The 576,716-nt window shown below is 35.7% G+C and overlaps 8 protein-coding genes, 2 long non-coding RNA genes and 1 pseudogene across 12 annotated transcripts; 5 read left to right on the top strand and 6 right to left on the bottom strand.

Annotated features, from left to right (window-relative positions):
* Positions 1-39,285: 39,285 nt before the first annotated feature.
* LOC134670255 (uncharacterized) lies at positions 39,286-109,777 on the top strand. Its single transcript, XM_063527994.1, has 13 exons — positions 39,286-40,078; positions 77,018-77,404; positions 90,021-90,157; positions 92,094-92,294; positions 93,924-94,160; positions 97,126-97,232; positions 98,070-98,289; positions 98,966-99,115; positions 99,798-99,944; positions 102,462-102,623; positions 105,868-106,082; positions 106,172-107,092; positions 107,185-109,777. The coding sequence occupies exons 2-13, from the start codon at positions 77,095-77,097 to the stop codon at positions 107,738-107,740; spliced, it is 3,363 nt and encodes a 1,120-aa protein (XP_063384064.1). The 5' UTR covers positions 39,286-40,078; positions 77,018-77,094; the 3' UTR covers positions 107,741-109,777.
* Positions 109,778-199,859: 90,082 nt separating this feature from the next.
* On the bottom strand, positions 199,860-204,669 carry LOC134670253 (uncharacterized). The gene is made up of 2 exons (XM_063527990.1): positions 204,278-204,669; positions 199,860-203,704 (listed from the first exon to the last, which is right to left on the bottom strand). Exons 1-2 carry the CDS (start codon positions 204,412-204,414, stop codon positions 199,963-199,965), a joined length of 3,879 nt encoding a protein of 1,292 aa, XP_063384060.1. The 5' UTR covers positions 204,415-204,669; the 3' UTR covers positions 199,860-199,962.
* Positions 204,670-218,448: 13,779 nt separating this feature from the next.
* On the bottom strand, positions 218,449-219,383 carry LOC134669883 (uncharacterized). The gene is made up of 2 exons (XM_063527501.1): positions 219,314-219,383; positions 218,449-219,233 (listed from the first exon to the last, which is right to left on the bottom strand). Exons 1-2 carry the CDS (start codon positions 219,369-219,371, stop codon positions 218,449-218,451), a joined length of 843 nt encoding a protein of 280 aa, XP_063383571.1. The 5' UTR covers positions 219,372-219,383.
* A 64,628-nt stretch (positions 219,384-284,011) lies between these two features.
* On the top strand, positions 284,012-509,310 carry LOC134670261 (UDP-glycosyltransferase UGT5-like). Of its 2 annotated transcripts, XR_010099035.1 has the most exons (6): positions 284,012-284,111; positions 284,333-284,592; positions 284,816-285,411; positions 285,679-285,901; positions 286,013-287,209; positions 509,211-509,310. XR_010099035.1 is itself a non-coding variant. In XM_063528008.1 (5 exons), the coding sequence occupies exons 2-5, from the start codon at positions 284,346-284,348 to the stop codon at positions 286,507-286,509; spliced, it is 1,563 nt and encodes a 520-aa protein (XP_063384078.1). In that variant the 5' UTR covers positions 284,012-284,111; positions 284,333-284,345; the 3' UTR covers positions 286,510-287,575. The 2 variants fall into 2 exon arrangements, 1 of the variants encoding a protein (XP_063384078.1); XM_063528008.1 differs by lacking the exon at positions 509,211-509,310 and having other exon boundaries at positions 286,013-287,575.
* LOC134670262 (UDP-glycosyltransferase UGT5-like) lies at positions 288,720-291,680 on the top strand (annotated as a pseudogene).
* LOC134670237 (glutaryl-CoA dehydrogenase, mitochondrial) lies at positions 387,049-388,669 on the bottom strand. Its single transcript, XM_063527959.1, has one exon. The coding sequence runs from the start codon at positions 388,500-388,502 to the stop codon at positions 387,228-387,230; it is 1,275 nt and encodes a 424-aa protein (XP_063384029.1). The 5' UTR covers positions 388,503-388,669; the 3' UTR covers positions 387,049-387,227.
* LOC134669802 (uncharacterized) lies at positions 401,924-403,683 on the top strand. The gene is made up of 2 exons (XR_010098982.1): positions 401,924-402,285; positions 402,392-403,683. It is a non-coding gene; the product is annotated as an uncharacterized LOC134669802 (long non-coding RNA).
* On the bottom strand, positions 421,322-437,775 carry LOC134670263 (UDP-glycosyltransferase UGT5-like). The gene is made up of 5 exons (XM_063528009.1): positions 437,693-437,775; positions 437,286-437,520; positions 434,238-434,836; positions 423,203-423,425; positions 421,322-421,905 (listed from the first exon to the last, which is right to left on the bottom strand). Exons 1-5 carry the CDS (start codon positions 437,693-437,695, stop codon positions 421,406-421,408), a joined length of 1,560 nt encoding a protein of 519 aa, XP_063384079.1. The 5' UTR covers positions 437,696-437,775; the 3' UTR covers positions 421,322-421,405.
* Positions 441,386-443,019, bottom strand: LOC134669801 (uncharacterized). The gene is made up of 3 exons (XR_010098981.1): positions 442,967-443,019; positions 442,652-442,785; positions 441,386-442,328 (listed from the first exon to the last, which is right to left on the bottom strand). It is a non-coding gene; the product is annotated as an uncharacterized LOC134669801 (long non-coding RNA).
* On the bottom strand, positions 445,378-554,988 carry LOC134670254 (serine/arginine repetitive matrix protein 1-like). 2 transcript variants are annotated; one of them, XM_063527992.1, is made up of 11 exons: positions 554,887-554,988; positions 535,172-535,208; positions 534,862-535,031; positions 534,227-534,311; positions 533,478-533,662; positions 463,884-464,036; positions 462,998-463,099; positions 462,338-462,488; positions 462,148-462,234; positions 450,202-451,417; positions 445,378-447,283 (listed from the first exon to the last, which is right to left on the bottom strand). In XM_063527992.1, the coding sequence occupies exons 1-11, from the start codon at positions 554,965-554,967 to the stop codon at positions 446,101-446,103; spliced, it is 3,450 nt and encodes a 1,149-aa protein (XP_063384062.1). In that variant the 5' UTR covers positions 554,968-554,988; the 3' UTR covers positions 445,378-446,100. The 2 variants fall into 2 exon arrangements, with proteins under 2 accessions (XP_063384062.1, XP_063384061.1); XM_063527991.1 differs by lacking the exon at positions 554,887-554,988 and adding an exon at positions 535,419-535,663.
* Positions 464,822-465,620, top strand: LOC134670270 (N-terminal Xaa-Pro-Lys N-methyltransferase 1-like). The gene has a single exon (XM_063528015.1). It carries the CDS (start codon positions 464,883-464,885, stop codon positions 465,573-465,575), a length of 693 nt encoding a protein of 230 aa, XP_063384085.1. The 5' UTR covers positions 464,822-464,882; the 3' UTR covers positions 465,576-465,620.
* Positions 554,989-576,716: the final 21,728 nt, after the last annotated feature.

The following is a 576,716-nucleotide window of genomic DNA, read 5'->3' as shown; positions in this document are numbered from 1 at the left end:
CCGCGTGATTAAAACAATTGTATCTAATCAAAGTAGGAAGATTGGTGCTTTGTGCGTTTAATCAAGCCAGAGTTTGCAGACGTTTTAAAAACACGTACGGCATCTTCAGTAACAAAGTGGTCTCACGTTAGTTCACTCGCTGCTCTCGACGCTCGATCTCTTTCAATTAACTAAAGGACCCTCAATGCCCGTCGGATATTTTCACTCTTTACTTAAAGCAAACTCTTATCTTATCCTCTCATGCAACTCCAAAAGTAGCCTTCTCGTTCAAGAAATAAAGTCCACGTTATAAAGCATAGGATCTAGAGATATGAGGTTACGTAAGAACACGTCAAATTTCCAAATTGCTCTAAGTCTGTATAATATAGCGACCTTTTTACCTGCCGGATAAATAAAGAATTTCCTGGATCGTCTTGACCTAGATTTTGATACAAAAAGATATGCTGAGACTTTCTTTGAAACCTCTAAGCAAAAATGTACAATGGATTCTTCAAGATGCTTTGGATTACTTTAGCTGTAGATATTGAAACATATATTTGTATCTTTATTTTAAAACAGAAACAAACAAACATGAATGCAAAGAGTAAATAAAGATTGTCCCATATTATTTACTTCGGTTTAAAGTTGTATTCGTTTATGTTGTCATTGTGAAGCAGATAAAAATCTTCTTCGTCGGTATCACTCTTGACAGAGTGGTGGTGGTGGTGGTGGAGATAAAAATGGATGTCGTGAAATTTAACAAAAATATTGCTTTCTTTTTCGACCATCTAAGTTTTTTTTAATTATCTTATGAGGTACCTGGAATGAGAGTTTGTCTTGGAAATGAGGACCTATATTATTTTTCACCACACCAGCTTGTAAACGCTCGTGGTTCAAGTATGCAATGTTTCGCTTGATAGCACGAGATGTTAAACAACAACCTTTACCTTTATAAAACAAATAACTATTACTACACTTAAAAATTATGTTAACGATTCTCAATAAAGGATAGGTACTTAGGTAGTCGAATGTAAGAATATAAAGTAATGTATTCTGTATTGCAATCTTACAAAACCTTTGTAAAATAGAATACGAATAATAAATTCTTACAACTATGCTTTAACGCTTTAATACAATCGCATTCGAGCATTTCACAACACGACACACAAATAAACGCTGTGTGTTGTTGAAAAATTCAATTATATTTTTATCTCCGCTTGGTTAAACGCGCGTTGTCAGGACGCGCGGTAAGTCGTGCTTGCCAACCGCCAGACGATCACGTACAGATCCTGGATTTACCTACATATCGAGAGAAAATACAATTTACCAATACTACGAAAAACATTGTAAAAGGGAAGTTTAAAATCAAATGCAGCCGTGTAAAATAACCTGCGTTTTTGTAGGTGATTTTTAATAATTCGCAGATCTATTGTATGTAGATTGTATTCAAATACTGATAAAAAAAGGCAAACAGATTTTGAAAGTAATTGTGCTCTAAGTATTAATACACGGAAAAAACAGGTGCTCTAAATTAGGTGTGGTCCAGTCTATTACCATGTGGTAATGGCAAGCACCTATGTTCAGGAAGGAGGCCTATGTTCAGCAGTGGACGTCTAATGGCTGAGTTGATGAACGGCAAGGACTAAGCTGTACCTAAAACAATTTTATTACAGTGATTCGAGCACATAGTTGACTCCCCAAAACTCATTTTTACAAAAACAACACTACATAAAACGCTCCAGGCGCAACCAATGCACGGTTCTGTCTGAGTGAGAAATCAATTTGTCCCACCGTTTTCATTTATGCGATTCAAGCGTTCCCATTTATTCGATAGCAAATTGGAAAGGGACTGTGTCGTCAGTTATGGCTTATGCAGTTTCAACTTAGCGATCGAATGCCAGGTATCGTTTACAAATGTAATGCACCAGACGAGATCATAAATATAATATCAAATGTCTTTGTTTATTTAGTGATGGTGTTGTCAAATGAAGTTATAGGTAAAAAACTAACGACCCTGGTGTATGCTTATAGGTGTTGACGTTAAGATTTAATTGTTGGCGGATGAAATTCTACTTGCCAATAATGTGTGGTACTATTGGCATACTATTGCTGGCGTACTATTATGGCAGTTTTCGATAGCTTTACATAAAAGAGATATGTTATCATAATATAATTATTAAATTGAGTTTCAGCCCGTACAAGATTAGAACATTGAGTTTTAAATAATTGACCTGATTATGATACGTTATGACTAAAGTTCTTTGGTGAATAACATTGTCCGTGACACATGACGTCCGCGTTGCGTTACGCGTTACGCTGTATCGAGTTTATCATTTTTTCCCCACCTCAAAAAGTGCTCAGCGCCGCTAAAGAAGTTTTCACTTCAAAAATAACTTATTTGCTAAATTTCCTAATAATCACTAAACTATTGTGGTTTCATGATAACATGCACGGACTCTCACTGAGACCTGAGATTAATGTGTCCACATGACGTCTCTATCACCGCAGTAAGTGGCGCAGAGACTCCGGGGGCTTACACTAGCTTATCCGACGGATACTGATATACTCGTAAGCAGAATTCCCGTTTGGTAAAGGCTGCGTTTGACCCTCCTCATAAAGTTTACGACGAACTCTTGAGACCAGAGTGGTTTTATTCAGGGCGGAGGAAAACGAAACGAGATCATTCGAGTGAGCTGTTTGAAGGATATGTACTTGTATTTATTATACCTAAACACACACAGAGAAAACGTAAGGTATATATATATACCTTACATTAAGAGGGTGATAACGCAAAATTGTAGTTTTTTAGGGTTCCGTACCCAAAGGGTAAAACGGGACCCTATTACTAAGACTTCGCTGTCCGTCCGTCTGTCCGTCCGTCCGTCCGTCTGTCCGTCTGTCCGTCTGTCTGTCACCAGGCTGTATCTCACGAACCGTGATAGTTAGACAGTTGAAATTTTCACAGATGATGTATTTCTGTTGCCGCTATAACAACAAATACTAAAAACAGAATAAAATAAAGATTTAAGTGGGGCTCCCATATAGCAAACGTGATTTTTGACCAAAGTTAAGCAACGTCGGGCGTGGTCAGTACTTGGATGGGTGACCGTTTTCTTTTTGAATTTTTTTCCGTTTTTTTTTTGCTTTATGGTACGGAACCCTTCGTGCGCGAGTCCGACTCGCACTTGCCCTGTTTTATATTGAATTTTCACTCGTTCTAATCAAGTACAATGGCAAATTATATAAACTATGTCTAATATCGTGACTACTTTAAAAAAAACTCGTATCTTGTTCCGTCAATCAAAAGCAAAAAGTGGTAACTATATATGGGATGCATACAGAGATACTGCGTTTTAATTTTGAGTAGCAGTGCGAGATACGAGATTTTTCAAAGTAGTGACAATACTCACTTATTTTCAGTTCTATCTTTGATGTTACCGTGTATACTAAGGCTAAAATATTGTAGCTAATGATATTGCCAAGGGCTATTGATAAGCAGAATCAACTCAGCTGTTCAGATGTTGTAAAGAAGAGACGCGTGGCATGCTCTCATTTCGGGGGTTAAAAACATTATTGAATCAAATTAACTCACATTTATTTGATATTTGATATTTATTGAAATCAAATTTTACAGCATTACAGCTAACACCAATGCACTGTAAAATCAAGTAGTAAAATTAAGTACCTAAGTAAAGTAAATAATAAAGCAATTAATAAGCTACTAAGATATTACATGTTTGTTTATAGACGGGTCTAACGCGAATATGAATGGATGCATGTGAATGTGAGTTAATATGTGTTCAAAATATTATATTATTGAATCGCTGAGTCGCAGTAGTTTTATGTTTATAGTTAGTGAACGATGGACTGGTTTATATTAGTCCAAGCTTTGAACTATCTGTGTGGCAAAATTTGGTCTAATCAGTAAAATAATATTATTAAGTAACAAAAAAGAAAACACTTATTAATTGTCATACTTACTTATAAAATTAAATAAAATAAAATAATTAAATTGAATGAAAATAACAGAATCAAGCACCCCTTAAAACTAAGAATCCGGATACTTATTTAAAAACTTTAACTTTTACGAGGAAGATTCGTCGTTCATTAGAAACGTGTAACAAATTTAAATGATGACCTGATAAAAAAAGTTTAATTAAAGCTTTATAGACTCAACGTCGGGTTGTTAAAGTTTATTTCAATTCAAATCCCGAATAAAGATCCAAGCAGGAACTATACTGATTGATCAAAATATTGCTTCAGTATGAATAAAACGAAATTTGATAATTTTTGTAATAATATATGAAGACAGTCATTACATTTCAAACTCATAACTCTCTTGAGACTCAAAAATATAAAATAATAATCGAAAGACCTTGTTGCTAGGCCTACAGTTATATTTTTAGTTGAGTTGAGTCTATCACGTTTTTTATCAAAATTAAACATTGATGTAGGTCGGCATACCACATGCACACACGCGTCTGTTTCTGTTTTACATAGTATCTAAAAACACTAATTGTTTCAATTATTTCCAAAGCTTGCTCTCTTTCATTGACATTGTAGAAAAAAACGGGCAGTAAAAGCGGCATCGAAAAGGGATAATTGAAGCCAGATAAGGCATTACATAATCTATTTGTTTTTGGCAGCGTGCCGTACCTTAATAAAATATTTTATGTATATTCATTCTATCTGTAATGTTCAATATTTTATGTACGACTCCGCTGGGTTTAGTGGAATAATGTTGGAGCAGTCACTTCACGGTCCGTCGATTGTCAACAATGAAAAGCTTTACTTAAATAAAACTTGATTGCTCAGTTGGAGAGCACAATATCTTTAAGGATCATTTTTGACATCTTTTTATTATATTTTTTATAAAGACATAAAAATAGGATGAGGATAATAGACAAATTTCTACAAGGAGAGTCTGCTGTGATTTTTCGCATTGGATTGAGTTTTGTTCTAAATTTGACAAAAATGATTTATTCGTACTTATTTTCAGAAATATATATATTGTTAAAACGAATAATAATTTCCTTAGAGTTAGAGACTCTTGACTTCATATTTATGCTTGTTTTTTGATAGTCAACAGATTTACGAGCTTTCAATAAAATTAATTAATGTATTTTGTGCATATTCAGATACCTAGTACAGATAGATTACAATATATCATAGCCTCTACTGAGCCTACAACGTTAATCTCACCCTAGGCACCCTAAATCATAAGTCTTTCAAGCTGTATCCGTACAGATTACGATACGAAGGGCGTTATATTACAAATCGGTTTTTCCCGACAACATTAAGCAAATAACCAAGATTCCGCTCACGCAATCTACCCCTAATGGTGCGAGACGAGAGTTAAACAACTCGATGACTTGTTACAATTTTCCCCAGCGCTGCACTGATTTGACAACTGTTATACAGTTTTATGTCTCATAATACATTGGGAAAGTTTTCCAACTTGGAATCGTATAATGATTGGCTGTTTCTAAAGAGATTGATCACACACGTATGATTTTCAAAGTTGGTGATTGTAAGACTGGTTATGTTATAAATTATACTACCATAATCATAATTATCCTTAAGCTAACCCACCAACATAATTACGTATAGGTACTTGCATAAAATACTTTATGATTATAGTAGGTAAAAACTGTACGTATTAAACGTGTAAAAACTGGTATCTGTCAATCACAAACAGAGGTATGTTATCTAACCATGTTTCAAAGGTTAGTTACGTGTTTTCGTAGGGTTTCATGCTGTCAATCGTCAATAGACATTAAGGACATTTGAATTACTGTACTCGTGTCTATTAAAATTTTCCAGAGAGGACAGCAGCTGGTATCGAACTAACTGATTCAATTGCAACATTCTACAGCTTGTCAGGCGTATCCTATCCGGTTCCATGCAACAAATTGAAAACGATTCCCGGTTTTGTCCAGCTGATAGGCAATTCAGGTGTTGAAGTTGTTAAAAACTTTTTTCAAGCTGCGGAACATTGAATCAGATTAATAAAACCTGTGATTGTAACAAGTAGTTACTGTTTGGAACTAGCTTAATGCCTTGATAATGAAACGCGGCTACGACACCGATTATGGGCAAACTACTGTACAGAAATAATACGTGTACATGAAGAATCACAAAAATAATACTAGCTACTTGACGACCTGTCTGGCCTACCCTCTGATAGTGACCACATGAAGCCGTTGGTCCTGGGTTCGAATCCTAGTAAGGGCATTTATTTGTGCAATGAGCATTCTTGTCATAAATATTTATACATCATTATTTAACTGCCCACAACACAAATGTTATTATAGGCCTAGTGAATTACCTATAGTGTAGTAATATCCTATAATATTTTTTTTACAAATCGACCTAGTATTATAATTAGGCAGCCTAATCCGATCTCATCATCCTAAAATGTTAACAATAAAGCCTAAATCCTAGTAATTTTAACTAAGTAAAGCTTTTCCACTCGCATCCTAAGGTGAAAGCTATTTCATTCCGAAATTATATAGCTATATTAACTATATTTTCAGAAAAAACTATTTCATTCATAAATCGTCGTATCATCAAAATATACGATTGCGTAAAAATGACAAGCTAAATGAAGCAGATATTCAAACTAGATTACTCAATATTTACTAAGATAGATGATCTGCTCTCATTTTACCAGTCTGTTTGATGGAATAGCAATACACTCATCAATAATGCGGAACCTCAGACTGTTATGTAACTACATTTTCAGAGTTAGGTGCGTTATGGTAGAACTTAGCCTAACTGCTATACGATAAGTTAGCTGCTCGAACTAACTTAGTGAGTAGGTACTTATTCAGTAGGTACCTACTGAAATTTAATATTCTTATAATGAACATATTTTGTGGGACACCTATTAGTTATTAATCAACTTTATTAAGAATGTAAACGTCAGTGTTTGTAGGTAGTTAACCTAAATAATAGGAAGAATTAAAAAAAAATTGTGTCACTAGCAGGGCTCGGACTTTTAATGCGGACGACGTAAAAATTACGTCTTATGCATACATGATTATCTGGTAAATATAATGAGCAAGTACCTAAAATTACTAATATTGTCACCATAAGGTATGATTTGTTTTTATTTTTATTTTACAAGTACACTATCTTTGTGTAACTACATTAAAAGTAGATGTAATATAATCATAAAAATATATTAATAATTATTGTCAAAATGTCTTTGTAATCACAACGACAATTTATTGGTAATCTGAATGACAATGTCAGTCAAAGTTACGAGTATGTACTGCTCATTTCAAGATTTTCAAGTGACAACATAGGTAGTAAATTAAAGAGGTTGATACGAGTAAGTCGTAATTGTTAACGAAAAGACTATTAAAATCATCTTATTTGTGGGTTGACGTCATCAGCACTAAAAATTCGAGCTCTGGTCAGTAGCGAAATAAGTCACAGAAGCGAAATTTTAATACCCCTTTTGAAATTATGACACAGATGCTAACGTTACCGTTGCGCTTCAATTTCTCACAACATAGTCTGCCCTCATGTGAACTCCAACACCTGATCCCAATTCCAAGTAAACTAAACATGAGTTCGAAACTTACAGATTTACATCAGAATAGAAATTCGGCGACCGCGTTGGTGAGTTGATTGAGTGGTCACGTAGTAAATAAGGGTTTTATTCGACACAAAATAGTTTGAGTGTATCGGGGACACTCGAATGTGTTTATTATTTGATGTTTTCATCGAATGCTTAGTTCAACGTTTACATATTATATCAAAATAAGTTCGGTGATCGGTTCATTCGTACTATCTATACTAGAAGTGGTATTAAGTTTAAAAATCGTAACTTGATTTCTTATAGATTTGGTATGACTTAGATGCCTCGTAGCGCATTTAGCACTAACCAATAACACTGAAATTTTAAAATGTGTTGTAAGATTAGGGCTGATCGGTACTAAAATGCAAAAAAATAATAATATAGCGTTATGAAGTTACGATAGTAAATGGCAAAAGATTAGGAAGATCGTTTGATAATGTAGATAATTGTTTTGCTTTATGTCGCATATCAAATAATTGCTTGTGCTAATAAAGTTAGTAAACAGTTTAAAACTAGATTATCGGAACAAAGGGTACCCCACAGCATATCAAAACAAAGATATCATAAATCGCATATAAACAAGTACCTACGTATCGTAAGGATTAACCTTCTAATATTTTCCGACACACATGTGCCTAAACTATTTACGTCTAGTTTCAAGCAACAATTAAAACTGTTCCCTAGCGCCCTCCATTAACAACAGTTAACGTATAACTAACGAACAGATTGGAAACCCTTGCGGTCCTGTATTAATTGTGAAAGTTATCTGCTTCTTCCAGCGAACACGAACTAATCGGGACGCGTGCAGACGTGCCATACGTGATACGTGTGGTCGCACCTTTATCAAACGTAAGGGTGTATTTGGAAACGTAAATTCATGTAAGACTGCCGTAATCAAACTTCAAGATATTCACAAGAGACGACACGTACTAGATCCGTTCTAGATACGTTATAGTTTAGATATTAACTAGTTCTCTTTTGCAGCGCAATTTGGGCAACTAATGTCACTTTTACGTTAGATAGAGTAAGATATATCTATTCGATGTGAATTGGATCTCTAAGTCATATCCTGTGGAAACTGTGGAAATCGTTCAAGAGTATCTCCAGAATCGCGCAAATGTCAAATTTGACAGGTTAGATCTTAAACATATCGTTATCGTATCTTGGTGATGTCTAAAAGATATCTAATAGATGTCTATTTCAAAATCCGAATCGGGCCCATCATAGTCTAGAATCTAGAACAACGACGTAATACAAAGTGATATATATTTACAATGTTCTTGAGTGTATATTTGAATAAAACCAATTTTATTTGTGTGGAATAACAGGAGTAAGACATATTTAACTTAGGTAGGTACCACTGTACGTATATATATGATGTATACGTTACTCAAGTGTATAATATATTTATGTGTATTTTGCTAATTTATCCACTAACACAAATAAACAATGCGCGTTTTAGTTCAATGTTAAGTCACAGATTTATGTTCAATAAATCACCAGCAACTCACGAGTTGAAACAAAGTAGCTGCATGTAAAAGAAAAAGGCACGCAAAGGGTAACTTCAACAAAAAAAGTTAAACAGCAACCATTAGAAACTAACCTACGGGCACAATTTTCTAAAGCATTGCAGCCTTTCGCTATTTGTTCTGACTCCGGCCTACAAGTTGTGGCGAGCTGCTGCCCTAGTTCATCGTCAATCGTTACTACGAGTATGCGAACTGCTTTACTCACACAAAATGAGGCAACTGGCTTTCACAGTTTCGTTAAAATTTGGATATGTTAATTAACGCCGTTGTTAGAAATCCTAAAACTTATCTGTAACTTTAAAACGAACTGTACAAAGGTTTAGATTATATCTCTAATACTTTTATTAAGAGTGCTTATGCCAATTCTCTGGATTAGTTGCCAAGTGGACCCCAGCCTCCCATGAGCCGTGGCGAAGGCCGGGATAACGCGAGGAAGAACATGATAGATACTTTTATTAAGAGTTCGCATCGCATGCTTTTACAAAAGAAAATATCTACTCGCACTATTTTTTGTATTATAATATCTAGCAACGAAAACTTGTACCATACATGGATGTATAATAGTATTAACTACATGAGTGTGCATGCAAAACTTCATGTTTTCAAATATATAGCATTTAGTTTTAAAATGAAAGCCTAAGTTCGATTATTATGTAAGCGGCTTTTTGCCGGAGGTTTATTGGAACTCTAAATACTATAATCTATAATTATATATTCTATTTCCACTGGCTTAGATGACATTATACTCGTATATTAGACATTTTATGTTTTTGCTAAATAGCATGCAAATAGATATAAGTACTCGTAGCACACATTTAAATTCAAAATGGTTCCAAATCAATAAAACTAATCGGTACCTATATGGCTGTCTTTTAAAAATGATTACTTAAGTAAGTACATTTTTCATTATGTGTAGTCAAAGTCAGGAAAGCTTATACTAATCTGCTATATGTAAGTTATTTAAAATTTATGTCAGTATTTTTTTATGTTCGTTTTGCAGATGTAAATAGTCTAGCTGCTCTTATGAACGTGTAATAAGCGGAGTGGTCCAGCGCTGCGGCTGGCTCGCCCCATTCTTTTGCTCCCACAAAAGAGCGTATTCTCTTAGAAAACTTTCAACCTATACGTCTTTAACAAAAGACGCAGAGTATTCACTTAGCACAGTGTGAATGTGATTTAACCACTTAGCTGTGCACCAAGAGTTTGAACTAAAAAAAAAGGAATTGCACAAGAAAATTAAAGTTTCTATAAGACTTAAGATCGCGACCAATAAGAAGCGGGGTATTGGCTATTACGATAGTATTCCCTCTGGATGCACCGCACTAAATTCAATTTAACTTAAAATACCTATTTTAATAGACAGTATAGGCAAACACATCTCTGCAATATCGTTGTAAGTATATCGCTAAAATAAACAGAGATTACTTATAATTGTTTGATTTCGTTACACATTACTAGTATGGGCGTAAAGACCTGAATTGAGGATGGTTATTCATTTACATATAAGTATAAGTTTTGTTTCATAGTGAGAGAAGTAAATGCAGTGGTGAGTATGCACTTTTGTCTCAGGTAATGCCGCTGAGCACGATTGTTCCTTGGATCATACTAAGCTGATGTGATGTGAGTCACGGGATTAACTCCCCAAAAAGGGAGGTAGAAAAGTCGGTTCCAGCGGTCCAGTTACCGCTTTCTTTCTATACCGGGTGTGGCCTGTAACACGAGCAAATAATTAAAACATAGATTGTACTCCTCAAACTGTGACACTTTTTAACCGACTTCCAAATCTCAAAGAAGGAGGTTATCAATTCGGTTGTATGTTTTTTTTTATTTTATTTTTTATTTTTTTTATTTTTTTTTATGTTTGTTACTCCATATCTCCGTCATTACTAGATCGATTTTGAAAATTCTTTTTTTGATTGAATGTATATGCATACAGATTGGTCCCGTTTTTGTCAAAACCCAGTTCTGATGATGGGATCCATGAGGAATCGAGGGAACTTCTCAAATCTTAAAGGCATACATATAGTGATTTCTGGGTTTTTATCAACAAATCAAGCATATACACCCAAAAAAGTGACATTTGATGAAGTGGAACTGCTGATGATGATCAGAACAGAACTCTTCAACGACGCATAGTTCACGGTTGGCGATTTGTCCTCGTCGTTATGTTTGTTAAGCAAGTAAAGTTTTTAAGCCACATTTTTGTCAAGCTCGAGTTCTGATGATGGGATCCATGAGGAATCAAGGGAACTCCTCAAATCTTAAAGGCATGCGTATAGAGATTTTTGTATTTACATAAAAAAATCAAGCATTTTCATTAAAAACTGTTGCATTTGATGAAGTAGAACTGCTGATGATGATCAGAACAGAACTCTTAAACGACGCATAGTTCACGTTTGGCGATTTTTCCTTTTCGTTATGTTCGTTAAGCAAGTTAAGTTTTTAAGCCACATTTTTGTCAAGCTCGAGTTCTGATGATGGGATCCATAAGGAATCGAGGGAACTCCTCAAATATTAAAGGCATACGTATAGATTTTTTTGTGTTTTCATCATAAAATCAAGCATTTACATTAAAAACTGTCGCATTTGATGAAGTGGAACTGCTGATGATGACCAGAACAGAACTCTTCAATGACGCATGGTACACGTTTGGTGATTACGAATTTCGATTTTGACTTGGACTGGGACCCGGACTCGGACTCATACCCGGATCCGGTTCTGACCCGGACTCGGATCCGGATTCGGACCCGGACTCGGAACCGGACTCGGACCCGGACTCGGATCCGGACTCGGACCCGGACTCGGAACCGGACTCGGACCCGGACTCGGATCCGGACTCGGACCCGGTCTCGGACCCGGACACGGACCCGGACTCGGACCCGGACTCGACCCGGACTCGGACCCGGACTCGGACCCGGACCTTGACCCAGAAAACCACTATGATACCTTAACTAAATAAACAACTATGATTACCTATCATAAAATTAATGTAGGTATAAAGTACGATGATGCCAATCTTACTAGCCCCTCCCGCTTAAACCCCCGCACACCGCACGGCATGCGCCATTAAGTGGGTTAGGTTAGGTTTGAACTGCGATCCTCACAGAACCGAACAAGGATTAGGTTAGGTTAGAACTGCGAGCCTTACAGAAACGAAATGCTACTTGAAAAGTGGGTTTGATTAGGTTCGAACTGCGATCCGCACAGAACCGAACTGCTATCTGAGGAGTGGGTTAGGTTAGGCTAGAACTACGACCCTCATGGCTCCTCTTCACGATGGGCCAACGCCGGCCACTCCAAGGGACGCATTTATGCGTTAGAGGGAGCAAGTGATATTGCTATCTCATTCTACCGCATGGCTGCGTCCCTTGGAGTGGCCGGCGTTGGCCCATCCTGTAGAGGAGCCATTATACAGAAGCGAAATGCTAGTAGAAAAGTGGGTGGTTTTACCTCCTTTTCTACATAGTGTACCATCTACAATAATCTTTCATCGGCCCCCATGGAAGTCGGTTTTTTTTTCTTAAAAATTATGTTCAACAACTTTTAAAAGTTATGAAGTATTTAGACTCCCTATTTTTCATACAAAATAAATACATATTATCTTCAATGGACACCATTGCCACGCCATATCATTGTGATTTGACGTTGCTTATCACGTCTTAAACATAACAAAATTCTCAATACATTGCGTCTTGGAATAAACTTTAAAGTGTATTAAAAATCAAACCACAAGTTATTTTTAAAAGTCGCTGAACAAATGTTGGTCAGTATGAGGAGTACAGTCTACAGTTAAATTTTTTGCTCATATTACAGGCCACACCCGGTATACTATCAGGTCAAGTTTAGTAACAATGTCTTATAAATGAGGAACGAGGAATTTATTTATGAAATAATCGTTTTACCTTTACATACAAATAATTGGTTTTATGCAGATCAAATTCATGTCCTGTTATTGCAACGAAAATATGCCTTCTAGTTTTTTTATCAAGCGAGCTCAGGCCCGTTATTTTTCTTGTGGCTATTGTAATATTGTCGCACGTAAAATCGCTACTGTGAGTCAATACTCACTACAAGCAATGCAACAATTTGCTAGATCAAATACCGTTCTAGCCAAATACTAATTGGTTACACGACTCCATGAAGTTTACTTGATTGAAAATCAAATCGAAAATGCCACAAATTGGCTAGGCAAAATTGGCAATAGCCTTGCCTTAATTGCTGAGAAGATTTCAGATACGTTTCGTAAAATATTTGGTAATAATGATATTTGTAGGTAGGTTATCTATATTGGCCGGTGGTTGTACCTACTTGCTATGTATCTGTGGTATTAACTATTGTAAATTATAATTTTATACATCCATCTATGATAAATTTATACTTGTCACAGTATAAGCGGATGACTGATCCGCCTTAATTTTGACACGTTTGGGAGTTTACATAAACATAAACATTTAAATACAGCAGATCCGATTGGTTGACTTTAGGGATATTTGAATAGATACTAATAGATAAAATATTGATTTGATTTACTAAATAATTTGCACTGCACCATATAAACTTAACTATTCCCTCACAATAGCGACAAATTGATATTACCATTAACGTGTAAATAAAGATTATATTTAGATAATATCTATCTTACTTACAGTTAATGGGGCGCATAAGACAGGCCTCTTTAACCTCCCAAGGGATCCGATCGCACAATAGCACCATAATGAAGTGGACCGCGGCCAGGAAATACTCAGAGAATTCCGATAGACTGCAATACACCAATAATGATACATCTCAATTTGCAAGAGGAGACAGCCCGGGTCCTCTGCCCTCGGACGTAATTGCGAGGGCGTAGGGTCTCATGAGAGTTTTTAATCCGACCCCTAACTTTTAGAGTCACATTAATAAGGAAATAACACCGAATTACCGGGCGCTATTCGTTCTAAAAGTTAGATTGAATAAAAGGTTGTTTTCGTATATTAGCACGAAAACTTTATGATTTAATTAAAATTATTTTTGCCTTGTTCTTTTTTGTTTGATTGCGTGGTCGTATATTGTTAGGTCATATATTGTAGGTTGATAGGTATATTGTTAGGCAAGTGGTCACGAGATCGGTCACCTAGCTGGACAGACCTGATAAAATTTGCGACACAAACCACCATAGTCCAATGTTCCCGTAACGCCAAAGACCGTGGCAAATGGAGGCGCATTGCGAGGGCTGCGTTATCCACGATAGATACGTCTCATCATACAACCACGACCACTCTGTCAAGAGTGAACGACTGAGGAGGAGGATATTGTTAGGTATTGAGAATTAAATCGTGATAATCCTTAGAACTATTTAATTTTACATAAAATGCTTCAATGGTTTTTTTTACATATTTACAGTAATAAATATTTAAAGTGAAGAAGCTTGGAAGCTTTAATAGTCCATCAATTTAGGAAATGGGACAAAATAAGTAACTAGTGTACATTTGGTATATGTTGTACCTACTATCTGTAAAATAAATGTATAAAATGATAGTTATAACTTTATGCCACTTAGATTTGTGAACGATTTTATAACTTTTTATAAATATAGAATATTCTGAAACCTTTAAATAACATAATTTTGGTTGAAAGATGTTTCTCTTCCCTCGAATCCATGAAAAGTATATTTACGTAAAAAATATTCAGTTATAAAATTACTACTCGTATATTATTAAATATGTATCTTAGAGTCAATTTTAATTTTAAGAGGTTCCCGTATTTATGCCACACGATTCACTGGCCTAACCGTCACTTACGATTAATACCAGAGTGAGGGTTTATTAAACAGACATAATCGGATCGAGTCAGCAAAACTAAATTCTTCGAGGGGGCATCATTCTGCCAAAGATAATTCAATATCATACTTGATGTGTTTCGGGATTTTGTGAGATGGAGCGGAATAAGAGTCATTATCTGCACCCTACGTCTTTTCGTTTAATAGAAACTCGTTATATTGATTGAAATGAGATTGAGTTAGTAAGTATATTATATACATTATAGTATAGAGAAATAAGAAGGCATAATTATTAGTAGGTTGTAGTAGAAATTTAAAAATTTTAATTTTGGTTTCTTACTTTACTTAATTGAAGACTGGTACAAGTAATTTTTATTTTCATTTCTACACATTATTTATAGCTACATAGAGTACAGTTTCGGCAACTTAACTTAAGTATTAATGAACTAAAGGATTATACATAGTTTGTATGAGATAAATAATATATCGGTTATTAAGCTCATATCAGTTTTGGTTACTTATAACAGGCATCCAGGGTATGAAGATGAGTTCATTTTTGGTACGAACATAAAAAGACCTCTTATACCACTTATAAGTATAGGCCGAGTTGGCATGTGCAAGCAGTACAAAAGCATAAAAATGAGATCAAATTTTTAAAACTAGAATAGACACGCCTGCAAGATTGCATTATCAAATATGAAACAATTAAGCCAAATTATTGTATCGAACCGGACCAATTTGTGCAGCGCCCTAATTTACAGCTGATATTAAAACCGCATACATTTCACACATGTCCTATCATAAATTTTGCAAGCTCCGTGTACATTATGTTACAAAATTAGAACAAAGACCCGCTTTATTTAGGATTATTTGGGAGTGGAATATACCCTGATAACATTTGAAACTGCTATATAGGATGTAACTTTATGATGTATATGTACACATTTAAATTATCAATATCAAATTATCATGTGATTTTTAATTTAAATACTCAAGATCAAAATTATACATTTTAAGATACACAACTATCAAAAACAAAAGAACACATTAGAATCCAAAATATTATCATACATTAATTAACAAAGAAAAAACCCCGCTCGCCGAGTTACCGCTTTGAATCGCGAAGGACATCTTAGGCATCAAGAATGACCCGAAGAAAGGGTGAAATCTTCTATCACTCAACCGATTTTCCGTCTCCTTAAGGAAAATCATAGTTTCTGCATTTACTACCCACACCCGGCTCACCCACCAGAGTCATAAACAAATAGCCGTCCAACCCTACGCATTTTTCCTGCTTCCTCAGAGGCGCCACCTCAGCACAGCAGCTACCCCTGGCTGGTCTTACGGTACCAAAAGTGTGCGATTCAGAGATAGTGCTCACATGAAATCATAATCCTTGTGACGCTATTGACTCAATAAATTCTTTATCAGAGCTATTTTAAATGCCGAGCGTTAGGGTAACATTCCATTTCTAACCGCAGCTGCATTACTAGTACTGAACGCGTCGCTGTTATTGTCAATTTCCATAGTAAAATGAACAGTAGGTAGTGCAGCTGTCGTTGGAAATGGAATGTCACCTTTAGGCTAGAAACTATTTCAACGCAATTTATTTCCATTGAGACAATATTGACACGACTAAGCTCGCAATTGACAGTGATTGATTTAAACCTAATTTAAAGTTAGTGTTCGACGCCAAAGCCTAACTGTTTGAGCACTAATAATTGATTATGATAAAATTAAATAGAAACAGGTCGTTTACGCGATAAGTGCCAAATCTAAAACATGTCAAAAAATACTTTCTGCAGCTAATTACTTACAACTTAGGACATTTACGTGAAAATATAATTGATGTTTATGTAGTCAGTTAAAGAAAATAATCTTAACCGTTTTTTATGATATAGAAGGCATACAAGCAGACGAATCGTCTAATGCAAATAATTTCTTTTTGAGCGATAGCTTGCACGTGTCAGAAAGAATGAAGGCAAGAAACTTCATATTACGAGAAACTAACGAAACCATAATACGATTACAATAATACGAGTTCTGGCCTCCGATTTAGATTCAAGTTATTAATCTCAGCCTGCCCGGGGGACTGAGGGCTGCCAAAGTTCGTACGCATATTTGTACATCAGTACGGGGTTATAAGTCGGTGCTAATTAATACGAATAAGCCTTGTAATGGGCTGTTCACGCTCCCACATGATGGATCGGGCCCGTGATGGTTTTGATTTCGACCTAGTTTAGGCCGCAGTGTTTTCAGTTAGAATTTTATATTTTAGGATTAACTGACGCTAATTGAGTAACCGAAGTCGTTTAAGAATTCTTCTACTTCATTTATTAACAATAGTCTAACTTTTTATTAGGCGTTTTTTAAATCGGCTAAAGATGAATTGAACTCACGTCACGCTCCGAAAGTATTGTATCGTTGCAGTTTTTATAAAAAAAAGAAAATTCTACTTACCAATTTTTTTTTATATTAGGTTTAATGTCATATATTTTCTTTGTTTATTCCACGCACGCTTGGAGCGTGAGTTTCGTGGCTTATGTTTAGTTATAAAAATTATGCTATGCAACACATACGAAAATTTACGTTTGGTTTCATGTGGTTTTGGTAAATGTTTTATAGCCGCATCCACACAAACGCATTTACAAAGACGGCTTTGGACAGAGTAGCATGGCGGTCTTTGGTGTCGAAGGCCAAGATTCACTTCTGGACGTTGCGCCACAGTAGTAAATAAGTAAGTTTATCTCAACTAATGACACCAGCATCAAACAGACAAATCGTTTCTAAGTACACAGTCAATTCGGTTAATATATCTATAGCAAAAAGAATAGATAGTATAGAGCGGTCCTGTCATAGTAAATGTTGCAGTCACTGTAAATTTACTGCCATCTACTTATCGACACACGACTATAACTCAAAATAAACACGTATAAAATTATCAAAAAAATGAATATATATGGATAAATGATTTTATTATTTTTATATCATTTTGTTGTTGTTGTTCATTCAGTGATGGCGTGACGGTGTCGTCACGCCATCTAGACGAGCATAGGCCAAAGGTGTGTGCGCCATCTATCCAAGAATGACTTTTTCTTGATTTCCGACGCACGTTTTTTCTTAGACTTTATTCATCTTATACGAAGTTACATATGTCTTTGTCTATACAGGGTGATTCAGGAGACGTGAGCAGGACTAACACTGCGCATTTCGTAAATTATAAGCAACTGTTTCGTATCAGTATTAGTGAGGTTAACGTTAATTTTCTAGTCATGTTGAAAAAAAAAGTTATTAATTTATTTACGACATGCATGGTCACCCTACAGTTAGAATACTAGACTACCGATATTCTATGTCAAATTGAATGTCATCACGGACTGGTTACTTTTGAAAACTCGTATCTCACTCAAGTTTGACAGTTTATTTTCTTCGTAATCATAATGCTGTCATTACGGTTAAAGAGGTTTTATGTTTATTAATTAGGTCTTGTAGGGTGACCATGATTGTAAAGAATTAAATTTGCCCTCGCCAAAAAGTAAAAAAATAGGAAAAAGTGTGGTTGTTTCACCTAAATACGACGGTGATCGATCAATTATCAGTTACTGAGTGTGCAGGATTAGTCCTGCTCACGTCTCATGAATCACCCTGTATAGTTCGTTTTTTTAGCATTAGAAAGAACTTGCAAGAAGGTAAGCGATCTTGACATGTCTTTTAATTGAAAAACGCTTTTTAAAAATCAAAAACTATTACTTATGAAAGCAGAAGAATATAAATGATTAGAGTAGTATTAGATTCATAATAGTTACATATTTGCCGTAACTTATTTTTAAAATGTGTTTTTCAATTTAAAGACACATCAAGATTGTTTACCTTATTTCTAATGCTAAAAAAAAAGAAGTATAGTAATGGAACCGATGCTAGTTTTTAGTTTAAACCTTTTTGCATACTAGAAAGATTCTTCTCGTAGCCTGATTTAAATTAACTAATCAGATTAAACCGTCGATAGATTCCGCTTTCTGTGATCATGAAGAGCAAATTGCCTTTAGGTTAATCTAGGTTTTAATTCCATTGATTATTATATTATCAATTACCACTGACGTGGATCAATTATCGAATCCAAAAACATAAGTACCTAAGCGCGTAAGTGATTTATGTTAGCATGTGTTTAAATTAATATCATTTATTTTAAACTATTTAAAGAAATTTAATAACAAAATGAATTATTACAGGTACCTTATCATAATCATAAACATAAGTGAGCACGTAAGTAATTTATGATATTTAGCACGTTTTTGATTAAGTATCAAATATTTTTAATTATTTAAATAAGTCAAATAACAGAATGATATTACGTTTATTTATCAATTCTCAAGAGAGTAACGTTGTTTCTTATCTTTAAACGTCATCCTTGGAACGTGCCCGATCATACATAACTGCACTTCAACGAAACTGCTCGTACACGTACCAATATTATTCCCAGTCCCAAATATCGCTGCAACATTATTATGCATGCGCCTTTCAACCCAGCTCAGGTGACCCGTCGTGAGATAATGTAAATTAAACCGTGTTTTCCAGAACAAAAGGTTTATTCTCATTCAGCAGCTCACCCGTCAACTCTTATTAAGTTTGCCTGTAAGCTTCTTATCAGACTGTGTATGGTGAAGATAAAGCGAACCACGGATGGCCCCTGTCTGCTGGAAGTATGCATTGTGTACAGTCACGTACGGTCGGCATTATGTCCCTGTTTATCGTAAAATTTAAATTTATACGACAAAGTGGAGAGTGAGATCTTATCTTTTGGTAATGAGATTTCAAAACATAATATAGGTAATATTAACTATAAGTAGGTACTGCCTTGAACTTGAACCTTCATTGGTCAATCTAGGTTATTATCCTATGCCTGAATCCTTTCATGTCATTAAAGCCGGCATATTTTTTCACCACACCAAAGTAATTTGATGCTAATTTTGATTTTTTCTTTATGTTGGCTGGTAGAAAAGTTATGATTTTTAATGATGAATAGGTATTTATAGAGTAATTAATATTTAATTACAGTTAGTATTTTTCGCGCGTGTGAAACCGGTCGAATTAGTAAACTCCTTTTTAATAGGGTTCTGTACCCAAAGGGTAAAACTGGACCCTATTACTAAGACTCCGCTGTCCGTCCGTCCGTCTGTCACCAGGCTGTATCTCACGAACCGTGATAGCTAGACAGTTGAAATTTTCACAGATGATGTATTTCTGTTGCCGCTATAACAACAAATACTAAAAAGTACGGAAACCTCGGTGGGCGAGTCCGACACGCACTTGTCCGGTTTTTTGAAGTCAAGTCGGTTAAAAAAGTTTGAAAGATTAGTCCGCCATTTTGTAAATTTTCTCTTTCTAATCTAAATGGTAGACGAACTAATAAAAACAAAATATTTTAATTGAGATGTAACTTAATCTCGTGTTGAAATTATTACTAAAACAGTGTCTTAAATTTCAACGCCAGACAATGTTTCATTTATTTTCCGTTTACGTTTAGGTAATTGATGAGTAAAATTAATGAGTTCTTATGAAAAAATAATAAGCAATGTAAAAAAATAAATGTTTCAATCGAGACGAAATTAAGATCTGCTTTATAAATATTACTAAGATATAAACATTATGTCTTAAATATAAGACGCCTCTAGACATTGTCTCACTATTTTTCATTTAGGTTTAATTTATTATCATTTGTACTTTCTAAATAAAACAATTTGTTTGTGTATAAAAAGAAGATATTGTACTTTACATTGCTTTCATCAATCATCATCGTCCTCCTGACAAAGATTGAAGGCCTTTGGAGCAGGATACCTGCACCAAAGGAATTTAAAACGCTACCCATGAGTGGAGGAGCTCCGACACATGGATATGGTGGGAAAAGCTCTTGAGTAGTTGACGGATCTTCTCTAGGGGGTAACTGCAGAAAAGATCCCTGTGGGTCGAAGTGTATCCGCAAGGGCCCCCGAAAACAATAAGATAAGATAAGATCATCGTCCTCCTCATCTCGGAATTTTACCACTTCTCACTTGGAGTCTATGGTCCGCTCGGCAATCTAATCCCAAAATGGACAAAGCAAAGGCACTAATTTATTTTTACTTTTAGTATTTGTTGTTATAGCCGTAAACAGAAATATATTATTTGTAAAAAATTCAACTTTCTAGCTATCATGGTTCATAAGATACAGCCTGACAGACAGACGGACGGACAGTGCATGGACACCCTTTGGGTACGGAACCCTAAAATGACCTGCTGGTACTTTCGAAGTTTACTGTACCTGACCAGCTAGGTGTCCCGAAGCTTAGCGCATGAAATTTGACAGCAACCACCCCATTCACACCCGGCCCGCCCTAATATACAGTAAAACCTAGATAAATAGAATGTCAGACAGAAAGGAGCATTGAACGGCGCTTGCACTAATAATTGGTGCGAGCGAGATACACTAATAATTGGTGCGAGCGAGATACATTATATGGGTATGGTAATATCTAATTTATATAATTTCTCCAAAATCCTGGTAAGGGCATTTATTTGCTTTGCATGTTTATCACCAGAGCTCGGACATTATATAGCAAAAATAATATTGTATAGAACAAGTTGCACACTTTTGGGTTGTGGTTATGAATTTCATATAAAAATAATAGTAGGTATAGGTACATAACACGAATTTAATATAATCTTGTTTTATTTCGGTGTTATATTTGTTTAGTGATGCTTTTGCGATGAATGTCCGAGTTCTGTTTATTACAGATATTTGCTCCTGAGTTTTATTGATGTACCCACAACACAAGCCTTATTGACCCTACTGTGGGGCTAAGTCGGTTTGTGTAAGATTGTCCTATAAAAAGAGATCTGTCTATTGATGACTGATAAAGTAACTTATTAAAGTGTATTATCGCCAAATAGCTACGGTAGGTTAGCGTGTAACGTATATGCTATTGCATAATGAACGGGAATTTACACGATCACCCAGGTGATGAGCTTTTTTTTTCGTTAATAATTTAATGTGCCTACGAAATTCTAGGAAGACTAAAAATTTAAATCTTTAAAAAAAATCTCTTTTCTATTTTGGAACACCATAATGTAGTTCCATTTTGCGAGGTTTTACTGTTACTGGCGTTTATCGCCAGTAGTCACTTCGCTGGGCAAATTAAAAGAGGTGGCCAATTGCGGTAATAGTGACCGAGGGAATATTGGATTATGTTATCCCATTATAGCAATATTGGGGTACCTAAGTATAATAGCTTATTTGGTTTTGAGTTTCAGAGGTAGAGTTAGACCAAGATAAATCTGCAACGATTTTGATAGCACACGTGGTGCAAGTGTTATTTTGAATGGCAAAGTTCTATGAAATTATGACGTATAAATAATAAATAACACTTGCACTGCGTGGGCTATCAAAATCGTTGTCGACTTTTCTTGGTCTAACTCTATTTTTCTTACAGCAACTATCTATTTTATTCTTTAGAAGTTACAAAAACTATTTTGTCTCGTATACCGGGTGTGGCCTATAACATGAGCAAATAATTAAAACATAGATTTTACTCCTCAAACGGTGACACTTTTGTTCAACAACTTTAAAAAATTATGAAGTATTTAGACTCCCTATTTTTCATACAAAATAAATATTATCTTCAATGGACGCCATCGCCACGCCATATCATTGTGATTGACGTTGCTTGTCACGCCTTAAACAGAACAAAATTCGCAATACATTGCGTCTTAGAATAAACTTTAATGTGTATTAAAAATCAAACCACAAGTTATTTTTAAAAGTTGCTGAACAAATTCGTCAGTATGAGGAGTACAGCCTACACTTTAATTTTTTGCTCGTATTACAGGCCACACCCGGTATTATTGTAGTTTACCACATGACCCTTTATCGTAAATGTGATTTTAAAGCAAAAAGCGTGAACAAAATAACTTAAGCGTATGACATTTGAAAGGGGCCGTCAACTTCACACACTTTCGGCCACAATACATGCAGTGCTGCGATCCTATTAGGACAAGCGACTTATCTAAGTATTACATTGGCCTATATCCGCAGCTTATGCGTTAATGTAAATACCCAACACTAAGAATATCCCAAAGCAAAATGTAAGCAATACGTGCCTACATCAAAAGAGCTACGCACATAACAAATGCGAGTAAAATAATGTGATTTCCACCGAAGAACGTTATTGACGCTTTATGAATATTCAAACTGGGTAAACGCTGGTACATGAAAGGTCTTAACTTAATAGCGAAAGTACGGCACTTATGACGTTTTATACAATTACGATAATATACAGGCTGGTAAATAGGATTAATTTGTGTCAGCTTCCCGGCGAGCTGCAGCCACTTAGACTGAAATAATAGGTAAGATCACGGCAAATTAATTCAGATTTTCGGCTTGTTGGTAACGTCCCGATGTGGACAATAAAGTGCTTTATAACGTAAATATCTCCTTGCTTTCTGAGAGGGATATAATGCCTAAAAGAGGCCTCTGTCCATTAATTAGAGTGTGACTTAATAATAAGGATAGTTTTGACGAATTTTATACTTTCACGAAACATATTTTATAATATTTAGGGCCCCTACAATTCTATGGCCGACGTCGACGCAACTGCGCAGCGACGTCATTTTCCATAGCGCTGGATCGACGCCGACAGACGCCGACGCTCGAAAGACGCCAGATGTGGGGGGGCCCTTATATCACAACTCACTTGTATTTTTGAGTGGGCGCTGCACGCAGTGCAGCCGCCGCGAGCACTCGAGCCTGAAGAAGGACCCCCGACGGGCCCGAAACAGCGGCAATAGCGACTAAAAATACAAGTGAGTGTAACCGTTGTGATATAATTCGCATTTTTTTTTAAATCTAATATGCCGTTTACCTATTGTTCATGCTCCTGTAGCTACCGGTAGGTATGTTACGAGAAATGTTGCCGCAAAGCATGTCAGGACACGATCCATGGCTCACGTATCATATATCACTCCGAGGAGTCAAATGGCTCGCCTGTTTGCAAATATATATAATGATTCAAGGTCGCATGGTTTGACACACTGTCACATGATCGCCGGAGTTAGGGCTAAAGGTAAACATAAAAAAAGCTAAAGCCAATTTAGGTTTTTACGTCTAAAATGTAAATAAAAAAAGGGAAAACGCTTCTTGACCTCACTGACGCAGCTTGGTACTAAGTAATTTTGCCACGATCTCAGTTGTGCAGGACGGTTTTACTAGCCCTTAACCTTTTTATAGCGATATAGCGAAACGATCCCGAAATAAAACAAAGTAAGATCTTGCTGGAATAAATTCGTAACCTTATTAAAACTCAGTTGCCAGTTTAATTTTCTGAGTCTGAGTAGGTACCTATTGAGTCTTTTGTACTTCACTGGTAATAAAATTGTATCTTTTTCTCCGAATAGGTAGGTACTTAAGAACCGATTTGATTTCGCTGTATTTCCATTGTCAAAAACCATTTGAGTTTTAACCACGTCTCTGTTTCAATTTAATACGCTCATCAAATATCACCAATATGAGAAAACGCGCAATAAAAATGAAAAGAGAAAAACATTTTTTCAATATCTTTTATCAGGTATTAAATATTACGTCAGCAAGCGAGGGCTGTCAACGGCGAAATTCATTTTTAGATTTTTCTGTGGAATAAGGACGGAAATGAGAATTGTCATCAAGTTCCAGAGATGTCATCTCGCAAGAGCTCTGGAAGTGTCCACATTCGTTCATTATTTACCTGGTGCTAAGGTATTGTCTTTCGCAAGCCTTTGTCACTCTGATTATGATATAGCTTTTTTTTATTTATGATACTTTGAACTATTTTTTTAGTAACAGATATGTACCTACAGGGGTAACAAAATATAACACAAATTAAAACTAACACTAAACTAAACCCATCCTAACCTATAGCGCCTAAATTATACTTATAAGGGGGCAAAGTTGTTGTCTAACCACTCGTGCTAATATTGCTACACGAGCAAGCGCAAGATTCCAAATTTGAACCGCGATCGTAGCGACTGATTTGAAAAGTGAAATAAAAAATGTGTTTTAATTACTGAACAAAGATATTGTTATTGAATAAGAAAACGTGGAATCGTGTCAGACCAAAGAATTTAATAAATTATGCTTGTAGAATTTTATAAATGACCGAAATAGGAATTATCAAATTAATGCAAAACAACAGCCAAAGAACAAGGGAAGCCAGTAAACATCGAAAACAACAGAAACAATAAAATTATAAAAATTACAAGTTACAATGGAAATTAAACTTTTTTATGTATTTTCCCCAAGTATACCATAAAGTTTTGCGAACTTGTAAAAGGAAACAATCGGAATCCGTACAAATGCGACTTCATAAAAAGGCCGCAACTCCATTCTCTGTACTGTAATCATCTCCCATTCCCAATTTCTCGAACTTTTTTCATCTTTGTTCACATCTGTTTGAGCGCTTTGCTGTCTTTCGATTTTCTTGACGCTTTAAGTTGTGGATAACTTAAAGTTGTGGCAGCGTCATTACTTTGTACAAAGTACTTTTAAAAGGTTTTTAATGGAAAAGTACTATTTGTGTTTACTACACTCGTGTTAAAATTAAAATTAGATACATCACTACATAATATTTCATACTAAGTAGGTATTATAAAAAAGGGTCTCATATTTTATAATTAAAAAATCATATTATGGCAATACGAACTTGTGTAATATTTTCTACCAATATCTACATTTTTATATATGTATAGGCCACTATAGGTACCTATAGTGGACTATACATAAATAAATAAATAATTTTTATAATTCATACACAAATTAACGTAGTCCCACCGTAGCTCAATAAGGCTTGTTTTGTGGGTACTAGACGACGATAAATATAATTATATAGTTAGACATATATGTCATAATATACATTAAAAACATCCTTAACTCAGAAACAATAAACACACAAATATATGCCTTACCAAGATTCTAACCCGGGACCTCCTGCTTCATAGCCAGTCACTACCGACTACGCTAGGTCGCCGTTATAAAAAATGTAATTCACTCAAACAAATAATAAAGAACACAAACTCAATTCTATTTGTACTGCGTATTAGCTTTTAAAAGTTAAACGCTAGTTACAATTATTTACACCATATAACGTACGTTTGCCGTGATTAAAATTTAAAAAAGCATTTAATTCCGTTCCCGATGGTTTAAATGTCCAATACTCTAATACCGTTACAGTTTAACGTATTCCCATCCCCAAATAGTACCGGTGATTGGTTGGACGGGACTGCAAGTGTTCAGCGACGTGAGAGGACTACAGAATCCTTAAAACGGTACAGGTCGATCCACGTTGCATGGCTTGAAAAAAATAAGTTTCTCTGGGCGCTCGCGCTTTTGAAGTAAAGGGCTTGGAATGTTTGATTAAAGTACTTGAGGATTTTGATTGTAATAACAGCGTATGAATTTGACTTGGATTTGTTATGGATATGATCAGTCAGTGTCAAAAGTAATTAGTTTTACGCAGAATACGCTTCCTCGTCCTCGTAAAAGTAAAATATCTTCATCGAAAATGTACCTACATACAAGACAACTAGCGCTTAAACATTTGTTATATTGATAATTTTCTTAAAAGAGTATAGGTTCACATGTATTTCTCTTATACATTTTGTTACGCGTGAACAGAAGTAAAACACACTATCACAATATTATTAATGCTTTATACAATACCTATCTGACATGTGGCAACTTGGCAGTTCAAGTAAAAGGATCTGATCTGATCCGATTATCTGCAGAACTCGGTACCAATTTAGATCTCAATTCTTATTGAATATTGCTCATATTTTTCACCTTTATGCCTTTTGGGAATACCATTTACTATTATTATTGTATGTACCTAAAAACAAAATGTATCTAATACTGATGATGAATACAAGTCTCGTTCCACCCTTTCAATTCACATCCTCCATTTTCAAAAGCCGTAGTTTCAGCGGCGGATTGATTTATTAGACGTTTCGACGTATTCTGTTAAAAGGGTAGCTAGTCTTGCTTCATTTTACACCAATGACTTGGCTTAATGGACCAATATTGTACGAGCATTTTTAAAACGATTTTCCTTTAGCCTTGAAGAAGTGTTTCGAAACTGCAAAAGTTATTAGTGAAACATAATAGGATAAAATAAATAAAAATGTAGGTACGGCTGTGTTAAAAAATCTATTTTACTTTTTAGGTACTTACGTTAACCCTAGCGATCCACTACCGGTACTGAGCGCTTCGCTGTCATTGTCAATTTCCACAGTAAAATGAACAGTAGCGCAGCTGTCGTTGGAAATGGACTGTCACCTTTATTGTCCCTCGTATTGAATCACCTCTAAATGGATCGTGACCAGACTTGAATACATGTTAGCTTATCTTTCAATAATGACTAAGTAAGACCAACATTTAATAATACATAATACCTACGATATCGATGAGAAATAATAGCTTCTAATAAATCTATAAACCTAAATGCTATACAATGATTATTAGACGCGTTGCAAATGTGCCTAAAATATTAGCTTTGTCAATACACTACTCAGAACGGTTCGCGCGTAACCATGTTAATACATTATTTAACCTCATATTTAATGCATGTCTGTATAATGATTAGTCCTTTTCGTAGTGTCTTTGTATCCACGACTGGACGGAGATTTCTTCGAAGATCAAGCTTAGCCTCGATTATGTGATGTGATGTAGGTATAATGTGATGAGTGCAATATAGAACTTGTATAATAATGATAAATGTTAAGATAGTCTTCCTTTTGTAGTTGTAAGCCAATATTCACCCACTGGGTAAGAATATGTACATGTAAAATGCTACACCCTAGTAGGGTCCATGTTTGTACTTATTAGACATTTAACACCTATGTAAAATACCATGGATGCATTGAATAAATTATGATTATGATTATGATTATGATTATTATGGTGTATGCGGTGTACATTAAATGAATGTTTCCATTTAGGTATTTCCAAGAACGATAAAAATTTGACTCTCCAGTAAACGGTATTATACCTATAATATATTATACGGTAGGGAACAGTATTATCACCTCAACTTCATATTGAAAGAGTTCCAATACGGAATGGTGTTGTATGTTACGAGTGACAAAATGCTCTTTTTAAATTCAAGTTTCTGACCTCGAATGCCATTTTGGATTATTTACAGTTTTCCCTACTAAAGGGTTATGTTACAGCAAAATATACAAAATATTAAGTAAGCTTAAATTCTGTCAAAGATTCCAATTTTGGTCTCTAAAGACCTTATAGGTCTAGAGATACAGCTGCTCAAAGCTGCTCGATTTTTTCAAACAAATCATTAACACGTGTAGCACTAATTACGATAAATATTTCCCAAGCTCCCGATATTACTTAGAAATCTACTTGTACACAAACAAAATACTTGTAAATGATTTATTGAACGCTGTGCCATTGTACTGGTCCCTCGCGCGAACTAAATTTCAATGACAGTAAGAAAGATTTATTATGCTTAGCTTGTTTCACTGTTCACTGTTCACAAGAAACACTGGGCAAGTTGCACTGCAGTCTGGCTAACCCATAGCTCAGTAGTGGTATTTAAGAGCGTTTAATCTGTCTAGATGCCAGTGCAAACAGTTTACGAATTGTGAAGTTGTGGACTGAATAATAACTGCAATTTATGACGAATATTTTGTGATAATTAGTTTAAGTATTTCAAAGTTAACAACACTCGTGTGTAGTGACGTTATCATTGAATTCTTCACAAGGTGCTATGTTAACATCAACAAATGTGACGTCCCACGGGTAAAGGTACCTTATGGTGGTTGGCGTTTACGCTATTATTAGCGCCGCTCCAATATTATTGCGGCGCTATGCGACGTAAGCGCCAGCCTCTAAATATAAAGTACCTTTTGCCGTGGAACGTCACAAATATACTGCCGGTACGATTTTATGGGGAAATATGATTATAATTATTTAATCTGCCACGCTATGCAAGATATTTAAACGTGCTAAAAAGGCAAGCTCGACGAAAATTAATTTTAAATTGAAAATACCTAGAAACAAAACAATTTAAGTGCTTTTTAAGAGTAGAAGAAAATAAGTTTAAAAAGTTCACTAATTTTGTACCAAATTATGAAATTTACCTACTAATTAGCCTGTGACATATTCTGGTTAGCCATCAGACCGCCGTTATATGACATTTTCTGTGCATTTAATATGCACAAAGTTGCATAGGATGACACAGAGACCTCGCTAAAGAAAAGGCCGCTTGCGGAAGGAAAATTAGCAACCCTGCCTTATATTTGAAACGAATAGACCGTCAAAATGATTTTTTTAGTGTAAATTTAATTTATTTTATTCGTGTAATTGTCTGCCTTTTTTCAGTTTTTAATACGACGATTCAATTAGGAAACTATTACATTTGTAGCATTTCATAATCCTTGGTTATGAAACAACTCTCGAAATATATAGTTTTGCTTGTTTAGACACCTAATTAAGAACTTTTAAATGTAATAATTTTATTAATGTTTCAATAGGACTAATAACGAAAATGTGCATTTTAATCACAAATAAATAAACATTATGGGATAATCTTACACGATTCGATTTCACCCCACGGTAAGCTCAACAATGCTCGCGTTGTCGGTAGGTATTAGACGACGATATATTATAATTATACAATAGATAAATACCTATGCATAAATATTTCAATACATAGAAAATAACTAAATTATCAGGATTTAAACCCGAAACTCCGTACCCTCATTCCTAGGCAAGGACACTTCCAACGAGGCTAGCAGGCCGTTAAACCATTTATAAATATTTATAATTATTAATTCCGAAGCTCATTCGACTAAATGTAATATTTTCAATAAAGAGCATACATATTTTTTAATATAGAGCGAACACTCTGCAGTATAAAATTAACGTGATAACAGTTATTTGCTCATATCAATTTTCCCGCTCTCGATCCAGCAGTTAACTTATGAAAGGATCATTATTAGTTATGAAAGGATACAGTCTGCAATAATGGGGAGTAGATATTTTCCAGTGCGCTTCCTTTTACGATAATTGCTTAAAGTCGTAGCGGATTTCAGTATTGGTTTTTAGATTGCGCCTTTGCGACAAGTTTGATAGTTACTATCATAATATTCATAATCGTATCAAGCTTGATTAAAAAGAAAAAATTAAATAAACGAGACGTCCCACGGGTAAAGGTACCTTATGGCGGTTGCCGCTTACGCTATTAATAACGCCGCTCCAATATTATTGCGGCACTATGCGACGTAAGCGCCAGCCGCCATCAGGTACCTTTTGCTGTGGAACTTCACAAATAAATATACTACATCTAACGTACATCTAAAACACAAAAAAAATTATATGCAATTATTACAATTCGACAAGTAAGTGAGTAGGCAAATAATATTTTCCCGGATTCAGTTTGTATTTGAGTAGGTATATAATCCTAAACTTTATGTGAAAAGGAACGTTTTCAAAGGTAGAATGCGATAGAACGACGTCGTTTAGCGAGAAAGAAAACGCGATTAAATTAAATTTCCTGCACTAGGAAGTTTCAAAGGGTCCGATCGCCGCAATATCTTAAGCTGGCTAAGGTCCGGTGTTTCCTCTTCAGCTTTTCGCAGAGCTCACTTCAACGGATAATTTGAAGAGAATTCAAAGAAAAATAATTTTTGATTCTATAGCCTTTAGAGCGGGTTTGAAAACACAGCTCGTTTTAGCTCTTAGAGCTCGGTTGAAATATTTTAATGCAAAGGTCTTTGCCAGTGGGCAATCGTGTTCTGCTAGATGATAGTTCGATTAAAATACTTATAATTCAGTTTGCGAATTAGAAAGAAGTAAAATAAGAATAAAAAATGGGTGATCGGAATCAAATGGCGAGTGATGGGTGGTGAATGGTGAGTGTGGAGAACACTTTAAGTTCTCGCGTTTTGTGTACACATAATAATTAATGTTAAGATGGTTAAGTTTGAAGAAAGGTAAAATAATAATAATAGGTATAAGTGTGACTGGCCCTATGCCTAAAATACAGTATTAAAGCTCATATCTCAATATAAAACTTACATTTTCAGCAGTTAAAGGAAACTTTCCAGGTAGTTCCTAAGTACTCCAGTACTTTTCTCATGATTTTATTGAATATTCTAGGCAATGGAAGCTTAAATTACTTGGTTTCACGGTCTAGTCTTTATCACATGTATCCACTATTAAATTAATTACTAAACAACTTCATAGAAAGACAAAATAACAGCAAGAATCTATTTGAGAAAATAAACAACATATTTTTTTGTTGACATAAGGATGACATTGACATTATTGACAGTTGTGTGCGAGGAGCCATCTAGGTATCATTTTAAACTGTAAAATTCAAAAAGCGTGAGGTAGATAAAAGATTACAATAATTAAATAATTATTTTCTTTTATATGTTTATAAGAAAATAAACATTATTATGGAGGAAAATACGAAATACTTCAGTATGAACGTAATATTTGGAATCATAAAGGGAAAAATCTTAACTCAAACATACTTTGGTTGTGCATGCGCGTACGTAAATACGATTTAAAACTACCCTCACCAGCATTTTATTATTAGAATATGGATCTTAACATGTAGGACATAAGGTTTAAGTAAGAAAATCATAGATGGCACCGATTAAGGTCATCATGGTTAATCAAGAGTGAACCTTAAAGTATGAGACATAGGAACTACGTGCGAAAACATGTCAAGAGTCGGCATTAAACGGTTTTAAGCTTTAAGTAAAGTATGTAAGACTTATATTTCGGTAAGGTAAGTGGGCATATTAAGGGACGGTGGTTTGTCTTCACTGAAGACAGGGTGAATGACCGAGAACAATGGGTTGTCTTCACTGACGACATTTTTGTCCTTGCCAAGGTCATTTTTGTCGTCACTGACGACATTTTTGTCTTCGGTGAAGACAGGGTGAATGACCTTGGACAATGGGTTGTCTTCACTGACGACATTTTTGTCTTCGCTGAAGACACTTTTGTCGTCACTGACGACAAGAATAATAGTATAAAAGGATTGAAGAGGGGCGATGCGAATTAGTCTTTCACTAGCGTCCGGACCGACAACTGACTTTGGTTTTTGCATAGTACGCGGAAATTATTGGTGAGGAGTGGGAAAGCTCTGTCCATTTTTCTAAGTGCTTAGCTTTATCGAGATTAAGACGCAAGTCCCAAATCTCATAGAGTAGAACTTGGAATTGTGTCTTTGTTTTGGCATGGCGGAAATATGTGTTTCTGTTATGTTTGAACTTAGATATCATTGGATAGAGTGTGTCCACTTTGCTAATAGTTTTCTATAGGAGTTTTCAATAGAAATGTAGTTGTTTGGAAAGTGTTTATTTGACTTATATCTGAGAACTCCTAATTTTTATTATTTCATATGATTCAAAACCAAATCAGTGCCTAGACATACAGTTTAGTCTAGCCTTTCATCTGCTATCCTAACGGTGACAAACAGCGGATGGAAGGAGGTCTATTTTGTTCCAAGATGAGGGTTGTCTTGGGGTCTGCTTTTTATCAACATAGCAGACTTAAAACGTCTCCCTCCCTAGCTTTTCGATGTCCAACTGTAGATGAATAGCAAGGACGTCACGTGTGCGTCATCCGGGGTAACCTGGGCTTGCTTGAAATCTAGTATTCGAAGGCTTTGTATTTTAAATATATTTACTTATACCAATTATATACACAATAGGGACCTGTCCTACCCGAGTTGCCTCCCGGTCTTTGTACCAAATGCCCCGGGGGGGGGGGGGGGGGGGGGCAATAATACGAGTTGTTAGGTTGCAATCTTGGAGTCACTCGCCGAATGCTTAGCTTATATCTAATAGGGACACACTTGCGTATATTCCAAAGTACCAGGGTCAATGGTAAGTACGAACTGTGCTTTGGTTATACTAGAGTAGGGACTGAGGATAGGATTAATAGGGTAGAATCGCACACTATTACTAGGGAATTAGGGTTTCTTTAGAGATTTAGGGTCTAAGATTGAAACGGCTGATATTTTTCCATTTATAACTTTCGAATATGGTTTCTTCATTATGCGGAGTTAACTGTTACTGCTAATGAACTTATAATTTAACTGGGTAAAAGGGTATTTTTCTATCTTATTCTAATTTTTCTATTAAAATTCTGGTCGTCTGGAGTAGAGATGAAGTACTGAGTAATATAATCAGATTTTTAAGGTATTTATAAAACAAATTCTAAAATATCAAATTGAGTTGTTAGGAAATGCAGTCTATTTTGAGATGGAATATCAAAGAATAGCTGTTTTAGGGGACCTTTGGCAGACAAGAGTAAACCAGAGGATACTTTGAGTGAAATAATACTCATTTTGATATTCATAGTTCGTTTTCAGTTTCATAATAAATTTAGTACTTCGTTTATACTACTAAGAGACCAGAATTGCAGCTTATATTTTAGTTTGGGGAATGGAAATGGGATTAATATCCCTTAGCTTTTGAATGTAAAAAAGATTAATTTTGATGACTGATGAATATTTGGCACTTCTCTTCATAGTCATCTAGATATGCATAAGTTCCGAAGTGTTGGTAAAAACCCGTCTGGCTAACAAGTTAGGGTAGGTGTTCCGACTAACCTTGTTGACTGGACTAAGAGCCCCCAATCCTGCATCGGGCATATGAGTAGCATTTTCGCAAGAAGCTGGTAGTTAATTATAATCTTGAAAAGTTAGGGTGTAATTGGGCTTATCCCAGGAATGCTACTTATATGTTATCCCGGAGGCTTAATAGGCGTGGCAGGTTTTTACCAACAAAATTTTTAAACTCATTATATCAAGAATATATATCCTTCTTAACATTTTATATACTGCATTATCATACCATTTTAATATTTTTAGCAATAAGTACCTCTTATATTTTACCTTAGAACACGTTGAATATGCTGCGACAATAACTTAATAAAATATTCCTGAAAATGTTCTTAATGACATAATAAAAAAATATTCTCAGTAATAAAATCTTTATTTTATGAACTAGGTAATAATAAAATAAAACAGAGTCCAAAATAAGCATTACTCATTAAAGGATCTAGGTTTCCGCGGTCCACTTCGAGGGGTCCTAACTGTTAACTAGACGATTACGAGGCCAAATATTACGAGTAGTTTATTAAGGGGATATTTATTTATTTAGATATATAAGGGGGAGGGTACATAAGGTAAGGTAAGGTTTAATCGCGTTAGACTCAAATGGCGAGTATTTATAAATGTGATATGACTTATGTAATTTCCTTAAATAAATATTTGTTGATTTGAAATTTTTTGTAGGTAATAAAAAAAACGGTAGGTAGGCTTTGATACATTTTTAAATTATCTTTGAAATATAAAGCAATAAATGATCTTTCTAAAATTCAAATATAAATCGACATCTCAGTTATGAATTGACCCTTATAATATGAAACTTTGAAGCTAAGTCTATCAGGTCAACTCAAAAGTAGTAGCTTCATTTTATAAGTATAAGGATTATTTCATGACTGTCAACTGCCGACTATACGTCACGACTAAGAACGTCATTCAAAATATCGGGGTCTTTTTCAACCCATGGCCGTTTAATATGTTTGCTACTGCATTTCTCGATTCAAGATCATCTTATACTTTATTTTCCGTTAGGTACTGCTCGATCTTTCGATCAGGTTGAGTGCTATCTTGCTTCGCTAAACTTAAAAGCAGTATCTACCATTAAACTTGGACTTAGACTCATCCTTTTAAGTCCCCATCGCCACATATCGCATAGGCTAAAGCAACGTTCTACCGCTAATGCCCGGCCAGAATTGTGAATAGCCCAGGAGCAATGAAATGCAGTTTTATTGGACTCTCGAGAAACGAGAATTGTTGAAATTGAATACGGGGCGCCTAAAATGAAACTTTTCGAAATCGGCATTTGATTCGGTTAACATCATGGTTTTAGGGTTCCGTATTCAAAGGGTAAAACGGGACCCTATTACTAAGACTCCGCTGTCCGTCCGTCCGTCTGTCAGTTGAAATTTTAACAAATACTAAAAAGTACGGAACCCTCGGTGGGCGAGTCCTACTCGCACTTGTCCTGTTTTATTTTTATTCATTTATGTTTGCTTTATATTTATTAATATTGTTTTCATCACACTTGCTCGGAAAAGATGTATTTACACGTAGGGCTTGCGGGCGGGAAATTGAAATTTTCGCCCTAGGGCGGAAAAAATCTTTTCCGAGCAAGTGTGATGAAAAACACTTATTTACACGTAGGGCTTGCGGGCGGGAAATTGAAATTTTCGCCCTAGGGCGGAAAAGTGTTTTATACAGAAGTTTGTTTTTATTAATTCTCCTTTTTCCTTACAAGTGTGATGAAAAACATTGTGTGTGCCACGGGCGGTAAAGAAATTCCGAACTCGTGAACATTTTAAGCCCTCGCTTCGCGTCGGGCTTAAAATTGACACTCGTTCGTAATTTCTTATTTCCCGCCCTTAATACACAATGTACTATTTCATCACATATCATCCTTCTGATCGTCTTGCCGATTTCACCCTCTCTCTGTGTGTCAGCGCGACTCGGGAAATGAATTAGAGATTCACTAGATATGAAATAGTAAAGATATGTGACGTCCCACGGCTAAAGGTACCTTATGGCGGCTGGCGCTAACGCTATTATTAACGCCGCTCCAATATTATTGCGGCGCTATGCAACTTAAGCGCGTTTACCAGTATTATTTCATATCTAGTGAATCTCTAATTAATTTCCCGAATCGCGCCGTGTGTGTGTGTCTTTGTACCTAGGTACTGTTGCTAAATTATAACGATCCCGTACACTCGTACACGTAATAATGTAGAAAACAAACTCGTAGCTGTATTGTTTGTTATTTAACTGAGTAAAACAGAGTTTGCAATTAAAGTTAGCTAGCGAGAATACAGCACATAATTGGAGAGTTGTTTTAGGTATACGTATTCTACTATCAAAAGTCTAACAAATCAAAGCCGTGAATGTCGGATGAAGATGCAATACTATATTTTTTCCTGACTATCGTTAAAATAAAACGATAGGTTCCGATTAGTTCATACTATATTACGTGTTTGTATATTATTTACTTTGTGACACCGTAGCACCAAAACTGCTATCAAAATCCGATTGATGAATAAATTATCAATCGACTCAAGAGCTCGCGTAATATAAATAACATGTTTACTTAACCTCACACGCCACCTTAAAAAAGTTATCTAATGTTACCGGTGTGGATGCTCCTTAGGGCCCCCCCACATCTGGCGTCTTTCGAGCGTCGGCGTCTACAATTCTATGGCCGACGCCGACGCAACGTCGACGCAGCGTCGACGCAACTGCGCAGCGACGTTATTTTCCATAGCGCTGGACCGACGCCGACGGACGCCGACGCTCGAAAGACGCCAGATGTGGGGGGGCCCTTAATACCGACTGACTTAGACCGTAACAACATGTGAGCGAGCGTGATTCACTGATCTTAATTTTGAATTTGGTTTATGACTTTAATACTTTCTGTTGTTAAATCCTATTCCTTTTTTTGCACGCGATTCGTAAGGTGTAAGGCCTAAAACTTAAGCTCCTAAAGGAGTTCAAAAGGTATATATAGCCTTGTATTCCTTGTACCGGCACTGCATTGTGAAAAGTTTTATTCCAAATTTCAGATACTAAACTTGTGAAAACTTTTCAATGAAGATGTCGCAATTAATTTTCGATAAAATTAAGCTCGTTAACGTCGAAAATTACAGTCTTTGAACGGACTCTAATTGAAACGGAGAAAGTTTTTTCATTAAGGCGCAGAAACGTGTGTTTTTGTTTGGGGTATAAATAAAGTTTTACTTTAACTATGTTTACCATCACTTGTTAATTGTTCACGGAAGATTATTGACTTAAAGCAAAAGTTGTGTTATTAAATTTAAGTTTTGTTGACGACAAAACGGCGAGTATGACTTGTAATTTCCAACTTGAGATAGTAGACTAATAATTATGGAATACCTAATAATAAGTTTTTGGCAAATTTTCCATTTTTGGTACAAGCTTTTATCGTTGACTGTACTTTTCTTACGACAGACAACTAATACTCATCGAGACAATTCTAAAAACCCCTAACATAATTAGGTTACGTAGTTTCATCACAGAGTTCCTATGGCCACCTCCTGTCTCCATCATCAGATCAGCTCGATGGTATCATAATATTGCATTGTCATCCGATTTATACATGCATGCAAAATTTCAGCTCAATCGGAAACAGGGAAGTGGATCAAATTTAATTTGCAAGATTTGATTACACAGAGACAGACAACGGTCAGGTGAAACTAAATAAAAGCTTGTAAAAAGGTGCCCATTAGCCAACCTGCCCATTGTTAACGCTCCGTAGTGAGCGAAACGCACTGTCACTGTCGCACTAATATGGAACAGTGATAGAACACAAAGCGTCTCGTTCTTGTAGCACAAGCGATTGTCACCTTGGCTAGGCACCCAGACCGCTTGTTGTTTCTCTACCCCGTTATGGTAACATTCCATTTCTAACCGCAGCTGCATTACTGTCAATTTTACTATGTTAATTGACAATAACAGCGACGCGTTCAGTACCGGTAGTGCAGCTGTGGTTAGAAATGGAATGTTACCATTATGAGGAAGCAACCCGGGTGGGTCAGCACTGGAGCACCTCCGATTAATTAAGTCGATGAGTATTTTTCCGGTAGGGAGAAATATGGGCAAAAAAATAGGTCTTAGAAATTAGAACATATAAACGTGGTGAATGAGACAAAAAAAAACCGGGCAAGTGCGAGTCGGACTCGCGCACGAAGGGTTCCGTACCATAATGCAAAAAAAAAAAACAAAAAAAAGCAAAAAAAACGGTCAACCATCCAAGTACCGACCACTCCCGACGTTGCTTAACTTTGGTCAAAAATCACGTTTGTTGTATGGGAGCCCCATTTAAATCTTTATTTTATTCTGTTTTTAGTATTTGTTGTTATAGCGGCAACAGAAATACATCATCTGTGAAAATTTCAACTGTCTAGCTACCACGGTTCGTGAGATACAGCCTGGTGACAGACGGACGGACGGACGGACGGACGGACAGCGAAGTCTTAGTAATAGGGTCCCGTTTTACCCTTTGGGTACGGAACCCTAAAAAGATAGAAAAGGTATAAGAACATACCCGAAGTAAACAGCGGTTGTCTAAATAATGCTACTGATTCGTAGTGACTTTCTGCCCGATTCGAAGTTTAAGATACGTCAATTAATATATCTAGAAACGATATGGATTAGATGTCTCAGTGTCAAAAGTGACGTTTGTGTTTAAGAAACGTCACTTTTGACACCGACTTAACTAATCCATATCGTTTCTAGATCTATTCATTCACGTATATTAAAGTTCCTACTATTAGTGACACTATCCAGGTGATACGAGTATATTGAGTTATCGCGTAAGTTAAATAAACTATTTGTTAGGTCTCAATACAAGTGTCTATATGCAAGAGGAGATACGTACAGTGCAACTATAGTGCATTCAAAGCAATGCAATATTTCAAATAACTACGGATTTGACATCTTTATCCGATTTACCCTGTGATCCGATTCATTCTATGATCCGATTTACCTCTGTCTACCCAAATATGGCAGAACGTTAAAATGCAGATAATGTCGTATTTATGGGACCTAATCAATTGCACTATTTAAATACACGTTTTAAGCGCTGCTACCGCCGCTAAAGTTAACGTGATACAGCGCGATTCGGGAAATGAATTAGAGACTCACTAGATATGAAGTAGTAAAGATATGTGACGTTCCACTGAAAAAGGTACCTTATGGCGACTGGCGCCGCGATTCGGGAAATGAATTAGAGATTCACTAGATATGAAATAGTAAAGATATGTGACGTTCCACGACAAAAGGTACCTTATGGCGGCTGGCGCTTACGTCGCATAGCGCCGCAATAATATTGGAGCGACGTTAATAATCGTAACCGCCAACCGCCATAAGGTACCTTTATGCGTGGGACGTCATATATCTTTACTATATCGTATCTAGTTAATATCCAATTCACTTTCCGAATCGCGCCGTATATCATTAAATTGTTTCAGACAGGTTATCACAAGTTTGGTCTATTATTGGAAAATAGGAAGGAAACGTACTAAGTCCGAGTGCTATTAGCGCCCTGCTGATATTGTATAAGCCAGCAATATTGTTGATGGAGCCTGGATAATCCCACGCCTTACTATACACCAATCAACGAAGAACTTAACCTTAGTAATAATACTTCTATCAGGAAAAATCTGTCGGGTAGTCTAATTGAATGAGATTCCTTGAAAGTAATATTGTCTATATTGTAAATAAAAATATTTCTTTATTTTTACATCAGGGCACACGAAAATTAAGGCTGCGTCGTCCGATAATCTGCAAGTAGATACACGTATCGTATTAATTGATGGAATACCGAAAGTTCTAGGGTAAACAAAATCCCTTAAATTCAAGTCATCGTTAGGGATTACAAGTTTAAATCGCTTCTATGTGTATGGGCATGAATAAACTTGTGCTTTGGAGTCGCGTGTGTGTGAGTAAATCACCCTTAGTGTGTACATCATTTACGAATCCAAAAATGCTACTTTCCCGCTTGCTCTCGCGAGTTGTTGTAATAAGTGTATGTGTGTGAGTGAGTCGGGGCGTACAGACGAGCTCGCGAGCTCGATGCGGCTGTGTGCGCGGACGGTCCGGGCCGTTGTAGCCCCCGCCAGTAGCGAGCCGCCCGTAGCGGCACCGAGACGCGCTACGCCGTAGACGATCGCACATTGTGTTCCGCCTACGCAGCTACGCTATCGGACAATAGCGCCGGCGACGATTCGTGCCGTTTTGTTATTTTTTGTTAGATGTGAATAAAAGGGACGCTTTGTGAATGTCACTCATAAAAAGCGTAGACGGTACGCTAAAAGATGACGTCCTTTGTTCACGGAACAGACAGTTTTGTACAGACTTAATTTTTGAACATTGATGTATTAATGATACAAATGACTGGGACGGCTCTGAGCGGGATGTACTGTTAGAGCCGCGGTGTGTTTAATGAACGAATATCTGGCATGTTGTAATCCATGTGACGTTTGCTTGTGTCAGTGGCCGTAATTAATAACAGACGATTGAATTGCGAGTGCCAACATGGAATTTCTGTTTGCGCTAATCCAGTTTCGACTGTGAGGTAACTAATTTATTACTGCTTGCTTTAATACATTAATTTGTTGTAATTGCTTTCTGTTGAAGTACGTATGTTTCTAATTACAGGTTACAAATAGGTCCCTTTAATGTACATCAAGGGTAGAAAATCAATCTACATGAATGAATAAGTAGTATTTTACATTTGTTAGATTTGATCAACGAAATAAATAATGTATGTAACAGGAAATTCTAACCTATTTTGGTAGCTTTTTGATTGTTCCCAAAGTTTTTCAAAACTTTACTTAACTAGGTACCTAAAATAAATCTACCTACAGCACTTTTAAAATAATAGGTAGTTAATTTAATTATAGATATAGACACACATATATATACTCGTATGTATATCGGTGTCCAATCAGGAGGTTGGAGATTCAAACCCCGGTTAGTACCAGTAGTAGTAGTACCTAGTAGTAGTAATGAATTTCTTGGGGATTACAGTTATTAGATATATGAACTTAGCAGTTGCTTTTTGGTGAAAGAAAATATCACAAGTAAATGCTCGACTAAAATTGACGTTTTTGCTTGAAGAAACGTCATATTTGACACTGACATATATAATCCATATCGTTTCTAGATCTATTAATTGTAGTATCTCAAAGTTCGAATCGGGCCGTTAGATCCTTACTACGTAGATCCTTATAGGAAATCAAGGCTTTCGTAAGGATTATGACTCAAGCCGCAATATACAATGTGACGCAAGAGTTTAGTATAATACATACATGCGAATACGATGATGATGATGACGGTGATGATGAATAATGATAAAATAATGATGACGGTAATAAACCCGGAGTACGGATAATCAAATACTTTCAAACTCAAGGCCCTTTTAGAGTGACATTCCATTTCCAACTGCAGCTGCAATACTGTTCATTTTACTATGGACACGCGTCGCTGTCATTGTCAATTTCCATAGAAAATGAACAGTATTGCTGCTGCAGTTGGAAATGGAATGTCACTTTTACTGTGTGAAAAACAGCTCCCTATTTTGACAACTTGTACCATGGTCTTGTTTCTAAAGGATGACTCACACTAGACCGAGGCGGGCCCGAGCCGAAGGCATCTGACATGTCATTTTCTATGACGGCTGCTCGGTGATCTCGTTGTGCTTTACCGGAAGCTCCGGCCCGGCCCCTGCCCGGTCTAGCGTGAATCATCCTTATGGTGGCACTTGCTGTAAAAGTACCTACTAATGGCTTATCAATATATATATATATTGGTAAGTTGTTTTTGGTAAAAGTAATAAATACTATTTGTATGAAAATCACTTAACAAGATTAAACCTAGAAAATATATTTTGCGTGTAGCGGCGACCAATTTACATCACGTTTGCGCGTTTGAACGCGTATGAAAACTTTTTCACAATTGCACATTTTGTTGAAGTATTTTATTGTTTTTTTAAAGTGAGTATGTCGTAAAACTATGTGACTCAAGCGGGATTTGAACCCGCAACTTTGGCGTCACCGGAGCAAGATAATTTTAATTAATGAGCTTCGGGTATCCTGCTATCTATAGATATAGCTATAGCATTTAATCACTTAATATTTTCACATTAACGAGAAACTTTAATACCAGATTTCTGCTATAAAAAAACGAAGTTTTTAAATAACTTATTTCTAACTACTAATGAGATTTCAAAAATCACGTTTAAAGTTATGTTAATTTTACTATAAACTCTGCATTCTGTTTACATCAATCTAAAGGTGACAGTCCATTTCCAACGACAGCTGCATTACTGTTCATTTTACTATGGAAATTGACAATGACAGCGACGAGTTCAGTACCGGTAGTGCAGCTGCGGTTAGAAATGGAATGTTACCATAATGGAAACCTAATACTAAGTTACTCTGATTATCAGATGCGTCTTACTTTTGCTTACAGGGGGTCGATGCTCGTTTAACAATTACTTATTCATATTATTAGGCATCTTATACGCATCAATAAGTGCGAACGAGATGCCTACTTACATCACTTTGATGTATTTCGTGCTCACCAAACAGCGTAAGCAAACTACAAGTTCGTATAAAAAAGTGTGAAATCTTAAATACTCGTGAATCGAATTTGATCTCCTACTTTTTCATTAATGAATCCAGATGCCAATATAATTCTAATCTATATAATGAATCAAATAATTTCTAACTTAGTTACACTAAATTAATAAAAATAAAACCTAAACTACAATAAAAAATCGCCCCTCGGCAGGGTACCGTAGACGCACATTTCAAATAATTATGTCACGGCCAATTGAAGATGTTGTGCATACTTTGGGTTACTTTTGTACCGAGACTGACTGAAATAGCAAGACTCGTGCGCGTATTATAGTTATGGAAATAAAAGTCTTTACTGACTCCCAAATGCATGATGACAGAATACTGATGGGCCAAAATAGCCAGGGCTATAACCGCGAAAATCGCAGTTCGCAAATTGCGGGCATTTTTCTCTGTCACTCTAATTACGCCTTCATTGGAGTGAAAGAGAAAGATCCCCGCAATTTGCGAATTTCGGTTTTGGCGGTAGCTCCTCAGTAGCTGGCAACCCCAGGGTAGTCGAGGCAGAGGCAGACCGAGAAAAAGATGGCGGGACGACTTGGATGCATTCCAGTGGCGGGATCTTGCTCAGCACAGGGAGGATTGGAAAGGAAGAGGGGAGGCCTTTGCCCAGCAGTGGCACACATAGGCTAATAAAAAAAGACTCCAAAAAGCATTTCTCTATTAATCTGTCTAAAAAATCCGCCTATAAATAAAACTGCCACGTATTCCATTGTACCATCCATTCGTCGAAGTAAATTCAATACTGTTTATCTTGCCTTGTTTGACTAGGGCAGATTTAAATGTGACTGTCTGACCTTTAGCCCTTTAAGGGCCCGATTCGGATTTTGAAATAGACATCTACTAGATATCTTTTAGACAACACCAAGATACGATAACGATATGTTTAAGATCTAACCTGTCAAATTTGACATTTGTGCGATTCTGGAGATACTCTTGAACGATTTCCACAGGATATGACTTAGAGATCCAATTCATATCTAATAGATATCTTACTCTATCTAACGTAAAAGTGACATTGGTTGCCCGAATTGAGCTGCAAAAGAGAACTAGTTCATATCTAAACTATAACGTATCTAGAATGGATCTAGTAAGTGTCGTATCTTGTGAATATCTTGAAGTTCGAATACGGCAGTATGTCCTTTACGGGTCTAAGATTGGTTCTTGAATGATGTGAAGATGAGGGAACGAATTCAAATAAAGCTTAAGCTTTATTTTTGTAGCAAAAGCTTTTAATGAAATTTACAATGAAAATAGCTACAGTCTAGCTAAGAAATTGGGAAACCAGCAAAATTATAACGATTTTCACTCGAAAACATAAAAGAATCCATTTTGCTTTTTAGATGACCCCTAGATGTGGGATTTATGTTGGCAATAAGTACCTATAAGATACCTACCTAAAACATGTTTTTTTGTGTAGATACATACATGTATATAAGGTGAATATTTAAAAGCTATGTATGTACTTTACAATTGAGTCGCTTAACTTCAAACTCGGGTAAATCTATCTGTCAGATTATGCGATTTTGGTATTAAGAAAACGTAGATATTTGCTGAGAGGGTCCAATGGATTTACCCGAGTTTGAAGTTAAGCGACACAATTATTACCCTATACTATCTATTTTATACCGTAGTCTATGGACGTTCGTACGTCATAAGGTTTCGTAACCACTTCCCCGATTCTTTGAAAACTTTTAAGTACTTCTTTTAAGAAGAACCCTATAGATTCTTAGGACTGCGTGCAGAGTGTGGAATGAGTTACCTTCTGAAGAATTCCTTTGCGCTACGACATGAGGGTCTTTAAGAAGCGGGTATTCAGGGATTTCAAGGGTCGGATACGCTTAAGTAGCTTCTCCGATGTTGCTTATGTCCATGGACGACGGTGACCGCTTTCCATCAGGCGGTTCATCCGCTCGTTTGCTGACATAAATAGTAGAAAACATAAAAACTACTACGTTCCATTTTTTACTAAATGAAAAGGCAAATAATGAAGTATAAAATTTTGGACAGTATTTTTAATATTTTAACATAAATGTTTCAATGCTGTTTTATTCTTTATTCTTTAAATAAATACAAGTATAAGTTTACAGCTCTAGATATGCCAAAACACTTATACTCGTAATACATAGTAAGAACTATAGAACTTAAATCTTTTTGGTGAGAAAATGAATTCGCTTTTAATACGGTTACGGCAGAAGTTGTAGTATTGATTTTCAATATTTATTTTCTCGGTTTCAACTTCATGTCAATTGCGTCCTTCTTCGTATTGACAGCAGAAGACGTCTTTACATCTCCACATTCAACAGAGCAGCACAGTTTCGCGTCGCACTGGCATTAAAATCAAACGTGTATCAGTTTTTTCTACAATATGTTCTCCTACAAATTCTCTGCTTAGCCCGAAGGTTAAAGGGGCCCACTGATTAACAGTCCGCCGGACGGTATCGGCCTGTCAGTTGTTCGAACCTGTCAAAATTTTGTTCTAACTGACAGGCCTATACCGTCCGGCGGACTTTTAATCAGTGGGCCCCTTAACTGGTAGAGAATGAGTGCCTCATAGCATTAAGTCCGCCTTTTGTACGATTGTATTTTCTTTTGTTCAATAAAGATATAAGGGCCCGATTCGAACTTTAAGATACGTCACATATTTCGACAAGATACGATATAGATTAGATGTGTCAGTGTCAAAACTGGCGTTTTTGTTTGAAGAAACGTCACTTTTGACACTGACATATCTAATCCATATCGTATCTTGTCGTAATATTTGACGTATCTTAAAGTTAGAATCGGGCAGTTAGGCACTGGTCCCACCGCGAGCTAGTAAGCTATGAGCTATCGGCTATAAACACGAATAAAAGATAAGCACTCCCGTGTAAATAAAAGAGACACGGCGATATTTATAGTTACTCGCCCAGCGGTGAGCTATAAATATCGCCGTGTCTCTTTTATTTACACGGGAGTGCTTATCTTTTGTTCGTGTTTATAGCCGATAGCTCATAGCTTACTAGCTCGCGGTGGGACCAGTGCCTCAGTGCCTAAATAATGAATAGGCCTCGACTACGCCAAACGCTACTACCGTGCATAGCCCGTATCCTTGGAAGGTATATGCGCAATTAGTAACCATATATCGGCAGTAACAAAACTAGTAACGGTGCAAAATTACCTGGCTACGTTCCCATTATGCTGCCAACTTGGGCTGGGTATAGACGTGCAAAGGTAAAGTTTTTCGACGTATGTGGGCGAATATTACGGTTAGTTGGACAAGTATTCCATTATGCTCGAGCATCATTAATTAGAAACTAGTTGTGTTTGATATAATGGTAAATTTAATTACACTGATTTGATTACAATACTTAATTCTATAATTCGATTATAATCTTGATAGTTATATTTTTATGACTAGGAGCTAAACGGTAGGTCTCTGGTCTCCATATATATATATATATATATATATATATATAGGTATAACCGTAAGAACTATAGAACTTAAAACTTTTTGGAGAGAAAATTAATCAGCTTTGTTTTCATTTTCACAATTTTCATGCATTCAAGTACAAGGTATCCTATGCATGTATGATATTAGTACAGCTGAGCTATTCTGCAGGCGTATTATGGATGGTTTTATCCACGTGATAAAATAACTGTTACTTTTTAACACCACGGGATAGAAAGTGACGGATACCGTGCTGATGGCGATCGATTGTGCAACAAACGGTGCCTGAAAAGCTATTAAGTCGGGCTTAACTAGTTTAAATATACACACATTAATGTTGAGAATATGTACAAAAGAGTTAAAACCTAAGTTTATGATATAATGATCATAAAGCTTAATATGTTGAATTACCACAGTAGGATAATAAACCACTAGGCGCTGGTGGCCTAGCGGTAAGAGCGTGCGACTTTCAATCCGGAGGTCGCAGTTTCAAACCCCGTCTCGTAGCGATGAGTTTTTCGAAACTTATGTACGAAATATCATTTGATATTTACCAGTCGCTTTTCGGCGAAGAAAAACATCGTGAGGAAGCCGGACTAATCCTAATAAGGCCTAGTCTCCCCTCTGGGTTGGAAGGTTAGATGGCAGTCGCACTCGTAAAAACTAGTGGCTACGTCAATTCTTGCGATTAGTTGTCAAGCGGACCCCAGGCTCCCATGGGCCGTGGCAAAATACCGGGATAACGCGAGGAAGAAGAGGATAATAAAAAACCGGGCAAGTGCGAGTCGGACTCGCGCACGAAGGGTTCCGTACCATAATGCAAAAAAAAAACAAAAAAAAAGCAAAAAAAAAACGGTCACCCATCGAAGTACTGACCACTCCCGACGTTGCTTAACTTTGGTCAAAAATCACGTTTGTTGTATGGGAGCCCCATTTAAATCTTTATTTTATTCTGTTTTTAGTATTTGTTGTTATAGGGGCAACAGAAATACATCATCTGTGAAAATTTCAACTGTCTAGCTATCACGGTTCGTGAGATACAGCCTGGTGACAGATGGACGGACGGACGGACGGACAGCGAAGTCTTAGTAATAGGGTCCCGTTTTACCCTTTGAGTACGGAACCCTAAAAACTAAAAACTGTACAACAGAATAGATCTGCTGTTCGAATTTGCATTCCAAATAAATACTAATCAATATTTACCATATTAACACACATTTATTTTATTATTACACTCATATGTTGCGAATATATTTTATTTTCATTACCTTTATACATATTTACCGATGTTTCGACACAGGTTTCACTGGTCGTCGTCGCGGCGAACTGATGTCCCAGCAAAATGTCAAAATAGAGATGTGTGCTTACCCGACGAAAAGTGTATGAAAAAGTTTAGGGTAGATATCACATTTTCAAACCACCCACTACACAATGTTAATTATTGTCAACAGTCCATAAAATGTGAGTTAAAACGTGTTCAAAACAAAAAGCTAAAGTTTTAAGTACTTATAACATTTACCATGTCAAAAACGGTGGCGCGTCAGTCATTTTATAAAGGTAAAAGGAAAGCACGAAAGCCCAACGTAGCCTACAACTACAGGCGGACAAAATAAGCCTTTCACACATACTTCCATAAAAACCGAGGATAAACAAAGCGAGTACAAGCTACACGGGCTATGACATTTCCCCCACAATGCCGCGCGTCAAACAATGAGGCCAGTCGATCGCAGTATCGCCGGTTTCGCAAACACCGACACGTATGCGGGGCCTAAATGCTCTTTGTGTTTTGGTTGGATTATCGTTTATTTTAAGAATAATTGCATTTTTACTTAGCGAAATTATTTGATGCTATCGATTTGAATAATGAGCCAAAAACATAGAAAATTTTATTTTAAAATATTTTCATTAAACCTACATAAAATTGCCATGCTTTCACATGCTTTTTCATAACCCTCTTTTGACGTTTCGTAATTATAATTTGTTAATAGTGTTTTTTCTACCTACTACTATTAATTGTTAATAATAGTGAGAAAAACTATTACTGCACTGCGATACTAATGCTACTTTAGGCTGGTGAAACTAAATAAATAGAGTAACGCTGGTGTTATGGCGCTCCGTGCTCATATTAGTCGTAATTACAGTACCGACGTTATTAGTATTAAAGTATATGATATATAAATTGAACTTAAGTACATGTACTTATCTAAAATTAAACTCCAAAACCAGCAGGGTAATTTAAATGCACATTGTGATATATAAATGATGTCATTTTGTTATCATTCGCTCATGCGTCTCGCTACCGCAAATACATTTATGAGCGTAAGACACGTTCGCGCGCGCGTAATAACATTCATTGGATGTCAAAATGTACGTTGGTATTGGCCTCCATACTTGTTAGCAGAAATACAAGCAAGACTGACCGCATCGTCGCAAAATATAGAGTACAACCGATCGATTCACCTGGCACAAAAGTCTGTTGGCTCCACGACTTGGCAAGCTAAGTTATGGCCAACGTTTCGTAAGATTTGTGAGGACACGACGGAAACCTCTTTGAACCTTCTCCTGACACATTGATGTCGTTGACCCTTCTTCCTAGCATGATATTGAAGGTTACAGCGAATATGTTACCTTGTACGACCTGTATGTTTAGGTGAGTTGAGTGCTGAGGCGAGCCCATTTCGTGGTATAAATTAGTAATTAAGTGTCATAAACTTTAACATGTTACTTTTGTATGTATGTACACTAAGTTTATCAGGAAAAAATAAATGATTTTTGATTTAGTCATAATGTTTATTGGGCGGTCTCCGTTTTTAGTCGGTCGTGACCCTGCCGGCCAAGCTGGAGGTCCTGGCTTCGAATCGTGATTAGGGCACAAATATTTGTTTTTGAGTTATGGCTGTTAACATTATGGCGGCTGGCGCTTACGCTATTATTAACGCCGCTCCAATATTCAGCCGGCCATTCAATTTTAATTTGCTTAATTTTGTATTGTACCTGTATTTACATTTTATTCATTTGCATTCTATCTATTTTTACTCACCAGGTCGTTTCTGGTCACGCTTCGATAGTTTTCACTTATTGAATTTTAATTGATTTCATGTTTCAAAGCGAATATTGATCCGTATTATTTTATTTGACAACAATAAAAAAGCCAATTTATGTGTCTTTTAGGTCTTTGTTATGATAACAGTAACTGAAAACTGGTACACAATAAATGTTACAATTCAAACTGTTTGGGGCAACGGGCTGCGGAATATCAATATCTGTATTTGTATACAAAACGTATCGGTTTCCGCATGATTCATTTATATTTTTACGTATGTAGATATCTCCCTATTTATTTTACTAGCGCTGTGTACATATACATAGCTACCAAATATTGAACATCAGGATATATGTGTATGACCTTTAATAAAAATATGAGGTTGATTTTGTTTCTTCATTCAGCAATCACTTTTGATAGCTAAATGATCATATAAGAAAATCAGATACAGTCACAATAAGCCCCTATGACTAATTAGTTTGTTTTTGAAGATGCCCTAACTACAAAAACTAAAAAAACACGTCCATATACTTACCTACTTAGACATTTTATTAAAATAAAGCCATTATCCAAGATAAACTAAGATACTATTTTTTTTTTTCAATAGCCTAGTTTGTGTCCCACTGCTGGATACTAAGATACTATTAGTAAGAAAAATAGTGTGACATCGGGAGAAACCGTATAAAGTTAATTAAATACATCTAACATCGTTGCTTTGCAGATAATGAGACATGAGTGGCTCGATTCGAACTTTAAGAGACGTCAGTTAATAGATCTATAAACGATATGGATTTGATATGTCAGTGTCAAATGTGAAATTTCTTCAAACGAAAACGTCACTTTTGACACTGACACATCTGATCCATATCGTTTCTAGATCTATTAATTGAAGTATCTTAAAGTTAGAATCGGGCCGGAGGTCGTGGTCAAAAATAAGTAAAGTGAGGGTGGGCTAAGAGAAACTATGAGGCAAGATAAATACTTGTAGGAAAAAAACTGTTAGAGATGACTGAAACATATTAAAAACGAAATTAAATGATAATACTACAAATCAGAAGAATACATAAAAAAAATGCATACATAAAATTAACTTAATAATACTTACGTAGAAGGACTTTGCTCATACAATTTTTCTTGCCTCGAGCGAAATTAAGTATACAGTACATATATAAAACGAAACCAAGTAATGCAGTGAATATTTACGGCCGGACATAAATCTGGGAAAAGAAATTTAATACAGGTATACTAGAAACATTATGGGAATAATATCGCATTCACGTGCAAGGAACATTATGAAAATAGCAGTATCTCCAGGCAAGTAGCGTTGCGTTGCCTCGTGGTGGGTAATGCGGGACATTGTTACGTCGCGAGCAAAAGCTAAAGAAATTGAATTGTACCATAAAAATGTGCTTAAAAATACAGTTTGGGAACGTGTTATTGAGAGTTTAAAGCACAACGGGAAGTTTCAGGTGAATATTATTAGGATAAACCATAACCGAAAAAGCGATAAGTCAAGGAAAAGTTACATTAGGTAACTTCTCCTTGATTTGTACTGGAAGTCTCATTTTTATTAAAGGTGTGACGTCTACTTTGTCTCTATGTTCCGTCTAAAACTGACCTTTCATTGTATATCCAATAAAATGCTAGGAAATATGGCCCGATATCCATAAAGAGTGGATTTTATTTGCTTATCCAGCAACAAATTGGATACTATATTTTATTGTACAAATAGGAATACAATAATCGTAAAATTCTAATAACCGTCACAAGTTCAAACGTAAAAGTTGGACTTCTTATTTTTAAGAAAACAATATTTTTATTGTAAAAAACGCCTTATGTAACGGGTTGCACTCCGGGAGTGCCGGCAGAAGTGAAAACTCAATGACATTGTAACAGTTTTTCGATCAGTGTCCGTCTTTCGAAGCGTCCTACGTCTTACGCTCTCGCGAGTATAACATTTTTCCCCTATCACAAAAAGTTCACAACGCCGCTAAAGAAGTTTTCACTTCAAAAACTTTGTGATTATAAAATGTTGTATATGAAATTGAGTTACAACTACAGAAGGCGCATTATTGTATCCTATAACCGCGACAGTGCCGGTGCTGAGACATTGTCGTGGCACTCGCTACCGAACGCCCAGGAAATTGAATTGAGCCGCCAAAGACGCTTGTCCTTGTTTGTAAGAATACAGTCAGAAATTTTAATGTGAATAAAAAACTTCCTAGTTATAAAATGTTGTATTTGAAATTCAGTTACAACTACAGAAGGCGCATTATTGTAACCTATAACCGCGACAGTCCCGGTGCTGAGACATTGTCGTGGCACTCGCTACCGAACGCCCAGGAAATTGAATTGAGCCACCAAAGACGCTTGTCCTTGTTTGTAAGAATACAGTCAGAAATTTTAATGTGAATAAAAAAAACTTCCTAGTTATAAAATGTTGTATTTGAAATTCAGTTACAACTACAGAAGGCGCATTATTGTATCCTATAACCGCGACAGTCCCGGTTCTGAGACATTGTCGTGGCACTCGCTACCGAACGCCCAGGAAATTGAATTGAGCCACCAAAGACGCTTGTCCTTGTTTGTAAGAATACAGTCAGAAATTTTAATGTGAATAAAAAAAACTTCCTAGTTATAAAATGTTGTATTTGAAATTCAGTTACAACTACAGAAGGCGCATTATTGTATCCTATGACCGCGACAGTCCCGGTGCTGAGACATTGTCGTGGCACTCGCTACCGAACGCCCAGGAAATTGAATTGAGCCGCCAAAGACGCCTGTCCTTGTTTGTAAATGTGTTTTGTTGGCACCGTGTTCACGCAAGTTTGCGGCAACTTTATCAAATTCGAAATTGTGTCAGTGGCATTTTAACTTGAAAAATGTGAGCTTCTAAACTTCTAAACAGAGTGATAGGATTTAAACATAGTAAAAATATTATTTAATAATCAGTTAAACACAAAAAGGACATATAATATTATAAGTATTAGTTTAATTTTTAAGTAGTTATATTTTAATTTTAGTTTAGTTTTTAAATCTTTAATTTATAGTTAGTTTTAATGATATTGTAAAGTATTAGTTTTTAATCGGAAATAAAGATATTTAGTAAAAGGACATGTATAATGCAAGCACTACATGTAGCCGAATCTAATGCGAACTGTTCGAACAGAGAGCCTCTTTTGGAACAACTGTGACTTAGCTAATTTGTGACTTGCTTTCTCTCTAAATGTCCACTTATGGTGGCTACATCAGATCTCCAAGCTGTCATTCTGTGCAGATAAGGAGGTTCTATAACGTTTTCTTATAAAATAGACATTTTGAGCTACTTATTAATTACCTACTACTTATATTGAATTTTATTCATAGCTTAAAAAGCTTTTTATTCCGTCTACGGTGAAGCAAAAGGAGGGTTATTTGCGTGTTATTCATAACATATTTTTATTAAATACTCATTAAAATCTAAACTATCTTCATATCCAGCATATCATATATCTAAGTTATCTTAGGCTTACAAATAAAAATATATTTTACCCAAGGCTCAGGTTATATAAACGTACACAATAGTGACCGGTCATGTAAATAACGATAGCAAAAAATTTAAAAGAAGTTTCTCCGAGATCGTAGCCGAACTGACGTATTAAAAACAAAGCATACCAGCATCTGCTTCAACCATTTTTATGGCTACACATAAATCTGTAAAGTCGAAATTGAATTCAGGTAGCACACGAAGAACGTTAGGGCAATATGCATGTCTCCCGTAATGTTTTACAGTAGTTGCGAGTTTCGTGAGTTTTTGCGAGAAAAAGTATGAATAAAACCGGAAGCGATACCGCAGTATTTTTAAATGACATTTTTGGATTTGGTTCCTAGTTCACATTGACACTGAGTTTGACGTTCCTGATACGTGATTTTTTTATCCTGTATACATTCATGCAAATAGAAATGGTTTATTCGCAGTAATATAGTTACAATGGTGTAATTGGTTTCATTGGTTGGTTAATGGTTTAATGGTAATATGATTCATCTTTTAACTCAAACATATTTAAATTTTCTTAAACACTCATTGCAGATCTTATTTCTTGTTACTGTAACTATGGAAACTACATTTCGTGTACGTTTTAAACTCTTAAAACTTAATAGTCTTAACACAAGTGAGTCTAAACCGTAATATTATTCAAGGTTAGTATGTCTCACAACAGTTTAAATTCGATTTATCTTTTAAGTTAATACGGTAATTTTTTTTGTCTGAGATCATTTCATGCAGATATCCAAAGGCACTAACTTTTTAATCGGAAACAAGTGATTGAACTCACATATATACAATGTATGCGTATAATTAGCACTCCCTGTTTAATCAGAGGGATCGAGGGGTGAAGGCGACATACGGGCGAATTCAGAATCATGTAATTTTCTCGAGCACATCTTTACCCGCTAATATATTCTACTTCCGTATACGTTACTGTTTACGTCACACTTCATTCGTTACAAAGAAGATTTGATCATATTATAAAAAAGGTGTAATTTATTGGATGTAATACTTTTATTAGATAACATTTTTGATTTATTTATAAGAAGAAACAAACACACACACACACACACACACACATACACACACACACACATCAACACACACACACACACACACACACACATCAAAACACACACACACACACACACACACACACACACACACACACACACACACACACAATACACATTTGAACAAAAAATTGTACAACTTATCAAATTATGATATATGCAATATTGTTATACAGGGTTTTTGGTACATCGTTTGCCAAATTAAAACGGCAGATAGGTTGAGTCATTTGCTATCTTCTCAGGCCTAGAAATTTTTAATTAGGCGCACATTTTTTTTTTCACTTCTATGCCAGTTTATCGTGAATTTAAAATTTTTACTTGCGTAGTGGTCATAAAAAACCATGGCCAATTTTGTTTTTCTAGGCCTGAGAAGATAGCAAATGACTCAACCTATCTGCCGTTTTAATTTGGCAAACGATGTACCAAACACCCTGTATACATGCCCAGTTTCCCCTCGGTAAGGTTAGATGACAATCAGTTTCGTAAAAATTGTGCCCACGTCAATTCTTGGGATTTGATGCCGAGCGAGCACTTAGCTCCCAGGAGCCGTGGCAAACAGCCAAAACGGTAATACGAAGATGATAAAGATGATTTAATAAATAATAATACATATATTGTTTAACCAATAAAGCAAAAATAAATTTGATTTTAGCGAAACCGTTCCAACGCCGGGTAACCAACTAAGTAATAAAATTACCAGTATCCTACACCGGGGTTATTAATAAAGATATAATTCCCCTGGTAACGAGTGCGATAACCCATCCACATGGCAATTAAATCGCTTGAAACGGTACTGTGTCCGTCGAGATTTGCATACAGATGTGATTATTGTCAGAATGGCTTTATGTGAAATGGACGACATGTGTGTCAAAAACGGGCCTGCAAGGTCTCTTGGGTCCTCCAAGTCTGCTCGTTTTCTGTTGGACGGGTTTTGTTAAGGGGTCCCTTATATTGAATAGTAAAATTTGTACTTGATGTGCTCGTTCAATCGTGAAAATATATTTAAGTAATAAGCGTAAATAAACTTGTGAAGTTAAAAAACATACACACAGACTTCAGAAAATCACCTTGAAACAGTTTTGAATGTTATTTATATTTATTTACTGCTATAGTGCATCTCATAATAATTACAATTAATCTAAAGACATCATTGGCAAGTTCCATTTTGGTCTACATTGGCAGTTCTATACTGTTACACTTTACACTGTACTTGACATGTAAAACGGTTCTATAAAGGCAACAATGAATGAATGAAAATCGGTCCAAAATTACGAAGTTAGAAGTACAACAATAAAAAAACATATAACACATACAATCTAATTGAAATGCTTGACCTGTTGAAATATAAGTCGTATAAAACAACAAACCTGTTTTTTTTTAAGTTAAAACTTAAATTCCAATTTACTGTTGTTTCCCCAATAACTAGACAAGATTGAGCGATAAATCTTATGCTAGGGGCGATAAAATATCAATTTCTTGTAAGGAAATTATTTAATCTGTGCCTTGCATCTGGTGAAGTAGCTCCCTAAAGTAGGCAACGATTATTAATGGTGTTTAAGCTTAAACAATATGTAGTTTTATACAAACTGAATATTCATTGAATTTCTCACATAATGTAACAGTTGCATGCAGTCAGTAAAATTATATTATAACATGAAAAGCGAGCTTTTCTAACATGGTGGCACGAACTTCGCTAATAAATGACCCCTCTGCGGGTTCGCGTTAATAGAAATCCTAAATCATCCAAAAACTCGTCTTTTGTTAAACTTACATACAATTTGTACAGTGATCGCCCAAAAAAATAATTTATGGTTGTTCGCCGAGGGGGCATCTTTTAATTCCCCACCGTCACCACATGTTGGTTACAGTTTTTCAAAAGGGCCCTTCTATTTACTCCATAATTAAAACGTTGGGTGGTCTTAATAGCCGGCCGGCAAAATACGCTGTTATGCTTCGTACACGGTGCGTTTTAAAAGAAAAATATTTATTTTAGACTTTTACGATTTCTGAATGTGACTGAATGAATAATGTTATAATATGAAAGAAAGCTGTTTTAAATGCTTTAATCTTTCACAGCGTTTATATTTGTTATGGCGGCTTAAATAGATATAACGTTTTAGATGCCTATAGCTGGCAATTATGAAAAATAGAAGAAATTTAGAATGCTCTTGTATTCAAGACTTTCATAAATATGCGTTTTTTTCTGATATAGTGATTATAATTTTTACGAAATTCACTATGTCAATCATAGGTACATATATAATAATAGCAAAAAAAACGTGTTTCTCTTTCTATATACGAAAACATTTTATATTATACCTATTATAAAGATACATGTAGCCCCTTACCTTTCATATACAAATATACCCTTTTACGTTTCAATGAAACAGTCATTATCCTATACCATGCATACATTATAAACGGCCTGTTAAAATACACGCCATAGCCACGGGGCGAAACGCCTTATTAATTAAAAAGTTGCATCCAAAGGGGCTTATCGATCAACTGACCGTAGGCCCCTGTAAATGGACACCCTTTACCATCACTGCGCCCAATTGGGGAGGCCGGGAGTAAAATCTTTTATTTGAATTTTAAACACAACGTTAATCCCCCAACTGTGCAATTACACGGTATTGATTTTTATTTGATGCTACATTAATTTATAGGGGATTACGTCTTTTGTTTGGTGTTTTGATTTTCTATTCAAACAATTTTAACCCTCCTGCTGTTTCGGAATTAATTTCGCTTATCTCACTGGATTTAGAATTCAATTAAATTTTCTTTAAAGTTAAATTATAAAAGCAAATAACGTCTGGTTTGAAATGAAAGCTATGAGGATCTTATGATTTCGAACTGCTTAGTATAACTAGGTATAACATAAAATACTATTAAACTTACTTATCCAAATTGAATCTAACGCATTTGGCAACCAGCACCGAAGTCAGTTTTTCACAGCGTAAAAGTTAAATATAACGTATGTAGTATGTCAGCACGCGTCGATATTGCATTTCTACGTAAGCACTCCTCTCGGATATTGACGCTGCTGAGAAGATATTCTCGTGATAGCTTCATGCAAAATGTTCTCGTTTTGTTTTCAAATCTGACGGATCAGAATTTCAAATATATATTATGATAGTTAGGTATAATACCTTAGCTAGTGAATTAATGTCCAGGTTACTTGTAGGTATAGCTGTTTGCCTGAAATATTTTGACGAGTTTATACAATCGCGCTCAGTCTAGTTTAATTACAATAATTGCTCTTTGATGAATTTAGTTTGCAATGCTTAGAATTTTAATTCAAGTTCGCTTGTAATTTGTTCGCAAAATACTTCAGAACAAATAGATATTTCGTAGTTACACGAGATTTATGAGATATAATTAATTTGTATTTACTTTGCTTTTACTAAAATGTTCAAGAAAAAAAAACATTTCAAACAGACCCATCGATTCTGCAATGTTGTCAACTGTTTCTTAATCTGGGTCTATTCGCTCGCCAAGCAATTATCTGGGTGAAATAGTGTCCACATTAGAAGCACTTACTTTGTACAGACTTAAATAGGATTAAGTTCGTAGTACGTAACAGCCTGCAGTGGCCACTACCAGCAGTGGCGTGCAGTGGAGATAAGACTTAAATCGGGCTCTAGAAGAGTCATTCTTGAAGGAATGTAACGCAAACTATAAAAATCGGCAACTTTTTTTTTGGTCATTTTGTATGGACTGCCTACCCTAGTGCCTACCTTTTTTTGTATGCACTGCACGCCACTGACTACCAGTAATATTTATCGGGATAGGTATTACCGCGGAGTCGGTTTTTGTAGCTCTTTGCATTTCATTAAACTGTGGTTATTTGGACTAACCTATTATTTTTCACTTCTACTTCAGTCTACTTAAGGTTAAATTAGAAAACTTAAATATCTTATGCTGCAAAATAATGTTGTCTAAGAGCTATAAATACTTATTGTTTGGTCAGATTAAAGTGATTTTTTTTTTGTATAAAATAATGTTATTTGTTTGAAGATTATTTAGGACATATCATGGTAGGTTGTCGATTTTATTACCGTGATCGCATTGTTGATATCTAGTCCAAGCATTTTTATCAGTTTAAGAAATATCTTTAATTGAGCTGTTAAGTACATTTTTTATCAAGGTGGTATACTTCCTGTCACTTGTGAGTGTGTGTGTCAGTGAGTAACATCGGAAAAACGATTTCTCTAAAAACGGGTTTTTATGCCAACATATGTCAAAAGTGAAGTAATTATAAGGAGTTGAACAATACTTTTGTTACATTTCAAGATTTCTTAAGAAAAATAGACTATAATAGCGTCGTCCCATAAAGCACTCACACGATTAAATCTGTTCTTAATGATTATGAGGGTACGTGGTCGAGTCCCCAGCTAAAGTAGAACGTCCTTCTATTCTAGCGAACGTTAATTGTAATCCTTGACGCGTAAGACTAAAAAAGTATAGAGCTTAAACATTAAACCGCTTACGAGCAAAGCTTCACTCTTTTAGCTCTCACATTTCAAGTTTTAAACCAGAACTCTATTTTATTGCAGCTATCTTTGCTGGTTACAAAAACTCTTTTAACGTTACTTCATTTTAATCATCAAAAACTTCCCTTTACGACTGATAAATTGCGTTAAACAAGCTTAAAAGGTCGCCGTAAAACCTATAAAGCCACTTTGTAAATAAAAATGGTTCAGTGTCGCTCGATATTATACAATATGTTGTGGGCCAGAAATCTCTGTAATGGTTCCCACATGTGTCCTTACGGGAGGGATACAAGCGATAAACCAAAATGCTCTCTAAAAATGGCTCCGAGTATTGACATAGATAATGTACCGAGTACTGGGAAGAAGCCCAGGGGAGGCTTTGTAAGACAAAGACGTGAAAGCGAGAGGAGATTAAGGGAGCGATATGTACTTATTATGGCTGGGTTAGGTTAGAAGTATCTTAACGGCTAGGCGCCGCTGAGACAGCAACGAGATAAGATGGGTCAGGGAATGCTTGGATAAATTTATAGCAAAGGCCATAATTATTATGTTATGCTAGTACGTTTACTTAAGTAAACTAGTCTTAAAATACAATTTTTGACACGATAAAAAGTAACAGAAGTGTCGGGAGTATACCGCGTGTATTATTCTAATTCACGCTAGAAAACAGTAAATTGAAACAATAAAATTTGTTTTTCGTTCTCTTTTACAGTATTGTAACGTAATATGTCGGTAAACAGATGACTGTATCAATTTCAAATTTATCATTTCTATCGTACCGATCTATTTGAAAACAAAATTCCATTTGCAATTCGAGCGCGGTCGATCTATCGAAAACACTGATATTAACATCACTCTGTTACGCAAGTGAAATGCCACAATTCCAACCATTTAGGGCACTGTAAACAGCCCTTGTACCCGAGGACACCATGTGGCATTCTAAAAACAGACCGAAATGCCATCCCTTTAATCCTGGATACAGGGTTGTTTTGGCCCTTCTGACATTTGCATAAGTCTACCCTTTGGCTTTGGTACTACATTTGCAAGATGGTAAATTAAATTCTTTGAAATAATTTATGTTAACGACGCAGAATTTTGTAAGCTTAAATTGTTTTCTTTTTTTTTGTACTTATTACACTTGACAATACGTATAAATAAATATTGGACATTCTTGCACAAATTGACTCTAAGGTAAGCTCAAGAAGGCTTGTGTTGTGGGGACTCAGGCAACTATATTTAAAATATATAAATAGTTAAGTACGTAGAAAATAACCATGACTCAGGAATAACTAAAAAAGAATAGGTAAGTAGTAAATAGGATATGTAAGCGCATTTTTCGTGTTCTGCTTATCATTTATGGAATTTTTTAGTCAATACTAGTTAGCTATCAGTACGGATATGATGGTCGTATTTGTCTACGTGACAGCGTGATAAAACGGTGTCCGTCTCTTTCTATCCCGCAGAGTTAAAAAGTGACAGTTGTTTTATCACGTGGATAAATGTGGATAAAGCGATCCATAATAGGCTTGCTGCTATATATTGATAAGATAAAAAGTGATAATGATTAACTAAACTTAAAATATAGGTACTACCTATAATATGGACAAGTCTTCCATTGAAATCGAATAATTTTAAAGTTAAGACAATTTTATTGTATGGGTAATGTAACAGAACATAAAATTTCACATTACAAGCTGAAATCACTGCAGTTAGCGTAGAACTAAATTGAAACTACCATCACAGCTCCGTCGTTCGATATACATCACACTGAAGTATAGGAAAACGATACAAAAATGGCTACAATTGGCTAAAAAGCGTTGCCACGCCACAAGTTCATCCAATAAATATTCCTAACTGCCGTTTCGTAAGGAAACAAATGCTCCAGAACACAATGACGACATACAATACTGGTTCGAGCAAGTGAACCATGTCCAACATATTCTGTTTGTCCCGAAAATTGTGGTTTTTCGTGTTTTGGTCGATTGTAGTTTATTTTGCGCGTTACGCTACGTCTTACGTAGGCGAACAACGCGCGAACGCGGCGCGGCGCGGCGCGGCGAAATCAATCCTTTGATGCCCATAGAAGTGTCCTACGTAAGCGATCTCGTTGCGAACGCGGTGCGGCGCGATTTGCACGCGAATGTCAGGCGGCGCGGCGCGACGCGGCGCGGCGGCGGCCGCTTTCGCCGCGCCGCGCCGCGCCGCGTTCGCGCGTTGTTCGCCTACGTAAGACGTAGCGTTACGGTTATTTATTTACGTCCATTGACGGATTTCGTGAGGAAATGGTTATCGTCATTTCTTACTGTGGAATATAAGTATTACCGATACTTGGATTCGCAGTCTGTAGATTATTGATAGGTACCTATTGAAATATATACCTAGTGTTATTCGCGTAAATAATCGAAGTCAATGGCCCATCGGAATAGCGAACAAAACAAAACATTTGAGCATTAGGCACGGTTCGTTTTTATGGGTGATAATAATAACATTTGTTCCCATCAATTTCTCTTTTTTTAACATTTTGTAATGTGCGAATGCTCCAAAAAGGAAGAATTATGCCTTTACCTACTTAGCAATAACTAGTAGGTATGTTCATAAAAATAGGCTAATATAAAAAGTTTTTTAAGATAAGTAAATATATTATTTACAACACTTTAACATATTTACAAAGTGTACCTGCCCATAGACATGCGTAAAAACGCATTTATCAATTTATGAACGTAGCCTGCGCTGTGGATTCATAATGTATTTAATTTTTTTTTTGTATTTTAAGTAAGTACCTAATAAATGTGGATGAGTAACAATTTATGAATAGAATCTTGATCTGATATTGAATAACGAGTCATGCGTTAACAGAATTACATGTGATCAAGAAGATACATTCAGACGCACGCACAAAGAACATTATCCGCTTCCGATATAGTTATAGGTCAAGTTAATGTGATCTCACGTTATCTGAGGCTTTCCGCTATAAAATTATAGACATGCTTTTCCACAATGTGTCGAAACAACCTTTAGAAATACAGTTTGACAGTAGTAATTGATCAAACAAGTTTGCCAGTAGAAAAAGGCACGAGACTGAAATTTTCTATGGGACGATTATGAATCGCGCCAAAATTTTTGTAAATTTGCTACTTTTTTCTATGGACGGAAATGACTTATGACAGTAAAATGAATTCATAAAATATGCTTTTTTTCTCTTCTCTTCTTCTTTATATTTAAGAGCTGTGCTTTTGTCAGTGGAGCAATCTCCAACTCGTCCGGTCCTCTGCCAACTCCTTAACCTTCTGGTATGACACGACCTGAACCTTTTCTTTTATTTGGTTGAAAAAAATATTCGCGGTCCTCTTCTTCTCTTTCCCTCTATTTTTAGTAGCAGTTCTCTTTAATCCTATGAACCCTAACATTTGATATTTTTTCTGTCCAACTAATCCCTTCCATTCTCCATATGTCATAATGTTATTCCATATGTTACATTGCAACGCAATAAACTCTTAGTTCATACATCTATTTACATACATATTGTAGAAAACAAATGTCAATGTTATATACCCTCAAATTATTCACGTCTCGCTTACTGCTATATCGTAATGTACGCTCCATTAGATATTAACATTAATCTCATTACTGAGCCAAGATAATCAACTACGCTAAGCAGAAAATAAGCATAGTGAATTATGCTCCTAATATTCACAATGATAAAGTTGTTATTCCCGAAAACTGTTGGAAAGGCGATATATTAAACAGGCATTGATGAAACGGTCTTCGGTAATCCATAATTCTGGGGATATTATTTACGGGCCACTTATTCACCGCAGCATTCGGAGTTGTTACAACTTTTTGATGAGCGTTACCTTATCACATTTTTTCTACAGATGATAAACTTGACTTGAATTTTAGGTCAAGTTAAAATAAAGAACGCGCTGAATAAGATATTTATGTTTAAAAAAAAAATATGTTTAGTCTAATATTTATTTTAAAACAATATAATACTAGTCTTAATTGATAGGCATTTTAAATATTCTTTGTAATTTAACAGTTTGTTTTTTGTTTTTTGAGACAGGAACGAAATCTGTCAATTGAGTAAAAGTAAAATTTAAAGGGATGGACAATAATATTCCCAAAAAATTTAATAAATAAATAAATGCATTTGAATATAATCTCACCCACTTTATGAATATTTAAATGTTCCTACCATTTTTTATGAATTCAAAACTTTTATAATGGCAATAAACTCAACTAAAATAACAGTAATAACGGTGAAATAAACTGAAAGTATACACCGTGTTTTTATTGAATTCCGTTAACTTCGGGGTATGGTTAAGTACATTTTAGATAACTAATTGGCATAGTTAATTTTCAAGAAATTTTTTTATTGTTTTTTTTTGTTTTCCAAAAAAAATAAGCTTAAACAGTAATTAAATGTAGCATATAGCGTTGTTGTAACACAGGCATTACATTTAACTCAACCAAACAATTGAAATCTATGACATATCAATGTCATTTAGAACATTGATCGACAGAGATTGTAATTAAGTTTAGTAGCAAATGTATGAACTCATTCTAAAAACTAATCAATATGTAAACAGGCCCTAAGGCAAGTGTACACGCTTGTAGAGGCATTATAGGAAAAATTTTTTTTATAGATTATCTCCAAAATGGAGTTAACTAGAATATCGGTGTCTTTGAGAAAATTACTTGATTTAAGCTCAGGAATGCACCCTTGAAATTAACGGAAATATAAAAAACACGGTGTATATAGCTATGTACCTACATATTTTCTTTAGTAACCACGTAACATCTTCCGCGCTGTAACTGAGCGTAGTCTATACTTTCCTTCAAAGTCTTTCCTCCTTTTAATATATCAGGACTTGGTTAACTCAAAACTTGGCAAGGAAACTTTGCTGAGGAGAAATGTCCATCTATTTTTACCCGTCATCCGTGTAATTTGGATCATGTGGCAGACGGGCGGCCGATTGCGCTTTGGGTAGATTACAATAAAGTTTTAAAGCGTCTGAAATGTCATTAATCCGTACTATATATAATATTTTAATATTATAAAGGCGAAAGTGTGTCTGTCTGTTACCCCTTCACGCTTAAGCCACTGAACCGATTTAGTTGAAATTTGGTATAGAGATACTTTGAGTCTCGAGGAAGGACATAGGATAGTTTTTATGTCGAAATCATCCCTGAAGAGAGAGTAAAGGGGGGTGGAATTGAAAGAGTTAATGAATCGCCTAATAATTGAAGTAAGCAATGCGCGAATTGAATGATTGCTAGTAGCATTACCCAGGCGCTATACCTACTTTAGCTGCTGTCACTAATTCCACGCAGGCGAAGTCGCGGGCAAAAGCTACTTTTATATATTTTCATAGGTTGAGTAAACATTATATTACTGGTAGATGCCATTAGGCATTAAGTCCGCCGTTTGTACATTATTTTAGTATTTATTGTACAAAAACTTGAAATACTCGTATATATATTTTTTTTCTGATTGTCCTATGCTACTTTAGCATAGGCTAAGAAATATAATTTCACCTATTTCTTGAACATGTTTTTGCAATCAATCGCTTCAAATTAAGTATATTTCCTCAATAGAATAAATTGAGGAGAGTATCTTAAATTTAGATTAAATTTATTAAAATAAACATATTAGTTAGTATTTAAATTCGCATGAACTTGGTGATAGTATAAATAAGAAGTATTAAAAGTACACCATGTCGAATGTCGATCATAGGAAGGTACATAATTTGTTTGATCATAATGATTGAGCAAAAAAATAATGTAATTTTATGGTACTATTTAAGTAAAATGTTAACGTTTATATTGGTACTCCCTTTAAATCAAGTTGCTTTCCGTTTGGATTAACGTTACGTTGTGTTAACCCGCGTCTGCCTAGGTTAACCAAATACGCCGGCTAAATGTGATTCGATTTTAAACCCAGATAGTTTATACATTTATGCAAATCTGGGATGATCCCGACCCGACTACTGTGTACAGTTACTTTAAAAATCCAGACAAAGCTTCTCTATAATACTACTCAATAAGCAAAGCTTTCTAAATATTTTTAAGCTTATCTTTTATTTTAGTTTTATCATATATCTAGTAGACAAAAATATTTGGGGTAGGGAACAACGCCCATATTGCTTAACTTCAGAAACAAACAATAATTGTTATTTTATTTTTTATTTACTTTTTCGAATTTTAATGCCTAAATAAATAAACTTTATAGTAACCAGTTTTTCAAACCAAAATTAATTTTATGATATTAAATGTTTACTTACAAGCCGCCTACATACAAAATGTTATTCATTTAGATTATAAAACTATATCAAACTTTTTATTCAGATAACGAAGCTTCAAATACATTTTCTTACACAATTTCTGGAATATCCTGGCACTAACCGGAACATTCTAGAATCCTGGCCTCATCTGGTTGCGGACTAATGTTTCGCATTAATAAGTGGGGTTTCTACTGAAATACGGGTACATTAATTAATGTCTTGGACAGGTTAGTGAGACAAGAACTATCAGTTAGGAAGGTTTAGGCGTGACATATGACAGGGCCGCTGACGCTTCGCTTTACGTTTGGTATGCTATGTTTACAATTAAACGTTGACATCGCGAGAATTCAATGATTATTTTAGAATTCTGTAAGCCATAAGTAATTATTAAGTTACTGATGATATGAATCTATATATATTATAAGATTTAGTTTTACTGGAACAAAAAAGTAAAGTGAGAAAGTTGGTCGAATATACCGTTTTCTATTTTGCTAAAAAAAATATTTAGAGTTTAGTACCTACTTATAAACGGCCTCTTAGGCTAATATAAATAAATAGATTATACGAGTACGTGGCAAAAAAAATAGAAACAGAGAAAAGAAATACAGATATAAAAGGAACAAAACGCAAACTTACAACACATAGCATTACTTTACATGACATGACACATAATATATTAGCCACGAAATGGTCCCTAAAATGGCAATCGGTAATCAGTAATCGGTAATGGCAAATAGTAATCGGTAGTGATTCTACTTTCGAATTCTTGTACGTATCTTTATCTTATAAGTATCGTCGTCTAGTACACGAACTAAGCAACGTTTGCAGTATGGGTGCTAGGCGATGTTAATTATACATACTTATATAGATAAATACATAAAAAATATGATATGTAAGCACACAAATAAATGCCCTAACCGGTATGTGAACCCAGACCTCCTGCTCCATAGACAGGGTCACTACCGACTAGGCTAGGAGGCCGTTAATTATGATTGTTGTTAATTATCGCAGTCGATTGTAACTATCCCACAGATACACAGCAACGCACATTTATCTATAAATGAGATTCATAGAATAACCAAAATTACCCGACCAACGGTTATAAATCGCCTGTTACCTACACGCCACCAGCAATCTACATCAACCAGTTTGCGAATATAGCCAGATTGTGCATGAAATTGTACCGTGTGTAACATGTTTAAGGAACAATTAATCAATCCACTGAACATTGCAGACCACATGTGTTTAACCAGGACGTATTAACTTATTATGTACCGCCGAGACTTGCCGAGAAGTAGGTACAGATTGGAGGTTATTTATTTATTCGTTATTGCACACAATAATAAAAACTTTTTACAAAAAAAAGAAAACCGACTTCAAAAAGGATGAAATAAAATATTATCCTTTTTAAGTCTATGCGTCACCAACTGATATGTTTGAAGTCGGTGCCAAGCCAACTTTTGAAGTATACCATGATTTTGGTGCGATTCGATAAGGATGTACGTTGGATTGCCTTACAATGAACGTACTTTCTGTAGGTACAGTCGACGTTAAAAATATGTTTACACTTTTCGTCTTATTACAAAGGAGTAAGGTGCAAAAGTGTATAATACATATCTTTGACGTCGACTGTACCTAAGAACACACCTCAGAACACACGATCAAACCTTCTTGGCACAGTCCGTACCATGTTTGTCGGCACGCAAGGGTGGGATTGGGACTGAAGTTATTTCCCGTCCCTTATTCAGAGGACTACATTTCAAAATATAAAACAATTCAAGGAATTTACGTTCTTGCCAAATTTCACCTAAAGCGGTTCAGTTGTTTAGCCATGAAAAGGCGACAAAGAGGCAGACAGAAATTACTTACACATTTATAATAGTTCTAATGGGATTTATAGTCATAAAGCTGATTATTTTTGACGGGTATTCTTTACTACTTGGCTTGGCACCGACTTCAAACATATCAGTTGGTGACGCATAGACTTAAAAAGGATAATATTTTATTTCATCCTTTTTGAAGTCGGTTTTCTTTTTTTTGTAAAAAGTTTTTATTTTTCCATTTTTAGTTTTAACGCATTGTTAATAGCGCGACGCGTGAATGAAAAACAACATCATGATTAACACTAAATTCGTGTATCTACTTTAATAAATATGTAATCTGGAATTTTCTCGAGTCCGTCTGGGAAATTATAATTCCTGTCACTACACTAAATCCATCCTCCGCCCCGCCACTGACCCAATCCCTCAACCCCCCCGATCACTCAACCTCATAGCGTATCAACCCCTGATCCATGTACCCCTCGGCCCTGAACCAGCACCCCTTCAACCACCATTACCCGACCCCTTAACTCCTAACCCTAACCCCCGATCAGTAGCCTTACCAGCTTACCAAGAGTTTGACATTGATTTATTCGCTAGCGTGTGTGTAACTTACTTTCTTTGCATCTCGCTCGTACTGGCATATTAGTTCGAGCGAGATGCATAAAAAGTAAGTTACGAAGACGTTAGCGTCGCTAACTTAGCGAATATGTGAATGTCAACTTCGTGGTAAGGCTACACTTGCACTACATCAAATTGGCGGTGTTCGGAATCAAATGCTCGAGTTACTTTAGATAACACCGAAATCACTTTACACGTGCCTTTAAAAACCGAGAAGTTCTCTCAATTCCTCATGGATTCCATCATCAGACCAGAACCAAAAATAATACGGAAACACCTTGGAGGCAACTCCTTCCAAACAAAAAAAGAATTACTCAAATCGGCTCACAGGTGCCGGAGTAATCGCTGAACACTACATTTAATAAATCATCATCATTATCATCAAAACAATCATCATCAGGTCTACTTCATCAAAGTGGTGGTTTTCGGGAGAAAATGCTCGAGTTGCTTAAGAAAACACCCAAATCACCATGCATGTGCCTTTAAAAATTGAGGAGTTCCCTCAATTCCTCATGGATCCCATCATCAGAACAGAACCAAATTTAAATGGGACCAACTCGGAGGTAGCTCCTTTCAAACAAAAAAGAATTACTCAAATCGGACTACGGATGTCGGAGTAATCGGTGAACGTACATAGAAAAAAAAAATAGCCACAACCGAATACAGAACCTCCTCCTTCTATAAAATGGAAGTCGGTTAAAAAGTCGTCGTCGTATCGTGCAAAAGGCGGACTTAATGCCAAAATGCATTCTATATTAGTCAAAGTATATCATTCTATATTTGTAAAACTCGGAATCCTTCATTCTATTTAGCAAAGAAATATTGTTTTTAATATGCGAACGTATTTTTTCAATCTTTAGCTATACAAAATAATGAGCAAGTTTAAATTTAAATAATCAGAGCTGGACAATGATTTTCTTACATTTTATCTGTATGTAGGTAGGTAGTCAGTTTTACCTAATAGCTGGCCATTGTAAATAGGTAATAAATGATAATAACTTTGCTTAAATACTAGTATTTTTTTGCAATACTTTCATACCGTAACAAATTTTTATTTCATTCTTATTTGCTAACATACTTAAGTACCTATCAAATCGAGTTAAGCAGAAATTGCCTCAAAAGTAATTGTTCATCATATACCTACTTTAAGTCGTTAAATAATAATTATTATTGCAACCTTTATTATTCTATACCATGCCACTGCAAGTTAAATGTGCGCATTGCACGGAATTAGAGAGGACTATGACGCAACTAAACTCAGTGCCAGTGAACCTTAATTAACACTTGACTAGTCACTACGTAACTTTAAAAGACAAAATAGGTATAGTGGAAAACCTATAAGATTTTTAGGACATGTAAGAATTTTGAACAATACCTAAATAAATATTAAACAAATAAAAATACATAGAACTACAGTATGTAAACTAACGAAAAACATTCACTCTAACCCGTTAATGTGTAGGTCACACTGAGCAACTTTTACTATGGCACCGACCCCGAAATCGCGAAAAAAAATTTGGTTGTTTCATATATTTTATTGGTCTAGCATTGAAATTTTCTATGGAAGAGTCAATTTATTTTTTGCGATTTCGGGGTTGTTGCCATAGTAAAAGTAGCTCAGTGTGACCCATTCATTAACGGGCTTGAGTTAATGTTTTTTGTTAATTTACATACTGTATACAGCTCTGCCGCCTTAAGAAAAAAAAACATAAGTGACAATTTTTGCGAAATTGAGTTATTGACACCCTCGAAATCAGGAAGAAAAATGTGATTTTTCTATCTAGCAGTTATTTCTTTATCTCTAACAGGTCACGATTTGGGCAAGCATAACTACACGCCATTTTGGTAAAACTACTGCATTTTCGAGAAAGAAAAAGCATAAGTATATATTCATAGACAGAAAAGTACTAAATTGACGACTTGTGTTTTTTTCCTTTGTCTTGAATTTGAGCCCAACAATTATTTCACAAGAAGAAAAACCATAATATTGGTTTTCAATAAAATTTCTATGTAAAAAACCCATAAGTTCACAGAAGTGTTCATTCTTGTAAGTATAAATTAATTATTAGTCATAACTATGGGAATACGAAAAAACATAAGTTGCACGTTATGTTTTTTCTATCTCGTATGACTCTTCCTTATGCTTTTTCTGCTTAGTGTCGGTTGCCAAAAAAGTAACCTTGTGCTTTATTTATTAAATGTTGTGGTCAGTTATACTTTATCAGGCTAGTAGGTAGTCCCCCTCCGGTCCCCTATAAGGACAGATTTTGGCCGGTTCACTCCTGGTTACTTTCCTTCGGAAGAGGTTGCGCGCACGACGCACGTATTATTTACTCCTGTGCCTACTTCAAAAAATATTAGAAGTGTTAAATGTGTATACGTGATTGTAATAAGTGTAAAAATTATTCGTAAGTATACTTATATCCATGTTACGTTTCTCATCTTGTCGCGTATTCCAGATTTTGCCTATATTTTTGAATAACTTTAGGTACATTTTTGTCTCAGTCATTCTAGTAGGTACCTACGTTAAGGCTTGGCGCACGTATTCAAATGTATACCTATGCGTATCTGGAATTAACATTATCTATTTATTTATATTGGTGTTAAGTAACTTGTCTATTGAAACTGCTGTTAAATATCTACCTAAAACATATTATAAACCTAACCATGAATTTAAGGTACAATGGTTTAAAATAACGTGGCTTTAAGTTTCGGTCCTATGTATGATCACTCCGGCGCCACCGAGCTTTATGTATGTTGCAAAATAACACGTACAATTTTACATTGGTACCTGGCTTAATTTTAGTACGGGAATCGGGATACACCGCCCAAAGTCATGCTTGTTTATGAAACAGGCTTTTCCCAACTACTTATTTTTCATTATGTTTGTTTCATGAGATCATGAGTATTGCTTTATTGTTACTTTTATGATTGCAAGTTTTGTTATATTATAATGAAATAAAATTGATAATTTTCTGAGTGTTTGAGCTGTATAGCTGTATTGTATTGCTAATTCTGACCATATTTTATTCTAGAACTCAAAGGTTGTTTGTGCTTGCTTCTTGGCTGTGGGTGCGTTGTTTTGTGTTTTGGTTATCAGATTACCTACTGACGATGCAGCAGTCGTCCAGGAGTAGACGCGTAGACGGTTGCTTCTTATGGCCAGATGTGACATTCAAGAAAATTATGTCTAGCCACAAACATCAGCAGCATCTCAATACATTAAGGACTAGTACTTAGTACAATCTATTTGTACCTCATTTCAGTTTTGTATTACATTATGATATTTTAAAGGTTTCTAATAGCATAAATTTGTACTCAGATAGTGCAATATAATTATGCAATGTTTTAAGTTTTATATTACATTATTAATCAAATATCTCTAAATATACCTCATTTGTTTTCTTTTAATAAATAATTCTGTCTCTTCATCGTATTTTTATGAACTCCTTTAACGAGATAATTTAACAACGAGATTTAATTTGATAACGTTAACTAAGCAAAAAAAACATAAAGTACGCAATTGTGCTTTTTCAGCTTCGAGATCGGTCAGTAACATAAGCGCAACTGTGTACTTGTGTTTTTATTTCTTAGACATCGTAGTGCAAAACTAACACAAAGACCATAAGTACACACTTATGTCATTTAATGTTAGTAAAGATATTTTTATTTTATTTATATCACGAGGCAGTAACTATTTTTTCTAAATAACTTATTTAAATAAAAAGATAATCGAATAATTTACAACGCATAAAAATTCTACACTATTACTTTGTTCATTAACAAAAGTTTCAACTTTGTACTTTGAATTTAACCTATTTGAACAGGAGTGCAAAGTTTTTTGGCTTTTTCTCGAAACTTACTTTTTGTTAGTTATGGTTTTTTTTCTTAAGGCGGCAGAGCTGTTCCTCCTTAGCGGGCGTCTCATGACACAGGCGAGCACCCCTACAAAATGTCCGAAATACAATTTTATTGTCCTGTGAAGAGTAAAAAAAAAAGGTTTAATAGTAATTAACATGAAAGTAATGTGTTTAACATAAGGCAATTTAGTTGCCTATATGTATGACACCGTAAGATTGTGAACCCATTAGTTTATAATCTAACGTATTAGGTTAGGTTAGATTATAATCTCCCTACTGTCAGTTTATAATTTAACTAGCGTTATTATAAACTGACGAGGGTTTACAATTTTACGGTGACATGTATATCATAATGCGTAGCTTAAAATAATGGAAATGGAAATGTATTTAAGTATATCTAATATTGTAGAGATATCTACGTATAATGAAGCGTGTAAATATTGAATCGGCGTTGAAAATAAGTAGGTATAGAATTAACAGCACCAATTAAAACTAGAATAGTCTTCGCGATATCATCTACGGCCTAATTAAAACTTTCCGCCAGCAAAGATTTAGGTCAAACCAAGCCTATTCATTCATAAAACCGACTTTTAAGCGTATCCGCGAATGAATACTCTTACAAAACCAGTTACCTGAAAAACTGAGTCTGAGAACCTGCCAAAAGCTATTACTTACAAGAATTTGGTGAGTATAAATAAATAGAATAACGAAAGAAATTGATAAGAGGCTTAGATAACTCCTAAATTAGCCTCACAGCTCGTACTAAAACGTCGCTGTTATTCCAAACACGTTCAGCTGAACCAGTATAAAAGTGGCCTCGAGATTCAATAAAACTGATATGTAACCATTGTCACTTATATTGGTTAACCAGCAGCAATGTACGAGTGAGCTATAAGAATAATCAGCCAGTGGTGGAGGCGGATGGGAATTTTAAATGGTTAATTTTTTCCCGCCCCGTCATTTGTCACGTCAGAGTTGCAGTTGGGGTGTCCTGTGGCTCGCGTTTTTTCGCTCCTGATCATTATCAACGCTTATTTACTCATTAATTTATCACTGTCCGCCAGATTACCTTGTTTCCTGGAGGGATCGAGGGCTCTTAAGATTGCTAATGTTGCAGTTAAAATTTTGTGGTGGTTTTGTTGTACAAATGAGATTTTGTAGCCCAATGGCAATTTGTATTGAAATAAGGAACATTTTTCTTCATCGTTATTTCTCTAGGCCTACTGGTCGTTTCAATTACAATAAAAACCTTGTAAATGACGATACGATTCTAAATAATATATCTTTCTTAAAAGTATTGTAAAATGATAAATAAAATCTACCTATAAATATTCCATTCACTCAGCTGAGCAATCCGTACCCTTTTTACGCCCCGTAGTATCAAAAATCTTAGTGCTGCTGCAGACTCTCTCATCGAGCTTTTCTTTAAGTTTAGGTGTTATATGTTGAAACTAAGATGCATGTTGTTAGCCTTATAAAGGTCATACGTTACGATAGACAGTGTATGTTTTGTGACTTTTCCGTTTGCTACCAATTGCAACCTTCATGTAAGTCCAACTACAAACACACATTCAATCTTGTCACTCCAAAAAAGAGATGTTATACCTAAATACGAGTTTATCGTCAACTTTCGAATTTTAGGTAACGGTAAACATATTATATAAAAATATTTGTGGTTAATCTATACGAAAAATAGTTAAACCTTATTGTTGAAAAAGAACACCGTCAAAATACTAGGTACAGATTCCATTATACGTGGTTACAATAACGCGAAACTCTGACCATATTTCACCAGTTATCATATTGGCGTTAGCTGAACCACGGGATTAATATGAAAACTTTTCAATAACGATGAATTACGCCGGAAAACATATTGACCGAAACCACTAGAGTTCGAACGTTTCACGTGAACGTCGGTTTCACGTTTCAACGTATTATCTGCATCGCTTATAAAATAGAATTGCAAATTTCAACCCTTTGTGAGCGCTTTGCATTTGGTAACACAAATTCGCTTTTACGGTCATTTGCATGTTGCTGTCACAGTTGCGGTGACTTCCGAAATGTTGCAGCTATAATTGCGACCTGCAACAGGGTTAGTAATATTCGGAAACAATATTAATTTGATGTGATAATAGGCTTTAACATGTTTCAATCAAAGAATCCTCTTAGTCAAATTTTGCAGGTGTTTAAGTCGGTACAAAATAATTATGACATCTTTTTGCTCAATACTTACTAAAAAAGTGCTAATTATACTCTTGCCTCTTGATGTTACGTCTACTTGTAGATTACTGAATGATAAGCAAATACATTTATACCTAGATTTATGTTTAATAAATCTAAGCAGTTAAAATATTAGGCTTAGTTAGGTTATAAAGGCACCAATGCCAACCTATAAATTTGGGTTGTTTCTTTTCTACTTTTTTGGGACTCAATTTTCAAATGACATTTTTTTATTTGGTTTTTATTTTATATAGGTACAAAATTAGTAGCCTACCTTTGGCAAAAGCTTATTCTCAGTAAGATTATTTTCATATTGACTAATGGAGAAATGCTCTGCTAATAAAAAATAAAATTCAAAATTTCAATTTTGGTTCATCACATACGCGTACAGAGTGTTTGCTGCTCTGTGGTCCTCTAATTTCCGTTTTACGAGACGGTTGTTTGAGCGCGTAATTAATTGGGTGCCTGCTATTATTATAACAGGCTAATTACACGTAGATTATATAACAAACAAACAATGTTGTGTGCGATTTGTGTGCCTACTTAATGTGTCATGTAGGTAATCTCTTGGCAACATAATAATTCTATTGCTATCAAGTTTACCCACGTGTCGTGTTTAGATGATGTAAGCTGTGATCAAATAGATATACTATAAGTAAGGTGTATTCAGGTAACTCCAAATACTGCACAGTGTCGGATATTTCCGAAAATGGAATGGGTTATTAAAAACCAACAGATAATGCTAAAAGGCCAGGGAAGTACCTTACGGAAAAAAAGTCGTTGAAATCCTTGTTTAATTACTTGTAATTTGGGGTAATTTAATGCTATTTGATTAATGGGTGAATTGCAAAAACAACATACGTAGTTAAGTGTAAGCTAGGGACGTGTAATTATTTTTAAGTTAATTGATTTCATTGTGTTACGGAAATTAACAAAGTAAATTGTCCTGAATTATGTTGTACTGTACTTAATTCATATAAATATGTTTATAGTTAGAATAGGGACGCTAACACATCTTCATCATGCATGTAACTTAAAAATATCATTTTGCAAGAAAATGAACCTCTGTAGGTGTATGAGTTAACATAGTAGATTTTCCTAGCAGAAACTGAAACGAATTGCGGAGAAAGATCTCTGTACAAAACGAAGCATTTAGTCTACTAACCAACATAATCTCCAACATAAGTTAACCTTAAAACAATTGAAATGTGAACCCATAAGCACCCGCACATAACAATAAATCGTGTTCCCAACATTCACCCCTAACCGTTAAGTATATGATCCTATTTCACCCCTAAATCAAACTAAGTGCACCACCGGCATACACCATAAATCAGACTACGCTGCAAATACGATATTAAATTTCTTTATCTAGGCGCAATCCAGCCGGCGTATCAGGTGTGGGTATATTTATGGACACACTTGGGTAAAGTGCTGAATGTATCGCCCTACTTACAAAGGTCGAAGGCTACGGTTGCACACATGTCATTTGTAGTATGGTTTACACGGTCCGTTTGCTCTTTGGCGTTTGATTTTCTTTTTTCTTTTTCGGTTGCTAGTTTTATGTCGGGTACGGTAAGTGGCCCCGTTTCAGCCATACCTATACATATATAATATGTGTATCTTTATATGCGAATACATGTTTACACGTACTGGGGCCTTACCATGATGTCCTTATTGCGATTCTGTTTAGGACCTAAACTAAATTGCTAAAGGTCGGAGTTATATAATAGTCGTATAACTCCGTCCTTTAGCTATTCAGTTACCTACCTCTACCTCTCTCTGTACCTTTAGGCTGTGCGCGATTGTAACTTTTGATTAGTACTTGTTTCTAAAGGTACATTTTTTAATATAAAAAATATGACAACATTGATGGCAAGTGACGAAGGACAATGTATATTGCCCGCGACTGATGGTAAACAGTAATAGGCTGAATTGTATTTTATACGTATAAGGTAAGGTGGGGTAAGCCTATCACCGGGACAAGACAAACACTTGTATGGGATCCTCAATTCCTCATACTGTTTGTCTTGCCTCGAGCAAAATAAACTGTGTTCATCTCACCCAACCTTAGCATATTTTACCAAATAATCTTTACTGTGAGAATACCTACAGCTTATCTGTAAATGACATACCTTATAAAAATATAGCCGCACGCTATTGTAAAACAATCCATAGAGATACGTAATGTATAGTTATGATTCGCATTTAATCATTAGGATGTGTTTGTACTTAGATACGGATGCTGTAATGTACGTACGTAAATATATTGTATTACAGCGTAATATAATTGATCAGGATCACCTAAGGCATTGCTCTGAGACAAACAGAATGCCTGAAGCTCCTGTAACAAGATCCCACAGATAGATCTTAGATTAGACGAGGAGACCGATTCAGTTTTGAACAAGTTGATATGGTATTTTTAGCAATTTTTGATTTAAAAATTCAAACATTGATTTAACTGAATCATTAAGGAACAAATATTTTTAAGTGATTTTGTATTTTACTTTAGTACGTAGGTCACTCGATAAGTTTTGAGATACAGAAAAACTATTCAAGATATTATTACCACTATTTATATTACATTTTTTCAAAATAATCTCTATCATTCTAAGTATATTCGAAGTTCCATTCATCTAAACCAACTTTGAAAACATTTTTGCCAGTCTTGATCCGATAGGGCAGAAATCGCAACTTCATCAGTTTGTTAGAGCAAACGCGGGATCTAACGACAACAGAGCTTCCTCACTCCAAGATATTGATGTAGGATTATATTAACGCCCCCCGAATTGACCGCTAGGATCTTCTCTATGTCCTTGTATGTTATTCGTGGATCTTCTCGCACCAACATTTCAGTAATCCACACGTTTTCTGCAGTTACTGCTGTTTGCGGGCGACCACTTCGGTGGTCATCTTCGAGGCTGGTTTTACCCCTTTTAAATTCGTTGAACCATCTAAAAACTGTTGCCCGTGAAGGAGCAGAATCTCCTAACGCTGACTGCAATCGTTGCAAACACTATTGTTCAGATAAACCAAATTTAAAATCATAAAATATCATAGCACGCAAATGTTCGCGGTTAAGCTCCATCGTTTCAAAGAAAAAACGCGGGAACCGTTTTGGAAAAATGACTGTAACATATTCATTTTTTAAATTGGAGCGAATCCGCAACTTGTGTTCTATTTCTAAAAACATATAATTCAAGTGCGTTCCGTTTTCGAATTTCGAGCATCTCAAAACTTATCGAGTGACCTACGTATACATATAAACAACCTTACTTAAGAAGAAATATAAATAAAGATAATAATATGGTTTTCATCTTACTTTGCTACGACCTTGACCGTGGGTATCAATCAGCATTAGCGGTTCACGCTGATTGGTGCTAAATGTAATCAGTACGGATATGATGGTCGTTCTTGTCTACGTGACAGCGTGATAAAACGGTATCCGTCACTTTCATTCGCGCTCTGTTAAAAAGTGACGGATATTTTGTCACGTGGATAAAGCCATCCATAATAGGCCTGCAGTAGTCGACTCATAAGGCACTGTTTGGTACGCGTCTGACTCAAGGGCGTATCAAAATAAAATCAAAACAATTTCAAATTGTTTAAACAGAATCAACTTCTAAGTTACTGTACGTACCTACGTTGTATTATTATATTTGCAATCACTGTCGTCGGATCGCGATATTAATGTTTATTTAATTTTGTAGTTGAAATTATGTAGTTCCATTCGTGTTATTAATGAGCAAGTAACTAGACAGTCGAGTAATACGTTAATTGGTCAAATTGGTTTAATTACTCAGAATTATAGACAATTAATTACCTGCGCAGTATGAAAATAACTTATTAACATGTCCGTGATTGCCGAATTGAATTATTGGAGAAATTATTAAAATACTACTATTTAATGTAAAATCAATTATTTTCAACAATTTTGGATTTCGTGGAAATGTCGTGATGATTAAAATATGTATGTAAATGAATACGAAAATGTTTTTTTTTAATATATTTAATGAAGGTTTAAATCAGGCGCATAAATCAAAATTGCCAAAATATTGACAAATTATATAGGGTAATTATATAAGCAAAAGTTATGGAACGTATTTACAATTACATTTGACTTAGGTACCTGTTATAAGTAGTGCAACCGATGTTTTATTTTAAATTTATTAAAAATACACTTTTTCTTTCGTTGTGTTGTGTGTAGGTTTATTAAACTTTAAAACGAAGCTGATTACGAGCAGACACGTCATAAATCATGTGTCTAACCTAACTATGTTTAAAATTATACGTATTTGGGTATATTAGAAACAATTAAACGTTATTAAGTCCCTTTCAGTAATAATAATCTCTTGCTCTTGCAGACAGATCGCTTTTTAGCGAAAATATCGCCCGTTGTTTACCTCTGCTTGTATTATGTTTTCTTTTGTATTGTTTTGTATTGTATTGTATAATCGTACAGGAATGCAACAAGAGGTCTAATTGTACCTTTTTTCTGTTTCAGGTACAAAAATGTCTACCAAACAACTCGTCAGAAAAATGTTGTGACAAACACAGGACCTGGATGAGAAGGAGCCAAAGATGTGTCTCCTAAAGAATTTCCAAGACGTATTCAATAACAGAACCTTCCTATTCATCTTAGTGCTATTATCATTAAAACTGTGCAGTCCTCAAGACCTGAACGAGGAATTCGTGAATGAGGACAGTTTGGATACAATTTCCGACATTATGGTTGTGCCTGTGAAAAGAGTGAAGTTTCCTAGAAACGCGCAGAATCCTTGCAGACTGAGCGAGCTCCTGTGTGATACGGGACAGTGTATATCGCTGGACAAGTATTGTAATGGAGAGGACGACTGCGGAGACAAAAGCGACGAGCCCAAGTCTTGTACACGTAAGTATACACCGTTTACGTAATTTACCAAAACATTTATGGAACTGGAATGTTTGGAAGGAAATGTTTGTCGAACCCTTGTCTTGCTGAAAATTTATAATTATAACAACATTTTGGACAACGGGTGTTCTCGTGGCACACCTACACTGCGGCTAATCTACTCACCGTATATTCATTAAAAAAACATTATATGTATGTGTCGAGTTATTAATAAACATATATGCAAGTAATATACAACTTAAGTACATAAGATATTTTATGACAAGAGTAAAAATAGTTGTTGATTTTTATAACGATACCATATGTAGAAAACTCCAGTAAAAAATAAATCCATCGAATACGTCATGAGAGAAAATACTAGTACCTAACTTGTAGATAATTTTAGTAATATTTTAAAATAAAGGGAATATAAGACCTATTTTATTTATCGTCGACTGTTCAAATACGAATCCTCAAATACTTCGGGCACGTTACACGAAACCAAAACTCCATGGAACGTCTCGTTGTCCAGGGACGAGTTGAAGGCAAGCGGTCACGAGGTCGGTCACCTACGCGCTGGACAGACCTGATAAAATCTGCGACACAAACCACCATAGTCCAATGTTCCCGTAACGCCGAAGACCGTGGCAAATGGAGGCACATTGCGAGGGCTGCGTTATCCACAATAGATACGTCTCATCATACAACCACGACCACTCTGTCAAGAGTGAACGACTGAGGAGGAGGAAGACCTATTTTGGTATCCTAAATCCAGGGGTCTGAAAGCGGTATTTGCTCCATACAAAAATACCGGTATTATAACGATCGTTTTCGTTCTTTGGTTTATTATTTCATTTTTAGTGGGACAATCTAATAATACCAAGTTGTTACCTAAATACATGATTCAGTCCTACGTACAAAGCATATAATAATACAAAATATTGGGCTAAAATTTCGGGGTTTTAAAAAAATACCGGTCTGAGCCTTGCCTAAATCAAAAAGTTCCGATGTCCAGTTTCCTGGCGCCCTTACCCTAGCTACAGTACGTGTCTGACCATGGGGCTTTAATTCCAGGGCTTGATTTTACTCGCTAAACTGAGCTACTTTTACTATGGGACCAACCCTAAAATCGGGGAATTTTTTTTTGGCTTTTCCATAGAAAAGTTTCGACATCTGATCAGCCAAAATGTATGAAAAATTAAAAAAAAAATCGGGATTTCGGGGTTGGTGCCATAATAAAAGTAGCCCAGTTTAGCGAGTAGAATCGAGCCCTGAATTTAAAGCCCGATGGTCAGTAACACCCTGTATATTTGATATAAATCAGTTATCTGGCCTACCTATTATTCGCAAATATATCTTTACATCCATTCAAATACACTCTTATTGGTTTGTGGGGTTATTCAAACTTATTTTAATATGTCCCCTTCTAGGTCTATTCCGTATTTATATGAGGAAAGTGCTTTGTGAGGCAAAGGGTTGCGCAGTCAAAGGATTTGACATATTTTACTTTACCTACTTGTATTGGTGATATTTTCGTAAAATATTTTTAACAGGGGGAATTGCGCACTCATACGAGTAGTAGGCTATTATAAGGTACAAAATTATAATTATATTTGATATTTCATGTAAGATGATTGATGGTTTTTCACTTAAAAGTGTACCATTAACTTTTTTTCGAAAATCCATCAACTTTTGGGTTATTTCTACTTCGAAATAATTTTTTCCTGAAAACCCCTATAAGTAGTAAGTGAAAATAATTATAATAGTTATCTAGTGCTGAAAGTGATTGCACTTTTTATCTCTACTACATCGCTCTGTAAAGCCCGCCTATTGACGCTTACAACTTATGGCCCAATGAGTTTCATATGCGAGTTACAGACCCTTTAAAAACCTATTGGTAAATTTCTTTTTTTAAGAACCCCACACTAAAATATTCAGGACCAGTATACAGGATGTGACCTGTAACATGAGCAAAAAATTAAACTGTAGGCCGTACTCCTCATACTGACCAACATTTGTTCAGCGACTTTTAAAAATAACTTGTGGTTTGATTTTTAACACAGTTTAAAGTTTTTTCTAAGACGCAATGTATTGCGAATTTTGTTATGTTTAAGGCGTGACAAGCAACGTCAATTACAATGATATGGCGTGGCGATGGCGTCCATTAAAGATAATATTTATTTTGTATGAAAAATAGGGAGTGAAAAGAATTCATAATTTTTAAAGTTGTTGAACAAAAGTGTCACGGTTTGAGGAGTACAATCTATGTTTTAATTCTTTTCTCGTGTTACAGGCCACACCCGGTATAAAAATAAGTTTTTACCAGTTATGGTGTCTATTTTCGACGGAATCCTAAAAAAGGTCAGGCGACTCGATTCGCATCAGAGAGGCTGTGTCAGCGGACAACTCGGCTTCCTTAGCCTTTTGTGTATTATGTGGCTCAAATAAGAATAGAAACGCGCTCGTGGCAAATTTTCTAAGCGCTGGAGACATTTTCATACATCGATTTTCCTGGATTATTACTCGTAACTCGTAAGATATTGGTTTTGGCGTTGAACATATGAAAAATGTATGATTAGTACTTACCGTGCATAATTTATTACGTATATTTGGTATTGTACAGTCGCCATCAGATATATCGGAGCGGCCAAGGTGTTCACAATATCTGAACACGCACTCTAACGCCCTGACAATAGAGGCGTGTTCAGATGATTGTGAGCACCTTGGCCGCTCCGATATATCTGATGGCGACTATACATGCTAATTCAATAGCATTTATATTTGCATAATACTTATATGATTCACTCATTAAAATAATAAAATACATATTGTTTATAAGTAACATGGGTATCTGAAATACTAATAAATAAATATCTCTATAGGCACGAGCAAAACCTTGCAAGTATTCAAATGTACATACTTACAATGTTAAATTGTAAGTATGTGAATCTACATTTAACAAAATTAAGACAGATATTCATGCTCATCAGTCATCACAAAAATATTGTCTGTTCCGAGATTTGAGTCTGTAACTCACAGATTTCAAAATTAAGCTCACAGTCAACTATACTAGTATGTCGTTTTATCAGGTTTCTATAGTTTAACGCATACGATAGTGTAGATATTAGTGTGAGCCAGAAGCGTTTAAATCAAATTCAGATATCAAGTCACCTGTATAGGATTGAATTGACCTGACGCTCTATAATCCGCGCGGTAGGTTTACTGGAGTCAGTTATGTAACGCTGCCATACATGACCCAAAAAATTTTTATTAAGCTATGAGCTTCATCACATCTGATATTTGAGTAATTCTAAGCATTTCTAGCCTGAAGTGGGGGGGAGGGTGGGATACAAAGACGGCCGCCACCCGTCATCTTTAAAAAAAATCTACTCTGATCCTGGTGGGTACTAGGGCAAGTTTGGTATCATTTTCGTATAAACCAAAGACGTAGAATTCATTGCTGATATTTGTTTTTTTTCAATTTCATAGTAATTTTACAAGAAAAACGTAAAAAGGTGAAAAATTTGGTTGGAGATTTTTGCTACGCGGAGCCGAAACTACAAAAGATAGAAAGTTGAAATTTGCACACTAGATTACATTTATAAAGTGTACCAGAGATAAGAAGCGATTTTGAGAAATTCAACCCCTAAGGGGGTTAAAAAGGGGATGAAAGTTTGTATGGGGTTCAAGTTTTATTTTAAGCTAGGAATTTGAAACTTCGTAAAACGATATATTATTAAAATACAAGAAAACTAATTTCAGCGTTTTTGAAAATTCATCCCCTAAGGTGGTGAAAAAGGAGTTGAAAGTTTGTATGGATATCAAAAAAAATTTCGAACGCGAGACTTAAATCTTTGTATTTGGGGATATTATTAAAAGACAGCAAAAGTAATTTCAGCGTTTTGTAAAATTCATCCCCTAACAGGGTTAAAAAGGGGTTGAAAATTTGAATCCATTACAAATCCGAGTAGACACACATTTCTTATTGCCTCCCAGGCTTGAAATGCTTAGAATTACTCAAGGAACAAATGTGATGAAGCTCATAGCTTAATAAAAAAATTTTGGGTCACCTTTATAACTGCTTCCGCTAGTTTAGCGGAGTAATTCTAAGCATTTCAAGCCTGGGAGGCAATAAGAAACGTGTGTCTACTCGGATTTGTAGTGGATTCAAACTTTCAACCCCTTTTTAACCCTGTTAGGGGATGAATTTTACAAAACGCTGAAATTACTTTTCCTGTCTTTTAATAATATCCCCAAATACAAAGATTCAAGTCCCGCGTTCGAAAATTTTTTTGATATCCATACAAACTTTCAACTCCTTTTTCACCACCTTAGAGGATGAATTTTCAAAAACGCTGAAATTTGTTTTCTTGTATTTTAATAATATATCGTTTTACGAGGTTTCAAATTCCTAGCTTAAAATAAAACTTGAACCCCATACAAACTTTCATCCCCTTCTTAACCCCCTTAGGGGTTGAATTTCTCAAAATCACTTCTTATCTCTTGTACACTTTATAAATGTAATCTAGTGTGCAAATTTCAACTTTCTATCTTTTGTAGTTTCGGCTCCGCGTAGCAAAAATCTCCAACCAAATTTTTCACCTTTTTACGTTTTTCTTGTAAAATTACTATGAAATTGAAAAAACAAATATCAGCAATGAATTCTACGTCTTTGGTTTATACGAAAATGATACCAAACTTGCCCTAGTACCCACCAGGATCAGAGTAGATTTTTTTTAAAGATGACGGATGGCGGCCGTCTTTGTACCCCACCCTCCCCCCCACTTCAGGCTAGAAATGCTTAGAATTACTCAAATATCAGATGTGATGAAGCTCATAGCTTAATAAAAATTTTTTGGGTCATGTATGGCAGCGTTACATAACTGACTCCAGTAGTTAATCTAATCGGTTCAAGTAATCCATAGGTGATCGACCTGGGATAACCATCGCAGCCGGTTGTGTCCATGAATTCGATAATTGGAATATATATTAATTTGGTTATAGGGATTATTGGAATACTAATTTCTGTCCGCGACTCCGTCTACGTAGAAGTGGTTTAAAATACACACTTTTACATTTATAATTATTAGTAGACTTAGACATAACAATATCACCTTGTATGGTCAGACATAACAAAAACGTCTTAAATTTGTTTTAATGGCATTTAAAAATTTAGCAACCAACTTACTAACGGCCACAACAGTTTGTAATTAAATAGCTTGAAACAGAAAGTTAGATAATATAGTTTTAACAACGCGATTCTAATAGCAAACAAAATATTGTACCTACCTGTTGGATGATCTTAGTTTAAGCTTCTCTTTCCTTTAGAATCATGCGTCTCTACTTACAAACCAAATTTAATATTTAATCTGCACTCTCTACGCAAAATATACACGCTGTATCAATATGCCAAAGTTATGCATTGGGTCAGCCAAAACATATTTCTTATATTTATGCGTTTCGCAGTTATTCGTTCTTCTTTGAATCTTACTGTGTTAGTACCTACTTCCTTATCAATTTCTGTATTTTTGTGTCTAAATACTGCACATTCGTAAATTATAATATACTAAAGGTAGGAACCTAAAATAAACCGGTACAACTAAAACTTTATCGAAACTAGAAAAAATCAAGATTGTTTCAATTTTTTTTTCGTAAACTGTTGTATGAAAAATAAAAGAGTATTTTTTAATTAAACATAAATCTTCTCATTTCAATACTTTCCCGTTTTCGTAGCCTACTATGAAAACGGGAAAGCACTGAATAGCTATATAGGAACCCATTGAATTTCTACAATATTAAACAAGGAATTTATGCATATAAAGTATGATTGACTTTAGAGGAAAAATCTTTATCAAAACGAACAAGATTTCTCATTTTGTTGGATAACATTTCGGTCTTTTACCGATCAGCATCGGTAAATCCTAGGTTTTGCCGTACTTCGGGCTTTTACAGTAACATAAACACCGTGTTTTTTTTTATTTCCGTTAATTTAAAGGGTGCATTCCTGAGCTTAAATCAAGTAACTTTCTCAAAGACACCGATATTCTAATTAACTCCATTTCGGAGATAATCAATAATTTGTTTTTTTCCTATAAGGCCTCTACAAGCGTATACACTGGCCTTAGGGCCGGTTTACATATTGATTAGTGTTTAGAATGAGTTCATTCATTTGCTACTTTACTTAAGTACAATCTCGGTCGATCGATGTTCGAAATGACATTGATATGTCACAGATTTCAATTGTTTGGTTGAGTTAAATGTAATGCCCGTGTTACAACAACGCTATATGCTACATTTAATTACGTTTTAAAATGATTTTTTGTTTTAAAAAAAGCAAAAAAATAATTTTTTTTTTAAATTCTAACTATGCCATTTAGTTCTCTTAAACGTTCTTAATCATACCCCGAAGTTAACGGAATTCAATAAAAACGCGGTGTATACTAACAGGGTATATTTATTAGCACTGGAGTTTTCCTAGCCCACTTCGTTATAAGTTACAGCGCGCGTGCCCTTGAGCAACAACTCCTACATTTCAGCACTTCCGTTGTACTAATAAACTCTCAAATGCGAGTACGCCATAACCGTCCCAGTATCTCCCCTACCGTCCTTTTCTGTTCTCGTAAAATACGTTTTTACGCTAGAAATATCCGGAACGATAATTGTCTTACACAAAAGACCTCGAGATGTCCTCACAAAGGGGATTGAAAGAACTAGATTACTGTCTGTTTCCACGATGCCACGTCTCTGGGGAGTAGGGTTGGGACGTCAACGGACGATGACAGAAGCTTTACGATGGATAAATTCGGTCATTAGGGTTCCGTACCCAAAGGGTAAAACGGGACCCTATTACTAAGACTTCGCTGTCCGTCCGTCCGTCCGTCTGTCACCAGGCTGTATCTCACGAACCGTGATAGCTAGACAGTTGAAATTTTCACAGATGATGTATTTCTGTTGCCGCTATAACAACAAATACTAAAAACAGAATAAAATAAAGATTTAAATGGGGCTCCCATACAACAAACGTGATTTTTGACCAAAGTTAAGCAACGTCGGAAGTGGTCAGTACTTGGATGGGTGACCGTTTTTTGTGTTGCTTTTTTTTTTTTGCATTATGGTACGGAACCCTTCGTGCGCGAGTCCGACTCGCACTTGCCCGTTTTTTTTTGGGCTTGTTTGAATATGAGTGTCGACACCTACACAATCATAATTTATGGAATGTTGTGAAATAATATGTTGTTTTAATGTAATTTCTTATTTTTACAATTAGTTGTAAAACAAATGAACTACGTACCTAAAAAAGAAAACATTTAACCACCATTTAACATAATTTAGGCACCGTATTCAAGTAACATAATCAAAATGGTACCAATTACGAACGAAGATCGCTTTAATTTAAGGTTATCCAGGCCGGCTAGCCTAAATGCCAATCGCTTACGGTCCTTAGCGATTGAAACGAAACTGTCACTGTGGCACTAATATGGAAGAGTAATAGAGAGACAAAGCGTTTCGTTGTCGAAGCTATAGCGAGTGTAACCTTGGCTAGGCCGGCCCGGAAATTTCTTTCACTGAACAGAAAAAAATGAGACTAAAGTTGATCGGTATCGTGGCAACAACACACGGTTGATTTAGCTTGAGCAATTTTTATTCGCTTGAATTCGTTGAATGTAAACTAAAGTCGTAGAAAAATAGCGACGGGACTTTACAGACTCGTTTCAAAAACCAAACTTGCTGTGTGACAAACTCGCGCTTTAAAAATGAGCAGTTTAAGTATTTTTTTAAGAATGTACAGTCAGCTGCAGAGATAAGTCATCCCCCTGCATAGACTGTTTCTATGTACAGCACACAAATAATCATCATCATCCTCGCTCCATCCCATTATTTGGGGTCGGCGGTCCTGATACATTTCCGCCATTCTGACCGTCGTTGAGTTAATTCGGGTGTCAGTCCCATCGCCTTTAGGACGTTTTCAACACACACAAATAATGAAATTTTAAAAACTTACTCAGTTAAAAGAAAGCAAAGATAATTAATTTCGCATTGCCTATCGAAAAACTGAAAGAACGACAATAAAGAACGACGCTATCGATGCAAAAAAGTAAATTAACTGGCGGAAACTATTAGTAAAATCGGCCTAAAAACCTCGCTTTAAATACTATTATTACATTTCGATGGTCACGTTTTTACAGTGTTTTTTACATCCTGTATGGAGATAAACTGGCTCAAAGTTGCGTGTGCAACAGGAAGTGTCATGCCGCCGGCTTCGATTTCAATTTTACCGGTGGTGTGAATAAATTTCACTAGCTACCTTTATTCGTACGTTTAAAACTACGGCTGCAGTTTTTCCGAGTCTAAAATTAGTTTGCTTTGGTACAGTTTTGGTAACCAAAATAAAATATTGAAATGGTGACGGATAGAAAAGATTTTTAAACATTTTTGTTTTTATTTTGCACTTTGAAGCAGTGTGAATTTGTTCCGCGTTATTACTGAGATACAAATTTTCTTAGGAAAAGTTTTGTACTATTAGCAAAGTACGTAGCTTTCACAAGAAATCGATTCGAGAAAAGATAAATACCAAAAACTATTACTGACTAAGGAATGATGACAACTCTGTATGTATATTTAAACAAGTAAATAGGTACCCATAAATCTAGGTACACTTCGTGACTAATGTCCGTCCATTTTGTAAACAGCGCCACGGTAAACTTAACACCTTATTAAAGGGGAGCGTGGGGTTTTTTTGTTAATTGTAGCTATATTTCGGGTTAATGACCACCTTCGTGGGAACGATAAAAGCGAAAGCTCGTTTTCAGGCATCGCTGTAATTAAAGGAGGTTTTATTGTATGGTTGACTCGCTAAGTGGGAGAGAACGTGGACAAATATTGTTAAATTATTTAAAATGACGCAATTAAAATGACAGGATTTTGCTTCTATTGGTAGACAGTGCTATAATTACTTTTTGTAGCAATAATATTCAACGGTTGCTGAAACCATATTTTAGTATTGTAATAGATACATATGCATAAATTAATAGTTATTATTCATGCTTAATAAATATTTTATTAATTTACACTTCATTGTTATTATTTCGGCTAATAGAAATTTTAGAAGCAATTGATCCTCGTAATCTAATACGTACTGAAATCGCCATAATTTAATTTTTGTCTATGATTGAAGGCAATTTTAATTTTCTTACTAATCCTAAAATCACTTTACACAAACAAAATTAGTCAATTTACTAATATGTTGGTGTTTCAAATCTAATATAAAAATGTTTTACTTTACATATAGTGACAGACAAACAACACACAATTCAAAATTTAATATTTTGTTCACATTAACTCTCATTGAGCTGCAGATGGAAAAATATAATATGAGGACGACGATACCGTAGCCATTTGTGATAAGTGTAATGGAGCTTGAGGGAAAACCAAAAAAATCTGAAGTAAAAGTGTTTTCATTAACCCCCATAATAATGAGTATGCTTCCCTTAATTAAATAGCGAGGCGCACTGGAAAATTCTAACTACATTACCTTAACGTAAATTGCCAGAAAAGCAGTAAAACGGGGCGCGAATAATTCCAATTTCACTAATGCCCGTCGGCTTCGAAGTTTGTTTGTAATTACTAATTAGCAAGGCATACGTGATGTGTGTTGTGCTACAGTCCCAAAAGAACTAGATACACGTGAGTAAATTGTACATTTTGTTACAAAAATCGGACCGACAGTAATCGCGTTGGAAGTTTAACTATAAGAAACACATATTCGTTTTAAGACCTATTATATACCAGTGTCTTAAAACGAAACTAGTAACAAAATATCCATTGCAAATATTATACTTGCACACAATTGTAATATAAGTACTTCGTTTTAATAGTCATATTGATTAGATCTAGTAGCAAGATAAGTCCAAGCACAGCTTCTTTTTCAAATACTTTATGTTCTAAATATTAGAGAGGATCTTATGTATATTAAGGTACGGTATCTGGTTAGTAAAATTTAATTTCTTAAGAATACATTTTGATGGAAGAGTTTGTCGATAAAAGTTTAATTGTATTCGCACAGCGCAAAACTTGATTATCCAGGTACAAACTTCAAAATAACTCCTTTTGATTGCATAGGATTACGCTAAAATAAACACACTAACTTCGACATCGTCACACGGCATCGCAACGCGTCTTTCACCAACTGAGTTTGGAAGAACAATTTTGTTCGTATTCAGCGAAGCTCCTAATAGCGTCTCCGCTAAGATGTCTCAATTATGCCCGCTTAAGCCACCGTCGGCAAATACTTTTGTTCGCGCCGTCTAGTTTCCGTCTATTCAATGTCTTTTATATGTTCCGTAATGGGCATGTTACGAATAAGTGGCGGGACGTCTTTATTTTTTTGTCACTCTTTTTATATACTCATCACAGTAATAAGTACACTAAATGAATAGTAATTAGTGTGCTTACTGATAATTCTGTTTTTCTTCGCTAGTGTTATTTTATATCTTTTTGTAACTTAAAGTTTTGAACGACATTTTTGTAATCAAACCTAACGTTGTCGATATGTTTCCTAGACTTATTATCCGTATTTCTCCTATAAATCAATAAGTTTTAACACCAGTAGGATTTCAAAAATACAAGCAGCTTTGAAAAAAAAGGATACTTTTACAAATAGGTAAAAAAATATATAAATATCAAACCATTATATATGATTTGTCGACGCGCGCACCTAATAGATGCCTTGGGCGACCAAAACTGACCACTATTTCGCACAGCGTATTAATATCGCTATACAGCGAGGAATATGGCTAGCCTTCGGGGCACCTTGTCCGTTGACGGCGATCTAGGCCAATTTTTTACCTGTAGGTTAAGTATTTAGTAAGTTTAGTTATGCTTGTTTCTGTTAATTTCATTTAGTATTAAAAATAGGTTATCTTATATATGGCAGAATAAATAATACATTTATGCAAAAGCTTTGTTGTATAGTGCCTTTTACAAAACGAAGTTGCACCAGCCGGCTGAGAGATAATGACAAAGAAATATCTAACAACACTAACAAGCTCGAAGGCAACGTAAGTTCTACATACACGCGTATCTAAGTGAGCCATTACTCTAGTAAAATGGACCATTTGTTCTACGCCGCCATGCATCGGGGAAAATGAAGAAATCCATCTATTTTGTGAGGAGGTAGCTTTGTTTTGCTCGAATGAATAAGAATTAAGCTCTTGTCTAATATGTAATGCTATTAGACAAGTGCTTAATTCTTATTCGTAACTTTATCAAAAACACATTTAATCACACAAACGAGGCTACGGGTTATTAAAGGTAAAAACAATGAAATTATATCGCGGTAGACCCGTTTGTGTAATTAAATATGTGTACAAAACGCGAGAGTTTAAAGTATTTTATCAAAAACAGTTGGAAGATCATTAGGAAAATAAAAACTGGATTTTAGTAGTTGACAAGTGTCTTAACAACTACAAATCTCACACCCAAACAGCAAATAAAACTGTCCGGCGGGATAAAACACATAAAAAGTAACCCGTTTTAACTGTTCTCACTGAGGGTACTTGGTGGGTTAATCTGCTTACAAATTTGGCCGCTGTGTATGCATATCCTTTGCTTTAGGTAAGTAGGTATACGCCTTATTTAGGTTTATTTTTAATTTTATAATGTGTACCTACATAACATTTAAGACATAAAAAAAATAAACACGTCTAATAACTAATGTAAGAAATAAAAGTACTTTCATCAATATGAAACAAACTGACAGAATAATTTATACATAAAAGCACTTAACGTGACACGAGTGACACGACAACCATCAAAATGTCCGTGACGTGTTTGCCTTAAGCAAAAACAAAAGAATATTAAAGCAAACAACATTTAACGGCTAAGTGAACACTTATGCTATGTAATGCGCTGTCAGAATAGACAAAAGACCGTTTTTTATTTAAAAGAATGTAAAAATATGGCCGCTCCCATTGTGTTGGCCGGCGCGCTTTATTCCGATCTTTTTACTTCTCATTTCCTTATTTTTGTGTATGAAGGATTAACAACACAGGTACCGCAGCCCGCACCTATTTATTATCTGCTGCATAATTTTTGGCCTTGTTTTTTTGGCTGTGGACATTTTTAGATGTTAATTTTTGGTGTTTGTGTTTGTTTTGTACTTTGCCGGAATATACAGGATAGCCAGTGTTTTAACATATACTGTACAATTGTACATTATAATGTAACAGGATTTTGTTCCCAAATAATAATAATTATTGCCAAGCCGAAATGAGTGTTTACAATTTTACCAGTAAGGTGGTTAAGTTTTATCGTAGTGTAAAATCATTTAGTAGATTCTGATTTATGTAGTGTAAAATCATTTAGAAGATTTTGATTTGAAGGTTCAACAAAAATGTCGTTAGCTTTTAAACCGTAGGTATTTTTGTTTCTATAAACATTTTTATACGATTAAATAAAACTACATTTTATTTAATGATCGTTATTTACGAAAACGGGAACTAGGTTTTAGCGTTTAGTTAATTTTTAAATTTACCTCCGCCATTTCGAGTGGTTTCGGGGAAGACAGACTGGTTGATATCAACTACTGACAAAACTTAAACAATATTAAATTTATTACTTACCTGTGTTTTTCCTGCAGCTTGCAACAGGACGTACATGGGCGACGTGGGTCGCACCTACGAGCTGGAAGTGCGGCGGCCTCGCGAGGACCACCTGCCTTTCGTGTGCCATCTCAACTTCACTGCCACCGGGGGGAACTATGGGGATATCATACAGGTACGTTAAATGCTTACTTACTTACTTAATGGCGCAGCGACCTAAAATGAGTCTTGGCCTCCGACACGAGTACACGCCAGTTGTCTCGATCCTGTGCCATCTCCCGCCAGTTATCGGCTTGAAGATCGCGCAAGTCCGCTTCAACCGCATCGCCCCAGCGATACCTGAGACGTCCGATCGGCCTCCGCCCTACCGAGCGTCCCAGGTATGCCCTTTCAGCGCCGCGATCCTCGTCCATTCTCAAAACGTGGCTCACTGCTCTATTCGGGAAATGAATTGGAGATTAACTAGATACGATATAGTAAAGATATGTGACGTTCCACGGCAAAGATATCCGACGTTCAACGACAAAGAGCGAAGACGTAGCGTTTGTCTCGCCAATAATATTGGGCTAATATTGCTAGTCCATTTAATTGTTACGGTTCGTCCTCAAGGGATGACATAACCCTGACCCCGTCTCAAATTTCCAGTTTGGGGCTTATTTGGAAAGGATTTTGATAGTTGCCGATAATGCGTTCGATGTAGGCATAAAATTGAACGCATTCCCGGCTAACTTGTAGCCTAACTTTATTAACAATTTCGCTACGCCAATATGCTCAAACGAACAATAACTTCGCAACTTTATGTGTGTTGTCTGTGTAATTTTGACAATATAACAAAGAAAAATTACACACACACGCATACACATCACATTTATATCGAGCCAAATTGACCGTATAAAAGTAAATACAATACACAAGGGACGTTTCGATTTAATTGAGAGCTGCACCGGTGCTCCAGTGGTTATTATGCTGACCTAGTAAGTCGACGGTAAAGGGTCGATTCCCACGAGGAAAGGTACATTTTTTTTCTGTTCAGACAATAACGACTTAATACATAGGTTTTATGATTATTTCACCGTATTGGTATATGTACAGGCAAGTTAACTTTGCAAAATAATAACGTTCCTATGTGATATTGGTAAAGTTATTAAATTATTTCAAAAATTAACATCCTCATTAAATATGATTTTTCCTTGTTAAGGGATATATAGTATTAACATTGTTTTTTTTTATTATGAATGGGCTTACTCATGGCCACTACTTACATACTTACATACTAATACTACTTGCATACTTACATACATTACTTGAAAACATAATTTGTAGCACTACGCTTAGCTACATTATTTAAGTTAGAGTGACGTAGCAATTCTTCGCTCCTGCCCGTTTCGCTACAACGCTGCCGCGGCGTAGCAGTTGGATTACTTTAGAAACAATATCTTTTTGTTTGGTTTGAAATTAAAACTCGAATTTATTTTTGTAATAATAACAACAAACTACTAAATCCAGCTCGTTTCTAAATAAAACAATTCCAATTTCATGTTTCTGTTAGGATGACAAAAGTAAAAATCCGTGACGATGGGCCCGATTCGGATTTTGAAATAGACATCTATTAGATATCTTTTAGACATCACCAAGATACGTTAACGATATGTTTAGGATCTAACCTGTCAAATTTGACATTTACGCGATTCTGGAGATACTCTTGAACAATTTCCACAGGATATGACTTAGAGATCCAATTCACAGCTAATATTAGACATCTTACTCTATCTAACGTAAAAGTGACATTGGTTGCCCGAATTGCGCTGCAAAAGACAACTAGTTGATATCTAAACTATAACGTAACTATAATGGATCTAGTACCTACGTGTCGTCTCTTGTGAATATCTTGAAGTTCGAATACGGCAGTAGAATGGATCTAGTACGTGTCGTCTCTTGTGAATATCTTGAATTTCGAATACGGCAGGATGACGGTATCCTTATATATTTTTTACTATGCTTACAATTAGACTTAAATAATTAGGTTTATAATAGACTCTTATATAATTCTCCACGAAGATAAGTAAATTAACAATCAAATTTCCGGAAATTATAAAATAACCTTGTTGCAGTTAACATTCGACACATTCACGGTGGGCAAGTTCGTCTCGTTCACATCCGACGGCTGCCCCGACGGTCACATGACCATCGTCGAGAGGAGCCCCTCCCCTCCCACCGGGCAGTGGTGCGGCTCAGCATGGGGCTATACCGTCTACTTCAGCGAGTCGGACTCCATCAATATGACCCTGAGACTGGACCGCCTCAGCCAACAGGTGGGTGGTAAATTATGGCCGATTGCATTTCCTTTAATATTTCTAGGCTTTATGGACTTTAGAGGGTTCATTACATGTATTACATTAATGTGTTTGTGGCTCTCGAGCCTGAGGAAGGACCCCCGACGGGCCCGAAACATGTCGCCAATATCGACTAAAAATTTCAAGTGAGTGAAACCGTTGTCGTCAAAACAGTTTAAAATATGTCTCACGTAAGTTTAATATCGATGAATAAGTTTGTGTATTTGATTTGAAATCCCGACGAGTGTATTGATAATTGGGCTGTAAATTTTGTGGCATATTTACAATACAATATTAAATACAAGATTACTTTATATGTTGTCAAAGTGAATCCTTATTTTTAATCTAGGGACTATCACAAAATGCCTACAAGAGAGGGGCCCAGAATTTAAATCGGTTGACTATTTTCTACTCTACTCTTCTACTTAATGTATGCCATAAGAGAAGTATAGCGTAGGTACCTGCTACAATAAGATTAAGTGAACGAGATCTTAAAATATATCGTATCCACATAAAAAAGTAATGTCCGCGATAACATCAGTAATGTTGTACAAAAATCAAATGATTACCGCTCAAATTATATATCACACGTATAATTATCAAACATTACTTTCGTTCGAAGTATAATTAGATTCGAGTCACCAAAGTACAATACAATTCGAAAAATAATCGACATAAATGAATTTGATATCCCTTGTGGGTAGATGTATATGTACAAACCCACGTAATAATCGGATATACGTACCTACATATAGATTCGTAGTGGATATAATATACACATTTGCTTTAGACTGAATTTCAATTTCACTTTACGAGGGTTACAATTACAACAACGGAGTTATCGATCCTCTTGTTCAATGAACTTACTTATCCAGTTGGCTTCGGGCCCGATTCGGATTTTGAAATAGACATCTATTAGATATCTTTTAGACATCACTAAGATACGATAACGATATGTTTAAGATGTAACCTGTCAAATTTGACATTTGCGTGATTCTGGAGATACTCTTGAACGATTTCCACAGGATATGACTTAGAGATCCAATTCACGTCTAATAGATATCTTACTCTATCTCTCTATAAGGTCCCTTTTCATAGATAATGCTCCATATACGGACAGATGAGAGAACCCACCTAGTGGGTCGCTGGCAGTGAATGTGTTAAATGTAATCTGAATGTCACCTTATCCTAAAACTCGTTTAAATTGCGAGCGTACTAATTAAGTGTATCTTTTCGCACATAGTAAAGTTAATCCTTATTAATGAACAACGTTATTTATCTTCATTAAGAGTCACTAAGCATCCCTTTGTGTTTTACTGACGTGACGTAACTAACTACGTGTTTTCGCCTGTGACTCGACTAATATTTCACATCACCCCGCTTTTAACGGTTCGCTGCTTTTCCTTTATCTGCCGGCAGCAGCCGTATTATGTGCAAGGGTTGAACTTTCGATCAATTAATTAAGCCGAATAAGACCCTCGGGATTATATTGAACTCCTAATTTCATACGAGACCGACAAAGAATTGATTGCGAACTCAAAATTAAAATACTTTTACAACAGTAAACATACCAACTAATAACGAACTAACTGTCAGCCTTGTTTGTAGGGCGTTGGATACAATTTCGACTTCAAGTTAGCTTACAAGTTTCTAAGACGGAGTGAAGCGCGGTTGCGGTACGGGAACGCAACTGTGGGGGCCTGGAGGGGGGAACGGGTCCCGGGGACCTACTGCGACCGCATACTGAGCGACTGCGACCTGCGAGCCTGCCGCATCCAGTCACCCAACTTCCCGGGGGTGTACCCGCGAAACGCCACCTGTACATACCGCATCGAACATACCAAGGTACACGAAGCAACGAGCTTTTCTTTGTCATTGTCGACACGTTATGTTGCATGATTTTTATTCAACCGTATGGAGTTGCCAAACTACATTTGCAATTTCCGCCGTTATGCTTATTAGCTTTAGTACTATTGCTCTTCAATTTCGCTTAAACAATTACACAAAAACTCCCAATTCACAAAATAGATTGTTGCTGTATCCAGTTGTTAGTGATTTTACAATACGTAGCAGCAAAATAACAGATTTAATAATAGTGAAATTTCAATTTTTGAGTTGGATGATACGGAAAATTACACTCATTGTTTTTATAACAAATATTTGTGGTTAAATGGAGTTACATTTTAGCATCGTCTTTTGGTTTATTGTGGTATTAAATGCGTAGGCAGGCATATAAATACTTTGCTATCAGACGAGCACGATAAGACCTTGCCAACTCATGTCGCCTAACTATAACGATCTAATGCGGTTTTCAAACAGTCATAGACCGTACTTAAAGTTATAAACGATCCACAATAAGTTATTCAAATGTCGTATGTTTGTCCATTTATGTCGACAAACTATTACATGACTACAAAGCTGCATTAATTTTTGATGAGACCTGAAAACAAATGACATTTGCATCTGTAGCGATTGTGTTGTACCTTATGTTGACCTAAATGATAATAGCAGTTGATCCCGATTCATATTGGAATAAATCATTGTTAATTATGATAAACGTGACAGGATTCAACTGTTATATATTTAAGCAGAAGCAGACCTGAATGGGAATAATTAAAAATAAAACCGTAACCGAAACACGTTACCGGCGGTGCTGATGCGGCTGTTTCCAGTAATAATTAATATAAACTTCACACCGTACTAGTCTGAAGCTCATTATTAGCAAATTTGATATTCCTCATAGAATATTTTTAATGTAATTTCTATTTTCGTATATTTTTTAAAATTTATGTTTGAATTTTCTGATATCGATTTCCTTGTCTTTTAGAAGAGATGATCTAGCCTTATTTCTGAGATAGTTTTAGATTTAAAAAAAAGATGTATTGAGACAGGTTGTACGAGATTGATGTATTAAATTGCATGCATTGAAATTGCATGCAAACTAATATCGGTATAGTCAGCTGCAATAGTTGTTAAGCGCGCAAGGTGTTCAAAATGATCTTGACGCGACTTTATTGTTAAGAGAATTAGAGCTCGTCAAGGTAATATTGACCACCTCGCCTGCTTGGCGCTTAGCAACTTCTGCTGCTGACTGTACTCTACATAAATTGTTTGTGGTTTAAATAGTTAGGGAGGCGAATAGGGGAATTTTCGGCAATACTCGAGCGTGGCAGTTTAAGATATGAGAGATACCTTAGACCTAATAGAACAACCTTGTAAAGTATTTAGCTCTATATGTAGTGACGCGCGCCTAGGATAGACGATCAGATTAGTAAAAAAAAATGGATAGTCTGAAATACTCGAGCGCGTCAGATTAAGATATTGGGGGTTGATTTAAGTGTTTAAAGACTAAATTTAACTAATCTGACGATAAGTCCTTGACGCCGCCGAGTTATAGGGTTGCGAACTTGTAAAAAAAAAACGTTAATCCGGCATTCTCGAGCGCGATTTTTTTATTTTATTTTGGAGAATATAATCTAAAACTTACTAAAAATAAAAAATCTGCCGGTTTCCGCATGACCGGAAGTGTGGAGGAGCCATTTCGTCTTCCTAAGAACGCGTTGCGGCATATAAGTCGCAAACGATACATTTTACAAAAAAAAAGTTTAAATAAACAAAAAAGGTAATTTTATTTTACACAAAAAAGGTCTCTTTACATTTTTGTCCAAAGTTAAAACTTTTTGACTTGAAGCATCATAAAAACTCAAACTCCCGGTTTTTTGAGTATATCTCGAAAACTGAGGGTGTTAAAAAAGATTGATATGAAATAACGATGATTAAATTATGTGACTTTTATTATATCTCAAAAAAATTTTTTTTCTAAAGCTTCTCGACAATTTTCGTGGACTCGGAAAAAGTTACGCGTATCTGTATACAAAAGTATTATTAACATGTACAGTTTCATGTATGTATATTATTCAATAGCCTGTTGATCCTCAAATTGTTTTTTGGACGTACCGTAAGCAAAACGAAGTGAAGAATTGAAGCAAAAAAGAGGAATTTGCCATAAACATGTAATACAGACTGAGCGCTTCGCGGAAATATGCCGTCGTTAAGATCATACATAACAATACAATTATAATCCGATTTTTATATCATTTCATTTTTTTATACAATAAATAATACACTTCGTACTACATTTCATCTATATTTACGTTGGTTGTATCTATCGCTTTATTGTCATTCTTAAATTCCCCGTTTTATCAAGGAGAAAGAAAGGAAAAAAAAGAAACCAAAAAACCTTTTTCGGTCAGATTAAGAGAACCCACCAACATTTTTGTCAGATTAAAAAATTATGCTTTCAGGATACCGAGGTAAACCTCCCCTATGAAAATCTGACGCGCTCGAGTATTTCAAAAAAACTTTTTTTTTGCATTTTCAAAAATTCATCGTAACTTATCGTCACGCCGAAATCGTCAGTTTTTTTAAAGGAAGCTTCCTTGGGGCCTACTTAACACCCCTTCCGAAAATCTGACGCGCTCGAGTAAATTTTTTTTTTACATTTATGACTACTTTATATGCCTACCCCCACCACGCAAACCGGCAGATTAGTATACCGTTGTTATCAGAGGCACTCGGGGCATACGTAGTATGAATATCTGACGCGCTCGAGAATGCCCAAGTAACTGTTTTTTTTAACATTTTTGAAAAACCGTACACGCCAAACCCACCGCTAAAATGGTTTTTGCCATACGAGCTTTTCTTTTCGAAATTATTTTATCTTTCGATTTTGATAGGTCTCGACGGCGCCGTTGAATTACGCCATTTAGCTACCTCGCCTCCCTAACTAAAACTTTTATATGTGTTTCAGATACCATCGGATAAGCATGTTTTACTAGCAGTAAGACAAACAAACAGTCATAAAATACATATCAAAGACCAAATAGTCAAATACGATAGAAGTCAGAGGGTTTTAAAGTAAGTACTGTTTGAATATATATCATGATTTTTTTGTATTATATGTACCTTCTCAAATTATGTATAGATTTTATTTCTAAGTGAAATAATTTTACGTTTACTTAACATGTATTAATATTTGATTATAAAGTGTTCTAGTATTTTTGGCGGTATTTCAATTAACCGATTTGAAATTTGCTTATGAAAGAAAATGTAGCTTTACCACTAAATTTGATATCGTTAGCAATTTCTATTATTTACTTAATTAATACCCAAAACGGGTAACGGGTTGTTTGAATTTTGACTAAACATAATTGAAAATTAATAAGGCAGCTGAACCTATACAAACAAAATGTAAAGTACACAATAATTTATAAGTTAGTAAATAAATATTTGGGGTTAATTTTACACATTTCGTCTTAGCCCCAAACTAAGCGAAGATTATACTGTTATTAGGACTATATACACAATTTAAATAGGTAAATACATACTTATTGTTAGATATATAGGAAACATTCATAACTCAGGAACAACTACTCATGATTCAACTACCTTTCCAACTTTATTAATTTACCTAATTGCAAACTGAGACCAATGGTTTTCTAGGAATTTATGTACGAAATAATTATTGTTTAAATAATTTTCGGCTGGCTCCCCGTTTCATGTATGAAACAAGTACTATTAAAGTATAGTTTCCGATTCGCTTTGAATATATGCCGATAAATTTCGTATGAACTGTTTCCTGGGATGCTAAAGCCCCAAAATAGCGCTTAGATAAAAGCTAGGTAAAATAATTAATATAATAATTGAATGTTTCGCCCTTGTTATGTCATAACACGAGTACATTTTTTTTTGTAGAATTTGGGACCAGTGCAATGTTGTCCAGGATTACCTGACAGTGTGGGATGGCCCCACTCGAGAATCTCCCGTTTTGGTTAGACTGTGTGGAGGGGACGCTGTGCCTGATATAGTCAGCCGCGGGCCTAATATGCTGTTGGAGTTTCATACATCGCCGTATGACAATCCGTTTCATCCAGTGCCATTGAGCTATCTACCGGGATTTGAACTTGAAGTTCAGGTATGATCAAGATGTGTCAAGATATGTGATATGATATGAATTCTCAAGAAACGATAATCTTAAGAAACTATTATTTTAAATTAAGCTGTAGGGGGAGAATTTTGACTGCGGGGAAATTTCAACTAATCGAAATACATATCTTCCATGTTTTACATTATTAACTAGACTGCCACATATTATGTCCAGATAGCGAAAAAGATGTATTGTGTGTATTCTGTGTGACTCTTAGTTAATAATGTAAAATATGGAAGATATTTCGATTAGTCGAGATTTCCCCATAGCCGAAATTGCCTCCCTGCACCTTAATGGAAATATGACATTGATGCAAAATGTTTTTCTGCTGGATACTGGCATTATTTAAAATAGTAAAATCATCTAGGTATTTTATGCACGTTAATTCGACGTTATTATGAAAATATGTATTTTAGAAGAAAACTGAACGCAGTCGCATATTTGGTTTCGAATTCACGTTGTAAAAGGTTTTGAATTTTTAGCCAAACATTTTGCTAATCTAAAAACCACAAAAGGTACTTAGATAAAGCCTACTCTGCACAGGCAAATTGCACATTGTACACTCGTCCATCTACAATCCAATCTCCCGCTAACTTATTTCCATTGCCTCATCGTACTCGTTAGTATTCTTCGTGGTTTCAGTTGAAATATTTTTCTTTGTCAGGTGCTGTACGTGGACAAAGATTCACATTCGTACGTGCGTTTAGACGGTCGGTGCCGCTTTGTACTTCGATCCTCAGACAAAACTAGCGGAGTTCTGAGAAATCCTCGACATTCCCTGCCGCCGAATACTTCGTGCGTCTACTATTTTCAAGTGAGGATCTTTAGCGTTTCTTTCGACGTTTTCTGCACCGGGGCTCGGAACCGGTTTTATTAACTCAAAATATTTTTTAATTGTTTTAAGTTCTTTACGTAGAATTGATGAATCATGTATTTAGGTAGCAACATGGTATTATTAGATTGTCACATTAAAATGAATAAGTGATAAAAAACCAAATGACGAACAAAAAAATACAATAATACCGGTATTTTTTTATGAAGAAAAACCGGTTTCGAGTCTTGTTCTGTTCTCCTTTTAATTTGGATTCGAGATAAACCATTTTTTTGTTTTGGTCTGACTTTCTAATTGTGTCCAGCTAGGTATAGTAAAAACAACAATTAAAAAAAAATACTTTTGCCAGTCTTATCAACAAAAGGTATAAAAATGTCGAACTAACAGATTTTTAGGTACGTCTAGCTTAATTATATCTTACAGGCAGAACAATAGTGTTATAGGAGCATTCCACGGGCTGTCCCGTACAAACGCATTGTATTTCCTGTGTTGCGACTTTTTTCTCGGCATTTAAAGCAAGCGATTATTTTTCTGTGCATATTTTTGGCCATTTGTCATAGAAAAGGAAACTCTTATACCTTTAAATCTTCAGAAACTTCGCGTTTGTACAGGACAACGGTAGACAATTTCATGGAATGCTCCTATATATTTTCATAAATTTTAGGGTCGACCCAACGAGATCGTGTGGGTGTCTTTCGTGAAGTACCATTCAGCAGGCACTGAACCTGCAGGATTTGACCAGCAGAAAGACTGCTCCTCACAGCTGACCATTTGGGATGGGGCTGCGCCTGATGCCGATCTTGAGAGAAAGGTATTTTTAAAAGAACAAATTTCTGAACTATTCTAAATGAGGTCTTTCTGCACTTTGTGTTCGTGACGAAGTACAGAAAGACCTTAGCGAACTCGGCGCCGTCGACTGGGCATAAACGGCTTTGGACAGAGTGGCATGGCGGTCTTTGGTGACGGAGGCCAGGATCCACTTCGGGTCGTTGCGCCACAGCAGTAAGTAAGTATTATAAATCAGAAAAAGGTATTGTGAACAATATAGAATTAGTAAATTAAAATATTTGAATAAGTATTTTGGGATATTACTATTTTAATTCATATAAAAATGTCACCGTGAAAGCGTGGAACTATAAAAATAAATGTAATATTAATGCATAACAATTCAACAGGTCACATCCACAAAAGTAACCAAGTTTTTACAAAAAAATAATATAAGTACAACACTATGGATGTATTAAAATGGTTCATTCGTGCTTTAAAATTCCGTTTGACAAATGTTTATAAACTATATTTATAGCTATTCCTTCTCTCTCTCGCAATTCAAGAAAGTTTAGTAATTAAAATTGTATACGACGTTCATTATTATTTTATACATGATATATACGTACAAACTTTTGGGCACGTATAACGTAGATATGTATTAAAATTTCATATTCGTGCTTCAATACATTTTTCATCGAGCTACATAGTTTATAAAGTAATTTACTGACCTATTTATTATAACAACTCAACTATGAAAAATATTTCACAATCAATTTCGCAAAGAGGTTAAAAACTTTCGAAAATAAAAACAGCAATCAAGTACACTTCGCTTCAACTTTCACAGCCACAGTACCTTCTTCGTAGTTCGCAGAACTTTATTAAAAGTTTAATTTAAAAAGATTCTTCCCTACTTTTTAATGTTTCTGATTTAAAATGCTCTTTTTACGGTGACCTGTTATGATAAACTTGAACTGCTAATAGATGAAGTCCGTAGATTCTGTGTCCTTGTGTTTTGTTTTCTTAGTGTCTTACATTCTGTTTCTAAATATTGAAGTTTTCGTTCCAAGGTAAATGTGAAGAAAATATGATTATAATTTGAAAAATTACTGTTATATTAGGTACTTACTTATTTAAAATACATAACTAATTTAAAACTTCAAAAAGATAAAATGCAGATACCTACCAGATAATAAAGACAGAAATATATTCATGTGAATCTACACGTATGAGAACGAAAAGAATATCACAAAGCAAAACTTTAAATAGGAATACAACCCTTTTTATTTTATCTTCACTTGCTCAATAAACGTATCCTAGATTTAAATTATTTATACCACATAAACTTCTACGAAGCACAAATTTTAACCAATGTAAAAAGTTTTCCAACGTGTATGGTAATGAAATGTGGATTAACTTAAGCGTAGAAGCGGAACTTTCGCACTGCGCAAGACTAAATGCCATGGATACAAATACAGAAGCGATATAAAATTGGGTAGCGTTCTCACCGCCTTTATTCGTACCATTTCACTTTGCCAACTACCTCCCCACTTGACGGCGGGAGCCAAACATTAATTTTCTTTAATGTGTCTGAGCACTTTTACCGACTCCTCTACCAACTGCAGTGCGGTGTTTCGTTTCATTCATTTGCTATTCCTCTGGCTGCATTAAGAATAGATAAACGGCTTTGAGTCAAGTCATTTACTTGGTAGTTTAATAAGGAAAAGTTTTTTGCATCGTAAATAAGTCAGTGGGGCGTTACTTCGTTTAAGAGTCTGTTAAGATGGTTAGGAGTACAGTTACTTTCACATTTGTTCGGCATTTCATGCATTAAGGTAATAATAATGTACGCAGCAATTTGGCAGAGGGAACCAGAGCCACGACGTCTTTAATGTATTAAAGAGCAGTTAGCTGGGAGTCCTTACGACTGTGATTATTGCTTGACTTTTAGCTTTTTTACGGACTTGACACATTAAATACGCAAGCTTTTAATGGCATTATTGTCATTAAGGATACATTGCGGATAAGATAGGGTTATTGAGTTTAAGAAAATGTGGCTATCAACCAACCTAATCAAAAGCTTTCTACATACAGCTACCTGATATTAAACGTTATACAAGCCCAACACATGTGAAATGATATTGTATACCTAACACTTTTTACCCAGCAATGTTCTGATAATAATATGTATATCCAGCTGAGTTTTTTAAATAATTTTATCATGCAAAATACTAACCATCTTAATCAGCCGCACATAAACGAAAAAAGTTACTAAAGTTTCCTACAAGGTGCACTTCAAAAGCCCTCTTAATGCTTATATCGCGGCCGCTGCTGGAAGCCATCGCGAGCACGGACTTCTGGTGTGATATTTCGGTGGAAATCTGCCGAATCCTACACCAGCAGGTGACACCGCAACAGAAAACTGCGTCACGAAAATGATTTTTTAGTATTTAAGATTTTTATTATTGTATATATACATATATGTTAGTTTGTAAGGTATCTATGGGCCTTAGTAGCCTGAAAATAAATGCTTCGATTTGATTTATATGGTTTATTTCCACAGCTGGACATGGCGGACAAGCGTTCGTTGCTGGGGTCGTTCTGTCGCGAGGAGTCGCCACGACTCTGCGACCACGCTCTTTTATCAAACGCAACGCGGGCCACTCGGCCCTGCGCTCCATCTGAGAGCTACATCACTACGGGACCGGCACTTACGATCCTACAGGTAATTATATGAGCTGAAAAAATACCGTGCATGCAGCGTGCATCATGTTCGACAACTTTTTTATATTATTGACTAGCGTGTAAATAAAAAAAAAACAATTCAGTTGTTACTAACTCTTTGGACACAACTTGTTGCAGTGAGATTTTTAGAGTTTATTGAAGTTTACTTCTTAAGAAAATCATAAGCCCGGATTATGAAAATTTATAGGGAGTAAAATCAAACTTTTCGTTACATTATGTCTCGCGCGTAACTTATCTTGCGCATCCTCTAGCAACGGCTGTACGGAAACACTTCATTTATTCAATTCAACAAATAACAACAGTCAATTGGCTGAGTTTTTATCTTAAATTTCATAATGATTTTATAATCGTTTGTATGGATTAGGTAAACAGAACTCCAGTCGTGTGTCGGAGCTGACACACACACACACACATTTTTTTAGTATTTTTCAGGATTAATGTAAGAAAAAATAGATGAATCAAATTTTCGATATCAGAAGTTTGTATATTTCAATAATACAATACAAATGAGTCAATACTACAATAGGTCTGTAAATTGATAAGGTTAATAACACCTAACCTCCACCAAACCTATTGTGGCGTCGCTAACTATGAAGGTATAGAAATTACCAACACTGAAATTCGACTATTGACACAGAAAGTATGAAGTACTGTCGACTTTAAAAATATGTTTACATTTTTCGCGTTATTGTAACGGACTGAGGTACAAAAGTGGAAACATTAGGTATGTTTGATGTCGATTGTACTAATGCACGTTGGAAAATACTTAACGATGTGACTACTACTCGATATGAGTCCTTTGTAGTTGAGTATTATAAATAATGAGTAACGACAGCGTAGACATAATACACTAGACTATTAATATGACATAAAAGTACTAGTAAGTATAATGCAGTGTATCTTAAAGCGAATAGAACTGTCTAGTTCTAAGAGAACAAAACACACCGGAACATCGCTTCTACGCTCACACTACGGTTTCTTATCATCTAGTAGTGTTTCCTTGTTAATTGTAAGACGCCGTACCTAATAAATAGTTTCCATTTACGCCTCGCAGCTTCTTGTTTGCTACGAGATAATTAGTTCTTAACAGTATATTGCTTGCCGCGCACACGTTGACATTACCTCGCTTCCTTTTACAAGTTCAATGCAAAACGCACTTGGAGCATTCCACGGGCTGTCCCGTGCAAACAACGCATTGTATTTCCTATGTTGCGACTTTTTTCTCGGCATTTACTTAAAGCAGGCGATTATTTTTCTGTGCATATTTTTGACCATTTGTCATAGAAAAGGAAACTCTTATACCTTTAAATCTTCAGAAACTTAGCGTTTGTACGGGACAACGGTAGACAATTTCATGGAATGCTCCACTTGATAATATTCTCGCATATTGTCAGTGGAAGACTGAGTAGGACTAATGTTAAGTGGTGAAGATTACAGTACATTATGCTGAGAAGCTGTGGTGATAATAATACGAATAAGCGGTATAATATTTGGGCGACAAACAATGACGAGGCGCAATTAAATAGGTAAAATTAGCACAATGTAGACGGCAATTGCACGTTATCACAAGCAATTTAACTTATTGTAAGTATAAGGTATTTAACTTATAACAGGATCTCCTGTTAAAAAAACTACTGTCTACATTCTTCATTTACAGATTTAACGTTTTTGAGCCTACTTGAAACGGCAAGCCGACGATTAGTCCTATATTAATAATAAATTATTTAGGGTTTAAAGTTTGTATTTCTATCAGAGTAATTTTATTTTAAGCAGAATGCAGTCAAACAATAATCGAAATTGAAACACATTTTATACTGTTTCGCACGTTTCTGTAGCATCGAATCGATGTAACCCTTCACAAATCTGTGTTTTAATAAAGGCGGTCTAGCATAAGTTGCGTTCTCGCGCGCGAGTCCATTCTTGAAGTTGCGCTCAGATGTATTGAGTCGCACGCGAGGACGCAACTCATGCCAGCAGGTAAAGCACTCAGACTATGATGAGCAAATAGAGCATATAAGTTCGAAGTGCTCCATGTAAGTTACTTGCTCCGGTCCAAAGGGTATTTAGCTAGATTTTTCCATGAAACATTGACCTGGAACATAGATAAGTCACGCGCGCGCAAAGCATTGCATTTGCCATTGTGAATAATGCAAGCACGTGCTTCACTCCGGGCGTGATAGAATGCTCCAGTGTTGTCGCGTTATTGCGCGAAACACTGTAAGGAGCTGAAGTGCACGTGCATTCCGAAACATTCCCGTAGACATTTCAAATGCAAATCAGATTCGGTGAGGCATAGGAACAAAGGCTTGATTTAAATTTTTTATGTAGCATTTATAGAATATGCTGTTCTATACTAAAGACTAAGGGTAGCTGGTAGAGATCCGTTAACGGGATAAGTTCGCCTTTGTACACATTAACTATATTCTCTCTGTATTATGTACTTGTTTTGTGCAATAAAGTGTTTACTACTACTACTAAAACTACGATACCAAAATTATACCATATTCTGTGAAATAAATTTATGAATAATGAATTATTATGTGCCTATTCGAATTTAATTTACTTCCATGTCAAACAATAATAATTTTAATTAAATACATTTAAGTGCATAACAAACCATTAAATATGACTGGTTTATATACCTAATTAAAGGCAGGAAAACCGCACAAATACTTGTTCACACAAGTATTTTAAAGGATCCCTCGCTTCAAATTCAGTGGTCGAATTAAAATGAAAAGCGTTTTAATTGGCTGCATAGAGCTGGGCAGGGGCTGAATGATTTGATATGCTCACGCGAGTATAGAGTGAAGAGCAATCCTATTTATAGTCGCATGAGTGGCCTTCGTTGCTTTTATAATAATTAAATAACTAACATTAGTATTGGTATTCTGCTAGAGTGCTTTTTGAATACACGAAAGCCCGAGTTAATGTAGGAAACCTGGGCTTAAGCAAGTTGTTAAAGTCACAAGTTGAGAACTGCTTTATTATTCAATATTAAATTCAACAGAGGAAGGACCGAGGCAAGTTCCTTAACTAAATATTTGAAGTTTTACTACACCGCGTCGCCTTGTGTCATGTTAAAATCGACCTTGGTGACTGATACTACCTCTTTGCAAATGTAATGTAACACGGGACATTTGCATATCGTGTATCGAACACTTTGTCATTGAATTACATAATACGGCGCTGTCGAGCGGAGTACCTAATCATCTCTTTTCCCTCAGGAACTCCGTCAAGGATCGGCGTTGTACCCCGTCTCGTTCCTACTCCGGTATGAATTCGTGGATGTGAGCGAGCAAGGGCAGCCGTTGGTCGATTCCCAGTCAGCCTGCGACAGAATTTTCAAATCCGCTCAGACTTATTCGGGAAGATTTCAATCTCCCAGAGCTATTTTCTATTACGGGCGAGGCGGTGCACAGAATCTCACTTGTATCTTAAGGTAATATAAATAATAATAACAAATAATATTAACACGTATTATATAACACAGAACATAATATATTTATTTATATAAAACATTGTTTACAGATTTGAAGCAAAGCCCGGAGAAAGGATACAATTAACCTTTACTAGTAGTTACTTCGGGAACAAACAATGTAGTACATACAAAGACTCCCGGGTAGGCCGCTGGAAATGTGATAGGCCTGCGAAAAGAACAATTGGAGGCGAAGGCTTCGCACAGATTATTATTACCGAATATCCTTGGGAAGGAGTGCCTATTCAAAGGGATTGTCTTTGTACAAATCGATCTGAACCCTTAACTATTCATACTTTGACTGCTCCAGTTGTTGAAATCAACTTTACAGTGACAATGATGAATATTACAGAAGATTACGATGATTTTACTTTTGAGGGTGAATACAAATTTATTCCAAGTGGACCTGGCGATGAAACAGTATGTTCATCCGGCTGGGGGGAAAGAAAATTAAGAGGAAGCAGTGGAGAAATAAGATTATTCGACAAAAGACAAACTCCATCAGCGCCAGAAATAGTTGGGGATAGGCACGTTATATCAGAAAGTGTTAGAGCAGAAGTATCATGTGTTCATAGGCCTTGGCTAATAGAACCAGGTGGAGATGAAGTGACTCCTGTACAAGGGAGGTACTTATACGTAAAAGTACCAGGGTTTGAGGTGACGACAGCCAAGTCATTTTGTCGTACTCCTAATAGACTTTTTATTTATGAGGCCCGGGACACTTCGCACCCGCGTGAAGTGTGTCCCGATGGGCCGAACTTCATTGAATTGTTTTCACCTGGATGGCAGTCAGCTCAAACGCCTTTGGAAACATCGCTTAAACCACATGCCCGAAGCTACGTTATTGATTTTCTGCAACATGAGCCAGCAGATTATTCAATTAAATGGATAGAGGTCATGAAACAGCCATTATTCGAGAACGATCCCGATTCAAATATTATGCCTAGTTCTGTCACATTGGATTGCCGATACAAGTATGTATAAAATATATGTACTACCAATCTTTGTATTTTAGTTGTACTACGTTTAAATGGTAATTAATAAAAAACTTTTCTATTCTTCGCAGCTGTCCGGAGCTCAACGCTTGCATTCCTTTAACATTATGGTGCGATGGTAGTCCTCACTGTCCATCAGGTTACGACGAAGATGATTCAAACTGTTCATTCCGCATATCCTTGCCGCCACCGTACATAGCCGCGGCCGCCGGCGTCGGTCTTCTGCTTTGTGCTGTCACAGTCGCATTATGCGCATGTCGGAGGCGTCGAAGAAAAGACAAAGAGTTTAAAGCTCGGTTAGACGGTGCGTTACCCCCAGAAGAAAGACCTTACGATCGCGCTAAAACCAACGGCGTTCCTGAAGCCACGCGGCAATACGCGACAGTGCAGAAATACGCAACTATAGATAAGTATAGTCTGAGTCAAAAGTATTGTGCGGGGTTGAACGACGCGAGATATTACGACGAGGTAGCACAAAGGGATAAGCTTGCAGATACAAGGTACGCTAGTTTAGGTCGCGCCGGGCGAGGCATGCGCGTCGACAACGCGAGAGGCAACGGCGGCACGGGCTCGAGGCGGGCCATGCCCGATCTAGGGTATCCCGATCTCAAGGATGGTTTCTGTTGACCCTCTCCGGATCTAATAGAAACTACTGTATAGTGCGAATACCAGATTTTGTTTAGGAAATGAATGTGTTTGTGTAAAATTAGAGTGAAGACTGATTTGGCCAAAGTGCCTCTTTAATACTTGGCGAAACTTTAAAGAAATTTGATCATTAGTACTATTGGAATTCCCCTAAAACAAGATACTGTTTTTTTTACATGACGTGTAAGTAATCTATTTGTATAATTCTAGTGATGTAATGATATTAATAAAGTGTAAATAATCCTTAACTGATTGCCATACTATTGTGTTACTTAATTGACATGTTTCACGCAAATATAGTAGTAATAATAATTCGTGCAATAGAATAAATAAATAAATGTATGCCACATAAGTTTCACTGCAAGTCCTGAAACCTTAAAAACTGACAATTATTTCAATTTTAACATCCTATAGAATTGTATACCCAAATAACATATCTAAATGTATATAAAAAGCTTGACAATACAGTTTTAAGATACAATTTAAACAGTGTATTGTACTGAAAAGTAATTAGGTATGTCAGAGAAAAATGAGTGGAAGAATATCGTGTGTGAAAGAATAAAAAAGTAATTTAATGTTTAACATGAAACATTCTAAAATATAATCACGTCATAACTAACCTCGAACCGAAGTAACGTTCAACATTTTAAAAGGTCATTATTATCTATGTTTTATTACCCTATACCGTTAAAAACTTTTTTTGTTACTTTACAATCATTCAATATTGTATTTTTTATGCTAATTTTAACTTTTTTTACAAACTCAAAATAAACATGGAAATAATATAAAACAAGGATTGTTAGATTATAAAAACATTTCAATAGGTATTTGAATATTCAGATCTTTTTTCTCATTTTATTCATCAAGGTATTATTCAGGGGGATTTTATTCATTCATTTGATCAGGGTTACTTTGTGCAGAATTGTGTTTTAAAATAAAACTCGAATGTTTTTAACTCAAAATGCAGTCCAAGTACCTTTTACCATTTACCATTATACTTATAGTGTTACAACCGGTACAACCCTAAATTCAGTAAAATGCTGCAAATGGTGTTAAAGGTATGAAAATCGGTACTATTGATCTTTAGACCATTTGAATCAATTTGACCTGAAGCACTAAAAATACTAAAAAAGAAAGGAATTATGACGTCATCTTTTTTTTGTATGGGTAATAAATATTCTTATTCAGAAACCTATCGTGTGTGGTATTAAATGAAAGGGCTTTTTGAGCCCCTTCTAAAAATGGCAAAAACACAATATAAAACGTGGATAAAGTAACCCCAATCTAAGATATTTTAAATAGGACCTGCAGAGCTTACTTAATAGTAAAATCAGATGCAATCCATAAAGATGCCTTTCATTACACATTTATGGGTTAAATAAGCACAGAGCCGAATACCCTACTAAGGATAACTCAAAATCTTTCAGAATACCTATTATTTTGTGAATATCTTCGCTGCGTGAATGAAGATAAGCTTTAGAACTTGTGTATAGTAAATAATGCTCACTTTGTACAAGTTATTGGTTTGATTAATACATTTTGGTTTGATTAATACATTTTGGTTTGGTGAAATAAATAAAATTATTAATTTACGGAACTTTTGACTTAGTGCCACACATAGGCCGTATTTTATTGACAGTACCTACAAACAGCAACACTCCTAACTGTACATCGGTGGACCTTATTACAAAAGGCATAAGGTCCACCTATGTACAGTTAACAGTGTGGGCGATGGTACTTAAACTTTGACTATTATTTCGATATCATTTATTATGGCCACTGTTTGAACAAAAAAAATTTTTTTTTAGATAAAATATGTACGTAAAATGTACGTACCTACACTAGAATTGTTACTCAGATATTTGAATAGCATCACAGAAGTGTTGTTACTGTAATAAATAAAATATAAAATGAAATGTGATATAGAATGTAAAAATGTTAGATAAGCGTTCACAAACTGTATAACTTAATGTTAAGATAAATATTTTCCCGTGTACAATATAGTGGTAAACTTAAGTATAACAAAACAATTGTGAATAAATTATTGACTAAGATTTTTAAAAGTCTGTACTTATTTCACGGTAAAAGGAAAATTAAAGTCATTTCTAAAAATTACAAGCTAAGTTTTTTTTTTAATACCTGACTAGCTTTTGAAATACCACCTAGAATCTTTTTCTTCGGAATTTATTGTACCGTTAGATTATTTCTATATTAGATTCGTTACACTCACTACCGTTTTCATAGAACAAAGCTGAGCACATCAAATTAATGTACCTACTTATTAATTGTCAAAGAATCTGTGAAACTGCTACCGCCTTGCTAATAATTGTAATAAAACACAAAAGTAATGACAAAAAATGTTTGTTCATGACAATGACATATTTTTATTTAGTACAGAAAAAATGGAGGTCATTAAACTGCCGGCAGAGGGGTAGCAAATAGCACACTCAGACGAGCCCTCATATTTGCACATTGTGTCATACTAAAATATTCTTTATTTCGCTTGACAAAAGGTAGGTTTTATATTAGCTGAATAAAACGAGATACGAGATTAGTGAAATATTTAGATTTTTTCTTTGTCGCATATATTTAAATTAAGTAACTGGAATTTAAGCCACGATACGACGAGCCAGAAAAGAAACAGTGGAAAAATGGAAATATGATAGTGATCAATCCTACAACGGCAGTGAGAAATTAGAAAGTTTTAAGAGCTAGCTAAATCTGTTCTTAGGAAATGTATTTTCGCAAATGTTATCGCTCGAGACTGAAGTACAGTTTTGGTTTAAAAAAGGCATGGCATGATTTCATAATATCCATTTTCTCAATAAAACAGCCTTCGGGTATTTAGATTTCCCGATTTTGATTCCCATCTAGTAGTGCGGGTTAGAAATCCTTGGATGTAGTTTTTAATTTCTGATACCGAATACCTCCAAGATCTGTTGTAGGTAGTATCTGTTTCTCCCTTACCTACCACACCGTTTAGATTACAATAAACTATGCCTTTACCTATGTATTGCAGGCTGGAGCTGGCTTTACCTTATTATTCGGGTAGGTTTCTTTTTACCGGGGGGCAGCTTACTCATTAGCTGACTTACTTATCCTTGTTCAGATTTCTCTACAAGATCGAATTAGAAATCAGAACATCAGCAAAAGAGTGAAGGTCACTTAAAGAGTTGCCAAAATTAAGAAGCAGTTAGGCGAGGCACGTTTCACGTAGAACCGAAGGCCACTGAGGCCGAAGGTTCTTAAGTTCAACCGTTAACTGAAAGACAGACAAAAATGTCTTCAAGCAGATGTTATAATAAAGAATGAACTATGAAGCAGGTATTCAAGTAAAAGATATGAAATTTATCTCATATTTCTGTATCCCTCCTGATGCTGTTTCTCTTAAGCTGCGAAGGCAAAACCTTAATTAGTTCATCGATAATTCGGTTTGCGCCGCGATCGTTACGCGCTGTGGGCAGGCTAATGCTCCCTGAGCCTATAATCTGATTATTTGACGACACCTACAAATTAGCGTACGTGACCAGCCGGTACATGGTTATGCATATTAGTCTTAGTAAATATCGCATATACCGGTTTTCTGTATCTAACTATTAGACTATGTTTTCTAACACTTTAAACTCTCGCGTTCTGTACACATATTTAATTACACAAACGGGTCTACCGCGATATAATTTCATTTCATTGTGTTGGGACGTCAGCCTTTCCGTGACCACAGCTGGTGCAACTCAGCTGAAACGTCGGAATTAAAGGCAAAAACAATGAAATTATATCGCGGTAGACCCGTTTGTGTAATTAAATAAATATTTCCTAGTTAATTAATAGTCAGGTTTATGTAATTAAAAAATCTATGTTCTTATATTCAAGTTCACCAGCTAGCGAATTCAACAACAACCAAGTTGTTTGAACGCTTTGACCTCTAGCCGCCCATACGTCAAATCTTGCCAAGCAAAATGAAATTTTATTTCTTCAACACAAAGTTCAAATTAGAATGGAACAGGAGACCTTTTTATAGGTCTCTGGGCGGCTAGAGGTTAAACGCTCGTGAAATCAGAAATGTTAAAATCTACCTATCTTTAATTATAATATCATAATATATACCTAATTATTAAACATGCGTATTGAAAGATTTAATGTAGCCGTGAATGAAAAGTTACAAAACGATACAAATTATTTAAATATTTTGTTACCTACAAAAGTAACGTACCGTAGTTAAAAAACATCTGTCTTTTCGTTGATATTAGAAACAAACCGCACTATGATTTCACATGATACATTTTTTTCTAATATTTTAGTGCCATCAAATTGATGGATTTGATAGACACGACGCGGATTCCGGGCTTAATCGACTGAGTGCTTGTTCATGGCTATCTATTGATTGGCATCGGCGACAGAATATCTTTAGTGGGACATAAGTAATTAAGGTTATACATTAAGATATGAAAACAACAACCAGCGACAGTATTTTATATAAATGAATGACTCATGTCACTTAGAATAAAACAACACATATGAATATATATCTAAAACTCTTTATATTTGATATTCATGAATGGTTCGCTTTGAGACTGGTAGTGATTCAAATTATTATCAAATCTTCATTAGTTTGGATACCTACCATTTTAACCGAAATGGCGGGAAAGAGGAGAGAGGCCTTTGCCTAGCAGTGGGACACTATTAAGCTAAATAAAAAATATCGATCTAGAGAAAGCGGATTTCGCTTTAATTTGGGCAAAAATGCTTTCGTATTATCTGTCACGCTGTCCTCTACAGGATAGTAATTTCTTGTTATCAATTTGTTATGGATATAATCTATGAGCTACTTTTTAAGGGTGCCATTTCTTCAACCAGATATGCCAACATTCATGAAATTTTTATAGCAGGGGAATGTTTTTTCACTAGATTTGTCAGGTCTACATAGTTACTATTTAAAATATAACACAACAAAATAGTATTCGCATTTTAGATTTTTGTCACACGCTGCGTTAAAATATAGCCAACATTTTTTTCACAAAGGCTACAAAGAATAAAATTACTCTGAATGTCTTGGGCAAAGCGCCTGTCACGAAACGGTATTGTGTATGAAAAATATGCCTTGAAGCTTCTTTGAGGCATAGTTTTTATGGAATTTGTAAACATTTCCAACAAAACCAGTATATAGTGACTTAAAACATAATAATAATACTGCAAGTGGAAATCCGTGGCCTCTGCCTACCCCTCCGGGAAATAGGCGTGATTATATGTATGTATGTATAATACTGATAGAGTAACTGTACATTTTTCTTCGGGAAAAAATACTTAAAATAAAATAGATAAGAGTTATGGACAGTTATTTATAATTTACCACTTTAAATAATACATGTTTATAACAATGTATGTATGTGTGTTTTCTTGTCAGGTTCTTGTCAGGAAGAAGATATAAATGTTATCCTATCAAGGCTAGATGTAAATAGCCTTATCGGGTTTTGAAACCGGGACCTACAAATTTAATAAAATAACAAAACTTCCGTTGAAGTCAGATCTACTGGAACCTTCAGCGGTATCGTCTAGGTCACATCCAACTAGACTAAACAGGTCAGGGCACTTTTAACAATAAGGCTTCAATTGGCTACTTTCTTTCTGATTTGTTAGGATTGGCCAATTACTATGTTTGCAGTGGCCAATAATTGACGAATTTATTTATTCTGTGACTAAGGTATTCTACAACAGTCATCCTAGTCACATAATAAATAATATTACTACTCGTAGGTACAGAAGGTTCACTCTCTAACAAAACGCGTCTATTACGAGAGATACAAGCGCAAGCGCGAGCAGGCATCCGTTGTTTCCATAGCGGTGCGCGGCAACTACTACTGCTAGCCGCCAAAAGTGGTGCAGCCGAAATTAACATAAACATAATTTATTCAAAAAACACGTATTTCATGGTTACATTCATATAAAACAAAGACAAAAATAGACTTAGAAATGTACTTGCAGCGACGCGACGAAATCGCGGAGTGAGCCACGCCTGTCCTAAGTAGTTAACACTTATCAAAGAACAACCCATTGCATGTTCAAAATTCTTACATCGATAGAACTGAAAACAAACACCAACACAATGGAATTCATTGTTACAATACGGACCAGGCGGAAATTAACGGACCGCATTGCATAAATTCGGTAATGCTTGTAATTAACGCAATAATACGAACGGAATAATACGTCCGTGTCGGAATATTCATTAACCTGCAACATCAAAGAGATGTTGTTCAACTGATCGTGTAAATCGTTTTTAATGCTTTGCATATGGTTCTGTCAGGTGCGTAATTAATATGATCTTTATTGTCAATTAAACAAACTAACAACGATTTATTACAAAGCATTTTTTGTAGATAGTAGAAAAGAAAAAAATATATGGAAAAAGAAATATCCCAAATGCAATGGCATAATATAATTTTCATAAAGTTATTTTCATATAGATTAAGTATAGGGAATGCAAATCGGTTATTTTCGGTTATTTTTTGTATGGAAATAATCGGTTAATAACCGAAACCGCGATTATTACCATACAAAAAATAACCGATTTGCATTCCCTAATTAAGTACCTAATAATACACATAGGAACTGAAATTTGAGTAGTAGTCGAGAGCCGTGTCAATTACAAAATTTAGTGTAGGTATTGTATTTAAGATTAATAAAAGTGAAGGAAAAAGCTCTTGAGAGTTTAACTTTACTCTCAGGACCTTATACTATACTATACTATAGAAAAACGTATCTCTATTTTTACCCAACAGGGCAATGCAAAGGAGAGTGGAGCCCAATACATTCCACGACTCTTCTCTTTCCGCACAGACTCTAGTAAAATATTCCAGTTAATGTGGAAAAGATATCCAAAAATTTGTAAATACACATCCCGTGAATAAAAAAGATAGTATTCGATCTTAATTGAAAATGATCATATTTCTTATTGGCGCATTCAGACAGGATCGTCCTAGCCCCTTCGCCAACAAGAAGTTATCCGAGCGTTACACGAACTTACAAGTAAATGTAGCATGTGTTTAACCAGGGTCATAATTTCAGCGTTACGACCGTCTACGTGAGAGAGATAAGTCGAAGTTTTTGGGGGGTAAGGTATTTCTGGTTTATCGCACGCACGTTGGAAGAAATTTTAATGAATGTGGTATAGTTAACGAAAGATTTATTAGACCGAACCGGTACCGTGTTGCGTGCGCTCTGCCGGATTAACTTCGTCGATTTATAAATGAAAGTTAATGGTCTTATTATGTCTTTATCTTTACCATGCTTTTCAATTATGTTAGTGCGTGCTAACATGAGTTTGAAAATAAGTTCCTAAATTTACTTTTAGGTCTTTTTTTTTTTATTATGAATGGGCTTACTCATGGCCACAGACTAGCCGAGGCGTAGACGTGGCCTACGATGGAGCGAGCTCGCCCAGAATGTGCCTGTTCACTCTTGATTTGAAGGTTGCCGGGTTATAAGAACACGGAAATATAGACGCCGGCAAGGAATTCCATTCCTTGGCAGTGCGCATAAGGAAAGTAGAAGCAAAGCGCTTCGTGCGAATTGGTGGAATATCTACCAAGTAAGGATGGAAACCGGCCGTGCGTCTAAAAGTCCGATGGTAGAATGGGGACGGTGGAATAAGCTCGTGTAGCTCTTGGGCACACTCCCCGAAGTGCAACCTGTAGAATACCGACAGGCTGGCGACTTTCCGCCGATGGGCCAAAGACTGAAGCTTAGCCGTTAGCTTCTTGTCGCCAATCATCCTCCTGGCTCTGCGCTCCACTGAGTCCAAAGCGGCGAGTTGGAGGTCTGTTATTGCATTAAACACTAAGTTTTATAATGCCATTAAAAACCCGTGTTCTGTTAACGTTATTTTATTTTATACCCTTGTTAATAATAAAAAAAATTGTTTGCAGTGACAATATACACAAGTTCATAAGGTCTATTATGAGTACCTATAAGTAATATTAATCAATTGGTGCCGCTAAATATATCATGAAATTACAAGAGTGCTTTTATCATTAGCAAGTGTTGGCTTAGGAAATCTCTGAATAGATAAGTAAAATATGTCAATTATCGTCATAACTTTACTAAAGTAGGATAGGAGAGAAAGTGACATAATTGTGTCGTAACTTTTTGGGAGAATCCCCCCCTCACCATCGAACCGCTGTACTGCCTATAAATAATTCAAATGTAAATCGATTCTTCCCCGAAAAGGGTGAAATAATGATGTCCCTTTCTTCAATCACAAAGGCTACCTCCAAGTACTATTTTAGGGCTGGATGGATTAATTTACGTATCGTACTCAATTTCTTAATAAATGCATAGGGTGAAACACACGTCGAAAAATGTGTGAAAAGCAAAGGTGGATTTTAAAACAAATTCTAAGTAGGTAAGTATTAGATACATTAAAGGATAATGTTTTTATAAATGGTATTTTATGGAATGTTTTTGGGGAAAGTAATGAGTAAAAAAGTTATGTTATTATATATTATTATTCAGCATAGCAAATGTAGCTTTGAAAATGATGTAAAAAAAATGTGCAAGGCTTTAACATCGTGTTGATTGTGTGTTAAAAAGTCATGTGTTGAAAATGGAATCACGCATGTGTAATTAATTATAATAGCATGTCGATCCAATCATTTATAGCTTAATTGGCACGCATAGCTAGTTCACTTTACATTCATAAAAAAATCAACCCTGCCTAGAAATATATGTATGTATAATATATGAATAGTAGTAGGTAGTTAAGTGGACCAGGGTGCAAATAAATAATATTGTATTTTTTTGGTTTCTATACTAAAGGTATCTAAATATAAAATATAAAAACCGGGCAAGTGCGAGTCGGACTCGCGCACGAAGGGTTCCGTACCATAATGCAAAAAAAAAAACAAAAAAAAGCAAAAAAAAACGGTCACCCATCCAAGTACTGACCACTCCCGACATTGCTTAACTTTGGTCAAAAATCACGTTTGTTGTATGGGAGCCCCATTTAAATCTTTATTTTATTCTGTTTTTAGTATTTGTTGTTATAGCGGCAACAGAAATACATCATCTGTGAAAATTTCAACTGTCTAGCTATCACGGTTCGTGAGATACAGCCTGGTGACAGACGGACAGACGGACGGACGGACGGACGGACAGCGACCCTTTGGGTACGGAACCCTAAAAAGTGGATTATAATTGCTAACTTCCCAATCCACTATGTTTTATACTTCTTTAAAATAAATACCAAAAAGTTTCACCAAAGCTTTTACTAAGTAATAATTAAGGTAACACCCTTAACTAGGAGATTAAGTAACAAATCCGACGGAGTATCGCAATTTCAATTATTAACATTTAGCTCTTACCGTCACGGGTAGGGGCGCCCCCTTTGGGGAATTATAATTATCAATTCCACCCCAATTACTTCTTGTCGATCCTTTTCACTTCCAATATACTTTGTCCCCCAGTCTTAATACAAGGTAATTGAAAATAAGGTCTACATTTTTCTACATCTTTTTTATTTAAATATATCAAATAAGTATATTTAACAACAGCTTTTGAAACTTCTTTTACCCTTAAATATATCAGTGAACTAACTTTTTCATACACAACATTATACGTATTTGTGAATTGAATTTTAATCTTCTATTGAAGTAGTTTTAATAATTAATATATAATTTTAAGTTACTTGTAACTTATTTTCTTTGATGCATTTAGATCAGATAAAACGTTAAAATATTTTTAATCATATTTCACACATAATGATCAAAAATAAGTCTTAGAGAAGAAAATAATCACACGATAAAATTAAGAATAAATATACAACTATGGTCTAAAAAGCAGAAATTCCCTTCGTCGTGTGCATGCACAATTATAATTACAAATCGCCAAATTTCAGCGTATATCAACCATCCCGAAAAGGTGTCTAAATTATTCCATTGGCATTAGGGCTACCCACAAGTGGGATAACTCCCCCCTGTAATATGTCAAACGTTTGAGAACGTCGAGCACTCCTGGAGGAACCCTTGGGTCCTTGACAGCCCTAACCAGTAATCCGTTAAAACCGAAGGGTCACTTTTCAATTACGGAGTCTACATAAAATCTAGTCGAGCGGAATTTTACTTTTTTTTTCAATAAGCTCGAAGGGAATACGTGAACGTTCATCGAGCAGGTGAAAGTTTTATATAATATACAAGGAATGAAACGACTGTTTTTTTTTTTCGTCTAAAGTCACGTTGAGCGTAGTTATGTCTCAGCAGCTCATTGCAGTGTGAACAAAGGAAAATCTAAGTTTCACTGAACCTTAGGTACTTATCGAATCTTAAAGTTCGAATCAGGCAGTTTGTAAAATGTTAATAAGTTCCGAATATTATGAATGTTAATACTTGACAAAATCGATACAAACAAATTGAATGATGCTAAGCAAACCTATTCAATGAATAATAAAATTAGTTATTTATATTAATGTGATGCTTAGCCATTATTAATATTTATTCATTAAAGATTGAACATTAAATAAATAAGAGCACTTTTTATAATAATAATTAAGTATAAGACTTTATCTACGGGCCCGATGCGGATTTTGAAATAGACATCTATTAGATATCTTTTAGACATCATCACCAAAAGCAAAAGAGAACTAGTTGATATCTAAACTATAACGTATCTAGAATGGATCTAGTACGTGTCGTCTCTTGTGAATATCTTGAATTTCGAATACGGCAGTAAGAGTTCCAAGAAAGCATTAAGCAAAGAGTGTCAAAAGCATTAGCATTTCGAAGTAATAACATAATAATTGTAACATTAGAAATCCATATGAGATCAGGTATAGCGAAAAATACATTCTGAATAGCGTGCCTTTCGAATAGGTTTAAGTGAATTTGATACTTTATACTTAACCGCTTACGATAAGAGTTCCAAATAGCAGTCTTAAGAGCAAAGGATGGTTTGTTTGGAAGTGGTGCAACACCTTGATTTATTGGCCTTGAATTCCCCATCGTACCGTCCGGCCAACTTTCCTAATTAAGCAAAAGATAAATTTCCTTTTTCCCTTAAACAATTTCCCTCTCAGTTACAAGCAGTTTACGACGTTTTTTAGGAAATTTAAACTTTGTTGACAGCATGAAATTTTATAATTAGTTACTTTGGCCTTAATTAATTCAAATACATATTTTTTTATTTCTAGTGTAATGATTAAATGTGATGTATTTGTGGTACAGATACATCTTTGTGCACAAAGTGGTTGTCTGATCCGCAGTGCCGATCAGTGGCCGCACTTTTGTGACTTTCTATACAAAAAATGCAGCCCTGTGGACGTCTATCTTATAGCAAATACTTGCCAATATAAGTATTATCTGTATCTTTATACACTTTTATCTGAAAGAGTTTATAAGAGTAAGCCCATTCATATTAGTAAAAAAAATGTATTTTTAGTTTTTAATGTGCCTACTGTACGTAATACATTATCTCATGCAACACAATGCATATTAAACTTAAGTCTAGGTTTGAGCTACTGCGTTGTTAACTGCACTTTTAACTTTAGTTTTAGCGCGAGTTTCGTATCCGTCGTTACTTCTGCAAGAAGCTAACAACAATAAAGTACGTATATCGGAGAGAAAAAGTAAAGAACAAAGAGCAAAATAGGAAATCGCTTTCGTCTGTGAGAAAGGCACATGTTATAATACTAAGTCCATATTTATATTGCAAATTTGTTTTTCAACCCTTAGGTAAACTTACTTTATTTACTTGTAAAAATATTTAACGACGAGCGATTATGTCATTTATAGTCGATTGTGAATAGGTATGTCAACTAAGCAAATATCCTTTATTATACCAATAGCATTATAGCTTACATGAAAAATATACATAGGAAACAACAGGCGGTCTTAGCGCTAAAAACAATCATTTACAGACAACCTTTGAAATTGTGTTCAAATTCCTGCAAGGGCATTTATATGTCTGTTGTTTAGGGCAAATATTTCGACGTGTTTTCTTCTAAGTACGTGAGAGATAAGATCTCACCTTATCTGTGACCCACGGCGATTCGAGGAAAAAATTATCATCTATTATTTATTTCATTTATTTACTTCATAAAATAGGTAGGTAATAAGACAAATTTCCCTAGCAATCGCTGGGCAACGATGGCAATAAGGTAAATTTGGGTAATTTTTAAAATTAGATGTACTTATAGTATGATTGAAATATGAGTACTGTCTAAATTGAATGACTTTTTGAAGTAGGTATTCGCTGCATTGACAGCTTAGCTTAATAGGAAGAAAACGAAGCACGAAAAATCACTTCGTTTTTGATTTACCAAAAGAAAAGAAGAAAGTACAACAAGCGACAGTGACTGGTATACAGCGTTGTGTTAGATATTTTTTATTCATTTCAACGAATATTTTTATATAATTTATATTATCCCTCCTTTTTAACGTCATAGGTACTTAAAACAGTACATGTATCACGCATAAAGGTCCGGGCCGCACGCACATCGAATTCAGATCAACCGCACCCTCGCTTGATGGAATTTTGATGTCGTCCCGGCGGCCGATTCATGCGCATTATATTGATTTTATCGCTGTATTCGTTAAATTAATAAATAATGTGTCACTAGCGGTTATTGATCTTACAGGTGTTGCTTGTCTCTAGCAACAAAGATGGCAACAAGAAAGGCAATGGAAGCTATGAACGAGTTAAGTAAACTATGGTAAACTGGTATCAAAGATCTCGATCTTGGTTGAAACAGCCGCATTCACGGCCGCGCACCTCAAGCGGCGCATATGCAGCCCTCAATTCTGGCTGGCCCATCAATTTAGGGATGTTTGGGGTGGAAATCCTCGGCCCCTGAATATTTTCAATATTTAGGAAGTACATGCAATATTTAGGAGGTAAGCAACTTGCCTCGCTGATGCTTCTGGTCACCCGTAGCAACAGCAAGGCTCCTTCCTTCCCAGAAAATTAGCATCGCTATGTAGAGCGGCAACGCCACTAGTCTTCTGGTGGTCTAGTGTCGACCTAGCTCCCGTTTTATATCTGTAAAATGAGGTGTTATACAAACACAACGATACTAATTTTTGAGCTTATGATTCCATTTAGATTGCAGTAAAATTTAATTCCAAAACTTCAAGGGTAAAACTAGTAGTAGTTTCAAACACGGCACACAATTGACACGTCACATTAGTATACTCAATAAACCCAGTAGGTGTAATAATACGGAATTCAAAAGGAAGTCTCTCAGTGCTATTGATACAAAGTAGGCTCGGCTGCACAATGGCGATTGTGCGCGTTTCTGAATGCCTCACGAACTGATATAGAACTCGTACCTACTCGAATACCCAGGAGAGGCATTCAAAATCCTATTATATTATTGATATGTTATTTACTCTCAGCATATCTTGATCGCACCAATCGCAATGAGATATTAAGTATAAAATTTTGATAGTTCTCGTCAATACTGGGACTTGGACGATTTGTGTAAAATTTCCTCGAAATATTTATTTATTTTTATTGAGTTGTCAACAGATTGAATTTACGACTCTGTTTTGTTAAATTATCCAGTTATATCTTCAAGTTGTAAAAAAAGGGATAATATATTTAAAATTACGGCCACTTTCATTAATCGTACACTTAGAAATTTGAGTAGGTAAGTACATATATCTTACGTCAAAAAGACTAAAAAAAATCAACTCTGGGTTCAAAAACCTGAAATAAGTTCTTCTAATTTAGACCCGTGTGAGACTTGAGTTCTGGCGTTAACCAGTATATCTTGACCTCGAGATACATTAGAGCTATGCAGAGGAGGACTTACTTTGTCTGAGCCTTCAACTCCCCCATTCTCAATAACAATTGGAATGAGGCCTTTAGAATACTTACATAAAGGGTGGAGATTTATCGGAAACAGGTGGGGTTGACTTATATTAGGAGTGCAATGAGCAGTAGGCTTGAACCAGAGGTATTTTTGGACTTGGTATGTGCCTAATATGAAGAAAACGATGTTTGTCCAGGGTTTATAGCAATAATACAGTCGAGTTCATAAATATTTATTCTTTTTTTCACCTTAATTTATTGCAATACAGTGAATAAACGAATACGTATTTCTGAACATGACTGTTAACCTACAACATGGTTTAAAACAAGGTAGTTAATCACAGATTTTAATCAGATTGATGAAGTATGCGCTTCCTTGTCTTTTTTGAGCAAAATATGCGATATATAAACGTTGACGCCAATCCTTCCATCTTTCTACGAACGCCTAATCAGAAGTTTTGTATTAATCCTACAAACAGTTCCCTATCTGTATGATAAAAGCACTAATCTCCATGTTACAGTCTACCATTAAAGTTGAATTGTTTTATATTGAAATCTCGTTGTAGTTTAGGCACAAGAAGGAGGGTTTGAAACGTGCAAATTGATAAACTTGAGACATCGCATACAATTTGCCGTGAATTTGCCGTCACATTGTTATCTTTCAGGGATTTAAAGCCACGATGTAATATGAGTTAAAATAAGTTTAAAGACTCTTGTAATGTTTTTGTTCATATCAAATAAAATAAAATATTTTTTTATTAACAGGGGTATAAAATAATTTAATGAAGTGCTTCAGTTAAAATTGAGTCATTAACTTCATTTAAAATACCAAGACATAACTATTTACTTAAACTAAACTAATGACGGAAGTATATTATTAAAAAATGAAATATAAATATTCAATTCTGATACTTAGTAGTCATAATCAAGTAAATAGTAATAGTAATTCCATACAGTTTTATTACGCACGAAATAGTTTTTCATTAGGATTAAAATATAAGTAGATAGTATTCTTAATAATAGCTAAGAATAAGTCGGCTGGATTTTTTAGCAACTGCATTCTGCCAAACAACCTTTGTTCATTTTGAAATTGTGTTGTCATTCTTGACAAAAGTAAGAAAGCAAATTAAATCATTCCCAAATGCTGCCCAGTGGGTTTCAAAATTAATATCCCTTTCTCGTCGTCTGATTGTGTTTGTTTAGCTTCGTTAAGAAAATTCAAATCGGGGATACGAAACAAATTTCAATTTCAGAACCAAAGTTTTGTACGCACATAATATTGTTCTTTGGGACAAAATTTGTCTCGTTCTTATTGGTTTTCTTGCTTTTAAAATGTGCTGCAAGTAGACATTGACTTTGTGTTGTAGACTGAATAATGAAGTTAAAATAAAAATGAGAAATAAATATTTATTGACTACATAAGTTAATATTTTCAGATAAATTGTCAAATGAATACATACAGCAAGGCTAGATCAAATGACATTACTCTAGTTTAGCCACATAAAGGGCCTAACAACATCACCACCACATATTCGTTACGGACACGGAATAACTACGGGCAACTAGAGTAAAATGTTTAAATGACGTCACAACACTGTACAAAGTGTACAAGAACCCAACCACCAATAATCCATCGACAGAATTCACACCGAAGTGCAAACGCCAACTGAATGTCTTCCAAATGCTCCACTCTGCTCTAATGAGACCGTTCCATCCATTACGCTATTTAGTAATTAGGTGCGAGCCGACGGAACGAGTGGGAATGAACCACAATGAGTACTTGCTTTCATCGGGGATGATTTTCATTCGCTAATTCTTTAGTTACAGATAACATCCGGCAGATATGGTAATTTAGTATATTTTTTTAAATAATGACATAAAAACAGAGTGAAGAATGAGTTACCTTCTGCGATATTACATTTGCGTTATAATATGGGGTTCTTCAAGAAGAAAATATTCAGGGTTCTCTCAATAATGCATTTAAATAAGTGGCTCTTCTCATATTGCTAAGACTCGTTTGCACGTAAGTTAATTATCATACTAAAAATGGACTATTCCAAGCTCGTATATGAGATGTTTCGTTTTAATTTAATTACCAGGTGTACATTTACGCAAATCATTATACTTAAGCTAAGTAAGTTAATAATAAATCATAAATTTTACTACACATGCTTGTTAAGAAAACAGCAATTAAAATATTAAAATTAAAACTCTAGCTACATTTTTTCAAACTGGGTCAAGTTCGCTTTTAGCAATTTAGTGCACCAAATGAGATTTAGTCTCGGGGCGGAGGCCGCGGCGTTATGAGATCTTGTAGGTTAAACGCCGGTTATGTATTCATCAGATAGTCTGTCAAGTGAAATATGACAGACACCTCGTTTCGCGCCTCGCATTTATTAAATCTGGAAAGCTACACATTATTTATCATGAATCTCAAGTGAAAATGAGCAAGTTTTGAGGGCACCTGATTTTGGCTCTAAAATGGAATAATCATTTCTAAAAAGTTCACATACAGTCTTCTTCTTCTTCCTCACGTTGTCCCGGCATTTTTGCCATGGCTCATGGGAGCCTGAGGTCCGCTTGGCAACTAATACCAAGATTTGGCGTAGGCACTAGTTTTTACGAAAGCGACTGCCATCTGCCAACCTATTGTTTACCTGTCATCTATAGGTAACGAACTATATTGCGTATTTTAAATTTTTTTTAGACCTAGTAGTTTCGGAGAATAAGGGGGGGGGGGATGGTCAGACAGTCAGACGCAAGAGTGATCCTATAAGGGTTCCGTTTTATCCTTTTGACGTATGGACCCTAAAAAGCGTCATTGAAACTGTACGTCCGTTATTTTGTAAAACAAAAATAGAACCTGTCTAATCGTGCAAAACGTTGTCAAACGGTTTTAAAAAGGGACATTCAGCTAATAGCTATGTTTAGATCCTTTTTATAGACGAAAATCTCACTGAGATCACGTAACGTTTTCATAGCACTGGAAAATTCCAAATATATTACCTGCTACCGTTGTATTGTACTGCACAGGGAATGGATGAGAGATGTCGTTAAGATTAGATAAATATTTTAGTTTTTTATTTATTTAAGGTTACATTAAAGTTACATGTATAATAATGTGTACTTCCAACAGTTTATTAATATGTGTTATCTGTAACTTTTTATTTCTTTATATATTTATTTATATTAACGAAAAATATAACAGTTGCCCAATGCGATAGTGTAACACGTATGTATAACATAACACAAACATAGTGACTGTAATGAAATCATTCACAGAACAATAAATCAATCCGGGTAGCAACTTGATTGAGATATAAAGACCTTACAATCTTATAATCATTGTTACTGACCATTACGTTCAAAAGTGATACTTCACAACATAAGACTGATCCAGAGTACGCGCAATGATAACAACAAATGACAATATTTATTTCACATAAAAAACCATAACCATACATTTAAAAGGCAATTACGGTACTAACTAGGTCAAACACAGCAGTTTAAAGTCAACTGCAAGCGCGATAAATGAAATGAAATTATGAATGGAATAAAAACGAGAATTTCGTTTCCTTTTCGGGGTATTTGAAAGTTTGTTCCTTGTTTCCATTTTTATCGGTCGTGGTATTCTGATTTAAGCTGGAGGGACGCGGTTTGCATGGTAAGAGTTTACGTGATCACAACTTTTTTGCATAATTGTTTTAGTTATTTTACTCTGAATGATTTTCAAGTTGAAGGTATTTTGATTTAACTTTGATGATAAACATCTGTAATTGTTTGGGTTTTGACTTTGTAGGGACATGCACGCTTGGAAAATCAAATACAAAATAATAAAAGTAAAAAGTATTATTAGCTACTTTCCGTCTAACTGTCCCAGTAAATTGCCAAATTATTATTTTTTTAACAGCAATCTTTAGAGACTGTAATTACTTGCCTATTAGTCGTTTGTTAGCTAGTGAGTCATTTCTCAATAAATGTAATTTTCTACTCGTCGGCTTTAATGGTTGAATTAAGACTTCTTAGACCAGACTGTTACCGCATACTTTTCACTAAGGGCTCCCGACTCAACTTCGCTCATCACGCTAACTTCATTACGAAAATGCCAAACAGCCGTATTCGAACAATAAGATACGTCAAATACTAGATATTGAAACGATATGAATTGGATATGTCAGTGTCAAACAAGTGTCAAAATTGACGTTTCTTCAAACAAAAACGTCATTTTTATACATTCAATATCTTTAAACGTCAATATCTAGTATTTGACGTATCTCATTGTACGAATACGGCAGAAAGCCTGCTGACGTCAGTGTCACATGGACAGATAAAACGAGATCAGGTACAGTAGACGTCAAAGATATGTTTACACTTTTCGCCTTATCATAAAGGAGTTAGGTGCAAAAGTGTAAATATATCTCCGACGTCGACTGTACTCAACCCTAAAATATGTATAACGCTCATCCACACCATTCCCTGTTCCTTCCAAGACGGGTGCACGTGTGTCCGCCACGGAATTTCCTCGTTGCATTTACCGCTGATGACGCGCTGCCATTACCTCGTGCCGCGGACATCGTCAACTCCGCCAATTTTATATTTTGTTGCAATATTGCCACTGCCATTATGTTTAATAAGAAAATTTTCACGGAACGGGACAATGTAATAGGTAAGTTTTTTTTCTGAAACGGTAATGATGTAAAACAATTTTTTCTGTCGGACGATGTAGAGATTGTACCGCTATGCATCACGGATTGTATTAGTTAAGGCAAGATCGTCAAATTATCTGATATTGTAAATGGTGTTACTTAATTCAGATAGCTGCCTATGACTTATAAAAACAGAACATAAAAACTTTTTTTAGACTTTAATCTAGGTGTCTCGGGCAGTTAATGAATTTCAAACAATTTACTTTTGTTTGCATTGAAACCATTTTTTTATGTTCATTACAATCATTACATTTTCTTACTCGTCTTTGCCACGTGAATATTATCTATAAAAATGCACCATCACTACGCATAGTAGCTCTGTCTTACATCGTACATTAAGTAGGTATTAACCCGTGCATAACACTCTCAAACTTCCAGTATTTTAACGAAAACAATGTGGCAGGAAATGCAAAACACGAAACTTTAAGATTCTTCCCAACTCCCCGCCGTTATCAAATTTACACATTTCAAAAATCCAATCGAATAGAAGTGAACGAAAAATGTCACAGTAAAATAGGACTTCATAATACAAGTGGAACGTGGCACAGGCAATATGCTGACATTGCTCTCAGCACTTGAAACTCGATTTTCACCGTTGCTACAAAATGGTGAAATAAGTAGTCCAGTTTGTTGGAACGTTTTTATTGATTCCTTTTGACAGCGCCGTCGTCTTTTTTTATTATGAGGGTGAAAGGGAAATATTTGCACGGTAAGTATCCAAAAAATGTCACGGATCCCTTTGAGCAATCGAGGAAATATTATTGTTGTTAAAATTTACTTTTCATTAAAATATTAAATGGTGTTTAACTAAAGACTGCCTTTTTATTTCATGTCCCATTAATTATGAAAGTTGTATAAATTTAACGACGGGAAACCCCTATAAAATAATAGCATTTAAATATTGTATATATGCCATGTCTAGATCACATGTGATAGATGTATAGAAGTTTGCATCATGTTGTCTGTTGAATCTCAGCGGCGCCCTAAAAAAAGTCTAATATTGTATTCAAGCACTCTAACTTATTGGAAAAAAAATAGGTTCTTATGATCTATTGTTTATTTTCTTAATTTAAACGAAAAACAAGGACACCAAATTCAATTAAACCAGTTAATCAAAGCAATATAAATAGTGCTCCGTCACGAAGCAATTAATTTATCGGTCCAATCTATCCAATCTGTCGCATCAACTTTGTTTACATCCCAACTTTAATCGTGGGACAAACAGGCCTGAAGCGATATAATATTTGGCAACAGCAAATAGATATTTTGGAATGTCCTGAGACCTATTAGTACTGGGCTCCGTGAGGCGTGCCTCGACGTGTCTGGAATGGGAATGACGGATTCTCATGGGGATAACACATCATGCCCCGGGAATGAATTCTTGTACTCTGTCCGTTTGGTAATCTGGAAATGATGTAAGTGGTCAATATTCTTTATGTAATCGCGTGTAGTATTTGTTTGTATAATTGATCCTGAAAGTATAAGTACGGACCAAATTTTTCTATGAAATCTTGTGTAAACATTAAACTGAAATGCCCACAATTTAAATAATGGTTGTTTGCTAGTACCAATGCAAAGTAATTTACGAATTAAAATAAGTTTTTGGCAAAAATTTCATTTTTGGTACAAGCTTTTATCGCTGACTGTACTTTTCTTACGACAGACAACTAATACTCATCCAGACAATTCTAAAAACCCCTAACACAATTAGGTTGCGTTGTTTCATCACAGAGTTCCTATGGCCACCTCCTGTCTCCATCATCAGATTAGTTCGACAGTTCCATATTATTGTATTGTCATCAGAACTACATACAGCTGCCAATTTTCATGACGCTACGATCCTTGGAAGATGGTTAAATTAGTTACCTTAGATTTCATTACACAGTTACATACAGGTCGACCTAATAAAAGCTTGTTAACCCTTTATAAGGCCCGTTGACAGGGACGTGCTATCGCAGAATTTGTTGCAGCTATCAGAAGCCTACATTTCAAAAATCTATTTTAAAAGCAAGTTGAATATTCAATTAATGCAAACGATTTTGAGCCCTATTATTAAAACAGTATGGTTGAATTTCTGATTGAGCGTATGTGGTCGATATATCGCCTCTGCCTTATAAAGGGTTAACTACTAATTTTTTGATTAGATAGTTCAGACAAAATTTTGTAGCTGCTGTAGTTTTGGCTCTGCTTTGATGAGTCAGTCAAACATCGATATAAAACTGCGATTATACAAGCAAAAAACTCTTCTCTTTTTCTTCAGGTTATAAAAGATTTATTATAGCAAGGTAAAGTGCAGCTAGCATAGCATATCGCATAAATCAACTGCATCACGCTTTGAATTTTACGAAACAGGTAGTGATAAGTTTATAGGTTGTCATGAGAAAGAGCCCAATGTTCTCATTTAAGAGTTAGCTCTGAACAAAGGCTTCTACGCGGTGGCATTTGAGGCGGTACGTATCCCAGTGGAGAGCTGGGGTTCAACAGGATTCCGTTTCAGGTACAGTAGGGGAGCGGATTACTTTTTGGGACATTTACTCGGGAAATTTTTCCCTGTATAATTATTTACAAAATAACTACTTATTTTTATGATAACTATGTATTTATTGACAAAATAACTACTTATTATTATTACTCTTTTAGTTGACAACTATAATGGGCCTTGTTACCTGATCTCTTCGTTATCTTAAATATTTTACTCTGTAGTCTGTTGTCTGTCTTAAAATATGTTGTGGTAACTTATACTTAGATAACAACTTAAAGATATTTATGCTGTGTTCGAGTCTTAATCAAATCAAATCGATCGTCGTAGGTAATGATTCTTCAGGCATGTAATTAATATATTTTTTAACAAGGTGTCACACTGCTGGGCAAAGGCCACACACACAGATCGATCTACTCCCACAAACAATACATATGCTGGCATTATACTTACCCAAAAAAAACGGAATAGCAAATCCTATCTAAAAAAATATTACCATAAATATAAATGGTCCTACTGTTGTTACCTTCTATGCAAGTGGCACAGAGCACGTCCGTGATTCTGAACAAAAGCATAAACCCACGGAGACTTCCTTGGATATTCATTATTCACTTCCCGGGCTTGCCACATTTCCTTGTCTTAAGCATAAGTTCGAAACAGAGGCACTTTTCCGTTTATAATATGTACTTTTTGTAAAGAAGTTAACTGGATTTGGATAGAAAATATGATTAGTTAAATTAGACTTGTTATGTTTATGAACTTTATACTTTTCAATATCTTTTGGCAATGTTCTCGATTTTAATTTAATTTTATCTGCACAACTATACCTTTAATAAATATTGCTAAATTAATTTCTCATCTAGCGGTTTTTGTACTAATCCTCTGATATTGGCACCTGTCAATTAACGCCAAAAACAAAATAAGGCTGCCTTTTGTGTTGCGCTGTCAAAACAATAATTAACATTAGGTTGGGTATGTAATGCTTGGTGATTACTGTGAAATATAAACGTGTTTTTTTTTATAATTAATAGATTAGATAGTGCGAACTTTGTTTATAGGTGCATAACATCAGCAACTTTTATCAAGACCTGGCTAAGTGTTGCTGCTGGACTATCATCATCATTCTAGCCTTCAGTCGCTCACTGCTGAGCATAGGCCTCTGTTCGTGTACGCCACTTATCCCGGTCCTGGGCTAGTCTCATCCAAAAGTGCCCCGCCATTTTCTGAATGTCATTCACCCAACGAGTCAACGGACGCCAGGCGCTTCTTTTATCCAAGATCGGCCACCAATCAGTCAACATTTTGGTCCACCTGCCATCACTCTGCCTAGCAACATGTCCCGCCCAACTCCATTTAAGCTTGGTGATGACGCTGGACTATAAATTGTAGGTAAGTTTAGTTTAGCTATAACGCCGTTATTGAGGCCCATTGCAAAGCCGTTACATAAAATCACACTCGCTTACTCTTTCAAAGTAATGACTTTCCTAAAATGCAATAAAATAACTTTAAATACGTTATTACGAAGCAGTTCCAAACATGGAGGCTCCTTGAAACTGCATTTACCCCCTGTATGAAACGAGTTCTGGCGAAAAACATTTTATTGCTTTATTACGAGTATGCAAATAAAACAGGCTGGCGTGGTTGCGGCGACCTGGAAAATGGAATGGCCGCCAACCCTACCTTGAAGAATGCAAATCTGGGACACAATCTAAACCATATCACGCCACTTTACGTCCCCTTTTAATAAAAGACGCAAATTTATTTAAACAACAATTAGGACACAGGAATAAGTTCGCCTTTGTTGTATTCAATTCACTCTGTAACTGTGTTTCTCGTGTTTTTATTTCTATGTATAATAAAGTATAATTAACTCGTACATACATAGGTAAGGTACATACATATTAGGCAAGCCCTAAGATCTTTAATTACGTCGTACAGAAAGTAATACCACGACTCCAACTAATGATACCGTTACACGATTCTTTACACGTAAATCTTTCGTTTGAATTATTATCGTAACTGACTTCCATCCATATAATGATTGACAAGAGACGTACAGAAACAACTCATTACGCAAAATCGATGCGGTCTAAAATATCGAGAGCAACTTGTTTTCTTAGATCAAAAGGGAAAAATGTTTTCTCATTTTTCACGGTGGCGAAAATAATTTGATTTCCGCGGAGGGATGTCGGCAGTTGATTTTAAATTTAACTTGTCTCAACTTGGAAAAGTGGAATGGATTTTTTATGTACTCGCCAGCATTAACTGTGTGTTTTGGGGGGTCGTAGTTTAATCTTCAAAGATACTTGGCTGTTAAGTAGTCCTTTGGGTGAATTAGACGCGAGGATTCAATTAAGGGGCTGTTATTAGATTAGGATGGATCTAATGCATTGAATCGCGTAAATGGTAGCATGTAAGACGAATTACGTAGGTATCAATGTCGTCGTGGCGGCTCGAACTTAGTTATATGGAATGTCGCAATCGCAGACTGATGGGACGATACGGATGATGGTTCAGATATGATTTCAAAGCACTTGCGTCTGTTTATCCCTACCTACCTACCTACCGGGTGCGTATCGATGGCTATAAACATTTTTATTATAATATCAGTTGCAATAACGCTTCTTTAGTATAATTATTAAATAGTATAACAACACTTAATATATTTTCATATGATATAAATTATCATTTTATATAAAGATTAATTGATCTAATAACATTTAGCATAACATTCTTCAAGTATAATGCATATTTTCTAAACTGAATTTATGATATAAAGTTATTTCATCTAAAGTAGAATTGTTGATATAATGTATTAGATATATAAATCCGCATTTACTATTACACACTACAAAAAACGATACTCTTTCTACGTATAACGAAGTGCTATTTATAACTAGGTAGGTAAGGTTAAGAACTGCGACCCCTACACAAAACCAACCGCTACCAGAATACTAGATCCCACCAAAAACATTTCATGTAAAGTGTTGCCAAGACTAGGCACATAAAGCTTTTACACTAAAAAGTTATCAGATCCCGTAGTAGGTACCAAGACTTTTACTCTGTAAGTCCTAACTTTATAAGCTCTAACTGTATAAAGCCAACATCTTGGTCAAACAGTACGGCTTGGCCGTTTCGTTGCAATCACATAAACACTCCCTGGGTGCATTTTTTGCACAAAGTAGTAACACAGGTCTTACAAATTCTGAAAGTGTTCATAAATATGGCAGCAACGAAACGGCCAAGCCGTACTGTTTGACCAAGATGTTGGCTTTATACAGTTAGAGCTTATAAAGTTAGGACTTACAGAGTAAAAGTCTTGGTACCTACTACGGGATCTGATAACTTTTTAGTGTAAAAGCTTTATGTGCCTAGTCTTGGCAACACTTTACATGAAATGTTTTTGGTGGGATTTCATTCATTTTTGTAAGAGGTGATTATACCAGTTAGAAATAACATATTCGTTTATAGATACATTAATTAACTCCACATAATACCAGTACTTGACGTTGGTTTGGTACCTGTCTGAAGTGCTCGATATTCCTTTCCTCAACTTGCACTGGCACGATCCCGTGCATGGCTCTTTCAGGCTGACCAGGGGCGGTTAGACTATTCTCACGAACTCGCTGAAAAGCCGCTGTTATCATTGCGAGCATTGTGTGGATGTCGTCAATTTGGGAAGTGTTTCCGATAAAGCCGTGAGCTGCAGTTCCACGTGTATCAACAACTCTCGAACATCGTAACCCATTTTAAAGAAAATCTAATACATGTTTTGCAATTTTTTTGGTTTGCTTTGACAACCCGACGTGTTGATGACTTTTAAAATTGTCATGTCACAGTTTACAAAAAACTCTTTAATTACTGTATTAGAACTTCCGTATATGAACGCAATGATAAGGACGACAATAATTTTGTGATAGTTGTCTCAGTTTTCTAGCCCCGTCCCCGTACCACGGCATGCCTCGTACCACGCGCTTTAGCGATATGAGAAACAACAAAAGGGAATATTACGGAAAACTCTGCGTAGAGGGCGTCACTAACTCAATCACATGGCCTGCCGTGAAACACGACAGTCGAAAGTTCGGTTTCTGCCTCTCTATCACTCTTGCCTATTCGATCGATAGAGAGGCATATATAACGAAATTTCTATTTTCGCGTTTCGCGGTAGGCCACCTGTAAACAAACCGCCTTGATGCATCAATGTCATATACTCCGTGTATTTTAAAATGAGTTTTTTGACACAGGTCACTCACAACAACAATACAACGTAAAATGTCTTGCACATCGAAATCACGAAGGAAGACAATTGCACTGCGAACGTTTACGTTCTACGTCTTTTTTTTTATTTTAGGGTTGGCCGGACACCACCGTTATGAATCGGTAGTCGTCTAAGTAAATCGATATGAATTTTTCATTCTACTTTTAATAAAAATAAGGAAAAGGTGGATAATTAACTGTAAATATGGATATATTTATCGCTACCTAACAGACAACAAATTTGATACAGAAATAACATAATTAAACTTTAAAACAGATCACCAGTTAGTTTCGATTTTGACGATGGGTGTGACCTACTCGGAAGGTGTATTAAATGCATTTACCTTGCGGGAAAACCATATAATTCTAGCTCTATTTAAATCTTAAATAAAAATTCATTATACGTCACAATTCGATACCTCAGTCTATAGGTAGGTGCCATCCAATCGTAATTGCTTGCTGTGACAATCGATTTGGGTTAACATCTCTATAAACTTCAGTCATAAAGTGTCAAATAACGCATTTTAAAATGCACGGAGTATAGTGAAAACTTGTAAAAAACTGTTTAAGGCCTAATATGTATAAGTTACTAGTAGGTGCATAGTTGTTTAGTAGGTGCACCAGTGCTGCACTCTGGCGGCAGAACATTGCAGTAATACTCCCTATGGTATGTATTACAAATTGTATGTTTATAGAAATTTAATAAAAATATTCACATAATTGGGATTGTTTTTAATGACCCAAGCGTTAACGAAGGTCTCCGATTCAGCTTACTCAATCGATTATTGTGAATTTTGTGTTCTCGTGTATTTTTTTTCCATTTTTTTGGTAGGAACCCTTCGAGCGCGGCGAGTCCGATTCGCACTTGGTCGGTTATTTTTTAAATTAAAATTTGTACTATTTTGTATTAACCAAGCGAGTGCGAAGTGCGAGCTAAGCGTATCCGTTTCAGTTCGGCAAAAATATTTTCTTGTCTCCAGTGTCTCCAACTGTTCTCCTGTACAAGGTATAGCTCCATCTTTTCGAGCGATCATCATCTTGGAGACACTTTTTGATATTTAATAAATTTAATACATAACTGTGAAAGAATAAGGATCAAAGTTAAATGGCGTTTTAAAAGTTTTAAACATCTGTCGAAAGATGGCAGTAAATTCACTTCGACAATCCCCCTATATTTCAAATTCGCTTTGTAGGAAGTAAGGTTTTGAAAAGTTTACGAAAAGAAACAGTGTCAATATAGAGGGCGCTACTTGGCTGGTTTACGTGAAGCTGGTTCAAATCTGCATTTCCAAAACTTTTTGCTTTTTTTTATTGTTGTTTCTTTATTAGCACTCCGATCACTGCTACCACACAAAATTTCAGGATTCTAGTACTTCAGGAACCCATGTTTTCAGGTTTACGGCAAATTTTAGGTACCCCCATTTCAAGGGGTTGCAGGGCGAAAGTTACAGATTTCTCATCACCATATGTGTTAGCATACAGACCTATCCTTACATGCCAAATTTCAGCCTTCTAGGTCTTCAGGAAGTAGTCTGTATTTTCTATGACACGAATTTCATGTGGTTCGGACAGTGAAAATTAAAGAATCTATAAAATTTTAAGTATAATAGGTAGCCTAATAAAACTTGGTGGTTTTGATAAGTTCACTAACTACATAGTATACAAAAAATTTCAGCTCTCTAGCATTATCCAAGCCGAAATTACGAGGGTTCGAAAATACGACGAAACGTGCCGAGAAAAGATATGCACTGCCTTTTGCTCTTTGTCTCGTCTTGGCGGGGGCACGGCCGTGCCCCCAGATTAGGTTAAGAACTGCGACCCCTACACAAAACGAACCGCTACCAGAAAAGTAGGTTAGGTTAGGTTAGAATTGCGTCCATTACACAAAACAAACCGCTACCAGAATACTAGGTTAGGTTAGGTTAATAACTGCGACCCCTACACTAAACGAACCGCTACCAGAAAAGTAGGTTAGGTTAGGTTAGAATTGCGTCCATTACACAAAACAAACCACTACCTAATCTGCGTTAAACATTTACATATGTCGCCATAAAAATACCTTTACTATAATATTATACCGAATAATACTTATATAATAATACTTGTATAATTAATGAGCATTATATCACATGATCGTTATAATAAATGAGTGTTATATCAAAAGATAATTATACAAAATGATATGAAACATTTTAATAATATACCAAATGTATATGAAAAATGAGTTATTATATTTTCTGAAATTATATTAAATGTTGTTATATCTACAGAAAATATATTAATTATTTTTATATCGATCATTACACACCCCTACCTACCTACCCCCTACCTACCTACCACTACCTACCTACCCTATTCAACCTACCTACCTACCTACTACTATTTAATTATAATTATGTTCCGTCTACCTGTGTTACATTTATGATAAAATGAAGGTTAATCACTAAGGGCCGATTTAGACGATGCGAGATCTCGCATGCGAGTTTCATACCATTGCGGGTTTTGATTGGTCGGTCGAATTAGACGTAATCAACAGTCCGCAATGCAACTAAAATCGCATGCGAGTTCGTACGCCGTCTAAATCAGCCCTAATACACATTAAATATGATGAAGAAAGAAGACCCGTCTATAAAATAAATGTGAGTTAATAAGACGATGATATATTTATATATACCTACATACTTACATAGTGGGGGTTACAGTGGGGATGATTTCAAAAATAATCTTTGGTAGTTATAATCTACGGATTTGTCTGCGTTCGACTGATGGTTTGTATTAGATAATTACTCGATTTATGATATTTACATTAGTCAAATAATTGTTTAACTAAACTTTTTCAATTAAAATGTTAATTAAAACGAGAGCAAATCCAATATACATTTTAAACAAAGTTGTGGAAATTCTGTCATGCCACAAAATGTAGAATGGCATAATTATTTCTATGGCATGTTAATAATAAAGTTACATACGCAGCTGTGAAAGTTACATAGGGTCAAACATTAAGTATTTAAAATTATAACTTGTTTAAATAAATAAATAATTTCATTATTCACATAATACAGTCCACATTTGTTAATCAGCTACTTATAAACTAGGTACTTGCCTAGACTAAAATTATACAGATTAATCAATATTTATATAATTTAATCATGTTATGAATTACCTACGAGTATTACGATGAGCTAAAATTGAAAACATCACTGTGAATGAATATTTTATACGGTCTTTAAAACGTTTACCGTCTATTTTAAACGAATTGCTCCGCTTTACGCATTTTTAAATAAATTCCCTGTAACAGTTTACGGGTTGTCAAAAACATTTTCACACGGCGGTTAAGAGTGGTGTGAATTTCGAATTAGCACTCACATCCGAGCATCCTTGGGCTTGTGGTCGAATACAGGTTGTTTCGTAACAGATTTCAAATAAAACTTTACCTAATTCAAGTGAAATCATATGTCATTTATTTTCAGGCAACTACGGCCCACAGAGACATACCTTATAAACTAACGTATTCAAAACATTAAAAAGTGCGGGAAAGTAGTACCATAATGTACTGTAAAATCATTTTGCAACGCAGGTCTATTGCATAAGCTGCTCTAAAAAAGTAACGTTTTCGAAATATTACTTAATACTTACCAACATTTTTTAATTCATGTACCATTGTGTTGCGGAAATTGAAGTTATTTTAGCCCCACAACATGTAATACCTAGTGTAGAATAACAATAATTGACAATGGACATTATCGTTTCTTGAGAGAGTGGCGTATATGCCCTAATAAAATGTAATCTACGGTCTCGTTTTGCACCGGTATCTCTTATTTATGGCTCATCTTCACGATACCCCTACCAGCGCTGCTATTGCCAACGCATACCACGTGCGCCCTACGTATGACCTCTGGATCTTTAAAGTAAAGTCGGTTTACGGACGATAATTTTGCGTAATAACGTCATAAGAAAACATTTATGAAAAATTGCCCTAACGTTACCATGGAGATCTGTCGACAACGTTACCATGGAGATTTGTCCACAAAGTGACACTTTTAATTTTAGTGCATGCTACTGGTGTTCATCGATTTATATGGCTCATTCTTAGAGCTCTCATACAATCAGAAATTTTCTTGGCGTCATTTTAGAAATAGAGATTTCGCTTCCTAGCAACGTGATAGTAAATAAAGAATACAGAGATTTGTCATAGTGCAGACTTATTACAGAAAATAACCAATAGTTTCCCTAAATTTTCTGTGGTTAGTTACTTAAGTCTTCCTAAATTTTCTGTGGTTACTTAAGTCTTTTGCTTTTTTGTCAAAAATAAATATAAGCGCTTTAAAACTCCGCTCGCACTCCACTGATGTTAACGAATCGGAATTTTGTTTAGGAAAGCAATCAATTTATTAAATCTTTGGAGTCATCTCTCAGTACGAGCTCCGCTTATAATGGTTTATCTGTAGTCATGCGCTCAGTAGTGACGAAAATAGAAGCCCAGTCGGTAATTCCCACACTTTATATGCCTACTTGAGAATGCTTGAGGTGCGTAAATAAAATAAAACCCGGTAATAGCGTCGTTACATTTACTTATTTATAAGGGTGTTGTAAATACGGGTAAATTGGCGTTACGCCCGCAAAGAGGCGTTTATTGTCATTGTTTTCGAATAAGAATTTTCCTTGTACGAGAAAATGAGGATTATACAATGGTCGTGAATAATCGACATGTTTATAGCATGCGTTTGTTACATAAACAGTAATGTAACATGTAGTCCGCTCGCTAATTTCCTTTGTCAAGATAACTTCTTAATATCACGCACTTCAGCTAAAATTAATATCAAAAACGGGGTGAAAATAAACCATTTGTATTTAAGATATTAACCCTGCCTGTGAAGGCGATGGCCCTGGGTTCGAATCGGGTCCATATTGGGTCGCATAATAATTGATTGTCCTAATGTAATGTTACGCATAAAACTCATTTCGCATTATTGTTATTGTGCTGGAAATATTAATATTTCTGAAAAATTATAACACAAACCATTTTCAATGCAAAATATTTTCGAAAATACTTTCTGTTTCAGTTGGAGAAAAAATATGCGAAAAGAGATTTATGCGTAACATTACATTATGACAATCAATTATTATGCGATGAGACCTTAGGACCCCGTTCGAATCCCAGTAAGGGCATTTATTTGTGTGATGACACAAATATTTGTTTCTGAGTCATGGCTTGGTCATGGTTGTTTTCTATGCATGTAAATATTTATATATTATAATATCGTTGTCTGAGTACTCACAACACAAGCCTTCTTGGGCTTACTGTTGGACTTAGTCAATCTGTGTAAGAATGTCCTATAAAATAACATGATTTTTTTTTTCTTTAAGTAATGCATAAATGCACTACATGTTCATGTTATAAAGTACATTGCGCTAACTTTATTACAATTTTTTTATCAGAGATAAATCAAAATTACATAATTTTTTGATCCAAAAGCATCGGTAAACCAGAATGGTTTGTCTCGATACTCCATTCCGCAGTACTTAAATAAGTAAATATACAATAGGCAAAACATATTTCTATTTTTTATTTAATTTTTCATTTACTTGTTACCTTTAAAACTGCCAACAACTTGTAACGAAAACTCACAAAACTCAATTATTTGTACACACACGTAATAACATACGGTAGACTGGATACTGGATTGTTATAAGAAAATTCCGCCATGTGTCGTAACAGGCACGGTCTGGGAACATAGCATCGACTCCAACTTGTACAAAAATTATCGCTATGTGCAAGGAACTACATATCGGGCGCAAGCGCATCTAATCATTTTTCAATAAACTTGTAGAAAATATCGCTATGTGTCAAGAATGACATAGCGAGCGCACGTCTGTAATTGCTGTTGAAGTAAGCTAATGTAGTTATGTGATTTATTCCAGTTAGCGATTATAGGAAGAGCATTAATTGTATGGGCATCACATACCTACATTTGTTAAATCCTTAAATAGTGAAATAAGCTCAACGCTGTTTTTGGAGCATATGCGTATGGAAATAAGGTTCAAAATGGCATTAAAACCTAAAATTCGTCAAAAATCACATAGCGACTTTTGTAGGCACAGCGACGAATGTATTGTTTGTCATATTATCGTTAGTCATAAAACTGAAGCCGTTAACTTTTCAGGATTTTCGTAAGGATATTCTATAGATAGGTTAGGTTAGGTTAGGTTTGTATTATGGAAATCCTGAAAAGTTACGCGTTTCTGAGAAAAACCAATTATGACTAACGAAAATTCGGACAAACAATACATTATGACTTAAAACTATTTGGGAAACAATAGAGACCCATCAAAAACTCAGGAGGTGTGGTCTAATTGTAATAACATATGTTATAATTAACAGTTTTGACATTGACAGACTATATCATAACAACAAATCCAGATCGAATTCATAACCAGATACAATTAGAATAATTATGACCCTTTGGAACAATGAAAAAGTCAAACATCTAAGTCAACGTAATTTAATGATAAGGCCGTTTATGATCCGTTTACGGCGCATAATTTTGACGCTCACATGGGAATCAACACGTATAGGGCATTTCCCGTTGAGCTAGATAAAATCATTAAACTTGTGAAGAAACATGTAGGTAGCACAAGGGAAAATTACGAAAACGTGCAGGTAACTACAAGTCACAAGATAATTACTTTCGGGATTATAAATTTATTTTCAGTTGGAAAACTAGCTTCGACGTAAGTATATATATATATATTTGGACAACAGTTTTCCAACAGCAGAGGTAAGTTTGACCATCAGAACAGTTTAGTCAGTTTTAGATAATAATCAATCAAATAATATACTTATTATAAAAAAGCAGTGGCGGCCGAGTGGATATGACGTCTGACTTTCAATCCGGAGGTCGCGGGTTCAAATCCTGGCTCGTACCAATGAGTTTTTCGGAACTTATGTACGAAATATCATTTGATATTTACCACTAGCTTTTCGGTGAAGGAAAACATCGTGAGGAAACCTGTATGTATACATCTGCGAAGAAATTCAAAGGTGTATGTGAAGTCCCCAATCCGCATTGGGCTAGCGTGGGGACTATAGCCCAAGCCCTCTCGCGCATGAGAGGAGGCCTGTGCTCAGCAGTGGGACGTATATAGGCTGAAATGATGATGATTATAAATAGACAGACACTGGTGGGAGACGGGACAAGACCGGCATTCGTGGAAAGGAGGAGGAGGGATTTGCCCAGTAGGGGGATACTCTAGGCTTATATTTTGTATTTTTTTCCTAGTTGCGTTGTGGACAAAATGGAAATCACAGGTAACAGCCAGTTATTGGGTAAATTATTACGGGAGGCCGTTATTCGGCAAACCGTGACTTTTAGTAACTAAAACGTCACGTCAACTGTTGACATGATAATGTTATTTCATCAAACCATCAGTTTGCTTGCTTATTATTTTAACTAAATGTAAAAATAATAAGCAAACTGTCAAGTATAAAAATATGGGTGTAGAGTAGACAACCTACCCAAAAATATGTCTCATAGGTCTTAACCGTTTAACCATTTGACATTCCTTTGTAGTCATTCGATTTCGAAACGTTATTCTTGTAGTAGAGATGCGTTTTTGTTTTAATTATGATGGCAAGTATGTTGCCGCTACGGACTAAAGGGTTCGCTGACATAAGAGCTAAGATGGGACATATTTTTGAGATTATTGGTGCACCCATATTTTTACACTTCACTGTACCTACTAAGTATTTGGGGATTGTTTGGGTATGTACGAACAAAATCTCCCTAATGTGATAATTGAGTGTAGCATTTAACTCCATAAATATTCATATCTCAATCATTTCTGCTTATATTCAGCTGAATAGTAATTTATGAATTCATTTTTCAAAATTCATTTTTATTGAAATTTACCATTGTATAATAATTGGGGCTCCCGAACAATCAATTCATGTGCGGCATTCGGTGAGATGACTCCTAATGGCCGTGAGCCCAGTAACATCCCCGGTTCTGTATAAGCAGATCCCCTACTAACTTATCTCGATTAGTACTTCCCTATATTTTCGGTGTCAGAGTGCATTTTGTACATTTTGTTACCTTAACAAAATATACTTAATGCACTCTGGTATTGAATGTAGTATAATTTAATGAAGTAGGTTTTATTTTAATAACGATGTATGGAATAAAAAGTAAGATAAATAAGAAAAATAAGCTTGCGTTTTTAGGGTTCCGTACCCAAAGGGTAAAACGGGACCCTATTACTAAGACTTCGCTGTCCGTCCGTCCGTCCGTCCGTCTGTCACCAGGCCGTATCTCACGAACCGTGATAGCTAGACAGTTGAAATTTTCACAGATGATGTATTTCTGTTGCCGCTATAACAACAAATACTAAAAACAGAATTAAATAAAGATTTCAATGGGGCTCCCATACAACAAACGTGATTTTTGACCAAAGTTAAGCAACGTCGGGAGTGGTCAGTACTTGGGTGGGTGACCGTTTTTTTTTTTTGCTGTTTATTGTTTTTTTTTTGCATTATGGTACGGAACCCTTCGTGCGCGAGTCCGACTCGCACTTGCCCGGTTTTTTATCTTGATGTTGAATTATTAATTTGTTTGATTGGTACGAATGTTGAGACAAAATTATGTATGTATGTATGTATGCATGTCACTTTTTTGCACAAAAATAATACCAAACACGTATTCTTTTAATCGCTCACTTGCGCTTTCGTGTAAACGTACATACCGAACTGGAAATAAATAAGTAACAATAATTCATAGTTAGGTTTTATCTAGGTAATTTTATTAAACCAAATGAAATGACGTGAAAGTAGCACTATTAAAACCACCTGCGATATACCGTAAGGTCATTTATAGCGCAAACGAAAATAACGTGAGTAACCCTTAGTAGCCCAGTTCCCGTGAGTGCCATGACACATGTCCGGACGTGCGTGGCGTGCGATCGCATCCATTCTATGACGTTCTACGTTCTATTCGAACAAGATGTCGGTGCACGGCGTCTAATCGACGAAGAGAAGGCATTGGGAGCTTTGAGGCATCTGTTGTCTAAATAACTAGGTTTGTTAGCGTTGGCGTATTGTGTTACAGTTCGTGCATGCAATATGTACGACTTTGAAGTTTGAGAGATACCTAAATGCATTTCACAGTTAGGATCGTGTACATATCATCTCTTGATATGCAAGAATAAGATGTAATATAGCTTTATTGACATGCTTTTTGAAACTAGATAAATAGTTACGGTCAAAAATCAATTACAACTAAACAAATTAAAGTTATAAGGTATAATAAATAAATAAATATTATTAATATTATATATTTTTTACACAAACTGACTAAGCCCCACGGTAAGCTCAAGAAAGCTTGTGTTGTGGGTACTCAGACAACGATATATATAATATACATATATAAATATTTAAATACATATAAAACAACCATGAGTCAGGAACAAATATCTGTATCATCATACAAATTAATGCCCTTACCAGGACTCGAACCCGGGACCATCGGCTTCATAGGCAGTGTCATTACTCACTAGGCCAGACCGGTTAGTATTTTCAGTAGAACACTGATACATTACATCTCTATTAGCTGTAATAACAGACAATTTTGTAAACACAGAGCACGAGTGTTTCGCCGGAGGATATTTTTCGAACACTTTTCAAACAGATTATTATAGTGATCTAGCAAACTACAAAAGCTTTTTTTCACGTTACGCTGTATTTCGTCCGACTATACAATTGTTTGTCATGTTTCCGGAGGGGATATTTATGGGGTTGCACGGCTCTCGTCGAAACAAAAACGGAAACGATTTCTGCGTAAATAAGGGAAAAAACGATATCGGGATCTGAAGTTTGGAAAGATGAAAGTGTATTTAAAACAAAGAGGAAGTCTCAGTTTGGGTGATACTTTGGGTAGGTAATATTTCACCCGATGAGGGGTTTTTGTCCGTAGAATCTATTTGTATTTCGTGAAAATAGGTACCCATTATTGTGAGTGTTTTCAAAGAAAGTTCAACATTTTCTTTATTATAAACTGACTAACGACCCGCCCCGGCTTCGTACGGGTAGTTCCTTAACCCTTAACTTAGTAAAACCATAACAAATTATACACCCTTCCTCCATATTCTTTATTGCATAGAGTCTACTGACAAATGATCTAAAACGCATACTAATCTCTTATACATGGTGTGTCTGACCATGGGGCTTTAAATCCAGGGCTTGATTTTACTCGCTAAACTAAGCTACTTTTGCTATGGGACCAACCCTCAAATCGGGGAATTTTTTTTGGCTTTTCCATAGAAAACGTCGACATCTGATCAGCCAAAATGTATGAAAAAGTAAAAAAAAAAAATACGTATTTCGGGGTTGGTGCCATAGTAAAAGTAGCTCAGTTTAGCGAGTAGAATCGAGCCCTGGATTTAAAGCCCCATAGTCAGACACACACTGTATATTAGAAATATAGAAATAGAAATCGTTTATTTGCGAACCATGGTACATAGTTGGTACAATAAAAAACAGAATCACATGGCACCCTATAAAGGGTATAGCAAGTATTCTTATAGCTAGGTGGGACTACTTCGTATAGTAGTATAATATTATAATTTTTTGGTTATACTACATTTTATTTATATTTACTTGACCTATGAGGGAAATCAAAGTTAGTATATTATTTGCTTATAAGTACAAATTTACAGTATGAAACTCCTGACCGATTGCTACTATCAATAACAAAACAATCATGTGTGCATTGTGTAGGTACGTTTGTGTGATTTTAAATAAAATGTATTTACAGATGGGCTCTATTTAAATACAACTCCATTTTTGATAATAATTAATTAATATGTAGTATTGCCTCATTAACAACTATCACTGCCAAATTAAATTAAATTGAAGGTATAATTGAATTATATTACTATTGGAAAATCCCTTTATTATAACACAATAAATGAAACAAAACTGTAAACTGCATTACTATCTAAAATTAATAACTAACCTAATCTAAATTAAAATAAATCAAAAAAAGGCCCCCGCGGCATTATATTACTTAATTACTCACATACAGTATTTTCTATAGTACTTCCGTAACAACGGAAATTAGTTACCTCGTATAAAGAGTTTATATTTTATATTGTTTCTGGAATTTATACTTTCAATTTAATATTTACTAAACTTATTGCCTACTTTTATAGACTTATTACAGTATGTGTCCCCAGAAAGCAATAAAAATTACAATCACTTTCAGAACAAGACTGACGCCACAACGGCATAAAACAAGATGACGAGGCCTTGGCCACTCTCCAGCTATGGTCAGAAAACATCGTAGCAAAACGCGCAAAAATGTGAATGCGAGCAAGATTAGTTGGCTGAGGACACAAAAGTTACATCTTAGTTGACATATTCGGGTACAGTCACTATTTTAGCATTTTTTATTGGTATATTTAAAGAAACTATTCAGGTATTCTGCTCAGATTTATTGTTAGAAAAAAAGAAATACTCCACTCTCGTAAGGTTTGTTTAGATTTATTCAAATCCAATCAAGAAAAAATAACTCTTTATTCATTTGAAATGAAATGAAATAAAATGAATTGTTTTATTCCAGAAATAGTTACAATACCAATAAAAAAAATTTGAAAGCCGTGTCCTCATCTTTTAATTAAAAATATATAGTTTGTTTTAATACAAACTAACAGAATTCATTGCCAGTTCAAGTAGGTAGGTTTCCAGTATAATATAAAAATAAGCAGATTAAAAGTATAAAATCTAAATCGGTTCCTATATTATGCAAACAATTTGCGGTATCCCCCTCTATTCCCTTTTCGACTTGTCAAATTACAACACAAGCAAATGCAAATTCAGGAGAGGCCGCCACATGATCTGCTTAGAAATTAATGCGGCATGAAATTACGTATTTACCTACTTATCTAGTCAGTGGGAAAATTGCTTTCAAGATCCGCCCGGTTGTCCATTCGGTGCAGACAGCGATTGGCGTTTGACGGCCTCGACGAATTTGGTGAACACATAAGAAATGTGCCTTTTTATTTAGCGAAAGTAAGTAGTAGTTTACAAAATATGTATTCTAAGTATTATGTTACTATGTAAACCGATGCCAAAACCCGATTTAACTCTTCTGTGTCGGATGTTTAAGTAACGCAGCAAAAAAACGCAGTTATAAAATTAACAATATAACAAAAGTTGTTATAAATATTATAACTGCTTTTTATTTATATTATAACTGCTAACTTTAATTTTATAACTGCGTTTTTTTAACAATTTAATTTTAACGTGACAACTAAGTTATTTTGGTAACAAATCACATCTTTCCCTTTGGAATTCCCGTATACAAAAAACGTCTTCGAACGATTCCAGCCGCAATAATTAATATTGCCACCTCGTCGCCGAAGCAAAGTTGGCGACTGTCAATTTTTTAGGGTGCCGCTGAAAAATTAGCAGTCATCAAAAGTTCCGGAGCGGGATCATAAATTTAGGGTCGGTACTTTCGTGATTCCATTCGCATTCCCCTTAGAACAGCGGGCAATGCGATAAATTATGCCCATCAATAATACGCAGGCAGTGCTGTGTCAACAACACTCTACGTAGGCACTATGAGTCTATTTGTAGGTATTTATTTAGGTGTTCCCTCGCTCCCCGTAGTACAATAACGACATCAAAGCTACTGGCTTTAAACATGAGTTGGGAGATGCATAATAAATGACTTGATAGTGGCTTGGGATATCAATTGGGTTAGCGTACATGTTAATACGTAGACGGTCGGGAATAATTTTATTTACTTATTTTATAGATCATGTTCATCTTAATAGGGTTTTTACAAGTACAAAGTCACGTCTCCTTGTAATATCTGACACTAAACAAGTAAATTGGATTTTACATTGCATGAACCGGATTGTGATCTCATTCCGAAATCGAGTTGCGGTCGAATCGTTTTATAAATTGGCATTTTCCACTATAATACCGTCCTACATTAAACGAAGAATTGACGGTTTGAAATGTCACAGTAAGTACCCCTTTCAGGGTCCAATGGAAATAACCACAAAACATTCCGAACCCATTTCCGATTCTCGTCACACAGCCGAGGCGACACGTAAAGGCTCGCCGTGGTAAAGCACTTTGACTGGAAGTTACACAAAATCGGCACCTTTAAGGTTATACTTAGGTTCGACTTACTTTGAATTAGGTTTGTATTTGATTTGCTTTCAGCTACAACCAGATTAAACTTTTTACGGACTTATTTTTGATCACGTGGATGTAGGTATTATCCAGTATTAATTTATTAGCGAAAAACGTATCAATCGATTGGTTTGGATTAACTCAGACAGATTGAAGTAAAACGAAGGTTAAAAATATCTTTTGAAAGAACTGAGCAAAAAATGGGCGAAACGAGAAATTCGTGAACATCATGAACGGGAAAGGTTAGATATAAAATAGGAAAAATGTTATAAAACTTAATTTTTTAATCAGTCTTGAATTTAGGTTATTTAAATGTTTACTGACTGCCGAAGAAGATAGGGTTATGGGCCATTTTTAATTTTTACTTCTGAATTAAGTAGCAGCTCACAAAATACACCAACGTTTCAAACATTGTGATAGTGTTGCTGGCTCAGCCTTGCCTGTCCAACTATGTAAATAAATCTAATAATTAATTAATTATAAGACTTAGCATTAAGCATATTATGTACCAGACATGTAAAATTATATTTTTATCAATAAAGAATTGAATTGAATTGTTAGCCAGAAATTATGATATTAAAGTGTGATTCAGCTTTTTCTCAGATTCGGGAAAAAAAGGATCCATCAATGCTAAAAGACATTTAGTTTGACAAAAATAGAGAATAATATACGGCAGCAACAAAGTGTATAATCTGATATCCTCAGGGTCCCCCTGACGGTAAGTGGGGAAACACTAAACGAAAATAACCGATAAGCTCCAATAAATTTATTGCCTGAGCTCGGGTCACTTAAATTCGAGGCTACCTCGCCCCAGCTCAATCTTATCTCCGAAATATAAGTACTTATTATTTTCTTGTAACGTTACATTACATAAGATACGTAAGAATGTTATTAGGTACATTCTCCATGTAAGTTTTTATTAAATCAACATAACTACTATGCCTATACTATGCCTAATATACGATGATAATTATGAAAATAAGTTAAGGTATTATTTAATCAATATCAGTAGCTGCATTAGGCCAGTCAGCATGGATATGATGGTCGTTCTTGTCTACGTGACAGCATGATAAAACGGTATCCGTTGATTTCTATTCCGCGGTGTTAAAAAGTGACAGTTAGTTTATCACGTGGATAAAGCCATCCATAATATGCATGCAGCATTGCAGCATAGCCATAAAGGGTTATCACCACAGTTTAAAATTATTTAATTTCTTTTTGTTTAATTTAATTCATCTTCTAACTAATACAAATTCACTGTTATGTCACTTTACCGACGCTTAAATATTTTCGAGAAGGTCTCTAGTATCCTTTCTCCCTGTATATGGGCCCGTATTATTTATATTAGGAACGGAGTGCTCACTATGTTTTCCAGTGGAAAAGTAGTCTCTCAAAACGGGGTCTAACAACAGATCTTGCAGTAGATGTAAAGGATGACTCACGTCAGACCGTGCCATGTCCTGGACCAGAAGTTAGTATGTAACAAATGTCCAAAGAAATGACACGGAAACATTCTGAATTACCTGTTTAAATAAAATGTTTTATGAACGCTGGTAGCCTAGCGGTACAAGCGTGCGACTTTCAATCCGCAGGTCGCAATTTCAAACTCCGGCTCGTACCAATAGCAATTATATATAAATAATATCATTCGATATTTTATCAATTGCTATTCGGTGAAGGAAAACATCGTGAGGAAACCCGACCAATCCCAATATGGCCTAGTTGCCCAGTCGCCGCCGCAGCCACCGCAGCCGCTTTCGTAAAAACTAGTGCCTACGTCAAACATGGGATTAGTTGTCAATGCGGACCCCAGGCTCCCATGAGCCGTGGCAAAATGCCGGGATAACACGAGGAAGATTACATAACATGTTTTATAAAACACTTAGGTATCACTTTGTCGAACCTCAGAATACTCCCGTTCTATATTGGTAGATGGATCGATGCGGATATTTTCCGTATTCTATACAGCGTAGAATCAATTTAAGATCTCCTGCGGCGGTTGGACGGATATTTATGAAGATAGCTAGAATTATTGAGGTTTCTCGGCTTAACGATGAGTAATACGTGTAAGTGCTGTGTTGTTGTTGAATCGAAGGTTGGCGTTGGAAAGTTTATTTATGTATTGTAGATAGTACAGGCAGCAAAGAAACTTTAATTTAGGGATGTGGGTGTAAACGGTTCCTTTGCTGTTTGAATACTTAGTTCTCAAGCCGCGGATAATGTTAGTATATAAACATCAAGAGGCAAGAGGACGTCCACTGCTGGACATAGGGATGCATCGCAGCCATAATATGTTTTGTAGAGTTTAGTTTTAAAATATATTTTTATAATATGTATGCTAGTTTTTATGTATGGGCCACTAGTTGCCTGAAATAAAGATTTTCATTCATTCATTCATTCATAGGCCTCCCCCAAATAGTGCCACAATGACCGGTCTTGCGCCACCCGCATCCAGCGGACTCCCGCGACCTTTATCAAGTCGTCGGTCCACCTTGTGGGGTCTAACTACGCTGCGTCTTCCGGTACGTGGTCGCCACTCGAGAACCTTTCCGTCCCAATGGCCATCGGTTCTACGGGCAAACATGGGATACAAACATGGTGTAGAAAAAATCTGACTAAGATTCTTGAGAATTTATACAAGGTAGATACCTGCCTTATTACGGTACTGCTTAAATTTATTAATTTATGACGAAAACCTATAAAAATCTAGGTACTCGTATTAATTAAACGTTTCTATTTCAAGAACGTCCTGAAGGCCGATTCTATGTTTACAATTTGATATGGTTTCAGCTTATTTTGATATGACCTGCGTCATAGTGCACCGCTGCGCCAACCATCGAGAGTCGCTATCGCTGATTGATCCTCACGAAATGCAATAAGGTGTTTCATCAGGCGTATCGCTCGTACTTATGGTGCGCGTGAGATGCCTGGGTGCCTTGCGAACGTGCCAATCGTTTTACGCTACGGCAGCGTAGTTATATCTCTCTATCACTGGTTCAGTTTAGTGCGACAGAGACAGTTGCGAATCGTTCGCTACGGAGTGTAAATGATGAGCAGTTGGATAGCCAACCTGATGATGTTACTCAAGGTCATGTCGAAATACGATCAAAACCATTTTAAAATTGTTACAACAGAACTGGCCACTTGGGGCGTCCCACGCAACGAAGGACAAATTGTGAAATGTATTCAGGGAACCCATTTGAATGTAAGCAATGAATGAAACCATAAAGAAATGTTTCAGTAACTGAGAACCATTGGGAAATGGAAAAAATGCCTAAGAATACATTTTTAAAGAGAAATATTTAAAATAAAGTCCAGCGTTCATTTTCGTCTTTTAAAAACAATTGGTGTAAAATATCTCTCGTAGGAAACGAGCTCAGGTAGACAATTTATTTATGTAGGTATGCAATATAATTTAGATAAAAATAATAACAGTTATAAAAGAACAGAGACACTGGAATGTGTGTATATTTAAAGTTTGATTATCAGTACTGTAACTGTAATGAACTAGGATAGTAATAAAAGATAAATACATATTTATAATGTTTTTGGGCTAATTCAATTTCCGGAGGAGGCTCATTCTGATTTTAACCTGTTATTATTAATCCAGTAACTTTGTCGAATTTTGTAACCTGGCTATTTTGCGTCAAATCCGGTAGTTCTGATTTTTTGCAGGCTTGTTTATGATGTTGGCCTAATGAATAATCCAAGTTTGTGACTTCGAGCGCCGAACGCAACTTTGTCAAAAATCGAATAAACCGCATTTTTTTTTAGATTTGGGCGATTATAACCCTAAAGTAAGTAATAAGGGCGAGCTCGCTCCATCGTAGGCCACGTCTACGCCTCGGCTAGTCTGTGGCCATGAGTAAACCCATGCATAATAAAAAAAAAAAAAAAAAGTACTAGTTTTGGTAGTAACTTACTAGGGCGTTTTTAAAGTAGACTAAATTTGCTACAATAATACACTAGAATTGTCTCTCTACATCTAATACTATCCGAGATAAAGCCTTTTAATTTTTTTTAATTTTACATCAGTTCTTAGCTATAATATAAGGGTTAGGTAGGTAATTTATATGGAATTCATCACCGCCACGTTCTACAAAATATTTATTTTCAATAAAAAAATTTTTTTTCAAAATAGGCACTCAAACATTTTTTTATGGAATATAAATATTTTGTAGAACGTGCCGGTGATGAATTCCATATGAATTACCTACCTAACCCTTATACTCGTATTATAGCTAAGAACTGATGTAAAATTATAAAATTTTAAAAGACTTTATCTCGGAAAATATTAGATGTACAGAGACAATTCTAGTGTCATATTGTAGCAAATTTAGTCTACTTTAAAAACGCCCTAGAAAGTTACTACCAAAAACTAGTACTTTTTTTTATTATTATTATTATGAATGGGCTTACTCATGGCTACAGACTAGCCGAGGCGTAGACGCGGCCTACGATGGAGCGAGCTCGCCCAGAAGGTGCCTGTTCACTCTTGATTTGAAGGTTACGGGACTTTAGGGTTATAATCGCCCAAATAAAAAAAAATGCAGTTTATTCGATTTTTGACAAAGTTGCGTTCGGCGCTCGAGGTCACAAACTTGGATTATTCATTGGGCCAACATCATAAACAAGCCTGCAAAAAATCAGAACTACCGGATTTGACGCAAACGCAAAATGTACAATTTTACTGTATTATATATGCTAGCTTGTCATTTCAGTTTCGTTTTTTATTTATAAAATTATGTTAAACACGTACAAATACGTACAAGTATGTACATACCAGTTTCATCGAAATACGTTCAGTCTGCTTTGCGTTATGGCTGAACAAATATCCAAACATATAAAACTTCTAATTATATCATATTTTAGTTGGATTTAATATAATAATATTTAAAATCAGTAAATTCACGTAATACTTGATTCATATTATAATATTTTAATTTAAATACCTGTTAGGTGAATCGTCTTGAAATCGACATAGACTGTTATAAAACATTATTAAAGATGTAGTGCATAATTATTTTCCTTCGTTTTTTCACGGAAAAGTACGAACGTGTCTTTCTACCCATAAGTCTCGCTCGGTACAAAGAGTAGGTACTAAGGTTGACTGAAGTAGCATGACAAATACGAACGTTTCCGAGAAAATACGATGTCAAACAATTATGCACTACATATGTACATGCACAAAACGGTATACTTCAATAACATAAATAATTTGTCCTAACATTTCCAGCGGGAAGTGCAATAACTCATTTTGTTTGCTGCGAACGCGTGGTCCTGATAGGGAAGTAACCTAAGATTTACTAGTGTAGGTACAATTCTAAACATAACTGAACGGATCCTATACCAGACCTTTGATCTTGGAAACACTCTAAAGTTCAATGAAGTTAATAAAATTACCTGAGCGAATAATTCCGAAATTACTTATTATAATTGAATCTTTTGTCTGAAATATCACGCTTCAAATAAAAAGAACAAATATTCATTACCGTATAATAAAACAAAACATGGAATAAAACGATTGTAACGAATATTGTTTTACAGCATGAGTAATTAAGTAACAAAAACGATATTTAAAATAAATAGCAATTTTATTACAAATATCGTTAGTTTGTTTAATTTAACGTTATAGGTGTTTGGTGTTATAATTAGACATAGATATTTTTCTAACACGAATGAAGCAATGACGCACGACTTCTTTCCGATATTTCGTTTATTCTTGTTCATTTATTTCCAATTTATTGGTATATGAAACTTATAAGATATGAATCGATAAACTAAATATCGCTATCGGAAGGAAGTCACTAGCGCTGCCTCGTTCGAGTTAGAAAAATCTCTATGTCTAGTTATTGTAGTTTTAACAGCGTTAATAGTTATTTGTACAACAAGAGATCAAAGTTTGATATTTCTTCGAGTGCTTATTTTGAGTCCCGTGCAAGCGAAAGTAATTTAGAATCTTGAGCGTAGTAAGGGATTCAAAAGCGCACGAGATGTAAATAACTTTGATATCGTGTAGTACACAAAATTTTTCACCCTAAGCAGTGAGAACATACCTAGAGGGACAGAGATAATAGAACCCAAGTATATCGAACTTGTATTAGACCCCGCCTGTTGAAATGACATTTGACTATAAAGGTCACTTGAATGACATTTTGTCTCACTCAGTGAGCAAAATGCGATTTTGCTCACTCATTTATTTTGCTCACTGAGTCATTTGGTCTCACTCAGTGAGCAAAATCGCATTTTGTTCACTGAGTGAGACAAAATGACTCAGTGAGTAAAATCGCATTTTGCTCACTGTTTTTAAGAAGCAAAGTACTCTTATTCGAGCTGCTGAGGTGAAAAGTATTTTTTTATTTGACCATAATGACTAATCTACTGAATTCCAGGATTCGTTATTTCCGGGCACTGGTTTTATTTTATTTTACTTAATTAAAGTTCTTTACATCAAATTAAATTAAAGTAGAACAAATTTAATAATTATTGCCGTCGTGGAAAGCGGCCCTTTCATCTCACCTGACGCGTGAACGTTACACGGTTCACGGACTATTGTGATTTATTCCAACGCTATTATCACAGCTTAAATAGCTACTGGCGAACCAGTTTAACAGTAAGTGTACGATTTGTAAGAACCAAGCTTTATCGGAGACCACACTTTAACTGGTTTTCGGTAAATCGTGTACTAGGACTATGGCTGCCCTGAGCGGCTACCGCGAAAACCGAAATTCGCAAATTGCGGGGATCTGTCTCTTTTACTCCAACGAAGGCGTAATTAGAGTGACAGAGAAAAATCCCCGCAATTTGCGAACTTCGATTTTCACGGTTATAGCCCTGTACGTGAACCGTAACATAAATCAAATAATTGATATAGTAATGACATACCCCCTTATTCATAAACGCGCTACAAACCTCAATTAGCTAATAATATTTTGTCTTTATCTGTCATTTTGACTTATATATTTGTAAGAAAGGGATAAAACATAATTTAACTTAAGTCCCAGTAAAGTCAGGCCCGTAAAGTTTTATGAATAAGGGGGTTAGTCTATACAGTCGTTTTACGAGGAGGTAACCATCTCCCGCGCACCCGAGCTGCATACATTGCTGTCATCGCATTGTTAGTAGCGTACACGTCAAAGGCCGTCGGACCACGGTTACTTTTTTCACTTTGGAATGATGCTTTCTTGGGTCCAAACTACCTTCGTACCAAATTTTGTCCAAATCGGTTCAGCGTGGTTTAAGCGTGAAATGGTAACTGACAGACACTTTCGCACTTATAATATTAGTAAGGATAAATTGAAAAAGTATAGGTACTAAGATTCAAGACTGCATAGCACTCATAAAAGAAATACGACGAAATAAAGGCCCTATTATGTCTCAGTGTTGTCGAAACACGCGTAAAAACATGCATTCATCCAACTATTTCCCGAGTGCTGGGAAAAGAAATATGACGCAATTTTGGTAATGCTTAGTTGTCGAGCCACAAGGGTATGAAAAATTCAGGGGGTCGGCGTACATTACCGCACCACATTGCTAAGAGTATTTGTTCCCTTGCCGAATTTCAACTGAGAAATATTTTGCAAGCAGCGTAACAAATGGCATTCACTTGTCCGTGCTCGCTAATGCTACATGCGTCTTGTGTTTAGTGCTATGAATGCACATAGCAATAAAATTGGATTGATATTCTATCTTTATTCTTATTACGGAATAAACTTTTTGGCAATTTACTTATAACCATATTTTGTTCGCTAAGAGCAATTTGGTTAAAATTTAAACTTAAATAAAAAAAATACTGACCTTCAGAATTACATAACGCACTAAGAGTTCAATTGCAATCCAGGATCTAACTAGTACAGCAGCATATGCATATCACATAACTCCAACTAGTTTTGACCGACAGTTTCACAAAACACTAGGTACACTGGGAATAGTCAAGCGTTTCAATCATTTTTCTACAAATTCAGATCTAAAATGGACTTAAATTAATAAGAATTGCTTTTTGGTAGCTTCTGACATGAAGTTGCCTTAAGGAAATGACTGTCACTAGACACTAGTGTCATGTTTAGCGTAAGGTTTACATACAGAATTACATCTTTATATCCATTGGTTTTATTTACAAAGAGGATATTAACGTGTCAATGACATAACGTCATCGTCAGTCAGAGATAAAATCGAAAAAAAAAATACGTTTTATATTGGTGCATTTTAAATCCGTAAATTATGTTATTTAGAAGCATAAAGATTCTATTTTAGAAAACATTTTCCAGGGCGCCTAACGTAGTTGTGATCTTTTACTCGTATACACATTTTCTTGCTACGCGTATACAACGCGTTACATCAGCCACTGAAAGTGGGGTGGGTACTCGTTGTATAAGGGCCCCCGCACATCTGGCGTCTTTCGAGCGTCGGCGTCTACAATTCTATGGCCGCTGCTCGACGCAACGTCGACGCAGCGTCGACGCAACTGCGCAGCGACGTAATATTCCATAGCGCTGACCAGACGCCGACAGACGCCGACGCTCGAAAGACGCTAGATGTGGGGGGGCCCTTAGTCATACTGAGCATCTTTTACTATGGGACTAACCCCGAAATTGCGATCAAAAAATTGACACTCCCATAGAAGATATCAACATGAGCCAGCCAAAATGTATGAGAGAGTCAAAAAAATTGACTGATCGCGATTTCGGGGTTGGTTCCATAGCAAAAGTTGCTCAGTATGACCTATACAACGTGTACCCATCCCACTTTCAGTGGCTGGTGTAACACCTTGTATAATGCAATGGTGTAGTGCTACGAACAGACCCGCGCACGGCGGAGTGTAGTGCAATGAAAGAGTGTTTAGTGCCAGCAGGAGTTCATCTGGGTGGCTTTTGACATGATGGAAGTCAAATGAGGCAAATCATCACAAGTTGAAGATTTCATACGCCGTGTTCTGTTCCCGGTCATAATATAAGACTAGCCAGACTAGGGAACTCTTCTTCACGGATACAGGTATTACTGCCTTCACGTGTTGTTTAGATGAACAAAGAATCGAATATTTAGACGTAGGTACCTTCTTAAGTAAGTCTCAAATATTTACTATGGATACAGTTTTAATGCGATCAGATTATAATTTTGGCGTTCCTATTGTATTTATTTTAGTCGTCTCCTTTGGCACTTTCAGTAGATGGGCATTTTCAGAAAAAAATATTCCTTTTTCTTTTTTCGAAAATTTTGTTGATAGTCTGGATTATTATGACTCCGAACCATACGCACTACCTATAGATAAAAAGATGTCCCCAGTTCTTAAATTATTTTTTAATACAGTTGCTCAAAAAGTGCAACTTTACGTAGCTGTTTAGCGTGCGGAAAGTTGGTTATCTCGAACTAGTGCTTTTTACTTTTCCAATTTTTTTAAATTTATACTTGTTCCAATTCACGACTACTTATTGATGAGTGTTAATATTAGTTTCCTTTAAACGTCGTAATCAGCATAAAAACCTACCGTTAATGTAAGAATACGAAAAATATTACATATTTCATATTTAATTACTTACCTCTTCATCATTATAACACGTTTATTTTTTAATATTCAATATTGAAAATTCCGTTCTTAATAAGTTGACTGAATGGAACGGAATAGCTGCCAAACGCCATAGATATAATATACTTAAAGACGACGTCTAACCGAGCTGTCACTGTTACCACTTTTGTTTAGTGTACGATTAACAATGTTTTTCTTATTTTTTCGCAACTGTATTAAAAAACGTCGTTCGATACACGTGCGGAAATGTCATTCTTCACTCGTCCCGAGTCTTACCACTCGCCTGCGGCTCGTGGCAAGATATCTCGGTACTCGTGAAGTAATGACATACCTTCCGCACTAGCATCGAAATGTACTATTGTGATGGTCTACACAAAATTCATGTGACAATGCATCAAAAAACTGTTAAATTATTAGGTCACTTCTTTCCTATAAAATCGACAGTCCTCTCGATTCTCAGTATGAATATTCCATAACTTGATAGTTTTTGGAACAATACTAAATAAATAAAAAGGTTACCTATAGGTAAAATGCTGAGTAACGTTGGCGGTAACCTTTCAAGTTTCATTTGCATTTGCAATTCGAGTGAATGCGAGGTGCCTAATAAATAACAGGTCATCAATAAGTATGAGGCTCTCTAGTGGTACAGGTATTCACAGCGGTACGAGAGGTCTACGTGACGGTACTACGCGATAAAACCTAGCCTAGTCAAAAACTTTAACCTAACTCCAAGTTTCCACAAAATACCTACCTCGTTTTTATCTTTGAAAGTCATCAACCATCACCAAAAAGATTGAAAACTGATTTAACACAATTGGCTCATTAGTTTAAACATTACGACGTAACACGCGACACAAATATATCCCACAAAGATGCATACATATGTTTCTAAATACATAGCCTGGAAGGGCATAATAATTCACATAGTCGAATAAAAATAGAGACAAAGACGGTTATTTAGGTCAATACTACACATAAGAAACAATAGGTACACAAAAACTTAAATAAATGTTTCTGTCAACTAAAATTTTAGTTTTAAATTAAAGCTATTTCAGTAGCATTAAACAAAAAACCATTATACTCTTACTTATTTAAATTTCATAGTATTTGCATTTAATAGCAAGCAGACATGAGCTTTCAATTTTATTTAGATATATTCCTTATAGCCTGTATAAAATGCCCAATTTTCGAATAAGTCTACTGTAGGTATTTCGTCGCGTTCACGTCCCGTATAAATGAGACTTAATCGATTTCTCACATCCCGCTGAGTGCTTCACATTTGGTGCTGTGATCAGGACAATTACTCTTAGCTGTGTTATATGTATATTATATTTGTTGCCATTGTATTAAGTTAACGGCAATCTGACTGTTCAGGCTAATGGACGGCAATTGATTGTGTAACCAAAAAGGTATTGTTTATAAAATTTGAGTCAATTTTAGACATAATAGTTATTTGTTTTACAAGGGGGCAAAGTTGTTGTTTAACCGCTCGTGCAAATATTGATACCCGAGCAAGCGAAAGATTCCAAAAATGAACCACGAGCGTAGCGAGTCGTTCGAAAAATGGAATCTTGAGCGTTGCGAGGGTTTCAAAGCACGAGGTTAAACAAAATAAATATTTACCATCCAAAATCATCATTTAAAAGTCAATTCTACCAGCAAACACAAGAAAACTACTCAAAATTTGCATTTGATTACTTTGCCTCACAAGTGGAAAAAATGCAACTTTGCTATTCGTTTTCGAAGTGCAAAGTAAGCCTTTCCGAGCTGGTGTGGTGAAAATAACATTTCTAATCAATTTCCCAACATGATTCAGGTCAAAACGCCATTAAGATCCAATATCCCAATAATGTTTCGTACCATTTGGTTTTAGCTTTTATGTGTATTAGTTTTGTACATATTATGTCAGTCTGTAAGGTACACGTATGGGCGTCAGGTGCATGAAAATAAATGATATATGTCCCTATTTTATTTTGATGATATCATTGTAATCAATTCATCATTCAATCGTAGTCGTTATTTAAAAGATTGACTTTACATCAAGCTTTATTTCATAAAAATCAGTTTCACGTTTATAATTAGTCCAAAAGTCTAATCAAAAAGTAAATTTAAGTAGGTACATAAATTGTACACAGTGTAATGGTTGTTTACTCAATCGTGGGATAGATGGCGTTATGGGTCTCGGAGATCGCTTATTCTTGTCGATATTTTACGTCAAGTTAACATTTTTACAAAATGAGGGTGGCGAGAGAAAAAATCCGATCCGGCGAGTGAATGTCACTGTGTCCGCGGATAAAATTATATCGAAATAATTCAGTTTTTGGTGCAATTTGGTTGTAAACTTATTAAAATCGTGTACATTCCTTATTGAAATAAGTGCATAAACGTTATCCAGACAGGGGGTAAGTGTTTTTACGTACAATTGTTAGATATAGTATGTGAATGCAACTCGTTCAATTCAAGTGTACCTAACTTGTATTCACATACTGCTATTATGTTGTTCGCAGCCTTTGAGGAACGCCCCTTATGCATATGGTGGTAACCATATTGCGTGACAAATCATATTTTGATCAAAAAAGGCTGTTACTACGGACCTTGGACGAACTTGTAAATACGGACATAAGATTCGTAACTAACCGCAACGGGCTCGTGGTCCAGTGGCTCTGCAGTCTTGTCAACTCGTGATCGTCACCAAAACTCCCGAGTTCGATTCTCACCGCGCGAACTCTTTTGTTTTTATTTTATTTTTGTTTCTTTTGTTGTTTTCATTTCTTTTACTTGTTCTGTTTAAATGCAACTAACTTCACTGCTTATTCTGCCTTTGCCAACGTATAGTTATCACATAATTATAGTTATGTTATTGTAAAATTATAAATAAGTATTTGCAATATAGGCTCAAATTTCATTTATCTCTTTACTCAAGAACCTGACTCATCACATTGGCGCCCATAGGGTACGGTAAATAGAGATTTGAGCTTGTACTCGTACTGTTTAGCCGTGTTTGTTTTAGTAAATAAGCTTTACCACATAAGACTGTGTTATTGAACATTTGTATTTTGTTGAGTTTTTGATTGGTTTGATCAGTAAAAATGGAGGTTAATTATCTTTTGAAGGACGAGTTGATGTTTGAACTCGCGTGTAGAGGGATATGTGACATACAGACCGTAGAGCCTATGCGGAAGATACTTAGGGAAATATTCAACCGAGAATCAAGGGGCGAGTCCTCAATCGCGCTTAAGGTTCCCCAGTTTTGCGTCGACAATCCCTTGTCAGAAATAACGATTTGCGAGTGTAAATACAAAGCACTATCGGCGGCGCTCAGCGAAATTTCGGGTAGTTCGGATCGGTCAAATTTTCGCCGTATTTTCACTCGCCTCTCTCATTTGTTAGGTCGCGTTAAGATGATCATTCCCACGGAACAAGAGCATACAGAAAGACATTTAGCTATTTTGAAGGATATTCAGGACGCTTTTAATACGTTGGAAACGTTGGAGAATGTGGATGATGAGGGAGATGGGAAAATATCGGATAAGGACAAGGAGATCCTGCAAAGGTCGTTAGGGGCGGAGGCTATGAAGATTATTGAGAAACTGGAAAAGGAAAGTGTACCGAGCCAGGGTGGATCAGCGGCAGGGTCTGGCTCGGGCTTGCCGGCTATGTTAGAGTCCGGCGATAGGCAGAATGATATAAGGACCGTTCAGTATCCGCCGTTCAGGAGCTGTGAGGTGCGGCATACACAACTGCAGCGGACGTCAACTCTCGATATAGAAACTACCAAGAGGAAACTGATACCTCTCAAAGATTGGGGTGTAAAGTTTGATGGCAAGGGCACGTTGAGTGTTAACGCGTTTTTAGAACGTGTTGAGGAGTTGAAGGACGCACGTAACGCTACAGACAGTGATTTGTTTCGCTATGCAATTGATTTATTTGAAGATGACGCCCTAATTTGGTTTCGAGCTAATAGGGACCAGGTGTCGAATTGGGATGAGCTGGTGGAACTATTGTTAAGTTCTTTTCAGAGGCCATATTATGAGGAGGAGCTTTTGGACGAAATCAGGCAGCGCACGCAGAGCAAGCATGAAAATATTTTGATTTACATATCTGTGATGCAAAATATGTTTAATCGCCTGCCTACCAAATTATCTGATCGTCAAAAGTTGTCCATTTTACTTAAAAATATTCAACCGGAATTTCAACGTGCAGTTTGCAGAGATCGTTTTGCCACAGTTTCCGAGCTATCAGAAGTCTTAAGGATTGTTGAACATACTAGGGTGAATTGTGAAAATTTTCAAGAGCCCAGTCAGAGCCGAGGTTTGGTGGAACCCGATTTGGCGTTTCGTGGAAGGGAAATAAATGCGATTGCACGCAACGCGGTGCAGGCCGGTCGTACCACAGGAACTATGAAATGCTGGAACTGTCGGAATACGGGACATGGGTTTAGGGAATGTCCAGCCGAGAAACAACGGTTGTTTTGTTACAAATGCGGTAAATTCGGATCTACGGTAAAGAAATGCACTTGTTCGGGAAACGCCAATTCGGAAGACAAACCTGCCGTGGGGCTTCCGAAATAGATCGCGCTGGTAGTGAATGGCAGGATTGGCTCAAGCGTATCAATTCGTTTTTTGTATCGGGAGAAATTAACGTCATTGATACAAAGCCTCATGACAATCGTTATTATGGTTTCTTCAAGGTCTTGGGAAAGTCATTTTCGGGACTCTTAGATTGTGGTGCGCAATCTTCATTTGTTAGACCGGAATTTTATAATAATAAATTGTCCACTCTTGGAGCGCAGGCGCAATCCATTTCGCAGAAAAACTTCTCCACGGCAGATGGGACACCTCATGCCGTTGACTTTGTTACTTACTTGCCAGTCGAATTTTTAGGAAAGTACAGAGTAGTTAAATTTCATATCATGGATCAGCTGAGTCATGAAGTAATTTTAGGCATGAACTTCTTTAAGCAGTTTGGGTTGCGTATCACTGAAACTGGCGATCCTCCGAACATTCCGGACATATTAAGCCGTGAAGATTTTGAAGAGGTATGCGAGGTTGAGACAGTTCGGCCAGTCATTTCTCGGGATGAGCTGACGGCAGAACAGAGAACGTCCTTAGAATCAGTCATTCAAGAAATGCGTGAGCAGCTTGGTACGGGCATCGGCAGGACAAATTTAATTAGACACCATATTGACACGGAAAGTAGCTTGCCTGTATGCCAACGCCAGTACCCCTTTGCTCCTCCCATTATGAAGGAATTAGAAGACGAAATAGATGATATGTTAGCTAATGACATCATTGAACCCTCTAATAGTTCTTGGCGTTCTCCAGTACTCCTAGTGAAAAAAGCTTCGGGTCAGAACCGCTTGTGTCTAGACAGCAGACAGCTGAATAAAGTTACCAAGAAGGATTCGTATCCTATACCTAGGGTTTCCGTTATTCTAGATAGTTTAAGAAATGCACGCTACTTGTCTACTATTGATCTTCGTTCTGCGTTCTGGCAGATCCCTTTAGATGATATAAGTAAAGAAAAAACTGCGTTTGGTTTACCTGGTAAAGGCCTGTTCCAGTTTAAGGTAATGCCGTTCGGCTTATGCAATGCATCACAAACTCAGCAGCGTCTCATGGACAGGTTGTTTCCACCAGAACACGAAGGAAAAATATTCACTTACCTGGATGATATTGTGATCAGTAGTATCACTTTTGAGGAGCATTTGGCGTCGCTTAGATGGGTTATTAATCAGTTGAAGATGGCCGGGTTAACTGTGAACACGGAAAAGTGCGAATTTGCCCGACCCTCCTTGAAGTATCTTGGTTATCTCGTGGACAAGGAGGGATTACGAACTGATCCAGGGAAAGTAGATGCCATACTGAATTATCCACGACCGACAACATTTACAGAACTGAAACGATTCATAGGCATGGCAAGTTGGTATAGGCGTTTTGTTGAAAAGTTTGCAATGGTGGCCGCGCCATTACATGAGCTTACTAAAGGGGGAAAGAAAGGCAAACACATTACTTGGAGTGATGAGGCAGAGGTAGCCTTCACCAGGTTAAAGACCGCGTTAACATCCACTCCAGTTTTAAGCGTTCCAGACTTCAGTCGCGAATTTTCTGTACAATGTGACGCTTCAAGTATGGGCACGGGAGCGGTTTTGTTTCAAACCGTTGGCGGAGTGGAACGGCCTATCGCCTATACTAGTCGCAAACTTACGGATCGTGAGAGTAAATACTCAGCATCGGAGAGAGAATTACTAAGTGTTCTTCATGCTGTAGAACAGTTTAGGCCATATATAGAGGGCAGTCATTTTAAGGTGATTTCAGATCACAGTGCGCTGCAGTGGCTCCATAAAAACAAAGATCCTCACGGAAGGTTGGCAAGATGGGCCATGCGTCTGCAACAGTTCGATTATGAAGTCGTTTTCCGAAAGGGAAAGCAAAACATCGTGCCAGACGCATTGTCGAGGGCATTGGATACAGAGGATTTAGCCATGTTAGAAATTAGGCCAGAGAATAAAGATGGTTGGTATATGTCACAGGAGGAGAAGGTCCTCAGCGGACAACATTCAGAGGATTGGCAGCTTAGCCAGGATCGTCTATGGAAATATTTGAAGTTAAAACAGTTCCCCGACGAGAAGTTCAGTTGGAAGTTGGTAGTTCCCGAAGCGCTCCGCAATCAAGTTTTAAAAGAGTGTCATGATGATCCATTATCTGGACATTTTGGGGCCAAGAAAACGATTAATAGAGTCAGGCAGCAATATTACTGGCCCTCCCTTATTGGGGATGTGAAAAATTATGTCAGAAAATGTGAGGTCTGCGCCAGTCATAAATCTTCACAGTTGTCACCATGTGGCATGATGGGACGCCAAAGGGAGGTAACGGGTCCATTTCAAATTGTTTCCATGGACTTGATGGGTCCGTTTCCACGCTCTAAACAAGGAAACACAATGTTATTAGTGGTATCATGCTGGTTTAGCAAGTTTTCTTTGTTATTTCCTTTACGCAATGGTAAAGCATCCAATATCGTAAAAATCTTGGAGGAACAAGTAATATTACTCTACGGTCCACCAGATGTCATTATATGTGACAATGGTAAACAATTTGTTTCAAACCAGTTCAAAGAAATGTCCGAAAACTACAACATAGACTTATGGTACACACCCTATTACCACCCACAGGCAAATCCTACTGAAAGGGTTAACAAGGTCATTGGGACGGCTATAGCCTGTTATGTAAAGGATAATCATAAAGAATGGGATAGGTACATCCACCATATAGGACATGCCATGAGAACTGCAGTTCACGAGATTACGGGAAGAACGCCTTCGTACTTATTCTTTGGCCGGGAAACCTCGGTGCAGCGGGATAAATGTAGACATTTCCAAGAGAAGGCTCCTTTGCAATGCAACAGACAGGGTTATGAGGCATATATTAAAGCAAGGGACGAGATCTACAGAGATGTTCGAGAACGACTCAGGAGAGCCTATGAAGTGAATTCCAGTCACTATAACAAACGGCGTCGTACCTGTGAATACACAGAAGGTGACATGGTGTGGTATCGCAAGAAGCTTCTCTCTAACGCTGCAAAAGACATAATGGCAAAACTGTCGCCGAAATTTGATAAAGCCATAATAGCTCAGAGGTTATCAACGGACGTTTACAGATTGGTAAGCTTACGAGGCAAGGACTTGGGAAAATGGCACTCATCTGACCTTAAGCGTATGGCATGAATCCGGGTCGGATTCTCCCGAGGAGGGAGGATATTGTAATGGTTGTTTACTCAATCGTGGGATAGATGGCGTTATGGGTCTCGGAGATCGCTTATTCTTGTCGATATTTTACGTCAAGTTAACATTTTTACAAAATGAGGGTGGCGAGAGAAAAAATCCGATCCGGCGAGTGAATGTCACTGTGTCCGCGGATAAAATTATATCGAAATAATTCAGTTTTTGGTGCAATTTGGTTGTAAACTTATTAAAATCGTGTACATTCCTTATTGAAATAAGTGCATAAACGTTATCCAGACAGGGGGTAAGTGTTTTTACGTACAATTGTTAGATATAGTATGTGAATGCAACTCGTTCAATTCAAGTGTACCTAACTTGTATTCACATACTGCTATTATGTTGTTCGCAGCCTTTGAGGAACGCCCCTTATGCATATGGTGGTAACCATATTGCGTGACAAATCATATTTTGATCAAAAAAGGCTGTTACTACGGACCTTGGACGAACTTGTAAATACGGACATAAGATTCGTAACTAACCGCAACGGGCTCGTGGTCCAGTGGCTCTGCAGTCTTGTCAACTCGTGATCGTCACCAAAACTCCCGAGTTCGATTCTCACCGCGCGAACTCTTTTGTTTTTATTTTATTTTTGTTTCTTTTGTTGTTTTCATTTCTTTTACTTGTTCTGTTTAAATGCAACTAACTTCACTGCTTATTCTGCCTTTGCCAACGTATAGTTATCACATAATTATAGTTATGTTATTGTAAAATTATAAATAAGTATTTGCAATATAGGCTCAAATTTCATTTATCTCTTTACTCAAGAACCTGACTCATCACAACAGCTTTAAAGATAACGCAGAAATTTGGCCGACGAGGAACGAATTTCATTGCTAGCAAAATGTGGAGGTACCTAATTTCATGGAACATTTACCTTAGTCCGAGGGCAGTGTTTACTGTGGGGCCCCACTGAAATACGCTTTAAAGCTGGCAACTTCCGATTTTCAATACAATATAACATCTAAATTTGTTAGATAAGTTTGAAATTGGACGGTTGTTCTGTTTTAGTTTGGGCGGAAATTGATTCAGCGTTTTCAGGCTAGTTTAAATCCTTTTGTAATGTTTAAAATTGAATTTATAGCCAAGGAATTTTATTAATGTACCATTTTGTATAATATCCCGGTGACAATCAATATGAGAGCCACTAGGGATCTTATATTATATTGATAAACAAATATTTAGTCCTTACACAGGTTACTAAATAACATTTTTATATGTTACATTCATACATCACATTTACACATTACATCACATACACAACACAATACATACACAATACATCACATTTACACATTTGCGCTAGCGTGACGCACTACGATTGATTCAAAGCAGTTTATACCTACTATATTTTATATTATAAATGGAATAGACGATTTGATTTTCAACTACTAAGTTATTACATAAAACCTTAACAAATTATACACGTAAACCTTCCTTAATAGGTGAAAACCGTTCAGTAGTTTTGACTTTATTTATCACGAACATACGTACACACAAACAGGCAGACGCGGCGGGGGACTTTGTTTTATAAAGTGTAGTTGAATAGTGTGTAAGTAATGTGAAGTTAATAATAATAAGCTTGTGGCGAGCTGACGGTGAGTGGCGACACCGCGGACCCCTATTCCAGAGGGCACTTTCATCTGGCCCTCGCGTCTGTGCTTGCCTTGACCGGCCGGCCAGAGTGGAGTCGCAAGAGCGGGACCTATGCTCCAGGTTGGAAGTGTAAAATGTCATAACGCCGGCGGCCTGCTGAACGGATTACCGGGATCTGGCACACCGCAGACTCACCTCTCGACAACTTTACAGCCACTCCAAAGTGTTGCCCTGTTGTCGCACTGTGCGTGCGGCCATTGCGGGGCCCACTCAATGAGTTGGCGAGTCACCACCTGTCTTTAACAATATTGAGACTGATTGTCACGGCAGGTGTCCGCTAGTCTCATCCCATAGCCCGATATCCAGTCCATCCAACATTCAAATCAATAGCCTATGACCTTAGTTCCCATCGCAGCACAAAAGTGCTGCACTGCAATAGTCTTTGCACCTGGCGGGGACCATCTCCGGATGTATCATATTGTGCGCTCGGGGATGGTATCCGCCACGTGTATCCCTTGCTTTTAGATTAAATTGTCTTAAAGGGCCTCTGCGCTGTTGGCTTCGGCCCCACGCACGCCTCCCAAAAGTCCGGGACCCCATGGTCCCGAGATCCGGAAAGGACAAACAAATAAATAATAATTCAGCCTATATACGTCCCACTGCTGGGCACAGGCCTCCTCTCGAGCGCGAGAGGGCTTGGGCTATAGTCCCCACGCTAGCCCAATGCGGATTGGGGACTTCACATACACCTTTGAATTTCTTCGCAGATGTATGCAGGTTTCCTCACGATGTTTACCTTCACCGAAAAGCGACTGGTAAATATCAAATGATATTTCGTACATAAGTTCCGAAAAACTCATTGGTACGAGCTGGGGTTTGAACCCGCGACCTCCGGATTGCAAGTCGCACGCTCTTACCGCTAGGCCACCAGCGCTCTGCGCTGAAGTTAATATAAAGCATTAAATAGAGCAAAGTCATTTTGGATATAACACTTATTAGGTAAACATTAGATTCAAATAAGACTGAAAGGCGTTTAATAAGCATCCAGCGGAGCGCGCTCAAAACTGCAATTAAACTTCTTCTCTACGTATAATCGATTGGCTTAATTAGAACAAGATGAATGTTCCAAGTTTTCTAGTCATTACTCACCGTTCACTAAGGGTGCCACTAAAATTTACATGTACTTATTGTCAATGCAACAAAGTTGATAATTGATTGAATTCGACTGAGCTAATGGGGATGGTGTTGTAAGAACTTTACCTGTGTTAATTTAATCTACCTACGTATATTTTATACATGTATAGTGAATAGAATCAGGCGTTACTTTGCGGAAATCCATATTAATTAAAACCAAAATATTACTTTGCTAATCCGCGTAAAAAGATAACGTGCTAGTCAATCAGTGCTAACCCGTTATACTTACTTGCGTATTTTTTGCATGCAATTAATTTTCCAATTTATTTTTGCGGTGGGAGGGTGGGAAAATTAATTGCATGCAAAAAATACGCAAGTAAGTATAACGGGTTAGCACTGATTGACTAGCACGTTATCTTTTTACGCGGATTAGCAAAGTAATATTTTGGTTTTAATTATACATGTATGTTAAAAACTGTTCTCTGAAATAGAATGTGATTACGTATTGTATAATAGCGATCTCTCTATGTTTGTCAGAAATAAGAGCACACAACTAAAGAAGTAATGTAAGATTTTTTGCAGATTCCTGCTTTCTTTTTTAAGTAATATCATAGTTTGTGTTAGTGTTTGTTACAAAGTCTGTTTCCTTTTTTCTGTATTTTACACTAAACTCAAACACTATAGAGACGTGAAAATAATTTCGATTAGTGCTGAGTGGGCAAAAAGATAGATAAGGATTTTAGAAAACTAACCTCTATTTTATACCCCCTCTAGGCGGACCTGCTAGAGGGGGTATTCTTTTTATAATTAGGTTTTTATTTTATAGGTAAGTTTCTTTTATTTTAGTATTAATTTTAACCTCTATTTTTAAGCAACATTTTCAGAAAAGCGAAAAAGAACGTGGGTTTTACCACCGTTGCATTTTATATACCTTGAAAGGAAATTTATAACAAGCAACATTGCTTCTATCGAAGCCAGCCCAAGTTCTAAGAAAACACGTATCTATACATACTCTGCTCCTGCACGTTCGTAATTACATTTTGCACTTAACTGTACTAAGTTGCAGCGTATTAAACTCTCGAGATCTGAATAGACGCACTGCGGGAACTATATGAATTAACTGTACCTATACATATACTGTATATGATGTATCTCGTCTCTCACTTAAATGCACCTAAAGGCTGATGTAGGTAGATTATAAATAGTTTCGATGCAGTGCAAGTTTCTTGGGATAACTTCGTGCGTTAGCTGCTGAATACGAGTAAGTAGGTGTTGATATATTATTTTATAACAACTCATGCTTTTGTCTAAAACTTATTTACATATATGTATTTTAAGGTTTAAGATCATTTAATCTCATTAAGAATTTTACAATACACTTGCACGAGATAAAACATTAATAATAAAAAGATTAACCTGTCTCGATAACTTGTGTAAGCAATGTTATGGCAGGTGTCCGGACTTCTTTGCAATAGCCCAGTCTTTTTTCCACCCAAACTTAAACCATAGACCAGTATTCTGACCGTATTCTTTACAATAGCTTCCAATGCCTGCTGAAACCGGTTTACGGATATCTATTTATGCACCCGAAATGCACCCAGCAGGCGTTCTACATGACATCAAAGCTCTCCAAACGGCCTCTACGTGTTGGATCTATATCCCCACGCACGCCTTATAAATGACCGGGCTTAAAAACCCGAGAGTTTGTAAAAGATTATAATAATATGGATTATAATAATACGAGTATTTTAAACTTATAAATCTGTACCTAAGAGAATAGAGTGTACAGAGAGTTATTGTCATGGTAAATTATGTAGCCACACTAAATTTACTGCCACATTTCGAGAGAAGATTAAAACTTTTAGAATGACATTTGTTAAATATATGTTTTAATTTGTTAAATATCAAAAAGTAAGTAGTAAGTATCTACTCGAGACTAGGCCAAAGGTATGGCGCCACTGCTCGAAATGATTACACCATACCTTTGGCCTAGTCTCAAATAGATTGCGATACTTTTTGATACTCATAAACAACACATATCAGTGAAAAAATAAGGATCAAAATCAAATGGCGTTCTAAAAGTTTTAATCCTCTGTCGAAAGTTGGCAGCAAATTTAAAGTGGCCACATATTTGACTTTGATAATCAAATTTCCAATTCTCTTTGTCTGTGCTAAAATTAAAATGTGGAATAAGCACAGTTATTTTTTTCTTCTAAACGTTTGACTAAAAAAATCTGGTTAAAAAAAGTGTATTTCTTTGTTACATGGTGCAAAAACGGACAACTGGATAAAAAAACCCCACCTAAAAAACTCCACAAAAACCTAATGTACGGTGCCTTCTTGTACCTACCTACATAGTTACTGCTCAAAGAGCCTTATTCTTTTATCAAATGGAAGCATTATATTACTACATTAATTAAGCAATGGAGAAGATGTGGTTAGTTAACACTAAGCTATTAGTTCTACAAACCCACTAAGAAGTACAAGTAATGGCGCGGCGGCCTGATTCAAAGTGGCTTCGAAGTTGTGAACGCAAATCAACTCGCGCCTTAAGGGGCCCACTGATATACAGTCCGCCGGACGGTATCGGCCTGTCAGTTAGAACAAAATTTTGACAATTCCGAACAACTGACAGGCCGATACCATCCGGCGGACTGTTAATCAGTGGGCCCCTTTAATTTTGCACGATAAATCTGAACTACCTACGCACGAGTAGAGCGAGCAATTAATCTAAGATTACAATTTTTTTTATTAGTGCAGTCAAATTGAGCTTGCGTTGTTACAATCGAAACTACTAGTATCTTAATATTACCAAAGACATATGTAACTTCGTATAAGATGAATAAAGTCTAAGAAAAAAACGTGCCTCGGAAATCAAGAAAAAGTCATTCTCGGATAGATGGCGCACACACCTTTAGCCTATTCTCGGCTAGATGGCGTGACGATACCGTTTTATATTTAACAATTTTAACAAATAGATATCAGTGAATGAACATGGGTCAAAATGATAAAAAAAAGTAATAAAATCGTTTATATTCATTTTTTTGATAATTTCATACTTGTTTATTTTGAGTTATAGTCGTGTGTCGATAGATGGCAGTAAATTTACAGTGACTACAACATTTACTATGACAGGACCCCTCTATACTGTCTATTCTTTTTGATATTACATATGTATCCTCTAGCCTCCGTGATATCAAAACTTGCCAATACAAATGCAATTCTGATTTGGCAAAATAAAGATTCAAATTAGAATGGAACGGGAAGCTAGCTGTAATAAATTATAAATATATGACAGAACATTTCTTTTACGGTATAAATAAATAGTCTCTATTTCCATCTCGCTGTTCTGTGGGAACAATTCCAACACAAGGACGTCGGTTACATCCACATTTATATGTAACGACATAACTTTCCACTCACGTCTAAAATGCCATAGAAACTGGCGTATGTCTAATAACAGTGGCAGAGTAACTGAAAACGGAAGTCGCTTCAAAGCAACTCCCCTTATGTCTCATGTTGAGTCGAGTTACAAAGTGCCGTAACTAGATAACTGTGAAATATTCCGAACTAGAGGGCCTACCGCGAACCACGTTCGACGTGTTGCCTCTCTGTCGCACTAGTACATTCGTACGCAAGTGTGATAGGGAGGCAACACGTCGATCGGGGTTCGCGGTAGGTCTTTAGCTTTTGCCTGCGGCCTTTCGACGTCCGTAATAAGTTTTCCTGCGAGGTTGCGTGCCGTAGGCATATTTTTGCGATTATGAAAGCCTAGCTTATAAATAAACTAGATAAAAAACGAAAGAACCGGAAGGTTCCGTATTCTCAGTCATTTTCGAGCACAGTTTGACAATGTATTATCAAAAATGTTTGGAAGCCTGTTTTAATTACTAAGTATAAAAATTGTTTCTTGTTCCGCGTGGACTGTTTTGTAAACATTCAAAATAAATTGAAAGACTTAAATGTGTTTTGGTTGTGAATTTGTTAGGGTGAATATTAAATTTTTGAAAGACTGGTCTAGACAAGTTATTGAATTTAAGTAACACAGTGAATTTAAGATTATCTTGCAAAGGCAGGTAAGTAAGTGTGCTATTTATCTAACTGTATCTGTTGGGCTATTAAAATGAAGAATCTGTTTTAATCCACACTAATAGATACAGCGATAGCGATATGAAATCACACTAACATGTAAAAGCCGTGACATAAACTGCTACAATTGAATTAACTTCATATCTTGCAAAACTCAGTTACCTACATATATTCTTGTATCCATGCCAGCGGGCGCGTATTTCGCACATATTCGCAAGAAGCGCTAAGTACTTCACAAAGTTATACCCAAGGGAGCCTGCCCTAGTTGATAATCATAACGAATGCTTTAAAGGAATTACACAATTAGTGTTCGCGCAGTTGTCAACTTCTTGCTCGAAGCTGAATTGGGGATGATAACGTAATTTATTTTATGAAAGCGTTTATTTGAATTCTTAACAATAGGTATAGAATTCTTGCTATTTTTGTGAATGCCATATTCTATTTTCTACTGAAAGTAGTAAAAGGCAAAACAAAACAGTAAAAAATACATAATAGTTAATGTAGGATACAAGTGCGGAAACGAGGAAAATCGAAACGAGTGGCGATAAATTAAAACACGACCGAAGGGAGTGCTTTAAATCGACACGAGTTGCGAATTATTCGTACGTTTTGTACGTACAGTACATATGGCACTTTAAACTTTTGACATACGCACGAAAAGTGCTATTTTACGCACTAGTGCGGAAAAATAGGACCATTATATGTACTGTAAAACTTATTTCTACTAGTATTAACCTCTCGTGTGCCGTGTTTTTTTTCAAACAGTTTCCTCATACGCGGAACGCGTTAAGTAACACTGCAAGGATACAAAAAATATTTCTTTAAGTACCTACTTACCACTAGTATTCTCGGTAGAATGATGTAGAGAAGCTTATTCCGATTATAATAACTGGTTAATAATATGATCTGGAATTATTACGGATATGAGCTGTCAAAAGTGCAATTTATTAACCAGAAATGTCAGTGTTGTCAGCTGAGCTGAAACATCATATCCAAAGCAAAAGAAGATCATAATCATAACTAGTTATTACAGTTAGCATAAGCTTTAGGGTCGAATTCTAGTTTCAGTTTTATTTTACTTTCCTTTAAAACTTGCATACTTATGTATCAAAGTACAAAGTATTAATATCTTAGGTCCCTTGGTGAAGAGTCCCTCTTATATTACATACAAAATTATACTCGCTCTATTTTCTTTGCATTACAGTTTTTAATAACGAAAACTAGTACTAGACAGACAGTTTTATGTTTCGTTTTAAAATGAGAGCGGAACTTCTATTGTATGGGAGCGGGTTTTTGACAGCGGGTCAATCAAACGTTAGCAAAAAATTTCCCTGTATCTGCATCTGCCTGCCTAACATTATATATAATTAATATAATATACGAATGTTTATTATCATTTCTTCTTATGAATGATTAAATCGAGGCATAATTAAATCTTTTCAAATAATTAATTAATTAATTTTTCGAGTATATCTTTGAACATACAAGTAAAAAGCCGCAGGCATACCTATTTGTTTTCAATATGAACGTTAATCAAACTCAAATTATTTCATTGCGATTTCAAACCACTGTACAAATAAGACGTAAAATAAACAATAACAATAATTCATGCTTATTTCGCAGTTATCTAGTGAACTTGTTTCAACAACAGTTGTTTACTTGGAATCCAGTCAGACTACGAGCAAACGTTTCAATTTAAATATTAACAGTGATCTTGTATCTTATTGAAATTGCTTACCGAGCACGGGCAAGTTGAAGATTCAGAGGAATCAATAGACACTAACCTAGAAGTAATTAAAACCGACCACTTTTTAAAGACATTTTATATTTCTACAAGCAACCTTCTATCCCTTCTATCCTTCTATGGACCCGGGTATGTCCTTAAACTACGTCCAAGACCACCGGTGGACGGGCAGCAGCGTCCCTCAAATTCGGTGTACTCGACTGCGATCGCCAACCCGCCTGCCAAGCGTGGCGATTATGGCATTCACCCCCCATAACAAGGGGGAGGCCTATGTTCAGCAGTGGACGTCTTATGGCTGAGGTGAACCTTCTATCTATCAAGATTACTTCTTGCTCCTCGCGTTATCCCGGCATTTTTTCACGGCTCTTGGGAGCCTGGGGTCCGCTGACAGCTAATCCCAAGAATTGTCGTAGGCATTAGTTTTTACGAAAGCGACTGCCATCTGCCTTCCAACCCAGACGGGAAACTAGGCCTTATTGGGAATACTGAATTAGAAAAGATTACTATTATAGTAATAATACTCAAGCGTATTAAATGTGATTTTTTTATAGCGCACAATTAGTAGTGCTAGTTATTTCTTAGAAAAATAAATCAAGGTATTAAATATTATTTTTTGTTTAAGGATCCAAAGAAATCGTAATTTTTATTAGAAATCACTGATAGTTTTTTAAATAAAAAAGTCATTTTCTGCTTTATATTTAGGAGTTTTGCTCTTATCGGTGGAGCAATTTCCAACTCGCCCGGTCCTCTGCCAACTCCTTGACCTTCTGGTATGACACGACCTGAACCTTTTCTTTTATTTGGACGAAATATATTTTTCTCGGCCTTCCTCTTCTTCTTTTTCCCTCTATTTTTCCTTCTACGATGTTCTTAAGGGACAAGTCTGTCGTAGATGTTCAATTAGTACTCCTCTTCTATTTTCTATTGTCATATCCTCTTGAGTCCCCCTTGTCATTATTATTGCAGTTTTGAATTTGGAACCTTCTTATATTCCATTTTAATTCAAAATTAAATCCGTTAAAAGGCTTCAGTGACTTAGGAGGATATGATATTTGTTTTTAGATATGGATCTCAGGATCCCATTACACTGGTATGACGGAGATTTAGACTTGTGTAGGGTTTCGCAACTCAAGGTGTAGAGGGTGTGTTGTATTGTCATCGGCTACGGTGACGTTGGCAAACATCCGAGGCGCTGCGACGACGTCTTGTTGCGGGGACTGTCTGCTTTAGAGATTGCAAATTTACCTATCGATATATTACAAGCAAATTTAGTACCTAATATTTACGTGGTTAAAATAATTTGGCGTGTTACAATGAAGTTACGGTAGAAAAAGTTTCATTTTGAACAAGGCGCGTTTTTCATGTTTTTATTATACAGGGCGTCCCACGGCTATGCCACATGGAGGGAAAGTACCCTAAATATTGTAGATGGAATATTTTACTGAAAGAAGACATTATTTTAATTTAAAAAACAATTAAAACTGCATTCATAGATTTTTAAATAATTACATGGTTGAACCGGGAATCGAACCCGCCGCACGAGAAAAAAAATCACCCTGTAGCTTTATCATACCGATCGAAAGGCTTGATCATAAGGATTATTTTTTGCTAAATAACATAGTGTCGGAAATAAAAGGAAGCCCATGAATTTTAACATTTTTAATTCAAAATTAATCAATTTAATTTATCAAATGCTCAAAATGTAGTCTCATTCTGTTGAATACAAAGCCGCACTCTTTTGATTATTTCGCTAAATTTCACATCAAATGTTAAAATTCATGGTCTTCCTTTTGTTTCTGACACTATGTTCTTTAGCAAAAAATAATCCTTATGATCAAGCCTTTCGATCGGTATGATAAAGCTACAGGGTGATTTTTTTTCTCGTGCGGCGGGTTCGATTCCCGGTTCAACCATGTAATTATTTAAAAATCTATGAATGCAGTTTAAATTGTTTTTTAAATTAAAATAATGTCTTCTTTCAGTAAAATATTCCATCTACAATATTTAGGGTACTTTCCCTCCATGTGGCATTGCCGTGGGACGCCCTGTATAAATAATAATGAGTTTACGACAAAAACTCATGAACTATTTTTTGAATATGAAAATTATACAAGAGAAGCTGATTTGTGTAGACTTGACTCTAAACTTCTCTATTTTAGGGTTTATACTTTTTAGTGGTTTAGATATGAAATTATGTATTTCTTTGGTTCATTAGAGTAATACATACGTACGTATAGAACATATATTATCTACCTTTATTCCTTACCATCTGGATCCCGATACCATAACATATACATACACAACCCGTCACACGGATTGCATAAGATAAAAATATGTATGTATGTATGGATTGTATGTATAAACTCTTTATTGTACAAAACACAAATATGGCACAGGATAGGCAGTACAAAGGCGAACTTATCCCTTTAAGGGAATGAGGGGAAGGGAAGGGATGTATTGTAATGTTATATCTAATAAGTGGATTAATCATATGCCCGGTTGACTATTCACAACCACAGCAAACTGAAATCCGATAACCAAAATAGCGGGCACAATCCACGTTCACAATAATCATCAACATTTATTTCATCAATAAGCGATATGGCCATAATTATCGATTATCGATAAGTTTAATGCACTATCGTTGCCGTGTGGTGCAACTGTGTCCAATTCGTTATCGGACCCACTGGATTTGTCTAAATCCTAGAGCACGGAACGGTAAATTTTCTCAGCAAGTAAAGACCAGATAAAGTAAGGTAGAACTAGAAGAGCAAGTTTAATTGTTTTGTTGGTTACGGAACGAAAATGGATACGAGTTAATATTGTAAGAAGTAGAACTAACTTTATTTGGAGTGGATAATAATAAAAAGTAAAGTCTAACATAAAGGAGAGCTAATGTTGAAGGTGCCCAATAATTTAACATTTTAGATTATTATGTAATTTACCGATAAAAAGTTCACCTTAAATTATGTAAATGTGAATAACAGAAGCATATTAGATATGTAACGTTTTTAGATTTTTATTAAATTTCTCAAATGATATTACGGATATAAATATATAATTATTGGTGGCGATCAAATTTTTTTATTAAAAAAAAGAATTAATTGTAACCGTCCCTTAATTACTACTCATTAAAACACAGCTATTTTTTCATTAATATAAGCTGTTTACTTATCACGAATATAGCTAGAACCCAAATTTTAAACGAATGTACAGACTTAGTACAATATTAACAATCGCAAGTACATTTCCCAAGTCTAAACCCAGTTCCCCATAATCCAGGCAAGACACAAAAAGCTTAAAGGCAATCCTTCCCACTGCTAATATCGGTCCGCCCAGTAATCGAGCGGGGAGTTGAGGCCCCGAGAAATATCGGTAAAGTGGGCCATCGTTGCCACTGTCCCTGCGGATTAATAGTCCAGTCGCTCTCCTAAACTCAGTCTGCTGGCACTTGGACGTAAAATAAGGCTCAAAGAATACTCAATGCGGGTAGAAAGCAAATTCGTTTTAAACAAGTTCTGGTTTTGTTAATAGACATTATTGGACTGTAGGTATATTAAATAATACATAATTTTTCAAATATACCTCTCTCTCTTCCGAGCTATATATCCCACATGGTGATGGGGTCAGCTTTCCGTGTTATTTGCTTCCACTTCGCCCTATCCTCGACGTGGTTTTCGGACACTTTGCACTCAATCATATCTTTTAGCACTACGTCCTTCCATCTTATTTTTTTGTAATTTTTTAAATATACCCTAATGTTTTAATACCGTAAAATGTGCCTAAGTAATTTGCTCGAAAATTTACTCCAAATTAGAAATTTAATTTATACTTAAATATAATTAAATAGTATTAGCATAAGTCGCTATTTACTTTAAAGATTCAAAACACAAAGGTTTAAAAAACCATAAAATACTTAGCTAAGCTTCGTCATTCAATAGAATCGTTTTTTCCCTCAGCCCTTTAAAAATTCAATACAGCCAAGTCTTAATGAATCTCTCACACGCTACTCTGAATAATAATGTTAGCACTTGGACCAGCTTTACATTGTAAATTTGCCATGTTGTGTAAACTTAGCGCGGGAATTAACACTGAGTAGCGACTCTATTATTAGATTCGTTAAGTGCGAGCATACTTTATAGAATTAAACGGTTTTTTTATTCCCATTGGTTTTGCATTTAACTAAAGTTAAAAATAGATAATAAAATATTTAAAATCAAAATTTGTGAGATAAATATAACTTTTAGCACTGTAAATCAATTTGTTTTATTAGATGTGAACCTCAACCTGACTAAATTGAGAAAGCACTTTTAATTTGTATATATTTATAAACCGTGGTAAATCTAAAATATTTTATCCAACCACTATTTTAAACAAAACATTTACAAAATTGAAATCCACAAGAAACAAATTTTATGGGATATATGAATTATATGCCCATTCCAATATATTCTATATTTTACCTATTTGTTTTACCGTAAAATAAATAATATCGAGTCATCTCGAATTTTTACTAATCTATTTACAAAAATGTCTTTATCATTTTCTTTTTTTCCACTGTTTTCCGCTCCTTTTCAAAATGTCCTTTTATCAAAATGTTCTTTTATTTGTAAAAGCAACTAAAGGCATGCATTAAACATGCCCTAATGCCGCTGTGATATTGACAGGTGCAACAATAAACTCAGAAAGCCATTTATTCCACATACATTAGACCCAGTTACACTTAAAGGTCTCTTGACGAAAGATTTATTGCGTTCGAGCCGTGGCGGCGGAAATGAAGTTACTACCTGTCAGAAATGTAGTATATACCAAGCCGGTAAACCAAAGTTGAAGGTTTTTAACACCTTCTAATGACAGCTGTATAAAAGGTTTTCTTCGGTTGTTTATTGATCAATGGTCAGTTGGTATAGATTTAGACCAAGAAAAGTCTGCAGCGATTTTGATAGCCCACGCAGTGCAAGTTTTATTTTAAACGTCAAACTTCTATGAAATTAACATCATGTTGACGTATAAATAACATTTGCACTGCGTGGGCTATCAAAATCGCTGCAAACTTTTCTTGGTCTAACTCTATCAAAGTTATATGACTTATGACTGTTACAAAGTCGACCACGTGGTAGCCACATGACGAGCGGTCATCAACAGGTCGTAATGTTGTCTCCTCATATAGACATATCCTAGAAAACTACCAGAGACTACTAGAGAGCTACGCATAAAACGCCGGTTGTCAGCGATATGGACCAAATGCTTTCATACTTCAGACACCTCTTACGTCGCTCTCCGTACGAGAACTCAGGGCCCTCCTCCTACTAGATGGTATGCTCAAACTACGGCACCTATGCAATTAAAACTGCACGAGGCCATGCGCATGGCGGAAAACAGAACCCTATGGAGGAACCTGGTCTTCAACAGAAGGATATGATGTCACGATCCTCAGTATTGAGGGACCGACTGAAGAAGGGAGGAAAACTACCATAAAACTCCCCAACTTTAGGCCAATAATATGTCCAAGAGAACTATTAATCTACAAGTTTAAAACGTAAAGTACCCCAAATATCAGTGTTTTTTTCGGTTTTGTCGGAATTTTTTATTCAGTTTATGGAAAGATTCTAAGATTATAACACTCAAGGCGGCCCTATATGTGTTGAGAACTACACACATACCTTTGAATACTGTTATAATTCTGACCATATATTGCTACCACTCGTCACTATAATGTTCTTAGTCTGACAACAAATCTGTCTCGTTCTATCTCATCAATCTTTCTCGGCTTTGGCGTAGCAGCGAGACGTGCAGTTTGTCTTATCTGTGCACGTGACAACTTTGTGGCGGATATCTCTTTACGCTGGAACAGTTTGCGATTCTAAGTGAAAATGTAGTTCAACTGTTTCTGTAGGTAATTTATGCTTATCTTCTTGCAGATTTCATTCATGCAAAATAATGATGAATAAAACAATAAACTTAACAAATTAGAGTTCAAAATCTTACAATAAATCTCCAATTCTCGAAACATTAAAACTAAGACAGAAAAAATTTTGACTCTCATCCCAGATTGACAATTTTTTAAATAAGGTATTTTCCTACTAGTCAATAGTTTTTATTATACAGGGCGTCCCACGGCTATGCCACATGGAGGGAAAGTACCCTAAATATTGTAGATGGAATATTTTACTGAAAGAAGACATTATTTTAATTTAAAAAACAATTAAAACTGCATTCATAGATTTTTAAATAATTACATGGTTGAACCGGGAATCGAACCCGCCGCACGAGAAAAAAAATCACCCTGTAGCTTTATCATACCGATCGAAAGGCTTGATCATAAGGATTATTTTTTGCTAAATAACATAGTGTCGGAAATAAAAGGAAGCCCATGAATTTTAACATTTTTAATTCAAAATTAATCAATTTAATTTATCAAATGCTCAAAATGTAGTCTCATTCTGTTGAATACAAAGCCGCACTCTTTTGATTATTTCGCTAAATTTCACATCAAATGTTAAAATTCATGGTCTTCCTTTTGTTTCTGACACTATGTTCTTTAGCAAAAAATAATCCTTATGATCAAGCCTTTCGATCGGTATGATAAAGCTACAGGGTGATTTTTTTTCTCGTGCGGCGGGTTCGATTCCCGGTTCAACCATGTAATTATTTAAAAATCTATGAATGCAGTTTAAATTGTTTTTTAAATTAAAATAATGTCTTCTTTCAGTAAAATATTCCATCTACAATATTTAGGGTACTTTCCCTCCATGTGGCATTGCCGTGGGACGCCCTGTATAAATAATAATGAGTTTACGACAAAAACTCATGAACTATTTTTTGAATATGAAAATTATACAAGAGAAGCTGATTTGTGTAGACTTGACTCTAAACTTCTCTATTTTAGGGTTTATACTTTTTAGTGGTTTAGATATGAAATTATGTATTTCTTTGGTTCATTAGAGTAATACATACGTACGTATAGAACATATATTATCTACCTTTATTCCTTACCATCTGGATCCCGATACCATAACATATACATACACAACCCGTCACACGGATTGCATAAGATAAAAATATGTATGTATGTATGGATTGTATGTATAAACTCTTTATTGTACAAAACACAAATATGGCACAGGATAGGCAGTACAAAGGCGAACTTATCCCTTTAAGGGAATGAGGGGAAGGGAAGGGATGTATTGTAATGTTATATCTAATAAGTGGATTAATCATATGCCCGGTTGACTATTCACAACCACAGCAAACTGAAATCCGATAACCAAAATAGCGGGCACAATCCACGTTCACAATAATCATCAACATTTATTTCATCAATAAGCGATATGGCCATAATTATCGATTATCGATAAGTTTAATGCACTATCGTTGCCGTGTGGTGCAACTGTGTCCAATTCGTTATCGGACCCACTGGATTTGTCTAAATCCTAGAGCACGGAACGGTAAATTTTCTCAGCAAGTAAAGACCAGATAAAGTAAGGTAGAACTAGAAGAGCAAGTTTAATTGTTTTGTTGGTTACGGAACGAAAATGGATACGAGTTAATATTGTAAGAAGTAGAACTAACTTTATTTGGAGTGGATAATAATAAAAAGTAAAGTCTAACATAAAGGAGAGCTAATGTTGAAGGTGCCCAATAATTTAACATTTTAGATTATTATGTAATTTACCGATAAAAAGTTCACCTTAAATTATGTAAATGTGAATAACAGAAGCATATTAGATATGTAACGTTTTTAGATTTTTATTAAATTTCTCAAATGATATTACGGATATAAATATATAATTATTGGTGGCGATCAAATTTTTTTATTAAAAAAAAGAATTAATTGTAACCGTCCCTTAATTACTACTCATTAAAACACAGCTATTTTTTCATTAATATAAGCTGTTTACTTATCACGAATATAGCTAGAACCCAAATTTTAAACGAATGTACAGACTTAGTACAATATTAACAATCGCAAGTACATTTCCCAAGTCTAAACCCAGTTCCCCATAATCCAGGCAAGACACAAAAAGCTTAAAGGCAATCCTTCCCACTGCTAATATCGGTCCGCCCAGTAATCGAGCGGGGAGTTGAGGCCCCGAGAAATATCGGTAAAGTGGGCCATCGTTGCCACTGTCCCTGCGGATTAATAGTCCAGTCGCTCTCCTAAACTCAGTCTGCTGGCACTTGGACGTAAAATAAGGCTCAAAGAATACTCAATGCGGGTAGAAAGCAAATTCGTTTTAAACAAGTTCTGGTTTTGTTAATAGACATTATTGGACTGTAGGTATATTAAATAATACATAATTTTTCAAATATACCTCTCTCTCTTCCGAGCTATATATCCCACATGGTGATGGGGTCAGCTTTCCGTGTTATTTGCTTCCACTTCGCCCTATCCTCGACGTGGTTTTCGGACACTTTGCACTCAATCATATCTTTTAGCACTACGTCCTTCCATCTTATTTTTTTGTAATTTTTTAAATATACCCTAATGTTTTAATACCGTAAAATGTGCCTAAGTAATTTGCTCGAAAATTTACTCCAAATTAGAAATTTAATTTATACTTAAATATAATTAAATAGTATTAGCATAAGTCGCTATTTACTTTAAAGATTCAAAACACAAAGGTTTAAAAAACCATAAAATACTTAGCTAAGCTTCGTCATTCAATAGAATCGTTTTTTCCCTCAGCCCTTTAAAAATTCAATACAGCCAAGTCTTAATGAATCTCTCACACGCTACTCTGAATAATAATGTTAGCACTTGGACCAGCTTTACATTGTAAATTTGCCATGTTGTGTAAACTTAGCGCGGGAATTAACACTGAGTAGCGACTCTATTATTAGATTCGTTAAGTGCGAGCATACTTTATAGAATTAAACGGTTTTTTTATTCCCATTGGTTTTGCATTTAACTAAAGTTAAAAATAGATAATAAAATATTTAAAATCAAAATTTGTGAGATAAATATAACTTTTAGCACTGTAAATCAATTTGTTTTATTAGATGTGAACCTCAACCTGACTAAATTGAGAAAGCACTTTTAATTTGTATATATTTATAAACCGTGGTAAATCTAAAATATTTTATCCAACCACTATTTTAAACAAAACATTTACAAAATTGAAATCCACAAGAAACAAATTTTATGGGATATATGAATTATATGCCCATTCCAATATATTCTATATTTTACCTATTTGTTTTACCGTAAAATAAATAATATCGAGTCATCTCGAATTTTTACTAATCTATTTACAAAAATGTCTTTATCATTTTCTTTTTTTCCACTGTTTTCCGCTCCTTTTCAAAATGTCCTTTTATCAAAATGTTCTTTTATTTGTAAAAGCAACTAAAGGCATGCATTAAACATGCCCTAATGCCGCTGTGATATTGACAGGTGCAACAATAAACTCAGAAAGCCATTTATTCCACATACATTAGACCCAGTTACACTTAAAGGTCTCTTGACGAAAGATTTATTGCGTTCGAGCCGTGGCGGCGGAAATGAAGTTACTACCTGTCAGAAATGTAGTATATACCAAGCCGGTAAACCAAAGTTGAAGGTTTTTAACACCTTCTAATGACAGCTGTATAAAAGGTTTTCTTCGGTTGTTTATTGATCAATGGTCAGTTGGTATAGATTTAGACCAAGAAAAGTCTGCAGCGATTTTGATAGCCCACGCAGTGCAAGTTTTATTTTAAACGTCAAACTTCTATGAAATTAACATCATGTTGACGTATAAATAACATTTGCACTGCGTGGGCTATCAAAATCGCTGCAAACTTTTCTTGGTCTAACTCTATCAAAGTTATATGACTTATGACTGTTACAAAGTCGACCACGTGGTAGCCACATGACGAGCGGTCATCAACAGGTCGTAATGTTGTCTCCTCATATAGACATATCCTAGAAAACTACCAGAGACTACTAGAGAGCTACGCATAAAACGCCGGTTGTCAGCGATATGGACCAAATGCTTTCATACTTCAGACACCTCTTACGTCGCTCTCCGTACGAGAACTCAGGGCCCTCCTCCTACTAGATGGTATGCTCAAACTACGGCACCTATGCAATTAAAACTGCACGAGGCCATGCGCATGGCGGAAAACAGAACCCTATGGAGGAACCTGGTCTTCAACAGAAGGATATGATGTCACGATCCTCAGTATTGAGGGACCGACTGAAGAAGGGAGGAAAACTACCATAAAACTCCCCAACTTTAGGCCAATAATATGTCCAAGAGAACTATTAATCTACAAGTTTAAAACGTAAAGTACCCCAAATATCAGTGTTTTTTTCGGTTTTGTCGGAATTTTTTATTCAGTTTATGGAAAGATTCTAAGATTATAACACTCAAGGCGGCCCTATATGTGTTGAGAACTACACACATACCTTTGAATACTGTTATAATTCTGACCATATATTGCTACCACTCGTCACTATAATGTTCTTAGTCTGACAACAAATCTGTCTCGTTCTATCTCATCAATCTTTCTCGGCTTTGGCGTAGCAGCGAGACGTGCAGTTTGTCTTATCTGTGCACGTGACAACTTTGTGGCGGATATCTCTTTACGCTGGAACAGTTTGCGATTCTAAGTGAAAATGTAGTTCAACTGTTTCTGTAGGTAATTTATGCTTATCTTCTTGCAGATTTCATTCATGCAAAATAATGATGAATAAAACAATAAACTTAACAAATTAGAGTTCAAAATCTTACAATAAATCTCCAATTCTCGAAACATTAAAACTAAGACAGAAAAAATTTTGACTCTCATCCCAGATTGACAATTTTTTAAATAAGGTATTTTCCTACTAGTCAAATCTGTTACTATTTTAGAACTGTCAAAACGATTTGCTATATGGAATTTATATGAAACATTACATCATGACGTCACGGTCAACTTACCTACTTTTTATATTTATATCCGTTTTATTAAATAGAACTTGTGTTTAAAAATAACTCCTATCTATGTTTTTGTAAAAAAATTCTGGTGCTTTATTTCATGCATTGTGTAAAATAATTTATTTTAAATACAGTATAATACCCTATTGTATAGATGTACTAGTAGACCTGTTACAGCTGCGTAAAATGAAAACGTATTTGAAGTGCTCGCTAAAGGCGCGATAAATAACTGACGTTAAATTGACTGCGAACAGTTTATTGCCCTGAAACTGCGAGCAGAACTCAAAGTAACGCATTTTATTCTTCTAGCTAGTTCCCTGGAATTAGGTTTATTTCATTGTTGCTCCCTAATGTTGATCGTAAGTGGCCCATAATAGTACATTTCGATGCTAGTGCGGAAGGTATGTCATTACTTCACGAGTACCGAGATATCTTGCCACGAGCCGCAGGCGAGTGGCAAGACTCGGGACGAGTGAAGAATGACATTTCCGCACGTGTATCGAACGACGTTTTTTAATACAGTTGCGAAAAAATAAGAAAAACATTGTTAATCGTACACTAAACAAAAGTGGTAACAGTGACAGCTCGGTTAGACGTCGTCTTTAAGTATATTATATCTATGGGCGTTTGGCAGCTATTCCGTTCCATTCAGTCAACTTATTAAGAACGGAATTTTCAATATTGAATATTAAAAAATAAACGTGTTATAATGATGAAGAGGTAAGTAATTAAATATGAAATATGTAATATTTTTCGTATTTTTACATTAACGGTAGGTTTTTATGCTGATTACGACGTTTAAAGGAAACTAATATTAACACTCATCAATAAGTAGTCGTGAATTGGAACAAGTATAAATTTAAAAAAATTGGAAAAGTAAAAAGCACTAGTTCGAGATAACCAACTTTCCGCACGCTAAACAGCTACGTAAAGAGGCACTTTTTGAGCAACTGTATTAAAAATAGTATTTTCACTATTTTCTAAAAGCTAATGAAAATGAGTTTAAAAATGAGGTGATTTTGGAGCACCGTACAAAACTTTGTTCACGGTGTGCCCATATGGGATCACTTCGGTCTTGCAAATCGGTTCAATGCGTTTTTCTCAAAGACCGTTTGATGTAGGTACCTAAAATTTGGAATAGTTATAACAAGTACCATCACTAACATTTTGAATAGTTAAGTCAAAACTGCTTATTTCATTAAGTGCTTGGAGTAATATATTGTTATACCTAAGTACGGTTCACATCAATCAGACCGGGGCGCACCTTGCGCGCAAGAGGAATTCAAGTCTTTGTTATAAATTGGTATAATCTTTATAGTTAATTTCATTGTTAAATAGATTATATAGCTTGGTATCCTGTCGAGTGTCGGGTCAGCAATGGAACGAGTTCTGTTTATCGGCTGTTATCACTTGTCCGACGCAGTCCGATAGAGAGGCTACTGTCGGATGCCATCGTGCCCGATTGGCTTGTGTACCCCGACGGGCTCAGTGATACCCTGCGATGCGGTAGCTGCCGGTTCTGGACCGGTCGCTGGTATGTTTAGGTACCTAGTTATACAAATGTCGGACAAAAAAACACAAGAATAAGATTTTAATTTCAAAATATAAAATATCGTTCCACTTTCATACAAATTGTAAGAATTTTCGAAGTTCAGTTAGGTGCGTAATCTATATATATAAATGCAAGTGTCCTGACTGACTGACTGACTGACTGACTGATTCATCAACGCAGAGCCGAAACTACAAAAGCCAGAAAGTTGAAATTTGCACACCAGATTGCATTTATAAAGTGTACAAGAGATAAGAAGCGATTTTGAGAAATTCAACCCCTAAGGGGGTTAAAAAGGGGATGAAAGTTTGTATGGGGTTAAAGTTTTCTTTTAAGCTAGGAATTTGAAACTTCGTAAAAAGATATATTATTGAAATACAAGAAAACTAATTTCAGCGTTTTTGAAAATTCATCCCCTAAGGTGGTGAAAAAACGGTTGAAAGTTTGTATGGATATCAAAAAAAATTTCAAGTGGTGGACTTGAATCTTTGTATTTAGGGATATTATTAGAAGACAGGAAAAGTAATTTCAGCGTTTTGTAATATTCATCCCCTAACAGGGTTGAAAATTTTAATCCATTACAAATGCTTTGAAACTTCGTAGAAAGGCATAATAGCCGATTACAAAAAAAAAATGATGGCAACGTTTTTCGAAATTCAACCCCTAAGGGGGTTAAAAAGGGGATGAAAGTTCGTCTTCGGGTGCAAATTTTATTTTAAGTTAGGAACTTGAAACTTTGAAAAAAAGTATCAAATTCAAATACAAGAGAACTAATTTCAGCGTTTTAGAAAATTCATCCCTATGGTGGTGAAAACGGGGTTGAAAGTTTGTATGGATATCATGCATTTTTTCGAGCGCGGGATTTGAATCTTTGTATTTGGGTATATTATTAGAAGACAATAGAAGTGATTTCAGCGATTTGTAAAATTCAACCCCTAACAGGGTTAAAATGGGGTTCAAAGTTTGAATCCATTACAAATGCTTTGAAACTTCTTAGAAACACATAATAGCCGATTACAAAAAAAAGTAATTGCAACGTTTTTGGAAATTCAATCCCTAAGGGGGCTAAAAAGGGGATGAAAATTCGTCTTGGGGTGTAAATTTAATTTTAAGCTAGGAACTTTAACTTTTTGGAAAAAAAGGTAATAAATTAAAAAACATGAAAACTAATTCAAGTATTTTTGAAAATCATCCCCCAAGGTGGTGAGAAAGGGGTTTGTATGGAGATCAGATATTTTGTGAGTGCGGAATGCGGAACTTGAATCTTTGTATAAGGGCATAGGTACCTATTATGAGAATACAAGAAAAGTAATTTCAGCAACCAACATCAAAATCCACTTGACTTAAAACTTCATACATCTTGCTAAAAAAGAAAAGTACATTTCAACATTGCTTGGATATGAAAATTATAGGTACTAAAGATGTAAAATGTTGAAGATAAGATTCCACGCGGACGAAGTCGCGGGCAACAGCTAGTGTCACATATTTACATGTGGTTTGGTTCGTCCACCACACGTGACGTCTATTTGATGTTATAATTAGATACGATGCTTTACGTTTCAAATCATCCAGGGCAGGTGTCCTCTCGGTGATCGAATCTGAAGCAACGTAAAGGACAACATTGTGACCTTTTTTATTGAATTAATTTCACATGGCCGCACCCTTTGTCATAGGAATCAATCGTTTGTCGAAATTTATCCGTTACACTCATTCCCAATCTAATAATAGAAGGGTCATGTTTTATTTGTATTAGGATGTTAGGGATTTTATTGTTAGTTTTATGTCGTCAGTTATAGTTATAATATAACCTTGACGACTAACATGAAAGCACTTGAAAATGTTGCGGACATACGTCATAATCATAAAAATTACAACAGAGTGTGTAGCATTTACTACAGATTTATGTTTCATTTTTGTTTTACTTGTTGGTATCCAATTTAAAGTCAAATCGCGTCAGTTACCTGTTTCAATGTCGGTATGTGTTGATCAGCATCGACCTATTAGTGTGTTCATATCCAATCCTGCAAATTGATGTCCATCTAATTCTAGTAATGACATTGGTTGCCTCAATTAGCATGACTTGCATACGGCAGAGGCATCGAAATTTGAACTCTCAACAGTAAATCGAAACGTCGATGGCATACAGAGCATAGTGCTTAAATCATAGATTACCCCGTTCAAACAAGAGCCTTGATCGCACCGCTTTTACAATGATTTGTTGAGAAAAAAAGGTAAATCGAAGATTTTCGTACACAATCCCGGAAATTTCCATATCTAAATGGAAAACCGACCCCGAACAATCAATTTATCCAGCAATATCCTCGAGCGGTTTATACCACCTGTACAATAAATATTTATATTTCTCCCCTCGATTTGTATCGTTCCGTTTATTCTGTACAGTTTCTGTATTATGGCGATACTTGGAAGACCCGTTATTTAGAATCACCGCCTGTTATACTAAATATCATTAAATCATATATGTAACATTGCTACACCCTAGCGGGGTACATGTATGTACTGCTTATAGGTAAATGAACATCCTATATAAACACCATGGTTGCAAGAAAATAAATGAAATGAAATTATTATAGGACTCGGCTGACATTGAACCGTGCTTTTTAATATGTAACTATTATATATGCAAACGAATTAACAGTAAAAGTAACTTTATAAAATTTTGGAAAATTTCGCAATTTAAATATAGCATCGCAATAATTTTTTTACATTAGGTACTTGCTTAACAAACGCATAAAAGCCATAAAACATGGTCGATTTATTTATGTAAATATAGATATTAATTAGGTACCTAGATTTGTTAAGATAAGTTTTTTTCGTATATGTGATATTTATTTTGGCTAATATTATATGTAGGTATATAATTTTAATTTGAAATATTATTATCTAATTTAACAATTTATACGTTCATATTGTATGAGCCTGCCTATACACCACGAAATAGCGTTTATGCTTATATTTATATGTGTATACTTCCGGCGCCATGGAACAAGGATTTATTTGCCAGCGGAAATAGGGTTGTCAAATATCATATGACACCCATTTAACATCTTTGTTTCAGACCTCTAATAACTAAACGTGTAAGTATAGAGGTAAAGAGTAATATAATATAGATGTCGATTTGAAATCATACTAGTTCATGTGCATCACTACACCTTATAAAACAAAGTCCCCCGCCACGTCTGTCTGTTTCTATGTTTGTATGTTTGTTCGCGATAAACTCAAATACTTCTGAAAGGATTTTCATGCGGTTTTCACACAGCTATCAATAGAGTGATTCTTGAGAAAGGTTTAGGTGTATAATTTGGTAACCCGTGCGAAGCCGGGGAGAGTGGCTAGTGTGTGTGATATTCAAAATTTGAAGATTGTGTGTTGATTATATACAAAACAATAGAAAACCTATAGCTATATCGATCTTACAAACCAACATAGTACTAGACGACGATATACATACGTATATAGATAAATACATACTTATATACATAGAAAACAGCCATGACTCAGGAACAAATATCTATGTTTATCACACAAATAAATGCCCTTACCAGGATTCGAACCCGGGACCATCGGCTTCATAGGCAGGGTCACTACCCACCAGGCCAGACTGGTCGTGGTATTATTTTTTACAAATACATTATTTCTTTTCCATTTTCCAAAGCGGCAACCCTAGCGAATGTCGCATAACAATGGTGCATCGCGCTATAAAACAACAGTTGATGAGTTTATAATGAAGAAGCACAGTCCTCGCACAGCGATACTAAACACCACACTCCAGTGATTGTGGCATTCCGCCGCGTGCACAAATACACTTTTATGTTATTTATTTCTTTTGTGAATTGTTGCCAACGTAATAAACCTGTAAAATATGCATTTTAGGAACATTGGAATTAAGTATCTTGAAAAAATTGTAATGAATATGCCACTTATAGAGTTGATAGTGGTTCGTACGGTCATTTTGATTTTACTGTTTTATTTCACGTTCCTTGAAATATAAAATAATATTAAAAAGGTAAAAAATTAAAAGAAATTGTGAGAATTTTATGAAGAGAAGTGATTAAATATAATCGTTTTCGTAACTGATGACCTACCTACTTATAATGTTTTTGAACTACATATTGGTGTTATACATGCTCATGATTATTCTACCTAAGAGCAATGGGTACATTTTAAATAATTAAGTATAGACATTAATTTCTATACGTACCTGTTTTCCCATTTTTGTCAGGATTAAATAATATATTATTAATAACTGCGGTTAAGGAATGCTTACGCTATAACAACGGAATAAGATTGAAAATTGAGCAAAGAAGGCGACACGGTACTTTTAATAGATACTGGAATAAAATGAGGTGTGTTCATCATTTCATATCGTGATCCTGGCTTTTGATAAAACTTGTTAAGGAAACATACATTCCGCTTTAATTGTTTAGGCTGATTGGCTGTGCCAATTATTTGGCAACCTAATGCCAAATAATTGGCACAAATAATCAGCCTAAACAATTCAAGCTAAAAGGGAAACCAAGGATTATTGGGATTAGATTGGACTCCTCACGAATCTCACAATAGCGGAGTTGTATTCTTCAACCAACTGCTAGGTAAGGTTACTGCTAGGGAGAGCTTACCGCAATGATTTTCAGACAACTACATACATATTTCGCCTTCCGCATATTTATAATCCCTCTCAGATACTTTAGGAATGCATTGCATGGGTCATAAACAAGGTTTTATTTTACTTATCAAATTTACCGAAATGACAATGAAAAAGATGATTTCATGGTTAGGGATATGCGCAAAGCAAGAAAGCTGATCTCAAATAATAAACAGCTATATCCGAACTTTAAGATACGTCAAATAATAGAGATGGAAACGATATAGATTAGATATGTCAGTGTCAAACAAGTGTCAAAAGTGACGTTTTTGTTTGAAGAAACGTCGCTTTTGACACTTGTTTGTCACTGACATATCTAATCCATATCTTTTCTAGATATATTAACTGACGTATCTTAAAGTTCGAATTGGGCCGAAAGTCCATTTACAGGAGCGGAAAACAAACAAACGCAAACTGCCTCTCATCATTAAAGGAGTAGGTAATCAATACTTATCTTTTCAACACAGCCGCCAACTTTGCCTAAAGCCCGAGTAAATGCCCGAAAACGAAATTGAAATGAATGGCCCGAAGTTGTATCCTAATTAGACGTAGACGTACGAAGTTTATACGTCTCCTCAGAGTGTCGAAACGGGAGTTAAACTAAACTTGTTTACCTTTCCACAGATCTGTTTATATGAAACTTGACAAATACTGAGACGCCCGCGGGAGACTGGAATTTTGCTGAAAGTGTCATTATAGAAAGTTTGCGCATTGCTTTATTACTTCCTCCTGAGAACATTTTAAACCCCTACGTAGGTACTTCGCCCTTTTCTCCGTAGGTGTAAGAAATTATATTAATTAACAAGACACTTGATGAACGCATGGATGTTGTTATGTTGCGTTTTCTCGCTACCTTTTCTATGTTCGTTGTATGTTTACTCAAAGCCATTTGCATATTGTCTACACCACAAAGATTACGTGTTGCACCAGGTGTGTGAATAGGGAGGTGAATACTTTTGAGTAGATATCTGTTCTACACAGTTATGTACCTAGGTCTTAGCCGTTTTACTGGATTGTAGTTTTCACGAGTTTAATTTTTTTTTCCATTATTATGTTAACATGCATATAACTGATGCAAACGATTTTTACACATCATTATTGACTAAAACGGAACTTACCGGATATAAATAAATTTGAAAAATACGTATCACCGACATTTTGTGCGCCACATTACACCCGGAAAAAGATTGGCTAAAATAGACACCAACCACAAATTTCTTTTATCATACTAGTACATCAGTGACACGAACATCTTCTAGCTGCACTAGTTATTCAAACTACTTACCCGCACTTTGTCTTTTTATCAACTCAAAAATATTGCATGCTATGTAGGGCTGCCATTCTTTCGGTAGACAACACTCATATAATATAATGTCCGGCTTTTCGGTATTTGAAGACGCCATTGCAGTGTCTTTTTCCGGCTGTGCACTATAATATTCTACTCCTAACTATGATCCGCAGAAAATATTGTACGGTTATAAAGCTCCATTCGATGGTAAAAAATGAAGCCAATTAAGAGTTATAATTTTAACCACATATGAACTATATCAACCGGAAACCTTCTTTGTTCGTCCGTTGACAAAATCATCCCTAAGTGGCGGGATCGATGGGGCGTTCAAATCAGCTAAATGCAGTAGTTTGACGACTAATAGTTTATTTTCAAACATGACGAATTTATACAGAGTTTGTAACAGTGCACAAAAAAGGTAAGGTATGTCCGCGTAAAGGTGTACAACCCACAAGAGTTTATACAGGAGCAAACACCATCAGCACGAACGTAACCACCGGTTTTCACCCAAAGACTAATCTTGAGACTTGCGCGATCTATCTCGACGCCAGCGACATATGTATTTATAGCGATCAAGTGGGCACACTTTCCGTATTAGAAGTGGTATTATTTATTTTTATATCACCTAATATTTTATGTGATTCAGAAAATCCAGTTGTGTGCTGCGATATCCAACAATAATTATACCATAACATTTGTTTTAATACAACTTTCGTTTTAACTCAGATGCATTCTCCTACCCTATTTATTATCCAAGTTATTGTATTAAAATTCTTTTTACGCTTGTCTTAGCTAGTCTATCTAATCTGCCTTACGTAACGACATCCCCTGAAAACTGTACAAGCTATGCTTTGTTACTTATCTCTTTTGTCAATCTTAATTTCTAATTAGCTTCTATTCAAACTTGAGCAGAAGTAGAAAGTATTCCCCGATTCTGGCCCCGCCTCTCAGTGGTCCCCGATCCTGACCCCAAGGCCGAGCCACCGCCCCTGCTGAACCTAAAAAAAAAAAAAAAAAAAAAAAAAAAAAAAAAAAAAAAAAAAAAAAAAAAAAAAAGCACATAGCCCCCCATTTGAATTGATTGCGCTAGGTCTCAGCAGTGCCCGGCGCCTCCTTCAGGGACTTACGAAATACGCTAATTAAACAATACACCTTGTTCACCACGGTAACAATAGGCTTATCGACCCTTTTCTATTGTTCGATCTCGACTCGGGCGCGCTATTGTGTTACCGAGCATACTACCTGCCTGGACCCTTTCCTTAACCCACCGACGTCTCCATTCATGCTTTCTTTATGTGTGTATACTGTAGGTGTTTGTGATAGGTATTTTGCAATAGGTATTAGCGACAGCTATTTGCAATAGGTATTAGCGATAGGTACTTATTTGTGATGCATAGGTACTCTAACTACCTTTCTACTACTTTCACCTAGTCTTCCGATATAAAGTAAACTCGTAGTTACTTGTTTCTTTCTATTATTTAAAAAAATAACGAGGCGTGTGAGGCATTTCTTGTGCACTTGTGTTCATTGTTATAATAGCTTAATTGTTTTATTGATAGACGTCTATTATATTTTATACTGACAATGGATTTATTGTTTCCTATACCTATTCTTTTATAATTTGGGTTTGAGTAAAGAGAACGTCTGTTTAGATGAACTTGTTGATACATGTTACTTTGTGTGATTTAAAAAAAAGAACGAGACATGTCAACTGGTTTCAACATGATTTAGTCTAATACATCAACATTTCTTGTGCGTTGCTATTCATTGTTATAACAGCATAATTGCTTTATTAATAGACGTCTATTATATTTTATGCTGACAATGGATTTATTGTTTCCTATACCTATTCTTTTATAATTTGGGTTTGAGTAAAGAGAACGTCTGTTTAGATGAACTTGTTGAGACATGTTACTTTGTGTGATTAAAAAAAGGAACGAGACGTGTCAACTGGTTTCAACATGATTTAGTCTAATACGTCAACATTTCTTGTGCGTTGCTATTCATTGTTATAACAGCATAATTGCTTTATTGATAGACATCTATTATATTTTATACCGACAATGGATTTATTGTTTCCTATTATGCTTTTGAATTTGGGTTTTAGTAAAGAGAGCGTATGTATTAGATGAACTTGTTGAGACATGATTTTAACGGTACTGTACCCTGGTCATAGTGACACAGTATAAAAGCCGAAGAGAAATGAGTTTGAGTAAGTATTACCGTCGTGGCAGTCCACTGTATCAGAGCTCCTTGTATCTATTGCAGTATATAGAAATATAGTGTTAATTCAACAGTGAAGTGTTTAAGTGTTTATAGAAAGACCCAACAATGGATGTAAGTATGTCTTTTATTACCGTAACTTACTTTGTTTTGTTTTCACTTGTGTTCTTTGTGTTTTAATTATCAAGATCGTAGACAGTGTGTAAATTATTGTTTTATATTGTTTCAGTTCACTGAAAATACTTTCAAGAACTATTACTACCCGGATAATAATAAAGACGAATCAAGCGATGAAGAGGGTACGCTTGGTTTCAAAGTTAAACAAGCCATCGCAAAGAAACGTTCAGGAAACAATATCGATAGTTTCTTTGAACGACCTAAAAAGCAACCCAAAATTGTGAAACGGTCTTCGAATGTGAGCAAAAGTTCACCAGACGGTGTTGCAAACTTATCATCCGGACAAGACGACGGGGCGTATGCATCACATTTGATTAAAATCGAGATATATGATATGCAAACAATTAAAAACGTCCCACCCATGGAACACTGGAAGCATGCGGACTTCAGATTGAAATATTTTGCGTTGGAAGACGATTTGGAGCTACAAAATACGCGAAATATTATTTATAACATAACAAAGCAATTAGCTTCTAAGGACAGTAGTGTGAAATATTTTATAGATAATAAGAAACAGTGATAGTTATAATTATTAATGATAGTAGTAGCTTAATGATTGTGTTAACGTATTTCTCATTTTTTACCTCTCCTTAAGTACATTTTCCATGTAACAGATTTTTTTGTGTCGTCTCGTTTTTAAGTAACAAAGAATGTTAAGAAATATTTTGTAAATAATAAAATTTAAAAAAAAAGTATAGTTTAGAATGGTCTTTGTATTATATGAAAAAATAAAAAATCTTATTTAAGTACACGTATTATTTTATTTCACAAAAAATGTTTTAAACATATTCCTTAATATAAGGTCATTACATACAGAATTATCAGAAAACAAACTTAGCATATCTTTCATAGTTTTTCCATGATATTTAAAATACAAATAAACTAAACAATATTCACCACAAACTGAAGTAAAATGGTTTTGAAGAGGTTTATTGTTAAAAAACCACTGTCTGGTGTTTCTTTTTAAAAATAAGTTATGGTAACCTGAAGGCTTCCTTCCGAAGGAATCAAAATATTCTCCTATACCAGTAACATCAATGTGTATGGCAACCCAGTGGGAGCCTGGTTTCGTGTCAGGGTCCAAATTACTAACAATAAAGACAGGTAGATCGACCCAAATAGGTATTTTGTTAGCAGCAAAAACATTTGTTTCAAAAAGTGGGTTTAATTTCTTCATACAAAATTGTATATCATTAGTATCCATAATTACTTAATTAATAACAATTTTTGTCTTGATGATGCTGCAAACAATGACTACAACAAAATAAAGTAAACGAAAGAAAACATTGTATTTATATAATTATGTTTTTCAACTATTATAATCTACAGATACATCACGGTTTTTGTTTATTTCAATAATGTTATCAAATTCTGCATAAACGATACAATTAATGGTGCTAGTTAGAGCCGAATCAAAGCGTACTTCTATCCGAACACTTCCATGTCTAACAAGATTCCAATGTGAAGTTGAACTAGCAGATAAATCTGGGGTTAAATCAAAACATAACAAACAATAACCTCCACCATAATCTGTTCTACTTATTCCATTACCTTCGTTGTGAAAATGAATACCAGTTCCGGAAAATAAGGTGTGATATGCCGCCGCTATTAAACCAGAACTAAATGACGGTTGTAATGTTTTAGAAGGAATTTCATGACCATCTACAAACAAACTAAATGAATTCATATTATAGTTTTGAAAATTAAATGGATTCAAAGCTAAATTTCCATTAAAACCTGAATTTGATACAAATCCAATAATACACCGTTTAGGAATTTGTCCGAGAAATATATTATCCAATGTTTTACCCTGGACCCCTGATGGTATTGTGAGAACCTTAACTTCTGCTCTCGTAATGGGGTACTTCGCAGTCGTTGTTGCCAATACTTTTTGATGGGCTAACAAAACGCTAGGATTAATTTTTGTTCTTCTAACAATGAGACTAGCATCTGTTATTTGTACTTTAAATTTTTTATCTTGATGACAAATTAAATTAAACGATTCTTTTGATCGGACTAACTTAATACGCAATTCAACGCCATTTATCAAGAATTTCTCTTGGTTAAATATATCGCCATGCAAATGTCCAATCATTTCCACTTGCTTACTCTCTTTGATAAATTCTAGTCTTTTCTGAAATCCTTTGTTGTTGGCGTCAACGGTATCCATAAAATCTGGGGTATCCTCATACCATAACCCACAAGTAAGATGGGTTTTTTTGGCTGCCGGTCCATAGTTGAGAAGATTTTCCATATAAGCACGGTAAGCATATGTATTGTTTGGGGGTGATATGAGTTTTTGATTTAAATATACATCAAGTTGGTTGAAAAGGGAATGTAGCCAGTTATTGGTGGGTCCAACTCCGGCATCTGCTTTTAATTTTGTCCCATCTTGATTCAACACTTTAGCAGTAATATGTAACATTGTGTGTGATAGATCAATGTAGTCATCTCCTGATCCAGGTACTTGAAATTCAATGGGGCCATCATCACTTAAAGATGAAATTGGTTTGTAATGAATCCAATGTCCGCTTTCAATACTTGTTTGAGTTGATGGAAGGGCAAATATATCTAATTCTGATTTTGCACATTCACATGAATGATTGTGTAGAAATGACATTATTTAACTTGAAAATATATCGTTATTTTTATTATTATTTTTACTTCCTCTTCGTCGCGATGCTTTTCGAGTAATGAGCGGTTCTCTTCTTTTATTCGACATTTTATACCCAGATCCTGACATGAGAGAATCAATTTTTTCATCAGCCTTTCTTTTTAGGTTAGCGCTCGCTTCCTTAAATCGTGATCGAATGGAACTATCCATAGGACGAGAATTTACCATATCAGATAACAGACCAACCCCTGCCCCTAAGGTTTCTTTTCCAATGGTTTTTAAACCGCTAGATAACAAAGGGAGCACTGATCTAAATAGTCCACCCAAAAAACTGCCTATACCATGTCCTCGTTGGTATGGAACTCCCTTATAGACAATACCTATCCCAGAGCCGGCTTGGTGTGAATAATAATGTTCGTAAGGACAAGAGACTGACGATCTGTTGTAAATCATTTTACTCGTTGAAAGTGTAGCTTCACGCAAGAAGATCCAAATTGAAATGGTACTCTGACACCAGTCGTTGTTCTTATATCTATTTCAATTGTATCGAACTCTCTTCGTAAAACTGGTACATAATGAGCGGGTGAGAAGATGTGAGTTTTATAAGCTCCATAAATGAACTTAGTTGGATCTAAAGGTATTATTCTGAGTAATGAAGTAATAACATCTCCGACTACTTGTGGATGTATTATATCAGTATAAACAAATATTTGAGATGGTAAACCTAAATATAAATTTGCAGGGTTTTTTCCTAATGTATTTTGTTTTAAATTTGTTCTCGGTTTAAAACCCAATTGCAGACTTAGTATCGGAGTTGTTATGATAGATGTTATTTCTTTATTTGTTGTTGCTATTCCAACCAGTTTTGTTAATCCATCATATCGAAATTTTACGTTATTTTTTAACTGTGGGTTTTCATTAAACGCTTGAAGAAAATGATCTATATTATCATATGTAGTGGCTGGTATATGAGTTTTTATATCCACTATTTTTGTAGTTTTATCGGTGGGTGATAACACCGTTTTCTTTAAATAAATGATGTTTTCGTGCTCTTGAACATTATACATGGAACAAGGGTATTGAAATTCCACCAACCCAACTACCCATTCTCCATCCAATTTAATGGTCTTTGGTAATTTAGTTAAGAAATGTGCAGTCGTGTTATCCGTGTAGTAATCTGATGAACTATTACTTAACAAAGTTAGATAAAAACTATTTTCACTCATATTTTCTTTAAGTTTGATTCAGGTATCCAAGAATTAAATTTATTAGGATAACCTTGCCACTTAACTAGTATTTCCTTTCTGCCAGCAACTCGACGCGAGCGTATTATTTTATCAATTTTATACTCGTTGGAGGGGAGGTAAGTTACTTTTTGTAATTCTTTAGAATAAAATGTACCAATGATGGGTTCACCTTCTAAATCCTTTATTGTATAAACAACTCGTGGCGATCTATTAATAATCGAATCAATAATAAATATTTCATCACTCCAATTACTTTCATAACCTTTTTGAAACACATGCTTATATTTAGTGATTCTAACATGATCACCTACATTTAGTTTTTTAGTTTCTGATGAAATTTGCCTATCTTTTTTGCGATCATATAAATTACACCAAACAGTCATAATATTATTAGAGCTAACATCAACTGGGCGCATTTTAATGCTAGAATGATAGCTATGGTTGTAAGAATGTAAAAGATCTTGTAATATATTTGTGTAGTTATATGTATTCTTATGAGTGAAGTAACGCCACATTTTCATTTTAAGTGTTCTTTGAAACCTTTCTACTATACTTGCTTTAATGTCGGGGTTATTAGTGGTATAATAATTAATATTTTTGCTCTTAAAGTAATCTCTAACCGCCCTTGAAACAAATTCTGTACCTTTATCAGATTGGATGTGACGGGGAACAGAGTTGGCTTCAGTAAATATGCTTTCAAAACATTGTTTAACAGTTGCTGAATCCTTCTTCTTCATGGCTCTTGCAAAAGCATATTTACTGAATACATCAATAACACAAAGAATATATTTGTACCCATCATTATATTGACTATAAGTACTCATATCACTTAAATCGGCTTGCCAAAGTTCATTAAAGTTCGAGAGAATGTATTTATTTCTAGTAAATCGTCTATGAGTAGGTTTATGCAGCGTGTACGTATCTTGAGATTGTAACCATTTTTTCACTTCCTCTTTGTTCATTTGACCTTTCATTTCCTTTGATAAATTATTTAAACTGCTATAGCCAGCTGGATTAGAGACATCATAGTAGATTCTGTTAATGTCTAATAAGGAGTCCATCTTTCCCACTCTATTTTCTTTCCGGATCTCTTTTGCTCCCGTGTAGCAAGAGGTGTAGAAGTATTATTATCTTTATCTGTTGAGGCTCTCGTCTTCACAGATGTGGAGGGGGTAAAGGGTTCAATCAAAGGAGTACCTTTAATAAATGCTAAATTTGTAGGATTACCTATGCATGACCTAGGAACTTCGATATCTTTTAAAAGTAAAGCAAACACTTCCCATCCAATTGGCTTAGGACGTTTAAGACATCTAACGGTGTCGCTTACCAAATCAGTAATATTACTATTTTGAATGGTTTGGTTATTTATAACAACTTCACCAGTCTGTTTCCACCAAATTTTCGGTTTACTTGAAACAATGTAATCTAACAACGTTCGAGCTTTTCTTTCATAAGATTTAGGTAATATGTTTATAATTTTTGATGGACTGATTGGCATTAGTTCTTGATTTATTTCACCAGGTGGTGTATTAAACGATGACGGTGTGGCTGCTTCAGTTATATTATCTGTAACTGACTCATTATTTTCATTCTCCTCCTTTTTGTTCACTTTTGTTTTTATAATATCATTACTTTCGTTGATGACTTGATCTAGCCCCTCCATCACGATGGGTATTCTAAACGGTTTTCGATCTGTTTCAATAAAATGTAGAAATCTTTGTAATGCTTGAGAATATAACGTCCACTTTTCGCGATCATTCATTTTACTTTTAAGGATCTTTTGCATCTCTCCATCTAGCCGAGATGAGGAATTTTCGGGTGGACTCTCATTCCGTTTCAGTCTTTCAATAAAATCTGATTCTACTAATAACATTTTTTTTGTGTTTTCCATTTTGCTTATGATAAAGAGTTCACTAAAGCACTTAAAACTGCACCTAAAATAATAGGTAGAAATGCGCCTCCTTTTTGAACTATAACAGTTTTTCTTATTTTATGTTTCCCTTTCGAAACTAATTTTCTTAAAATATCTTTATATTTTTTTAGTTTCGTCTTTTCTTTTGTTTCTAATGGAATTTTCCCATTTAGGACGTTATAAATACACTCACAAATAATGTTGATCTCTTCATCGTCACAAGATTTAAGTAACGCAGTACGATATTTGGGTTTAAGCAACTGCAATGCTTCAAGTAAATGTTTATATGTGTTTACTCTTGCATGCATCATGTAGAACTGACTAAAATATGCTGATTTTTATCATATTTAAACCCCTTTTTAGGTACATACACTGTGCAATGCCCATCGAACGGAAATATTTTTGTTTTGAAACGGCATATGTCATTTGTATTTTGTTTCAGGTCAATCATGAGGTAACCATGAGCCTCCTTTGTAGCATCTTTGTAGGCTTCGTCCACAAACTTTGAGTTTTCTGGGTAAACTTGTCGTGACAGGTAGCGTATTTGAGTTTTATCCCTGGGATTTTTAAAAAATACAATGTAGCTTGTATTCAATGAAATATCACGTTGACCTCGACCTTGATGAAATATGTTTTGTGTAATATAAAAAACACTTAAGTTTCTATGATGACTACCTTTCGTAAAAATGTCAACGATTCGTCCATCTGATTCTCTCATCAAATCATCTATAATAAGAAGTTTAGGTTTCTTCCCATCAAAAATTGAAAAATCTGGTATTCCTTGACTATAATTTACATTTTCCAGATTGTAGAGAGGTTGCATTTCATCATAACACCAAATAATTTCATCAAATTCAACATTACATATCTCTTTGGAGTTATTCAAAAAGTTTGTGACAAATTGAGTTTTACCACAGCCACTAGGACCTGCGACAATGGTGGTGAAAGGATGATAAAAGTGAATCATTATTAAATATCGTAATCTATGTCTATGTGTGTGTGTGTGGGTGAGTGTTGATATGTTAACGGATGGACTTTAAATGGTAATATTCAGAAAGAAGATTACTATTTAAACAACTCAGATATAGTAGAAAAAAACAAAAGGATTACGTAAAAAAATAAATTTATTATATATGATCACACTTTTAACATTAATTTTTTTGTTTCTTATTTACAAAACTTCCTTAAAAGATATAATAAAATAAAATTCATACATTTTTTTTTTTACATGTTTACAAGTAATATCTTAAAAATATACAATGTACAAACAATAATTTGGAATTCGAATGTTCTGTGTGATTAAATTACAACTTAAAAAACTTTTTAATTATTGCGGTATTTTATAATGACCCCACGCAAGAGTGTCAGAAGAGTTTTCTAATAAGTATCGTTTTGTATCTTCATGCGATAATGATATTTTATTTATTTTTTGAGTGAATATTATATGTTTTATAGACTTAAATCTTAGCATTTGAGCGCGTTGCAAATTTTTATTAAATAAACACGTTTTGTAATTGTCAAGAGTAAATTTTTTTGTAACACATTTATTGACTCCTTTGGCTTTTGATAAAACACCGTATTTTTCAGTTTTCTCATCATTCTCGTCATATTTTTCAACATCTAAGGTATACATTTTAGATCTCAGACCTACGAATTCTTTTAAAATTCTACCATTATTTTCATCTTTGAAAAACCCTAATCGCTTTTTATTAATTAACGGCAAATCATATTTATTGTTAGGAGGATAGTCAGATGTATCAAAATATAAATTAAGGTCTGATTTTATATCTGCGTAATAATTTTCCGTGAAAATTTGATATACTAAGCTATCAGTATCTGTATAAAGAAGCTTAAGATTGTCTGGATATTTGGTTTTCATGTAGCTGTAGTGAAAGTCATACATCAAAGTTTTTGATATATCTAATACGCAAAATCCCAAATAAATCGGTTTATTATTAAATATTCTAGTTTTATTCAACTGAACGGCCACTAAATTCTCAGAGAATATGGATAAACTATGGAACTCGGGTTTCGCTATCAAAGATTGAACCCCCTGTGTTTTTCCTCGATTTTCCCAGTTATTTAATAATTTGACATTTACACGTTTTGCAACATTTTCCATGGTCTTACCGAACACTGAATTATTCATTAGTTTAAAGAAATCTTTTTCAAAATCGGATGATGCCTGTGATCGCATGTGGGTGTTCAAATCTATGTAACTTTTTAACCACATAGACTGCTGAAATTTAAGAATGCGATGGATTTTACTCAATTTCAAACCATTTTTTAAACACTGTTTTAGATTTCTATAGTGAATGACATAATTCGTTTTTTTATTTAAATTAGGAATTAATTTTTTTTCTTTGGAATTACCCAAACAAACGTTTTCAGGACAGAATGGCAAATCTGAATGAGAGTCATGCAACTCGTTAGGGTATTCGAGATCAACTTCTAAAATTAAACCATGATCAGCGTCATCAGATATATTAAAGTCAGTATCTGTATTTACCCATTCAAATTTACCGGTAGGAAGACATTGAGACATAGCCCACCCGTAAAGGTTATTTGCATCAAAGTACATAAGAAATGATGATGGGATATTTTGATTATAATCTGACAAAAAAATATTATTAGCCTTCGCATATCTATTACTACATTGTGATATGCCACCTCGAATATTTTTCGCTATAAAAGCTATTTTATCGATATCAGTTAGGAGTTCTAGTTTTATTTTTGTAGTTCTTAACATTGCATCCCAACTTAATCCCGGAGCAGTATAATAATGAGCGGGGTCTAATCCATACGTCTTAAGACAAAGGTTTCTAAAATTTTCAAATATATCAGTTAGTAATAAAACATCAGTTTTTAAATATAAATCAGAATAATCACCCATATTTTTGCATTGAAAATGAGACCAAACATCTTTTGCGTGATCATAATCCTCCTCTGAGATGTGACTATCAGACAAGGAACTAAAGAAATCATCTTTAGAGGGAAGAGCTGTTAAGTTTAAAGAATCGTATGATGACATGTGTTCATAGGGATATACACCCTTTCGTAATAAGCGTTTAAAATCCTCCTCGCATGAAAAATTCAATTTTAATTCATGAAATTGTTCAGGCAACAAGTTTTTTGCCAATTTGTCAAGACTACTGGACATAAATTTAAGTGAATCAACAAATCTCAATTTAACTGTGCGATTATTTATTTGCAAGTTCTTAGAAAATGAAATGTATTTCTCTTTGTTCTCTGGAATCAGTTCAATGTCGCCTTCCATCAAACCAAGCCCATGCACTATAAAATGACTATCATAGTTACACAAATTATGGAATAATACAGGTACAAAATTAGGTGCCCTGTATTTTTCAGAACAAAATTTATGTGCCACTCCTTCATAAAGACCAGTATGGTAATTATAGGAAATGACTGAATCCTCGTTTAAATTTTTATCACAAATATAACATGTACTACTCTGAGAAATATGCACATTATTTGCATTAGATAAAGGCAATGGAGTTTTTACAAAAGTATTTCTCCTACAAATGGCCTTTAAGTCTTGTTCCATATACTTCATAAATTCCTGGGTGCAATTTTTGCCTTTATATGTTCTGTACACTGACAATTTATCATTATAAGAACATTTAATATAGTATCCAAAACTATATACCTCATGTTTTTGTATATTTGTTGTTGAGGATGTAGTAGGATTAATTTTACCTGTTTGAATCGGGTTTAGAAAGGCCTCGAAATCAGCATAAATAACAAAAGGTACCCTTAATTTACGTTCATAATTATCGAAAGTAAGTATATTGGAGGAAACGTTTTCATTGAACCAGTTTTTCTTTTTATCCTGTTCTGAAGGTAAATGTGTACAAACATGGAAACAATCGTTTCTTTGATGATTCATTAAATTGTCACGAGTTGTAAAGTTCGACAAACAACCATCACAAATATGTGCGGCATGCTGTGTATTTGATAATTGTTTGGATACTAACCTAGATAAATTTTTGATATAGCAATAATGCCCCTTACTGTCTTTGGATATGTACAATAAGTTCAAGTGGGTAGCTTTTTTGCACTTTGTTAAGTGTAATGGGCCTACTACATCATGTATTTTACTTTTCGAATTGTATTCAAGACCAAAAACGTTTATACTTATATCATTCATTTTTTCAAATTTCTGAATATCTCCAACTTTAAGTGGGAAAGTTAAATTTCCAAAATTTAATTTATTTTTATGCGCTATATACGATTTCGTAGTGTTTGAACGATGACTTGTAGGTGGATACAAGCCTGACAATACAGCCCATCTAAAACATTCATGATCACTATTTTTTACATTAATAACTGCTTTTCTGTTCTGAATATCACGTGGTAATTCGATATAGGAAGAACCACGCAATGGATTAAATTTGTTTACATTGACATCTAGATAGTTAAATTTTACTAAACTCCATCCACTATCTTTTCTCTCAAAGTTAAATAATTTTGTTAATATATCTTTAACAACTGACTCGAAAATCTCATCTTTGTCGCTGCTAACATCAACTACATTGTTACATAATTGGAAATCAAATGTATTATTTACTTGTTTGCTCTCTTGAGTAAAATCCGCATTTAAAATAAAGTTTACTTTTAAAGCATGGTGATCAGTGAGGGAACGATCCAATAATGCAAAGATTTTATCTTTATTTCCTAGTAAAATAGATTCGGGAGTAAATGGTTGGTGAACATTTTCATTTAATAGTATTCTGTAAGTGGCCACCCTATTCTTAAAAGCATTTTCAATTAACTGAACATTAACCCATTCAATGTCAGCCCTTAAAACATTATTTTTGTGAAGATTACTATTTAAATGATTTTTAAAATATCTTTTAGAGACAAACTTATTACACACAGAACATTCAATTTCATGATTATTATTTGTACTCACAATGACATCGGGAACTGGTTCGGGTGATGTTGATGTGACAGGTTCAGCAGCCGCTGGACGGTTTTTCTTCAACAAGAATTCTTCAGTCTCCAAAACTGCAGCTGTCCTTTTTACTCCCCGTCCTATTTGAGAAGATCTATAACAATACAAAATAAACATAAATATCTTAATGTGAGATAAAATAAAAATAATTACTAAAATGGTTGGTTGTATATACTAACGTAAGTCTTTTCGACACTGCTGACAATAGGCCTGCATCATCAAAACTCCATCAATCACATCTGATGACTCAGTATTCCCCTTGGAATTTTTTATATGCCCATCACATGGTGTATAATACGGTATAATATCAGAATCTTCCAGTAACGTGTGAGGTAATTTGTTTGAAATGTACCACATTCGAATATTTCTATGAAAATATGATACAATAAATTCTTTACTTAATTCCTCAATCTTATCACGAGGTAAGGTGAGACCAATATGATAATAAGTAAACACCATTATGGAAAAGGATATCACAATACAAGCACGGCACCAAAACACTGAATGATATGAACTCGAGATACCCCGCTTATATAACCAGTCCTCTCCCACCCCACGTTTATCCTAACAATTAGTTCAGGTCACAACAAGTTACGGACCCATCCTTTGTTAAACAGGTACCGGTTAAGAGTTATAAACATGTATGAACAGGAATATTTTTACTTACGCCTCTCGATGAAGTTGGCTCACAAGACGGGCAGCCTCGCATAGATCTTCATTTTCTTCTATTTCTTCACAGAGTCTGATAAGTTCAAGATCGTAGACATCACAGCTCAAAGAGTCCATTATGAAATGAGAAATCATACAGTGCTTTCTTTCATTTAAATAGTTGACTACACGTATAAGATTTCTAAGAGTGGGGACTGTGACCTTTACAAGTGAGAAGTTTAAATTAAAACTTGTTGTAATGTTATACAATAAAAATAATCTGTTACATGGAAAATGTACTTAAGGAGAGGTAAAAAATGAGAAATACGTTAACACAATCATTAAGCTACTACTATCATTAATAATTATAACTATCACTGTTTCTTATTATCTATAAAATATTTCACACTACTGTCCTTACAAGCTAATTGCTTTGTTATGTTATAAATAATATTTCGCGTATTTTGTAGCTCCAAATCGTCTTCCAACGCAAAATATTTCAATCTGAAGTCCGCATGCTTCCAGTGTTCCATGGGTGGGACGTTTTTAATTGTTTGCATATCATATATCTCGATTTTAATCAAATGTGATGCATACGCCCCGTCGTCTTGTCCGGATGATAAGTTTGCAACACCGTCTGGTGAACTTTTGCTCACATTCGAAGACCGTTTCACAATTTTGGGTTGCTTTTTAGGTCGTTCAAAGAAACTATCGATATTGTTTCCTGAACGTTTCTTTGCGATGGCTTGTTTAACTTTGAAACCAAGCGTACCCTCTTCATCGCTTGATTCGTCTTTATTATTATCCGGGTAGTAATAGTTCTTGAAAGTATTTTCAGTGAACTGAAACAATATAAAACAATAATTTACACACTGTCTACGATCTTGATAATTAAAACACAAAGAACACAAGTGAAAACAAAACAAAGTAAGTTACGGTAATAAAAGACATACTTACATCCATTGTTGGGTCTTTCTATAAACACTTAAACACTTCACTGTTGAATTAACACTATATTTCTATATACTGCAATAGATACAAGGAGCTCTGATACAGTGGACTGCCACGACGGTAATACTTACTCAAACTCATTTCTCTTCGGCTTTTATACTGTGTCACTATGACCAGGGTACAGTACCGTTAAAATCATGTCTCAACAAGTTCATCTAATACATACGCTCTCTTTACTAAAACCCAAATTCAAAAGCATAATAGGAAACAATAAATCCATTGTCGGTATAAAATATAATAGATGTCTATCAATAAAGCAATTATGCTGTTATAACAATGAATAGCAACGCACAAGAAATGTTGACGTATTAGACTAAATCATGTTGAAACCAGTTGACACGTCTCGTTCCTTTTTTTAATCACACAAAGTAACATGTCTCAACAAGTTCATCTAAACAGACGTTCTCTTTACTCAAACCCAAATTATAAAAGAATAGGTATAGGAAACAATAAATCCATTGTCAGCATAAAATATAATAGACGTCTATTAATAAAGCAATTATGCTGTTATAACAATGAATAGCAACGCACAAGAAATGTTGATGTATTAGACTAAATCATGTTGAAACCAGTTGACATGTCTCGTTCTTTTTTTTAAATCACACAAAGTAACATGTATCAACAAGTTCATCTAAACAGACGTTCTCTTTACTCAAACCCAAATTATAAAAGAATAGGTATAGGAAACAATAAATCCATTGTCAGTATAAAATATAATAGACGTCTATCAATAAAACAATTAAGCTATTATAACAATGAACACAAGTGCACAAGAAATGCCTCACACGCCTCGTTATTTTTTTAAATAATAGAAAGAAACAAGTAACTACGAGTTTACTTTATATCGGAAGACTAGGTGAAAGTAGTAGAAAGGTAGTTAGAGTACCTATGCATCACAAATAAGTACCTATCGCTAATACCTATTGCAAATAGCTGTCGCTAATACCTATTGCAAAATACCTATCACAAACACCTACAGTATACACACATAAAGAAAGCATGAATGGAGACGTCGGTGGGTTAAGGAAAGGGTCCAGGCAGGTAGTATGCTCGGTAACACAATAGCGCGCCCGAGTCGAGATCGAACAATAGAAAAGGGTCGATAAGCCTATTGTTACCGTGGTGAACAAGGTGTATTGTTTAATTAGCGTATTTCGTAAGTCCCTGAAGGAGGCGCCGGGCACTGCTGAGACCTAGCGCAATCAATTCAAATGGGGGGCTATTTTTTTTTTTTTTTTTAGGTTCAGCAGGGGCGGTGGCTCGGCCTTGGGGTCAGGATCGGGGACCACTGAGAGGCGGGGCCAGAATCGGGGAATACTTTCTACTAGCAGAGCCTGAATTCTGTTTGTCTTGAACCAACCTAAATCTAATCCTAATTTAATCCGGTAATAAGGTAGTTTGCTTGCATGCACTTATTATGCTTTCGGAAGCGGTTAGGTACGTAATCTTGACACGATTTCAATGTTAACCTTCCAAATTATTTCCAATTTTAATTTTCAAAATGAGCTACCTAAATTAGGATAGCCACTTGTTTTTTCTCTCGAGGGTGGCATATACTTTTGGCGCGTAACTTCATCCGAATCCCGCAATGGTAAAACATCACTTGTATATAATACTTAGCACGTTCATACTCAAAGTACAGTCACCTGCAATAATATGTTACACAACGAAGGCCGCAAAAATATCTGACACGATCTTATTTATAGAGCCGTAAGAGCGTCACATAGCGTCGGCGGCCTTCGAAGAGTAACATACTATTGCAGGTGACTGTACATGTACCTACCTAACAATAACAATAAAAGTTTTATATTTGGCATTTCCCTCAGCTTTCTGAATATTTTATTCAAGCTATTGTCTTTCGCGCAATTCCACGAGCAAAGTGATGGATTGGGAGTGAAACTTTCCTTTCATATTTGTTTCTTTTCAATCAATTTCTCACAACTGGGAGGCAACGGAGACACAGAATATTATTTTATGGGTTTGAATATAAATAACCAAACTCCATTGATAAATAATAATACAGGTTAAATAAACAGGGATAATAAAAACGGGTAACTCTAACTATGCATGGAAATTAGTAAACTAAGTGATCCGTGTAAACAAACTAAAACCGAACAAGAAAAGCTGCAAGCCAATTATGGATCACTTTATCCACATTTATCCACGTGATAAAACAACTGTCACTTTTTAACTCTGCGGGATAGAAAGAGACGTACACCGTTTTATCACGCTGTCACGTAGACAAATACGACCATCATATCCGTACTGGTTTAAATGAAAGATAAGACTAGGTACGGGCATCTGTACTCTTTTGCCTATATTTTATTTCAAAACCACGTACATACTCGTATATTCTATGTAATTCAGACACCAAGATCATTATATACTCTTTATCTTTAGGTATTTAAATAAAAGCAAACAAAATCTACCCTCAAATGGCTCCTTAAGCCAGGTGAGGATAGATGAAAACATTACACGATTAAATAATGTAGGTTAAAGTCAGGGCGTTCAGTGAGTGATCCAGGCGGTTTTTAGGGTTCCGTACCCAAAGGGTAAAACGGGACCCTATTACTAAGACTTCGCTATCCGTCCGTCCGTCCGTCCGTCCGTCCGTCCGTCTGTCACCAGGCTGTATCTCACGATCCGTGATAGCTAGACAGTTGAAATTTTCACAGATGATGTATTTCTGTTGCCGCTATAACAACAAATACTAAATACAGAATAAAATAAAGATTTAAATGGGGCTCCCATACAACAAACGTGATTTTGGACCAAAGTTAAGCAACGTCGGGAGTGGTCAGTACTTGGATGGGTGACCGTTTTTTTTTGCTTTTTTTTTGTTTTTTTTTGCATTATGGTACGGAACCCTTCGTGCGCGAGTCCGACTCGCACTTGCCCGGTTTTTTAAATTAACCAATAAATGTTATAACTACCCATAGATACCCGAAAATGTACAAACTGTTTGTATACTTTTATTTAAATACCTATGTAGATACTGACTATAATGAATATCTATTAATCTATTATTCATGGTAAACGCTTGTGTTAAATGTTTTTTAATGGTTTTATTTCCCTTCGTTTCCATAGTTCTTTCAACGAGAACTCCGCTTTATATAGCTTCTAAGTGGCTTATTTATCCTACAACAACTAGGCAGTTAATAATACTTGGGCAAAGGGTTATTAATACCAGGGCTCTGCGTTCAGCTCAAAATTCACAGAACCTTTCAGGCGGGGCCAATTAGGAAAGTAGCCTTCACTAGGATCAATAAAATATTACCCGGAGGACTATACAAAGGACAATGTGAATCAAAAGGGGATAAATAAAGGCAGGGGGGATTAAGGCTGCCTGTTCATCGAGGCGTAGGGTGTGCGCGGTCATTTATTGACGCTCTGGTTTCGATTTTTTTGATTCAATATTCTTTTAGCCACGTCTTGTCATGTCGAGTCAAATAGCTATTTAAGTTACAATATCAATTCTCTGGAAGCGTATTTAAATGTGTTTGTTTTATTATTATTCAATAAAAGGCTTATTTTTTTAATACGACAAAAAATATTTGTTCGTGAAAATAGTTAATCTGCTGTACGAGTAGAAAATACGATTATTTGATTAATTTATTACAGGTGACTGAACTTTAACGGTTAATATTAATTTGTTATATGGTTTTAGAAGATCTTGACCACGCAGTATTTCAAAGTAAATAAGTTGAAAACGGGGGAATAACTCCACGCCATTGAGCTAAGTCAGGGCCACTTTACACGGCTCAAAATTAAATATTAATTTTTAATGATTATGTCACTTAAGCCCACGTAACGAATGTCACCTATCGTACCGAAAACGACACAAGCCTTCAAATCACTCGACATTTTAGAACAAAAAATGAGATTATCCATACATATATAATTATACTTTTAAAACTGTAAATCGAGGATGCACTTTAATGTTAGAAAGACCTGAATACTCTGCTATGTAAACAATCCTCATATACGAGGGAAGGCAACGAGCACAGTTGCCACCGTCGAGTTAGAAAAAGGCTAAAACCGAATAGCTTAAAACACGTCACGCTACCTAAACAAAACAAAACTTTACCGTGTTGCATTCCGTGCCGTTGCATATGACTGACAGACAGACGTTAATGGCGCGAATTCCTTTCAAGATAGTACGAACTAGACGTACTAATTGCTAATGGTACCCATTTGCTGTGTCGCTTCAGTGAGGGAGCAAAACCTAGTTACGGCTTCGGTGCGCTTTAAGGTTTTCTTTATGCTGTTTGTGTAACGTTTTACACTTTGAGCACGATCGTAAAGAAGATTTAATTATATTTTAAAAAATCATAGCCCTGCGAAAGTAATAATTGTTAAAGAGTACTTCATTATTTTGTTTTAATTATGACTTAAGGTCACTCACGCTCACGCTCTTAAGATGATTATGATTCCAGCTGTCATGAGTTGAATCTCACGGTAGTGTTGTAATTTGAAAGGTTGATATCAACTTGATACGGAAATATTATTTTGTATTGGTAACTTTATTTTTACGAACAGCACACACCTAATAGAATCTTGTGTACCATAACCACCGGCACGTTTAATTTCGAGTATGTAGCTCAAATTAAAAAAGCCTGGGAATCCAGTTCCCGGGCTTGTTTTCACTGGGCGGAGTAATTTGTTCGGCGCAGAGAGAAATTAATTTTACATCGGTACCGCGCTAAGCATATCTGCCGTAACATCATATGCAAAAGCATGCAACTATACGCCTTATTCTTAGGTGAATAGAATATTGAATTATATTAATGTACAGACGCACATAAGACAGATATTTTTTAAGTACCCGATTGGGTCGGAAGTGCCTGCGGGATCCACGCAAGTAATTATAAGACTCATCGGCTTACCTTATGTGTTCGATGGAGGTGTGGGATCTGTATATTTAAAGGTTTCGCGAAACACAAAATTAATAAGATACATGGGATGTGGTACAGTCGAGTTCATAATAGTAGATAAGTATACATGTTTTCACCTTAGTCCATTGCAATACGAGTAAGATTGCTATAATTAAGTAAGTAACACTTTATTGTACGGAAGAGAGGAGTAAAGGTATATCAGATAGAACATAAATATAGTACAAGGGCGAACTTATCCCTAAGAGAGATCTCTTCCAGTTAACCTTACACTCGCTGAAACTAGTGCCTATGCCAATGCTTAGTTCGGTAGCCAAGCAAACCCAAGGGTTATTTAGGACCGGCATACCTACCAGGCTAGCAAGTTACAATTAAATAGATAATAAGTTCTTACTTCAATACTTTAAGATGAAACAGGAGCTGAGTTTTAAATATTTTAGGTAAATATACCCGTTTCGCTAACGGAAGCGGTTCCTAAAAATAGAGCGATAAGGATTAGGTGAAAAATCCTGCGTAAAAATCTCAAAAATCGAGGTTTCGTACTCGACTGTTTCCTCCTCCAAAACTTAACCAATCGTAACCAAATTTAGAAATCTAAATGATTATAAAATTATCTCTGTCGGACCGTGTTGCTTTTTTGGCTCATCAGTCATATCAGTTTTGAATACTATGCCTCACATTGCGGCATAGTCAATTAGGCCATTTGGGCCATTTTTGAAGGGCTCTAGCGCCTTAAAAAACAAAAATATCAAAAAAGGAAAACGGTCTGACACAGATATTGACAATATTAATCTGTGTTGAAAAAAATCATTGCTCTAGCATCAAAACCCACGGAGGAAACAGTCGAGTACGTTTGTATGGAGAAATGACCACTCCTGTTGGCTCTTAATAAAGCACATATTTAGCTACAAAACTATATTTAACGGTGTCGCTGTTATTAATTGATGATTCCAAAACAGATCAGTGAACGGTGACAACTCTACCGCATAAACCGTAATAGTGTGATTTATTTTGAACGTATTTCTCAATAACTTCTGCATCGAACAGTGTCCGCGCCGTTGCGCATTAACACGTTTGGTTGATCCTGCGTACGCTGCTCAAATAAACAGACACGTTTGAGTGAGGGATGAAATTGTAATGTCAAAGAAATGGGTACGCCTCATATGAGAGACGACGGGAAATATAGGGTGAATATCTTTTGATATGCCATAAAGTTATTTTGTGTTACAATTATTTCGTGACGTTTTGCAGACAGACGGAAAGATGATTGGAGAAGGATTTGGATTGTTTGTCCTATTGGAGACATTTATTTGTATTTTCGTAAAATAGTTAAAGTTAAGAAGGTACCAATACCTAATCATAAAGGAAACAGTATATTATAACGAACAAAGCAGGATATTTCAATTGTCGGTCATAAAAACAGCACAGAAGTGTACTTAACATTGATAATACTGAGCCTAATACTCAACGACTACTGAAGAGAATCATCATTGATAGTTTGCATTTGAATGAGTTTGCAAATCATACGCAACATTTTACAATTACAATTAGTGTTTTAGTTTATAATTTTAAGTTAAGTAGTTTTTAACTTTAATACTCGTTTATAGTATGCCAACATAAATATACCTAAAAACTTATACAGGTTTTCTTGGCAGATATATGCATTTGAACTCACTCCCAAAAATAGGCTACCTAGTTAAGTAACTACGGAAAGTAACTTAAACATTTGCAAAACTCGCCAATCTATGGCTTTATTTTTACGTGAAAGGTAAAGTTTCTAAACCGTCGCGGTCTAATTGAAACCTTAAAAATAAGGAAATATTAAAAATAAAACCACTCGTAGGGCTATAAAAACGTGAACTGTAAGTTACTGTTGAATAAAACACGTTTAGATCGGGGATTTAGTAAGTATTTAGTGTTTGTAGGTACATAGGCCAAACTAAACAGGGCTATAACCGCGAAAATTTAAGTTCGCAAATTGCAGGCATTTTTCTCTGTCACTCTAATTACGCCTTTATTGGAGTAAAAGAGAAAGATCCCCGCAATTTGCGAATTTCGGTTTTCGCGGTAGCCCCTCTGAGCGTCAAAAGGTTCTTATCACAGGGGCAGTTAAAAACCGCCAAACACACAAATCCGCGATCACCTAACATCTTCAGACATTTGGCATAAATCACAGGATTGAATTTTATAAACCAAAAATTGTCTGTACTGAACATCATTAGTATCCTGAGTCTTGAGTTGTGCGAGATGCGATTGAAATCAGAAAACATAGGGTTAGCAGGGTTAGGTTAACCCTGATTCAAGATTCCTGATTCTGATTTCAAGTTAGTAGTTTTTTTTTTATTACCTAATATGGATTTCTACATTTTCTACCCCAAATGGTGGGAAAATGCCGATGACAGGGTCGAGTGGAGAAAACGAGGGGAGGCCTTTGCCCAGCAGTGGGACACCAAAGTAGGCAAGAGAAAAAAAAATGGATTTCTGCACGGCCCCGTAGACAACATGGCAGTCGCTAACGCTCTGTAGCGATCGAAACGTAACTGTCACTGTCACACTAACAGGGAAGATAGTAATAGAGAGACACAAAGCGATTCGATGGCGAAGCGCAAGCGATTGTCACCTTGGCCAGGCCGCCTGAATCTATTAATTATTGAATACGTATGATGGATGGTACCTGGTACCCCCAACTGTTTCATTTACTTTTTGTCGGTTAGTTACATAACACACATCTCTGTTTTGACATTTTGCTGAGACATCTTCCACGACTTGTGTAACCTGCGTCGAAACGTCGAAAATAAAAGTACCTAACCTTGGTTTTCCCGAGAAAAGTCTCATCTGCATCATACCTATATTTAAGAGTATGCCTCTTGTCGGTGGAGTAATTTCCATGTTTGGAGATCCTCTGCCTTCTCTTTGACAGCCTGATATGACACGACGTTGATATTTTCCTTTATTTGATTCATGTACGCTCTCCTTGGTCTTCCCTTCTTCCTCCTGGTTCCTGTTTGCTTCACCTTTCCCTTCTATGATGTTTCTGATAAATTCGTCGTGTCGTATCAGGTGCCCAAGCATCTTTCCTCTTCTATTATCTATAGTTGCTGTCTGCTCATTTCTAATTTGATCTCGCATGAAAATTATTTCTGTGTTTCACCCATCTACCTAATTCTGTAATGGGCTAATGGATAACCGACCCGAGATATGTATAATATATTTTGTAATGCAAAAGACTAGTATTTGATGTGGGAACATCTGAGACAAAAACTTACCCTTTTCCACTTGTTTGCGGCCTTTGCCCCTCGTCATTTCTGATTCACGCAAAGGCCATCCTCGCCCCGGGCCAACTAGTGAGTTAAATGAAATACTTATTTCAGTTTAATACCTAACTAATTTACACACATTTGCACAAAGTAACAGTGATAGAAGTTAAATTAAAATTAACTAACCGTCCTTATAATATAATTGTTATCCTGTCTGTAAAACGATACCTACCTATATATAATATGTGTAGCAAAACTATAGTTTGACAGTTTTATAGTTGGATAGTATGACTATAAGTACGTACTAGACATATGCATATACGTAATGTATTTATTACATACATATATATTTATAGTATATGTTAGTCTTTTTAGACGACAACGGTTTCACTCAGTTGAATTTTTAGTCGCTGTTGGCGACATGTTTCGGGCCCGTCGGGGGAAAGTTTAATTTCAATTAAATGTTATAGTTTTCAAATGGTTTTGAGAGGCATTTTAAACCTCCCAATAAAACTTCAGAGCATTTTACTATTACTTAGCAGTGACATACAATTGTGGAATATTATATGTGTAATTCTATTATTAAGAAAAATCTACAATATGGCCGTATCTAATTATATTTTCAACTAAATCCATCTAAGGCTAGCTTCGATGAACGAGTTCAACGAGTCCAGCAAATACGTATATTCCGCATACTGCAGTCAGGAACGCGGCGAACTTCCAGTTTGAATTAGAAACATACTTTATCGTAAATTTCGCGGAACACAATTGCACTAACGATCGTCTGCGTTCCTGCTAGAAAATTTCATGAGTGTGCTAAATAAGGGCCTTGGTACAATTAATTCATATGTATACTATAGAGTATACAACATAATTTGCCTGTTTTTGTACGTTGTGTTTGAACATTTATAAATGTAATAATTACTTCGCTGGGTGTAATAGTAATTGTTTTTGGTATCTTATAACTAGTAACATTTTAGCTAAATATTAACTTTCGACTTACTCATTTACTCAATCTAATTCTAGATGTGAGTGTAATTTGTTAGTTACTTTGTACATAGTATAGTTCTCTAAGCAGACTTTATGTTACTAATTAGTACTGTGTTTAACACATATGTTTTAAATAAACATAAGTTAGTTGGCAACGCTACTGCTGCAGAGTTAGTATGATGAGATGCATTTAATTTGTTTTTGTTAAAACTTTTTTGTAATATACTTAATGCATTTGGTGAATGGCGCTTACACAAACAACAATCACTATACCTTATAAAACAAAGTCCCACTACGTCTCTGTCTGTTGGTGTGTTTGAATGTTCGCGGCAAACTCAAAAACTACTTAATGGATATTCATGCAACCGCATCACCTGTCAATAGAGTGATTTTTGAGGAAGGTTTAGGTGTATAATTTGTTAACCCTTGCGATGCCGGGGCCGATCTCTGTTATAATTAAAGCGAATATTCTCGTTCATTGTACAATCTTAAACCTATCCTGGGGCATTCCACGAGACTGTCGCTTACATAACGCAATTCTTCTAATATGTACTTTGATATTGGGTCAAGTAATATTTCATGACTTGGCTAACAAATTGGCAGTATATATATTCTCGAGATTCACGTATTTTATTGAGGTAGCTGCCATATAAGGCAAAAGCGTTATGTAAGCGACAGTCTCGTGGAATGCCCCTGCTGTCAATATGTATGTTTCCTTCAATAATAATAGCGACATTAAATTTCATACAGCAATCGTATTCAATCCACTTTGGCAATAATTTAACCAGGTGAAAAGCTGGCTCGAGATCTATTAATTGGCTGATTGGCTCCAACAAGGTTCATGTAAAAGCAAACCAATGAATAATCTCATTTCGTTAATTAGCATGCCTAGAAGCGCATTCGTTCACAATTAATTGATTAAACAGGCTTTTGATGAAAGGGCTTTTTATTGAATGAATTTGAAAATGAACGGAACCTAATGGAATGTATCGAAGAACCGCACAAATCATGGGCCATGAAAATGGCAAACCCATGCCGAAATAACTAGATACTTATAGGTACGAGGAAGAGCTATTTTGAATAACCAAGGTTTTTTAGGGTTCCGTAGCCAAATGGCAGGAAGGTAAATAAGTGAGATAAGATAAGATAAATAAATGAAACCATAATAAATAAGCGCAATACGGCAAACTTCAGTTAAAAAACATCATGTATATTAACGTATACAATTTCTAAAGCCGCATCCTGTCTGGCATAAACACTTTGAGCTGGGGCAAGTTTGTTACAATATGCAAAAGATAAATTAGGTTACAAAAAAAAACTTATATTATTCTCAAAATAATGTGAAATTGCATGCGCTACGCGATACTTATACATGTGTCTCTTATGCTAATATAGAGGACGAAACTGAGTATAATAGGTTACTACGGAATTCATAGGTTATTAATATTAATTTCAATTAAATTATTATTATTTAAGTAGATTTTAAGTTTGACTTTGATTTGTATTTGATGAATAAATAATAACTATTACATAAAATTATTAATATGATTATGTAAAATATGTCCTCATCAATATTATTTAGCGCATTATTAGTATTCAGGTGACAAGAGGGCGACGCAACGCATTAACCTTTAAAAAGGGGTCAGTGCGTGAAAGTTTTGTCCCCTAATATCTTATTCTGGACGGTGGTTAGTCAGAGGGTTTTAGGGGACATAATACTGACTTTGAATATTGATGAATTTGCCTTTGCGGTTGAAAAATTCAAGTTATTTTGTAGAATGATTGGTTTTAGGCACTTAATCTAACTTCGGCTATCTAATTGCAATGATCAAATTATTAAACTTTATTTTATGTGTTCTAAAACTGCGTTTAAATAGGTTTTTAAAATAAACATTTTTACCATTTATCACGATTTTATGTTAAATACTTAAGTTGGTCGTTGAATAATAAAGCTTAACCTTTTAAAACAAAAACAGTTAAAACAAAAACAAATAAAACGTGGTAAACTTTTAACAACATAATAAACTCTAGCACAGAAAATCGATTCCGCTCTTACCGAGAACAATAATACTTTAGAGGAAAATGTACTGCCGGTGTACATTTTACAGGGAACTTCCTACGGCTAGTGACTCCGTCAACTGAATAATAAATGTTCAAGTCACTGTGTGTTCTTATTTCTGTTAATGGAATTCTCTCTCTGATTAGTTACATAAACAACTTTTTTGCATTAACCCCTTACTGCATATAATAAAAAACATTTCTTGAAATTTGAACTTTAATAGCTGTCAATTGAGTTAAATATCATACCGCCATATCTGGCTTCGTAAGCGGTAAGGGGTTAAAGATTAAAACTGAGAGTAAAAAATACACAAAGTAACACAACTCTTTCTGTAACCAGATTAATTAGTACAGATGTCGAAGTTTAATCGAACGCTGACTCAAATATCCAGAATGTTTAATATGACAAGGCAAGAACCAAGCCCCGTATTACATACATTATTATATGATAACAAACATATAGAATAAAATGGAATTTTTAAGATGTTAGACAACTAATTAATTATGTTAGGTGTACCTTATAGGTAGGTACATCTGATAATTATTTACTTACATATTTATATTATTATAATGATATTGAAGTTGGATATAGGCTGAAAGTCAAAGTAGAGCTTCCAAAAAGAAGCATATATGTGTTCACCAATTATATTAATACCAAGTGTTAGAGTCTGTGTGGAAAGATGAAATCGTTGAATGGCCCATACATTCCACGACTCTTCTCTTTCCGCACAAACTCTATAGTTTTAATGTTATTTGCGAAGTTTATTGTTCAGCTTTTACAAGAACGCTAACACATGTGAAACAAAATTCCTAGACAAATAAAACATTAACAACACTAAGAGCGAATCACATTGTGGCTAACAATAAAACCCCCTCATTTGCTGACGATCCTCAAATAACAATGTAACACATATGACTGGCAACACAAAGCCGCACTTGCTTTACGAGTACATTCTGACAATACCAATTCCAGGGCCTTGTCGGGTTGCAGTAGTTACCGGTATTGTTCAGATTTTACGATGCTCGACACGGTTGGAAATGCGAGAACGTTATGATCCGATTGGCGTTCGTTACATTTCTGCTAACGCCATGACTCTAAAAGTGACATTCCATTTCCAACTGCAGCTGCAATACTGTTCATTTTCTATGGAAATTGACAATGACAGCGACGCGTTTCCATAGTAAACTGAACAGTATTGCAGCTGCAGCTGGAAATGGAATGTCACTCTTATTAAGCAACACCGGCTTACCAAGCCGTACTGGTAACGGCAGCGCAGCAGCTGTGTAGTATTTTTCAGTCGCCTGATAGATCGGTATGGCTGGATACTTTCTGAAATTCCCAATTGACTTGTTCAAGGAGAAAGATTAATGTATAGCGAGAAAACTTTTCCACCTGTTTACTGAAAATTCGTTACACACAAATGGGCCAATAGGTATGAATTATGGTGATTTCACCACCTACATAGCTTTAAAATAAGTTTTACTAGCCAGAGTAAGTAATATATGTTCAGGTGTCACACGGAGTATAATTTAGGAGACCAATTTAAAGTTTGAAAGTCAGATGATCGTAATATCGTCACTGCTTTGAAAAAATCTCGTATCTCGCACTGCTACTCAAAGTAAAAACGCAATAACTCTGTATGCATACCATACATAGTTACCACATTTTTATTTTTATTCACAGAACAAGATACGAGTTTTTTTCAAAGTAGTCACGATATATTATTAATAATATATTATGTGCATCTCACTTACACCAAAACATATAAATAACAAATTAGATAAAATAAGATTTTAAGAATTAAAATATCACTAAATTATGGAGGCAATAAAAAACCTAGGGATATATATAGGTGGGCAGTTAAATGTGGAACTATTAAAGAGGTAATTCTATAAAGTGTATAATTAAGATTCAAGAGAAAATGCAATATTCTCAATATTGAAATTATTATTAGTACATAGGTAGATGTATATGTGCCTACCTACGTGTTTGGCCCATACAATTCCCGAGATGGTACAAATCCTTGTTTGTTTAACAAAGGTCTGTGGAGATATCCATCGTGGTACAAACCGGCAATGGGTCTAAATTGACCTGGTAAATAAAGATTCGACGAAAGTTTGCTCCATTGATTGTCATCAAAAAGGTTATTAGCGGTACTCAAAGCAATGTTGTCTTTGGTACTAGTTGCAAACATTTTCCAATTATCATTGTTTTCTGGCAAAGCAAATTTACTGAGTGTTAATGGAGCCAATGTAGTCAATGATAAGTTTTGGAGAAATTCATTATCATATTTGGGTGCAGAATAAACTCCGGCAGGCTTTTTTGTAGTCTCGATTAATGATCCTGTAACTTGCTCCGTGGTATTTATGCCTGAAGTAACTGGCGTTATTGTCGTCATTTCTATATTAGTTGTAAGAATTCCATCAGTTGTGTTGTTGTCTAATCTTAAATTGGCCACTTCTCTCGGATCTATACCAACGCCTGTATCTTCTTGGATAGTAGAAGCACTGAATGAAACTCGATCGGTGTCATTTAGACTTTGATCGTTACTTGAGTTTGTGTCAGCTGTTGTAAGGTTTTGAAACACATCATTTTCTTGATAACTGTTATCACCAATGGACTCTTGAAAATTGTGTTTTTGACTGAATGTCGGAATGATTATTATAGGAGAATACACAAAAGGTCTGGAGCGTATTGCACTTCTTTCATTGTATCTAAAACCAAATAGAGATACGAAATGACGTTCAACACGATTCATTGACTCACCTGCAACAAAAACAATTATTAAGAATATTGTTTTAACTTAGATAACTAATTCAGCTAATGTTTTACGTTATACTACTAACATGAACGAGCACTGCAATGAATTATAATAATGAAAAATAAACGTCCGCTCACTCGCATTTTGCAAAGTCAAATAAAGCGCTAGAAAGTATTGCCATACTCTCATATGTCTGGCACAGTAAATGCAAAATTGCAACATAAATCTATCCGAGCACGAGCAGAATTATGGATGTTTTTAGTAATCTGAAAAAATGTTTCCGTATGACCGTTTGAAATAATACACCTCACAATTTATTTTGCTATCACTGGATACGATCGTTGGTATAGGAGCGGTATTCAGATTTTAAAAATCCGTTTTTGATTTCATACTGAATAGATATTAGTCTCTATGCATTCGGTTCGTACCATTAAATAAATACGAGCAAATACACTGTGATTAATATCATATCAATTTAAAATCAATAACTTATATGTTTACGCCGTCTTGTTGCCTAAATAGTGTTTAGTTTTAAGTTTAGAAAATACGTATTATAGTCGCACCAAACAAAGTCTGCAGCGGATTTGATAGCCCACGCAGTGTAAGTGTTATGTATACGTCATAATTTCATAGAAGTTTGAAATGACACTTGCACTGCGTGGGCTATCAAAATCGCTGCAGACTTTTTACTGTCTCACTATAAATATATATGTTAGTCTGCAAGGCATTTGTAATATGGGCCTTGTTACCTAAATTAAATTTCAAAATAAAATATCAGACAATATATCAAAGATTTAATAATGTAACAGAATACGCAATGAAAATGTTAGTCTAGAAAATAACACATTATTGGTTAATTTTGCATATACAGAATCAAGTGAAATCGAAAATAAACATGAACCACATTAAAAATGCGGGCTAGTCAGACGTCAATGTTATCTTAGTTTCATAACTTACTTTACCAGTTTTACAGTGGTTTACCCGTATACGGGCATGCTATTATGTAACGATAGTTCAGTTAAAATTATGTTTTAAGTATACAAAGTAAACCGAACTAGATAATTAGGTACTCCATATAATTCAAAAATACGAACTGCTAAAACTGTTGCGATAAAATAGTTACGTACAATGAACAGAGACTTGTAAGCGAATTTCGACTATTTACTGTAAGGGTTTATGAATTTATTATTTGAAATATAACGGAAAACACACCTATTTGGTCTGGTCATGTGTATTTCGACATCATATTAATTCCACACGCAAACAACTTAAGAACTTTCGTCATACAAGTAAGTACTTTACAACTAGCGAAAGAAATAGTTGTCGTTAATAACAATATAAGTAAATGAAATTTTAGAATCTTACAACATTTACATTAAGTTTAGTTTTTTTTTGTTTAAAACACTCGTATAAGTAATTATTTTCCGGGGACAAAGCAATCTCGACGTAGACGAATAAAGCAGAAAAATGTATAAAGAAACGGCTGCCAATGAATTTGTAACGAACTGACAGAATCAGGAGCGTTGACAGGCAAAACACTCATTGTTATAATTTTCCTTCGATGAAAAGGGACTGTCTACTGTGATGTCGTTTTCTTAGAAATAATATCTATCCAAGTCTGCTAGGTAAAGTGAATACAATACAAATGACAGCTTAAAAATGGAACTTGCTTTTGAACGATACATTTCTTATAATGTTTTCGAGATTTGACACAAACGACGAAAGGAAAGAAGGCTCATATCAGCTGGTTTAAAGGAACATTCTTTGGACCTGACTGTGTACAAAGTACTAACCTGTTTTACTTGAGCACAAATATTTTGGGGGACTATTTTGGTAAATTTTGCTACATGGAGCTATGAAAAATAAAAATGACCCAACAAGACACCTCGTTGGGTTAATAATCAAAAGGCTGGCTAGATACTCTACTTTTATTGAAGCCAGTAAGATCATCACAGGCCTCTGGGCAATTTATAAATTAATTTAAAATATTTACAGTACCTACTTAATCAATTTTCGACGAACCCTAATGTCACCTGAGCCTGGGGCATATTCCCCAGGACACATTAAAATTTAACATTTATACATCTCAATTTCAACCAGTTAGCCGTCCATTAGTTATATCTTAATAACGTTACATAATATAATTTTATATTATTTTAGTTTTAATGGATTTCATAAGCTTAGTGTTTTGTTTGTTATCTATGATTATCTATGCCGTAGCAAAGAGAACCAAGTTTTATAATCATATACTATTTATAATCATACATCCATTCATTAAAAATATACGTTGATAGTAGGTAGGTAAGGTAGTGTTTGTTTTTTCTGTCCTTGAATTTCCATAACGACAATAGAAGTCTTCCTGCTTTACAAAACTCATTGCAATATTTTTGATTCAACACCTGAACGCAACAAAAACAAACCAAAAGAGATACCAGCAATGAAAGCCGTCGCTGCATTTTTTTTACAGAGAACAGAATTATGACGAACGAAATAGTGATAAAAATATCGCTGTGTAAAATCGTTGTTAGTGTTGAAGTTTTCTTTGAACTTCGAAATACTGGAGCTGAGCTTACAAAAGGGGGATTTTTATGATAAAAAAGCAGTAAAAAAGTTTTCAATCAACCGAGAACGGTACATGGTTGCAATTTTCCAACGCTATGTGAGAAATAACTTATGATTAAATTACAGATCGACTGATCGATTTTGCGACGAACGCTTAGTAAGCAAAAATTATACAGCATAATATTATGAATCGTCCTAAAATCACGCGACAAACTATCCTTCGAATAGATCGTTAGCAATCTTCTCTTATACACATTTCATCTACTTACTTTCTATTTACAGGGGTTGTCTGTCTTCTCCTGGATACTCACTTATATATTTCTTATCATTACTAAAGTAATGAACATAGCGGGCTTTTTACATAAATCTGGTTTAAAAAAGATTTTTTGGTGCCTCACGTATAAATAACCAAGGTTGTTTTATGGCAAATCTAGACGAGGCATGATTAAAAACCAGTGGTACAGTCGCCATCAGATATCGGAGCGGTCAAGGTGCTCACAAATACTGAGCACGCCTCTATTGTTAGGGCGTTAGAGTTCGTGTTCAGATATTGTGAACACCTTGGCCGCTCCGATATATCTGATGGCGACTGTACGATATAGCCGACTCTCACCTACCTATGTCCATAACGGATATACTGAATTATTTAGTTACATTTTTTCGTAAAGTGTTTTATGATACATTGATGGTTAGTAGATACGTAAGTTTCACCTCAATATGGTGCTATTAATATACTTTAAGATGACATGATTACGTCTTTGTAATAAGAAGCAACGTAATAAAGTCTGGCTTATGAAAGATCAAACCTAGCCTAGCCTAGGCTAGGTGTAATGAAACCTGTGTCGAAGCATCGATAAACAAAGGTAATAAAATAAATTCGCGATAGACCCGTCTATAAAATGTGAGTTAATATGTGTTAATAACGCGAAAATTTTAAATACCTATTTTAATGAAAGATGAACTTGCAAATACGCGGAAATATCAATAAATCTGTAGCATGCAACTCTTTGATTACCTATTTATTTATCTGAGGGACTGACAGTTACTGGATTTAAATCAAATATTAATCTTAAGATCGAAGTTTGCACTCTTTAAATACTTATTCTTTTTGATTATAAGGATTGCAAAATCTTGATACTTTTTATGATTTCTATATTTGGTACTTAAAAAATATGTTTTCCGGATTTACACTTATACGTTTTGCTAACGTTTTTACAGGTTCTACTTTCATTAGCCAGACTATCCATTAAATTTGGTTATACCTACCTCAGCCTTACCTAATCTATTCCATAGCTTACCTAATCTATTCCATAGCTTCTGCTCGTTCTGTACGATATTGGCCTGCACTGCGGTTTAATCGATGGCCGAGGAAATTGCCGGTGTAAGTCATGCATGTATTTACAGAAGTCGTTGGAAATATTCTGTTTTATAGAGCGTATGTTTGGTTCGTTTTTTACTCGTGTTTAAATAAAATGTTGGTAATAGTACATTACGACACAAGTTCGAAAAATAGGAAATTCGCAACGAGTGGTGATAAATTAAAACACGAACGAATGGAGTGTTTTAAGTCGACACGATTTGTGAATTACCTATTCGCACATGTATCGTGCAACGTTTTACAGTACATAAGCCCTTTAAAATTTCGACATTACGTAATATCACACTTATTCATCTAAGGCGAAGCGCTTGTTAAACAGTGTGAATAACACTTTTGCACGTCCAGTAAGTATCATCTACGTAAGTACCAAATGATCGTATGTGTGATTGGGACGTAAAACTCAATACGACCTTTCTACTTCCTTTCGCCACTATTCTATTCGAGAAGGACGTAAGGAACGTTTTGATAGTGTGTCCTTACGACCTTTATCTTAAAAGATATAATGCGTCACGCCACAGTGCCCACGGGAGGCGTAAAACACCAACTAAGACCCGCACCTGCGCACTCCCAATAAATAAGTTCCCATACCTCCCGTCGGGATCATTTCGTTTGCTTGTTTATTACATGCTTCGTCTATGGGCTGTAATTAACTATCCTAATACACATATGACTCCTTATTTTGAAATATGTAATGGAAAATTTGAAATATTTTAGTAGCAATTGATATCAAAATAATTATTTCTTTACATACAATTTATGGGCGATGAAAATAATCCTTTTTATGAGTCAGGTACTTGACACTAAGGCCCAGTGCCTAACAAAGTCCATTTTTCAAATATTACAGCCTTTTGACAAAAACGGTTACAGTTAAATATAAAAAATAAATCTAAGCTATTTTTAATACGTCCATGATTCAAAAATTATTAAATGATTACCTAAATATATTTTGTGGATTTTTTCTTATTATTCATAGTTTTGTATCTTAAACTAAATAAATCTAAAAATAAATAACGAGTAATATGACATGGATGAGTAAAATACCTTACCTATAAAATATTGAAAAAGAAATATTAAAGAGGTATTGGCGTTCTGTAAGGATCAAAGAAAGGCTAATGGCAGAGGTTAAGGTCCTCTATCCTATGTATGTTCAGCAAAGTAAGCCCTATGTAGGTATGTAGTATGTAGTTATCCGTACTGATTTTGTCACGGTGTTATAATTTCGCCTCTGTGCTAGTTTAATGTGTGCTATTTATAATTTGAAGTTTTCAAGATGTCCGAATTGTAGGAAGAAGTCTTAAGTATCATTTGGATACCCTAAATTAATTATATTGGTTTTTTATTTAATATATACTTTTTTAAAGGATCAACCAGGCAAAAACTGAATACCTCCACATGAAACGTTACAAGAATACACGCATCCAGCGTGATAGTCTTCATGTTGGGGGTACCGTCTACCGTGGAGTTGAGAAGTTTCGGTACCTGGGATGCACTGTTACCGACACAAACACCAGAGAGGAGGAGATCAACATACGCATCCAAAACGCCCTGCGGTGCAGTGCAGCCCTCCACAAAGTGTTGGTGTCCAGGCTTCTCAGCAAACATACAAAGTTACGGATATATAAAACCGTTATACGGCCTATCCTAATGTATGGCTGTGAGGCCTGGTCCCTAACACTAAAAGAAGAAGGTCAGCTCCTGGTAGCAGAGAGAAAAGTTTTTCGCAAGATCCTGGGACCTATTCAGAGAGATGACGGCACCTGGAGGATCCGGAAAAATGCCGAGATCGAGGAGTTAGTGGCCGAACCCAATATCATCGGCGAAACGAAAGCGCACAGACTTCGCTGGTTCGGTCACCTACTCAGAATGGGAGAGGATCGGGCTGTCAAGAAGGCGTTCTTGGGACGACCGACTGGTAGCCGTCCAGTGGGTCGGCCCAGGTATCGCTGGGAAGACAGTGTGGCGGCGGATCTGCTTCAGCTTCGCGTCAGTAACTGGCAGGAAGTTGCGCAGGATCGGGACAGGTGGCACGCTCTCGTTTCGGAGGCCAAGATTCTCTTTGGATCGCTGAGCCAAAATAGTTAGTTAATTACGTTTCTGTTTTATATAACTCGGTTAGATTTTTATTTATTTAAGCAATTTATTTAACTTAAACGAAAGCCTAAATCATCAAATGAACGTCTACATTAAAATTTTATATCACTCAAACCAGAGTGTAGACTTTTAATATTAAATATTATCTAATTTCCACAACAAAAGCCTTAAAGCCAGGCAAGAAACACAACGTATTATGCGAGTTGATGTAAAGTACTCACCTTATCTCCATCTTAATATTTAATCACGAAGAAAAACGTATCAACGCACACATATAAATTTGTCATTCTTCAGAAAACACGCGAGAGAAAATAAAAGGCCCAAAGAAAGTAATAACGCTCTTTGAATTACGCTGCAAAAATAAATCTCGAACCCTATATTACGAGCCTAAGAATAATGCTTGAGCACACGAGCTCCTCAAAAAAAATACATCAGTGAAAATTGTTTTCTGCCTGGAGGTAGGATGTTTGCTAAGATTAATTTTGCTGATCGCCCGTTGCGGCCGATTTTCTTAGTTTATGGGACAAACGGGCGCAGCGAGGAGGTGCGAATAGTGTTCGAGCGGGTAATTGAACGTGTTCCGGCCCTCTTGTCTTATTTAACCGATACGTACCGAACGTGGGAAAACTTGCGTTCGATTTATTTGAGATCCTCTTAAGATTGTTTCACGATAGTGGTTCGGAGCCTCGACCGCACGTTTGTACCGTTCGTTATTTTTTGAGAAAATATATATTATGCAAGGACAAGATTTATGAATGAGTTTAACAAAAATAGCATCTCCGTCGGCTTAATTTTTATTTGTTATAATTCTACTTCATTCTACTTGTAAATATCATTAAGAATAATGATAGATACTTGACTGCAAAGATCTAATGCTTTAATTATCTCATCATCCTCTTAGCTTTGATATTTTGCCACGGCTTTCTTTGTATGAAAATGATGGCTTGAATAATGGATGCATTGGCTTATATAAATATGTTTATTAAAGGTGTTGAAATATTTATTTGCATTAAACCTCAGTCAACTTAAACATTGCGGTTCGATCAAAATAAAAACGCTTGGTCGCTTAGCCGTCAGATTCATGGAACTGTTAGGGCCGTTTTCGTCGCATCGCATTCAGGCACAAAATGGAAAACCCGGAAAGGAGACCCCGAGGACCGAGAGCTCTTTATGTAAATGCGGGCTGTACAAAAGGTGGAGCAACGTAAAGTGAGATTGGGCGACGTTTCCACGCAAGAACGTTTCCAAAAGCAATCGGCACAGTTTCGTATGAAAAATACAGCGGTAGCTAAAATTAAAGACAAACACATCGCAATGAGGAACTCTTACAATGTCTGTTGTATAATATTTTTTAAAGTAAATTAAAAAGTGGGAAAACGTTACTTAATTCAAGTAAAGCAAGTAAAAAAGTAAAACCTGACTAAAATATGGGAAAATATGTGACTGTAATCGAAATCTTATTGAGAACACCAATTTCAATAATTGTTATTACATTTTTCAGGCTACACGAGAGATTGATAAAATTTAACATCGACAATTCCATATCAATAAACAAGGCAAGTCAGAAATAAATATATAAATGGAAATTCCTTTCCTCATTATTAACGGAATGTACAGAGGCATCTACGTACATATTTAGATATCTCGTTTTGTCAATCCCTCGTTTTTGCTACAAAAAGTTCTAGGTATACTTATAAAACTGAATAATAAGCAAAATAAATCATAATCTAAATTTTTCCAAAAATACCACATGACAAAAATTTGCATGAATCATTACAAAAACAAAGTGAGCAATTACCAAAATTATGAACAAACATATTTGAATAAAATCTTTCAGACTGATAATCCCGTTTGATAAGTACCGGCTGGATTTTATTAAGCGATGCTTTATAGAGATTTATGAGTTAATCCCCTTAATTTTCTCATAACTTTGGGAACCAAGTGCGCTCAATGAAGGTACAAATTTTAATCGAGTTTATAAACCTGAATACAGATTATATTAGCTAGAATACTTTTTTATAACAGCCGTAAGTACTTCAATTTGATTTATTATGAACTTATTAATTTTGTTTTCGAATAAAAAATTCTTAAGTATTTTTGCAAAGAAAAAATACCCTTATATTTAAGTCTATAATACAGTTACAGGAATGTTTACAATAAAAGAAGCGAATAATTTATCTCCAGCAATTCTAAAACAATTCCCATGGCTCACGTCCTGAGAAATCTTGAAGTACCTACATTAAATGTGTTAAAGTTTCTTCTGTTCCTTTTTGTTCGTGAAACAAGTGTCAGACAAGTTCGAAACTCATTGGTTTATGCTTGATTTAAACTCATTTCGCAAGATTGCGTGTTCACGTCACTCCCAAGATCCAAGCTTTGATTTCCTTTACTTACCGAGCTCAACTTTGCTTAGACACAGTACAAGTGTGACTTAGAAGTCCGTAACAACTACGTATAACTGTAGATCGTATTTATACCGGATCACTTTAGGCGCGTTCGACGAGCCCAAGGGAATTATAGCCCTGTAATTTATTTTTTAAACGTTGTTTCCAAGGAACGGGAAACCTGGAAAATGGGCGTTTTTAGAATTAGAGTCCGTCACGTAATGGAATTCCACACACCAAAAAAAAAATTTTTTTTGACTAAAAATGGGTTGAATTAAATCTACTATTTATATATTTTATGAAAATGTTACTTTCTTTCTATATAAATTATTTATATTCCTAATAAATCACTTTAAACTGTATGACAGCGAATGTGACGATCCATTACGTTACAAGTTTTAGGCAGGTTTTAAGTGAAGATCGGAGTGTTTTAAGTGAACCAGTTTTTATTTATTGAAATACAAAACAATATTAATTTTCTAAAAACGAATAAGAACTGCAATACTAAGTATTACAATAAAGTTATTTAAAGAAGTATTTCCAATACGTCACATTTTTCGTTTTAATTGTTGCTTTGCAATCATTTTGTTATAAAAAACGTAAGGTAAAGGTATTATAAAAAGTTGTTTTTAATAATTATCATATATTATTCTTGCAAATGAGATCGAAATCAGTATCAATTATCCTAAAAATTAATATAAATTCTAATAAAATCAATCACAGCCACAGTAGGACAAAGTGACGTTATGGACCATAATATCGCGTTTAGGAACTACATGAAGGGTTTACATGTGCGGAAAATAGCTACTTAATTTAATACCTACTTAATGTTGTACTAAATTAAATAATTTAGTAATTAATACCTATTATTATAGTTTAACTTAACAGATTTTGAAATTTCCTGCAGTAATTATGCTTTCGACTGCAGCAGTATTGCAGCACGATAATACTGCCGACTGCATTACTGCTACAAAATCAAAATAGATGTTGCTGTCCAGTTTTTTGACATTTGCAGTTAGCAGTATTGTCGTACTGCAATACTGCTGCAGTCGAAAGCATAACCTGCGCCTGCCAGCGTTTCTTAGGTCGAGCCGCCACTGGTGCTAAGTAATTACTAGTAGGTCGAGTAGTTAGAAGAATATAGCTAGAATAAAATTATTTGTGTGTTTTTAATATCACTCTACCTACTATATTTTGGCAACTTAAACTGACGGCATGTAAACCGTGCATTTTCATTCCATACGTCACGTTTTTTGTTCCACTAATACATCACGTAACGTTTTGGATGTGACGTAGGCATGCCGGTTGGTAAATAAAGCGAAATAGTGGTCTGATCGTTTGAATTTTCTTAATTATAATTATTTGATATCATACAACACATAATAATCTAACGTAATTCATAAATATTTAGTCAATAATTGACTCCTTATCTTCAGTTTAATTCAGTTCGTTGTGGAAAACAAATTTCTGCACATCGTGACGCACAACCTACACTAGCTTTTTTCGAGCCCAATTGCCTTGTAAAACCTAAACACCGGGTAATTATAGGAACATAATGTTACGATCATGTAAAAATCCGTATGATATTAGTAGATTTTTGCTACTAAGTTGGTAAAAACTCCGTGACGTTGGTGGAAATTTCCACTACGTCGATATTGAAGGACAACAATAAATTAAACTTTAATGCATATTTTTACTTTAGGTGCTAAAAAATAAGGTTTTTAATAGATTTTGGCTGGTACGATCTTATCACACAACAACCAGGTTCGGGCCTAGAAGGAGGCAGATATATAATATTTGGATCCAAAGTATGCAAAGTGTGCATGGGACACTCAAAAATCATCTCCCTTTCTTCAGTTTTTGTACATTTTCTTTACTTTAAAGTACCATTTAATCAGTTTTTTTACCATAAATACTCAGATAATAAATCACTTTACAATTTTTGTATTCATGTAGTACACTTTAAAATAGTATTTGACGGTAAAAAAGTATACCAAAGTCGTAGGACAGTGATATTTTACCCAAATATTTTTTTCCGTAAACGCCCAAATATTATTAAGTGAGGGGTTATACTTCATTTACAGCAGCTGCAATGGTAAATAATGATCCGGAAAAAGCATTCTTCGTTGTCAAGTATGTCGTCTATGCAAAAAATAAATATTATAACAATTACAATTGCTTTAAGATTCAAGAATATACCTAAATGGCATCAAAAGCGGATACATAACGTTATAGTCATAGTTTAGTGGTTTTCATTCACGCTGCAGCTCAGCCGGATACCTACATGTGCGAATGCGAGACAATATTGGTTCGTTTTCAAAATGTTTACAAAACAAGAGATCGTAATAATCTCATTAACAAAAATAAGTTTTATTATACGGCTACGTGTGCGTGAATTTGAATCCAGGCGACGCACAGAGCTCGACGTTAAGCGTGACGAGCTAAAGGCCAGACCACCTGTTGCCATCACGTATAATTACGTCGGAAGGGTGCTGACCTGCAGCGCATGTGGCCGCATATTTGCTGCAAAGATTGGCTACGTCAGTCACCTGAGAGCGCACCAGTGACGCTCTCAGCTGTAGCAAAGCAGTCGCTGTAGCCAAAAACGGCTAGCAGATGATGAGACGTGTGACGCCATAGGTTTTTGTAATAATACATCAATTAAAGTACTAAACTTGAAATACATATTGAATAAATTTATGCAAGCCAGCCTATAATATATTATAATATATGTATACATAAAAGATTCATGTCCGTTGTAATAGATAAATTTTAATAATTATCTTATTTCAGTACCTACAGGCTGCAGATTAGATTACAATGCGATGACAAAGGGAACCGAACGCCGCAGGCTATTCATTCATGTCCCCCTAAAATTATTTCGTGTAACCATATAGCATGTATACAGTAGATAGTGAGGGCAATACTGATTTGACAATTTATTAAGGTTTTTTGTTTCGATACGACCATGAGGACCGTCTGGATGATTCATTTCGAGCGAATATCAAGGAATCAAAACAAGATCAACACTGTAACAAATTGTTGATTCAGAATCGGCCTCTATATTTATATTTAGGAGCTTTAAAAGCGAGGTAAAACCTAAAGAAAATATTACCATAATGTGAGAGGCATAATAATTATTATAATTATCCATGAAACAATAAATATAGGTAATAAAATTACCTTCAAGCAAGTCGTTTCATGAGGATTACTCGAGTAAATTTTTACATCGTTATTTTGTACCGTGCGGTCACATTATGAGTTTTTGCTAATTTTCATGTTAGTATAAGAATATTATGCATTTAATGAATAACTACGGCAAGTTTATATGGCAATCACGAGTATATAAACCATGAATGTTATGGTTTAAATATCTTGTATAGTAGAATTTAGTTTAAGATCAATGTTAATTAGAGTATTTAGACAAAACAACACAAATAACACTTGCACCACCTAGAATACAAATAGTCCCTATGTTTAAATATGTCTGTTCAAAATAAATAATGTGCAAAAAGAATGAAAATTACTAATAATATAATGATCGTTACCAAATTGAACATCATGTTTTAATGTTATTTTCATATCCTTACGGATATTTAGCGGAGCACACGTAAAATATTTATGGCGTTAAGATATCGGCATGTGCCGAATCCGGAGCGCAGATGACATGTCTTCACATCGACATTGCGGATATGGAGCGCGCAAGAGGCTTACGGTTCACGTAATTTCATTCAAATATACCTGGGATAAGTGACGTACTGGTGGTAAAGTAAGGATTTTTATTTTATTTTACATGCTATAGAGTAAAATGTAAAATAACCTGCACACTTTTGTAGTTATCACACCGTAAGTAAGGGTATACCGGGTGTGGCCTGTAACACGAGCAAATAATTAAAACATAGATTGTACTCCTCAAACGGTGAAACATTTTTTCAACAACTTTTAAAATTATGAAATATTTAGACTCCCTATTTTTCATACAAAATAAATATTATCTTCAATGGACGCCATCGCCACGCCATATCATTGTGATTGACGTTGCTTGTCACGCCTTGAACATAGCAAAATTTGCAATACATTGCGTCTTAGAACAAACGTTAAAGTGTATTAAAAATCAAACCACGAGTTATTTTTAAAAGTCGCTGAACAAATGTTGGTCAGTATGAGGAGTACAGCCTACAGTTAAATTTTTTGCTCATGTTACAGGCCACACCCGGTATAGCGATCACGAAATACGCTGAAATAACACGATTAAGTAAACATGTTTTCAAGTCCGCAGTTCATACTACGTGACATGAGCTTTATTCCCCGATAGTTGTTGCAATCCTGTATATCATCATTATTCTTAAAAAAGGGTGGCGTACCATTACGCAAAAAACGGGAAAAAATCACGTTTGTTGTATGGGAGCCCGACTAAAAAAATTATTTTTTAGTATTTGATGTTATGGCGGCAACAGAAATACATCATCTGTGAAAATTTCAACTGTTTAGCCGTCACGGATCATGAGTTACAGCCTGATGATAGACAGGCAGATAGACGGTCAGACGGACAGTGGAGTCTTAGTAATAGGGTCCCGTTTTTACGCATTGTGAACGGAACCCTAAAAACGGGCACCAGTGAACTGCTGCACCATTCATCAGGGATCGCCTCTTCTTGCAACAACTTACTAAACACTATCTACTATATTATGTACTAAGTAAAAAGTTATCATAATTAAAATTTCTCAAACTATGGTTGCCAAGTGAAATTCGGATACTTAATAAAAGTTAGGCGAAAAGGCAGAGCATCCACAAAAGTCGATAAACCCTATACTGCTCTAAAAAACATACCTACCTATACCTATGTTATACCAATATCAAATATTTCAAATTTATTTTGTCAAATTTTACATATTATGTATGTATGTATAAAACTTAACAAACTAAAACCCGTAATATCAAATTGATTTGATCCTTCAAACGTAGAGTGCAGTTGAGATGGATAAATATTTGTCGGGCTTTTGATATACTATTTTGTTACTCTGTTTTATTTTATTAATTTCATAAATACATAAACTGTAGAACAGCGGGAGGTACTTATCAAGTGATTGAATATAAATATAATAAATATTTTTGTTACTTAATGTAAACCGAGACTGAGATCTTATTTTCCCTTCCGAATTACGAAGGCCTACAAATTTTAATAAAGTCACGTCGAACCTACTCGTTTTCTTAACGTAGGTAAGTATAAAAGCTAGCAATCGCTCTCCAAGTCAAACTATCTAACAAAAGTGTATTAATTTCGCCTCGAACACTTTCGAACTATAACGCGAGTCGGCATTGATTTCCCAGGTGTATGGTAAAAGCCTGGCTGTTACCGCGTGTCTTATCAAACAGGCAGTAAAACTTGCAGCTTTTTGTTATTAATTACGTTAGGATGGCGCGAATGATAGCACTGCATTCTTTATTAGATTTTATTAAAATTTTCTTTGTTATGAAGTGTCTAAGGACATTTTAATTTTTCATAATTTAGAAGTTAAGGATCATGACTGTCCCAGGTTTGTACATATTTGAAGTGGCAAAGGTAGTTCGAAAGACTCTTAATGAATTTAGAATGCGTGGTCCGAACTTCCGAAATGGAAATAATCTCCTCCCTAACCGGCACAGACTAAAAAAGTCCGAATAATGTGTGTGGTACATAGGTCCTAGAATTTATAATCGTTTGCCAAATAATTTAAAGTCAGCAGAATTATCGGACAATATGTTTATTAGAAAACTAAAGGAATATTTAATAGATAATGCGTTTTACTCATTTGATGAATTTATGAATACAAACAATGTTATATGTGATTATTGAAATTAGACACTTATTATTGTTAATATAAAATAGACATAAGATGTAAATATGTATAATAAAACTGACATGTAACTTACGTTATGAATAAAGAAATTGAAATTGAAAAATTGAAATATACAGGGAAACCCACATTATCGGCTATGATGTAGCGCTACGAACGTAGCTTAGCAGTGAACGTGTTAAGTGAGATTTCTTCGTAACTTTTTATATATTCACGAAGGTTTTTAATATTTTTAGATCTTGTTAAATTATGGTTTTGGTCTCATTCTGTTGCTTTCAAAATGTAACAGTGTAGCAGTTTTTAGTTATAGGTACATGCGTAGATTGAATAAGAAGCATTTTTATGAAAGTAAGGATCTTTAAAATCAATGTGCTATGAAATTTTACAAAGCTATAGCATTATGTAAAGAGCTCTCTGGTACTATGCAAATTAGGAAAATACACGATCCGCTAGCCAACTGCCGTGTTAGTTTCGATATGGTTGGCACGAGTGGATGCGTCTAAATTTTAATATCTTATTCGCTATAGCGGTAAATTTGAACCAAAGTCTAGATGAATACGTTGCGGAAAAATATGTAGGTACAAAAGAATTAAGGTAACGAAAAGTTAACAATTGTATTTCAAAAGGCTCTTTTTAGGGTTCCGTACCCAAAGGGTAAAACGGGACCCTATTACTAAGACTTCGCTGTCCGTCCGTCCTTCCGTCCGTCCGTCCGTCCGTCCGTCCGTCCGTCCGTCCGTCCGTCCGTCCGTCCGTCTGTCACCAGGCTGTATCTCACGAACCGTGATAGCTAGACAGTTGAAATTTTCACAGATGATGTATTTCTGTTGCCGCTATAACAACAAATAGTAAAAACAGAATAAAATAAAGATTTAAATGGGGCTCCCATACAACAAACGTGATTTTTGACCAAAGTTAAGCAACGTCGGGAGGGGTCAGTACTTGGATGGGTGACCGTTTTCTTTTTGCTTTTTTTTGTTTTTTTTTTGCGTTCTGGTACGGAACCCTTCGTGCGCGAGTCCGACTCGCACTTGCCCGGTTTTTGTAGGTTTAACATATATGGTTTCCTATGTGGTTAGGCATAATGATGCAAACCTAAACTTTTGCTACTCTTTCTAACATCTACTGGTTTTCAAAAATTTGACTTTACAAAAAAGGAAGACATTCTGGGCCCGATTAGGTTTTTGAAATAGACATCTATTAGAGATCTTTTAGACATCACTAAGATACGATAACGATATGTTTAAGATCTGTCAAATTTGACATTTGCGCGATTCTGGAGATACTCCTGAACGATTTCCACAGGATATGACTTAGAGATCTAATTCACATTTAATAGATATCTTACTTATTTAACGTAAAAGTGATATTTTATGCCCGAATTGCGCTGCAAAAGAGAACTAGTTGATATCTAAACTATAACGTATCTAGAATGGATCTAGTACGTGTCGTCTCTTGTGTCGGCAGTTTGCCGTGGAACTTACCTGTTCGTAGCTACTTCAGATATTAGATAAGATAAGATAAGATAATATTTATTCATTTAAAACTTATGCTAATTTGATTTATACAATGGTAATTATACAATTTATACTTAAATACTAGTTCATTCATGGATTCAGGTTAAGATAGGTAAAGATCAATTTAACAACATTAATACCGATACAAATGAAACGAAATTTGAAACTAAGTAAACATTTACTTGTATCTTAGGTATGCACGTTTTGTAGGTCAGTGTATAAGTGGGGAAGTGACAAGATGATTAAGTGTAATTTATTTTTCATCACACTTGCTCGGAAAAGATGTATTTAGACGTAGGGCTTGCGGGCGGGAAATTGAAATTTTCGCCCTAGGGCGGAAAAAATCTTTTCCGAGCAAGTGTGATGAAAAACACTTATTAACACGTAGGGCTTGCGGGCGGGAAATTGAAATTTTCGCCCTAGGGCGGAAAAGTGTTTTATACAGAAGTTTGTTTTTATTAATTCTCCTTTTTTTCCTTACAAGTGTGATGAAAAACATTGTGTGTGCCACGGGCGGTAAAGAAATTCCGAACTCGTGAACATTTTAAGCCCTCGCTTCGCGTCGGGCTTAAAATTGACACTCGTTCGTAATTTCTTATTTCCCGCCCTTAATACACAATGTACTATTTCAGTCTGTGTGTATATAATTTCTGTCTGCTTTCTTTGCATTGTTGTTGTTATCCTATTCTTTTTCATATTTTTGTCCTGTGTATGTGTGCTTTATCGAATAAATGACTTTCTATTCTATTCTATTCTATTATTTATTTATATTAAGGTACGTAGCTCGTTTAATATTGAAATCTTGCTTATTTGATAGTAGGCGAAGTTCCTTTGCTAATAATAATTTCCTCAAATATGTCACATGGTCGTACCGCTTGCAAACATGACGGTCTTATACAATCAAAGTATCCTAAATAAACGAATGACCCTTATATGCATAATATATTATTCATAAACACAATACATATTAATTTAATATTATACTGTAGAACGGGATACTTGAAAATACGTATGTATGAAGGTACAAACTACAAACTTACCTGATATAGATATGTTTATGAAAGTAATATTATGTATAATAATAACACCTACAAGTATTTCATGATATCTAATATTTTTCAGACTTATGGAAAGAAAAGGGCTCTTTGGCAACTATGATATTATTGGAAATTGTATTTTGATCACAATTTTCATGATTTCGCACCGTACCAAAACCAAAAAGAGAGCAGATTTTACGGATTCATGAAAAATTGCTTGGAATTTAAGTTATGTAACGTTGAAGTTGTCTCGAAGACATCTCTTTTCAGTGATAAGACCGTCAATGTGTGCAATCTTAATTCGTTTAATTTTTATAGGTAGGTATCGCTTTCTTTTATTTAAATGCGTTTTTAATAATATTTTATTTATATCAATTTTTTCCTTATGAATCAAGTAAATTTGGATTTTTTACTTAGCTCAGTGTATTTTTATAAAGTTTCTATAGACATTATGGCTACGAAGCTCTCGTAAAAGTGCAGTATGGCAGCCAAAGTTCATTACTCTTTATCGCCCAAGAGACTCACCGTGTAGTATATGTATGGTAATCTTTCTACGGGCGAAAGTACCAGCAAATCACCAGCACTAATTTTCTCCTACTGAATGTTGATCAAACTCAAATTTTTTTAAGTTCAATTTAAACCGCAATTTATGACAGCAGAATCTTCTTCTTCCTCGCGTTATCCCGGCATTCTGCCACGGCTCATGGGAGCCTGGGGTCCGCTTGACAACTAATCCCATGATTTGACGTAGGCACCAGTTTTACGAAAGCGACTGCCATCTGACCTTCCAACCCAGAGGGTAAACTAGGCCTTATTGGGATTAGTCCGGTTTCCTCATGATGTTTTCCTTCACCGAAAAGCGACTGGTAAATAAGTATCAAATGATATTTCGTACATAAGTTCCGAAAAACTCATTGGTACGAGCCGGGGTTTGAACCCGCGACCTCCAGATTGCAAGTCGCACGCTCTTACCGCTAGGCCATCAGCGCTCATGACAGCAGAATATTATGCCAAAATAAGGCCAATATGTTAACACATTCACACGATGGCCAAATAAACTCCCTGATAAAAAAACATAATCCAAAAAGCTTAATAAATAAATATCTGTGCAAGAGCATTATTTAATAATAAATCTTATCGAATGAAAGGCTTTGAAAAAAATATAAAAGTACCGTGAGGTATATTTTTATTTCCATATGCAAAAAGCACTGTAGTAAACACCCCTTCAATTCAAAAATGTAATGTGATGCGCATGTCAAAGTAAAGTTAGAATGCGTTAGATAAAAACTTTTCCCCGAGTAGAATCTCAGTACATACAGCTGAGTTATTTATGTTGCTTTCCTTGTTCCGAGATCTCTAAGCAACCTGTAGTTTGGCAACAAAAGGCTTTTAAAGAAGAATGTGATAACAAAATAAAATGCAGCGGAAGATACTTACTGAGTTTATCTGTTTTTTTTTATATATATTCATTGAATCACGAAACGGTTAAGCACACTCAGACACTTACGGCTCGGCCACGACATCGAGCGACTTGCGACGGCGGGAGCGATAACCATAGGTTGGAGCGAAAGATCCGATCCTTGTGTCACGCTCCGACCTATGGTTATCGCTCCCGCCGTCGCAAGTCGCTCGATGTCGTGGCCGAGCCGTTAGAGATTCACTAGAAATGAAATAGTAAAGATATATCGTATCTAGTTAATCTCTAATTCATATCCCGAATTGCGCCGTAAGAGGATTACCTAATCGCCAATTATAATTGTTTTTCTCTTTATGTAATAAATTACGAGTAGTCGTCAAGGTCAAGGTTACAATTATGACCGTCTCGAACTGAAAACCTCCAATAATGTTATTTTTAATCTGTTTATTTCAGTAAAAGAGAGTCACATTATATAATATTAAACTTAACTTTAAAAGTTTTTTTGAGTTACGAAGTCTTTTTTAAAATATTTATACATTATTAATTTAAAATGCTTATGCCCATAATTTTTTTTTTTAACCAATCCTTCGAGGATTGGTTAAATGGATCCTTCGAGGAGACTTTGTTTGATTACTTCCATACATACACAGAGTAAGTAATCAAAACTTTTGCGTTACGCCAGGCGTCAGCCATCAAAAACACATAAAATATCAAGTTAAACACGTGCGATGTGCGAATCTACTAAAATATTTAAATGCCGGGGGACAGGAAGGGTAGCTTGTAGAAACCACGGGCATAAAAGGATGTATGATACAATCGTTCACTATAAAAATTATCCCTTTTCAGTATCGAAGACAAAGTACGACCCTTTATGCTTGAAAGACAAATAAATATAACTTTAACGACAGCTTTAAGCCGTCGGGAGATAATCTTAAAAGGTAAGTTTAATCTTTACACTCAGCAAAAGTCTATGATTAAAGTGTGAATATATTTTTTTTTTTAATTTCTTGCAATCAAATATTAGGAACATACAAATAATTGTTTAATTTTCGAATGTAGTTTGTAAGTAAAAAGTTTGTACTGCTGAGTGTGATGTGACAAAGAAATTCAAAATTTTTGTACATACGAGTATAACCTTAATTCGCGAGTCGGTGAAAAGGTGAACATTTCCATAAATATTGATAAAATCTACGAGTACCTACCTAAACTACGTATCAAACACCTAACCATTGGCCGTATGAAAAGCAAGTAAAAGCACTTAAGAATAGCCTGAGCGTTTGACGTGTCTTGTAGAACGCCCCGTGAGAGACAGGGATGACAGGTCTACTTGCCGTCCATTAGGCAGCTGGCGTGTAAGATTATTGACATTTTTAGACATATAGATGAATAGGTAATGAGCAGATGAATATTTTATCAAACTCTTTTAAATATGGCGCGAATGTTTAAAATGGACACAAGCTTCAAATTCGCATGGTTAAATGCAGGTACATACGTTATTTTTCAAAACATTACTCGTTTATTATTGTAGATAGATACAAGTAACAGTGGACAATCTGGATTTATCTCTTGATTTATGTACGTTTAAGAACGAGATAAAAAATAAAATAACAAATTTGGGCTTGTAGTACGTTTATGAATAAAGGGAGATAATAAATGTAGTTCCGTTGCCATTTTATGCCAACTTTAATAATTTGTTAGGGCTTCGTTTTATACTATTCCTCATCCTCTCTTTCAGTTGAGTATAAAACTTATATCCTGTCGGATAAACGCAGCAAAATATAAATCAGTTTTGTTGTATCTAATCGAACAATGGGTCGCAATTGCTGATTTCGGTGGAAATAATTATATCTACAACAAATGTTTATTTTGGGAATATAAATGAGGGTGAAACACGCGATTTATCCATTAATGTGTTGTGTGCAATTGAAATGTTGAGCTTACTTGTGGTTCGCGGCTCATTTTTACACCTCCAATTAGATAAAAATCGTAGAATAATATTATAATGGTGCTGATTTCATTGTGTAACTATTTATGACAAAGGTTAAAAAGAGAAAAGTTGAAATACCGGTTCTTCATACAAACGTAGTATTTATTTTCCTCTCTGGATATTGACATTGTGGAAGATATTTTTTATAAAATTAGATGTTCATTAGGTAACTATAGCTATGCACCTTTGTTTGTTTTATATATACATTTTATTTAAAGCTGCTAATTCTTATAATAATAAAAATATTAAAAATAACTCAAAACGAATTGCATAGCTATCGTCAATATACATTAAATTGTGTAAAAAATAATCTATAATGTCAATACCCAAGGACGAAAATGGAGACTGTGTTTGCGGAGAAGCCGTTGTCTACTGTCAACTTAATTACAATTTAGATCTTGCGTAAACAGAAGAAAAAAAAATCAAAATATCGTTTTTCAAGACATCTCGCAAACACATTACATGGACGCACTATAATTTTGTTAGTTTTCATTTAAAAATAAAACCTAAGTAACTCACCAGTCTAATCTATAAATAAATAAAAAAATATTATAGGACATTCTTACACAGAATCTAATCTAATCTAATAATCTATGACACTGGAATTCTCTGAAAGCTCCAACTTCCAATTCCAGCTTCAGATATTCTATGTTAGACTTTCGATAAACTTGTAATTTACGCTTGCAGAACAGATTTCTGGCAAGTGAACAAGAAAATCTTGTATAAATAAGGAGTAAAAAAGTGTCCCAGCGCCAAGATAACACGGATGTCCTCCGTGTTTCCGTCGTGGCCGCACATGGAACACTTTACTTCTTATATTGTGCCAACTGACTCAAAGAGTACTTATGAAGATATTTTATTTATTTTTTCAGTTTCACTTATCTTTTTATTTATTTTATTTGGAGATCCAACAGCTGTGAAATTAACATGAAATTATAGTAGATACAGTGAAATCAATTAATTATAGGAACTCATAGGCAGGGAGGTACGGTAGGTTTAAAAAGCAAATAAATAAAGATGATAAAGCTTTGCCTAAACTTCGACTGCTAAAATGTATTTCAAATATTTCAATTTATTATGCGAAACATGTGAAAACCATATGAAAACGAACTGTCAAATTTTGCAATTAGGCATGTCGCCTTATACTATGTACTTTTTAAGTATCCTGGCAAAGAATATTTTAAATTTAACCTCATTTTTAGACGACCCACAGAATGTTTCTCCTTGTTCTTATAAATAACAGCATTAAGTATGAAAACAAGAACGTCTTTTTAACAAAGTATAATAACAATGTCTGCCCCTTGAGAACGCGCTTGACGCTCTCATAGCTACTCTAGCGATATTGCTGTTTCGAAATTTTAAGATACGTCACGATCTTGGCAGGCTCCTTTTCTCTTAGCGTAATTTAAATAAATTATATTGATGGCAGGGACGGTTCGTTAGATAGGTTTAATTTATTTTTTATGAGGATTCGACACAGAAACTAAGGCTAAAGTCAATATTGCTTCCTTGAGTCATAGTGTGTACTTAACCTAGATGCTTAATTCTGTTGAAAGCTTTCTACCAAATATATTTGTTGGAATCTTAATAGGATCTATTGAATAAGACCTTAGTGCTTAATAATTTTAAAAAGAAGTCCTACCTAGAAGCGAAGTTTTGATAAGTTGGCAAAGCTTCTTCAGATAACTTTTCCTAAGGATTTACCTTCAATTATATTTCATAACGCGCAATAGCGGGCTCTTATAGAGGCAGATCTCTTTTTCATAATATTTTTCAAGAAATGGCCCATTATCTTATATTTATTGCCCTAACTCCAGCGAGTTTCCATTCGACTCAACAACTCTTTTCCACCTTTCGTTGGGTAAAACATCATTCAACTGGCGTATTTATAAAAAGGAATTAAATTTCTTAGAACAAGTCCCGGGTTCGAATCCCGGTAAGGGCATTTATTTGTGTGTTTATCACAAATATTTGTTCCTGAGGTTATGTAAACTGTATGAGGTGTGCAATAAAGAGTACGTATTGTATTGTTATCTATGTATACTTGAATTAAGCGAATCTATAACTGAATCCCTAAAGTCTTTTCTCCTATCTTTGCATTCCCTAATATTGTTTGTCATAATGATCAGTTGTTGTCCTAACACTCGTATACCCTAATTTTGGTTTCCCTATTATCGACTGGCTGATTTTTTTGTCCTAATATGTTTTTCCCTAATGGCGCTTTCCATATTGATTATTTATCCTAATGTTATGTAGCATAATAATTTTTTTTCCTAATTATTGTCAGGCCTAGAAATTATATAGCCTAACCATCATGTTACCTAATTTTACTTAGCCTATCGTTTCTTGACCATTACTCGTATGTCCTAATTTAAATTTCCCTCCTAACAGTCCTAATCTAACCAATGGCAGCACTTTATTTTTGCGAGGATCGCAGTTCTAACCTAACCTAACCCACTTTTGTGACAGCAGTTCGTTTTTTCGAGGGTCACAGTTCTAACCTAACCTAACCCACTTTTGTGGCAGCAGTTCGTTTTTTTGAGGGTCACAGTTCTAACCTAACTTAACCCACTTTTGTGGCAGCAGTTCGTTTTTTCGAGGGTCACGGTTCTAACCTAACCCACTTTTGTGGCAACAGTTCGTTACCATTAATTATGGAAAGTAATTGTTATGATAATTGATCAATAGGAAAAGTAACTTTTATGATAATAGATCATTAGGGCAATAGCCATTAGGTCAAAACAGTTAGAGCATGTTATTTTATGCCAAACATTGTTAGGGATTTCCAAAATATGGTAAAAAACTTTAGGGATCTTGATAGTTATGGTATAAATGTTTAGGACAAATGATTCTTCGGCTAACCATTACATTATGGAAAATAATCGTTATGACAATTGATTGTTAGGGCATGTGCCCATTAGGACGAACCAGTTAGAGCAAGTGACTTTAGGACAAACGTTGTTAGGGATTCAGAATGACACCCGAATTAAGCATACTGTCTATGTAAGTACTGTTACTAATATGTTGTAACACTTGTAATCATAGTACAAGTTTTGCTTAGTTTTATGGCTAGTTCATAAGATACCTACTTTGTTATTTTAATGGATTTTATAGAAAGTGACCAGATGAACTAGGCACAGCAAAGTTCTTACATAGGTAAATAATAATAAAAGACTCAAATGGTTTATATTGTATTTTATCTGAAATAGTTAATTCTAATTTGTTTTCATAATTATATGGCCCATTAACGTTCTTAAAATAAATCGCATACAAATAAAATAGGCGGATGAGAAAACCTCTAAAAGCATTCTCAGCGCAAAAACTTGAAGATTTTAAGCTTACTCAAACTTGAAAGTTAGCAAATGACACCGCGGGGACAGAAATATTTCGCAATCTCTCCTTAGACCGAGATGGGATGCCCCAAAGTTTTTCCAAAGGAACTTGGCCTGGAACGAGCAATGTTGGCGGCGCTTCATAGCTGAGACAAGACAATAGATGCCACGAGAATAGTGGAAATGTTATCTTTTGTGTTAGTTTGGATCTCAGTTTTTCTATAAGAGTTTGTTTATTGAAAACGGCACATAAAACAACGGGGTTCGCAACGCTGTAAATTGCTCTAAACTTACTCCGGGAACAAGTCACTCTTGGGCATAATGACTTGAGTTATTCAGATATTAAGTTGGTGTAAAGTAGGTCAAGAAATTTACGACTTTGGGGTACTCTTATACCGCAGAAATTCACCAAATATTTCTTGTTAAATGTTTTGGTTGCTTTTTACTTGAAAGATTTTATAGACATATTTAACTATTGTTTACGTACTTTTATGTAGATCCTCCTTAAGTTAAAATGCATATTTCCCGGATAACACAAATATTGGCAGTCACGTCACCCATTTTCAAATGCTGCGACACTACTTAACTGCTATTACTGTATCAATAAAGCTGCTGCCGACGCATTCTCAGAATGTAATGTTAATTATCATTATTATAACTCATTTTTAGCTATTTTGGTGTAAGTCCTCTCAGGTAATTATATTAAGTTGAATAATTTTAACTACCTACTTTCTTATAGGTACATATTAAATAACAATATTTCTACAAATATATTTATACCTATTATGGTATTCGTGCAAACTGATTTCAAGAACATCATCTAGACCTTTAACCTTTATTTTGACTATACAACTAAATTAGACTATGACGCCTGTCGAAAATGTCAAAACTATCTTAATAATAACTTCATCATGTAAAGCCAAGTAAATTTGAACTTGACTAAGTAGCTGAAAATAAATTGCCCTTTATTATATCTAATTGAAACCATCAATTGAGATAGTTACGTAATTGAAAAAGTTATTTCGTATTTATTATGTAAGTCTTTCGTATCCTATACTAGCGACCTGCCCCGCAGATATCCCTAAATTTCTACAGCAATGGAATGTCACTACCTACAAAATAGCAAGTTACCAAGCAAAATGGCACATATACATTAGACCTAAATGCAAACATAACTATGTTAAAAAATGTCTTGAATTTCTCTATAAAATACAAAAAAAATCTTTTTCCCCGACCTAATATTAAAAGCTTTCATAAGACAAGAGATAGGCGCCTAGAACTAATCAGTTTTCCATATTCTCTTGCCAAAAAGTATGATAGGAATTGCGGCAATCAGCAAATGGTGGTCCAGCCACAATACGTTCGCGTTGTAATCGCCACGTGTGGCATGTGGCGTGTTCGCGGAATGAAAATCAGCGGAGCACGGCGCACATCCTTCTCACCTCCGGGTGGGAAGCGACCAGCGATTGACTAACGGCGCGATTCGGGAAATGAATTAGAGATGCACTAGATATGGAATAGTAAAGATATGTGACGTTCCACGGCAAAAGGTACCATTGCCCCGGCTGAATATTGGAGCGGCGTTAATAATAGAGTAAGCGCCAACCGCCATAAGGTACCTTTTGCCGTGGAACGTCACATATATTTACTATTCCATATCTAGTGCATCTCTAATTCATTTCCCGAATCGCGCCGTTAGTACTTCCTATAGCTCGTTTTTTGGCATTAGGAAAAGACTACTCAATCTTGACGTGTTTTTTAATTAAATACGCTTTTTTTTAAATCAGTAACTACCTATTACTTATTGAAAGCAAAAAAATGAAAATAATCTTATATAATTGATTATTGTTACATTTGGTGTGACTTTTTCTTCAAAAGTGTTTTTCAATAAAGTCACGTCAAGATTGTTTACCTTTTTTCTAATGCTAAAAAACGAACTATAGTCCCACTACATATACATGGAAAACAGCAGTGATGTTCTATAGTTTTCTAGTATTTAGTATACAAATTGTTCTTTCTCATAGTTTTTTTTGTGAAGTGTGATGGCTTCACCAGAGTGACAGTCATATGTCAAAAGTAAAAAAAAAATTTACAGTTACTTGTAAAAATAATTATATTTTTCAAATGTTTATTTGTATCGTAAATTGTGCAAAATGAAAAGGTCCAGAACAATAGAATAACCCCATGAACTCGCGACCATCAGTCATGAAAAAATGAGAAGGAATAAGAAATTTTTGTTCCCCTAAACTAAGTCAAAATTTCATTTGAGTGTCTCACATTTAAAATCTGGAGTACAATTACCTTGTCAAAAACTTTATTATTCGCTAATAATGAATAATTTGATATTTATGACATGTTGAATTGCCACAGAATTTTCTACATCAAGTTCCGTTTTATGCTCCTTATTTTCGATGGCCGCTTTACACTCGCGCCATAGAATCCACTCGGCGATGCTAAATTGGAAAAGCAACACCTGTGTCGGGCGTGTTTTTGAAACAACAGTTTCCGTTGATCTGGAAGGCTTTCATCATTTTTAAACGATTAAGTAATATTAGGTTCGCAATAAGAGCTATATAAATAAAATTTTAAACAAAGTTAAATGTTACATTTATAAAAGTCCCACGTCGCGATGCGGACTGTTTTATGGGTTATGACTCGACTTTATAATTTCAATATTGCCTTGATATCATAATATATGTATATATATTATGATATCAAAATCGGTCCGGCATTTTATTAATTTTTAAAATGATGAAATGTAGGTACAGTACCTACATTTCATCATTTTCTAATACTGCAAATTACACAATTCCTGTACAGTCGACGTCAAAGATATGTTTACACTTTTTGCCTTATATCAAGGGGGTAAGGTGCAAAAGATTGAAAATATTTTTGACGTCGACTGTACACGTTCTCTTACATATTAAATTCAGCCTGACTTTATTCACTCGACGTCAAAGCGAGGCTGGAAATGGGCCCGGATATCTAGCTCAGGTCCATGTAAACTGCTCTATACCGTATGTCAATATATCTTTGACATGAAACCACTGGTCAAAGATGGCCTGAGCAATTAGCAGATAGCTTTGCCCCGTTTCCGATACACACAAGCTTGAACTGTTTCGTGTTATAGATTATGAGAAAATGTGTACACACTGGATCCTCGGGTAGAAGTCTAATGATAACCGCTAGCTGCCGCGTACCTCGGTACGTCCAGGGCTCATTTAGACGATGTGAGAACTCGCATGCGAGTTTCATTACATTGCGGGTTTTGATCCCGACACCACTGCGCTCTTCACACGCTGGCCCGTCCAGCCAGTATGATGGCCCATCGTGTAGAGGAGCCATTAAATGCCTTAGAATCGCGGGTCAAAAGCTTCAAAGACCTTGTATAAAAAACAATTATTATTTATTCGTCATCATCATTTCAGCCTATTATACGTCCCACTGCTGAGCACAGGCCTCCTCTCAAGCGCGAGAGGGCTTGGGCTATAGTCCCCACGCTAGCCCAATGCGGATTGGGGACTTTAATTAGTTTAATAAAATTAAAAACTTGCATGCGCTACAGCTACAATTTATTTGATACCTACAACATACAATTCTGAACTTACAAATATCCTTAACAACTGTAAACTGTTGATACTAACATTGAATAATTTTACGGTTTAAACTCACTTGTTTTTAGTCACTCGCGCGACATGTTTCGGAGAGCCTAGGTCTCCTTTCTCAAGCACTAACAGTGCGAGCAGCGTTCACGACGGCCGTGTATCACACACACATGCTACATGTCGCGCGAGTGACTAAAAACAAGTGAGTCTAAACCGTAAAATTATTCAATCCTTCACAACTGTGTGTATAACGAGTTAGCGGTAAGCTTTCATCAGTGGCAAAGCTTCGCAAACGTCATGAAACGAGACCAGATGAATGGCTACAGTAATAAGAAGTGGAGACCTGTGCGTGTCTTTCATTCTTTTAATGGAGCATTAATGACATCGTGTGGTCTTTCATTCGGAAATACAACTTTTATACTTTTGTGAAATGGTAATATACCTATACAGTGCATAATTGTTTTTCATCGTATTTTCTAGGAAATGTTCATATTTGTCATGCTACTTCAGTCAACCTCGGTACTTTGATTCTATAAAGGAAGAACTGAGGGGCTACCGCGAAGATAGAAATTCGCAAATTGCGGGGATCTTTCTCTTGTACTCCAATGAAGGCGTAATTAGAGTGATACGAGAAAAATGCCCGCAATTTGCGAACTTCGATTTTCGCAGTTATAGCCCTAAATCTGCACATGTGCGCACGGCAACATTAAGCTGAATTAAATTACATTTTTTAATAATTTCATTATTTATTTTGTCATTATGCAAGAGTTCTTTAACTACCTAAATTAAGTGGGTTGTTTAAGCAAATTAAAATATTACATAAGTATTGTTTATCAAGTCTATTGTGTATTTCCATATGCAATTAATGTCATGTCGTTATTTGAGTAGGTACTCAACTAATCCCTTGGTTTACATAACACTGCTTGATTTAAATGTTGATAAATAATACTTCCTACTTAATTAAACGTATTTACCATCCACGCACGTTATAAACTATTCAATACGCGCAATCAGTTTGAAACCCACAACTTAGGCAACATGTCGGCTCGATGTGGCCATAAGTGTAATAAATCTAAGCGCGCGGCCGAAACCGGCCGGAGCCTAAATTAAAGGGTAACGCGGGGTTAGCTGTGTTCGCAGTTTCAAACCTTGGTTTCTGAACGAGCTGTTTCCATTTCCGGGGCATATATGAGGCCGGTAGCAGACCAATAATATTGCTCACTTCCACCATTCTTCATTCATACATTCATTCATTCATTCACCAACACCATTCAGCATCGATTTTCTTATTTAAAATAAAGACAATTTTAATGTAATAAGTTATTATAATATAATGCAAATATAATTACGTCAATTCGTCTCAACAAGCCTCAATCAATAATTGCCTCGCCTGCCCATTTACGCCACAGCAGCGAAATTCATTGTTTGTATCTATGGGCCTTAGTAGCATGAAAATAAATGTTTTGATTTGATTATTTGACTTTCATCTATTTACACTATCACATAGATCTGTCACTAACAATTATGAATTATTGTTAGAAATCAATTGTTTTAAGTAAACTCAAATATTACATGTGTTAGAAAAACTAAACATTCCCTTTTAGGAAGTTATGTAGATCCCTCTGTTTTGCAAGAAAATAGTGCGGGCACAGTTCCTGTGCTCTGGTTATAATATTCCACTCCAGGACAAAATTAAATTCCTTACTACTTATTTCATAAAATCTTTATGAGTTCAACGTCTTCAACGACTCTGTCGACAATTACTCACTTCACTTTAATTTATAAAGTACATTGCAGCCACGACATTTCCTCCGTGCCCGCTCCAAACGTAATCAGCATGCTTTCATTTTCATCTCTCCTATTATTAACGCGAAAAGACTTATCTTAACAGAAGGAAACGTCAGTTGAGACTTTTCGGGTAGTAGATCTGGCCTTTCTGTTCTATTGTCTTTATTCTGGCCATCTGTTACGAGAAAATGAATTTGTTTTCCGAATTCAATTCCGTGTTGTCGGCACCGTTTCGATAGGCTAAACAAAGGCTTCAGCTAAATCAAAGGGATCCATTTCATTTCCCTCAAATACAGTTGCTTAAAATCTATAATGTGAATAAATTGCTTTATACCTATAATCAAACTGATTGATGGTTAATTGTGTAACGAAGCAAAGTGTCTGATTTTAAGGCCGTGTTTTTTTAAGAGGAAGAAGAAGAAATAAACAATATAAAAAAAGAAGAAGAAATAATAAATAATGTAAGAATTCTTACAAAGTGGCATTACACGTTGTAATTAGGGACAATTGCAATGAAAATCATATATTTGCAAGGGGAGACCAACCAAAACCTTGAAAAGTATAAGTTAGCTTGATAGGAAAAAAAAATCACAAAAACATTTCTAATTTTCATTAACTTTAGTTATATATCGTTGTCTCACATACCATTAAAGCAATTTTACTATACTTTTGTAGTATGCAGGATGTGATGCATTAAAGTTATTATTAGTAATTTAAAATTCTGTCGATATTTTAAATCTTCATCTTCACAGGCATTAATTATAACTTAAAGTACAGACCAGATAAGACAGAAGAAAAAAAGGATTTTTACTGTGCAATTTTTAGGATGTTATTCAATATGTAGTATCGATCCAAACCCAGTTATAAATAAAATAAATGGAAATAGAAAATATTTTCAGTTACACCCAATTTATCTACCAATAATTTTGGTGACTTTTCCACCAGTAAATACCTAATTCAATATTCTAAATTCTAGTTTACAATAAATAAAGAAAGATTCCGTATAAAATACCTAAAATGGCAGAGGTCAACAACCCTCGATGCCAGGTGCTTTTACTGCCACTGTCTACATGTAGATTCAAATTTTATCTGATATGAAGTATTGCTCAGCTATATATTGCACTTCTTGGTTAAAAGTCGATATCGTTCAAACATCCAATCCCGACCATCTTGTTAAAAATGGTGTTTAATAAATATACCGCGATGGAATATAAATTAAATAAGTCGTAGGATTTCATCGCGAGGATTTTTATTGATGGCGGTAATTCATTTGAGCGGCGCCCGCAGTGTGCCAGAGAAATATGAAAGGCATTATAGCAAAAAGGCCTCTCCGAATTTATGAAAGTCTCTCACTGTTTGATAACGTTCCAGTTTTCATAGCGGCAGGCATTGATGTATAATATCTAAGGACGGGTCTTACGGGTACTTAAAATGGTATTAGTTCAGCGGTGTAACTCACAAATTCCAGCCAATCGTGCAGTCTAACGCAACTAGTTGGGACCAATAGCGCGCGTGATGCGAACTCATCAACCAATCGCGTTGTAGCGGTTTCACACCGCTGTACCGGGCTATAACCGCGGATCTCGAATTTCGCATATTGCGGGCATTTTTCTCTGTCACTCGAATTACGCCTTCATTGGAGTAAAAGAGAAAGATCCCCGCAATTTGCGAATTTCGGTTTTCGCGGTAGCCCCTCTGGCCCCTGTCATGCCTCATTATTATTGCCCGTAAAGCCAGTCCCTGGATATCTATATCAATGGCAGCTGGTTTCAAAATGTTCTCAATTGGCTTAAAAGGCCGGAAATCAACCCGGGGACGGTGTCCGGTCCCTGGGTGTTTTAATACATTTTTGTTGTAATTGCCATTATGTCAATACTGGCTTATCTCTCCTGGGTCCGTGTACATTTTTAATATCGACATTTATGTTTAAGCTTTTATTATCTCTCTCTTCAATCGGTCCCTCATTGCTGAGGATCGTGACTCCGTTTGATTCCGTCAACTAGTTGTCTCCATCGGTCCCGTTCTGTAGCTTGGTGGAGTGCGTCGCTGACAGGTATTTTTAGTTCCTCCGCTATTTGGTCCGACCATCGTTTGGGACTTCTACCCCTAGGCCTTTTTCCCTCTATTTTACCGGTCACGATAAGGCGTTCCAAATTGCTGGTATCCCTGCGTGCAACATGGCCAAAGTACCGCAATATTCGTTGCAAGCAGGTTGTGGATAGACGTTGAGTCTTTTCTATTTTTAATTGTTTTAGAATAGATATGTTAAGCTTTTATTATACTGGGTAAATATTCAATAAATTTAATATTTTTTTACAATACCTAACTCCAGTATCCAGAACGTACTATGCTCTAATACCTCCATAAACTTTAATTGCACATTTTGTTGTAACGAAATTAACGATACCCAAACATTTTTTGATTTGACAAGACTTTTCCGTTAAATAGGTCTTTTTGATACTTACAAATGACACAAATTCAATTATTTCTGAATTGAAACCAAACATGATATTGATATGTTTTATATGAAATTATAAACAAAATGAGAAATTGTATCGCGTCACGCTTACCAATAAAAACCAAATAAAGTCTGTAGGAATACCTCCTAATAATAAGGAGAAAATCCCAACAAGATTCAGTTTACCTAACGCACAAAATGGGTAAGAATAGGTGTCCTATGTCCTGTGCGGGCCCGAGAGTAGGTCTGCTGTTATTCTCCACGCTGGGCAAACTACTGAAGATTAACAATCAGTGTATCTTAAAATTTCTTAATTTTAGGAAATTATTACTTTAAATTTAAAAGATTTTTTTTACGAGAATTTCAGAATTTTAAAAGAATACAAATTATACAAACCGTCCGTGCCATGTTAAAAGCGCATGGAGATGTTTTATCCGTAATATTACGACATTACGGTCGACAACGCCACTGTACATACACTAACGTCAGAATTATATTTGAATCGCATTATTTAGTTATTGTGCGTCTCGCCCGCGCCAATACATGTACGGACATATACGAGCGAAATGCACGTTAACGAACGACATCAGTTGGACGTGATTCTGTTATCAGTGTACGTTCTAACATGTTAGTCTCAGAGTAATTGATATGAAGACAGCCACTTTTGTGCAAATAAATATTCACAGCTAGTTGTTCGTAGATATCCGCGATAATTTATTGTAATATAATGGGGGTTAGTTTCTAAACACATACAACACACACACTCAACAAAATAAGGAAACGAATATGATGTAATGAATTTCGAGTTCATACTTATACTGGCTATTCAAAGTCGAACGCTTGGTAAGTGATGAGAAATAGCAAGAATGCCTAATTGACGTCCCGATGGGTGTCACGCCGTCTCGCTCGAATTACATGGAACTCGGTGAGACTAAAATACCTGGCTTATGTGGTGTGCAACGGTAACCGAGCGCTATCGCAGACAACTATAAAACCGAGAGATTATAGTGGAGCCCACAAAAGTTATGTAGAAAATATCATTTGAGCTATGTAAGAGCTTTCCGCTGAAGGAAAACATGGAAACAATATGTGACGTCCCACAGGTAAAGGTACCTTATGGCGGTTGGCGCTTACGCCATTATTAACGTCGCTCCAATATTATTACGGCGCCATGCGACGTAAGCGCCAGCCACCGTAAGGTACCTTTTGTAGTGGAACGTCACATATAAATCCTATACGATAAGATGAAAATTCTTGTCTCCCTACCTGACACTGTTTGTATAGTCTGTAATTGACTTGAATGTCAATGATACGCCATATCTCGTATTTAGATAACTAAAGAAATTCGGGAATAATTTCTAGAATGTAACCATTACAACGCGCTTGAAGGAAAGGGTAGGACGTGATCTCCAAGCAGTTCTTACATGATATCGAAGTTATAATTATATTGGTCCTGCTCAGTTGGTTACTTATGGTTAGTAAGCGATGGGAAACAGAAGGCCTACCGCGAACCACGTTCGACATATTGTCTCTCTGTCGCGCTTGTAAATTCGTACGTGAGTGTAACAGGCAGGCAATGCGTTGAACGGGGTTCGCGGTAGGCCCCAGGACCTCGAGACCGAGCTAATTCCGTTAATCGCACCCAGGCTGCACATATCGCGACAAGGACGCCCTAATTGACGTCTCGACGGGTGCCACGCCATCTCGCTCGGATTAGATGAAACTGGCTGAGACCGAAATACCTGGCTTATTAGGAATTCAATCTGTCAATGCCCGTCTCATTGAATTAAATATGTACTCGTATGCCTGCACAATGCTCGCTTTTTCGTGAAAGAAAAGCAATGAGTAATTCCGATTGATTAAAACTAGCCGGTATTCGATATTAAACTTTCGTGAGACATATTTTAAATACATATAAAAGACATATTTATACGACAACGGCTACACTCACTTGAATTTTTAGTCGCTATTGGCGACATGGTTCGGGCCTGTCGGGGGTCCTTCCTCAGGCTTTATAGACTAGCCGGTATTATAGTTTGTTAAATTAAATTCAAGGTACTTTAATATGTTTAAATGGTTAGCCTTACCAATAAGTTCCCCTAGTTTCCCCTCCGGGTTGGAAGGTCAGATGACAGATGCAATTTCGTAAAAACTAGTGCCTACGTCAATTCTTGGGATTAGTTGTCAACCGGACCCCAGGCTCAAATAAGCCGTGGCAAAATGCCGGGATAACGCAAAGAAGAAGAAGGTAAGCCTTAGTCGTGACACAAATATTTTGTCGCTACTCTTGTGTCCAGTAAAGTTAGGTACGGTATTTTTCTTATCATTTAGTCTCGTGGTGGTAAAAATACTTATGGCATATTAGTTATTCATATCTCTTCCTTATTTAAGATGATTAAAAACTGTATATTAGTAGTGACGTTGTGTAAAAAGACAATGTTAAATTCCGAGGCAGTCTGTCGCTGAGCCGGCCATTACTCACCCAGAATGCAAACGCTCCAGAAGCAGGTTACATGCGTGCTACTAACGACTTCAAGTTAATAGGCTTTCTGTGGGGGTTTCTATATCGAAAACACGGCGCGTCAGCGCACATTGTCTATTTGTATCGGAGTAATAGCACTGTCACTGTTACTGGGCCTTATAAGGGAATAATAAGAAATCTGTTGAAAAATAATGTGGATTATTTGTGTAATATTACTTACACGTTAGCGGGTTAGGTATAATGGCGAACCGAATGCGCAGTCTAGCAGGCTTGCGACTGTAGATTTTCTGCTTAACTCGCGGTATAATGTAGATAAACATTATCTACAACTACAAGGCTTTATCATTCTACTTAAACAGTCTTATTTCTATAGTTACAAAGGTGTGTTATGATATGTTTGGCCACTTTGCATGTCACTGTATTTTATGCTGACCGAGCAAAGCCCTTGTGGTACTTCAAGTGCATTACCCAAACAGTGATGTCCTTTATTAGCCAAAAACACAGAAGATTTATATTCAGTAACTGGACTTTGTAGAAATAAGTACCAAGGGGAGGCTGGTATTAAAAACCGACACTGCAGCAATACTGGTTGTTAGCTCAATACGGCACAAAAAAAAGTTTATTTATCATATCAATAATTCCTAACTTTGTCTGTTTCATACAGATTCAAATTAATATTAATTATTTAAATAGATAAGTCAAACATAGCTAAGGATCTTATCAATGTTGACTAAGTGCACTTTACATTAATAATAAATATCCTTTATATTCATGTAGATAAAAATTATCATTCAGACAGTCCTTATCATTCCTAGACTTGAACAAAGCCCTTGTGATACGAAGCACAAGTGCATTACACAAACAGTGCTCAGTCCGTTATTGGCTGAGAACACAGAAAATTCTTATTCAGTAGCTGGACTTTAAGGAACTACTAAGAGTGGCGGGTAAGGACAGTACCTCTATAACAATAATGTTTGTTAACTTTTCTTTGCGTTTAATATAAACAGACAATATAAGGCAAATCGGTATTAATACATAGAAAAATATTTCCTTAACACATCCTAGGTAAACCATACCGTTACTTATTTTGTTGATGGACAAAATAATTAAAACAATGCGAAAATATAAATATTGAACTCAGTATGTTTACGTTAAATACCTTGAAACTAAGACAGCGTGAAATGTGTTTTCCCTTGTACACCCGTACTGATTAAAAGCGTCATATAAGTCTCTACGTAACATACCTATTTTATTACTGTGTATATGTCTATTTCTACGCTATCAATCAAAATTTGATGAAGTCACGGTTCTGGTTCACACAAGCTACTGTATAAGAAACAGGATGATTAATGAAACTAAGACAGCGTGAAATGTGTTTTCCCTTGTACACCCGTACTGATTAAAAGCGTCATATAAGTCTCTACGTAACATACCTATTTTATTACTGTGTATATGTCTATTTCTACGCTATCAATCAAAATTTGATGAAGTCACGGTTCTGGTTCACACAAGCTACTGTATAAGAAACAGGATCAAATCAGTCTCCGAACAAACATGTCGTCTGTAACTTCGTACAGTGGCCAAGATCTGTTTAGCCTCTTGTCATTACTCCAGTCTATTTGATTTTGAACCTTACTTATATTGGTTCTATTTTACTTTCTAGGTCACTCAATAAAAGTACCACTTTAGAATCGACTCACGTTTATTTAAAGGCTAAAATATAAGGCCGGTGGTCAAACCGCGGAAATAAAAGTACCCATAATGTTTGATTACTGTCACTGTCGTCATGTATGTTACAAATACGAATCAAAATTAACAATACATTTTAACTCGACTACATTTTATTTTTCATTAAAATGGCACGTCTCTATTTTTATTAGCCTATGTCACCGCGTCCTAAAAAAATATTGACTGGCCTGATGATTGATAACGCTACGTCTTACGTAGGCGAACAACGCGCGAACGCGGCGCGGCGCGGCGCGGCGAAAGCGGCCGCCGCCGCGTCGCGCCGCGCCGCGCCGCCTGACATTCGCGTGCAAATCGCGCCGCACCGCGTTCGCAACGAGATCGCTTACGTAGGACACTTCTATGGGCATCAAAGGATTGATTTCGCCGCGCCGCGCCGCGCCGCGTTCGCGCGTTGTTCGCCTACGTAAGACGTAGCGTAACTGTAACCACAACATCAAATTGCTGTTTTCATTCGATTGGTTAATAAATTACTTAATCTTCACAACTGTTGTTAAAAAGGTAGAGTTACCAAGAAAAGTCTGCAGAGATTTTGATAGCCCACGCAGTGCAAGTGTTATTTTAAACGTCAAAGTTCTATGAAATTATGACGTATAAATAAAACTTGCACTGTGTGGGCTAACAAAATCGCTGCAGACGTTTCCTAACTGATATAAAAAAATAATTACATACGTTGCCTAAAATGTAAAGCTGCAGAAGTCTAAGTTCAGTGTTGGTTCATCACTTGTAATTTGGACCCGATGCGGGTTTAAGTAGACAGTCGTGTTTGCCTTCTTGGCTTCCACGCCTAACTTGGCAAGTTCCTCTTTCGGCTACTAGAACTTACCACTTCATTTAAATACACCGTTTATCACTTGGGCCGTTAGACGTTTGCGTTTAGGTATACACATGTGGGTACCTACTTAGTTGTTATTTGGTTATTTTTAATCAAATACACTTTTTTATTGTAACAATTAAATTATTAACTTTGTCTTAGGGATGTGGTATTTTAATATGTTATGTTAAATTATATACAGTTTCTAAAATGAATTTAAAGTCACCCATTTTCTTTTCATGAAATGGAAAATTCCACGATAAGAGTAACGCGGGTCAACATTTTATTACGTGATCATTTTAATCATCATGCAATGTTTGCATTGTTGCCGCATAAGTATCATGTCAAAATCGATGTTGATGATTTTGACATTTTCGATAGCAGGGCGGCAGTATAGTTGGACTACAATACAGCTGCTTAATATAAATGTTTCTGAATCCAAACGGTACCTTAAGACTAAAAGTATAATTTTAGTTAAGTTATTTTTTCAAATTATTCTGTGCATTTCTTGCTGAAAAGAAATGTAATGGAACATAAAAAAGCCGTATTTCTCTAAAGTAGAGCGGAGGCGAATATTAAATAGGTACCTACTTCTTGATAGATTTCCCATGTGTACAACTACAACTTTAGTTTACTTTTTATCTAGTTTAAAAACTGGATTGAATTTTTTTAGGACTTACGAGAGCAGTTGAATATTTACCCCTTTAAGATATAAAATACGATAAAGTTTTTCTCGCGGGACTTGTGGGGTCTAATCTTATCTTACTGGGCCTCAAGTTGTCGCTTAAGCTGTCACTTGCTCAGGATTTGGGAAAGAAAATAATATCAACATCTAGTATAGGTACTAAAAACAAAAACTGTACACAACAACAATAATTTGAAAATGATATTTTGAACAATACATTTGTAGTTTATAATCACCTTATAATAACACACACGTAGTAGGTACATACATTTAGAGTCTTTTTAAAATAATAGAATAATTGTTAATGGTAGAAATAAGGCGTAGTGAAGTTGCAAATAGAATTAAGAGATTCCAATTTCAAAGGATTATTTTGTAAACTTACACCTTAAACTAAATAGCAGGGTATAAAGAAATTAAAAGCTCACCCAAAAAGTTAGCAAAAGTTTTGAAGAGCTCTCAACTTCACATAAGAAAGGAAATTATCCTGAACCCGAGGTATAATTTAAGAAGTTTCGGACTAAGCCGCTAGCGACAAGCTCTTATTGCAAAGCCTTCGTTCGCATTTTATTGTTTCAAAAGGTTATAATTTAAGTTGACGAAATATAATTGAATTTATTTTAAAATGATCTATTATTAAGCTCTGGTATTTCTTTGTAAACATGTATCTTTGACTTTGATAACCGTAATTACGCCTTACACCAACGCCTTACGCTGTACTTGTTTTGAAACCCAAATATAAATATAAATTGTATGAAATACTTAAAACTTATTACTAGGGATAGGTACACGAATACGACACGACGAAAAAGACTGGTAAGTCCTCTTAGTAATCCGTTTTCGTACCTAAGCTTCCAGAGTGGCACGAAGCGATGCTATTCTTTTTGTAAACAACTATGACATGTTTACAAAAAAACCTCTATGTTTTCAAACTAAATGTAAAGTCATCGTGACAAATGTCTATAGGTACATGTAATTCTGGATTATTATTTTCAGTTAATCCACTACACAAAGGTTGTCTGGAAGAGTTCGCTTCTTAGCGATGCGCCGATAGTGCTAGCATATTTTTTTTTTTAAGATTACGTTTTTGTATCGTTTCTTTTATTGAAGTGTGTAATAAAGAGTACTGTATAATTATTATTTCTATGAAAACAGAGGGTAAAGGCAAGGCGAGGGTAACAAATACAGCTCAACGCGTTTTGTTAATAAGCATTTTATATTGATGTTACCAATTGCTCATTCGCGATAGATGAGAGCATTTTAAAATAAATTGTACTTCGATTCTCGTGTTTCACGAGAAAATACGATATTTGTATTTTACATGAATTATTATGATATCGTTTTTATTAAAGTCACACAATAAAATTTCAAAACTCGTTTTCTTAAAAGTATATTTATGTCGTATTGAATTACTTTCAAGAATATTTATTTTCAATATTTTTCAAATATAATCCCCAATTTATTGTTTTGACTGCTGGTAAAGAGCCATGGCAGAATTTTGATCTACGTTTTATTCTGGAATTAATTATTGAACGTTTATTTTTATTCATGTAGGTATAAAATCGTTCCACGCTATAGTAAAATAAAGATCACGTTGAACGGCTTTTCACCATTGTACCAGGTTACAACAGGGCAAAAATAAACAAGCTAAAAGAAACAGCCGTTATTATTACAAACAACAAACAATGCTTTGCTATCCTCCGCGTCATTATATCTTACTTCTGATAAAATATAAGGCGAGAAATCTTTCCTACAAGTGAAAAGGAAATGGCTGCCGTCGGAAATCGAGTACTGTGCACGGCGCTTTTATTTATTTTAACATCTTGTCGGTTGCATCCGGGAAACAAAGTGTTATATTTTATAAAGGAAAGATCACACCTAAGGATTGTCCTGTCCATACGACGAAACCCCCATTGCCTGAGGGGCGATCTACGCAGTTAACTAAAGTTCAAGAAATAGTCGTTTGAATTCATTGGAATTCTCTCTGATTTTAGCTGTCAATAAAGTAATATTTATTTACCTATTATTATTAATCTACCAGTACAACTGCATAAGGTGGTGGTACTTGTGCTCGACGTGGTCCCAGTACATGACATCTTAAGTCACTGTGAGGTGACAGCGGGGTGTCATCTATTGGACATTAGCATGTCCAATAGATGACACATTGCAATTTCGAGCACTAGTATCAACACCTTACCATAAACAACCCTAACGTGACTAGCGTCTCATCCATATGTCAGCAAGTAGAAAATAAAAAGAGGTCATTAACTTAAAAAAAATCGATCCATATTTACTTGTTTGCTAAAATTTAGTGTTTAATATTTTTAGAATAACTACTTTATAGATTTTATATTCTAGTGGAGCGACGTACCTAGGTACTGAAATTATATTAATCTTCAAAGTACCAACACAGTGTGTTTTGGCCCTTAGTCTAAGGGTGGTGTTACGGTTGGGGAAACTCAATGGATAAAATGCCCAACCTCATCATTCTTCTTCGATAACATCTGTTATGACATCGAAATATATGTTGTGTGTAGAAAAGCTTAGTTTTTGGCGTCGATAAAAGGAAACGTGACTTTTTTATCACATCTAGTAATCATTATATTAGGTACTCACTTATATTGTTTGGGTTGTATATTGTTGACAAGTAGACACATTAAACTAATTTTTCTTTTTTTTTGTTCTTTAAAAAAATCTTCAATAACCAATTTCTTATTAGTACGTCTTACTTTTCTTTATGACGATTCAACAAAATATCAAATTCAGATCTTTTGTCAATCATAAGAGCTGTGTTAGGCGCTTATACCGGGTGTGGCCTGTAATATGAGCAAAAAATTTAACTGTAGGCTGTACTCCTCATAATGATCAACATTTGTTCAGCAACTTTTGAAAATAACTTGTACTTACTTTGATTTTTAATACACTTTAAAGGTTATTCAAAGACGCAATGTATTACGAATTTTGTTATATTTAAAACTTGACAAGCAACGTCAATCACAATGATATGGCGTGGCGATGGCGTCCATTGAAGATAATATTTATTTTGTATGAAAAATAGGGAGACTAAATACTTCATAATTTTTAAAAGTTGTTGAACAAAAGTGTCACCGTTTGAGGAGTACAATCTATGTTTTAATTATTTGCTCATGTTACAGGCCACACCCGGTATATGCATAATTTACTTTTCTCAAACATGCAATGAAATATTGATGTTATGTTCCTTATAATAGGCTGCGAATTATGACGTTTCAGGTGCGGCTAGGACAAAAGGTCGTTAATGGAATTTCATACACATCTTGCAGGCCTAGGCCGGCAAAGTCCTCTTTTTTAATTTTCATTTCACAGATATTTGTGACACAGCATCGTGGCATTCATCCATTAAAAAAAACTAGAGGCAGTTATTGCTTTATGGTTCGTAATGACACTCTGCCACTACGCCTATAAAAAAAAAACAAAAAACAATGTTTGCTATAATTTGCAGTTTTATTTGTATAAAATCAACATGAACTTTATAAATAATACATTCTATAATTTTAAATTATAAATTAAACTACACAAATAAAAATCTTTAAAATATTTCATCTAAACGTTAGCGGTAAAAAGGTCTACTCAAACACGCGTAATGATTTTTTTTAATTGTTATGGAGGTAAAGTTGAAAAATATTCATTCTGTTTTATTGGATTTATGGTGCGTTGTTGATTTTTTGACTATAATATGAGTTCCGACGAAATAATGAAATTAATATTAATTGTAATCGTATGTGTTGGAATTGGCAGCGTAAGCAGAATTGATTTTAAATAACTTGCTGCCTCTGCCGCTAAGTCAAAGACGAAGTATGGATATGGTTGCTTATGGCAATTTTATTATTTGAGAAACTAAGAAAAATGGCTTACAGCTTATTAGAAACAGTTTTGTGGCATATTTTAAATGAATGTAACTACAAATTCGTCAACACTGTGGAAATTATACTTACTCCATGCATAAAGCAACGATGTATGTGAAACATGATATCAACATGAAAGACTATGTAAACCTTTGTGACGAAAACGACAGTCAGACGGATAAAAGGCGAAAAAATCAAAGATACATGAAAATATACGGGTAGTAAAAATACACGACTCGTGTAAAACATACGCGTGATAATGATATAGGTACGTGTTGGTTATATTTTGGGTGTAGTTTACTTTTAGTTTTTTCTATAAATAAAACTTGGGTTTCGTGAATTTTTTATTTTATTTATTTCATTGCATGTTTGAGAAAAGCACTATACATACCTCGGCGGGAAATGGGGTTGCCCGCGCTCAGACCTATCCGGCCTCGCTTCGCTCGGCCGTCTATATGTCTTCGGCCGGCAACCCCTTTTGTCCCGGCCTCTGTAGTAATGTACTATTAATACCGCGCCTTTTAGAAAATTACTAGTACTTAAGTACCACTGACAATCAAATTACCCGCAATCATTCTAAAATGGCTGATAACAATACATCGTTTATCAAATTGCTGGCAATTACATTATGTAATAGAGGGTTCCTTGAAGAATAATATTAACCTGAATTAGGAGTATATTATACAGTTTGAATCTGCGTAGAATGAAACATATTAAAAACTTTTTTCCAGTTCCAGTCCAGAAGAAAAAAGACAATGTTAAATTGCATTACTGGAAAAAAGTTTTTAATATGTTTCATTCTACGCAGATTCAAACTGTATAATATACTCCTAATTCAGGTTAATATTATTCTTCAAGGAACCCTCTATTACATAATGTAATTGCCAGCAATTTGATAAACGATGTATTGTTATCAGCCATTTTAGAATGATTGCGGGTAATTTGATTGTCAGTGGTACTTAAGTACTAGTAATTTTCTAAAAGGCGCGGTATTAATAGTACATTACTACAGAGGCCGGGACAAAAGGGGTTGCCGGCCGAAGACATATAGACGGCCGAGCGAAGCGAGGCCGGATAGGTCTGAGCGCGGGCAACCCCATTTCCCGCCGAGGTATGTATAGTGCTTTTCTCAAACATGCAATGAAATAAATAAAATAAAAAATTCACGAAACCCAAGTTTTATTTATAGAAAAAACTAAAAGTAAACTACACCCAAAATATAACCAACACGTACCTATATCATTATCACGCGTATGTTTTACACGAGTCGTGTATTTTTACTACCCGTATATTTTCATGTATCTTTGATTTTTTCGCCTTTTATCCGTCTGACTGTCGTTTTCGTCACAAAGGTTTACATAGTCTTTCATGTTGATATCATGTTTCACATACATCGTTGCTTTATGCATGGAGTAAGTATAATTTCCACAGTGTTGACGAATTTGTAGTTACATTCATTTAAAATATGCCACAAAACTGTTTCTAATAAGCTGTAAGCCATTTTTCTTAGTTTCTCAAATAATAAAATTGCCATAAGCAACCATATCCATACTTCGTCTTTGACTTAGCGGCAGAGGCAGCAAGTTATTTAAAATCAATTCTGCTTACGCTGCCAATTCCAACACATACGATTACAATTAATATTAATTTCATTATTTCGTCGGAACTCATATTATAGTCAAAAAATCAACAACGCACCATAAATCCAATAAAACAGAATGAATATTTTTCAACTTTACCTCCATAACAATTAAAAAAAATCATTACGCGTGTTTGAGTAGACCTTTTTACCGCTAACGTTTAGATGAAATATTTTAAAGATTTTTATTTGTGTAGTTTAATTTATAATTTAAAATTATAGAATGTATTATTTATAAAGTTCATGTTGATTTTATACAAATAAAACTGCAAATTATAGCAAACATTGTTTTTTGTTTTTTTTTTATAGGCGTAGTGGCAGAGTGTCATTACGAACCATAAAGCAATAACTGCCTCTAGTTTTTTTTAATGGATGAATGCCACGATGCTGTGTCACAAATATCTGTGAAATGAAAATTAAAAAAGAGGACTTTGCCGGCCTAGGCCTGCAAGATGTGTATGAAATTCCATTAACGACCTTTTGTCCTAGCCGCACCTGAAACGTCATAATTCGCAGCCTATTATAAGGAACATAACATCAATATTTCATTGCATGTTTGAGAAAAGTAAATTATGCATATACCGGGTGTGGCCTGTAACATGAGCAAATAATTAAAACATAGATTGTACTCCTCAAACGGTGACACTTTTGTTCAACAACTTTTAAAAATTATGAAGTATTTAGTCTCCCTATTTTTCATACAAAATAAATATTATCTTCAATGGACGCCATCGCCACGCCATATCATTGTGATTGACGTTGCTTGTCAAGTTTTAAATATAACAAAATTCGTAATACATTGCGTCTTTGAATAACCTTTAAAGTGTATTAAAAATCAAAGTAAGTACAAGTTATTTTCAAAAGTTGCTGAACAAATGTTGATCATTATGAGGAGTACAGCCTACAGTTAAATTTTTTGCTCATATTACAGGCCACACCCGGTATAAGCGCCTAACACAGCTCTTATGATTGACAAAAGATCTGAATTTGATATTTTGTTGAATCGTCATAAAGAAAAGTAAGACGTACTAATAAGAAATTGGTTATTGAAGATTTTTTTAAAGAACAAAAAAAAAGAAAAATTAGTTTAATGTGTCTACTTGTCAACAATATACAACCCAAACAATATAAGTGAGTACCTAATATAATGATTACTAGATGTGATAAAAAAGTCACGTTTCCTTTTATCGACGCCAAAAACTAAGCTTTTCTACACACAACATATATTTCGATGTCATAACAGATGTTATCGAAGAAGAATGATGAGGTTGGGCATTTTATCCATTGAGTTTCCCCAACCGTAACACCACCCTTAGACTAAGGGCCAAAACACACTGTGTTGGTACTTTGAAGATTAATATAATTTCAGTACCTAGGTACGTCGCTCCACTAGAATATAAAATCTATAAAGTAGTTATTCTAAAAATATTAAACACTAAATTTTAGCAAACAAGTAAATATGGATCGATTTTTTTTAAGTTAATGACCTCTTTTTATTTTCTACTTGCTGACATATGGATGAGACGCTAGTCACGTTAGGGTTGTTTATGGTAAGGTGTTGATACTAGTGCTCGAAATTGCAATGTGTCATCTATTGGACATGCTAATGTCCAATAGATGACACCCCGCTGTCACCTCACAGTGACTTAAGATGTCATGTACTGGGACCACGTCGAGCACAAGTACCACCACCTTATGCAGTTGTACTGGTAGATTAATAATAATAGGTAAATAAATATTACTTTATTGACAGCTAAAATCAGAGAGAATTCCAATGAATTCAAACGACTATTTCTTGAACTTTAGTTAACTGCGTAGATCGCCCCTCAGGCAATGGGGGTTTCGTCGTATGGACAGGACAATCCTTAGGTGTGATCTTTCCTTTATAAAATATAACACTTTGTTTCCCGGATGCAACCGACAAGATGTTAAAATAAATAAAAGCGCCGTGCACAGTACTCGATTTCCGACGGCAGCCATTTCCTTTTCACTTGTAGGAAAGATTTCTCGCCTTATATTTTATCAGAAGTAAGATATAATGACGCGGAGGATAGCAAAGCATTGTTTGTTGTTTGTAATAATAACGGCTGTTTCTTTTAGCTTGTTTATTTTTGCCCTGTTGTAACCTGGTACAATGGTGAAAAGCCGTTCAACGTGATCTTTATTTTACTATAGCGTGGAACGATTTTATACCTACATGAATAAAAATAAACGTTCAATAATTAATTCCAGAATAAAACGTAGATCAAAATTCTGCCATGGCTCTTTACCAGCAGTCAAAACAATAAATTGGGGATTATATTTGAAAAATATTGAAAATAAATATTCTTGAAAGTAATTCAATACGACATAAATATACTTTTAAGAAAACGAGTTTTGAAATTTTATTGTGTGACTTTAATAAAAACGATATCATAATAATTCATGTAAAATACAAATATCGTATTTTCTCGTGAAACACGAGAATCGAAGTACAATTTATTTTAAAATGCTCTCATCTATCGCGAATGAGCAATTGGTAACATCAATATAAAATGCTTATTAACAAAACGCGTTGAGCTGTATTTGTTACCCTCGCCTTGCCTTTACCCTCTGTTTTCATAGAAATAATAATTATACAGTACTCTTTATTACACACTTCAATAAAAGAAACGATACAAAAACGTAATCTTAAAAAAAAAAATATGCTAGCACTATCGGCGCATCGCTAAGAAGCGAACTCTTCCAGACAACCTTTGTGTAGTGGATTAACTGAAAATAATAATCCAGAATTACATGTACCTATAGACATTTGTCACGATGACTTTACATTTAGTTTGAAAACATAGAGGTTTTTTTGTAAACATGTCATAGTTGTTTACAAAAAGAATAGCATCGCTTCGTGCCACTCTGGAAGCTTAGGTACGAAAACGGATTACTAAGAGGACTTACCAGTCTTTTTCGTCGTGTCGTATTCGTGTACCTATCCCTAGTAATAAGTTTTAAGTATTTCATACAATTTATATTTATATTTGGGTTTCAAAACAAGTACAGCGTAAGGCGTTGGTGTAAGGCGTAATTACGGTTATCAAAGTCAAAGATACATGTTTACAAAGAAATACCAGAGCTTAATAATAGATCATTTTAAAATAAATTCAATTATATTTCGTCAACTTAAATTATAACCTTTTGAAACAATAAAATGCGAACGAAGGCTTTGCAATAAGAGCTTGTCGCTAGCGGCTTAGTCCGAAACTTCTTAAATTATACCTCGGGTTCAGGATAATTTCCTTTCTTATGTGAAGTTGAGAGCTCTTCAAAACTTTTGCTAACTTTTTGGGTGAGCTTTTAATTTCTTTATACCCTGCTATTTAGTTTAAGGTGTAAGTTTACAAAATAATCCTTTGAAATTGGAATCTCTTAATTCTATTTGCAACTTCACTACGCCTTATTTCTACCATTAACAATTATTCTATTATTTTAAAAAGACTCTAAATGTATGTACCTACTACGTGTGTGTTATTATAAGGTGATTATAAACTACAAATGTATTGTTCAAAATATCATTTTCAAATTATTGTTGTTGTGTACAGTTTTTGTTTTTAGTACCTATACTAGATGTTGATATTATTTTCTTTCCCAAATCCTGAGCAAGTGACAGCTTAAGCGACAACTTGAGGCCCAGTAAGATAAGATTAGACCCCACAAGTCCCGCGAGAAAAACTTTATCGTATTTTATATCTTAAAGGGGTAAATATTCAACTGCTCTCGTAAGTCCTAAAAAAATTCAATCCAGTTTTTAAACTAGATAAAAAGTAAACTAAAGTTGTAGTTGTACACATGGGAAATCTATCAAGAAGTAGGTACCTATTTAATATTCGCCTCCGCTCTACTTTAGAGAAATACGGCTTTTTTATGTTCCATTACATTTCTTTTCAGCAAGAAATGCACAGAATAATTTGAAAAAATAACTTAACTAAAATTATACTTTTAGTCTTAAGGTACCGTTTGGATTCAGAAACATTTATATTAAGCAGCTGTATTGTAGTCCAACTATACTGCCGCCCTGCTATCGAAAATGTCAAAATCATCAACATCGATTTTGACATGATACTTATGCGGCAACAATGCAAACATTGCATGATGATTAAAATGATCACGTAATAAAATGTTGACCCGCGTTACTCTTATCGTGGAATTTTCCATTTCATGAAAAGAAAATGGGTGACTTTAAATTCATTTTAGAAACTGTATATAATTTAACATAACATATTAAAATACCACATCCCTAAGACAAAGTTAATAATTTAATTGTTACAATAAAAAAGTGTATTTGATTAAAAATAACCAAATAACAACTAAGTAGGTACCCACATGTGTATACCTAAACGCAAACGTCTAACGGCCCAAGTGATAAACGGTGTATTTAAATGAAGTGGTAAGTTCTAGTAGCCGAAAGAGGAACTTGCCAAGTTAGGCGTGGAAGCCAAGAAGGCAAACACGACTGTCTACTTAAACCCGCATCGGGTCCAAATTACAAGTGATGAACCAACACTGAACTTAGACTTCTGCAGCTTTACATTTTAGGCAACGTATGTAATTATTTTTTTATATCAGTTAGGAAACGTCTGCAGCGATTTTGTTAGCCCACACAGTGCAAGTTTTATTTATACGTCATAATTTCATAGAACTTTGACGTTTAAAATAACACTTGCACTGCGTGGGCTATCAAAATCTCTGCAGACTTTTCTTGGTAACTCTACCTTTTTAACAACAGTTGTGAAGATTAAGTAATTTATTAACCAATCGAATGAAAACAGCAATTTGATGTTGTGGTTACAGTTACGCTACGTCTTACGTAGGCGAACAACGCGCGAACGCGGCGCGGCGCGGCGCGGCGAAATCAATCCTTTGATGCCCATAGAAGTGTCCTACGTAAGCGATCTCGTTGCGAACGCGGTGCGGCGCGATTTGCACGCGAATGTCAGGCGGCGCGGCGCGGCGCGACGCGGCGGCGGCCGCTTTCGCCGCGCCGCGCCGCGCCGCGTTCGCGCGTTGTTCGCCTACGTAAGACGTAGCGTTATCAATCATCAGGCCAGTCAATATTTTTTTAGGACGCGGTGACATAGGCTAATAAAAATAGAGACGTGCCATTTTAATGAAAAATAAAATGTAGTCGAGTTAAAATGTATTGTTAATTTTGATTCGTATTTGTAACATACATGACGACAGTGACAGTAATCAAACATTATGGGTACTTTTATTTCCGCGGTTTGACCACCGGCCTTATATTTTAGCCTTTAAATAAACGTGAGTCGATTCTAAAGTGGTACTTTTATTGAGTGACCTAGAAAGTAAAATAGAACCAATATAAGTAAGGTTCAAAATCAAATAGACTGGAGTAATGACAAGAGGCTAAACAGATCTTGGCCACTGTACGAAGTTACAGACGACATGTTTGTTCGGAGACTGATTTGATCCTGTTTCTTATACAGTAGCTTGTGTGAACCAGAACCGTGACTTCATCAAATTTTGATTGATAGCGTAGAAATAGACATATACACAGTAATAAAATAGGTATGTTACGTAGAGACTTATATGACGCTTTTAATCAGTACGGGTGTACAAGGGAAAACACATTTCACGCTGTCTTAGTTTCATTAATCATCCTGTTTCTTATACAGTAGCTTGTGTGAACCAGAACCGTGACTTCATCAAATTTTGATTGATAGCGTAGAAATAGACATATACACAGTAATAAAATAGGTATGTTACGTAGAGACTTATATGACGCTTTTAATCAGTACGGGTGTACAAGGGAAAACACATTTCACGCTGTCTTAGTTTCAAGGTATTTAACGTAAACATACTGAGTTCAATATTTATATTTTCGCATTGTTTTAATTATTTTGTCCATCAACAAAATAAGTAACGGTATGGTTTACCTAGGATGTGTTAAGGAAATATTTTTCTATGTATTAATACCGATTTGCCTTATATTGTCTGTTTATATTAAACGCAAAGAAAAGTTAACAAACATTATTGTTATAGAGGTACTGTCCTTACCCGCCACTCTTAGTAGTTCCTTAAAGTCCAGCTACTGAATAAGAATTTTCTGTGTTCTCAGCCAATAACGGACTGAGCACTGTTTGTGTAATGCACTTGTGCTTCGTATCACAAGGGCTTTGTTCAAGTCTAGGAATGATAAGGACTGTCTGAATGATAATGTTTATCTACATGAATATAAAGGATATTTATTATTAATGTAAAGTGCACTTAGTCAACATTGATAAGATCCTTAGCTATGTTTGACTTATCTATTTAAATAATTAATATTAATTTGAATCTGTATGAAACAGACAAAGTTAGGAATTATTGATATGATAAATAAACTTTTTTTTGTGCCGTATTGAGCTAACAACCAGTATTGCTGCAGTGTCGGTTTTTAATACCAGCCTCCCCTTGGTACTTATTTCTACAAAGTCCAGTTACTGAATATAAATCTTCTGTGTTTTTGGCTAATAAAGGACATCACTGTTTGGGTAATGCACTTGAAGTACCACAAGGGCTTTGCTCGGTCAGCATAAAATACAGTGACATGCAAAGTGGCCAAACATATCATAACACACCTTTGTAACTATAGAAATAAGACTGTTTAAGTAGAATGATAAAGCCTTGTAGTTGTAGATAATGTTTATCTACATTATACCGCGAGTTAAGCAGAAAATCTACAGTCGCAAGCCTGCAAGACTGCGCATTCGGTTCGCCATTATACCTAACCCGCTAACGTATAAGTAATATTACACAAATAATCCACATTATTTTTCAACAGATTTCTTATTATTCCCTTATAAGGCCCAGTAACAGTGACAGTGCTATTACTCCGATACAAATAGACAATGTGCGCTGACGCGCCGTGTTTTCGATATAGAAACCCCCACAGAAAGCCTATTAACTTGAAGTCGTTAGTAGCACGCATGTAACCTGCTTCTGGAGCGTTTGCATTCTGGGTGAGTAATGGCCGGCTCAGCGACAGACTGCCTCGGAGCGAGCTCGGTTCGCCGCAGAATGTTACCAAGTGCGCGGTGGTCACGGACCAAGGATAAACTTTGCTTAAACTTATGTTGCAATGCTTATGTAGTAATCATTGTTGGTCACGCTACTGCTCATGTGAAATATGTTTTCCACTGTATTAATAAAATGCAGGAATGTTGTTTATAGATTTTTTTTCCATAGGTATTTATCTACTATACTTACGTACCTACTTAATATTTTGATCAAAAACATATTGAATTATTTCTATTAAAAGAATCATAGCTTTTTATTGCTAACTGTATTTTTAGGGTTCCGTACCCAAAGGGTAAAATGGGACCCTATTACTAAGACTTCGCTGCCCGTCCGTCCGTCCGTCTGTCACCAGGCTGTATCTCACGAACCGTGATAGCTAGACAGTTGAAATTTTCACACATGATGTATTTCTGTTGCCGCTATAACAACAAATACTAAAAACAGAATAAAATAAAGATTTAAGTGAGCTCCCATACAACAAACGTGATTTTTGACCAAAGTTAAGCAACGTCGGGCGGGGTCAGTACTTGGATGGGTCACCGTTTTTTTTGTCGTTTTTTGCAGTATGGTACGGAACCCTTCGTGCGCGAGTCCGACTCGCACTTGCCCGGTTTTTTTCCTCCTGAGACTTATATAAAAAATGTTTTTGAATTTGGAATTAATTCAAGAGGTAGGCCTCAAATCTGGACATTGGAGGCCTTGGTCAATGTTTATTTCGTATTTAAATATTTCTTAGCTGGAATCCTCCTACTATCAATTCTAGCAGTGATGAAGTATATAAATAAAACTAAAAAGACGAATAAAAATAGGAAGAGAAAAAAAATTCAAAGAAGCATGAAGGTATTTATCATAAAAGCTAAAATACAATACAAATACTCTTAAAATACATACAATAAAAAACAATGCAATGTAATAAAATAAATTAGGTATCTCCAATGATGGACAGAGGTTGAACTAACATTAACTTTATTTTATTTATTTACTAATTATGTTTAATTAAGTCCAATTTATCAAATTTAATCGTATAAATTCTTCATAATGTACTTAAACAATTTGGCTATAAAACAGTATTTTATTAACTAATCCTGACTGGGACACACGCCTTGAACGGAAATTAAGTAAAGCAATGTTAAATATATTAAGGTAATAATATATTCCAGCTATTAGTAAATCTGTTATTAACAACCTAAGTTCTGACCACTGTGGACTAAAAGCTTCTTTCAGCGGGAAAACTGAAGAAATTCCTCAAGATACTTTGTGCAGGCCGATTTCCGAAAGTCGCCTAGGTTTATTCAATCGTAATATTACTAAACAATTATGTTGTCTTTCATGTACCCAGGAAAACCCTGACTGTTTGAGTTCCGAGTTGTTTAATTGTATTAAAAAGGAATTTGATGCCTGTTTCATTCAGAAAAAGGTGCAAGGCAAGGCTAAGACTAAATTTAGCGACTGGGCTACACCGGATATTCACGAGAAAAGACGCCGGCTCTACGACTTATATGATTTAAAGGCAACTGATAAAAGCCCGGAATTTCTAGAGTACGTCAAAAATTATTCTAAATCTTTTAAAATGTTGTGTGTCGCCGCTAAAGCCGATTATTTGTCGAAAAAGATCCTAAATTCCAGCGATAAAGTCAAAACTGTATGGCAAGTTATCAGTAATGAAACTGGAAAACGTAAACTGAAGGATCCGCACTACAACCTACGAATTGCTGACACTTTAGTAAGTTCCGACCGTGAAGTAGCAGATCATTTTGAGCGGTTTTTCTCGAATATCCCGGTAGAAACAACAAGATCCCTTAATTCATCGCCAGACGTCGCTGAAGAAATTTTGAAGACAAATGTGGCAGAATGTACAGAAATCTTCAAATTTTCGTATGTCTCATCGAATATAGTTCTTAAGACTTTTAGGTCTTTAAATTTAAAGAAAACAGAAGATCTTTGGGGCCTGTCTGTCAAAGTATTAGATTCCATCATTGAGTCAATTACACCATACTTAGCTGAGATTTTCAACAGATGCATTGATGCTGGAATTTTTCCAGATATTATGAAACATAGCAAAATTATCCCTCTGTTTAAATCAGGAACGAGAACAGATCCCACGAACTTTAGACCGATTTCAATACTACCGGCATTAAGCAAAGTGTTCGAGAAACTTATTCTGAATCAACTATTGTCACATTTCAACAGAAACAAACTGCTTGATAGCAATCAATTTGGTTTCACCAAAGGTCGATCAACTACTGACGCCGGTGCGGTACTTCTAAAACACATCTTTGATGCTTGGGAAAAAGCTCAAGATGCTGTTGGAATTTTCTGTGATCTGTCAAAGGCATTTGATTGCGTTGATCACGAAAATTTAAAGAGAAAATTAAGCCGCTATGGGATAAAAGCTAGTGCCCTTGACCTGGTCTCATCGTACCTTTCGGATAGAACTCAGCGAGTAGTTATTAATGGAACTCAATCGGCGGGGTCCCCGGTAGCCCTCGGAGTGCCTCAAGGTTCAATTCTTGGTCCCTTCCTGTTTTTGGTATACATTAATGACTTACCAAAAGTTGTGCAAGATAGACATGATATAGTGTTATTTGCAGATGACACTTCCCTTATATTTAAAGTGGACAGAAAGGAAAATAGCTTCGAGAGCATTAATGACGCGCTATCTACCATTGTAAACTGGTTTACGGCAAACAATTTGCTTTTGAACGCCAAGAAAACCAAATGCATCAAGTTTACGCTACCTAACGTCAAGCAGGTAAATAACGGCAAGATTAAAATAAAAGGTGATACGCTGGAATTTGAGGACCGAACTGTTTTCCTGGGAGTCACTTTAGACTCCAAACTGCAATGGCATGCACATATAGGCACTCTAGCCGGAAAACTTAGTTCAGCAGCCTATGCAGTGAGGAGAATCAAACAGCTGACAAACGTAGAGACGGCCAGGCTGGTATACTATAGTTACTTCCATAGTGTTATGTCTTATGGAATTCTGTTGTGGGGAAAAGCGGCAGATATTCAGACAATATTTGTGCTGCAAAAACGAGCTGTACGTTCCATCTATGGACTGGGCGCTCGAGTATCCCTAAGAGAGAAATTCAAAGAAGTTAACATTCTTACCGTTGCATCTCAATACATACTAGAGAATATTATGTATGTTCGGAAAAACATCCACGAATTCAAGGTTAACAGTGATATCCATAACTATAACACTAGAAACAAACATAAACTTGCCGTGCCCGCCCACCGCCTCCGTAAGGTTAGTACGTCTTTCGTCGGGAACTGTACACGTTTTTATAACAAAGTCCCCACTGATGTAGTGAATTTACCACTTCACAAATTTAAGTCGCACATTAAGCACTCCTTGTTATGTAAGGCGTACTACACTGTAAATGATTTTATAAACGATAGAGATGCTTTTAAGCCGGTAGCTTGATTGGTTTCATTAGTATAATAAGAATTAAATAAATATTGTTTTTTTTTTTACACTGAATTAAATATGCTAGTGTCCAGTAGAATTGACACATGAGACAATGATGTTCTCGCTTGATTATATTGTTTAATTTAATTTTAGTTTTGGACACTTGGAGACCTTATACATCTCTAAGTACATATTTATTTATTTGATTTTTATTTTTGATTGTACATACTTACCTATATTTTTAATGTTTCTGACACTTAGAGACCTTTACATCTCTAAGTCAACTTAGGCTAGTAATTATGTGAAGCTATATTACTGTCTTTTTATGTAACATATGAGCACAAAATGCCGTGTCTTACAGCTACATGTTATTACTATTTTAATATTAATATAGGCCGGTAGCTTGAACATGTCATGCTCGCTTAAAAGTCTTTGCTTACGGTGGCGTTGTTGATCGGGTCGCCACTTTCCCGAATGAAGGTTGAGGGAGGCGATGGCTGAGATACGCGTCATACTCGTGAACGGGTGCTGTTTGTGGAGACTGGTCTGTTAAGCTAACACGAGCTATTATACTTAGTAACTTTTATTAATTAATTACAGTGAGACGCCTCATTCTGTTCTCGTATGTTTCTTTTCTTTTAATGAATGTATTAATTATACAGGATATTAACTCTTGGAGACCCTATACATCTCTAAGGATAACTTGATAAACTATATAATCTTATAGTTCTGACACCTAGAGACATTTACACCTCTAAATATTATAGATTTTTTGTGTGTGTTTTTTTATCTGTATTTTGTATGTAATTCGACATTAAGAGACCATATACATCTCTTAGTAATTGTAATACGTTAGATTGAATTGTTAGTTTTAATTTATAAAATTGTTGATGTTATTATTTTTGCTTTTATGTAAATTCAATGTTGACGTGTAAAAGTGCCCTTGTGGCCTATTTGCTGAATAAATGTTGATATTTGATATTTGATATTTGATATTTGATATTTATTCTGTCAGAGCCCGTCAATAAATAAATTAATTGCTTAGTGGAAAAGACGCCGAAAACCATATTAAAGGCCAAGCCACACATCAAAGCGGGTGAGCAGACTGTCCGGCCTCGCATGAAATCAAAAAGATTTGTGATCACATTAAGCATTTATTCATATATACATGAGTAACATGAGGCGGTCTGTAACTGACCGCAAATATTTCGGTGAATATTTAAATTTAACGAAATATATTCGTTTTCAATATTTTATTTTATATCGATGCACATAAAGCAGCCCACTTGGAAAAATGAAATATTATTAATGAAGGTTTTTTAATAATAAAATATCCTGTAGATGTTGTGATGTACTGAGTTTCTATATTTGTCGAATGGATACTGAAAGTCAATAAATACTACCATTTACTCATTAAGTAGCAGCCAGAAAGGAAAAAACTGAGTAAAAAAGGCAAGACACGTCCACTTTTTCATTGCAAGTAAATAGTCAACAAAGCGTTATGAGATCAATAGCCGAGATTAGAAGATATATTTACCGATACTTTGAAGATTAATATAATTTCAGTACCTAGGTACGTCGCTCCACTAGAATATAAAATCTATAAAGTAGTTATTCTATGAATATTAAACACTAAATTTTAGCAAACAAGTAAATATGGATCGTTTTTTTTTAAGTTAATACCTCTTTTTATTTATTTTCTACTTGCTGACATATGGATGAGACGCTAGTCACGTTAGGGTTGTTTATGGTAAGGTGTTGGTACTAGTGCTCGACATGCTAATGTCCAATAGATGACACCCCGCTGTCACCTCACAGTGACTTAAGATGTCATGTACTGGGACCGCGTCGAGCACAAGTACCACCACCTTATGCAGTTGTACTGGTAGATTAATAATAATAGGTAAATAAATATTACTTTATTGACAGCTAAAATCAGAGAGAATTCCAATGAATTCAAACGACTATTTCTTGAACTTTAGTTAACTGCGTAGATCACCCCTCAGGCAATGGGGGTTTCGTCGTATGGACAGGATGTCAAGATCCTTAGGTGTGATCTTTTCTTTATAAAAGATAACACTTTGTTTCCCGGATGCAACCGACAAGATGTTAAAATAAATAAAAGCGCCGTGCACAGTACTCGATTTCCGACGGCAGCCATTTCCTTTTCACTTGTAGGAAAGATTTCTCGCCTTATATTTTATCAGAAGTAAGATATAATGACGCCGAGGATAGAAAAGCATTGTTTGTTGTTTGTAATAATAACGGCTGTTTCTTCTAGCTTGTTTATTTTTGCCCTGTTGTAACCTGGTACAATGGTGAAAAGCCGTTCAACGTGATCTTTATTTTACTATAGCGTGGAACGATTTTATACCTACATGAATAAAAATAAACGTTCATGAATAATTAATTCCAGAATAAAACGTAGATCAAAATTCTGCCATGGCTCTTTACCAGCAGTCAAAACAATAAATTGGGGATTATATTTGAAAAATATTGAAATATTCTTGAAAGTAATTCAATACTACATAAATATACTTTTAAGAAAACGAGTTTTGAAATTTGATTATGTGACTTTAATAAAAACGATATCATAATAATTCATGTAAAATACAAATATCGTATTTTCTCGTGAAACACGAGAATCGAAGTACAATTTATTTTAAAATGCTCTCATCTATGGCGAATGAGCAATTGGTAACATCAATATAAAATGCTTATTAACAAAACGCGTTGAGCTGTATTTGTTACCCTCGCCTTGCCTTTACCCTCTGTTTTCATAGAAATAATAATTATACAGTACTCTTTATTACACACTTCAATAAAAGAAACGATACAAAAACGTAATCTAAAAAAAAATGCTAGCACTATCGGCGGATCGCTAAGAAGCGAACTCTTCCAGACAACCTTTGTGTAGTGGATTAACTGAAAATAATAATCCAGAATTACATGTACCTATAGACATTTGTCACGATGACTTTACATTTAGTTTGAAAACATAGAGGTTTTTTTGTAAACATGTCATAGTTGTTTACAAAAAGAATAGCATCGCTTCGTGCCACTCTGGAAGCTTAGGTACGAAAACGGATTACTAAGAGGACTTACCAGTCTTTTTCGTCGTGTCGTATTCGTGTACCTATCCCTAGTAATAAGTTTTAAGTATTTCATACAATTTATATTTATATTTGGGTTTCAAAACAAGTACAGCGTAAGGCGTTGGTGTAAGGCGTAATTACGGTTATCAAAGTCAAAGATACATGTTTACAAAGAAATACCAGAGCTTAATAATAGATCATTTTAAAATAAATTCAATTATATTTCGTCAACTTAAATTATAACCTTTTGAAACAATAAAATGCGAACGAAGGCTTTGCAATAAGAGCTAGTCGCTAGCGGCTTAGTCCGAAACTTCTTAAATTATACCTCGGGTTCAGGATAATTTCCTTTCTTATGTGAAGTTGAGAGCTCTTCAAAACTTTTGCTAACTTTTTGGGTGAGCTTTTAATTTCTTTATACCCTGCTATTTAGTTTAAGGTGTAAGTTTACAAAATAATCCTTTGAAATTGGAATCTCTTAATTCTATTTGCAACTTCACTACGCCTTATTTCTACCATTAACAATTATTCTATTATTTTAAAAAGACTCTAAATGTATGTACCTACTACGTGTGTGTTATTATAAGGTGATTATAAACTACAAATGTATTGTTCAAAATATCATTTTCAAATTATTGTTGTTGTGTACAGTTTTTGTTTTTAGTACCTATACTAGATGTTGATATTATTTTCTTTCCCAAATCCTGAGCAAGTGACAGCTTAAGCGACAACTTGAGGCCCAGTAAGATAAGATTAGACCCCACAAGTCCCGCGAGAAAAACTTTATCGTATTTTATATCTTAAAGGGGTAAATATTCAACTGCTCTCGTAAGTCCTAAAAAAATTCAATCCAGTTTTTAAACTAGATAAAAAGTAAACTAAAGTTGTAGTTGTACACATGGGAAATCTATCAAGAAGTAGGTACCTATTTAATATTCGCCTCCGCTCGCATTACTACTACATTCGCATATTACTATACTATATTCGCATACTTTAGAGAAATACGGCTTTTTTATGTTCCATTACATTTCTTTTCAGCAAGAAATGCACAGAATAATTTGAAAAAATAACTTAACTAAAATTATACTTTTAGTCTTAAGGTACCGTTTGGATTCAGAAACATTTATATTAAGCAGCTGTATTGTAGTCCAACTATACTGCCGCCCTGCTATCGAAAATGTCAAAATCATCAACATCGATTTTGACATGATACTTATGCGGCAACAATGCAAACATTGCATGATGATTAAAATGATCACGTAATAAAATGTTGACCCGCGTTACTCTTATCGTGGAATTTTCCATTTCATGAAAAGAAAATGGGTGACTTTAAATTAATTTTAGAAACTGTATATAATTTAACATAACATATTAAAATACCACATCCCTAAGACAAAGTTAATAATTTAATTGTTACAATAAAAAAGTGTATTTGATTAAAAATAACCAAATAACAACTAAGTAGGTACCCACATGTGTATACCTAAACGCAAACGTCTAACGGCCCAAGTGATAAACGGTGTATTTAAATGAAGTGGTAAGTTCTAGTAGCCGAAAGAGGAACTTGCCAAGTTAGGCGTGGAAGCCAAGAAGGCAAACACGACTGTCTACTTAAACCCGCATCGGGTCCAAATTACAAGTGATGAACCAACACTGAACTTAGACTTCTGCAGCTTTACATTTTAGGCAACGTATGTAATTATTTTTTTATATCAGTTAGGAAACGTCTGCAGCGATTTTGTTAGCCCACACAGTGCAAGTTTTATTTATACGTCATAATTTCATAGAACTTTGACGTTTAAAATAACACTTGCACTGCGTGGGCTATCAAAATCTCTGCAGACTTTTCTTGGTAACTCTACCTTTTTAACAACAGTTGTGAAGATTAAGTAATTTATTAACCAATCGAATGAAAACAGCAATTTGATGTTGTGGTTACAGTTACGCTACGTCTTACGTAGGCGAACAACGCGCGAACGCGGCGCGGCGCGGCGCGGCGAAATCAATCCTTTGATGCCCATAGAAGTGTCCTACGTAAGCGATCTCGTTGCGAACGCGGTGCGGCGCGATTTGCACGCGAATGTCAGGCGGCGCGGCGCGGCGCGGCGCGGCGGCGGCCGCTTTCGCCGCGCCGCGCCGCGCCGCGTTCGCGCGTTGTTCGCCTACGTAAGACGTAGCGTTATCAATCATCAGGCCAGTCAATATTTTTTTAGGACGCGGTGACATAGGCTAATAAAAATAGAGACGTGCCATTTTAATGAAAAATAAAATGTAGTCGAGTTAAAATCTATTGTTAATTTTGATTCGTATTTGTAACATACATGACGACAGTGACAGTAATCAAACATTATGGGTACTTTTATTTCCGCGGTTTGACCACCGGCCTTATATTTTAGCCTTTAAATAAACGTGAGTCGATTCTAAAGTGGTACTTTTATTGAGTGACCTAGAAAGTAAAATAGAACCAATATAAGTAAGGTTCAAAATCAAATAGACTGGAGTAATGACAAGAGGCTAAACAGATCTTGGCCACTGTACGAAGTTACAGACGACATGTTTGTTCGGAGACTGATTTGATCCTGTTTCTTATACAGTAGCTTGTGTGAACCAGAACCGTGACTTCATCAAATTTTGATTGATAGCGTAGAAATAGACATATACACAGTAATAAAATAGGTATGTTACGTAGAGACTTATATGACGCTTTTAATCAGTACGGGTGTACAAGGGAAAACACATTTCACGCTGTCTTAGTTTCATTAATCATCCTGTTTCTTATACAGTAGCTTGTGTGAACCAGAACCGTGACTTCATCAAATTTTGATTGATAGCGTAGAAATAGACATATACACAGTAATAAAATAGGTATGTTACGTAGAGACTTATATGACGCTTTTAATCAGTACGGGTGTACAAGGGAAAACACATTTCACGCTGTCTTAGTTTCAAGGTATTTAACGTAAACATACTGAGTTCAATATTTATATTTTCGCATTGTTTTAATTATTTTGTCCATCAACAAAATAAGTAACGGTATGGTTTACCTAGGATGTGTTAAGGAAATATTTTTCTATGTATTAATACCGATTTGCCTTATATTGTCTGTTTATATTAAACGCAAAGAAAAGTTAACAAACATTATTGTTATAGAGGTACTGTCCTTACCCGCCACTCTTAGTAGTTCCTTAAAGTCCAGCTACTGAATAAGAATTTTCTGTGTTCTCAGCCAATAACGGACTGAGCACTGTTTGTGTAATGCACTTGTGCTTCGTATCACAAGGGCTTTGTTCAAGTCTAGGAATGATAAGGACTGTCTGAATGATAATGTTTATCTACATGAATATAAAGGATATTTATTATTAATGTAAAGTGCACTTAGTCAACATTGATAAGATCCTTAGCTATGTTTGACTTATCTATTTAAATAATTAATATTAATTTGAATCTGTATGAAACAGACAAAGTTAGGAATTATTGATATGATAAATAAACTTTTTTTTGTGCCGTATTGAGCTAACAACCAGTATTGCTGCAGTGTCGGTTTTTAATACCAGCCTCCCCTTGGTACTTATTTCTACAAAGTCCAGTTACTGAATATAAATCTTCTGTGTTTTTGGCTAATAAAGGACATCACTGTTTGGGTAATGCACTTGAAGTACCACAAGGGCTTTGCTCGGTCAGCATAAAATACAGTGACATGCAAAGTGGCCAAACATATCATAACACACCTTTGTAACTATAGAAATAAGACTGTTTAAGTAGAATGATAAAGCCTTGTAGTTGTAGATAATGTTTATCTACATTATACCGCGAGTTAAGCAGAAAATCTACAGTCGCAAGCCTGCTAGACTGCGCATTCGGTTCGCCATTATACCTAACCCGCTAACGTATAAGTAATATTACACAAATAATCCACATTATTTTTCAACAGATTTCTTATTATTCCCTTATAAGGCCCAGTAACAGTGACAGTGCTATTACTCCGATACAAATAGACAATGTGCGCTGACGCGCCGTGCTTTCGATATAGAAACCCCCACAGAAAGCCTATTAACTTGAAGTCGTTAGTAGCACGCATGTAACCTGCTTCTGGAGCGTTTGCATTCTGGGTGAGTAATGGCCGGCTCAGCGACAGACTGCCTCGGAGCGAGCTCGGTTCGCCGCAGAATGTTACCAAGTGCGCGGTGGTCACGGACCAAGGATAAACTTTGCTTAAACTTATGTTGCAATGCTTATGTAGTAATCATTGTTGGTCACGCTACTGCTCATGTGAAATATGTTTTCCACGGTATTAATAAAATGCAGGAATGTTGTTTATAGATTTTTTTTTCCATAGGTATTTATCTACTATACTTACGTACCTACTTAATATTTTGATCAAAAACATATTGAATTATTTCTATTAAAAGAATCATAGCTTTTTATTGCTAACTGTATTTTTAGGGTTCCGTACCCAAAGGGTAAAATGGGACCCTATTACTAAGACTTCGCTGCCCGTCCGTCCGTCCGTCTGTCACCAGGCTGTATCTCACGAACCGTGATAGCTAGACAGTTGAAATTTTCACACATGATGTATTTCTGTTGCCGCTATAACAACAAATACTAAAAACAGAATAAAATAAAGATTTAAGTGAGCTCCCATACAACAAACGTGATTTTTGACCAAAGTTAAGCAACGTCGGGCGGGGTCAGTACTTGGATGGGTCACCGTTTTTTTTGTCGTTTTTTGCAGTATGGTACGGAACCCTTCGTGCGCGAGTCCGACTCGCACTTGCCCGGTTTTTTTCCTCCTGAGACTTATATAAAAAATGTTTTTGAATTTGGAATTAATTCAAGAGGTAGGCCTCAAATCTGGACATTGGAGGCCTTGGTCAATGTTTATTTCGTATTTAAATATTTCTTAGCTGGAATCCTCCTACTATCAATTCTAGCAGTGATGAAGTATATAAATAAAACTAAAAAGACGAATAAAAATAGGAAGAGAAAAAAAATTCAAAGAAGCATGAAGGTATTTATCATAAAAGCTAAAATACAATACAAATACTCTTAAAATACATACATTAAAAAACAATGCAATGTAATAAAATAAATTAGGTATCTCCAATGATGGACAGAGGTTGAACTAACATTAACTTTATTTTATTTATTTACTAATTATGTTTAATTAAGTCCAATTTATCAAATTTAATCGTATAAATTCTTCATAATGTACTTAAACAATTTGGCTATAAAACAGTATTTTATTAACTAATCCTGACTGGGACACACGCCTTGAACGGAAATTAAGTAAAGCAATGTTAAATATATTAAGGTAATAATCACACATCAAAGCGGGTGAGCAGACTGTCCGGCCTCGCATGAAATCAAAAAGATTTGTGATCACATTAAGCATTTATTCATATATACATGAGTAACATGAGGCGGTCTGTAACTGACCGCAAATATTTCGGTGAATATTTAAATTTAACGAAATATATTCGTTTTCAATATTTTATTTTATATCGATGCACTTTATGTGCAGCCCACTTGGAAAAATGAAATATTATTAATGAAGGTTTTTTAATAATAAAATATCCTGTAGATGTTGTGATGTACTGAGTTTCTATATTTGTCGAATGGATACTGAAAGTCAATAAATACTACCATTTACTCATTAAGTAGCAGCCAGAAAGGAAAAAACTGAGTAAAAAAGGCAAGACACGTCCACTTTTTCATTGCAAGTAAATAGTCAACAAAGCGTTATGAGATCAATAGCCGAGATTAGAAGATATATTTACCGATATTTGTTCCTGTCGAGAGAGACGGATAGCTTGGGGTGACAGAGAGATATTATACCGTCTTGTTAAATTATATTATCAATTACTTTTGGTTCAGCGATCGGGCTTCCTGGCTCGTTATCTTTTGTACTGTTGTCTCGAACTAAATTGCCTTTTATGCGATCTTATATTTCATAGGGGAGGCTTTGTTATATATAGGTATATATTTTTCTTTAATAATCGTAAATGTTTATGTTTTACTTATTAGAATAAAAATAAGAGAGATCAAAAGAGGTTTTGATAGAAGATAAGTGCTAACAAGCCCAATAAAATCAACATAATAGACACGAACACTTGTTACGGAGTAGCGAGAGAGATTTTCTAATCTTGAAAATTAATGCTTTAGCTTTTTTTATGAGTATTATTCTTGTATCAACCTATAATCTAAGTAACTATGCATTGTGTTTGAACACAATTTCCAGTGGCCTAATTTAACTTTGGACAAACATACGCTGATTGGTCACCTAGCGAGTTAGCTGTTTCCCGTTAAGTGAATAACGTCATAACTTACTATGCTGAATATAGGAGATCACAACAATATGGTTTACGGTGTATGTTGGGCCCAATCAGTTAGATGCATATCATCTGCTCATCACCATAATTTTGTGGCTGACATCTAAACTGGCATCATTACGGTTCAATGGGTCACATTGATCGCTAATAATTTCGAATAACAGATGCAGAGAGCTATCGTAATAAATGTTTTTATTAATTTGAATATCACTTATTTAATATTTTGTAACTGTGTTTAAATAAATAACTAATATAATTTAAGATAATATTTACATAATCTATCAATGAATAACAGTACCAAAATAAATGACAATAGAGATACAAATATATCAGGCAAAAATATTAGCTAAATCATAATCTCGAAACCCTTGAGCGCTTTTCAAAACATCTCATATTTGTCTATCGGATTTATCCAACACCAATATTATCTTTTATGGATCACTATTGACAATAACTCGGCCAAAGTTTTGAGAAGCATTACAAAAATAATAACTCTCATCCCCAGAATGCTTTCTACATTCTGCTAACATTCTCCGTGTTCAAAAACACGCCTAAACTCTCGCGCTATGTAAGCAACGTAAAGTATCTTTGCTCTGTAGAAAGGTGCCACAGCGTCAGAATTCTATTAAGAGGGTCTCAAGTTGTTTGCCTCCCGGGCTTTGTTTATGTTACCTTCTTCTTTATTGTGTGAGCTGTCAGACAACGGAACCGTACGGGATGACGTTCTGTTACAAATATTCTATCGGACCCCATGTTACGCACGGTACCTATTCGGAAGTCTATTATTTTGGGTGACATGTTGAGGAGGAAGTGGTACACTTGAGTTATATATACATTGATCATATTTCAGAGTCCGCGAAAATAGTGATTCCAAAAATTTATATTTATTTTAGTTAGATATAGGTATTTATTTAGGTAGGTACTTGAAATTAAAAATTATTATTTAGAATAGTGTATTAAAAAAAGTAAATATGGTGTTTTTTGGCAGCAGCAAATAAACATGAAATGGAATTTGTGTATGTAAGGTAACTATGTACATATATGTAGTCAGGTACAATATGATTTATTTGAGTTTAGCACATAATAGTTATATGTCAATTTAAAAAAAAACTCAACTAACACATTTTGCGTACAATATTAAAAAACTAATAAATCGTATTAGGTATTATGTTTACGTAAAATTTGGGGTATTTTGTGCTGGAAAAATTTGAAGGATTGAAATACGTCATGAAAGTAGATGGCCACCAATTATCTCAGTACTTACCTATTTTTAAAGTACTTAAATGACTTTTAATAGAACACAATTAGGTACTTAACTGCCCTTTTATACGTACACAGACACTGCCGAAGTTAATGTTTCTCAAGTACATGGCACAGAATTTGCTAGCCACTAGTCTGGACTGGACGTAAACTTGTGACAAAGTTGATTGCTTTGCGACCGCATTCAAGAGTTGCTCTGATTCCAAACTGGTGTGTATTGAGTACTCAATCAATGCCAGAATTTGTTCGGTGGTATTCTGATCATAGGTTTTTTTTTTCTGGGTCTGGTTGTATATGTTATGAAGTGCAATGCTCTAGTAGTGAGAGTGCAGAATGGTTGGCGGGTGGGTCATGCAGACCAGGTACCCGCTGTGGGCAACGTGACAGTAACTCAGTAGTCCGTCGTAACGTCCCAGCACGCTATTAGTCGCGGGTGATGTTTTAAGGCCTGTGCACACCGGATGCGTGTGCGTGACGTGTACGTGCGCGTGCTGTGTTGTAGTATACAGATTCTTATGAGAGACGGCACACCGCTTGCGTGACGTGTGCGTGTGCGGCTCCAACATTTTAGCGCACGCACACGTGCACGTCACGCACACGCAAGCCGGTGTGCACAGGCCTTTAAGGAGACGATAACAAATTTAATTGCGATTAATTAAAATGTTTTTTAGACTTAAGTCCAAAATAATGTTAATAATGCAGCTACCAATATGTATGTTAGTTTATAATAATATTGTATTCTTAATTAATTATATTTCATTCGGTTGATGCCTGATCGATAAAGCAAGGCGTAAAGGATGACTCACGTTAGACCGGGCCGACCGGGCCGTGTCCGGACCGGAGCTTCCTGTGCTTACTTTTCTATAACAGACGTGATGCTTACCATAGAAAACGAAGCTCCGGGCCGAACACGGCCCGGTCTAACGTGAGTCATCCTTAACAGTAAATATTTCTCATATACCTAAATATGTGATAACCTTTTCAACTGTTAGTATACAAACAAGTCATAGTGACGCAAGTCGCGTCAAACGCTTCTGTGCTAAAATAAAATAATAAACATTCATAAAATATTATGTGATTATAATTGGCATTTAACTGTAAGTATTTAATAATTTATTGAATCAGGCTTTTCTTTGCGGAACTAGTAAATAGTATTTTCAAAAATATTGTAACGCAATTCCACTTAATACCTATAGGGACCTAAATAATATGCCTTGCCAGTATATGGCTGCTATTAGCAAGGCAATAGCCTATATATAAGTATTAAGTTGACAAATACTGAGCAGTTGATTAAATTCAAGCCAATTATTATTTTCAGTGAACCGTCCAAGATGAAGACCTTATATTTAGGAAGTCTGCTTATAATAGCAAATCTATTGATCTGCTGTGAATCAGCAAAAGTTCTATATTTAATGCCATTCACAGCCAGATCTCACTATATTGGCATGAAGAACTTAGCGATAGAACTTGCGAGAAGGGGGCATGATGTGTACGCTATCACTCCCTTTAGAGAAGATGAACATCCACCCACGTATCACCAGCTTATGGTAAAAAATGAATCTATATGGACTAAATTATGTAAGTTCCTTATCACAACTCTATACATTTGTGGTGTCGGTTCTATCCTGTACTTATTAATATAGTATACCTACATTAAATAACAACGATTTCTAAAAATGTCCAAAACATTTTTTTATATTTGATAATTATTGCAATTCATAACTAGCAAAACCTACCGCTAATGCATGTGAACTTGTATTAGATATGTACAAATACAAATAAATCTGAAAATTGATTTCAGTTGATGTACCACCACGAGTGTTCGACATGATGGATGAAACATTTGAGTCATTCCAAAATTTTATGTACAAATTTGGATTTCTGGTGAACGACCTAGTCTTTGAGTCCAAAGACGTGCAAGAGTTTTTGAAACAAGACCACAAAATAGATGTTGTGGTTACGGAAGTATTCTTCAATGAAGGACTATACATGTTCGCTCACAAATACCAAGCTCCTCTAGTGTTGGTGACAACCGTTGGGAACTCGTTTAAAGGAAATTTCTATATGGGTAATCCTCTTCAGCTATCAACTTTGTACCATGAGTATGGAAGAGCTAGAGAACCACTCAGTTTCATCGGTAGATTGTACAATGTGTATCTGTGCACGTTTGATCTAGTCATGCTCAAATTTTGGTATTTCCCTCGACTACAAGAATCTACCATACAATATTTTAAAGATTTACCAGAGCCTGTCCCCAAATTGGAGGATATAGCCGCAAACGCAGCCGTTCTACTTCTTAATTCTCATTTTAGTATTGATAACGCAGCTGCGTATTTGCCAAATATAATAGAAGTTGGTGGAATGCATATGAAAGAAACAAATGATACGATACCATCGGTAAGTGTATAATGAACATTACCTGTACCTTATTTAAGTACCTACCTTACATCTAAAATTTAATTCAGTTTTTTATTTACACATTTTTTTCTCCTTCAAAACTTATTTGGCGTAGTGACAAACGTGTACTGTGGGACCAACACAAAATCGGAAAAAAAAATGTCTGTTACGTACATTTTGGCTGATTATAATAGAATAAAATAATTCATATAGGTAAAATCAAAAATAATAATGTAATTGAAGACTTATTTATATTTATTATTACAGGATCTTCAAAATATTTTGGATAATGCAAAAACTGGTGTTGTATTTTTAAGTTTTGGCTCTAACGTTCAAACAAGTGAAATGGACATAGACAAGCTGCAAGCGTTCTTAAAAGTATTTGGAGAATTAAAACAAACAGTTTTAATGAAATGGGAAAAAGAACCTATTCAAAATATACCTAAAAATATAATTTTAAGGAAATGGTTTCCACAAAAAGCAGTTGTAGGTATGTTGACAGTGTTTTTGACTAAATGAAAGTAAACTCGAGCACTTTGATTTTAAAACAAATTAATTTTGCTATTAGCATTATATTTAAACTTTCCTATACTTTTTACAGCTCACCCCAATGTGAAACTATTCATCGGTCACGGAGGTCTGCTAGGACTTCAAGAGACGATAGCAGCCGGAGTGCCCATACTGGGGGTACCAGTTTTTGGAGATCAGTATCTAAATATTATTGACACAATTCAGAAAGGTCACGGAGACATTGTTTACTATAAAGAAATAAACGAAGATATTTTACGAGAGAAGATCAATAAATTGCTAAATGATAAAACTTATATGGAAAATGCCAAAAAAATTGCAGCGAGGTTTAAAGATAGACCGATGAAGCCACTTGATACAGCAGTGTGGTGGACCGAATATGTGATTAGGCACAAAGGTGCAGACTTTATTAAACCACCTGTAATGAGTTACATCGCATACCAGAATCTTGATGTATATTTGTTTTTGATTAGCATATTAGTAATTATATTATATACAATATTGAAAATAATTCATATTATTAAAAAGGTTTTAAAACGCCAAACAATCGCAAAGAAAAAGAAAAATTAACTGAACTGATAGCGTATACGAATGATAGTGCTTTTTTCTGGGAGCAATTTTATGGAACTACAGTCTAAAGTGAATTACTTACTTATAGATGTAAATAATTGGTTTACTGTTTATGGAATGCAACTTAATCTAGACAAGAATAATGTAATTCAAATTAATCTTAGGGGTATGCCGCTACAAACACTTAAGATTGAGTTGGATAATGTTGCCGTTCCTAGGGTAGATAAGGCTAAATATCTGGATTTTGTTCTTGACTCTGGTTTAAAGTAGAGTGACCACATTGATAAACTTTGCAAAACATTGGGAAAAGCGTGCTTCGTCATCTCACGCCTGACAAAATTGCTGGACAATGATCGTATAAGAAATGCTTACTTTGCTTATTTCCGGTCAATCATCACGTATGGTATTGACATGTGGGGACAGGCGGCAGATAGACAAAAGTTGTTTATACTCCAAAAAAGAGTAATTATGATAATGGCTAGGGTGCCCTGGGATACGCCTGCCCATAACCTTTTTCGGTCATTAAGAATCATAACCATTACAGGTCTTTATATATTAGAAGTGGTAAAAGTGGTTTGTATGAATCTCGAGGAATTCAGACTGCGTGGTCCTAACTATCGTCATGGATATAATATTCTCCGAAATATGTATACACAGACTGAGAAAATTAGAGATTGCTCTAAGTGTAAGAGAGTGTGTGGTATATAGGTCCCAAGATGTACAACCTATGGCCCAATGACTTAAAACTAGTTGAAAATTCTGACACCATATTTATAACCAAGTTCAAGGAGTAACTAATAGAGAAAGCTTTTTACTCGGTAGATGAATATATGAATCGAATAGACTAACATAAAATTCCAAATGCCTGTGACATTAATTTTAATATTTTATAATTTAATGATACCTAATAATTTAATTAGAGGGTATAATGTAATTTAATTACTAAATGAATGACGACATATTTGTAACTATGTATAATATTTTTTGGAATATAAAGTGTGCTAACCAGAAAATGTTAAATGACGTGTAACGCTTGTTATCAATAAAAGATTGATTGATTGATTGATATACTTAATTATTATTAATAATACCGCATTCGGGTAACGCCTGATTGATAAAGCAAGGCGGAACAATACCTATTTCTCATATATGTGATAACATTTAAAATAAACTGTTAGTATAACTACAAGTCATAGTGACGCAAGTCACGTAAAACGCTTCTGTGATAAAATAAAATAATAAACATTCATAAAATATTAAATAAATAAAATATTATGTGACTTAAATTGGCATTTAACTGTAAGTATTTAATAATTTATCGAATCAGGCTTTTCTTTGCGGAAAACCTACCTACATAGTATTTTCGGAAAATATTGGAACGCAATTCCACTTAATACCTATAGGGATTTTTCATTTTTTCAAAAGGGAATAAGCAGATTCATATAATATTTAGTACCAATTGAATTAGCCAATAATTTAAAAATAACTTATGATTTATTTTATTTAATCGTATGGCTTATACAAAAATAGGCAGTTATATAAATGTCACAGAATAAAAATTACATTACAATTAAAAATTAGATTAAATGTCAATATTCAGTGCGTTTAGCCACGCAATTGCGTCGGGTGTTAGGCGCAGCAGGTCTTCTGGTGGTCCCGAGTATGAGTGCAGAGGGCATCGCTGAATTATATGCTCCATAGTCTGAAATTCTTCGCCACACTCGCACATTGCAGAGTCTTTCCACCCCCATTTATGCAGAAGGTAATTGCAGCGACCGTGACCCGTTCTCAGTCTATTCAAGCGACACCACAATCTCCGGGGAAGGTTGAAACCTAATGGTTTAGAAGTCGGGTCTATGGTTTCCACGTGAGAGCCAGCAGAAGCAGTGGTCCATTCAGTTTTCCAGGCTTCAGTCACATTGAAACCATTTAGAGTTTGAGCAGCAGCATACGCAGGACTTCGGGACTTTAGGCGTTGGGGTGGTGGGTAGAAAAACTTATGATTTGTTAACGTTATCATCTTCATGAACTTACTTTGAAAAACAATATTAATGCATTTTTGTGCTACGCTTGTTTATTTTTCCGTTTAAGTGTGTATTGAGGCAAAATAATAAATGGTTTATTGATAAGTATACTTATCTACCTATTTAAATAATTGCATTTCTTCCTCGTCAGGTCTATACGGCCAAATATGCGGGAAATTGTAAACACGAGCATATTTTTCTTTTTTTTTCCGACTACGGTTGAACCTGATGCTGAATTAAGGCAATAGCTGTTTTATCAATGAAATTAAAAATATTGTACTCTTATTTGAAAAAGTCTTCGTGTACGAAGATTCCCGCAGACGAATTTGATCGCATGGACCTTACATTTAATTATGTACTTACATAAATAATTAAGTAATAAAATTTTACTGTTGAAAAATAAAGAGCACTTGATTAAATTCAAACAATCTAATTATAATTTTTTTTTTCAGTGAATTGCTCAAGATGAAGACCTTATATTTAGGAAGTCTGCTTATAATAGCGAATTTATTGATCTGCTGTGAATCAGCAAAAGTTTTATATTTAATGCCATTCCCAGCCAGATCTCACTATATTGGCATGAAGAACTTAGCGATAGAACTTGCAAAGAGGGGGCATGATGTGTACGCTATCACTCCCTTTAGAGAAGATGAACATCCACCCACATATCACCAGCTGATGGTAAAAAATGAATCTGTATGGACTATATTATGTAAGTTTCTTGTCACAGCTCTATACATAATGTGGTGTCGGTTCTATCCTGTACTTATAAATACGTACATTCATTAGATCAAATAACAACGATTTCTAGATATGTCCAAAACTATCATTAATATTTGATAATTATTGCAATTCATAACTAGCATAACCTACCACTAATGCCCGTTACGATATGTATTAGGTATTAGGTACAAATACAAATAAATATTTTGAGATAATTGATTTCAGTTGATGTACCACCACGAGTGTTCGACATGATGGATGAAACATTTGAGTCATTCCAAAATATTATGTACAAATCTGCATTTCTGATGAACGACCTAGTGTTTGAGTCCAGAGAAGTGCAAGAGTTTTTGAAACAAGACCACAAAATAGATGTCGTTGTTACGGAACTATGTTTCAATGAAGGACTTTACATGTTCGCTCACAAATACCAAGCTCCTCTTGTGTTGGTGACGACCGTTGGGAATTCGTTTAAAGGAAATTTCTATACGGGCAATCCTCTTCAGCTATCAACTTTGTTTCATGAATATGGAAGAGCTAAAGAACCACTCAGTTTCATTGGTAGATTGTACAATTTGTATCTGTGCACGTTTGATCTAGTCATGCTCAAATTTTGGTATTTCCCTCGACTACAAGAATCTACCCTGCAATATTTTAAAGATCTACCAGAGCCTGTCCCCAAATTGGAGGATATAGCCGCAAACGCAGCCGTTCTACTTCTTAATTCTCATTTTAGTATTGATAATGCAGCTGCGTATTTGTCAAATATAATAGAAGTTGGTGGAATGCATATTAAAGAAACAAATGATACGATACCATCGGTAAGTGTATAAGAAACAGTACCTGTGCCTTATTTAAGTACCTACCTACATCTAAAATTTAATTCACTTTTCATTTACATAATTTTTTCCCACGTTTCGCCTTATTTGGCGTAAACTTGTACTGGGGGACCAACCCCAAAATCGGGAAAAAAAGATTGCATGTTACGTACATTTTGGCTGATTTTTATAGAATAAAGTTACTCCTTATAGGTAAAATCAAAAATTTATTTTTATAATTTTATTTTTACAGGATCTTCAAAATATTTTGGATAATGCAAAAACTGGTGTTGTATTTTTAAGTTTTGGCTCTAACGTTCAAACAAGTGAAATGGACATAGACAAGCTGCAAGCGTTCTTAAAAGTATTTGGAGAACTAAAACAAACAGTTTTTATGAAATGGGAAAAGGAACCTATTCAAAATATACCTAAAAATATAATTTTAAGGAAATGGTTTCCACAAAAAGCTGTTGTAGGTATGTTGACAATGTTTTTGATTAAATGAAAGTAAAGTCGAGCACTTTGGTTTTAAAACAAATTAATTTTCCTATTAGTATTATACTTAAACTTTCCTATACTTTTTACAGCTCACCCCAATGTGAAACTATTCATCGGTCACGGAGGTCTGCTAGGACTTCAAGAGACGATAGCAGCCGGAGTGCCCATACTGGGGGGTACCAGTTTTTGGAGATCAGTATCTAAATATTATTGACACAATTCAGAAAGGTCACGGAGACATCGTTTATTATAAAGAAATAAACGAAGATATTTTACGAGAGAAGATCAATAAATTGCTAAATGATAAAACTTATATGGAAAAAGCCAAAAAAATTGCAGCGAGGTTTAAAGATAGACCGATGAAGCCACTTGATACAGCAGTGTGGTGGACCGAATATGTGATTAGGCACAAAGGTGCAGACTTTATTAAACCACCTGTAATGAGTTACATCGCATACCAGAATCTTGATGTATATTTGTTTTTGATTAGCATATTAGCCATTATTTTATATACAATATTGAAAGTAATTAATATTATTAAAAATGTTTTAAAACGCCAAAAAATCACGAATAAAAAGAAAAATTAGCTGAAGTTGTAAAAAAACTGTATTTTACAATCGACAACAATGAACGAGAGACATTTTGTGATAAGGCTTAGATGCTAAATGACCCGTTTTCATATCTGTTGCATTTTGTATTATTATAACTTAATAATGCACAAACATATCAAAATACACCTTTCTTATTTCTATGTGAGCTTGTAGATAGAGTCATAGTCATCAGGCTTATAAAGAAGTTACCTACCGAATCCTATTATTGTAAATGCAAGAATTCTAATGAAACTTCTTCTATTCTTGTTTGGCATTCTTTGTAAAAATACATATTTGTAAATAGGTACTTAATACTTTGTAAAAATACTTACGCGCACACGATATATGTTGCTATAAGATTTAAAGATAGACCTATGAAGCAACTTGATACAGTGGTATGGTGGACGTATTTATTTGCTTTTGATAAGCTTATTGAGTTTTGTTTATTTACGATTAACAACCAAGAGCTATGAAAAGAGGACGCTTTTTGTCTTTTGTTGTAATACTATATAAGATTATAAGAGTGTTTTGTTTTAAATATATGTTTTTTTATAAATCTTGTTGTCAATATATAATAATCATCATGACTTCCAACTAAAGTAATAACAGAGATAACTAACGTCTTTTTATTTATTGTTACTTAAATCTGGCTAAAGTTACTAAAAAACACAACATTAAAAAATAAACATATATATATAGGTACATAGCATGGGTACTTATATTATTGGAACAGTTACGTAAACATACACGTACAGGTTGTAAGGTCATAAAAATCTGATAAGAATTATCTTTTATTATAAAGTATTTACTTTTATTATAATAGGTACCTACACATTTAATTGGCTTAGCTCTTTTGATATTTTTAAAGCAATAAAGATTGATAAAAGTACCAGAGTGGGACGGACATTAATTGGAGTGAAAGCGATATAATTATTATGGTGTTTTATTAGTAACATCCATGTAAAATCTAATGTACTACTATACGGCTACCATCAGTTTGGCATTCACATAAACGCTATCGTGAACGTAATTTATTTTCTATGCATCTCGCTCGTACTGAGATATTAATGCGAAAGAGATATATAGAAAGTAAATTACGTTCACGATAGCGTTTATGTCAATGCCAAACTGATGGTAGCCGTACTGTATGTGATACTAATGTATGCACTGTTCTGGATACCTCGACTGGGAAGCCGAGGGGACGGAGAACCACGAGCCCGATGGTCGGACGACTTTAGGAAGGCGGCAGGCATAGAACCGCCGCATACAGGACAACATAGAAATCCATGAACGAGGCATATGTTCAGCAGTGGACGCAAATATGCTGAGAAGGAGAAGAAGAACTTCTAATGTCAGTTGGACCATCAATCAGCATTCTGGATGCCAAACTGTAGGCGATGTCGTAAGAGCCACGAGTGTTCTTGAATAGTTAGTACATTTTTTTGTAGGCAGGTACAATGCTTTCTGGTTAACTAGGTACTTACTTTCAAATGAAATTCAAAATTTAAGTAACAAAAAATTACAGTCATCATGATCAATTAATATGTGGACTAATTTTTGTAACTCTTTGGTCCCTTTGCCCCATGTTTAATGTTTTTAATTTACCTAACACGCATTTTGTGGAAGTTATAAGTAATCCCAACATTAAGTGGTTGGATCCACCCTTAAAATTCCTTGGATGTATTTTTTATACCTATTCATTTATACATCGGATTCAGTCAAACAGTGTATTTCTTTTTCACTTTTTCATCAAAATAAAGAACACTATTTAAATAACTTGAAATCCAAACAGCAAAATGTACTCAAAGGTCTTTTCATTCCGGGATTCCCAAACGGTTCTAGACTCGCTAAGCAAGGCGTTGTATTCTTAAGTTTCGGCTCCAACGTTCAATTACGTGAACTCGATAAGGATAAGTTGGATGCCTTCTTGAAAGTGGTTCCGGAATTAAAGCAAACAGTCTTAATGAAATGGGAGGACGCTGCTATACAGAATGTACCGAAGAATGTCGTGCTGAGGAAACGGTTCCCGCAAAAGGCAGTCGTAGGTCAGTTTACATTTCATTTTGCTAAGTACTCTGAGAGAATTGAAGCTGTTGAATAGGTATTCAAGTAAAATTGTTTGCGGTAAATATTGAAGGTGCATTAAAATGTTACTGGAAATAAGTGATGATACTCGTATATGATATTACCTTAATATTGAACAATTGTATACTTTGACAAAATACAAATCACTCGCTCGCAGCCCAGCTTTCAACAACTCTCGACCGGACTAGCCCGTAACATCCCTTATTACATTTTTAAATTTTTCATTCGCTAATGAATGATGTGCTAAAATATTTCTACTTCAGTTCGCGCAATATTCATTTCAGATTAATAAAAAGACCTAATCTTCATTTAATATTAAAATTGGCTAATTTTAAAACGGTTTTAAACTATGATCATGCTCATTAATATTTATTTCAATATGAATAATAATTATTGTCAGTCAATTATTTTATAACAGCAAGTATAAAAACAACTATCTATGATAAAGTTAATAAACCAAAAGGGAACTACTACAAAGTTTCGCAATATTAGGTAAGTATTTTTTATTTTATTTTATTAAATACCTTTTTTTCCTTAAGCCTTATACCTACATTACCATAAAACGATGTTATGATGAAAATCATTGTTTCACGGACCATGTGAACTATTCTTAAATTGCCGGATCCCTAATCCCTACATAAACAGATCCTCAATGTGGAAATATACTTAAGTGTAAGTTTAGACAAACAGAGAGGAACCCGTTCGCTAGGCCTCAGACCACTTCACCTTAAGTTTCACTTTAATCATGCTTGCTAATGCTAACAAAATACCTGCAATCTTTTAATTTATGCTACAGACACCTTAACAATTTTCATATTTACTTGAGACGTAATCCGGATTCCAGTCGTCTGCAACGCAGGTATTATTATTGGATGCAAAAAGAGAGAAAAATAATGAACTCGGATACCACTTTCCCCTCTTCCATTGTTGTCATTCTTCAAACGTAATCAAGGGTTAGAATGCAAAGCAATAGAAAATGAGAAACGCAAATTCTTATACGAAAGTCTGATGTTGCCTTCGTTGTTTATTTGTTCAACACTCAGACATGTAGATTAAAAATGTACAAAAGGTAAACATTTACTGAATTTCGCTTTTTTTTTATATTAAAGGCTATGCATGGGTTATACACGGAGAGAAAAAATATTGTTCGAATTAAAAACCTGATTTCTAAAACACGGGATTATCAAACTCTACTAATTTTTACATTTTTTTTCTAGGCGATAGAAAATAATATAATTTCAAGGAAATTGTATTAATTTCATAGTATAGGAAATACAAAACTGTTTTACTAAATCGTGAAATTAATATTTTTTACTCGGAATAACAGAGTTGTATAAATTCTATAAAACTTTTCTTGAGTTTATGAATGGTGTACTAGTTACAGTACGTAAAGATTACTAGATAATACAAATGGTATTTATTGAAATCGGTGGCTACAAATGAGTATTAATAATTATAAGTCAATTCTGATTTCTATACTTGGTAATATTGTAATAACAAGTCCCTTTCTTATTCTTATGAGTTTTATTCTTATTTCCGTAAATAGTAAATAGCTTTATAGATATTAGTAAAGTGTACTAATAACAAGATTCCTAAATGCCCTGGCCGCCCCTCCCCCCGCACGCGTACTCCGTATCCATCTTTGACTTGTCCATTTTGCTAGTAACCTCATCGGCGAAAGGAACAAATTATGTCATTGTGCCCAAAAAAATAGTTTGATGCATGTGGTGTGTCGTTGAATGGAATGACTAGGTCTAATTTTAACTACGTGGAACATATAACAAAGAAACCTGTAAAATTGGGCCAGCGACTTGTAAGTAACCATAGTTGCAATTTACAGATGCACCCGTACCTGATCCTGATCCAAGCAATTTAAGCCGGATTGGAGCGTGCCACGCAAATTTAGATCATGTAAGAAGTGATCGTTCCTTACGGGATCTAAATATGTCTGGTATGTTTCGATAGCGTTGGAATCGCTTGGATCAGGCTCAGCCGGCCTAGCCAAGGTTACGATCGCTATCGCTTCGACAACGAAAAGCTTTGTGTCTCTATCACTCTTCCACATTAGTGCGATAGTGACAGTTGCCTTTCGATCGCTACGGAGCTTTAGCGATTGGCATCTTGGCTACGCGGCTAGGTGCGGACGCATTTATGTGTACATTGCAATTATGGTTACTTGAAATTAAATCGCAGTTTACTGAATCCCATGAATTATTCTATACATTTGTAATTTCTAGTAAAAATATTACTGAAAATAAGAGTGCTGCTTTATTGTTTCCAAGCAAACTATTGTGAATTTTAGTCACGGGATTAGTAAAACCAAGAAATAAAACACTAGATAAAACTTCTCAGCTTTATAAATTCCATAACTTTTTTTTTATAATTCCTAATAAAGTTTACTTGTTTTTAGTAAACAGTATTGTGTTTCCAAAAAGGATTTCTTTTTTGGGTTTAGTAAATACTATTAGTAAAACTAGTTTATAACCGTTAGTATAATCTACTTGTCATGGGATTCACAAAAATTTTACTAATGATTAATATTTTTTACTTGTTTCTACTAAGTTTTTCTCTCCGTATATAATGTACGCGACAGCTTGTTGACCTAGGGCCGCTTATATATTTTGAGACCCATACTTTAAAATTTACATTTTGAATATTTATTAATTTTTTGAAGAATAATATTGTTTTTCTTGTTCGGTAAATAAAGATGTCGTCTTCTGTATTTTTGCACTCAATTAATTAACAAATTTCAGTTTCAAGCATATTCGTCTGCGAGCGATATTACAAATTTAGGTAAATTAAACAATATAAAATGGAAAAAATCACCGCATCTAGCAAGATTTGAACGTGCGACCTTCGAACACCCGGAGTCCGGTGTCGGACACTCGATATCCGGTGTCGGACACTTGATATCCGGTGTCGGACACCCAAACGGTCCGACCATTTTATTTGATAGTCCGATCTCTAGCGAAACGCATGTGAAGTTAATTCGTTATTTTTGCCGAGTTTTACGTTAGGTACCGCAATATACCGACTGTCAATAAATAAAATATACGAATATACCGGGTGTGGCCTGTAACACGAGCAAATAATTAAAACATAGATTGTACTCCTCAAACGGTGACACTTTTGTTCAACAACTTTTAAAAATTATGAAGTATTTAGACTCCCTATTTTTCAAACAAAATAAACATTGTCTACAATGGACGGCATCGCCTTGTCATATCATTGACGTTACTTGTCACGTCTTAAACATAACAAAATTCGCAATACATTGCGTCTTAGAATAACCTTTAAAGTGCATTAAAAATCAAACCACAAGTTATTTTTAAAAGTCGCTGAACAAAATAAATGTTGGTCAGTATGAGGAGTACAGTTAAATTTTTTGCTCATGTTACAGGCCACACCCGGTATAAGCCACCATTAATGTAACTATGTAGTTTTACATTTACCGATATTTAGACTAACTTATTTATAAATAAAAGTAATAATTAAAACATTTAAATGACAATAAATTACACATACGTTATAAGCAGTGTTTCTTTATTTTGTTATAGTTTAGCTGATTATTGTAGTAGTATTTTACAGTTTTTCTGATTAAGCACCTTATACAGTAATACCAATTAAATAAAATGTTGATGAGCTAAGCGCCTTTTGACGTTAAAACGAACTTCTTGAAGGAAAATGAGGTTACGTAGGACGGGCTGAATTTAATTCATTAGTGCTTGTAAGATGCAGATTTTGCTTCAATGGTCTACTTTTAAGGTACCGAAATGCCGTAGTTGAAGGTTGCTTTTAACGTGTGAAATTAATTTGGCTTCCTTTTACCTCTGCGGCAATTTTAAATGTAATTTATTTAAAAGAAATATAGAATGAAGCATTTTGAGCATTATTAGAACTATAAAATAGACAACAACACGAAATAGACGCTAAAAAAGGATCTCCAATCTCCACTTAACGATGACTCACGTTAGACCGGGCCGTGTCCGGGCCGGAGCTTCCGGCACATCGTTTTCTATGGAAAGCACCACGTGATAGCCTGTCATGTCATAGAACAGTAAGCGCCGGAAGCTCCAGCCCGGACAGGGCCCGGTCTAACGTGAGTCATCCTTTGTTGCTACGGCAAGCCATACCGTTGGTTTCAGTGAGGACCTAAGTAAAAATAAACTGAACCTGTACCGACACATTTTAAATATTTTTTTTTACATTTTCTAATCGAAACCCTAAGTGAGAGTATGTAGTTAATTTTTTTTAATTATCTATCAGTTTATTAATCAGCAAAAATGTTAGGTGAGCTAAGAAAGATAGACATAGATGTAGACATCATTTATTTGTAATAAGGTAGGTTGGAGGTAAGGATAATCAAAGTTATACTCAATATACATAAAACATAATAATATGTACCTACCTACGGACTCTTTACTTCCAAGAAGCTATTGCCGGGATTTCCCGTTAGCGACGTCCCGATGTCAATTAGCTGCAGGTAGGTACGGCGGGTGTCAAGTGGTTAATTAACCACGGGATGCCGACCCCTGTGTATGTGCATTACCCGGTGTAAGTGGGGTTAAATAACTGGATATATCCGGTTATTTAGAGGTGTAGGGCTTTTTTATAAACAGGAATTAATAAATAATAAACGGCAAGTAATTTGAAGTAAATATGTTTGTAATTAAAATAACATTGGCACGACAAAACATCGGGGTACACTATTGATATTTTTGTACATAAAAAACATCGATGTGATAAAAATAGAGATTAATAATCCATAATTTTCGAGATCTATAAACATTGTACATAATTACACCATAGCTAAAGGTAAACAAATAAAATAGCCACTTCTAAATAAACATCAAATGCGTATGCGCTCTTGCAGCCGCAATGTATCTTTGTTCCCTGCAAATAATTCGTACCGACACCGTAATAGATTCGGGAAAAACGGAAGAGTCAGCCATAAATCCACGAACGACTGTATTGTCTTTTTAATACATCAGAATATGCGAGGGCTTCGTATAAAAACGAACCAATGGAGCGGTGATGAGATGGACCCACCATTCTCTTGTTTCCATTTAATTAATCCGGAATTTTACAGTTTCGGGCGGAGAGGATGGATGGAATGCTTTTCAGGGCTGTCAATCCAATCGCTATCCGTTTTTAGGCTTAGCCGAACCAGTAATACGTGCTTTTTCAGATTACGTAGTTGCTATGGATGTCGAGGTCACAGGTTACTGGTTCGTCCAAGAACACAAAACTTCCAGATGCTTTTAAGAATATCTGCATCGCCAGGATGGAATCAGGTGTAGCTGCCAAGTTCAAAGGACACATTGAATGATAGACCATTATGAAAAAAGATATATTTCGATATAAGTACTGAGGAGACCTTTAGTTTTTTAAACACCTGATCGACGGACAAGGAAATAACTTTTAAAATATACATAATTTAAAAAAACGCTTGGGACGTTTTAAATCGCCTTTATGAGGTTCGATTAAATGATTAAAGGTACCGTTCGGATTCGAACTACCGCCTAAGTACTGCGTTACTGCGTATTTGGGGCAGCAAAGCCGTCGACAGCAATGTCGCGCCGAATACTGCAGCAGTAACACTGTTGTAGATTGAATCCGACCGATTGTTTATTTTAATTATCTTAAACTGAGTGTACAAACAAAAATAAACAAAATTCATATAATGAATCTATATCGTCACAATTCTTGAAACTAGTTAAATGGATCAACCAAGCTAAGCTCACTGAAAAAGTTAACTTTGCAAATGAGATTAAGTCTTATGGCTGCACTGGTCTTAACCAGGGTTGCCAACTCCAATTTTTTTACCCCTGAGCTCAACTTAAAAACCCCTAAAACCGTACTATTATTTTGGAAAACCCACTAAATAAAAAATAAAAGAAATTATTATAGATTTTCCAAATTTAGAACATTATTATGATTTTCAACCGGTTCGACATTTTAATGATCATACATAGGTATGAACGTTATACATAGATGGTCAAGAAAATCTTGTCAGTAGAAAACGGCGCGAAATTCAAATTTTCCATGAGACGATATCCCTTCGCGCCTACATTTTTTCAAATTTGCCGCACTTTTCTACTCTAAAAAAAAACCCTAAAAAACCACTAAAAATATTTAGCCCCTAAAAAAACCCCTAGCTGGTTTATTTCCCCCTAAATTTAGTGGTAAAACCACTAAGTTGGCATCCCTGGTCTTAACCGTCCCGTATTTAGTCGCAGAGAACCAGCTTATATTTAGAAAGTTCAAGCGTTCTTGCATTTTGTTTTTGCGACAACGTTAGTTCACAGTCGCACAATGGCTCCCGTTTAGTATTTAACCGGTAAAACGTATATGTAGGAGAATGCGGTGAAGATTAGTGGTTCCATTGATATATGCATGTAGTTGTTTGCAATAAAATTAAAGTATTAATTTACCAGTAATTACAAAAAAAATATATGTGACCATGTGTTTGACGATTATGGAAGTCATTGCAAGTTGTTAATTAAAATATTATGATAAACATTACCTACATAACTATCTTATTTTTAAAACAATAATATAATCTTTTGCGATGTAACTTAATGAGGTATGTAGAAAAATCCTGATCATATTCTAAGATCTTCTAATACTGGTTATAGAAATGTAGGCATTATTAGTTAGAAACTTTCTTTTTAAGCGCCGCTAAAACGCCACCTTAACACCCCTCGCTAATAATAAGTGAGTAAAGTACTAAAGAAAAATAATTCCTACCAGAAATCTGAAGAAAACTGGTGATGTGGAGGCGAGGGTTAAGATTAACGGGCAAGGTACAATTTTATTAGCATTTTTTTCCTCTTTCCGGGCGCTGAGCTCATTTCCCCTTGTGTAATTTATTGTGGTGGCACGCTTGCTGTGAAATTAGCGATATAAAAATAACACTCATAATAGCCTTAAGTTTAATAAACAACGTTAAGTGAAAGGAAGTCTGCATTTTCACTGCATATTGCAGTTTTTATGGGTTTGGTTTCTTAACTAAAAGAATAAGATACCGATATAAAATTGTATTTGTTTATACCGATTCGTTTCGATTATGGTTCGATAGCTTTCTATTGGGTTGTCTAAAATTCTTGTCAAATTCAAGTTTCAGTCTGGTCGCAACCTATATTTTCTTAACTGATTATTGCTGAAACACAATTTAATTTCGTGTGTAAAAGATACTTACCTGTCATGTAATCAATATAGGTAAGAATAGTGATGTAACTTTTGACACAACTTTGGAAAACACTACTGAAAAAATTTCACTCTTTAAAAATACAAATGGGCTTATATATGTATTTCTTTATACTTTTATTTAACTTCTTTGCGTGCATTTGAATATTTGTTTATTCAAAGTATACCTGTCTAGTTTTATCATAAAACTCTTCCTTTTTGTATACAAGAGCTGTTGTCAAGTTCTGGCTCGTACAATCTGTACGCGTATTCTATTTAGATGTTTCTAGTAGGTACATGAATCTTAATATCCAATGGACTACTTATTTAAAAAGGTTCATTAGGGAAAACCACGTGTCTCTTTCTTTTTATCTATTTCTTCAATAAAAATCTTGAATGTTATCGTTATTTGGCCAGCCAACTCGTGCATTACTGAAATTGCACAAAACCAATCCCCTTTATGCGATACATTTCTGGTTGGTTCTTACTTTATGTACATCTCGGTTTTCTTATCCTTGTTGTAAAATATAGACCTTATTTCGTTAAGCGTAAAGTTGATTCTACACTAGAAGATTTTGTTAAGATAAGAGGTTATAAGAATTTACCATCTATTTGGACGGGACGATTTATTTGGTTTTCGATCTTGTTTCGTGGGGAGATGATAGCAGGCTGATTTGGAGTTCATGTAAAATGAAATCTATGAAGTTTAAAAGTACCTATACTTATTTGATAAAACATCTTGTCCCAAAAAGCAGATGTCTAATTTTATCAATAAGCTACTGCATATTGTGGAGCTTGTGCTAATCTCTTAATTAAACAGATAATATAACCCATAAACTGTACACTGAGAGAAAAATCATCACCAGGAATTAAAAAACAGTTCTGCACTGGGGGAAAAAATTAAGTTTTAGTAATAATTATGGACGTTTCACTATTTCTGTAAAGTTTATTTATTTCTACAAACAGCTCAGTAATCCCAAATATAATTTCAACAAACAGATAATAGAAATTGCAAGAACTAATAGAAATTGCAAAAGTCAATTTGTTCCCATTAGTTAACTCTCCTTGTCCCCGGATTAAGTTTATTTTTGTAATTCTAAGTGTATTTTTGTTGTACTTTTCTCTCAGTGTAATAGAGTTTTGAACTTCCTCTTTTAAATAAAATGAAATTATGCAACAGTCAGAAATTTTACTAGTTCTAATAAAGTCATCAAATTAATTTAAGTAGAACGTCTACAACAACTAATATACTAATAGTCGTTTAGTTACAATGGACATTGATGAATTTATAATGATCGGTTAGGTTATTTTATTTATTAAACTATGTATTTATTGTATTTTACTTCCAAAGGTAAATTTGAATTATATGGCTGAGTGAATCAGTCATTTTCAAAGGACTGACTTTCAATATGACAAGTTGTGAAACGTTGAGTGATTTTAGTCCAGTTAACTATCGGCCTAGGCATCAAATTGGATGCCAGCGTTTAACCAAATGGCTGATACATATACCTATATAACCAGTCGTTATTGATCGAGAGCCCAAAGTAATGAACGGGTAGCTGTATAATGGCCACGGTTTTCAGTAAAATTCAATATAAATGAAAGAACGAGCCTCACGGGTCGGTCTAATAGACACATTGATGTATCAGCGACCGGCGCGGAGCGCGAGGAAAAACTTCTCTGATTTAATAAAGTCGGTTTACATTGGCCGCGGTTAATGGGGCCATATTTACGAGACCTGTTAAGGTATGTACACATTTGAAGCAATTTATTAGTTAAAGGATTCATTTTTATATAATAAGCCCATGGTAGACCGCCTGTTGTCTACCATAGTTTAAGTTATGCTTAATTTGTATATCATGTTGTTTTTCAGTGAGCAATAAAGAAGAAAGAATTACATTTTCATATATCATTATAGCGATGCAAGCTGCAAGCTAAAGCTAGCCTCAGATAAAGTCTGTAAACACATTCGTTTTTTTTCTACGCAATCAAGTCGGTGAAACAACCACGCAACGATGCCAATTGCAGGCGAAACTTTTGTGTCATAAAGAAACTTTACAGTCGTGGTTCTGGCTCGTATAATAGATTTATAATTCACCTGAAAACAAAACAGACACATGCATGTTTTTGAGCTTGGGGCCGTGGTATCAGTCGGTGTTAGTTGCGTGTAAGGGATACAAAGGGCACTTATAAGTAATTATAGTTATGTACTTCAAAACCGTGACAAAAAATATACCAGATTATGTTAGTGTAAGTAAATATGGTTAGAAAATGCTATTCGTAGTTCGAGTTTGTATATTTACTGATACTTTAAAGAGTCGGTGTTGGTGGCGGAGATAGATCAACTAGTTGTAATGACGGAGTAAATTACTTATTATAAAATAGTAACTAGCGTAACTTATTTGACTAGCAGCGTAACTATGACTTATCATGAGTTACCATGACAATAAGTTATATGACACTAAGAAAAAAGAACCGTTTAATGTTTATATTCAACATATAAATACATTTTTGTTATTTAATTCTTATAATATAAAATTAAGTACTCAGCATTGTTTAATTTGAGATGACAAAGGCGTCGTACGTGTGTACACGGCCTATCTAAGAGTGATGGAATGTAAATTTTTTCCAACATTTTCTGCAGCTGCTGAACTGAATTAACCACAAAGTTGGCCCATTAATAATTCTGTTTTCGTGTAGCCGACGGCAGCTAATGTTTCAGGGCTTATTATTGGGAAATTTTGTAATGACTGTTAATATTACGACACGCCACGGTAGTGATCACGCGACCACGAATAAGGACGCATTAAAGTTCAATGCACTTTGACAATTATTACTTAATCACGATAGTTCTAAAGAATAATTATATACTTTTCGCCGTCTTGGTACCAGCACAATATAAAGGTTTTTAACCCAACTTTACCAGACTTATACCTATCAATATAAAAATGCAACATAAAATATTCCATGAACAAATAATGTCTTTAGAAAATACAAAAAAAATATTAGTATAATACTGTTAAAAATATACTCCTAAATCAAATCATAATACATATAAATAACAGTAAAAGTATAGGAAACAAGGTGTAAAACATATTCACGCGGTAATGAAAGTGTAAACTTACCAAACCCATTGTATTATCACACATATTTTTATAGTCATGAATACATAAACTAGCCACTATGTAAATAAACCCCCTAACTACACATCCGCACAATTCCCTAAAAAAGAGCTTTGGACGTGAATGCTTCAACGATGTTAAATCCAACAGATAAGAGGTACCTTCATCCCTTTCACGTCTCCTCACTAGCGACCATTTTTCATGTCTTTGTTGGAGGAATAGGTATAAGGGTACGTTGACGGGCGAACCCTCCGTTTGTTAAGCGATTTAATATATTTTTCAAATTTTATAACGCCATTCTAACTGCCGTATTCGAACTTCAAGATATTCACAAGAGACGACACGTACTAGATCCATTCTAGATACGTTATAGTTTAGATATCAACTAGTTCTCTTTTGCAGCGCAATTCGGGCAACCAATGTCACTTTTACGTTAGATAGAGTAAGATATTTATTAGATGTGAATTGGATCTCTAAGTCATATGCTGTGGAAATCGTTCAAGAGTATCTCCAGAATCGCGCAAATGTCAAATTTGACAGGTTAGATCTTAAACACATCGTTATCGTATCTTGGTGATGTCTAAAAGATATCTAATAGATGTCTATTTCAAAATCCCTAAGCCGCATGTGCAGGGATTGTATCTGTGATGTTATTTAAATAATCTCAGCGGGCTTTGCCGTGAAATGTGTCACATTATGGTATTACATGAAGATTTTAGGTCTTTTCTGCAACGTATGATGTATGCCTATATTGGTCAATTATGATAATTTTTAAATAACGGCACATTTCTTAAAGTAAATTCTAGTGTTTGCCACTAGGTAAATTAGGGTGTTAAAAAACTCAATATATTTCATTTCGGCTCTAACAGATTTAAAACATCAGCTAGACACTAATTATCATAAACTGAAAAATATAAATGAGAGTCAAACTACGTTCATTTTGATACGTATACCTAGATCCCTAAAGGCTTAAGGCAAACTGGAATGAGATGGCATAAAAATTTCAAACATTTTAGACTAAAATTGATTCGATATTAGTTAAGTCGTAATAATATTGAATTAAACACGTAATCTAACCTAAAATCTAATATAGTTAAATACTTTTAATAAATAATCTAAAATCTAACAGTTGAGTCCTAAAACCGACAAACAAAAACCTATTAATAATTACTGTGAATCTAAAGTGGATACCAAATAAGGGATCTGTAGTCTGACTTTTAATGTACATAACATAGCAAAGTAACGATTTGTTAACTAGCTTCGGGCCCAGTTAGCAGAGCTTTGGGTTCTTAAATCAAATAGAAAGGAAAACTTTTGTTGTGAACGCGAACCGTACGAGTTGTACGGGGGCAACAAACGATTAGTAATTATAGTACGGTCATTATATCCAAAAAACCGTCCCTACCCGTGAATAATTAGTTCTTGGATTTTTTTTTCGTAGGTCCCTCGGGGGGGTCACTGGGAGTGTAAATTCAAAAAGTAGGCTTAATCAGGCTCCTGCGTATATTCTAAAAATGGTTTTTTTTCCAAAAAAAACGGTTTTTCTTCAATAACTCGGCCATTTTTGATTTTACAGTACAACCGTAAGGACAAAAATTGTAGAAAATTTGATTCTCTACAAGTTAGTCCAGTCATTATATCCAAAAAACCGACCCTTCCCGTGAATAATCAGTTCTTGGATTTTTTTTTCGTACGTCCCTCGGGGGAATCACTGGGAGTGTAAATTCAAAAAGTAGACTGAATCAGGGTCCTGTGTATATTCGAAAAACGGTTTTTCTTGAATAACTCGGTCATTTTTGATTTTACAGTAAAACCGTGAGGACGAAAATTGTTCAGAATTTGATTCTCTACAACTTTGTTTCCCTTCATTTATGCCGTAAAGCGTGGAACATAGGAGATAATGATAATATTTTGAATTTGTCGCGTTTTTCAGGTTTAATTTCTAAAATATCGATTTTGGGGGAAAGAAGGTAGGAACCAAAATTGTTCAGAATTTGATTCTACAAGTTTAGTCCTCTTCATTTATGTCGTAAAGTTGAAAATAAACGAGATGTTGAAAATATTTTGAATTTGTCGCTTTTTTCAAATTTTATTTCCAAACTATCGATCCTAGAAGAAAAATTGTGAGGACCAAACTTGTAGAGAATCAAATTTTCTAAAATTTTTGTCCTCACGGTTTTACTGTAAAATCAAAAATGACCGAGTTATTCAAGAAAAACCGTTTTTGGAATATACACAGGAGCCTGATACAGTCTACTTTTTGAATTTACACTCCCAGTGATTCCCCCGAGGGACGTACGAAAAAAAATCCAAGAACTGATTATTCACGGGAAGGGTCGGTTTTTGGGATATAATGACTGGACTAACTTGTAGAGAATCAAATTTCCTACAATTTTTGTCCTTACGGTTTTACTGTAAAATCAAAAATGGCCGAGTTATTGAAGAAAAACCGTTTTTTTGGAAAAAAAACCATTTTTTGAATATACGCAGGAGCCTGATTAAGCCTACTTTTTGAATTTACACTCCCAGTGACCCCCCCGAGGGACCTACGAAAAAAATATCCAAGAACTAATTATTCACGGGTCAAAATCTATAATGACTGTACTATTAGTGATTTATTTAAAAACTAGAAGATCAAAAGGGGCCTCTAACAGTTAAATAATTAAACTAAATTTATTGTAATTTGTTTTAGTCCCTAATAATCCAATTATAACTATGAATAAAATATTTATTTTGAAAATATGTTAAGCTAGAAAGTGACCAATAGATCCTTGAACAAGAGTCCATCTATTGCACTATCGGCTGAGTAATGATTTTTATGATCTATGATCGTTTATTTATTCAATCTTTCATTTAATATGGTTTACATACCAGACATTGCAAATTTACATAGGTAGTAGGTACGTACCTAAACCTGCTTACGCGAAAGGATTTACTTTTCGGAAAAGGTTAGTACCGGTACAGATGCAACCCGACTGCAACTTATATGGGAACTGCACGCTGTTGCAGTTGGCGTGCAGTCCGCGTGCAGTTACCATCCCATACAATTGCAGTCGGACAGTTCGTCCGTATCGACCCTAAGAAGCTTTCTATAGTTAGGTACTTTTGACACTTTCCATGTGAACGACAGTTAATCTCAAACAACGATGTCATGTTACGAGAAATACTGACGGCGCGATTCGGGTAATGAAGAAGAGATGCACATGATGACATGATAATATGAAATAGTAAAGATATGTGACGTTTCACGGCAAAAGGTACCATTGCCCCGGCTGAATATTGGAGCGGCGTTAATAGCGTAAGCGCTAATAGCTGCCATAAGGAACCTTTTGCCGTGGAACGTCATATATCTTTACTATTTCATATCTAGTGAATCTCTAATTCATTTCCCGAATCGCGCCGTGACTAAAACAAAACTAACGAAACCTACAGGTTCCGTTCTTAGCATGTCTGTGTCAGCAATATTCTACTTCTACACAGATCACACGAGCACCAATTATTTATCAAACGATCTTTTAAAGTTTTTTCTAACACGCTAAGGCAACATTAAAGTTTGTAAATTTTGTAATGCATTTATTCCGTTTTTGCCGTAGCATGATTGACAACTACTTTACTAGAAAGGAATAAGAGCTATTTTTGAATGGCTATTGAATCGTGTTACAATGAAATGCGTTCAGGTCGCGCGGTCGCGTGCTGAAGGCCTTTTTAAGTGCAACGTCATTTTACAGGTTCGTTGTGAGTGCTAAGTGTAAGCAATTTGCCTAAGAAAATAAGTGGCGTCTTGACTTGGTGAAGGATGTTATGCAGTAGTTTTATAGCAAAACCTACCTATCAGTGGCGGCGCGTCCATTAATGCCGATTCCCACCATCTTGCCGGTTTTTGGACGTTTGAACAGAGTTGTAAAGGAAATATGTAAGCCAAATTAGCCCCGGCTTGCCTATGGATATGTTTGACGCGCCGCCACTGCTACCTATCTAACCTACAACTCTATTATCAGATATTAATTTATGTTTTATTGTAAAAAAACCAAAAGAAAAATGATTTAAGTTAAAATATAGACGCCCCATCACTGTTTCAATAAGAGGGAAATTTTACTTTTTTTTTTCTCAGCCCGACTCTTTTGCAAATGCCGACCTTTAGTTTCCAATGAAATTAATTTCCAACGGATGAAGTCCTCTGTGCTGCATTTTTTAAATAGTTTTCCCCTGAATATTGATAAAATCATTTTTTTGCTACAGATACAATATCGACACACGAACTATAGTTTTAGTTGTTTTCACCTGACGAAACCTGCGTTGTGGATATAAAAATAATTTAAATATTTTATAATCAACAACGTCATTTTAAAACTCATATATATTAAGTATGAATACACATAAACGAATGAATACACATGTCATATTATCTTTGCGAAGAGGCAACTCTTACTGACCCATTCAAAACATCGCTATTCACCTACTTACAATTAACTTTTAAAATTAAATTTATTTAATATATAGGTAAGTATTAGGTACTAATTATACCTACTAATCTTAAATGATATGAAACACATGAGTATATTGCCCCGTATCAAAAGATCCCCTACAATATATACCTTCAGACGAACAGCAAACGGTAAAGAGCTAAATATAAATTATATGTACAAACCTAATTTAATATACCGAAATGTATTCTCGCTGGAATCTACAAAATAAATTCGACGCGAAGTGGTTTTGTAATTATGAACATTGAATATTTAACATTTCTGAAAACTACGTAAGTACTAGGAGTATCTAATCAAGTACCTTTAACAATACTAATTATTATTATGTAATAATAAAAATATTATAAGGTTTGAGACAATTAGTATTGATTATTGTATAATAATTTCATAAATTTTTGCCTCTCTTAAAACAAATATGTAGTGCCAATTTACGTTAAAAATTTAAATTACGTTGAACCTAATTACAGTATATTTCATTAAACACGTCGAAAACATAAAAGACGAATAGGAGATTCAATTTATAACGCGCAAAAAGGTATACATTTTACAGGTATCAGTGAAATATCAATAATTTGGATTTTCTCTTGAAAGTCTCATGAATATACATAATATCTAGGTAGGTATATGAAAAATAGGTACATATATTAAAAACAACTGACCTGGACCCCGAAAATTTTTAATCATAAACTTATTAAAATAAATTCGTGTAGGTAAATACTAGGGACTGTACTCATAAAATCTGGAAGGAACACGAACGTGACTGCGATATGCCGCTGTTTAATTCTGAAAAGGACGGACGAGATTTTAATGAGAGATCAGGTTTTTCAATTATCCTCATCGCAGTTCTTTTGCCAAGTTTTTACGTCAGATTTTTATCGACTGTGCAGTTTTACGAGCGAATACAGCTTTCGAGAGTTGTTTAGAACACGAAGGCAGAGATAAGTCTTATTTTCTCATCAATATTGTTTGCTAAGTGAATTAGATTTTTACTGAATGGTTTGCTTGGAAAGATAAATACTTATTTGCGAATTTATTACGTATCAAATTCAATAAATGGACAATGTCAGCTTCAAATAAGGGCTTGTTGATTAGTGTTTAGTGCAAGTTCATACATTTGCCACTAAAGGCAAGTAGCAAATGTATGACTTCTATGTCCTCGCTCACGCTCGCTCATTTTCATCTAATAATCTTCAAGAATCAGTGCATGATTCAAACTTTACCGGTCGCCGTGGTACCACATTGGTGTCGGTAAAAGTAAGATTTAATATTTCGGGCTTTTACCGATCGGCATCGGTAAAACCTAGGTTTTACCGGTAATTCCTAGGTTTTGCCGTACTTCGGGCTTTTACAGTAACAGATACATGAAAATGAAAGTACGAGTATTATTCTTAAATCTCAACATCAATGTTTATTCCCTATCTCGTCACAAGAATCTCAAGATAACACAATAATACTCAGTGTTGTTTTACCATCTCTGGTTTCCACGCAATCATCAAGAGACTACCCCAATGTAACCTGATAACCTGCGGTAATTCTTACAGCCGTATGTAACCTCGTCGAATGTTCAAAAGGCACTTAAAATGGTAAACAAGTACAAATGCCTGCATCAAAGTAACCTGACAACACCGGCATTATTGGATTTATTTTATTTTCAAGGCTCAAAAATAAGAGACAAAAACAAAAGTGTTTTGGGTGTTGTAGGATTTTTGTCTTACTTGTCTTTTAAATTTACGTAACCTTTGTTTGTTATGAGGTCCCTTGAAAGGTATTAGGCAATACTATTACCATTGCAGGTGTTATCAACTATACTTAGTAAGCCGTAAGCATTGCTTATGTATAACTTTGGCGGCACTGTAAAACTAAGGTAAAAACTACATTATGTGTGTTTAGGATATACATAAAATGAAGGGAGTTGGTAGAGAGAAACTGCCTAAGCATATGGCTAAACCAATCTTAATTTTTTACACGACTGCCCAAACAAAAAGAGTGAATTGTTTTTTAAATATTAATTGGGTTTTTTTATTGGACCGTATAGCTTTTAATTACATACAATGCTTAGGTTTATTTTATTAAAACATTTGGCAATTCCTCTAATTACCCACAAAATGAAAAAACTTCAAACAAAAGTCCACAAGTATTTTAATTTCGCGAACGTATCTTGTAATTATTCGAATTTCAATGGAGTCTTAATTAATAATGAAATGAATTAAAACCTTTTAGCTACCAAATTAAGTCTTTTCAAATTAAAATGCAAAAAAATTCAATTAAGGGGACCTTAAGCAAAACGGAAGGACTCCAATTAAAACTATGTCTTCGTTGAAAAACTGGCAAGAGGTAAAGAGGATAGACAGTCGAGCACTGAAAAGCACTTTACTGCGGGCAAAATTAAGGTTTCAGAGGTTTGAAATATCGTCAAATTAAAACGAATTCGGAATAGAAAAAAATAAATACGGAGGCCAGTGAAAAACACCCTTGAGTTGATGAAAAACTCTTTAGCGAAATGTATTTAATGATTACAGAATTTTTAACTCTTTGGTTCCTCAAAGTATACTGATGTATAACAGAGCTTTGGATGCTAGGAAATACATACAGTGTGCTGATCTAGTTGTATGTTTACTAAAAAGAATAGTTCAAGTTTGTTTTTCCAATCCAGTGACATCAATTTATAGTTAATATCCATCAACTGAATAAATACGTGTTTACGCCATGTTTTTTGCACTTGACTTGCCTCAAATGTGTATAAGGCTGGAATAAAGTGTTAATAAATCTCTTTTAGTGGCGTGGTGCCGGTGTTTCTAGGCCATAAACACGACGGCGGTCAGCAAACAATGTGGTTCGTGTGAAGAAGCGCCATCCATTGTGTTGGCAAAAACTGCTAACGCCCAGTGGCCGGTGCTTATTGTAAGTAGATACTGGCTGGCTGGCTGGGTTGACCTATGCTCGCGCTAGTTTTTGCATCGCTTTGCATTCTGTCATGTGTTTGTAAATAAATAAAAAAAATCAGAGAACTGAATTCATTGTTAATGAAAGATGGTTTAAATGCTGATGCTTGTACAATGTAAAAATACCTACCTCCTTATTTTTCTCACTAACACTACTATTAAATTCGTTCATTTGCATGCCAAATGACGCACAATTTAGAATTCCATATCTGCCTATCAGCTCACTAAAAAAATAATGTTTTTTTTTTAATTCTTGAAAACGCCCTCCTAAAAAGAATTAAAGTGTTATTAGTAAAATTCGCTTTAAAGGGCATTTCTACTCGTAGTGTTGTGTGACTTACAAAATAAATTGGCAAACACCTAAGGCAAGCCACAGGTGACCCTCACGCAGGCAGCTTTCTCGCGCAAAGATTGGCCATAGCAATCCATGGCACCTTACCAAGGGCGCAAAATTTTGAAAGGTATTTTTAATTTTTTTTTAGCTTTAGTTATTAATTCAGTTAATTTAGTTTTATATTCATTTTATAACACTTATTATACAATAAATAAGTTTCCCCCCAAATAAATTGTATTATTGCATATGTCTGAATATGATATTTTGAGAACAATCCTTTATTTCATTTCTTCCAGTATATCAAAACGTATACATATATGCAAAACTACATCAAACCTATTAAGTATTATAATGACGATGCTCATTCGCTTGGGTATTGCTGAACAAAGTAAGTAAACGGTTTCCGCGCAAGTAACGACAAAAGTAACTAGAACCATATTCGGAAATTAAAATTCAATAACAATATAATGCTCATCCAATCATTCAAAGAATTATAGTTGTGGTGGGAAGAGAAGAAGACTCACGGAAGTTTTGTTATTAAAAGAGAAGAAGAGGTTATATATGTAGGTAGGTACCCCTAAATCTAATTTTTGCGATCGAGTACTTTGGTAACAAAGAAGACATACTTAACTAATCTCTAGGTTTCAGTTGTCCTTCAAAAAATCCAAGGGAAAAAAACGATTTGTAAATAAACTCAGCTAAAGCATAAATTACATACACATATTGAAAAATACGACCAAGAAGAAGATAAGGACTAGATTAAACTTATGGACGATAAACATTCATTCATAGCGTTCTCAATCGTGTGCATAAGCTCTAAAATATGGGTATTTTATTTTCAAACAGCCAAGGCCCATAGATAGAGACTAATACACTTACAATTTAACAAAAATAACAATGCAATTTTCGATATAATTTTGTGAAATGCACATGCGAGAATAAACGCCCTGGCCTGGGGTGTTGCAAAAACTCAATTAAAACTTGGGCTAATACCACCTCGTACGCGTAACATAAGAAACTCGATCAGCTCTGTCTCTTTGTTTGATGTTTTTGTTATTCGACTATCCTGCAATTATCTGGTTTTGTGGGATTTTAGTTTTGGGTTAAAGTTTATTCGAAACTCTAAAATCGGCCAAATAAGCTAAAATAACTTGGATGTACAAGTAGGTATGTACTCGTACATATTATCGAAGGGACGAGTAGCTGTGCTCGTTTAAGAATGTGTTATTTTTAAATATGTTAGTTCAATTAAGTTTTACTGGACTGGACCAAACAAATATTGGAATAGACTTTTAGGTTATAATGTTTTAATAATTATAGATACCCGGGGAATCAAAGGAACTCCTCAAAATTTATTAACCTTTTTTATAACTGTGATGGTAAAATGAAACAGCGAACAGCGTGCTTAGAGTTATTATTGTTTTGAGATGCACTATGGTCGTAAATCATTTTAGTCACGCTTCACATTTCAAACGGTTCTGTGAAGGCTCTTTTTTACATTTAAATTGACTTTAAACTTTTATATTTCTGAAAAATATTTTATATCTACGAAATCTGTCACCATTAGTCTCTTAGGACAAATCCCAAAGATTTAGAAGGACATTAGTGGCATCCTAATACTTATAGAATTTTGAACAAGACGGTCTAGGATGGGGCAAAGTTGCATCGCCAAGACCTCTCCCAAGACCAAAGTTACCAGGACTTTACAAATGACACCAACGAGACCACGATAATTCACCGGCTAGTTACTCGCAAACTTAAAACTTCTTTCGAATTTTACCAACATGGGAGAATACGGTGGATTTTATAAAAGTCTAGGAAAAACATACTCCAAGAACACTTTTTTATCTAACTTTTGATAACTTTTAAGATTTTTTATTTTTATATTAACGAAACGATTTACGCACAGACTATAGTAGTAGTAGAATTCCAAATTCTTTTTCAGTAGCGATGAGGGCGCTGGGCGACATTTAACACATTAAATGTCAAGGACACTATCTGTTCAGGCATATTATTATTTTATTTTACACGCATTAAAAATTGTGCTTGTTCTTACTAAATGTAGAAAAAGCGGCCAAGTGCGAGTCGGACTCGCCCATGAAGGGTTCCGTAACAGCAAGTAACACAATAAAATTGCGGTTTACGGTTTATGACGTATTAAAAAAAAACTACTTACCAAATCTTGTTCAAACCAATTTTCGGTGGAAGTTTGCATGGTAATGTACATCATATATTTTTTTTAGTTTTATCGTACTCTTATTTTAGAAGTTACAGGGGGGGGGACACACATTTTACAACTTTGGAAGTGTCTCTCGCGCAAATTCGCTCGCTATTCAGTTTAGAAGAAAATGATATTAGAAACCTCAATATCATTTTTGAAGACCTATCCATAGATACCCACACGTATGGGTTTGATGAAAAAAAATTTTTGAGTTTCAGTTCTATGTATGGGGAACCCTAAAAATTTATTGTTTTTTTTTCTATTTTTGTATGAAAATCTTAATGCGGTTCACAGAATACATCTACTTACCAAGTTTCAACAGTATAGTGCTTATAGTTTCGGAACAAAGTGGCTGTGACATACGGACGGACAGACAGACAGACAGACAGACAGACAGACAGACAGACAGACAGACAGACAGACAGACAGACAGACAGACAGACAGACAGACATGACGAATCTATAAGGGTTCCGTTTTTTGCCATTTGGCTACGGAACCCTAAAAATGTGCCCTATGGTCCATAGTACTAGAGTATTCAAGTGGGCCTAAATACAGTGTATATGTCGGCGGCAGATCGTAAAATCGGGCATATCGAGATATTCCTAGGCATATCATGAAACGCCGCCATTTCATGATCTGACTAACGACTACCAGCCATATCGTTCAAACCTCAACGTTTGACGATTTGCCTGGCTACGTTTAGGCATATCAAATAAGTAGGGTGTGATATTCCTAGGCAGATCATGAAACGCCGGCATTTCATGATCTTCCTAGCGAACACCAGCCATATCGTGCAAACCTCAAGGGGTGATATTCCTAGGCAGATCATGAAACGCCGGCATTTCATGATATGCCTAGCGAACACCAGCCATATCGTTTAAACCTCAAGGGGTGAATTTCCTAGGCAGATCATGAAACGCCGGCATTTCATGATATGCCTAGTGAACACCAGCCATATCGTGCAAACCTCACGGGGTAGATTTTCCTAGGCAGATCATGAAACGCCGGCATTTCATGATCTGCCTAGCGAACACCAGCCATATCGTGCAAGCCTCAAGTGTTGATATTCCTAGGCAGATCATGAAACGCCGGCATTTCATGATATGCCTAGCGAACACTAGCCATATCGTGCAAACCTCACGGGGTGATTTTCCTAGGCAAATCATGAAACGCCGGCATTTCATGATCTGCCCAGCGAACACCAGCCATATAGTGCAAGCCTCAAGGGGTGTTCCGTTCTTAACGTTTAGTTTTTATGTAATTAATCAAATTTCTGCGCGCTTCTACCGTTTATCGATGCAAAGCCAAAACGCACTTCACAACCATACAATATTGACATTTTAGCCAATAGGATCGTCCGAAACTCTCGGGCGGCACGCTCAGGACGAGCCTCAGCAGCGCCTCTGTTGGCGAAACAGAGAACTAGCGAGACGCCGCCCTCCGGCCGTTTTGGCAACCAAGTTTCGCAACCAGTTGTTGAAAAATAAGAAATAATCTTGTTACGCAACTAATTGCCCAAAAAGAAATTCTATTCCTGATCCACAACTACCGTAGATGACAGTGGAGTTTCGCAACCAGTTGTCGGAAAGGAATTAAATGTCTTTGTTTACAACTGGTTACCAAATAAGACTTTCATATCTCATTTCACAGCTAGACATTACGTGACATCTAGAATATCCTAAAATCACCTGGAACGAGCGTTTGCAGTCAACATTGCGGAGTAGGGGAAAATGGGTGGACACAAGTATTTATATGCCCCAACAACCGCACCGATTTCGACGTCCGCCACGCACAGGATATTGCTGATCTGCTTAGGTTCTCGTTAGAGATGGTGAATTCCGTGGTGTCAAATATGTTAAGCAATGTTGTGGACTAAAATATTTTTTTTATAAAATATTAACCTGTACGCGTTATTTTGTATTTTTTGTGAAATTTAGTAAATTGCAGCCATGGTATTTGTACTACCACTCAACTAGGGGGCTGTCCATAAATTACGTCATCGATTTTTGACGATTTTTGAGCCCCCCCCCCCTAAAATAATCCAAAAATCATGCTTCGAATGGCCCCGGTACCTCCTACGTCATGCTACCATCATCCGATGTCCAGACCCCACCGCCCTAATTTGAAATGACGTAATTTATGAATAGCCCCTAGGTAAGCTTTATAGCTTATTTATCTGGCTTTAATTATTAAAGTCAGATATATAGCTATTTTTAGCTAAATTAGCTAAAAAATCATGATTACTTTTATTTGACTAAGAATAACTTATTCCCATAAAATTTTCTCATCTACGAATTATTCCAGAATAAAATCACCGTGATTTTATTCTTGCAAATTCTTATTCAAATAATGATTTTATTCTTGAATGCCCAACACTGTATGCAAGTACTTTTATATGTACATTTGTTTTTGAAGCCTTGGAAACTAGCCACATTTTCTCTAAGTGTCTGAGCTCTATTCTTCGTTGGCAACTGGATGTCAAACAGGAATAGAATTTCTTTTTAGGCAACTAGTTGCCTAACACGATGATATATTATTTTTTGACAACTGGTTACGAAACTTGGTTGCCAAAACGGCCGGAGGGAGACGCCGCGGCATGCGGATCGACCGCTAACGATTTAAATCACATTATATGTATTAAGCCTCCAAAACTAAGTGTTTTAGTGATATATCGTGCGTGACAAAAGGCCTAAGACTGTTTAACGTACCGCCGGCCGGCGTGTGAAAGAGGAGAAGGTGCTGAACGTAAAAAAAGAACTAGTGGCATTGAGAGGATTCCGCCATTGCTGTAGTATCAGGTCAGTCCAGTGCGTGATATCCTTTGGTTATTTTATCGTGTTGTACCGTTTATTACCGGCGAGTATAGATATTTATGCTCTATCCTGAATGTTGTGAATTAGCATTGCATCTCATTCCAAAACCGCGTCGTTTTGCGACAAGGGGTGATATTCCTAGGCAGATCATGAAACGCCGGCATTTCATGATATGACTAGCGAACACCAGCCATATCGTGCAAACCTCACAGGGTGATATTCCTAGGCAAATCATGAAACGCCGGCATTTCATGATATGCCTAGCGAACACCAGCCATATCATGCAAACCTCACAGGATGATATTCCTAGGCAGATCATGAAATGCCGGAATTTCATGATATGCCTAGCGAACACCAGCCATATCGTGCAAACCTCACAGAATGATATTCCTAGGCAGATCATGAAACGCCGGCATTTTATGATATGCCTAGCGAACACCAGCCATATCGTGCAATCCTCACGAGGTTATTTTACGATGCGCCCGGTATGAAGCTAGGAATATCAACGAACGCCAATGCTCTGATCGATTTGCCGCCTCTTTTATAAGGCAGATCGTGATATGCCTGGGCAAATCTTAGTCAGATCATGAAATGGCGGCGTTTCATGATATGCCTAGGAATATCTCGATATGCCCGATTTTACGATCTGCCGCCGACATATATATAATACTTTTAATTATACTTCCTATCCAAATCCAAGACAACAAATATAATTTACAAGCAGCAGTACATGGAATCATGCCGTCCTTGTCACACATTTTAGAGATATAATATTTAAAAAACAATTTCGCGCTGTTCCCCTACCTCACTACGCCATCGTCCCTCGCCATCCCACTCTAACCCCGCTCCTCAGATACCCGTCATTACATGTTTTTGTGTTAGTCCGAGTCATACGTATTTTCGCCAAAATAGTGTTCCTCTAAAAATGTCTGTGTGTGTGTCGATTGATGAAGTTAGGGTGAGTAATTTTAATATGTCTATTAAGCGCTGAATGATAATTATAGAATCAAAACATTACTTGTACCGCCGGCCGCCGTGGCCGAGCAACAAATGAATGGTTTTTCGGCACGGCAAGTCTAGTCTCGTTTGCAATACTTTACATGGCTAGTAATCTTTAATTTGAAATCGTATTTTCATTTAGCGTTATAAACTCATTACGTAATAAATCAACTAAGTAAGTAATCTTTGCTTCCGTACGAAATCACTTGTTACAACTACCTCCTTTTTAGAATAAAATAATTACGGATGAAATAAGTACGGAGATATAAATAGATAAATCACAAAATGATCTTTAACCCAGTTATATGACTAATACAAAATCCAAAGATTATAGTAATATGTACCATATTACTAACATTTAATGTTTTGAATAAAATATGTTACATTCATACTATGCAATGTTCGCTCAGTAAATTGTTTACGAATGCGAACACCATATTATTATATTATATTGACATGCTTTCGCCTACAGATTTTATATACTGTATACTAGTAGGTACTAGGTATACAAACTATATCCGAATTGAATAAAAATTATATATCTACCCTACTGTGTAATAAAAAAGATAGGTAACAATATTAATCCTTGCCGATTGGTAATATTTAAGTGCCTATGCACGGTAGCAAATGTGTCTTTGTGCAAATAGACTTATTCTTTACTTAACCAATAAGTTTAATTAGCATCTTATGAGGAGGTATCCTCATACCTGTAGGTATACAGATACCTACATTTTATATGTAGGTACATAAAAAATTTCATTAAATACACAATCTACAAGATACTTGAAGACTAGTTTGACCGACTGTTGCCAGTGACCGATGTATACGACGAGCACGCGCTATGCGTGCTCCGATACCGACATAGTGAATGTATCGTAAGGATTAAAACGGATTAGGTACTGGTTTTAATCGCACATCGCAGTATCGTCGAGTCTTGGGTCCAGTCGGTGTGGTCGCCTCCTTTTGCTCATCAGATCTCCTGCTTTGTGATAAATAGACATTACTGATTGACACTATTAAGTACCAATGCTATATGCTTAACATCACATAGCCAGTTACTTTCTACAACAGTACTGTATAACGGAGGCGTACCAAGTGTGAACAGTATATCTTTCTACGAGTAAGTAAACCTCATGAATGTGCTAACATCAATTTTTTTTATACACTCTCATATTATCAACTCAATGTAGAATTTTAGAATGAAATAAATCATGGTCAAAGTATTGGGACTTGATTTGTGTAATATTATGGACTACGTCAAATAATAATACTCCGCTAGTACAATAGCGTCGAGGATCGTAAACTCATGCGTAAATCGTATCGGAAATATAAGTAAACCTCCTAATGACAACTGAGATTCAGAATTTGTTAGTTTACGTAGAGTGAGTACTTAGAAACTTAGGTATACTATGCAACGAGATGATCATCAAACAGGTAGGTAAGTACTCGGTATAAACCGTGTTAACAAATAAAAGTCAATGACAAAAGGAGAGTTTATGATATTGCACATTAAATAACACATATAGATTAAAATTCATATAGGATAAATATTTAGTTACAAACGAGAAGTCGAGGCAAAATTTTCCACATTCATTGTGCCGAGAGCTCCGCCTTCGCAGCGTTGAGGTTATATTTGCCCCACTTTAATACTGAAGAGGCTATCTTAACTCCACATTAATTGTGTCGAGAACTCCGCTTTAACAGCGTTGAGGGTAAATTTGCCCCACTTTAATAGTGAAGAGGCCATCATTACTCCACATCAATTGTGTCGAGGGCTCCGCTTTAACAGCGTTGAGGCTAAATTTGCCCCACTTTAATAGTGACGAGGCTATCTTTACTCCACATTAATTGTGTCGAGAACTCCGCTTTAACAGCGTTGAGGGTAAGTTTGCCCCACTTTAATAGTGATGAGGCTATTTTTACTCCACAGTAATTGTGTCGAGAGCTCCGCTTTCACAGCGTCGAGGTTGAATTTGCTCCGCATTAACAGTAACGAGGCTATCCTTACTCCACATTTACTGTATTGAAGATTTATGATGATAATTGCATAATATCAAAAAGTACATAATAATGGCTGACTCGCTCTTCGATTGCTTCGGTCCTTTGGTTTATCGGTCGCTTCGCTCTTCGGATGCTACGCTCTTCGGTCTCTCCGCTCTTCGGATGCTACGCTCTTCGGTCGCTTCGCTCTTCGGATACTACGCTCTTCGGTCGCTTCGCTCTTCTGATGATACGCTCTTCAGTCGCTTCGCTCTTCGATCACTTCGTTCTTCAGTCACTTCGTTCTTCGGTCTTTACGCTCTTCGGTATGTTTGTTCTGCAGACGCTTTGATCGTTATAAAATGAGTCAAAGATATATAACCATGCTCCACTGTAACAGTGTTGATGCCAATGTAATGTACTTGTCATAGTCTGCATCCAGATCTTTATGTTGCCTCCACTTTAATAGTTGATGATGTGACTTTACGTATGTGAAATACAAAGGAGATTTTAGTTACGTTGAAGCAATTTAACTGGTGTTAATGCAGCCTAAAATCCTGTTAAGTACACCAACAGTGCTGTATGACGAGTAAACAATATATGCAAAGAGATATAACCCTTTAACCGGTTTTACATTCACATTATTATACATACATATTACGAAGTTATGTGTTCCAAATAGCTTCAAACAGCATCTTTGACCTGCAGTCAAATATATACCATCTCAACGAGCCCGATTTACCTACTCGTAACAAATCCAGTACGATTTGCTTACTGGTTATCTCAGCTCTAAACTTCAGGGGACCGTCGCCGCAACTAACAAGGGCTGCACCGTAGTTGATGCATATATCCCACGACGCGAAATCAACGCTGGAATCCTTAGCTGAAAACCAATATGCACAATTGCACAACAATGCAACCAGAGTTAAATGCTGTAACCTGTTACATGAATCGCCATCGCTAAATAGCTAGATTGACAATCGCAATAAAAGATTGATATCCATCAACAATAATAAAATTAAATATTGTCATTAATTTAAATGCTCTAGGTTGTCATATTATACTGCTGTACAGTTATAATAGGGTAGTTTCCTACTACTACTACTACTACTACTACTACAAATCAGTTACCTTTTTAGAACTGTCAAAACGATTTGCTAACATGGAATTTCTATGAAACATTAGATCGTGACGTCACGGTCAACTCACCTACTTTTTACACGACTACCCAAACAAAAAGAGTGTATTGTTATATTTCTATCCAATTTATTAAATAGAACTTGTGTTTAAAAATAACTCTAATCTGTGTATTTTATGCATGGTGTAAAATAAATTATTTAAATACTTATAGTACCTATGTAATACCCTATTGAATGCTACGTAACACGAGAAAGCTTAAATAATTATTGTTGATTGTGTATCACAGGAATACTGTGCACGCTGCACAGTATAATTGTTATTTTTAAAAAAGGTTACTATAAGTTACTCCTTGAATGATAAATTTCAAGTAAATGCCTTATACACAAATATATCATAATTTAAGACCTAACTACCTACACTACAATCTACCAAAGTTTACTTGCCACTTGTATCACGTGTAGTCGTCATCGGTCAGATACGTAAAGAAAGACGAGTTATTTATTAATAAAGGTAGTCTATCTATATACATTATTTAGCTATTTAAATATCGTTTGAAAATGTGACTGTCTCATTTCAATCAAAGACAGAGAGAATCGTACTATCTTTGTCTTAAACCAGTACTAGCACCCAAAAGGAAAGGATGAGTATAGTTTTCCTGTTACTGACTGACAAATTGGTTTGACCAACTATATATAAATCTATAATTTGAAGCTGAATTATAATTGAAAATTTGAAAAATTATAAGTTTCAAAACAGCACCTACAAGGCTTTTCTACTAGTCATTGTCCGGACTTAGTCTAAATGTATAGAAACATGATTTCTATGACAACCTTACAATGAAGAAAAATCTCCTTTACCCACAGGCTTTGTATAGAAGAGGGTATTTATTGTTGTATTGGATCTTCATTGCAAACTGTCATAAAGTTATATTTTATTCTACTTGTCAATACTTAAAAAGACATACATTCATAGATTAATCATAACGCAAAAAATAATTACATCCAGTGAGTGGTTGGTAAAATCTAAATGATAAAAAACAGCTTATTTATTATGTATAGTGTCTGACAGAAAACAACCTAAACCGTTGTAGTAATTATAATCTTGAAAATTAAAACAATGTATATCTTAGTTAAATTTAAATTGAAATTCGAATAATATAATGGGTATAAAGTGCTATAAAAATTGGTTCAGAGCTATAACTAAAGATTGAACACACCTTTCAATGGTCTACATAAGCAAAGGCAAAATTACATTATACAACAGTTATAACCATAATTTTAAGAAGTTTTTTAAAGTTATAGGTATTATAATAAAAACTAAGAAAGTTTAATTTATTTATGATTATTTTTTTCTTTCACCAAAAAGGAATGTAAAAGGTACCTAATTTTACCCGTTAATCAATGACGCTTATAATCATAATATACAATGCTATACTTATATAAAATTACATTTGCAGGTAAATCTCTTCAGCTGAAATCAGTCATATCAGTAACGGCATACGTACCTAACTTACTGATTTCATATCGATATTTCATTTTATTTTCGCACCTGTATTTAGATACAAGGCTCTGAACATCTGCTTGTAAATTATATTTGTTGTCTTGGATTTGGATAGGAAGTATAATTAATAATCAAACGAACTTACCTGTGAAGTTTGATTACAATTATACGAGTATCCAAATCCAAGACAACAAATTCCCGCCCCCCAACCCCGAAAATTAAAATAAACTAGTCTCTGTTCATAACACAAAAAAGATCCACTCTGAAATAATGACGGGTATCTGAGGAGCGGGGTTAGAGTGGGATGGCGAGGGACGATGGCGTAGTGAGGTAGGGGAACAGCGCGAAATTGTTTTTTAAATATTATATCTCTAAAATGTGTGACAAGGACGGCATGATTCCATGTACTGCTGCTTGTAAATTATATTTGTTGTCTTGGATTTGGATACTCGTATAATTGTAATCAAACTTCACAGGTAAGTTCGTTTGATTATTAAATATTTTTTTAAGGACCTATACTTATGCATAATTATTTACAGATACTATTTAATAAGAAAGCTAACACCAAAAGAATAGGTGACGTGAAATATTAAACAATATAAGTAAGTACCTACCTACATGTATGTGCGATATACGATACAAAACATCAAAAAGTTTTGTTTTTTATAAACTTCAGACATTCAACTCTTTGTACCATATCTAAACCTAAACCAATATTGCTTGAATCGTCTACAATGTCGTTATCGCGACACCGGTCTAAAATTTCGATACCACTACCCACATCCCCTTGCACCTGATGCCAAGTATCATCAACGCCTGTCTATAATGTTAGTTGCAGCGTGTCCATTTCCGAGGGCCCTGTATCGCTGGAGTGCCATGTCCGTGAAGTTGACAAATGCCTCGGGCATAGGTGTTTGGCGACACGCTACTCGAGACGAGGACTTGTGGTCTTAAGTATATGTTTCCTGAGCCCCAGACATTGGTGAATATAATCGCTTTTCGACATTTCAGTTCGCTAATGCGTGTACGAATGTATAATATTACTCGGTCATATGATAATAAATCTTAAAATAGGTATACTCAATCTACAACATGGTATAAAAGTTCAATCATTATATAATTCATATAAAAATAACACTAAAACAAAGGTAGGAATTAACTAAATATAATATTTACCAATATACAGTTAGAAGCTAGGACGGGACTACGTTACGACGCGAAGCTATAGTGTCTACATGATCTAAAAGAAAATATTTTCTTTAATATAATCATTAGTTAAAGTTTTATTTACCTAATTGAATAAAACTAAAGTATTATTCAATTCAATTTAATTCAATATAACATTATTAAATTATTATTTTTTCATCGCATCACTAGGCTGTAAAGTATAGCCACGCCAATTCAGGGGGCTTTAGAAATTGAAAACCGAGATTTACAAAAATTAATAAAGCTGACAAAACCAAGCTTGAACAAAATAATCAGAAGAAAACTCAAGGCGAAAGGGACGCCTGATTTGTCAAAGGATTTACTAGCAATATTTTTTCACCAAGCAGCCCTTTACAAATTTGTTATGCAAATGCAAAGCCTTACACTTCCTTAATTATTTCGAAAGCCTTTGCCAACCCGACGTCTTTGTAATATTTTACGACATCATTTAAAATGGCGTCTTGCTTAAGTTAATTTTGTTGTCGCCATAGGAAATCATTACATCAAGTCATTATACGCTTAAGCGTCTACCATTATACAATCCTGTACTGTAGTATTAATATACATGGATATTAAATAATATCATGTACAGAATATGTACATAATATTGTACACGGTCGCAGTTTTGGATTTACTTATTTGATTCTAAATTAACACACAAATTCGTAAGGTTAAGTATGAAATTCAAATATTATACCTAGTACGATATGGTATTCGTAACATTAATTTAAATAGTTCTTCTCCCTGACAAAGTGACAAATCAAAAAGGGCAGTAACTTTTTAAATAATGGCTACTGCAAAAAAAGGTTCTGATGCATCACGACTTCCGGCGTTATCTCTCTGAAGACAAATCAAGTAGAATCTAAGGATTTCTCACACGCAAACGAAACATTTTATCGCGCAAAAAGTTTTCTCCCAAAGATATCTTAAGCCTCCAATCTTTGTAGAAAGAAAGTCGGCTTAAACTTCTACTTTCTAAGGCTTTAATAATAGGTCCCTTTTCTTTTTTGTCGGTATTGGGCCGCTAGGTTCGACCGCAGGCTGTATTAATATTAATATCGCTACTTACTGGCGATTTTTGGGTATGCTAAGTTATTTTAATCAGTATTCGTTCTAGAAATTTGTTAGACTGGATATACGCTAAATATTAGCAAATGGTTATTTTTATTAGGGATAATCACTACATAATTATTTACTTAATTTTCAATGAGAAAGATAGTAAGCGAGAGCTATCTACGAGTCTTGCCATGAGCAGTGAGTAATCATTAAGGATCATCCTTAATGATTAGACACGTTAGACCGGACCGTGGCCGGGCCAGAGCTGCCGGCGCTTCGTTTTCTATGGAAAGCACCATGTAATCACCGATCAGCCGTCATAAAATGTTCTATGACGATATGATGTCATTACATGTCGAACGCCTCGGCGTATAGTATGTCATCCTGTACTCGTTTCTACTGCTGTAAATAGCTCTTCTTATTCATTTGCTCTTGAACTTTCAGTAGCAATTGAGTATAACAATATATTTATTATGAGATCTACGTATATAAAGCATGTTTATTTAGATACGTCCACTATTTACCAACCTATAACGAAATATGCGAAGTTTAAAAATCCTGCATCCAACACGACAACTAATTTAGCCCTAGCGTGACCAATATACAATAAACTTCACCGAGTTGCATAAAAAAACTGTAAGTTGTTTGGTAGATTGAGTCGCGCCCGGCCGCTCAGGCGGGTCTGGCAAACGGAGTTGCCTCTAATAAAAACTTCGCAAAGTGCCCACCGACTTTTTCTATACTTTTTATACCAACAATGCTTTTCTTGTTTTCTTTTCTACATAAATTACACGATTATTTTCCATGTTCTGCGATCGTGTACACTAATGACTCCAAAACTTTTCAATGAATGTTTGGTCTACCAAAAGCTGTTATTATGGTATAATTAGAAGCAGGTAATTATGATCTCTATTGTTTAACTGGTTTACAAGTCGTTTATGCTTTAGGAATAACGGTGTTTTTAAGTGAAAGATAAACAAGTATTATGATATTCTGTCAACGTAATTGGAAGTTATCCATTACTTTGAATATTAGTAACGAAAACTTTTTAATGAAAGCGGGTTGAACCGAAAAATACTTCAAACCTCAAACACGCAAAGCTGCAGAACTACGAGACCGGAATAATGTTTGGGACAGAAAAAGTTTTACGCTTTGAACCCTGGCGGGGTAAGTGTTTTGCATTTCGACCTACGTAACCTGCATACCAATGCGTAAAAGGATTGATGTTTGTACGGAGTTTCACAAAAAATATCTGGCAACTATGTATTAAGCCCTTGGCACGTGTTCGATAGTTCAAGAATAGATCATAGCAGTTTTATTGACCCTGATACAACCGTAACCTGATGTGAAAGTACAATAGGAAATTGTCTCAAAGGCCTTTTATGTAATAAAAGATGTTTGTCATTGTCACATACCTATTCATGTAGAAAACGTATTTGTTTTGAGGTTTAAACGAATACGACTTATAATATAAACGAACAAGGACATATAAAGTTGAAACGGGACCGCTTTTTTATTCATATCATATCTCTTCTTACTTATTAACAAACCTGTATTCAAAATACATCATTATCTGCATAACAGAGTTTTCCTTATAACATCGTGCCAAGTTCGATTTCGTGCAAAACTAATTGGGCCCTCAGGCACTTGAAATCGCAAACTACTCGTAAAACCCAGACAGATATTATAGTGTTTAAATATTCAAGTTGAATATTTTCATTGATTTCCTACTCAAGAAGTAAGCTCAGTAATCGCACTTATTGGTTTGTGCTTTCGATTGTACTTTGTTTTTATGAAAGTCTACTCACCTAAAAAAAGGGAGAGAGGTAATTTTAGAGTACATGTAATGTCCAAATGGCTTGACTGATTTTAAAGTGTGAGGAGTCGTTAGTTTCAACTCAGCCAATTTAAGAGGAAAATTCTTGGGCTTAATTATTACCCCGGGCAGCCTACGACATATTTAGTCGATGGTTGGCAACTACGAACAACTTATATTTTGCATCGTTTAACGAAAGGAAATGATTTATGAGATAGAACTCATAAAATTAAACCACAAGATAGCAGGACAATTAGGTACAGAGTAAAAAAAGAAGCTTAAAATAGCAATAAAATTGCAAGCGTAACTACTACCAGCATCCTTTTTGGATCTTGAAGTCGGTTTAAAAGATTTCAGTTCACTAGATATTCAAAAGTAGTGTTTGAGTAGACTAAAAGTAGACTAAATACCTACCGCTAATCCCGAATGTAGATGAGATAAAAAATAATCCGAAAGTCTTTTAGCTTTGTTTACTAAAAGACTAACTACTAGTGCTTACTTATTCTATAGAATTTAATTGAACTTATAGATAGATGCGTTTGAAATGTGGTGTTGGCGCAAAATGTTAGGCATATCCTGGACAGCGCGTTGCACTAATGTGATGTCTATTCTGCAGGAGCTCAAGATCCAGACTCGTCTTTCTGCTATTTGCCGTGGGAGAATGCTTGGCTTTTTTGGGCACTTGGCCCGGCGTGAACCTGATAGCCTGGAAAAGGCTCTGCTAGTTGGGCCTGTTGAAGGTCATCGAAAACAGGGAGGGATACCCACACTCTGGTTCAACGGCATTCAAAGGTTACACGCGAGGGGTTCCAGGGTTCCTTAAGGAAGGCAATGAATCGGCCAAGATGGAGAGCACTACACCACAGAGCGACTAATGGTGGTCACGACCCTCAGACATAAGGATTCGACTAGGAAGAAGAGAATTGAACTTATTTTGTCCGCTTCGTTCAAAGATATTTTTTAATAAAAAATAAATCCGCTACTATTAATCTTCAGACCATGTATTGTCATAAAACTGTAGTTTTATTACTAGCTTTGTTTGAAAGCTACTTTTTATCGTTGTTTGGTAAAAATAAAAGTTTTAAATAACTTACAATAATGGCCCAGTCGTGATATGCGTGATACCCTTTTAGTATCCATTTACTGCCGTTATTGTAAGTGATTCATGAAAGTTAATAACTGTAAACCAATTTGCTGTAGTTGCTGGCGTATATAATTAAGCCCATTTATGTCGATGTAACTGAATCTGTATCGAAATTAACGAGTTTTATTGAAATAATTTAGATAGAAACGGGTTTCTGTGTACAGTAAGTACTCACGAAAACGTTATAATTGGTTTTCTATCAAACTAAATCTGCAGAACAAAAAAAATAATGATTATAAAAAGTTTCAATTTTATTTATAAACTTTCTATTAAATATGACATTCTGAATGAATTTTTGTGCCTAAGTTTCGTCCCGCAAAATTTATCTAAATAGGTATGGTAGTTTTATTTTATTTAGTTTTAGTTTTTAGTTTTAATTTAGGTTTATGTTATAGATAAGTTAGTTTATTTTTATTTTTAACGTTTGTATCTGCCTTATAAATAAATAAGTATTTTTAATAGGTATGTTTCTTAATAAGAACGTATAATTTTTATAGCCTATTTTGTGTCCAACTGCTGGACAAAAGGCCTCCCCTTTCTTAAAAATAGTATTAAAAAAATCCCTGGACACAAATAGATAAACAAAATTTGATAAAACATATCTAATATCCACCTCTAGAAAGCCTGTTTTCAAAAAACCGGGCAAGTGCGAGTCGGACTCGCGCACGAAGGGTTCCGTACCATAATGAAAAAAAAAACAAAAACAAAAAAAAGCAAAATAAAAAACGGTCACCCATCCAAGTACTGACCCCTCCCGACGTTGCTTAACTTTGGTCAAAAATCACGTTTGTTGTATGGGAGCCCCATTTAGCTGGGGTTCTAAGGTCCACCACCTTGCATTTTGGAGACAAAGCAAACCGCTTGGAACAGGTGTTCCTGGGGATGATCTGAGCCGATTAAGCCCGGTTGCCAAGAGGTTCCACCCAGCAGGTGGGCAGGGGAGGGGGGGCAAAAGTGGCTCCGGCGCGCCTCACTCTAAGCTATATATCTGTATACATCTAGCAAGTATATCAAGTTTGGTGTCTTTTTCGTGTAATTCGAGGATGAAGAATTCATTTCTGTGACTAAATTTTCACTCTTCCATACAAAAAAATCGAGAAATTAAAAATTCCAAAAAAATCTTTTCACTTTTTTTTTCGAAAATCCTCTACAAAATTAAAACTATGAGGATTTGCTCTAGAAAAAAAATACCTGTGAATAGCCCAGTTATCCTACTATATAGAATAGTAAACTTGTTATACATTTTTTTTTCATAACTCTGATAAAAAAAATGTTTTGTGTCGCGCGGCGTACCTGCATTGTAAGAGCGGTATGCAGCGTTTAGGATTTTTAAGTATGTTTCGATGGTTTCTGATAAGTTGTTATTCTTCTGGTTGTAGAAAATTACTTCTGGACGTGATATATATACAAATATAAATTAAATGTATAAATATAGATGTTGGGAAAACTTTCGCCAATAGAGTAATTATAAATATGATAAAATTAACAAAGCAGATGTTTGATTAAAATGCGGGTTAAAATACGAGTAAGATATATATTGTTCGCAATTGCCACTATATGCCCATGGGTCCGTGCATTTTAGTTTTTTCTTAACGCAGTTGCACCTCCCTGCGCATTTTGTTTTGCAGCGGCAACGAATAAGCTCTAAACAAGCAGCAGCTTGTACATATGGGCTCCCAATAACCATTTTGTTTGGACCAGCTCCAGTCAGCAGGACATGGAAGCTGTTGCTGAGGGGCTATAATCTGTCCCCAAACATAGCCTCCTTGGTAAACTGCACGGAGAATATGTTTACGTAGGTAGCGCATCTTCCATTGGAGGCAGATTCTCTAACTGAAGATTATTTTTTGTAAAAAGTACTTTTCGGCACTCTTTTACACTTGTACTTGTACCTGATCCGAACACTGTAACACAATGCATAGTATCAAAATAATGTCTAAGGACCAATTCACATCTCGTAATTCAAATCTGTTCAGATTTAATATTGTAAGACTCTTACTTGTCATACAAGACAATAACATTTTTTTCCAAAATTGGCTGCTCAATGTTGTTTTGTTTACCGTATTTAAATCCCTCCGGAACATTACAAGGACCACTAAAACCAGGATTGTCAGATCCCTCATATTTCCCACTTTTCTGTATGCTGTATGTCTCACATGGACACTAAGGGCATCCGAAAAACAGAAAGTGAATGCACTAGAGATGTGGTGCTGGAGACGAATGCTGGGCATATCATGGACTGAGCATCAATTATTGAGGAGCTTGGCATTAAAGAGCGGTTGCTTTCTACGGGCAAAACTCGGTACTCAACTTCTTTCGACACGTGTCTCGTCGAGACGGAACCTCTACAGAACGTCTAGTTGTGCAAGAAAGAGTAGGAGGTGACAGGGCTAGGGGAAGATCTCTAATGAGATGTACTGACCAAACCAAATCAGTGTGTCGGTCACAGTAAGCGAATGCTTACGGAAAGCAGCTCTACGGGAGGAATGGCGACGTGTCGTTAAATGAGTCGCTCAAAAGTTTTCATAATGGCCACGACCACTCTATCAAGAGTGTAACGAAGAAGAAGGCCCTCCGTTACAGCAGGATATGCGCTTTAAGCTTGAAATACGCTTTTTTTCCCTTTCCACACACAAAAGAAACTGTGTTGTAGCCTGAAAAGGCGTGGAAGAATGGCAAGACTACTATCCTTTCTAGTCCTGTAAAATAAATCATATATCTATGAGTTACAAATAAAATCATATATTTAAAGAAAGTTTGCAGCACGTGACCATTAGCCCAGTTGACCTGTCTCTTATTGCGGTGACATATTTATTTATTTTATTTACAATTAATGGAAGAACTACAAACGTTAGCTTAAGGAAATGCAATAGCATGGCACGAGAGGAACAGGTGATTCTTTCCTGTGCCAATCCTCCATTAATTGTAAATAAAATAAATATGTCACCGCAGTATACGAGACAGCTCACCAGGGCAATTGGTCAAGTGCTGCAAACTTTCTTTAAATATATGATTTTATTTGTAACGCATAGATATATAATTTATTTTACAGGACCAGAAAGGTCAGAAGTCTTGTCATTCTTCCACACCTTTTCAGGTTGCGACACTGTTTCTTTTTTGTATGGACAGGGAAAAAAGCGTATTTCAAGCTTGGAGCGCATATCCTGCCGTAACGGAGGGGTTTAAATACGGCAAACAAGGCAATATTGAGCAGGCATTGCCAATATTGATAAAAATTGTTATTGTCTTGTATGGCAAGTAAGAGTCTTACAATAGTAAGTATGGACAGATTTGAATTACGAGGTGTGAATTGGCCCCTAGACGTTATTTTAACAAAATGCATAGTATTTTGTTACTGATTTTACGAGTACATCAGGTACAAGTACGAGTGCAAAAGAGTGCCGAAAAGTACTTTTTACAAAAAAAAATCTTCAGTTAGAGAATCTGCATCCAATGGAAGATGCCCTACCCACGTAAACATATTTCTCCGTGCAGTTTACCAAGGAGGCTATGTTTGGGGACAGATTATAGCCCCTCAGCAACAGCTTCCATGTCCTGCTGACTGGAGCTGGTCCAAACAAAATGGTTACTGGGAGCCCATATGTACAAGCCTACCTGCGGCGGCTGCTGCTTGTTTAGAGCTTATTCGTTGCCGCTGCAAAACAAAATGGGCAGGGAGGTGCAACTGCGTTAAGAAAAAACTAAAATGCACGGACCCATGGGCATGTAGTGGCAATTGCGAACAATATATATCTTACTCGTATTTTAACCCGCATTTTAATCAAACATCTGCTTTGTTAATTTTATCACATTTATAATAACTCTATTGGCGAAAGTTTTCCCAACATCTATATTTATACGTTTAATTTATATTTGTATATATATCACGTCCAGAAGTAATTTTCTACAACCAGAAGAATAACAACTTATCAGAAACCATCGAAACATACTTAAAAATCCCAAACGCTGCATACCGCTCTTACAATGCAGGTACGCCGCGCGACACAAAACATTTTTTTTATCAGAGTTATGAAAAAAAAATGTTTAACAAGTTTACTATTCTATATAGTAGGATAACTGGGCTATTCACAGATATTTTTTTTCTAGAGCAAATCCTCATAGTTTTAATTTTGTAGAAGATTTTCGAAAAAAGAAGTGAAAAGATTTTTTTGGAATTTTTAATTTCTCGATTTTTTTGTATGGAAGAGTGAAAATTTAGTCACAGAAATGAATTCTTCATCCTCGAATTACACGAAAAAGACACCAAACTTGATATAGTTGCTAGATGTATGCAGATATATAGCTTAGAGTGAGGCGCGCCGGAGCCACATTTGCCCCCCCTCCCCTGCCAACCTGCTGGGTGGAACCTCTTGGCAACCGGGCTTAATCGGCTCAGATCACCCCCAGAAACACCTGTTCCAAGCGGTTTGCTTTGTCTCCAAAATGCAAGGTCCCCTTAGAAAACAGGACCTTAGAACTTCTGCTAATTTAAATCTTTATTTTATTATGTTTTTAGTATTTGTTGTTATAGCGGCAACAGAAATACATCATCTGTGAAAATTTCAACTGTCTAGCTATCACGGTTCGTGAGATACAGCCTGGTGACAGACGGACGGACGGACGGACAGCGAAGTCTTAGTAATAGGGTCCCGTTTTACCCTTTGGATACGGAACCCTAATAAAAAACACCATCTATGTTGGTTCACCCATTTAAGAGCTACGATGCTACATACAGCGGATGATATATATAGACACACATATAGCGGTAAATCTTCACCCCTCATTTGCGTCAGGGATTAAAGAAAAGTAAGTTACCCAAAGGCGAAATACTACTTTTATTTGATTATCTCATTATCCCCCACGACAGCTTCACTCTTAATTATTCGCTTTTTTATTTAGTTAAGTATATTCTATGTTTGGGATCCCGTAATAAATAAATAATAAATAAACAAATAAATAAATATTTTAGGACATTCTTACACAGATTAACTAAGTCCCACAGTAAGCTCAAGAAGGCTTGTGTTGTGGGTACTCAGACAACGATATACATAATGTATAAATACTTAAATACATATAGAAAAACAACCATGACTCAGGAACAAATATCTGTGTCATCACACAAATAAATGCCCTTACTGGGATTCGAACCTAGGACCATCGGCTTCACAGGCAGGGTCACTACCCACTAGGCCAGACCGGTCGTCAAGTAATAGTACAGTCATTTGTTACAGTACAGGGACCATAAACCATCACATTACGTTAATACTCCTCGCGATATATTGAGTAGGTGAGCAGCTCTTAACTCGATCCTCAGTAGGCCAGGGGAAAAGTAAAAGGCAAGATTTATCGTAGTTTTTACAATTTTACGGTCAACGAGTTCGGTATAAACGCCAGGGGACACATTACAGGAGATATCACAGATTTACTTGAAACCCGATGGTTTCTCTGGAGGGAAATCTAAAAATGGAGCTTGATGGGAAAGACCCATTAAGAAAGCCGGATTTTACTCCAGTTTAAGGGAGGTAAGATTTATTGATGATTGTAGGCTTTGAAGGAGAAGTAATTAATTCTTACCGGGTGTGTTTTTGTGGCTTACGTGAATTTTAATCCTAATACCTGTTAATAATTAATCGTCTATTATGTGATTAACGAGAAATATAAGCGCAAAATTTGTAACTTTCCATCAGAGAAGAGTCCTCATGCTTCAAGTGTAATAAGAACTTTTTTATCTGAAATTTCAACAGAAATTCTGTTAGACTAGGCCTTATTGCACATGAGGCACAAGCACCGTCCTCTGATGAAAAGCCACATTTGCTGGCCAAATTATCAAATTGCTATCTGTCTGTCAACGTTTACTCAAATCATCTCGAATTAAAGTAAACATTTAGTTAGAGCATCAATGAAACATGTAAGTAATAACATTTTCTAAACAATCTTTCTGATTATTTATGATAAACATACGGTGTGATAAATATACTGGGCCTTATACTCTACAGTCTACATGAAAAAATCATGACGATAACTAAAATTGTTCCCACATATTTACCCTGATTTTACGGCATTCAAAATACTTAAGTGAGGAGCCGATCCCTAAAGCTTTGGTTTACCGATCCGCTTTATCAAAGTCTGTTTTAGAAAAACAATAAATCTCCAAGTACCTTTCAAATATTGAAAAGGGTATTTTTAAGGGGAAACTGCAAATCATGACTGGAAATCAATAATCGAGCGTCTGCCCTTAGTGCCCCTCCACCTTCGTCTTACGTGTAGGAATATAATCATAGCTATAGTGTAGGTACCTACAGTGAGGCAATTCCCGTAGACATTTGATCGATTTAGTACCTAAAAAGGTGTTACAACTAGAGATGCAACGGATAATTGATTTGCCGGATACCGGATACCGGATATCCGGCCTGCCAATCGGCCGAATATCCGGTATCCGGCCGCCGAATATTCGGCCGGTAGAACTTTACCTACATTTCGGTTTTTCAAGTGGGCATTGTGCAGGTTTTGACCTGTTTCGTAGTGAACGTTCGCGCGGACTCATTTCTAGGTTCGAAATGAGTATAATAATTAAATTATATATATTAAATGTCTGTGCCTGCGGTTTTAGAGCCAGTGGGCATGGAGAGAGGTGACGGCAGGCGCCCCGACGGGGCCACGTTGGTGCCGTGGAAACTGGGAAGGGCCCTGGTGTGGGACGCGACGTGCGTTGACACCTTAGCACAGTCCCACATTGGGGCGACCCGCATCCAGGCCGGCGCTGCGGCTGACTAGGCCCAGATTCTCAAGCGTCGTAAATACTCCAACTTAGTTAATGACTACGAGTTTGCGGCGCTCGCAGTAGAGACTTTTGGTCCCTGGTCAGCCGATATGAAGGCATTTGTGGGGGCTTTGTCGGCGCGGCTGGTCGAGGCCACGGGGGACCGTAGGGCTGGCGCGTACCTCTCTCAGCGTATCGCCCTAGCGGTACAGAGAGGTAACGCCGCCAGTGTAATGGGGTCCATGCCGCAGACTGACGTGTTGGATGGGGTGTTCTTTTTATGAGCGGGGTGGGGGGTTATGTTTAAGTTAATTATTAAGTATTTGTGTATTTAGTTTTAGTTGTAATGATATAATGATATAGTTTAGATTGTTATTTGTAAGTTATATATATGTTATTAGTTTTAATTTTTATGGATTTTAATTTTAATGTATTGTAAGTTTAATTGATTAATATACATATATATATATATATTAAATAAATAAATTAGGGTTTATAATTATCTAAGGAACCCTAAAAAGCCGTCATACTTCAAAATAATTTTCGTTTCAATCTTATGACGAAAAACACAAAACTTTATAAACAAAAGCTCTTTTTCTTGAAAGGGCTGTGTTATTCAAAGAAAAGGTGATTGGTTAGTCGTATACATGTATAGGTAAGAGACCTTTACAAATGGGACTTTCCTCACACAGACCCAACGAGACGATCCCTAGAAATACTTCAAAACAAAGAAATGGACCGATAAGAAGATTACAGAACCCGCACAGATTTAGGTATAGACAACAGATCACTTACCTGTGAAATACCTATTGGAGCAAATAACGGCTCGATTCGGGAAATGAATTAGAGACTCACTAGATATGAAATAGTACAGATATGTGACCTTCCGCTGCAAAAGGTACCTTATGGTGGCTGGCGCCGCGATTCGGGAAATGGATAAGATATTCACTAGATATGAAATAGTGAATATAATCTTTACTATATCGTTTCTAGTTAATCTCTAGTTCATTTCCCGAATCGCGCCGTAAGACTACCCACGGTCATTACTCATTCGTGCTCCTATTTATACTTATAGTGGGAGAGCAATCGCTTACTTAACTAGAGATTCGGGAAATGAATTAGAAATTCATTAGATATGAAATAGTAAAGATATGTGACTCTCCACGGAAAAAGGTGCCATTGCCTCAGCTAAATATTGGAGCGGCGTTAATAGTATCGTAAGTGCCAGCCGACATAAGGTACCTTTTGCCGTGTAACGTCACAAATCGTTACTATTTCATATCTAGTGAATATCTTATTCATTTCCCGAATCGCGCCGAGAGTGGTTGCAGTAGGTACTTGTAGTATGAAACTGTAATATAGAACTGATGACTGTGTACCTACGGTTTGCGCCAAAGAATTTTAAAAGTGAAAAGTGAGACCTATTTGGCTTACTACGACTACCTTATCAGTGTCAAACCTTGAAGATTTATATATTTTTTAAGTTTTTAGTATTTTTATCATGTTATAAAAATGTTATTTAATAAATAAACGTGTGTCAAACTGGCATATTTGCTAACGTCCTCTTACCTTACTTTCTGAACATATCGCTCGCACTAATATCTTACGAGCGAGATGCATAAAATGCAAAAAAAGTAAGTTACGGTGATGGTGACGCAAGTCTTTGCAAACACTTCAGAATGTGGGGTCTATTGGCGATATTCCTTGGTAAAGAATGAAAATAAAATACAATGTTAGAAGTTTAGACCTGCCTCAAACGAATTGCGGTCACGAAGGTGAATAAATTATTTAAACCATTAATGTCAAAGCTTTGGTCTACGAAATGTTAAGTTAATGTAAAAGCAGCGAAATAAATCGTAACGCATTTGAATTATAATTTTAGTACGTTCATACTCAAAAATATCTATTCATAAACGCGTTACTGACCTGAATTAGCTACTATGAATCGTTTGTCTTTACCTGTCATTTTGACTTACGTATTTGTAAGAAAGGGATAAAACATAATTTCAAATCAGGCCCGTAATGTTTTATGAATAAGGGGGTAAACTTATTTTTTTTTTATCATACCCGTGTAAAATCCAAATACCTACTAGCAATTAACTAAATAGCTAAATTAAATTCAGTTAAGTATACCAAATTAATAAAAACGAAAAAGATACTTAATTGCTAGATAATTTGTATAATATAACCGGTGCTGTTACAGGTTAAGTTAAATAAAGACTCTGGGCCCATTGGCTGTGTTATAAATGTCACCATATATTTTATTTCAATTTCCGTTTAATGTCATTTCGAAACCAAAAAGTTTCACCTAAGGGAGGGTAAGACTATAAAGAAAATACCGGAGGGTAAAAAACAATATGAATTATACGTCAAATTGAGTTCCAAATGGCGCATCAATTCGGTACCTGCAATATGCCGTTATATTTCATACCCGAACCCTTTTCTTTATGCATAGTACAGAGTAGATTTTAAACGTAGCTAATAAAAATAATATCTAGCTGTTTCAATCTCAATACGGTCTATTTGTTAGTAGTTTTAATAGTCTGTAGTGTAGTCGATAGTTTCAAACCGTCCGTTGTGTAGGTACTTGCGAAGTCGATGGTAGCAGCCCCTAATTATTAAATTACTCGTTACGTCAAACCCGAATGTTTCGGTACTTGAAGATATACATTATATCTTACCACATAGGTATCTAGTAGGTATAACTACCTTCGCTATTGTATTTCAGTCCCAGCAAAACAAAACACACTATACGGATATATATTCATTGTACTATCAAATATGACGTTAACGTTGTTTTCAATATAAAAACGAAACGTTTGAGCTCGTCAAAAATAATTTTATTTTCCATAAGGGCAGAGCGATGGGGCGGCACCCTCGCTCGTTATTCCGACTACGCACCATGTAACGTCTTTTCGCAAGCTAAATATGTATTAAATTGTCATTCAAATTTTACTATCACGACAATGACATGCCGTTGCGAAATATTGAAAAGATAATAACATTCGGAGTACACTTATTGATTTTAACGTGCAATATAAGTTCCCATTTTATTTAATGGTTTTATTCATTGGCAATGTGTTTTAGTTTCAGTCAAATGACTCAGTAATGAGTTTAGGGCGTACTGATTTCCATTTTCAAGATGAATATTTATTTGGGGTTTTATTACAGTAGGTATACAGTGCTCTGGGAGTTTATTCAAAAGCTTTACGCTACTGAAGATAGAGCTTAAAGCTGTTAACATAATTTTGCAGTTCATTGTGCGAACTAAAGTGATAGCATTAATTAAGTGATTAAGGCCTGCTTTGTACTTGAAAAGGACGGCTTCAGTAAACTGACCTATTTTGTTGATGTAATCGATCTATTCAAAATAGTACCTATGGAAATTTGGTTAATGATAACAACATTATTGCCAATATAAACAGTTTTGAACAATTACGGACTACATCTACATATGTACATAGTTATGTTCAGCACGAGTGATATGTCATGCCAATAAGTATAAGTAAGTAGTGGTGGTTTGAACGTGATCCATAAAAGGGCTCATTTATACAATGCGAGAACTCGCATGCGAGTTTCATTACATTGCGGATTTTGATCGGTCGGTGGAATTGGACGTCATCAACAGTCCGCAATGTAACTAAAATCGCATGCGAGTTCGCGCGTCATCTAAATCAGCCTTTATTTACTGGACACCCGGTATGTAGCCACGATTAAAATCTTTTAACACTAAATAAGTACCTACATGTACATGATTTACACGATTTACTAAATGATACATTGTTTTAATCACATCATATTTAAGGTAAGTACCCCTATTAACGACCCCATTAAAATTGGCATTCATTACCGCGGTATGTACAAAATAGCGTTTAATAAGAAAGCTTATTAACTTTCTTTGAATCTAAGAACACAGAAATAAAGCCTTATCTTTTGACTGTCGAATAAGTATAACACTACTACGGAAACATCACACAAACAAGTCGAAAAACGTAAACTAGCGTATCAAGAGCGCAAGATTTGGTTGCTCCATACTAACACGCAACACCTCAAGTAAGTAAACGCGTATTCTATTTAGTGATTAGCGTAATAATAGTAAATATTATGGAAAAACTAAGACTTGAGATTGATTCTTAGTTATTATCTTTATGATTCCCAAATACTTTATTTGCGATATTTGCTCGCCAATAGGGAAAAAATAGGAAATTAAAAACCTCGGTGTTAGGTTCCATTTTCTTTGTGTGACACCTAATTTCGAGGTATACCTCGGTAATAACGGAAACGGAAATTTTAGATTCAAGCGATCTTATATTCATATATAAATGCACATTTCCTTGACTTTTGATGTTATTGCATTATTTAACCACCTATAAAACTAAAGAGCTATTAACGTGGTATGAAATCTATGCAAGAACTCTTAATTTTGATTACAATTTTAGACACCTTCTCAGACGTTTTCTTAGAAACCCTTATATGAGAAACTCGTTCAAGTATTGATATAAAAACAGAAGTATGGTTTTAAATTTTATTTTAACCATTGTTTTGTAATATTTGGAATCATCCATATTGATCGTATTAAAAAAATACAAGATAACTATTTATTTTGATTAGTCGTAAATGAGTTTTAAAATTATTTGAATTGAACCGTTTAACGATGCTTAGAAAAGACATCACTCGGTAATCAACTGTATAAGAACCTAATACAGACCCACCCAAAACTTTCATGACTTCGAAATTAATAGGTTCTTAAAATACTTAATACTTTTGATATTCTTTGGTATACCAGGTACACAATAAAAGGGTTTTTAAAATTCAAGGGCCGAAGAAAGGCCCGAGAATTTTCAGACCTAATGTTGTACCGTTGCACATAATATTTTTTATAAGGCAGCAAACATAAAATGATATATAAAGTCAAAGTAAATATTGGTTTTTAGATCTTTGTTGTCTTTGTTTCTAGAATTTTTTTTTAAAATACAGTCAGTTATACAACTTTTCGCTATTGTGATATTAGTGATCATATAGATAAAGGACACGGCCCCCTACGCACCGCGCTTCAAATGTAGCTGGTTTAGAAATCACTGGCAGTCATTTAATCGACAAATAGAAGTGCTGGAGTAGAAAAATATATTTTATGTTAAAATAGACACACAACACAAACATACAACATTAACATTAACTTACACATATCTTGTATATGTATTGTGTAGAATATAATTGTGATAGCTTGAACGTTTTGGCGCAATTTGCCCTCCACGTCCGTTTGAAATAATTAAGTATGTACCTATTTATTTGACGTAGATAGGGAATAAATTAAACAAGAATTTCGACAGCATCACACTTGCTCGTAAAGGGTAACCCACGATGTTTTTAGCGTTAAAGGAACCAACTATTTCTATTTAAAATTCAATAATTAAATAAGTCTTATAATATGAAAAGCGTATGTATTGAATATAGGTACCATATTTTATCCATTATTGTCAAATAAATAATATTTATCATAATTATGGAACTAAAAATGCAACGAGTTATCTACCCTCGTAAAAAGGAACCCACATCCGCGGTATTTGGGTAACAGCGGTCCATTACCACGGTAATAGGCGATTTCGACATTTTGGTTTTGATAATTATTTTTTCCTTTATAATTTTCTAAAACAAGGCCAGAAACTAAAATAATATAAACTTTAATTAACAAACTAACATAAAAAAATATGTCTTGGTCCATACACCGCCGGTTTATGCTTAATTTTTGGCTCTTTTTGGGAAACTTGCTTAACCCCCTCGTTAATAGGGGTACTTACCTTATCACAATATCTTAGAAACTTTTCTTTTGCCTAACCGCTACCCAATGTGACGTTATTATTTCACCTGAGTTGCTTTTTAGGACATTAGGCTAAACGATAATGATGCAAGCTCGTCAACCTGATAGTGGGACAATGCCGAATTCCTGCATTGTTATTCAAACCATTGAATTGGGACTAGCAGAGATTCAGTTGTTAAGTTTCCGAATGACTTAACCATTGTGATAAATGCATTTATAATAAATAAGTAGCATTTTATCCTTACATTATCAATTCATCACCACCAGACGACGATTTTCTAAATTAGATAATAATCAAAAACGTGATTATATCAGAAACGGTTATAAGACAAAAATGATTCGTCTCGTCGTATACATATACCTATTTAAAAAAAACATAATTATACAAAGGTGGTGCAACAGTGATAGACGATTTTTAAATCGTTTTTGTCGCTGTAGCGGTCGCATGAATGGCTCCAATTAGACCTTGTAAAATAGAACACTCTGCCTCAAAAATACCTGGCGTCAAAACCGCCTTCACCTAACACTGTAGTAGAGAAACTAAGATTATGCCTTAGTTTTCTTGAACTACTTAAATCTTTTTTTTTTTTTTTGATTTATTTAGAACACAAACAGTCACATAATACAAATGGATTTTTAGTACAATGTAGTGTACGTAACATAATTAAGAAACAGACCTGGAGGTTCATTAATGAGTAGGTATATAATGTTAACATACATAATAACCGCAGAAAGAAAAAATAAAATTGTAATTATGAGCCATATCTACTTAAACTGTATTTACCAGTCTTCCAAACAAAATCAATATTGTTTTAGATTATAGTAGGGTAGGTAAGTAGAAAATTGGTAAATAAGTTCAAGATCAATATCTATTTTAGTATTATCGGATAAGTTGTCATCAATTTATTTTACTAGTTGGTAGGTAGGACAATCTGAAAGTTACATTTATACATTTTGTCATTTAAAACGATTTTTAATACTTAAAACTAAAACAATTTACGCTTAAGTTCAATTTTGAGACTAGACAAGGAAGAGTGAAAAGGATCAATGTCATGTAAGTGCCTATTAACATAACTAGGGACTCGTCTGAAAAAAGTGTGCCGAGAGTAATTCTTACGAGCAAAGCTGATATGAAATAGAGATCTGGAACGTAGGGGGAGGTGCGGACAACTAAAAGTGACTAATTCTAAGAGATTCGGACATTTTATTATTCCATTAAGAATTTTAAATAAGAACATTACATCTAAATAGTGTCTTCGTTTATAAAGGGAAGGAACACAAAAATGCCTCGCTGCTAACGAAGTACGTTCGAAATAATTGCCCGTTCTGTAACAGAGAGATTTTAGAAAAATATTTTGGATCCTTTCCAGGCGATCAATATGAACTTGATACTGAGGTGTCCACACAACACAACCAAATTCAAGTATACTCCTAACAAAGGAATAGAATAATAGTTTATAAGTATTAGGGCGCCTAAAAGGCTGTCCGATCCTGAGAATCATCCCTAACTTCTTATAAGCCCGCTTACATATATTATCAATATGTAAACTAAAATTTAATTGTGAGTCTAAAGTAACACCTAAGTCCCTAATGGAAGATACCCGGGCTATATTTTTCCCAGCTAAGGTGTAATTGAAAATTAACGGATCATTTTTACGATTAAAGCTGATTATGAAACATTTTTCATTATTCAAGAAAAGATGATTATCTGAACAATAGAGGGAAAAGTTATCCAAATCATGCTGTAATGCACGACAATCTGCTTCCGATGACACAGCTTTGTAGATTGTAGAAATCTTTACTCGATATGTTATTGTTTTAATTCAAGTCCGCGACCCGCGGTACATCTTGCTCGCGCTTATCGCTGCCTGCAAGATGCACTGCGATTCATTTCAAGTTTAGTTATATCATGTAAATAACAAATCAAACATATTTGAAGTTTGATATATAGATATAAGGAAAGTTAAGTAATGATAATGTTCTAGTACTAGCAGTATTTTCAGTAGTCTATTTCCTCTGTTTCTCTATTAGAACCCAATCTATCGCTACATCGGCCAAAACATTAAACTTTGCTGTCGGCAAACTTTTAGAGGAAACACAATAAATCCCGCACATAATAGTCTTAATAAACGGGCTCTCGACCTAGCTCTTTCATCTGGCTTCGGCTGTAAATCTGAGGGTGAAAGTGCTTTCAGGGCTGCCAAAATAGTAGTTTAATAAAATATTGAAAATCCAGTAGATTTATTTAATAAAATAGATGCGTTATTTAAAACAAAACAGTATTTATTATTTCACCCAAGTTATATTAATTTTGTGTCGCATCTGAAGAATTTTTTTTTTAGTTAGCCTGTTGTAGTGTCCCACTGCTGGGCAAAGGCCTCTCCCTCTGATTTCCATGACTCCCGTTGTAGTGCCTTCTCCTGCCAGCCACTGATGAAGGCGTCCAAGTCATCCCACCATCTTCGGAGATCTGAAGAATTACCTACTTTAAACACATTGATATTTTATTAAATCAATAAGTGATATTAAAGCTAAAAGTTATGTGATACTTGTGAATAGTAACTAATAAATCAATAGTTTCTGTTAATATAAATATGTAAATAAATGTAATATTTACCTTCATTCGATACCTTTCTACCAGAAGTTTAGGAAAGGCAAATATAATACACGCATATTACTAAAGATACATATTAACGCAGCTAAGAGACAACCCTACTGTAATAGCATTACCAGAGCGATACAAACCCGGCAGCACCAACCAACGTTAAGGTGATGTGCCTCTACCTGATATAAGCAGTATATTGCGATGTATTTTCCTTTTAGAAATATTTAAGTATGGGATAAAATGTAATCATTTTCGTTACTTCTTGGACTTTTAGGTTCGAATATTAGTTTAATAAAGATAAAATATTATATTTTCACCGTGACTTAAATTTTTGCGTTATAAATCTGTTTCCTGGGCATTTTGTCCGCATTTAGCCAGAAATGTAAAATCAGTATACCTATTGACTAATGCCAAATTATAAAAGGTCAAAAAGCACTCTTGACGTCTGACAGTTGTCGATTCTAAACAACATGTCACACCAGGGACCCATTTCTCGGACGATATCAGACTTATGGCAACATTCCATTTCTAACCGCAGCTGCACTACCAGTACTGAACGCGTCGCTGTCATTGTCAATTTCCATAGTAAAATAAACACAGTAGTGCAGCTCTCGTTGGAAGTGGACTGTCACCTTAATATTATTAGTCTACGAACTGTCCAATCGTATAACTATAAGGTAACTTATAGGTTACCACGACAACACACTCTTAATCTTAGTCTAATACCGTTCGAGAAATAGGCCCCAGAATGTAATACGACCGAGCCATGTGGATTTAAATTTAATGTCCATGTTACAACAACGCTATTAATTACTTTTTTTTTACAAAAAAAAAAAACAAATTTAAAATGTAGTACTTTTACTTAGCCATGCCCCGAAGTTAAAGGAGTTTAATACAACCGGACAGGTGCGAGTTGGACTGTCCCACCGAGGGTTCCGTATTTTAGTATTTGCTATAGCGGCAACAGAAATTCATAATCTGTGAAAATTTCAACTAATCACGGTTTATGAGATACAGCCTGGTGACAGACAGACAGACGAACAGAACAGTCTTAGTTATAGGGTCCCGTTCTTAGCCTTTGGGTACGGAACCCTAAAAACATCGTGTAAATACATATATAGGTACATCTAGACTATCCCTGGTGCAGCTTGCTATCCAGAAAATTTCTATTTATTATGAGTTTTTTTACCATTCCTGTAATTCTCGCTAGTCCCTTTTTTAATCAGTTTGCATGCATTCCAGTAATACCTGCACGGATTCGGTAAATCCGCGCGCCACAGACGGATTCATTCCGGCGACAACGCTCCCTTTGAGCGTTGCAATCGCGTATGAAAAACGAACCTTTCCTGTTCAGAGTAAAATCCTGGGAAAAACTAACGAACCTGGACAAACATGTTAACAGCATGATATATTTTAGATTGCAAAAGGCAACGTGTTTTTTTTACTTACCTGTATATTTAGTAGGGTAAAAAAAATTGTATAAAAGGATCAACAATTTAAAGCGCGGTAGCGACACATTTTTTTTTTTGTAGTAGATTTTACAATAAGAGGGTGCCCCGTAGAAGTATATAGCTTCGACGAAATAAGGACTGATCGACTGATCGTAGTATTACTATGTATTTTATGGAAAATATTATGCATCAACGTCTGCATACTAGATAGTTATGTAAATTGTATACATATACCTACAAAAACTCCAAAAAAATATTGGTAAATTTTATCTCTTTGCAAAGAGGTTTACGAAAGAATAAACAATTCCCTGTCAATGATAAATTGTTACTGTTAAGTATTTCCATGTAGTTTAGTACTTTCCATGATTCATATTCACATAATTAGAGAATTTAGTAGAAATAGAAAGCTACTTATATATTGTATTTATTTTCTCCGAATCAAATAAATACAGATACAAACATTTTAGTATAAACACGTAACAAAATACGAATAAACATAATTTACGTGTTTGTTAATGAGAAATACATCATACCGTATATGAATTGACACATAATTATATCAAATTTCCTGCAAAATATTCGTTCGTAATTTAACGTAGGAAACCGAATTTACTTACTGCTCCGCCAAATGTAGGTGTTCGCTTTTGCATTTGGTCTTTTTAGGGTTCTGTAGTCAACTCGTTTCGTCATGTCCGTCTGTCTGTCTGTCAGTCCGTCCGCGGCTTAGATCCGTGATGGTTAGGCTGCAAATTAGCATAAATCAATCGTGGCGACAAAGTGCAAACATAGTTAAATTATATAAACAATTTTGTTTGAATTGTTTGAAATCAGTAACTTTCCTATTATGTACTTACATTGGACTATTACTGATAATCAATCTAGTCGTAATCCGTAACAAATCAATTTGCATATTGATTTACCTCATATTCAAATAACGTCGTTTTGTTAATAAGTACATATTAATGCAGAAAAGGTAACATCGACAAATGACATAAATACTAACTCAGACACATTACTCAGCAGTAGGTACTAAAATTTTGGCCCACAACTCCGTCCGAGTAATTTTTTATTCTTTACCACATTTTGTAGTTTGTTGGTAAAACTGTCAGCTAGTAAGTAAATTGGATTTTACTATTCACAATTGTAAGTATGATTATCTATGGCAGATTTTTCCTTTGTGGTATATCATTTAAAAGAACAAAAGAATGAAATAATAAGAAATCTTTTTAAATAAGTTACCAACAAAAAGCAAAAAAATGTTTGGACGGTATTTTTAAGTATTAAAAATGCTTATTCGATCTCAGGTGTGCATTTTCATATAGACCGCATGCCATTGACGAGAGAACAGGTGCAAAAATTGTGTTCGGTTCTTAGGCTAATAGGGTAATAGGTTTACTCGAGCGAGAAAAGTGAGAAAATGAGATTTTTTCGGTTTATACTCGTCCAGTATAAACATTTAATTAATAGTACTGTAAATTTAAATAAAATTCGACATGCTTTAGTGTTCACCTTGCAGCCAGAATGTAGGTACTTAAATGGGCGTAGAAACTTTACATTGTCATTTCGCCAACACTGACTTCATACGTTGGTTCGTAAGCAATTTCATATTTGTGATAAGAAGAAATATTAATAAATGTATGGTAATTGGAATTTAAATTTGTCTATTTTACACACATCTATTAGAAACTATTACTGTATAAAGCCAATTCGCTGATAGTTGTTTTTAACCCATTCTTTATTATTTTCTGACTAAACAATAATGAAATCAACAATAAAATGAATAAATGGTTCATATTAAGTAATTAAAAAATTGAAATTATTACTTATACTATTTTTTGTATGTAATAGTCAGCAAACGAGCAGACGACCCGCTTGATGGGAAGCGGTCATCGTCACGAAATCGTAAAATACGTCAGTTAATATATCTAGAAACGATATGGATTAGATATGCCAGTGTCAAATGTGACGTTTCTTCAAACAGAAACGTCACTTTTGACACTGACACAACTAATCCATATCGTTTTTAGATCTATTAATTGACGTATCTAAAAGTTCGAATCAGGCAGTAAGTTCGTTATTATTTTCTTTACTAGGTGACAATGGTTCGTGGCAGCCTCATACTCGTGTTAATGGCCGTTATACTGATGGTCGCCATCACAAGTGTACAGGTAAGATACCGGCGATTCATATAAAATTTTTTGCTCTGAACCGGGTGTGGCCACACACGAGCAAAAAATTAAACTCTTCTATACTACACTCCTCAAGCTGACCAACATTAGCGCTCATTTAAGTAGACGGCGCGCAAACTCGTATACGATTTTAGTTACATTGCGGATCATTGAGGGTACATCAATTCAGCCTACTGATAAAATAAAGCAATGTAATGAAACTCGCATGCGAGTTCTCGCATCGTCGAAATGAGCCCTTAGTTCAGCGACTTTGAAAAAATTATGAAGACTTAAGACTTCTTATATTTTGCATACTCGTACAAATTAAATATTATCTTCAATGTACGCTGTCATCAGTGACGTTGCTTGTCACGCTTTAAACATAACAAAATTTGCAATACATTGAGTCTTCAGAATTAATTTTAAAGTGTGTTAAAAAACAAAATACAAGCTTTTTTAAAGTCGCTGAACAAAAAATGTTGATCAATTTGAGGAGTACTACAATTTTATTTTTTTCTCATGATACAGGCCACACCCGGTATACATAATTATGGTGTACCGTATTGGTGGAATGGTTGAATTATATGAATTATTTAATCTTACAGTTACAGTCTTTTGATGATGCTGAAACCAGGAGGTATAAAAACAACTGTTCACATTTGATTAAACCAGATTAATTTTTGACATTGTCTTCGGTCAGATTAATAATTTATTACTTTTTATTTATTTTGCTTATACGCTAGCTAACTGGATTCACTTTTACTCTTAATTAAATGTATTTCTTTGAAGCTGGAAACTAATATTTTTTTACGCTTAGTGTTATCCCGACTTTGGTCAGGGTCTGTTTTGCCTACTTGCTCTTCTTTGTGTGGTCTTAAAATTGACTCCGTGGACTTGGTTTCGTTTACTTGTACCTTCATGAAACTACACCTTAATTTTATTCTACATTTGTTAGTTTGGGGCGACTGCACCAACTGCCGGTAATCTTGATTTCATGCTCAAATATGCACACTGAAGTTGCAATATTATAGGGACCGCAATCGAACTAAATATCTTGCTTATTCTTACTTTACATCGTACGATATTTTTTTAAGTAGAATAAAAAAAAATAGATTTAATGCGTAGAGTTAAGTCACGAAAAGTCTGCAGCGGATTTGATAGCCCACGCAGTGCGAGTATTATTTTAAACGTCAAACTTCTATGAAATTATGAATTAAATAACACTGGCACTGCGAAGGGCTATCAAAATCGCTGCATACTTTTCGTGGCTTAACTCTATACAGAACTCAACAGTTCGTCAGGTAGGAACCAGCCTGCCTTTTTTTACTTACTATATTCCATACATCAACGCAAACGCACAATTATATCTGCTTTATTTATTTGACAGGTTTAAGCAGATTGCCGACATGTTATCAATAAACCGTCACGGTGTTGATCCCTCCAATGATTTCGACGACAGGTATTTAAAGTATTTATTTGATTTTTTTCTGTGCCTTTTGTAATGATTATTATTTACGTTACATTTAATTATTTTTTATAAAAAATATTGGCACAAAAATGAACTGACTTGACTAAACAGCATCCCATCTTTTTGGTTCTGATCAATATGGTGATTTTTCAACTTCAGGTATATTTATTTATTGATTTCATCAGTATGCTTTTTTGGTTTACAGGAGTTCACTTGCAGAAGCAGATGATGCGGCTGAGTCTCTTCCTCGGCGGCGTCGTCGTAATGTGATGCGTACATGGCTGTGCGCTTGGAATTGTCATTCAGGAGATTTTTGAATGAATTACTCATATTCTAAGAAATAAACATTTGTATTAATATTCGTATTAGTATTCGTATTAGTATACGTATTAGTATTCGTATTAGTATTCGTATTAGTATTCGTATTCGTATTAGTATTCGTATTAGTATTCGTATTAGTATTCGTATTAGTATTCGTATTCGTATTAGTATTCGTATTAGTATTCGTATTAGTATTCGTATTAGTATTCGTATTCGTATTCGTATTCGTATTTGTATTCGTATTCGTATTTCTATTTAAAATATGTACACTTTGACTGGCGGGCATGCCAAAGGGCAGGGAATAAGTAAAGCATACAGGGAATAATGGGGAGGGGGAGGGAGAGCAAGCATTGCTACGCCAGCAAGTGTTACAGCATTTTTCATTTTACTGGAATTACCTATACTACCTTAAGTAACTCGCGACTTCGTACATACAAGTAACAGTCGTTTCACTCGTCGACTACAACTTGAGAAGGATTTTTTTCTATACCCACCCATGTTAGTTAAGTAGTGCCATACTAACTTGGGGGATACCTCGTTTTACTCCTTTAGAGAACGAATTTTTGAGAAAAAATATTTTATCTATTCAGGCCGCGTAGCCAAGATGCCAATCGCTCACGCTCCGTAGCGATCGAAACGCAACTGTCACTGTCGCACTAATATGGAAGAGTGATAGAGAGACATAAAGCTTTTCGCTGTCGAAGCGATAGCGATTGTAACCTTGGCTAGGCCGGCAGGGTTTTAGCTATTTGTATGTCAAATTCAATCGTTCGACATACCTAAGTGATAAAGCGTGACTGAGGAACAAACATCTTAAGTTACAAACTACAACATTTATAAATATAAATAGTACATTATTATATGTATAGGGTACCTATATGAAAAGAAAAATCGTTATACGTATCTGTATAATTAATACTGAGCAGCTCACACAATTCAAATAAAAATACACTTACTTACCGGTAGTTCATTTAACCCTAAATTTTAATTACTGGGACAGTATTTAAAACTTTAGTTGCGACAGCGCATCGATTTGACTCCCTGCTGTTATAGCGTGTTACGCATACCTTTATATGTGGCGTTCAATAGTTAAAGGGTCCATGCTCCATGTGCATAAGGACCTCTCGGTGATGGAAAGCCACATAATATGTCTTGTATAGCCTTCTAAATTATAAAATTGACTTACTACTAATAGATCAAACAGAAATATGATAATGCGAAGGAATTAGAGTCTGTTCGAAAACTATACATTCCACGACTCTTTCCGCAGAGACCCTAACTGAATTTAATGAAGCAGTGGAAAAAATTAGGTTTGCTATTGTCATTTTACGTTTTGGACAGGATAAAATTTGGGAACGTCAATGCAAAACGAAAAGAGGTCGAATGGCTAAAACCAATCATTTTCACTCGTTAATAAAGCTCAGCCTAGACGTGGCTCAACCACGAGTGTGTGTGACGTAGGCTGATCCCGTACACGGCCCGGCCGCTTCTAATCGCAGCTACACGGTTATTCCATTTGCATAGCCTGTTACAATTTGCGTATCCTGAGAAACGTTAAACACTATTGATCGTGGTAAAAATACGTTTGTGTCTGCGTTTGAAAGGATTTAGAGTCTACAGTGATAGTTAACTTCTGAAATATTAACTGCAAAATGTAATGTGTATGCATTATGCAATATGTTCCCAACGGACTAAAAGGGGTCAAGGTTTTCAATGAATAAGCAGTATGTGTTATTCAGAAGAATACTTTAAGGGAGAGTAGTAGGCTCTGTCTCTACTCGTATCAAATTTAGTAAAACCATAACGATCACTTAAAGGAGTATAAAATTAAATTTGCCCTAAGCTAAAATTAAAATAAACCAACTCACTCCCACTCTCACAGTCACAGTCATCACCTCCATGAAACAACATTAACGTTAAAAGCACCGCAGGCGAATTTGACGACTAAATTAAATCAAATTTCTAAAACGACGGCCCACAAACGAGATTCATCTCGCCATTTTGATGCTTAAGGACAAAGAAGACACGTTTGTTTTACGACCGCCCTTATCTGTTGGGCCCTAACTTTGTTGGTCATATGGGGGTTTGCGAATGAGGCCCCTTATCTAAATATTAGCTGTTGTTTATCCGGATTGTCCTTTCATTCCAACAACGTAGGTACTCATATCTCCGAAGCGGTGGTCGGCTGCTGGTCATGCATACAAAGTTACAAACGTGATCGAATATATTCTGATAAATGTATTAGAAATAAATTCAGGTGGACCAGAAAAACGTGATCGGTCGCTAAAAGCCTTGTGGCATTGACGTAAAGTTTGTAATCGCTTAACTTAACAGTCTTGTTTAAATAGTTAGATAGATGGAAGAATAAATAAAATTGTGAAATGTTATATAGGATATGTGAAATATTTAAGATATCTTGATGGTTGTTTCACGAGCATGCTATGCTTAAGTATTTATAATTTTTGTTTATTGTGAAGTTTGAAATTCATAATACAAATGATGTTCATCTAATTTTGCATGATAAATTAAAAAGGTTTAGTGTACCTAGAGATAGCTACTTTCAAGAGGAGACATAAAATAATATATTATGTGTACTACACATGTATTATACTTACAGCTACATTGTATCGTCTATTTGTACTATCAGACGTTACAATCTTCGATACCGTATCTAACGAACAGATAGTTCAAAAGCTTTGTTTATCAAAAGAAATACCGTGACAACTGTAAAAAATCCCAAAGTGGAGGTTGAATAACAATCCAAATGCTCTGACTCTGAGAGAACTCTGAAAATGAGTGTCGAAACGAACAAATTCAAAGGACAACAAAGGATGGAATTTCTTTGGATCATTTCTCAAATTTCTAAAAGAAGAAAATTAAATTTCTCAAAGATTACATTTTTGCCTTTTATACTTATCTCTCAAATTTGAAATGGAATATCAATCACTCAGTAAACATAGAGATGGAATTCCGTCTCATTAAAAACATTTCCCCAATGGCGTAAGTTAAAAAAATCCGGAACAAGAGGTGACAATTTACATATTTAAATTGACGAGCCTCAAATACACAATTGAGAGAGCAATTATACGGGCCTTTTTAGCCGACCTCTCGACTCTTTATGCTCTCCCCAACAGGCGAAGACATAGTTTTAATTGGAGTCGTTTCGAAGCACGCAAAGAGTCTTTTAATTAAAATTTCAACTTTTAATATTTAAAAAGAGCACGGTGTCTCGGGATCCACCGCTATTGCTGTAACTTCCGCAGGGAATATTTTCTTGCATTAACCTCTCCGACTTTGCATAAAAAGACTGATTTATTTACTTTTCCGCATTTAATCCTATCAAGAGCTTGACTTAAAAATATTGCAGTTTGATCTTTGTATTTGTAGGGGGAGAATATTTGTTATTTATAACTGAAAAGCTTTTTACTTTCATGTTGTGAAAGCATTTTCGTTATAGCTTTGCGGGAAAGTGTTAGTGTTATTATTTTCCCTAAGCCTAAGCTGTGGGAACGAACCCATATATTTTTAAATTAAAATTTATATATCGACAACGTTCGCATCTCTGACTAAATATATTGATAAGACAGATTTAATTTTGTAATTTCGGATCTGCAACTGCATGTGGATACAATATACCTACATCAGAGTATTAATTATATATACAATTGTTATAGTAAGTAAGCTTATTGAAATGAAAATTAATAGTTTCCTATTTGTATGTTATTTTTTGCGTTAATTTTTGTTGTTTTTGAATTTTGAAGTTATCTTATATTCCCTTTATTTTATTATTAAATTATTAACCACTCTCCAAATTTGTAAATTATTAATATAATATTTAATATTTTGCTCAAGCATTTACCTATGAGAAATTTCAACTTAACTAAATCAGGAATAATATGATTTTAACGTCCATTTGGGTTTAAGCTTTTCACAATTCAGTTACCGAATCAATTTGAATATGAGCTCGGTTCACTGTATCGCAAGTCGTAGGGAGTTTAAACAACTTCGTGATTTATTGACGTACTAAAACTATCTCAGTAGGTATTTAGTGTGCGGTTTGAACGTCACTCTTATCAGTAAAACTTCTCTACTTTGCCAACTTTCGTCTCAGGGCATTAGGCACCGGGTTGCGTGAACAGAATTCCCAACTTAGTGAACGTTTTGACACGTCCCATAAATCCAGGAGGTGTTTTCATTTATGACTACCCTGAATTTTACTTTAATACCAACGGAAGGTAATAAAACGGGGGTATGTAAATTTAGCTGAATACATTTGAGGTGATGCGCAAGTTTGTGGTTATTATCTTATGTTTCATAAAATAATTCAGTTTTAGAACTATTTAAATATTTCAAAACTTTCCCTGCATCACGGGATAGACTTTCAATGCAAATTTTACAGCATATTTTAACGTCATTCGTCAGTGAAATTATAAAGTTAGTGATATATAGCCTTTTATAAATAAATATACATCGTTTTTTACACACACACTGCACAGGAAAATATAATGCACAAATATCAATAACAGACTAAGATGTGATGTTTAAGGTTTCGAATTGAGCTCCTGGTTTTGCAGGTGCAGAAAGTATAAAGTCGGTGCCTCCTTTTCTGTTAATTATTAGCGAATAAAGTGCCAATTGGGACAGCGCCCAGTAACATGGGTAGCTAGTTGCTGAGAAAGTATCCCAGTTTACATAATGTGCCACCCTAGATAATGAGCAGCACATTAACTGGCCGATTCGAACTTTAAGATTCGTCAAATAATAGATCTAGAAACGACATGGATTAGATGTGGCAGTGTCAATAGTGACATTTTTGTTTGAAGAAACGTCACATTTGAACTTGACATATCTAATCCATATCGTTTCTAGATCTATTAACATACGTATCTTAAAGTTCGAATCGCGCCTTATGTCTCTGCGACTAAATGTTAACGAGGTATACTAATTTATACTTCTGTCATAAAACGTAGGAAGCTAAATTATCACAACCAATATAAACGCTTACAGAGAAACCCCCCTTGTTAAGAAACGTTCAAGAATAGATACATACAATTGAGCCGTCAACAAATAGCGAAGGAAACTCAATTAATATTGTTATCCCCTCTTTTCAAAATATTATCCAGAATTTTGCGGAACTTTGCTTTATTGAAATGCTGCTAAATTTAACGTGTCACATTGTTCACCTTATAAATTGTGAAACGATACTAAAGTAAGGCGTTATAACTGAACCATCTGAGTTTAATTAAGTACGCCATATAAACACGTTTGAAACGACCCTTAGAGCTTTTAACTCAGTGACAAAACGAGTCCCCTCTTTGATGCTGTGAAATGGAGCTCACGAATTAAGGCGTTTTTCAAGGAGCGAAATGTAAATGTTTTGCCGAAGGTACAGGTGCCAGGTATAATTTAATTTCATTTGGGGTAGGGGGGTTGATTATAAATTTATGTGAGGGATGACGACTTTACCCTACTTGTTATTCGCCGAGCGAGCTATTTTATCGACTAGTCACTGATGAGGCTGACATGTGTATGATTAACATTCCGCTGTAGTCGCATGGAGTTCAGTGTTTGATTTTTCACACATTCATGACACCTAAATTTTAATAAGTTATTGGCTAATAGAAATAAGTCAAACTATTTTTTACAATGGAATTTAATTTCTAAAAATATGTAGTAGGCCTGAGGAACCCGACAATTTTGAACCATAAATATTGTAACTATCAAGTAAGCTATTAAAAACCAAAAAATAATATGTATAAGTATCTATGCTTTATTATGCTATTATTGCATTTTTATGCCCATAACGGCAGTCCGATTTTAACATTTTTAAGTTATACATAGGTATTTAGAAACCAGTGAATGTTCTCATACTTACACAAAAAGTTAAATTCACTAATAGTAAAAAGCGCCACCGATAGAGTGTGCGGAAAGAGAGGTGTCGTAGAATGTATGAGTTTCCTTGTCATCCACGACACGCAGGTACGCAGTGCGCAGCGCTATATGAAGGTTACCTATATATTATATATAAAGGTGACATACGGATGACGAATGAAGGTAGCACACAAGCACATGCGAATGCCACCATGCTACTCCTGATTTAATTTACCTAACCCTCTGATTTTACCTCCGTAAATTGTCATGTACACGTCATTCTTTCGGTATTGTTAAGAAGGTTTTATGACAATTATTATCAAAATCTTATCATGAAATAATTACTATATAATTACTACATAGTTCTTATTTAGTTTTAGATTTAATAGGGCAGTAAATATTTACGAATGAAACCCTTTAAGTTTAGAGACCCTCAACGATTTTAGTTTATTAAAATGTTTTAAAGTCCTCACCCAAATTACTCCCTTGAGGTGTGTTTTACAAAACAAACGTTGCCACTTAATGATCATTTAATTATACCGTCGGCCGTTTCAGTAGATTTATTCCTGGAATCTAAATTATTTATTGTGGACATGTAAGATAAACGTACTGGTGCTCGACCCGGTCCCAGTTTATGTCATCTTGAAACTTAAGTCATTGTCAATAGAGGTGGCAGCAAGATGTCATCTATTGGGCATTAGCATGTCGAGCACTAGTACGTTTATCTAACAAAATATGTTGTTTGAAAACTAATGAGAATTGCGGAAGTAAGTTGTGAATACGCGCCCATTTCAATTCGACGAATGCATTATGAAGATTTGGTAACTTTACTTAAGATTATTATAGGAACCAATAGTTTAGAAATTTACTTTCAAATAAGTCAAATCGATACTAGACAGTTCGGTGTGTAATTAATTATTATAACTATATTGCACAACTACAATATTGACCTTAGTTTGCTGACTAATAATACATTTTACAAATAAAATATATCCATATAAGCTAAAGGAAATCAAACCTAGTGTAAGATTCATTAAAATTACTAATTATTAGAAACAGATTTAATGAAATAAAGAGTTGAATAATCATTGGTAATCTATAATTTAATAAATTTAAAAGTAACGTGATTGATAGTTGACCTTTGTAAATAGAAGGTAGTTGGAAGAAAGAATAAAAGACGACTGGCATGGCGGGGAACGGGCATTCGGTTACGGGCAGAGGTGAAGGGAGGACGATTGTGAAGTGAGAGGATTGGAGATTGAACTGTAACGGAATATTGTGATCAAGAAATATATTGCTGTTATGAAAGAAGGAATTTTTATTATACATCAGAAGTGGTAAGTACCTACAAGTCACTATGGTATTCCTGATATTAATATTAGAACTGATTGAGTTAAATCTTAATTACCCAATTAATTTGTTACAATAGTAACAGTGGTGTAAAATTATTATGATTATATACCTATACATATATTAGTAACACTTATATTGGTTGTTGTTTAGTTGAAATTAATTATCATTTCATATTTCCTATGTTAGGAAGTTTATGTTTAACGGGCGCTTAGAAACAAAGACACCGTTAATTTTATCAAGAACAAAATAATTGGGTAAACCCATTTCGGCCTATTCGTTCACTCGAGAGCAATTATACTGCAAGTTTTCTCTTCAAGACCAACAGTTAGGTTTTTTTTAGTGTTTGCTGTAATGCCTATCCATAATATAATTAAAGCATTCGTTACATCACGGGTAGCGTGAAACCTTTGGAACACCGTTTTATTTTGAATAGTTCGGATACGTTTATGATTATTTACAGATGTAGATCGAATTCTTTTAGTCTATGTATGTACCGCTTATTTGGTTACAACTTTTACCATATTTTCAATATATCACTTATCAATACGTCAGTATTATATAGCGGGGTTAAGTGTTTTCCGTTTCTGGATTTGGGTCCGTGCCGGATACTGGAACCGTGCCGGATGCATACCTGATTTATGCCGGATGAGTTCCGGATCCATGCTGGATTCGTACCGGATCCGTCCCGGACTGGTGCCGGATCCGTGCCGGATTGGTACCGGATCTGTGCCGGATTGGTATCGGATCAGTGCCGGATCCCGAATTTGTTCTAGATTCCTTTTCTGTACCAGTTCTAGAATTTTCTCGTTTCGAAAAGCCTGTGTTCCGGATCCGTACCGGGATAGGGATCTGTTTTAAACGTCCCGCATTTAGACCCCGGAAGCAGTAAATAAATAAATAAAACAGTTGAATTTAGCTTAATAAGAACAATTTATATTTGTCTACTATTAACAACCCAAAGATTTAGAACTCTTCCATTGCTGGTGTTGTTTTCGAGTTCCAGACTATGGACCATGGAAAAAAAAAAAAACATCCAGGCGGCGCTCGAAAACTCCTGAGCGTGACCGAAAATCGAAATCTGATGATGGACAAGAACGTCGAAGCCGAAGTCGCAGGGAACAACAGGCGGAGTCGCAACCGGCGAAGCCGCAGCAGCGGCAGACACGGCCGAGGCAATGAGAGATGGCTTCGAAGATCAACACGGAAGGACAACGGCCAGGCCGCGTAGCCAAGATGCCGATCGCTTACGCTCCGTAGCGATCGAAACGCAACTGTCACTGTCGCACTAATATGGAAGAGTGATAGAGAGACATAATGGTTTTCGTTGTCGAAGCGATAGCGATTGTAACCTTGGCTAGGCCGGCTGGATCGCTTTCACGTGGAAGCCGCACAGGACAGGAACGGATGGCTTGTATATCTTTGTCGTCTTCAGTTGTAGATTTTAATAGATGTCGTTTATTGCTTAAACTGCGAATATTTTGGTACAGTATCCTTGGTTTTAAGAAGTTCGTTGCAAAGCTCTGCTGATTGCTGTTGATCAATTCGTCAATTGTGGTTGGTGCAACTGACGCTTAAGTGGCAAGTAAATAACGATATGATGAAAATACCTACATATGATGATAAGTATAATATTATCGAATTATAAAATTTCTGGATTATTTTAATTAATGAGTTACGGATTAATGAGTTACGGATTAATGAGTTACGGATTAATGAGTTACGGATTAATGAGTTACGGATTAATGAGTTACGGATTAATGAGTTACGGATTAATGAGTTACGGATTAATGAGTTACGGATTAATGAGTTACGGACTAATGAGTTACGCATTAGTGAGTTACTGGATTGATCAGTTACTGGATTGATCAGTTACTGGATTAATCAGGTACTGGATTACTGGATTAAGCAGTTAATGGATTATAGAGTTAATGGATTATAGAGTTAATGGATTATAGAGTTAATGGATTATAGAGTTATTGGATTATCGAGTTATTGGATTATTCAGTTGAGTTATTGGATTATTGAGTTGAGTTTTATTGAGTTGAGTTATTGGATTATTGAGTTGAGTTTTATTGAGTTGAGTTTTATTGAGTTGAGTTTTATTGAGTTGAGTTTTATTGAGTTGAGTTTTATTGAGTTGAGTTATTGGATTATTGAGTTGAGTTATTGGATTATTGAGTTGAGTTATTGGATTATTGAGTTGAGTTATTGGATTATTGAGTTGAGTTATTGGATTATTGAGTTGAGTTATTGGATTATTGAGTTGAGTTATTGGATTATTTAGTTGAGTTATTGGATTATTCAGTTGAGTTATTGGATTTATTCAGTTGAGTTATTGAATTATTCAGTTGAGTTATTGGATTATTTAGTTGAGTTATTTGATTATTGAGTTGAGTATAGGATTATTTAGTTGAGCTATTGGATTATTTAGTTGAGTTATTAGAGTATTTCGTTGAGTTATTGGATTATTGAGTTATTGGACTATTGAGTTATTGGATTATTGAGTTATTGGATTATTGAGTTATTGGATTATTGAGTTATTGGATTATTGAGTTATTGGATTATTGAGTTATTGGGTTATTGGGTTATTGGGTTATTGGATTATTGGATTATTGGATTATTGGATTATTGGATCATTGGTTCATTGGATCATTGGTTCATTGGATCATTGGATCATTGGATCATTGGATCATTGCATTATTGGATTATTGGATTATTGAATTATTGAATTATTGAATTATTGAATTATTGAATTATTGAATTATTGAATTATTGAATTATTGAATTATTGATTATTGAGTTATTGGATTATTGAGTTATTGGACTATTGAGTTATTGGATTATTGAGTTATTGGATTATTGAGTTATTGGATTATTGAGTTATTGGATTATTGGATTATTGGATTATTGGATTATTGAATTATTGAATTATTGAATTATTGAATTATTGAATTATTGAATTATTGAATTATTGAATAATTGAATTATTGAATTATTGAATTATTGAATTATTGAATTATTGAATTATTGAATTATTGAATTATTGAATTATTGAATTATTGAATTATTGAATTATTGAATTATTGAATTATTGAATTATTGAATTATTGAATTATTGAATTATTGAATTATTGAATTATTGAATTATTGAATTATTGAATTATTGAATTATTGAATTATTGAATTATTGAATTATTGAATTATTGAATTATTGAATTATTGAATTATTGAATTATTGAATTATTGAATTATAGAATTATAGAATTAAAGAATTATAGAATTAAAGAATTATAGAATTAAAGAATTAAAGAATTAAAGAATTAAAGAATTAAAGAATAAAAGAATTAAAGAATTAAAGAATTAAAAAATTAAAGAATTAAAGAATTAAAGAATTAAAGAATTAAAGAATTAAAGAATTAAAGAATTAAAGAATTAAAGAATTAAAGAATTAAAGAATAAAAGAATAAAAGAATTAAAGAATTAAAGAATAAAAGAATTAAAGAATTAAAGAATAAAAGAATTAAAGAATTAAAGAATTAAAGAATTAAAGAATTAAAGAATTAAAGAATTAAAGAATTAAAGAATTAAAGAATTAAAGAATTAAAGAATTAAAGAATTAAAGAATTAAAGAATTAAAGAATTAAAGAATTAAAGAATTAAAGAATTAAAGAATTAAAGAATTAAAGAATTAAAGAATTAAAGAATTAAAGAATTAAAGAATTAAAGAATTAAAGAATTAAAGAATTAAAGAATTAAAGAATTAAAGAATTAAAGAATTAAAGAATTAAAGAATTAAAGAATTAAAGAATTAAAGAATTAAAGAATTAAAGAATTAAAGAATTAAGGAATTAAGGAATTAAGGAATTAAAGAATTAAAGAATTAAAGAATTAAGGAATTAAAGAATTAAAGAATTAAAGAATTAAAGAATTAAAGAATTAAAGAATTAAAGAATTAAAGAATTAAAGAATTAAAGAATTAAAGAATTAAAGAATTAAAGAATTAAAGAATTAAAGAATTAAAGAATTAAAGAATTAAAGAATTAAAGAATTAAAGAATTAAAGAATTATTGGATTATTGAATTAAAGAATTATTGGATTATTGAATTATTGGATTATTGAATTATTGGATTATTGAATTATTGGATTATTGAATTATTGGATTATTGAATTATTGGATTATTGAATTATTGGATTATTGAATTATTGGATTATTGAATTATTGGATTATTGAATTATTGGATTATTGAATTATTGGATGATTGAATTATTGGATTATTGAATTATTGGATTATTGAATTATTGGATTATTGAATTAAAGAGTTAAATAATTATTGGATTATTGAATTAAAGAGTTAAAGAATTATTGGATTATTGAATTAGAGTTAAAGAATTAAAGAATTATTGGATTATTGAATTAGAGTTAAAGAATTAAAGAATTATTGGATTATTGAATTAGAGTTAAAGAATTAAAGAATTATTGGATTATTGAATTAGAGTTAAAGAATTAAAGAATTATTGGATTATTGAATTAGAGTTAAAGAATTAAAGAATTATTGGATTATTGAATTAAAGAATTAAAGAATTATTGGATTATTGAATTAAAGAATTAAAGAATTATTGGATTATTGAATTAAAGAATTAAAGAATTATTGGATTATTGAATTAAAGAATTAAAGAATTATTGGATTATTGAATTAAAGAATTATTGGGTTATTGAATTAAAGTATTAAAGAATTATTGGATTATTGAATTAGAGTTAAAGAATTATTGGATTATTGGATTATTGAAGAATTAAAGAATTATTGGATTATTGAATTAAAGAATTAAAGAATTATTGGATTATTGAATTAAAGAATTATTTGATTATTTAATTAAAGAATTAAAGAATTATTGGATTATTGAATTAAAGAATTAAACAATTATTTGATTATTGAATTAAAGAATTAAAGAATTATTGGATTATTGGATTTTGAATTAAAGAATTATTGGATTATTGAATTAAAGAATTATTGGATTATTGAATTAAAGAATTATTTGATTATTTAATTAAAGAATTAAAGAATTATTGGATTATTGAATTAAAGAATTAAAGAATTATTGGATTATTGAATTAAAGAGTTAAAGAATTATTGGATTATTGGATTATTGAAGAATTAAAGAATTATTGGATTATTGAATTAAAGAATTATTGGATTATTGAATTAAAGAATTAAAGAATTAAAGAATTAAAGAATTAAAGAATTAAAGAATTATTGGATTATTGAATTAAAGAATTATTGGATTATTGAATTATTGGATTATTGAATTATTGGATTATTGAATTATTGGATTATTGAATTATTGGATTATTGAATTATTGGATTATTGAATTATTGGATTATTGAATTATTGGATTATTGAATTATTGGATTATTGAATTATTGGATTATTGAATTATTGGATGATTGAATTATTGGATTATTGAATTATTGGATTATTGAATTATTGGATTATTGAATTAAAGAGTTAAATAATTATTGGATTATTGAATTAAAGAGTTAAAGAATTATTGGATTATTGAATTAGAGTTAAAGAATTAAAGAATTATTGGATTATTGAATTAGAGTTAAAGAATTAAAGAATTATTGGATTATTGAATTAGAGTTAAAGAATTAAAGAATTATTGGATTATTGAATTAGAGTTAAAGAATTAAAGAATTATTGGATTATTGAATTAGAGTTAAAGAATTAAAGAATTATTGGATTATTGAATTAAAGAATTAAAGAATTATTGGATTATTGAATTAAAGAATTAAAGAATTATTGGATTATTGAATTAAAGAATTAAAGAATTATTGGATTATTGAATTAAAGAATTAAAGAATTATTGGATTATTGAATTAAAGAATTATTGGGTTATTGAATTAAAGTATTAAAGAATTATTGGATTATTGAATTAGAGTTAAAGAATTATTGGATTATTGGATTATTGAAGAATTAAAGAATTATTGGATTATTGAATTAAAGAATTAAAGAATTATTGGATTATTGAATTAAAGAATTATTTGATTATTTAATTAAAGAATTAAAGAATTATTGGATTATTGAATTAAAGAATTAAACAATTATTTGATTATTGAATTAAAGAATTAAAGAATTATTGGATTATTGGATTTTGAATTAAAGAATTATTGGATTATTGAATTAAAGAATTATTGGATTATTGAATTAAAGAATTATTTGATTATTTAATTAAAGAATTAAAGAATTATTGGATTATTGAATTAAAGAATTAAAGAATTATTGGATTATTGAATTAAAGAGTTAAAGAATTATTGGATTATTGGATTATTGAAGAATTAAAGAATTATTGGATTATTGAATTAAAGAATTATTGGATTATTGAATTAAAGAATTAAAGAATTATTGGATTATTGAATTAAAGAATTATTTGATTATTTAATTAAAGAATTAAAGAATTATTGGATTATTGAATTAAAGAATTAAAGAATTATTGGATTATTGAATTAAAGAATTAAAGAATTATTGGATTATTGGATTTTTGAATTAAAGAATTATTGGATTATTGAATTAAAGAATTATTGGATTATTGAATTAAAGAATTATTGGATTATTGAATTAAAGAATTATTGGATTATTGAATTAAAGAATTATTGGATTATTGAATTATAGAATTATTGGATTATTGAATTAAAGAATTATTGGATTATTGAATTAAAGAATTATTGGATTATTGAATTAAAGAATTAAAGAATTATTGGATTATTGAATTAAAGAATTAAAGAATTATTGGATTATTGAATTAAAGAATTAAAGAATTATTGGATTATTGAATTAAAGAATTAAAGAATTATTGGATTATTGAATTAAAGAATTAAAGAATTATTGGATTATTGAATTAAAGAATTAAAGAATTATTGGATTATTGAATTAAAGAATTAAAGAATTATTGGATTATTGAATTAAAGAATTAAAGAATTAATGGATTATTGAATTAAAGAATTAAAGAATTATTGGATTATTGAATTAAAGAATTAAAGAATTATTTGATTATTGAATTAAAGAATTAGAGAATTATTTAATTAAAGAATTAAAGAATTATTGGATTATTGAATTAAAGAATTAAAGAATTAAAGAATTAAAGAATTATTGGATTATTGAATTAAAGAATTAAAGAATTATTGGATTATTGGATTTTTGAACAAAAGAATTATTGGATTATTGAATTAAAGAATTATTGGATTATTGGATTATTGAATTAAAGAATTATTGGATTATTGAATTAAAGAATTATTGGATTATTGAATTAAAGAATTATTGGATTATTGAATTAAAGAATTATTGAATTATTGAATTAAAGAATTATTGGATTATTGAATAAAGAATTAAAGAATTATTGGATTATTGAATTAAAGAATTATTGGATTATTGAATTAAAGAATTAAAGAATTATTGGATTATTGAATTAAAGAATTAAAGAATTATTGGATTATTGAAGTAAAGAATTAAGGAATTAATGGATTATTGAATTAAAGAATTAAATAATTATTGGATTATTGAATTAAAGAATTAAAGAATTATTTGATTATTGAATTAAAGAATTAAAGAATGATTTGATTATTTAATTAAAGAATTAAAGAATTATTGGATTATTGAATTAAAGAATTAAAGAATTATTGGATTATTGAATTAAAGAATTAAAGAATTATTGGATTATTGAATTAAAGAATTAAAGAATTATTGGATTATTGGATTTTTGAATTAAAGAATTATTGGATTATTGAATTTTTGAATTAATAGATTATTGAATTAGTTATTTGCTATGGATGGAGGCACGGATATATGGTAATGATAAAAAAAAAAAAGACGGAAATAGAGGATGTTATGTTGTGATGAGACACGTTTGTGTCATGAGAGTGATTCAGTAAGTAGCACATTAAAAAAATAAAAATGGAATAAAAAAAAAAACAAGAGAAATAATGTGCTACACGTAAAATTTGATTAAAAAAATGGTATGTTGTGAGACACGTTTGTGTCATGAGTGGTAAAAAAAAAAAACGGAAAAAAAAAAAAAAAAACACGGAAAATAATGAGTAAAAAAAAAAAAAAAACATAGCAGTCGAATATGTTAAGTAATGTACTTTATATGTATTGATGCATAAAAAAAATATGATATATTGTTGTATAATTATTGAATAGAAACTTATATATTTAGATGGATTTATTGGATTTGAAATTATTATGCGAAGATATAGATTAATTCAATAAATAATAAGAAAAATGTATATAGACAGACAAAGAAATTGTATTAAATGGGTAATAAAGCATTAATAATTTTCTTACTGAATGCCCGATGATTTGACATGCCGAGTGTAAGATTAGATGACAGACGCGATTAGTATGACTGTGCATGAGGACATGCACAATGTCAGGATGGGCGAGTGTAAGATTCATTAAAATTACTAATTATTAGAAACAGATTTAATGAAATAAAGAGTTGAATAATCATTGGTAATCTATAATTTAATAAATTTAAAAGTAACGTGATTGATAGTTGACCTTTGTAAATAGAAGGTAGTTGGAAGAAAGAATAAAAGACGACTGGCATGGCGGGGAACGGGCATTCGGTTACGGGCAGAGGTGAAGGGAGGACGATTGTGAAGTGAGAGGATTGGAGATTGAACTGTAACGGAATATTGTGATCAAGAAATATATTGCTGTTATGAAAGAAGGAATTTTTATTATACAAGCAAAATTTTCCACGTAAATAATGATGATACACCGGATTTTTGGGACCGGGAATAGGTAATCTCGTGTGTTTAGAACTTTGTTTAGTGTAAAATAGTTACCAAACCATGAAAAAAATAGGTAGAATAAGGTTCAAACAGGCTTGGAAATCCTCAAATAGTTTCTTTTTGTTTAAGCTTTACCAATTTTTTGGCTAAATCATTCCCGCGCCCATTGTGGTGAACCTTTTTCGGTTGGCTTACCTCCGCCTGCGAAAGCACACCGCTAAGTCAATTATATAACTAGGTGTCACTTTAATGTATGTATGATATTCTTGGAATGTCAGAATAAATATTAATACGCTTTAATTTTACGTGATTAATTATTTATTTAATCCTAAAATAGGAGGCCCACAACACAAACGCCTTAACGCACACCTACCTACGGTTGTAAAATTGTTAGACTCCAACGCAGACAACATTATTTCCATTCTGTACGGTTGCCACTTTAATCCAATCGCTTAGAGAATCTTGGCACAAGTAGAAGCGGGAAGGGAGGTTTAATCGCGATATTGCCATGTCGATGCATTAGAAAAATTGCTTTAAATCAATAACTCTTGTGGTCCTTTGAGTTGAAACATGACGGTTGGTTCAAAGAGAGAAATGTGTTAAGCATTAAGCATATTGACGAGGGAGTTCTGTATCGAAAAGATAAAAATCGGAATTTACATTTAGTTGATGAGCTGAGCTGAGATGTTGAAAATGATAAAGTATAATAAATAAATAAATAAAAATAAAAAAGCCTTATATTTCTTACAAAAAAAAAATACACACTTTTAAATAAACCTATTTCTACAAAACAGTTCTACGTTCTAACATCTTTATACTTAATTTATAGTATAATGATATGATAAAGTATATTAACCCTTAACCCTTAAATGCATGATTTTTTATTTTTGCTCGAAATTAATATATGTATCATATAAGTGTTTGCCGATTCTAGGAAAAATAGTAAGAAAAAATATAACTTCGATTTTCACTGCGAAATCAGTGTTAGAAGTTGAATTGGCTAAGTCATATTTATGTAAATATGTAATTTTCAGTAATAGATATATGAACCATTAGAATGGTACACTATTTGTGATATACCTATGATAAAGCTTTTAAATATAAAATAATTACAAACCCCGAAAACACCGTTCAAAATCACATACTAAAAATTATCAACTTCTGGATTTTTCCAAGCTTTCCGACTTTTCGTCTTAAAACGAATGTAATTTTTATAAATTAAAAATTTGGTTTGGTATAAAGGTGCGTTCAAGAACCTAAGCCTTTTTTTTTAATCTATGAGCTGTCTAATGCTTTGTAGACATTTGGCAACACTATGCATTTAAGGGTTAATTTACATAAATCGGGGGCTTATGATAAAGATAAAACATTAAAATACAAGAATAGAATTCTTCCTTCAAGTGTACTATAGGTGCACTATGGGTGGGTGGGTGTTACTACAGTTACTTACACAATATTGGCTATTTACATTTACTGCTATGCAGTTGGTTCTAAGGAGGTTCATGTGAAATTCAAATTTAATCTAGGTATCTAGGTTTAGATGGTAATAAAGCGACTATCAAAAGAATGATGTAACAGTTTACAGCTTTTAAGAAAATAATAATTCTGCCATAGCTTTCTACAAAACGTTTCTCTATGAAATCAAAGACCAATTCTCTATTTTAACAAAATATTTATCTACACGTAGACTATTTACGAAATCATACGCTTAATTACAAAATTTTAAATGACTGATAAATTAAATGAAACCTAATCATACATATATATTCAAACCCATAAGGAACAAGATGAGCTTTTAATATTCTTAAAACTGCTATCCCTAAATGAAGACACGATTCGACTTCCCAAATTCCAAACTAATTGAATATGATATTTTCTGATATTTTCATCTTGAAGGCTTAAAAATGAGATATAATTCGAACAAAGAGGTGTCATTATCCCGGTCGTAAGATAGTCATCTACAAATGGCGTTTCATTTCAAGAACAAAGGGACAAATCAAAGCGAAGAGCTTCTGCAAAGTTCTTTTAACTTTGGAATATCTCTTTTACGTCAAACAGTTATCTAATTCGCCATTTATAATTCTGCTTTAATTATATACAGAACTTCAATGAAACGGCTTCTAAGTATTAGGTACTGTAATTTTACAAAATCTTCAGGCTTTTATGAGTGTCTTGTTAAATAAATTAATCGTAAATTAAACAAATTAAAGCTTTCTATTTGAAATTAACGATGAGAAATAAAAAGGTAGTACGTTTAGATAAGCAAGTAGTAATTAAACCTTCCGAAGGATATTTAATTTTTAAATCATTCACTCCGAGCGCGAGCTACGCGCTACGAGCGTAGCTGATAACATGAGGAATAATCGTTCGTAGCGAAAAGCGCCTACGAACAGAGGGCCTACCGCGAACCACGTTCGACGTGTTGCATCTCTGTCGCACTTGTAAATGCGTACTTAAGTGTGACAGGGAGGCAACAAGCCGAACGTGGTTCGCGGTTGGCCCTCAGAGAACCCACACCTGGCATGTCGCTGGCAGCCAATGTGTAAAATGAAAAGCGTTGAATCATCTTCAGCGTCATTATTGAACGATGTTTACTGGTAGACTTTGGCCTTTGACCTTGCTAAATCATTTTCATAACGCAACGATCGTTGAGATGATTGAGGAACCTTTCATTGAACTAACTGCCTTCATTTAATTGATTCCCTACGATTACGAGATAGTCGGTCCGCCTTATTGAATGTGCCCGAAGCCAGATGGTATTTTTGGGCTATTTACCTGACCTAGGTTTTCCTATGGATTGAGATATCCAGTTTAAGTATTCAAATGACCCTAGAGCATACTACTGCTGAGCATAAACCTCCCACATTATGTCGAGACCCATCACTTACCAGCTCCTTTAAAAAGCGTCAAGTTAACTAGCAATCCCCGACCAGGTTTACCGCAACTCTGGGTGATCTATTTATTTGAAACCCGATGAACTATCCTATCTTCTTCGTCGTTCCCTCATGACTGAGGATCGTGACCAACAACTATGTCCCTCCATTTAACGCAATCAAGGGCTATGTGGGCTGCCCTCTGCATGGAACCACATGCTTATCTAATGGAATCCAACCATCTTGCAGGGCTCTTCCTCTAGCGCACTTGCCCCAGTATGATGTCACGTTCGAGGCTGTGGTGTGGCGATCGTATTATGTGCCCAAATAATCTAAGAGCCCTCTCTTGGCAGATTGTTGAGAGTCGTTAGGTGATTATTAGTTCTCTTAGAATAGACTCATTTGTTCTTGTTGCGGTCCATGGAAATATCCTATAACAATCATTAAAGTAGGAAATTTCATTAAACACATTTTGCACGCCGGCTCAAATCAGTTCTAATTAAGCGCACCTAGATAATTATGATTTAGCTGTAATTAGCGCACGCCGTTTACCACACACGCTTGCTTTTAGCCAAATTATCTAAACATTATTTAAGCAACGAACCGGTAATGTGTATGTTAGCTAGAGTTAAGTAATTGGGCTTTAGTTGGCTTTTCGCTCAATACGATCGATCTGAGGCTAAACAACGCTGCGAGCAGTTTAAAGGGTATTTAACTTGCTAACTCATAGTTTGGCCCACTAAAAGCTGCTAACTGCTACTCACTGCTAAACTAACGCTTAATTCTCATCACCTAACTTATTAAACTACATGACGAAAATGTTTCTTTATTAGTACAAGTAGAGGAAAAAGATCCTGGCACCCATACCAATGAATTAATAAAAATATTGTTTTCACAAGCTTTTATTTACCTTGCCCTGCTAGTTCGTTAGTGTGGGTTAAATCTTGGAAGCTCAATCTGACACACGTGGCCATGGGATAGTTCAGAGAGATAAAATAACGCAAACTATAATACTCGTGTAATGAAATGAAATGAAATTAAATTAAATTTATTATTAATAACATAACTACAGTTATAAAGAATAAAGATCATTTATTTCAGCAAAGGTTACAGATATACCAGGGGTCTCCGCACTAGGCAATGCCTAGTTATAGGTCAGTACATAATGGGATTATTTTACATTTTGTATACGTATTTCATAAATACTTAATTTTGTACATTAGTTTCTCTTATCATATTGCAAGAGGTAGATTGAAAAAAATCTTGATAATAATAGATATTATTTTCCTCGAGCCATGTCTTTAGCCTAATTTTAAAGCTTTGGACGGATGCTGCATTTCTTACCTTGTCCGGCAACCGATTATACACGGAAGGACCCAGGTAGTTTTACGGATTTTTCAGTTTTGGTCAGTTTGTGCGAGATTGTACTTAGTCTATCTTCGTGTTTATTGCTACGCAAGCGTGTTGAGGGTTGTTAGAATGGTGGTGAAAGTTTGTACCAAAAATGAAATATTTGTCAAAAACTTACATATATACAATGAATCAGTACATATTCGGTCAATCGTTGACAAGACCCCTATATTTATTCAAAAGAATAGAATACCTAAAAAGTGTACATTTAAACATCGTACCTACGTAAGTAACATAAATATTATAAGGAATCAAAAATCCTTACGAAACCCACCACGCAAAGATTAGATCAATGAAAAACGGTTTACAGTCGAATAGCGTACTCTCGCGGCCCATTCATCACCCCACAGACGCCGACTTGTAATCAATATGTGACACCGATAATACAGGCGTAGCGAGAATCGGCCAAGCTCGAGTCAAAATCGAACACGGGAATTTTCGTACCAATACCTACAGATTTTTAATAATGTTTTTTTTAATCCGGCTCACGTCTGGACGACTTTTATTTTTTGCAGTATTTTGTTGTTTAGTCACACTAAGTTTGCTAGTGGTTCAATGTTCTTAAAAACAAACAACAATAATAAAAAAAATACTGTAGGTGTTATATATATTAGTGATTTTGTCGTATAATTATTCAGGCGAATTTAAACAGTCGTTAGTCATACAAACATTAAACCGCTGCTCAGGAAGTATTAGTGCTTGAAAATAAATAACTTAAAATACGTGAGTTAAACAGTAAATAAGCTTAATAATAGAAATAGATACGCAATTTGTGAATATTAATTTCACAGATCAGATGGACTTATTATCCATGACAGCATTCATTAAAATCTCCTTGTAAATATAGCACTTTGACAGTTCCTTATAGGAGGATTATGTGTGGTACCGTTGGCACCCTTCAGGTAGTTACGCAACCCTAGAAATCCGACCAAACTCAATGTGGCCAATCCAGAGAGTGGCGAGGGCTTACCATAAATAACGTTTACTGCACGGCGGAGAGGTGTTCAAATTGCTTCCACATGATATATCCCCCACCAAGCACGTTTAGCCATATTGAATTTTTAAGTGAAGATGGTTACCAGTGTGTGGTGCCGTGTGGGATCATTTGTAACAGTCATACGGAATTTCTTACTTGAAAAGGACAACAACGGTTTCTGTTATAATGAATTTATGAAATGAAATATTGCTTAGGTATTCTTGGGTAATAAGTAGTGATCGGTAACAATGGTGGTAATTTCATGGCAGTGTAGTCGAGTTAAAGCAAAGGAAAGTAACAATTTTGAAGGAGACGGTCAATTAAGGTTCATATAAATGTTATTAACGCTGCCATGAAATTAAACCATTGTTACCGATCACTAGTAGGTAATAAGGGCATAATTTCATGCCTGTAGCCATAATTATCGTATAATAACGAATAATAACTAACTTTTATAAATAACTTTAATACATAGGCTCATCCTAAATAAAAGAAGAAGAATTTCGAGCATCGTAAAGGTTATTTACTAGGTAGGTGCCTACAGGTGTATTATTAGTTTTTACTTTAGTAATAATAACACAGATTATTATTTATATTATAGGTTTCCTGTTACTAAAAGTGCTTCATAACCTCACGAAATTGTTAAATATTAACGTAAATGTAAGATTTATTCAAATTCGTGAAATCCGTAAAAGTATGCTCCCTAATGGGAAAATCCAATGGCCATTATATTTTGATCTATTCCGGGTACCGGCCAATATTGCTCTTTTTAGGGTTCCGTACCCAAAGGGTAAAAACGGGACCCTATTACTAAGACTCCGCTGTTCGTCTCTCTATTTGTGTGTCTGTCCGTCACCAGGCTGTATCTCATGAACCGTGATAACTAGGCAGTTTAACACATGATATGTATTTCTGTTGCCGCTATAACAACAAATACTAACAGAATAAAATAAATATTTAAAGGGACTCCCAGACAAAAACGTGTTTTTTTTGCTTTTTTGCCGTTTTTTGCGTACGGAACCCTTCATGCGTGAGTCCGACTCACACTTGGCCGGTTTTATTTTTATTTATCGGAAAGCTGGCAACACCGGTGCCCCAATAACACGACCCATATCCGAGCTATAAACCGTCGTCCAGTCGCACGATTGTTAATTTCGTTGTATACGCGAAAACCGAACTGTGCATACAGATGCATTTAACGGCCTGACCTAGTCGGTGGTAACCTGCTACGAAGCTGGAGAGGCGTCCATGGTTTAAATCCTGGTTAGGGCATTTATTTTTGTACTTATTGTGGATTTTTTTTTTCCGGAGTTAAAGTGACTCACGCTAGGGCCGTGCCGGGACCGAGGCGTATAACATGTCATTTTCTATATGTATATGACGACTGACCGGTGATCACGTGGTGCTTCCTATAGAAAACGAAGCTCCGGAAGCGCCGGCCCGGCCACGGTCCGGTCTAACGTGAGTCACCCTTTATGGGTGTTTTTTTATATACCTATATATAATATATTATCATTGAGTGCCCACAGCATAATTATTAAACTCGCTCCGTCGATTTGTATAAGATTGTCCAATATTTATTTTAAAATATTCATGTTTTATGAAATCCGTGTTCAATGTTCATGTCGATATTTCTACAATTTAGCTACATTACCCAACTTGGGTTGGGTGAACTATAACAAGAACAATAGGTTTACTAAAACACCTCTAAAGCCAAAAAACCTTTGAAGTTATTTGAGATAAGAAAAAGTATAATTCTTATTACCAGTACAATAGTACATGACCGCAATGGAAAGAAAAACAACTTTGTAAAGATAACGCAATATTTATTATTCTTTGCTCCAACTAATATTTATACAAATACATCTCGTAAATATGTGGCCGAGATAAGCATTTGCTATATTTATATCATAAAAAAAGATGCTAGTCATTTATGCCCATTTCAGGTAGATCTGCCACGTCTGGTCTATCGTGTACATTATGTTATGACATTACAATCCATCAGTTGGACGCGGGTCTACGTTTTTGCGACGCTCGTAAAGCAGCCCGGTTTCAAATTGAGATAGGTCGGACCGTCAGGTGGTTTATGAAAATTTTACATCTCGCCCTGATGGCGACCCGCCTTTAAGGTGATTATAAAAGGTACAGTCTGCTAACATAAAAGTTAAGCACATTATTATTTTTAGTATATATTTTTAAGAATCTACTAGAGACGTACCTATGACGATTTATTTCTTATTTATGCTTAGCATCGTAGTAAGAACCATTATGCATAAGTACTTCGTTTTCTTACTAAACTTTTTTTACCAAAGTAGTCCTAAAAGTTAGCTCAAAATCATATTATTATTTTTATTTTTAAGACCACACAGGCTGTAAACAGATCCATCCACTACGGTTTACCAAAATCGCTCTTATACTCCTAAGGTAGATAGTTACTATAGGTACTAAACTTCTAGGTCTACCATCTAGTCTAACTTACCACTATAATATGCAAGCCATAAAGAAGAAAGTAAATAAAACCCCGTACATCTCAACAGACTGACCTAAATAATTTATACACGGCTTGCTTCAAAAAATGCAATGAATAAGTAAAAAGAAGGCCACGGGCGTCGGGGGTCACCAACAAAGGCGGGAATAACAAGCAACTTTCCACCCTTAAGACAAAAGGAAACTCTTCGACTAACGACGTACCTGGCACTAGAGGACGCAGTGCTGCTTTCGGGCATTAATTTCCTCTAAAAATATCATCCCGGAATTTTAGAATATCGGTTTATATTCTCAACAAACTCTTTATTAGTTAAGCTGAATGTCTGGCTAATTGTACTTAACAGTTAGCCAGACATTCTTGTTTACGAGATTGAATATTTTTCACATGTAAAATTGGCGAGGAGAAAAAAAGAAAGCCAGATGTGAATAAAATACCTGGCGTTATGACCTAAAAACCAACAAGCTAGCCTAAAAGCGTGCCTACCTAATTCAGAATTTAAATTTTAATAAAATTATTTATGTTTCTGGACAGTGGTAGGTAGCCGAAGGGTTCAAGGGGAAGGGGTGGGACGGACTTTCAATCGTGGATCGTGGGTTCGGAATTTAAATACAAAAGCTCATTTTACATATATTATACCACTAGCTGTTGCCCGCGACTTCGTCCGCGTGGACTCTTCTTGAACATTTTACATCTTGAGTACGTATAATTTTCATCGATGCAAACTTTATAATACAAACTTTTAATATAATATTAAGGCCCTTTTACCAAGTTTAAAGTCCCTAGCATGAAAGTTTGAAAAAAAATGTTTGATATCCATACAAACCTTCAACCCCTTTTTCACCATCTTAGGGGATGAATTTTCAAAAACGCTGAAATTAGTTTTCTTGTATTTTAATTTAATACGTTTTTGCAAAGTTTCAAGTTCCTAGCTTAAAATAAAATTTTCACACCAAGACGAAATTTCATCCCCTTTTTAACCCCCTTAGGGGTTGAATTTCCAAAAACGTTTTAATTACTTTTTTTGTAATCAGCTATTACGCCTTTCTAAGAAGTTTCAAAGCATTTGTAGTGGATTCAAACTTTCAACCCCTTTTTAACCCTGTTAGGGGATGAATTTTACAAAACGCTGAAATTACTTTTCCTGTCTTTTAATAATATATCTTTTTACGAAGTTTCAAATTCCTAGCTTAAAATAAAACTTGAACCCCATACAAATTTTCATCCCCTTTTTAACCTCCTTAGGGGTTGAATTTCTCAAAATCGCTTATCTCTTGTACACTTTACAAATGTAGTCTAGTATGCAAATTTCAACTTTCTATCTTTTGTAGTTTCGGCTCTGCGTTGATCAATCAGTCAGTCAGTCAGTCAGGACACTTGCATTTATATATATAGATTATAAGGCAGCTTTTCGGTGAAACAAAACATCGTGTCAAATCCTGCGAATGTATGCAAAGAATACAAAGTACATGCTTGGGACCTCTTGAAGATCAATCTCTCAATCTTATCTTATCTTCAATCTCTCTTGGGCATAGGAACAGCAGCAGCAATCATGAGAAATCCTGCGAATGTATGCAAAGAATACAAAGTACATGCTTGGGAACTCTTGAAGATCAATCTCTCTTGGGTTTAGGAACAGCAGCAGCACTGCAATCATGAGAAATCCTGCGAATGTATGCAAAGAATACAAAGTACTACATGCTTGGGACCTCTTGAAGATAATAGCCCAATCTCTCTTGTACATAGGAACAGCTAAACAGCCAATAATCATGAAACAAGTGGGTAGATATTCCTGTAATTAAATGTAAGCACAGTTTTCATAAAATGGTGGTGTTATATCTAAGTATGAACATCAAAGACTTGCCAAACTAAACCGAGGTTAGTTTCATAAAACAATCTTCAAAGTAAACTGTAAACATCTTTGCGCAAAGTATTTAAACATGCACGTTACTTCACTAACAAGCAGAAGTTCAGGTCATTTATGTCGTCAGGGAGGCCAATGCGAACTTATTTTGATATCAAAATGTTGTCATTCTGTTATCATTCGCGCCTGCATTTCGCTCGTACTTGTTCGTCCATGTGTTAGTGCGAGCGAAACGAAGGGGCGCCTGATAGCAAATCGCAGGATTTTGACATCACAATGTATGTTCAAATTGGGCTTAGGAACTGATGGTGGAAACTTCACCGGTCACCCGAGGCTTTCTAGTTGGCGTAGGTCCAAAGCTATGTTTTTACACGAACTAACGCAACGTCTGTGTCTATTACTTATGCGAAACTGGAACTTATGGTCTAAAAGTTTTACGGTTTGGAAAATATGTATATTACTTCACTGATACTGTTGGTTTGTTTTGTAAAGTAATTTTTAAATGTGAATGAAATTAAAGATAAAAATTAAATTACTACTTAAGCGCTTTGAACTTGTAAGTACTTATCTATCATCAGTTACCCGTCAAGATGCATGTAACTGCGTCAAAATATTTTGGGAGCTCTAAAGCTCGAAATCAATAGGTACCGTGAATCATTCAAAACTGTTCGAATAAAAGTGTTTCTCAATATTACATGCAATTTCAAAGTAATTTAAAAAAACCGGGCAAGTGCGAGTCGGACTCGCGCACGAAGGGTTCCGTACCATAATGCAAAAAAAAAAACAAAAAAAAGCAAAAAAAATACGGTCACCCATCCAAGTACTGACCACTCCCGACGTTGCTTAACATTGGTCAAAAATCACGTTTGTTGTATGGGAGCCCCATTTAAATCTTTATTTTATTCTGTTTTTAGTATTTGTTGTTATAGCGGCAACAGAAATACATCATCTGTGAAAATTTCAACTATCTAGCTATCACGGTTCGTGAGATACAGCCTGGTGACAGACGGACGGACGGACGGACAGCGAAGTCTTAGTAATAGTCCCGTTTTACCCTTTGGGTACGGAACCCTAAAAATACGATTCATATATTAATCTTCCTTTTTATGTTTTATTAAATATCCTTTTCAAGGGCTGGTAAATGTGTTTATTTAAAAAATATGGAAATTGTTTAATTGAAACAAGCAACCCCAGTGTGTACTAAACGAAGGCTTGAAATGCCGTTCCCTGAGAATTGGCTATTGTTTCTAAATGTAAGGAGTTTAAACAACGATTACAATCAGGATTTACACTAATTTGCATTGTAAATGTTAATGGAACCGGTTTACGAATTTTGTCAAAGGTATGACCGGTGCGATACATAATTAAATCGAATAGACCTAATTTACTTCTGGCGTTTAATTTACTAAATAAAGTCAATCACGTACAGTATCACAGGAGGCTGATTATGATTTAAAGTCTGACCAGGAATATGTGATCATTGTCAAGAGGGCGCTATTATTCTCATTTATATGGCAACAGTTCAGTAGAGTCTGAACAATGTGGATTGGCAACTCGTTATTTTGACTTAGGTACATACTTTTATTCACTCTAATCATAATCCAAATATTCGGTGTTCACGTTTTTTTTTATAGTCGGTTTTTACCGTATTCAATTCATGTATTTTCTTACGCGTCACATATAGGTCAAAATTACCTTACATCTGTACATTGTTTTAGCTCATTTGTTATGGTTTTGATATTTTTATGAAACGGCCTTGACACGACTCACGGTGCATCTCCCGTGCACCAATAAACGCTAACGAGATGTTTAATGACAAGACTTCCAGTGCATTTCGCTCGCACCAATTAGGAATAAAGAACCAGGCACGGTTGAATGCATACTTCATAGAAATTAATTAAATTCAATGATTTACCAATGTATATCGAGTTTGACCAGACTAACACTGCACAAATTTCGATGACAAAGTGTGGACTTGTCATCACCTTGGGGACAATGCCTCGGGTCGGGCCACATATTAAGTCACATTAATAGGTTTCATCGAAGTTTAGCTACCTTGTATAAGTACATAGTAAGTTTGTACCATATAATAAACACAGAGTTCTATCTAATGATAACAAAATATGTAATGGTAAATATTTATTGTTGGAGATTGTTTTAAATAGTATAAATAGTGATAAAACTTGATTTCCTAGGTTAGCATGACCAAATTTATGAGGTTTTTATGGCACCCTAACACTGTGTTACCTACGTGAAAGCTGGTGAAAACAAGTATGGAAAGATCGTCAATTCACCTACCCATACAGACCAAGATCGCAGGGAACCTTTGGAATTTGGAAGAAAACAGCACGATCGATCAAGGAAAGGGGGAGATGAGAATCCTCCGCTATGAAATTATAGACCAAGGCAAAGAGATTCAAGGAAAATCTCATTGACTTATTGGAACTATCTCATGCCCGAAGTCAAAACGCAAAGCTATTCAGGTAAATGATTCTATCGAAAAGCACAAATGATACGAACTCAATAGAACCAATACCGGGCTTCAGTCTCATTTCATTTCCATTTGCAGTCTCAGCGGCCGATCGGCTTAATCACTCACTTTTCGGTTTACCATTTCCATTTCTATGAATCCAACAGAACTGGAGTGAACAATTTAAAAGAGTACTTAGTTTAAACCCGGAATCGAGGTACTCCAAGTATTAATTGCTTTTCGTGGCTCATTGTTATTCCGACGTGCGAGCGAGATGCAAATCGCGAAACTTTCCAACTGCTCTACTTTTCTAATAGGGGTGTTGGAAGTTTAAAAAAACAAATGCTGAGGTAAGTATGCGCGTATAAACGAAATTAACATGACTCACAATGAATTAGCGCTTTGAGATTAGCATTTTCCTGTCCGTATAAGTTTGTTTTGGTATAATCGCTTGAGCTCTGTCTCACTCTCTAGATAAAATTTGGTCTAGAGATATTTTGAGTCCCGGGGAAGAACCTAGGATAGGTTTTATTTAAAAAAAACTCTCTAAAGTGAAAAGGCAGGTGTAAGATTGTATGGGGAATCAATAACGGCTGAACCGATTTAGATGAAATCTATATCTACATCTTTGATTTACTTGAAAATGATACTAAACTTGACATAGAACCTATACCTCAGACGTCACCGAATCATTTTGGATACCTATCATTGTTTGTGATCAGCGAAGCAATCTTCGTCAAGTAGGCAATGGTATTTTTTATTTATTATGAGTTTCAGTTCGACTACATTTATATTACACTAAGTCACGGTATAGCCCTCTATATTATTTTTTTGTCGTTGGATTCTCAAACGTTAACTTTTGAGGACCAAAGTAAAGCAAATGAGGAGCAGTACAACGCAATGCAATCTATCCCCTATCAAATTTGAAGCACGAATTTGCCCGAGGTATTACACATTTAATAACATCAAAAATATTTAGGCGTGACCATTTTTAAATTACCTACTTAAAATTTTTGATAATTATTTGCATCTTGAAAATTAGGTTCGTGATTAATTACCAATAACGATGATGTAAACTGGGAATATAACCTCGTATAGCTCATAATAAATTGGCTTAAGGTCTTGATGAAACAGCCAATAATTTTAAGGTAGATCCACACCGAACGTGTATTTTTGGTATGCTCGGTTCGGATACTGTACCCTCCCCCTCTATATATCTAAATAAATATCCCCTTAATAAACTACTCGTAATATTTGGCCTCGTAATCGTCTAGTTAACAGTTAGGACCCCTCGAAGTGGACCGCGGAAACCTAGATCCTTTAATGAGTGATGCTAATTTTGGGAGACTGGTTTTAATCGTTATAATGACCTATCTAGATTTTATTGAAAGAATATCTAAAATACTAAAATAATTTATTACGTAACTAAGGAATAATTGTAACCATTTTATTTTATTATAAAATTAGAAAATTCTACCAGTTTTATAGCGTAATGTAAGTGTCATTAATAAAACCAAAACTAAAACGATATTGAAGAATGCCGCATATATGATAAAATATTGATAATTGATAAATTAAATATAAAAAATATTTGTTGATAAAATCCTGCTACGCCTATTAAGCTTTCGGGATAACGTCGGAGCAGCACTCCTGAGTTAAGCTCATTTACACCCTAGCATTTCAAGGTTAATTAATAACTATCATCTTCTAAACGATGTGTGATTAATCACACGTGCTGCTTCCAATCGGCCGATGCAGGTCGGAAAGCTCTTAGTCCGATTACAAAATCAATCGAATCACCTAGCCTACCATTTTAGCCGGAAGGGCTATGACCAACACTTCCGCAACCTAAGCGCACCTAGATGATGATGGAAAGAAGTGTCAAAGTATCCATCAATCATCAAAAGTTAATCTTTTTTACATTCAAAAGCTAAGGATACGAATCCTTTAATAATCCAATTTCCCAGAGCTAAGAGTATAAACAGTAATCTGATTTTTAGGGGTATAAACGAAGTACTAAGTTTATTTGTTAAAATTGAAGCTTATAAGACTAAGAATATCAAGACAAGTAGATATATTTAGCTCGAAATACTCTCTGGATTACTTCTGCCTGCCAGAGGTTCCCTAAAACAAACCATTCTTCGATTTTCTATCTCAGAAAAGTCTGTGTTCCTAAACCCTGCTTGATATTAAAGAATTTGATTTGTAAATACCTTGGAAACCTGATTATGTTACTCAGTACTTCATCTCTACTCCAGACGACCAGAATTTTAATAGATAAAATTAGAATAAGATAGAGAATACCCTTTTACCCAGTTAAATTATAAGTTCATTAGCAGTAACAGTTAACTCCGCATAATGAAGAAACCATATTCGAAAGTTATAAATGGAAAAATATCAGCCGTTTCAATCTTAGACCCTAAATCTCTAAAGAAACCCTAATTCCCTAGTAATAGTGTGCGATTCTACCCTATTAATCCTATCCTCAGTCCCTACTCTAGTATAACCAAAGCACAGTTCGTACTTACCATCGACCCTGGTACTTTGGAATATACGCAAGTGTGTCCCTATTAGATATAAGCTAAGCATTCGGCGAGTGACTCCGAGATTGCAACCTATCAACTCGAGTTATTGCCCCCCTCCATGGCGTTTTGCACAAAGGCAGGGATGCAACATGGATAGGACAGGTCCCTATTGTGTATATAATTGGTATAAATAAATATATTTAAAATACAAAGCTTTCGAATACTGTAGATTTCAAGCAAGCCCAGGTTACCCCGGATGGCGCACACGTGACGTCCTTGCTATTCATCTACAGTTGGACATCGAAAAGCTAGGGAGGGAGACGTTTTAAGTCTGCTATGTTGATAAAAAGCAGACCCCAAGACAACCCTCATCTTGGAACAAAATAGACCTCCTTCCATCCGCTGTTTGTCACCGTTAGGATAGCAGATGAAAGGCTAGACTAAACTGTATGTCTAGGCACTGATTTGGTTTTGAATCATATGAAATAATAAAAATTAGGAGTTCTCAGATATAAGTCAAATAAACACTTTCCAAACAACTACATTTCTATTGAAAACTCCTATAGAAAACTATTAGCAAAGTGGACACACTCTATCCAATGATATCTAAGTTCAAACATAACAGAAACACATATTTCCGCCATGCCAAAACAAAGACACAATTCCAAGTTCTACTCTATGAGATTTGGGACTTGCGTCTTAATCTCGATAAAGCTAAGCACTTAGAAAAATGGACAGAGCTTCCCCACTCTCACCAATAATCTCCGCGTACTATACAAAAACCAAAGTCAGTTGTCGGTCCGGACGCTAGTGAAAGACTAATTCGCATCGCCCCTCTTCAATCCTTTTATACTATTATTCTTGTCGTCAGTGACGACAAAAGTGTCTTCAGTGAAGACAAAAATGTCGTCAATGAAGACAACCCATTGTCCAAGGTCATTCACCCTGTCTTCACCGAAGACAAAAGTGTCGTCAGTGACGACAAAAATGACCTTGGCAAGGACAAAAATGTCGTCAGCGAAGACAACCCATTGTTCTCGGTCATTCACCCTGTCTTCAGTGAAGACAAACCACCGTCCCTTAATATGCCCACTTACCTTACCGAAATATAAGTCTTACATACTTTACTTAAAGCTTAAAACCGTTTAATGCCGACTCTCGACATGTTTTTGCACGTAGTTCCTATGTCTCATACTTTAAGGTTTACTCTTGATTAACCATGATGACCTTAATCGGTGCCATATATGATTTTCTTACTTAAACCTTATGTCCTACATGTTAAGATCCATAATAAAATGCTGATGAGGGTAGTTTTAAATCGTATTTACGTACGCGCATGCACAACCAAAGTATGTTTGAGTTAAGATTTTTCCCATTATGATTCCAAATATTACGTTCATACTGAAGTATTTCGTATTTTCCTCCATAATAATGTTTATTTTCTTTTAAACATATAAAAGAAAATAATTATTTAATTATTGAAATCTTTTATCTACCTCACGCTTTTTGAATTTTACAGTTTAAAATGATACCTAGATGGCTCCTCGCACACAACTGTCAATAATGTCAATGTCATCCTTATGTCAACAAAAAATATGTTGTTTATTTTCTCAAATAGATTCTTGCTGTTATTTTGTCTTTCTATGAAGTTGTTTAGTAATTAATTTAATAGTGGATACATGTGATAAAGACTAGACCGTGAAATCAAGTGCTTTTAGTTACCTTTGTTTAGAAATTTAAACAAAATCGTGAACGTAAACACACGACCGGCAAGAAAGCTCCCGGAAGCTTTCCTTCACCGCTAAAATGTAAGTTTTATATTGATAATTAAGCTTAATACTATGTAATAGGCATATGGCCAGTCACAATACATTATTACATTGGCAGTTAGTTATATATTTATGATCATTTAATTTAAGCTTAAGCCGGACCCGACTTAATCTGCATAAATGTTTTAACAACAACTCTTCTGTTTGATTTAAAATAAAATACCACCGAATAGTACTTAATAAATTTTGACCAAAACAGTCTTCAAAGGACTGAGATGAACACTTATTAGTGGACTATTGTTTGATAGAGAATGTGTCGGAATCTAATCGAAGAGTCATAAAATATTATGGTTCGCTGGATACCCAGGTACTTACCGTTGCGTGGACTTATATCTTTCATGCGATATTACTAATGTGGACGCAACTTTATCGGGCATAGTGACGCAGCACGTTCGAACGCAATGTTAATTAGTAAAATGCAACGCGTCGCATCCAGAATTGGTTTTGCGGGTGTCAGCCGTTTTCAATACAGCTAATGAGAGCGTAAATATTTCAGCGATATTTTATTAATAGCTAGCCATGCGTTACGTTCACCCGGCGAGACAAAAATGATATTGTTTAGTCGTTATTGAGACTATTGAGTTCCATACAGATAAATAACATTATATTCCCGTTTTTGTTGGATATATTTTTACTATAGACCCGGCCATATCCTCGTGCCGCCCAATGTACATTAGGATGTACACTCAGTTTCGATGGAATGTCAACCTTAATTAAAAAGATAGTAGGTAGCATTTCATTTGTCTCGTAAAAATTTTGAACAAATGAAAATGAACCCAATTGAAAATACAACAAGATTCTAATATTTCCTTGGCTATAATTTTGTATGGTGGGCGGCACGAGGATATATAAAAGCACTGTATTTTTTGTGGGTATTTAATATTTATAAATGGCTTTAACAGTAAGTGATTTATTTGGTAAAACTAAATAAATGGAAATAAATTATAAATTAAATTACAACTAAAGCTTACAAATAAAACGTGACTGTAGTGTAATACCAATCGTAATCAACAATCATGATCATCAAAAATCTGCAGTTACTTGAAAGATAGTGCCTATTCGTTTTTATTAGCAACACCGTATAAAAAAAGCATTTGTTGTGCATACTTTTCTAAGGCGCGTCTACTTATTAACGCGGCAATCTATCAGCCATTGGTTTTTTAACGCTTCATTTAATTTGATGATAACAATTTCATGTATACCAATACAAAGGTATTGGTGTAAACGCCTAATAATAATAAAAGCAGAGTAGAATACTATAATTAGCTACGTGCTAGTAATCACAGATGGTTAACATACCTACTAACGTGTGCACTAAAGTTCCCAACATAATAACTTCGAGGCATATATTAACTACTATCACAAACCAAACGTACTACTTCAAGTTGAGACTATACTGTAGAATAAAACCAAAAATGAAATACGATACGACTGCTATTCGCAAAAGTTATCTCAAGAAAATTGATTATGCAGACGTAGCTTAGTCTCCCTTATGAAACAAAAACATTTCTACCCCACAAAATGGATCTCCCCGAACGTTTGTACGGGCTACAATCTCATGGCCCGTTATTCGAAATATTTATTTTAATAATGCGATAAAACTGTGGGGTGGAAAAGTGGTTTTCTCTAAGACTCTATGACAGGTGGAAAATTAAGCTGCGAGGAAAATTTTACATTTCTCTTGGTTATCTGCACGTAGTAGTTTTTCAAGCGTAGATAGGTACTCTAAAATTAGACTAGTGTCTGTCTCTGTGTATTATATTGAATAGCTATTTCTATATAATATCTACACACCGCAATAATAACATCTACGTAAACAACATTGCTCGCTTAAAGATTGCTATAGCTATGACTAATACAAATCGAGTAAATTTGCAATTAACAAAAAGTGCACCTTTTATGTGCTAATATAAAATGGGTGATATAATATGTTTCCAAAAGTCATTAAACTTTAATTGATTTATCACCTATAGGTACCTCCCTACCTAAATGTTTCAAATTGTGAACAATTGTAAAAAAAACGTAACTCTTTGTCAACGACGAATCCGTTTAGAAGAGCACATTGCTCCAGTAATAATCCTTAACGGTGATCGTCACGCATACAAAGCGATACGTACTCCACTGGTTGTTATGCGAAGAAATTGCTCGTTATCACACCACTACACTTGTTTTGTTAGAGATACTCTATGATACTGAGCTCTGCGTTGGCTAGATATGGATATGCCACGATATATCGGGTGGAACAGAAAGAAGGACATTTATGCAAACGGGGAATTGTTTAGGCGTTATTACGTAGATTATTTTGCACTTAATTAATTTAATCACGCATTATTTCTAACCGTTTTTGAGATATAGTTTTCTAAACATTAGGGGTCATCCATTAATTACATCACACGCTTAGGGGGAGGGAGGGGGTCAAGAAAATGTGACATATTGTGACATGGGGGAGGGGGGAGACACAAACTTTGTGACGTCACTTTAACTTCATTAGTAACAGAAAATTTATTTAAATTATTTTATTCGCTGCACATTTAAATAACAAGTTTTTAAAACGATAATCGCAAGCTAAAGCGCTAAGCAGTTTTGGGTTATAAAATTACTAATATTTATATCGTCAAAAATATTTTGATAAAATATTAATAATACTTAATAGGTACTTATTTAATCCGATTTGGCGATTTCGTAGAAAAAATGTGACGTCACACTAGGGGGGAGGGGTTTGCCAAATGTGACCAAGTGTGACAAGGAGGGGGGGAGGGGTCAAAAACCTAGAAATTCATGTGACGTAATTAATGGATGACCCCTTAGTGCAAAAATCTGTATGTTTCAACCATAGGAAGAAGAACCTATTAATGACATGACATATGTCAATTTAAAATGTAAATAATGTAGGGTTGTCACTAATATAAAAACATTTCATTTTAATGATTTTCTTTTACTTTTAAATCCAGCAGATCCAGCTTTACTATTAAAATAACTCGATTGTAGATCACTTATATAACACTATCCTTTCAGCTCAGGCCCTAGAAATGTTCTAACCTAGCTGTACATAACATAGCTATAGCTGTAGCTGTCTAGGTGTACATAACAGTGTGATATCATTAATTATCTATCTCAATCGATAATTTATTAGTAACTTTACAGTTCCTAATAGGATTCAAATGTTTGAGAGCGTAGCTAAGGTGACAATAGTTAATCGTGAAGTGCAAATTAAACCGTAATGACCTAAATGCTATTTAACAAAAAGTCACATTATAAACATTTTTTACCTTCTTTTGGCTTCATTTAGTGCCTACCTAATAAAATTGTACCTACTTATCTAGACACGCGGCAGCGTGTCAAGCCAAGTTCAAGCAAAGGAACTGGCTAGCCAGCGCCGAGTGTAATATTACACGAACCACTTGGTGCCACTTTTGACCCTTCTATAACTCAAGACATCTTTGACGTAAACACATAAAACTACGTGTGTTTAATTATATCCATAAGGATATCTAGAAGCCCAAATTCCATGAAGCTAGCCCAAACGGTTATAAAGGTATGAAGGTCAAAAAGTCGTAAATTTTAAGACTGACTTATGACTTATAGTACCTAAACCTAACCTACTTCCAGATGACCTAGAAGGATGAAATTTGGAATCCAGCTTGGTTATTGTGTGTAACTGTAGGAAAAAATCTAAAAATAAAATAAAGTTAAAAAATAGGGGGGGTCCCCATACAAAAAAACCACTTTTTATTGGGACTGACATATAAGTACCTAAACCTAACCTACTTCCAGATGACCTAGAAGGATGAAATTTGGAATCCAGCTCGGTTATTGTGTGTAACCGTAGAAAAAAATCTAAAAATAAAACAAAGTTTAAAAATAGGGGGGGTCCCCATACAAAAATACCATTTTTTATTGGGACTGACATATAAGTACCTAAACCTAACCTACTTTCAGATGACCTAGAAGGATGAAATTTGGAATCCCACCAAAAACATAAATGTAAAAAAGGAGAGCCAAGTTCAATACAAAAATTATGCTTGGCTGTGGGGCTCGCCGCAAAAAGAATGGAGATCTAAATGAGTGCCACTGCCAAGTTCTATGCAAAATCCAAATATGTATTTATAGGAACAAAATAACATTATAAACAAGTATTAAACTCTATTTCTTTGCTTTATTGGATACCTACAACAATTGCTGTTATTTAAAAAAATGTGAGATCTTAAAGTAGGTTAGATTTGACTTGGCCAGTTTTCATTATATCAATCATTTTATATATATTGTAATTCTGATAAAACCTGGCCAAGCCAAATCTAACCTACTTTAAGATCTTACATTTTTTTAAATAACAGCAATTGTTGTAGGTATCCAATAAAGCAAAGAAATAGAGTTTAATACTTGTTTATAATGTTATTTTGTTCCTATAAATACATATTTGGATTTTGCATAGAACTTGGCAGTGGCACTCATTTAGATCTCCATTCTTTTTGCGGCGAGCCCCACAGCCAAGCATAATTTTTGTATTGAACTTGGCTCTCCTTTTTTACATTTATGTTTTTGGTGGGATAGTAAGTTCAATGATTACATCTTGTAAAATTAACTGTCGTATATTTTTAGCCGTCATTTGTTTAATTAAGTTATTAAACAAATAACAGCCATAAAGTAGTTATTAACAAATCTGTTTTCATCTTTTCGTATTTTCCGACAAAAACACGTTATCGTTTATCATAATAAGTACCTATCTATTTAGATTATATTTATTGAGATTATATTTTCAGAGGCATATTTACCCCCAACGCCAAAGTTCAATGATAACTGATAGTGAATGGTAAATAAAGGAATTCAGTAAAGATTATTTTTTGTTTAGTTATGAAATAGTTTGTTTTACAGGTAACCTTCCTCATTAACTGGTTAATATTTGGGCATAGATATTTAAAATTTTCTTAGTTTCAAATCAGTGTAGCAGTTTTTCGTACACACAAATATACAATGGCGTATCTTAATTAATTCACCTATACAATTCTTACGTCCCAATGAAGAGGGGAACCCTCCGCGCGTTCCCCGTTATCGTCTTATTAAAATAAATATTCCGCGGAGCCTTGATATTGTACCGTCTAACTCTCAGTAACTTCGCAACAACACTAAATCTCATTTGAAAAGGAAAGATTTCCCCCACGGCATCATCAAAATGGTGATTGTCTTGGAAACACAAATAACTTGGTGTAGATTTAAAAAAAAAACCGGGCAAGTGCGAGTCGGATTCGCGCACGAAGGTTCCCGTACCATAAAGCAAAAAAAAACGGAAAAAAATGCAAAAAGAAAACGGTCACTTTACTGCTTAACTTTGGTCAAAAATCACGTTTGCTGTATGGAAGCCCCACTTAAATTTTTATTTTAACGGGTTGGCTTAAAGTAATGAGAATTTTCGTTTGCGGAAATATTAAAAAAAAGACAATAGCTATGGGTTTTCGAAATTTTACAATGACAAACAAGAGCATATTTTAAATTACAAGAAAACATTATATATACAATAAACGTCTCCCACATCCGATTTCTCATAACGGTATTCAAACCCTCTGCGTCATGCTTTGGACAACGTTTTATTAACATTACATAACCGTTTTATTGCCGTTAATTTTAATTATTTCGGCATATTAGCTTGTTATCTATATCATGCCATCATTCACAATTGCTAACTGACTAAAAATTTTCATGAAATCTGCAATTGATTGATATTTTGAGAAAATTGTTTATGTATCATATTTTGGTAAAATGTATGCAATGACGTTTTTAACTGGTTTTAGGCTCTCGCGGAAAAACGACTTAACGTTTCCAACCCTAGAATATCCCCAAGACTTAAATCAATCGAAGAATTTTGGCAAATATTATATACTCTGATATGTATATTGCGATAGTAGGCAAAATATTATAGAATAAAATAAATTTTACCGTGTAATTACAAAACGATCAGTCAGAGAGTACTTGGTAGTTTGTCCAAAGTGAAAAGCAAACGGTCAGAAGCATGTTAAGTAAACTAACACAAGGGAGGCCAATTACTTCATTATTGAATTTGGTTCTAATGTTGGATATTGCATAGTTCTTCAATATAACATCCAGAAATCCATGGCCATTGTCTTTTTGTTTTTATGTCCGAAAACAAAAATTCTCATTACTTTAAGCCAACCCGTTATTCTGTTTTTAGTATTTGTTGTTATAGCGGCAACAGAAATACATCATCTGTGAAAATTTCAACTGTCTAGCTATCACGGTTCGTGAGATACAGCCTGGTGACAGACAGACGGACAGACGGACGGACGGACGGACAGCGAAGTCTTAGTAATAGGGTCCCGTTTTACCCTTTGGGTACGGAACCCTAAAAACTAGCAGAATAAGCTTACAATGCATTGAATTATACTTAGAATAAATGCGCATATACGAATACGTACGCAGACATTTCTGCTTGATATTTACAACATTTATTTCATTATAGTTTGGTTTTCTGTATCTTATCTTACATAAATATATGTATTGTAACTTGAGTCATGTCTAATTAAATTACGGTCAGATTGAAGGAAGGTGATACTTATATAGCACAGGTTTTTTTACATTAACTATTTTAAGTATAATGTCGGGAGTCGTGGAAGACAATACGGGAGAGGCCTTTGACCAGCAGTGGGACACCTTAATAGGCTAGCAAAAAAAAAGTATAATTTTAACATTTTATCAACTTTTAGACATTTTATTCCCGTGTTCTCAGAAATTTTCTAAACATGGCCACGCTTTAAAAAAAAATTGTTAGGCACCCTAGGTTTTGGTGTGTTAAAAACGGGCTAAATTATCAACAGTTGTTGTTTGACAAAATAGGATTTATTGATTAACAATAAAATAAATGAATTATTTAAATAAATATAAAATACTTTTAACTAGAGTACTTTTTCAAAATCACATATTCTTCCGACGCACGGTACGCCGCGTTACATTTTTTTAGCAAAGTTAATATAAAATGCAGTTTAATAGAACGCTTGAATCCCCGTGATGCATCTACCTAAAATAAGCGCATGAATATCGTGTGTGCCTTCGTAGGTGTTCACCGCTTCCAAGTTCATAACGTGTCTTATGATATGATATTCATCAGAGACTCCATTACCACCGAGCATATCTCGCGCGACTCTCGCAATCTCCAGAGCTTTGCCGCAACTATTACGCTTTATAAGCGAAATCATTTCTGGCGCCGCTTTATCCTGGTCCTTCAAACGCCCAACTTGAAGACAAGCTTGGTAGCCGATAGCTATCTCCGTTAACATATCGGCCATCTTTTTTTGCACAAGCTGGTTCGCGGCGAGCGGTCTTCCAAATTGAATCCTATCTAATGTGTACTGCCGGGCGATCCGCAAACATGTCTCAGCGGCACCGAGGGCGCCCCAAGCGATCCCGTAGCGCGCGTTATTGAGACATCCGAAAGGCCCCTTCAGGCCCTCTACATTCGGTAATAAATTTTCCTCCGGTATAACCACTTCGTCTAGCAATATCATGCCTGTTGTAGACGCTCGCAAAGAAAATTTACCGTTGATTTTAGGCGTGTCTAGACCTTTTTTGACTTGTGACCGCTCGACAATAAAGCCCCTGACTTTATTGCTGTCGTCCTTCGCCCAGACTATTAAGACGTCAGCGATTGGCGAGTTCGTGATCCAAGTTTTTGAACCACTTAGTGTATATGTCTTAGTTTTGGCATCATACTTAGCCCTAGTGACTAATCCTCCTGCGTCGCTGCCGAAGTTAGGTTCTGTCAGACCGAAGCAGCCGACTAATTCTCCTTTGGCCATCCTGGGTAAAAACTTTTGTTTCTGTTCTTCAGTGCCGTAATTGTATATAGCGCCCATGGCCAAACTGCTTTGAACACTTAAAGCTGATCTGTAGGCTGAGTCAACAGCATCAAGTTCCCTGGTGATCAATCCGTAGGTAACGTAGGAAACGCCAGCGCAGCCGTAGCCCTTAATCGTGCAGCCGATTACACCTAACTCCCCCATTTCTTTGTAAATTTCTCTGTGGAAGATTTCATTCCGGTTCGCCTCAACAACTCTTGGCAGTAGTTTTTCGTTACAGTAGGCCTTGAACGAGTCCCGAACCGCCTTTTCATCGTCGTGTAATTGTGCATCTAAATTCAGTGGATCCTCCCAGTTAAAAATTGTCTTCGCGTTGTTTGAGCCTGTTGTTGACAGAGCACGAAAACTGCTCGTATTTTTACATAAGATTGATAACAAGTTGGTAGTTCTGGATACTGCCATTGTAAACAACTTTAGTAGATAAATATACTTCACTTATTCACTATATACAATTTCTTATTCACTTTTTTTTAAACTTCACTTGTTTTTAAGAAAACTTTCAATTTCACGTATCTATTATGAACATAACCTCGCCAGTGACCCAGTGACAGCCGAACTGAACAGCAGCTATATTCACACTACGGATAATATACGTCAACACAACGCCTGTTGTACAAGTTTAGCAAATCCACGAACGTGTTGCAGACGCCATGACCCTTATCGCCTCGACATACGATATATTATTGCTAAAACTTGTTACTAAACTCGATATTTAAATAGATACGTAATCAGTACGCTAATGTGTGTAAATTATCTTATTTACATCATACGGTTTTACATCGGTACAATTTTAAGTTTTAAAACGTTTCCATTGAGTTGTTTTTACAATGTATGTATACAATTTGTTTTGTTGTTTATCTTTAATACCAACATATTATAACAAAACGTTTGAGATACTATGTGATATAGTTTATTCAAAGATAAGTGTTGCTGGGTACTATAAGCTATTACATATATCTCTCAGTTTTGTTAAGGTAGGTAATTGTAGCAAATTATCACATAAAACAAAAAGGAGATTAAAGTTTGCCAAACCAACTAAATTCGTTTTTCTCTAAATGTCATGTGTGTGTAATATTTACTTGTTTTTTTTATTTATAATTTTTACTTACATAGTCACACTATTCCATATACCTATACCTAATATATGTATACATACTTATAAATAAAACATGAACCTAATGTAATAAATGTGTACCCTGAAAAAATAAGCAACATGCTGCATTTATTATGCTTTCCAGTGAGCAATAAAAATATGTTGGTTTAATCCTCGGCTTATTTTGTCACATTTCCCGCCACGAGGCAAGTACGAGCGTGGGGTAAAAAAACACAAAACAACTTTAGGACGCGGGGACAGCGGACAGTCATAGGAAAAACGTAGCTGTGAGAATTTTGATAAGGTTAGATTATCTGCTGGATTACTAACCTTTACCACAGAATAAATAATAGTACTAAGTACAGAAGACTCACTCTCTAACAAAACGCGTCTGTTACGATCAGCACAGATATGGCCGCTAGGTGGCGACAGCGCCACGCGCGGCTTATGGCAAACCCCAAAATTGGGGCCGAACGGATGTACTTTCAGCTGCCTGTAGCAAAGCGACGAAATCGCAGAGTGAGACACGCCTGCCTTTACTCGTGATTTATTTAATTAATATCAATATTCAACAATGAATAGAAGTAAAGTGACCTATCACAGTCCTGCGTGACGTTATTACCTAATTCTCATCATGTGCAGCCTACACCCGGACAGTTTACCGTGTAGGTACTTAATTCCTGAACCGATAATGATATAACATGCTAACAAAAAAATCGACCAATTGCGAGTCTGACTCCCACTCTGACGCTCGGCTTGTTCATACCTATCGAGTTTGAGTTCTGTTGAGTGTCAATAGCTCCCTGGTAATGCAGAGATCCGATACGGCACGGGCAAAACTAAATCTATAAACTGAGTACTTAGTGACTGACACTCATGGTTTAAGTATGTAATGTATTCGATAAAATGTAATATCACAGTGAATGTTGACCCGCTCCGGGAATGAAGTGCAAGGCCCTAAAAAGGTTGTTAAACTAACTTTGGACACTGTGAAAGCGTTATTTTTGACATAAAATCATAAAACTCAGCAGCACAAAAGCTAGGAATAGCACAAAGCGCAGATAACGACTATTACGAACGTACTTAAATAACTTATAGATAACAATCGCATCGTTCTATTACGAGTAAATGGGTTGGCTTCTATGTATGCTCCGTACAATGTAGATCCTCATAATAGAGGAGGGATGAATCTTCTATAAATTATTCACTCTCTATTTGCATGACAAACGAGCAGGAAAGGTCTTAGACCTTTAATGGTCTCTTAACAGTACCCACTCCATCCTTTAACACTCCAGGGCCCAACACTCTTTAATGGTCCCGTGATTTTTCCCAGTCATATGCAAATGTGTGATTATAGTAGAAGAGCCGGCCGCAAATTTTCTAACCGACTTGATACCACGATGAAATGCACAATGGTTTCCCATAAAAGTGATGCTAAGTCCGAATTCGATAGTCTGCCACGGCGGAACTTGCCGAAAGTACGAAAAAGAAGGCCACTTCCGGTGCGAAAAAAGGGGGCTGATTTAACCCATCTGATACCGAAATAATAGTTATGGCAGCAGTTAGAAATTTACATGTAGACACATAAAAGCGAAGTCTGCCAGTATTTTTTTTGCCGGAAGTGCTTGGCAGACGCTCTCAAAGGTGGCCAACGGGACCCCTAATTTAACCCATCTGATACCACCATGAAACCAATTCCAGTTGGTAGGTATGAACCCTCATGTCAGGAATATATAAGTCTGCCAAGGCTTTTCCTGCCGAAACACCTTGGCAGACGAGATTATGTAAGCAAGGTCGGCATCGGTTACCCTACACTAACCCATCTGATACCACCATGAAACCAATTCCAGTCGGTAGGTACGAACCCCCATTTTAGGAATATATAAGTCTGCCAAGGTTTTTCCTGCCGAAACACCTTGGCAGACGAGATTATAAATAAGATGACCATCGGTTACCGTACACTAACCCATCTGATACCGCCATGAAACCAATTCCAGTCGGTAGGTATGAACCCTCATTTCAGGAATATATAAGTCTGCCAAGGCTTTTCCTGCCGTAACACCACGGCAGGCGAGATTATGTAAGCAAGGTCGGCATCGGTTACCCTACACTAACCCATCTGATACCACCATGAAACCAATTCTAGTCGGTAGGTATGAACCCTCATTTCAGGAATTTATAAGTCTGCCAAGGCCTTTCCTGCCGAAACACCTTGACAGACGAGATTATGTAAGCAGCATCCACATACGAGGGATCCGTATTTTGGGATTATACAGATTACGGACATTATTAATAGCTGTAGGCTTATTTATTACTTTATGCTTATACATATTTGTATATTATTATGTTATTAACAAAATATATTTATAATTTATTAAACCTAAACTCAATAAATTGGGAGTTCATTACCTGCTTACGGCAGTAGTAGGGATAAGTGGGTGAGTTCTGGCTCACTGAGCGAGGCCAACAGTCCCTCCCCCTTTTTTCCCTTGTTGAGGCCCTGCAACCTTGCCTTGAACCCAAACTAATGTCATTGTAGCTCGAATCTAACCTAATTTATTTTTATTGCTTTTAGAATATTTCTATTATCTACTTTTGCAAAGTTAAATGTTGAAATCTCTATTTCGAAAAATGGAATTTTAATGTGACTTTAACACGTTCACTGCGTTACGGGGGCTTTAAGCCCCGTACGATGTCATCATTCAGTGCGAAGTTAAATTTATTTTAGAAGTTAAAGGGGGAGGGGAGGGTGCACACATTTTACCACTTTGGAAGTGTCTCTCGCGCAAACTATTCAGTTTAGAAATAAATGATATTAGAAACCTCAATTTCATAAGCGATAAGACCGCTTGTTGTTACCTCTATTGTCTTTGTTTATGTTATTGTCCATTTATTGTAAACTAAGTGTATGTTAGGCGTGCAATAAAGAGTATTGTATTGTATTGTATCATTTTTGAAGACCTATCCATAGATACCCCACACGTATGGGTTTAATGAAAAAGACATTTTAAGTTTCAGTTCTAAGTATGGGGGACCCCCAAAAATTTTTTTTTTTTGTGTTGAAATCTTAATGCGGTTCACAGAATACATCTACTTACCAAGTTTCAACAGTTCTTATAGTTTCGGACAAAAGTGGCTGTGACATACGGACGGACAGACAGACAGACATGACGAATCTATAAGGGTTCCGTTTTTTGCCATTTGGCTACGGAACCCTAAAAAGGAGGTATTAATTCGGTTTTTTAATGTTTGATATCTCCGTCATTTCGGGATCGATTTTGAAAATTATTTTTTTAGTTGAGTTTTAACTTGTAAGTATATACATACAGATTGGTTTCGTCTTTGTCAAAACCCAGTTCTGATGGTGAGATTTATGAGGAATCGAGGGCACTCTTCAAATCTTGTAAACCCTGGTTCACGTTTGTATGGGAAAAATTCAAACTCTAGCTAGAAGAAGCGGCACCCCCTCATTTTGTTACACTTATTATGTTGACAAAATACGCCAAGTTTGTAATCTTACAATCTTAACTACAAGGACCCCATTTGAAATTTTTCAAATTGTATGAAATCAAAAAAAAATAAGTTACTATTTTTTTGATTTGATTGATGATAAACTGTCAAAAGCTCGAATCTTTGGAGCAAATTAAGCCATATTTTGCAAATGTTGGCTCCGTCAAATTTATGACCCTTAACATCAGAAGTCTTCAACGAAACTTTGACGCATTCGAGGTAGCACTAAAACGAACAAACACCGTTTTTGAGGTTATCATACTTACCGAATGTTGGCTAAATGCAAGTTCAGTGATCAACCGCCTTCCAGGTTACAACGCCTACCATACGACCAGGTATATCAATAAAAGCGGAGGTGTAGTAATATATGTGAAAGAATCTCTTAATGCTGTTGTCACGGAACCAAGTGTTGATGATGCAAATTGCCTGTCGGTTTCTATCTCTGACCAATTTAAAATTTTTGCTATTTACCGCTCCCCGTCATTCCGCGACATAGAAAAATTCATTTCTTCTCTAGACGTAGTACTTAGCGATGCCACGGGGTTTAGTAATATGTTATTGATTGGCGACATAAATATCGACATAATGGATTCTTTAAATAACCAGTCCGCTGACTATCTCCATCTACTGGCTATGCATGAATTTCTACCAGCAATTACTATCCCAACAAGAAGTAACTCATGTTTAGACCACATCTTTGTTAAATCTAAATGTCGTTCACTTGGGGCGGTTTGTCAATGTCCTATCACAGACCACGATATCGCCATGGCCGCAATTGCAGCCCCTGACAAAACAACCACCCAACGCTCACGCTGGAGGTCAAAAACTGATTTTGCAGCGGCAGCGTTAGAATTAAACTCAGCAGATTGGTCCAAGGTTATGAACTCTAAAAAAGTAAACGAGGCAGTTGCGCACTTCAACCAAGTCATTGCTGTAGCACTAAATAATAACACCAGTCGGGTGAAAACAAGCCGCTCTAAATTTAATCTGAAGCCTTGGATAACTCCTGGCTTAATCAGGTGTATGAAACACAGGGATATTCTGCACAGTAAAGCTCGAGCTGCGCCAAACGACATAAGTCTTCAGATTACTTATAAGCGTTATAGAAACTTTTTTAACAATCTCCTGTTTAAACTCAAAAACGATTACCATAGTAAATTATTAACGGAGGCCAAGGACAATCCAAAGAAATTATGGAAATCAATAAAAAATATATGTCACACTCAGAATTGTAATGATTATGCTATTCAACTCACAACATTGTCTTCTTCGCCAAAAGAGTCTCTTAATATGTGTAACCAGCATTTCGTGACGGTGGGACAAAAGTTGGCTGTGGAAATCCTTAATAAACTCTCGGAAACTCAATCTTCTTTAACCTCCAAAGTAAAACTGTGTCATTCATCTGCTAACTCCTTATTTTTCAGCCCAACCGACGTTTACGAAGTTGATAAAATCATATCAAATCTTAAATCGGATAGCGCTCCAGGCCCAGATTCTATTACGCCACTTTTTATTAAAGAAATCAAAAACGCTATCATTGAACCACTAACCTATATTTGTAACCTGAGTTTGATCTCTGGATGCTTCCCAGATAGTTGGAAATTGGCTCAGGTATCTCCGATTTACAAAAGTGGATCTAAAAGTAACCCCAATAATTATCGTCCTATATCATTACTCAGTGTTTTTTCTAAAATCTTGGAAAAAATTGCCAATTCTCGTCTCACAAATTTTCTGGACCAAAATAAAATTCTCTCAGATAATCAGTTTGGCTTTCGAAGGGGAATGTCAACCGAGTCCGCAGCTATTCAACTGTCAAATAAAATAGCCAGCTCTTTGGACGAGGGAAACAAATGTCTTGGGGTATTCCTGGATTTATGCAAAGCCTTTGATACGGTCTCGATCGATATCATACTTAAAAAGCTTGAGGCTTCGGGCATAAGAGGGATATCTCTTGATTGGTTCCGCAGTTACCTGACGAATAGACGCCAAGTTGTTAAAATTGGAGAGCACTGGAGCGACCAACTACCAATCTCCTTTGGAGTGCCGCAAGGCAGCATTCTTGGCCCTACGCTTTTTCTTATTTACATTAATGACATCCTTGAACTTAAGTTAGATAAAGCAGATATAATTTGTTACGCTGACGATACTGTAGTGCTTTTTCATGGTAAAACTTGGGAGAATGTTTTTGCGCTCGCAGAGTGTGGCTTGAGAGACATTAGGGAGTGGCTCGATAATAACCTACTTACGCTCAATGTAACCAAATCCAATTTCCTTGCGTTTTCTAAAACATCTGCCTCTACTGCTCCCTCTGGCAGAAATCTAGCTTTACACGAGAACAAATGTCGCAACCCTGTCAATGGTGCTTGTACGTGTAATACTATAACAAGAGCTGTAAGTGTCAAATACTTGGGTCTGTCAATTGACGATAAACTAACATTTAAACAACACATTTCTACACTATGTGGTAGAGTAAGAAAATGCATCTATATAATGAAAAAACTTCGCCGCTGCTCCTCTGAGCATGTGCTTCGCATTGTATACTTTGCGCTCTGCCAATCAATTCTTCAATATGGTTTGATAATTTGGGGAAGCACGACAAAAAGTACTCTTTTGCTGCTGGAGAGAGCGCAGCGTGCCGTTATCAAGGTGATGCTCAGTAAACCTATTCTTTACCCAACGGATGCCCTTTATCGCGAGACAAATCTTCTAAGCGTAAGACGGTTGTTTATATTTAAGGCAGTATCTCGAGCTCATTCCCTAGTAATAAACTTACAAAATTATCCTCAACTTCTTGCTAAAAGAAAATTCAGAGTCCCTCTACCAAATTACAAATCAGCCCTTGGTAAGCGTTCACCCGACTATATACATCTACGTATTTATAATAATATATGTAAAGTTCTTGAACTCCAAAACTGTACATTATGGAACATAAAAACAATTGTAAAAAAGTGGCTCGTGTCTTTAACTTATGAGGATGCGGAGTCTCTTCTTCTCGCCAGTTGATCTGCCGGTACTAACTCTCATATATGTACACACACGCACACACACACACACACACACACACACACACACATACACACATACACACACACACACACACACATATATACACACACACACACACACACACACACACACACCATACAAGTTGCATGCGCGTTTATTCTTTATCCTATTACTACATATTCCTTTATAAATTATATAGTTAATGCTCTCTTGTTAAGTATAAGTATAGTTATCTAGCATAATAATCTTATTGTCAAACTTGCTTTGCACTCCAGGGCCCCATGATACAGGCTCAGCCTAGTTTGGGTTCCGCCAGACATTTCTTTTATGTATAAATTGTACTGTTTAGCAATAAAAATATTTTGATTTTTTTTTTTTTTTGATTTTTATGTAAGTAGTAGTTTTCACATTATTTGAAAGTGTGATTTAAAAGATATTATTTTGAAAGAAAATGTTTTTCTACTTTAAAACTTATACATCACATGTGCAAATAGTGTGAAACCAGATATTTAAATAAAATTCTGAATCATAAATACTCTTTTTGTTGGGTTTCAAACAACATACAAAATTTCAACGTGGTTAAGCACCCCCTTGTATAGTTCGTTTTTTTTAGCATTAGAAAGAACTTGCAAGAAGGTAACGCTACGTCTTACGTAGGCGAACAACGCGCGAACGCGGCGCGGCGCGGCGCGGCGAAATCAATCCTTTGATGCCCATAGAAGTGTCCTACGTAAGCGATCTCGTTGCGAACGCGGTGCGGCGCGATTTGCACGCGAATGTCAGGCGGCGCGGCGCGGCGCGGCGCGGCGGCGGCCGCTTTCGCCGCGCCGCGCCGCGCCGCGTTCGCGCGTTGTTCGCCTACGTAAGACGTAGCGTAAGCGATCTTAGAATGTCTTTTAATTGAAAAACGCTTTTCAACATTCAAAAACTATTACTTATGAAAGCAGACGAATATAAATGATCGTACTAGATGAATAATTATTACATACACTCGCGTGCAAAAGTATTGCATCACTTTGCATTTTTTCAACTGCACCCAATAATTTTGTAAACCGGTTATTTTCCATTAATTATTTTAATGGGATCATGTCCCTTGAAGTTTTAGCTTTACGAAAAGTTAAAAAACATGGAAAACGGCCCAGTATTTTTCAAATTATCGGCATTTTCCCGATTTGTGAGCGGTTTCGCGTTATCACGCGCACGAGTTGCGCTACCCTTGACCCCTATAAAACGGGGGGTAGGGGAGGGGTTGTTATCAGTCACTTATCAAAAGTTGACCGGTACACATCTCCGCATATTTTCCCGTGAAGAAGACCTGTGAAAAATGGAAACCACTGAAGCTGAAGTCCGCCAAGTCGTCCAGCTCCTGCAAGAGGGGCGTAGCCAACGTTCAGTAGCTGCCACGCTGAATTTAAGTCAATCTACAGTTTGGAGAGTTTACCAGAGGTTCCAACGGACTGGATCCTTTACTTCAAGACCAAGAAGCGGCCGCAAAAAGTGTACATCAGAGAGGGACGACCGCTTCATTGTCACAACATCTCTCCGAGATCGACACCTGACAAGCGTTGCCATCCAGCAGCGTCTGGGTGAGATACGAGGAGTGGCTGCCAGTGAGTGGACAATAAGAAGAAGACTCAAGAAAGCGAACTTGACACCCAGGAGGCCTGCAACAGGGCCCAGATTGCTGGCGCGACACCGTACAGCCCGAAGATAGTTTGCAGAAAATCATATGGACTGGACCATTAAGCAATGGACCCCAGTTCTCTTCTCGGACGAGTGCAGAATATGTTTGAATGGATGTGACCGAAGAGGAAGAGTCTACAGAAGGCCAGAAGAACGGTTCGCCCAATGTTGCTTCTCCGAAAGGGTCGCCTATGGCGGTGGATCCGTGATGTTCTGGGGCGGCGTTTCCTACGACGCGCGAACAGAGCTGGTTTTCGTGCCTGGCGGGGGCCGTGGCGGTGGATTGACCGCTGCAAATGCAGGATAATGCCCGTGTCATACCGCTAGGGCCACCGCAGCCTACCTTCTCGAAGTGGGCATCGACACCATGGACTGGCCAGCGATGAGCCCGGACCTTAACCCCATTGACCACGTGTGGGACTACCTGAAAAGGAGGATTCGGAAGCGGAATCCTGCCCCGGCCAATGTTGAGGAGCTGAAGGGAGCCTTGCTGGAGGAGTGGGACGCTATTCCACAAGATTTCATTAGAAAATGAATTAGGTCTATGAAAAACCGCTTGATTTGTGTGAGGAGGGCTAGGGGTAGCAACACCAGGTATTAATTTAATAATAATAATTTATTTTGTATTAATTAAATGACTTTTATTCTTAACTTTCCTAAATTTATTTCTCGACCATTGTGTCGCTACTTTCAGTTTCTGATTTTTTTTAGTCTTCAGATTTGAAATTTCATTAAATTTCCCAATTTTCTAATGCGTTAGATTATAATCTTTCAGTTGATACCAAAATTTTCAGAATCGGCTCTAGAATTACAAAGATATTGGGTGCGGACGAAAAAATGCAAAGTGATGCAATACTTTTGCACGCGAGTGTATTTGCCGTAACTTATTCTTAAAATGTGTTTTTCAATTAAAAGACACATCAAGATTGTTTACCTAATTTCTAATGCTAAAAAAAACGAAGTATAGTTGAGATAAATTAAGAAACTTGGTGTATTTTATCAACATAATAAGTGTAACAAAATAAGGGGGTGCCCCTTAGGAAAAAAAATGTTTTTTGAACCACCCTAACATATAGTGATACTGGTGTATTTTAAACAAACCAAGCATTTACATTCAGAATTGTGACATTTGATGAAGTGAAACTGCTGATGATCTGAATGGAACTCTTCAACGACGCATAGCTCATGTTTGGGGATTTGTCCTCTTCGTTATGTTTGTTAAGCACGTTAGATTTTTAAGTCATATTATCGTGAAGCTCAAGTTCTGATGATGGGATCCATAAGGAATCGAGGGAACTCTACAAATCTTAATGGCATTGTATAGTGACTCTTGTATTTTCATCAGGCAAACAAGGATTTACATTAAGAACAGTGGCATTTGATGAAGTGGTATTGCTGATGGTGATCAGAACGGAACTCCTCGACGACTTGTCTTTTTCTAATTGATTGTTAAGCAAGTTACCCCACTGGCAAAACAAGCAAGATTTTGAATTCGACTTCTACCTGAACCTGGACGCGGACGCGGACCCGAACTCGAGATCGCGAATTCGGACACGGACTCGTTTTCTATTTGGTTGGTGTAAATGGAGTTGGTGAATTTTTTGATTAATTCGGGCGAAAACTGGAAGCTTAGGTATGATAAAATGTTCATGAAGAGAAATTGTAAGAGATGGTATCATTACCAACAACTGTGGAAAATACTGTTTAGTTACTCTTTATTTAAAAATAGCAAAATCAAATTGCATGATTTCATTCGTTTTCTCCACTGTACACAGAATAAGTAATGATATTTAGACTAGACAAAAAATGTTCTATTACATAAGTTATATGCATAAAATTGCCTACAAGAAAGATTCAGTACAATTTTTCGCTAGGATCAATATTAAAAGAGATTTTAACGCGGGAAATTTAATTATAATCACTTCTAAGGTCCCGTTTTTTAGGTTTTCGTAAATAACTCATAAACGGTGGCCAATATCAAAAAATGTTATTAGACGTTAATAATCTACACAAAATTTTGAACAAAAAAGATTCAGTATACTTTTTGCAGGGATCAATATTTAAAAAGATAGTAAAGAGGGAAAGTTAATTATACTAAATTCTAAGGTTCCTTGTTTTTATTTTTTCGTTAATAATTTGAAAAGTATGACTCATAGCAAAAAAAATCTTATACATAAATAAATAATAAACGTAAAATTTCCTACAAGAAACATGCAGGACACTTTTCGCTAGGATCAATATTTAAAAAGACAAAGCAGCGGGTAAGGGGTCATCCATTAATTACGTCACACGTTTAGGGGGAGGGAGGGGGTCAAGAAAATGTGACATATTGTGACATGGGGGAGGGGGAAGACACAAACTTTGTGACGTCACTTTAACTTCATCAGTAACCGAAAATTTATTTAAATTATTTAGTTCGCTGTACATTTAAATAACAAGTTTTTAAAACGAAAATAGTTTTTAATCGTTTAATTTTCTTTCCTAAGCAGTTTTGGGTTACAAAATTACTGATATTTATATCGTCAAAAATATTTTGATAAAATATTAATAATACTTAGGTACTTACTTAATTCGATTTGGCGATTTCGTATAAAAAATGTGACGTCACACTAGGGGGGGAGGGGTTTGCCAAATGTGACCAAGTGTGACAAGGGGGGGGGGGAGGGGTCAAAAAACCTAGAAATTGGTGTGACGTAATTAATGGATGACCCCTAAGTTAATTATAATCAATTTTAAAGTCCCGTTTTAGTTTTTTGTAAATAACTCGTAAACGGTGTCCCATAGCGAAATAGGTTTTTAAGAATAAATTATCTACATAAAATTTCCTCCAAAAAACATCTAGAACACTTTTCTCTAGGATCAATATTTCAAGCGATATTAAAGGAAGAAAGTTAATTACAATCAGTTCACAGGTCACTTTTTTTTTAGTTTTTCGTAAATAACTCGTAAACGGTGGCCCGTTGCAAAACAATATTCTACATAAATATTAAACATAAAATTGTCCACAAAAAAGATTATGTACACTTTTTCGCTACGATCAATATTTAAAGAGGTATTAAAGGGGGTAAGTTAATTATAATCAATTTCCAGGTCCCTATTTTTAGGTTTACGTCTATATAGGTAAAGAACTATTTTATTTTATTTTATTTTCAAAATTTAGACCCAGTAGTTTCGGAGATAAAGGGGGGGGGGGGTGGTATTTTTTTGTATTTTAATGTTTTATTTTGGGGAAGGGGGCTTTATCTCCGAAACTACTGGGTCTAAAATTTTTAAAAGATACACAGAATAGAATCTATAGATGACAGGAAAACCTATTAGAATTATGCAGTCAAGCGCGAGTCGGACATTACTTATAGTTTTTGAACCGATCCCTACAGGTTTTTTAAAGGCAATTCACTCGCGTTTCACATATATAAAATACACTGTTAAAAATTGGGTAATGTACGGAACCCTTGCAACGCGAGTCCGACTCGCGCTTGGCCGGTTTTTATTCATTTTGAGGTACGGAACCCTAAAAAGAGAAAAGTGTTCCATATGTCTTTCGTAGAAAATTTTATATCGATTATTTATTTACAAGAACATTAATAGTAGGGTCAGTAAGGAACACAAATGTATGGAAGTGCATGCACTTTAGTCTCAGGCGATGCCGCTTGGCACGATTGTTCCTTAGGTCAAACAAAGTTGATCTGGCCCGGTAGCCAGGAGATCGTACCATGCAGACCCCCCAAAAAGGGGGGGGGGGTGAAAGGGTCGGCTCCCAGGTCCAATCTATGCTATATTCCTTCCTAGTCTTAGCGACTAGGGCAAGTTATATATCATTTTCGTATAAATTAGGGACGAGGAATTCATTTTTGAAAGAATTATTATGCTTTTCCATACAAAAAAAAATGATTTTCGTATAAAACATGACAATGTTATGTAATTTTTGGTGACAATTTTGGATGTTACAATCACAGTGTGGCGATTTGCACTAGATAAAAAATTGGACGATGCATGTAGCCCATGTATTCTTTATTTTGGAAAATATCACTTTAAAGTAGGCATTCATACATTTTTATGTAATAAAAAAATAAATTATAGCGCGTGGCGGTAACGACTTCCATACAAATGGAACTATGCCCAAAATCAAAGATTAAAAATGTTTACTAAAACACTGAATTTGACATTTTAAAAGTTTATATATAATGTTTTAATAATTTTTCCAAGCGTTTTTGCCCTTTTTTGGTACAACTTTGTTGTTTATATCTTTCTTCCATACAAACTTTCTCCCCCCCTTATTTGCCCCCCTTAAGCGTTGATTTTATAAAATTTTATTTTAATTTAAACTTAAACCTGTTGCATTTAATTGATGTTGAAAATTTCAGCTTTATATCTTCAGGGGTTTAGATTGTATGATGTCTGGAAGTAAGCAGAGTTTTGTTAGATATTATAATGTATGGGATATTATGAAATAAAATGTCTTTAGCTCAAACACATATAGATCCCAAACTACTGAACATTTTAACCTGAAAGTTTGAACATCGATTAATTACTAACAGCCGTATTCATAAAAAATCCTTAAATGAGGAATGATCAGCTTATTAGCTAATCCACTGTTTAGGCTTAATAAGCCGTTGATAAGAACCATGATTTATAAACGTTTATTAGGGGTTTCTTAACTAATAAGCAGATTAGACCCGTTATGTTGGCATCTTGGCACATCATAGACAAAAATATGGCTGAACATTAATTAAAAAAAAAAGTTTGACAGCAGCACTAGCGGTAAATCATAAAATCCTGAACAATACGATGCACAATTTTGACCAGTTTTCTGGGTTATTATATATTAAAATAGCCTCTGCATCACAAAAACAAATAAATAATATTGCACGGCCGGAAGTTTTACGAAACTCGGTAAGCAACCACCTATATCATAGTCTGATAATCAGATATGTTACGAGTAAAGTTCATTGCAAGATTTGCAAGCAATATTGATAAAACTATGTGTTATTGCTTATAGTTTCAATATATTGTGGAATGAGGGAAAGAGGGCAGTTGCACATCTCAAGTCAAGAATTCTGCCTGCGCGCCATCGCCACCGTAATACCACGGATTCCAACACATTTTGTTCTGGTGGCGAAACAAACGATATTGACACTATTCATATCAAATGATCGGTGAAGATAAATCAGGTGAGCAAGATTTGGTTATTCATTTCTTAACGTAAAATGTTGTAGTATTTTTATGAACATACCTCGACACCCAAAAAATTATGGCCTCTTCATTTTTAATTTGACGTACTATCGGTGTTTTTTAGAAGAGCAGAGCTAACTAAGCTAGTTAGGAGCTGTTTATAATTAGAATTAGTGAATAACATACTTAACCAACCACACGATGGAACCAATTTATCAGTGAAGTGGTGATTTATCTTAAAAACCTTTTTTGTTCGCCTAGGGCGCAGAGTTAAAGATAAGCGCTTATATATGCAACTTGACAATGACAATGTTTGCAGTGAAACATCTCAGCCAATAGCCGCATTAAAAGGCAAACTGCACAATTCATAATGAGGCAGAAATGTTCATTATTCACAGGAGTGTCGCTGTTGGTAGGTTATATAATTTTAAATCAACAAAGATATCAATATGATTTTTACATAAGGTACTTATCAATCATAACACACCATTGTAGGTTAATTATTTGTTTAAAAGTATATTAGCGTTTCAATTCATAACTTTGTTATTATTGTATAATTTCATTTTATCAAACTACAATTACCGGTAAGAAACAGTGTCTGTAGGTACGCTAGGTAGAAGTATGTATGAACAAAACAGACATGTATGTAATTCTTTAGTTTTGCTGTGAGATAGCTATGGTATTGACAAACAACAACAGAATCTCTGCCTGGATGGAGATCCATTATTCCATATAGTTACCACAACAATATGGAAATTATTCCATATTGCCATATCCATTAGGATGTTATACTTAAGCTTAAAATAAAAGATGATATAGGTTGATTCAATGAGTATATTAATTGAAACTGTGTTCTTTTCAGGTTGTGAGTATTCCATCATCAGCTATTTGTCCGGAGCTGGCTACACAATCCGGAGGCCACACTCTTCTGGCATCTAACCGGCCTGCACACCGCCATCAAATGAAGTTGGTTGTACTGAAATAAAGAAAAAATATTAACTAGTTTAATGATTGTCAAATGTAATAAAATTGTTTTATTTAAGTGGGTTGTTTGATTTCCCTAAATTAACACATGAAATATGTTGATATGTTATAATAAAAATCTCAGTTAAAAACTCATGAACTTGTTTTATTTATCTATCACAATGTAAAAAATTAACTCTGCTCAGTGTGGACTTCAACACAGAACTCAAGTATGCTAGCATTAATACCAATTAACCGAGTACACCCTTCTTTCATAGCAAATAGCACCACACAGCATTCAGTGCAGCGGCAGCATTAACAGTGCCTAGAAATCCAACCAAAGTAGGCCAACCACAGTTTATGTTTTTTACAGTGATAATGATAATACACCTACAAATTGGAATATGATATGTCCCACAACAAAGGTACCTATATACCTGCCCATATTATTCAATTAAGTATCTTCAGTATTGCTGTGCCCTTACAGGTTGCTATGTAATATGTGCGCAATTAATACTTTTTAGTTAGAGCTTGAGAATACCGTGATCTTATAATAAATCAACGTTTTATGGCAGGTAATGAGTATGAAACAAAAGTAGGTATACTCACTTCTTTGCGCTGTAGGAGTTACGGGAGTAGTTTTCATTCTTTTATGATAGGTATATAGGTTGGTGAGGTGCTTTATCCGACGCCGGTGCCCCAGTCGTAGAAGTCTAGTCTTATGGTATAACAGTTCGTATCGCATAAATTGCTTGCATCTTGATGAATGCGACATACAATCGTGCAAACAACTCCTAGCAAAGGCACAATATCTAGGTTTCCCGCTATTTGCGCACTATATCTAGGTATGTAATGGTTTATCTCCTTATTTACACATATTAAACCACTCATTTATTAAATTTAGACGTTTTTTAAACAAAAAGAACACCCAAATCACTAAATTACGATACAAGTCTCATCGACGTTTGCACTAATTTGTGAAATGCTGTCTTGTCAAAATCAGCTGTTTTGTGACCGCCATCTTGTATTTTAGGGATAATAAACAGATAAAGAAGGGTCCACGGCTCCATAACTTTCCGAGGATTTAATAAAGAGATGATCAACTGTTTAGCGCTAAAAAGTGTTTATGAATCACGTTTTGTGACATCCGGTTATCAGCAACTGATGATCAATGCTCTAACTGTTTATGAATACGGCTGTAAAGGTATAAGTTAGTTATAAAAACAAATTTAAAAATATCTACCCTTAAGGGAGGAAATCGGGGGGAGAAAGTTGGTATGGAAGAAAAATAAAAACAACAAATTTGTACCAAAAAAGGGCAATAACGCATGGAAAAATTATTCAAACATTATATTTAAACTTTTAAAATGCCAAATTCAGTGTTTTAGTAAACATTTTTAATCATTGACTTAGGGCATAGTTCCATTTGTATGGAAATAGTTACCGCCATACGCTATAAATATTTTTTTACTACAAAAAAATGTATGAATGCCTACTTTAGAGTGATATTTTTCAGAATAAAGAATACATGGGCTACATCGTCCAATTTTTTATTTAGTGCATATCGTCACACTGTGATTGTACCATCCAAAATTGTCACCAAAAATTACATAACATTTTCATGTTTTATACGAAAATATTTTTTTTTGTATGGAAAGGCATAATAATTCATTCAAAAATGAATTCCTCGTCCCTTTTTTATACGAAAATGATATATAACTTGACCTAGTTGCTAAGACTAGGAAGGAATATAGCATAGATTGGACCTGGGGAGCCGACCCTTTCACCCCCCCTTTTTGGGGGTCTGCATGGTACGATCTCCTGTCTACCGGGTCAGATCAACTTTGTTTGACCTAAGGAACAATCGTGCCAAGCGGCATCGCCTGAGACTAAAGTGCATGCTAAATGACCTTACTGACCCTACTATTAAGAACTTATTTTGCTATGAGCCTTATTTTACGAGTCATTTGCGAAATCCTAAAAATAGGGACCTGGAAATTGATTATAATTAACTTACCCCCTTTAATATCTCTTTAAATATTGATCGTAGCGAAAAAGTGTACAGAACCTTTTTTGTGGACAATTTTATGTTTAATATTTATATAGAATATTGTTTTGCAACGGGCCACCGTTTACGAGTTATTTACGAAAAACTAAAAAAAAGTGACCTGTGAACTGATTGTAATTAACTTTCTTCCTTTAATATCGCTTGAAATATTGATCCTAGAGAAAAGTGTTCTAGATGTTTTTTGGAGGAAATTTTATGTAGATAATTTATTCTTAAAAACCTATTTCGCTATGGGACACCATTTACGAGTTATTTACAAAAAACTAAAAAGGGACTTTAAAATTGATTATAATTAACTTACCCGCTGCTTTGTCTTTTTAAATATTGATCCTAGCGAAAAGTGTCCTGCATGTTTCTTGTAGGAAATTTTACGTTTATTATTTATTTATGTATAAGATTTTTTTTGCTATGAGTCATACTTTTCAAATTATTAACGAAAAGATAAAAACAAGGAACCTTAGAATTTATTATAATTAATTTTCCCTCTTTATTATCTTTTTAAATATTGATCCCTGCAAAAAGTGTACTGAATCTTTTTCGTTCAAAATTTTGTGTAGATTATTAACGTCTTACAGCATTTTTTGATAGTGGCCACCGTTTATGAGTTATTTACGAAAACCTAAAAAACGGGACCTTAGAAGTGATTATAATTAAATTTCCCGCGTTAAAATCTCTTTTAATATTGATCCTAGCGAAAAATTCTACTGATTCTTTCTTGTAGGCAATTTTATGCAAAATACTTATGTAATAGAACATTTTTTGCTATGTGCCACCGTTTAAGAGTTATTTACGAAAAACGAAAAAAACGGACCTTTAATGTCAAATATCTCACTTCCGGTCAAGATTTCGATCGAGCAACCGGCAAATTCGAATTCAGCGGGGTCTAATTAGGTTAAAAAACCCGGTTGCCAAAAAGTAATATGCTTTGCCAGTCGAAATCGATTTTATGAAAAATATGACCAGTCTAATTACTATATATGTTCAGAATATTATTTGAATAAACTTAGGATATGATACTTAGGATAGGAAATAAAATGTGTGTTTTTATATCTTTAAACCCAATTACTAAGTAGACTGCACATACATTAAAGTCACATTAAAATTCCATTTTGCGAAATAGAGATTTCAACCTTTAACTTTGCAAAAGTAGATAATTGAAATATTCTAAAAGCAATAAAAATAGATTAGGTTAGATTCGAGCTACAATGACATTAGTTTGGGTTCAAGGCAAGGTTGCAGGGCCTCAACAAGGGAAAAAAGGGGGAGGGACTGTTGGCCTGGCTCAGTGAGCCAGAACTCACCCACTTATCCCTACTACTGCCGTAAGCAGGTAATGAATTCCCAACGTATTAAGTTTAGGTTTAATAAATTATAAATATATTTTATTAGTAACATAATTATATACAAACATGTATAAGCATAAAGTAATAAATAAGCTTACAGCTATTAATGATGTCCGTAATCTGTATAATCCCAAAATACGGATCCCTCGTATGTGGATGCTGCTTACATAATCTCGTCTGTCAAGGTGTTTCGGCAGGAAAAACCTTGGCAGACTTATATATTTCTAAAATGGGGGTTCATACCTACCGACTGGAATTGGTTTCATGGTGGTATCAGATGGGTTAGTGTAGGGTAACCGATGCCGACCTTGCTTACATAATCTCGTCTGCCATGGTGTTACGGCAGGAAAAGCCTTGGCAGACTTATATATTCCTGAAATGAGGGTTCATACCTACCGACTGGAATTGGTTTCATGGCGGTATCAGATGGGTTAGTGTACGGTAACCGATGGTCATCTTGTTTATAATCTCGTCTGCCAAGGTGTTTCGGCAGGAAAAACCTTGGCAGACTTATATATTCCTAAAATGGGGGTTCGTACCTACCGACTGGAATTGGTTTCATGGTGGTATCAGATGGGTTAGTGTAGGGTAACCGATGCCGACCTTGCTTACATAATCTCGTCTGCCAAGGTGTTTCGGCAGGAAAAGCCTTGGCAGACTTATATATTCCTGACATGAGGGTTCATACCTACCAACTGGAATTGGTTTCATGGTGGTATCAGATGGGTTAAATTAGGGGTCCCGTTGGCCACCTTTGAGAGCGTCTGCCAAGCACTTCCGGCAAAAAAAATACTGGCAGACTTCGCTTTTATGTGTCTACATGTAAATTTCTAACTGCTGCCATAACTATTATTTCGGTATCAGATGGGTTAAATCAGCCCCCTTTTTTCGCACCGGAAGTGGCCTTCTTTTTCGTACTTTCGGCAAGTTCCGCCGTGGCAGACTATCGAATTCGGACTTAGCATCACTTTTATGGGAAACCATTGTGCATTTCATCGTGGTATCAAGTCGGTTAGAAAATTTGCGGCCGGCTCTTCTACTATTAGCATATATTTTATTCGGTCTAAACGACAGCGTTCATGATGTTATAAATTTATTTTATTCGTGGCTTTTAGGTTTCGGTGATTAGTATGGTAACGAACTTAGGGTTAATTAGAATAATTAATCTGCATAAGCTTAAGTATGTATAAGTTAATGCACTGTTGTTTTGTTAAGACATTTATTTATTTATTTATTATTATTAATATCACAGGAAACTTCAAGATGTTCACAAGAGACGACAAGTATATACTAGATCCATTCTAGACACGTTATAGTTTAGATATCAACTAGTTCTCTTTTGCAGCGCAATTCGGGCAACCAATGTCACTTTTACGTTAGAGTAAGATATCTATTAGATGAGAATTGGATCTATAAGTCATATCCTGTGGAAATCGTTCAAGAGTATCTCCAGAATCACTCAAATGTCAAATTTGACAGGTTAGATCTTAAACATATCGTTATCGTATCTTGGTGATGTCTAAAAGATATCTAATAGATGTCTATTTCATAATCCGAATCGGGCCCATAGGTATTTACCACTACATTCTTACTAAATATGACTGTATAAACTGAAATAAGTACACTGAGAGAAAAGGATAACAAAAACACACTTAGAATTACAAAAATAAACTTAATCTGGGGACAAGGAGAGTCAACTAATAGGAACAAATTTGACTTTTGCAATTTCTATTAGTTCTTGCAATTTCTATTATCTGTGTGTTGATATTAGATTTAGGATTACTGAGCTGTTTGTAGAAATAAATAAACTTTACAGAAATAGTGAAACGTCTATAACTGTTATTTAATTCCTGGTTTAGTTTAACTACTAATGATTTTTCTCTCAGTGTACTAAATACCTATGTTCATAAATGTGTACCTAACCTAATCTTGGATTATGGTTTACCTTCACCTACCAAAAGGGGCATCATCAATATAGACCTAATTAATTTAGGTAGGTACCTACTAGTTACGAGCCCGTAATATTATGCGAAACAATTAGGCAAATACAGTAATTTATATGGAAAATGGTTCCCATGCATCGTCGAAATTGATTCTTCTTTGTTGTACTTTTCAGTAAGTACATTTACTATAATAAATCTAAATTACACAATGCATAAACTATCTAAGAGTTTTAAAATTAAAGTTCTCTTTGCAATCAAAACTTTAGCATTTGAACCCAAAACCAAACAAGGAACCGGTAAAGCATTGTTAAATAACAGAACAACAGACAATTCAAAATTAGAATATCGGGGAAAGCAGTCGCGAATATAAATGGAATAGTCATGTTAGTAGCTTGTGGAACTCTCAAATAGAAGGAACTGTATTATTACCTACCAGGTAGGTGGCAGCGTCAAAGTTGCTACCTATTAAATTTTTGGTGCTCAGTATAAGCGGGCAGGTATTTAATATTTTATGTTTTGTCGTCCGAATTGTACTAAGTATTGAACTAAGGCCCGATTCATACATTGATTAGTGTTAAGTTCGAGTTCGGCAAAGTGGCATAGCTCATAACGTTCTGTGGATTCCAGAAGCGCGGTACCGTGCGCATTCCGCGTCGGTTCCTCTTCCTATTATAATTAAATAAGGTATATATTATACCTTAATTAAACAAACGCCTACACTGAACTCAATTGAAACTAAGGCATAATTTAATCTGCTTTAGTAATTAGGCTGCACTTAAAGCTTCCCCGAATTTCGTCTGATATTGATTAGAACGCAATTTACATAAGGGAAACTATTTAGTGAACATCGTATTAATTTTGTAGCATGCTAGTTACATTTACCAAAGCGATATTACGAAATGCTAAATGTAACTATGTGTTTGATTTACATGAGGCGATTTGGGAGCTTACCTATAGGGGCCGTGCGTGTTGGAGGGTCTGCCATCTTGTGGCCTGAATCGGAAACATAAGGGGCTGTCCATAAATTACGTCATCGATTTTTGTAGATTTTTAAACCCCCCCCCCCCCTAAAATCATCCATAAATTATGCTTCGAATGACCCCGTTTCCTTCTACGTCATGCTACTATAGATGCTATACAGAGCCCCCCCCCTAATTTGAACTGACATAATTTTAGAATAGCCCCTAAACTATACATTGACACTTCTCGTCAAAGTAAGTGTTGGCCTCTATACGGCCCCGACACTATCATTAGCAATGACATGAAATTTCATGACGCTCCAGCGTTTGGTCCAGTCAGCTCATGACATTCCTAAATCTCCCCACACACTTATCAGTATTTCTATCAGTATTTTCATCATTACCTTTCACGGGGAATTTTAAGTTATTATTTTCCTAACCGTTCTTAGTTATGTTGTAGTGTACGTTTTGAAGAACACAAAACCAAGACATTATTCAATCATCGATTCAAATATTTCTAACCTGTCGTAATTATACTATGTACTGTGGCAACTCTATGCCCGATGAGCCAGAAAAATGCAGAAAAAGAAATAGTTAATTAAAAAGAATATTTATTTGTTTCAACCTTTTCGTGCGTGCGTGCGCCGACTGTGTGAAAGATTGGTAGTTAAAAAATGTATCCAAATTTTTTTTTATTCTTACCACGAACCGGGAATCAAACTATTCTTAAAGTACAATCAGCATCATATAGTAGGTAGCATCCAAAGTACCTATTCAAATGGTTCGGTACGCCATACATACCTATTATATGGTGTACCGAACTATTTGGATGCTACCTACTATACGACGCTGACTGTACCTACTGGATTCTTCTGTTATGTAAGAATGTATACGTATTTGGTTAAGAAAAAAGGTACCTGATATGTAGGGATTGCAATCCGGTCCGGCGGATCCGGTAATCCGGCCGGATCCGGCACATTTTTCAAGATACCGGATCCGGCAAAATTCACCGGATCCGGTCTCGGATCCGGTAAAGTGAATCAAAGCGATAAAATATAAAATAACAGCTTAAAACACTGCTAAAATTTAAAAGTTCTCGCCAATATTCGAATTTTCTCGCTCGCAAACAGCAACACAACAACTTGTTTGTTAGCCAGTCTTCTAGCCGACGAAATATGTGTAGTCGTAGCGTTGAGATTTCCGTGCACCGTAAGTACTGGATTGGTTTATATTCAATTTATTGTGTTGTTTCATTGTAATTTAATATACATGTTCTTTCGTTTTATTTTGTACCAACCATTATAGCCCACTTTAAGACACAGGTTTTTGGGGTATCCGAAATACTAATACTTGTACATAATTATATTAATTATTAAAAAAGGTTAGGATTTTGCTGATTAAAACTAGTCGGGGTTTCTGTGGTTGACCTGACGTTTAGTAAAAACAATATCTGTGGAGGTTCGAAGTAAGGAGGTATAAAAAAAGAGTCCGTCATAAAGCAAGTTCGAACGGGATAGTCTTATATGGAACATTCAACCATAAACACTAACTATTCATTCTCAATTAGTCATAAAACTTTTTAAGCTTTACAGGCCTGATTTAAATAGTTAATATGTTTTATCCTTCTTACAAATACATAAGTCAAAATGAGAGATAAAGACCAAAACGAGAAGATCAAAACTATTCATAGCTAATTCAGGCCAGTAACGCGTTTATAAATAATGCCATAAACCAGAGAGTTCACTTATAGGATAGATGCATACTTACAACATGTTATTATATAAGGCCATATACAGAATATACAAAATAGGGATGTTGACCATATTTTAAAAAATATATTGAACTCCATGCACGAAATAAAACGCAAAAGGGAATATTACGCAAAAGTCGGCGTAAGGTCCACTAGCAAATTCAGAGGGTCTACTTCGAAATGCGAAAATCGAAATTTCGTTATCAGTCTCTAACACTCGAATACGCAAGAGTGATAAAGAGGCAGAAAACGTAATTACGCGGTAAGCCCTCAGTATGTGCTAGAGGCGCCCCCTACGCAGAGTATTGCGTAATATTATTATATTTCCCTGAATAGGGAATATTACTCGAAACTCTGCGTAGGGGGCGCCACTACCACAATCCATCACAATCTGGGGGTCTACCGCGAAACACAAAATTTCGTTATCTAACCTCTCTATCACTTTTCATCATCATCATCCTCACTTTTGCATATTCGAACGATAAAGAGGCAGATAACTAAATTTAGATTTTCGCGTTTCACAGTAAAAATATAATTAAATTGTTGTAAACAACATAAAATAAAAGGTTTTTAATTTTTGAAATAAAAATGGAAACTTATGGAAAGGGACAGAGATTTTCTTCGTGCATCGTATTCTGCATGTTTTCCTTTTTTCTTAAGAGTCAAGTGAAAATAAACTTTAGAGCAATGATAATAGAGTAGGTATACTTCACTTATTGATTTAAATGCCAGTAATGACTCTTGTTAGTATAAAACCTTCTTCTAAAGTACTTTAAATGACGGAATGAGGGATTAGAGTGATGCGCTCCACTCACTATCAGTATAATGTCATTATTTTGACATTTCTTCAAAAATATTAAAAATGTTTAATAACTTCGTTATCGTCCATCATTCTTTCTGTCATTTCTGATTCCATCATTCTAACCAATTCACTGTCAGTATAATGTCATTTCTAGTATCATTACTTTGACATAACTCCAATACTGACGGAAATTATTAAAATAAACTTCATTACTTGCCGTCATTCCTTCATGACACTCCCTACACTATCACTAAAAACATCATTCCGTCAAAGTAATGTCAGTATCCATGATAGTGTCGGGGCCGTACTACAGTTCTGCCATCTTGTGGGCTACATTGGAAGCATAATAAACTTGACACTTACACTTCGCACCAATAAACAGGGTGCTCTTTTTAGTAATTATTTACAATCTTGTTAAAGTCTTTTAACTTTATTTCTAAGTAAGTATATCTCATTACAAAATAAGTGAATAGGTGGTCTACTTCAATAAACAAGCTTAACAGTCACAGTAAGTACATTAAAATTAGGCCAGGCCCATTTCCTGAAATTACTCTTCTGGGTATTTCAAAAGTGTTCATTATTAAGATTTATTGACGACAAGGACACGGGGCGCGAATGCTTGGAACCTTAATTCATTCGCCTGGGTTGGAGCTGTACATTTCTTATGACCCAGTCGGAATTTAGGTTTATTTATATTTGATCGTAGGCACATTAATCGAAAAAATCCAAAAAAACCGGGCAAATGCGAGTCGGACTCGCGCACGAAGGGTTCCATACCATAATGCAAAAAAAGGCAAAAATAATAAACAGCTTGTGTGCTTATAAGTAATGCTTATTAACGTCAATTCATTTACAGTTCAATGAAGGCTCATTAAATTATTATGTGTTCACTTACATTTTTCTCGTGTTCCATTCAACTTTAAACTTCATTCAACGCAATACCACAGGACGACACACGGCCATATGAAGGTTTTTGTCCGTGCCCTGTTGAAAGCAAAAAGCCCGCTGACTGGCGACTGCTTATTTATGTTGTATGACACAATCCTGGCCGCTATAAAACGTAGCTTCCATTACGCTTCCGTGTATAACAGGCAGGCAACCTACTACTGAAATGCAGTAGCTTTATAAATTGGATAAAAATGTCTATTACAATGAATAATAATATAATAATAAATCATTTATTTCAAGTAAGTTACACTCATATCTTGGTTAGTAAAAAATATTCTAAAATAATGTATTAGTACAGTACTTAAAAACTACGAATTAATATTATATACATCTATATTTATAAACTATGAACTACATATTACATATTTTTCTTATCCGCTGAGTACGGCACATGTAGCCGACTGCAACGCAGCAAATAAGGGGAGTCCAGCCTGTCCCCTATCATCTTCATGATGATGTTGGGGCTGGCGCGAGTCCGGCGCACCAGAGATGCGGCCCTCTTGCGGATTGTGGCATAGAAGCAATCCACCCTGGCTTCGGCGAACATCCCTGATGCGCTACAGAAGCGCGGCAGCCCCATCATCACCCGGAACGCATTATTATACTGGACGCGGAGGGCTTCGTAGGCCCGCTTCGTATATGAGAGCCACAAACTGCACGAATACAGTGAGGTGCAGTAAGCTCTAAATAGAGTCACTTTCACCTCCCTGGTACAGCGCGCAAACTTGTGAGCAATCATATTCGCGCGGACCGACAGAGCCCTCCGTTCTCGCTCTATGTCTTTATCGTCTTTGAGGTCTGCCGTAACGATGTGGCCTAGATATTTAAATGTGTCCACCCTTTCGAGGACTGCCCCATTAAGTTTGATGGGTGTTACTTCGGCTGTTCTGCTACGGCCGACCTCAAAGACCATATATTTACTTTTCAATACATTGTATTTCAAGCCGTGAGTTTCAGCGTATGTCTCACAAACCTCCAGCAGCCTACGTATGCCACCAACCGATGCGCTTAGCAGAACCATATCGTCTGCATAACTAATATTATTAACGTAGACATCGTCGATATGACATCCGATATGCATTCCGCTAAGCGCATCCAGGAGCTCATTCATATATAGGTTAAATAGAGTTGGCGAGCTCAACCCCCCCTGTCTCACCCCACACTCCAACCTATACGGGTCTGAAAGCATGTCTGCCCATCTAACGCAGTTGACTTGGTTTCCATACCAGTACCTGAAGATGCTGACTAGTCCAGATGGAAGTTTAATGTCTTCGAGTTTCTTCCATAAAATCTTGTAGGAAACCAAGTCAAATGCCTTAGATAGGTCGAGGAAGCAGGCGTATACAGGGGAATTTCTATTTACGTAATACTTGATAGTGTGCTTAAGAGCCAATATTGCATTTTCTGTGGATAATCCTTGTCTGAAACCAAACTGGCTGTGATTTAATGCCACATACTCGTTTAATCGTGTGTTAAGCACACTATCAAATACTTTAGCTATTACAGTTGCGAGTGATATCGGCCTATAGTTATTTACATCGGACAGATCTCCCGTTTTATTCTTTACTATAGGTACAACTATCGTTCGCATTAAGTCGTCAGGCAGATAAGAATGCGTTACACACAGATTAAACAGCATTGCTAACACTCGCGCTAAATGGGGACCTGCGTGCAGGAGATGCTCAATGCTGAGACAATCATGACCCGGTGATTTGCCACGAGTCATTGACTTTATAGCTTTCTCCACCTCCCGGACAGTGATCACCGGGCATGGTATGTTTGTCTCAGCATTGCTTATCTCTGCTTCCCTCGAGATTAAAGCAGACTTCACAAAAAAGTGATTTTTAAAAATATTTGAAATGCACCTTTTGTTGCTTTCACTGTTAACACACACAGGCAGGCCAGACCGAAAGTTCAAACTATTTGTAGCCTTCCAAAATGTTCGAAAATCTTTCTTTGAGTGATGAGAGGCTATTAAGTCCATTTTGATTTGATGCTGGTGATCCTGGCACCATTTCAACCTTGACTTGAATATTTTTCGGCTCTCGCACATCTGCTCAAAGAAGTATCCAGATTTAGGCTTTCCCTGCAAATTCCACTCGTGAAATCTCGCTCTGGCCACCCTGTGAGCTTCACCCACATGTCTGTTCCATCCTACCAGCCTATTCCTATTTTTAAGATTTCTACCTGTCCAACTTGCGGAAGCGGCTCCTTTAAGGACACACACTATATTAGAGTACATTGCGTTAATAATTTCTTTATGGCTTAATATATTGCAGTAATCACTGGCACATGTTGTGAATTCCACAGGAAAATTAATGTTTTTTAAATTATTATGACATTCTTGGGTGTAATCACTGACCTGTTTGTCCGTTCTTTCCCCCCACATAATGGACTGATCAAAACCACTGCTAGTATTATTTAATCTGGGCGTCAATATATTTAAATCAAACGTGAGTATTATGGGGAAATGATCAGACCACGTGACACTATAGTCAACATATACATTTCGAATCGATGGCAAAGCAGATTGCGTTACAACAAAGTGACCTAACCAGCGCCTACATTGGTGAGCGTCACTAATATAAGTGTAAGTATCTGACAAAACACCTAACATATTTATGTCAACACAGCACCAGTCCTGTTCACAGCAGTAACTTAATAATTCGTTATAAAAAGGTTCGTGAGGGTGCGCGTTAAAGTCTCCCATTAAATACACAGATTCTAAGTTATTATCACTAATAATAGCACTCACCGCGCTGAGGCAATCCGTAAATTCTGGAAGGTTTACCGAATTATCCGTTGGCATGTATAGTTGAATTATCGAGAAGATGGAATTGCATTTGTAGTGGTTGTACCGTTTGCAACAAAAGGAGAATAATTTTCTCTTAACTTAATAAAATGACATACCCAAGAAGTGGAATAAGTAGTAGTCCTCTGTTTTTTTCTTTTATTCGCTATCATGTTCTTCATCTGAGCTGTCACAAGTATTGATAATAAAATTGTCTGTTATTTGATCCATTTCTCCTTCCTGACATCGATAATTATTTGCTTACTTTGACTCTCAATAGGACCAAAATTACACACAGCCATATTTTTTTTAAATATAAAAATTATTCGTAGTCGTACGGGCGGACACAATAATTAATTTAGAATACAATCAAATCAGAGTTAAAAATATACGCACAACGTAAATAATATTGACAATTTCACACTGACATTATTTTTGTTTTTAGTTCTTCGATATATATATAACAACCTCTTTGTATGCTGATAGTACAAGAAAATAGAAAATTCAAATATAGAATGCCTGTAAACAAACAATACTACTACATATGCAATTCCACGCTCTCGATGATTCAACTATACACGTTAATCACTAAAAATGGTCGATCACTAGTGACCACCTTGATTGCACACACACGAGGATTTCCGCATATAACCACACTCACATCAGTGAACATCGCGCTCCTCCAGAGTATACCGACACCTCCGTGCGGGCGTCCCCTCACCATGCCCGCCGTAGTGTCGATCGCCGAGGTCCCCGTGGAACAAAAGTTGTAATCTATGGTGTTCAGATATGCGATCTCATCCGGGTATAACCAAGTTTCCTGTAGACCAATAATATCCGACATTTGACATAATTGCTTAATACTGTCAACAGAGCGTTTAACGTTTTTACAGTTAAAACTGGTTATTGTACATTTATTAGGCATATTAAGCATATTAAACATGTTTATTGCTAGCCGTCATCAGAGGTCCCTCCGAGCGATTTTTGTACTTGAAATTCACAAATTTTCGAAATATAATGCCTTTCGGCCATATGTTTTGATCCAAAAACATAGGTAGTTTATTTTCATAAACGAAAAATTTATACGCTTTATGATTTGCTTCCTTATTTTTAATTTCAATTTTTTCCAGAATAACTGTCTCTTTTATTTTCTGACTAATATACGTAGTAATATCGTTTTCATTAGCAGCTTTGTGTATATTCGTGATAAATATAGGAATTTTACGCTCCGCTGCCTTAAAACTACATCCGGTTTCGATTGCTATACCTATTTGCCCTTTATAGCGATTATTCGCTTTGTTTTTACGGTAACTTACGGTCTGCCATCCTTGTTCGTCCTTATTCTCATTCATGTTTACAGTGTTTACTTCTAATTGATTTGTTGTGATATCGTTATCAGTAGGCGCGCGGGCCGTCGGCGGCGGCGGCTCGCTCAGCTGTTCAGCGCTATGAGTCACCTCGCTTACCGTAACGGCCGGCTCGGGCACGGACAGTGAAATATTTGTCTGCGCGGTAGACTGCCTACCCTCAGTCACATTTAAATAACATTGATTATTATTTGTAATTTTAGCTGGAGGCAAAGATGTAATATCTGATTCAGTATTCATTGTCGAGTTATGGTCATTTGATAACCCGATTGGGCCACTGTCCATACACCATGCTCCTCTTCTGTTATTGACGTTACATAGCGATAATCGCGCCGGTACATTTAATTTTCTCATTTGATTAAATTCGCTCTTTAAATCCTCAAACGTATCTACGGTAACAAAAGTTGATTTCATTGTGTTTACTTCTTCTCTAAGCCGTGACAGGTCCTTGACTATTTTGCTGCAGTCGAGATGATCCAGAGTCAAAGGCGGTAATTTGTCTAGGTCCCGCGCGACAAACACTGGTAGGGCTTCGTCGGTCGTTCTAAAGACGCGAATAATATCTTTAAGATTTCGCTCAATTTTACCATCACCTTTCCGCTGTGTATACTGTTGAGATGGAAGCGCTTCGAATAATAACATCTTCGACATTTCAACGTCTTTTTCAGAAAAGGATGAGGTACACAAAATTAGTAGCGTATCTTCGTCAATACATGAAATTTTATTTTGTATAAACGCTAACATTTCGTCAATCACTATGTTACACGTATTACACTTAATTGTATTCGACATTTTTTCGAATAAAACCGGTCAAGTGCGAGTCGGACTCGCGTTCCAAGGGTACATTACCTAGTTTTTGACAATGTAAGTTCGACTCACGCTTACTGCACATTTCTAATAGGTTTTCCTGTCATCTATAGGTAAATAGTTAAATTTGTTTATTTGATATTTGTATAGTACCTATTGAAAAAATAATTTGGATTTTTTTATTCAATATTTTAGATAAATGGTCGGTCTGACAGACAGACAGACACGCGAGACGAGTGTTCCTTTAAGGGTTCCGTTTTTTTTCTTTTGAGGTACGGAACCCTAATTAACTGTAACGTGTCTGGTCAACGTGAGACGTAATTTTGTTGATTTCCAAACTTTGTTAATGTTTTTTTCCGCATAACATGAAAGTCTGGTAACTCTTTTTATCAGTGATATGTGCTGCGGAGTTTCGTAATCAGCGCTGTTCCGAGATTGGATTGTGTAATTTGATTGCAATTGATGCACGGCCACACCAATATGCCACACAGAAAATGGTATGACAACAGACCGATCTCATAAAGAAGTAACGACTACTGGCTGTGAGAGTTAAAAAAGATAACAAATAGGTAGTTCGATTTGAAAACCAGTTATTTTTAATGAAGCTCATGATCCGCTCGACAACTTAATTCATTCAAAGAGTTACTTAAATTTTGCCTCATGGTTGTGTTTCCATCTTACCAGAGGAAGGTACCTACCTACCTACTCTTAAACAAATAAAGTGATAATAAAAACAACATTAAAATTAAAACTAAAATTCAACAGAACTTATAAATAAAAAATGCTCCCCAGGTCGCCTTCGTTTGTTATGGTGCCCAGGAGGCTGGCAGCGTTTCCTTTTTGGATGGCCAGGCTTATTCTCTGGCCGAGGTAGCTGCCAGCCCTCTGGTCACCTGTGGTGTCGATGAGACGCTGGGACATTTCCTTAAATAAGGCTTTTGCGCTAGGCCCCCACGGTCCCAGAGTCTCTACGCCAAATGGCGCAAATATGTATCCCTCACCGAGGACAGCATATTTGCGCCGCTTGTTCTGTTCTGCGGTTGTAGCCGCAGCTCCCGCCCTGACGGAGGTCGCCTGTAGGTGGGACGGCGCCAGCGTGTCGACGCAGGTGGCGTCCCACACAAGCGTCCTCCCCAGCCTCCACGGAATAAGTGTCATTCCGTCGGGCCGCTTGCCGTCGTCACGTGCGATACCGTTCGGCTCAAGTATGGCCGGCACGCTAACGGAAGCAAGCGCCCTCCGGATGACATCATTCAGGGAGGCATGGCGAGAGATGCGGCCCGCGCTTCTCTGGCAGGATAAGCCGTGGTGGCCCAGCTCGTCAACATTGGAGCCACAGCGGCAGCGGTGGGGCTCATTAGTTTTGACCCCCAATCGCAGACTGGTAGCGAGTGTGAGGGTCGTTTTTTCTAGGAGGGTGCCTATGTTGGGGGATGGCAATGCATGAAGCCAGAGCCCTACTCTTGATTATTATGTTTGTCTATTTCTGGCGTTATTTTTAAATAATTTTTAAAAATGTTGATACTAGTTTAATTTTAAGTCGGTCTCATTTAATCGTAAGCAGCTAATATTTTAATTAGTATTAGTATAAATAGAAATACCTACATTATTATTATTTATGTTCTACCTAATAACAGCCGCAGCTTGGCTGATAATTAGACAATAATGTTTAGTAACATTACAGTAATTATTAATTCGATAGTAGAGTTGACCAACCTAACTCTGCACAGTCTTTGCAATGACGAAGTTTGAAAGTATCTTCATTATCGACACCCTTTGTTTCGTCAAAGTCGGTCCGAAATTATCTTCGCCCGACTGTGATTACCAACGAAACAAATAAAAACAAAAATGTTTCCTACCAATAACATTAAAATCTCAAAACGCGGAAATTATCCGTGTCCTAATGAAAGATTATCCGAGTCTGATTGCTGATTGCCGAAAACTGAGGAAATTGGCGCAGCCGTTTGGACGATTCTCGCAGAGTGTTCGCGCGGCCCGATTCCCAAGTTTTAATTGCGAACTCTTAATGAGGTAGGCAACAAGCTCAAAATAGTACATGTCGCCAATGCGCTGCAGAAATTTTAGCTAGTGTTATTTTAATCTTTCCATTTATTACTTGAACAGAAGGTCTGTATTGTTTGCAAAGTTAGGCGAGGTTTGTTTAAGCAGGCTTTGGAAATTATTCCTGGAGTATTAATAGATAAGCAGAAACATGGTTTTGGCATTAATACTTTTTGGAAGGGGTGATTTTAACTCCCAGGCATCTGGAATATAAAATAAATAAACCAACAATAAACGAATTGTAAAATGTTGGAACCAACAAGTACTTAGTTCCCAGCAATTTATTTTTCTATTTCTGTTTACTTTATTTGAAGAGACCTACCTAACTGAAATAAAAATGGAATCACAAAATAGTGTGTAAAAAAATATGTGCGTTGATTTCCGTGCAACTTAATATCCTCGAAATATTTTAAATAAAGTCTTTAAATCCCGATTTAACAATATTCGTACGTTTTCAGATTGAACATGGACATGCCAAACATACGTCATATGCTTCTTTGTACATGTATCTACGTAGAATTTCCTACTGAAGAACTGTTATAATATCAGCCAGACATCACAAGGCAATCACGCTTTGTAAACAATGTAGGTAGGTACGTAGTCTGCAAAGGGGCGCAATTTCAAGGCCTACCCATTTCGAATTCATAAGTCTGATGCAGCCAGCACTTGGACAAAGGTGGCCCTGTGCCGTGCAAACGTCAACGTTTTGTTCCAATGTTTACCTAATTATTTCCAGTGGACGCAGTTCTATCCGACAAGGCTTTGGTTTAAGGGCTTTTGCGGCCGAAATTTCAATGTAGCTTTGTAAGTTGTGTTGACTTTTAGAGCTTAGGTTTTGATAAAATTCATTTTGTAAATGTTTATTACTGTTATCTATCATTAAGTCGCTATTCTGCTAAAGTTGTTCAGAAATATATATTGTTGTTTTTATAGAAGTTCAAATAATAAAAGCATATTAAAAATGACGCAAAACACTATTATTCTACATAAAAAGATAACAACATTCATAAATATAACATAACAAGGCAAACGAAAAACTTTAGCTGCGTTTTGATTTCTTTTTAACAACAGTTTCTTTAGTAATAAAATACTTGATGAGTTTTACAATAATAAAAACAAATGCTACAGCAATCGCCACAAAGAAAGCGAAGACGTCGAGCATATGATATTCAATCCAGCTTAGATTACGTGCTGGATTCTTCATGAAATCGGCACCTTTGTTTCTGATTACATACTCAATCCAATACATGGCAGTTTGCAACGCTGTAAAAGGCCTATCTTGGAACCTAACTGACAACTCCTTCGCCTTGATTTTGTATGAGTCATTTTCACACACAGCGCGTAAAGCAGATTCCAAGTTTTCCTCATTGATGTCATGGTATTGTAGGATCCTGCCGATACCAGCTTCCTGAGCCTGCAGAAGATTGTTGTATTGGTCTGCGTATATGGGGACTCCGATGATTGGTACTCCATGGAATACTGCCTCTTGTGTCCCGATTAGTCCGCCGTGGGATATGAAAACTTTGACATTCGGGTGAGCTGCAAGCAAAGCAAAGTATTAGTTTTAGAGGTTGAACATTTTTACACACGTAGCTACTACATATTTATATTCAATTTTAAAACTAAAACATAAGAAGTTTATATAAGCTTAAGTTAAGTTTATTTAAGTTTGTACTGCTGTGTTACTTATTTGATCAATAAATAAATAAAATAAAATGCAAAACCTATCACCGGATTAAAATTCAGTAGTAGGCACTCGACGGCCATTATTTAAGCCGCAAAACGTATAAAAATACAGACGTAATTATAATTTCATTTATCTTGATTTCATTGTAGGTATACTCGTATACCTACTGACATGGACTCTTGCCAACAAAAACTGAACCAATGAATTAAATCAATTACGCGGCAAGACCGTTCTTCAAAATGTATATGACAAATTATATTACCATGTTGATTTGGACTTTAGACTCTATTATTAGAACTAGGTACCTATATTGTGACAAAATGATGGGGGGTTATGTATTAAATCGGACAGGTGTACACTAACCTATTATATTTGAGACTTTGTGATAGGTACTTAGTCGATCACATCCGTAATTCAATCCAATGTATAATCAAAATGCGTATAAATATTTACCAATTAAAATTTCGTAACTATAGACTTAACAAATAGTTTTGGTCAATTTATACAAACTAAATTTATCAACAGTCTAACGTTAAAATGTTAAATATTTTTCTAAGTTTGTAAATAAGTCTAAATAAAGGGTCGAATAAGGGGTCATCCATTAATTACGTCACACGAATTTCTAGGTTTTTTGAGCCCTCCCCCCCTCCTTGTCACACTTGGTCACATTTGGCAAACCCCTCCCCCCTAGTGTGACGTCACATTTTTTCTACGAAATCGCCAAATCGAATTAAGTAAGTACCTAAGCATTATTAATATTTTATCAAAATATTTTTGACGATATAAATATTAGTAATTTTATAACCCAAAACTGCTTAGGAAAGAAAATTAAACGAATAAAAACGATTATCGTTTTAAAAACTTGTTATTTAAATGTATAGCGAATAAAATAATTTAAATAAATTTTTGATTACTGATGAAGTTAAAGTGACGTCACAAAGTTTGTGTCTCCCCCCTCCCCCATGTCACAATATGTCACATTTTCTTGACCCCTCCCTCCCCCTAAACGTGTGATGTAATTAATGGACGACCCCTAATATGAAATAGTTTTAGGTATTTATCAACATCGTAAGCTACATTTTAGTACATAAAGAAGCAGTCATCGTTGAAGAAAAAATATATTAATATTTATAAACACAATTGGCTTACCTAAAATCTCCTTTTGTGGCAGCCATTTTCTTATAATCAGATTGTCAGGTTTGCCCTCCAGACTTTCTTCTTCCCATTTCCACAATACAGTATACTTTAGGCGCCTAAACACATTAAGGAAGGCCTGTTTTTTGTCGAGTGGCAGTTCTGAACTATGAACGTTGGAACCAAAACTCATATAGATCACTCCCTGTGTTGACTTGTTCAAAATGTCTTCCATGTCCTACAAAATGTGTAATAAATCATCTTTAATTTCACCATCACCAATCACAAAAATTAAATAATGTGTTTTAAATAACTAAAACAAACAAATATTTTCTAAAACCTAGAACATAGCCATACATACCTAGAACAAACCTGATGCGACTTACATTTGCAAACACTACAGTAAAGCAAAATTACAGCCTAAAGCCGGGTATTACTTAATCACATTGCCCATATAGGTACCTACATCATTTAATAGCTAGTCATATGTGGTATTATCTATGAAAAGGGACCTTATTGTCGATGGCGCTTACGACAAAGACTTCGATGAATAAAATACGTAGTAGGTTGAAATTGGACATTCTGGCCCATTTCGGTTCGCTCGGTCCCAATTTAGCAATTAAGATTTTGTGAATACTGGAACATTAAATTTAGCTGTCTATCCACTGCGCAGGTCAATTTATGTTATGTGACGCTGATGAACTGATCAGTCATGTTGTGTTTGAAAACAAATCGGGTTCAATGGTCCCTTTTTATAGTTTTTTATAAATAACTCGTAAACCGTGGCCTGTAGCAAAAAATGTTCTTATACATCAGTAATCTACATAAAATTCTCTACATTAAATATTCTATACACTTTTTCGCTAGGATCAATATTTAAAAAAATATTTAAGGGAGAAAGTTAATTATTAATATTTTTAATTGTTAATATTTATATTATAAAAATATTTTACATAAGTAATCTACATAAAGTTTTCTTCATTAAATATTGTATACAGTTTTTCACTAGGATCAATATTTAAAGGAGAAAGTAAATCAATTGTTAATATTTTTTGTAAATAACTCGTAAATGGTGGCTTGTACAAAAAAATGTTATACATAAGTAATCTACATAAAATTTACTACATTAAATATTCTATATACTTTTTTGCTAGGATCAATATTAAAAAAAATATTTAAGGGAAAATGTAAATGGAGAAGTGCACTGAGTTGGCCGTTTTATCCCAGGCGATGCCGCTTGGCACGATTGTTCCTTGGATCATACTTTATTGATATAATGTCTTAAGGATATTAACTCTTTGCTTCCACCCAAAAAGGGAGAGGGGAAATGCGATTCCGGCAATACAATGCGGTCTGTTTCTACCTACCTGTAGCTGTCAGGTCAAGTTTGGTATCATGTTCGTATAAACCAAGGACAAGGAATTCATTTTGAAATAATCGTTTTACTTTTTCATACCCATAAATACTCAAATACCTATTTCAAATACATTGAAAAAGTGTCACTTTAAACTAGTCGTTCATACATTCGCACGGCGGTAGTAGATCCCATACAAATGGGACTATGGCCAAGGTTAAAGAAAACACCAGGCAAGTGCGAGTCGGACTCGCGTACGAAGGGTTCCGTACCATAATGCAAAAAAAAAGCAAAAGCAACCTTCTTTTGTTTCTAACAGCAGCCGCGGCCCACGATTACTCGTACGCGCCCCGGCCGCTGGGGCCTGGCGGGTTGGTCAACGATACCTCGTAACTCATGAGGCCCTGGTACTTGCTCCTTTCTAAATTAAATTTTTAGACAATGTTTTCTCAACTTTGGTCACCTCACCGTAGCTTATAGATATTTCATTGCAAGTTTGAGAAATGCACTACACAAATATCGGCGAGAAACGGTGTTTTCTGTATATATTTACATGGCCTACAACCCGTCGTTTCCAGGCCTATATAGTAATGTACTATGTATTACGATACATTACGTTTTACAGTACATATGGCCCTTTAAATTTTTGACGTAGTTATCTAGTTTGTTATTATTATCATCACCCAATGTGCTTATTATATCCGGGTGTCGTAATGTAGCACCTGATGTACTGTTAACAGTTTTTCACTATTACGTCTATGACATTTATTCATAAAGGCTGTTTGTTTACAGAGACCCTACCTCGATACGCGAAAATTTAAATTTTGTTATTTGTTCAAATATGAAAGAGTGATAAAGAGGCAGGTAACGATATTGTCGTGTTTCGGGCTAAGCGCTCAGTTTGTGCTAGTGGTGCTTATTTAAATTAAATTAGCTAACCCAAGAGTTCCCATTCATTACATTGTCATTGACCTTCACTTGCTCAGATTTTTTCCTCTAAATACATTTGCCACCAAATATAAAGTTTGTAGGTCATCTGGAAGTGGGTCCCTTTTATAACAAAACTTCCGTGAGACACTGACATATTTATTAATTCATTTTATTCATCATTTCTCTTAGGCTAGGGTTTTTATAATATGAATATAAAAGTAAAATAAAAAAACACTTACAAAACAATAAAAAATACATATAAACACATTATAAAAAACCTAACCTAGGGTGCCGCCAGCAGCGGGGCAAGGCCCAAGCTACCGGTGGTCAGGGCTGCAGAGAGAAGAACCGACGTACTATCCGCGCCGTGTCCAAGATCACCGCCTTCTGCATCTGTCCCTTGATCCAACCACCTAGCGAGAGTCTCTCGAGATGTTGGTCGAGACTCTTCGCTATTAAACCGTTCACTGAAACGACTATCGGGACAATGATCGTCGAATCAACATCCCACATGGCGGTTATCTCGTGAGCCAAGTCTAGGTACTTACTGGACTTGTCCTTCTCGGCCTTCACGAGATTCTCATCATGGGGGATGGTGATGTCAACGAGCACGGCCCGACGTTGCGGTCGATCTATTATCACAATATCAGGCTTATTGGCTACAATAGTCCTGTCAGTGATGATAGATCGATCCCAATAGAGCGTGGCACGACCATTCTCGAGAACAGGCGCAGGTGAGTACTTGTAGTACGGTACTTCGCGGTCCACAAGGCCATATAGAAGGGCAAGTTGCTGGTGAATAATCCTGGCTACGAGATTATGTCTGTGCAAGTACTCGCCGTTAGCAAGATGAGAACAACCGGAAATGATATGCCTGAGTGACTCTCCGGGACGGCGGCATGCCCGACAAATGTCGACCGTACCGTCCTTCAGGATATATTTCCGATAGTTGTTCGTCATCATCACTTCGTCTGCAATTGCACAGGCAAAACCCTCGGTTTCTCCGAAGAGGTCCCCGAATCGTAACCAGTTCACCGACGCGAGCAGGTCCACATCGGGTCCCGTGAGTGAGGGCCTTGTAGAACCGCCCGTGTAGCACCTTACTCTCCCATGCCGCCTTGCGATCCGCAGTACTTAGTACCACAGGTTTGCGCCAGTTCTCGTTTGCCAAGGAAAGCGGCGTGAGGTTCCTATCTACTGCCACCACATCCCACCACACATCCCACCACATCACGATGCATCCCACACTCGTTGTTAAGGAAATAGTTCCTGAGATTGTACACCTCGCGGTTGTGGAGATCCTTGGCGTTTAGGAAGCCTCGGCCTCCACACTTCCGTGGGATGTACAATCTCATAACTGACGAGCGTGGGTGTAGCATGCGATGTGTGGTGAGCAGTGATCGGACCCTGCGATCCAGGGCGTCCAGCTCGGTCTGAGTCCACCTTAGTATGCCAAAGGAGTATGTGAGTAGGGGCATTACCCAGGCGTTGAAGGCGCGCACTTTGTTGCCTCCTGACAAAAGACTGTTAAGGACTTTTGTGAGCCGACTGAAAAAGCGCTCCTTCACCGACCGTCTAATACCCTCATCCTCAATACCCAACGACTGTGACATACCAAGGTATTTATAGGTTTCTGATTCAGAGATAGATCTGAAAGACATTGTCTCAGACAGTTGTAAATTTGCTGAATTTACAACCCTCCCCCGCTGTACATACATAACCGCACATTTATCGACACCAAACTCCATGTTGATGGCACTACTGAAGACTTTCGTGGTTTTCAGTAGCTCCGACAGGTCTTGGCTATTTGGTGCAAATAATTTGAGGTCATCCATGTACAGAAGGTGAGAAATGACTTCACCCTCTCTCCGAAGCCGGCAACCTAGTCCCAAATCCTTCAGCAGGGTGCTGAGGGGATTCAAAGCTAGGCAGAACCACAGGGGACTCAGACTGTCGCCCTGAAAAATTCCTCGCTCAATCCTTATAAAATCCTGCGGGCCAGGGAGGTCATCCCTGCCTCCTGGTTGACGAAGGACTGTGGTCCACTGTCTCATGCACGCGCTTAGGAAGGCTCTCAAAGCTGCATCAACTTTATACAACTCTAAGACCCTCCCCAACCATGAATGAGGCACCGAATCATAGGCCTTCTTGTAGTCAATTCAAGCGGCCGACAGGGCACCCCTGTTCCGCCGGATTTGTTGGCAGATGGTCATGTCTATGAGGAGGAGCTCTTTAGTACCACGGGACCCAACCCTACATCCATTTTGAGCGGAAGCCAGAATATTGTTTGCGACAATGTGCGCGTTGATTTTTGCTCTCAAAATGGACGTAAGGAGCTTGTAGAGTGTGGGCAAGCATGTGATGGGTCTGTAGTTCTTCGCTTCCGTGGTACTACCGGACTTATAGAGCAGGAAGGTGACACCAGTTGTTAAGGAAGGTGGGAGAGAACCAAGCTCGAGGGCTTGTTGAAATTGTGCTGCCAAACGCGAGTGCGAGCATCGGAACCACTTTAGCCAAAAGTTGTGCAATCCATCCAGTCCAGGACTTTTCCAGTTCTGGGCCGTGCGGATGGCACGACTGACGTCATCGGGGCTGATGGTCACTGCCCCCATAGGTTCGATGGACTCGCACTCACGCTCAACAACACTCATCCAACCCCCCTCGGTGTGTCCGACAGGCACCGTCCAGATGCTACGCCAGAAGTCGGTCATGGCAGTAGCATCCGGCGGCTGCGTGTCGGGTGTACGAAGGTTGGTTTCCTCCCACTTCCGGTACACCTTCTTTTGGTCACTTTGAAAAAGGCGATTCTGCTGGAATCGATCCACACGCTCTCTGTAGCGGCGAATACGGTTTGCCAATGCATAAACTTTCTGCTTTAGAAAGTCGATGCGCTCTGTGACATTGGCCATGTAGTCGCGGGGCCTGATATCCTTCCCCGCGAACGCCTGGTTCACAAAGCGCATTACTCGGGGGCGATTGTTGCCCCCCCTGAAGCAGATCAGCTTTGCGATGAGAGTCCTAAACGAGCTGATACGTCGCTCGATCCGAGCTTGCCATGCAGGGACACCTCCGGCGGTCCTAGGTGCACGTTCAGCGTCCGGAAACTTGATGCGAGCAACACGGCACGCCGCGATGGCTCCGCAGTACATGATCGAGTGCGTATCATCTAAATCTTTACTAGTCCGTAAATATGGCTCTAGTAAAGCGTTTAGGGCTCCCATTAGCGCTAGATTGCGTCTATTCATAGGCAAACGTGGTAATCGGGGCCTAGAGGTTGTTGTGGCGCGATACTGCGTAATCGCCTCTTCCAAAGTCCTCCTCAGTTGCTCATTAGCAGTTGTACTCACATTCTGACTCGCGAAGTCCCCCTCGTCGGTACTGAAATCAACCCGTGGCGCCCCCGGTGCCAGGTCGGGTGCGGGCACCGGATCCGGCGACGTGGTGGGCAGATCTCGCACCGAGGTGGGGTCCGCGCGAGCAGAGAGAGCCTCCTGGCGAAGCCGATCAAGTGTCGCGTCATCCAAGCGCTTTAGCCGCTGAATGACGCGCACCTGGTCCGATAATCGCTGCTCCGACACGGTGATGGTAGGTTCAAGAGCCTGAAACAGAGGCAGTATTCTCGAACGATAGGCGGACAGCTGTGTTCCCCCCTCTGTAGCCCCATAATAGGCGCGCATGACATTCTCGTTCATGTTTCGAGTCCATCTCATGCGTCGCACTATACCACCGGTAGCGGGAGCCGTGGGCGGGGCAGGATGTCCCGCAGGCCCCAAGCGTGCCAGCAGTGGTGGCCGCCCTCGTCGCGCAGGTGGTCGTGGCGGCGGCGGCGGCGGCCCGCTCTCCTCACTGGACCCGTCTGTGTCAGGCGCCGTTGCGAACTCGTCGCCTGACGACGATGTGGACGAGGAAGTGGACGAGGCGGGCGGGGGTGGTGGGCTTGCGCTTGTTGTTGCCGCTTTCGTTTGACTCCTTGTAATCATTTCTATTCATTACGTAGTATTGCCGACGGTACATGACAACTGTCAACACGGTAGTTTGTTTGACTGCGACCCATGATCGCGGTGTTTATAATCAAATATATCAAATATACAGTTATCTGCATGATTTAATAATAAACATGTATATGAATGATCAATATGTAACGGCAAAAACCACGTTAAAATATTATTAATGAAAAGAAATTTTGAAGGACGTCCGTCAGTGTCAGCGTTTTTTTTTTTATTAATTATTATTATTATAACAAAACAAATTGCACCTTATAGCTAATGCCAAAGCGGCACAAATTGGAACACATTAACATCATAATGCATTAACACTATAAAGCAATAACACAATATACAGCTAAAACATAGGTATTCATTATGGCATGGTACTCTTAGGCATCTCTCTTTCTAATATCCTCTTGCATTCCATTGTCAATTTGTCACTCGCCCCATCGCAATCACAAAATCGCACTGTGGCTGCGACTTGAGCAGGGAGTTGAGTAGCGCGTGCGTGCGCGTGACCGGCGCCTGCGCATGCGCCTGCGTGCGCGCTCGGCCTCCCGCTAGCAGCGTATAAAGTATAAACAGGCGCACGCAGACTTCGACACAGAATAATTAATAGTACTACCGTACATAAAGGAAACTTCCTACGAAAACGAAGTTTGACAGCGGTTCAGGGTCGAATGATGCTGTCTCGTTCTAATATATGGCACTATCTGTTTCGGCTATTTAGGGTTGTCAAAAATCAAGTGATTATCTTATCTGTGGTTGTGCACGCAAAAGGAAGTCAAGTGGTGCCAACCCTGATAATTGCTCGGAGCAATTCTAAGCCAAGCGGAGCCGAGTTTGACTGAAGTCAAGATTTCGCACCCCTGACTTCGACAAGTTTTATACTATCAATTTTATTTCTAAAATTGCCAATTAAAATTTGGATAAAGAGAGTGACCTTTGTAAACTGTTAGGAGTTATTCCCAAGTTGACCCTGTAAGAATAAGGTAGGGTACATATAGGACGGAGGGCGCCGTGGTGGAATGTCATCCTAGTCGATCCCAGTGCGCCCTCACGAACGGCAGAGAGGGTGAAACGCCGGAGTGGGTTTAGTGGGTAGGGCCGAATTCTCCCCCTCTCTTGTCAGGAGAGGGGAAAGGAGCGGCGAGTCCCACGCACCGTGCGTAAACGCATTCCCACTCCGTCAAAAAAAAAAAAAAGGTACAGTCGACGTCAAAGAGATCTTTACGACTAACGTTACAAAAAATTATTTACACGACTTTATTGTCATAGCATTTAGGTCGTGTAAACATTTTTTTGTTACTTTGGCTGTAAATTTCTCTTTGACGTCGACTGTACATGTAGGCAATCAAATAATTATATACATTTGAAAAGAAGTATTGAGTACAATGGAACCAACATCTATAATTTTTAAGTAATGACATTAAAAATTTATTTGATTAATGACTTTAAAAATTTCTGGAAGCAAACTAATAAATTGAGACCGGGGGCGGGCCTCCCTGTAAGTGTAGAGGGTGTTAGCGAGCCTAAGGAGATAGCTGATTTGTTTCAGAAGCATTTCAAGGTTGAGTCTCCCTTGGGGCCCTGCGGGGGCCCACCTCCAACGAGGTGTGTGCCTTCGGGGCCTCTGGTGAGAATTACAGCTAAGGAGGTGGCATCGGTGGTGAAGAACATGACGCAAGGGAAGTCGCCAGGACACCACTCCCTTAGCATTGAGCACCTTCAGCATGCAGGGGTACACTTACCTAGAGTACTCGCCATGTTCTTCAACTTCTGTGTCAGCCATACTTATATACCGAGCGACATGATGAGAACCGAACCGTGGTAGTACCAATTATTAAAAACCGTACAGGAGACACCTCGGACATTAAAAATTATAGGCCCATTTCGTTGGCTACGATTGTAGTAAAGGTGTTGGACAGTGTGCTTGACAAACAGTTGGAAAAACACACGGTGCTTTATGACGCACAATTTGGATTTCGGCCGGGCTTATCCACCGAGACGGCAGTCCTTTGTCTTAAGCACACTGTCCGATACTACTCAGACAGGAAAAAACCAGTTTTGGCGTGTTTTCTTGATCTCTCGAAAGCCTTCGATCTGGTGTCCTATAACAGACTTTGGCAAAAACTGTACGAGGAGACGTCTTTACCCGGGGAATTGGTGGAATTGTTCAGGTTTTGGTACGGCCACCAAACCAATGTCGTTAAGTGGGCGAGTTCGCTATCCGATGAGTATAGGTTGGATTGCGGGGTCAGGCAGGGGGGCTTGCGTCGCCCAGACTCTTCAGCCTATATGTCAATCGGCTGATCGAGGAGCTTAGCAACACTATGGTCGGATGTTCAATAGATGGAACGTTCATAAATAACATCAGTTACGCGGACGACATGGTGTTGCTAAGCCCATCGATCGACGCCCTTAGGACGCTAGTAGGTGTTTGTGAGCGGTATGCGGAGGCCCCGGGTCTCAAGTACAATGTCTCTAAAATCGAGCTGCTAGTTTTCAGAGGAAGAATAGTCCAATTAAACGACCAAATGTTACCTCCAATGAGACTGAATGGCACTCCTCTTAAAGTAGTAAGAGAATTTAAGTACTTGGGACACTGGGTAACCGCATCGCTAAAAGATGACGTAGATGGGAAAGGGAGCGTAGGGTGCTGACAGTAAGAAGTAATATGATGATTCGTAGGTTCGCAAGGTGCACTAGCAATAAAATCACCCTTTTTAAGGCGTACTGCCAGTCATTTTACACCTGCAGCCTATGGATCAACTTTACTCAAAAAACTTACAGCGCCCTACGCGTCCAATATAATAACGCTTTTAGGATGCTGTTGGGGCTGCCGCGCTATTGCAGCGCTAGCAGTATGTTCGCGGAGACGCGCACCGACGGCTTCCACGCCATCATACGCAAGCGGGTGGCGTCGCTGGTGCGGCGCGTACGCGGCTGCGCCAACAGTCTCCTAGCCACTGTAGCAGACAGGATAGATGGCGCTTTCTGGGAGTACTGGAGTAGCCTACATGTCTATTAAATCTAAATAAAGTACATAACATAGGTAGTCACTAACATAGGTTAAGAGAAATAATAAGCTACTAATATATTACGGAAATTTAATTTCTGATATAAATAATTTAATTTAATTTAATTAAGCAGTTCAATAATTCAAATGAATTCACAAAAAGGCTAAAATGTTATTTATTAAACAGACCTTATTACTCCTTGCAGGAATATTTAGTAGGTAATTTATGTTAAAATGTCCTATAATATTTATTTATGTATTGAGTATAATTTACTTTCTCCCTTAAATATTGAAGGTAGCGAAAAAGTTTATAGAATGTTTAATGTAGAAAATTGTATGTAGATTACTTATGTATCAGAACATTTTTTGCTACAGGCTACCGTTTACGAGTTATTAAAAAAAACAATAAAAAGGGACCTTTAAACTCGATGACTGATCAGTTCATCAGCGTTACATAATATAAATAAAATTGACCTCCACAATGGATAGACAAGAAAATTGAATGTTCCAGTATTCAGAGAAACTTAATTGCTAAATTGGGACCGAGCGAACCGAAATGAGCCAGAATGTTCAATTTAAACCTACTACGTATTTTATTCATCGAAGTTATAGTCGTAAGCGCCATCGACAATAAGGTCCCTTTTCATAGATAATACCACATATGTTACCATTGAATGCAAAATAACATGATGCTTATAAGTATTTTTTTAATGCTGCTAAATCAATTTTATCCTTCTTATAATTACATCGTCATAATTTTGGTTAATTTAATATCAGTTTCTCTCACAAACTATAGAAATATGACAAACAAACGAGTACATAATAGCCAACGTCACGATAACACTGACTTTTGAACCCATTCATTATTCTCTCATGCCATGATTTGTAAATTACGTCTAATATTAGACATAGGCCATAAAACGTCGTATTCTATTATCAAATATCAATTGGCCAATCTTACAGGTTTACACGACCTCCCTAACACGTTTTGTAGCTAAACATGTTTCTAAAAACTTAAATAATAAAATCTATATTTAAAACACGCGGTCCGGTCGTATCATGCTTGTTATTAGGTATGGACTCTGTGATTATTGGTGTAAGCTACAAAATTCCACTTTCGTATATATAAACGGACTTGCGGAGCCGAAACCTAGCAAAATACTTTTTTATGACAAAGTTCCTCTCAGTCTCGAGTTTAGATTTACCAAAAGCGGTTGCAATTGTTATGAAGCCTCTTGAACGTCAACTTCCACTCCATTCGTCGACTTAAGAAAGGTAGGCGCACAAACACATTTATACAGGGTGATTCATGAGACATGAGCATCAGGACTAATCCTGCACACTCAGTAGCTGATAATTTTTTAACTTTTTGGTGAGGGTAAATTTAATTCACGACAATCATGGTCACCCTACAAGACCTAATTAATAAATATAAAATCTCTTTAACCGTAATGACAGCATTATGATTACGAAGAAATTAAACTGTTGAACTAGAGTGAGATACGAGTTTTCAAAAGTAACCAGACCATGACATTCAATTTGACACAGAATATCGGTAGTTTAGTATTTTAACTGTAGGGTGACCATGCATGTCGTAAATAAATTAATAACTTGTTTTTTCAACACGACTATAAAATTAACGTTAACCTCACTAATACTGCTACGAAACAGTTGCTTATAATTTACGAAATGCGCAGTGTTAGTCCTGCTCACGTCTCCTGAATCACCCTGTATAAATAATAGTAGTCAATTATACGTTACCTTTGGGAGAGGGTCAAATTTATGAGTCAGATGTATTCCTCCAATTTCAACTAAATTAGGTAAATACGCTGCAGGAGTGTCAAAACTGAAATGACTGTTCATTAGAAACAGCGATGCGTTCTTCTGCAGTTCTTCTAAACTTGGAACAGGCTCAGGCAAATTCTTTATGTACTTCTTAGCCAATGCTTCCTGCTTCTGTATGTACCAGACTTTGTACCAAAAGTACTCATAGGCGGCAAAATAAAAGTTCCTCAATCTCCCAAGAAAACTGTGCGGCTCTTTGATAACAATGAATTCATTTATAACAGTTGCTAACTGTAGGGGATTCCTCATGATAATATTGTTCCTCATGCAGTTACCAAATGTGGTTACTAGAGCCAATGGCGCATTGTACTTATGCGCTAAAACATAAGTAGCTTCTTGGAAAAACATTTCGCTTATTATCAAGTCAAATTTATGATCTTGCTTTAGAAAATCTTGGATTTGTTTCGAGCTGAGTGCTACCTCAGTGGATGCTAAACCTCCACCCCAGAGAATTTTGTCATAAAATGCTTCTTCGGATATGTCCACCATTGTAAAGACGTTCGGTCGTCCGCCTTCTGAAATATAATATTTACAACAATGTTAATCAAATTATCATTATGTAGCACAAATTATGTTGTCTTTTATATAATGCCACCCTTTCAACCGTCCTTTTCAGACTGTTCAACTTATAGCATTGCGATGCAGCGGGGAAATGCCGCCAGCATCCTTGGTACAATGCCTCAGGGGCCTATTTTAGATTTAAGTTAGTTATTAATTTCGTTTAGTAGTACCACTGTATATATATTGTATGTTAATAAATGGTAAAAAAAGCAGAGGTGACAGACAAATAAAAAGCAAATTTTAAAACCTGAACTAAACGAGATAACAAAGCTGGAGTCGAACCGATCTAAGTCTGCACACACTTTATTATTAATAATTGTGGGGATATCACCATAAAGGTCGAAATACTGTAACAATATGACGTTACAGGCGGCCTAGCCAAGGTGACAATCGCTTCCGCTTCGCCATCGAATCGCTTTGTATCTTTCTATCGCTCTTCCATATCAGTGTGACAGTGACATTTGTGTTTCGTTCGCTACGGAGAGATAGCGATTGGCATGTTGTCTACGGGGCGTGTACATGGTTAGCTTGGTTCGACTATAACAACACTTCACAAGCTGACGTTCGCCTAGCCTTCTCGTATATTCAAAAAGACAGAATATTTATATGTATATTCATTTTCCTGGTACATATTTTTTCTGCGGGAGAATGCATAAGCTACCCAAGGAATGTACTAGATACCTAAAGAAGGTAATGTGATTGTGTAATGGACCGTTCTATTATATTACGCATAGGTATTATAGATCTTGTCTCGAGCTTATTCGAAGATTACAAATTGATGTCATTTTGATCTCACTTGCCCCGCATCTCACTCTCACTATTACCTATAAGTATAAGCGAGGTGAAGATGGGTGAAACAAGATGTCAAGTAGTCAAGAATTATTGTCCAAATGGCACCATATGAGATCAAACATTCGCTAAAGGTCTCCTCACCTGGACGAGCGTCCGCGTTAGCGTAATCACACTCAACAAGGAAACAAACCTGGTATGTAACCATGATTATGCATGAGCACTTGACCTTGCAAGATATACCATATTTAGCCATACACGTATTTGTAATGACATATTTACAAATCCAAAACATATTTTCTTAGTAGTTTTTAGGGTTCCGTACCCAAAGGGCAAAACGGGACCCTATTACTAAGACTTCGCTGCCCGTCCGTCCGTCCGTCCGTCCGTCCGTCCGTCTGTCACCAGGCTGTATCTCACGAACCGTGATAGCTAGACAGTTGAAATTTTCATAGATGATGTATTTCTGTTGCCGGTATAACAACAAATACTAAAAACTAAAAGAATAAAATAAAGATTTAAATGGGGCTCCCATACAACAAACGTGTTTTTTGACCGAAGTTAAGCAACGTCGGGCGGGGTCAGTACTTGGATGGGTGACCGTTTTTTTTTTGCTTTTATTTGCATTATGGTACGGAACCCTTCGTGCGCGAGTCCGACTCGCACTTGCCCGGTTTTTAGTTACCAGAGTTATATTTAGGGTTTTGTACCCGAATGGAGACCAATTAAGTAATCAGCTGCATGTGCGTATACGTGAACTTGCGCTTATCCGTACACGCACACGTCACGCAAGCGGTGTGCCGTCTCTCATAAGAATATGTATTACAAACCGCACGTGCACGTCTACGCATACGCATCCGATGTGCACAGGCCTTTAGGATCAACATATAATCTGTCAAGAGCAAAAGCTCGATACTGATTTTGTTTTCCTGTTATGAATTTGATATTTTAGTGTCAAAAGTGGCATTTCTGGTCCAGAAATGTATTCTCTCATAATATGATTTTCCTTATGGCGATATCAAAATATGTAATAGAATACCTATTTTACAAGCAAGTTGTACTGCCTAATTTATTTTCATGATTCATCTATTCTACACTAATAACTCATCCACTTAGTAGGTATCTTTAAAGTAATTACAAATCCTAACTCACAGTCATTACATTTAATAGAACTAAAATAAAAGAAAGCATCGTATTTTTTGTGTCGGCTAACACAAGTAGGTAACTCTGAGAACATGAATCGTTAAGTAGATGAATTATTTCTAATTGTCTTTATTTATTTATTTATTTAGATATTTAATTCAGGCAACAAGGCCTATATTACAAATACCTTACATACTAACATACATATGTATGTATTTTAATAAAAAAACCCTCCCCCTACCCCTACCCTAACCCTTAATGTAACCCTTTATGTACCGACGCAACAAAAATAATACTCTAAAGGCGAGATTCCACCAGAGTAGGTACGGCATTGTGTGGCACAAGCATTTTTGTACCTACTTAATGCTTGTGCCGTACAGTGCCGCACACTGGTGGAATCCTGCCTTAATACCGACTGTGTCCATAGATTATCATTGTATTAAAATTATCTTTGTATTATTATCACTGTACCTGATACATCCCAAATCTTTTTGTCATCAGCCATAACTTGATGATAGGTTGGTGCGTGTTCGGTTTCCTTGAAGGCTGTAAACACTGTCACATTGTGACCCCTGCGGGCCAACTCCAAACCTATCGGCCTCAGCATGATATAATGCGATTTTGAGGTAAAAGGTATCACATACAGAATATTGGCGCACTGACAGCAGACCGCGCTTGCGAGAATAAACAAAAAAATTAAACTATCCTGAAATGAAAAAATATATTAAATCAACTGCAGTTAAGAACAAAAAAACGGTCTCTGAGAAAAACGCATTTCACTTATTTGCAAGACCAAAGTGATCCCATAAACTTATGTGCCGTAAACAAAATTTTGTATGGAACACTAAAAATGAGGATGTTTTTAAAAAAACACGAACCATTTTTATTTATATTCAAGATTAACTAGCGGAAGGAGTTTATTGGGTGACGCACTGGCTTTGACTGAGTTAGAAGATCGGACCAGTTCAACAGAGCCATAGAGGCCAATCTAGACACGCGGCAGCGTGTCAAGCCAAGTTCAAGCAAAGGAACTGGCTAGCCAGCGCCGAGTGTAATATTACACGAACCACTTGGTGCCACTTTTGACCCTTCTATAACTCAAAACATCTTTGACGTAAACACATAAAACTACGTGTGTTTAATTATATCCATAAGGATATCTAGAAGCCCAAATTTCATGAAGCTAGCTCAAACGGTTATAAAGGTATGAAGGTCAAAAAGTCGTAAATTTTAAGACTGACTTATGACTTATAGTACCTAAACCTAACCTACTTCCAGATGACCTAGAAGGATGAAATTTGGAATCCAGCTTGGTTATTGTGTGCAACCGTAGGAAAAAATCTAAAAATAAAATAAAGTTAAAATATAGGGGGGTCCCCATACAAAAAAAAACACTTTTTATTGGGACTGACATATAAGTACCTAAACCTAACCTACTTCCAGATGACCTAGAAGGATGAAATTTGGAATCCAGCTCGGTTATTGTGTGTAACCGTAGGAAAAAATCTAAAAATAAAATAAAGTTTAAAAATAGGGGGGGTCCCCATACAAAAAAACCATTTTTTATTGGGACTGACAGATAAGTACCTACACCTAACCTACTTCCAGATGACCTAGAAGGATGAAATTTGGAATCCAGCTCGGTTATTATGTGTAAGCGTAGGAAAAAATCTAAAAATAAAAAAAAGTTAAAAAATAGGGGGGGTCCCCATACAAAAAAATATTTTTTTATTGTAGCGTTGGAACCGTTACCAGAGATGTGAAAAATACTTTATAAAAAGTATTTAAATACAAAATACAAATACTTCCTTGATAATACTATTTCAAATGCAAAATACAAAATAGTTTTTGAATTTGTATTTAAATACAAAATACGAAATAGGTATTTTCAAAATACTTTTTCAAAATACAAATACTTTGCGATAAAAGGTACTCTGAGTAGTGAATACTTACCTAGTCTGAATTAAAAAGTATTACTCGGAATTTCCGACTCTTTATTTTTTGAAATCAATCCTCCATCTAAAGTGCAAATTTCTAGTTGTTTGCTCATATTAACCGGTAGGATGTAGGTATAGATGATGGTTTTTGACGGCCAACTTTTAAAGCATTAATTTGTAATGTTTTACAGCTAGTATAATGCCTCTCATTAGTGTGAGGAAAACGTCTCGTTTGTGTTTCACTTCACCAGGGCAGAAAAGTACGTTTGTTCTCCTCTCGTGCCTTGAAACCCTCGCAACACTCAAGATTCCACTTTTTTAACCACTCGCTACGCTTGTGGTCATGTGCGACGTTACTAAACAGATTCAACAGTTCCATGTTCTACATTACCTACCTACTATAAAGTATTTTGTATTTTGAAAATAGAAAATAGGTATCAAAAACTATTTCAAATAAAATACAAAATACTTTTCTTCAAAAGGTATTTAAATACAAAATACACAATAGGTATTTTGCATTTTGTATTTGCATTTTAAATACAAGTATTTCAAATAAGTCACATCTCTGACCGTTACAAGCAGATATTTGAAACTATGTATTATTATATTTGCTTTATTAAAATAAAGTTTAGTCAAAAAAGAAGTGGTGTCCCCATACAAAAAACTTGTAATACGCTCTAAACGACCGGCCAACGGTGTGTCGTCGGCGGCGCGCGGCACCACATAATTATACAAAGAACAGAAGTAAAAACCATACAGCGGAAACACAAGAAAAAACATTAAATCTCAATACCTGCCTAGTTTTCTTTACAAAAAGTATTGATATCCCACCAAAAACATAAATGTAAAAAAGGAGAGCCAAGTTCAATACAAAAATTATGCTTGGCTGTGGGGCTCGCCGCAAAAAGAATGGAGATCTAAATGAGTGCCACTGCCAAGTTCTATGCAAAATCCAAATATGTATTTATAGGAACAAAATAACATTATAAACAAGTATTAAACTCTATTTCTTTGCTTTATTGGATACCTATAACAATTGCTGTTATTTAAAAAAATGTGAGATCTTAAAGTAGGTTAGATTTGGCTTGGCCAGGTTTTATCAGAATTACAATATATATAAAATGATTGATATAATGAAAACTGGCCAAGTCAAATCTAACCTGCTTTAAGATCTCACATTTTTTTAAATAACAGCAATTGTTATAGGTATCCAATAAAGCAAAGAAATAGAGTTTAATACTTGTTTATAATGTTATTTTGTTCCTATAAATACATATTTGGATTTTGCATAGAACTTGGCAGTGGCACTCATTTAGATCTCCATTCTTTTTGCGGCGAGCCCCACAGCCAAGCATAATTTTTGTATTGAACTTGGCTCTCCTTTTTTACATTTATGTTTTTGGTGGGTTCATTCTTACATTGTGACATAAAAATGATATCTAAATGATGTTAGTCGCCCGTGCGTCTCGCTCGCGCCGATACATGTACGGACGACTACGAACGAAATGCACGCGTGACTGAAAGCATTTAGATTTAATTTGGATGTCACAATGTTAATTTGAATTGAGCTCGTAATGAATTACATCACATCTCGTTACTATGTCAGTTTTTGTGATAAAGAATGATTGTTCGATTATTAAATTACTTATATTAATCTAAATTGAAGGTGACCGAAGAGCTGGCGGCTACCTCGCACAACGTATCAGAATTGCGATACAGCCAGGAAATACCGCCAGCATCCTTGGTAAATGTACCAAGGCAATGCCCTTGGGGCCTATTTTAGATTTAAGCTAGTTATTAATTTCTTTCAGTAATACCATCACTGTATACTTATAGCTTGTTTGTAAAATAAATGATGTTTATACTTGAAGGTTCGTATGCAAATGTCTGAAGTTCATCTAACTATGACAGAGAAAACTACCCACCTCCCACCTCCTTTCGATTAATACCTACAGCGATTAGCGATTTGACTCACGTTACTTTACCGTAAGGTACAAGTACAAGTTTAAGTTAACCATCTGGCTAGTTTTGCGATATGACGAGGTCGTGACCAAACGCCTAAATTTTGCCACTCTTCACCATGCATAAAGAAACAACTATTTATCAGTGACATCAGCACCTCTAGCACAACTGGCCGCGACAGGCGCGAGAAGTGACAGATCGGCGCGACTTGGCGGCTTGTCGCGTGTTGGCAGCACAATTCACGCGCGAGAGCCGCGACAAACTCGCGATCAGGTGTCACTGTCAGAAAATGACAACGATCGCGACTTTGAACTAAAATCCGTAGCACAACTGCCTATTTAGAGACAAAATATTCTCTCGTCTTTATGTCAATCCGCGAGTCGAAGTCTACGCGACTTTATAACGCGACTCGCTCTCGCGGGTGGTTTGCTTGTACTTTTTTAACTAAACTCATGATAATTATAACTTAAAAACAAGTTTCATATATTATGTAATAATATAATTTGTATAATTACTTATTGCCCTAAGGAATAAGGAAGTGTGGAACAATCACTAAATGCGCTTTACTCACTCTTATATCGATGATTATGCACGGTGATACCTACAAGTACCACAACACACCCATCATGTTTACAACTTTAATTTCAAACAGCTAGCTTGTAGGTACTCAATTAAGTAAATAGCTACATATAATTTCAATTCATGTTCGTAAGTTTATAAAAGTAATCCTAAGACTTCCTTATACAAAACTTTCATCAACCTAACAACGGAGCCCGCTTGCTTGTACATATACGAAGCCGATGAGGTGGGTAGGTACAAATGTTCAAAACAAACTATCCAACTTATTAAGTAAGCCTTAGTCTTAGTAGTAATATTTAGGATCACGGTTAGATGTCTAATTTCAACAATCTCTTACTATTTAGGTACCGTTTGGAACCTTCCTCGACTTCAACAAAAAATACCTACATGTGGCCTGTGCCCGCAGCATCGTACTGTAACAGAATGATGTAATACGTGGCTATAACAGGATCATGTCCGGCTCAAAATCATGCTTTGTATGAAATATTATCAGTCATCACCCACTAAACCATTCCATCCCCTGCCAACACCATACCGTGACGTGACTGGACCGAGCCGACCAACAATATTTTGAAGGAGTCGTTACGCTCATGTCATAGTCTGCGTAGTATAGGTACGGTTATCATATGGTCTACCATATTGAAACTCCTCTAGATCATACCCGTGTTCTAGATGTTTCTCTTCATGTTTGACAGGGCCTGATACGATCATGCTATGATACGTTGTTGTCAGCATTAGGTATGAAGTAGGCCTTGGGGAGCTAATCATGGCTTCTAGGAGTTCTAGGTACCTACCTACTTTATTTTTGTTTCTTTTCAGGTAAAAATACAGGAGAGAAAAAAAAAACAATATTTAAATTAATAGTATATTGCTTTGCCTTATATATTCTTGCAATATTCGACTTCTTATTATTAAACCTAATATATATTAACATCTAGAACCACAATAGAGAAATTGTAAGAATCTTCTTTATTACCCTTGAAAAGTATTTTCTCTCTTCCTTTTTCTTCGACATGCGGCGTAATTAAATATCACCCTGGAAAGAAAATTGGTTTGTATTGTAAACAAAATAATAAAATATGGTCATGACTTCATCGAGGACTATGAAATAAGCTTATGAAATCAATTTGTCAAATCATAAACAGTTACACAGTACACACACATGCCATCCATTATTGGCACAAGAAAAACTATATGAAACTTATTTGAGAGTTACTGCGGCAGCTTAGATAGGTATGCCATAACCATTAGGGTTATTATTAATAGTTCACTTCCTCGGTGGTGTTCTTAAAGCTAAGAAAGCGCTTCTCAGATCTTAGTTAATTTAGAAAAGGGGACAGCTCCGCGTTTGAAACCTACAAGCTTGCCTAGTGTGTTTCTTTTCCTGACTCGCCACTTCGGGTCCCGTTGGCACTTTCCTGTTAACAATATTTTCCTTTGGGTGCTGGGATATCAATCGTGTCTAGGAACTCTAGGATAATGCTGAACTTATTCTGAAAAAAAAAACACTATTTACAACAGGAATATGAGAACAAAACCAATAATAGCAATTCCATTAATTATAGTTAGTTACAAAAATATTTTATTTCAAAAGTTTATTAAACAGACATTTTTAAACAATATATATTTTAAGGAATATTATCAATATTAAGTATACAAGGCTCTATTACTTACATTTTTTTCATATTTTTCCCGTAATTAAATGTTGACAAAATTTGGAAGTTCCTTGAATTTGACAGGAAAAACTTAACCATCGACAAAAAACCAGATTTTTTACCACCAAAGAACGAATGATTTAGCGCATCCCTGGTTTCCGATTCAGTGTTGCCACTTGCAAATATCGATTTGTTTAGACTTTGATTTCGCCGGGTAACACTGACGAGTCGCGCCGCGACTTTGAGTTCTCTACGCGGCTGTTGCAGTCGCGGGTACAAGTTATGCTACGGAAATCGACAGATTTGACAGCCGCGGGAATGGCGACTCGAGTCGCGGTCTAAGTCGCGGATGCAAGATGTGCTAGAGGTGCTGAAAAATAGTTCGGTAGTTCTTGAAATTAGAAAAATATTTCGGTAGATCTGGGTAATTTTAATTTTTTTTTTGTAATAGGTAGGTATAGGTATCTCAATAATAGAAAAAAGTATCCTAATTAAGTGTTTTTCCTAGCTATCAGAAAGTCAAAATTTGTTTTTTTTACAGGCCTGCCGGTAATATAGTTCTGCAACTTGGACAACGGAAGAATATGGCCAACACCTCTCACGTTGAACAATTTAGCTCTTAACAATGTATCAGGCGCTGACATTTTCAAATATAAAAAGTTGTTTTCAAATATAAACTGAAATATTTAGATATCACGTAATGAAAAGGTTTTGGCAAAAATTTCATTTTTGGTACAAGATTTTATCGCTGACTGTACTTTTCTTTCCACAGGCAACTAAAACTCATCGAGACAATACTTACTAAAAACCCCAAACACAATTAGGTTTCGCTGTTTTATCACAGAGTTCCTATGGCCACCTCCGGTCTCCATCATCAGATCAGCTCGATGATACCATGATATTGCATTGTCACCCGACTTACGTATGTATGCAAAATTTCAGCTCAATCGGAAACCGGGAAGTGGATCAAATTTAACTTGCAAGATTTGATTACAGACCGACAACGGGACAGGAGAAAGTAAATAAAAGCTTGTAATAATGAGCAAGCTCTCCAGTGGCCGAGACCGGGGGCGTATTCTGATTGTAACAACAGGTTTTGAATTTAATCAGGATTTGTTATGGATTATGGATATCTGTCAGAATCATTTGTTGTGATACTGACAGATCTTAACCATAACAACTACAGATCATTACAAATTAGCTTAAAATGAACATAAAGTTTCGACGTATTACAGTGTAATATTTATTATAAAATAAGAATATACCTGTATTATGTTGGCCTACTGTAAAAATAAATTAAGTAAATAATAAACCTCAGTTATAGCTTCGCGCAAGCCATGTAAAATAATCATAAAACGTTTCAATGTAATTTCATTCCCAAGTTAAGCTTCAACTTAACTAAGTGTGAACTTCAAGTGAGAAGTGTCCAAATTCACCGCTTAGATCTTGGTTTCTCAGTTACCGCAACTTCGAGATGGGACTCCGCTAACTCCCGCCTAACTTATGTACCCGCTGTAGGTGTTGCTTCATTAATCTATGGGCTTATACATTTAAGCCTATACGTTTAATCTATTATTTCCCTATTTGGATTTAGGTACATATGAGGCTTTCTTGTTACCATACTCTATAACAAGAGATAAATTATAGGTATGTTTCTCATACTGATCGAACCTTACTATGGAGTCATCCCCGAAATCGCGAAAAAGATATAGCTGTTTCATACATTTCAGCGAATCATATTGTGAATTTTTCTTTGGAACAGCTGATTTTTTTGCCCATAAAATCTGTTTAGTGTGACGTTCATATTCGCCCATCGAAGTAGGTATGATCAGACATAACAATATCATCTTGTATATTGGTTCTGGAAACTAAACATCTACTACTTAGTAACTATTTATGTATATCTTATAGAGGCTCACAAAGGCAACAACATATCATACTTGGTTCAATCGTTTCTCTTTTATTTCGCTTGTAGTTGCGGTAAGTAAAATACTCCTATAATTTGTTGTGTTGCAGAAGTAATAATTTTAAATATTTAGCATAACTGGGTGTCAGTCAAGTCACCCAGATATTATACTGGAAGAATGAATACTTACATTACTTACACCTCAAACTTCTATGAAATTATGACGTATAAATAACACTTGCACTGCATGGGCTATCAAAATTGCTGCAGACTTTTCTTGGTCTAACTCTAGGTACTTAAATTCTGAAACAGATTATGACGTTACCACTTCAGACAAGTGCCATTTACCTAGTGCCCATTCATCTTTGTTTGACGTCACTAGACATACATATTTTCGTTCATTGTCTTCTTTTATTTCATGATATTTAATTAATTGTCTCAGAGTTTTCAAGAACATCCCAAGGTTTGTTTGTACTGAGTTATATGAGTCATCGGCCATTTGTTCAAACAATAAAATACCATGGTTTAGTGCGTATTAACACGTTATATTTATTGATACATTTTTATTATGAAAACCTAAATTTAACACTAAAATATGGACTTGTTTAAAAAGTCATTTGTTACAAGGAAAATTTATACAAAAGTCAACAAAATTGCTGTTCATATAGACGAACCATTTGAATAAGTCAAAGCTAGCAGCAAAAGTTGCAGCTTTCGGGAGTGACTGCAAAACAACTGTTTTTTTTATCTGCAATGCTTCAAGAAGTCTCTTAATTAAAAAATATTACAACCTGATATTAAGATGACAGTTTAATCCCATTTTTACTACATGAGCGATTTTAGGTGGGTTTGAGTAACAAGTTAATATAAGAACACAGATGTAACACAGTTGCTAACTGACATTGCAATCATTATTATCTACTTACACCATCTGACAATTAATAAAAATATTTTTTAACTGTCACAGCTAAAAAAATAGCTTGATTTTAAATTAGAAAACTACGACTATTTATTTATATAAAAATTCGTTACACTGGACGGAATTAGACAAGATTTAAAAGTAATAACATTAGTAAAGCTATATATGACTTTTTACACGACACAGCTTACATACATACAGTTAACAGTTTTAATAATATAGTTAACGTCGCTGATTAGAACTTAACGAAAGCGTTTATAGACTCAGTCTGCGTTTGACTTTTCAATTCGTAAATAAAATGGCATGCATGAAATTTCCATAAATGTTTCTAATAATCTCTAATTTTCTCCATTACTCTGTAGTTACTTCTCCTCCGCTCGGTTGTATAACCATTCTTAGATTCATATCCCACCGGAGAAGATCGTATGCCATTCTCGATGTACTTGACGTTCGACAAAGGTTCGCCTTTGTAACCGCGGCTCTTCGTTACCGAGTTCAGTTCCCGTGATTCGATAATCTCTTTTGACCGACCGTCTCTTGAAGGTACAATTTTCTTACTTACTGTTTCTACTGTGTCTGTGATACTAGGTCGCTCAGGGTCGCCTGTACGCGTCGTATACCTGTAAGTTTCCGAATAGTTATCACTGCTGTTACTGCCCCGGCGAATGGCTGGGGACTTCAAACGCGTTTCCAAACGGGATACGAACGGACTTGTTTCTCTGTTCAATGACTCTGTTTTATACACAGGTATTTTACGCTCTTCGGATATTCTATCCTTATAATGTGGTGAAGGAGTATAACGAGATGATAGTCTGCTGCCATCGGACTCATCCTCTGCGTGCAATGTCTGGTATAAATCTGGTGCCCGCTCCCGGAGTCCTTTGAGGAATATCTTCTTTTTGTCCATCTCGTCGTACGATTTAGAGTATCCGTTGGTGTGTCCATTAGAAATTGGAGTGGTTTTGCCATAGCGAGCACCGAATAGACCATCCCGTCTACGTTCTGTTTCACGAGACACTGCATCAGCAAGATCACGCTGACTTCTGTTGATAATTGACACGATACCAGGACTCTTGAGTTGTTCAGGAGTTTCATCTAGCCGACTGAGGTGGGGATTAGATTTATACATGGTTGAGTAGTTTCGGCTCATTCCAGATACGTAGCGTGGGTGGGTCTCCTGTTCAGGAGCGCCCATAGCAAAACTCTTGCTCCTGTTTAACGCCTTGTAGGCCCGAGCCGGTTTAGCTGGACCTGGCGGATAACCGTTGACCTTGACGTCCGGTGAGGTTGTCACGTGAGAGACGTTGACTGCGCTATTGGACCTCTTGCTCGGCGTCAATCGATGCCAGTACTTGTTAGAACTGGGCTTTTCGGCGGATTTCTCCTTGCGGTCGTGTAGCTTGCGTGGCAGCGTCTGAGCGCTGCGCGAGTAATCTTCCTCGGGCTCGCTGTTCGGATTCAATCGACTAGTTGAATGACTGAATCGACCCAACGTGTTCGAGAATTGGACTCTGAAAAAACACAAGTTGCTCTATAAATCATTTGCTTTTTGCAAGCGTAAACCTTACAAAGACTAAGTTGTTTGTTGACAAGAGGTTCTCAGCCCACGTACGATGTTTATTATCTCTCCTGTGTCGCAAAAACTCGCATACTAATAATTGGATTTAATGGGGAATCTCCACCTACGCGCCTAACGACCGTTCTTTGTTTAGATACGTACTTGGCTCAACACCGGTGTCGTTTAGCGTTGGTACCTACGCCCGTATTTGACCCAAAACAATTTACCATGCCGTCACGTACATACCTTCAACTATACAACTTGATTGCAAATATTAGGACCCATTAACGTAGTAAACGTGAACTTCCATTGTGCAGGTAGGTATACAAAGCTGAGATAACCCGGTAATAAATAAGCTACACTAAATTGAATAGCGCGTAGTATTGTATGTTATTCAGTATTTATATAAAGTTAACCGCTGCGCCGCACGTTGCATGATACAAATCACGTGTAGTTTGAATAATTGCATTGCAAACGACCACGTACTCTGTGTGTGTGTAGGTCTGTCGGAAAATTTTATTGGTATCGTTAACACTAATTTGATAAATATAGGTACTATGTTCAGTATATCTATGTATATCTGTATGAGCTTTGATGGCAGTACCTGAGTGAGCTTTACATTATGCAACTGCATTTACTTTTGTTCCTCGTTTTTAGGTTTCTGAAGATTAATATACTTGTTTGACTATATATAGGAATAGGAATGGATATAGGAAATATTTTAGGTACGTACCTAATTGTAATGTAAATTCAGAATACTTTATAAACAATTTCTAGATTACAACTTTTAAATTGATATGACAGGTGCAGTCAACCGATTGAATTCCAATCAATTATTTTATATTCCGCAAAGATAATTGTAGCAAACTAATTTGCATGCGGTCAACCCACACCTATACAGGTACCTACAGCTGTTGTTTACTGCGTACATTTCCTAGGTGTGAGTAAGATTGTCACCGATATTACGCCTTTAAATCGTTCTTAAGAAACCGCCTGAAGCAAGCAAGAGTGAGTCAGCGATCGTCAACTAAATAAGGGTTTCTTAGTAAATAAAATGCTCATTTGCCCTTACTTGGCGATCCACGGACGCGTATCGAAAAGGTAAGATATGCCGGAACGCCGCTGATTGAAATGACGCCGCGGTTTGATTGATTCAGAAGGTTGTGCAATAATAATGGCGCTTGGATATATTTAATATCATTTCTGCCTTTGTTCTTGATGACGGATTAGATGGAATAAGTTGACCATGACGATTTGTGTAAGTATTAAGTAATTTGAAGTGTATTATGGTCTTATAAAACATCAACATTATAGACAATCCTACCGAATACTTAAGCGAAATAATATTTGACGAAACATTTCCATACTAAATTTCTTGAAAATCGGTTCTGGGGTTTAAGCAGAGGAAACTGACAGACAAAGTAAGAAACCGCATTACTTTCCATTTTACAAAATTGGCCCCTGCCAATTTAAAATAGTAAAATAGTAACCAACAGTGAGTAGTATAGGTTTTAAAATCACATTTTATTTTAAACACAAAATATTAAATTAAAGAATATCATTATTCACAGTCAAAATGTCAGCTTCCTCAGAAAACAATCGAAGCTCGAATACTAATAATTAGTATGCATTTTGGTCAGCGTCTGTTGCACAATCTTTAAAAGATCCTTAGAAAGTTAGCAAATTCCCTTTTTCGGTGCGAACAAACGTAATACACAGTCTAGTTTTAAATTTGCACAGACAATGTTTCTAAAGGAATACGCCTGGTTACTCTAAATTGGCTAAAGAGACTTGAGGTTTCTTAGACGTTATGACATTTGCTTTATATAACAAATTCAATAAGCTTTGCAGTCTGAGATACACTGTAAATGTGAAGACAAACTAACTTGTTAAAGTTTTGAGACTAGAATATTTTGTTATAAATATGTTGACTGGATTTTTTCATGTAGGCGTATCTATGAATTAAATTATTTTTCACCACACCAGCTCGGAAAGACTTACTTCAAAAACTGATAGCAAAGTTGCATTTTATTCACATGTGAGGCAAAGTAATCAAATGCAAATATTGAGTTGTTTTCTTATGTTTGCTGGTAGAATTGGGTTTTAAATGATGATTTTGGATGATAAATATTTAATAACATTCATTTGGATTTGATTTGGTTTGATTTTGTTTGATATTTTACATTTAATATTTGCTTCGAGTTGGTGTGGTGAAAAATTTTGTGTTTCACTCGGGGGCAAATTTTGTTTAACCCTCGTGCTTTGAAACCCTCGCAACGCTCAAGATTCCATTTTCGAACCACTCGCTACGCTCGTGGTTCAATTTTGGAATCTTTCGCTTGCTCGGGTATCAATATTAGCACGAGCGGTTAAACAACAACTTTGCCCCCTTGTAAAACAAATAACTATTTTTATCTACTACTACCACATATACTACCATAGTACATAAATAATTCTAATGAAATACAAACTAGTTATTCAGCTATTATTGCTCGAAATTTGCTATATGTTTAATATCTTTAAGACTGGCTTGAGCCCAAAACTCCACATTAGGCATTGATGATATTTTATGCTTTGATTTGCTGGTGATATTTGGATATAACCTGCTATTCTATTAGTTGGGCCCTAAAATTCGCCATAAATGTATTCTAATGCGAAACATAAAGGCATCATAATTGAAGCAGCGTCGTGGGCGGAGATATCGATAGGCGTCCGGACAAGCTTCTATTTAAGATTTAATTGAAGGTTTGTTTGAATATCATAGCTTTGATGCTATCATAATCATAAATGAAGATCTCTTTGCTTATAACTATAAGGTAAATTATAAACTCGTGCTTTGTTTTCTATATGAATGTGTGGGTGTGGACTTACCGATCTCTGTGGTCACGGCTGTCGTTGTTGGCGGCGCGTCTCGGACTGCCCTCGTACTTGTGCTCGCGGCCGTAGATGCTGGGCGCGAAGGGGTCCTCGCCGAGGTAGTACCGGTGCGGCGGCGCGGCGGGGGGCGCCAACTCTCCGCCGTACTGCCGATATGTCCGCGAGGAGTGCTCCGGCGACGGCGTGCGTGAGTTGCGCCACCGCGCGCGTCTCTCTGCGGACGCCGATCGGATCTTCCCAACTAACTTCCTAATCGAGTTGCCGATCGCCGACCCGACTGATTTCCGCGCCGGCGAGGGACGGCGGCTATTCTCCGCAAAACGCGTCTTTTGATTCTGCTTGCGCTCGTCTCGCTCCCGCCGCCTGGGAGGGGTGCGATCCCTGTCGGAACTTCCGCGCCGTTCCCTTGGCGGGGAGTAATCCGGCGGCGGCTCTGTGGTTCCTTCCTCACGGCTGTCGCGCGACCTTCCTGAATTTTCATTGCGGGATGAACTTCTATAGCCACTATCGTAGCGATTTTCTTCGGAAAGTCGCTGCTGCTGTTTCAAGTGCCGTTTCCTTTCAGGGGCGACCGGCGGCCGGTAATCATCTTCGACGGATGGTTCGCGGTATGCGCGGTCGACTTCTAAAGGACGGAACGGCGAGCCGCGCGGCGGACTGTGCATGGTCGACGACGATACGTAGGCGGAGTCGTCGCGCGAGGGCGGATGACGGCGGCCGATAGGCGATGTCCTTCCTTGGGGCAAGTCTCGCTTCCCGTACACATGTCTCGGAGAAGATCCGTTTAACTGATCATCACTAGTATAAGAGCGCACTGCCGGTGGAGAAGGGGATGAACTGCGGGGCTCAGGCATTATAGGTTTACTGGCCCGCCGTTGTGACCAATCTGCTACACCCTTGAAGTATCCTCCGGTTCTATTCACTACCGGGGCTGGCCTTTCGTCTGAAGGCGTCGATGACTTAGTTTTCCTCAAAACTCGGTCACCGTACACGGGTGGTGGGGGTACAGCGGTTTTTCCGTAATATTCCTCTTCATCTGCTTTCTTTACGTAGTAGGGATCGGGTCGCCGACCTATTTCTTCGGCAATAGAGTCATGCGAGGACCTCGATTCACTTCCGAAATGGCTTTCAAGCCACTTGGATGTTTCCTTTTTGCGTGTTTCTTCCTCAACATCGAAGTCCAGGGGGCGTTTGTAGTCCTTGTCGTGTTCTGAAAACAAAGATCGCGGTGAGTGATCACAGGCAGTGAGATCGAGAGTGGGTGCGCGACGCGGGCGCTCGCGCACGGTGTCGCGGCAGAATGCCCGCTTAACCGCATCCTCATACATGCTAGCCATGGCGTAATCGTTCAGCCAATATATTTGCCAAACTTGTGAAGGTCAATGCGATGCAAAGACTTTACCTAAGAGGTATGAGACAGTACTGGTAAGTTATTCACTGAATAATAATTTCTGGGTCACTATTTGTTTTGTGTTTACAGTGTTATGTAACAGTATACCGTGACAAGACGCGTACGGTGTAATGTGAAAAAGACGTGTAATATGTACAGTGAAATGAAAGGTGTCATGAACTCATGAATAACGAATAACCGACATTATTCACAACTTAATTAATAAATACTAAAAGAAACGGAGCACTTCATTTTTTCATTATAATGACATGTTTAAGATAATTCTGAAATAAAATATCGTGTAATTAATATGCATGTATATTTATTTCTTTATTTTCAGCTTTACTGCACATCAAAAAAAAGTACAACTGGCGGACTAAATGCCAGTCAACCATAGGGCCAAACAGAAAAATGACAATGTGTAATGTATATTATACGAATGGGACAAAGTGAGAATAATTTCTGTCGTATCCAAATTCTAATAGATAATTCTACCACAATCATCTACAAAACCTACCTACCTATATAATGATTACAAATTGGTCTCAATCTAATCTAGGTTCTTTGACGGCTAAACATACTTACATGTAGGCACATTTTGACACTGAAGTGCGAGTTAAGTACAATTTGAGAAGTCTAGAAATAGGCGCCACTGAAATGTATCTCTCATTAAACTTCACCATAAGCCGTTACGGGTTAACGCCTATTAAATAAAACTGTCACTTGGCATTTTAAGAGATAGCCGACTAAATAAGTGTAGGTTCTAAAGTGACTGTCGTCGCAATAGTTTTTAATTGACAATTTTGCTGAGAAAAAACTCATAGAATCACTTTAAATATGTCTAATAAAGGGCAATATCAATAATCATTAGCACTAGCAACAGCAATTATACTATTATTGGCAACAGTGATTATTTCTAGCATGATAAATATATGTAGACCGGAGATTACACACACCGGTTTATAACATCAGTTTCACTATTTGAAAGAAATTACCAAATGAATTGGTATTTTATGAAGTAGTATTTCAACCTCTTGGCATATAAATTGGTGTGATAAGCGACGATTAGTGAATGTGAAGTTTTGTCACTTGTACAAGGTTAACATTTTCGTTTTTCGCTTCTCAAGTATATTTCCTCACTGGTTCTGTGCAATAAAAATTACTTTTATTAATGTAGCCATCGAAACAAAAACAAAACACGTTTCAATTACCTTTAAATTTATCGTTTAATCAAAACATCGATGCAAATAAAGTAAAATCTCGCACGTGACCTCAGTGTGCCACCATGACCATAACGGCTTAAGTGGGTTGTTTTGCAAATGTTTATATGCTTTTTGGCTTATACTGGAAGTTGCGTAGGCCCAATGACTTGCCTTATGCGGCCAGCAGATGTACAAGTGGTTTAAATGCCCACTTTGGTCCTCGCCGACCCTTGTCATTTTATGCGCAGTACGTAATTATGTGAAACAATGCATTTTCACTGCTTGGAGAAGGAGAAATCCTGTGAGAGAAAGCAAACAGTAGGTAAATATGTAAATGAGTAAAGCCTCTGCCACTGAAAAGCTAAGAAATTACTTTAAATACCTATAACGAGTTTTCTGGTTTTTTGTTAGTTTTATTAGTTATGTTGTGTTTAGTAGAGTAATATGATCTCCACTTGTTTAATGCTTATATTATAAGGCAATATTGCGTTACGATTTCTAAATAGGTACTTATAAGTAGATCCATATCTTTTGCGATCAGTCAGTTACTTTTAATCGATTGCACACCTTCTAATTAACAAAATGACATCTCAATCAAACCAGATTGGCTACTCGTGTTCATCAAGCAACAGTTTTCAGTGTTGCAACTGTTAGGCAGATTAGAAAAGCAAATATTGACGTACCCACTCTACAATCGAGGATTGTTTGCATAGTCAACATCATGTGTGTACATTTTTGTCCTTCATTCCCTTCGCTGTACGGCTTTAAAGTTTAGATTTTCTATAGATAACCTACACTGTATCTACAAGAACAATAAATATCATTATAAAAAAAAAATTGTTTCCAGTCCTTGCTGTCTACTACCCATGTCAACGTTATTTGTGTCATATTTATTTGTATATTTAACAATAATAATTATACAGTGATTTCACGATAAGCACCTTTTATCGGACCTGTGTAATAATATAATAAAAGCGAAAGCAAACGCAAGATAATATTTTATCAAAATTATTTTAACAAACGCTCCCACTTGTCAAAAACGCCTTTGTTATACCAATAGGTATCATTTATAATACTTTTATAATATTACACAATAATAGTACATACAATTTTATTACATTCCCTTAATTTAATTTTGCCTCGTTACACATAACAGCCGCAAGTGGCCGCAACAACTATTGAATAACCACTTTTAATTCGGAATTTATTAATTGCGAGGATATGGTAAAAAATTATGCCTAGTTTTTCTGTTGTTACGGTTGTTATGCGTTATGGAGCGAAATCGTCGTCAGCACTGCTGTCGTAAAGCGAATGTAGTAAAAAAAATTAACAAAGAACTGCACAAGCTATATAAACGTCATGACTAATACCTACACGCACAAGGAGCTGCATTGACTAGTTAAAATACATCTAATGGTTAACAACGTTTGTTTAATTTCCACCCACGGTCCACTTAATTAAACACCATACGCGTATCAATGCAATTACAGCCAGCAATAAACTACGAATTCTTGGAGCGTGTTAAATAAATATAAACATACTGCCAACGCATTTTGAAGCCAGTATGTTGCTACATATACATTATGTGTATTTTATTTGTTTATCATGCTGTAAGTACATTGAATTGATTTAATGTTGTCAAATCTCTGTATAATTTTATGCAAATTCCAACATTGAAATTACAATTTCATGTGATTTAAATATACATGGTGTGTCTGACGATGGGGCTTTAAATTCAGGGCTTGATTTTACTCGCTAAACTGAGCTACTTTTACCATGGCACCAACCCTAAAATCGGGGATTTTTTTTTGGCTTATTCATAATAAACGTCGACATCTAATCAGCCAACATGTATGAAAAAGTCAAAAAAAATTTCGGGATTTCGGGGTTGGTGCCATAATAAAAGTAGCTCAGTTTAGCGAGTAGAATCGAGCCCTGGATTTAAAGCCCCAAGGTCAGACACACCCTGTATAGCGCGGCCGACTATTATTCGTGGTACGTACTTAGTCCCATCTTGTAGCCAAATAGAATAACTACCATCAAAATGGAAGAAATAACCCAAATTCGAAGCTTTTGGGTAAATCCATGTATCCTATCTCGTAAGTAGCATCAAAATAAAATAAATTAATTAATATTTTTTTTCAAAAATCTTAAATTATATTAGGTACTTACATAAATTGTTTTATACTTATTTCATACTTTAACTCTTAAATAAAATGTGGAAATAAATATTAAAGTTTTTCCAGCATTTCCTATCTTTCACATTCTAGTAAACGTTTTGAAACTAAATTCTAGTGGACGGGTGCAAGCAAAAAGCTACTGTTGTCAGGTTTCGTTTGTGCCACGCGTTACATCAGATTCCGGCACGCATTCTTCTACACAACGCGACAAAGGCGACACTTTGCTCACTGAACTGACCATAGATAAACCGACTATCGAATTCGGTTGACTAATTAACAATGAAAGTAGAATCTCGCTTAAACGGGGAATAAAACTTAAACACTTTTAAAGCCATGCGTCCACCATATTTGCATTTGATTTATGGTCGACGGACGGGCTTTTTCATTTCAATTAAAGAGAAATAAAGTTGCGCAGTGTTTAAATGAATATCCGGAAACATGAATTAACTTTGCTAGTTGATAATACATATTAAAATGTGCAAAATATTTAATACAAAAGAATTAAAATAAAGTAGGTATTTTATTTTTTTTGAGTTTTGTTAGTGAACGACAGTAACTCTTATTCTTATTTGAAACGTTTTCATTTCAATGAGATAAGTGTCAATAAAATTTCACAGTAATCATATAATTTAACAATTACTATTATAATGAATATATGTGCCTCTACAACAATCTACATGGGACCAATAGAAGAAAATATTGATCGTGCAAGGATAAATATGACCTACTTATATGTTTATGTTTATTAAATAAAACTGTTAATGAGAGACAAGTCCTCATACTTTAAGCTTAAGAATATCCTTGTCATCCCGTATTCGCTCGTCAAAATTAAAGGCAACATAATATTAATTCAACTATGTTACATCAATAAATATACAGTACGAGTAGGTACCCATGTATGTATTACGACAGTAACTGTAACAATAAATAAATTGCTACATCATTGTTATACGCTACGTACCTATTCTTCGAGCAATGCTTAGAATTCTGGTCTTTCGGCTCGATTCGGAAAATGAATTAGATTTCTACTAGACTTCAACAAGTTAAGATATGGATAATTTAAAGATATTTGTAAGATAGATATGTCAAATTTGACGTTTCCGCGATTCTGGAGGTCCTCTTGAACGATTTCGACAAGCTATGACTTAGATATCCAAGTCACATCTCGTCGATATCTAATGTAGATCTAGTTGATCTCTAAACCGTCTCTAGATCTTGTGATTATCTCGAAATCCGAATAGGCCTGTATCTCTAACGCCTCTGTCGTATGCAAAACTCACAATTCATCATCATCATCATCATCATCATCAGGCTATATTAGTCCACTGCTGGACATAGCCCTCCCCTAAAGAGCGCCATAGCGCCCTGTCTTCAGCTTGCCGCATCCAGCATCTGCCTGCAGTCTTTCGCAGATCGTCATCCCACCTGGCCGAAGGGCGTCCTACACTACGTTTGCCGAGTCGCGGTCTCCACTCAAGAACACGTTTCCCCCAGCGGTTGTCGGTTCTTCGTGCGATATGGCCAAGCCCACTGCCACTTCAGCTTGCTAATTCTTTGAGCTATGTCGATAACTTTGGTTCTCTGTCGAATGTATTCGTTACGAATCTTATCCTTCAGAGAAACTCCGAGCATAGCTCTCTCCATAGCTCGCTGAGCGACTTTGAACTGGTGGACCAACCCTACCGTGAGTGTCCATGTCTCGGCTCCGTAGGTCATGACGGGTAGGACGCACTGATTGAAAACTTTTGTTTTCAAGCATTGCGGTATGGATGACGAGAAGACTCGGCGTAGTTTCCCAAACGCTGCCCAGCCCAGCTGGATCCTCTGGATTGCTGTCCAAGCAATTCATCATACAAGTTAGCAATCAATCAAGTTGTTATACCACTTTGGTTAGAACGGAAACTGTCGCAGCAAGGTCGGAATATGTAACATTGCCTTAATAGGATGCACTTGCGTTCAGTACAGGCACAAGAGGCGGTAAGTACTTTAATCACTGTATCTACTAATAATGTGACATTCAATAGCGATATTATAACATTAACTAGCAATAGTCTCAGTCAATCTATCGATTTAAATTTTTTTCCGCGTAAAATGTATATACAATGAGATAGATGGAAACTTATTTAATAAGGTGCAGAGGGACAATTTCGACTGCGATGTAATTTTAACTAATCGAAATACCTTCCATGTTTTACATTATATGTCCAGATAGCGAAAACGATGTGTTGGGTGTGTGTTGTGTGTAACTCTAGTTAATAATGTATAACATGGAAGATATTTTGATTAATTGAAATTAACCCGTAGTCGAAATTGTGCAGGGGTGCAGCTTACTTGTTTTTCAAATAGTGTACCCACGTTTTATACATATTATAGATTTTTCAATAATGGATATGGAGCATTGACATGCCTTTCTGGTTCAGCGAAGTCTTAGTAATAGGGTCCCGTTTTACCCTTTGGGTACGGAACCCTAATAGGCTCAGCTTATATTTATTTATTATTATATTAGCAAGTTTGATGATATAAGTATTATTTAGTTATACGTACTTAATTACTTATTCCGTAAAACATTTTTGTGCGACATTAAATAAATAAAGTATGAAAAGCGGGTTGCTTTATAACTACAAAATATCGATTCAGGTTAACCTATTTCAATTTATAACATCGAGATCATATATTATAAATTGCTTGCAAGTAGTTACAATGTAGTTAGTTAAGGCAGTCTAACTGCAATATACATTGTAACTTAGTTACATACATGAATTACGTGATTGAATGAGCAGTAAAATCGCCCGTGTACAGACTTACCTTCGGTCCGAAGGTGACTTATTTAAGTTATTTAAACCAATTAGCCTCGTGACAGACTAACGCACAATGTGCAGACGCCACAGTGAATGAGTAGAGGCCGACGTTGGAGCGGCGGCCCTATCCGGCTAGGATGTCCGAGAAAAAAGCAACGCGGAAGTTTGAAGAAACTGAATTAAGGGCAATTACCTAGCCTAGTTGGTAGTGACCCTGCTTACGAAGCTGGGTCCTGGGTTCGAATCCTGGCAAGGACATTTATTCGTATCTTTATAAATCACGAATAGTTGTTGCTCAGTTATAGATAGGCTTGGGACTTTTGGCAGCATACCGTGGTTCAAGAATCTATGGTGTTTCTGGAATTATGGTTACACTAAAAGCAAATGTCGTGTCTTACAGGGACCTAAAGAACTTGGCCGAGAACCGCGACTGACTCATACTCTACCGACAAGAGCCATGCTCTTAAATTATGATAACAATGACGAAAATCTATGGAGACGCCATGATAAAAATATTTTAAAAGGAAATAAAATCAAAACTCAATTCATTAAAAATAGAGTCACAGTGTGAGACAGGCTACTAATTTCGAAGCGAGGAGTAGGTACTTACCTATGAAGACTGTAATACTAAAGAAGAAGTTAAATCTAACCATAGTGGCATAGACACCTAAATCCCAGACATGATCATGCAGAACATGTAGACATGTCTCACTACGGAAATTTTGCAAGTAAAGGGAAGGCGTTAGGCAAAAATAACCAAGTAACCATAAGTACATAAGTCAGTGCATCTTGAACATTGGCCATGTTCCGGCGGACGGCCATGATTACCGGCGTGGCACAGGAGTAACCGGATATCGGACGGACACGGTTGGTCGGTGGATGTAACCATGCTGGACGTACCATTACACTAGTGTAATTAAATTATTGTTAGCTATGTAAGGAATGGAGAAACTTGGGCCAGGTTAGAAAAGCATTTTATTAGATATCCGTGCGTACCTACTCGTATTAGGTATAGGTAGTAATGATCCGGTTTGCTAATGGCCCGGTATCCGCTAATTTTATTTTTATTTATACACGTGGCGCAATCAATGAAAATATTGTATGAACAAATCAAAATAAAGCAACCTTTCTCAATGGCAATGAAAATCGGTGACTTTTTATGCTACTAAAAACAAGCTAATTTTATCCACTATAATATATTAATGGTCTACAAGATTATGGCGTGGAGTTAAAATATTTCGATTTTTTCTGATTGTTTAAGATTATCGTTCGATTTACATTCTTGGATACAAATCCTCCATTCAAGGTCGACCACTGTGGTGGACAAATCGAGGCCTATTAACATAATGGTAAGCTGAGTATAGCCTAACGTTTAAGCAAATTTTTGTAAGGAGTACTAATTTGGGCACGCAAAAAAGCTGTCGGTGACACTTTAAATCAGATTTTTCATATTCGGATTGACCTTGGGCTGTTAAAGCGTGAATTTTACATATTTGGAATTGTCCAAATATTTCGATTTTAGGTGGGATGGTGAGGCGTGAACCGGAATATACGCACATTGGAAGAGGATTCGCACACTGTCCGGTATGCGAGCGAGACAGCGTAAGCGCATCAGCGTAATAACCGCGTAGGTCTTTACAGATTTTAAAATGAATAAGGGAAGTGAGAACTGAGACTATGACATTAAGTAATTAAAACATAGATAGGTAGCCTATAATTCCATTTGAATGATCGTATATACTTACCTATTTTGAAAAGCGCTGGTGGCCTAGCGGTGAGAGCGTGCGACTTTCAATCTGGAGGTCGCGGGTTCAAACCCCGGCTCGTACCAATGAGTTTTTCGGAACTTATGTACGAAATATCATTTGATATTTACCAGTCGCTTTTCGGTGAAGGAAAACATCGTGAGGAAACCGGACTAATTCCAATAAGACCTAGTTTACCCTCTGGGTTGGAAGGTCAGATGGCAGTCGCTTTCGTAAAAACTAGTGCCTACGTCAAATCATGGGATTAGTTGTCAAGCGGACCCCAGGCTCTCATGAGCCGTGGCGAAATGCCGGGATAACGCAAGGAAGAAGGTATATACCTATTTTGCCGGCTGACTCTGTAATAGAAATGAGCATCACGTTCTATAGGCAGGCCCTTGTCTCGTTAACTACATTACAATGAATTCGGGAAGGTTAAATGTCGTATGCCCGCAATAGATTACGGACGTCCCGAACCCACTAATCACTTGTAAAATTAACCGCCTATACAGAGAGGCACTGAGGTACGGGCCTTTATCAAGTACCTACTCATTTATCACGGCAAGTAAAGTAATGTAAGTACGTAAGTAGTTGCTTAAATAATTTAAGCATTATTGAAATGAGTCTTGCCTATAAAAAGTGCAAATTAATATTAAGTGCCTACCTAATTGGTTCGGCTTATTTTTTTTGTTGTTAACAATAATTTAACAATTATATGCTCAACAAAGGCTTAACGTCTTAGGGCACTATGCCAGTCAATCAGGCTAGACAGAAAAAATAGTGTGCATGAAAATAGTCATACATAACACCTGTAAATCAACACAAGCCACAACGTAAATAATGCGTAATTACATAAGTGTAAGTACATAATATATTAAAATATGCTTACGATTTAAACTTGTTTGTAGTTGTATTTACTGAAGTCTAAATTCGGCTAGAAGGAATGGCAAGCGCTCGCTCAAAAGTTTATGAAACTTGTGAACCTAACTTTAAAGCCGTAAAAAAGCTATAAACCAACGTAAACTCGAATATATATTATGTAAGTCTACAATAAAGCAATATACGAACGCCCTACCCTGTATAACCGATACCCACGCTTAATGACTTCTAATCATGTTTTGTGCCATAAGCCATTTAAGGCAGTCGACAACTTTGGTTTATAACTCGGGGACCACTAGACTTTATTAGTAAGTATTAAAGGGTCTAATACTACTTAGGAATCTAATACACATACGCCATTTTGTGTCTAACATGGAGTACAAACCTGTAATTAACTCTTTAAGGTTTTGTCGTGTCTCGGTCAAGTCTATTAATATATTATGTGACTTATTATAGTAGCCTTGTAAGTAAATATCCGTCGCTTATCAGAATTAATGGGAAAATTACGACGATTTCAATCTTCGACTTTAAGTCGGCCTAATCTAAGCTAAGTTTGCACCACATTTTCAGCAACAATGTATGGAAAACACTGATTTAAACTTTCACGATTATTAAACATTATCAAACTGCACAACGGGACTTAATCGCGTATTTAAGTTTTAAGATTTACCTCCGACGTTTCGAGGACGGCGTTGTCCCCGTGGTCTCGGAGAAGACCGAGAAGGTCTTCTCCGAGACCACGGGGACAACGCCGTCCTCGAAACGTCGGAGGTAAATCTTAAAACTTAAATACGCGATTAAGTCCCGTTGTGCAGTTTGATAATGTATGGAAATACTACAATAAACCCAGGTAATATTTTCGTAGTTTATCGACTAAATAGCTTGGACTGTCTCTAGCATTTTGGGAGTTCTGCCGTATCACGCCAAACTCCATTAACTCGAGTTACATGAGTTACGGATAACCAGTCTAAATCGTCTTAAAAACCATTAAATAAGTATATATCTTCTAAAAGAAAATTTTGAAAATCTTCATTATTTATTGAGAAAAGCATATGACTAACTCATGCAACTTCATTTTTTTACCGATGGCGTCAAGCACAACTCAGTTAACTTGAGTTGTATGACTGATACAACCAAAATAACGTCGAACCATCAACGATAACAGAATTTGAATCTTTAAAACTTTAAACGTAATTATCTCGAAACTCAACTTTTAAAGTTGCATGAGATGCGCGTGACACGGCAGAGTTTCGGGGCGGGCAGATAAATTTTCTTTCTTATTTTTTGTCGAAGACATAAAAAAAAATGCATGTTTAAAAAGTAAAACAAAACCAACCACCATTGGTAGTTAAATAGTAATTTAACAAAACGAACTGAAGGTACTTTAGCCTTATTTTAGATTGAGTTTTTTTAGACTTGTCTTATTCAAAACATTCTAATGTATATTTTAGCAAGAACCTATTTGTTATTTTTATCGTAACACGTAGGTATTAACCAAAGCAAACGAGGATAATTATTATTTTAATTTTATTTATTGTACCTATTGTCCTATACGAGTACTATTCAACAAAATAAACCATTATTTTAAAAAGCGCCATCTGTGACATATGCCTGTAACTACTCAAATTCTCACCGTCGTGCCTAAACAGCGCCATCTATGATCACTCAGAGTAACAAGTTAACCGTAGAGACCACATGCGCCATCTATTGTCGAGTAGACGAACTAGGCTTAGTGTCATATCTTACCGGCTTGTCGGAGGCGGCGCTGGCGTCGCATTCGCACTGACAAACTGTCCCAATCTTCATCCATGTTTGGTTGTCCTTCCCGCTCCGCTGCAAATAGAATATTATGATTAGAACATCCATTAATAAAGTTTAAATGATTTATGGGCGTAAAGCGCTCTTTTTAATGTTGTTATTGTTGTAAATATGTTACCTTCTTCGGTGCGAGTTCTAGAGTGCACGTGTGTAGCTACTCTCCTGCCTCCCGCCATGAAGTCGGTGCTACGCTCGAGGTCCACTCGTTTCCTTCGCTCCGTGCCCCCTTTCTCATCTACCAGGCTAGCGTCGCTTGCTAGCGAGCGTGCCTAAAAAATGGTACAAGATATTAAAATATGGTGGCAAAATTGTCCTGTACTTTGGGCGTAAAATGCGGTTGATTCGATGATAAAAATGCCACAAAATATCGTGGTAGGTTAAAGAATAATAGGTAAGTAGGTGCGTAACATAACGACGTTTTATTTATGAGACATGCTTGTATGCCTTATGCTTGTTTGCCACCGACGTAGTATACTTAAAAAAAGTAAAAAAGCGGATCGCAAGTGTTTTAGATCATCATCTTCCTCGCGTTGTCCCGGCATTTTGCGACCGCTCTTGGGAGCCCGTGGTCCGCTTGGCAACTTATCCCAAGAATTGGCGTAGGCACTAGTTTTTACGAAAGCGACTGCCATCTGACCTTCCAACCCATAGGGTAAACTAAGCCTTATTGGGATTAGTCCGGTTTCCTCATGTTTTCCTTCACCGAAAAGCGACTGGTAGGTAAATATCAAATGATATCGCGTTTTAGATACTCGTATTATATGAAATAAGAAAGTACCTCGTTCTTAGACAACTCCTCGTCGCAGAGTCGCTCTTGCTCCTTCGTGTGCCGCGTCTCTGTGACTATCGTGCCGTCCGGTCGCAGTGCCCGCAGCTCCTCCTGAAATGTTATACAAATTCTAACTTTGACCAGAAAATATGGTACAAGTATATATAGAATTATACCAAGAAAAGCCTGCAGCAATTTTGATAGCCCACGCAGTGCAAGTGTTATTTTAAACGTCAAACTTCTATGAAATGATGAGGTATAAATAACACTTGCACTGCGTAGGCTATCACAATCGGTGCAGACTTTTCCTAGACTCTACATCATTTTAATGATATGTATTTAGTAAAGCAAACGGTTTTATCATTTAGCGACAGTTAAGTTCGCAAAAACTAGTTCTGCTACCCAATGTTAATTGAAATCTCTTTAGCAATATCTGCTTTCCATTTAAAATATTTTTTTAATATTATGTATGTAGCACATTGCAGAACCATATTTAGGAACATATTTTCTAGTGCCAGCTAGTGATTAATAAAATTTTTATAATTTCCATCAACCCGTCCACGTTCACATATAAATGTGTCGATCACATAATATATACATTTAATGTGCAGATTTAATTAGTAAGGGATTTTACCCAGATCATCCGTACAACTTGGATTCTGATAGAAAATACTGGTCTATACCTTACATTTTAAGAATGTTTGCCTCCCTTAGCATACATTCGCCATCAGATAAATCGGAGCGGCCAAGGTGCTCAACAATATCTCAACATACACTTTAACGTCTTGATAATTGAGATTTTGTCCAGACATTTGTGAACACCATGGCCGCACCGATATATCTGATGGTGTATAGTTAAACGGGAAAAGAATAAGATGGCTAGCCGTGTACCAACCGTGTCATCAGTGTTGATGGTGGTGTTAAACGTGGTAGTATCCCGCAGCACTTTGGGCCCGCGCGGCACCAGTGCCAGGTGGTGGTCGGTTTGCGCCTTCAGAGCATCGCGGATGTCATCTTCCGGAGTCTCTTGCACTGCCGCTATTAAAGCCTGGAACAAGCAAAAAGGATACGTAAGAATATGAAGTAAATGTGTGTAAAATTCATTAAACAAATTAGTGCACATTAAACAACGTCTCAAGAGGAAGAATGGGGAGTATTACTGCAATGTTCTGCCGCCAGAGTGCAGCACTAATTTGTTTAGTAAACCATAGAGTAGCTTATACATACTAGGCCTTAAACAGTTTTTTGATGTTTTCACTATGACATTGATGCATCAAGGCGGTTTGTTTATAGGTGGCCTACCGCGAAACTTGAATATTTCTGCCTCTCTATCGATCGTATAGGCAAGAATGATAGAGAGGCAAAAACCGAACTTTCGATTGTCGTGTTCCCCGGTAGGCCATGTGATTGACCTAGTGACGCCCTCTACGCAGAGTTTTGCGTAATGTTGCGTAATGTTAATATTGCTTAATTGTGATATGTATCTGTCGTGTTGCGAAACTATTTATTCATTAATTAAACATCTTCAACTCTCTGTCCAGTAATAATCAATTTAACCATGCTACATAAAATTTTTAACTTGTTATTTTAATTATAAGAAAGAAAATTGAATTTACTGACGTTTATCTGACATGACGTACCTATACATTTGATGTGCCCCTCCCCCGCAAAAAACGCCTGACTATTTTGTACCGAAAATTTTAGACATGGCGTCTCCGTTAGTTATATCCTCTAAGACCTCTCACGTTAGGTTAATTATTTTATTAGTAAATCCTCAAATGTCGTGTGACCCGAACTTTTTTTAGAATCTATGACGCCTCGATTTTGACATTAAAAATAAAAGACTCAAACTGTCACAATACCAAAACCATGTCACAATTTGATTAATTTCTTTATGATGTCTGAAAACATTTTTTATACAAAAGCCGCAAAATACTGGGCTAATGTCCCAGCCACGATAGACGGCGTGCTCGGCGGTTACGCGCATATCTCGGACATTGACATCGCGGGGTCCAAGGCCTTTCTAAATGACATACTAGCTCTTAAAAATGGCCCAGGAACTAAGTTGGCTCTCGACTGTGGAGCCGGTATCGGCAGAATCACTCAAAACCTGCTGATTACCCTATTTGACAAGGTCGATCTAGTCGAACAAGAGGCCAGATTCCTTTCCGCCGCCAAAAAAAGAATCGGCGAAAACAACGAAAGACTTGGATCACTGTACCATGCAGGTTTGCAAAGTTTCACCCCTCAGAAAAAATATGATGTCATCTGGTGTCAATGGGTCCTTGGCCATTTAGACGACTACGATCTAATTGCATTTTTAAATAGATGTAAAAGAGCACTTAACACGAATGGTGTTATAATCGTCAAAGAGAATATCACTTCAGGAGAAGAAATAGAATATGACGACGAAGACTCATCAGTAGCCCGACCTTATAGACTCATGCAATTAATATTCCAAGAAGCTCAATTAGACGTGATCAAAGAAGATCTACAATATGGATTTCCAGATAGTATTTATAAAGTTTATTCATTTGCTCTAGTTCCAAAAGAAGTGGAGAAAAGATCATTTCTTTTAACCCTCTGATTATACAACTGTCTTGTTAAAAAAAAATGTATAACTTAATAAAGAGTTTACAACCGTTAAGCGTCTTCATCCTTGCTAACATTTTGCGGAAATATCGGTGTGGCAACCGTAGCACTAGCACAGTCGACTCGCAATATATGTTTACACATTTGTACCTTATTCTCTTGCAATACGGCGAATACTGTATACATATTTTTGATGTCGACAGTAGTGTTTGCGAAGGCTTATCGGAGATGCAGTGGAGAATCGTGGGCTGAATTCGTGATTGTGACGTTTAATAAAGTAGGTTCGCAGACGAGCGGCCCAGCGACATTCGCAAGTGCATTTACCGTTTGGGTAGTACAAGTTACAAAATGATTGCACTAAGGAATGTTTGATTAAGCTAAGAACTGAACTCAAAGATAATATTTAAAACTAAACCACTTGACCGGGCTATGTTCCCTACGTACTTATATTAATTATTTTAATACTTGTATCTGTGACGCACAATGGGAACGGAGAACCATAGTATCATAATGGCACAGATACCTACAAATCACTGATAATTAGTTTGAGCAATTGATGTTCCATCAAAGAACAGTTAGCGATGGATATCGCACTACGGTCTATTATTAGGGCCGCCAATCATGGAATGGAGAGGTAAAGCCATGCGAATTGACGTTTACAGTTACATCGTGATCGACCTGGTATTCATTCCGAAATTATGGTCTTGGTGCAAATTTTGATGGCTCTAAGTGCTTGTACAGTCGCCATCTGATATATCGGAGCGGCCAAGGTGCTCACAAATATCTGAACACGCCTCTATTTTCAAGGCGCTAGAGTGCCTGTTCAGATATTTTTGACTACCTCGGCAGCTCCGATATATTTGATGGCGACTGTACGGTACTGGTTTGTATTCCAATCGCAAACCAATCTAGCTTACTTCAACTTAGCTAGCTTTATTATAGTTGTTTATATTATATTCTACAGCAATTAAGTTGATATCAAATGGTACTTCAGGTGTACAAGCTCAACCATTCGAACCTAGAATCGGACTAAACTAATTCTGCATGGCATTATTTTCAATGACAGAATTAGCCAATATCATCATTAATGTCAAATTTTAAAGAAAATATGACGAATTTAATATCACTTCCTCACTTTGTAGTGGTCGGTGCCAAGTTTAACTTAATAAACACGACTCATGATGATGATGGATTCTTCTCAAAAATAATAGTTAATATGTTAACTTCACAAATATTAGACAGACTGTACGGTGAGCAATAAAGCCTACACGGCCAATTATAAGCCAGTAACCATTTTTTCTAAATCTTTGTCCCTCCTCCTCAGTCGTTCACTCTTGACAGCACTCTGTCGGGGTTGTATGATGAAATCTTTGTACCTACCGATAAAATTTACTTATGTACAGTTAGGTAAGTTCATGTTTTATCTGTTGTTTGAGACACCATGCCTCAATTTATTCAATTCTTTATACTTTTTGTAATACGCATTAAAATTTGGCCGTGATTCGGCGGCCTGATCATTATTCAGATCAGGTCTGGTCTGGAACGGTCTTTTTGCTTGGAACTCATTATTTCCGTCGCCGGCAGAACTAGTTTCGAGGAAGAAAAAACTCGCCAAAACTTATATTTTAGAATAATTTAGGAAGTCAGCGAACTCTCGTAGGTATTTATTATCCCGGCCGACCTGAACATCGCTACTTTTCCCTAAATGTTAGTAGACTTAAAATAATTACATATGTATACCTATTACCTACATAAGGTTACTTTCAGGTGAAGATCTAAGCAAAAATGTTCTGTGAAAGATTATCTAAATAAATGTTAGGTAATAATAATTATCTCAAACTAGCTAGTTATTAAAATCATAGTACTAAAAGCTAAAATCATAACCCTTTTTGGAAGGCAGTAGAGATTAAAAAATTAAGAAAGTTTAGAACGAGTTATAAAGTTATAACCTAGACTATTACAGCAAGAACCGCTGTACTCGTAATTACAGTATCGGTTAAAAGCAAATAAAAGTACGTAGCAAAATTTAATTGGTTCTGTTATTATTAGCTACGTGTATATTGTTGCCAGACTATTACCTGCCAATCAAAAGTAACCGTACACGCTTATCCACTTCGAGTAAAAAATATAATTGATTCGTTTTATTTATTAGTCGAAATGCACAAAAACTCGTCTTATTTAATTTATATCACTGTACATTTAGGTGAAAAACGTGAGCAAAGGTCGTCGCCCAGCAAATTCGTTGGATTAGATACATTACACACCTCACGCTTACATCGCTGTACGCTAAGTCCATTGGTGTAATTTTGTCTGGATTTTTATCATTCATTCCCAACTGCCCTATACAAATACGCTATAAAGCGGGCTGGAGGTAGGGTTGCCAGATGGTCGGGATTTGGCTGGATTCTCCCGATTTTTATCACGCGTTCCCGATTCCCGACGAAGTAAAAATTGTCCCGAAAAACAGCTTCACGTTATAAAACAATAATTTCATGTTCCGAACTGTCGTCGAGCGAGCGAACGACCGGCGTCGAGCGCGTAGCTAACGATTACCAATAATGTAAAATATCGTTGTTTTTAATACAATTACTTTAATTTGAAAGTATTTTTTTCCCGACTCAAGTCCCAAAATCCCGAAAAATTGATATTTTTTCCCGATAATGGCGCCTTTCGATCTGGCAACCCTAGCTGGAGGGGAAATATCACTTTGTATAAATAGGTACCTGTACCTATAAAATGACGTTTATTCAAACGAGTTGCTAATGGATGAGGTAATCTGGACACGAGATATATAGTTTCTAAATATTTAGATTTATGACAAAATTTTGGTTGAATATGGTTAAGGAATTTGATAGTAGATTATAGTTAGATATAGTACCTACCTAGTTCTTTAACGATACAAAATTTCGATCCAATCACACTTGTTTCTTTCTTCGATAAATTGTATGCATAGTACACAGGTAAGCAAAATTTATATATACAAACTGGTATGAGTCAGTGGCTTCTTTACAATAACTACGATGATTTAAGGCATCATTTAATTTTAAGAAAGGACCCGGGTATGTCCTTAAACTACGTCCAAGACCACCGGTGGACGGGCAGCAGCATCCCTCAAATTCGGTGTATTCGACTGCGATCATTCACCCCCCAACAAGGGGTAGGCCTATGTTCAGCAGTGGACGTCTTATGGCTGAGATGATGAATTTTAACTAGCGGTCATGCGCAAAATCGTTGAAATTGCAACCACCGTTATGTAACTTAATACTGACGCTGTAATATGAGACATTTATCATTCGTTTCGTGTTCAAATTCAAAATCGTAACGCTCTTTAAAACAAATTACTTACGGATAGACGAAAACATAAAGGACCAGCGAACTTTTTTATATAATTGTATAGTATGTATTGTAATGTAATGTAACTTTTGATTACAAAGTACGTTTCCTGAAATATCCGCAACTTTATGCTTCGGTTTTTAAAATTTTAATGAGTTGTAATTATTTCTGATGTATAAAATTGCTCTACCGAATATATTACATAATAAGCAACACGTTAAGCTAGTTTCCAGTAAATAATATTGCAAACAACATGTACGAATAGAAAGCAGTTATCATAGCTGGAGCGTTGAATGACGTAGGCCTGGATTGCAATTTAATTTGTTGATTGCCTTCGAGTATTAAACCGACAAGTTCATTTACCCGCTAGGCTGTATGATATAGAATATAAGTCGCTTATAACCTATACCTACCTTTTAATCGCGTTGGTATTAATTTTAAGCAATATAAATGTACTAATTAGTACTTAGTTTAGTTTTTGATACTTTAAGTAAACCACCTCTAGGATTCATTGGAGGAAGTAAGTCTACGTGGCGTTACCTAATCCTTATCCCGATCCTCAAGTTCGGATCGCATTCTGATTCTATTTCACGTTTTAACTGCGTATCGTCACTTTGTTGCGCTAAGATAAATCGGACTATACCGGGTGTGGCCTGTGATATGAGCAAAAAATTAAACTGTAGGCTGTACTCCTCATACTGACCAACATTTGTACAGCGACTTTTAAAAATAACTATAACTAAGGCGTGACAAGCAACGTCAATTACAATGATATGGCGTGGCGATGGCGTCCATTGAAGATAATATTTATTTTGTATGAAAAATAGGGAGTCTAAATACTTCATAATTTTTTTAAAGTTGTAGAGCAAAAGTGTCACCGTTTGAGGAGTACAATCTATATTTTAATTATTTGCTCGTGTTACAGGCCGCACCCGGTATAGAAAAACGTGGATGTTATTGACTATACTTTTGTCCAAATTACTGTTTTCTGCTGCAACTATTCGAACAAAAAGCTCTCATTTAAATGAGACTGACCGAGACAGAAGTATATTAAATTATTCTTCGTCGTTAATTACGCCTCAATATTACGAAAGTTCAATTATTATTCTTATCGCATCAATCACCTGTCAGTTTGGACATAACCTCTTTATTTAGTCTTCAAAAGTAAAAGTACCGGAGCAGTCGGCGACAATTGCCCCTTCACTGTACCCGTGTGTTTTGGATTCCACGGAAAACGTCCACAGAAACGCTCAGATGAAGATCTTAATGGTTGACAAGTTTATGTAGATGTATCGTGTGTTGACATCTTATTTAGTACAAGTATTTTTAGATCCCAAATCGTAAGTTGGAGAGGGTATTTTGCAAAGGAAAAGGTTCTCATGTCGATAATTTTTTGATAAGCGGAGCTCAATAAACTGTCTGGTTGAGGCTCTCTAGATAGTTATTAACGGTGCAAACGCATCCCCTTTCGCTTTAACAGGAAAGGGGGCGGCCGTTTCTCCGTACAAACGTAGTCCCCATTTTCCTCTCTGGTTACGGAAATATCCAGAGAGGAAAGGAATGGATCTCTCATAATGGAAAATATTTTTACATAATTTGATGTATATTAACCAAAGCTATATGCCCCTACGTGTGACATTTTTCGATTTTTTTGATATTGTAAAAATTAGGAGCGAAAACCTGTTTTCATACAAATGTTTAAATGCTCCTAACTCTTATAATATTTAAAAAATTAAAAGAAATCAAACGTAGGGGTATATATAGCTGTGGTTGATATACAACAAATTGTATCCATAATGCTAATATCCAGAGAGGTAAAGGACTACGTTTGTATGAAAAGGCGATTTCGCACGGGCTTCGCACTTTCGTCTTAAACAACTATTTCGCATTTCCCCGTACCACAAGTGCTTGCACGTAATTCTGCGTCCCACAGACCCCAGGTTCGCGACCTTACGGTTGCCGTGGTAGCCTCCTTACTAATCTGAACTTTCATAGCATCAAGGCCACGAAGGCAACCATGTTTATTAAGCTAATCATAAAACTCATAATTCATAATGAGATTATACTACACTGAAGAAACAGTAATGTAATTTTATGATTAATTAAATTACTACAGTAATTTACTGGGGAGACCTTCAAACTTGTTTGGATCCTGAGCAAGTTGATTTTTCATACTTACTATACTTGTCCGAATTGTATGGTCTCAATGCCAAAATAATATAAGTACTAAACTTAAGAGAGGAGACCATCAAAGGGTAGAGTTCAAGGTATTTTATTATTAAGCACAAAACACTGTATTGTATTTTAGGGTACGGTACCTATTTGGATCAAGTGAGCAATGAATCATAATAATGAAAACTAATAAATATCTTATTAATTATTAATACTAGGCTCTATAAAACCCTCCGCCACGTTAAAGTTTCTATGCTCAGCTCAGTGTCCCCATATCTTGATGTTTATCTGTCCGTCCATCCCCAAAGAAACAAATAATTTAAACGAGTAATTTACGTCATCATAGCTCTCAACTCTCATACGGACAAACTAATTTAGATTTTTTAATTGACTTCATAGAAATTTTTATTGTTTCTATTCATTTGATAACTGACACGGATGTTTATATCTACGGATCTCGGCGAAGGCGCTTCGTAGAACCCGAGCAATTCTAGAGCTTTCTACAGAATTTAATGTTCGTAAATGATGCTTTGGAACCAACGCTAAAATTTTTAGAGTGTGGTATTGGCTGTGAATCCTTTCCAGAAGTACAAATATTACCCAGAACAAGACAAGTGTAGTGTTTTTACAAGTTTTTTTAGTAAATAAACGGCCGGTATTAATTACACATTTTCCCAGATCATATGAGGCTTGGATTCACAGAAATTCTATAGTTTATTGATTTATGTTTATAGATTATGATTATAAACGATAAAGCCCGTTGAAAGTGCGCCGGCGCGCGGCTCTCTCCTGTCATAGAGGACCACTTGTTACGTGCTGTGATATATTTGCAGTAGTCATATTCAATCTAGTATTACCTGGACTTCGATTAATTAAATGCTGTTATAGGTTCAATTAAAATTACGTATTTGAATGTTATGTGGAAATATGTGACTTTTATAGTAATAATAGTTATAAATATAAGTAATTTTCTATGTTCAGGTTCTTGGCGCAGATCACCTGGCTCTTAGACAGGAGTTTTAGCCAGAAGGCTACAGACAAGAGCCTTGCAGTATTTAGTATGAGTCAGGCTCAATTGGGGAGTCCTTATAGTAGTAGTTTAAATTTATTTTATATGAAAGTAACTCATAAGTACAAGAGTGGTAAGAACGTTTTATTCCATGAGGTACAAGTCTCAAATTCCAGATATTATGTGCAAGTTTTGTTTAAACGCTGTACCTTGTTTTTTCAACTGTTACTAAATCTAAATACTTAGAAACCAAATCTATGTATTCCCACACATTCTTATTATAGATAAGGCTGTCTGGGATAAATTTTTCATTACGGTAGGGATGATGATCTTAACTAAAAAGACCAATAGATACTTTCTCACGTCAGTAATAGAATACTGCAAAATAAGAGTAACATCAAGTTAAAACGAAGACGATAAAGTACCCAGTGGGAGAGGACACGACAAACCACTTAGTCGCTGGTTGCTTGTGACAACCTCATTGAATTAAGATCTCGAGCCGTGCCAACTTTGTAATTCTACTTGATGTTTAATTAACTTAGATTTATTGGCGCAACACGTTTAGCTTTACGTCTGTTACTTTTATTAATTTAACCTGACGCGCAGGTAACTATTTCAGGCACCAGTCTTCGCTGATTACCAATTTTTAAGGACTTTGCTCTACAGACGTGAGTGGAATAAGGTATATTTCTTTTTATTATTTTTTAAATTATAGCTTAATCTCAATTAGCCGAATTTTTAGATTCTAATTTACTATAATGTAAGAATCTGTTAAATCTTAGACTATCTATAATTAATCTGTTTTTAAGCATGTTTAAAGTTAGATCTTACTCGATGAGATATTTAGGCTCTGTGATTGTTCTGTAGTAAAACGAAATTTCAAAATTTACCTTACATGATATGTATGTATATGCATCCTTTCATAAAGTGTCTAGTGACAATTTATTATAACTAAGCATTGAATCCCCACCTTATTTGCCTTTGTCTTTCTGCTAAATGTTTTGCTAATTTATGCAACAATTTGTATAATTTCTAGTGGCACGTATATAAACTTAATTATAATCAACATAAAGAACAGCATAATAGCTGGAGCTATATTGCAGTGTAGAAACATACAATTGTCAACGTAAATTTAACAGAACTAACTCTCCAAAGCAAATGAGGCTACATTTAAACAAACTGAAGGGAATTCGCAAACGATGACTCACGATACATTTATTGCAACAGTAATCCAGTTGGGAGAAGGGGCAATTAAATGAAAAACGTACAGCAATAAATAACTTACTACACTGTACAGTTAGCCACGACCATATCGAAATAGAAATGTTTGTAGACGACTTTGTTGTCTACGACCTAAGAGTGTTTTTGAACGTTTGTAACCAGGTTTTTCAGAGAATTATTGTTGGTGGATTGTACTAGTGTGCAGGAAAAGGTCTGGTGGCGACGGTACTTATAGTGAAGTCTATTGGATTTATCACTGGAAACCTGTGGAAGTAAATGTGGGAATAACATTTTTCAAACATATTAAAGGTACCTATTTGGAATGCTCGTTCATTTGTCTATCAACATTGTCTTCAAATGTAATAACGTAAAGAGTTAATCAACTGTTTACTGTCAACTATTTATTGTGATACAGCTCTTCAGTTGCACTTTAAAAACGATGGATGATGGAACATATAAAAAATAAGCATTTATAGTAGGTATGTAGTAATAGACATTTTCTTTGAGGTACAAAATCCTCACAATTAACAAAACTTATCAGCAGCACATCACTCCCTCACTTACCTACGCAGAGCAATTCTATTAACATAGAGATACTATAACCGTTATACTTAGTATTCATAGTTATAATGAAGTGTTTATCGTAAATCCAGGCAATTTCACAATCAAAATATTATTTCTCAGGGAACCATTAAGAAAATGGCGGAAGGTATTAAGAAGGGCCATCGTATTTATACAGCCCACGCGTGGGTAGAACTTCATTCACATCCGCCGAGGCGAACCATTAGGCATCGCTAAATTGACCACCTGCTTAAGACTAATGCACATTGCATGCCATTTATGTATTTTGTTTGATTTTCTTTAACCCTTATCTTGGCATCGTAACACCCGTGATACATGGAACTTAAAAAAATCTAGCAGGTTCACTTTATTACCTAACACAATAATTCTGCCATCAATATGTCGAGCTACCCTCCTTACTTATAGAAAAAAATAATTGACACGAGTGTCATTGTAAATTAATTAGTAATAATCAACATGGCGCCGCGGAAACAATAGATTTCGGTTCGTACTGGAAGTTTTGCATTTATTTCTTATGTTAGTATATCTTTTTCCATAATCTATATTTTGATATCTTTACTGTCTCTTAGTGCATACATATTTACAATGCCTTCGAATTTAAAAACATTTAATACACAGAACCTTACATGAAACTGTTATGTATTATATTTGATACACTGCCAAGAACTCAGAAATGTACATATCGAAAGAATTGTATTACATTTAATACATTGCCAAGTTAGCATCAAAATATTTTTACATGATTTTTTATTTTTTTTATTTTTGTGGGGTTACAAAACATGCTCCAATTATTTAATATTAGTTGTCGTATTATTTAGTTATTAAACTTTGATTTTTTTTAAGTACTAGATGTTATTTAACTATATATTCGTACGCTGTAGCATTATTGCTACGCCGTAGCCCGTAGCACGGAAAAATATGTGTATGGCAAAAAATGGCCCCAAAGTAAAAAGAAAAACATTTTTTTTTACTTTTAATTATTTGTTTACTTTTCATATTTTACTCAACTTTTTGCTGACGACTTTTTTGAAACTTTACGGGATCTAATTTTCCACCCATGTGATCAGGTATTCGTAGATATAATTTATTTTTACAGGTTTAATAGTCATCTGATGCTTTAGATTGCGTTTAATTAGCAGGAAATGCTTATTTCTGTTGCATTACATGTTTTATTTGTATTAAAATCTTCATTTTTCTTCTAAAAAGTAGGTAACTATTTTGTCGAGTTATTGGCACTGTATCAAATATGATACATATGATTTTCCGAAACTGGAAAATCCTGGATTTTTTTTCTTATTTTTTAATAGTCTAGTATACTCAATAGGTGACAAAAAACTAAAAAAATGTTTATATTTAAGATATTTTGAGCCTTGCCAAGATAAGGGTTAAGAAACATACAGCTGTCTTTGCTGCATTGGAAACTCGTTAAGTATTTATCTAGAAGTCAATTATTACCGTGGTCTACAATCTACAAGCTTAGATATGAAGACATTGAAGACCACTAACAATGCGCAAACTGGTCAGCTTTTCATTGACTACATAATATGATATTCGCGATCCCAGTGAAGAGCTTTTAGACATCCAAATACTTAAGACCAAGAAGACCACGTCATATATGTTTAGTCAGTCTGGATGATTTTACAGTAAAAAAAAATATTTTGAAAATAGCATACATGCTCAAAATAAACATGTTTTTTGTGTTTATTGTTTTTCCATAACCTAAAAATATGCCAAACAAGTTGAAAATAAAAATGTACGTGTGCACTCCCCTTTACGACAGACAAATTCGCAATTAATGGCATTAGATAGTGTCGCTGTTTATCTCTGATCACAGCATCAGGCTTTCTAGCGACATCTGCCACAGATCGTCGATACCACTCAAGCGTAAAGTACGTAGAAATAATTTCACCATTACTAGAAAGGTTTTTGTGATGACTATCCTTTACTTTCAAATGGTTGCGACGATGAATGTGAGATTTCTATAGCTTTTGGCAGTTGTTGACGTTGGAATTGTGTTTCAACAATTACTCAATTATAACCATGCATTTTAAATACTTAAAATATTTAATGTTACGCAACTTTATTGCTGTAGGTACTTTTCTTAGTTTAAGATTTAAAAGTATGTACCTACTTTATACGAAGATGAGTAACAGCCCGATTCGGATTTTGAAATAGACATCTATTAGATATCACCAGGATACGATAACGATATGTTTAAGAACTAACCTATCAAATTTGACATTTGCGCGATTCTGGAGATACTTTTGAACGATTTCCACAAGATATGACTTATCCAATTCACATCTAATAGATATCTTACTCTATCTAACGTAAAAGTGACATTGGTTGCCCGAATTGCGCTGCAAAAGAGAACTAGTTGATATCTAAACTATAACGTATCTAGAATGGATGTAGTATGTGTCGTCTCTTGTGAATATCTTGAAGTTCGAATAGGGCAGTAAATGTATTACGACTTATAGATCTATGAAACTATCGTATCAAGCTAGTTTAATTAAGTAATTTATTTTCTTATATTCTGTAATAAGTAAAATAACATACATAAATGAAAACGTTTGGCGCCTCATACCCATGCTTAAAATTGACGTTGTTTAAAAAAAAACCTTAATTGCCTTTTTTCATTTTTGTTCTCCCTTTTTCGTTGTCTACAGCGATATGCTCTTTAGATTACGCGAGAAAAATGCCGTAAACAGTTCAAAATAAAACTAGGACTTTGCACAATATAGAACAATCTTGACAGGGGCCTTAAATCGGTGTAGTAAGAGCCATATTTGATTGGACTAGTAATCATGTTACGTTAAACACGGTATAAACCGGTAGATAAATAGCATCGTGCACCAAAAAAACGAAGTATGCGCTTGCACATCAATGACCGACCTTCGTACGACCGCTGCAAGGCAGCGGCGGGTTTTAATACGTATTTTTTATCGATTTTATGGGATGAAATTTAAATAGAATAAGGACTTTTTCCTTTTTAAGGTCTGATAAGGTTCTGCAAATTGCAGACTTGGTTTGTTATGACGCTTCATATTTATAGAAATTATGATTTATGAGTATAATAAATACTTGTGACGTTCCATATTTATAATCACTTTTCAAAAACATTTTAAATAGACCACGCAGTTAGTAATATCGAAAAAAAAATGTTTTCATCCATGAAGTTATTAATTATTTAGGCATTTGATTAGGTAATTAGGTCGTTTTAAATCCTAATAAGTACTCTTTAATTTCGTATTGAATAAAAAATATAGAAAAGATAACTTGGTATTGAATTTATTCTTCATATTCAAGTTTTGTTTGTCTAAACATTCGACGGTTACAATCAATGTAAAGAGGTCACATTACGTAACCTCTCCAACATCCGTAGTGCTAAATCATGCACAAAGGCACAGGTGAGGCCGAACCTGCAGCGAACACCGAGATATCTATCCCGTGCATCGGCCTTGAGAAAGCCGTCCGTTCGCCGCTGACCTTTTCTCTTATTTATGAGCGCCGTCTGAGGATAAATCCTCGGCAGCTGTGCCTTGCGCATCCGCGTTGTTTTATCTCACAAACCGTACTCTAATTGCATAACATTATTTCAATTGTCCGATGCAAAATGCTGATGGTAACGGATCGAGAACAAGGACTGTTATATTGAAAAATGTTTGTTTTCTTGGTGGACATAGGGTAGCGTAGCTACAGATGTAGTGCATAATTGTGTTCTATTGTATTTTCGAAAAGTTCATATTTGTCGTGCTAAATACTTCAGTCAACCTCAGTACTTTTTGTAGCTAGACTGACTGAAATAGCACGAGACGTTTGCGTAACAATACGATGGAAAATAATTATGCACTACTTCTGTAGGTAATCTGAAATTTGTAATGATTTTTAGTTGTATGTTGCTGAAAATATTAGATATCTTAAGAGATTAAAATGTACAACAATCACGTAGACTTTTAGAGAACATTCACGTTATAAAAACAATTCATTCGTAAATTGTATTAAGTCAATTAGTAAAAAAAAAAACACATTAATAAAATTTTAATGCATGCAAATTTTCCCGAAGTTACCCACTAAGAGCCACTTGCACCACCTCACTAACCCGGGATTAAGCGGTTAAACCATCAACCCAGTGTCAAATTGTACTGGTAACCATGCTAACATGGTAAATTTTAACCGGTTAACCCCGGGTTAGTCAAATGGTGCAAGTGGGCCTAAGATGTATTTCACCTTACTTAAATATTGTGGCAAAGCTGTACTAGCCCACTTCACCAACATAATTTAAACCTAACAAAGGGTTGACATAGAGCCAACATATTTTAAACCCAAGAAATGGTTGCACTGGATATGGAATTAACAACGATTTCGCCTTAAACCGAACTGTAGCCTGCCAATGTCATTAATCTGTTTTCTAAAGTTCATGCATTCCACTGCGCCCGGTTAGCCAACACCCACGGCAGCGCACGTTACGCGTTAGGCATTTATTTTATAGTTCTACCAATGAAATTTAAATATTTTGCAGGTGTATATATTTTGATAACCGTAAAATCGGGGAATTATAGTCCTTAAGTACAACTATGATCCAGTTTTTAACGTTGATTCTTAACGAGCCTTTATGATTTGGACTCTTTACATTTAGTTTGGAGCTTAGATACACTAATGTTCTTTCTATATTATAATACTTAACATTATGTGAAATATACTTATAGTACATATTTTACTGGAATTTGAATTTGAACCATAATTGTAAAGTAACCTGATTTTACGGTACCGCTTTTAAATTATACAATAGATATTAGATAAAGTCCAGTCGTATATTCGTAGACATTCCTAGGATCATGCAATTTATGCACAATAAATACCTACTCTTGCTACTAATCCGTGGCACTAAGTGTCTAAACGTTGAAGGAACAATACATAGATCAAAGCAGCAGCAAAAATGCCTGCAATAAATAATAACGAAAACACATAGGTATGCTTTATAAGTGATATAAACTTGGATAAGGACTTCATGCACTACATTGTTTCTCCATTGAAACGGGCCCTAGGACTTGTCCCGCGTTGTCCCTTGTCCCATCCTGTCTAGCTTCTCAAGATCCTATCAACTTTCAACTTTGTACCGCGCGCGACAGTACCAGTGCTTATCAATGGCCTAACATTATTTATAAGGGGCCACATTGGCAGCTACAGGATTTATAAGGGCTGGTCTGGATAAGAGTTATGGGATGCGCTGGGTGCTTAGTTCACAATGGCAGCACAGAGGAAATATCAGATTCGTATGAAATGTTGAGATCAACTTTATGCAGTTTTATAACGAACATATTTAAATTAGTAGTTCTTCAATTAGGATGTTTATGAAAACTGGAAGGATACTGTAAGGGTAGGATTTTTTTTTCACCCTGTCTGTCTGTTACCTCTTCGCGCTTAAACCGATGAATCGATTTTAGATGAAATTTGGTATGGAATAGAGTGAATTTGAGGCCCGGGAAAGGATATAAGATTGTTTTTATCGATAATTATCATCATTCCACGCAGACTGAGTCGCGAGCAGAAGTTAGTATGTTTATACATAAGTAAATCAATGGTAAATTAAAAGCCTTACCTTAGCCTTATTATGTACCTACCTATTATAAGTTTTGCATGCTCAATTGTGAGTAGAGTACTAATTTTAAGTCACCATCTACATATTCACTGTATTCTGGCAAATAAATAATTTGTATTTGTAAGCATTTGCGTATGTATTTTTTAAATTATTTTGGTATTTTTATATTAAGCATTAACAAACCGGTCCACCTAGAACCTAACGTTTCATGTTCTTTTGCGCACAATTTCATCGGGAGAAACCGCTCATTACGAGTAACCTACATAAGTTACGAAGAAATGAAAATGCAATGGGTATAGTGGACAAACTTGAGAGAAATTACCCGCCGGAGACAAGGTAAACGGGTCCGTGAAAGTTATTGGCTGACGGACGGTCAATCTAAGCCTGGTTATGGACGCAAATAACCATTTTCATACGAGATAAACGAGTGTAGTGGAAATTGTTATTTCTTGACACGGTTTTGTCTGCAAGTTGAGACCTAAATTCAGCTATTTTGAGCGGCTTGGTTCTTGGTCAATGTTGAATTTCTATCTGTTTTCAAAATGGCAACTTTTAGTGTCAAAGTGAATTATTACGATTCTTACAATCCACAAAGTTCTGAAACCATTAGAATTAATTTACCATGAAGCTGTTCTTAACCACCGCCAAATTACTTGTGGTAACAACGTGATGGTGACTACTGGGAAACCTCATTTGTATCTAAGTTAGCTAATGTGACAAACTGAGGGATTAATAATAGTAATAGTTAATCTACATTTAGAAACAATACATTCTTTTTGTTTGGGCAGTCGTGTAATAAGAAAAACTTAGTCGCATATTGCACAAGTACCTCATTGTATAACAGAGGCAGTTTCCCACGGGTTGACAAGCTCTGCAAAAAACTGAAGAGCAAATCCAAGTCCTTGTCAGTCAAGGCTGCGATACCTAAAAACCGTAAGTGAACTATTACTCAACGTATTTACAGCTTTTTGAATCAGGAATATTTCTCTTTTTGCTCTAATTGGACTCCATTCAAGCGTTTTAGTACCTAACGAATGGATTCGATAAAAAACTTCATCGCTTCGCTACGTGCAGAATCTTTCCAGGTTTTTCTATTGCAATGATTAGATGTTTATACTAAAGTGAGGCTTATTTCATTATTAGATTAAACATTGTACCTATAGATAGACATAATTTATTGTAAAAAAAGCAGAAGGATAAATAACAAATATTTAAACACGTCATATAAGTACAGTTAAGTCTATTAGTTCTGTAATTTTAATCCCACGAAATAGTTATTTACGATACAAATGCGAAAAAGAGGAAATTCGAAACGAGTGGCGATAAATTAAAACACGACCGAAGGGAGTGTTTTAAATCGACACGAGTTGCGAATTACTTATTCGCACGTGTATCGTACAACGTTTTACAGTACATATGGCCCTTTAAACTTTTGACATCGCACGAAAAGTGTTATTTTACGCACTAGCGCGGGAAAATAGGACCATATGTACTGTAAAATATTTTGTGTAAAGTGTAGCGCAAAGTGTAAAAATATTGAAGTCTCTATAATACATAAGACCTACCTTTACTAACTCTATTTAAACTACTTGGTCAGGTAATATACATTTTACCGTGAGTTTAATAGAAAAATGTTAATTACAAGTTAACCTCTTAGAACGGCGTGACTTGTCTTATCCCACTTTATACAAACAATGAGCCCTTTTGACAAACTAAAACGTTTACTTGCTTGACAATATGTGAGTAGGTACACACCTCTACGAGAGAAAGCAGTTAAGTGGCATATTGTTTAAATAAAACATGAATTACCTTATACAGTTTTCTTTTCACTTGTCACAAACCGATATATGCTTGTAGTAACAGCAAGTTACTACCTACTACATGTATTGTGAATATTGCGATGCAAGGTAGCTGTATGGCATTTCGTTCAAGGATGTAATATTTAAGAAGATACCTACCGCAAATATTATTGTAATCAAACATTAAAAACTCTTGAGATTGTAACGTGCAGACATCAAAATGAAAATCAAAATATTCTTTATTCATGTGGGCCTAGCAACAAGCTCTTATGAATCGTAATTAATCTTTATCTAATTATCAGAGCAATTTATTGATGTTAATATTATTCCATAATAAAATTGGATTATTATACATATCATAACACTAAGAATTTCACAAAAGGATCGTCAAACATTAAAAAAATTGTATAAAAAAACGCATTTAACTGATTTGCAAGACCGAAGTGATCCCATAAGTGTTCCGTAAACAAAGTTTTGTACGGAACACTAAAAATACTAGTCTAGAATTTCTAGAATACAATCTAAATATCAAAAAAATGCATAAGTAACAAAAAGAAGTAGATAGTATTACATCGGAATATCTATTTCCTCATCAATAATCAAATATACCTAATAAATAATCATTTCGAATAACAATTAATCCCACGTTGTACATGACATCGTTTTTTATAGCATTTTCGGTGCAACGGAGTTGGTATAAACAGTTTCTACTCTAATGATTAATTAGCGTTAATATTAACCTTAATTTACCATTTTTGTTAACACCACTCCGCTGCACCAAAAATGCTATAAAATTTACGATGTCTGGTAACGTGATATTTTAGATAACTACATTACGATTTCCCAAAGTCCCAAACAGAATCGTTAAGAACTCCAAGTTTTATAGTTTATTTGTCAGTTTTAGGTAACTGATTTAAGTCCCTTCCTGTCATAAAAAAAAAAATATTAAATTTTGATCTTTAATAGCTGTCAATAGAGTTGAATATTATAACTACCATATATGGCTATGACTACGTATGCGGTAAATGGTTAATTTATTGTATTAACTTATTTACCACTTTTGGAAACTGGTGCCGTATGTGAAGTGTCAGGAACGCGTTTTATTTTAGATATGAACAAAAAACTGTCGGAATATAGTGTATAAAGACAACCACTCATTCATGTCCATATGTATGTATGGCCTTCCTATATTTTAGTATTCACGACATATAAGTTATCGTACTCACGTCGAGTACCATGAATCGCGACGCTATCCTATGGGCCCATAAAGTGGTATTCTGTATTCCTTTCCAAACATTCCGACTCGCCTGGCGATTGTTCATGCAAAAATTAATGGCTTACATTCTTTGTAACAAACACACTGCACATTGTTTTTTTTAATAAATGCAAAGTTATAAATATAATACTTTGCATTGCAAATGGTTAACTCACACTTCTATGATTTATGTCGACGATCGGTATGGACAATTTTAGTTCTCCGACTTGGTCAGGCGTGGCTCACTCCGCGATTTTGTCGCTTTGCTACAGGTAGCTAAAAGTCCTTCCGTTCGACCCCAATTTTGGGGTTTGCCATAAGCCGCGCGTGGCGCTGTTGCCACCTAGCGGCCATATCTGTGCTGATCGTGACAGACGCGTTTTGTTAGAGAGTGAGTCTTTTCTACCTAGTACCATTATTTATTCTGTGACTTGGTGTGATTTGTTGTAAGTTGGTATTTCTAGCTAATTATTAGAGTTAGACCAAGATAAATCTACAACTATTTTGATAGCACACTCAGTGCAAGTGTTAGGTATTTTAAACTTCAAAATTATATGAAATAATGACGTACGTTACAAATAACACTTGCACTGCGTATGCTATCAAATTCGTTGCAGACTTTTCTTGGTCTAAACCTAATAAATATTGTTTTTTTATGCCAAAAACGTACAAAACTAATTGCTAAGGTTTGGAAATAAAATTAAAACTCCCACCTGCTACGCTTGTTCTGACTGTTTTATTTCACGAATCACGGTAGCCGAAATCTTACAGTAAGCTAATTAAACTTGAAAAACAGTAAGCTCTCCAAAACAGTCAACAGCGAACAAAAAAGAATCGCAAAAGGGTTTAATGAAGGCGCTGAAAGGGGTAATTAGTTGATTACCCTCATTTCCATCATTAGCGGCCATTCCTGCTCCATTCAGGCGCAGGCGCCGCGCCGTCGTACCTAATTAGATTAAATGCTCTCCACGACACCACGTGACTATAAACCTGTCTTGAAGCTTGGGATGCATGGGATTATTTGCGAACCGAATGTTTAGTCCATGTAACGTAATTCTACTTGATACTGACTGATTTATAATATCATAAACGTATATCCGTATGTTCCACAGGACACTACTATGTCCGACGGCCTTTGACGTGTGCAGTCACCATCAGATATATCGGAGCGGCCAAGGTGTTCACAATATCTGAACACGCACTCTAACGCCCTGACAATAGAGGCGTGTTCAAATATTTGTGAACACCTTGGCCGCTCCGATATATCTGATGGCGACTGTACCGAGTTACTGACAATGGCAATGACAGTGATCTATACAGCTCGGGTGCGCGCGACCCCTCCCCCCGTCCCCCCTCGTCGAATGACGGTATAGACTGTGGCAATAGGGAGCGCGAACAATGTCGACGTCATTATTACAGTTTTGCGCGTCTCAAATAAAGACCCGTAATTACCGACTGTCTCGGCGTAACGCATTATAGCATTCACAGACAAAACCTGAGGGAATGTAAAGCTTTAGTATATGCGAATACAAGTAAAAAGTAAAGCAGTTTGATCGGTCTTCGAGGTTTCGTAGAATTGGAACTAAAACTCCGCTGATGAGTTTAAAAAGAGTATTATGGTCACAGAAATATGTTGACATATAAGACGAATATTCGTTAAATATAAAAAATGCACAAATAAAAGGCTTGGCTAATATAGAAAATACGCATGCTTAGCATTAAAATGCAGGTGGACAGCCTTAGACAGGATTTTTACTACTAAAAACATAAAAAAATTAGCTGTAATAGAGAATTGCATCCGGGATACATTATCAACATTAATTTATGCAGCTTTACTTAATTTCAACGTTATAGATTAAGCCATTTCGCCTACGCACAGAACATGAACTAACGCTAACGCACAATCTTCTGAATCTTCCCCCGTAACTTTCAATTAATCGATTTTGCGCTCTATTATAACGCCGCAAAGCGCAAGAAATTACAGTTGTAAGCAATAAACAGTAACGGTATAGGGCAGTTCACACGAATATCGTTCTCATTAATAAACAATGCAATAGTGGGAATTCGTGAGCAGCCACGATCATACTCGTACCTAGAATACCTCCCATAGAATCCGTATGAAGCTTTTACCAGGCGTGCCTCACGCCGCGATTTTGTCGCTTTGCTACAGGTAGCTAAAAGTACATCCTTTCGATCCCGATTTTGGGAAAAACCATAAGCCGCGCGTGGCGCTGTCGCCACCTAGCGGCCATATCTGTGCTGATCGTAACAGACGCGTTTTGTTAGAGAGTGAGTCTTCTGTACCTAGTACTATTATTTCTGTGCTTTTACCAAGGTTTGCGGTCACTACACATCCTGCATCATTACTTACTCCTTCAACCTTACATGTATTTAAGGGGGGCTTGATCTGCAAAAAATGGGTCCAAGACACATTATTTTAGAGTTTACCCTAATATACCTACTTGCAATTATATTTTATTTATTTTTAATTTCATGCATTTTTCTACTTACAATTTTATTGTATGACTATTGACTATACTCAGTATAATTTCACATTCTGGGCCATTTCCCGCAACTACAGCAAATATGGAGATAAATATCCCATTTTAGATGATATTTTCTTAATCCTTGGCGTGACTTAATCCAGCAGCGATAAATGTTTTTTGAACAATAATTAGGTAATGGGAACTAGGTACTCCTATATTGTTAAAAAAACCGGGCAAGTGCGAGTCGGACTCGCGCACGAAGGGTTTCGTACCATTAAGCAAAAAAAAAACGGAAAAAATGCAAAAAGAAAACGGTCACCCATCCAAGTACTGACCACGCCCGACGTTGCTTTACTTTGGTCAAAAATCACGTTTGCTGTATGGGAGCCCCACTTAAATCTTTATTTTATTCTGTTTTTAGTATTTGTTGTTATAGCTATAACTGTCTAGCTATCACGGTTCGTGAGATACAGCCTGGTGACAGACAGACGGACAGACGGACGGACGGACGGACGGACGGACAGCGAAGTCTTAGTAATAGGGTCCTGTTTTACCCTTTGGGTACGGAACCCTAAAAAAACAGACTAATATGGACCTGGTTGTTGTTGACATACGTTGATGAATAACTCTTATTAAATATAAAGTATTAGGTAATTCCAACAACTCTAAAATAATGTGCCTAAACCTACAACCTATAACCAGTAACCACCTACCACCCCCACCTGAAGGGTTAACAAAATCAATTAGACCTAAGATATGTGGTGACCGCAAGTCATATTTTACAAATGGTCCATCTAGTTAATGTGTGAGCGATCTTTGCGTTAATATAGCTTAAGGAAGCGCAATTATAATGTTTCCCGTTATGCGTAAACTGTTCGTCATTCTTGAGCTTATACTAGTAAGTGTGGTAACTGTGAAAAGAATCCTAGTTGTGCAATTAAGTGTGTTTAGTTGGTATGCGATTTTTTTGCGGAAATGACATAATTGAAGCCTTAGTAATGACAATAAACACAAAGACATTTTACACACGGGCTTAATAATACCTACGAAAACCAACATAATTATATTATTATGTCTTAATGTTCCATCATCATCAAAATGATTCAAAATTGTAAAGCTATGGTCTCACCTCAGGTGATTATCTGTCCACCTGTCACGCGATTTATTTATTTAGATTTTAAATTATAATAAAGGTTTCGTACATTCTAAATTAAATATTAAAACGGACAAAAATAAAAAAGTCACCAAATAACAACATAAAAAACTATAAAGCTAATTTAATATATCCATTTGTGTATTAAAGAGATACTTAATAAAAGTTAACTCGTAACATATTTCCTGTACATGCGTTCATTTGGATAACAAAATATCTATCATATCTAGTCAGATATTCAGTTAGAGACAAAGACAGGAAATGGCTCAATTATACATATATAGATACAATATCATCTATGTACATTTACAAGAGGTAAGTAATAGTTATTTGTTTTACAAGGGGACAAAGTTGTTGTTTAACCGCTTGTGCTAATATTGATACCCGAGCAAGCGAAAGATTCCAAAATTGAACCACGAGCGTAGCGAGTGGTTCGAAAAATGGAATCTTGAGGGTTGTGAGGGTTTCAAAGCACGAGGGTTAAACAAAAGTTGCCCCCGAGTGAAACACAAAATTTTTCACCACACCAACCCGAAGCAAATATTAAATGTAAAATATTAAACAAAATCAAATCCAAATGAATGTTATTAAATATTTATCATCCAAAATCATCATTTAAAAGTAAATTCTACCAACAAACATAAGAAAACAACTCAAAATTTGCATTTGATTACTTTGCATCACATGTGAATAAAATGCAATTTTGCTATCAGTTTTTGAAGTGCAAAGTAAGCCTTTCCGAGCTGGTGTGGTGAAAATAAAATTGGCATATAACTCGTAAAAACATATAGGTACAGAGCGTACACGTTTAATACGAACCTCATTCGTGGCGCGATCAGTAAACAGCAAGGATTTCACATTTGTATTCAATAAGTCAATCCACCGGTTCCACAGACCAGGACCACATATATTGACTGAACAACCAAACAATGGAAAACTTTTGATACTTTATAATTTAAAGGAACTGCCGTTTCTTACATTTAAACTACATGTCGAAAACATCTTTCACACTTGAGTAATTAGTTTAATTTCATGTGTTTATAATAACTGACTATGCCACAGTTTTATAAATCGAATCAATTCAATCCACACATTATGGAAAAACACATCGGGCCTAGTTGTGGCTTTGTTTTAAAAAGCTGTGGTTGTATGGCTGTGTTAATGGCATGACCTACGTTAGGAACGAATCATACACTTGCCAATCCGGCTTTCTTTTATAAAAAATACAGTACTTAAAAAAATTGCTGCTAACTCTGCTTACACAGTCTTGCCATACGATTTGACCCGTATGTTCGTCATTTTTCAAGTTATGATAAAAATATAAGTCGAAGTCTTAAGGTCTAGCCAACATGACAATTGTATATCAGAAAAGAAACAATGTATTGGGACGGCCGATGCTAGGAAAACTCACGTGACTAATTCCATGCATTATTTAAATTTAACGATTGCCATTTTGGCTATTCCCCCTATTATATATTCTAATGATTCCCTAAAAGTGGCAATGTAACTTCACAGAGACATACATCAATGGGAACTTCACATGCGACTTCCTAGTATAGCAGCATGAATGGAACTCTTCCTAGCTTTTTCTGCAGATAATTGTATCTCGTGTTAGCATATTAGTTGGATGTCGGTGTTAATTTGTATGGAAGTCTATATGCGTGCGCTTAATGCAATAACTGAACAAGCTTTTTTCTAAGTAGATTTTAATATGGCGTCGTAATTACCGGAACAATAGAAAAAGTGTTATTGTAACGAAAACCCAGGTGTTTGCTAATCAACGCTTACCGGGTTTACGCATTTTTCTTACAGATTTAGGGCATTTGTACTAGGGACGAGTTAACCGTCGAGACCAAAATAGCGAACTCTGATTTCTGAACTACGAGTAATAGGTATGCGTTATAAGTAAATATATTTATTACCACTAACTCATTAAATCGGATAAAAAGTTACAGACTATGTGAATGAAAAAATGCCATGTGAACATATTCTATCAAATGTCTGAGTAACGAGATATGACTACGGTTTGATTTATAGACCATCAGTGTTAAATACCGCAAAACATTGAATCTTGAACCAGGGTTCCATTCTCGAGTGTGCATTTTATCATTGTATAACACCGAAAACGTATTGAGTGCATTGGCGCGTTCACTCTACAACGCTTAGAAACGCGACACATTCTTCTACTAATATTTTGGTACTAATGAGAGCGATAAGATTGCTGTTTAGGTATATCAACGCGACTGCAATATAGCTAAAAGCCACTACTGGACAAAGAAGTCCCTCAATAAGCTGCAGTTCTCCGGTTCTGTCGCTTTGGCGCCACTTGCACCATCCCACAAACCCGGGGTTAATCGGTTAAACCGTTAACCCGGTGTCAAATTGTACTGGTAACCATGGTAAATCCAGGTTTAACCGGTTAACCCGGTATAGTGGGATGGTGCAAGTGGGCCTTAATCAAGCGAACAGTAAACTAAATATACTAAGAAACCCGTCTCATTCATAGAAGGCATCTCTATGTAAGATTTCCTTGTATACGCCTTAAAACGGTCTACCAGCAGTTTTCCATTGAGTAGGTACGCGAAACTTTTCAGCCTCATCCAAGTTGTATTACATATTGTTATTTTTGTTTCTGAATATAGTCCCAGTTTTTTCCAAAGCGCATTATGCATTTGTCTTAGCATTCCCATGTCAGCGACAATGGGATGCGCGAGGTTGCTCACCTCGCATTGTACTACGATATACTATGCTAGAAAAGACGCATGTATGCTATATATGAGAGTACAAGGCAAAAGGGACCTTAAGTGATGCTTGCGGTTACGCAATTATTAAAGGTGCTCCATTGAAAACAATGCTTGGCGATATAAACTTCCCCCGCTGATACGGTGTATTTTCTATGAAAGCGACAGATAGTCATGAACTTACGACCTATAGATCTGGTATGGTTTATGCTCGTGCGACGCCACAGTGCGCAGATTAACTGGATCCGAATTTGAATTGCGACAGTTGTAATTTTATGTGAAGTGCTTGTTCCGTTAGAAAGAAAAGATAGCATTTTCTCTAACTTTCAATGCTCGTAGAACCAATTTAGCTGATATTTTCGTTACGTTTTGATATTATAATTTCTGATTGTTTAGTTACTTCAGATCCGTATAATTTATTTTCATAATTAATTAGTTAGGTACATACATGCTTTACTAAATTAGTTTATGTTATGGTTATTATCTTGTTGTTCAATTAATTAGGTGTTTCTTTCAAAATGTGTATTGATTGTTTCTCGCATATATAATTTTGTAAGTAATATTTGTTTGTATAATACATTGATTTATTATTTTTAATTGCACATGTATGATGTCTATAATTGTGTAGTATATATAGCATAATTTATTTAGCCATCCCTGCTGAAATATTCGTATTGGATCTCGTTTAAAAAGCAAAACAAAGCGCTGCAAAGCCGTATTTGCGCAAATAGTTACAGCAAATTTAATAATCATCTGGGCCTATACACTATATTATTAATATAGTCATTGGAAAACTGTCGTGACTTAGAATTTATTCAATCAACGACTAATCGTACATGTTAAATTTTAAAATGTCCCATTTATTACACATTATTAAAGTGTGGTATATTTGGATTGTTTTTTACCATTGACGATTAATTCTTGCTATTGCAATAATTTTTTAAGTCAATTTAAGTGCAACTTCTGTAAATAAGCTGCGACGCTCCGCGGGTGGGATCTTACATCGCGCGAGTAAATGAGTGATTGAATGAGAATGAGCATTCAAAGCTCCATACCAGCTGATTAATCGGTTCATTATGTAGCGTACTAATTAATTAAAATGGCGATGGACAATAAACTTTCATAATGAAAGTAACGGAGCCTCGCCATTGCCTTGCAGTTACTTTATTTGGTGTGTCATTATTGATAATATAATATTCATGTAACACCTTTCACTTGATAAGAGAATAAACAGACAGTGAATTGACAATATAAACACTCGTACGCCGTAGTTGACCGTGATACGCTGATATGGCAACTCGTTGGGCACTTTTGTAAAAGTCGGTGCCATAGGCAAATTAAAATGTTTTGATACTTATTTGAAACGTAATAGTTAGAAGCACAACCAGAAAAAAACATAAATTACAAATACGAGATACACTAAATAAAATATTATACTTATTCGTAAAAACAATGCAGCACAAATTGCCGATATCATCATCAAAGCGTTCTTAAGTTATTTTTCATATAAATAGATGCTTATTTTTTCCTATCGTTCAATCACTTCACTCTCACATTATATTATGATCGTAAAGGCCTGTGCACACCGGCTGCGTGCGCGTGACGTGCACGTGCGCGTGCGGCGTTGTAGTATACAGATCCTTATGAGAGACGGCACACCGCTTGCGTGACGTGTGCGTGTGCGGCTCCAACATTTTAGCGCACGCACACGCGCATGTCACGCACACGCAAGCCGGTGTGGCTCGGCCTTTAATAGTTGACTCTATCTATAAAACAACAGAAAAACGATCCACGGATGAGCCATGACTTGCAAAAACAATATATTTTATAGCGACTTATTCATACTTAAGCCCTTTTTAAATTAGTGGTTCAATCAAATCAGCATATCACATGTCCGTTCAAACAGCGTTACTAATGTCCCAGCTATCTGTTCATCGGAGCATACGCGATTCAGTTCAGGCGATTTTCCGGTGAGTAGCGCCGCGTGCGGGCGCCGCCGTGACCGACGAAAGTTGTTTATCTCGCGATAATTATTATCAAATTAGCACGTACGGTGTGAATTGGGATTATAGTAGGTCTTTGTGGAAAGGCTTTAGAATTTCCCTTTTTCTTTGCAGTGTATTTAAATTTAAAACTATTATGTTTGCGTTTTGTGTATGGTGCTTTGAGGTAATTTTTATGTATTTGTGAATTAGTATCTTTAGTATTGAGCAAAAACAGTCCAAATTTGGTCATCAAGCGTTAAAAACCATTACTGCCTTAATACTTGTAGTTTAATTGATTTAAAATTTTACGTTTTCATCAGCATTAAAAGCATCGTATATTAATCGGTATTGAAACCGATCATTATATTGTACTCGTACTTATCAACATAAATTGAGTGCAAAATTAAACTGTTTGTGTTTCATAATTCGTTATCGTAATGCAATCTAGCGATGCAATACATCCGACTTAAGGCTATCTTGTTATGCAAATGATCATTCACAATGCATAATGTCATTTAAGTCCGATTTTAAATACAAAGCCGATAGGGGTTTTGCAATATGTGCTCAATAGGGTTTTAGCCGAATAAGTATGTTTATCCTGGAATAAATTGTTTATGGCCGGAAGATTATGGTTAAAATGTATCTCATACAATACATGCGAAAAGGGCGTAAGAATAAAATTATTGGGTAATACGATATAGGACCCTAGGACCAAGAATGAACTCGAGTAGAGCAAAATCCGATTTCCGATTTTCGCGGTAGACCCTAAGCTATATTGTCAAGTACCTATTGAAGATTTTTAAATACCCTTAGTATGTGCTATGAAAAACGATGTGATATTAATTTTAAATAGTTTTTACTACTCGACAACTAGTTAATACAGATTTATGCGTCATTCGAGTTCCATTCTAGTTTTAAATGTACGTTTTTTACATTCTGCTAGCATAAAATATTTTATTTGATAGTTAAAATGTAGATGAGCTTACGAAAAACATAGGAATGTCAGGTACAATTTAAAAATATGACACCTATTCATTTACAAACATAGCACATAATTAACATTCATCTTTGCGTTGTTCTCTGGTCGATGAGATAACTTTTTCAATCACCATAAATAGTGGAAAGCACTTTAGTAAGCCATTTGTCATTGTAATAATTAGACTGCACTACATGCATCACTCGTAAATCAGCCGATTCACTAAGATGTTACTCTCATTGCTTACATAAACTAAAGCTTAGGCCAACCAGCGGCAGTATCATGGTTGCATTTTATCACTTTTGTCATGTAATGCGTCATTTTCGCACTTACATACTTATTAGAATGTGGCAGTCATGATGACAGATAATAAAAAACCGACCATCTTAGCCCTACAGATGCGGCATTCTATCTTTACAAATTAATCTTATTTTGCATTTATAAAAAAAAGTACGAGCGAGAAGTACGGGTGTATTAAAAAAGAGATCAAATAGTGTTCAATTTGTAAAAGTCCCTAATTCCAAGCTAATACTCAATACTAAACTTAGTTATGAAATAAATATAATGCATCCAAAAATTTGCTTCCTGATAACGTTCAGAAGTATTGATCGCGCAAATAGGGTGGTGATGATGATGAAAACTTGCACTCGGCAGCCAATGGGAACACACGGCCAGACAACCTCGTAATTGCAAGAACAATGCCCGCGCCTGAGAAGTGATGCTTTCCCCAGATCTACGGGTTATCTAATTTTATTATGTTTTATGTTTTATTAGAAGTCGGTCGGATTAAATTTATTAATCTGTGGTTAAGAGCGATTTATGATTGTTATTTTTACATACCGTTTTGTTACGTTTGTTGTATTGTTGTGCCAATTTGATAAATGAGCGGGCATACAATTTAGTTTTAATTTTAATAAGAGCTAAGATGGAATTAGATCTCAACTGTGTATAAGTGTGTGAGAGGAGGCATGTGTATAGCTGAGGGCCAAGCGAAAGTATGTATTTATCAGTGGCGGCGCGTCCATAAAAGCCGATTCCCACCGGCTTGCCTGTTTTTGGACGTTTGTGCAGAGTTGTAAAGGAAATATGTAAGCCAAATGAGCCCCGGCTTGCATATGGATATGTTTGCCGCGCCGCCACTGGTATTTATGCAATTAAAACGATGTTAAATGTCAATATATTCACATTTTTTGAGAATAATAATATGTTTGCGGTTAACTGTAATTGCCACGACTCTTTTCATATATTTTGTACAGGTCGTGGCATTTAGACAACACATATTTTTGGAGAATGATGCATTAACTATTTATGTATTTATGCCTCTTATAGTGCCAGAATGTGCATTGTGCAGTAAATATACAATTATAATTTAGATATTTAAATGTGTAGAAAAACATAATTCGGTTTATCAGATGCAACTGAGACGTCCGCACGATTTATGTATTAATCGACGCACCATAATTAACACCGATTATTAACAGATAAATTGTAATTAAATCGAACTAATACCCATTTTGTACTTGACGGCTCCTAATTGTACCCTTCTACATATGACACAAACTAATAGTGATGGCTGTTTCGTATTTCATTAATAAAATCGTAGTCTTTTTCTATAGTATAGCTGTCTAGACTAGGTAGGTATATAAAATAATCAAAGTAATTTATAGTGGCAATAAATTTATTTAAAACATTTCCATGAGAATGTCAATGACAACACACCTTTACAGGTGACTCATTATTTTGCAGATAGCCAAAAGCTCAAATTAAATTTAAATTGACTAAAGGTCAACCCACTTAGTTACATAATCAGTCGAAATTCATTTTTGCATATTGACTTTACCTTTACACAGTATTCTTTCAAACTAAGCAAAAATAAACTTATCTAGAAACAAGGTTTTATGCACCAAAATCTTTTACGATCCACTTAGGTAGGTAGCTACGCCAATTGTGGAACGGACAACTTCAGCTGCACTACCGATATTGAACGCGTCGCTGTTATTGTAAATTTCCATAGTAAAATGAACAGTAGTGCAGCTGTCGTTGGAAATGGACTGTCACCTTAATACGTTACTGTACAGACAAGGCAAGGTAATAAAAAGCTGAAGCAAGAAATACGGAGATTACCTATGTGTCATTTTTAAATAAAAGTTTTTTTCGCACTGCAATAAATTAAATCCAAATGAGGAAAATGTATATTGAATATAACATATATTATGCTGTTAAAATCTAATCAAACTCAAGTCTAAGTAACAGCAGCGTGTATAATTTGATTGATTCATAATAAATTACTAATATTGTAACTTCCTGCGACTAGATGGGAATTCAAATTAGCAACGACACATAATATCCGTTACACACGTTCGCAAAACGTGTGCAACCAGTTGGAGGAGCATAAGAGAATATTGCGGTTTTCTTTAGCTATTGTGGTGCTAGGTGGGTGGGCTATTTTTTCAAATAAGTACAGTCAACGGTAAAAATATGGGTGTACAAATCATTTCAAAAATATGTCCCATAACTCTTATGTCAGTGAATTAAGAACTATGGGACATATTTTTGAGTAAGTTGTCTACACCCATATTTTTACCGTTGACTGTACATAAAAAGTGAAGCTCCTATATTATTTAACGACGTAGGTACCGCGTCGTCTGCTTCAAAGTTTAATTTAGCTAGATAGATTTGAAAATAACGACACTACAAACATTAATGTAGTTTACAATGAATTTAACTAAAGTAATATTAACAATCAATAAACCATTAACACCGCTATTTAATTTGAGGATAGTAATTCAAGATCGTGATGTTGTAAAACCTCAATACACTCCGATTGGTTCTGCTTTTACCACTATATTTTTTTTTTTAACTATGGTCAACAGTAATCTGAGTATAGGTGTACTCGGGCCACGAATATTAATGTTTATTATCAAACGTTTATAAATTTATTATAATATTTATACATTTATTATGGACATTCCTCTATTACTGTAAAAGGTTCGATATAATGTCTAATAGCGTGCCTCTTAACTTAAGGTAATAAACTTTAATAATAAACATCACTTTAGTATACTTGCCCCAAATTAGCACATTAGCACAGATCATGAGGATTTTTTTAATTACGTTAAAAAGTAATATAAATTTAATCATCCAAAGCATCCGTTAGGTATGTATTTAATTGCTACGTAGATAGGGAGTAGGGAAGGAACATAACAGGAAATTAATACAGCAACTAATAAACCTACTTATCTGTAGTAAAGCCATAATGTTAAGTCATAAACGCTACAATACTATTAGGTAGTAAAATTATGTATGTCGACAGCCCTCTGGTTTTATGTAGAGACGAGAAACGTATTCTTATAGTTTCTACACTACAATTAACTCAACCTCTTAATTTTCACTTCTAAGTTTTTCTAACGGTAGGTTTTTGTTTTACATGACTTTATCCGACCAAGTACCGAATGTGTGTTTTCAACCATCGTCATTTTGAAACATTAAATAAGTACATACATGCTTTACACCATAATGCACCAAATTATAACCCTGGCCTAGAAGTCTCAGACTCGATCATAAAATATTGCCAATTTGCAATTACGCTTTACGACTTAAAGCATTTTGTTTGTGGCGTCTTCACAAAAGTAAATCGTATTTTCACGAGACAAATCCAGACAAATCGAATTTGCCTCCGCTGCACAATGCACATCGTAAGTGAAACTAATCTGGTGGCGTTTACTTTGATCATTAGCTAGATTTCTTGACTTAGCACAAAAATCCACTTTTAACGCATTTAAACCAGGTCATGTGCATACCCCGAATTTTGGTTCATCCTAGTTTAAGTAGATAAAGATTAAATGTATTATAAGCAGCTAAATAAACACCATTAATGTATATTTTTCTTGATATAGACTTTATACCTGAAATGAGTGTCCGACAAAAAACCGCTAGTACACTAACATACGTGATTGCAAGCATAACGCAAGTCATTATTCTACAGGTGACATGATTCTTGTTACTCGCCAATCAGTCTGTTTGTGTCTTAATTCTATTTGTAATACGAACTAATATTGCTTGGCTTGTCCTGCGACTGATAGATGCGACTCATAGATGCTGTGGACCATGGCATCGAGTATAACTCGATTTTTGACGTGTTAATTGAAGTTGGGAGAAAAAATTAAATATTTGATTACCTACCTACAGTTAGTTTTACACTGTATATTTGCTGCTAGCTCATAACTGTTTTTAGAGATGTATTGAATGACAAGGCGACCTAATACTACAAGCACTAGAGAATTTTCTTCGTTATATATCTATATTTGTAATACAGAGCGACCTTTTAGGAAAATATTACTATGAAGGCATTTGAATTCTAGAATATTTTTTTTATTGATTCTTACCGTCATATCCGACTTGAATGCTACTAAATATTTATGGACACAAAATATAATCTTCCAAGGATTCCTTGTTTTATAATTAATCGGTTTCTTTGACATACTATTCTCGCTGTAAAGTAGATACTTTTATAGGTAGCTGGCAAAACAAGCGTTGCTACAGAAACATTTTAAATTAAAGGAACAGAACAATAGTTGGTGAACTTTAACTTCGGACACTTAATTTTAAACATTATTTTGATCCGTCCGTGACCTTTTGTATACCCTCAATATTTAAAAGACATCTTATCTTTTAATTTATTCAAGACATTTGATTTATTTTGTTATTATTTTACTTTGTAAGTAGTTAAGAAGGCAATTAAATTAAAAAGTTGATAAGATTTTATAAGAATACTCATTATTTTCATCAAGGCTTGTTGTGTTATGTAAAGGTTAAGTTAGGTTAGGTTACCCAACATAGCGACTATACACTACACACACACACACACACACACACACACACACTACACTACACTAACCACCACACACACTAACTGACTATAGACTACAGGAAAAAGCGACATAGCAACTGCTAATTTTTACAGCATACAACTAACGGTCAAAATTTGTTACTTATAGTAGGTATATCACAGACATGCGTTACTCAAGTATACACACCATTTTTTGTGCTGCAAAATTATTTGAATAAAGGCACAGAATATAAGGTCAGGTCCACAATTATTACAATAGCACTGAATAGAAAGTGAATAAACACTTTAAAAAGTCTAAGAGCACTTACATTTTTTATGCTCGTTATAGAAATGTTCGATCAACGCGCTGTCGATACCCTATTTGGCGGAGAAATAATAATCAGATCGGATAATATTTATTGTACATGTGATCGGCCCGCACATCAGGTTGCGCAAGACACTTTCACTGGCCTATATTCTTTGCTCAAACTTTAATTAGCATGAAACGTTGTCTGTTTTAGTCTAACATTACTGTTTGTATGTAAAGAACATGTAGGTCGTGTTATGCAAGTATTGGTGAACATGTCTTATAACGGACGAGTTTGAGGTCATGTTTTGGATATACACGTCTAAGTCTGTAAATGTATATATTAAATAATATATAATTTGTTTAATGAACTTGTCAGTCTGATAATATCAACAGTCCCTAAAATAAAAGTCCAATACCTAAAAATAAAAATCATTAATTTGCATTTTGTAATCTTCTTCGTAGAATAGGACTAGTTATTATTTTGGTTTCATCACATTTACTTATCCATTCTCCCGAAAATATGATACACAATGATAAACTAATAATATAATATTTCTGCAAATAATATCTACGAAAGTCAATGCCATTCACTAACCGAAAGCTTCCACATTGCATCGCAATGTCGCTCTATGATCTGCTTCAATCATTCGTTCATTCTTTCATTATTTTTTTGTGTATGATTATTTTTTGCCTGTGGTTACCTCCCGCGTAGCTTTTTAAATTGCCACGTAGATTACCAGGCACGTAAACAACTAATTGTAACGATCGCCGGACAGCATTAGCTTTTTGTGGTAAAATTGGTGTTGATAATGATGTATTTATTGCAATTTAAATTGATTATTGTACGCGGCGTCCATTATACGAATCATTTACTTAGCAGGTCCGTAATTTGTGAATTCTCACGTAAAAGTGTTTCCACAATTCAAACCGCAGTTTACCCGATTTTCTTATAAACTTTTTTCCCTGAGGATCTTTAAGTATAAATATCTATGCGAGCTTATAAAAGAGAATACACCATGGCGCTATAATTTAAACGTCTTTTGTAACTACCGTACGATATTTTCAAGTCCGGCTGGAGGCTAGCAACAAACAAAGGCAATAAATAGCAGAGGAAGTATTCTTTGCGGAGCGCTTCGGGGCCTAATCAACCGTGGCGGTTCGCGGTCGCAAGTTTTTATTTCGATAAGACAGCAACAAATGGAATACAATAGATAGTTTGTTGGGAAAAACAATGGAGTCGTAATATAATTGTTGATGTAATACGATGGTAAATATTTCAACGTTCGCGCTAATGGTATATCAAGAACTCGTCGAGTTGTATTTTAGCGTGAACGTGGAGAAGTTTAAAATAACACTTGCACTGCGTGTGCTATAAAAATCGTCGCAGACTTATTTTGGTCTAACTCCATTAACCTTTTTTTTAATTTTGACGACATGTAAACATTTATTTTTCCTTTTTTTTGTCAAAAGAATATGATATATAAATGCATACTGATAGGAAAAAATAAGTAAATTAATTGTATGATCGAAACGACCGTCGTTCCAATGGATTAACGATATTTGAAAGATTGTATAACTGGAAATCTTTCTTCCACTTCTCGAAATTAAAAAGTCCAAAAATAAATTACGATAAATGTTACAATTTATTTCCAACAATAAATACCAAATAACCGTTAGTTTGGGCGATTCTCGGTAGCGCGAAGTCAACCGCAGCGAAGCCCACTTCGGTGCACTGACAGGTAAAGGACCCCGGATCACACAGACAAATTGATTTTGCCATTAATAAAACCGTTTTTAAAGTATGCTGATTTTAAAGTATCAGTTTTTAATCAAATCAAATCAAATATCATTTATATTTATTTATATTCAAATATCATTTTTAGGCAACTAAGGCCCATAGATATATACCTTACAAACTAACATACATACAATAGTAAAATCTTACAAGCTAAAAAATTATTTCGGCGACACGGCGGTTTTCAGTTGTGTCGCATGTCCCGGTGTAGGATAATATTAATATTTATTTTTTAAACTTTATCGCACAATAAAAGTTGTACAAAAGGCAAACTTAATGACAGAAGGATCTACAATAATAATATTTTAATACAATAAAATATTATTAAACTTTAGATTTTTGATAATCAATAAGATTTTACCGACAGTTACAACACCATTACAATCTGTTCGGAAAGAGAAGAGTCGTACATACATTCCACGACTCTTTTCTTTCCGCACAAACTCTAGAATAGTTTTCTATTACATATGTAGTTATAAACGAACACCGTTTACAACAAAACATACAAATTGTCCGATTCCCATCGAATCGAAAGCTGTAACTAGTCCGCCATAACTTTTACTCTTATCTACATTATCGAAGGTTACATAAAGAAGTAATTAACGTAGGTGTACCGGTAAACGATGAACTGCCTATAGTTAGTTTAAGACTGTTAACTGAATCGTTTGTTACGTAATATGAATGATGATACCTTCATTTGCAACGCCCATATAGTACAGTCAAACTAAAAAAACTATAATGTAGGAATAACAATTCGATAAAAATTCAATCATTCGAACTAAATCTAGTTTTTAATTGCCATAACTTAGACACAAAAAAAATTTTTTAAAGGAAAATATTCTAGTTACTCATTGATTAATGAAGCGAACTCAAAAACAATTCGTACCTAGTCTATACTATCATCTTTCTAGTAGTTAATCTAAGTTAGATAAAAACTGAAACATTCTTTTGGTATGTTGATTCCTTCCGCCGAGTCAGAACTGCCTGTTTGAGAGCGTATAATAAAATCATCAACTTTTTGCATTGATCATTTCTTTAGATCGTTACCAGCAAATTTAAAGGCATCATGATATGCCGACGCACGAATATTTACTTGTACTTATTGCGCAACATAGGTATATATTTTATGAACTCCAGTGTGAATATATACAATGAACCATTTGAACACTTCTGACACCCACAAGATAACGATCTTCTTTCGTAACATTTGACAAAGAATGCGCTTATCTTGTTACTTAATAACATCTAACAGGATGTCAGGGACGATGTTAACATACAAATTAGATTTTTATCCGAGACTGATAGTCTTCTATCAATAGTACAGTACGAGTAACTATATCAAATACAGCTTTAGTTCTCAAAACATTATAAGACAAACTATAGTAAGTATATCTAGAAACAGTTCAAAGTTTTAAATGTGCTATTGGTCGTTAGGTAAGTAATTATCGATTTAAAATAATAAAGAACAGGCAGGGTAATCGGCAGTATAAATAGCGTTTCGCTTATTAGTTTACGTGTATAGTCCAAAATTTTACGATAGCCCACCCAGCTTCTAATGATTATATGCAAGTGAAACCTATGACTTTATGCTTTCATGTCTTTAGAATCCATAAGGTTTTGGACTGAGAACAAATTATATCATAAGAATTCGATTAAAATCTGATATTCGCGCATTATGCTTAATTAAATATGTCTAATTTTATGTCTACTAAGTAAGCATATAGCCAATATTTGCAAAAAGTTACATGGTATTTGTTACAACCGTTCTTATAACAAGCGACAGTATTATGAATACCGATAATGCGTTACGCTTTATCGATCGAAGCAAGTCGGAGGCAGCCCATCAATATCTCGGCCCGGGGGCGTCCGATATATCAGCCGATACCATCGGCCGGTGTCGCCCGCAACTAAATGCGGCAATTAACCTGTAATATACACACGGCGGAAAAATATCCTGTATGGATATGATGGTCGTTCTTGTCTACGTGACAGCATGATAAAACGGTGTCCGTCACTTTCTAACCCACGGTGTTAAAAAGTGACAGTTAAGTATTTTATCACGTGGATAAAGCCATCCATAATACGCCGGCTGAAAAGGTTAGGCGACATTCGCTTCTTCTTTGCGTCCGGATTTGAAAAGCGAATGGGATTTTGAGGGAAGGGAATGTGTCAACCCATTTGCGCCTAACGTTTAGAAAACATTTTAGTTTTTAATGTATTTACTGCAGTTATTTCCGAATAACCCGATAGCGATACATCTTTTTATTGGTGTAAGGCTTCTTTGTCTCTTTTTCAAAAATATTATGGTCAGAAAATAAAAATATCTGTTCTTAACAGATTGATTTGCTCGAAGCACACATTGTAGCATTGAAGCACACTCGTAACACATTGAATGCGCATGTACAAAGTTTATGACAGTATGAAATTTCGTTTATTCCCAATCCCAATATCTACCGACACGTAAAAAAGTGGTCAATTCTGTATTTGAGAAAAGCAATCTACAACCTATTTGTCTGTCATAACTTTCATTTCCACCATGTACATTATACTTACTAGTATAAATAGAGATTGAGTTTTTTGACGAACCATTTTGAATTGCTTTATCGAAATCGAAATAGTAATAATCTTGAGCGAGCCGAAGTGATTTCATAATCATATTAGCCTTTCTCCGGCCGTTGACCGGCCAAGGCCACTTAACGGGTAATTAAAAGCAAATTTCTATTAACTTAAAGATTGATTTGGACTTTAGAGAAGTTGATGCCTATCACAAATGTATCCTTATATGAATCTACCTACTTACAGTGCGTTATAAAATAGTAGAAATTAAATAAGGGCACCACTTTCGACGGAACTGTCACATTTTTGACGTAAAATGCTTAAACATGGCAACAATGTAGAATAGAATTTTTGTAGTTCTATTTTATTTAATCTCTACTATTTTATCTTGCACTATACGAGTAATTATTACTCTTTAAAACATTTCCAAGCATAATAATCATTAAGTTAAATTCTTATGGGAACCTACCATCGCTCCAATGTAGATATTTATGATACAATTGGAGGCCAAATACATAAATTTTAGGTATTCTGAGTATATTTCAGAAGCAGTATCTTCAGCTATATGCATCGCCCTGCAAGCACATTCAAAATACTAAATCAGCTTTATTTATAAAAATAGTTCATTACTCGCATAGATTTTTGTCATCTGTTTTGATATTTTGGCATCGCTCAAGCCCTTTTTCGTACCAAACACAATTCTAACACCTCATAAAAACTCCATCATTTCTCCAAATACTTGAGTCAGTGAAGCAATTCAATCGAACAACCGCGACGATGTTTACGCCGGCTGCGTTTTTGCCGGTGACGTAACGACGTCACGCCGCATCAGCGGTCATTATCACATAGAACTGCCTTCAAGGCAATCGGAACGTGGATTTAATGACGGAATTAGTGGCGATGATTCGGGAATAATGGAAATGGACGCGGACGTTGCCCGGGACAGTCGCGTTATTTTGGATGCTTGCTATAAATACCTTGAGTATGATTATAATACTAATTACATTATTTATTCAAGGTATGTAGCCTAACTAAAATAATACTTACAGAGTTTTGATATTAACGAACTTTTTTTTGGTAAGTAACTTAAAAATACATGATTGATAAGTACTGATACAGTATGCTACCGATATCGGCAATTTTTCCTCATCAACTCGGTTAACTTATTAGAGAAGTTATCTTGAATAGTCATAAAAACTGCGGCACTCCATGTAGGTACTATGACATGTTCATAGCTAGTGTAATGGCTTGTATCAATAATCCAGCGTCAAGAAATCAAATAAAACACCCAAACATACAAAGTCAAATAACGCAACATTACATAATGCTTTCTTCACACAACATTTACTAAGCAGTTAAAGATTCAACAGAGCTTTCCTGCAAACGCGGAGAAATCGCCCACGCTGCGCACGCGCAGTTTCTTCGGATTTCTATGTAATTGTTGCATTTAACACCTGTCACATGTCAAACTTGCATATTCATGACAGCCGGTGCACATTCGTGCCCCTTTGAACCTAGTTTCACTGAAGACAAAGAAATAATACTGACTGCAGATACGAGTATGTGTCCAAAGTTTTGAAGTACGAAAATAGTTTGAAGTAAATCAGATTACAAAGTGAGGTCAGTACCATATTAAATTGTGTAATATTGTGGAAAGCTTGCCATATGTGGCCAACAGCAAACTTTTAAATTCAAATGCGGGGACTTTTAATGGAATGACCAGTTATTAATTTACTAGTCTCTGATTTCACCTTCTTTAACGGATTTGATTAGCGTACGAAACTGTAATTTGCAATTAGGCTGTCATAATGTACACCGTTAACTAGCAAAATTGACCCGGAAGGATGCGGTAGCGTCGCCTACCGCACGCGTCGGGTCAAACCAGCTGAATAGACGATGGTTTTAAATATCTATAAGCTGCACGGGTTGATAATTTAAATAAGCAATCACAGTTTATGTTCAAATGAGAACCATTTTAAGTTTCAATATTTATTTATTTTTCCCAGCCTAAATATAAAATCTATCCCAGCCTAAGCCTGAAATCCTGAAAGATTTCAGGTCCGCTAATCCGCATTCATTCCCGCAACGCATCTGTCTAATTCTGTGGCTATTAGTCACATAAAAACCTTGTTGTCCTTTACGTTAACATGATAAACGAGTAGGACAACGATGTCGAACGATTACGATTTGTACGCGACGGAGTCCGAATCAAGAGGTTGTTCCCGGCCGGTTGAACGAGCCCAGGCTTTAAATTCTTATTGCTTACAGAGCCTGAATCAGACGTACGAGCATATCTGTGAAATTTTGACCTCGAGATCCGTAACATCTATGCGTAACCAGAGAACTCGGCTATACTGGTCACCCTGAGCGCTCGACTCGGAAAGCTACAGGAATGAAACCCAAGAGATGCAAGAATGCAGGGCCAGCAAGTGGTTCGCTTTCGAAATGGCTCGCTACTTCGCGTTTTGTTCGTTTTAAGATACTCATTAATATCCGAATACAATCTGCATTATATTGTCAATTGAGCCGATGGATGTCCTGCGAGAGTTACACTGTATGTTATCTGTTTGACGGATTGCTAGATGTAAAGTGTGTTTAATCTCATGTCGGCGATATGTAAGAAGTGCTTGTCGCAGATGCTCAATGAAATTGCATTATGATTGGACGTTATTTGCCGTTTTGTGCGTCGGTATTTAGTTGAATTCTAGAATTATACTTTTTTTATTACTTAATTGGGAAAAAGGAGGAATAGGCTCAGGAAAAATCACGATTACACAGTAGTAATCGTTGATTTTTCCTGACCGACTTCACCTTGAAATTGAACTCTGAAATAAAATGTTTTCAAGGAATCTCACTCATTTAAGCAAACATGGACAAAAATAAGAATATTTAAATTTGCAAAAAAATATTAAGATTCAAACGATCTTTAATTTTGCCAGTTCTAATAAATACCAACACTAGTTCTACTGGTTTAAACATTACAAAAATAACGCAACAGGTGTGACAGCACCGGCAATAAAGTCAGGTTGATAAGAACTGGCAAGAGTTTGTGCTAATCTGTCCATATTTTCATAAACATTCAACTCCAATTTTAAATTAAATTGTTGCATACTATGCGCATTTGTTAAACGATCGTATTTATTAAATTTATGTTAAATATTATCTAGACTACTAATAAATAAAAACTATGTGCCTTAGAAGTATTTACTACTTTATGTAACTCCTACTGTCTCCTCCATATATTGTTATAATGTTATAAACTTTACGTCGAAATAAACTACTTACACTACAAAATCAAATAAAGAATACATATTTAATATGATTTGAATACTGATTTTCCCTCGTCCTTCAAGTCACTCGGAAATCAGTTTTTTTAAACGCATCCTACTTCAATAACTTCCTGGAAACCGGGCAATTTGAATTAATGAACAGGTATTTCCAGATCCAGCCTGCCTCAGCGCAGCTGCTTATGATTGTTATAAATAAATATTGGACTAATTACGCCTAAATATTTATTTTTATACATATTTATCTAAATTTGGATATAATAATAGCAAATTTCTTAACTTGTATAATATATCAGTGAATGTTGATTTGATATATTTTTTAGATAAAAACTTACTTTACTTACTAAGAAACTGTTTGTCAGATTATACTAATCAAATCAATTATGTAAGTTCAGTAATATACCGAATTATCTAAAAGACAATATACCTACATTTACAAACTCACCTCTAGAATTTGACGACACTCAACAATTTTCAACTGAAAAAGTCACACTGATAAGTTCATAATCAACACGAAAAATCCAAAAGAACTGGCACTATCACAACCTTTTAATATTTAACTATGTTTAGTTAAATAAAAAAAGTTTTAGATTTCGAACGTTGGAACGTTGAGAGCGAAAGAACGCTCTCGCCGCGCGCTAGCTCGCTTAGGACTGAGGTACATCCACGAGGCCGCATACTATCTCTTTCGACAACTTAAGGTCCATGATAACGCTCAAGTCATCCTTTAAGTCCTTTTTGTAAGAGCTTAACTATGAATTTATAAGCTATGTTGGTTAAAAGAATGCGATAAAGCGATAAGAGACAATACAGATTCATATCGCGCGGTGAAGTTAATATTAATTTAATTTCAAGGAATTTTCTAGGGTCTAGTTTGCATGGGACAGAGACTTACTTTATGAAGGACCTTATTTACATTATAAACCCAAATATTACTTATATAAAACCTACAGCGTGATTTTCGTAGCCTTCTTATATACTGTTGTCCTTGAATGTTATTCTAAGAACGAAACCTGCGCGGGCGACACTTGTCCCAGCCAAAATTCGTGACAAGTCCAAAATGCAGTAACAAATACAAGTAAGCTTTCCTTTTGTTGCATTTCTCTTTCAGGTGATTAAACAGGTTTTTCGGGAACTGATCATTATTTTGGGCCGCATGCTGACATCATTGTTTCGTTCTGATCGCACAAGTAAAAGTGATTTCGTGTATTTAGTTTTAAACTCGTAAGATTTATAAGTGTTTTTCCGCAAAAGTAATTATTATAGAATAAAACAATTGTTCAGAAGACACGATACAACCACAAGGAATTTATGTAATCATTTATTACTTTTTGCGATTTATTTTTGCGGTTTGCAAACAATAAAATTAATCATGCATCTCACCTCTGTAATCTCTAGAGCGGTTCTTAATGAGCATTTTTGTGTAATATTACACGTAATGCAGCGACCAAAACAGTTAGCAAAACATTGGGTGGACTAAATGGGAAAAACGCTCTTATGATCTACATAAAAGGGCATTTTCCAGTTGCTTCTGATTTCTCGCCTGGTTGCTTTGGAGACTGTACGGAGACCTTTATGATTGCGGCCACTTGGCCGATTGATACAATCATGGCTAAAACTAAATGGTGCTTAATAAACGACGCACCGCAAAAGCTCTAAGTTTAAGTTTTTATCGGGAGCTTTAAGCTTGGCGGTGAGTTATAAAGTGGCTTCTAAATATAAACGGCCTATCTCGAACCCGACACGCCATTGGCAGGTGCTGGATGCATCTTGTTCTAGGGTTCTGTCGCAACTGACCTAGGGTTATGAAACTATTGTATCAAAACATTGTGTTCAGCCACTAGATGGACAGACGACCTTGTTAAGGTCGCCAGAAGACGCTGGATGCGGGTCGCTTCCAACCGGCACGTATGGAGGTCCAAGGGGGAGGCCTATGTCCAGCAGTGGACGTCTTATGGCTGAGATGATGATGATGATGATTGTGTTCACCTTCCACTTATTTGAAACATTATGTGACACTGACAAATAGCTGTTCATTTCAGAAACTTGTTATCAAAGAAATGAACAGCGAATTTTCAGAGTCTATATCTGGTTTACTATTTAGCAGCTCCATCCTAAAATTGCTAGGAGTCCCTGTTGCTACAATCCAAAACCAGAATTAAGAGTTGAGCTCTATTAGGTACATTTCTATTCTTGCAGTTTTTTTGTAGAGCCAAGAAAGTTTTCTAAAGCTGCAATGTTTTAAACTATAATATTTCTTACACAATCTCTTTCAACTAAGTATAATATTTCTTACACAATACTCATCATCATCTTCGCGTTATCCCGGCATATTGCCACGGCTCATGGGAGCCTGGGGTCCGCTTGAGAACTAATCCCAAGAATTTATAGGCACTAGTTTTTACGCAAGCGAGTGCCATCTGACCTTCCAACCCAGCGGGGAAACTAGGCCTTATTAGGATTAGTCTGGTTTCCTCGCGACGTTTTCCTTCACCGAAAAGCGACTGGTGAATAACAAATGATATTTCGGACGTAAATTCCGAAAAACTCATTGGTACGAGCCGGAGCTACTACTTATACAATACTATAATAAAATCCCTACAATATTATAAAATTGGATAAAGTGGGACCCTCACGTAAACAAGATGTTTTAACTTGTCCATAGTTTTTTACCTCCGCATCCATTTTTATGTCGTTTTCTCAAAGGAGACAATTTTATAATTAAAGCCCGCATTCATCGCTTCTCGGGAATTCGCCAACCGCGGCTGATATCTGTATCTTTATGTACAGTTTACACTGGCGTGCGTAGTACTTGGCGATATTGCCGTGGTCTGAATTAACAACATTTTAGTAATTATAAACTTGTACCTGACACCGGTTGATGTAAACTGGAAGAAATACTTATTTTTAGATTTTAGTTTACAATTTGTACGAAATTTATTTGTAGTTTAAGAGTAAATAAACCTATATAATAAATCCATAGACTTTTTTAATTGCCTAACTTCATTATACTGGAGTATATTTTCGGCTAATCTAAATTGTCAAAATCATCATCATCATCATCATTGGCCTTTACGTCTATTGCAGACGATTTATGGTGTAACATACACTACACCGCCTGGGACGGAATTAAGGAAACGCAGGGATGCCCAGCACCTGCATTACCCTCTCGGCTTCAAATTGTCAAAATATACCTATACAAAAGTTACCTTTTAATTCATTTAACAAGTCGATGGCATTATTTATAGACACAAGCCAATTTACATGACTTTAATGCTTATAAAACTAAGCTATAATTTATTTGCGTAAGGAGGGAGGAGTATACAAACAAAGTTTTATTATAATTTCCACTTTTATTGAGAACAGCGTCAAGCAAGCGTCAGCGTCAACAAAACATAAAAAAAAGCACTTAACTAGTGACAACCAGGCTTTTAAATATACTGCGAGTATGATATATTTTAAAATGGGCGTTTTAACGAAGTGATGTTATCGAGTTTTTTTTTCATGTTATTAAACTGTGCAGTTTATAGTCTGGTAGTTTTTTTAAAGACTGTTTGTTTGTTAATGCCTATTAGATATGAGAAAAAGTTGTTAATCAGATTTGTTATTAAATGTAAGTCGAGTACTATTGCGATTTCCAAATAAATTAGGGAAAAATATTTTTACATACTTTATAATATTTTACTGTGTAATAGGTAGGTATATTGAATTTATTTCTTTGCTTATAAACTCAAGAATATTTACCAATATTTTATTATTAAATATATGATTTCGATATTGAGAGCCATTGCATACATTTATTTGATAAAAAAACAGGTCTGATATAAAGTACTACCATGAGATGACCACAAAAGCAAAGCCTTGTCAGAATTATCTCTCTTAATATAGGTTAATATTATTGTAAAGAAATACATTCGGCAAAAAAAAAAAATTAAAATTTTTTTTTATTGCACGGGTCGGTTCAAACAACAAAAATAATACCCAATGGTCGTTAGAGTTCACGTAACACTAAGTGGTTTTAAATGTAATGAGACAATAACAATAACTAACAATCTTTAACTTTAGAACTTTAGATCACGCAACAGCGATATTATTATGAAATTATATTGCGCTGGTAACTTTAAAATCACGGTTAGCATAGAGAAGTTAATATTAAGGTTACGGCGAGAAATTAAGCGATTGTTCCTTTTTTAGAAGCTTCAGTCGAGTGGTTTAGTTGTACGAATTTCAAACATAAAACCGGTTGAGTGTAAAAATTATTTATAAAAAATATGTGAATCACAAGATTTTCTGTATAATCATATTTTGGTAAGGAAACTAAATTTATCCTAAAAACCTACATGTATAATTTCCCTTCATCCAACTTGAGATGGCAATCGCTTTCTAAAAGACTTATAACATTTTTTGTACATATATGTAAATATATAAAATCGGGAACACTTTAAGATCAGAAATAGTCTGTGACTAAAGTAAATGTGCATTAATAATTATAATAACATTCAAATTAATTAAGACTTTATTGTACAAAATAAGCAGATAGGTATACCGGGTGTGGCCTGTAACATAAGCAAATAATTAAAACATAGATTGTACTCCTCAAACGGTGACACTTTTGTTCAACAACTTTTAAAAATTATGAAGTATTTAGACTCCCTATTTTTCATACACAAAATAAAAATTATCTTCAATGGACGCCATCGCCACGCCATTGTCATTGTGATTGACGTTGCTTGTCACGCCTTAAACATAACAAAATTCGCAATACATTGCGTCTTAGAATAAACTTTAAAGTGTATTTAAAATCAAACCACAAGTAATTTTTAAAAGTCGCTGAACAAATGTTGGTCAGTATGAATAGTACAGCCTACGGTTTAATTTTTTGCTCATATTACAGGCCACACCCGATATAGCATAATAATCTAATTCAATCAGCGAAGCAAGCTTCAAGAAAGAAAGGGGATATCAAAGGAAAGCAGCGTGACAGTTTCCACACATCGGGGTCGCCCATTGTCGGCTTTGTCTGCTTAATTGTACGATGCATTCAATTGGCACTAACCCTGAATAGCTTTGAGATTTTGTGAGAAATTTGAAATTTGGAATACTGCGGCATTACGAAGGAGATACTATTAAGTCATGTAAGTTAACTCATTGTGACTAAGACATGTACCAATTTTTTTTAAATAATGCTATTCGGCTTCATTGAATTATTTTATTGAGACACAACAATAACAACGCTGATGTGTCTCTTTTATAATAAATACTTTTTATATAACATTATAACAGAAATACATCAACGTCGTTATTGATGAGATATACCCTTCGAGCAACACCGGCTTCCGACACATCGGAAGATATACCTACTTACAGGGAGCTAAATCACTGTCAAAACATATAAAATAAATTATACATATACACTGCACATATAGCAAGGAAAGGTGATAACCTCGAAAAGCTTTTTGTATTTAGCCGGAAAAGTGGATGGGAGAAGGCCTGGACGTGGACGCAGTCCAATACGTTGGTCTGACCAGATCCGCACCGCTCTTGACTCCACAGTTCACATGGCTCTCCACACCGCCAAAGACAGAAACAGATGGAGAAAGATCGTAAGAGAGAAAGTGATACAAAATGGAGTTCACGACCCTCAATATTGAGGAATACTACGCAAGGAGGAGGACACTGCACACAGTGCAGTGCGCAGTCAATAAACAAATTAATGATAACGCTAAGGAGCTACCGTGAATACGAATATACCATCATCGTAGCGCAGCGCGTTTATGTCTTTCCTGGGCTATAACCGCGAAAATCGAAGTTCGCAAATTGCGGGCATTTTTCTCTGTCACTCTTATTACGCCTTCATAGGAGTAAAAGAGAAAGATCCCCGCAATTTGCGAATTTCGGTTTTCGCGGTAGCCCCTCTGAGCCAGACTGCTATCTTAATTGAAGTTAATTGCAGTTTTACTCGTATATTCATTTTATAACACTTATTATAATGTGTAGGTACTGTGTGTTGTGTGTGTTATTTGTTAATGTGTACTAAGCTGGTTTGTTATTTTATTCATTGTATATGTAGGTACCTATTTGAATAGAAAAAAAATCGAAACGTAATAATATATGTACATATTTTAAGATAATCTGTAGTTATGCGTGATTGTAGTGATATAAGTGCAAACCGAAAACATTAAATAACATACAACCCAATTAGCAATTATTTTATACATAGTCATAAATCCAGCCTACATACAAATACAGGCTTTTATGGATATTGTTAATGAACAATATGGATGATTAAAGTCCAAGGTTTGAGTACCCACTGGGTTTTAATTAACTTTGAAACAATGAAATTAATGACTGTCTGGTATTTTATATAACAGTTGGGCAATTTTACATGTCAGTCTACGGAAGTGTAGATGCTTATTCATTATTCGTTTTTCTATTAAATTCGACTAAGGCGACTAAAATATCGTCCAACATTAAAATCCAATGATAGGATTTTAATTTTGGACGATATTTTATTCAACACAGCATTTCACATGTTTTCACATCTTTATTCCAATAACCAAATTCATCTTGGATGTTAATTTTGGACGATATTTTATTCAACACAGCATATCACATATTTTCTTGCCTTCGTTCCAATAACCAAATTCATAATAGTACCAATAACAAGATATTCCCTATAAGAAGTTATCCATACATGAACCTACAGTAATACCTATATGATCCGCACCTGATCCGCCAAACAGTAATAAAATAAATAGTACAATTAATGATGCGATAAACAAGTCTGCTCTATCCTTCAAATACTTTTCTCCAAAGGACGGTCCTTTAATAACAATCGACCCGATTCGAACTTTAAGATACGTCGATTAATAGATCTAGAAACGATATGGATTAGATATGTCAATGTCAAAAGTGAAGTTTTTGTTTGAAGGAACCTCACATTTGACACTGACATATCTAATCCATATCGTTTATAGATATATTAACTGACGTATATTAAAGTTCGAATCGGGCCGAATGTTAGACGCTCGTATTATCAGATTGAATTCTCGTCAATATCACATTCTCGTATACCAATTGTACACATGCCTCGGTCCTAGAGTCCTATATTGTATTACCCAGCTAGATATGAAGCTACGTGATTGCTGATCGACCGAGCCGCGATAAATAACGCGGCTAATGACTGCTAGCTGCTACCCGGCGAGCTATCGATCCTCTGGCCGGAGATTTATACCCGCTTATGATAGTAAATTATGTTGCTACCTTGCTGTGGGTGTTAGATGGCTAACTGGCTGGAAATGCTACAGTTTTTATACCAATCAACGAGGATATAGTATTATAGGTAAGTACCTATTTATTATTTAAGTGTGATGTATACGAAATCCTAAAGTGTAATTCTATGGAACTTGCAAACTATGTAAACAAACCGCCATATTGAAATTGTCAAAGAATTATGAATTTACTAGTGACGTTAGTTTACACAGTTAGCAAGTTCCATAGAATGACACTTTACACAGACTTTTATTACTTTTTTATGGTCAATGGTTATTTGGCACAGCGATTCACAACATCCACATCCGAATTTTGTCAACGTTACATTACCGACAATGTTAAAGCGTACCTAAAGTAGACGATGGGCCCGACTCGGATTTTGAAATAGACATCTATTAGATATCTTTTAGACATCAACAAGATACGATAACGATTATGTTTAAGATCTAACCTGTCAAATTTAACATTTGCGCGATTCTGGAGATACTCTGGAACGTTTTCCACAGGAGTAATATCCTGTGAGATCCAATTCACATCTAATAGATATCTTACTCTATCTAACGTAAAAGTGATATTGGTTGTACGAATTGCACTGCAAAAGAGAACTAGTTGATATCTAAACTATAATATCTTGTGAATAATCCTTTATATGTATCTGTGTTTAATAACAAAGATAGTTCAGCTACACGAGTGTGGGCAAGGTCAACGCTTAATAAAAATTCAATAAAATATTCAGATATTTTTCTGTACTTTCTAGGGAAAGTGATACGAACAAGTTATTTCATCAACATTGCAGTGCATAGGTACGCATATGTATAGTATTTATAGGAATTCTAATTGTAAATGTAAGCACTATTTTATATTACCTTAATTACCTAATGGTAATCCTCGTTGATTGGATTATTTTTAATCGATTTGTATACGAGTGCAATCAGTTTTTATGCTCGAATATTAATTTTCATTTTATGACTTACTTTTATGCTACTCTTTGGTTCCATAAAATCTCGAGTAGCGGGTACTATGCTTAACATACAAGGTATACAAATATGCTTACTATGTCATATTTTTACAAGTTATAATTATATAACAAGTTTACTACTCAGAAAATCTGGGTTATAGACGAAACAATGAGTTTTTAGACGCAGAGACGCGAATATTCTAGTAGCTTTATGTAATTATAGTTCTGTTATGGTGGTCGAAATGCGAGTAATAAGAGTTTGTTCTGTGTAGATTTTCATCATAAGGAAGTTGCTAGTGAACGCTTTTTAACCGACTTCCAAATCTCAAAGAAGGAGGTTATCAATTCGGTTGTATGTTTTTTTTTATTTTTTTTATTTTTATTTTTTTTTATGTTTGTTACTCCATATCTCCGTCATTACTAGATCGATTTTGAAAATTCTTTTTTTGATTGAATGTATATACATACAGATTGGTCCCGTTTTTATCAAAACCCAGTTCTGATGATGGGATCCATGAGGAATCGAGGGAACTCCTCAAATCTTAAAGGCATACATATAGTGATTTTTGGGTTTTTATCAACAAATTAAGCATATACACCCAAAAAAGTGACATTTGATGAAGTGGAACTGCTGATGATGATCAGAACGGAACTCTTTAACGACGCATAGTTCACGGTTGGCGATTTGTCCTCTGCGTTATGTTTGTTAAGCAAGTTAAGTTTTTAAGCCACATTTTTGTCAAGCTCGAGTTCTGATGATGGGATCCATGAGGAATCACGGGAACTCCTCAAATCTTAAAGGCATGCGTATAGAGATTTTTGTATTTACATCAGAAAATCAAGCATTTTCATTAAAAACTGTTGCATTTGATGAAGTGGAACTGCTGATGATGATCAGAACAGAACTCTTCAACGACGCATAGTTCACGGTTGGCGATTTGTCCTCGTCGTTATGTTTGTTAAGCAAGTTAAGTTTTTAAGCCACATTTTTGTCAAGCTCGAGTTCTGATGATGGGATCCATGAGGAATCAAGGGAACTCCTCAAATCTTAAAGGCATGCGTATAGAGATTTTTAAATTTACATCAGAAAATCAAGCGTTTTCATTAAAAAACTGTTGCATTTGATGAAATGGAACTGCTGATGATGATCAGAACAGAACTCTTAAACGACGCATAGTTCACGTTTGGCGATTTTTCCTTTTCGTTATGTTCGTTAAGCAAGTTAAGTTTTTAAGCCACATTTTTGTCAAGCTCGAGTTCTGATGATGGGATCTATAAGGAATCGAGGGAACTCCTCAAATATTAAAGGCATAAGTATAGATTTTTTTGTATTTTCATCATAAAATCAAGCATTTACATTAAAAACTGTCGCATTTGATGAAGTGGAACTGCTGATGATGACCAGAACAGAACTCTTCAATGACGCATGGTACACGTTTGGTGATTACGAATTTCGATTTTGACTTGGATGGGACTCGGACTCATACCCGGATCCAGTTCGGACCTGTACCTGGACTCGGAACCGGATTCGGACCCGGACTCGGACCCGGACCTTGACCCAGAAAACCACTATGATACCTTAACTAAATAAACAACTATGATTACCTACCATAAAATTAATGTAGGTATAAAGTACGATGATGCCAATCTTACTAGCCCCTCCCGCTTAAACCCCCGTACACCGCACGGCATGCGCCATTCAGTGGGTTAGGTTAGGTTTGAACTGCGATCCTCACAGAACCGAACAAGGATTAGGTTAGGTTAGAACTGCGAGCCTTACAGAAACGAAATGCTACTTGAAAAGTGGGTTTGATTATGTTCGAACTGCGAGCCGGACAGAACCGAACTGCTATCTGAGGAGTGGGTTAGGTTAGGCTAGAACTACGACCCTCATGGCTCCTCTTCAAGATGGGCCAACGCCGGCCACTCCAAGGGACGCATTTATGCGTTAGAGGGAGCAAGTGATATTGCTATCTCATTCTACCGCATGGCTGCGTCCCTTGGAGTGGCCGACGTTGGCCCATCCTGTAGAGGAGCCATTATACAGAAGCGAAATGCTAGTAGAAAAGTGGGTGGTTTTACCTCCTTTTCTACATAGTGTACCATCTACAATAATCTTTCATCGGCCCCCATGGAAGTCGGTTTTTTTTTCTTAAAAATTATCTTCGTAACCATTAGACACTTTGGAAGTCTTCCCATAATCAAGGAAGTTGTACTGACGTGTTACCTCTAGGTATCTATACGTATGTTTTGATCCATGGTTCACGGAGTAACTAGTTACAATGATTTATTAATGAAATCACAAAAACAAAATCGAGAGTAACTTTTTTTTAGAGACGAGTGTGGAAACTAGTCGACATTTCTATTATTAAATATTCTAACATCCTAGTTTGTGACCAGGATTTGAACTCGTGACCCCCGGCTTAAAAGTCACACGCCCGAACACAGCTACCACAGCACTTTAATACACATTTATCATTCATAAAGGTTAAACGGCGTCCACAATTTGTTTTACACTTCTGATAAGTAGCAGCGGGCCTACCGCGAACCACGTTCGACGTGTTGCCTCTGTCGCACTTGTAAATTCGTACGTAAGTGTGACAGGGGGGCAACACGTCGAACGTAGTTCGCGGTAGGCCCTCAGAATACCGACCACCGTTCGTGGCTCATAAGTTACGTCACTCGTCGAAATGCCAAGGAAGCGGATAATCTAACAATCACAATAGCTTCGGGATAGAATTGTATCTAATAGGAAGAAAACACGCAACGCTGGATAACGAGCATGGTAGCTACCAAGAAAGTTGGTAAGGGTCTGGTCAAACGTCCTAGATTGAAAATCGATATGTTTTTATACAGTTGAAGTGGCCACCAGTTCGCTATTATGAGAAGTAGTAATGAGTTTTTGGAAACAAACTTTTCTTACAAAAAGTTTTTGGCAAAAATTTCATTTTTGGTACAAGCTTTTATCGCTGACTGTACTTTTCTTACAACAGACAACTAATACTCATCGAGACAATTCTAAAAACCCCTAACACAATTAGGTTGCGTTGTTTCATCACAGAGTTCCTATGGCCACCTCATACCTAAAAATAATAATTTATAAACTGCAATCTAGATTTAATAAAGAGAACGAGATATAGTCATTTCACTTAAATACGTTTTAGAATAAAAGTCTAGGTTCACTTAAACCTTTAGCAATTTTACTTTAACACAGCTATTTAACTTAATAAACTTGTTCCCAACTTGTTTTAAGTGTGTGTTACATTTTTTGTTTCCTTGACAAAGCAAATCGCCTCGTAATACAAATGCCTCTTTCCCTGAGGGCCTACCGCGAACCACTTTCGACGTATTGCCTCTCTGTTACAGTTACGTGCGAATTGACAAGTGCGACTGAGAGGCAACACGTCGAACGTGGTTCGCGGTAGTCCCTTTGGTTGGCTGTTAGCCCATACGTCTTTAGTTCCCTAGGTACCTAAATGCGTATACGCATTGTGCATCTCCACTGTTTATGGCCGCCGCACGCTTGGGGATGGGGGGCGTGGTGCTTCCATCTGCACAGGTGGGTATTCGGTATCAACAATATACGATCAAATTTATTTAAAAACGGGTAATATGGTCATAACCAGACAGCCAGAGATCGTAACTTTTATAGCATTTTCGGTGCAGCGGAGTAGTGTAAAGAATTGGTATAAACAATTTCAACCCTAAACATTAATGAGCCTTAATTACGTTAATATTAACCTAAATTTATAATTCCAGTTGGAATTATCTATACCAATTCCGTTAACACCACGTACTCCGCTGCACCAAAAATGCTATAAAATGTACGATGTCTAGTCATATCTCATTGGACTACATGAAATACATATGTTAATAAATTGGGCACCGTTTACAAAACCTTAATTAGATTTTTTTCTTAATTTAGAATTGTTGAAGTAAGAATCAGATATACTGGTCATACAGAAGCTAAAATCAGCGGAAGAGTTTACGGGTGAATTCGAAACGGTTACAGAATTGGAGAAAGTAATCCGAAATGTTCAAGCCATGTTCTTAAAAAATAAGGTCAATAAAGTTTTTGCTAAGTTGTTAATCATAAAAATGACATTCAATGGCACTCAATTTTGTAAAAGAAATGCCAATGAGAGCACTCGCGTTAACGCCGCTGCAGTAACGTTGCAACATTAATGAATCTGCGGTTGCAATCCAATGAAACAATAGCTCCAACATGTCCTATACAGTTTTTAGTTTCAGACCACTTAATACCTATTTATTTTATATTGCGTTAAATTACCTACAAACGCACCAAAATTAGCGACATTTTCGGTAAACAACACTTCACTTGAACAATTACCAAATTATGTAATGAAAAAAATACAAACATATTCTTCCGCAAACAAATACAAATATAAACATATTGGGTTCGAATCCTGGTAAAGGCAATTTATTTATGTGATGAGCATATATATTAAATTTGTTCCTGAGTCATGGATGTTTTCTATGTACTTACTTAAAAGTACATATTTGTATATTATATTTATTTTATCGTTGTCTGAGTACCCACAACACAAGCCTTCTTGAGCTTACTGTGATGAGACTTTATCAATTTGTGCAAGAATGTCCCTATAATATTTATTTATTTATTCTTGCTGCATGTAGGTATCTATTAAGGATGACTCACGTTAGACTGGGCCGTGTCCGGGCCGGAGCTTCCGGAGCTTACTTTTCTATAATATGACAGGAGATCACGTGATGCTTTCCATAGAAAACATCTGCGTTGGAAGCTCCGGCCCGGACACGGCCCGGTCTAACCTGAGTCATCCTTTAGTTCTTAACTAAACATAATAACAAAATATATGCAAAGATGTACACCCCGAACAGCAAAACGTGGTAAACAGTTTCCAATTAATGCTCAACCACACATCTCGCGGACTAGCACATGTTTATAACACAGTTTGCCCACTTAGACGTAATATTACACGTTCCTAATACGGGTCTGCGTTTGTAAGTCGGTGCCTATATTATTAAATAGACCATATCTTGCAATCTGTCGGCTCTGAATGGATAATAACGCAACAGGCGGCTCGTCTATTGCGTATAGGAACCTCGCTCCCGCCCCTGCAGCCAACAAGGAATTGAACCCGGCACTTAACTCTAATTGCCAGCATGTTTTTGCAATTCGCCTGAATGTACCCTTTAATAGGCCCGTTAAAGCTCGATTCTTGTTGCCAGACTCCTCGCTACGGGTGAAAATTTGCCAAGTACGAGTCGGACTTGCCCCGAGGGTTTAGTAGTTTCGTACGTAACTTTGGCACGTTTTTTGTTTTTTAATTTGTCTATTGGAGCTTGGACGGTTTTTATTAGCTATTAATTGCGACATACATTTGCTTTATAGTTTTGGTCACATTTAATTTTTATTATAGTTTGTACTACTTAATGGCGCAGCGACCCAAAATGAGTCTTGGCCTCCGACACGAGAAAACGCCAATTATCTCGATCCTGCACAATCTCCAAAATAGATAATCTTCATACATCCCATCCCATCCCAGTACCCGAGTAAATAACCCGAGTAAATACCTACAGGTTTTAAAAGGATGAACAGAGGGCTCAAGTTTAGTAACATATATGTCGGAGAATGGCTGAAATGTGCTATCTATCGCCTTCAAGAGGCATTTTATCATGCAAACCTTGACAAATAGAACAAACTAGGGTGTTACGTACACCTGAGTGGCGTTCGACGCAGTCCCGCCAAGACGTCATAGAGTGCGCTGTTAAAAACAATTGAAGTGCAGAACAATTGAAGTTATGCTGTCAATCAATCTTGAGAGGAAGCACGATGAGAATGAACGGGAGAAGATGACGTCTGCGGCGGCTCCTGGTTTGCTTAAGATAAGAAACGTATCGCGTGCTGTGATTTGTAATGAGTCTTGTGCAGTAAAGTTTGTGAGTTGGACATCATATTTCATTGAAGGCCCTCGTCATCCACGATTGAAGGTTCTAATGTGCTGCCGATAGTATGATACGCCCACAATTCCCGACATATATAATAAAAATTATAGTCTGAACACCTTTCTGATACGGAACCCTAAACACTGTTTATTATTGTAGCTCCTTAGCATTAGGTTTTATGGAAATAAGCGTTTCAGTTTACATTTATTTTGCTGTCTAACATCTTGCTTTATAGTTTACTAACATGGATATTGGAACCTATAAGGGCCACTCCGTGTAATGAACCATTTGATTCAATTGATGCTGCCTTCTTGGTAAACGTAACGAGGCTCGGACGGTGCTTGCAATCATAAATGAATTTAATATCTTAGTAGGCAATTTGTAAAATTCAAAGGTAATATTTAATTAATACTGCGAGTAAACTTTGCTTAGATAATAAGATAATGATGATTCGGATTAACGAGGTCAGATTTTAAATCCATTTTTAATGTTCTCAAAATCGTTTATTATATAGAAAAATAATTGTTTTAATTTGTATAATCAGCATAATTTGCAAAAGATAACTCAATCGATCTTATGATAATAATATTGCTGGCTTCGTGAGCGCGGCTAAATTGCTAAACACACGCGAGTCGAGTTCAGTATTTTTTATCAGGTTTTCATCGTTCATTCATAAACTAACTGCACTATCGCGTTGCAACTTGTTTATTTTCCGATATTCCATTTATCGATTTAGTGTTTACGATTTAAATTTACATACCACTCGTATTTATAACACGTTTTTCTATCCACGCGTCGAAAGACATGGCATTTATTTTTGTATATTAAGTATTAATTTACGGCAGCAGCATCTACGGCACCATGCCGCAGGTGGATATTTTATAATCTTTTATTTTAAGTTTAGTTTTATTTATTTTTAGATATAGTTTAAGTTTTGTAGGTTAGTTATTTAATTATGTTTTTTTTAAGTATGTATATTAAGTACGTATGCACTAATAAATATTTACTATATATTTCTCTAACATGTCATGCGAAACTTTATTCGCGATTTTGTTTTGAACCGCGTGTTTTTATTATGAACATGAAAAAGGAAATAATTAACATATTAAATATTTATTTACTAATTTTACCTTGGAGAATTTTAATTAACAAATAATTAAGTAAATATAAAACATTAAATTAGCTTACAAATAATAATACAAACTATCTCTAAACTAAATAAACTTAAAACTGTATTACCTGTTGTTTTATCTATAAGTTTTGTCACGAATAAAAACATTCTATTCTATTCTATTCTGAAATAAAAAGCCTATAAATAAAAAACGTCCCCCAAGTCACTGCCGATGGGCAGTGTGCCCAGAAGGCTGGCCGCATTGCCACGTTGTATGGCAATACTTATGCGTTGAGCAAAATACTGGCCAGCCCTCTGGTCTCCTGCGGCATCTATAAGGCGCTCCGCTAAGGCCCTGTATATACGGCGCGCGCTTGGCCCCCACGGCCCCAGCGTTTCGACCCCAAACGCCTCAAAAATATAACTACTGCCAAGGGTAGCATATTTGCGGCGTTTGAGGTCTTCTGCCATGGACGCGGCATGACCAGCATCTCTGCTGGTGCCCGGAAGGTGGGACGGCGCGAGGGTGTCAACACATGTGGCATCCCAGACTAGAGGCCGTCCCATCTTCCAAGGCACCAACGTCATACCGTCGGGCCTCTTGCCATCGTCCCTAGCCAAACCGACGGGCTCGAGTATGGCCGGGACTTTGACGCTGACAAAGGCCCTTCGGATGACGTCGTTGATGCTGGCGTGTCTGGGTATGCGTCCGGCGCTTCTGCCGCAGGAAAGTCCATGATGTCCAAATTTGTCCACCATGGCACCACAACGGCAGTGATGGGGGACGTTTGTTACAGTCCCTATGCGCAAACAAGTCGCCAGTCTGAAGGTGTTGTTGTCCAATAGGGTCCCTATGGATGGAGAAGGTAGGGCTTGTAGCCACAGACCCGACTCCCACTCCGCAGTGGCAAGGAGACGAGCTCGCTCCGCCGTACTAGTTGACGTATCAACGAGATTATTCCGTACTAGACGGCAGAGCGGCTCGTCCCATTGCCTCTGCGAGCAAGGATTGGCAGGCGGGTCCGTGTTGCTGCAGGTTAGTGACCAAACATTCTTGGCCTCGGTGCAATGTGCTGCCTCTATGGCCCCGAGAGAGCGAGATAAAATGCCTCCAATTAGGTTTTGAGCACTATGCACCGAGGACAAGAAGGCAGGCAGCGACACACTGGAAATTTTGCGGATACCCAGGCCACCGTGCCGAATAGGCAGAGAGGCCTGGGTCCAGGACCTTTCTTCAAAACGTATGTTGAGAACAGATGAGAGGGTATCCTGAATTAAGGAGTCAAGTTTTAAAAGTAGGGTGGGATGCTTCCAAAGGTGACTACAGCGGAGAACATATGTAAATTTGGGTACGAAAAGGCAATATCGAATGATGGAAAAGGCGGTATGCATATTAATTTTTAGTAGGCGTTCCGAAACAGAATTGAAATTTTGGATTTTGGCATTGACATATTCGTCGAAAGATTGATCTAAAATAGGGCAGCCAAGAAGGTGAAGCTGATTGTCACTGATAATTTTGATACCGAGGAGTAGATAAATTAATGGTAATCCATGAACGGCACAGCTAAAACGATAGAATTCCTAAAATATTAATTGTAGGAATGCAGCGAGGTTGACTGCGATACTTTTCCAATTCAAATCTGACTGACGGTTCGTCATTTCGGGCTGTCCTCAGAATCAGCCAGGAACCAAGCCATTAAAGAAGCTGTTCGGGTCAAGTACGTTGAAATAATGTACGAAGACAAATTAATAATTGCCGGGTAATGGCGGTCACGCTACAGCCAATTAACTTTTTCTAGACATCACGATATGATTTAAGTACATGCCGCATTTCTCTTGGAAAAAATCCAAGTAAATATAAATTTGTTACCGCACTGTTACACCACTTTACAGGCTAAAAGAATTATATATTTTTTTATATAAGTGTGTACTTAAATATGTGCCTTTTTAGGGTTCCATTTATTGTTTATTTATTTCGGTTCGTTTATTTAATATGCGGCGTACTTATTAACTGACCAACTCTTAGTACTAAAAAGGTTTGCAATTTGCCATGGATATAATCATGCTGACAAGGTGATAAAAAAAATTCCTTTAGGTAACACTAGATATAGCAGACATGGCGTGGGTGGTTATCTAACAAAACAACTTAATTCAGTAGGTTTGGGAAAAAACGGGGACAAGTTAATGTATTTTTATACTTTTTCACCACACGCGCTCGGAAAGGCTTACTTTGCACTTCAAAAACTGATAGCAAAGTTGCATTTTATTCACATGTGAAGCAAAGTACATAATCAAATGAAAAATATTGAGTTGTTTTCTTATGTTTGCTGGTAGAATTGACTTTTAAATGATGATTTTGGATGATAAATATTTAATAACATTCATTTGGATTTGATTTTGTTTGATATTTTACATTTAATATTTGCTTCGGGTTGGTGTGGTGAAAATACTTTTTTAACCACCTATTTTAAATATTCACTCCTTGTCATTAGACTCTTTCTCTCAACAAAATTCTTCTAGAAAAAAAATTAAACAATTTTATATTCCTGTACAAAACTATCCTTACGTAGACGTATGTTGTTGTAAAAATATTTTTTTGTTACTTTATATTCTTTGCCTATCTTCCATTTACCTACGAATACATATATCTCGAACAAATTTCAGTGAATAATTTTAAACGGAAATCAGATTTGTTGAAATTTAATTACAACAATGCGTGAGCTTAATAAAATGAGGCAATAAATATGGCACGATGGTCCAAATGTAGTGCTGCGGTCCAAACGAGGGCTGCGGGCGATAAAAATATGTTTGCTGTTTATTACCTATGTTTGCAAATACATCAAAAATAAGTACATCATTTGAGTTTAAGTTTGAGATAATAGAAAGTCTCAAAATATTAGTAGGTATCTACATAGTAGAATATTGTCGAGTATAAGAAAACGAATGTTTCCCAGTTTGTTGTGCTACTTTTCGTTTATCTAAAATAAAAATTAGAAACCAATTATTGCCACACAAAAAGTAAATCAGATAGGTCTTTAACATTAAAGAAATTGCATGAGCTCAGCATACGCTGCGTCGGCCTTTTCATTACAAATTGACTGCGCAGCGCTGATTTTCAGTCCGTCCCCTTCACTGAATCTATCAAGATGCTGATATAGAAATTATAAAACTAAACAAAGTACATCATTGTAATTGTGCTGTCCACCACGCTTAACCCTTACGTGTCATTAAAACACCGGAATGGACTGTATTTGTAAATTACTTTTATTGGATGTGATCGGCGTGATACATAGAACATTGTGGTTTTCGTTATCGTTGTTAAAAACACTTATTTCCCGCTACCTAAAGGTTGTCTGGAAGAGATCTCTTTTTAGTGATAAGACCGCCTGTTGTTTAACCTATTATTTGTATTGTTTTCTGTAATGAGGTGTGAAATAAAGAGTATTTGTATTGTATTGTATATTTAATTATATCAATATTTAAATAAATATTGTGAATTGAGGCGCCATCGCTACTTGCACTTGCGCCGGCGCGGGCTGCGCGCGCGCACTTGTAATTAACTTTAACGATTCATTGTAAAGGACTATCGCCACCATTTTGATTTATCTATAAAACAGCCATAAAACATACCCTTTTGTTCGTTAAGGTCAAGGCAATCAAACGCTTAAAATAAATCGATGGCTCAAACAGCGAGCTTTGTATTCAATAAAAAATACCTACATTCCAACAGTCAACCATAGTTTATTTGAATCAAGTTTCATGTTGCAAAGGAACATGTCCAGCAGATGGACATAAACCATTCACGGGACACGATACAGCCGTCATAATAATGATCGAAACTGCTTCCTCTAAGCATTAACAACAGACCCGGTCTCATTTCAAATAAAATAATACCACAAATGATCTCTTTATGCCATTCCCACAGGGTTTACAGCGCCGCGGGCTTATAAATATTAATGAACAAATACGGGACGCGCTTACACGCTACCCGGCTATGGGATTCATAATCTTTGACAATAAACAGGGCCTATAGTAGGAGATAATTTTTCGTAACATCACCTTGGCGAGGCTATATCTGAGATTGGATCTAAAGGTGATCACATGAATTCTTGTGCACACCGCGCAGGCTTGTAGATGTTATCTAAACATCTTAAATTATTGTCCCGAGAGCTACCCGGCTCATCTGGGCTAGCAAATAGGCCGCTGGATGAGGCACTCGCGAGATAAGTGCGAATAAAGTACGGCCCGGGGCCTAATTATGTGCGTCGTAAGACCTTTTCAACCCAATCAAGGAAACATTATTTTATCGGTGATGAGAAAACAGTTTCGCTATTTATGTTCCCTTAGATGTTACTTACGATAGCTTTAAGGAGATAACTGCCGAGAGAAATCAGGATGGTAGAAAGTTTAATTTATACAGGACAAACGAACATGCTGCCTTCCTTATACAAAACCTCTTCAGCTACTCGTATTTATAGGAATCCTTTTTTTTATATTTTGAACGGCACTCAGATATTAAACACACATACACATAATTGTTAGCTTTACGCGACGAAAACTTCATTTATACACTTGCTACACGCAACTGCAATGTCCGCTAGCACGGTGGAAATATGAAATAACTTACGTGACTTACGTCAATTCCGTTAAAGACATCGAAAATAATGACATTAAGTTACGTATACGAAAAGGTCATATCCACGCATAACGAGTTGCTTGTAGCGAAACTTGGTTTTATTATAGCACGTTGAAAGCACGACGTACTAATGCCTGGTAAGGTCAAATTACTGGCCATGCGCACACTTAGATCGCCAGTGTTCAAATTGCTTGGAACAAAAAAGATATAGTGGGATTGCAAGTGTTTCCAATTGGCGAAGCCGCAGCCTATTACGCTGAAATACGAAATAGGTGAGCTCTGGTGTTTAACTGATTTCAAAAGACTTGGTTTATGCGTGAAGATACGCGTAGCATTGTGTTAGTGTTAGTGCTGTTTTGTTTTTAACCGTACCCTACTACTTTGTTGCGGACGAAGGGAACAACTCGCCTTATCCGAATCACAGGACGGTGGTGATGTGGCTACTATATTCATTTAATTATTTGGTGACCGAATTGCTGGCGGCTACCTGGCGGCTACAACGTATCAGAATTGCGATACAGCGAGGAAATGCCGCCAGCATCCTTGGTACAATGCTTCAGTGGCCTATATTAGATTCAAGCTAGTTATTAATTCCGTTTAGTAGGACCACTGTTTATCTTGTATGTACCTAAATATTTTTTATAAGGTCAATGCGGGTAAGTCCGTCTACAAGGCAAGTCCGTCAACACGTTATAACTTTTGAATTTGAAGGCGTATGCGACTTTGGAATCCAGTCGATTAACCAATTTTTCGCGCTAGTTCCGTCACTGTAAAACAGATGGCGCTGTGACAACCAACTTCAGAGCAATCCGCCTCAACAAGTCATTTCGTGTTTTGAACTCGAAGTCATAGTGCGACAGCCGTTCGAAAAAAAATTATTAAAAATAGTTTTTGAAAAGATTGTGCATCAGAAAGTACCTACGTAGGTAGCATAAGAACCAGCTGTCTTTATTCTATTTTTAAAATATCAGAAATTAGCTTAGTTTTGTAATTATACGTTCCACAATTTACCATATTAAAATTTGACTAAGTTGGAAAGTCCGTCTATTATGTTCAAGGCAAGTCCGTCATATGCGTAATATAATCTATATGCATATATATAATCAGAGATTACCAACTGTTTTTGCGACTTTAATAATATAACGATTTGATAAGGTATCAATAAATCCTCCTGACCTTGCGCATGATGTTACTTTATTAAATTTTGATCTCAGTAAATTAAAAGAAACGATAAAAAATCATTTTAAAATCACTATTGACCTTTTATTTCGGAAATCAAAGAAATAAATACGTTTAATTATTTGGCAAAAAAGGTTTACCACCCCATTTTTGTAGTATATGCCGGACTTGCCTTTGTTTTAGAAAAATGGTGTTTATTTCGAATCTGAACCGTATATTAACAAGTTTAAAGTACACTTTTCATTGTCTTGATCCGTTCTTTTTAGGAATTTGACTATGAACATATACGCACCCATAGATTGGCTGATATCATAACTAGACGGACTTCCCTTAAACTGCATGGGAAGTCCGTCTACTCGCCGAATTTAAAAAAATGCCATTAATTTTGCTTAATTTGTGCTTGAAATGATCTGTCACTAAGGCTAAACTATTAATTATTAAATTCTTCGTCGTATGCGATTACAAGCAGTAACATAGGTGAATAATTAACGGAACTAGATCACTCCAAAGTCAAAAAAAAAATAAAGTATGCCGGACTTCGCCACATTGACCTTAATATTTATTTACATGCCAAACCATCAGCTAAAACTATGTTAAAAACGACTAAATAGTTATACAGACCCAAATTAGGTACACATAATAATGTTTATTTTTGTAAATTTATGGAAAAAGTGGATAGTTGGTGGCCACGTCAACTAACGAGTCGAATAGGCCCCTTGTTCTATCGTCGTTCAAATGAGGAAGGAAGTATCTCAATACGCCATTCATATTATTTGCTACTTTTAGTCACGATCTGGTGTAAGTGTCTATAAAAGCTACACAGGTTAGGTGATTTTACGTAACGACGCTCACAGCTCCTTCTGATTATACTCCTTGAAATAAGGTACCTACATACTTGCAAAAGATAGTCGTTTGCTGAGCCCCTTATTCATAAACTTAATGTAGGGTAATCCTAATGGTTAAATTGTATCATTCATATTATATTATTCGATATTTTATGACAAATTTTCTTTAGAATAGAATTTGTTAATTCATTACAATTTTATCATATTATATTTTATTACAACTTTAATACCTATTCTAACTTTTGTAACGTATCAGCAACATAGAGATGTGTTCTTTCAACATTATTATAAGTATTTGGATTTTGAGGAAAGTTTGTAAAAGAAAATTATTTTGATGAATAGCTTTTCATGTCACTCGTTACCTTGATTTCGTTCCCTTGTGTCACTTTGAACGCTAGTTTTTTGTCATTAAAATTAAGTAAGAATGCAATTATTAAAATAAACGTATAAGGTAATTTGGTAAAATAAACGTATTTTTTACCAAGCATGTTAGTAGAACGTACTACAACACAACAGTTCTTCTAAATCCACCTAGACATACCTAGACCAATCTGGATCTACCTATTTAAAAAATTATATATTTGCGATCCTGTAAACTTGACTCTATTCCCTGCACTATTTACAAATGATAGTGAATTCAAATTTAAATACAACAATAAGAATAAATTTATTGATAATAATTAAGAACATCGTACATGAATGTATTGACATAGGTATAATGATTTGCATGGTAGTTTTTAAATTTCGGAATACATATTTGTTTCCACCATATTTTGCATGCCAGATGTTGGTAAATTGTGTGACTTGTATCTTCTAATTACTTTTAGAATGTACCACTATATGCAAAATAAAGACATTGATTGAATGATTGAGGTGTCCGGTATGCCCCAAACTAGGCTGAGCCTGTATCTTGGGACTTACCAAAAAGAGTATGTAACAGTTGGAGAACATAAAAATTATGTGTGAGAGTGGGTGATAAGGTGTGAGAGTTGCGCTTGTGGGGAAAAAACAAAAACAATATTCCAATAAGTGGTCATAAAGCATCGTGGTTTCCAGCGACGAACGCGAACACTTTCGATGGCGACGCGTACTTTCATTGTCGCAATCCGCCCCCGCTCAATTGTGCCATGCTGAGAGATGTATCCCAATATAAATCTCTATACTACAACAATGTATGGCCTATTGGCTCAAAACTCGATATTAAGAGCCCATGCACACTATCGCCACTACTAAATAATCGTGATTATTTAAATGCTCTTAAGTAACTTTACTATAGATGATATTTTTATGTTGGTTTATTTCTTATTGTTATTCCGATATTTCAGACGAAATATAACATGTATATATATTATGTACTTAAATAGAACGATGTTGAAATAAATATGACAATGACACAAGTAGTAAAAATAGTTACCTAGATCTTGACCCACTTAGTAATAAACTATAATTACCAGAAAAACATATATGCCTACAAAAATTATATAAAAAAATACATTAAAAATATGTACATGTACCGAAATTAAGTACAAAAATAAAATGAGTACTTCACAATATTAGAAGACACTTCAAGGAATTCAGTTTAAGGAATGGAATTCCTTGCCGGCGTCTATATTTCCGTGTTCTTATAACCCGGCAACCTTCAAATCAAGAGTGAACAGGCACCTTCTGGGCGTGCTCGCTCCATCGTAGGCCACGTCTACGCCTCGGCTAGTCTGTGGCCATGAGTAAGCCCATTCATAATAAAAAAAAAGACATTGATTGCAATACATACATTAGATAGGTATATAATAAAGACTCTACCCCAAATATCTAGCTATCAAACAAGTACCTACCTACGTATCAAACCGGTTTAATTATTTAAAAATTAACAAGCACAAACAAGCTTAGCATTTGTTGTATCTAAATTGGATAATTATTCACAAATTATACGAATAATTATTCAATTTATTTGATTATTGTAACAACGCGCCCGGCGCGAGCGCCCCGGGCGTTTGCATTATTCCCTCTTCAAACTTAAAAGGTTGTATATATTAGAAAAAATACTGCTAAATTTAACCCTTTAAAGTATATGCATAGAACTTCTAAATGGAAAGCTTTTCCCGCTGTACTGTGGACTTACGTCACTTCTGTTGCGGTGCTATTATTGTTGGTTGCAAGCAATATGGAACGATTTACTAAATATCGCTTTGGCTTACAGCGGTGAAGCCGCTGAATTTACGGGTTCCCCGACACCAATAAACTTGGAATATTATTACTTTAAAGTTTAAATTACCATCTTATTTTAAAGTAACTCAATTTGCGCTTTACGCTTCAGTGTTTATAATTAGATTGTAAAAACAACAAATACGATTATACTTACTTAAAAGGTTCTTTTTTTTTAAGTATAGCGTTAGTTGATAGGTTTTTACTATTTTACACTACGATCTTAAAGTTATTATACTTACTCGTATTATATGTGTGGACCTAAAAGCCTCTCCCCACTCTAACAACAATAAAATAAACTTCAAAAACAGCAATAACCTTTTGTTTTGCAAAAAGCGGTAAAGCGCTTGCGCACTACATTGCACAGTGGTTCAAGTGGTAGACAGAAGCATTATTTTAGATTCTAACGATATTTAAATATAAAGGCAACATTTTAACATTATTATATTTTTTCTATTTCGACATTTACTATTTCCTCAACCATTCAATCCAACGACGAATCATTCTCGAAGTAGATTTTTTTTTTTTTTGATGAGTTTCTTAGACATTGTCCAAGAAACTATTTAATACTATTTATTACAGATTAAAAGGCATAAAATATAAATATTGAATTCATTATCAACTTAAGCTATGATACTTAATTTTGCTAATTACTTAGCTGGAAATTATGTTTTGGTTGTAATATATAACGGTCTAAAACCTTCAATCAGGTCCAGTCAATTGCATTTAACATGGGCATAACTAGTTTTTAAGCAATCTAGACAATCTGTGTAATAAATTTAAAAGTTGAAAAATTACTGTCTTGGTTGACCCTTGACCCATAATATAGTGGAAAGATTTGCTGGCCATGATCATCCATGAGGTCTTGGTGGCTTAGATGGCAGAGCGCTGGAGTATCGAACCACAGGCCGTGAGTTCAAGTCTCACCCAAGACAGTATTTTTTCCACTTTTAAATGTATACTAAGCTTAATAGCATCGTTCACAGACGTTTCTGCTTATTAAAAATTAAAATCTGTGTAATTCTCGTTGTTGTAGATTCTATTTTATGAAAAATTGTTCTGGTCTTTGACCGCTCTAGCTGCAAAACCACGGTGCAGCGGCGTGGGCGCGGCCCCGCGGCGAACTATCTCGGTGAACAAATTATAATTTCAAAATCCCCATCGATTTATGTGAACACTCATCTGAATAAACTGCCGCTCCATTTTGCATTTCGACTGGAACTTTTGTTCCTCGAATGTTTTGTAAAAATCTTAGAGCACGTTTTAGCTAACATGATACCTATAGTTAACAGGACTTCAAAACAACAGAAGGATGAGATTATCAATTCGTTTGTAACTTTAATAACCGAATAAATTTCGCACTTGTTTTGACACAGTAGCCGCGCTTTAATGTTCGCCCTAATATATATGAGTGCTTATGAGCAAAATATGTACACTTCGAGTGATATAGGCAAAATAAGATTCCTTAAGTTCCATTAGAGCTGGATAAATTTTAAAACTTTGAAATTCTAACAGGTTATGATGAACTTTTTGAAGTTAGATTTGTCCTAGATAATATGGGACATGATTGATGAATGAGTTATATTTATGTAGACAAGACGATTAAGTATTTATAGAATTTTAGCTTGGAATACGGAACTCACTGTCATGCACTTTCCAAACATTTTTGCCCGAAAGTGCGTTGTGAAGAAGTAATTGCGCTCTCTTAGTCTGTCATTTCGGGCCCACTTAGAATGCCGTAGCGATAGATATAATTCGGCGCGCTTCGGGAAATGAATTAGAGATTCACTTGATATGAAATAGTAAAGATATGTGACGTTCCACGGCAAAAGGTACCTTATGGCGGCTGACGCTTACGTCGCATAGCGTCGCAATAATATTATGTTACTTTTGCTCTAGTGAATTGATAAAGCGAGTTACGTTTTTCTCAGCATCGTAGACCACTAGTAGCGCTATGCCTTATTAGAAAAATTCAAGACAAGGCACCGCTCGTAGTGTGACACCGAGATTTAAAACTTAGGTGAAAAGTTAGTGTGGCTAAAATAGTTAGTAGTAAACTCGGACAGAATTATTGTATCCGTTTGTTTCCATTTAAATCAAGAGCATAGACAGTTTTATACCTTAGAACCTAACTAATTCAATTAGAAGTTGCCTTCTTTTCTGTGCGGGTGGTTGCAGAAAATAATAACTCAGATTGTGTCGCAGCATATAAGTATCGTTAGGATGAGCACTGGTTTTCAGTGTACCCATTGACACGGAAAACAAACACAAATCAACACATAACATTTAAAACTGACATAAGCAGAATACAACAGTAAGTGCAGTGTATATTGTAATTCATTTCTAATAAAACCGAGACACAATATACCTATCTAGGATAATAAAGCAGGAAACCAGGATTTTTAGACGATAGTGGACAAACAATTTTTTTCATACAGGATACTGCACATATTGGTTCGGTTGGACCCCACGTGCTAATGAAGTGTAAGCTTCAACCTTTACTTCACACTTACAAGTTTTATTACGGCATTGCAGTTCAGTATGTAATGTATGAATTGTATGAGCTTCATACATTAATTCTGCAATTGCCTAAGGACTATCGACCTACATTAGCAAACATTTAGTTAATTAAGCTTATCTATCATTAACTTGTTCAGATCGTATCGATCAATTTTATTGACGGCAGTTGAGATTTTAATCGAGGAATTAATTATTATAACGTGTTGGTACCTAATAGTGATGCAAATTGAGAGTCAAATAAAATGTAACTTAACTCTTTGGTGCCTTTCTTTATTGTCGTATATAAACAGTTAGAAGTAAACAATAACAACTCTGAAAATTAATGAATTCATATTACCCGACGAAAGCTACTTTAACTGTACCTAAACGTAATAACTTACTAACTAGCTTACTTACTATAGGTATTATACAATTACAAAACGATTATTTAATTGAAAGTATTTAGTTCTTACTGTAATTTGAAATACCTACTTATATATATTGAAACACATTTTTATATCAGACGCGTAGAATTATATAAAATATAATATGTACCTATCTATGAAGGATGATTAAATTTATGCCTTAATGACCAAGGCAATAAAGTGTAACGGAATTTTAATTGCACCGCCAACTACTTTGTGATACTGAATGTACGTAAAGAAAGCATTTAAGCAAAATACCGATAAATTCAGCCAGCCATTTCTAAAACTGTTCGCAAAAAAGAAAAACCTACCAACATTGGTGGCAGCACCTATTCCCAGCCCTCCATTAGCATCTATCAAATGATATCTCAAGAGTTCACCATCGCAAAATCGTATCTAAAGGAATGGGAACAGTAATATATATTGTATTTCATTTGGAGCAAGGGCGCTTTTGGAATCAAACACATGCGAATGCGAGTTTGCGAAAGCGAAGTCGATCGGCTCACTAGCCTGGAGATCGAACCTTGACACCCCTGTCAATGTCCCGCATCTTATGGCCGAGATAAACCCGTCAAGCAGCGGTAATGGCACTAAAAGCATTTGTGAATTGCAATCAAGTATGCGAAATTCATATTTTATTTTGGATAGATTAACTGGACTGGATAAATTGTGAGCTTTGTGAAGATAGGTTGGTTTATGAGGGAGAAAGCTTTAGCGTTATGCCTAGAAAGCTATCCACTCATTTTTTTTCTCATATGATTCAAGATCATACACATGTTTATTAGAGATGTCTGCTTAACCGATTTTCATTACTAGACTATATTTGGATTCCCTGTCCCGATGCGTGTATGTAATAAACCCTTCCAAGCTAAATTAGACTCACTTCCCACTTCCCATTATTCGGTTGAGCTTTAAATTCACAAACTTAAGTTGAGTGACAATGCAATATTATCATCGAGCTGATCTTATGATGGAGACCGGATGTGCCTATTAAAACTTTGTGATAAAATATATAGTGCTCATCATCAGTTTCGTATTTTTTTAAACAGATACCTAGTTTTTGTGTCCCGTAAGGAAACAATAATCTACTTTCTATACAATGTTACACCGGAACTCACATGCAAATGCAGTGGTCAAAAAGTCCGATGTTATGAAACGAAGTCTTAAAAACAGTGGAACGTGGCCCTTTACGTTTAAGTAGAGACTATTGCGTCAGATAAAGTTATATCCCAGCAATAAAGCCATCATATACATCCTGCTACACGTTCACAATTCACAACGCAACTTTAGTGAATGTAATATGCAGTAATTAAAGATTTCCTTGTTTAAGTAACTTATTTTAATTGATATGTGTAATTTTATGTAATTCATGCAATTTGGTTTTCACTCGCGTGAACTTACTTCGGTGTAATTTGTTATGAGCATGAATCAAAATTATAAATCAGGATTAACGAAAAACAACCATTTTACCAGATCCGATAAAATACTTACTCTACCCCTATACAACGACAAAAATAGTAAGTAAAAACTTTAGAGTTTATTTTAGTGCAGTGAAATAACCTTTTCAATCCTAGAAATATCCATTGTGTTCCTGTCCTATTACATGATACATTATTGCCGTGCAGTAACACCACAGGTACTGTTGCGCTATAGGCAGGTATGAATACTATTTCGTTGCTCAAACTGTCTCTGTATCTCTTTCATTCCATCACCAGTAAAAATACAAAAACTCACGTCGTGCGTAGTATCTCCCCTGTGGAACTTCTCCTCGGTCTCCTTGACTCGTTCGACGACGTTTCTGGTGAGGACCTTGCGGTCCTTGCTCTCCCGCACCTTGCCGTCAGGGTTGGCCACCACCCGGGACGACACCAGGACTTTCGCGTCGGCCGGCGCCAGCTCGTTGGAGAAGCCTGCCAATTCTGAAAAAGAAGTCCGGCTTAGCAAGTGGGTTTTCAAAGCAATTACCTAGGATTTAGATGTATATTGTGACGATGGCAAGCGAAACTGCCAGTGACAACTTGCAATAAAAATCGGCTTTCATAAATAAAATAGGCTTATAAGGAGCTTGGAAATTACGGCACAGTTTTCGTCACAACCTGTGCGAGCTGGCTACTTCATACTACTGCCTAATTGATCCATCTGTGACATGACGCATAAAAATTTATTAACATTTCCCGCATTCTGGTGTTGTGCTTTATTTTATAAGAAGATAATGATTTAGGAGACGTGAGCAGAATTTATCCTATATATTCAGAAAATTATAAGCTATTTATTCATACCAGTATTAGTAAGATTAACATTCTTTTTAGGGATAAAAACAAAGTTTTGATGAAAATGAATGGTTGTTTCCCTTAAATACGATGGTGAACGATCCACTTACGAGTACTAACGATAGGTAACATGTACTTTGTGTCTGGGAAATTGGTCCTGCTTAAGTGCTCATGAATCATTGTGAATCACAATGGATAGAAGATAATATTTACCACCAGGCGAAGCTCCGATTGCACCATCCACGCAGTCGCCAAGAGCTGCCTGCTCTTCGCCATTTTGATCTTCAGGTACTCGGTGCTGTAACATATCCAATTATTTCTTTCAAAATTAGGATAGTACTGGTGTATTTATGACATCTAATTAACGTAATAGCTGCTAACGCAAAACAAAATGTGTAGGTATTCGTGATACTTTATCATCAGATTGGATTGGAATAGATTTAAATTCGATTATATCAAACAAAATGATGATTGGATTAATAATCAATTTTAATACTTATTTAAATTTAAGAGCCTAAGAGTTGATATAAATAAGGAGATAATTTAACTTTTAACTAAATAAGGAGATAATTTAAATTTTACACAAATAGAAAACAATAAGTTCAAGAAGACTTTTGCGAGTACTATCTAGACGACAAATTCTTAAATATATAGATAACATTCATTTAATTAGATAAGATAAGATAATATTTATTCATTAATTGATAGGTACTCATTAATATTTTATGATGGAATTATCGGTGTTGTTAAATACAAATAAAAAATGTTCTTATAAGGATCTTAACCTCTAATCACTACAAGACCTTAACATATAAATGAAGTACCATATCCGCACTAAGCCTTCTTACCTCAGTTTGCTGGTAATTAGTAGTGTGCGTGTCCTCATTCACGGACGTGGATATCTTGGGCCCGGAGTCCTTCAAGATCCGCCCGTCCTCCAGCACCAGTTCGCGCTTGACCCTCGTCGCGATCTGCCGCGTCGTCGTCACCTCACTCTTCTTGCGGGTCACCCATTCTTCTGCAATGACAAAATTAAATATTATTTGCCAGTCCAATTTTTTTTTCACAAATCAAGTGATAAAAGTACCTCAATTACGATAGTTATACATCAAATACCTCCAGCTTATTAAAGGTAGATGTCTTTTCTGGTTCACTCACCTTCTTTTGTTGTTGCTATAGTGTCACCCGGCTCGGACTGAAAAAAAAAGAAATAATATTTTAATAATCAATGTTCACATTTCTTATTGAGAGGTTGTGGCTTTCCAGCAAAGAAGGGAGCATAATGATCCTTTAGGCATGGAACCACGCATATTTTAGGGTAAATACGGGCTTCAAATATTTTACATCCAAAAAAAGCAGATTTTGAATGTCAAGAAACATTATGTCTTACAGCGCCACCTCTTACCGAGTAGCTGAACCTGCCGAGCGCGGATTTGTCTCGATCAGGCGACCGCGCCATAAATTGTAACAGTACACGCGGCCGCCGCTTGATGGTGCCATGATCGCTCAATGAAAAAACTGTCACCATGAAAGTACATGCACTGAGTTCACTTGTTGCGGTATATTTAAAACTTCCGAAAAGTTCTCACACACAACCGCATAATCCTTATATTTTCACTAACTATTATACACATTTTTTACAATAAATAGTTAAGAAATGTCTCTCTAAATCTATTTCAACCTATAGGCATAACAATATATTTATTTGCTATAAAATAGGTATCAATAAAAAATATTTATTAGCACAACGTGCGTGTTACAGGTAAATCGATTGCCGACTAAAGGAAAATCAAGGCTTTGGTTATAATTAGTCAACGGATGGATTAACATTTTCTTTTGGCGTACAATGCTGCACGTAACGCATAGGTATTGGGTATTGGTATGCTGCAGGTGCGAAATACTTCCGCTGGGCCACGCGAACGCTACGGTACAATACGGAATTATTAACATTATTTTACTTTACATAAATATTCATACTGTCAATACATAACAATCGTTATATCATGTTACGCTAAGCCTCAAGTATGCCCGTATTGCACTGTTATTAATAAATAAGCACTTAAATATTTTATCTACCTAACTATAAAACCATTTGGGTAGTAAAATATAATTAGGATTTTTATTTATTTTTATAGGTTAGTAAGTACACTAACGTATTTATTTAACTAATTAAATTAATTACACAGATATACCTACTGGTTAATTTTATAAAAACATTAATAACTTCAATTATAGGATAGATGTGATTATCGCAATGAGAAAGAACCAAAATTCTGACACCAAACACGTAGACATTATTATTTTTCATATGAAGGTACTTTTATACGTTATGTTACGGTGTTTTCATTCCGATTTATTTTGTTTATTGTATTACCATAAACAGAACTTCGGAAAGTTTCCCTACTGCCGTATTCGAACTTCAAGATATTCACAAGAGACGACACGTACCTACTAGATCCATTCTAGATATGTTATAGTTTAGATATCAACTAGTTCTCTTTTGCAGCGCAATTCGGGCAACCAATGTCACTTTTACATTAGATAGAGCAAGATATCTATTAGATGTGAATTGGATCTCTAAGTCATATCCTGTGGAAATCGTTCAAGAGTATCTCCAGAATCACGCAAATGTCAAATTTGACATGTTAGATCCTTAACATATCGTTATCGTATCTTGGTCATGTCTAAAAGATATCTAATAGATGTCTATTTCAAAATCCGAATCGGGCCCCTAGATACGTAAAGTCGTAACAAGGAAAATGATAAATAAAATTATGAAAGGAACGCAACCGCAGTTTATGAAACCGAGCGCCCCAGTCACTTCCATTGATAATCGACGCGGAAAGTTTTTCCATCTACGGAGCTAAAGGAAACGAAGAAAATATACTACGTGACTAGCAATTGTAGTGAATACCGGATCTGATTAAAATGATAATTGTTTTGTCTTTGGTGAGGTGTGCTCGTGACTGAACTATATGATTTTGCAGGGTTACATTTTCAGTACAAATCGTATAAAATTTAAGCGATGCGGGTAGTTGTATCTGATTATACAAATATCAAATTGGTGCCATAAAATGATAATAGAACGTGATTTAAGTTATTACATTTTGGAAATATATACCAAGTACACCTACCTACCTACCTAAGTAATTTTTCGTCGTCTCATATTTACCATAATTTTTATTCTGGCATATTTCATATTGATACAGGATCTTTGTATTCGTAAAATTAGGCAGGTTACAAAAAGCCAAAATATACCAAATTGGTGCCATAAAATGATAATAGAACGTGATTGAAGTTATTACATTTTGGAAATATATACCAAGTACACCTACCTACCTACCTAAGTAATTTTTCGTCGTCTTATATTTACCATAATTTTTATTCTGGCATATTTCATATTGATACAGGATCTTTGTATTCGTAAAATTAGGCAGGTTACAAAAAACCTATTTGCGTTTTTTTGGCGTTTCCCGGAAAGTGCGGACGATAGGCATAAGTTTCCTAATGGGCTCTCTTTGCTGATTCTACGTTACTTTTTCTATATTCTATTCTACGTTACTTTTTCTATACATTCCATTTCTGACCGCAGCTGCACTACTGGTACTGAACGCGTCGATGTTATTGTCAATTTCCATAGTAAAATGAACGGTAGTGCTGCTATCGTTGGAAATGGACTGTCACCTTAAGTTAAGTAAGTAACTACAGGTACATCGGTAACGTTTATGGTATAATTAGTCCAAGTATATGGAAGTACATTGACTTCAACCCTTTACGAGCGACTGCACTTGTCACTACAAAGGCCGTGGCCTTGTCGCGGTGCACCGCGGTGCAGCAAGGCCGGCTGCATTGTGATGCACCCAGCACCAGGTCACGGCTGTGGGTGCACCGGAATCAACAAGTGATTCACTGCCTCATTTGTGATGTCACATAAAATATGTTAGACATCATTTGTAAACTGCAGGTAACGTTGATAGCTATCAACTACTACATTAATTGGTACTCTGTTTGTAGCCCACTGCCGCAAAGGACGGTGAGATTTTTAATATTGATGTACGCACTGAACAAACTGGGCAAAGTACTTTTAGAGGGGCTACATTCGAACTCTATGGTGCGCCGAATCCTCTCCCATTTTTTCAGCCGGAAAACATTCGGTTCAAAAACATTTTTAGTACGAGTTTAGGTTGCGTCTTTACTGTGGTCACCGTTAAATAAACTGACTTTAAAGCTTATTTTTCCTACTAACATCCTTATAGGCATGTTAAAATCTTCTACTTCTTACAAGTTGTATGATGAAAGTCTTAGAAAAATGTATGCAATACGTTAACTTTCATATACATATGTTCATAGAATACCTATAGTATCTAATCTCCCTACGTGTGTCTCTATACCTATACGTGTTCTAAAACGTCAGCCTGAAGGAGTAACGAACTATAATATTTATGCAAGAAAAAAAACTTGAACTATAGTAACTACAAATTTGACAGAATTGTACGTATTCTTTTTCGACTAAATTCAGCAGCATATGAAACCAAAACAATTTGAATAATTACAATGAGATGACATGACATATTTGTGATCATCTCGTAGTTGCATTTGATTATCCTTACTTTAGTGCTGACATACAATTATTGTAATGGCCGTCAATGTTAGAGCGGTCACATCAGCTAAAAATAAGGTAAAAAATCCGCCTCTAGATTATTTATTAGACTAACCTATACCTACTTACCTATATGTTAGTAGAGTATCGTATCGTCTTTTTAAATGTAATTCTGAGTTCCTGCTCAAACGTGTATTTAATCGAGAGTTAAGTCACATGTATAATCTTAATCCGGGTAGTAAAGGTATCGATAAAACGTGTGGCTCTTACGCCATAATGCACTAAATGTCAAAAAAATAAAGCCACGGTTATGAAAGAGGCCTTCCGTATTCAATTTTAAGGATTAGTAACTATTTTTATTAACACAACTAATTAGCATGTAATTAGTTTATTTGCACTATCCTAAATCTGGTTGTGGTGTGATAAAGTCCTATTTTATGATAAGGTCCTAGCGTTAATCATTTTTATTTCACACATAGTATTCAGTAAGGGCAAAAAGAATAGATAGTCTAGAGGGCTATTGTCAAAGTAAATTTTGTAGTCACGGTACATTTACTGCCATCTATCGACACACGATTAAAACTTAAAATAAAATTGAAAATGTATAAAATTATCAACATATGTTTACAGATAAATGATTTTAAATTTTTATTGTTCCACACTGACCCATGTTCTTTCACTGATAAGTATGTGTTAAAATTGTTAAATATCAAACGGGGTCGCCAATGCCATCTAGCCGAGAATAGGCCAAAGGTATATGGCGCCATCTATTCGAGAATGACTTTTTCTTGACATCCGAGGCACGTTTTTTTCTTAGACTTTATTTATCTTATACGGAGTTACATATATCTTTGGTAAGGGTCAACTTTACAATTTTCCTAAATGATTAGGTTGGGACCAATAGGTGAAAAATTGTATTAATGTATTTAAGGGTTAAAAAGAAGATCAATAGTTTTATTATATTGCTTCTCGTCTATGCTTTAAAGAGCTAAAGCCAACGGGCTTCAAAAAGAATCGAGCATGATATGACTTCTAAATATTATGGCGGATATTTTCGCCGTCGTGACCGACCCGTGGTGCAGTAAGGACCCACACTGGCGTCTCTCGAGTGTCGGCATCTAGTCAACTCTATGGCTACTGCTCGACCATAGAAGGTAGGATCGCATAGAAGTGGTATACGCGTGCCTCCGTGAGGGACAAAACATACGCAAATGCGACACTGTGATTGGTCGAATTCATTTGTTGCCCACCATTCTCCATACTAATAAAAAGGTGGGGAACAAACAAAAAGTGAGACAAGGACAAGCAATAATACCGCTTTCTCTGCTACTCCTACTGAAAGATACATAAGACTATCCCGTTCTGTCAGTTACCCCCACCACTCATGCCAGATCCAGGTATATCCTAGATTCATGTGCTCGACGCAACTGCGCAGCAACGCCATTTTCCATAGCACTGTCTAGACGGCGACGCTCGAAAGACGCTAGTGTGGGGTGGCTCTAAAACTAGTGCGAGGAGCTAGCTCGACGAAACAAGCCTAGGACCTTGCATTCATGCATTAAACACCAGCGCTCGCGGCTATCAGAAACTATCTCCATTGGCCATCAATATTGGACACTATTAGGGTTGCCAGTGTTACAACTCCAGTTTCGGAACTTTTAATAAATATTATTGAAAACGCTCAAAAAGTTATTAAACTGTCTATCTGGCAACTGATAAATAGCAATTTATACTTTTGTATGATTTCTGATAGCATTACATATATACGCTGAGAGATAGACCAAGAACAGAGTGCAATGATTTTGATAATCTTATTTTAAAAGTTAAACTTCTATGAAATTTTGACGTTCGTGACTATCAAAATAATTGCAGACTTGTCTAGGTGATAACTTCAGTTAGGTATAAGCAATGAAAGTAATGACAGATTACCTAAACGAATTGGCAACGCGCATATATATAACACTCCCGAAGTTGCAAGCGTCCATAGGCTATAGTGATCGCTTATCAGACGGATCGTACGATGTAACTAGTAGCATTTTATGATGAGAAAATAAATTCTGCCCTGCTAAGCCAAAGAGCACTATCTCAAAATAAAATTCATTCCTAACTTATAGTTTAGTTTCTAAAGAAAATTCATTGGTCTAACTTTAGTTTCTATTACTGAGATTTCCATTTTCAAAATCATTTGTTTCTAAGATAGAGCTATTCGGCTTAAACCCACTTGCACCATTCCAATAACCCGGGGTTAAGCAGTTAAACCGTTAACCCAGTGTCAAATTGTATTGTTTACCATGGTAACTCCAGGTTTAACCGGTTAACCCCAGGTTAGTGGAATGGTACAAGTAGGCCTTAGGAGGGCATAATTTTATGCAATATTACTTAGTAACTTTTGCCAAATGTTTCAATTAACCACACCAAATACGTGACAACCCTACGTCTCCCGTTGAAACAATGAAGTGTTTTAGGCTGGAGTTCGCGTACAATACAATATTTAGACGGCACTAATGGGGAGTATCGCCTTGTGGCACACAATACCTTCTATCGGCACATCTCGACGTGTACCGCCGTGTTATTTTGGATTACCATTGCTCACGGACCGTAGGCGAGTCGATTTAATCCTTTACCAGGCTAAGGGATATTTATATTTCCCACATACGGCACTTCAAACATGTCTATTTTCGATGGGTAAAACTGACAATCGATTGTTGATACTGACAAACTTTTGTAGTCATAAAATTACCACTTAATCAAATTGTATGTATATTGATACACATATTGATAACAACTATGCATGCGTAATTGGAGAGCCAACTTAGGATCTATTGCAACAAACCATCTGTCACCGTTAAAGCATTCGCTAAGAGTTTTTGTTTGGAAAATTTCATAGTTCATTGCTGTATGAAGTGGTCGGTCCGCTACTTGTGGTTGGTACAACTGGCCCTTAAACTAGTGTATAGCCTCCTAAAGCTCAGCCGTGCAAGTGAAAATTTCAAAATTTGCCATTGAAATTTGAATCTATAGTCTAAGAAATAGAAATGATTTTGCGTTGTTTGAAAATGGAATGAAACAAAGCAAAAGCGACTCTTTTCCAAATATGATTGAAATTTCATTGAACTTAAGAAGTACTATAGGTAGGACCTTGGGCCTTAGCGTAAGGCCTGAGTGGACGCTCGAAGCGGAGCGTCCGGCGGGGCTTGCAGCGTGGCGTCGGGCTCACAAGTAATTTGAGCAGCGTGCACTAAGGTCGCTCCTATACGTTTGCATTTGTTTAACATGCACGACGCACGCCCCGCCCCGCTGCACGCTCAACTCGAGCGTCCACTCAGGCCTTACACTTAGGAGGATAGTTAAGCGTTGGATTCAACTCTGACAGCAGTCGGAATGTAGCTGTCTACCAGGGCGGCCGCAATAGATCACAAGTTTGACAAAGCACGTAAACTGTCTTTTTGCGGCCGGCCTTATCGGTGGACGGGCGATCAATGAACACGTAGTGGTATAGTTTCCTTTAAGGAAAACTACTGTCAATGTTCTTATCAGCTGACTAGTTTACACGAGTTAAGTTTTCTACTTACACATTTAGTGTATTAGGTAAGTATATGTAACAGTTTTGAATGATTCACGGTCAGTTTCACTACTTACGAGTATATCGACCGGGATATAAACCGAAGTTATATACCTACTCGTGAACAAGATGCATGTAATTAACTGCGTCGAAATATCGAGAGCTCGAAAACATAACAAAAGGTAATCACGGTTCATATCCCGGTCGATATAAGTTTAGGTAACTAAGTATATGTAGTTGTTACTTTTAGTACAAATATAATCAGTGCATACATAAGTACATTTAATATCTCAAATGCCAGCATCTACGGCACCATTCCGCAGGATAGTTTGTAATTATTTATTTTTAGATTAGTTTTATTTATTTTTAGATTTAGTTTTTAAGTTTTGTAGGTTAGTTATTTAATTATGTTTTAAGTATCATTTTTGTTTGTAGGTATTAAGTTTGTATACACTAATAAAGTTTACTAACTATATCTCAATACTTGCGATATCACGAGCACCACTGTTCTCATACGCCAAGCAGTCTAGGTTCTGGACCCCAGTATTTATGCGAAATTTCAAGTACCTCCTCAAGCAACATTATTAAAATAAATTAAGTAAGTAGGTACCTAAATATATTTACAGCCTTGGCTCTACTTCCGCTTTCAAATATTTTTAAGTATAGGCCCAAAATATTATTTATTCTCTTTGGCCGACTTCATACTCATTATTTGTGAAACTGGCCCGAAAGGTCGCACCAAATAAAGGCAGGGCCAAAAGCGGGAGGCGAACGAAATTAAAATTATGGCACCACCTTGACTCCGGCAAAATGTCGATGAACGATCTTTTATTGAATTATGGTTAATGACATTGGGTGCGCCTTACAGGGAAACTGACGAATTGCATCGGTCACGGATCAAATTCCTTTGATTATAAAATACAATTGTTCTAACATTTGAAAGCTCTTTGCATTAACCTTTAGTCTTTTTTAGGGTTCCGTACCTCAAAAGGAAAAAACGGAACCCTTACAGGATCACTCGTGCGTCTGTCTGTCTGTCTGTCCGACCATTCCCATTCTTTTATTGAATTATGGTTAAGGGGACCCGCAGGACTCTCAGCTCTGGCTTGCCTTAATTGGCCGTCCAGAGAGGAGTCGCTAGAGCTATATGCTCCAGGGGTGGAAGTGAAAGATGCATAAGACGCGAGTTGGCACAGTGGCTGGTAACAGCCACTGGGTAGAAAGCGGCACACACCTCTCGACACCCCTTAGCCGCTCACACCGATGTTGCTCCTGGTCGTCTTCACGACGTCAGTTTCGGGGGCCCATCTAGTCAGCGGCAAGTCACCACCTGCCTCGATAACGTGTGTTAGCATTGTTATGGCAGGTGTCCGAACTCTTTACAATAGCCCAGTCTCATTGTCTGTCCGACCATTCCCCCCTCTCCCGCTTTATCTCCGAAACTACTAAATCTAAAATTTTGAAAAAGAAAATCCACAAATTAGTTCTTTTCCTATTAGGCCAGTCAAATCTTACAAAAAATGTTCTAAAAAAACAATGCGAGATGTAGTTCTATATTTTTTTGTATGTTGTTTGAAGTTCTTGGAGGAATGTGAAACTATGTTTTGCAAGCAAAAAAAAGTTGTGCTCCCTGCGTAATTTGCAAAAAACTGCAAAAATTTCGGAGTTTTTTCAGTTTTATATAGTTCGAGTTTTATATAGCTGACAGGAAAACCAGTTAGAAATGTGCAGTCAAGCGTGAGTCGGACTTAATTGCTTAGTTTTTGATCCGACCCCTAGGTACGGGTTTTTTTAAAGACATTCCACATAAAAAAGACATTGTTAAAAATTGGGTAATGTATGGAACTTTTGGAACGCGACTCCGTCTTGCACTTGACGGTTTTTTTGCCATCACGCGGGTTTTTTACCTTTTATATCAATAAGTTTAAAAAAAAGTTTTACCTATTCTAATCTAATATTTGTAGGTAGTTCTAATAAAGTGCACAGAAACAATCAGTTATTAAGTAGCAATTTATTTCACTGCTAATTAAGTTCTATTTTAAATCAATGCAATAAAAACCTAAGTTCTACTTAAATAAGCTAATTGCTGCGCTTGAAATCGAGAGTGATGCATTGATATCACGCAAAGCGGGCGTTAAAATACCGTAGAACGTTAGAAAAATGTTCGAACCATTTGTAGCGTTTGAAAACGAGAGTTAAAGTGACATTCCATTTCCAACTGCAGCTGCAATACTGTTCATTTTCTATGGAAATTGACAATGAGAGCGACGCGTTTCCATAGTAAAATGAACAGTATTGCAGCTGCAGTTAGAAATGGAATGTCACTCTTAAGCACTAAAAGTAAAAACAAGCTCAGGCTTCTTTAAGACTAAAACTTCGCTTGGGCTGCGATTGTCCTGTTTACCCATCTAAAAAATGTTAGTTAATTTTGTTACAAAGACAGGTAAATAATGCGTTTTTATTCAGCTTGGTTTTTTATAAAATACAATTAAAAATTATACTACTACTACTTAATGGCGCAACGACCCAAAATGAGTCTTGGCCTCCGACACGAGTACACGAGTATAATTAAAAATTATAGACATATTTATTTACCTTGGTTTTAAATTCGTAAGAAAAACGTGTAAATAGATATTTTGTATCGTAGATAAACGAAGAGTTGTATCATGTATGTCGCTACAGAAAGCTCTTATTCCTTACAGAATCAAAACAAAAAATGCTTGCCACACTTTGAATGAGAGATCTATTAGGAAATTATGAGTTTTGGATTAAAAGAAAATTAAATATCAAACAATTTACAAAATAAACTAAAACGCTAAATTAGAACAAATAATCTTAATTAACGCTAAATAACGAATAATCAATGTAGAGGAGACCGAGGTGAGTTGAGACAGAGGAGAATTGGAACATCGTTGATTTTTTGGAATCTATTAACTAGAAACTAGGTCGCAACAGATGTGCGTTTGTTAGCTCGTAACTTGAACTAACAAACGCGCGCTATTGCGACTTAGTTTCTAGTTTCTAGTTAATAGATTCCAAAAAATCGACGATGTTCCAACTCTCCTCTGTCTCAACTCACCTCGGTCTACTACCTAATTACAATTTTAATGCATTTAAACAATTACAGTATTGCATCCTGGTACCTAATGCCCTTATACAATGAATTGAGTTGATGAGTTTCGTATAGAGAGAGAGCTAGTAAATCTAAAAATAACATATTTATAGGCTATTATTGCTTACATGCTATTTATACAATTACGTGCATCGCATATTTATATTGCAGACAGTAACGTATAGTTACTGTTAATATGTTAACTTAGGCATATAGTACAAATGATTGAACCATTTGTGGCGTATGAAATCGAGAGTGGCGCAGAGCCGGCGCTGGCGCATTGTGAGCAAAGTGGCCCGCTGACCGGCCTGACCCTTCAGCAAGGCCGTTCACTTGTTCGGGATGCTTTGTCCAACGTAAACAATACTACTAGTTACATTCTTGTGTTTCTTGAAGAATGGCTAAATTATACTAGTAAAATACATGACAAGTCTTGTGTACATAGTATAATATAAATAACCAAAATTTCTAATTTGCCCTAAACTTAAAAAATATCTACCGTTTCTCAATTTGACTCGCAAAGTTATAAATGCATTTATTGAACTACCTTTCGTAAACGTAGTTATTCGGTCATTCTCATCAGAATACCTAATAATTACGCTAATTCACTAATTCAGATACGCATTGAATAAACGCAAGCGTGAAATCTAATCCCAAATCGGAATTAAACTCGCATTGACGTTCCAATTGCATGCGAATGGTTATCCACGCAAATTAGCAAACAGTCAACTTCAAATATTTAAACCTTATCACCATGCATTAAGGACGCAAACATTTGACCACCTAATAGCACGGCAATGCATCGCTGCATAATTTAACGTATTGAAATTACGTGATCATTATTCAATGTACAATAAAAGGTTTTAACTGCTTTGAATGTTCGATAACGATACATCGTTTTATGTCAAGAGACGTTAAAGCTTTGTTTAACCGACGTAACCATTTACGGGAATGATTTTAACATGCGTAAGTTATTACGTGTAGTTCTGTTTATTGTTGTTGAACATAAATGAGGTAAGGATGCGTATGCCTACGTAAGGACCGTTACACGGATCGTGGTTATGCGTGGACCTATATTGCTTTGACTACTACAAATACTGCTCTACTTTTGTAATAAGTACCTATTTAGGAATATTGACTATTGTTATGAGCAGTGTTACTTACATAAAACATGGTTGTAAAGTAGTTTAACAATATAGTTACCTACATACGTGCATGTGTAGGCTGAACATTTATTTTCACCACACCACACCGTGACCACAGCTGGTGCAACTCAGCTGACACGTCGCATAAAGGTAAAAACAATGAAATTATATCGCGGTAGACCCGTTTGTGTAATTAAATATGTGTACAAAACGCGAGAGTTTAAAGTGTTACATTTATTTTTATTTCAGATATTACCAACGTATGGTCGAGTTGACAACAAAATCAAATACGGTTGGTTTTTAGTTTGAATAAAAAAAGGGAAATTTTAATTGTTTTAAAACTGGCGGTTCAGCTTAAAGAGTAAAAGAGATGATGATGATGTCCTCGCAGACGTATCCGTCGACGGCGACATCCCGACAAATTTAAATAGGATCTTAATTATTACGTGCATGGGATGGGATTTGGTTTTGAAAGACAACGCGAAACACAGTAGAGTAGAGAAGGGCTTGAGCCGAGTTTTTCGGAGCTGATGTTTGGCGTCAAATTCAACTTGAAGATCTCATGCGTTCAAAGTTATCAAGACCCGTAATGACAGAAGTTCGTCACTCTAAGCTCCTCCAAGCTCTAAACTCGCATGACATTAGCAAGTAGCAACATAACAGCAGCAGGTACAATCACCTTGGTCCGAGGATCGCCTGTCCGTGAGTCACTGTGGCCTGAAACGCGATACGCCGGCCACTTACAATAACACTGCCTTGACTGATTTGTGCGATAGCCGCCGTGTGTTACCTAATAGTCAATACAATTATGCCATGCTTGTGTAATAAAGGGATCTTTATCATTTTCCGCAAAGCGTTTTAAAAGTATCCATAGACCAAACACTTTAGATCTCTTTTTTTAAGCATTACATGCTTGGCTATTTATTATGAGAATTAAGAGTTTTAAGGGTCCCGTACCCAAACGGTAAAAACCGGACCCTTTTACTAATAGTCCACTGTCCGTCTGATGTCACCAGGCTGTATCTCATGAACCGTGATAGACAGTTGAAATTTTCACAGATGATGTATTACTGATGCCGTTATATTATAACAATAAATATTAACAACAGAATAAAATAAATATAATGTAAGTGGGGTGGGGCTCCCATAGAACAAACGTTGTATACTCGTAGGAGCCGTTTTTTTATTATGGCGATAATGAAAATTAATTTTATAGGTACTTCTCAGTTAGTTAAATAATTTACTTTTTCTTTGTGTTTGTTATAAATTCAGTTTTCTTCGTTAAGCATAAATCTGTATGCTAGTATGTAGGTAAGTACCTAACCGTGAGCCCATTCCAACAATGCCAAGCAAGCCTAATAAATATACAATGAATACGTCAAGCGTCGTTTGTCGAATTTAAATAACGTCAACAATACTTTTTGTGTGGAAATTATGATATTTTTATATTTATATTGATTGAATTTATTGATCATTCATTTATTTTTTATCTTTTACTGTTTGTTTTTATGTGACAACTACTTCTTTTATTGTTTGGAAAGACGTAGACAATAGATAAATATCTATTGTCCATGCACGGCTTATTTACCTATAACACAAGGTGCATTGGTTTTTTCTATCTATTTTGTCTTTTTGTTCTTTCTTCTTTTTTCCTTTGGCCCGTGGCCAGGGCCCCCTTCCTCAGGGGGCCTCAAAGGACAGACAGTACCATGGTATAATAATATACTCCGCCTGGTACTCTCTTCCCGTCTTTTCTAGGTCACCTGACTGACACAAGCCTACGTCATCATGCGACAGCGCTATATGATAATATGCGATAGCGCTATATATAGCGGCCATGTTATTGTGACGTAGGCTTGTGTCACTCTAGGAAGAGAAGACCATGTTTTAGTAGACTATGGACAGTACCTAACAGTATATTTGATTACCCATAATAGAAGATCATAGTAGAAAAATCAGGGCCCCTTCCTCAGGGGGCCTCAAAGGACAGACAGTAACAGTATATTTGATTACCCATAATAAATAGACCATCATAGTAGACAAATGTTTGTTTAATTCGCTTTCTTTACTTTCCAAAAGGGCTCCAAAAGCTTATGTGCCCAAGGGCCCCAGCATAGTTTAAGACGGCCCTGGCTTCACCTAACAGGACCCCTATTCGACAAGCGACGTTTGACGTATCGTGTTGATCTCCCGTTGATGTGGGAAAAATCATAAGTTCTCGAATACGTACAATGTCAAAATTTAACATTAACAACCCACAGTTAGGGTGACAAGCAAACCAAACCGAACCACCCTTAGTTTAGAGTTGAGTTTTGGTTGTACCAAATGATATTATCCACCGCTGATGGAATCAACACTCAGTAATCTCAGTATGCAATAAAATCATTTTTGATTTGACGTGGATGCGAACTCTGACAGTTGTACATGTCGAATTTGGCCCCAGTGCCGATGGTGTAGAAATGCGGCAGTAGTATGGTATTTACATGAACGGCGCTCCCACGGCGGCGCAGCAAGGTGAACCGGCTATTCTTAAATCGTCGCACTTGCCCGCGCGCTGACGCAACAGCTGATCGATACCGCTTTAACATCCTTAATGCCATTTAAGCATTGTTTTATCAGAGTTGTAAACATTTACGTACTTAGTTTTATTTGTACGGAGCGTCCGATTTTTTTTTATACTATGTCGATAGCAAATACTTGAGTTGATAAAAACGTCCTCGAACCGTAAGCGAACACCTCAATTCATGTCCAAGGACGGCTGCATTCTCAGAGTTGTCACATGCTTAGTTACCGACCCTATATATAGATGTTTTTTTTGTAATACTCCGGAACCAGGTTATAACAGTTAACTATTTTTTGCAGAGGGGTCAACAATAATAATTGGTAACTGACTGCTATTTTATTATCCGTACTTAAAGGCATACCTACTTAAACCATTTTTATTACCTACAATAAGGAAGCATGTCATCATTACATATAAATAGTCATCATCATCATCATCAGGCTATATTAGTCCACTGCTGGACATAGCCCTCCCCTAAAGAGCGCCATAGCGCCCTGTCTTCAGCTTGCCGCATCCAGCATCTGCCTGCAGTTTTTAGTCTTTGCATAGTTTTAATTTAAAGTAAATTTTGATTTGACATGTGTTAGTAAACCGCTCAATTACCTATGTTATTTATGTATGAATGTAATTATGTTTTTTTTTTATTACGAGTCCCGAGCATGTGATTCTGCAAACTCGTTTCATTGGATCAATGAAAAAAAGAATTAAAACGTAATAACTCTTTGACTTTGATTGTTCAGATATTTACCTATATTAAAATTCGTTGGTTTATTTCATCCGGCAATAAAATACGTAAATGTTACGGAATGATTCAAGCTAGTTTGCGTAAAATTAATATTAATACAAACCTACTGCCGTATTCGAACTTCAAGATATTCACAAGAGACGACACGTACTAGATCCATTCTAGATACGTTATAGTTTAGATATCAACTAGTTCTCTTTTGCAGCGCAATTCGGGCAACCAATGTCACTTTTACGTTAGATAGCGTAAGATATCTATTGTATTAGATGTGAATTGGATCTCTAAGATGACTTAGAGATCATCTACGATTTCCACAGGATATGAATCCTGTGGAAATCGTTCAAGAGTATCTCCAGAATCACGCAAATGTCAAATTTGACAGGTGAGATCTTAAACATATCGTTATCGTATCTTGGTGATGTCTGAAATATATCTAATATATGTCTATTTCAAAATCCGAATGGGGCCCCTAGAAAAACAAGTTTAAATCTATACAATGATTTCATCGTGTTGGATTCATGGGGTCGTCAGTCCGATATGATTTCATAAGTTAAATTTAAGAAATGGATTTAAAACCTGATCCCTTACACAACTGTGTTTGCAATATTTGCTTAAAAATTTGCAAGTTTGTGATCTAACCACACGTTTACGTTTATTTATTGACATTATAAATCAGTCACCAATCTTGGCCGCAGGCCGCAGTCAGAAATTGTAATAGAATATCCAGTAAACTATTTCAAAATGAATATTAAATTCCTACACATACCGGGTGTGGCCTGTAATATGAGCAAAAAATTAAACTGTAGGCTGTACTCCTCATACTGACCAACATTTGTTCAGCGACTTTAAATAACTTGTGGTTTGATTTTTAATACACTTTAAAATTTATTGTAAGACGCAATGTATTGCGAATTTTGTTATGTTTAAGGCGTGACAAGCAACGTCAATCACAATGATATGTCGTGGCGATGGCGTCCATTGAAGATAATATTTATTTTGTATGAAAAATAGGGAGTCTAAATACTTCGTAATTTTTAAAAGTTGTTGAACAAAAGCGTTACCGGTTGAGGAGTACAATCTATGTTTTAATTATTTGCTCGTGTTACAGGCCACACCCGGTATACTTGTTTACCATTGTAAATACCGTATTAGATCAACAAAGTGCATGTTTATAAGGGAACTAAAAGCGATGATCGAGCGAAAAGTGGCATAAATGTGTTCTTTAGTCAGTTTAAAATTCAAATTTCACCGCTTCGGGCAAGATTCGAACTTGCGACCATTTGGAACACCTGCCATATCGCGAAAAGAGAATCATGGAAACGATGAATTTTAATTTTCCTTAAATTTAAAAATATTACTATCGCTTGCAAATAACTGTCCTATACCTAGCCACTATTAGGCGGGCCCCACTGTCGGGCAAATAGTCAACACGCACATTCTGAAACCTAAACGGTCGCGCATTGTACTGTTTCAGTGTACTTTTCTCTGAAATACTGACTAAGTTAGGAGGCTTTCCAAAAAAGGTGTGAACTATACTGTAGCACACAGAAGTTGAAGGTGATTGCTTATCATACTCTGTCTGGTTTAAAAAAAACGTAATACATTATTTCGGTAATGTATTTTCATTTGTACATTACATGCCAATTAGATAGATTACCTACTGGGCTAAGGCTTAAACACGATCATCGCTGGAAATATCACCGACCGCACATGTTAGTACACGTATGCGGTTTTTCCTTGTCTCTTAAACAATACCAAAGATACACCATTAATAGGTATACTGACACCTTCATCACTTGCCGTTTCGTTCTTTCATCACTTATTCATTGGTAGCTCGAAACAATGAATAGTATAATGACTTGATTGAATTTTTGCGTCTCGTGAGACTCATTCTTAGTTGAATGATGTAGTATGTAGTTAGAGGCAATTTTAGTAATTAGATTGCGATTTAATAGGTATTTTCAAGGTTCTGTTAAAATCATCGCGTTACACATGCAAGCTGTAACAAAGGGTCTGCAGCACAAATAGGGATTTAATTGCCCTCTGATGAGTAATATGCGGTAACAACTACATAAATATGTTTTAATCCAATAAATCAAAGATGATTTTCTTTACTACGATTAAGTATGAACAATTAAAAAATATATACCATACCATGTTGCATTCACCCAGTATGTATTTTATCCTATTTTTAGGAGGATAAGATTGAAGAGTTTTCTTTAATATTACTTAAAACGTGCTAAACAAATATCGAAAGCTTCAACCATTTGATTTACAAGGAGTCGTAATTTCCCGGTCAGCAATGTTAGCCGGTTAACTAGGACAACTAGGTCATCATTAAGTCAATTTACAGCCTAACTACTTAGGTATTAAATGCTAAAACCCGATCTTCTATTTGTCTCTACCTATTTTTTCGATATACTTATTGCTTATGAACTGAATCAATCCAAAGCTCACTACACAATCACTGCACATCCAAGTCACTACAAAATCACAATTTTCGCTTTTTTATTCGTATTTATTCGTAATCATTTCGCGCGAGAAGGCCACACGTCGGAAGCAGAGAGCTGCACTAAGTAAGCCACTAAGCTATTGTATGCAGGTGAATAGTATCCGTTTGACTTATAATAGCTATTCACATAGTCCTATGCCGCGCGAGCGATGCTACTGCGGAGCAGTACGTGAATTCGGCAATACTTATACAATCAGAAAATCACATGCCAAGGTGATAAGATTTGCATTGCAAATTTGTGTAAGAAAACTTGTAAACCAGTATGCTATGCTACTAGACGCACTTTGTACATCTTCGAATTCAATTAGCATGCGTGACGACAGTTACGTGCCAACTTATTGGCGATTGCCACTAAAGTGAGCATTGAATTGAAACCAATAAAAAATCCAAATAGATTATCATCTCTTGCTTTCTAATACCTGCTATAATCGTCTCAGGAAGTGCGAAATGCGAGAGCAGCGTCTTTGTTTCGGCGAAGAAAAAGATGGCGAAGTAAGGGCCGTTCCTGAGGGCCTACCGTGAACCACGTTCGACGTGTTGCCTCCCTGTTACATTTACGTACTTATTTACAAGTGCGACAGAGAGATAACATGTCAAACATGGTTCGCGGTAGGCCCTCTGAGGTCTGTAGTTACATGGATATTAAACCTGGCGTGAGCCGTTGCATCGTCTGAGGCGTCAGTAGTTAGCTAATCACTAGCTGCTAATGTATTTGTATGTAAGAGATCAAGATCCATATTCGTACGTGTAATCGGTCATACTTATTCTGGTTATGCTGGCCCGGTATGCCATGGGAGCAGCCCTGCGGGTCTACCGCGAAAATCAAAAATCGAAATATCGTTACGTGTCTCTCTAACGTACTTGCATATTCGAGCGATAAAGAGGCTAATACGAACGAAGTTGTTCGCGGCAGGTCCTCTGCCTCGCGGCAGACTTGCGAAGAGGGCGGCGATTGCGCAACGCGCTACAATAGATGCCGCTTAACAAGTGCTTTAGGTGCTGTAGGCGTATAAAGTAATAATCTGTCCTAAAGATGAAACGTGTCTACATTCTAAAGAATGTTTAATATGGGTTAGATGTGATGACGCTTAATCATTGACAGGCAGATACCTATACTTATACCTATTAGATAACCTAAGTATCTAACCTATCTAAGTGATAACATCCGTAAGATCAATATTTTCTGTTTATTTATAAAGACTGTTCATATTTAAAAAAACCGGCCAAGTGCGAGTCGGACTCGCGCACGAAGGGTTCCGTACCATAATGCAAAAAAAAAAACAAAAAAAAAGCAAAAAAAAACGGTCACCCATCCAAGTACTGACCACTCCCGACGTTGCTTAACTTTGGTCAAAAATCACGTTTGTTGTATGGGAGCCCCATTTAAATCTTTATTTTATTCTGTTTTTAGTATTTGTTGTTATAGCGGCAACAGAAATACATCATCTGTGAAAATTTCAACTGTCTAGCTATCACGGTTCGTGAGATACAGCCTGGTGACAGACGGACGGACGGACGGACGGACAGCGAAGTCTTAGTAATAGGGTCCCGTTTTACCCTTTGGGTACGGAACCCTAAAAATTACATCCAAAACTATACAGTGAACTTCAGTGCATTTCAGGATTTTCTTTTACTTTTATTTCATTCATACCTACGGCTCGATTCGGGAAATGAATTATAGACTCACTAGATATGAAATAGTAAAGGTATGTGACGTTCCACTGCAAAAGGTACCTTATGGCGTCTGGCGCTGCGATTCGGGAAATGAATTAGAGATTCACTAGATATGAAATAGTGAAGATATGTGACGTTCCACGGAAAAAGGTACCTTATGGCGGCTGGCACTTACGTCACATAGCGCCGCAATAATATTGAAGCGACATTAATAATAGCATAAGCGCCAACCGCCATAAGGTACCTTTACCCGTGGGACGTCGCATATCTGTACTATTTCGTATCTAGTTAATCTCTAATTCATTTCCCGAATCGCGCCGCTACTTAGGTTATCTACCTACATTACATACATACGTTACATACCTACCTTGTAGGTAAACAACAAAACGGTTATTAGTGCATATGGTTATTAGTACAAACTGTAGTTTTTGGAACCTTTTTAGGGGCTGTTACGTACGACAGGACTATAATCTGTCCAGCAGGGGCACTTGGATATCCATTTAGATCATAAAAGTGAATTAGAGATTAACTAGATACGATATAGTAAAGATATGTGACGTCCCACGAATAAAGGTACCATATGGCGGTTGGCGCTTACGATTATTAACGTGGCTCCAATATTATTGCGGCGCTATGCGACGTAAGCGCCAGCCGCCATAAGGTACCTTTTAACATGGAACGTGACATAACTTTACTATTTCATATCTAGTGAATCTCTAATTAATTTCCCGAATCGCGGCGCCAGCCGCCATAAGGTACCTTTTGCCGTGGAACGTCACATATCTTTACTATTTCATATCTAGTGCATCTCTTATTCATTTCCCGAATCGAGCCGTAAGGATCAGTTCCATCAATCTGTCTGTTACCCTTAAAACATTCGTTAAATTTCACTGCTGATCGCCATTTATCAGTCCATCAAGTGGTTTGTGCAGCTATTAGTAAAGAAGAGTTGGTACATACGGTGGCTAGGACCTCTTCGTAGGTGGCTGGGTGCAGGGGCGACGCGGGAGGCGTCTCGTGCGACAGGGCTGTTATCGGCATGTCAGCGCATCACACCTGGAATTAGAAACAGTTTTCATTACTATCAGATGCACCAGATCCCATTAATATTAAAAATTATTCACCTATAATATCTAATTCTGTAGTTCGCCAAATCATTTATGTGCATTAATGGGAAATTATTTATAGGAAAGCGATTTTGGGAAGACCAGTTCAATTGTAGTTATGGTCAGTTGCACCAAACCGCTGTTGTCAATGTCACCGTTAAAGCGTTCGCTAAATTTTATTGTATGGGAATTTTCATAGTTCTCTGTTGAGTGATGTTGATCAGTCTGTCAAAGTCTGTGGTTGGTGCAACTGGCCCTTATACACACTGTGCTGTTGTCTAAAATTTCACACAATACAAATGATTTAGATCATTTAGAAGTTTCGAAAAAATTTTCATGTGAAAAGTGAATAATGTTATGTTCTTCTAAATTCTAAACTATGCCATCAAAATTCTCGTAACACTACACACACATTAGTGACACTACTACGAGTAGATACATACACTTAAAACCATCGATACAAAACGTACGACCTTGCACGATGGCGACCAAGTGTCGGCTGTACAAACACACATTACCATACTGAGACGCATGACTAACGAGTACTGACAGGGCGTACCACGCTTGACAATTTCGTAGTAAACTTGATACAGAGGAAATAAATACATTCAATAACAAGTGAAAAAGGATCGCTTTAAGACTATAAGGGCCAGTTGCATCAACCACATTTGACAGACTGATCAACACACAACGGCGCATTACTATGAAACTTTCCATACATACTTAAAAGATTAGCGAACTCTTTAACGTTACGAACAGTTTGGTGCAACCGACCCTAAGTGGCCAATATTTATTGCTTTTAAGCATTTCATTACAGGGAGAGTAGCGTCGTAGCCTCGTAGCTAAGGTAATCGACAGGCAAATACCTAATTTATAGATGCGAACGAAAAGTATATAGGTATTTAAGTTTGTATTAATTGTTTATTTTTCGATTGGGGCGTTTAACGATATACCATTGTTAACTTGGCTACGCCCCTTGCCCATGTACTAGGTATTTGAAATCCGTCTTCTTTTTTGCGAATGTATAGCATAAAAGACATCTGTTGTATATTGGCCTTTAATATGTGACGTCCCACGAGTAACGGTACCTATTAACGCTGCTCCAATACTATTGCGGTGCTATTAGACGTAAGCGCCAGCCGCCATATGGTACCTTTTCCCTTGGAACGTCACAAATATTTGTGTTAGGCCAAATAATAAATAATTTGTGATTTTGAGAGTTCTATAAATTCTAGAAAGTCTGTCCAATACTTGGGTAGCCAAAATCAAACAAGTTTTTTTAATAGTTATTCAATTATCCATGAAATAACATTTTAGATATACTAGCATTCAATACTATGTCCTAACTTTCTTTTAAGTTTCCTTTGCCGATAAAACAGGTTTGGTGGGAAGATTTCGAGATATTTGTTGTGAAACAGTTAATCTTTTCTTCTAGTTAGACAATAAATTGACAATGATTGGCAGGAAGAGAAAACCGCGAGGTAATAGGTTCGCCTTTTATGCATCGTACGATTTTCATTCCATGTAGTCAGCTGCAGAGATGGTTGATCCTCCTAAAACAATTTCTATGCAGAGGGGGCTCAGCTATTTCAGTCATCTCTGCAGATGTATGAAACATGGTCATAGTAAAAATGCCTAATCATGGTTCTCCTAAAATCCGTAAATTCGAATGGTAGCTATGAGTACATAGCTACGTATTAGAGGACAATCGAAAATTTATGTATGATGTGATTATACCTACAAGTGCTCTATTCCCTGAAAATGCTACATATTTTTCGAAACAGCCAAATAGTTAGAGCCTAATAAAGTCTTAATTCTGTGTAATACATACTCAGATCAGAACCACCAAAGTTTTGCCAACCCAACGTGAAGAATTTTTGGTGTAAAATATGGAGTAAATCACGGCCGATCGTACATTGTTTTGGTGTTGTTGAACTTGTTCGTGTCATACATTTCTGTCACCCACCTGTCTCATGTATAAACATGTAAGCTCCAGTAGGTGTGATAAACACTGACGTCATGCCAGAGACAAGTTAGTAATAAAAGACTGCTACGCGTGACATGAAACAACATGTTCTAAATAAACGGTATTCCAAAAAATACAATAAAAATGACAACCGAATAGAAATGCTACGGGATATCATTCGAAATAGATGTTAAGTATAAGTAATTTCTAAGAAAATCCGTTGACTTTTTAAGTTATTTTCACGAAATAATCTGGTGCACTTGTTACATTAATTTCATTTTTTTTATTCTAAAGATGACGCTTCAAACGCGACGTTAGGTTTTTGGCCGCAAGAAAATTTAGATAAAGAAAATCGTAAAAGTTTAAATCATAGATTGTAAAATATGAACTTAGCTATGAAGATAAACATGCTGCATGCATGATGCTTTGCTATTCTTAATTATTACTTATTGTATCTAGGTTCACATACAGCTAATAAGTACAATGTAGGTATAGTTGCAGGTCAAACAGCAACAACAATGTACATGCCCGGCCTTTCGACATTGTTTGTATAATGTTCACCTTTGATACCACGTCTATTGATTATTTCCTAGAAGACACGTAATGATGAAATTAATGAGAGGTGCGGCATCGGTGGCGTATGCGTGCAGTGTTGAATCGTTGACCATTGCACAACACACGGATACATCCAGCTGTTCAAATTGGAACATGGTCTTTTGGATAGCAGAGGACTCGTTCACAAAAATAGTGCATTTGTCCCTAGTATGATAGTCATACTAGGTACAGTCGACGTCAAAGATATGTTATTTTTCGTCTTATTACTAAGGAGTAAGGTGCAAAAGTGTAAACATATCTTTGACGCCGACTGTACCAACCATACCTATTAATGGGAGAAGATTGGGTTTCGCCATGTAGTGAGTCGTGCTAAAAGCTACAGCCCGACAAAAATGTGTAGAAATTTATCAAGGGCGCTAATAAGATTCAACAGGTACTTACCACATGATGCAAACAAAGTAATATCCCTCTCATTTTGCCGCATAAGTGCGTCATTTACCTGTTTATTTAATCCGTCTACAAACTTCTATACTTAGTTTCATTAAATTTAATAACTTACCACGTACCTAAGTCTATTCATTATGTAGGTATAAAAGTATAAAGTTTCGATCCCGAGATAATTTCATTTATAATTATAACAGTAAAATGTTGGTTAACAAAACGGCGTTTTCTAATTTCTATACCATAGAGAAGTTGACCCACATAACAAGACACATGGGAAGGGAAAGCCATGGCCATTTAGCTACTAATAATATAAATTTATTACTAACCCAATCCAACCTTTTATAATTAACAGTTATCATAAACTACATCTGTTTGGGTGGCTACAATTAAAATTTCATCCAAATCTAAATTGACCGACAAGGATTTGTGGACCACCCACAAGCACAACAGTTTTTTATATCATTTACAAGGTGTTTTTGTAATCCTTTCCATCCGCCGTAGTCGAAAGTCGACATGACCCAAAATTACGCATTTTCTTTGCCTATTAATAAATATGCATGACTATTTTCAGTTGGACGGAGAAGAAAACAAACGAAGGTTTTATGCATGGTAGGAGAGAAGAGGAGTTTGTTGAGAATCTTAGAAAACAGAAGAGGCAAGATACTTGGACACGACGTATTTATCAATAATATGATTAAAGGGAGAGTTGAGGCAAGGAGACGGAGGGGGAGACCAAGGAGAACGTACATAGATCAAGTAAAAGAAAAGCTAAACGTCGTGTCTTATCGTATCAGGCTGTCAAGGAGAAGGCAGAGGACCGACATGCATGGAAATCGCTCCACCGACAAGAGTCTCACTCTTAAATAAATGATGATGATGACTATTTTCAGGTGAACATTGACAAGTTTGCAAAATAGATATACATATAATTTATAAATATTTTTGTAACAAAAATCTTGGCAACCTTTTTGTTCCTAGTCGCAATGGGATTTCAATATAATATGAAACGAATGGACAGTGTTTTTGAAAAACAATTTACAGTATGCCCGTCATTTTTGCACTTACATACTTATTAGAACGAGACAGGCATGGTGACCAGCGATAAAAATGCGACCGCGCCACCGCCGCAGGTACTCTAATGTGTTAACGGTTTGGTTAAACGCTGCCCACACTGCACCTAAAACCTAAATTGTTATGGCCCAATTCATTATGTCAATAATAATTTATCTACTTACATATAAATAGATATATGTATTCGTCGCAAGCTTCCGTAAACAATAACTACCTACTTATTTATAGATTAAGCCTTATTAAATCTCATGCCAAGGTCCATTGGATTCAAATCTCACACGCTACTGCACGCATGGTCCAATTATCCTTTGTTGATTTTAAAGAAACATAGATAATGATTAATTATTTTACGATTAAGAAGGCTATTCCGGGTCATTATAATGCATTATACATAATTTTGATTTTATTATAAGATAGTCAGTGCAGGTCATTTGGTTTCTTGTTCGAGAGATTATTAATCAACATTAAAATAAGCTTAAGTAATAAATATGTTGGCTGGTAAAGTAAAATGTAAAAATATATGTCTGATAGCTCTTATATCGGCGAATTAAGAACTATGGGACATATTTTGGAGTAAGTATTAAATGTAATTGTGATATTTTTACACTTGACTGTATAACAAACATGAAACAATTCAAAACAATAACAATCACTCGATTAATTTAGTACAATTAATAGTTCCACAATAATAATGTAATGACATCAAATCTCTCCAAACGGCCTCTACGTGTTGGATCCATATCCCCACGCACGCCTTATAAATGACCGGGCTCGAAAGACCCGAGAGTTTTAAAACGGAGATACAAATAATGTAATAGTAATAGTTTATGGAATTCTTGCATGTTAGTTTTTAGTTTTTGACGATTGTGATGTAAATTCTTATAATTTTGGCTTAGGCAAAGTTGTACTGTAATTTACTTCATGAAATAAATAATCTAACCTAATCTAATATCTTCGTCAATCACAACAGGAATACTTGAAAGTCAACAACTTCTGACTATCATCATCATCATCTGAGGCATTACAGCCGCGGGTGGGCCTTAGCCTGGTTAAGCAAGTCTCTCCAGTCCGATCTGTTTGTGGCCTTCCTTCTCCAACTTTTCACTCCCAAGATCCTGATGTCCTGGTATACTGAGTACAATGAAAAACTTCTGACTATAATGACTTAAATTGTTTACCACAAATATACAAGTCGATTTTAGTTTGTTCCTCTACCTCATTGCACTATGATTAAAACAATTTAAAACATTTAATTTCATACTAAGAATTTTTAGTACGGTATCATTTTCGTTTTCAATTGAACCAAAGTTCTTACTAAACGAATTAAGTTCCGCTGTCTGATTTTATTATTTTTATTAACCACTTTACAAATAAAACATACAAATAAACGAGATTGATAACTACTATGTATTCAAGTATAAAACCTTCCGTATTAGTAAAGAAGCCCAATTCCATGCCCATATCGACTCGGAACACTTGATGAGTCAACGCTCAGCTGACCTCCATCGTCAAGAAAGGAAACTGGCCGCTTGCACTTTCTTCAGGGATCAAGCAGCATTACATCTACCTTTCCGAAAAATAACCCTTCTGCTCACGAGATAAGGTTCGCAGGCCTGGGGGCTTTAATATTACCTTAATAAAATTGATTATGCCTGTCAACAGATCCCGAGACAATGAAATAAAAACTTTATGCAAAAACAGAGGAATCATTTATATTATTGAACTGTATTGACATTGTTTGCATCAGTGCTCTTGGGATTTAACCTTTTCTCAATAACATAAAAACAATAACGTCGGATATTTATAAACATTTGTGACGTTCCACGGCAAAAGGTACCTTATGGCGGCTGGCGCTTACGTCGCATGGCGCAGCAATAATATTGGAGCGGCGTTAATAATAGCGTAAGCGCCAACCGCCATAAGGTACCTTTAGCGGTGGGACGTCACATTTTGCAATACACGTTCAGTTATAGTTTGGCCAGCTAACTCGTCAATTTAAGTGTACTCCGCTGTTTTTTTCACCAATTATTGTGCTACCTGCTGACATTAAGAAAGAAACAAGGGACATACATTATTTATTAATAGGTACCTAAAATAATAGTTCCTTACATCTACAGATAAGTACAAGTAGTCAATAGACTCACGTAACTTTTTATATTTTATTAGCTTTACCCAAGTATTACCTCCATTTTTTCACAATAAACTTTATCTAGCTTATTCGCCACAAGCTTCTCAGTAATGTATGTAATTAATTTTTATACATTTCGGCTTTAATTCGTTCCATAATTATTTGGATGACAACGAGTTTGATTCGATCCATGCAAAATCTAGCCATATATGGTAGAATCAAATTTTCTCCCAGCCTAAAGGAGCAGAAGAATATAATGTTGACAAATTGTTTGTGCCTCAAAAAATAATATTGCGAGAATATGATTTTTGCGTAGGCGAGTAGGTAAATTGAATTTTAGTTTCTGCTATGTCAAGTGCGGACTTAAATTGTATAGGGCTATCCAAAGGGATGGGGATCTAAAGAGATGCTTCCAACTCTACCTGAAGCCCATGGTCTGGGACTGCTTCCCTTTGTATTGATAACATGCCCATTACCGGTTATAATGCACCTAGCCACGTTTTTTGAGTTTTCTTTATTAGATTTCCTGCCACAATTTAGCTGTCTGAACGCACTATGGTAAAAAATAGATTATATTATTATTTGTTTGTCCTTTCCACATCTCGGGACCATGGGGTCCCGGACTTTTTGGAGGCGTGCGTGGGGCCGAAGCCAACAGCGCAGAGGCCCTTTAAGACAATTTAATCTAAAGGCAAGGGATACACATGTGGCGGATACCATCCCCGAACGCACAATATGATACATCCGGAGATATTATTATTATTATTTGCATTTCACGCAATTCTACTGGAAAATTTTAAAAAGAGGCGTGTATGTTAGTAAATACATGTGACCTATTAAATAGGCAAATGGCTGCCTAATTAAATAATTGCTGAACCCTGCAGCTATGACAACACGGCATTAATGGTAATATAAACGATTTCACACGTGGCTACTAGCATGGCAATCCACGTGTTGCAACATTCAGGTGTTGTTGCATCTGTACTATTACACAAAATCGTCCGTCCAGCGTCCCTATTACCTGCACTGGGCCGTTACTCAAAGCACTTATTGCAAGTATAGTCTCGAGCAACCCAGTATAAGTTCGATCTCTGGCTACCTACCGCCAATACCGAAAATCGTCAATTGCGGGGATTTTTCTCTGTCACTCTAATTACGCCTTCATTGGAGTAAAAGAGAAAGATCCCCGCAATTTGCGAATTTCGGTTTTCGCGGTAGCCGCTCTGATTATCACATTGAAAATGTTTAGTTTCAGCAAAGCTATCTCTCGCAAACGCTCGACCTTTAAAGTGTGCTTTGCATATAATGATTTTACTTTCGTTTTCCCTAGTCGTTTATAAAAGCACTTTTGTTTGTAAAGTATACCTGCGGGCGCATCCATTTTTATCGACTATCACTATGCGTGTCGCTTTCGTACTAACATACTTGTTAGAACGTGACAGGCATGGTGACAAGCGATAAAAACGCGACCGTGCTACGCTGCCTGGAGTGCATAGATTGATTCAAAATGTTATGTGAATAGACAGATTATTCTAACCGAGCATGCGTAGGCACAGGCGCAACTTTTACGCAATGACTCCTCCGATGCGTCCAACTATCCTACGGTGAAACCGCGATAATTGTACGATTCAACCATCAAATGAACCACGAAGGCTAAATACTTGTGTTAATTGCAGTTTCATAGCTCTTTCAATCTCTACGAACCTGTGAGAATCTAAAAATCAGTTTCATAAGTGATATTAGCAATAGACACGCATTAGTCATATCCATTTTAGTCGCATAAGGAATATTTATCATCGGATCTTGATAATAAATCGACAGGTTACACACCTTTAATTATGTGCGCCGGCCATACATTTGTAAGAGCACAATCGATTTCGAAAATCTCGCCAAACCCGTCGATGCCCAATTTTTATTCGATTAATAATTCATGAGGCATCGATCGCACAATAGGCTTTTGCCGGGGTTTATGGACAGTGATAAATACCGGTATATTATTACGATATAAAGTTATTCTTTATTCGGACATACCAATTACGGACAAAGTGTCCGTTAGTAAAAAAGTCATATTTATTTCCAGGACATGTTTGGAAGAAATCAATACTTTTTACGACCGAACTCTGTTTGTCCCATTAGGATCTCTTGATTTATTTTATTTGCATCAACCCAATCGTATCGAATTCCCTTAATTGACGTTAGGTCCGAAGTAGGTGGAAAGCCTTTGCGTATTTGCTTAGTTATTGGTGTTCTTAAATGCGATTGTTTGTGACACACGAATAATCACCAGCGGTATCGTCTTGGGTCGTCCCATTAGTTTTTCGTCAAGTTCTTAAATTAGTCCTATTCTGCTTTCGTCACTCATTCAACATTCGTCACAATCGTCGGTGGCTTTCAATGTAGAATGAGTGACGAAAGTAGAATAGGACTAATTTAAGAACTTGACGAAAAACGAATGAGACGACCCAAGACGATACCTCACCAGCAAACCCCGCCAAAACACCCAGCCACGAGCCAGTATGAAATGACCTTTTGCAGTACTTTCTTTTTAATCATTTCTAATCTTCGCAATCGCAATTTTCATTTTAGTTGCAGCGTGTGTCACCTCTTTTTCTAAAAAAATATAAATATATCATCTAGCACCTCGGAGTAATTAACAATGGAGCCGCCATTAACAGGCATTCCCCTCTGTCGAAAATAGGCGGCCAATGGTCAACCATATGTATGGACTGACGTTTATCTGACATGACGTACCTATACATTTGATGTGCCCCTCCCCCGCAAAAAACGGCAGACTATTTTGTACCGAAAATTTTAGACATGGCGTCTCCGTTGTTAATTACTCCGAGTCTAGCACGTCCGTACTCGTATCCTGAAAGTTATCAGTAGGCATGCCGAAGCTAATTTGTATAAGTTATCGCCGACAACTGACGGGTAAGGGGCTTCATCATCTTAAAATAAAAGTCATACCATAGACAGTGTTAAAATGATCCAATGGTACTTTTATTGCAGTTACAAACTAATGGTATTATTTGTAAATGAATGTGAAATCTGACAAACCGTTGTTAATCATTTATTGACATGTATAATGTATTTGTGTTTGATATCAAAAGACAAAATTGAACGGCTTGCCAAGTTTTATGAATCAAAGTGAGTAAAATAGGTATGGCCTGTCCGATTTTTAAAATCAAGTTCATACATTTACTATTGCATATTTGATCTTAGAAAAACGAAAAGTGTGCACGATTGAGTCGCAACGAACCAAAGGGTCTACCGCAAACCACGTTCGACGTGTTGCCTTTCTGTCGGACTTGTAATTTCGTAAGTAAGTGTGACAAGGAGGCAACATGTCGAACGTGGTTCGCGGTAGACCCTCAGATGATATCGGCAGTTATAAAATTTAACGCCCTCCTGTTTTTCTTTGTAAGCAATCATCTTATTGCAGCTCGTTACATCTCCACGATTCCCATTGTGTGGGGAACTTCGTTCCACTTATTCTGTTCTGTGTGTGGTCTTAGCTCTTATACAAATAGTACCTACCTACTTGCCTCCTTATATGCAGTTTAAGAAATACAGTCAACAGCAGAAGTATCTAAGCGGGTATTCGGAATAGCCTACTATACATCTACAGGTTGATATGAGAAAACACACCCACACACTGCCAGAGTTAGACCAAGAAAAGTCTGCAGCGATTTTGATAGCCTACACAATGCAAGTGTTATTTATATTACGTCATAATTTCATAGACGTTTGACGTTTAAAATTACACTTGCATTGCGTGAGCTATCAAAATCGCTGCTGACTTTTCTTGGTCTAACTCTAATTGATCTTTTGTACTTCATTAGTGTCAATTTAGTTTTTGGCTCAAATGGCTTCTTAAGCCAGTGAAAACATTACATGATCAACTAATGTAGGTTAAAGTCAGGTCGTTCAGCGACCAGCGCGATCCAGGTGGTTTTGTATTTGGTTGGTTAATCAATAAATATTACCTATAACTACCCGAAAATGTACAAATTACCTAAAGATACAGAGATAGTAGCAGGCTAGTAGCTTAGGATAGCAGCTTATTGGTTCATTTTAATAACGAATATTTAAATATTTCTACGAAATAGTTCAGTAGATGGGATAATGACGGCGGATGAGCGAGTCACGCGGGTTATGTAAGGGTGCAAATGTCAAGAGTCCCCTTCACTGCGTCCGCCGCGCCCAGCGATCACGAGGACCCGTGGGATTCCGACTTTAGCCAGGCGTAGCTTACTCCGCGATTTCATCGCTTTGCTACAGGTAGCTAAAAGTACATTCGCTCCACACCAATTTTGGTGGATAGTCATAAGCCGCGCGTGGCGCTGTCGCCACCTAGCGGCCATATCTGTCCTGATCGTAACAGACGAGTTTGGTTAGAGAGTGAATCTTCTGTACCTAGTACTATTATTTATTCTGTACTTTGGGCTTATTTTCGCGTTGAAGTGACAAGCGCGACTTATGAGCATAGTACGGTCGAAAGTAGTAATTTCTGACCCATTTCGTACAGTCAACAACAAAGCTATGAATACAGGCAAAGTGCCAAAAATATGTATACACGACGTTAATGTACAGGCAATAAAGTACTGTATACATATTTTTGACACTTTGCCTGTATTCATAGCTCTGTTGTTGACTGTACCTTGTCACAGTGAAAATCAATATGAAAGTTGCTATAGAGACCTCATATTATTGTCACTGTGACAAGATACAAAATTGGTCATAAAGTAAAACTTTCGACTGTACCCAGAACTTTATAGGTATGCTGTTGGTAAATTAGTTTTATATTTTGAATGGTTGATTATTTTAAACTTTTAATAGTCATAAGTACCTTGACGTACAAAAGCGAACAAATACAAGGGATTTGCTGAATTTTATGCAAATATACTGGCAGCAGGTTTAGTACGATGCCGCATTCGCGCTTTTTCTTAATAAAAAATATAAAATTGTTGTTAAGTATATTTTAACGTCATAAATTATATTTTTAAATCAGTTACCTACAGGCTACAATTACTCACGGGTCTTACATACAAAGTTCTTGTAAGTAGGTACTAACCTACCTATGCTTACCAGAACTCTATGTAAAGTATACCTACTTACTTTTGATCAGTCGTAGTTTTGATTAGTCGATAAGAGTATATTTGACCCGATTTAGTCAATAACACATCTGTTAGGGCGTTACTACACAAAACATACAATGTCATTGCGTACGCCGTTGTGCAAGAAATACAAGCAAGTATTCACCATACCCATTATACCTACATGATTAGTAGCAAGGCATCTGTGATTGCGAACTTACTTGTTGCATCATTATTATGTAAACATTTTGACAGGCTGTCGTCGCGTCTTTATTTATGAGCACCAGCGTAAAAGGATCCTCTGCCTCTAAAACATAATATTGGCTCAAAGCTCAACTCATTTCGGTTGATCGATCTTTTATCTAAATTAATTTAATTTATTCCCGACGTCAATGTTCAAGGAGTTTAGTTCATTTACGTTAGACGCCATGTCATAAAATCTGTGGGAAACATTTATGCTGACAACGGCTTGTAGATCCTGCGACTGATAAGAGTTGAACACGTTTTTCTTCACATGTCTTGCGTACATACAACCTTCGCAAGTCTAATCGTTATGTCATAGACATCACTGTTTTAATACGATATACATTGCCCGCAAACGCAATGCCATGAGACCATGGCATTGGCAAATTGCTGTTGGTAAATTAGTTTTATATTTTGAATGGTTGATTATTTTAAACTTTTAATAGTCATAAGTACCTTGACGTACAAAAGCGAACAAATACAAGGATCCTCTGCCTCTAAAACATAATATTGGCTCAAAGCTCAACTCATTTCGGTTGATCGATCTTTTATCTAAATTAATTTAATTTATTCCCGACGTCAATGTTCAAGGAGTTTAGTTCATTTACGTTAGACGCCATGTCATAAAATCTGTGGGAAACATTTATGCTGACAACGGCTTGTAGATCCTGCGACTGATAAGAGTTGAACACGTTTTTCTTCACATGTCTTGCGTACATACAACCTTCGCAAGTCTAATCGTTATGTCATAGACATCACTGTTTTAATACGATATACATTGCCCGCAAACGCAATGCCATGAGACCATGGCATTGGCAAATTGCCACGCCTTATATTTGCCAACTATTTAATTTCATCATCATCATCATCTCAGCCATAAGACGTCCACTGCTGAACATAGGCCTCCCCCTTGTTATGGGGGGTGGATGCCATAATCGCCACGCTTGGCAGGCGGGTTGGCGATCGCAGTCGAGTACACCGAATTTGAGGGACGCCTATTTAATTTAACAGGCAAGTAACAAGGGTAAATGGCAGTTTTAATTTTTTTACATTCATACATAGTAATAACGTAACAATAGGTATAAAGTAGGTAATCAAACATGTAAGTAATGGTTTGGACACTAAATTTTACTGAACATACTGTAGGTACAGTCAACTGTAAAAATATGGGTGCACAAATCATCTCAAAAATATGTCCCATAGCTTCTTAATATGTCAGCGAATTAAGAACGGGACATATTTTTGAATAAGTTGGCTACATCCATATTTTTACAGTTGACTGTACTTTCTCATCGTACGTGCTTGGTATAGGTAAGATATGTATAAATTTTTCTTCTGTGTATTAACAAGCTATATTTATAAAGTAATTCATGAAATGTTCCATTCCAATATTCCAGTAAAAACGTGACCTAAATGGCATGTAAAATGAATGCAAATATGGTTAAAAAATATTAAGATGCAATTCACAATGGATTGCCTCGAACCAATATATCATCCTATTCACCGAAGTTGTTACGAATCTCGGGGTCATGTTATACTGGGAATTAGATCGTAGTCGATACATATAAGGTGTTTTATCAATTAGATAGCACATGTCCATGATGCGTGTACATTCGCCATCAGATATATCGGAGCGGCTGAGGTGTTCACAATATCTGAACACGCGCTCTAACGCCCTGACAATAGAGGCGTGTTCAGATATTTGTGAACACCTTGACCGCTCCGATATATCTGATGGCGACTGTACGTCGATCACGGCGCTGGACCTGCATACTAAACATGGGTTACCACTCGTCAGGATTTACGTTTATTTTTTTCAAACTGCGGTCGAAGTACGAAATTTGTGATTTTTCCCGTGTTATTTTGTAGCCTGTAGGTTACAACCTGTAGCCTTGAATTCGTTAGCTTTAGTTCTTAATAAGTTTCCTTGGTATATTAGGTTAGGAATTTTAAGATTGGGTGCCTGGACTGCCTGCAGATTCGCAGGATTTATTTTTCAATTATGTATCTGGTAACCCTGTTGAAGTCTCACGCGTGATGTGAGTACAAACACGGGCGAGACAAGAATTCGAATCAAATTAGTTAGCTTCGATATCGCTAATGCAGAGTCACAAGCAGATTTATACATAGGATACGGTTTTAAATTTGAAAGCACACCTATTTATAGTTTGTTTTTTCTTATTAAAAATAAAAGCACCAAAATAGTGAAGACGAGAAGCAAATCTTACTGGAATATAATATCTAGATCTAAATGAGACAAAATACCTTAAGGTTCTAAAGCTTCTTAAAAGCGCAATCTATTTCTGTTTCTAAATTACCTACATAAAACAAGTGATTAATTGATTATTTATTACTGAGAACCTAAAAAATATGATGTCTGACATTTAATTACACACCTGTCTGTCAATAATATTATTTTGACTTATGTCAATGTTTTTTTTATTCAATCTACAATTTAACTACCTATTAACATCTCAAGTGTATCAAGGGAAGCTGGTCATTATCAATTTATTATGCAAACAAAGTTTAAAAATGTTTGTAGTACCTATGATCAAATCAATTAAAGTAATGTCCGGTTATATCCGTCACTTGATTGAAACATTTTTTATCTATTTGTGTAACTCATGAAGTCTCATGGTTACACTATAATTAACTTAGTAATCAAAAGTTCACAGAGGACATCGTTAGTCGCGTTGCCGTCGCGGTCGAATAGCGGATTAGCAAAAACATTGCAAGGCTATCGTGTGGTCACTCGTTAGAATTCCCTATTTGAACAAAAAGACGGAAATTAGACGATAAATCATGTCATTTACGTCCTTTTACGCGGCTCATGGCTGTTCCCATCGGTTGACAGGATCGGTAACACAAGGATATTAATGTTCTCCGATCATTGTCGTTACGGTTCCGGGGTCAGACTTCTTCAGTTTAGACTGAGGCAAACGGTCGCCAATTTTAGATAAGTAATATACAAAAGACCCATGACGCAAAGTTAAGATTATATCACAGATGATAAGGTGGCGAGAGGCATGTTACGAATTAGAATATGTGTTGGCATTGGCATTTATTTGACAAAGCATGAGATCAAGATCCAGCTATAAATAACCAAGTCTAAGCATGTAAAGTTTCTGTAACGTTTATTTTACTCTTGAACATGATACTGTAAATGTTTAAAACTAGCTCACGCATTTAGAGATTATTACGAGCTATAATATTGCTGCCTACACTATTTTATTATTTACCTATGATTACCTACAAATGCCAATAGTACCTTAATGGTAACATTCCATTTTAACCGCAGCTGCACTACCGGTACTGAACGTGTCGCTGTCATTGTCAATTTCCATAGTAAAATTGACAGTAATGCAGCTGCGGTTAGAAATGGAATGTTACCATAAGAGGGACGGACGTATAGCACGTGATCGTCCATACAAAAAGAGAAAAAGTTTTTCCACGTCTAAATATTTTCCATTCTCAATGATTTTTTAGTAAGTATGTTATTGACACAATGAAAAACTAGGTTTATAGATTTTCCTTTTTACAAAATTTGCAATATGTAGGTACTTACAAAAATTGTTTCTTTGTTATGAATATATTATGCTGAAGTAAGAGAGATCAAAATCAAAGTGATATGTTAAGATTTAGTTAGTGGAAAACGTTTTTCCCAAACTGGAAATTGTATTGTTGTTTGTGTTGTATGCCAGGATCGTAGCAAGTGGAAATCCGTGGTCTCTGCCTACCCCTCCGGGAAATAGGCATGATTATATGTATGTATGTATGTATGTGGAAATTGTATGAAGAGAGTTACTTTTGTCAGTAACTAGCTACTTTTTCAGCCAGCAGAGTTTTCGAAAATATTGTAACAATTTGGTAAAGGATCGCAGAGCACTTAAAACAAAACATACTAATTTCTATTTTATATAAATTACACGAGTAAGGTACTTATGTTGTGTATAGTTGCGATTGAACCCACAATATTATTTCTGAGTTTACAATCAGAATCACATTCACAATTAAATATGGCGGATTTCTATCCTAAACAATTATTGCCCAACGACCAAACCATTCTGCCTTAATCTGAACGGGTAGGTCATTTGTAGAATATAATATAACTGCATAGCCACAGTAGCAATTACATTTTATGACTACAACGAACCATCGTTTTGCCAATAATTATGATCATTATTTAAGTTGGAGTTGCTTACCGCAAACAACAATTATTCTAAAACTAAAGTCAGATGGCAGAAACCAGCCATTGTGTAACAAATGATTACCCATACTCGTACAGTAGGTACACATTCAATTCAATAGAAATATAAAAGTGATCAATTTGTAATAATATTTATTTCAAAACGATTTATTACGATCGCGTTCGTCGCGTGATATACGGAAATCAAGTACTTAATTCGAGTTTTCCTGTCAAATAATATCAGAAAGTATTGAGCGAGTTCCGGTCAGCCGCAAAAGTGCATGACCACTTTATGAATGAATTATTTTATAATATTTTCATGCAATTTTGCAGCTCGCTGAATCAACCTAGACTAGATCCACTGCATTATCAAAATATTATTGGTTGTAGTGATTCGACAAGCTCACAAACTTTTTCATTTCTCATCGGACATGATTAGCAGGTTTTTTACTAATTTAAAAAACCGGGCAAGTGCGAGTCGGACTCGCGCACGAAAGGTTCCGTACCATAATGAAAAAAAACAAAAACAAAAAAAAGCAAAAAAACGGTCACCCATCCAAGTACTGACCCCTCCCGACGTTGCTTAACTTTGGTCAAAAATCACGTTTGTTGTATGGGAGCCCCATTTAAATCTTTATTTTATTCGTTTTTAGTATTTGTTGTTATAGCGGCAACAGAAATACATCATCTGTGAAAATTTCAACTGTCTAGCTATCACGGTTCGTGAGATACAGCCTGGTGACAGACGGACGGACTGACGGACGGACGGACGGACGGACAGCGAAGTCTTAGTAATAGGCTCCCGTTTTACCCTTTGGGTACGGAACCCTAAAAAGAGGGTAAAGCACCTACGCTCAATTTTATCATACATCACTTACAAACAAGGCATGTTCTTAACAAACATAGAACATTGTTATACATTATGACCAACGCATATTACGAAGTGTTTATTCTTAGTGATCTTATGTCTCCCTCAAGTGCCAACCAAAAGCTTTGTTGTTTACTGTAACAAAAATAAAACAACCAAAAATCTTGCACTGTAAGTGTTTTCATAGAAGTGTACTTACAATACCTTCTTACCGGTAAGGGCCCCCATGTTTGTGTTACCTACGTAAGGAATGCCAGTTCTTACTAATAATCACCTTGCGCGACCGTAGCTGGAATGTGCTCGAGCCTGCAGCTAACTGGTCCGATTACTACCAAGTACCAGTCACCACGTAAACTGGCGAACGGTAAACGTATTGTTGATTATTTACTGAATGGCTATGTAGTAGACACGCGTAAATATAGGGTTGGCCGCTCGAATTCACGGAAGCAATGTGCTTGCGAAAATTGAAACATGGGTTACAGCATAGCGTTCGGTCTGGGATAGTTTGAAGTATTACGACGTGTTTTATTCTCTTTTTTATAACATACTTAGATAATGAACGTACTTTTGCAGGTGCGAATGTAAATAGTATGTTTTCTTAATAATTAAAAATACAGGGTGTTTCATGAGACGTGAGCAGGACTAATCCTGCTCTCTCAGTAGCTGTTAATTAATCGATCACCGTCGTATTTAGGTTAAAACAACCTCACTTTTTCCTATTTTTTAACTTTTTGGCGAGGGCAAATTTAATTCTCGACAATCATGGTCACCCTACAAAACCTAATTAATAAACATAAAATCTCTTTAACCGTAATGACAGCATTATGATTACGAAGAAAATAAACTGTCGAACTAGAGTGAGATACGAGTTTTCAAAAGTAACCAGACCGTGATGACATTCAATTTGACACAGAATATCGGTAGTTTAGTATTCTAACTGTAGGGTGACCATGCATGTCGTAAATAAATTAATAACTTTTTTTTTCAACACGACTAGAAAATTAACGTTAACCTCACTAATACTGATACGAAACGGTTGCTTATAATTTACGAAATGCGCATTGCGCAGTGTTAGTCCTGCTCACGTCTCCTAAATCACCCTGTATATATTGGCACGGACTCCAATTCCGTCGTAGTCAAAATAGTTAACAAATAAATACTCATGGGTCATTCTTTAGCGTTAAGGTTAATTTTTTAATAAGATCCTTCTCCGTTGACAATAATCCTCTAAACTCTAAACGGATCGAAATATGTAGAGTATACGGCTAAAATGACATGAGTACCTAACCCATTTAGAATACATACTAGTAATTTTGCCACGAAGCAAATGTTAACTAAAAACCTGCTGGCTAATGTACAAAGAGAACCTGGATTCCAGTCTTTTGTGGCAAAATATGCGTGCAACATTATCATTATTCAAAATATTGACAGATGGTCGTACCCATTAGTCGCAAGATGTTGTTTGCTTGTACCTTTTTAGAAAGTCTATTTGAAGATTCCATTAACATCCTTTGACGGGCTGTAGCACATTCGACAGCAAAACTTGCTAATATTCGTGTTCGAAATGATCTGCATAATACGCAGAGTACGATGGTATACACTACACACTAAAAGAGAGAGTCAGCAACCTAAAAACATTGCTAGGCTTCATAGAGCTGGGGTGGTTAAAGTAGCGATACCTCGTTTCACGCAAAATAGACACAATGGTTGTCGATTTGCGGAAAATGCCCAGAAGCACTAACTAACTAACTAACTAACGCAGAGTACGATCGCCATATTCTGATCACAAATCATATTATTTAACACTTGGCCCGCTTAAATTCCTTCTGAATATCCTCCTATATAAGCAGTCGAAAAACGTGTTTTCATAAAAGAACGTAAATTGGTTACCCAGTATAATGTTAGTAGGTATATGTAGTATAACGCTATCATATTTTTGACTGAGTAAACTTGTAGATTGCCAACAGCGGACTAAAAAGCTATTTTAGTGGTTGATGTATTTGGGCAGCCATTTGGCATGTTTGCTGTCCTGATTAGGAAGATGTCGAATCGAGGTAAACACACAACATTGCGGTACTGTTGTACAATACCTATAGGTCAAGCAACTCTTTGAATGTCGATGATAATTATCTATCTCCGATAATAGAAAGAACAGTCACAATATTGTATCCAGTAAATATAACTGTCTACATTACAGCATTGATAACATTATGGAGAACGTGACGCACATTTACAACAAGTTGGGTGATAAAACCATAAAATACATTAATTTTTATTTATCAATTCAACCATCGTGTTGCTAAATTGCTGATGTGTAAGTCTGCAAAAATCCACAATCCTCAAATAACATTTTGAGAGACAAATTTTTTGGTGTTTGCGCCTGATAACAGATGTTGACCGGTAAATATGAGACCGTAAAACCCCGTGACAAATTCCTTTTTAAACGCCTTCCTATGATTAATACAAACAAGAACTGCGCGTTCTAAGAACGATTTCTTATCAAGCAGGACGTGAGTAACGTCAATCTTGCTCAAGCTTTCCGAGTAGGTTCAAAGACAATGAAGGAGAGGAAAAAAAAGATGGCGTCTAGCTGACATTCCGGCCGAAAAAAACGGTGTCAAAATTAATAGCCACTCGTCAGAGATAAATAACGCAACAAATCAAATTAACGCAAAGTAATTTGTCCATACTGTCAGTTAGTGATGTTGTGTGGAAAGCTTAGGATACTTAACAAGGTCACGAAAAGAGGGCTTAAATAATAATCCACGCAAGCCTATCAAAAGACCGGGATTTATGGGCCCGTGAAATCCAAAAGGGAGAAACATAATAATAATATAATAATTTAGCCTATATACGTCCCACTGCTGGGCACAGGTCTCCTCTCAAGCACGAGAGGATTTAGGCTATAGTCCCCACGCTGGCCCAATGCGGGTTGGGGACTTCACACACACCTTTGAATTTCTTCGCGGATGTATGCAGGTTTCCTTACAATGTTTTCCTTCACCGAAAAACTAGTGGTATGTAAATATCAAATGATATTCCCTACATAAGTTCCGAAAACTCATTGGTACGAGGCAGGGTTTGAACCCACGACCTCCGGCTTGAGAGTCGAACGTCAGATCCACTCGGCCACCACCGTTTCAACAAATATGATGACAATAATAAAAAATTGATAAATTATTAACTAAATGAATCATGACCTTTAATGAACTGTAAATAGAAATAACTGATTTAGTTAGTTCTTGCTTTAGCGCTACAATGTGCCTACTCATGCGCGAACATTTCTCACAGGAAGAGTAATGTTTGACTAAGTAGGACAAGGTCTTGGCCTACCATTCAGGCATTCAATGAGGCTGACAAGAAAAAATGCAAATTATGTCTCCTACATAGTTGTTTATACACGCCTGTCGAAAAAGGTTTTACGGGTGTTTTAAAATAATTATGTAATAACAACAAACAATTTTACGTATAATAATATCTCCGAATTTTAATTGTAAGGTTCCGACAAGAGACTCAAGCTCCGAGCCGGTTATGTAAGCCGGTTATTAGGTTATGTACCTACGTCCCTGACATTCCTCACTAGAAGCTCATCAATTCATGTACGTAGGTGCATTTGGATTGAATGTAGACAACTCAGGGCCTCGCAAGGTCGTCGTGACGGTGCACTCAATTAAAATATTTGCAATGACGGGGCCAAATTTGAATTAGGGGTGACTAGATGACTAACGGCGCGACTCGGGAAATGAATTAGAGATTCACTAGATATTACGCATAGCGCTGGAATAATATTGGAGGTAAGGTACCTTTGGACGTCACATATCTTTACTATTTCATATCTAGTGAATCTTTAATTAATTTCCCGAATCGCGCCGTAAATATCAAGTTTTGACTTGATTTCCCGTGCAGGCGTAAGAAGTTCCACACTAAGGGAAGACCGCCATATAAATTTTTTGGTTAGGAAGACCGTCATAACCATAGGGTAAGAACTCTCGTATTTGTATACGTACTTTTCTCAGACACAGAAAGGTAGAGCTTCGCTCCTTCTGCTCTACCGACCTTCTATCTAAGTGGAGTATGTAACTTGTACAAACGCAAGAGTTAGAAGCAACAAGAGCTTGTAGACGGTCTTAACTGATAGACGACCTTCCCATGACCTAATCTTGCAGTAGGTACCTTGTATACCTCTGTAAAGCCTTGAATATATTTGAAGACATATTGTAATATTATATCCTAAAAAATATATGAACAACATTTCATTTCGGAATGTTAATACTTATATGTACAAGAATTACATTCGATATTGGTATTTATTTTTTCTAATAATTATTATCATGTGGTCAGCCAGCTAATGATACCTGCTGGTACTTTATTGAACTTAGGACCTCAAGTCTCCGTCATCTAATTGGCTACAGCTATTATATGTAGTATCACAAAAAGCCTTATTGTATATGTTTCAGGATTCTAATTATATTTTCAACAAAAAACATACGCAAAACATTAGGCGGAGGCGTCATTATATTCGATTAAAAAATAATGACAGTACACGCCGCCCGTGGGCGCGGGCGCAATGATCGGTGTTTAGACAGTTGTGTCAGTTGTTATGTTTATTGACGTGGTACTGATGCAGGTGAAAGACCTTTGACATTAAATGCATTAGCTGCTTGATTCTGAAAAAAGTGACGTAAATTGATCCAATTTAAAGAACATTTTTAATAGTTTATTTATGTTATAAATCAGATATTTAATTGGTCTTTAGATAGACGAATTTACTTTTCACAGTTATGACTAACATAGAGTAGCTAGGTAAAAATGATACGTACAACATCAACGGCATGAGGTCACTTATCTAAATTTATATTTTATGGTATCCTACGCCTACAACATCGCTATACCTTGTAAAACAAAGTCCCCTGCCACGTCTGCCTGTTCGTTTCATGTTCGCGATAAACTCAAAAACTACTGATCGGATTTTAATACGGTTTTCACCTATCAATAGAGTGATTCCTAAGAAAGGATCAGGTGTATTATTTGTTGAGGTTGTCATGCCATTATTATTATAGTTTAACTTAATTGTGCAATCAACGTACGCATTTAACCTGCAGTCAAAGCATCCTAACACAATGGCCA

This window comes from Cydia fagiglandana, chromosome 13 (assembly GCF_963556715.1).
Source record: "Cydia fagiglandana chromosome 13, ilCydFagi1.1, whole genome shotgun sequence".
Classification (NCBI taxonomy): Eukaryota; Metazoa; Arthropoda; class Insecta; order Lepidoptera; family Tortricidae; genus Cydia; species Cydia fagiglandana.
This window is presented reverse-complemented; position numbering and strand designations above follow the sequence as displayed.

Bases quoted from the DNA above. Each gene is read 5' to 3' on its own strand.
- LOC134670255 (XM_063527994.1), top strand. From the start codon at position 77,095: ATGTGTCTCCTAAAGAATTTCCAAGACGTATTCAATAACAGAACCTTC. The intron at 90,158-92,093 runs GTACGTTAAATG...ACCTTGTTGCAG, and splicing joins ACTATGGGGATATCATACAG to TTAACATTCGACACATTCAC. The intron at 99,116-99,797 runs GTGAGGATCTTT...CATAAATTTTAG, and splicing joins CGTGCGTCTACTATTTTCAA to GGTCGACCCAACGAGATCGT.
- LOC134670253 (XM_063527990.1), bottom strand. From the start codon at position 204,414: ATGATTTCTCATTTCATAATGGACTCTTTGAGCTGTGATGTCTACGAT. The intron at 203,705-204,277 runs GTAAGTAAAAAT...GTATTGTTATAG, and splicing joins AGCCAACTTCATCGAGAGGC to ATCTTCTCAAATAGGACGGG.
- LOC134669883 (XM_063527501.1), bottom strand. From the start codon at position 219,371: ATGCGAGTGAGCGGACGTTTATTTTTCATTATTATAATTCATTGCAGT. The intron at 219,234-219,313 runs GTTAGTAGTATA...TTTTTGTTGCAG, and splicing joins TCATTGCAGTGCTCGTTCAT to GTGAGTCAATGAATCGTGTT.
- LOC134670261 (XM_063528008.1), top strand. From the start codon at position 284,346: ATGAAGACCTTATATTTAGGAAGTCTGCTTATAATAGCAAATCTATTG. The intron at 284,593-284,815 runs GTAAGTTCCTTA...AATTGATTTCAG, and splicing joins ATCTATATGGACTAAATTAT to TTGATGTACCACCACGAGTG. The intron at 285,902-286,012 runs GTATGTTGACAG...TACTTTTTACAG, and splicing joins TCCACAAAAAGCAGTTGTAG to CTCACCCCAATGTGAAACTA.
- LOC134670237 (XM_063527959.1), bottom strand. From the start codon at position 388,502: ATGGCAGTATCCAGAACTACCAACTTGTTATCAATCTTATGTAAAAAT.
- LOC134670263 (XM_063528009.1), bottom strand. The intron at 423,426-434,237 runs GTAACGTATAAT...CACATTTTGTAG, and splicing joins AATTTGACCCTCTCCCAAAG to GACATGGAAGACATTTTGAA. The intron at 421,906-423,202 runs GTAAGCCAATTG...CTTTGCTTGCAG, and splicing joins GCCACAAAAGGAGATTTTAG to CTCACCCGAATGTCAAAGTT.
- LOC134670270 (XM_063528015.1), top strand. From the start codon at position 464,883: ATGATGTCTGAAAACATTTTTTATACAAAAGCCGCAAAATACTGGGCT.
- LOC134670254 (XM_063527991.1), bottom strand. From the start codon at position 535,541: ATGGTGACAGTTTTTTCATTGAGCGATCATGGCACCATCAAGCGGCGG. The intron at 535,209-535,418 runs GTAAGAGGTGGC...TTTTTTTTTCAG, and splicing joins TCGGCAGGTTCAGCTACTCG to TCCGAGCCGGGTGACACTAT. The intron at 533,663-534,226 runs GTAAATATTATC...CTTCTTTTTCAG, and splicing joins AATCGGAGCTTCGCCTGGTG to AATTGGCAGGCTTCTCCAAC.